This window comes from Camelus bactrianus, chromosome 3 (assembly GCF_048773025.1).
Source record: "Camelus bactrianus isolate YW-2024 breed Bactrian camel chromosome 3, ASM4877302v1, whole genome shotgun sequence".
Taxonomy (NCBI): Eukaryota; Metazoa; Chordata; class Mammalia; order Artiodactyla; family Camelidae; genus Camelus; species Camelus bactrianus.
The window spans coordinates 105794032-106298572 of NC_133541.1; the positions used below are offsets into that span (position 1 = coordinate 105794032).

At 38.3% G+C, this 504541-nt stretch overlaps 10 protein-coding genes across 24 annotated transcripts; 8 read left to right on the forward strand and 2 right to left on the reverse strand.

Moving 5' to 3' along the window:
- Positions 1 to 2169: 2169 nt before the first annotated feature.
- Positions 2170 to 22537, reverse strand: C3H5orf46 (chromosome 3 C5orf46 homolog). Of its 2 annotated transcripts, none has more exons than XM_045517468.2 (5): positions 21260 to 22537; positions 20479 to 20640; positions 16232 to 16367; positions 13712 to 13769; positions 2170 to 13170 (listed from the first exon to the last, which is right to left on the reverse strand). In XM_045517468.2, the coding sequence occupies exons 2-4, from the start codon at positions 20546 to 20548 to the stop codon at positions 13724 to 13726; spliced, it is 252 nt and encodes an 83-aa protein (XP_045373424.1). In that variant the 5' UTR covers positions 20549 to 20640; positions 21260 to 22537; the 3' UTR covers positions 2170 to 13170; positions 13712 to 13723. The 2 variants fall into 2 exon arrangements, with proteins under 2 accessions (XP_045373424.1, XP_074216990.1); XM_074360889.1 differs by lacking the exon at positions 21260 to 22537 and adding an exon at positions 21040 to 21194.
- Positions 22538 to 74849: 52312 nt separating this feature from the next.
- On the forward strand, positions 74850 to 195902 carry SPINK5 (serine peptidase inhibitor Kazal type 5). Its single transcript, XM_010956071.3, has 34 exons — positions 74850 to 74998; positions 133107 to 133291; positions 134585 to 134610; positions 138425 to 138552; positions 140153 to 140225; positions 147847 to 147974; positions 149722 to 149785; positions 150718 to 150845; positions 152298 to 152379; positions 156159 to 156286; positions 157657 to 157744; positions 159424 to 159551; positions 160773 to 160854; positions 161962 to 162089; positions 162516 to 162597; positions 162944 to 163071; positions 165531 to 165579; positions 166625 to 166752; positions 168446 to 168533; positions 170858 to 170985; positions 171632 to 171695; positions 174029 to 174156; positions 175685 to 175784; positions 177208 to 177335; positions 177759 to 177831; positions 178678 to 178805; positions 178972 to 179050; positions 181170 to 181300; positions 182086 to 182158; positions 183058 to 183185; positions 184025 to 184124; positions 186096 to 186226; positions 188622 to 188712; positions 195598 to 195902. Exons 2-34 carry the CDS (start codon positions 133237 to 133239, stop codon positions 195604 to 195606), a joined length of 3204 nt encoding a protein of 1067 aa, XP_010954373.1. The 5' UTR covers positions 74850 to 74998; positions 133107 to 133236; the 3' UTR covers positions 195607 to 195902.
- Positions 102521 to 421868, reverse strand: LOC105069853 (sperm-associated acrosin inhibitor). 9 transcript variants are annotated; one of them, XM_074360898.1, is made up of 16 exons: positions 421350 to 421868; positions 415958 to 416055; positions 346736 to 346848; positions 344869 to 344912; positions 343492 to 343618; positions 342990 to 343066; positions 342003 to 342040; positions 340940 to 341055; positions 339892 to 340058; positions 337019 to 337129; positions 311162 to 311277; positions 300977 to 301033; positions 299938 to 300146; positions 242969 to 243085; positions 241595 to 241701; positions 153215 to 153423 (listed from the first exon to the last, which is right to left on the reverse strand). In XM_074360898.1, the coding sequence occupies exons 3-9, from the start codon at positions 346750 to 346752 to the stop codon at positions 340013 to 340015; spliced, it is 465 nt and encodes a 154-aa protein (XP_074216999.1). In that variant the 5' UTR covers positions 346753 to 346848; positions 415958 to 416055; positions 421350 to 421868; the 3' UTR covers positions 153215 to 153423; positions 241595 to 241701; positions 242969 to 243085; positions 299938 to 300146; positions 300977 to 301033; positions 311162 to 311277; positions 337019 to 337129; positions 339892 to 340012. The 9 variants fall into 9 exon arrangements, with proteins under 9 accessions (XP_074216996.1, XP_074216999.1, XP_074216991.1 ...); XM_074360890.1 differs by lacking the exons at positions 346736 to 346848; positions 415958 to 416055; positions 421350 to 421868 and having other exon boundaries at positions 344869 to 346728; XM_074360895.1 differs by lacking the exons at positions 153215 to 153423; positions 242969 to 243085; positions 299938 to 300146; ... (1 more) ...; positions 415958 to 416055; positions 421350 to 421868 and adding exons at positions 102521 to 103081; positions 126255 to 126327 and having other exon boundaries at positions 344869 to 346728.
- Positions 205746 to 207952, forward strand: LOC105069851 (ovomucoid). The gene is made up of 4 exons (XM_010956069.3): positions 205746 to 205890; positions 206452 to 206465; positions 207204 to 207322; positions 207780 to 207952. Exons 1-4 carry the CDS (start codon positions 205824 to 205826, stop codon positions 207874 to 207876), a joined length of 297 nt encoding a protein of 98 aa, XP_010954371.1. The 5' UTR covers positions 205746 to 205823; the 3' UTR covers positions 207877 to 207952.
- SPINK14 (serine peptidase inhibitor Kazal type 14 (putative)) lies at positions 213065 to 219469 on the forward strand. 2 transcript variants are annotated; one of them, XM_074354336.1, is made up of 4 exons: positions 214319 to 214386; positions 215284 to 215329; positions 218119 to 218255; positions 219221 to 219469. In XM_074354336.1, the coding sequence occupies exons 1-4, from the start codon at positions 214319 to 214321 to the stop codon at positions 219264 to 219266; spliced, it is 297 nt and encodes a 98-aa protein (XP_074210437.1). In that variant the 3' UTR covers positions 219267 to 219469. The 2 variants fall into 2 exon arrangements, 1 of the variants encoding a protein (XP_074210437.1); XR_012502817.1 differs by lacking the exons at positions 214319 to 214386; positions 218119 to 218255 and adding an exon at positions 213065 to 213202 and having other exon boundaries at positions 215292 to 215329.
- Positions 241712 to 255887, forward strand: SPINK6 (serine peptidase inhibitor Kazal type 6). The gene is made up of 6 exons (XM_045517471.2): positions 241712 to 241971; positions 242046 to 242177; positions 244491 to 244513; positions 250168 to 250242; positions 253891 to 254006; positions 255476 to 255887. The coding sequence occupies exons 2-6, from the start codon at positions 242120 to 242122 to the stop codon at positions 255519 to 255521; spliced, it is 318 nt and encodes a 105-aa protein (XP_045373427.1). The 5' UTR covers positions 241712 to 241971; positions 242046 to 242119; the 3' UTR covers positions 255522 to 255887.
- On the forward strand, positions 277942 to 300850 carry MARCOL (MARCO like). The gene is made up of 5 exons (XM_074355081.1): positions 277942 to 277990; positions 282465 to 283020; positions 283261 to 283780; positions 285703 to 285824; positions 300640 to 300850. The coding sequence occupies exons 1-5, from the start codon at positions 277942 to 277944 to the stop codon at positions 300848 to 300850; spliced, it is 1458 nt and encodes a 485-aa protein (XP_074211182.1).
- SPINK13 (serine peptidase inhibitor Kazal type 13) lies at positions 351052 to 357502 on the forward strand. The gene is made up of 5 exons (XM_010956114.3): positions 351052 to 351254; positions 352404 to 352506; positions 355025 to 355062; positions 355723 to 355850; positions 356894 to 357502. Exons 1-5 carry the CDS (start codon positions 351213 to 351215, stop codon positions 356940 to 356942), a joined length of 360 nt encoding a protein of 119 aa, XP_010954416.2. The 5' UTR covers positions 351052 to 351212; the 3' UTR covers positions 356943 to 357502.
- Positions 367896 to 371242, forward strand: LOC105069880 (serine protease inhibitor Kazal-type 7-like). Its single transcript, XM_010956115.3, has 4 exons — positions 367896 to 368024; positions 368849 to 368874; positions 369605 to 369729; positions 370945 to 371242. The coding sequence occupies exons 1-4, from the start codon at positions 367964 to 367966 to the stop codon at positions 370988 to 370990; spliced, it is 258 nt and encodes an 85-aa protein (XP_010954417.1). The 5' UTR covers positions 367896 to 367963; the 3' UTR covers positions 370991 to 371242.
- Positions 421869 to 421998: 130 nt separating the features above from the next.
- On the forward strand, positions 421999 to 473056 carry FBXO38 (F-box protein 38). 5 transcript variants are annotated; one of them, XM_045517474.2, is made up of 22 exons: positions 421999 to 422105; positions 430334 to 430524; positions 434292 to 434425; positions 437155 to 437318; positions 437526 to 437691; positions 440449 to 440586; positions 441796 to 441933; positions 443540 to 443633; positions 444657 to 444787; positions 448244 to 448414; positions 450045 to 450187; positions 451085 to 451295; positions 456238 to 456354; positions 457750 to 457929; positions 459393 to 460127; positions 465239 to 465339; positions 465548 to 465650; positions 468534 to 468700; positions 470047 to 470192; positions 470676 to 470779; positions 471273 to 471386; positions 472184 to 473056. In XM_045517474.2, the coding sequence occupies exons 2-22, from the start codon at positions 430397 to 430399 to the stop codon at positions 472360 to 472362; spliced, it is 3564 nt and encodes a 1187-aa protein (XP_045373430.2). In that variant the 5' UTR covers positions 421999 to 422105; positions 430334 to 430396; the 3' UTR covers positions 472363 to 473056. The 5 variants fall into 5 exon arrangements, with proteins under 5 accessions (XP_045373430.2, XP_074217001.1, XP_074217003.1 ...); XM_074360900.1 differs by having other exon boundaries at positions 459393 to 459902; XM_074360899.1 differs by lacking the exon at positions 421999 to 422105 and adding an exon at positions 425638 to 426716.
- The last annotated feature ends 31485 nt before the right edge of the window (positions 473057 to 504541 follow it).

Consider the following 504541-nt stretch of genomic DNA (forward strand, 5'->3'; position numbering starts at 1 on the left):
TTTTAATATTTTTTCTCGCACTATATGGCCACCTGAGTTGGCTGTCACTCTCCCCCATAGCCTGAATTCTGTGACCCAGAGCTGATGGAACAGTCTATGTCTGGAGCATTTCTGATCATCATGGCACATAGGAAAGAGTGCTTTGTGCACCATGGGCTAATTTTCAAAGCTTCCCCTTGGAAGTGACCCTGTCCTGTTTCATTGACCTAAGCAAGTCACATGACATGCCTAACTCACTTAGGAAGGGCACGTTCAATTCTACAGGAAGAGAGGGTGCCAAGTACGGGTTAGCATAATATAATTTACTACCTTACTTGACTATTTCAGGGTAATCACCCCCTGAGACACCTCCACTCTGCTTGTAATTTTCAGCTCCTTTGGATCATCTTTCCTCCCACTTCTAATATCAACCTGACTACTTGACTCTTGTTTTTTGGTTTCTTTCAACGGCCCTTATTTTCCTGACGTCCTCTGAATGTTGATGCCTCCAAAGAAAGATTCTAAACTTGATTCCTCTTCTCTTTTCACACTGGGGGGTCTCATGCATTCCCGTAGCTGGCAATATAATCTCTGTGTAAATGTTAGCTATCTTGATTGTGGTGGTGGTTTCATGGGTGTGTACATCTGTCAGAATTCATCAAACTGTACAACTGGAATATGTGTAGTGTACTGTACAGGAACCATACCAGAGTAAGGGTGTTCAGTCAATCAGTCAATCCATCAGGAAAAAATATATATAACCTCCGTGTTAGGACTTCTACAATCTGTAGCTACAACCTATAGCTTTTCTTTGAGAAGAGATTTAATTACCTGTAAGTCACTTCCAGCAGATGCCCTCTTTATAATGTTCAGCTCAGCAGACGTTTATCTGGACTTCCCGTCTGTCCGTTAAAACACACTGATGTTCTCATTTCCTGTCTCGCTCTGTAGCACTGATTTCCTTGTTGCTTAGACTTGGGGATCATTCGAAGTACCCCCTCTTCTCAGCCTTACTTTCTAATTGCTGGGAAAGCGCTGTTGATGATAAGCCTTTTTCTTTGTATCGTGTACGTTTTTTCATTATCTCGACTGCCACTGCTCTTCCCCAAACCTTGTCACCCCCAGCAGACTGCTGTGCCAGGCTTTGCATCCCAAAGCTGATCTTTTCCAGCCCTTCTGTTGCACCACCAGAAAAGCGGTTTCTTAAAATACAAGAGTCATTCCCCAGTTTCAAACTCTTTGATAGTTTTTTTTAGTGCTGATTGAAAACAAGTCATACACTATTTTAAAGCAATAAACATATTCATAACCCATATTTTGACGTACTTATTTTCTGACTTACTGCAAAATCTCCTTTCCAGACTGTGGAATTAAATGGGTAGGGACCTGAACTTACTTGTATCTGTATCCTCAGCACATAGCACAGAGCCTGTAGGTAGGCAGCATTAGGGTTTGCGGTTATCGAATGGATGGATTTCTTTCTGTTAAGTTTTATCTTGTTAGGTTGATCCTTTTGTTCTTTCTCATCCATCACATTAGTAAGCTATTCATTACTATTTCTCCTAGCTTGCTGTGCTTTGCATATTTAAGAAGGATGACTATGCCTTCACTCAAGGTGCTAAGTGGAGAAGACTGAGGAAAGAGTTCTGTGTCATCAAGCTTTGAGTAACAAATGTAATATGGCAATCTACTGGGGCTAGAGGTTTCTTTGTGGGGGAGTGTTTCAAAGGGACTGATTCAGTTAAAAAGGAATTAGAGGATGGACTATGTTGAGGAAAATAGGCAGAACCTGATGATAAACATTATGGCAGAAGTTGATAAAATTACTTATGAAAGTGACAACAACAAATGCTGGCGAGGATATAGAAAAGTTGCGTCATTCCGACATTGCTGGTGCGGATGTAAAATCTTACAGCTACTCTGGAAAAATACTTTGACTGTTTCTTAAAAAACTAAACAGGGAGCTACCATACAACCTGGCAATTGTCCTAGGCATTGATCCAGAGAAACCACATTTATGTTTATGCAAAGCCTGGATGCAAATGTTCATAGCAGTTTTATTTGTAATAATCAACACCTAGAAACCACCCAGTTGTCCTTGAATGGATGAACGGTTAAACAAACTGCTGTACATCTATCTATAGGATTGGAATACTAGCAGCAGTAAACAGAGAACGAACTTTTTTTTTTTTTTAATCTTTCCTCTGGTGAAAAGTAAATTTATTTATTTATTTATATATTTTTTTCTATATAAACATTTTTTATTGATTTATAAGAATTTTACAATGCTGTGTCAAATTCCAGTGTAGAGTACAATTTTTCAGTTATACATGAACATACATACATTCATTGTCACATTCTCTTTCGCTGTGAGCCACCACAAGATCCTGTATATATTTCCCTGTGCTACACAGTACAATCTTGTTTATTCTGCATTTTGGAGAATGAACTATTGATACACACAGAAACCTGGGTGAATCTTCAGAGAATTATGCTACATGAAAAAAAGTCAGTCCCCAAATTCCATTTGTATAAGCATAAACATTTTCAAAGGGACAAAATTATGGAAAAGGAAAACAGATTTGTGAGTTCCAGAAGCTAAGAAAGGGGTAGGAGTATGAGGAAGCCAGTGTGCTATCTCAGGGATTCCTGAGAGATGTTTATGGTGATGGAAATGTTTTGTATTTTATCTGTATCAATGTCTATATACTGGGTTTAATATTGTAGCAGAGTTTTGCAAGATGTTGCCGTTTGAGGAAATAGTAGAGAATATGCAAGATCTCTCTAGTATTTGTTACAACCATGTGTGATTCTGTGATTATCTAAACATAAAAGTTTTACTTAAAAAAACTGTGAAGATAATCAGAATATAGAAATATATATTATATGCAATTTAATTAATATAAGTTACATAACTGTGATATATAATATGTATTTCTAATTATATATGTATAACTGTGTATATAATTCTATATGTGTATAATTACATATGTAACTTTCATCCCTTTCTCCCATAAATCCCACAGACTAGAAGAAACCCATGAACAGAGCTATAGGATTTTTCAAAACATTTTCTAACATTTTTTAAAGGCATGCATATATGAATAAGCCATATTTTATTTTAACTGACATCTATTTAAATCATTTCTAGTATATTTTTGTTATTATAAAGAGTTCTACAGTAAACATCCATAGATTTACATTTATTTTTGTATTTCATTCTTTCTTTTTTCAGGATGGATTTAAGAGCTGTTTTTTTAATCTGTGTTTTTTTAATTTAATTTTCAATTTTTATTTATTTATTTATTTATTTATTTATTTATTTATTTATTTATTTATTTAATTTATTTATTTATAATAGACTTTATTTTTTTAGAGCAGTTTCAGGTTTACAGCAGAATTGAGCAGAAAATACAGAGTCCCCACCCACACATATATACTCCCCTACCCTCAGCATCCCTCATCAGTGTGGCATATTTGGTACAATCAGTGAGCCAACATGGACACATTATCATCAACCAAAGTCCATATTTTACATTAAGGTTCACTCTTGATGTTGTACATTTTTTTGTATTTATTTCTTCAGAAAAATCTTGGAAGTAGAATTACGAGGCCAAGAATTATTTAGTGTTTAAAATTTTGATTAACTACTGACAAATTTCCATTTAAAGGAGCAGTTGGGATGTGAGGTCATTGAGATCAGAGAAGAGTCATTTCCCAAGATGGATTAGGGACCCAAGACAGTGCTTAGGATGTGGTCGTTGCTTGATCGCATTCCCTCCATATCCAGTGAGAACATCTGCACCATGTCTGTGGCTCCATCACCAGTCATGACTATTTTCTAAAAATTGTATTTTTCCTTTAATAGTTTAATAACTTTTCCTTTCCCACCAGATTCGGCTGTTGCCTGCATCTCATCAAAACCTGCATATTCACCATTAAAGTAGCATTTCAGCCTATTGGCAAATACATTGGTTGATGGGATGTTGAGCTATGAAGCTCTACAGTGCTCCCAAAGCCACCAGACATTAGGAAAAGCTGAACATTTCGCTCAAGTAGGTGACCTACTAGCTCCCTTATGCCGGGGGGCAGTGTGGGAGGTGCTTTGCTATCAGCTGTTTGCACCTGTTCCCTGGAGGAATAGATGAGAGCTAAGCACCGAGAACCTGAGAAAGCGATAAATCCCTTTTTTGGCTTGATATGTTGGAGGGTCTGGAGATGTAATGTATGAATCCTAATATTTCTGGCCTTCATGTTTAAGTCAAGTAATACTAACAAACAGGTCAGTAAGTAAAACATATTTGCTATTTTTTTTTAATTTTTGGAAAAGAACCAGTTGAAAAGCTTGCAGGCTGATTAACAGACAGCAGGGAGCGCTCATAGGCTGTTAGCAGTGTTAAAGAAGACATTTTATTTTTGTATCTATTCAAGATCTATAATAAGAAATCTCAGCACCTTCTATTGTGTTAAAAATTTCACTGGGAAACACAACTAAATGAAAATTATTTGATGTTCCTCCTTTCTATTAAGTACCTCTGGCTTTATTTTGAGCATTTTTGTACAGTGCATTCTTTGCTCTGCCACTAGCTAGGTTTGTGTCTTTGTCAAATGAGAACTTTTTCCTGATTAAGTAATAGTAACCACTAATATGACTAAAAGTCACAGTAATGGTCGTTGGTTATTAATTATATTCTCAATATATTTTTAACTCAAATATGGTGGTGATTGAATATTGATATCTTTGCCAAAAATTGATAAACAAAATGAACAAGGCCCCACAGATTTTGCAGTGTAAAGACACAGAAATTGTGCAAGTCAGTAGGTAAATAGATGATGACAAATTATGATCAGGACAATAAAAGAGGAGAATAGGATTTTAAGAATGGTAATAGTGACAAGTTCCCTGTTTTATTTTGAGTGGTCAAGAAAGTCTTCTTTGGAAGTGTCATCTAAATTGGGACTTGAGGTTGTGAAGAACCCATCTGGGTCAATGAATATTCTGGTTGAGGTTCCTGAATATGCAGATATCCTGAGGACAAGGAGAACTTGGCTTCCACAAAGAACCAAAAGAGTATTCGTGTGGCTAAAATCCATGGGCAGGCTCAGAGGGATGTGAGATGAGGGAGGATGGGTAGGCAAAGGTGAAACCATGCACTGGGTGTCATGGGAACAGGCACTGGTTTTTTCCTAAGAGCCAGGAGAGTCCTAGACAGCTTTGTGTACAATATCCCCATCTCCAAGAATGGCACCACCACACATCCAGTTATATTAGTCAGACACCTGGGAGTCATTCTGAAACCTTCATTTCCCTGACACATCATATCCACCTCATCACCTCATCCTACCAAGATCACCTCCTGCTATTTTCTTGAATCCTCCCCTGGGGCTCCATATGCACCAACACTCCCTCATCCAAGTCTCTCAAATCTCTTGCAACAGCTTTCTAGCAGGCTTCCTGCTTCTACTCTGGACCCCTCAGTCTGGTCCTCCCAGCAGCCAAGTGATCATTCTCAATCTAATGCTTAAAACCTTTTGGTGTGGCTTTCCACTATTCTTGGAGTTAGGAAGGAAGTCCTGACCACGCCTACGAGGACCTGGAGGCCTAGCACTAGCTTTCCTCCCTAGCCCTCATTCGTTCCCCAGCCGCCTTGACCTTCAGGCACTGATGAAGCCTGATACAGGGCTTTTGTTAATGCTGTCCAGTCTTAACTACTTCCTCTTCATTTACTTCTCCTGAATTTATTTTCATTACCTCCTTGTCATTTTTTTCCCAGATCACAGATCAAGTCTCACGCTCTTAGGAAATCCTCTTCCCTGTCAAAGTGAGATACATTAGTTAGAGCCTCAAATAGAATCATGTTCCCCCCTTCCTGAGCATGTCTCTCAAAAATAATTATATACTTAAGTATGACTAATACCTGGAGCAGAGTAACATTCAGTAAGTGTCTTATGATCAAATGAGTGAGTCACATGAAGTAACATACACCCATTAGATGATCCATTTTCTAGATATTCTCGAAGCTGTTTTATTGAAAGAAAGGACAGGAGATGCATTAAGTTCCCTCCCGTACTGACGCCATGGTAGGGACTTTGGGACTGGGGACAGAGTGATGCTGTGGACCGAGTCCTCAGGCTGCTGCCTCAGGGCAGCAGAGTTGTGTTAGAGGTTAGAACAACCTCCCACTCAGCCTCTATCAGCTCTCATATCTCAGGCATGGTGTTGATTAACTTCCCTGAGCCTCAGTTTCCTCACCTGTCATGTGGAGAAAATAATGCCAGACCAGGTGACTTCAACTGTCCTGCAATTATAAGGTCACAGTGAGATGACAGTGTGAAGGGATCCTAAACGAAAAACCCTATGAAGATGCGAGAGATGCTCGATTTCTAAAAACAGGTGTCCCTGCTGCTGCAGAGATGGATCTTATCAGAGGGTGGGAAGAGAGGTAACAAAGGGTAAGGAGAGGAAACGTGCATAGTAAAGCCATTGGGAAATCTTTAAAATCTCTCTAGGTCGATGGAGATCTCAGACTGGTATTTCTTGAAAGTGCACCAAATCCTGTACTGACTTGGTACCGTCTTTTTTTTTGTTGTTTGTTTTGTTTTGTTTTGCTCTATTACCAACATCCAAGAGTGATTTCAAGTTGTACAAGAAACAGATGAAGATACAGACAGAAGCTCTGATAGGGTGGGTCTCTCTCACACAGGGAGGACACTGAGTTTTTACTCATAGTCAGTCTATTTCCCAGGCACAGATTAGGCACTCAGTATCCAAAGAGAGATTTTGGGGTCACATTTGTCAGGGAGAAGCAGTCTGATGTCAGATGCCGAATATAATGGAAATCTGGTAACTTTCGTTTAAGAGGGTATGACATTTAAAATTAGCACAGCCTTGAAACAATCAACAAAATGAAATGCTAACCTATGGAATGGGAAAAATTATTTGGAAATCATATCTGGTAAGGAATTAACTTTTAAAATATATAAGGAACTCATAATATAGGAAAAAAAATTTTATTAGAAAATGGGAAAAAGTCCTGAATAAACATTTTTCCAAAAAAGACATACAAATGGCTGACAGGTTTATGAAAATTTGCTCAACATCACTAATCATCAAGAAAATACAAATCAATGCTCTAATGGGCTATTACCTCACACCTGTTAGAATGGCTATCAGGAGTTGGGATTAACAGATACGCACTACTGTATATAAAACAGATGAACAACAAGGACCTACTGTACAGCACAGGGGACTATATTAAATCTCCTATAATGAGCCATAATGGAAAAGAAACTGAAAAAAATATATATGTATGTATATGTATAACTGAATTGCTTTGCTGTCTACCTGAAACTAACATTGTAAATTGACTACACTTAAATAAAAAATAAGAATTAAAAAAAAAAGATAAGAGATAACAAGTGCTGACAGGGATATGGAGAGAAGGGAACCCTCGTGCGTTGTTGGAGGGAATATAAATCGGTGCAGCCACTATGGAAAATAGTATGGAGTTTACTCAAAACAGTAAGAATAGAACTACCATATGATCCAGCAATCCTACTTCTGGGTATATATCCAAGGGAAATAACATCACCATCTCAAAGAGATATCTGCACCTCCATGTACATTGCAGCATTAATTACAATAGACAAAACATGGAAACATCCTTTGCTGATGGATGAATGGATAAAGAAGATGTGGTGTGTATACACACACACATACATATATACCCATACACAATGGAATATTATTCACCCTTAAAAAAGAAAGAAATCCTGCCATTTACAGTAATATAGATGAACTGTGAGGGCATTATGCTAAGTGAAGTGAGTTAGACAAAGAAAGACAAATACTGTACGACCTCACTTATATGTGAAATCTTAAAAAAAAGAAAGAAAGAAAATGGAATTCATCAAAATAGAGAGTAGATTGGTGGTTGCCAGGGGCAGAGGAGGTGGTGGGAGAGATAGGTGAAGCTGATCAAAGTTTATAAACTTCCAGTTATAAGATCAGTAAGTTGGAGATCTAATGTACAGCATGGTGAGACTACAGTTGATAACACTGTATTGTATACTTGAAAGTTGCTAAGAAAGTAGATCTTAAAAGTTCTTATTACAAAAAAGAAATAGAAACCATGTGAAGTGATGGATGTGCTAACTAACCTTGTTGTGGTAATCATTTAAAAATATATACATATATCAAATCATCATGTTGTACATCTTAAATTTACAGTGTTATATGTCAATCATATTTCAATGAATTTGGGACTACAAAGAAACTAGAAGTCTCTGGAAAATGCAGTGGGGTGGATTGTCTAAATTTATTGCAGAAAGTAATATGTATTTTTCAGTATTTAGGAGGTGTTCACTTTTTGTTGAGCTATCTACATTATTAAAGGTTCTTTGTGTTGCATGCAAACCTATCCTGGCTTAGTATAAATAGGAAGACAAATAAACAAAAGATTTATTGACAATATACTGAAGTTGCTTTCAGGGTCCTGGGAAGGACAGGACCCAGGACCACTCTTCAGAACTCAGTAGCAGAAACACATAGATCTTTTATTCTAGACTAGAGCACTGCCATAATTGTCCTCGTGCTTTATGATTTTAGTCTTGTCTTACTGTCCATGTTTAATAATTCTGGGAGCATCTTCCTGGCTCAGCTGGGTCAGGTCTGACAATGATTCAGTCCTCCATGACCAAGTGGGCAAGAACCACACCAATGGCCACCGAGGACCCGCGTCTGTGTAATGAGGTGGTAGAAAAAGTGAAAAGCACTAGACTTTTCAAGGACTCCTCCATCCGCCCTTTTCAAGTGTCTTCCAGGGCACTCTGCTATTCTATGAGAATAACGAAGACTGTGGGACAGCAATAACCTTGTCAATTAAAAAAAAAAAGGTCAGTTTTTAGTCTACTGGTCCAGGAGAGTGGGCTCAGATTTTTTGAAAGACTTTTCCAAAAAGGTTTCATGAAAGTTTTAGCTCTGAAATTTAGAGTTTTTAGGGGTTAAGAGCTTGTTCTTTGGAGTAAGGTTCAAATCCTCCTCCTGTCATTTACTGGCTGTGTAACTTTGGACTTATCACGTTTCCTGAACTTTAGTTTTCTCAATTAGAAATGTTCTTTGGTTATTCTGGATAATACTAATTTTATACATTTCATATTTTTTGCATCGTTAAAAACTGTAAACATGCTTAGGAAAAATTACTCCCACCAATAAAATGCTTAATGCACTAGGATATGTGACCCCAAAGAAGACACATTTATTCTGGTGTCTAGACTCAAAAATGTAAAGTCAAGGTGTTCGAAGTAAGCTGTGTTGGATTGAAGCCCAGGCCTGAATCCTGAGAATTTTCTGGGTGCTGCTTTGAGGCCTCTGTCCTGGAGGACTTGTGAAACAGAAGAACTGGAAAAGCAGGCTTTGGCTGCCCTTGGCTTATTCTGGAGCCCTGTGGGTGTGTCCTTAGAAACACAGGCCAGAGAGACCTGCAGAGACAGTTTAAGACTTGAGGGAAAATGCAAAGATATTTAAATCTTTTCTTTAATATTTGTATGCCTCTGCACTTTAGAATGTGAGATGATTAATAATGAAATCAACTACAATATGTATTTGAAGAAACAAACAACAACAAGAAGAACGAAAATGCAAGATATAGAAGGCAAGAGTCAACAAGAGGGCTGAAGGGAGCACGCACATACGTTAGACACCAGGACAAACTGAGTCAGCTTCACTTTGAGTGTCTGACTAGACAGGAAAAATAAATAGATGAAGTAGACCAAACTACACAAATCTTATAATCAGAAAAGAGGAAGCGGTCCTTAGGGAAGGCACATTTTCTTCTTGCTCTAAGTTCTAGAAGAAATTCTCAGCAGGCTTCCTGGAGTGGATATTGAGTGATGTCCTGGCTGTCTGCAGGTTTGCTCATTAGCTACATGAGGTGTTCCTGTTAACTTTATTTATTAGCTCCCTCCCTAGGAAGTTCTTACTCAGTAAGTCTAAATATGGCATCTGGTATGTCCAAGTATATTTTTTCTTAATTCAAAAAATGTATATAGACGTTAAAAATTCACAAAGTGCTTTCCCATCTTTTACTTCTTTGACAATCTTAACAGTCTAGTGAGGCTCATTAGATTCTTTTCTTGTTTGTTTTAACACAAGAAAGGAAATTTATACTTTAAGATGTCAAATGACCTAAGATACTGGGAGACTTGAGCCCCCATGATTTCAAGTGATGCAGGACATTAGAAGTTAAGATTGTACAAGTCTGTTAACATAAGGAAATCATGCCAATGTGATCGAGCAGAAGTTGGGAGACTCTCAGACTAATTAGGTGTCTAACTGTTGGATGATTTGCTTTTGAGAACTTGACCCTTTCTGCTCATCATCTGAGATTGCATGCAGAAATTCACCTTCTTTGTAAAGCCCTCTTAATACCTACCCCTTCCTTCAGGTCTTCCTTTGTGAATCCTTTCTCCAAGGCATGGCCATGGCAGTTTTACATAGAACTTTTTATTCTTTCCCTGCACCGTCCCCGGGTGCACCATGCTAGGTGATAGCCCAAGCTATAAACTTCTTAATGCTGGGATGGTGCTACTCATCTTGGTAGCACCGGCAGAATCTGACTCATAGTAGGCATGGGTTAAATAAGCATTAAATGAATATGTAAGAAAGAGGCATATGTTGTAGGAGAAAGATGGAAAATCTATCTATTAATCTACCTATCTCAATTTAGGAAATACCTAGAATACCACATTTTCTACTCGGCATTCCTGTGAATCGCTAATTCTAAAACGAATTGCTTTTGATTAGATGAGGCAATTATCATGCAGTTGCGTCTTTTGAAACTGTTTATTAAATGAACAGTCACTGGGGTTTAAAGAGACACCTCCGATCAAACCATCCAAAATTTAATCTCTGCCTTAGAGACTTCCTTTTCCCTAGTCCAGGATTTTTTCAATCCCTAGAGAGAGCCATTCCTCTCTGCCCATAAGGGCATCTACAGTTGGTTCATGAATCCACTCAAGGCTTTTTTTATATGCCGTTAAAAAAAAAATCTGGCATTAAGATCTGGATCAAATTCCTAACATTTTTCAATATTAATGAGTAAAATGAGACTCAAGGGGACCAGCCGACTTCCCCTTAGTCCCACAAACAACAAATGGCCAAGTCAGAAGTTGAACTTACATCTTCTCTGTGCCTCTTGCTCTTTCTGCCCGTTCATGTTGCCTTGCCGATTGAACCGTCTCATACCTTGAGCCTCTAGGGTGGCGCTCTGAAGAGTCAGGGTGTGGGCACCAGTGAGCCTGAAGGAGGCATGTACTGAATGCAGCCTGAATGAAGACAAAGGGTTAGGACACCTGCAACAGGAGGTAGGCTGTTCCCCGAGTAGATGGGAATGGAAAAATTCAAACATAAGTGAGTGTTTTTAGAAGCTTAGCTGGCTTTGGGGTGAGGTACAGGTGTGTCTGGGTTGGGCATATTTTGATTGCAATGCCTCAGCCTGGTTTCCATCCTTAGAAGTTTATGGAAGAGAGTGAGCTAAATTCCAGAGTAATATGATAGTAGCTTTCTAAGCTTACACTAATCAATCCCTTGTTAAGAAATGGAGCCAGTAGGGGAAAGGAGCATTCCCAGCCCAAATACAAAATAGAAGTTGGGAAAGGCCATGATTCTAGGAGATGCATGTAAGGTAACTCAGCTAACCCAAGGGGTAGTGTTTTATTTCCATGGGCACTAGAAGCATGTCTAAGATTACACAGTTTAATCACTATTCTCTACTGCCCCCTCCTACATGATTCTCTGTTCTCCAGTAGCTCTTCTCATTAGTGGTTGAGCACAGACTCTGGAATCAGGTTACTTGAATTCAGATCCACCCCCTCCTCTCTTATTAACTTGGCCACAGTAATTAAGCTCCCTGAGCCTTGGTTTTCTTATTTATAAAATTTAAGAATAACAGTACCTACTTTTCACAGGGAACATTAGAATTAAATTAGGTCCTACATATACATCACTTAGCTTAATGCCTAAAACAGGTAATTACTTTCCCAGGTCTAATGTTTCTGTTATATTTCGATATCTATTTTCAGGAGAGAAGTGGATAAGGAAACAGCAGGTATCTCTGAGCACTCAAACCAGACTGCACGGGAATCAAACTGTGCAGGATTAGAGAGCTTTCTAGTCCTTTCTCCTGGAATTAGGTTTGGCAAATCTTGTTCCTCTCATGAGTAACTCAACGCATGATTACATGGGTCCTTAGATTTTAGTGCATACAAGCCCCTCACTTAACAGGTGGAAATTGCACAAATCAAGTTCCAAGCAGAGTTGTGACAGGATAAGTTCTCTGAATTTGCAGCTAAGTTGTTTCACCCCACAATTGTGCTTCTTCCCCTAAAAGAATTTTATTAAGTCAGTGATTTAAGATGATAAAAATACATCTATTTAAATTAATTTTTAAAAATGACTGCAAAAATGATATTCTCCAGGAGCATCCATGTTGCTGCAAATGGTATTATTTTGTCTGTTTTTATGGCTGAGTAGTATTCCATTGTATAAATATACCACATCTTCTTTATCCAGTCATCTGTTGATGGACATTTAGGCTGTCTCCATGTCGTGGCTATTGTAAATAGTGCTGCTATGAACATTGGGGTGCAGGTGTCATCCTGAAGTAGGGTTCCTTCTGGATACAAGCCCAGGAGTGGGATTCCTGGGTCATACAGTAAGTCTATTCCTAGTCTTTTGAGGAATCTCCACACTGTTTTCCACAGTGGCTGCACCAAACTGCATTCCCACCAGCAGTGCAGGAGGGTTTCCCTTTCTCCACAGCCTCTCCAGCATTTGTTATTTGTGGATTTTTGAATGACGGCCATTCTGACTGGTGTGAGGTGATACCTCATTGTAGTTTTGATTTGCATTTCTCCGATAATTAGTGATATTGAGCATTTTTTCATGTGCCTTTTGATCATTTGTATGTCTTCCTTGGAGAATTGCTTGTTTAGGTCTTGTGTGCATTTTTGGATTGGGTTGTTTATTTTTTTCTTATTGAGTCGTATGAGCTGCTTATATATTCTGGAGATCAAGCCTTTGTCGGTTTCATTTGCAAAAATTTCTTCCCATTCCGTAGGTTGTCTTCTTGTTTTACTTCTGGTTTCCTTTGCTGTGCAGAAATACCATATGAGATCGCTCATATGTGGAATCTAAAAAACAAAAACAAAAACAAACAAAAAACAAACAAAAACAAAGCGTAAATATAGGACAGAAATAGACTCATAGACAGAGAATACAGACTTGTGGTTGCCAGGGGGGTGGAGGGTGGGAAGGGATCGACTGGGATTTCAAAATTGTAGAATAGATAAACAAGATTATACTGTATAGCACAGGGAAATATACACAAAATGTTATGATAACTCACAGAGAAAAAAATGTGACAATGAGTGTGTATATGTCCAGGAATGACTGAAAGATTGTGCTGAACACTGGAATTTGACACAACATTGTAAAATGATTATAAATCAATAAAAAATGTAAAGAAAATAAATAAAATCATATTAAATTTTTTTTAATGACCTCAAAAAAAAATGACTGCAAAAAAAAAAGAACAAAGCAAAAACAAAAACAAAAAAATAAGCCTTTTCTGCTTACGGGTAGATATGGGTGCCCATACTCATTAAATAAATCAAACCCTTTTCCTTTGTTCAGTACTCTTCTTTTGGCGGTAAATTTTAAAGTTAAAATCACCTGGGGAAGTCACTATGATGAATGTTCTTCTCGCTTATCACCAAATTCCATATAATCTCTTGGAAAAAAAACAGAGAAAAAATGAATTATGATTTAGATTGAACAGTAATGTTAGAATGATCACTAGGGCATCTTACAATATTTGAGCACTACTTTTCTTCTCTAGATTTTTCTGTGTCATGAAGTAGTACGATGCAAGATTTCTATAATGTTTTAATTCTGCTAACAAATCTATTAGTTTGGTGCCTGCTCATATATAAACTCTATAAAGACAGATATTTTGATATGTTTGTTCCACAGTATATCCCAGCACCTAGAACAGTGCCTGGCATAGAGTATGAACTAATAAATATTTGTTGAATGGATAAATGAGTAACTTTTAATCTTTTGCATATGAAAAAATCCCCTGAAGCTCAAAGAGATGAAATAACCTGTCCAAGTCACATGGCTGGAAAATTGCAAAGCAAAATCTAAAACTTAGGTCTCCAGAATCATGAATTAATGCCAGAGCCCACTATACTGTACTGTTCAAGGACTGGGTGTTGGGCAGCTGTTGAGAAGGTAAAAGCTGACTAAAATGTGGTCTGTGAGGAGGTTCTAGTCCAGTGGGGAAAACACATGCATTCAGATAGAAGTAATTAAAACAATGAGGGAAGAGAAGACATCATGAAGGATCCTACAAAGCACTATGAAATCCCAGTAAATACTTGAATTTTCTGATTGTAGGGGTCTATGATGTCTTCACAGAGCTGGTCTTTGGATTGGACTTTAGAAAATTATTAGATTTAGCAGGTGAACAGAATGAATTTGGGGTTTGGGGGTCAGGCACTGATGGCAGAGAGAAAAGATATTGGAGGTTTAAGCAAATGTGATCTGCTCTGAAACAGAAATTACTTGATGTTGAGGTCTCAGGTGTTTGGCTTCAGAAGTAAGAGACATCATTGAAAGACATATTGGCAACAGGGAGGACCTTTGACATCAGCTGAATGCAATTTGCTCTGATTTTGTTGGCAATGGAAATTCACTGAAAGGGTTTCAAGCATGGTAGTGATAGGACTAAATTTGTTTTTGTTATATAACTTTGGTAGTAGGTAGAGGATGGACTGGAGTGGGGAGAGACAGAAATAGTGACACTAATAATAGACACATTTTGACACAGTAAAGTGATAGAGAATAACCAGGAATTGGATATTTACTACATCCCAGTGGCCAGGATATAGTTATATTCACCCTGCAGAATCCTGCTCACGCACCTGATAGTAATATATTGACTTAAGCAGATGAAAGATTACAAAATGACTCCTGATTACTTCTATATAGAAGTGGCTTTTAATCTGTTATTAGTCATAGACCTCTTTGAGAATCTTATAAAGTCAGAAGCACTTTCCCTAGAAAATTACAAAGATTCACATCTACACAAAATATGGATACAAATTTAGAGGCTCTGTGTACCTTTAAGGCCCAGCTGTATAGCCCAGAGCATCTAATCAAGGGCTTTCAAAATTTTATATAAGAATCACCTGAAAGCTTGTTGAAACACACATTCGTAGCCTTGCCCCAGGAAGGAGCAAGATGGAAGGAAGAGACCTGCATTTTGTGTAAGTTTTCCTGGGGATTCTGGAGCTGGTGAGTAAGAGACCACGTTTTGTCAAACTCTGCTTAGAGGGCTATGGAGGAGAGAACTAGAGAGTGGAGGCTCATAGAGCTGGAGATTGAAAGTGCCTAGAAATTCAGAAGAACGAATTAGACCTTGGAGAGCTGAAACTGGGGAGATTAATGTCAGGAGAATGAAGTACCGGGTAAAGTAGAAGTGAAAGTCAGAGCTGTGTACACTTGGGTGGGAGGTACTGGGTACCGGAGCGAGGAAGCGATTTGAAAATAGTGGGAAGATTCTGGGCTGTGCGAATTGCCATTAAGGCAATCCCTCGTGATCAGAGCCAACCCTCCTAAGAGAGGTCCTCTAGATGGTTTCAGAGGAGAGATTAGCTACCATCTCTGCTCACCCTCTTGAGTTACTCAAGATAGAAAATAAAGGCAGGACTCATGACACCTCTGACTCGTGAGCACCTCGCTCCCCACCACCCTCACCAGCGAGTTACAGTGTCTGCACTGGGGTTGGGGGGGCCCTTTATTTCTTTAACTTTATAGGTGAGCAAACTGAGGCACTCAGCGAGGGGGAGCATAAGCCTAGATCACAGGGTAAGTAACACCTGTGTTAAGACCACAACCCGGCTTTCTGTTCCCCGGCCCGGTATTCTTCCCCCTCCCTACCTGGTCCTGAAATAAAAAATACTTTATGGAACTCCTTGTTCCATGAATTCCTTGGGAAATGTGCTCACCCCAAAAACACTTCAGGGAAATTCATTCAGTTGCAAATAAATCTTAAGGCAGGTTAACGCTTTTCAATGAAAACAACGCATTGGCGTGCGTGCGTGCAGTTTCATTTCTCATCCATTTTAATGCAATGTGGTCACTACCAAAAGCAACCTGGACAAAAGCAAGGTTTGTCTCAGTGCTTACGTGCTCCTCATCATGGAACGGAGAATGAACTCCACCGCATTCTCAATGATCTCCGTGCCCAAGAGGTTTAGGAATTTGGGGAACTCTGGCTCTGGTTTTTTGCTTGAGCTGTCTGGTTTGTCACCTGGTTTGTCATCTGAAAAACAGAACAGAACCTCAGGGTTGATTCTTAGCGAAAAAGGAAGGGAAGTCTCTCTCCCTTGGAAGGAGCCCCAGAGCCCTGTACACCCGCTCTCACTAGTTACATAGCCTCATCTGGTCATATTTATCCCACGTTTAATGCCTGCCTGGTTAGCATCTCACATGCAGTATGTTGTTTACTCCTAAAACCAAACAGACCGACAGATAATGATGCTTAGGTACATGTTGGTTCTCTTTCCAGATGAGTAAACTGAAGCTCATGAAAGTTAAGTAACTTGTTTGGAGTTAAGCAGCTGGTAAATACCAGTGCCGGGACTAAAATACAGATTGTCTGGTTTTAATATATTTTTCCCATAATCCCTAGGCCCGTGCTAATAATAATAATGAGGATATGATAATAGGTCACATTTGCTGAGCACGTTCCTGGGACAGGCAATCTGCATGCTTTATCTCATTTTATTCCCACAGCGACCCTATGAGGGAGGGTTATGGTTATCCCAAGTTAAAGGTAAAGAAGGGAAGTTGAGAGAGGTTTGGAAGCTGCTCAAAGTCGCAGAGTTGGCAAGTGGCAGAATCAGAATTTCAGTCCCATGTCTGTTCGGTATTAAAATCTGGATTCTTAAGCATTCTGTGATGAACTGCATAGTGTTTGTGTTTGACAGAAAAGTTATGAGCTAACCACAAGTGTGTTGTAAGGTTGAAAGTGGTATACTAATAATGAGAAGGACGAGAAATTCTATCGCTTGTACATCATCTGATAGTTCTATAAATGATTTTACATTTGCACAATTTTCTGCTTGAATGATCTTGTGGAGGATGCAGATTTTAGCTCATGGGACTGAGAGACTGAGAAGATTAAGTGACTTTCAGAGAATCTCACAAATTGCCAGACAGGATGGGATTGTAACTGCAGGTCTCGTACTTTTGACATTTCATCAAGTGCCTTTTGAAATGAGGCCAAGGAGCTGGAGAGTGCAGTTGGTGACGTGTGAGGTCCCTTGGTGGGTTCTGGCTTTGCTCAGTGGTCTTACCGGTTCAGAAGATTAAGAGAATGGGAGATGGGCAGTGAGCAGGTGGGCTCTCCTCTGGACCCTGGTGCCAGGATGAAGTAGGACCTTTAGCTTTTAGTTTTATCATAGCCTTGCAAGTAGTGTTGGCAGGTTTGGCAAATAAAAACACAGGATGCCCAGTTAAAGTTGAATTTCAGGTAAACAACAATACTTTTTTAGTATAAGAATGACCTGTGAAATATTTAGGGTGTATTTGCACTAAAAAATTATTTGTTTATCTGAAATTCAATTTTAACTGGATGCTTTGTGTTTTATCCATTAATCCTACTGCAAATTTTGACACAAGAAGTCCCAATTTTTAGACAGTGTACCCTGTGACTGAATGAAGGAGATGTAACTAGCTTTTGGTGTAGAGGCTGTCAAGTTAGTTAGAAGAGTTGCATGTATATTATGTCCTAAAATAGAGACTCTTGTAAAAAAAAAAAAATATGGCTTTCATTTCTGCAAACATATATGCCACAAGAAAAGCTGTGGTAGGAGCACCACCAGTCTGAGACCTATAACCAGGATCAATATTCTAACCACCAGTATTTGTTCATTCAGCTGTTGGTTTTCCACGTGTGTATTCTGCACATAGCATATGCTAAGAGTTAAGGCAGCAATGGTAATGTACGATATGACCCTCACGTGAAGCACAGAGCAGCCACAGTGACCAGAACTGCTTTGTTTTCATTACAGGAAGGGGAAGGAAAGAGAAAGCAATCTGTGATGCACAGGTCCTGGGATGTGCTTGCATCACATGTCTAATCCTTATTCAGCTGAGTGATGGTATTACAGCTTTACAGGCGAGAAAACAGAGGCTCAGAAAGTAAAGGACTCACCTAAAATCTCACATCTAGAAAGTGGCTGAGCTAGGGTTTGAACCTAATTTTTTTTTTTTTAACTCCACAGAGCACGTTATTTACATGATAGAATATGGCCTTCAAGCAACTGTCCCTGAAAACATTTACCAGGTGCAGACCAGGAATTCGTTGCATAAAAAGTGAGTTCCTTTTTTCTGTGTTCCTATCTACCTACTTGCATAACAATTTAACCTTATCAAATTTTAATTTTAATTTAAGTTTAATTAAATGCTAACTTTGCAATATGCGAGGAGCCCTGGATGGTGTATGTTGGAGGTGAGATCCAGCCCTTGGATCACATATGTAATGAGAGGTATAAGAGTGTAATGGGGCATGTTTTGGAGTCTTGTATACATGAGTTTGATTCTTGTCTTCAACAAAACTTCACCATGTGACCTTGTAAACAGTACTTAACCCCTCTGTCTCTGTTTCCTCATTGTGTTATTGTCAAGATTGAAAGATTCTTTTTATGTCTGTGATATAGATCGTATACATGTACATGTATGCATATACATAGATCTACATGTCTTTATTATATAAACCACATATTGCAGTAATAGGCCTAAGGTAAGCCAACAGTAAATGCTCACTGTATTCTTAGTACTATTACCAATAATAATAGCAATGAAATGATTCACAGTAGCTTTCTCCTCTAGTGCTTAAAGAAATTAGGAAAATTTTTCAATGCTGTTAAAATATTAAGAAACTTGAAAATGTTGAAAAATATAATAAAAATCAAGAAACTGGACATAACAGGAAACAAATGATCAAAGCCAGTGATTGAATTTTTTTCTCCTTTCAAGTATAATATGGGGTTGCCTTTATTTACGTTCACTACCTGATTGAGTTTCTTAGTAAACATATAGTTCTGAAAAATACAAAAATGCTGATATTGATACAGGTTTTATAGTTTACAAAGTGATGACAAAAGCATGTTGATTTGACCTGGTGAAGTTGATATTTATACGGTTTTACAGATGAAGAAACTGAGGTTCAAAGCAGTGAACTGATTTACCCAGTTTCAGAGTTCATGACAGAGCTGGGACCGTTCTCTAGGATATAAAGGTCACCTTTCACTTTACCACGGTGATTGCTTTAGGAGCAGATGAACCTCGTCATCTCTGAGGCCTTTCCTGCAGTAGCTCTGCTGACGTGTCTGCCTGTGTGTTGTGCGGGCGGACAGTGGGTGGCTGAGGGTGTGAGTTCTGCCAAGTTACATTTAGAACAGCTCAAAAGGCTCTGTTACTAAATGTTTGCACTGTCAGTGTTTTCTGACCATCCTTCTGAATGGAGACAAATTAAGAGCTCACTGTCTTCTGCAGACCAAAAATTAATGAGAATTCTGCATGCTGCCTCGTGGTCCTCTGTGTGCTTGAACAGACATGAAAGAAGTAGGTGCTTTATGATAGAAGGAATTGAAGGACTTAGGTTCCAGTCTCAGGTGGGCCACCTCTACCTGTGTCTGTGCTCGGATAACTTCCCCTCTGCAAGCTTCATTTACTTACCTGCAGAAAGGGAGGTGATAAAACTGTGCATGTTTACTTAAGAGTATTATGAGAATCAAATGAGATAATACATGAGAACAATAACAGTTAACATTTATTGGTTGCTTATTATGGACCAGATACTTTTCCAATATGTTCGGTCTGGTGTATTTAACTTTTGTGACAGCTAAGTAAGAAAGTGAACTATCGATATTCTGCTTTAAGTGTGAGGCTCGTAGAGCTTAAATAACATGCCTGAAGTCACATTTCTGAGTGGTGGAGCCAGGCCTGGAGTCTTATTCCAGACTTTACACCTTTGAATATTATTAGTTATAATCATCAAAAAATAAACACCCCCAGCTCTCAAGGAATTTATAATACACTAGTGTCACTGTATCACATGAAGATATAAGATAGATGATATATGTATAATATATAAAATATAAGATATAAGAAAAAAAATCATTCTAAATCTTCATACATTCACTGAGGATAGAGGCTGTAACTGAGGCACATTTAAGTAAAAATCCTGCTTTCTTTTTGCTAGAAGATCTGCCTCTTGTCTCCCATCCAGTGCTCTTTCTGCAGTGCCCAAAGTCTCCCTCCTTCTCTCCCCCCGGCTCTCCACTTATATTCAGGATCAGTGACGCCAACCTCCTCCAATCACGGCTAACACAGTGCACAAGCTGCGGTCAGTCAGAAGTACTCACCAGCCTGGCAAATCAGGAGTAAGGCAAGCAGTCCCAAGACAGTTGTCAGCCGAAGCACTGAGACAGCCATGTTTGTAGCACTGGGTATCGATGCAGATAAGTTGTTCAGATGCACCTGAAGCCTTGCTCCATTTATAGGGCATTTATAGGTGACATCATCTGCTGTGGAATTCAGGTTGTTGCATAAGATATCAGTACAGCCCGTTCTTGGATCTCTCCTAGTGAGCCCTGCCCTGTCTTTCAAACCAAGAGCTTTTCAGCTAGGGAAAGAAAAACCCTCTTGTTTTTTCTTATGTGTGTTTATAAATGGCGCTGGTATAATTCTTTTGGAGTTCGTTCCACCACCAGCGTTGACAATTAGATAGGTGGGCATCAGGCAGAATTGCTACTCAGTGCCAAGCAGCAAGCAACAAATCAGATTGGTGAGGTGCGCCCGCTCCCCTCCCTGTGCACTCTGATGCTTCCTGTGCTCTGAGCTAGTTACTTGTCCCCATGTGGACATACCCATTCACACTCCCACGCCTTGGCTCCTGCCCTTTATTTTCTCAGGGATGTCCTCACCATGATCTCCCCTTGGCACATTTCTGCTTATTCCTCAGGCTCAGGTTCAAAGGCCCCCTTCTCTGCAAAGTCTCCATCAGGACCATTCCACCCCGCTGCAGATTGCTGCTCCGACGTCTGCCGTGTACCACCCTTGATCGGTTGTGTGGAAACTCACTGCTTTAATAGCTCTCTTCTCCTTTAGTCTGTAGATCTCTTAAGGGCAGAATATTTCACTCACTTCTGAATTCTCAAGGAGCCTCGTCGAGTGCTGGCACTGGTCTCCGCTGTGACTTCACTTCCTCGGGAAGGTGGTTCTAGTTCTTTCGGGCAGAGCTCGCTGTTCTTCTCATGCACCTGATGTGGACCTGTTTAAATATCTCCTCCCATCGGCTGTAGGCTCCTGGAGGGCAAGAGTATCTTTTTCAGAGTTGAGTATCTATTACTCAAGGCATATAGCAAACTTAAAGAGAAAAGAAGAATCATTAAATGATTGCACTCAGTAAAAAGGAATATTGGGTTTGAGACGCTGTTATGTATCTCAGGTAAAAAATACCCTTCCTTTTGGATGTAAACATTCAGGGGGATAAAATTTGGTTCAAGTCTAGATGATACTGGCTACCCTGAGGAATGCTGCAATAAAACCTCACCTGCGGTGAGGACTTGGGAGTGCTCTTTGAACTTACAGACGGACTAAAACTTACACATTGTGAGTGTCAGAGGGCCCTTTTAATACATGATGAGAGTCACTGAGGTACAGAAAAAGGAGGCTTATCTGGTGTCACAGACCAAGGCTGGGACATGGCCGTCTTACTCCTGGTTTAGTACTCTTTACAAGGCACCAAACTGTTCTTGAAAGCCATCAGGCAGCTCTGCATGGACACTTCCAGGCCTCCCAACCTATCTTCTCAAGAAGACTGGTCCCGTCTCCCCTATACAAAGAATTGTGGTCTGAAGACAGTGTTCACAGGAGGGAGATTTCAGCAAGTTAGATTTACGCCATCAGGGTCACTGCTTAGGACTGAGTGCTGTGTTGTCCCAGGGGCTAGGGGGGAAATAACATTCAGGTGGCCTCTATTAGACATCCCATGGACCCTGACGGGGGCTGTATTTGCCTGGGAAAGGGTAACGATACCTTTTCCTTTGCATAAGCTTTGAGCCCTCACGGCTTAATCAGCCCAGACGGGGGCATGTTTTTCTAACTTACCACAAGAACGCTGTTCTGGCAAGCAGAGGCTGGATATTACAACCGAGGAGAGAGGCCTGCTGGCTTCTCAAGGACATCAGCTAAAGGGGCATGCAGACAACTCCTGAATCAGCTGATTTCAGTGGTCTGCAGTAGGGGGAACTCGCCCCATCCCGAGAGTCAGGAGAGCTGGCTTCTGTGTCCCGCTGACTCATTGTGTGACCGATGAAATACTCAAGAGTTCTCTGCTGTGTGCTCGTCACTTCTCTTCCCTGGGTTGATTCCTTTTAGCTTCAGATTTCAGCTATCATATCTGTCTCTCTTTTTTTTTTTTTTTTTTTTTTTTTTTTTGCAAACTTCTGTGACCTTTGAATCTGATTCAGATCCCTTTATTAGAATCTTTGATACACTCTTCACTCTTCCTTCTTAGCACTTAAATATTATTTTTTGTTTGATTATTTAGTGTCTCTCTCCCCAAGAAATATTAAAATCTGGTCTATGTTGTTCGCTGAGACAGCTCTGGGTTCTAGGATAATGCCTGACACATAGAAGATACCTGTCAATTAATGAATTAATAATTCTGAGAAGAGAAGTGTGGACTCATGCAATAGTCCTATCAGTAATTATCTGTGTGACTCTGACAAATGACTGATACCACACTAAGTCTCAGATTCCTCCTCTGTAAAATTGAGACATAATTTCATGCCTATTTATCTGTACTATCTTAAGGGTATAGGAGATAGATTAAATGCCTGATGAACTGTAAAGAACCTTGAATGTGTGCCATATTAAAAGAAGTTAAGAAGTTGTGACTTACCTTTCATTGGCATAAGCAAATGAATTTGACTTTAGGTAGAGGAGGAACTGAGATTGTGAGAGACAGTTTTACCCAAGCTGGGAGGAGGAAATGAGGACCTTCTTCCAGGATGCTGTTCTAATACGGCAAGAAGATATGGGAATAAAAGAAATATGGCATGCTTTCATTTCTATGAACATTTCCGTGCATAACAAAGTCATCAGAGTTCTTTTGTAGGGTAGGAAATAATTGCAGTCTGGGTTGGAAATCTCAGAGAGATTTTGATGTGTGTTAGTGGTTAAAAGCATGAGCTTTGGGATTAGACAGAACTGGGTTTGAGTTTCAGATCACCACTTGCAAGTTGTGTGTCTATGTGTCTTAGAAATAGTTCCTAATTTCTTTATGCTTTGGATCCAGTGTCTACAAAATAAGAAAAATAATATCTCTCAGGGTTGTTATGAGGATTGGATAAAAAAAAAACATGCAAACAGCACAGTATCTTGAATATACTAAGCGAAAAATAAATGGTGGACTTGTTATTCTATTCTACTCTATTCTATCCCGTTCTGCCTTGGATTGTCCCAGAGGAGGGAGTGATGGCCGTGCAAGCAGCATTAGGGATGCTAATAATAGTAATAGTAGTAGCAGGCTAATGTTAACTCTGGCCAAGTGTCAACCTAGATGAAACATACCAACAAAGCTTTTGGGAGGCTACCATTATTATTCTAATTTTATATAAGGTAATTCAAGTTCGGAGAAGTAATTTGCCTGGCCTCACAAATCATGTATGAGCCACAGCAAGGCGCTGAGCTCAAGGATACGTGACTTCAAAGTTTATGCTGTTAACTACCATATGTTGCACTTGCCGGTGCTCAGTGCTACTACTGGTAAGAAAGCCAGGTCAAGCAAGGAGCCCTACAGTCACCAGCCTGTTTGTGCACAGATTCATCTGTGTCTGCTCTGATTTCCCATTGACCCACATCATTCACCTCTGTTTTAGCTCAGTTTGATGTATCAAAGGTACTGGGTACAGAGGGCCCTCTTAATCCTTGGCAGGAAGTGAACTGGAAAATAGGGCTACAGAATTAAACACAAGATGCCTCATTAAATTTGAATTTCAGATAAACAGTGAGTAATTTTTTTTAGTGTAAGTATGTCCCAAATATTTCATAGGACATATTTTACCAAAAGGAATTTTGCTGTTTTGCTGAAATTTAAATTTAACTGGACATCTTTACTTTCATTTGCTGAATCTGACCACCGTACATGGAAAGGCCCTCATCAGTGTTTTCTTAATTAAACCTCAGATTAGCCAGTAAAGGACAGGACTGAGGGGCATCAAGGAAATGATTAAAAAGTAGTATGTAAGAAGTTAAAATCATATATGGAAAGTGGAAGTTACTGAAAAGCCCCAGTTCCTCTTTAATAGCACATTGGGGCATATTTCACCCCTATATTCCTCATAAGAAGATCATTGGCTCCTCTCTTGTTCTTGGATCACTCTACCTAAAGTTTCAGACCAGCCCTGGAAGGGATGCATGTGGCTGCAGGAAGGGGTCCTACTCCCATTGTATCCGTATGCCAAGGAGTGGCTGTAGTCTTTGTCACCCTAATCACCTTTCTACACATACCTTATAATTTAGTCAATCCTCAAGCCACCCATTAACTTATTGATTTCTTATTCAATGGACATTTCTTGAGCTTGCGCTGTTTGCCAGGTGCTCTGCTAGGCACCGTGGACAGGAAAATGTGAAATACCAGTCCTGGACCTCGCCTTTGTTGAGGAGGCAAGCGTGTAACCAAACAATTAAAATTTAAATATGAGAAATGCCAGTGGAGGTATGAACAGGTTCCTAGGGAAGATGATTGGGGAGTGGTAACAGTGCCTGGGGAGGCAGTCACGGAGCTATCATTTGTGGCCTCAAAAAGTGGGTTTGTAGGTGTTCGCCATGCAAGCAGGGGATGGAGGAGACACATTAAGTGGGAGGAATGGCATCTGCAAAGGCACAGAGGCATGGAAGAACAGAGCAGGTTTCTAAGAATGACTCCTCAAACTCTTGAGTGTTGCTATTAGAAGTGAAAAATTAAAGCAAGCTGGCTGAAACTTGAAATATGTTTTAATTAATGACCATGCTAGGAAGAGATAATAAAGAGGGGGAGGGGGAGGGCAGGAGAAGAGGGAACAGAACACTGGGGAGTAAGAAGTCACAGATCACTAAGGGTTAGAGCTCATAGTTTTTCCTCTGCTCTTGTTTCCCTAGTACAGTCTCAGATAAGCACATTGCCGTCCATCCAATTCCCCCGCAAGGCAAATTTTCTTTAACTTTTTTTCACCACAGAACCTATTTGCTCACAAAGTCTTATCAGTTCTCCACTCAAATATCCTTCAGAGTTATCAAATTTTTTTTATTTCCACAATAAATGTCATATTTGGGCTACTGTCTTAACTATTGCAATAGCAATCTAGTCTTCCTGATGTATGCCTCCCCCATCTCCTCAATGTTGTGGTCATTTTTGTCTTTCTAAAACATAATTATGTTTACATCCTCTGTCATTTCCTGTCTCTAATAATTTCCATGCCTCTTTAACTGGGTGTACATAAAGGTCTTCATATTTTATTCTCAACCGACAGTTCCAGCTTTATCTTAGTCGTGATATAGAATAAGAAGTCTTAGAACATAAGGTCAGCAGTCAGATGGCCTGGATTCCATTCCTGATTTCATCAAGGCTAGTGTTTACCTGTCATGTACTGAAATGCTCACACTGCTTGTTTATTTCCAGTCCACTCTGAAGAGGGTTAGTATTTGGACTCTTATTATTACATATATACTACCCTCCCAGTTCCTTATAGTGTGATTTGGCAAGTGGGTAATACTCTCCAAACTTCAGTTCTCCACCTTCAACCTGAAGATGAGAGTGTTAGCCTCATAAAAATTTTTATAGCATGAATGTGGTTATGCTACAAAGAGCTAGCACAGTGTGGGTCTAATACATGTTATTATTTGCATTATAACTTCACACTACTCTCTAAGCACACAATTTCTCCTTCTACCTTACTAGGCACACCTCCGAACTGTTACTTTATTCCATCACCCTGTTAGTTTTGCATGGACTATCCAACCCCCACCAACTCAACTTCAAATATTATGTCCTTCAGAAAAACATTTTAATCACATCCCTGACCTAATCCACTGCAGAAATAATTACTTCTGCTGAGGGCTCACACTGTATGTTTAAAGTATGTATTGCACTGACTCATAAGTTATTATTATTTTATTTCTGACACCTTCATTAAGCTACAGGTTCCTCAAGCATAGGCCATGCCTTATTTATCCTCAAATACTCTTTGCCTACAACCATAACTAGCACAGTGATAAATAAATGCAAAGAGTGTTCAGTGGATGCTTATTAAATGTGTGAATGGATAATTGGGGCCAGTGGCAGACGTGATGTAGGATACCCACTGGAATGAGAGCCAAAGCTCAGATCAAGAGACCAGGTATAAACAAGGAAGGTTATTTAAGAGTCTAGTGGCTTTTGTTTTTCGCAGCTGGAGCTATGGCTGAGGGTGGAGGCAATATTCCAGAAGAGGTACTTGGTCATGCCTTTGGCACATGGGGCAGAATGAGGAGGACTTAAAAAATTAGCATAAATGAATCACACGAAAATAGTGACTATCCTCTAAACTATGAAGACCCTAGCACTAAATTCACAATGTAAAAGTCTCTATGCCAGTCACATATAATTTATCTATACCATATAAGGGTATAATAATACTTAAACCAGAAGGTTTTTCTGATATCAAGTGAGGTAGTGGATACAGAATTGACTTGAAAACTATACATTGTCAGACTATAAATTGAAGAAAAACTGTAATTAAAGGAAGTTCATCTATTGTGTCAACAATGAAGATAAAATAAATCCATAAAAAATATTAATTTAATCCAAAAGTAGGCAAAAAGGAAGGGAAAAGAAAGAATAACTGGAATAAAAAGAAAACATCTAACAATACTGTAGATTTTAACACAACCCTATTAATTATATTAAATGTAAACAATATAAACCCATCAAAAATAATAGATTGTCAGACTATAGTGTATATAGAAACTTACTTTAAATGTAAAGACTGATGAGAATAAGTGAATGTAAAAATATATATCATCAAACACTAATCAAAAGAAACCTGGAATGGTTATATTATATCAGAAAATGTAGTATTAACAACAAGGAATATTACCAGAAACAGTCATTGCATAAAGGACTCAATTCATTAAGAAGATGTAACAATCCTGGATGTGTAAGCAACTAACAATTAAGCCTCAAAATCTATATAGCAAAAACTGACAGAAAAAAAAGAGAAATACACAACTATAGATGAAGGCTTCAAAACTAGTCTTTCAGTGGTGAATAGAACAAGGAGATAGAAACAAGAAAGATGCAGAAAATGAATACCACTATAATCAAATTGAACTAAATTACATTATAAAATATGCCACCCAAACAGTGGAATACACATTTTTTTTGTTTGCAAGGGAAACATTATTCAAGATAGACTTTACTGGGTCATTAAATAAGCCTTAACACATTTAAAATAATTAAAATAAAGTACATATTTTTACTGTAACGGAATCAAACTAGAAATCAAATAATCACATATGGCAAAAGTCCCTAAATATTTAGAAATTAAATTTTAAAAGTTTTAAGTAATCTGTGGGTCAAAGAGGGTGTCCCAGGAGATACTAAAACATTTTGAATTGTATAGAAATAAATATATGAAAATTTGTGGGAGCAGCTAAAGCAGTGCTTAGCAGTGAACTTACAGCATTAAATACTTGTATTAAAAGAGAAGAAAATCAAATGACTTCAGCTTCTTTAAAAAACTAGAAAAAAAGCAAGTTGAAATAAATCAGAAGGAATAACAATAATAACAAGAACATGAATCAATTAAGTTGAGAACAGAGAAAAATCAATAAAAACAGAACCTAGCCCTTTGAAAAATAAAATTGATAAACACCTAGACACATTTGCCAATCAGAGAGGGAGAGAAATTAGACACAATTATCAATATCAGGATTGGAGAGGGGTGTCATTAAAGACCCTACAGTTATTAAAAAATAGTAAGAAATAACATGAACAACTCTATGCCCATAGGTATGATAACACAGATGAGATGGACACATTCCTGGACACAAACTGCAGAAGGTCATTTGAGAAGAAATAGCCAATTTGAGTAGTTCCATATCTATTAAAGAATGAAATCCATACTTTAAAACTTTTCAATAGCAGAAACTCCAGGATGAGATAATTTCACTAGTAAATTATATCAAAAATTCAGGGAACAAATAATCATGGATCTCCAGAAGACTTATTCAGAATGTAGAAGAGGAGAGAACAGTTCCCAAATAATTGTTTTAAGAGCTTTGTTGAGATGTAATTCATATACCATCCAATTCAACCATTTGAAGTGCACAGTTCAATCTTTTTTAGTGTATTCATGGAGTTGTCATAATCAGTTTTATCGCTTTTTCATTGCCCCCCAGGTAAAACTACACCTATTAGTAGCCAATCCTCACCTCTAGATAATCCTTCCCTCTCTAGCCCTAGGCAGTCAATAATCTGCTTTTGATCTCCATAGATTTGCCTGTAATGGACATGTCATCTAAATGTAATCATACAAGATGTGGCCTTTGGTCCCCACCTGCTTTCACTTAGCATAATGTTTTCAAGGTTCATTGATGTTACAGCATGTATCACACTTCATTCATTTTTACTACCAAATCGTATTCTAATGTATGGATATACTGAGTTTTATTTATCCATTCATTAGTTGATGGAAATATGGGTTGTTTCCACTGTTTGGCTATGATGGATAATGCTGCTATGAATATTCTTGTACAAGTGCTTAAATGGATGATGTTTTTATTTCTCATTTATAGATATATAGGTAGTAGTAGAATTTCTGGGTCATATGATAACTCTATGTTTAATCTTTTGAAGAACTGCCAGACTCTTCCAAAACAGCTACACTATTTTACATTCTTACTAGCACTGTATGAGGGTTCCAGTTTCTCCATATCATAACCAACCCTTGTTATTATGTCTTTTTGATTCTAGCTATTCTAGTAGGTGTGGAGGAGTATCTAATTTTGGTTTTGGTTTGTATTTCCTTAATAGCTCATGCTACTGAGCATCTCTCACTGCTTATTGACCCTCTCATTTTATGGGATCAACATTGCCCTGCTACCAAACTCAGAAAAAGAAACTACAGGGCAAGAAAACTGCAAATCAATATCCCTCAGAAACATAAACATAAAAACCCCAAAGAAAGTCCTAGCAAATCAAGTAAGTGAGGCTTGTAACTGGAGTGCACTTTGAAAATCAATAAATGCAATTTATCATATGGCTAGATTAAAAAAGAAAAACCATACAATCATCTCAATAGATACAAAAATAGTTTAACAAAATTTCATATTCATTATATACATATACCTCTCAACAAACCAGGAATGAAAAGGAAATTCCTCAGCTCGATAAAGAATGTCTATGAAACATCCACAGCTAACTTCATGTGTAATGTTGAAAGATGAATAATTTCCCCCTAAGATCAGGAGCAAAACACAGATAGCCTCTGCCATTACTTCTTTTTGATATTGCACTTACCATTGCAGTACAGAAAGAAAGTTAAAAGGCATACTGATTGGAAAGGAAGAAAGAAAATGGTTTCTATTTATAGAATGCATGGCTGTCTATGTAGGAAATCCTAAATAATCTACAAAAATGCTACGAGAATTGACAAAGTTACTGGACACAAGACTAAGATACAAAAATCAATTGCATGTTTTTGTGCTTGCAAAAAACAAATAGAAATTGAAATTAAAATATATCATTTCCAGTAGTTCCAAAAACCATAAAATACTTAGGTATAAATCTAACAAAATATGTGCATATTTTACATGCTGATAACTATACACTTTTGTTGCAAGAAATAAAAAAACGACCAAGAGAAACAACAAGGTCCTACTGTATAGCACAGGGAACTATATTTAATAGCTTGTAATAATCTATAATGAAAAATAATATGAAAAAGGAATATATATATGTATAACTGAACCCCTATGCTATACACCAGAAACTAAAACATTGTAAATCAGCTATACTTCAGATTTTAAAAAATGATCAGAATAAATTAAGAGACTTACTATGTTCTTGTATCAGAATACTGAATATTGCTAAGATGTCAGTTCTTCCCAAAGTGATTTGGTTTGGAAACTGACAAAGTGATTTTAAAATTTATATGGAAAGGCAAAGAACTAAAATAACCAAAACAATTTCGGGAAAAAAGAACAAAATTTGAGCAGTCACTCTAGCTGATTTTAAGACTTCTATAAAGCTCAGTAATTAAGATAGCGTTTTATTGGAGAAAGGGTGGGCATGTCAATGGAACAGAATAGAGTTGAGAAATATACTCATGTTTATATGGTCTACTGATTTTTAACAAAGATGCAAAAGTCATCCAGTGAAGAAACAACAGCCTTTTCAGTATTTGATGCTGAAACAATTGAACATCCATATGCAAAAAAAAAAAAAAGGAAGAAGAAAGAAAAAAGCAAGAACAAAAAGCAAGAACAATATATAAAAATTAATTCAAAATGTGCCACAGACATACATGTAAAAACTTAAACTCTAAAATTTCTAGGAAAAAAATAGGGGAAAATCTTTTTGTCCTTGCATTAGGCAGATTCCTGAGATAAAATACCTGAAACCTAATCCACTGACACAAAAAGACACTATTAAGAAAAAAACAAAACAAGCTTGCTGGTAGGAATGCCGAATGGGAAAACAGTTTCAGGGTTTCTTATAAAGTAACATACATACATAACCATGTGACCCAGCAATACCACTCTTAGGTCTACTCAAGTGAAATAAATACTTATGTTCACACAAAAAACATATATGAGTATTTATTGTGCTTTTATTGGTAATAGCCCCAAGCTGGAAATAATCTAGTGTCCCTCGGCTGGTGAATGGATAAACCAACTGTAGTGCATCCACAGAAAGGAAGACTACACAGCAGTAACAGGAATGACCTACTGATACATGACACAGTATACTATGTAATTCTGATTTCACTTATATGACCTTCTGAAAATGGCAAAACTATAGTGACAGCGAACAGATCTCTGGTTGCCAAGAATTGATCTGGGAGGGAAGGGCTTACTTTAAATGGGCATGAGGGAATTTTCAGGGTGATGGATATTTTATAAGTATGGTTGTAGTCACAAATTTTTTTGTTTGGTACAACTCACAGAACTTTGTTTTTTTAAAAAAAGAGTAAATTTAAGTTAAAAAGGTGAATTTTATCCAAGTAAAGGAAAAGAAAAAATTATTGTAATAGCCTTGTCGTCAGAGTGGTTAGGATGTATAGTGGAGTGGTGACTTCTGTTTGTATTCCAGCTATGCAGCTAACTTGTTTTTCCTCTTTCTGGGCCCAAATTTCTCCATTTTTCTAATGAGAATGTAGAATGGGATAATGACTAGGATAAAATGCCTTCTAGCCTTGGCATTCTGTGATGACTGGAGAGGCGATTTCCCTGGTTACTTTTATATTCCCTGTCTTTGAGACCAAGCACTTAGGTTGAGCTCTGGGCTGGACCCATGTTCTGAGGATTACCATACGTTGCAGGTAGGTGTGTGTTGTGGATGACCAGGGCTGAAGTTAATCTGGCCACCACCCTTTATCCTTAATATGCTTCCTTTACCAAGCTGTCTATGGCTGAGCTGTGAACAGCTAACGTCAGTAGTTATGCAGAGCCTTGGGATGAACAAAACAAAGCAGAACATCTATATTGCATCCTGGTAGGCATCCTGTTCTCCTCTATTGATAGAATCATTCAACACAGTTTAGTAAGACCAATTCCTATTTTTAAGGCCCTCTCCCATGTGAAAAGTCATGCATTCCTTACAATTACCCTACCTGAAATGTAGGTCAGGTTGGGTATAATTATCCTCATTTGTAATAATCCTTGTAAATTATTAACAAGAAAAAAAAAAAAAACAAACTAAACGCAACAATGACAAAGTAAAACAAAGATGTAGGTATTTTAAATTACTAATCTAGTGCCATGCTACTAGTAAGGGTGAGCTTGGAACTCGGTTCTATCTGATGCAAAACCAGTGATAAAAATGCATTTTATTTGTTTCTAGTCTGAAATATGGGAACCTGGATTTCTTCTTATAAACTTATCTATTCATTCCTGCATTTACTCATTTATCAACAAATACTTTCTGATCTATACTCAGAAGAGAAGATTTCACTTAAGATACAGATTTGGGAGTCATCATTGAAAAATAAAGCTGTGGGGATAGATGAGTCTTCAAGGATAGTGGGTAGAATTAGAAGAGCATTTACACAGAAACTTGAGAAATATAAACATGTAAGGACTGCACAAAGCAAGAAGGCTGTGGAGGAAAAGTTTAGAAAAAGCTGTCAGAAAGAGAGAATCAAAAAAGTGGATATTTAGATGCGACAGAAACCAAGGGGAGAGAGGTTTAATGGAAAAGGGAACTGTTCTGCTGTGTTGGATGCTGCTCAGAGATCAAGGAAGATAGGGATTGTGATATTTTGTAAATCTAGCAGCAAGGAGGTCTTTGGCCACTTTTAGGAGGAGTTTCAGTGGCGTGCTGGTGGTAAGTCTAATTATGTGATGTGAAAGAATCAAGGAAGTAGATTCATGAAGACAAGCATCTCTCAGAGCCGGTTTCCTTATTTGTGAAACATAGGTGTTGACAGCCTCACTCCATTTCAGAAGGACATGAAATGTAGAGGGCTTTAATATAAAGCAGAGTATAATGAAGCTATAATCTTGGCATAGAGAGGAGACAGAGAGAAATCATGTTCTGCTCTTGCTAATTCTGCTTCCATCTTAAATGCCCTGTTGAATTCATCACTGTGTGTTATAAAACTATTTCAAATTTAAAGTTTTGTGTGTTTGGGAAGGCTAAAATCTGGGTTGTGGTTGTTCTCAGAGGTCACATTCAGCTCATCAGCTGCTCAGAGCCTTATCCTTTTGTTTCCGCCAAGGGTACATCCAGACTCTGCTCTTACACTTCTAAAGATGGGCATTTCACTGCCTTTTCAGACAACGTAGTGGTTGCTCCATGGCACAGACTTGTTACTGAACTCAGATGCGTCAGCTCACTGCTCAAAAATTAATACCTGAGACGCAAGTGCTGGTAGAAATGGAAAACGCTGTTTTTAATCAGAAAGTTGGCAATCTGGGGAGAAGGCGGACTCATTGTCCCCCAAACCAACTGGCAAAATTCTGCTCAGCCATGAAAGTTTTTAAAGAGAAAAAGGGAGGTAACTTCAGCTAATCATTGAGATAGAGGGTCAGAGACACAGCCATCCCCCACGCCTGCAGGCTTGTTGGTGTCTTGTGATCTTCCTTGAGATGCTATCTTGTTCACACAGTTTGTTCACAGCATTTGTTTGTGAGATTACTGAAGGGGAAACTAGGGCAGAGGTCTGGTCATCTGTTAGTTACTTACTCTTCACTTCTACTTCTTTGATCTACAGAAAGAACCAACAGGTTAGGCAAGGTATTGTGTGATCAAAAGATTTGAAAGGTGGGCTTGGCCAGAGATAAGTAGAGCCTGAGGGCTCCTGGTTTAAGGTTAGTTACATTGTAGTTCTCCTTAAGTGACAAGAGAAAAGGGATCTCCTGCAGAGAGCTCTTCCCTGCAAAGAGCTCTTCCATGCCAAAAGCTGCTTACAAATCCCCACTTGTCAGAACATCATTGCAATTCTATGGAATTAGGGGGGAAGGTCTATCTATAACTTCTATAACTTAATGCTGACATAGGGTGCTATATTCTTAGAGTAGAAAATGTCGACGTGGGTCTGTAGCATCTCTTTGCTGACAGTTTTAGTTGCCTGTTTACATACATGGGCAGAACAAGCTGCAATTATTTTGATGTCACAAATATATAGATTATTATGAGCAATAGTGTTAATCCCTTTCTCTGTAGGCCAGTCTTTGGAACTGTGCCAGCCATAAACATACTGTTCAAGGTGAAGCAGCATATGTCATGGCTGTAGTCTGGTCCCCCTGCAGTTAGCTTTTTCCCTCTGGTGGCAGCTATGGTATCTGTAAAATGACTCAGCAATGTGCATCAGATATTGGACCTGAGACTCTATTGTCTTAATCATTAACTGCTTGAGCCTGCTCTTTTGTGACTCAGGGAGGCCTGGGAGATTTCAGCTTTTCTACAAATAAGAGTCAGGACATGGTGGGGCCTTTTTACTTGGGGTGAAGGGAGCCCGCAGGGTTCTGCTTGTTTCCAGTCTCTGAAGTCAGACAGTTAGGTTTGGTTGCTGCTCTACTAACGATACCTTGGGCGAATTATGTAAGCTCTCTAAGCCTCGGTTTTCTTACCTGCAAAATGGAGACGATAATACCTAACTCTTAGACTTGTCAAGAGACTCAAGTGTGATTAGACATGAGATGCAAACAGTACAGCCTATGGCACAGAGGATATGTTAAAAAGTGATTGATTTTTTTTTTGTTGGTTTTTTATTGACAACTTTGACAGGTGGAATACTTCTTAATTGTTTTGGTTTAAAATGTTTCCCTCTACTCTCCAAACCTTGGCCCTAGATTTTACTCTTGGGCCAGAGCAGCAAGTCTGCTTTCCCGTAGCAGCCCTTCTGTCATCAGATATTGCCTCCTCTGTGGTAAACATTCCAGTTTTTTCACACTTTCCTCAAAGGTCATGTTTTTAAATCCCCTCGCCGTCATTGTTGCCATTTTTTTTGAATTCACTCCAAGGTGTCCCTCTTCCTTCACAGTGAAGATGGTGGCATTTGATCTGATAGTTGATGGATTTTTCATTTCAAAAGGCATAATTTAGATGTGGGCTTGGAAGTGGGGGAGTAAGCAGGGAAGGTGTGTTGCTGGCTGAGGAAACAGCAAGCAAAGGTATGAGGTGGAACTTTATGGGATACATTCAGAGATGGTGAAGACTTAAGTTGCAGTGAGGCTGTGGGATGGGAAGTACTTGAAATTAAGCTTGAGAATATAGGTTAGGGGGTCAGGTCAAGGAGAGGCTTAAATGCCTTTCTGAGGAATTAATTCTATTCATTTGACAACAGAGATCCCTCGGTGTTCCTGGACTGCGTGTAAGCCATGGTCAGATAGTCATTTTGGCCTATTATTCTGGAAGTGGTATGAGATGAATCACAGGTAGTACTGAAAGGGAAGCTTATATATTACAAGAAGAGAAAGATCTCAAATAAACAACCTAAATTTAACTTCAAGGGAAAAAGAACACACTAAGACCAAAGTTAGCAAAAGGAAAAAATAGAGCAGAAATAAATTAAATGTAGAATAAAAAAATAATTCAACAAAACTGAGTTCTTTTTTTTTTAAAGAAACAAAATGGACAAATCCTTAGCTAGAGATAAGAAAAAAAGAGAAGTCTCAAATAAGTCAAGAATGAAAGAACATTATAATAGATACCTCAGAAATAGAAAGGATCATAAGAGATTATTAAGAACAAACATAAGCCAACAAACTGGATAACCTAGAAGAAATGGATAAATTCCTAGAAACATATAATATATCAAAACTCAACCCAGAAGGAATAGAAAGCCTGAACAGACCAATAACAAATAAAGGGATTGGATCAGTAATCAAAAACTTTCCAGCAATAAAAAAAACCAGGACCAAATGGCTTCATGGGTGAATTCTACCAAACATTTGAAGATCATTAATACCAATCCTTCTTAAATTCTTCCAAGAAATTGAAAAAGAGGGAGCACTTCCAAACTAATTTTATGAGACCATTATCACCCTTATACCACCGCCAGCCAAAGATACTAAAAGAAAACAAAACTACAGGCTAATATCCCTAATGAACATTACAGGGAATAAAATGGTGGTTGCCAAGGGCTGTTGGTAAGGGGAGATGGGGAGATGCTAGTCGAGACATACAAAGTTTCAGCTATGCAAGGTGAAGAAGTTATGGAGAGCTAGTGTGCAACATTGTGCCGATAGTTAACAATACTGTATTGTAGAGTTGAAATTTGCTGAGAGGGTAGGTATCATGTGTTCTCCCCCCACAGAAATGATGGTAATTGTATGAGATGACGGCTATGTTATTAGCCTGATTGTGGTGATTATTTTACAGTGTGTCTGTATATTAAAATCATTAAGTTGTGTGCCTTACATATACATGATCTTGGATTGTCAATTGTACCTCAATGAAACTGGAAAGACCATGGTTGCACAAAAAATAAAAACTTCAAAGTTTTAAGAAGAGATTCATGAGGAATCATATATAAGATTCATTAACACATATGCAGTATATATTATATACACAATATATATATGTATATAGTCATACAAGGTGTGAAAATCCATGAACTGTGTGGCTGAATAGAATCTTTATTTTCTATTCTTGAAATTTATTCATGTGACAAAACAAACCCATAAACAAATTTAAAAAATTAAAAACTCTTACCAAAAAAAGCAAACATAAAACAGAGTTTTCAAACTAGAGATCTCTGTGTCAATTTTGAAAGTAATCAACTTTCCATTCAAAAGGAAAATCTGTTGCCTTTTCATATTGTAGCAACTTTTATTCGTCATTTAAAAGTAAGTTGAAAACAATATGAAAATGTTTAAAGTGTACACCAGAGTAAACCTGTAGAATAAGTCATGCTTTAATTGAAGGCTAATAATGACTAGCAAGAATAGGGTTATGAGAAAAACTAAGATTCTGAATAAATTCCTAGGGAATTTGCCAGTGAGATCAATGAAAAATTTTCTCCACATATAATATATGACATTAATAGAGCTTATTTTGAATGAAGACAATGTGGAAATAGTAAAACACATTTCCTATAAAAAGTAACGTGTTACATTCTATAGAAATAACTGTAATGACCTTTGCGCATTAGGGGGTATGGTTTTAGAATGATATAGTCATCTTTTTCTCTCTTTCGTCTTTTGAATTTTGTTTTTTTTTCTTTTTCCCTTGAAGACCTTCTTTGTCTTTTATCCTCTCCTTGTCAACACAGTCATCATAAAATGCATCCTGAAATTATTCTGTCTTTGAATATGAGAAGTCTGTTTCCTCTCCTTCACTTTCCCAACTCTGAGCTTGCTTCATCTTGGCTTCATTCTCCTCCTTCACTTCCTCCTCCTCCTCTTCCTTATATTCTTTGGGTGGAGCAGCTCCATTTTCCACATTATCTTCATTATCTTTATTTTCATCTTCATTCTCTTCCTCTTCAGAGTTGATGTTCATTCTCTTTCTTACCAACTCGCTCTAAGTATGTTTTGCTGCAGCACTTAAAAAATACTTTTTCAACTTTTAGGATTATGATCTCATAGATAAAGTCATGACTTTTCTGAATTTTTAGTATTTCATGGATTGTCTTGCCTCCTTCTTTAACATGCACACTGCAAGGCCTTAAGTTGTTTTTGAACATTGCAAATGGGATCTTAAGAATATACTACATTAGCATATCCCAAAGCGTGCTTCACAGAACACCAATCTTACGTGCTTTCCCATGGAGGAAATAAAAAAAGATATGTGTAGCCAAATAAATTGGGGAACTTACTTCTCTATCTGGAGATCGCAGTACACTTTTACCATATTAAAGGCTTTAAGAAGTTCTAAGTAAAACACCTCTTTAATTTAGTATAATCCAGCATTTCTGGTACTTATTGACAAAGATTTCTTTCCTTCCTTCCTTCTTCCCTCCTTTCTTTTTTCCTTCCTTCCTTCCTTTCTCTGTTTCTGTTACAATAACTTGGGGAGTTGTTAGACTGGCTCTCTGAGGCCATTTATGAATATTAAAGTTTGTGTGTGTATCTTAGAAAAGTCAGGAAGGAAGGAGGATTTTGCCAAGTGTAGTCCTCCATATTGCTGTTCAGGACAATTCCCAGTGGTCATCAGGTTTCCCCAGAGGAGGCAGCACAATTTAGTAAAAGAGCAAGGGATTAGGAGCAGTCTGTGGGAGTCATCAGACATTGAGCAAGTCCTGGCCCTCAGTTTCTGCATCTGTCAGAGGGCATGGGATCAGCCTGGTGACTCTGACTGGAGTGCTGGGTTATGTCTGAGCTGTGTAGGAACCTAGTGTCGGAAATCCCTGACCCTGTGCTGGTGCCCATGAAGTTCAGAGGTGAACTCCAGTGCTCTTCTTGTTTGACTTGGAGACGGTGCTTTCCCCCATGAAAGCTGGGCTTCCTCTCCCAGTGTAAGGATTTGGAAAGTCCTACATTTGGCTTGAAGAGGGCCTACTGACATAGATTAAGTACCCAAACTTGTCCCACTTGCTTAGAGTGTGGGTTTCAAAAATGTGACCAGAATCTGGAACAAAGCCCAAAGCTAGTCTCAACAGGTATTTTGAGGTTGTCTCTTCTCTCAAGAGTTCCCAAGCCTTTAGTGTGAACCAGAGGAACATTTCTTACCACGTTCTAGTTACTAAAGTTTACTTTCCTGTATACTGATAAATGGAGACTGTGTGAGTGAGCATAGCCTGGTTTAGTGCAGTGGGAGAGGAAGGCGGGTGCAGCCACCTATGCATCGGCAGTTTCACACAGGGGACTCCACTGACGAGGACAGTAGGCATGGTGGAAGGGGTCCGAGGTAATGGAGGAGAGGCTACTGGTCACATTCTAAGAAGTTCTTTTACTCACCTAGATTCGAGACAGAGGCTCAGGTACAGGAACCACACAAAGTCCTGCTTCTCTGGGCAGTACAATGCAGTTCTCAGGAACATGGATTCTGAGGAAGGCAAACCCAGATCCAGACCTGGGGGAGGAGGTTATTGAGAGGACATGACTGCCAGTTGACCTGGACCCGTCCTTGGAACGTATGTTCCACCCACCCCCCACCCCATTCCCATTGCTGGAGCCATTTTCAAGCCACAGCCTTGAAAGAGTCATGTGTTGTTGAGAACTTCTGGACTGGATATGCCATGACTAAACCTTCTTCAAGGCTTCTATATAAAAATTTAAGATTCTGGTAGGCAGGTGCAGAGATCTACTCATTTTGTGGCCCCCAAAACAAGCCTTGAATGTAAGTTCCCTTGCTTAGTGAGCCTGCCATCTACCAATCTAGAGTGGTCTGCCTCTTTCATAGTCACTCATATATTTTGATAATTCAGCAAGAGATTTTGAAGCTATATGGTACCATGCAAAAAAGAGTCTATCTGACCTCTGTTCAAATCCTGATTCTGCTAATTGCCATTTTGGAGAAAGTTATTTTAAGATCTCTGAAACCCTACAAGTTTATCAAGATTAAATGGATGGTTTAGCATTAGGTGGCTGTAGAGTGTGAGCAATGTGAGCAATTATATTATTATTAGGGTCCACCTTATATAAGCCTTCAGTAATAATAGCTATTATCATTGCTAATGCAAAATGTTGGAGTTCTAAACTACAAATAGATGAAGAAGTCGATAAACATAAACCCAGAGTAGAAAAATGACTTATCCAAAGTTATAGAAATGTAGGGACTGGATCCAAGTTCTCCAAACTCTAAGCCAAATGTTTTTGCCTCTGTGTACTCAGCAGTCTCCATGACATAGGGTTTGAAGCACATTTGAACAGTGGGAAGCATGGTGACAAGTCCCATGGAACCCAGTAGACTTACAGTCAGAGATCAAAGTTAAAATCCGATTCTGCCACATACAGACTGTGTGAACTTGTGAAAGCTGTGCACCATCTATGAACCTCCTTTCCCTCAGCTTGTAAAATAGTGGTAATGACCCTTGCCTGCTTTCTAGGAAGGTTCTGAAGCTCAAATGAGATGAAAAAGAAGTTTGAAAATTGTAAAGAGCAGCAGGTGTGTAAGGGCTTTGTATTTGTACTACGTATTTAAAAATGGCAAGGGAGCATAATTTGCTTCATACTGGTTTATCAGTATTCTGAAAGTGATGTATATGACCAGTTTTTTGAGGAGAAGGGAGTAGCAAATAGGATAAGACTTGCTCATCCCAGCAAGGTAGTTGCGTATATGGGTGCCTGTGACAAATGTTGCTCTAACCAGAATAAACCTGGGGACTCCAGCTGGCTGAAGTTCTCTGTGCATTCATCTCCAAAGAAACCAAGTGTGACGTCCAAAAGTCGTTAAAGGGATTCAGTCTTGACTTGAATCTCTCGGCAGACATCAGTAGGGATTTAATTCATACTCAATCCATCTACAGTCCTGCTTCCCCTGGTCCCTCCCAACCTTCACATTGCTCACACTCTGCAGCCACCTCAAGCCTTTAAATCTTCACTACTAATCCTCCATGAAGCTCTTCTTGATAAAAAGACAAAACAAACCAAAACTGAGCCTTAGTGACTTCATTTTTCTTTTCCTCTCTTATCCTTTAGCCTCTGTAATTTATGCTCTTAATTGACTAAATAGTTGCCTTTCTCTCTCTTCATTTCTCCACATGTCCCTCTTCTCATTTGTCAATTTTATATCCAGAATGGGTGAGAAGCAGAACAGGACCACGCTGAATCTGTCTTTTGAAGCTGGGGACGGGTTGAGGTGTTGTGAAAAGCCCAGAACAATGCAGATTTTCCTTAATACGATGGGGAAAGGGTAAAAGATAATAAACAGAGAAATCCATATATACATAGTTTAAATTTATTATAGTTTGTTTCCACCTCTTTGAGGTAATAACTGAGTTAACTGTGAAGATACAGGGATTTGAAATTTGTGCTATGGCACCAGACATAGGGTAGTTAGCTGTAGGAAGTTGCTTATTTTTTTGGTGAACACCCATAAAAATTTTCCCTGCATATTTTCTTTAGGTATTTAAGTGCCCCTCTTGGGCTCTGAATTAGTGCTACTGACCAAACGACCTATCTAATCTTTACATTTTTTATTTTACTTTTAAGATGCACTCTCTTAGTAACTTTCAAATATGTGATACAGTATCATTACTTATAGTCACCATGTACTTATTTACTCCATGTACTAATTTATGCCGTGCACTTGCGTATGTATCCCCATGACTTAACTTACTCTTCTTAAAAAACTAGCTTAAAGTTGTTCTTGGAGGAAAAATGCCGTTGCTTAAAATAGTGACTCCCCACCATGGGGCCTCATTTTGAGTTGCATTGCTTAAAGAGGGCTTAGCTGAACAAGCCATGCTGTATTGCTGAGTGTCACGTTGTGGATAAATAATGAGCTAGGCTGGTGTAATTGGTATGTTACAACAGCATTTGGGCCAAAATTCTTGGATTAGAATTTTTGCTCTGCCACATACTAGCTGGGTGATATGGGCCACTTACTCTGTGTCTTAGTTTCCTTTGTCAAAGGGGATATTCTACCAACCCCATGGTGCCTGGTATTATAAGCATTACAAAGAGCTACTAAAATGATGTCTTTGTATATCGCAGTTTGAAGGCTTTACCAAATAAATCTAGATTACTGGATAAGAACAATCCAAATAGCAAGTATGAATACAATTATTAATAAGATAGTAATGGCCAGCATTTTTTGAATGCCTACCTACGCTGATACTATGCTGCATTCTTTACATGAACTATTTTATTTACTCTTCACAACAGTCCTTTGTATTGAATACTCTTATTATGCTCAATTAGGTCAATTCACAGATGTGGAAACTGAGACGGACTGACGTGTCCAGAGTTACACATCTAAGGAAGGGCAGAGTTGAAATCAAATCCGAGTCTCATGTTACAACATGTCATCTTAACTGTTCTAAGATGCTGTAAGAGGGATGGGCAAGGAAATAATACAGGGAGAAGACAGTGTGTGTGTGTGTGTGTGTGTGTTCATGTGTGTGTGTGCACGTGTATATTACACACAAGGGGAGCGATAGGAAGGACTGTGGTAGAGGTAGGTCATTGTCTTCAGATTGCTCAATAGTCATCATAGGGAAAGAAACACTGCTTTTTTTTTTTTTTCCTAAATGACTCCAGATGTTATAATATTTTGAGTGAATAAATTTCTGCCCTTTTACACAGAGTAATTTTCTAGTAGCCAAAGTTGCCCAAATAGGGAGTGATCTGCCCCTGGAAATAATTACTTTTCATTAGTAGAGTTACTCAAGCAGAGTCTGCTGATACTTGGTAGAGGTAGTGTGGGGATTGTGTCTCACTGAGAAGCACCATTAAGGTGTTTTCAAATCTTAAGAGTCCACCTTTCTATAGTAAATTTCAAAATGCAATCATTTCTCTGGACTGCAGTAGACTTCATGGCAGAAGTGATCCTTTAACTGGGTTTCTGCATTAGATAGGACACTTTTGATGACAAGTAGGAGAATAAAAACTGAAGAAAAAAAGTTAATTATGAGAATCAGGAGGTGTCTCGGGAAGCCCATAGGCAGAAGAAAGAGCTGAAACTAGGGCCTGGAATATCATCTCTCCTCCCTCTCCATCCTGAATTTATGTTCCTGCCTGTAGACTGTATTTCTTAACTTCTCAGTAGAACAGCCTTCTCTTGGTTCCTCTGTCCACTTGGCAGGCGGTAGATACACATTTGGCTATTTCTGAGCTGACATGTCACAGATGCTGCAATATTGAGAAAAAGAGAAATCTTCCTTTTGGTTTCAATTCCAACTTTTTTTTGGCGATACATTTTTAAAAAATTGAGGTAAAGTTCACATAACATGAAGGAAACAACTTTAAACTGCAATTCAATGGCGTTTAGTACTTACAGAATGTTGTGAAACCATCACCTCTATTTCAGTTCCAGAATACTTTCATCAAAGTATTCTTTACCCATTCAGCAGTCACTCCTCATTCCCCTGCCTCCAGTCTCCCTCAGTCACTAGTCTGCTGTCTGTCTCTATGGATTTACCCATTCTGAGTATTTAATATGAATGGAATAATACACTATGTGACTTTTTGTATCTAGCTTCTTTCACTTAGCAAATGTTTTCAAGGTTCATTCATGTTGTAGCAAGCATCAGTATACCACTCCTTTTTATGGATGAATAATTTCCATTGTATAGATACACCGTTTTGTTTTCTCAGTTCATCTGTTGGTGGATATTTGTGTTGTTGCCGCCTTTTGGCTGTTGTGAATAGTGCTGCAGTTTTTGTCAGAATACCCATTTTTTAACTCTTTGAGCACATCCTAAGAGCAGAATTACTGGACCATGTGGTAACTTTATGTTTAACTTTTTGAGATACTGCCAAACTGTTTTCCACAATGGTTGCACCATTTTACACTTTCATTAGCAATGCATGAAGTTTCCAATTTTCTACATCCTTGCCAAAACTTATTTTCTTTCTTCTTTTAAAAATATTATAGCCATCCTAGTAAGTGCAAAATGGTATATCATTGAGGTTTTGATTCATATTTCCCTATAACTAATGATATGGAGCACCTTGTTCTTGTTGGCCAATATATCTTCTTCGGGGAAATGTCTTTTTAGTCCATGGGTCATTTTTTTTTAATGTGTGTTTCTTTTTCTTGTTGAGTTATAACAGTTCTTAATATATTTTGGATAATATTCTCTTATTAGATACAGTCAATTCTCATTATTTACGGATTCTATATTTACAGATTTGCCTACTTGTAAAAACATTTTTATAACCCCGAAATCAATATGCTTTCATGGTCATTTGAATCCATGTAGAATAGTGAAAATTTAGTGGCCAGAGGCACACATCTCCAGGTGAGTTTGAATAAGGTGTCACTCTGCCTTCTTGTTTCAGCAATCGTACAGAGATGGCCAGAGGATATAGATGGGGGTGGGTGGGCAATGCAGTGAAGTGCAAGAAGCCCCAGCTTGGGGTGGGGGATGGTATAGCTCAAGTGGTAGAGTGCATGCTTAGCATGCATGAGGTCCTGGGTTCAATCCTGGTGCCTCCATTGAAAAACCAAATAAATAAATAAATCTAACTACCTCCCTGCTGCAAAATTAAAAAAAAAAAAAAGTCTAAAAAAATAAAAGAAGCCCCAGCTTGGGGTCAGGTGGTCAGAGTTTGAATCCCAACTCTGCACCTGTTACAAAAGTGGCCCTAGGCAAGTCACTAAACTCTCCTGAACTATTTCCTCCTTTTTGAAATAAAGAAAATAGAATCTGCCAGGATGAGTTATTTTTAGAATTTAAGATTTTAATCCTTGTGATATATTTATGGAAGGAATACATATAAAGAAAGGATATACATTTATCTATATGATATGTTACATCACCACATATTGCAAAAAATAGAACCTCCAGGGAACTTTAACATCACCCAGATCAGGGTTCAGGATCTGTGAGAAATAAGAGGGACTGTCATAAAACCTCAAGGGATCACTGTCCAGGTGAACTGATGTTCTTCCCAAGTGAAGGCAAAAAGATATTAAACTAGCTTCATCAACTGGAATACTAAAGGATGCACTGCATACATCAATTACAGTAAAGAATTTTCTTCCAATGGGAATGAGTGTTAATAGCATATGAAGATTACGGACGACAGGGTGTCAAGGGATAACAATGTTGTTTATAGCTCGGAGGTCCTGGACAAACCTCTATCCTTGGCCTTTAGGTTTTCTCACTGTTGTGAGAGTATTAGAGGGAGTACCAGGGATAATGAGGTCTTGAACTTGCAGGCTTCTATTATGGGCTTTATGTTTTGAAGGGCTTCTTTACTTAACGGGGATTGATTAATTATGGGGAGAGGTTTTGACGGATCTGTTTGAATCTTGATGGGAGATGTGCTGTGAATTTTGCCAATATCACTCAGAGACTTTGCCCAAAAGAAAGACAGCAGCTGATTCAATAGACACTCACAATCAATGTTTTCAGAATCAGCTCTAGTGTAGTCATAAATGGAGTAAATAAAAGATGTGAAAGCATCATTTGATTAATCTGGTTGGCTGCTTTGATTTCTACTGTCAAATTCTAGAATTATTTCCCCCTTTTCAGCATGATACTTCTGTAAAAAGTCTTGGCCTAATAAATGGATAGGGGCAGAGGAACTAAGGAGAAAATGGTGTATCTCTCTCAAAGAGCCTAAATAAAAGGAAACAGGTTCAGAGACAGGAAGCTTTTGAGGTTCATTAGTGATCCCCTCTGTTTGAATTATTTTAGACCTCCAAGGCAGGGGCTGTTTCACTGTAGCGAGGTTGAGCACCAAGAGTGTGGGTTTGGTGTCAGTTAGGACTGGAAGAGATTCCTCCTTAATCTGGAAAAATGCTTCTCCCAGCTGATTAAGGGGAAGGTTTGGGAAGAGCCCTGTCATTGAGAATTGGGAGGATGTTGGAAAGGCTGGAGGCAACTAAAGGGCTTACATATGCAATAATTTTTTTTTCCCTGTTGTTCTGGCTCTTTACAATAGCAGCAGAAACTAGGAGGTTTTGGTTTTGCTTCGGGGACTTCATTTGCTGGAATTGAAGATTAAGAATTTTAGCTATCTTCCTTTGAGGTGACTCATTCACAGTGAAAGCTGCTTTGCCAGATTAAGCCTGGAGTGCGCATGGTTTCCCATTCCATCCAGGTCCTTTTTACTAGAAGGGAAGGGTCCCAGTTCAGCCCATTAATAAACATAGCATTAAAAGCTACCTGGGTGGAATCAACACATAAAGGAATACCAGAATTAAAAAAAATAATAATCTGAAGTCAATTGTAATGGACATGACAAGATTCATCAGGTTTTTGTGTGCAAGTCTCAATTTTGTTTCAGTCAGTAGGCCTTGGAATCCTCAAAATACCAATGGAAACACACATTCTATTTAGTTTTATATAGTTGTTTAATTTAGTCTTGAGAAGAGTAAGTTTGGGATTCTCAAAATTTCCACATATTAGCCACTGGTATTCTAAATTGCCTTTGGTTAGTTGGTTCGTTTAGTTAGGAACACATATGAGGAAGGACTGTGGTTTTTAAATGTAAGTTCAGCTTCCGTCCCTGTAGGAGGAGTGCCATCAAAATATTTGGATAACTGGGATTCCATTTCTCAGAGGTTTTCCTCTAGAGAAATAGCATAATTTTCAAACCACCTAAACAGCTTACAGCTCAAACAGCTTATAGCTCAAATAGTTCAGATATCTCAAATAGCCTGTAGGCCTACTACCAGCTGTTTCAAGAGAAACAGAGTGGTCCTGGAGGAGACAAGCTGAAGGCCTCTCAGCTCAGTCCCCATAGAACAGCCCTCATGCCAAAGGAATGGTCCAAAGGCTGAACCGGTTCCAAATGGACAATCTAATTTCAAATCAGATTGAAGGGCCAAATGAGCACTCGCATGTAGAACAAGACTTTAACTAGAGAAGATGAGACCTTGAAGTTGATGTCAGGTAAAACCTGGAGAGCTTCAGAATGCAGAGTGTGGAAGCTTACATCCAGGAGAAAGGCGTACCTTTAAACTCAAAGGTGGGAGAGAATAGCGATGAGTAACAATCGGCTTATTGTGGGTACTGTACCTGTTTATCACCAGCCCTGGAATCATCAGGGGTCTTCTCTGAATCCCTGTATATGCCACCAAAATGTTAAACTAAAATAAACAGGCTGCCAGGTATTTCTCCAGCAAAAATCGGTTTATGTGGGATTAGAATTGCAATTTGGGATCTGTAGCCACGGTTGGCAAGCCGTGCCCAAGTCCCCGAACAACAAGGACAGGAGAACTCTTTTATAGAGAAGAAAAGGAAGCCTAGGGGACTGTAGTAAACAGAGTCCATGGCTTTTCATTGACTGAGTTGTTGCCTAAGAATTTTCTTCGTATTGGGCTCTGCTGTTGTTGCAGGGCACGAGAGCTCCCCCTTCTGGTCTCCCAAGTCTATTTAATTGAGGTTTTTGTTAATTAAGTTTTTACACCTTTGATGAAGTCCAAGTTGTTTAATCTTTGTTTTGTGGCTCCTAACTTTTGACGTTTACTTCGTTTAGCTCAGTCATGGGCGAAGCCACTATGCTTTGGTGTGTGGGATCCCACTCACTGACAAGTGGCTACAGAAGCACAGAGAAGGTTGATTGATTGACCCAGCGTTATACAGCTAATGAGGAGCACAGTTGAGAATGCAACTCACACCTAATGTTAAAACCAGTAATCTTCACCTCTCTAATTATGCAGAGAAGGAATCATTATGGCAAATTCAAGATGATCCACTGTCTCTCAAAGAGTGGGTAGCGTTTAGATAAAGAGGAGAAAAGAAGAACTTTTCCTTGTAGGGGATTCTTGTTTGTAGAAGACATATTCAGTTAGAGCAGATCAGTATAAAAAGGGAACCACAAGCCCAGTTGCCACCTCAGCTTCTTTGTTCCATGTGTTTCACCCTGGCACCCTACCTTAGATGTCCCTAATACCTAGCGGGCTTGGCAGCTGTTATCACTAATTGTGGACACAAGAGGATGCTAAAAGATCTCTGTTCTTGCTCCTTAGACCCAGGTATAGAACATCTATGTTCTCTTTCCATTAATGCCATTTCCATTTTCAGAAAAGAACTTCAATCACAAAACTGAGGAAAATCTTAATAGAGATAATGAAAATATAGCCTAATGTACAAATGTTTAGATTTCAAGATGACCTGAAGTATACTCCCAGTGTTGCTAAAGATTTTATGCCATTTTAGATGAATGTAGCAGAATTTCATAACTAGGAAGAACACCTGAGATTATCTTTTCTCTTCTCCCTTTCTACTCCTGACCTTTTTCCTTCCTGGGACACTTTGTTAACTGCAATCTTTTCAGTTTGGAAAATATAAGCAAAATACAATTAGGGTGTGCCTCAACTTCAAGTAAAAGGATGAAAAAAGATGCATTATGCAAACAGAAATCATAATAACACTGGAGTGGCTAGACTAATGTCAGACAGAATAGTCTTGAGAACAGAGTATGTATGGACTGCAAAGCATAAAATATGTAGTTTCTGACCCTTGACAGAAAAAGTTTGCTAATTCCTGGTCTAGATTTTTTATTACATTAAAAAAATCTAATTATTTAAAAACTTTTTTTTGTGGTATGTTTTATATTATATGTAATTTGTTAGAGTTGAATAAATATTCTCTATAAATAAAATATACTTAATTTCACATCCATGTGCAGAAATGCTTTTCTGATCAAAGTGTTTAATCATACACTTTTGGGAACCATTCTGTCTAACCATATTGTTTTGCAAGTGAAAAAAATAAAATCCTGAATGGTGAAATGATTGTTCAAGGTCCCAAAGCAAGTAGTTGGCAGAGTCAGCTGCAGGATCCTGCTCTTTTCACTGTATCATTTTAGAAACATGCCCGTCCCATTTTTCGCTATCTTCCATCCTTGGGTTTCTGAAGTAAGGCTCACCGGTGATGACTTCAGATTCTATCACTAGACCCACCACGTAATGTATTCAAAAATCCTTTTCCTAGTCTTTTTATGGGTCTTGGTATGTTCTGGCCATGTGAGTGCTTTTTGGGCCCCAGAGAGAAGTTGAGGCACACCCTAAATTCATCCCAATGTCTTTGCTGAGCTAACAGATATCTCACAGACAGATTAAGCCGAAATCTGCACACACTGTCTGGTACAGGATATCCTTTGCTTTCGGAATGTCGTGTCAGGAACAAGATGAGAAAAGTTTCTGTAGTTGACTTTCAACTTTCCTAGTTGGAATGACACAGATTATTTAGGAAAGTCACATGTCAAGAAGGGCACAAAAAAATTGTGCATATTCAAATGAGCTCCAGGATGATGAACAGTAAGAACCAGCATATCTATGAAGAAGAGTAGAAGGAACTGGGTGGTACTTAGCTCAGAGATGACTCAGGTGCCCAGATGATTTCTTTCAAGTATCTTAATGACTGTCCTGGGAAAGGAGGAACTTAGCCGTTCTGTAAGCCCTGATCTGGGACCTATGGTCTGAGTGTGCTGGGATCTAGACTTGAGCTGACTAGTTAGAGATGTCTGATGATGCACTGGGTGTGACACAGACTTTGACATCAAAGAGATATATGATTCCTGGTTTCATCTCTTATTGCCCACATGACCCTGGAAATTGTGGTTAGGAAGAGGAATAATAGTTTGCAATATTGTTCATATAGCTCTGTTTTTTTCCCCCTCTCCTACATACCCTTGTACCTCATGCATTCACTGCCAGCTTTTACTGTCAGGATGTTGAAACTCAAGGCCGAGAGAACAGTTTGAGAAAAAGGATTTTGAGTACCCACAGTCTGGCTTTTAGAATCAAAGGCTAGATGTCTGAAATAAAGTAGAATATAAAGTGCATGTTGAAATAGTAGTTTTGGAAATACAGAGGAGTCATCCAGCAGTGCCCCCTAAGACCAAATAAAAATTTCATGGGCTAGAAGTTAAGACGTGGAGGAAAGACAAAATTGAGGGAGGAAGCTGGTGGAGCCTAGCCTAGCTGGGCCCTAGTGGGGCCCAACATATCTAAGGGAACCAGGGGAAGAGCTGAGGAATCAGCACTAAGACCCATCAACTACCAGCAGAGAAACACTATATCTGTCACAAGATGGGAGTCAGGTCATTTATGCACATCACAGGATCACATTAGGCGCTTGAACCAGTGTTGTAAACCACCCGTGCCATCCAGCAGTCCTCATGACATCCAGTAAAGACCTCCTACTGAAATACGAGCAGAGTGCTGGCCATTGTCCTATGAGAGTAACAGCTGTTTGGGATCCAGATTTTGCTCAGCTCCATCCAACTTTGCCTGTGTGGAAGCAACTTTTGTTCACCAGGTATATACCAAGGCCTTGCTGAGATGACAGGAGGTCTCCTGCACACCTTTTGGAGGAGTGATTATATGGAAGGGACGTCTCACCTCAGCACCTTGGCAGGAATGAACAGAACTGGTTTGAGGTCTCATCTGCTTCACCCCAGCTGCCTTGAAAACAGCAATTCTAGTTACATGTTAACCATACTTTTACCCTTTCCATCTGGTTATCGTTAACTTTTTTAGAACTTTTTATTGTTACGGTTATTGTAAATTATACAATTAATAATTATTTTAGAAGGTTGCTGTGAGGTTAATTGAGACAATACATAAAAATATTAGAACATTGTCTTAGGTTATGTTCAGTGAATGAAAGATGTTATCATTCAAGAGATGATGAGATCATAATCCCTTTTTAATTGTTCTTGTGAAACTTGAACAGTTATGAACACTTACTGTTTATGTGGTAAAGGACATTAACATTTCTGTATATGATAGCGGTCTTAGAGACTGATTTGTCAGTTTAAATCCACTGTTTTTCAACTGAGCGTGGGCTAGTATAGGCTGGCTGTATAGAATAGACCAGGATAGCTTTTAAAAGTGCTTAAGTCTGGGCCCAAATCCAGATAATCTGATTTAGTAGGTCTATAGAAGGGTTCAAGATTGTGTGTTAATAATAAGCTGCTTCCTTCTGGAGGCTCTAGGAGCGAATCCATTCACTTGCCCTCTTCAGTTTCTGGAGGCTGCCTGCGTTCCTCGGTTCACGGCCCTGCGCCACTGCAACTTCTGCTTCTGTCGACACGTCTCCCTTTCTGACTCTGACACTTTACCTCCTTGTTATAGGATCCTTATAATTACGTTGGACCCCCCAGGGTATTCCTGGGTTATCACTCCGTCTCAAGATTCTTAACTTAATCGCACCGGCAAAGTCTCCTTCGCCAACTACAGCAACGTATTCACAGGTTCCAGGGATTACGATGTACATATCTTTGAGGGCAATTATTCTGAAAATCATAGAAGGTAGCCTATCTTTTTGGACTGTCAGACACACAGAGAAATCCCTAGATGACTTCATTCATTCCCTCCGAAGGCCAGGTTTTGGGTGATTTTTCTTCCACATCACCATCCCTCTAAGTGTCCATTTATTTGGTATATGCACATCCCAGGAAGCTGATGGAGACTTGACAATTCTAGGATACGCTGGATGGGAACAGAACAAGCTGAAGGGTGAGGATATAAATGGCTATCACTCCTGCTTGATGATCAGTGTGCTAGATGCTGACTTCTGTCAAAGGGAGGGATTCATCACAGCTCCTCAGACCGGCAATATCTAATACTTCACGTCTGAAGGCAGTATCTTCTGTCCCTGGGCCCTGACTGCATAAGATCAGGCTCAGATGGACATTGGTCATTCCCTGGATGTTGACTCAGTACCGTCCTCATGGTCCCTCTGGCTACATCTCCTTATTCTTTGTCCAACCGTCCTTTAAGTCTCTTAACTTTTTCTTCCCAGCTTTGAGAATCCATTCTTCATCTTAAAGGTAATTTTCTCTTATCATTTACATCATCATCATATCATAAATTCTCTCAAAATCTCGTATGTCTGTAGCTGAGTCATAATATGTGTGTTGCTAAACTCAAAACCAACAACAGACTCTCTTTTCTTCGCTTTATTCTGTCAGTCCCTCTCTAAGGCAATGGTGAAGAATGCTTAGCTGATTGAATGTGGGGAGGAATAAGGGTTGAAGCAAATTCTGGAAACAAATGCATGTTAATTAACATTTCAAAATATTATTTATCTTCATGATTTTTAAGATTTGTTCCAGCACTGAAATTCAAAGATACAGTTTCCTAAGTCCAAGGCTAGTGTTTTTTCTATTAAACCACACCCATTTGTGCTGTCTTTAGCGTATTCATTTCAATAGATCTTCAATAACATCAAGACTTTGGATTCCCAGGTTGGCAGCAACATATTTCCCCTTCCCCAACACCTCCCACTCTTCCTAAATTTCCTTTCTCACTGAGAGCATCCTGCCCTCCAGCTCCTGGGAATGGCTGAATAACCAGAGCTCTACACCACCCTCTCTTAAGCTGCTGGCCTGCCTCTCTATGATTTCAGCCAACTTTTTGTGACTCAGCTCTCTGTCTGCAAAACCAGGCCAAGACTTGGAGGAAACCTCTCGTACAGCTGCTTTTCTCCCAAGGAGAATAGCATTAGCATGCCGGACACCTGAGCACAGGGCAGCTCCTTTTCAGTCTGTTTGTCTAGTATTAAAAGGGGCTGGGAACTAGCTTAAGGTCTGAAATGAGTTTCTTCCCACAGATACCTGCCCACCCTCTAATACCCAGGCACATAGCAAGAATGTGGACTCTGTTGGCAGTTCAACTGGTCCAGCTTCCTTAATGCAAGTGGCTGCTTGTCTAACTCTGTCTCATCATTCCAGCTCTGCTCTTCCAATTTTATAGTAAGATAGTCAGTGCAGAGAGGCAGCCTAGATTAGTATGCAAGTTACTCTGCGTTTGCATCAGAAAAAATACGGATTGAGTCCCAATCCTGCTGCTTACTAATCATGTGACCTTGGGCAAGTTCTGTAACTTCCCGGGGCTTCTATCTGCTCCTCTGTAAAACAGGACTGGAGACGCCTACATCACTGGATTGCTTTAAGGATTAAATAATATAAAATAGGTGAAGCATGTAGTGTAATGCCTGGCACGTGTGGCTCCATAAATGGTAGTCATTGTTACATGGTGTTTTATTTAATAAAGATGTGCTGAGTCCTTATTATGAAAAATACCATATTTGGTACTATGGAAGTAGGTAAAGAAGAAGGAGACATGGTCCCTGTCCTCAAAGAACACTGTAGACTAATGGGAGCGAGAGAAAATCTCAAAGTAAGTAGAGGGAATGGATGAAGGGGGCAGGGGATGGGGTAAAGTTAGAGGGAAAGAACTGAGTAGAGATGCAGTTGGAACTACAAAGCCTGGAGGAGGAACCAGGGAGAACCCTCATTGCAAACGTGTGAGAAGGGCCTCCTTGCTGTTGTGTCCCATCCTGTGGGCGAAAGCTTTCCCTCATGTTCCAGTGTGAGACGCCTCGGGAGTGCGGCATCATGACCATGAAAATGGTTGCCTCAATCATTCTGTATGTTGGAGATACCCATGGATTAAGAGCTACAGTTAGATAGGGGTCTCTAGGAAAAGAAAGAAAGAAACATTTCTTTCTTCACGGTCCACTTGTCTTTCTCTTACATCACCGTGATCATCTGGTTCATAAATAGAAAGCTTAGATTTTGGGGGGCTAGATGATGTTCAGTCACAGATAATTTTCTGGGCGAGTTTTAGCCATCTCTAAAATATGGAGTGAAAATTAAATGAAGCGTGTGTATGGCAAGCTGAATGCATGTATTCCCACTCCACACTAGATAAAGCGTGCAGATTGTCTGAATGCCTGACCAGATAGTCATCACATGTGTGAGCGGAGTCATACGTAGAGTACTGGCTGGGTCATTCCGCAGCTGATGAGCACAAAAGTTACGAAATTCTCCTGTTGCCCAAATGTCACAAGGAGGTAGTGGAGTATCATAATGAATCAGGGCATCTCTATTGTTGTGGTGACAATTGTATGTAAAATCAGGCAAGTTGTTTAAATTGCTTTCTCAGTAAGCGAGATGGGTGAAATGACCCTTGCCAATGGCTCTGTAGAGCACAAAGGTAATTTTCTCTGCAGAATCTGCTACTTCTTACTTATAAAATGTAAGAAATGATAGCTTCAGCTTGGACCACTTGACCTGATTGTTGTGAAGATCAGACCATGTAAGGGAAAGCGTTTTGACAACTTTGTCTCCGAGGCTGGTTTTTAAGTGTCTGAGAAGACTGACTATATTCCCATTAGGGTTCCTCCAGGTTGGTCATTTCCTGTGATTCCAGCCTCACAAAACAGGGATTCCAGGGCTCCAAATTCCCTCCTAAATGGGTCACTGGAGGCTGGTGAAGGGGTTGGTATCATCCACCACATGGACATCTAGCAGAATGTTTATTAGCCTCAGGTTTTCTAGTTGTAGTAGAGAGACAGTAGGACAGGGAGTGTGACTTGAATTTCTCAGAAGAAGGCATTTTGTAAATACGATAACCGAATTTCAGTGTACTTCATTCTGATGACAATTCCTCGCAGCCGGGATAAAACCCAGTCTCGCTGGGGAAGGCTGCCAGCACTCCCATGCTCTGGCCCTGGCCTGCCTCGGGCAGCCTGCATCACGACCTGGTCTTCTGGACCGCCTCTGTGCTCTCCCTACACGCCAAAGCCATTCCTGCCCTGGGGCTTTCGCTCCTACTCTTCCCTCTGCCTGCAGTGCTCTTCCCCTGGATCTCATCCCTTTCCCCCTATTCCTGTTGCAACTCAAATCTCACTTCCTCAAGGAGGCCTTGCCTACTATCTAAGAGCCAACCCCTGCTCCACCCTCATTACCATCCAGATCCTTTATAGCTCTAATCTGCAACTGCATTCTGCATTGTTTCCTTCACTTGTTTACTTTGTATCTTCTCCATAGAATGGAACCTGTTCTCCCAAATATTCCAAATATTTAGTGACATTCCAGTATCACATGGCACTAATCAATCAAAATGACACTGGCCAATGTCCTGGAAAGAGTCCAGGAGACCCCACCACATACCCTCAAACCTTTAAGTTGCTGTCGTGTGGGGAGCTCTAGGAGTCCAGTGGGAGGGTTGGAGTAGACAGGCAGTGCATGTGAACTAGGGGACCTCAGGAAAATGCTATGTACCCATTACTATGAAAATATTTCAATATTTTAGCCATCAGTATGACCATTAATTTGTACTGGTTGAATAGCAACCCTACTTGTCCCTTATATTCAGTACTATATCCCAGGCCTAGAACAATGACAGGAACGCAGCAGCCCCTCGTGTGGTGAATTACTTGAGTATCCAGTCTTGTCCACACACCACTTTCTCTAACTTGATGTTTTCTAGAAGAGCCATAAGGTGCCCTGGTGTAAGTAATGGTGTATTTAGGCCATGAGGTCAGCTTTAATGATAACTGGTGTCTGTAACTCCTCATAGTTTACAAAATCTACAGATCAGTTGTCTCATTTTATCCTGAGAGGCTGGCAAGACAAGAATTAGTATATTATTCATCTTTCAGTTGAGTAAACTCAGGCTCCTGTAGGTCAAGTGATAGCTAAGGGGTGGGCAGAGCTGTGAAACAGTTCATGTCTTCTGGGCTGGGACTGTGTTCTCTCCGTCAAGCTATGTATTCCATCCCTGGCAGTAGGTGGATCTGATCCTGAGCATAGAAACAGCTTCTGAATAAAGGTATAAGGACTCTGGGCTCTACAACTAGGGTTGTATGTGCCCTTATATAAACAACTGTGTCTGGTTTACGAAACTGGGAGTTCCAAGCGAGAGTGACCAGCTTATGAGGGTCCCGAGGAACCCCGTCCAAGTGTTGGAGGGACAGGAAGGGACCAACCTGGAGAAGCCTTCAGGAAGACATAATCATCCGAGACACTTAAAATCCAGTCTTAAAGACAAGATTGCTAAGACTTTTTCTCTGCAAGCTCATAGGGCATAGTCAAACCAACAGTAAAAAAAATACTTGGCAAAAATCAAGTTTTTTATTCAAAAATACACATTTAAAAAATGAGAAGTAGCATATCCTAGAGCAATGCTTACCAAAATATGGTGCATACAAAATGATGCTAAGAAAGATTTTTAAATTTAGGACATGGTTGAGCATTTTGAAAAATTTTATTAGTTACGAATTTATTTTAATATATACTATGGAAAAATATATAACTAGTAGACGAATGTTTTGATTTCAGATATATGAGAAGCAATTAAAGTAGATATTTAAGGTTTTTTTTAACGAAACAAAATCATTTAAAGAGAAATTTTCAGTGCATAACAGTAAAGGTGATTCTCAGATACGTTACAAATGCAGCAATAGATGAGTGAAGTTTGTGAAAATCATACCCTTTGAAGCTAGCTCTGTCACTTTGTATGACCTTGGACATATTCTTAACATGATGATGATTAATTTCCTCATCTGCTTAATAAGGTCGTGGCAAGGATTAATGGTTCAGTGCATGGAAAGTATTCAGCATAGTTTGGCCCATAGTGAGAACTCAGTGTTAGCTATTGTTTTTATCTTTATCAATAACAGTGGGAACTCTTGAACCACAGAAAGGTGCCTTGTGACGCACCAAGCTCCTCAGCATGGAAGGTGCGTCGGCAAGGCGGGCATCTGTTAGGGATGTTGCAAAAGAGATTCCTATGTGGATGGGAGCTCAGCTAGAACTCTGAGGTCATTCCAGCGGGAAGCTTTGTGATTCTGCTCTTTTGGGGAATTCCAGGATGCAAGAGAGACTTGGAGCTAGAGTTTTCCTCCTACATCTTACAAGGACACTTAAGTTATTGCTCATCAGGACTCAAAGAGCCATTGCTCTGTGAGCACCTCTGTTGGCCTTTTCAGCACCCACGTCACTGTCAGGAAGGAGAGCTATCTGAGAATCACACAGCTATTGTCCCAGCGTTCTTGCCCAACCAGAAAAATGTCCATTCTGTTCTCACATCCTTCCTCAGCCGTGGGAAAGGCTGTGAGGGTTTCTCATGGGTACATAGAGGAACCATCCTGTCTAACTCTCAACTGGAACCTGGCCTTTTCCCAGCGGTGCCTGATGACAGGCAATCAGTTCCACCTTGAGAGCTCTGCCTATGAGAAACCATTCTTTAAACAAGCTGAATCTGTTTCTCTGTAGCTTTCACCCACATGTCCTAGTTTCATCTCTTTCAACCACAAAGAACAAGTCTCCTCATTGCCTCCCATGGGAACCTGTCAGAAGGTTGCAGACGGATGGAGTGTTTGCCCCGTGGGGGTTGATTTCTATGCCATTCTTCATTGTTCCCACAGATAACTCTCCCTGTCAAGCACAGTTTCCAGTACCCTCCCCTTCCTAGTCATTGGCATCATGTTCTAATATAGTTTGTGTCTGCCCTTTTTGAAGGCAAGAGATTGTGGAATCTGGGCCCCTTTTTCTTCTTAAAGGAAGATGCTCTCAGTAACAGTTCAGTGACAGAGGATCCAGTAACTGTGCTTACATGAAGCTGTTAGTGACAGATCATGGTGTGTTTGGTGTTATTTAGAACTCTGCACCCCTCCTTTTTTTTTTTTTTTTTAACTCTGCAAATGATCCTAGGACATCTCTACTTCTGCTTCCCCAGCTTGCATCCACAGACTGAGGATTCTAATATCTAATTCAAATATCATTTCTCTCCTGAGTTCCAGGATCATGTACAGCAGCTTCCTGGATATCCGTGCACGAGTATCTCTCAAGTGTTTCAATCTCACCAAGTTCAAAATTCAACACAACCGCTTTTTCTCTAGTGCCCCATCTCTGCAATGAGGCTAGTAATAGTTTTACTTCACAGGGATATTACAAGGATTAAATGATGAATGTGCATAAATCACTTAGGATAGTAACTGATGAATTTACTTTGTATATTGCTATTATTGGAGGATATAGGAAAACAAATATATGTTGAATACTGAATGGATAGGTGGGGAAGAAAATGAAGCAAAACAGGTTGAGAAAGGTTGGTAGGAATGGGAGGATGCTACAGGGCAGTTTTGGAAAAATGGCTCTATGTTCTTCCGTGTTCTTCTTGTGGGAAATAAATATCTGAAGACATTCTCGGTATATCCTTTAACATTGGTCATTCTGACTGTTTTTCAAGTTGATCAGAATTCTCAACCTGAGGGACCTTTGGATATGCACACTTTGGGGTCCAGGATCCATTTCTCTGGACTCCTCAGAGGAAGTGAGCTCACGATGAGGTTAATTTCTAAGGAATAAGAGATTGCATTTGGGGGTGGTGACAGCCTGCTTTGTAAGGGTTTCTGCAAGTCAAGTGCCAACTTGCAACAGAGAGGTCTTGTGAACCTGGAAGCGTGATTGGATAGGCACGACACGTAGAGCATTGCTATTCAAAGTGCAGTCTGCAGATGGGTGCTGGTCCTCAAATTGGTACTGGTCTGCATGTGATAATTGCAGGATGCAGAACAAGCATTTAAACAGCTGTATATCAGTCTTACAGAGTACCTCTATGTGTGTTAAATATGACAGTAGAGAAATGTAGACTCAATTTGACATATGTGTGGTAAGGGACTTGACTATCTGTGGATTTTGGAACTCACGGGGTGTCCTGGAACCAATTCCCCACAGGAATGGAGGGCCAGCTGTATATGTTTTACTTAATTTAAACCATTGGTTTGTGATGAATAGAAAACAAACAAGAAAAAAGAAAGAAAATGAAATTGATTTTTTATAACCCATCATTTGAAAGCACTGAGGCAGAGCATGGAGTCATGAGTTGTGGTCCTGGCTCCAGTAACAACTTACTTGAGACCCTAGGCAACTCATTCCTCTTTGGAAATTACTTTCCTCATCCATGGATCAAAGAGCTTAGAACTGCTTATTTTTAGTTGCTACTTCAGTTGCACATGCCATAATCCCAAGAATCTTTAAAAGTTTTTTTTTTTTTAAATAAAAACTGAGTAAAGCTCCATTGCTTGATTTCAAGCCAAATACTCCTGCTTTTTGGGAAAAACCTAACTACAGCATAGACTCTGAATGCTTTTCTTCATATCCCGTAAGAAGCATATTTTTTTCTTTAGGTGGTTATCTCCCAGTGTGTCATTTTTTTAATTGTAAATATCTTTCTTGCTGCTCTCAGGTTTTCCTTGTGAATTAAACATTTTTATAGGGAAAATATTCCTTTGCTGGGTTGTCATAGACTGAAGATTTTCTTGAATTTGCTGAGTCCCTCTGAGAATGTTCTCTGAATAAAATCTAAGAAACCAGCATTATAAGGACGTTGGATTTTATTCTGAGACTTAGGAGAAGCCGTAGGATGGTGCTAAGAAGGGGAGTGACATGCTATGATTTATGTTCTCGAATATCACCGTGGCTGATCTTTGGCAGTTAGACTGTAAGCGTACGAGACGGTCCACAGAGCCTAGCACGGAGGCTGTTGCAGCAGCACTGGCTGGCCGGAACAGTGGCTTCACCTGTGGGGCGTACAGACTAGGTCATGCTCTCCAGCTTACTTACCAGGCTTGGCAGTGCCGTGCTGTGGAATTGTTTATGTATCCTACAAGTGAATTTTCTTAGCTGATTTGGGATCATAGGTTTTTCTGTGGGTTATAGATAGTAGTTTGTAGGAGTTAACATTAATTCACAAGCAGTCCTATCTTGGAATTTTACAGAGTGTCACAGAAAACGTACAAGCATCGAATAACTAGGGTTTCAGTTGGGAAAGGCCTTTTATCTTTCCATCTCATCCACTTGGAAGATGGAGGTCACAGATAGAAGTGCTGCAGTATAGAAGTCGAAAGCCATCCCAGACAAAGTGCTGGCTTGCTGGGTTCTCAGCCCTGGGGCTACCGAGAGGAGAAGGAGGCCTGGCCCTAAGGACTGACTGTCTTCAGTCACGCAGACCCCACGTTAGCTGACTCAGCGTTAGAGGGCATGGAGCCATTTGGCCCATTTCACTTTGGACTGTATCCAGGCATTTCACTGGGAAGTAGAAGATTTAGAGGAAGAAATAAGGACACCACCCAGGTGAAAGAACTCTTGGGTAATACAGTTGGTTGGAGATTTCCGTTTGGGGAAATCTTTGACTCCAGAAGCTGATCAATATCAGTCACTACAGAGTGAAGAGAATAGTTTAGGATGAGGAAATAATCCATGAAGCACATGAAGAAAGGCAGTGGGAAGTGATGCAAAGAGCCTAGGCTTTGGAATTTCAGCTGAGGTTCAAGTCCCCACTCTTCCCTCTGCTAGTTTCTGATTTTAGGTTGTTGTCTAATTATCGGAGGCTGTACCCCCTTCTACAAAATGAGATGATTGCACATAGTGTGATTGATCTGAACATCAAGTGAGAACTAGATACAGTGTTTGTAAACTATAAACAGCTACAGACGGTTTGGTTATAATAGTAAGACTTCCACTGAATTGCATCAGACTATCAGTAGTATTTGTGGAATTCATATGACTTGCTTGGTCACAACACAGCTAAGTGAAACTTGAAAGACACTGTGAGAAAATACTGTAGGTGTGGAATTGCATAATGTGATGATTTTATGTGTGTGCATGTTTGTACTTGTTTCAACTATATCAGTGCTATATTTATGCTCAATCATAAACTATATTTTGATGGGATGGGATCAGATGTAATATGGGACAAGGGTTCAGAGCAAGGGCTTTGGAGTCAGAAAGACCAGTGTTCAAACCCCAGCTTACAGGCTTGGTAACAAAATTACTCAGTTTTTCTGAGCCTTAGTTTTATCATTTGCAAAATGGTGGTAGTAATATCTACTTCAGAGTGTGAATGTGAGATTTTTTTTTTAACTTTTTTAATTGATTTATAATAATTTTACAATGTTGTGTCAAATTCCAGTGTAGAGCACAATTTTTCAGTTAGACATGAACATATATATATTCATTGTCACATTTTTTTCTCTGTGAGCTACCCTAAGATCGTGTATATATTTCCCTGTGCTATTCAGTATAATCTTGTTTATCTGTTTTACATTTTGAAATCCCAGTCTGTCCCTTCCCACCTCCCGCCCCCTTGGCAACCACAAGTTTGTATTCTATGTCTATGAGTCTGTTTCTGTTTTGTATTTATGCATGCTTTGTTTGTTTGTTTGTTTTTAGATTCCACATATAAGCGATCTCATATGGTATTTTTCTTTCTCTTTCTGGCTTACTTCACTTAGAATGACATTCTACAGGAGCATCCATGTTGCTGCAAATGGCATTATGTTGTCAGTTTTTATGGCTGAATAGTATTCCATTGTATAAATATACCACTTCTTCTTTATCCAATCATCTGTTAATGGACATTCAGGCTGTTTCCATGTCTTGGCTATTGTAAATAGTGCTGCTATGAACATTGTGGGGCAGGTATCATTTTGGAGTAGGGTTCCTTCTGGATATATGCCCAGGAGCGGGATTCCTGGGTCATATGGTAAGTCTATTCCTAGTCTTTTGAGGAATCTCTATACTGTTTTCCACAGTGGCTGCACCAAACTACATTCCCACCAGCAGTGTAGGAGGGTTGTTAGAATTAAACAGGGTAAAGAATATGAAACAATTAGCACGTGCTGAGAAAAACAGAAGACTCTAATAAATGCTAATTGTCATTCTGTTGTTATTAATAATGAAGCCCACTCCATGCATATGGATGGATGGATGGATGGATGGAGACTCTTGCCTGAGTGACAGTCCCTGGAATGGGACAGGTGAGCAGAGATGATCATTTGTGTGAGGAAGGAACATCATTCCTGGTTTAAGGAGGAAGTTTCCAGAATCAGGGTCAATATTTGACTCTCTATTCCTTTTCTCTGTAGCTTCTTACAGAAATGGGAGAAGTTTATGGGTTCTGGGAATTACAAATGAGAAAAACAAAGGAATAAAATTTTGTCTCTAGGCTCTTCCAAAATCTTTCAGGAAATTAAGCAAGATGAATAGGGAGAAAAGCAAGGAAGGCAGTGGTTCTGGCCCCACTGAAGAGGGAAGAGAAGACATGACACACACGCATAGCTGGGATAGTTGGTGGGACTGTCCTTAGAATTAAGGAGTTGGGATACATAGTAACACACAGTGGTTAACAGATGTGACTTCAACACCAGGCAAAGTTGGGTTCAAATTCCAGTTCTATCACTAACCATATGTGGTTGGGCAGATTACTTAAGATCTTTGTAAAGTATAGACTGGAAATAAAAATAACATACTTCTCACTGAGATAAAGTAATTTACATAAAGTGTTTAGCAAAGTGATAAATTTTTTGGCTACTTTTAAGCAGAATCTTCTCCTTTTGAAACCTGTTATTCCCTAAAATTTTTTTTTAACATTTTTTATTGAGTAATAGTCATTTTACAATGTTGTGTCAAATTCCAGTGTAGAGCACAATTTTTCAGTTATACATAAACATAGATATATTCATTGTCACATTTTTTTTTTCGCTGTGAGGTACCACAAGATCTTGTATATACTTCCCTGTGCCCTAAAATTATTCTTATTATTCTATTTGGCATGGGCTGATAAAGCTGTTCATGTCAAATATGCTACTCCGTGTTTTTCATACCAAGGTGATCAAAGAAAATTTTTTGGTCCAAGTGGAAACACAATCATTAATGGGGGAATGATCAGGGTCTACCTGATCATGGGCATAGAAATGGTGGCAGATATCAAAGAGAGAGACCCATGGAGAAGGGAGATTTCTGGATCATTGAGTCAAAATGGCTAGAACAGTTGTTTGGCTTTTGGTGTTTATGGTCCTAGCACACCTCACTTTTAAAATCTTGTTAATATTTATAGTCTGATTTAACTAAATAAATTGGTGTCTGGTGAATGCCCTTTCTCTTTCTGTTCTTCATTTTATCTGTCCCACAAATAATTATTAAATGACTGCTTGTTCTTGACACTGGAAGACTTTGGAATAATGACAGTCCTCGACATTGGAAGAAACAGAGGAGAGAACTATGCTTTCTGTCATAACTACAAGTAACTACAACACAAGGCAGCCAGTGATAAGAAACTAACAGAAAAGAGTTTCATGAGGAAGGGTGTCCTCAAGCTAGAATCTGAATTATAGAACTATTTAATAGTTCATAAAAATCAAATTTCAGATGGAGACAATGATCAGGAAAGAGATTCAAAGGCTAAAGTGTAGTGAATTTTCAATGACTAGTAAAAGCAGTCTGGTCCGGAGTTCTCAGGAATGGGTGCATCTTGATAATCCCTTGTCAAGATACTAGCACATTTAAGAGCATTGGCACTGGAGTCTATGACTACCTTGTTTGAATTCAAGCTTTATTTCTTAACCAGCTTGAGTGACCTGTGGAAAGCAACATAATGTTTTTGTACCTTAATTTCCGCACTTGTAGAATGAAATGATAATAATATTAATAACAGAGTGGTTGAAAGGATTAGATTAGATCATCAATGTCATGTTACTAGCACAGAGCCTGGCACATTGTAAACCCTCACTAAGTATAAGGAGTTAATATTATTAAAATCATTCTGAATTATTCTTAAGGAAAAAGAAAAGGAGAAGATTTTAAGTTCGTATTAGGATTTGTTTCAAGATACACACCCATTTCTTGAAACTTGGACTAAAAACTTTGCTCAGAAGACACGACACTGAAGGGATCCTTTTAGAATCCAAATCTGTATAAGTTATGACTTGAGTCTCTGTTTGTCTTCGCATAAAGCACATGTAATATTGCTGCTCCTACATCTGTTGTGTTCTGAACCCACAAAACATAATTATACTTCATTATGCGATGTTAACAAGAGAGGGAGTGGTACCATTATACTAACTTAAGCTCAGCCAGGGGTCTACTCTCTTCTGCTCTCTTTGGGTCAACCTGGTGATTCTTTCAAGCCTGATTAAATGTACTTTCTCTTGAATTAGTGTCCGGTAAATGTTATAAACTTTTTTTTTCTCTTTGCAATACATTTAATCAATACACTGTCTCCTAAGCAAGACATTCAAAATGAAATTATTTCAATAAGTGTAATTGTTTACAGAGATCCTAGCTGATATTTTTGCATCAGTGTTTTGCTTTATTTCTAACCAAGTGGTAGAGCATTTTGTTAAAGAGCTTTGTTGTTTGTTGAAATATAGTTGACATACGACATCATGTCAGTTTCAGGAGTACAACATAGTAATTTGACATTTAGATACATTACAAAACGATCACCATGATCTATCAATACTTAATCCTGGCTCTGGCACCCAGAACTACTTTTCTGGGTAGCTCCAGGGATTACCATATGGAACACAACATGTGCAACATCAAAGATGGCAACTAGAGTTTTACACTATGACAGTTCTTACTGGCAAGCTATTTAATCCCTGCGTCTTGGCTCCTTATTTATTTATTTTTGGAAATCTATCAATATAGGGTTTTTGTACAGTTTACTTAGGTTATATAGGTAAAATATTTAATACAATATTTGGCACACAGTAAACCATAAATGGGAGCTATAATTATTGGGGTTGTGGGTTATGATCACTATCTCCCTTAAACCTTAGGGTGCTTCTCTGAACTTGATGAACTATACCTACTTTACAAATGAGGAAACTGTGGAACTGTAAAAAACATATATATACATTTTTTCAAAACAGAAACAGAGTGTGCTTCTAGGCTGAGAGGTTTTGCCATAAAATTAAATAACGTAATATTGGTTTTATATAATTAAATGATACATTTAATTTTTATTTAAATTGCGATGTTCCTTCATTTAGTCAAATGGTGTTCTTTGCTGTTTTGCGAACATATGTGAAAACTAGGGTTTAAAGCTTAAGCCTGAGAATAGCTGCGCGGCTCTTGTGCTGCTTTGGCCATGGAAATTTAGGTAGGAATGTGTTGTCATCCTCACATTCCTGACGACTGAGAATCCTTGGGCAGGTTGACTCCAAGATACGTCACCTTGAATGTGGCTTTCTTCTGATGACACCACACGTAACGATATAAGCACTGTCTATTATCATTTTTCCCCTTGCAGAATAATGTGAAAGTACACATGGGGAAATGACTTTCTTAGTCATTAGATTTGTTAAGGGAAGGCTTTAGTACCTTACAGGTTAAATGATGTGTTTATTGCTGAGTAGTGTTCTGAAATGTTCTTTATAATGACAATGAAAGAATTTGTAATATTTAGTAATGGTGGGAATGTAATGACCCATGAATAAGAGATGTAAAGAGTCAAGAAAAAAAAAACAGCAATTTGTAAAATGTTGGGCAGGCCAACTTTATATTAGAGTGATTTCTTCATATAGTTTCAAGTTTGTGTTTTCCATTAAATAAGAAGGCTACTTCTTAACTGTATATTATCTCATCAGTTTAAACAATCTTTTCATAATTATTTTATCAGAAAAGATTTGTTAAACACCAGTTACATGGGATGCACCTGTCTGGACGTTGGGGACCCATTAAGAGATGAAACAGACATAATTCTTGCCCTGACAGAATTCAGGGAAGAAATTCTTCAAAACATTACATTAATTTGAGATGATTATTGCTCCAACTCTTCACATTTGCAGTTAATGCTTTATTTTATTTCTCTCATTAATGTTGGTTGATTTCTTTGATCATTATAAGACATTTTTACCATTAATATTTAATGTGTTGGTTTTCTACCACTGAGTAACAAATTATCACCAACTTATTGCCTTAAAATGACACAGATTTATTATCTCACAGCTTGTCTTGGTCAGGAATCCAGGCATGGATGAGGTAGGGCCTGTGTTCAGGGCCTCACCAGGAAGAAATCAAGATGTCACTTGATGTTTGAATTTCATCTGAGGCTCTGGGTTTTATTGCCAAGTCACTGGTTGTTGACAGAATTTAGTTACTCACAGCTGTTGAGCTAAGGCCCTCAGCTCTTAGAGGTCACCTTTTATTACCTGAGCCATGGCCCTCTTCAAAATATGGCAGTATTATTCTTCAAGATCTGCAGGGATGTTTATGTTACTATTTTGAAACTTTCTGACTTCATGTCTCTGACCGCTAGCTAAATTCTCTCAAGGGCTCACATGATTAAGTCAGGCCTACTGAGGGTTATCTTCCTTTTAACTAAGAGTTAATAGATCAGGGACCTTAAGACACCTACAACATTCCTTTACTTCTTCATATAACATAGCCTAATCTTGGTGGTGGTTTACCCTCATATTTATAGGACCTGCCCCACTCAAGGGTACTCTCAGGATATGTGCAACAGAGGGCAGAAATCTTTGGAGACTTCTTAGAATTCTGCCCACTACAAAGTCTAATTTAAATCATGCAAATTTTGCATGGTCTCTAATACGTCTAAGACTTATTTGAGGATTTCTTTCCGTATGAGTATGTTCTGTGATGTTTGAAAAAATATTCCTTGTGATATATTATTTCTAAAAGTGTTATAAAAGTGCTTTTTGTATATAGATGAATGTAGAAGAAAAATATACAATACTGCTAAATTTGTAATGAAATGCATTTTCTAAAACCCTAATTCTAATACCTACTGGCATCATTATAAATTGGTGTAACATAATAAAAGGTTAACTTACCTTAAGTTATTTATGCTTTTTTGGAGTTGATAATCCTACTCATAAAAATCCACACTAAGAAAAAGAAGAAAGACAAGGAAAAATCCTTATGTCCAAAATGTTTAATACTCTATCATAGTAAATATTTGAAGTAACATGAAATGACAAAGTCGGGCAAATGAAGGAACTTGTTGTGGACTCCCTTTATATATATTGGATGAGTATGAGTACCATAAGAATATGAAAGATGTGGACAACATGTATGAAACACAGAGCACAAAATTATATGTGCACTGTGATTACAAGGATGTAAAAATATGTCTGTGGTTGCTGTAGGACTAAAATAATCTATGAGAAAACAGAAGCAGTTGATGAAACAGGCTGACATAACACTCACATTTTAAAGCAATTTCTTTAATGCTACCAAAAGGCTTATACGAGGTATAAAACAAAATTAGGTCAGTTTCCCAAGTGTCTGGGAAAGGGTAGGTGTGAACCTCCTGGACTTCTGATTCTCTTTCATCTGAAATCTGCTGAGCCTTTACTAATTGAAGGGTGAAATATGTTGCCATTGATGAGAACGAAGTGAATTATATTGGGAGTAGACAGACCTGGCCCTTCCCTCAAGATGATGACTAATTGACAATCCCTCCTGACAGGGTGTGACCTAGGGCTGACCCTTGGTGACTAGGGGTGAATTAAACACAGAATGCTCACTTTTCCCTGCTTTTCTATAAAGTTTCAAATGGGAGTGAGACATTGTGAGCAAGAAGGAATTCCTAGATCCTTTTAATAAAAATATCGGTACTGAAGGGACCAGAGATAGTTTAAAGTCAGTTCTTTCATCCATTGTGGAAATCCCTTCCAGCACATGTGTGGGAGAGCGCACCGTCTTCCTTCTGCCTGTATAATATGTACTTACTATCCCTGAACGTAGCCTATGTTTTTGATAAAAAGGAAATGTCTTTGACAACATACTAGCCTTTTCATGGAACACATCCTAACAGACCTGTTCTCTGGAACATAATTTGGGAAAGACTGAATTACAAATAACCCTGTAGTTTTTGTACAAGGAGCCATGTGAAATAAAGAAACTTGGGATGTGAGAGAGGGATTATATTTATTCTTCAAGATCTCAAGTGGTTTAAAACTAGACCGAAAGTATAAAATTATAGTGAGTGACATAACTAGGTAAAAAGATGGTTTTACTCTAGAAGTCAAGTGTCCCATCACTAGTAGTTCTCAAACGTATATTTGGTCATCATTTGTTGTGACTATTACGGAGAAAATTCAAGAGTTAGACCAGAAATTAGAATAATTTGGAGGATTTAGGTTTGGGGCCAAGGAATCTGAATTTTTAATAAGCTTCCTAGGTGATTCTTACCTATACAGTTCAAGAGACTAAACAATGAAAACCAGTGGGCCATATTGCTTTTGAAGGATACCCATTAAAATCTCTTTCCATGATACAGACAAATAATATGGCAGATCAGATAACTAGGAATACTGAAGAGGTGGCATTGCTTGTCTCCTGGAAATCAGAAAACAGAAACCTAGTTTCTGAAATTTCCATTCCAGGCACAATGGGACCTGCCTGTGGTACTGAACGTTTCATTCTAAGAGACAGATGGGCAGGTGGGAACTAGGGAAGGAGGAGGTGGCCTGGGAAGGCAGTTTTGGAAGCAGCCTTCTCCACCCATGTACAATCCCTTCCTTGCACTCTGCTGGGCATACTAAGATCTTGATTGCTTGAATCTGTAGCTATTGCTTCATGGAATTTAATGAGATTCATCCCACACAGAGGACTTCTTGGGTGATTGTTACAGGGAGTGGCTTCTTGGATCAGAGCAATTCATATAATCTCTCCTCCACTGACAAGGGTCTGGCAGGATATGTCTGTACCACCAGACTTCCACTTCTAACAGTGCCAGCTGGTTTTGCCCAGAGCAAGGGAGTGACCGCAGACAGTGCTTCCCACAAACTGCAGTTTTAACCAGTACTCTTCTGCCTGGTGTTATACAGAGATCTAGGAAAAAGGCAGCCATTTGTGGAAAAGTACACCTACATATTGGCTCTGGAAGTGGCTAGGAAGCCTGGATGCCCCTCCCAGATGTCCCACGCTTTTTAATCCAGATATGGAGACTCATTGCTTCTCAGGGATGCCTAAAATCTGGGCAGCTGGAAGGGGTTTGCCAAATGCATTTATCCATTTACTTGTCTATATTTTTCAAGTGTCAGCTATGTGCCACTCACTACATTATAGGTACTGAAGATAAAATAATAAGTAAAAACAGTCAGCCAAGAGTTTACGGTCTTGCCAAGTGCCTGTACTTGTCCTGACTGATTGGGAATTGGCTAGTTCCTCTTGGTGTTCGTCACCGCCTTGTCATGAGCATAAGAGTAGCTAACATTGATGGGCTTGGCACTCGTGCTAAAAACCTTCTAATGGTGTATTTCTAATAAGATAAGTATCATTGTACCCATTTTTCAGCTGAGAAAACAGAGCCACATACATAAGTTAACTGGACCAAGTTTACAGCCTCCATTCGTCATGAGGATGGGCATGAGAAAGCAAAGATTTAGGATTCCTTCATCAAATCCTATGAGCTTGGGTCTTGCTTGCTCTTGATCTCTGTGGTTAGGGTCTGAACCAGGCCAGGCTCCGTTAACTATTGCATTAGTACCATCCAATCTCCAACACCAGTGAAGATCATGCTGAGGAATGAGGCTTATATTCAGGCCTTGAGTAAAGGAAGAGAAGCGGGGATGACAGTAGCTAGCTTTGAAATCTTAGGGGACCAAATAGGCTCAGGAGAAGAAGGAAAATTCTCAGAAATTGAAGACAAAGGCAGGTTTTCCTTTGGGTGGACCAGAGGGTGAGGCTCTTTCTACTCAACTCTTATACTTTGAGTCAACAGGACATCTCTGTCTCATTTTCTGGGTTCAGAGGGTTAGCTGGACCTGACCCCAGAGGGTCAAGGAGACCGGCCAAACCGGAAGAGCAGAGCCCTGGCCAAGTAGCTCAGATTTAATTGAGTTTTGTTCATGTGATACTGAAAAAGCTTCATGGATGCGATTCATTTTTAAAAGATTTGGGTGTAATGTGACAGAGTTGAGGTTCCTCCAATTTGTTAACTCTGAACTATTTTATGAGGATAATAATATCTTACAATGTAAATCACAATTCTCATTTAAAACAAGATTTTCCTTAATATTCTTAAATTATGAACCTTTCAGCTGCTCCCTGAAAGGAGATTTATCATATTCTTATGTATAGATTATAGATTTCTCTTCTCCAAGCCAGGGATGGCATTCCTAGCTTTGCAGCTGCATTCAAATATTCACTGAATACTTTAAATAAAACAAAGTTAGAATCATTACACTGTATATGGTTTTGTATTACTTTTATCCCTTAACATTTTCAATAATATTTCAGAACATTTTCTTATGTCAGTCAGCAATTTATTACTGATGTTACTTTGGAGGGTTGAATGATACTGTCATACAGGTAGACTGATTATTTAATAGCTTCTCTCATTATTCCAATTTCCCCCTCTTTCATTTTATTCTTCATGATTATAACAGTGAGAAATCAGGAACAATCTGAATGCTAGCTCTGTTTTGAACACATTTGTCCATAAATCTTTTCAGTAGGTTATTGTATACCAGGTCAAATGTTGATGCATTACATTTTCTTGTTATATGGGAATCTTAGTAATCTTCAGAATGGCTGTATTGCTTTAATTAGTGGTTGAGAAGATGGCAAACTTTCTGTGCCTCAGCTCCCTCATCTGTAACATAGGAATAAAAATAGTGCCTACTTCACAGAGCTGAGCTGACATATGGAAAGTACTGCATATTCTGTGTAACTGCTATTTTCATTGTGCTCCCAACAACAGTTTATGTTAGTGCCATTTTTTTTGTGGCAAGTTTGACAGGTCTTTTTATAATGTGTTAGTTAATACTAGCTTAATGGATGACAGTTACCCTCCTTTTATTTGCACTTTGATTACTAGTGAAGTTTGGCATTTTATTTTGTACTTGTTCAGCTCTTTGCAGTTCTTCTTCATGGATTTAATTCATTCAACTAGATTCTCATTGTTTTTCTTACCAGTTTTATGAGCTCTTTTGATGGTGACCCTTTCCTGTCATGTACGTTACAGATGTTTTTCTGGTTTGTAACATAGCATTTGCTTTGGCTTTGTTATTCTTGATTCGGGGTCAGAGAGGACTGAGAAGGCTTCAGGGGAAGAAGTCACACTTGGGCTGCCTTTTGAACAAAGGTGAATGGACTTGGCAAACTGCAAGGGCAGTGACAGTAGATGAGCTGAAAAAGTCCTGCACTAGGGACCAGAGACCATGGACAAGCTGATTTGGTCCCATGGACAAGCCACTTAGTAAGTCTGAGCTCTGATATACCCATCTATAAAATGGCTCTTATTAATGACGGCAGATTACCCATCAAGCTCAGATGAGTTAGCATATATTAAGTTTCTGCATAAACTAAACAACCTAAAGTAACTGAGCTTACTGCTATTTAAAAAAAATTTTGGTATCTACAAATATAGGAAATCACCTCTGCATCTAAAGCCTCTCTGCTTGGTTACTATTGGCTTCCCATTCGTCCTGGCCTGATTGGCTCATTATGCAGTTATCAGCTCAGTTAATCTGCTGGGACTACCCAGGACTCCCTTCCAGACACACACACGCACGTGCGCGCACACTTCCTTGATTAGGTCAAATCTCACATTGTCTTACAGTGTTACTGGGCTCTCCAGATTCTTGGACAGCAATACCGTAGAAATGAATATTGCTTACAGAAGACTCTTAGGCAAGCAAAACTTTATTAGAAGACACAGCTGTGCATAGGGGAGAAGGTGGAAAAAAAAATGTTCCAGCTCCCTGAGTAGAAGAGGCAAGGTGCTCCAACAACAAAAGGGACAGTTTGTCTCATGATTACTGATAATTTCCAGAAATCATCAAATTTCTTTGATTAGTAGCAGGTGGCTCCGTGGTGGCCATCAGGAATAGGGGGGTGTCTGTGACAGGAAAGAAACGCTTGAGAATTTTCTGTGAGAAAGCTCAGGAGCAGGTAGGATTAAAATTTATAGTTGAGCTTCTTGTCTTATGGCAACCGGGTGTACTCCTTAGTGTAACAGAGATAAAGTTAATCTTTTATTCCTTGTTTTTTTAGTCTCTGGGGCTCAGGCCCCCAGGGCCTTGGCTTTTTAGCATCCAAAGACTGATTTGCCCAAGGCCATTCCTTGGTCCTTTTCTGAAATGGCTGTACTCCTGTCTTCCTGTCTCAGTAGCACAACGTACCTCTTAGCTGTAGCACTCAGCACAGTTACAATTTCACATTTACTTATGAGACCACTTGAGAAATGTCCATTTTCCCCTCTAGACTGGCCAGCTCCGTAAGGGCAGAAGCCATGCTTTTTTTTTGCTCACTCTAGTGTTCTAACATGTTTTCTATGTCTGTAGAGGCCCTTGATTGATGTTTCTCTAATGACTCGTGGGATGATTGAATATGCGTGAAAGCATTTCAGAAGGACAGTGATGTAAAGAACATGAAAGGAATGAACATGTCGTGCTAGTGTGCTGATGAGGAGACAAGCACATCTGGGTGAGAGAGCAGTAAACGGAGAACTGATGCAGGAAGACGGATGTGGGGCATGAGGAGGGCTATCTCCCAGGTCTTGGTTGAGTCCCTGGGGTGTGCCCTGCCAAGTGTGGGTCCTTGGCTTTGCGCAGGAAAGAATTCAAGTGCGAGCCACAGTTGAGTAAAGGTAGATTTATTTATAGATACACACTGCATAGAGTGTAAGGCAAGAGAAAGGCAAGGAAAAGGGGTGTGGGGATTGGTTGCTCAAGTTAAAGTAAAAGTAGGTACACACTCCATAGACAGAGTGTGGGCCATCTCCAAAGAGGAGGGAATGAGAAAGGGTGGCTAGTCATGGTGCTGCGAATTTTTGTGGGCTCAGTAGCTTCACACGCCTATAGGTGGGACCATTCCAACTACCCTGGGGAAGGGGCTGGGATTCCCAGGAATTGGGCCACCATCCATTCTTTGGCCTTTTGCAGGTTAGCCTTGGGACTGTCATGGCGCCTGTAGGCATGTTATTTATCACAGTGTTACAATGAGCATATAATGAAGCTCAAGGTCTACTAGAAGTCAAACTTCCCAACTTGATACTCAAGGCTAACTGGGAGCTGAATCTTCCACCATTTTGGTGTTAAATTGCTGTCATTCCTTGAGTGGCTGTGCCCTGCCCCCTTCCCTGTTGTCTCAGAACCATGGGAGAGGGGACTGGAAAGGGGGATTGGGTTTGATCGCAGAGAGCCTGGGGTACCAGGTGGAAGAGTTTTCGTGACTGAGACATGCAGTGGGCAGCTACTGAAGAATTCTGAACAGGTGTGGCATGTACAAGATGTGTGTAAGGAGGATGCATGTAGCATATAGAGTGGATTGAAAAAGAAAGGCTGAAAGTGGAAAACCCAATTAGGAATTTGTCACAATATTTCCTTTTAAAAGTCATTAAGTACCTGTTTCAGTCTGGTTCCACTAGAACTGGGGAAAAGTGGGCACATGTGAGTGATGTTTCCAAGAAAGAACTGACATTACTATTGGCATTACTATTATATGACACACAGATAGAGAGGGAGAGAGAGAGAGAAGGTAAGTATCACTACAGGTGATAAAATGTTAGTTCTGGAAGGAAGTAGCCTATAGACCATTTCAGGTACATTTGGGAAGTTGAGGCCAAGAACAAGAACAGAACTGCTAGTGCTGCACAGCACACATCGTATGAGATGGGAATTACAAAGACAGTTGTCCTGAACCACACTTACTGTCTTTTTTAACTCTATAATTACTGGGACATGTCTTTGCTACCAACGATGGAAGTGAATTACCAAGGGGGTTCTGAATTCTGTTTTACATAGTTTGGGTTTGGGAAAATGATGAGACAGTCAAATAAAAATGGCAGGCATGTGGTGGGAAGGGAATCTGGTGGGATTACATATTTTAGACTCAGTGGCACAGAGATGGTGACTTTGGATGAGCTGAAATTGTTCATTATAAGTTTAGTTACTATCCCTTCATTTTCCCATTTTTGAAAAAAAAATCAATGACATTCATAGAGCTTTACTGAGCACATACCATGTAATAAATACTTAACCAGCCTCTCATTTAATCTTGTCATGAACCCTATGAAGGAGATACTATTACACTCATTGCTCCATTTTACAAACAGGAAACAGGATCAGAGATGTTGAATAACTTTCCCAATGTCTAATAAATTCCTGGAATCTAATGCAGAGTCTCTCAATCTCAGCACTAGAGAGATTTTTGGCTGGGTAATTATTTTGTTGGGGAAGGGTTGGAGGAAGATGTCCTGCATGTTGCAAGATGTTTAGCAGTATCCCTGGCCTCCACCTTTGGTGTCAGTAGAACTCACCCTCCAGCTGTGTCAACCAAATAGGTCTCCAGGCATTGCCAAAGTTTCCCTGGTTGAGTTCATATAATCTCTTCTGTTACAAATCTTCCCCAAAAGTTTCAACCGTAGTTGATGTATTCTCCCTCTGTATTCTTGTGCCACTTATTGCCAAATTTTAAATAATGTTTCTGATTTTGTTTTCTATACATCTTGTCTTCCCTAGAAGCATTTAAAGCTTTTGAAGACAAAGTTGTTTACATTTAATACAATGTTGGAAACAAGCAGCTTTCACCTTTGTTTCGTCTTCATTCCTAATGTCATCCCCTGTCCCCTTGACTCCCTAATTTAGAACCTCATAATTCTTGCTTACCTAGACTGTTGAAATAACGTAGCTGGTCTCCCAGCCTATATTCTCCCCTCTTCAAACTGTGTCATTCATTCCCTAACTGAAGAGTCTTCCTAAAACACCGATATGATAATGAATAAAACCTTACTCAGAAACACATCCTTAGCCTAAATGTTAAAGGTATTGCACATTCTGGTCTCAGTATTTCAAAAAGTATTTCAAAAGTGGTTTTTTAAAAATCAGTTATTTATGTGTAAGCTTGGCCTTAGTCAAAAAAAAAAAAAAAAAGATATTCACTCTATATGTTCTATGGCTTTCTGTCTCCATGGTGTTCTTGGTTTTGTTTGTTTCATAGTCCTTTGATTTCTCTCCATCCTTCAAAGCTAAGCTTAAATACGGAAGGTGTACATTCTCACATTGCCCCTCAAGCAGGGAGGGGTTCTGTCCTTCTTTAGATACCTATGGGCTTCTATCAACACTACTCTTATGCCCTTTAGCCATACCTATCTGTTTCAGAATTAGGTATGTGCATGTATTTTTTTTCCCTTTTGCTTCATAGGTTTTAAAGTGAAACAGACCAGTGTTTGAATCCTGGTACTCACATACTAGCCATGTTACCTTGGGTGAGTTAATTTAACTTACTAGCCCTCAGTTTTATTTCTTCACCCTTAAAAATGAAGATAAAGTAGTAGCTATCTCCTAGTACTGTTCGAAGAGTCAATAAAAATGAAGGCAAAGTACTTGATATAGAGTTTGACAGATAGGAAAAATAGTAAGTGCTCCATATGTATTACTTTCTAATTTTAAGCATAATCGCTATCATTACTGTCAGTTTTCTCTAAAACAGGCAGGCGAGATCAATTTGTTTTATACTTTGCTTGGTGATGATGAGTGAGAGATTCACTTGTGAAGACTAACAAGGGAAGGGTCAGGAATTTAAAGCTACTGAGTGTAGAACCAATACAGAAATGATATGTGCCAATGCTAACTCTGCAGAGGAAAGCAGATTTGGGAAAGATTTTGCAATAGAAATTTGGGGATTTAGTGGATAATGAGGTAAGCCCGACTGAGAGTGCTCATAGGAGCTGATTGGAAGGTTCCCACGGTGCGGAGAGAATGCTGTGAGCTAAAGCAGATGGCACAACATCAGATTGCAGTGGGTGGAAAGTGAGCATGGAGTTCAAATGCAAAAGACTGAATGGGAATGCATGGTTCAGGGAACATGAAATGAAACCCCAGTCTTCCAGTTTGAAGTCAACAGTTCCAGTTGGCTGCCAGAATCTGTTTCTGTACAAAGCCCAGTTTGTCCGACAAACGATGTCAGTTTGTAGTCAGAGTCATTACTCAGCTGATGGATCCATCCCAAACTTAAGTCAGAACCAAGGCTAATGCTCTCAGCGAAACAGTAGAGCAGGAAGAGATGAGATTTTGAGATCTGATACACCTGTGAGGAAGAGGGCAGACAAGCTAGGAGGCTTCAAAGGTAGGTTATACGAGGGCTATCATATGTATACGTGCTCTATCATATGTATACATACAGTGTGTGGAACTATAGTTGGGTTTGTGGGGGGCCCCGGAAAATAGGGCTAATCCATATGAATTGACACTTGAGGGAGAACAGGTAATCATGATACTAATAATGGCTAACATTTATTAAGCAATTACTATATACCAGCCACTAAGCCAGGTATGCATTATGTCATTTAACCTGCATAGTAACTCTGTGAAATAGGTGCTGTTGTTATCCTCTTTTTAAAGATGCCTGAAGCAAGTTTCAGATTTTTAAAATTTGCCCTTCATCACGTAGGCAGCAAGTAGCAGAGATAAGATTTGAATCCAGGTTGTTCCTATTTTTATTTTTACTTTTTTTAGTTGTAGCACCTCTGCTCTTAACTACTAGAATTATTGGAGTTCAGAAGAAGAGACTGAAAGACATGTGGTGCAACTTTCTAATGCTATAGAAAAGCTAAAGCTCGAAGGCAGGGATTTCTGCGCTAAGTTCCTTGAGGAACCAGGCAATGGCAGAACTGGAGCGGAAGGCTTAGACCTCCTTTATATGATGCTCTCCTAGAGAGGAGGCCTGCATCAGAGGAGCAGGAGGACTCACCTGACCACTTAGCTTTGTATTTCTCTTGACTGGACCATGGTTGGCCCAGAGCCTGGGCAGGATAAGCCTGAAGGAGCACCTGTGTGACCAGGACATACAGATTGATGGACTGCAAATGCAGGAAGCTCGGCAGCTTGCTCCTCTGTGATGGCCAGCACAACAGAAAAAGTGAGACGAGGGGCAGACATGGCACTTGCCCCTGTGGTCCGTTCATTCTTTTTCCTTACTTGAGCAGATTGCCTGACGAATGATCAATCAATCCTTATTTTACGAGAAATGGGAGCATTACAAACTTTAAATGTGCCATCATTTCCCAGTTGGAAAGAAATTTGAATGCCCTTTGCAGGTGGATCCCCATCAGATATGGGGGAAAGATACTGATTTAAAATATGAAATAAACTTATATGAGAAATCATCTATCAGAAAAAAATTAAAAGCTTCATAAGGCATGATAAATAAGGTGAAAACTTTTTTTCTCAACTTCATGTTTAAGAAATGCTCAACTAGAATCTTTTTGAGAATATGGATGTCCATTAAAATCATTTTCACAGAATAATTATTAGTTACAGTGAAAGAATTATGGTATATCACGTGGTCAAGAGCAGTAACTCACCAGCTGCCTGTGTTATTTTGTTGGGTTGAACCAGAAAGAAGGAAGCTCAGCAAAAGTCTAATGATTAATTTCTGTTGCTAACATTGTGGGTTTCCTGTTGGACCCCCAAGTGTCTCCATAGATGGGGTAACATTTCTTAATATTTAGTTTCAATAGTGGATACCAGGTACAGGGTTTCAACTTCTACTTTCTGAATGTCTATACTAATGGTCACAGAGAAGTATGCCTTATAATATTTTTGCTCTTGTTGATCTTTTTCTTTAAAATATCTCCAGTCCCAACCAGCACTGATATTGTCATTACACTGTATTTTAATTCTGACGATGATTCTGTTTAATTACCATCTCCAGCTCTAAGCAACTACAGGTCCGGTGGGGGCAGAACCAGGTCCCTTCTGTCTCCTACAAAAATGAATTTACTCTTCAAAATCCAGCCCTACCTTAACCTACACCGTGAAGTTCCCATCAGATTTTATTTGATTTAATTGTTACCTCCCTTCGTTTCTGCTGCACTTTGTTCTGTGCGAGTAGTGCCTATTACACAGTATTATAGATGTGTCTGTAATTGGATGTGTCATGCTTTTTGCCATATATTGAATTCATTTTGAACAAAACCTACCTTATTCATAGTCCCAGTACAGCACTGGTAGTCTTTTGGTGTTCTGAACTTAGTAACTAGACCTACTTCAAAAATCTCTCTCATTCAACTTTTCCAAAACTGATAATGATTTTACCCCTAAAATATGCCCTTCCTTTTATATCCCTCGTGTTGTCGGTGGAGCTTCCTCTACTCATTCTCACAGCCAGAACTCTGGAATTTAATCCTTTCCAGCTTTCACCATCCACTCTCTGCACCCAGCTAGTCACTAAATTCTCTAAAATTTACCTTCTGAATAACCACTGTCTCTGTTCTTGCCATTTCCGTGGCTACTTGACATAATCGAAAGTGGTCTGGTCAGTTGCTTTTCAACTACATCTCCAGCCTAACCCTTCCTTTTTAACCCATATTTAGCAAAGTAGTCAGTTAAATTCTAAAGAAAATAAATAAAATCAGATTTTTTTCCCTAAATTTCTTAAAAATTCCAAAACCCATTACCTATATGATATACCCAATACGTCCTAGCATGGCAAATAAAGATCTTTCTGGTTCAGGTACTTTTTTGGGCTGATTAATGCCACAAATCCCATTTTTTTTTTTTTCATTTCACAAACATTCATTGGCTCCTTATCTTGTATCTAGTCTCTGCTAGCCACTGGCCAAGGCACAATGTGCAATATATATTGGATGTATAATAAGATCATGTATATTGAATATCATATATCTGGGTATCATATATATTGGGCAAGGTGATTAAAATGACATAGTGAAGGCTTTGAAAGCTAATACTAGTAGAGAAGACCCCCTATATAAAATCACCCATAAGACTAGGTATCATATGACTAATACCACATTGGAGAAAACACACAATTTTATGGGCATGAGGGGAGAGATGTCTTTACTTTAGAAGGCCAAAGAAGACATCAGAGAAGACATGTGAGTAGTCAAGCAGGAATCTGTCAAATGGGCGGAGAGGAGAGAATCATTCCAGTGCCAGGTGACAGCACAAAGGTAAGAAGGCCCGTAAGAGCATACCATAATTAGGGAAAGACAAAGTCTAGTGTGTGAGGGGGTAGGTGGTTGTTGTGTGGGGCAGTTACCGGGGAGGGGACTGGCAAGGTCTGCTAGGCTGGATCTGAAGGAATATTTATGCAACAGTAATGATTATGAACTTTCCCTTAAAGACCTCTACAGTTCTTTATTATTCACTCAGAGACGAGTGAAACAGTAATATTTGCATGTCAAATAGATGACTCTGGTGCTCTGTGTGTGATGAGAAGGAAGACAGAGACTCTAAGTACAGAAATCAGTATACAGATAATCAAAATGACCTTGGTTTGAGATGAATGAGAATGTGCAGTAAGGTGGTATTGATGGCCATGGAGAGCTGATGCTGGGTTCTAAAGAGATCCTCAGTTTAAGTAAATAGGACTTTGTTAAATTTAGGTATGCTCAAAGTGAAAGAAAGGAAAGAATGTGGTAAGGTAGGTGCATGCAACTGGTGAACATCATAAAAGGGAGGCATGATTCTTCATCAGGATACGCTAACCCTGAAGGTCCTTGACATTCATTTCAACAAATGAGAGGTTTAGGTTTTGACCAATGAAACAAAACATAATGAAAAACAAAACACAGCAAAACAAAAACAGAAATCCCTCTTCTCATTGTCATACTCATTTTTATAATGACAGATAAATGAGGATTACTGTGAACTATTTCAAGCACAGTCCAAAAATATTAAATGGAAAGTCCCCTACATAAACCATTCATAAGTTTTAAATTGCATGCTCCTCTGAGTTGCATGATGAAATCTCTGCACAGTCCCGCTCCGTCCTGCCCTGGATGTGAATCCGCCCCTGTGACTGAGTAGGACCATATGCATTAGCTCCTTTGTCTACAGAGTTGTGAATGGAGATAAGCTTTGTTATTTCTGGGCTGAGCACTTCTCTGCAAGACCCTGCAGAGCACCCTGCCCAGGTGTTACCCGGCAGCATTTAATCTGATGAGTGCTCTTTAGCCTGGGGCCTTGAGTCATAAAAATAAGCAGGGCCCCTGATCTACAGTGGGCATGTGATGTTTTAAGAAATAACTTTTGTAGTTCAAAGGTACTGAGATTTTAGTGTTGTTTGCAATGTAGCATAACCTACCATATTCTCATTGATACATTTGGGTCTTATATGATCTATAAGGTGAGAAAGGTAGTAACAAATATATGAAACAAGATCTAATTTTGATACAAGTCAAAAAATCTTTTTAAGTTTTATCTGTATTTACAGGTATTCTTTGACAGTCAAAAAATAAGGATCTTCTTGATTCTCTGCAATAAAAATTAAAGGCTTTTTAACTGGTACTGGGTCAATTGTTTTGATTTTTAAAAACTTGATTAAGATATAATTGACATACAATAAACTGCACATAGTTGGATTATATAACTCGATACATTTTGACACACGCATACATCCTTGAAATCTTCACCCTAGTCAAACAGTGAACGTTTCCATAACCCTCAGACTTTTCTTTAAGGCCCTTTTAACTCATGTCTCCCACTCCTGTCTCCTTCCCAAGACTACTAATATTTTCTAGCACTATATAGTGGTTTGCATTTTCTTGCATTTTATATAAGATTATGCAGTATGTAATTTTTGTCTAGTTTCTCTCCCTCTGCATGATTATTTTGAGATTCACCATATTGTTGCAGGTGTGAATAATTCTTTCCTTTTCCTTACTGAGCAGTATTCTGTTGTATGGATGTAACACTATGTGTTTATCCATTACCTGTTGGACATTTGTGTTGATTCCAATATTTGGCTATTACAATAAAATTGCTTTGAGCATTCCAGTACAAATCTTTACAGAAAAATATGCTTTCATTTCTCCAGCAGAAGGGCTGGATTAAATAGTAGGTATATGCTTAACTATATACAGAAACTGACTAATTATTTGTTTAAAGTGGTGTTCCATTCTACTGTGTATCAGTGCAGCTGTGTGTGAGAGTTCCAGTTCCTTCACATCTTCTCCAATACTCAGCATGGCTAGTCTTTAGTTATAGTCATCCTATTAGGTGTATAAGAGTATCTAACTGTGGTTATACTTCTCATTTTCCTAATTACTAATGATGTCAAGCATCTTTTCATGTGTTTACGTGCTGATTTTCTTCTTGGTCGAATATCTGTTCACATCTTTTGCCCATTTTAAAATTTGACTTGGAATCCAGTTCTTATTGTTGAGTTTTGAGAATTTTTTGCGAAGAGGCATGAGAAAATTTGGGAGGGGGGGGTGATGGACGTGTTTATTACATTGATTGTGGTAATGGTTTCACATGTGTATACATATATCCAAAATTATGAAATTGTACATTTTAAATATTTAGGGTATGTCATTTGTATCTCAAAAGAAAGAATATGTGCATATTTGTAATACCATATATTTATAATGAACAAGTAAACTTAGTTAATTGAAATTACAACCTTGTAAATGAATATGAAGTGGTTAATTGAGTAATTGATTCACATTTATCCCTTCAAGTTGAGATTTTGCTGTATTATTCTCAGCATTGAAATATCTAAGATTGTTGAGTTTCTCAATTATACTATATAAAAACTCAGTAGTACTGAAGAAGCGCTTATTTGTTAAATCAAATAGTTAAAATACTTGAAAGGGAAATTAAGTTGGTAGATGGACTTTTTAAAATTTTAGGATATTTACACAACATTGTGTGTATATATATATATATTGTATATATATACAAATATATATATGTATATACATATACATATACACACACACACACAAAAATTCAAAAACAACCTAAACTAACGTATAATAACAGAAAAAAAAATTTAGGATATTTAATTGACTAAGTTTTAAAAAGATAGCAAATATTTTTTAAAAAGCTATTTCAATGTTATAAAACAAAGAACGTTACCCACCATCCAGTTCTACAAGGATTAAGTCATTAGCAACTGCAGTCGCTGACCAACAGTGTACCCTGAAAGAAATTCGGACAAGAAACAGGATGAGGCACTCTGTGCTTTGGAAAAACAGGCCCCTTAGATAGTTAGATGTATGTCTCAGGAAGAATTTTAATAAACCCAGATTCATACATCTTTCCATACATAGAAAAGTGCTAAAATCATTAACTGAGATATCTGTTCCTTGTGACTAGCAGTAATCTTTTACTGAGATGTGTGCTGGACTGCACATATTCCCTAGCCAAAATTTTGTATATATATATATATTGGCTTCTCCCTCTACTCCTTTGAAGCAGTTCCCTCAGAGCTACTGAGAGGCTGTTGGCCTCTGTAAGGTCCCTGAATAAAACTGAAACTCACAACTCTTTTATTAAATTTTTTTTAAGTGGAAGTATAGTTGATTTAAAATATTGTGTTAGTTTCAGGTGTACAGCAAAGTGATTTAGTTATACATGTACATGCATCAGTATATTCTTTTTCAGATTCTTTTCCATTATAAGTTATTACAAGATACTGAATACAGTTCCCTGTGCTATATAGTAGATCCTTGTTGTTTATCTATTTTATATATGGTAGTTCGTATCTGTTAATCCCAAATCCCTAATTTATCCCACCCCCACTTTTCTCCTTTGATAACAGTAAGTTTGTTTTCTATTTTTATTTTTATTTCTATCTGTGAGTCTATTTCTGTTTTGTAGATAAGTTCCTCTGTATCATTTTTTTAGACTCCACATATAAGTGATATCATATGATACTTGTCTTTCTCTTCTTGACTTACTTTAATTAGTGTGATAATCTGTAGGTCCATCCATGTTGCTGCAAATGGCATTATTTTATTCTTTTTTATGGCTGAGTAGTATTTTTTGTTTGTGTGTGTGTATATATACACACACACATACACCATATCAGCTTTATATAATCATCTGCTGATGGACATTTATGTTGCTTCTGTATCTTGGCTATTGTAAATAGTGTTACTTTGAACATTGGGGTGCATGTATCTTTTCAAATTAAGATGTTTTGTCTTTTCTGGATATATACCTTGCTGGATTGTATGGTAAGTCTACTTTTAGTTTTTTAAAGAACCTCTATACTGTTCTCCCTAGTGGCTGCACCAATTTACATTCCCACCAACACTGTAGGAGGGTTCCCTTTTCTCCACACCCTTTCCAGCATTTATTATTTGTAGACTTTTTGATGATGGCCATTTTGACTGGTGTGAGGTGATGCCTCATTGTAGTTTTGATTTGCATTTCTCTAATAATTAGTGATGTTGAGCATCTTTTCATGTGCCTGTTGGCCATCTATATGCCTTCTTTGGAGAAGTGTCTGTTTAGGTCTTCTGACCATTTTTTGATTGGGTTGTTTTTTGTTTTTGTTTTTGTTTTGTTTGTTTATTTGTTTTTTTGATACTGAGCTATATAAACTGTTTATGTTTTAGAAATTAACCCCTTGTTGATTGCATCATTTGCAAATATTTTCTCCCATTCTGTAGGTTGTCTGTTTGCTTTCTTTATGGTTTCTTTCCTGTGCAAAACTTTTAAGTTTAATTAGGTCCCATTTGTTTATTTTTGCTTTTGTGAAGCCCACAACCCTTATATTGTGCTTTTTGTGTGTGTGCGTGCATTTTTTCAATCAACAAAGTGACTGAATTAACCAAATTTTAAATTTGGTTAATATAAAATGTTTTATAAATGGAACAATTAAATTGATTAATTTAACTTAATTGCTTAAAAGGTAACCTCCAAGATTTTACTGCCTGAGGTAATTTTAATCTAGAGAAAAGTTATTCTGTGGCCTCTACAGCAGACCTCAAGGTGCAGAAAATAAAGGTTTGATGATAGAACAGATAACCTCACGGCTTTTAGTACTGACCCGGAAAACCACAAATTTAATAGCACAAAGGCAGATTTTTTTTTTCTCCTCACTTCACACTATGTCCATTTCCTCCAATTGTCCCTGTAGGTAAGCAAATTTTGTCACCCCAAATTTTGTCTCTTTGGCATGAGGATTAATTTAGGATGATTATTTTTAAGAAACAGAAGTCTTTCTTTTTACCTCTCCCTTAGCTGCCTAAAGAATTTAGATAAAGAGCCTGTTCAGGAATAGAGTTATCACAAGAGATATCTGCAAAGAGTATGAGCTAGGTGTGGTGGGGGAAACTCAGGCAGGGCCTAGAGATCAGAGTCTATTCTGTGTCCTAATGTCTTTGCGTGGCCCAGCAAAGATTTGTTTACCAAACATTTGCTTTTCCATCACCAAGTAAATTGCCTTTCTCCCCTTTGAAGTTCCAAACCACTACCCCCAACATCCTCTATTGTCTTTAGCTGAAGGTGGTATTTAAGCTGAGGACTAGGGCCATTTGGGCAAGTTACTCATTTTTACTGGGTCTCTTCCTTGTATTCGTGATATTCAGCTTTTGTTTGATTTTTCTCATGTTAATCTGTCTCATGTCAATTAATTCTTAGAACAGTCAGAAGAACCTAGAAGGGAGAGGAAAATGTCTTCCTCCATGACACATGCATATACATGAAACACATACATTAATTCCTGTTTTCAAGGAGGAAAGCAAAATCCTAGAAACCAGATTGGAAAGGATATTGCTTGAATGTCTTGTAAGAAGTTTGGACTTTCATTAAAGAGGGTATTTTGAAGGTATTTAAGCAGAAGGATACTTGATCAACGTTGTTCTAAGGAATATTGTTTTGATTGTTGCTTGACAGGATTAGAATTAGGAAGGACTGTTAACAAATAGTGAGACCCCTAAACTAGGAGCCTACCAAAGTGTGGATCCTTGCCGCCAGCTGTGAAAGCATTCACAGCAGAGGCAGAGGGACAAAGTGAAAAGCTGCTTTATTGCTCAGAAGAGGAAAAGGAAAAAAAGGTGCTCAAATGAGGAAAAGGCACTAGTGAGGAGCCATCAGCCAAGGTGGCTGGTAGAGATGGCCTCAGCTCTGAGTCTGGCCATGTGGACTTTTATGGGAGGCTTGTGCCGTCATGTCCTCCTTCAGGGTGTGATGGAGCCAATCAGTCCCTGAACCAGCTTTTCTGGTTGTTGTATGGCAATCATCAACTGGTGTTGTGTTACTTAGCATGCTAATACATTACAATGAGTGTATAACAAGGCTGAAGGTCCACTGGAAATCAAATCCTCTGCCATCTTGGGCTTAGTTGGTTCTAACAAATTCTTTTCTCTTTGCAGCTGCTCCTGAGACTTAGATAAAAGTATTGGTTTCTATTTAAGGGAGGGGCAGGAGTATGGACCTGGGGGCAACAGCCTAAGTAATGAAAAGAAAATTTGCTTTTAATCAGAATGCCTATAATCTGGTGGACCCAGTGCTGCCCCCAACACACACACACACACACACACACACACACACACACACACACACACAAATTCTCTGAAGATTCTTTTCAGCCATGAAAATTTTAAAGGGAAATAGGAAAGTCATCTCAGTTAATCACTGAGATAGGCAGTCAGAGTTGTCACCATCCCCCAGTGCCTGCAGGCTTGCCCTAATCAACTGCTTGAGCCTGCAGGTGATTTAGGGTGCTTTGGGAGACTTCAGCTTTTCTATACACGAGAGGCAGGGGGAGGGTGTGGGACTATAGGGTCCCTCTTGATGTCAAGACCATACACAGATGAGAAGTAATTTGGTGAGAACTATTGGTTGTCTGAACTGGATTGATGTCATAGAAATACAAAGCAAAGGATAGGTTTAAGAAATAACTCGAAAGGAAACCTTAAAAAGACTTGGTCACTGATTGAACCTGGATACCAGAGATAGGACAAACTCACAAGAGCTCATGCTTTGGTGATTGACTCCCTTAGAGAACTCAGAAGTCAGAGCATGAACTGACTGGGATGGTGAACAATTACACTATTACTATAAAATGTATAGCCTAGTGGACATACAGTTGTGAATATGTTGATTGTATATCCACAAACTGGTAATCAAAGATAAAGAAATCAACAATCAGCCCTGTAGATTGTGACAGTGCCTTCTGTCTTATGTAGTACTATAGTTCACAGTACTGTGGTGAAAAAAATCCATATATAAGTGGATCCATGCAGTTCAAACCCTGTTGTTCTAGGGTCAACTGTAATGTAATCCTTTTATAGATCACACATTTTTACCAGGTAAATTTACAATTTCTTCTAAATGTGTATTGTTAACAACATTTCCAGGTACTTCTTTGGATTTTGCTGCTCTCGGCTGCATGATCCACTTTCCTCTCCCTTTTCCCATGGTCATGAGGTCTCCTTTTCCTTTGAGTGCAGTAAGTCCTCTTCTCATCTCTTGGCAAAAATGCAATCTTAGAGGAGTATTTATAACTGTGTCTGAAAGCAAGTCTATAACTGTAATTTTAAGCAACTGAGATGAGGTGGTTGGTTCTCATCCCTGTCTCATGAGCATTGATTTTCTTCCTCCCAGCAAAGCAGTTGAAAAATAATTTAATAGAGGATATGATTATTATTTTAAAGCTCTGAATCTGTGATAGTACTTGCTACCACAGAAGCTCTAAACAGTTGAGCAACACAAAATAAATCATGGGGAAGCTTTAATTTAATGAAAAAAGAAATCACCGTGCTTGGGACTGATGACAAGATACTTTCTCTGTCCTTCACCTGTGCAAAGAGGGGGCTAAGGACAGATTAGCACTGGTATTCCTTGACCCCGATAAAGAAAACATAGCTGTGTGGGGAAGCAGGGTGCCTAGCAATTTTAAATGTATTTAGAAATTCTCAAATGGGTGGAAAGCAAAGTAGGGTAGAGATTAGAGGTTTGAGTGGAACTAGAAGGCTGGAAAAAATAAAGATTTTGACTCTGAACACTATTTTGAATCTGAAGTCTGTTCTTTACAGAAAACAGATTACTTTCCTACTATGGTGGTTGTTTTGTTTTTGTTTTAAACTACCAAAACTAAGACTTGGGGAGGTCAGGTTTCACCAACAAATCTTTACCCTTTTTGAGTAAGACCCCTAAGGGTATAGGAAGGATTATAGCAAAGCTTACTCAGTCTCCCTAAGTGATCAAGACTTTAAGTCCAGTTCTAGTCACAGGGTTCAGCAAACTTTTTTTTATAAAAGGTTTTTAGTCAATAGTTCTGGCTCTGTGCATTGCAACTGCTCAACTCTACTGTCTTAGCACTAAAGCAACTATAGGCAATACTTCACTGAATAAGTGTGACAGTCTTACAGTGAAACTTTATTTACAAGACAGGCAGCAGGCCAGATTTGGCCTGTGGGCCATAGTTTAATGACCTCAAGGAACTGAAAGAACATTGGCATAAAAACCAATTTGATGGTGGTCTGGTCTTCATCCTGCTCGTGGCCAAGTATGTGACTTCAAGAAATCTCCTTTCCTTCTCTGGAACTTAGAGTTAGTATTGATTGAACATTTCCTTTGTTGCTATGCCATTATGAGCCTCCTCTGTTTAATGCTTACAGCAGCCTGACACACAGGTGCCATTGTTAGTGTAGAGCACAGCTAGTGTGTCTCAGAGTGACACTTCACATCCAGGTGTGTTTATCTCTAAAGCTCACATTCTTAATCATAATCAGAGTGTCTCCTGGTAAAGCGGTGGATTTGAACTTAATATTCCCTAACTGCTCTTCTGTAGTTTTTGGTGGAAATGAGAGAGTTCTGGGTAGGATATTTCCTTTTTTTTTTTTCTGGTCTGGTAATTGGGGCTCTTCTTAAGAGACTTGCTGAATTTCTTTTGTTTTGTTTGTAAGCTCTAAGCTTGTTTTTGCACTTGGTCAACTACTGGAATGCCAGACTTTAAGGAAACACTGATGCCTCTCTGCTAAAAACAAGGTTAACCAAGCTTCTCCACCCTCTGCAGAACGCCTCGCCTATGACAGGCTGCCTCTTGCTAGTAATGACACTTGAACTTTAACTCAGAATTTGTGTGTTCCACTTTTTAAGAAACAGTATTCCTTTTTTCCCCAGCATTATATCTTTATATTTCTAAACTAGTAAGAGATAAAGCACAGACATTCATTAAGAAAACCACTCAAAGGCCTCTAGGGGGCCACACATAATTTTTCTATTCAAGACCTACAGGTTGTCAATATTCATTAACAGGGCAGTAAAAATGTAAATACAGTAATTAGCCTCTGCTCATTTAAAAACAATATTCCCCCATGAAATAGCTTTAAAAATCAAGATTATGTGTAGGGATAGGCAGGGAAATCCAAAGCTTTAGAACCTAAGTAACATATGGAGCAATGTGTATGTAGTAGATGTTCAAGAAATGAGAACATTAGTTATCTTTTTGTGCCATTGCTGTTAGTTTAAAGAGAACTACATTTGATGAAATTATCCATTTAGAAGAGATGCAAAATTTATAAAGCCAGCTAGAAAATAATTTGCAAGATTGTATTGCTATGTTTGTGATAGAATGGGTTTTGATCTATTGCCTTTAAATATTTTGATATTTAGTTGAGAGGTCTATTAGGGAAAAAAATTCTCTAAAGAAATTTCTTCCTTTAAAAAGTGAATATTATAGAAGGGGATGGATGTCAGGAAATAAGTGATATGGAAGGTGAAACTTGAAGGATAAGGAGAAGTAGGGCCAGGGAAAGAGGAGGTAAATTGTGTTCAAGATAAAGACAATTCTAGAATCTAGTTGAGAAGGAGAGAGAGATGGAAAATAAGACAAGAGAAAAAAAATTCAGACAGAGCGCATGGAATCTGTTAAAAGTCAGAGGGCAATGTAAGAAAAAGAGAAGAGAAGCTGAGAAAGAAAGAGGAAGGCAGAGGAGAAAGGGGATGAGAGGGCAGAAAAGGGAACAGAGAAGAAATGGATGGAAAGCTGTGGCAGAGAGAAGAGAGTGGGATGAACAAGGACTCGAGGGCGGAAGGAGACGGGTGGACGGGAGAGCAAGCACAGGGCCAGTTAGTGAGAAGGAGAAAGAAGAAACTCAAGGAAGGAAAGAAGCGGGGAGGAGGCGGAATGTGAAAACAGATTACAGGTGGCCCTCCCTAACCTCCTTTTTTTGAAGTTTCCCCTCCCACACAGCTTCGTCACTTCCTCTTCCTTCTCCTCTTCGCTTCTGTCAATTTTCACACTTGACACCAAAAGGCAGCCGGCGGGTGAGATACTTGAAAGTAGGGCAGGAAGGCTTCTGGGAGGAAGGCAGTAGTCACTGAGTCTCATGACCTCCTCTGGGATGGCAGATGAGTTGCAATGTACATCCTGGCTTTGATTGATGACGGTGCCGCTGGCATGAAGGAGTCTCCTGGGCTCAGCAGAAAAGGGGGCAGAGATCAAACTGGGAGACTTCTCATGCCCTTAGTGACAGGTAGTGGTGCCATCTGGGTAAGTATTTGTCATTCTTGGGCCAGAACCAGAAATAAGCTGGCATCCTGGTCTCTTAAGACCTCAGTTTTATCTTTCCCTCTGCCCCTTCAGTTCTTTTATGATTTGAGAATGGTTTTCCCAATTCCTGGTGTCTCACCTCTGACTACACATATGTTCAAAGTCTCATTTTCAGGAGTTTTGCCCCTGGGGCCTTTTTAACTCTCTCATTCGCCACATTCATTGACCAAATATTGATGCTGCTCTAGATGCCAGACATGTGGTACATAATGAGAGTAAAAAAAAAAAAAAAAAAAAAAGATGGAATTTCTGCACCTAAGTCGTTTGTAGTCAGGTGAGAGCCTGGCCAGTAATTGCCAGGGCAGTCACAGCACTGCCTGGGGAGTGGGAAGCACAGTGTGCTACTCGGGGGCTTGGTGGGTTATCTCATCCAGCCTTGTGGGGATGCAAGTGATAAGGCGGTGAAGGTCAGGAAGAAAGTAAGACAAAAATTAAAACTTGAAAGGTTCATAGGAGTAGAGTCAGGGAAAGAGGAGAAGGAAAGTAGTGTTCCAGGCAAAGAAACAGCACGGCTAATTGGGGAACAGAAAGGAGAGACAAGGTATGGTTTGAGGATGTGTGCCATGGAGCAGAGTCCTGTTGGTAAATCTCTTCTCAAAAAAAAAAAAAAAAAAAAAAAAAACACAAAACTCTTCGTTTATAACTTTTGCCGATTTCTGTGGTGTCAATATTCCCGCCAAGGCCAAATTCCAGCTGTCAACAGTTTCTCAGCTTGCTCAGACATTCCTGAGTATTAACAACTGTTTCTCAAGGGCCAGTGGAGTAGCTCTAGCACAGCAGAAGGAAGCTGTAGCCAGATCAAGATGGATCCCCAAGCTCTGGACTTTTTCCCAAAGATTCTGAAAGATAACAAATCTGAAAGTGGCATGGTCAATCTTTCCTTGAGAAAGATCGTGCCACCAGCTCTGGGGGGGAATGGATTGAGGCAGGGCAAGGATAAGGCCAGAGGCAGCCCCTTAACTAGCCTTCCTGAGCTCAAACCTTGACTCTGCTCCTTTTGGCTGTACGAATTTGAACAAAACACTTAACCTCTCTGGTCTTTTGTGTTTCTTTAACCAAAAAGTATTGCTAATATTACACAGGTTTTTGGGGTGAGCATGGAAAATGATTCTAGGGAAACACTTTGTTAAATGTGGAATTATTAGTTTATTCTTCCTTTTCTATCTCTTCCTCTGTCTATCGCCCCATTGCCCTGAATGCTAGAGAGAGCATTACATTGGAAGCAAGAACACCTTGGATCTGCACACGCTTGACCATGAACCTAAGTCGCTGGTCCTTTGTTATGTCATGAATTAGATAACTACCTCCTAATTTTGAAGGCACAAAAACATTTGCTGAAAAATAAAACAAATGAAAATGATTGACTGATCACCTCTATGTCTTTTGCAGAGAGGATTGTTTAGTTGAGATGATTGAAAACTGGTGCTCCCCTGCCCCACTATTCTTTTTTTAGCAAAGCAAGTGATGTGTGAGCAACAGTGAAGCAGTATTAATTCTGACTTAGTAGATAAGAAAGTAGCCTGTAGACAGAGTACACTATGAAACAGAATGAAATCCTGCTCCATTTATTTACTAGGTAATTTAAATCTTGGAAATCCTGCTGCCTACGTTAATATTTTCCTTGGCTGGTAAATCAAATACTTTTGCAAGGTATCTATCAGAATTGGTTTATGTTTTTAGAAATTTGATTTAACACAGTGGTTTCTGTTTCCGCCATCATGAAGTGGAATTGTTGTCTCAGGTTTTAAAGACTCACCAGGACAGACATGGACTGATTGTCTTTGGAGATGGGAAATCTCTCAAGGTGTGCAAGTGGACTGCAGGGACATTTCTTGCCAAGACAAGAGAGCAGGAGTCTTTAAACTTTTTGTGTGTGCTGTAGACAGCTGGGCCGATATGGAAATGGCTGTGGTCTTCTCGGAATGCTTTTAAACGCATAACATAAAATACATAGGATTATAAGGAAACCAATTGTATTGAAATGTGGTTTTCAATATATGACAAATTTGTGATCTACTAATTTGCTTCTTTTTAATATGCTAGCAAATAATCAGATGCTCTAATAACTACCATAATCTCTAAGTGGCAAAGAATATAAATATTTCAAGCAATATAGTGTGAAGATTGCCGTGATTTCTATTCGTGACAGAATCCGAGTACTGTTTATACTCCTGTCTATAGAATAATTAAAATGTATGCTAAATTTTAGTTTGAGATTAATAAGACCATTAAAAAATGTTTAAAGCAAATTACTGAAAGTCATAAACCATAAAGGTTAAGACCTGCTTTAGAGTTGGGTGGTGGGGTCTGGGGAAGATTAGATTAGATAAACTTTAGAGTTTTGTTTGTTTACATATTCTCTAGATTTTATAATCTGTGGTCCTAGAAGATAAAATACATCACTTTCCTCAGCCAAGGTAACGTTTGCCGATAAAATAACGATTGGAAATAATAGGAAAATGTTCTCAAAGACGTGCAAACAGAAGTGAAAAGTCTCATTACCTGGCTTTGAGGAACATATCTTTGCCCTGAGCTGGAAATCCTGGAGCACTTGGGTGAGCTGTACACTCTGGGAAAGTTCCTTCCCTAAGTGGAGCTTGGAATCATCCTTGTGAAGGGGAGGCCAGCTCACCAGAATTAACAGTAAGGAAACCCACACCCAGGCATAAACACTGACCTCTTCAACGTCATAGAGCAAACTGGAGTCGGAAAGGAGGGAAGAGCTCCAGAATTCTCAGGTATCAGCAGGTGCTCCTACTTGTGGTATAATTTTGGAATTGTTGCATAAAGCTTAAACCCTATACTTTCTAGATGTTGGGTGTTCCTATCTATTCAATGAAAGCTTCTAAAAGGCATAACCTTCGGAAGATCTTCAGTCATGTGCACTTATCAGTAACATTTTCATCCTTTCGCCATAATGATGCCATAAATGTCAGAAGGCAGAGTAGCTCAGTCGTGTGTTAACAGGCAGTAGGCAAAAAAACACTAGGAAATGCACAATTGTTGGCTCCATCTCAGCGGTACTGACTCAGTACTGGGTGGAGCTAAGGAGTTTGATTTTTACCAGCATCCCAGGTGATTTTGATGCAGGTAGACCATGGACCACATTTTGAAAAACACTGGTTGAGTCATTAAAAGTGCAGGCTTTGGAGACAAAGGAGTCTGGGATCAGCCCTTTCATCTGTCATTACTTATATACCTGGAACAAATTGCTTAACCTCCTTTGAGTTTCAGTTTCCACATCAGTAAAATGGTAGTGGTGATGATGATGATGACAATGATGATAATAATAATACCTACGTTAGGGGCTTTCTGATGATTAAATAAGATTGTATTTGTATTGTGTCTGAGTACTTAAAACATGGGATCATATTTGCTGTTATTAATTTTTAACTAAGCTTTGAGTCCCACTTTTAAATGATTAGATTTTCCTTTACAGAGAATTGTCTGTCATATCTTCAGCAAATACATTTTGTAATTAGTTAGCTGTTAGCCTTCTGGCCTTGTCAGAGCTGCACTTGGGAAATTTAGCCATGCTTCTCACCTATATCTTTGCACAATTTTATTTTTCAAGTGGAATATAATGCCTATAATACTTAGGGTCTGTGTTACAGGGTTAAGAATAAAGATTCTCCATGCTACTGCTATTAAGATGAAAGTATGCATAAGTTTATTTATTATATTTATTATTTCTCATCATGTATGTATATATTTGACCCAGGGTACTGGACGATCCTCCCATTCTACATTATAAAGGATGGGAAGAAGAATTTGCACTGTGATAACTTCCATGTCTGTCTCCAGCCCTCCACCCCCAGCACAGTCACACTCATGAATCTGTCGGTACACTCACTGTCTAGAACGCTACTCAGCATGGAGCACTTGCTCAGTCACTGCTTATTAAACTGATAAATGAACTTTGTGAATGAATGACAAAAAATAGGCTGTTATTATAATGCTTACATCCTTTACTCATGGTTATTTTCTGTCATTGGAGTTAACAAGCCGTGGAAATGTACTTACTGTATCGTCACTCTAAAATGTCAGGTATGGGCTTCAATTTTAAAGGAATTTGTAAGCAAATGCTATTATCTAATCTTAGGACTTCCACTGAAACATTCCTTTGTGTGGGTCCGGTCTCCACGCCGGGGACAAGCCCATGTACTGGCCTCTTGTGACCAGTGTTGTTTCCTCCTTAGCCTGTATTCCACGTTCCTCCTAGCAGAAGGCTGAGCTGTTTTCTGTTCATCTCTGCAAGGAGCCCTGTGTCTCTGGAGAAGCTGGCCTTGCCCACGGTTCTAGGCTGGGCCTTACTGACATGAGGGAAATACCATTCCCCCAGCCAGTGATTGGCTCAGGGGTAGCCTGAACTCAGCACAGGCCAACGCAGCGCCTGTGATGCACTTCTGGGAAAAGCTCCTCTCTCTGATAAGGTTGCTTGAGAAAGAGAGGGTCTTTTGCTCCTCTGGCTCCATGCCTGGAGCGGCTGTAGCTGGTTGGCCCCCTGCCTGAGGATCATGCAAACTGTGCTGTTGAGTCACCCGTCTTGAAGCCTGCTCCACCTCGGAACTTCCTGTTACGTGGAATAATGACTCCTCTCTGATTAAGATCTTGTCATTGAGGCAGGCTCCTTTCAAACCGGCCACTTTGCAGACTGTGTTAACATAGTGGTTCCCAAGGAAGGGGATGGAGTTTCTGGGGGGACGAGGGGTTTCTGAGGTTTAGCAAATTGCTAAGGAGTCCGTCTGCATGTTCGGCATTTTGGGTGCTGTGGAAGAGACAATTTCTGACTTGTGGAATCCTAAAAATTATTTGATAATTTTAAAAACAGGGTGCTCTGAGAATATCAGAGAGTGATGAAACTGACAGTTGTGAGAAGTAAAATTTATGTTTCAGAAAATGTCCTTAACTAGTAGTCAGGCTTTTAGTCCCCATACAAAGGACTTCAGGCAATATACTTAACCCCTCCAAACATTAGATACCTGTTTGTAAATTGAGTAAAATACATCACTGACTTGTCTCCCAAGCAGTGCTGTTGTGAGGATGAAATGAGATACAGCAAATAAAAGGGCACTGTAAATAAAAAAGCACATCCCACATGGACTAGGTGATTTTTGTTGTGATATGATTGCTAAAGCTAATAATTTATTCATGAAGATGTCCCCCACCAACCCATCTCCAGATTGGTTCTTTGCCACAGCTTTCCACGTGGTAATTTGAGAAATTTTCCCCTTTTCAAAGTTTGCCAGTGTTTTCATTTACATGAAGTGACAGCACTTCAGCATCAAAATGTCACTTCATCAAATCTTGAACTCCTAGCTTCTACCAGACGTTGTCTACACTCAGAAGATTATAGCCGATTATTCCTGCCCATCTATAAATTAAACACTCAGTAAAGTGACCACATCCTCTGTTCAAAGACTTTTAATTCACAGGCTTTCTATCTAGGATTGGTCCCTGAATCCCAGAAGGGAAAGATGTACACATATTTTTTTTCCAGAAAATTCTCAGAGGTCTAGGAAAAATAAACAAAAACAAAAGGAAAATTCTTTCATTCTTGTTAAAAGGTAACTTGAAACTTCAATCACAACACAGAACGCTGAAATAGACTACTAAGTGTTTACACTCGTTGGCCTGGGAGGTGCAGTGGCATGAATGTCAGGTGTGTGCACCTTGGCAGATGCACGCAAGAGGAAAGGGAAGAAGATGACTTTTCACAGGAGGTAAAATTAGGGCAGGTATAGTACACCCTAGAGGAGGACAGGAACAGCTGAATCAAACTGGGCACAAAGAGCTAAAGTAGAAATGTATGTGAATGCACGCATATGTACCTGCACACACCCACCTACCCATCCATCCGTCCATCCATCCGTGCATGTAATACATGCGTGCATCCCTACACGTATACACATGTACACATACAAGCATATCCACACATATATAGCACCTGGAATTCTGTAATTACAGAGTGATATTAATACAGAATATAAACTATGGCAAAATACACGATCTCTTATTTTCCTTATAAATCTGAGGCTTAGAGATTGCTAGTATTTTCATATGAATGAAGGAACTGAAGCTCAGAAAGATTAACTGACTGATCTAAGGCTGCAGAACTGGTCAGGCTGAGTTGGAATTTTCACTGATATTTTGGACTCAGAGTTCAAGACTTGTTCCATTCTGTCTGGGATCATAGAGTCCTGTCGGTTTCTAGGAATCTTAAAGTGATTTAGTCTAACCTACCTTTAATTTAAGGACTAACCCTAATCCTACGTTTCATTAATTAGTTGACCAAGCTCATTATTTTATACTCTAAATAAAATAAAAGGAAGACAGGAATACAGTTACTATAGCCAGTGGGGTATGTAAAATTTTCACCATCCCCTCCCACCAACAAATTCTTCACAATACTAAGAACACAATTATCATCCTAGTGTCTTACTTTCATTTTTGTCTAGTTCATAAATGATTGGGTTTTATACCACGCTAATTAAACCAAACAAACAAACAAACAAAACCAAGAAAAACTTCAGTTACCTAACTCCTAAGGGAAGGAAGAGCACATTGGGTGCTTAGGCCCCAACTTTGACAGTGACTCACTCTGTGACCTTGGGCAAGTCATTCTTCTTTCTGTGTATCAATTGCATCATCTGTAACCTGAGGGAGTTACATGAAATGACCTTTAAGGCCCTTCCTACTCAAAGGTTCCCTACCACTCTGAGGAACTGAAGGTGAATATGTCTCCAAGTAAGGGCACAGAATGAGTGGCTTCTGGAGGTTTCTTGTCCCCTTATGACTTTTCAGTAAAAAATGGCAAGGGTTGGACAGAAGCGTCCATATGTATTGTCCTCTTCAGTGGAGTTGATTGCTTCTGCTTCTCTGGGGAAATGTCAAATGTTGGCATGACTGAGCCAAAACCAGTTGGGGAACCCTAGACTGCCCTTGGCGGAACATTTATTTTACCGCAGTTTTCCAATCCCATTAACAAAATCTTTCCTTTCCTGATTCCTGTCCAGGTCCACCCAGGGATCTTAACTCACTCTACTGTTACTTCATTCTTTGTTTCTCTTTCCATCAATTATATAATTCCATTTAAACCTACTGGGTTGTAGGTTCTGGATCATTGAATGTGGCTGCTTCATACACTGAATGGATTGTTACTCTAGTTTATGGGCTAATGTAGTACAAAGAGGTGGTTAGTAAGAGTGAGGAGGCTGATAACATTTTAGCCTCAGGCAATTATACAGAACTGGACTTCTGTGTATTTCAACATGGTGATGGTTTCGACTCCGCATTTTGTTTTCCATATTTCTTACCTAACTTAAGTGCATTCAAGGAGAATTTAACGTACAGTGCTTTGGTGTTGGAGTCAGGAAACCTGGGTCTGGCCGTGGTTTTGCCATCTGCTTGCTATATTAACACAGACAGGTCAAAGTAATTGGCTGTGCCTCTGCCACCCTCATGTAGAGAAAGGACTTATGACCTATGTGGTGTCAATTTCACAGAGTTTTTGAAAGGATTAAATAGATGATGTGTCAATATAATTCCAAGCATAGCCTGGTTAACTTTAGTGGGATTTAATAACTGGGAGAGGCTGGAACCTGGAACTGCATTCACCCACTTGGATGGGACAGTGGCAGGCAGGGACTCAGCTGCAGTTGGTACAGTTAGGAATTTTAGAGCAGCCAATACAGTTAAATATTTGTAAGAAGAGTATAGTCAAAGGCAGGTGGTGCTTAAGATAGACTGCCTGGCTGAAGAGTTAAGACCATGGCTCTGAAAGTTTAACAGACCTGATTTCAGATCTACTTATTAACTGTGTAACCTGAGTCAATATTTTATCTCCCCAAACCTCAGTTCACTTATCTGTAAAATGAAAGTATTAATATTTTCCCTACAGTATTGTTGTGAGACAACACATATAAAGCACTTAGCAATCTCCTGGACACAGTAAATTGTATTGCTATTGCCACTAAGTTGTTAGTGGTAGGGGAGATTGGTATTAAATTTAGGGGGAATGGTTTCTTATGGAGAAGGCAAAGCATTATGGCAGGAAGTTGAGAGGACATTACTTGGGCATCCAGTCAAGTGACGGAATCAAAGAACTCTATTAGTAAGTAGCTGGGCTCCACCAGATATTCTGAGGCTGAAGGGAGGTAGAGGGGAAGCAGTGCAAATCCCCAAGCTTAGAAGAGGCTGGGAATTTATTTGGGTAAATAAGACCAAGGGTCAAACAGAAGTCATGTTAGCTCTGTTGGTCCCAAGGAGTAAAGGAGAATACTAAGAAGAGTACCTTATGGGAGTCCTAAGGCACAAAGCTGGAATGACTCTAAATCAGGAGTTCTGAAGCCTTGACAGCTAGTTGAAGAACACAGCAACCAAGAAGTAGCTGATGTCTGATGAAAAGTCTCTGAAGAATCTGGAATTGATAAAGCAATACTGAAGAAAAAGAATGAAGCTAGAAGCATAACCCTCCCAGTCTTCAGACAATCCTACAGAGTTATAGTAATCAAAACAGCATGATATTGGCAAAAAAAACCAGACATACGGATCAATGCATTAGAATAGAGAGCCCAGAAATATACCCACACACCTACAGTTAATTAATCTTCGACAAAGGAGGCAAGAATATACAATGGAGAAAAGACAGCCTATTTAGCAAGTGGTGTTGGGAAAGCTGGACAGCCACATGTAAATCAGTTGCACTCCCTCATAACCTACACAAAAATACATTCAAAATAGCTTAAAGACTTAAACATGAGACAAGACACTATAAACCTCCTTGAAGAAAACATAGACAAAACATTTTCTGACATAAATCTCAATGTTCTTTTAGGGCAGTTTACCCAGGCAATAGAAATAAAAGCAAAAACAAATAAATAGGACCTAATTAAACTTATAAGCTTTTGCACAGCAAAGGAAACTATAAGCAAAACAAAAAGGCATCCTACTGGATGGGAGAAAATATTTGCAAATGATGTGACAAAGGCTTAATTTCCAGAATATATAAATAGCACATAAAACTCAATAATGAAAAAGCCAAACAACTCAATCCAAAAATGGGTGGAGGACCTAAACAAACACTTCTCCAAAGAAGGTATATAGATGGCCAACAGGCATACGAAAAGGCATATGAAAGTATGCTCAACATCACTAATTATTAGAGAAATGCAAATTAAAACTACAATGAGGTATCACCTCACACCAGTCAGAATGGCCATCATTCAAAAGTCCACAAATGATAAATGCTGGAGAGGGTGTGGAGAAAAGGGAACCTTCCTACACTGCTGGTGGGAATGTAGTCTGGTGCAACCATTATGGAGAATAGTATGGAGATTCCTCAAAAAAACTAAAAACAGACTTACCGTATGATCCAGCAATCCCACTCCTGGGCATATATCTGGAGGGAACTCTAATTCAAAAAGATACACACACCCCAGTGTTCACAGCAGCACTATATACATACAGTAGCCAAGACATGCAAACAACCTAAATGTCCATCAACAGATGACTGGATAAAGAAGCTGTGGTATATTTATATAATGGAATACTACTCAGCCATAAAAAAGAATAAAATAATGCCATTTGCAGCAACATGGATGGATCTAGAGATTGTCATACTAAGTGAAGTAAGTTAGAAAGAGAAAGAAAAATACCACATGATATCACTTATATGTGGAGTCTAAAAAAAAATGATACAAATGAACTTATTTACAAAACAGAAACAGACGCACAGATATAGAAAACAAACTTATGGTTACCAGCGGGGAAAGGAGTGGGTGGAAGGATAAATTGGGAGTTTGAGATTTGCATGTACTCACTACTGTATATAAAGTAGGTAAATAATAAGGTCCCACTTATAGCACAGGGAACCATATTCAATGCCTTGTAATGGCATATAATTAAAAAGAATATGAAAAGGGATATATTTGGTTATAGATATGTAACTGGACCATCATGCTGTACACCAGAAACTAACACAACATTGTGAACCTACTATACCTCAATTAAAAAAAAATTCTTTGGAGACCTTTTAAAAGTCTCTGAAGACCTAAACTTATGTAAGATGGTGTTAGTGTTACCAGAAGGAATGTGGATTCAGCTTCTTCCCAGGAGAAAGAGGACAGCTGACAATGTTTAAAGTAGACCTGTGACATCATGCAGACACCTGCAAGGAAACATCTAATGGGAAAAGGATTTACATAGGCAGATAGAAGTCATGGGAGTATGTTCCTGACGCATCAAATATCAGATTATCAAATGGTATTCTGCTCTAAGGCAGTTTCTATGTCTCAATCTGATGAGAGATGTTTGGCCTTCATTTTTCCTCTGCCTCCTTAAAGGAAACATCGATTTTGAGTCTGCAGTGAACTAATAGGCATAGATAGATAGGCAATGACAAGTTCATGTTCCATTTTTTATAAATCATAAAGAGAATTTTAAATGTCACCAAGTACAATTCCTTTATGTGACAGGGGAGGAAATTATGGTGCAGTGGGAAAACATTTTGCCCTTGCTTCTTAGCTCTGTGATCTCTTACAAGCCACTTAAACTTCCTGCACTAAATTCTCCTGGTAGGAAAAAGGAGAGAGAATTGTGCCAATATATTTTACTGTTTTTGTTTTGATCAAATGAGATATTCTATGTGAAAATGCATATAGTAAGTGAAGCATACTTTGCAGGTAAATGGTTCATCTTGGTAAGACTAACATATCATAAATGTAGGCTAGAGGATCAGTCTCTTTCCTACTTTCAGGTCTATGTTGACTTGTATTAGCTGTTTGCCTTCCCAAATTCAACTGAACGCCTAAATCCTTGCTTTTTCCTGTCCATTCCCTTAGGACTGTGCTTCTCAAATTTCATATTAGTGAGAACTACCTGGGAAAGTTGATGAATACAGTTTTTATAACCCTTCCTCAAGATATTCTGACTCAGTAGCTCTAGGTTAGGGCCCAGGAATTGCACTGCTTGTTGACGTGGTATATGTATGACTTCAACTTTGCTGGATAGTGTCAAGTTGTTTTCCACAGTGTTTTTGGAAATTAGTGATTTTATTCATTCATTCATTCATTCATTCATTCATTCATTCATTTATTTATTTATTTTGTTTTCATATTCTTTTTCATTATAGGTTACTTTAAAATATTGAATATAGTTCCCTATGGGAAATTAGTAATTTATAATTAGTAACTGATAATTAGTTGTAATTAAACTTTCATGTTTAGGAATATTATTGGGAAATAAAGCTGGAAAGGAAGGTTAGAATCAGACTGTGCTGTAAGTTGACATGCCAAGGTGTCTGGATTTTTTTTCTCCAAGCAAAAGGAAGCCATCCCAAAGGCATGGTCCCTGACCTCATAGAATTTATAATGCATCAGAAGAGAAGCAATGGACCCATAAACAGTAAATTAATACAATCGTTACAGATACAAGTGCCATGAAGGAGGTTCAAATAGTGCTTTGATAGAAAATAATGAAGGCCTTCATTTTAGATATGTTTCTCAGGGAAAACAGTGACATTTAATTTGGGACATGAAGGTTGAGATAAGAAGTAAGTTATGGGAAGGATCAGGTAGAAGAACAGCTTTCCAGATAAAGGATATAAAAGAAGTAAGATCTCTGAGTTAGGAGAGAGTTTGTGATATCTTAGAAACAGAAAGAAGGGTAGTGCAGTGAAAGCCAGGTGAACAGAGGGAAGGGACACACATGATGGAGATAAAGTGCGAGGCAAAAGTGAGGTTATGCAGGGCATTGTTGGCCACAGTAAAATATTTGGTTAATTATAAATATAATGGACATCTGTTGGATGATTGCTAAGAAAGGAGACCTAAGACCTGATTTCTTTGGGTCTTTGGTCTTAAGCAACCTACTTTACCACTCTGAGCCTTGGACCTCATAGTTATGCTGTGAAGATAAAATTAATTAATATGTGTAAAGCACTTAAACAGTGCCTAACATGTATTTGATGTGTCTGATGATGATGATGATGATTATTATCTTTCAAAAAAGGCAATCTGAATACACTGAAAGAGGGTTATGGGTTAAGAATGAAAGATAGCTACTTAAAATTTCAAAAGTTAGGTGAGAGCCCTTGATGGCCTGACCTAAGGATGATAGTAGAGGTGGAAAGAATGTCATATTGCTTCGTGATCATTACAAGGTGGATCTTCAAGAATAGATGATGGATTGCATCTGATGGTGGAGCGAAGTGGAAAAATCAAGAACAATTCCTAGGTTTTTGGTATTATCAGTTGGCATTATGGTGTCATTTACTAATAGGACAGATTGCAGGTGGGGGTCAAGTTTGGGTAGGGGAAGTCAAGAGTTCTATCTTACATGAATAAAATCAAGTAAGCATGCAAGCGTTGATGATGAAGATAAGAATATGAGGGTAGATTTGGAATTTTGTGGATAGAACAGATAAGATGTTGTGACTAATTAGATGTGCCTGAATAAAAAAGGTGTTAAAGGTGACTTTTAGGTTTCTAGGTAGGGCTGGGGAAGCCCTAACTAAAATTCCCTCTTTAGGGAAATGAACAGGAGGAGACTTTGGTGTCAAGAAGAAATGGTAAGGTTGGTTTTGGATATGTAAGTAATAATGACTGATAGAGAGTTAGAAGTTTGGATCAAGGGGGAGATTGAGATGGGAGATAATGATTTAGGGTTAACCTCATATAGCTGAACCCTAATGGGCCAAGAATTAATTTGTGAAACACGCCCAATTTAAGAAGTAGTCAGTGAAGGAAAGGAAAACAAATAAATATGGGAAAGAGTGTTCTGTGTGGTAAAAGCACAGTTGAAGAGAGTAGTGCTCCTGAAATGAAAGGCAGAGAGAGTTCATAGGAAAGTGTAGTAATTGTGAAACGTTTTGATGAGAAACGAAAAACAAATTTATCTTTCAATAGCTCATGCTCAATGATTTTCAGTAAAGTTGTGAGAGAGAAGATAAATTAGATTTGGTGAATGGTTAAGTGAATAAGTGAATGACTGAGAGGCAGGGAAGTAGAAGCCATCAGTAGACACTGCCCTTCAGAGGACCTTGGCAAAGTGAGAGGAAGGGAGAATGGAGGGAGTAAGGAAGAGAGAGATAAAGCATGTTTGTGGGTTAAAGGAAAAACATCCTGTTGTGGTGAGAACACAATCAGGAAATTTGATAGGGTGATGCGTTGAAGACGTGGGAGTACTGGGATACAGAAGAGAGGCAGGGGATTAGCCTTGCAGAACTGCAGTCATCCTCCTTCTCAGATAAAATGGAAAATGGACAAAGAAAAAGTTGGATAAAATTGTAGATATATTTTGAAGTGAAAAGAAGGAACACGAAGTGAAATTTATGGTCTTCTCCATACGTTAAGGAAGGTAATGGTCATTGCCACTCAACAAGCACTATATTTTGTATCTGATTTTTGTCAAGGGGCTGTGGTGGGGACACAGCGGTGACTCTACTACACGCATGGAGTTGAGACACAGAGAACTTAAATAAAGGGGCTCAGGTCATAGAAACAGTAAGTAGTAGAACTGGAATTCAAAGTTAGATGTCCCTGAATCCACAGCCTAGTTGTTGTCGTTGTCTTCTTCGATTGAAGTATAGTCAGTTTACAATGTTGCAGAGCCTAGTTTCTTAAATAGGAGCTCTGCCCGCACAAGAAAATAGCTGGTCTTTACTGCTTGGATGTGGAATTTGCAGAGAGAAGCCATGGAGGTAAGTTCAAGAGCCTGTGGTGCTGAAGGTGAGAGAGACCTTGATATATTCAGCATTGAATTTAGGTTGGGATAAAAAGCAGAAGCTAAAAGGGGATATTCATCAAGAGATACTAGGAAGGGGAGATGAGACTGTGGGTGTGATTAACGTGAGAAGCAAGTTGAGTGGACTTAGAGAGTGGGCAAGATAGAAAGAAGGTGATCTGATCAGAAAGGGGACTTGTTTTGCATCTTGGGGAGGGAGGATTTCCATGTCATGATGAGGCCTAGGGTGCTGCTATGTTGTACAGGTGGCTAAGGTGGAAAATTCCACAGAAGGCTTATAGGAGAACTCAGAGAACACACCAATCAGGGAAGAAAACTGTGGGGCAAACAATTCACATGCCTTAGTACAATCTAAAGGTTTAACTACTATATACAGTTGTGAATGATAGTTTAAATTATGTGAATTATTTTTCATTCAAGGAGGCAAAAATATGTGTGTATAGATTTTCAGAATTATTTCCCCCCTGGATGTGGGTAAGCCATATAGTATGTAAAGGGTAAATTCTCAATTATTCAGAAATTTTGGCCATATTGAATAACTCATTGTCTACAATATTGGCTTACCAATTTGACTTTATTTAAAAGTATTTCCCCTACTTTTATGCTCACTTAATTGCTGGCCCCAGCTGTTTGATCCTTCTGTTACACATGGCCAAGTTGGCTGTGTGTTTGTCAAGTCTAGTGCCAGCAGGTACACAGGCCCTCTGATTCCCAAGAACCTTATTCTTTGGTGATATCTCAACTGAGCTTCCCTCCACTGTGTTTAGTAAGCTCTTGCCTCCTTCAGATAGCATCTCAGGGAGTTCCCACCCACATTGCACCTGAGAGTCCCAGCTGCTTCCTGCCGACTCATACTTTTGATAGCTCCAAAAATATCTCCAGTCATCTAGTTTTTCAGTCTTCTTCCTGATACAAGTAAAAATCTTCAAGTAATAAGAGCAGTAGCAAATATATGTATGGCATAGTTTTCAAAATGCTTCTGTCTGCACATTTTTGTCCTCACTTCAGTAATGTGAGAAGGCTGAAATTATTTTCAATTTACTGACCATTAAGAGAAGTCAAATTACTTGTCCAAGGTTGTTTCTCCTAGTCAGTAAAGGTGACCAGTCTTCTGAAATTAAATCTCACTCCCAAGAGCTTCATCCTCTTTAAAAAAAAAAAATGTAGTATTAGAACTGGAAGAAAGATTTTAGGAATCATTAATTGTGACTTTCCATTTATGGCTAATATCTCATCCTCAATATTCTTACAGAGATAGGCAGTACATTACCTCTTGAAGCAAGGTAGTCTATCTTAGATTATTTGCTTTTCTTTATAAGAAGCTGAATTGGTCTCCTCATAATCTCTACCCATGGATCCCAGTTCATCTTTTGTAGCTACAGAGACTAAAGGAATCAGTACCCACTTTCCCTAGATAACCTTTCATTCTTTTCAGGTCCTTTTCTCTGGGTACAATTTTTTTTTCTATTATTTTACAGGACAAATTTTCCAGACTCTTTTCTGGAAATAAGTATCTTGTTACTGAGTGGAATTTATACATTAAATTTGGGGAAATTTGAAATGTTTTACAAGTTCGAGTCTGTTTATTCATGGACATGTATTTCTCCATTTATTTCAATATTTAAAAATTTCTCTCAAATACTGTTTCATGATTTTCGGTGTAGAGGTTTTGTGCATTTTTCACTATATTTGTTCCTAAAATTTTGATGTTTCATTTTGAATTTCATTGTTTATTGCTGGTTTATAGAGCTACAATTGATTTTTTTAAAGGACCTTGTTTATAGCAGTCTTGCTAACTCCACATATTTATTTTAATAATTTATTTATAGATTCTTTTGGATTTTCTGTGCCCACAATTAGGTTTTCTAGAAATAATGACAGTTTTATTTCTTCCTTTCTAATTCTTATGCCTTAGTTTCTTTTCTTACCTTATTGCATTGACTAGGACCACCACCAGTACTGTGATGGATACAAATAGTATTAGCAGAAATCTTTATTTCCTATTCCAAGTGAAAATTTTAATATTTCACCATTGAGAATAATGATTGCTTTAATTTTCTCCCTGTATTCTTTGTGAGATTCTAGTTTTCTAGGTGTTTTTAACATGTATTGAATTGTTATTCAGGCTATTTCTGCTGTTATATGATCATGTGGCTTTATTTCTTTTCTTCACTAATATGACAATAACATTGACATAACTTTGAATAAATCTTTGCATAATTGGGGAAAATTCACCTTTTTTAAAAAACTGAAGTCAGTTACAATGTGTCAACTTCTGGTGTATACAGCACAATGTTCCAGCCATGCATATACATACATATATTCATTTTCATATTCTTTTTCATTAGAAATTATTACAAGATACTGAATATAGTTCCCTGTGCTATAGAGAAGAAACTTTTTAAAATCTATTTTTACATATAGGGATTAAAATTTGCATATCTCAAACTCCCAAATTTATATCTTCTCACTACTTTTCCCTGGGTAACCATAAGATTGTTTACTATGTCTGCAAGTCTGTTTTTGTTTTGTAGATGAGTTCATAGTGTCCTTTGTTTTCTTCTTCTTCTTTTTTTTTAGATTCCGCATACAAGTGATACCATATGGTATTTTTCTCTTTCTGACTTACTTCACATGTAATGACGATCTCTAGATCCATCCGTGTTGCTGCAAATGGCATTATTTTATTCTTTTTTATGGCTGAGTAATATTCCATTATATAAATATACCACAGCTTCTTTATCCAGTCATCTGCTGATAGACATTTAGGTTGCTTGCATGTCTTGGCTACTGTATGTATATAGTGCTGCTGTGAACACTGGGGTGTGTGTATCTTTTTGAATTAGAGTTCCCTCCAGATATATGCCCAGGAGTGGGATTGCTGGATCATACGGTAAGTCTGTTTTTAGTTTTTTTGAGGAATCTCCATACTATTCTCCATAATGGTTGCACCAGACTACATTCCCACCAGCAGTGTAGGAAGGTTCCCTTTTCTCCACACCCTCTCCAGCATTTATCATTTGTGGACTTTTGAATGATGGCCATTCTGACTGGTGTGAGGTGATACCTCATTGTAGTTTTGATTTGCATTTCTCTGATAACTAGTGATATTGAGCATTTTTTCATGTGCCTATTGGCCATTTGTATGTCTTCATTGGAGAATTGCTTGTTTAGGACTTCTGCCCATTTTTGGATTAGGTTGTTTGTTTTTTTGTTATTAAGTTTTATATATCATCTCCCGCTGTCTCTTCCCCTCTCCCCAACACACACACATTTAACATGTTAAGGATTTTGTGTCTATATTCATGTAAGAGATTGGTTTCTAATTTTCCCTTCTTGTATGTCTTTGTCAGTTTTGGAATTAATGCTATGCCAGCTTCGTAAGCAGAATTAGGGGTTGTTTCCTCTTTCTCTGTGAAACTTTCTAAGTAACAGTTTTGATTTTCTTAATGTGTTTCACACAAGTTAGATTTTTTTACTTATTCTTCTGTCAGATTTCACAAATTGTGTTTTCATAGGAATGTTTCCATTTCATCAAACTGTAAATTAGGTAGTATGTACTTGTTTATTATATATTTTTGCTGTCCATACAGTATTTTATGATATCCTCTTTTTAATTTCTGATACTGATCATTTGTGGGCTTTTATCCTTTTTTTCTTTATCAGTTTCGCTAGGGTTTATCTATTTATTAAACTTTTAAAAGAACTAGTGTTTCCTGTTGTTGGTTTTCCATCCTATCCATTTATTTTCTGTTTCACTGATTTCTGCTCTTTGGTTTATTATTCCTTTCTTTTTAGTATTCTTAGGAATACTTTCTATTTATTTTAAGCCTTCTTGGGATTGAAGCTGAGATTATTAATTTTTTGACTCCTCTTTTGAAAGTAATTATACGTATAAAGCTATAAATTTCCTCCCTCACCCTTCTTACCCGAATTCCTAAGCAGGCATCTTTTTCTTATCTTTCATTTAAAATATTTATACTTTTTGTGTGAATTTTCTTATTTGACAATATACTATTTAGGAATTTTTTTTATTTCTAACTAAGTTGAGTTTTGTCTAATTATACTTACTTTCTTAGTTGTACGTAAATAGTTTTGAAGTATAACTTACATGTAGTAGGTATACATATTATAAATTAAAATCTTGCTGAATGTATTAGTTTTACTCATTCTTGAACATAATATAAATGCAATCACATAGTATATTCATGCTTTGGTGTCTGGCTCCTTTCACTCAATGTAATGTTTTGAAATTTATTTCATGTATGTATGTTACTGTTTACTTTGAGCAGTATTACATTGTATGAATATGCTTCAATTTATTTATCTACCCTACTGTTGATGGACATTTGAATTTTTCTGATATGAGGATGCTGATGTAGATTCTTGTACATGTCTTTTAGTGAAAATACACACTCACTTCTCTTGAGTTTATAGCTAGGAGTTTGATGGATGTGTCATAGGGTAGGCAAATATTTGGCTTCAGGAGATGTTGCTCAATAGTTTTTCAAAGTGGTTGAACCAATTTATACTCCCACCAGGAATGCATGAGAGTTCAAGTTGCTCAATATACTCCCCAATACTTGACATTGTCAGTCCTCTTAATTTTAGCCCTCTTGTTTGGTGTATAGTGCTATATCTTTGTGATTTTAATTTGTGTTTCTCTGATTACTTATATTGCTTTGTGCCTTTTGATATGCACATTGGCTTCTTGGATATTCTATTTTTTGAAGTGTCATTCGAGTCCTTTGCCCATTTATTTGTTAGGTTGTTTTCCTTTTTCTTATTAGATCATAAGAATATTTCTGGTTTCAGTGTTCTTTTCCGTTGGTCTATTTTTCTGTCTTGACACCGAATTCATAATTGTCTTAAGTTGTTGCTTTTCAGAACATCTTGGAATCTTGTAATCTCAAATTTATTCTCCTTCTTGAATATAGTCCTGACTATTCTATGTCTGAATTTATGTATAAACTTTGGAATCAGCATGTCAATTTTCAAAAAATTGCAAAAGAAGAAAGTCCAGTAAAAAAAATTGGCCTTTTTGATTGGGATTGCATTGTATCTGTAGACGAATTTTGGGAGAATTAACATCTTGAATATTGATTTTTTTGACCCATGAGCACAGAATATCTTTTCATTTATTTGAGTCTTTAATTTCTCTCAGCAATGGTTTATAGTTTTTAGTACAGAGATCTTGCATAACTTTCTGAAGACTTAATCCTAAATGTTTGGTTTTCTAAAAAATTGTATTGTAAATGGTTTCATGTTATCTTATTTTTAAATTATTTGTTGCTAGTATGTAGAAATACAACTGGCTTTTGTGAATTGACCTTGGATCTAGTGAACTTGCTAAATTAACTTGATTTTTATACTTTATTATATCTTGTATTTGATGTTTTAGGTTGACAGTCATGCCATCTGTGAAAGAAAGACAGTTTTACATACTTCTTTATAAACATCATAACCTTTTAATTTTGGCTAGAACTAACTTCATAATGATGAATAGAAGTAGTGGTAGTCGACATCCTTTTCTTATTTCTGACTTTAGGGGACAAGTGCAACATATTAATGTAATAAATGTATTAATCATAGTTAACAAAACTTCTTTGTCTGCTAATGACACGTTTCTTCTCCTTCTGCATGATTTTTCTGTTGATCATTAGGTGTATATTCTTGCCACATTTCTTATCTAGTATTTTGGACATAGTGTATAATGCAATCATAAAGTCTTCATCAAGACGACTGTATTTTCTACCAGAGCTGTCCAATCCCTACATTTTATTTTTTCTTTTAGACAGATAGGGCAAGAGCCTGGTCACATAAATCCAATCAGGGGTTAAATTGTTTGGGATTAAGCAGTTTTAGTAAAATTAGTATATATCTGGATTCTGACATAGCCCTTCTGGACTTCTGATTGAGAGACTTCGGGGTGTGTGCCTTGAAAGACTAGGAAATTAAGTTCTGCCCTTCAAAGATTACTAATTAAATTTTTTTTTGCAGTCAGAGAAGAATCCCTTGTGTAATTCAAATCCTTTTGAATTTGTTAAGATTAGTTTTATAGCCCATTTTATGGTCTATCTTGGTGAATGTTCTATGTGCATTGGAAAGAAAATGTGAACTCTTTTCTTGTTGGGCAGAGTGTTCTCTCACTGTTAAGTAGGCTGGTAAGTGATAATGTTAATATCTTTATATCCTTCCTGATTTTCCTTTGCTTGTTCTATTGGTCACTTAAGACTGTTAAGAGAAGACTGTTGACATCTCCACATTTAATTAGGATTTGTCTATTTTTCTATTAGGTTCTATCAGTTTTTACTTCATGTATTTGACACTCTGTTGTTAGATGCATGCAAATTTAACTCTATGTCTACTTGATAACTCAGTCCCTTTTTCTTAATGTAATATATCTCTTTTTTCTTGGAAATATTTCTGATTCTGAAATCTACTTTGTCTAATATTGGTATGGCCACTGCAGCTTTCTTTTGATGATTTTTTTTAACCTTTTAACACTTGATTTATGTTTTTTATATTTAAAATGGTTTTGCTAGAGATACTACATAGTTGGGTCTTGGCTTTTTATCTAGTCTAAGTATTTCTGCCTTTTAATTGGGGTATTTATATTTAATGTAAATATTGATAATATAGAATTGGGATCTACCATTTTGTTACATGTAAGTTTTTTTTCTCTTCTGTATTTTTGTTCTCTATTTCTCCTTCCCCTCTACCTTTGGGTTAATTGAGTATTTTTCTGGGATTTCACTGTATCTCCACACTGCTTATTGGTTATGTCTCGTTAAATTTTTTTTTTCAGTTTTACTGTAGTGTTTTCAATATACATTTTAACTTTTTTACAGCCTATGATTAAATATTATGCCAACCATTTATTATTTAACAACCTTACAATAGTATATTTACTGTTCCTCCCTTCAGTCATTTATACCCCTGTGGTCCTATGTTTCATTTCCTCATATGTAATAAATCCCCAAATGTATTTAACTATTTCTGCTTTAGGACATCACATCTTTAAAAGTAATTAATAAAAAATAATGTTTAAATTTGGATTTGAAAGTTACTAAAAGTGAAATCTCACCTCATTTCATTCATTTTTATTCGGATATTATTGACTAAGTTTGACATTTTCCCTCATTCTTTAAAAAAGATATGACTCTTGGCCATTTATATGTCTTCATTGGAGAACTGCTTGTTTAGGTCTTCTACCCATTTTTGGATTGGGTTGTTTGTTTCTTTATTTTTAAGTTGTATGAGTGATTTAAATATTCTGGAAATTAAGCCCTTGTCAGTCTCATCTTTTGCAAATATTTTCTCCCATTCCATAGGTTGTCTTTTGTTTTGCTATGGTTTCTTTTGCTGTGCAAAAGCTTATAAGTTTAATTAGGTCTGATTTGTTTATTTTTGCTTTTATTTCTTTTGCCTGGGTAGACTGCCCTAGGAGAACATTGCTAAGACATATGTGGAATTGTGAAAAAAAAAAAAAAAGACAAATGAACTTATTTACAAAACAGAAACAGACTCACAGACATAGAAAACAAACTTACGGTTATCAGAGGGGAAGAGAATGGGAAGGGATAAACTGGGAGTTCAAGATTTGCAGATACTAACTAATATATAAAATTGATTAAAAAAAACAAGTTCATACTGTATAGCACAGGGAACTATATTCGGTATCTTTAAGTAACTTATGGTGAAAAAGAATATGAATGAAAATGAATATATGTATGTCCATCTGTGACTGAAGCTTTATGCTGTACAGCAGAAATTGACACAACATTGTAAACTGACTATACGTCAATAAAAATATATATTAAAAATTTTAAAATGCAGATAGACTAATAGTACCAAAAATCCCCTAATAAATACATAAAATAATATTTAGAAATGCTATTAACAAAGCTCAGAAGAGAACAAATTTAAGCTTAAGCTATCAGTTGTTTATTATCAAATTAGCAAATATTTTCAAGGATTATAATAGTAAATTTTGTCATGAAATAATGAAAAGGGCAACATATCTGGACAACGTGTATCAATATAATTAAAAAACCTGTGTATATATATATGTGTGTGTGTGTGTGTGTATTTATACATACATACATACACACATATACTTTGGACCCTGCCCCCACCAAAAAAAGATATGACTCTTTCCTTCTATGATACATCTTTGTTTTGTGAGATTTTAATAAATATTTCAATCTAGTGAGAATTCAGTGGTTAAATGATTTTAGAAAATGCTGTATATTTTATTTTTCTTTAGGAATTTCACATGCATATTAGCAGTTTAAAGAAGTCCTGGAGCCAAGCAAAGTTACTTAATTTGTTTAAACCAAGATTAGCAAACCACATTTGACTTTAAAATGCTTTTTTTCAAATGATACAATTATAAATACTTAGTCTTCTATAGAACATACTGTGAAGGTTACTGTTTTAGAATATATAATTTTTTTTCATTTTTATTATTCCTAAATGCATATAAGTGAAATGATTTATTGTATTTCGTTCAATCATCCTTTCACACTACCCTCACCCTCAAGTAAGTTGGATGCCTACCATGTGACAGACTTTGTAATTTATACAAATCATTTTAAACTTGATCTGTGAACACAAATTATCTAGTTTCAAACTCAATACTCTTTGTATTATACTTTTCCCACAGTATTGGAGGGGACTTCATTAAAACTTATTTATAATTCCAGGTATTTCTAAGCCATTATGTCATGAAATGTAAAATTCAAACCTAGTCTTTTCCTTATTGCATGATCTTGAGTAAATTTCTTCCCTGTTCGACAGAGCAATTTTTTACGTATACATTCCTAAATGTAATTTATATAGTTGTAATTTAATAGAAGACGAGATGCAGACAAGCATCTTAGTATGCTGGCATTTATTTCCTTCTTTCATTTTCTTTTTGGATATAATCTGCATGCAATAAAATTTGCAAATCTTATGTGTATAGTTTGATGCACTTTATTTATCTATCTGTGTAATTGCCATTCAGATCAAAGTAGAGAAAAATTTTTTATTGCCTTAAAGATTTCTTTGTGCCTCTTTATAGTAAACATCTTTTACCCTCAGCCACAGAGGTGACCATTATTTGAATTTCAATCACCACAGATTTGTTTTTATCTATTTGGAACTTTATATAAAAGGAATTATATACCATATAGTTGTTTTTTTTTTTAAAAAAAAAGACATAATTCATTTTCTTTTTCTTGTATTGAAACTTTGCTTGGTGGCCCTTGTAGTCTTTTGTGTCTTTAAGATTCATCCAAGTTAATGTCAGTAGGAATTGCATTTCTTAATCTGTGTAATGAAGAGGGCTGGGCTCGATGAACTCTAAGGACTTATTGAGTTCTGACGATAAGTGAGACACTCTTTCCACTGCTTGGCAAGAATTAAAATGCAGGAATTCTGACCTGAACCAGTTGCCATGATACCATAATAATACTGGGAATGACAGCTCTGAATGTGTAATCCAGGGAGAGCACTGACGTCCGTGTCTGGGCCGGAAACATTTTATGCACCTGTGTTTTGTAAAGACAGAAACTTTGTTCTATCTCAGGATGCCCTCACTGACGTCTGAGCCCTCCCTTATCCAGCATTCTTCTGGTGTGAATTACTAAATTGAATTGCCAATATTACAATTGAAAAAGTCATTGGTAAACTGGCTTAAAACAAGACTCTGGTGAAAAGCTCCCTCCTAATTTTGTTTAGGAGTCCATATGGGTAGGGTTTAAGGGGAGTCCACGGAGTTAGGGAAACGCATTTTTAAATCCTGTTTCACTTCTACCCTCGCGTGTGACGTCAGGCAAGTCTTAAACTCTCCAAGTCGGTTTTCTCACCTGGAAATGGAGATAGTGATAGCTACCTCACAGGGCTCTTGTGAAGATCCAAAGGAGATAATGCCTGCAAAGTGCTCAGAGTGTCTGGAATATGGGCAGTGCTCCATCCAGGGCTGTTGCGTCTCAGCAAAGTCTGCCAACCTGTGCTCCTGTGACTACAGTTTCCCCCTGCGATTCCCTGTCTATGCCAGTTCCATTTGTTGCCATCTGGTGGGGGCACAAGTCGATGTAAGCAGTGGGTAGGAAACAACCACAGGATTTTTAATCAATCCCCTGAAGAGGAAAACTTTGAATAGAGAATGAAGTGGCGTAGTTATATGAGAAGAACAAGCAGTGATTTGTGGAATAGAAAACGGATTCTAACAGCCTCTTTAGTCACCAGACATTTCAGTGTCTTGACTGAGGCACCAAATCTATTTGGAATGGATAAAATAATTTAATGGTTGAGAGTACGTGTTTTTCAGCCAAATCCTGTTCTGTCACTTACTCTCAAATTTCTCAAATTCTCTCTGAGGAAATTTCTTCATATGCGAAAGCAGTATCATATAGAAGTTAAGAAAAGTTAAGAAAAGAAAACATGGAGTCAGATGAATTGGGTTTGAGTCCTGATGTTGCCATTAACAATATCTGTAAAATATCAGTAAGTTAATTAATTTCTCTGCTCCTTGGCTTCCTGATCTGTAAACTGGATTGTTAGTTGTTATGAAGGTAGATTAACATAAGAACACATTTAACAGTGCCTGGCGCAGAATAGTCAGTCAACAAATATTAGCTCTTTTTCACAAAGTGGATATAATAATACCTATCTCTTCAGATTGTTGCGGATAATTAAATAAGGTAGGTTAGATGACTGACACAGATTTTAATGATACTTCAAGTCATACTGCTATACATAAACACTCTAATTTATAAAAAGAGGGTGGGTAAAGTGATAAGATTTGAAGAAAAATAAAAATCATCAGCACCAAGTTAATCGATTTCCTATTTTTAAATGGGAATGTAAGAAAAAAATGAGTGGAAGAAGTTATATTTATGGTTTGAGATCTATGCAAGGGAATGCTCTTATTCGTGCTCTGAAATAGGGGAAACCTTGTGAAAGTTCGCATCAGACAATAAATAATAATAATAATGGTAGAGATCATAATAACAATAACGATAATCAGGAAGTACACTTTCATGGAGTCAAATCTGAGAAATAACGCAGAGTTCTTTCTCAGAAAAGGTCCTTGCTTTATGGAACATACATTCTAGTGTGAAAGACAAACAGTAAAGAAGTAAACAGATTGATAACAAGAGGATTCCAGATAGTGATTGTTCTACAAGTAAAATAAACGGTGTCATGAGAATGACTGGGATGGGGGATGCAGTAGATGGAGAAACTGCTTCAGACTTGGTTGTAAAGAAAGGTCTGTCTGAAAAAAATCGCTATTTTCTCATCATTATTTTAAGAGTTCTTTGTATGGTTTGGTTAGCAGTCCTTTAACACATATTTTGCAAATATGTCACCCCGTTTGTGGATTGTCTTCCCTCTGTCTTGACATTGGTTTTGCAGAGCAGAAGTTTTTAATTTTGGCTATCTACAGCTTATCAGTTATTTCTTTCATGGATCATGTCTTTGGTGTTGTATCTAAAAGTTATCACTGTATCCAGAGTCATCTAGGTTTTCTTGTATTTTATCTTCTAGAAGTTTTTTAGTTTTGCATTTTACATGTGAAGATCATCTTTATATTGAGTTAATCTTTGTGAAGGGTGTAAAGCCTATGTCTGCAATTTTTTTTTTTTGCTTGTGGATATTCATTTGTTCCAGTATAATTTATTGAAAATTGTTTCATTTGCTCCTTTGTCAAAAATCAGCTGACTATATTTATATGAATCTCTTTCTATCTCTGTTCTGTTCCGTTGATCTGTTTGTCTTCTTTTGCTAAAACCACATTGTTGTGATTACTGTAGCTTTTTTTTTTTAATTGAAGTATAATTGGTTTACTGTTGCTTTATAGTAAATCTTGAAGTCAGGTAGCATCACTCCTCCAACTTTGTTTTACTTCTTCACCATCATATTGACTATTCTTGGTCTTTGTCTCTTTATATAAACTTTAGAATCGGTTTGTCAATATCCACAAGATAACTTGCTGCAATTTTGATGGGGATTGCATTGAATCTGTAGATCAAGTTTGAGTCCTATCCATCCGTAACTCTGGAATATCTCTTATTTAGTCTTTTTAAAAAATTTAATTCATCATAATTTTATAGTTTTCCTCATATAGATCTTGTACATATTTTGTTATATTTATACCTAAGTATTTAATTTTTGTGGGTGCTGATATAAATGGTATTATGTTTTTAATTTTAAATTCTACGTGGTCATTGCTGGAATATAGAAAAGTGTTTCACTTTTGTATACTGACCTTGTATTTGGCAACCTTGCCATAGCTATTTATTAGTTCCAGAAGTCTTTTTATGGTTCTTTTGGATTTTCTACATAGACAGTCATGTCATCTGTGAACAAAGACAGTTTTATGTTTTCCTTCCCAACACCTTAACTTTTTATGAAACTAATAGTTAGTTTATTAAGTACCTACTAAATCCTAGAAATTTTCAGAAATTCTCTAATTAATCCTTATGATAATTCTATGAAATAGTTCAATTTCAACCAAGGCTCAGAAGTTTTAAGTAATTTTCTGATGCTTTCATGACTGGTAGTGGTGGATTTGGACCCCATAACCTAATCTTTCTAATGTTCTCCACTCACCATGTTTCCCTGCATGTAAAACATTATAGAAATATACATCAGACAAAACTGTAAGATTTGAGATTATCGGAGGCATCAAATGTAATAATTAAGGTGAAAGTGTTTTATAATGTCTGAGACCAATATTAATGACAGAAAATGTCCTGTGTGGACCAGGGAAACTTTATAATTGTAAATAGATTCAAGGAATTGAAATTTTTAAATCTTAGGAGAACAAAAACAGAAAAGTATCCCTTATCAGCAGGTACCCACTGTCTTTTGATACTTTAAGTATTGTGGTTATAAAAATGTGTAACTCTGTTCTTTTAGATACACAGTTATGAAAACAAAAGGCAACCAATAATTTAATCATTAAAATAATGTGTTAGATGGGTGATCAGGTCAATATGTACATGCTAGAGGAGGTCAGAGGGAAGAGTGGTCCCTGAAGCCAGGTGGACAGAGAAGGCTCTTAGTAGCAGCTGGAACTCTCCTCCTCTTCAATTTTAAGCTAGTGGGAAGATTCCCTGATTGATGCTCTTCTCCCATAATAACATGGCATCATGAAGTTGAGAAGAAAATGAAGGATCAGCTAATCCCACTTTCCCACTTCACCAATGTGGAAACTGGGGCTCAGGGCAATTTTCTTAGAGTGTAGTGTTTCTGATCATGAAATCAGTACTCAATTCTAAATGTATCTGAATTTCAGATCTTTGTACCTTGTCACTTCTTTCCTTTGTGTAGGCAGTTGTTTCCTTGGGAGACCTCAGAAAGAATCGGCTTTCTCATGTTTATGTCAGTATTTATAACCAGGAAATTGGATTTAGGAGTTGAGTTGTCTGTTTCAAATAATTTTTAGAAGAAGGTGGGGTGGAAATAAATTAGCAAGTGAGCATAAAGACATGAGTAGTTCTGGATAAAATGACATTCTTTAAATCTAAGGAAATCCTATACGATGAATCATACTTCATGCATTTCACATTATAATTTGACCTTAGAGGGTTTGGTGGCTGTTAAAGACAGTGTGATTTAATTCTTAAAAAGAATTGGTGGGTGGGATCTGGAATGGAAGAGGAAGAGAACAGACATTTATTGAACACCTTTTATTTGCCAATTATTGGGCTAGATTCATTTAACTTTAATCCTCACAGTATCCTGCGAGATCAATGTGCAGAAGTTCATATACCTGGTACGTGGAGGAGGCAGGCTCTAAAGCATGTGTCTTTTCCTCTGCAGTGGTTGGCTTTATACGGTCTCCAGATTGGGTAGAATCTTAGGCTTTCTCATTTGCAAAATGAGAACATTTGGTCCTTTCTCATTTACCTTCCTCATAGGAACAAGTAAAACAGTCTTATTAACCAGTCTTATTAACCAATGGGCCAAAGTACGAAAGTATTTTTTTAAAATATTAACACTATTATTTTCTGTTAGAAGGATGGGATCACAGCCTGTTGGCATTTTAAATCTAGAAGGCAGCACAACAGCATGGCCTCTGTGGTCACACATTTCTAGGTTTGAAGCCAGTCTCTGCTACTGTCTAGTTTTGTGATTTGGGTTAAGATTCTGAGCCTTGGTTTCTAATTTTAAAATGGAGAGAAAATACTTCCTCTGAAAAGGAAATACTGGGAACATTAAATCAGATGAGAGGTGAAAAACATTATATTAGTTAGTTCTCTAGGCTCAGAGGAGGAGAGGTTTTACCTAAGCTACCCCTAGAAACGGGAATGTATTGTGAGGATAACATGTGGCAATAAGAAAGAAGGATCCTGGATGGAAAATGTGGTGTATACAGTCAATGGAATGTCATTCAGCCGTAGAACAGAAGGAAGTCCTGTCATATGCTACATACAACAGAGACGGACCCTGAGGGCATTACACTAAGTGAAACAAGACAGACACAGAAGGACAAATACAGTGACTCCACTTATATGAGGTATCTGAAGTAGTGGGGCTCATAGAAACAAAGTCGACTGATGGGTGCTAGCGGGAGGGGAAATGAGTTGTTCAATCAGTTTATAGTTTTAGTCATGCAAGATCTGCTATACAACATCGGGCTTATAGCTAACAGTACTGTACTGTACACTTGAGAGTTTTTTTTAAGAGGGTAAATCTCAAGTTTTGTAGTTTCTACCACAATTTAAATAAAAAGTAAGAAGAAAGCAGGAACCCTAGGGGAACCCTCCAAAGGCTTTGGTTTGACGACCAAAAGCAGTTCAAATAAATGATCCAATGGAAGACTGAGGATGTACCTAAGGGACCTACAAAGCTAAGGTACCAGGGTTTGATTTTTTTAAGGTTTTGATATTACATTACCATCAATGCATAGTCATAAAGGGAAAACTCAAGCATGCTGGACCGCTGTAGGCATGTTTTGATGTTTAAGTAATTTTACAGTTTTGAATTCCATATTTTGTAGAGAGCTGTGTCAATAAAATCACAATACTTACAACCCCTAACTTCATCTCAGAGAATAGATTTTCTTGCCATCCCTTTCACTAGTTCCTCTGACTCCACTATTCTCTTAGCCTCAGCTACTTTTTTGTGTCTTGTTTCTCTTTATATTTGTCAATATTTTGGTTCTCCCCATATTATACCACTCAAATTCCATCAGGTGAATTTAGCTAAAATAGGGGATTATTTAATATCCATCGCCCATATTATGCAGAAGTCTTTGTGCATAGTTTTCTCAGCCTATGTATTGACTGCCCTTGGACTATATGTCCACTTTTGGCCAGTTAGTGGCCATGCCTTCCCATGCTCAAAGAATAGCCTAGAGCTTCTTTTTCCTCAAAAAAATCAGGTGGGGCAATTTCTCATAAAAATATCAGACATCATGGAAGACAAAATTACTATTATTGTTATTATTTGAAATTAGAAGACATTTGGTCCATTCTCTATATGATATAAATAAATAATCTTGTAAACTGACTATAACTCAATAAAAAAATGTTAAAAAAATAAAATAATCTTTGTTCTAAGAGGCCAGGGTAGCTTGTTCAAGGTCAGATGGCTTGTAATTAGGAGCCAAGCTTGTCATCTGTGTCTCTGGATTTCCATTTCCAATGTTTCTCCTATACCAGAAACTTCCAGCATGGTAGTCAGCATTGTTTAGGAACATTAACATGTGGCAACACCTTTTCTCAGCAGCACTGATCTGTTACTGCATTTGTCATAGCAACTGTTACCACAATTGAATGTCTGGTAGATGGAGAGAGGGGTAGATAAAGATAGATACAGATATACAGACATACAGGTGTATTGAAAAACCACAAGCTTGCAGTATTCTTTTTAAACAATTTTGATAAATTTCATTTTCCTTTTTTCAAAATATTGTTTATAAAGCTTGGCTCATTTCCAGTAAAACTGCTTATTCAATTCCATTTTAAAATGTTATTTGTATTAACTCTGGTCATGTTTTTAATAATACCTCCTTATTGAGTATATGTAGGTGAGAGCTGTTTCCACTTCTAATATACTCTAATTTATGAAGGTATATCAGATTACTCTTCAATTTGGCATGCGAAAGATTTGTCCATACTCAGCAAATACTTAAAGCAGAATAGGTAACCAGGGTGTTTATTTCAACAGAACGTTAACCCAGTATACAGACTTCCTATTAAATATTTGATATTTAAAAATATCAGGTAGGAAAAGCCATGAGAGATAAAGCATAATGAGACCCAAGATCCAGGCGTTGTGCCCTTTCCACTTTGCTCCCAATATCCTTTTCTAATTTTATCTATTATTATTTTCATTTGCCTTTTGTTACAGTCGAATTAAACTCTGCAATATCACTTTTCCTCCAAATATACTTCTCCTTAGCCTCACCCATATATCTGTGCATTCAGACCATTCATCTCTCAAGGCTTTTGTCAAATTTCATGCCTCCGATAAACCTTTCTTAGTATTTCAGCCGATAGTAACTTTTTTCACTCTAAACTCCCATGCCACTTTATCTTTTGGCAGTTACCACTTTTTATTTCAGTGTAGAGCTATACTGGGCCCAAGCTTTAACTACTCTATTATATTACATGATCCTTGAGGCAAGACTTGTATCTGATTCATCTTCAGTAACTTCCACAGACTTAGAAATTGATGCTCAGTAATGACTCAGTGCATCAAGTAATGAATAGTTTTTGTATGTGTGCTGCCGAAACAAGCGCAATTAATTTACAGTTTTGATAGAGATAATGGAAAATGAGAAGTGGCCTTTAACAATGAAGAGAAGGGGCAGCAAATCTGAATAATGTGTTCAGTTAGGAAAGATACAGTTCTACGTAACGTGAGGAATATTCAGCTGATACAAGATTCAGCATACCTCAGAGCAACTGAGATACAGGGGAAATAGGGAGAAAAGTCCACACTTGGCATCGTTGTGATTTTCAAACTCTTCATACCTTTTTCTTCTTTCATTTTGATCAGTAAGTAAGTATATACTTCTTTGCACATTCCTCTGTCCTAGATGCTAGATATTCCTGGACGGTGTAAAAAGTTATGGTGTCTGCACATGTAATGAAGAAGGCTGGGTGAGGCATACTGGTCCTCCCATCTCTGCTTGAAAAAAAACACTTTTATTTATCATGTAAGTTATCATTATATTCCAGATCTTATTTGAAGACATTTTATTTTTTAAACATTGACTTAGATATAGCAGAGGAGAAACACTGCAATCTCCAAAGAAAGAACAGAAGACACTTAGGAATGTTTAAAGAAGCAAGAAGAATGCAAGTTAGGAAAGCAGTCTTTAGAATGCAAATTTAAGGTGGACCATGGGTATAACAGTGAAGAGTCAGAAATACAAATAAACCTTTAGAATGTGACCAGCTGTGGATCCCTAGGGAGCTTGGTGAAGTTTCACCAAAGGTGAGAAGCCACTCAAAGAAGAGCCTTGGAAAGAAAGGGTCTCAAAGTTAGATCTCAGACGAGTTCAGCTTTGGAGATGGTAATAACAAAATAATGATTGGAAAACACGGAGGAAACAGAAAGAAGGCCGAAGTAAAATGTCTCGTATTCTACATCATTTTTTGAAAGTGGTCCTATTGCTGGCCAAAATGGGTTTTTGATGGGTTCAAGATCTTTTCCTGTATTCTGCACTCAGGAGAGGATTTGATTTTTAAAATCAGAAATAAGAAGCTGGTCAACCTAGTAAATCATTCAAAAATAAGAATCAGTTGGCTTTTCTATCAGTACATTATACCCTCTGTGGGTCACAGCAGAGTCCCTTGCTCCAGAATCAGCTTATAATCGTCAAGATAATTAATGAAGCTTTGAAGCGAATTTTGGCTAAAATGCCTAGAGTAGAATCTCTGCACATCTCTACTGGCATTTTAGACGGGATAATTCTTTGCCGGGGTGGGGAGTGTTGTCCTGTGTAGTGTAGGATGTTTAACAGCATCCTTGGCCACCATCCACCAGATACTGTAGAAGATCCCTAACTGTGACAACAAAAAGTGTCTCCAGGCATTGCCAACTGTCCCTCTGGAGGGCAAAATTGCCTCTACTTAAAATAAATTAAAGCTAAGAAAAATGTAAACTAGAGGTCAAACCCCGCTACGTAAAACGCTGTATATGAGTCTGAGTGTGCTCCCCAGAATACAGGGTGCTGAAAAAAGAGTCAATCCTGAAACCAGGTGTGAATGAGTGAGTGAAAAAGTTGTAGTTTGGAAAAAGCCCATGAAGCTGGGAGTGAGAAGAATTGAAGTGAGTTCCAGCTCTGCCAGTCTCCAGCTATTTGTCCTTGAATCCATGGCCTCCCCCTTGTCAGGCCTTATTGATAAATTGAAGATATTTGAATATACTAGAATATACTAAGGCCCATTCCTGTTCAAATACTATGATCATTTTGTGACTATTCATAAGTGTACACCTGGTTCTTTGGGGACTGAACCCTCTCAAAGACTGGACACTCAGGAGGGCTGAGTGTGTTGTCTTGTGAGGGCCTAACCCGACAGGTTTTCACTATTTCTCTTTTCCCTTTTGTAGCAGGACTCACCCCATAAATACTTTTACTGCTTACTCTCATAAAAAATGGAAGGAAAAACTGTGCTCTGACAAAGGCATTTATTTTGCCCTAAGAGGACACTCAGTTTTCCCACCTCTCGAGAGGAGGCCTGGGGCTAGGCAGTTGGGGTTATGCAAGCACCTTTGGCTGAGCTCAGAAACGTAAGCAAAGTGGGCAAAGAATCAAGTGAACTTGCATGGGCACTGCAGAGCCCACTTCTCTCCACTTGCCTCTCTCCCCAGAAAACGAACATCGGAGGATGTTCTGCATTTCCGCCCGAAGTAGGCTGCCATTTTGCCATTGCATCACAACTCTTAAGATGAGAGATTATTCTGACTCCCAGCAGTTGTTTTCAGAGCACCCCAGTTAATTAGGTGACAAGACAACAGGGTGGAGTGATACTTTATTATTCTGCATGTCTCCACACCCACAGTGGATTTGTCTGGGTGCTGTTGCCAGCCATCCTCAGAGCAGTGGCATCTTAAAATGCAACCACGCCCAGATGACAACGAATTGTATTTTTTTTAAGGACTAACTTTAATGTTTAAATTGCATATAGTCATTAATCTAGGGGCCAAAAAAAAAGGTGTCAGCGCTTCCCTCCCTTCTTCCCCACAGCCCTTTTGAGGTGAGATGTGAAGATGGGAGCTGAGGCAGCACGAGGCATGCAACACCAGTCTACACCAGGAACAGCGGCAGCTTTTGCTTAGCACCTTGTAGCTCGTGGGGTTCTTCCACTTATATTGTTTAATTCTATCTTCATGGCAAAACTGATGTGCCTCATATGTAGTTGGCACTATTCCTTGTATTTTATAAATGAGAAAATGGGCTCAGAGATGTAAATAAAATGTCTAACATCACAGAGCTAAGTTGCGGAACCTACTTTTTGGACTCCAAATCTCACGCTTTCTTCACTCTTTGACACAGCTGTTCTCTAAGTGACCTAACAGTAGAATTTCTGGTCACAAGGGTCATCAGTTAATTCACTATATATTGAATGCTGTTATTTTCCAGGGACTGCTGCCTTTGAAGGCAATATATTTTTATTTAAAAAATATATTTAATAGACCTTATTTTTTAGAGCAGTTTCAGATTCAGAGAAAAACTGAGCAGAAGGTACAGAGATTTTCCATAATCCTCACCCGCACTCATGCATGGCTGCCCCCATTAGCAACACCCCCCACCAGAGGGGTACATTTGTTACAGCTGATGAACCTACACTGACCCATTATTATCCCCCAGAGTCCACAGCTTACATGAGGGTTCCCTTTTGATGTTACACATGCTGTATGTACAATACCAAGAGTATATGTATGATGTATAATGACATGTGTCTACCATTTTAGTACTGTACGGAGTAGTTTCCCTGTCTTAAAAATCCTCTGTGAAGGCAATATTTTTATTACATTGGTTGATATATTCATTAGTACAGTTTAATTGGTCTACTGTCTTTTCATTCCCTTTACTCATTTCCCAGTGTGCGTCACCTCATTAGCTAATTTAGGAATTTAATCTGTTCTCACAGTCTCACTTCAGCTAAAAGTGAGGACTGGAATTAAAACACAGACTTTCTAATTCCACTCAAATACTATTTTGACTTCACTCATGAACTTTTTTTTTTTTTTTTTTTTGCTTGATCATAAAGAATTTCAAGACTTTCCTAAAGTATTCAAAATACCAATGAGTAATAGTTCTGGCTTAAAATGAGTTGTAAACAGATACTATGATTTATAAATATCTGAATGCTTTGTTTTTGTCTAATGAAACAATGAAAAATATTCTCTTATGTAATTTTTATAACTCTTGGCTACCTCTCAGTTATTAGGTACAAAACATTTAGAATGGTAAAAATGTCCTCTTGGTGAATTGATCTCTTTGTCACCATGAAATGATCTTCTTTATCGTTGGTAATATTCTTTGCTCTGAAATCTACATTGTCTGATATTAATATAGCCAATCACACTGTCTTTTGACTAATGTTAGCATTGTGTATCTTTTCCCATCCTTTTTCTTTTAGCCTATTTATATATTTATATTTAAAGGGTGTTTCTTGAAAGCAGCATAATAATTGGGTTTTCCTTTTTTATCTAATTTAACAATCTCTGTCTTTTAATTTAATTTACATATAACACATATTTATATAGAATATGTTTACATTTAATATATGTATTTTTACATGAAATATGTAGGTTTAAATATACTATAGATTATTGACATGGTCAGATTTGAGTCTACCATATTTTTGTTTTCTGTTTGTCCTGTCTGGTTTTTTTTTTTGTTCCCTTTTTTTTTTTTTTTGCTCTTGTATGAATCAAGTATTTTATGACTTCATTGCATCTCCTTTGTTAGTTTACTATATATAAACCTTTGGTTATCATTTTTGTTATTATTTAAATGGTTATTTTTAAAAGAGATTTAACTAGTAAGAAAAATTCTCATTTATTTACTCATGTAGTTACCCTTTCTAGTGATTTACTTTATGTAGATCCGTATTTTCATGTGGTATGTTTCATTCTCTTGCCTGAAAATCTTCCTTTAACATTTCTTCTACTAAAGATACGGAGTGAAGGATGAATTCTTTTAACTTTTATATGTCAAAAAGTCTTTATTTCACCTTCATGTTTAAAAGATGTTTTTATTGGGTGTAGAACTCTAAATTGACAGCTTTCTTTCAAAACTTTAAAGATGTTACTTCACTGTGCTTTTACTTGTGTTATTTCCAGAGAGAAATCTGCCGTTCTCCTAACTTATTTTCTGTATAAAGGAGCTTTTATACCTCCAACTGCTCTGAGGATTTTCTCTTTCTCACTGTTTTTGAGCAATTTGATAACGAAGTGCCTTGGTATAAGTTCTTCACATTTCTTGTTCTTACAGTTCATTGAGGTTCTTGAACTGTTGGTTTATAGTGTCGAAAATTTGGGGCTATTACTACTTCAAATATTTTTTCTGCTTCCCCAGGCCTACCTTTGGGGACTCCAATTGTACTTCTACTAGTCTTCTTATATTAGTTGTCCGACAGCTCACTGGTACTCTCATCTTTAAATTTTTCTGTCTGTGTTTTATTTTGGATAATGTATATTACATGTCTTCAATTCATTAATCTTTTTCTCTGTGACATCTGACTTACCATTAATCATATTTAGTGTATTTTTCATCTCATTCTCAAAAGTTCAGTTTATGTTTTGCTTTCATATTTTCCATGTCTCTATTTTACATTTTCAAACATATGGAAAACAGTTAAAACTGCTTTAATGTCCTTGTCTGATAATTCTAACATCTGTAACAGTTTTTAATTAGTTTTAATTGATTGATTTTTCTCCTCACTGTTTTCTTACCCTTCATATTTTCTTGTTTCTTTAGCATACTTAGCAGTCTTTTTATCGACTACCAGACATTGTTAGTTTTGTATTATTGAGTAGTGAATAATTTAGTATTTCTATAAATAATTTTTAATTTTGACCTGGTACACAGTTATGTTAGGAAAACTGTGTGAATTGTTTTGGATCTTGCTATTAACATTTGTTAGGTAGGACCAGAGAAATATTTAGTCTAGAGCTAATTGTCCCCTACTACTGAGACACAGCCTTTTTGAGTACTCAACCTAATCAATGACTTATGATTTTGAGATTTTTCCACTGGGGGTGATAGAAACAGGCACCAGTCCTGACCCTGTATGAACACAGGTGCTATGCTCTCTAATCATTTCATGTGGATCGTTCTTTGAGCTTGAATAGTCACCTTATATGCCTTTGGTGATCAGTACTCTGCTGAGTCCTTAAGGCACATTCATATTTCTGGGGTTCCCAATCTGTTTGGCCCTCTCATCTCCAGTACTCTGTCCTGTAAATTCCAGCTGCCTTGGTCTCCTTGGAATCTCAGCTGTCTCCTCAACACAGAGTCTGCATGCCTGTGCCTGAGTTTCTCCTTCATGCTCTGTGGCTGGAAATTTTCTCAAGACAGTGAGCTGGAGCAATTAAAGGCCCAGCTTGTTTTCTGCCTCATATGGATCACTTGTCTTCATTTCAACAGACTGATGTCCAGTATCTTGAAAACCATTGCTTCATATATTTTGTCTGTTGTTATTTATTTGTTACAGGCAGGAGTGTAACTCCAGTTCCTGTTACTTCATTTTGGCTGGAATCATGAGTCCAGTCAATTTGTTTTAATTGATTTTTCTTCTTAATATGGACTCCATTTCCTGTTTCTTGATTTGTCTGGTAATTTTGGATGGAATGCTAGTCACTAAATGTTAACTTCATTGGAGAATATTTTTTTATTCCTCTAAATGTCCTTGAGGTTTGTTCTGGGACACAGTAAAGTTACTTGAAAATACCTTGATCCTTTCAAGACTTGCTTCTGAACTCTGTTAGGTGAAACCAAAACAGCCTTTTGCAGTTAATTTTGTCCCATTGCTAGGGAAATACCCTTCTCAGATCTCTAATTGAATGACACGTTTTTCCTTTTGATTGGTGGGAACACAAGCCATCTCACCTCCTGTTTGATCTCTTGATATTGTTCCCTCTGTTCCTTAGGGTGACTTTTTTCCCCAGCCTTGAGTAGTTTCCTTACATGCATTTACTTATCATCATGCAGTTGAAGACCTCTACGTGGACAACTTGCTGCAGATCTCTGGGGGCCTCTCTTTGAAGTGCTCTCCTCTTGGTACCATGCCATGTGAAATTTAGCTCCCTTGGTCTCCCCAGCTCCCACTTTTGTATCCTCATCTCAGGGAGGCTGCTGTGCTGAACCTTGTTTTCTCTCTATATACAATAGCCTGGAACCTCTCTATAGACAGGAAGCTATGGCAATGTAGAGCTAACATGGGTTTTGTTCTCACTCCCAGAGATCACGACCTGCATTATCTAATGTCCAGCATCAGAAAACTATTGTTACGTGCAGTTTTTTTTTTAATTGAAAAAATTATTATTTCATGTGGGAGGAAACATCCTTTCCTTTTGCATCTTGACCAGAAGTAGAAATCTTATCATTAAAAAACAAGCAAAAACCTATTGTATCCCTTAGTATACATGTTAATTTCTTGTTTCTCTTTTCAGAAAATAAAGCTAGTATCTCAGTTTGCCTTCTGACAGTCTTCTCATCATTTGGTTCCTAATAAAATTATGAAAGCTATACCTTCAAGCATCTTTCACAGTGTTAGGAAAGCCTAAGGGCACAGGGAAAAGATAGTAGACTCTCGATTGAGTGTACTTTGTCTGATTCCAGTTTTCACCACTTACTGTTTGTATCTTTGGGAAAGTTCTTACTCTCTCTAAATGTCAGTAAAATGGGGATTCTAACAATAATGTATGTCCAACCTGCTCAACAGGTTGATCGTGAGGCCCAAATGAGAAAATATATTTTAAAAATTGTAATTTGCAAAGCGTTTTACACATGTCAGTATTTCCCTTCATCACCAAGATTGGTTCAAACTTGATTGTTTTTCTCTTTCAGTGTATTTGGTGCCTTTCTGTTCTCTTTACTTTATTTCTGAATGCTTCCCTCTCTTTCGTACCCTTCCCATGTTTTCTTCTTTTCTATCCTAATCTCACTGAATTAGTATTTAGGTCTCTGTTAAATATGAGAGAGCAGTAAAAAATACCAAAATGAGAGTCAGGAGATTTGAATTCCTGTCACAGCTCTTTCACTTATGGCTAATAGACAATAGGAAAATCATTCTGCCATGCTGGTTTTCAGTTTTGCTGACCGCGAAATGGAAATAGGGTATTATCTGCTTACCTTACTGTCCTTCTAAGTGAAGTAAGCCAGAAAGAGAAAGAAAATACCGTAGGATATCACTCATATGTGGAATCTAAAAAAAAAAAAGAAAACAAGACAAATGAACTTGAATATGAAACAGAAACAGACTCGCAGACATAGTAAACAATCTTATGGTTACCAGGGAAAGGGGGTGGGAAGGAGTAAATTTGGGAGTTTGAGATTTACAAATGTTAGCCAATATATATAAAAATAGATTTTTAAAGAAGTTTCTTCTGCATAGCACAGGGAGCTATGTTCAATATCTTGTAATAACTTTTAATGAAAAAGAATATGAAAATGAATATATGGATGTATATGCATGACTGGGACATTGCGCTGTATACCAGAAATTGACACATTGTAATTGACTGTAATTCAATTAAAAAAAGGAATAAATGTAAGGATCAAATATATAAAATATAAACAGTATATAAATATTTCTATACATATACTGTGTACAAATTGATCTTGTACTATAAGTTATTCTATAAATTTTATTCTATTCTAAAATAAATTTTATGTATAATTGCTCTCTAAGTACAATAAGGTAAATCCATTTATTAATGCTCGCAGCTACATAGAGTTCTTAAATAATTTTTACACACTTTACAACACTTCTCTGAAGCATAAGTAGTATTTTTCTATCTAGAAGTGAGAGAAAGAAATAGTCCCTATTTTAACACTGCAGACTAAAGCTAGTTATTGCATTTTCCAAGGCCATTTATGTAGGTAACAAATAAATGTACATTACTTACAGCTTCTTGCCCAGAAATATTAAACTTACTTTCTGGAAAAATAGTTTCTTAAATAAATGTAGTTTGCAATAGGGGATTGGTGATGAAATGCATTAATATCACATGGAATATCACTCAAAATAAACAAAAACCACACTAAATGCAAAATAATTTTCATATTCAATTTTAAATTCAACTCCTGCCCCCCAAATAGTGTTAAATAACTAATGACATAGAGGAAATAAAAAATTCAGAGAAAAGAAATTATCAAAGCAAAACATCTTTTCTCCTAATTATTTAAGGAATGGATCACTCTGATTAACTGAATGTTTTGGATGGATGAAGGCTATAGATCCCAGCTCATTTTTTAAGAATTGAGTATAATATCATCAGAGAATCTCCTTCCAGAGGCCAATATCTGTATAATGTACTAGCCTTACTCTATGGACATCTTTCTGAAAAGATTTTCACAGATTCAAGTGAAAAATGATCACGTCTTCCACGAGACTATAATTTCTTAGAGATTAGAGCCTGCGTCTGTTCAATTCACAAGTTTAACAGTGGGCTCTCACATGGTGCCAGACAAATGTAGGCATTTAGTAAATATCTGTTGTATTCATGTAGGCAGTATTATGGAATCTGTTAGAGTACCATAATGCCTAACTTTGGACTTATATTTTTAACTTTTTAAACCAAATTTGAGTAATTTTGTCCCATACCTGAGAATTCTCTGCTTTAATATTTATTATTCACTCTCATTCCTTTTTTCTGTCTATTGAATCAAGATTGTGGTACGACACCATGGTTAGTGCTATTTAACTTGTTACTTGATTGAATGAAATTTTTAAGACTTCAGACCTAGATATGAGTCACAGCTTGACCACTTACAAACCATGTGGCCTAGTGTCAATGGTTGTGCACAGCCTTCCCCAGTGTCTCTCTGTGCCCAAATTTCCTCTCCTTATAAGAGCACCAGTCACTTTGGGTTAGGGTTCAACCCTAACGGCCTCATTTTAACACAAGCACCTTGTTAAAGTCCCTTTCCTCAAATACAGTCACATTCTGAGATACTGGGGTTAAGACATAAAAATATGAATTTTGGAGTGACACAGTTCAGTCCAGTGAGCGTCCGAGATAAATTAGTTACAAGTGTAGGTAGTGTGGTCAGTACAGTATGTGGTATTTAAGAGCTTGGGCTCTGGATTTGACTGCCTTTATTTGCATTGACTCTTATCATTTGCAAAGACGATTGCTTACAGGCTGTATGACCTTGGAAAAGTTATAGAATTTCACCAAACCTCAATATTTTTAACCTAGAAACAATGACCAAAATGATACCCTTTATTGTTGTACCTCTCACTTAGTAAATGCACTGTAAATGACAGCAACTTTTATATTTATTTGCAAATAATTTAATAAAGATATATATACATACATATCTTTTCCTAAATTTGCTTATGAACCTAACAAGTTTGTTCTTTCTTATTGTATACACACACATAAAATATTTCACTATAAAATATGCGCTACTCTTTTGCCAAAACTCAGTGCTACTTCAGAAGTAATTTATTGTGATTTTTTTCTCCAAAGGACTGTAGCTCCACAAACATCTGTTTTCTACAGTCAGAATGACTCCTAGGAGACTTGAGAATGTACTGAATTTTCAGCTGATGCATAGTGTGGGGTTGTGGAACCGGGGTTCCACTAGCATTGACTGTAGGGAGCAACTGGATTGTATTTAAGAACCAAATATAACCCGATATGTAAATTTTAACACAGTTATCAATTAGGTATTGTAATGAAACATTCCTGTCTTCTTAATCCTAATCTAATAAATGCAACAATTGTATCTATAAATAGCAGGGTCTGTGTGCTTAGTGATCAAACAGTGCCCATCCCATCCTGTTCATAGATAAAATGAGATGCTTATCTCTATAGTTTCTCAGCCTTTCTAGACAGTTTTTTTTAAAAAACACAATGTTATGTTAATCTCTGGTATGCAGCACAGTGATACACACACACACGTATACACACACACATACATATTATTTTTCATATTCTTTTCATTATATGTTACAAGATACTGAATACAGTACCCTATGCTGTACAGTAGGACCTTGTTTATCTGTTTTGTATATAGTAGTTTGTATCTGCTAATCTCAAACTCCTAATTGCCACCTCCTCCTTTCCCCCTTTGGAAACCGCAAGTTTGTCTTCTATGTCAGTGAGTCTGTTTCTGTTTTGTAAATAAGTTCATTCGTATCATTTTTTAGCTTCCACATACAAGTTGTGTCATATGGTATTTGACTTTCTCTTTCTGGCTTACTACATGCACCCCAGTGTTCATAGCAGCACTATTTACTATAGTTAAGACATGTAAGCAACCATTCTAGACAAACAGAAAGGAATTCTCAGAGAGTGAGTGAAGGTACCTATTAATGGAACATTTCAAGATAAGAAGAGGGGTAAAGGCTGTTTTCCAGTTAGCGTTGTTCAAAAAGGAGAATACAGATGTGTTAAATTAATGGGTAAAAACATGAGAATTATAGAAAAGGACATTAAAAATTAAGAAAAGAGAAAAGAAATTAATTCATCTTCTAAGAGCCATTAGGACATATACTTTTTTGGTCGTGGTCACAGCATACTTCTTTTTGCCCAGGTCATTGTGGGTTTTTGGGGGGTGTGTGTGTGTGCGTGTGAGAGGGTTTTTGGGTGTGTGTGTGTGTACGTGTGAGAGCAGGGGACAAGTAGAAAGAACTATGCGAGCAGTAGAATGCTGTACCTTAGTAGTTGAAAGCATGATAATGTCTGGGTTCTCTCTCAACCATCTGAAAGGCTGAGCAATGGCCACCCAGGGTGTAGACGGTGAGAAAGTGGCAGTACTGGGATTACCATCCAGACTAGTTCCTACTCTCGGGTTTATTAATGGCTCCATTTTCTGCAGGTAAGGAAAGAATAATAACACCTACTTTGCTGCCTCACAGCATTGCATTAAACAAATCAAGAGAACTACTGGATGATGGATTGTTTGGAAAGATGTGGAGGGTGATTTAATTGTAAGAGACTGTAGTTATTTATTAAACTATTGTGATCATCAAGGATATTTCAGCACAGAGAAAGAAAAGACCTGAATAATAATTTGCTAATTTTGGATTTTGGAAATAACCTTTGTCTTCAGTAATGTTACTGGTCTACAAAACCTTGTTTTCTCATTCCTTCCCACTGTGTCAGTATCCTGGGTGTGAATTCAGGTACTGGGCCACTCGATACATGTGTTGAATTGTAAAGTTTATACTTTTTACAACCTAATTTCATTCTTTTTTAATAAGAAAAAGGGTCTTACGTGTTTGATGGGTAATTGAAAGAGCTTGCAAAAAAGGAATTTAGAATTTAAAAAAGTACTCTGACGAACTAAGATAAAAGTACCCGATTAACTCAAACCCCAGTTCTCTAAAACCTCAGTCCCATTCATTAGCATTGAAATTCCATGGTTTTCAAAAATAAGGAGTGATTAGCAGAGTACATGATCAATCACCTCTGGATTTACAACATGTCTGAAATGAAAGGGAGAAGTGGCTCTGACGCCAAGAGCCAGCTGACGTGTGCTTCCAGTACTGGGGGTGCTCACTGAGCCTTCCCCTGGCTGCCTCCTCCTTTTAGAAGAGGTTATCAGTTTCAGCCCTTCTTATTCATCATTTCAGAAGGTTCTGGGTGTCACTGAGGAACTCTTTTCCAATAAGAAGGAAACCAACTCCTTCGACCTTTCCTCATAGCAGGGATACTTCAGAGATGCAATCATCTTCTGGTTCTTTTGTTCCACCCTATCCTTCCACTCCTGGGAATACTATCCATTTGGGCTAGATTTGGTGTTCAGCAGAGCATATTACACAGTCACCAATTCTGCTGTAAGGCATTAAACTTTCCCACCATCAATAATAGAGTGTATGGTTGGGGCACATTTGATATGGTCTAACAGAGTAGATGGAAGATAAAAAAAATTAGTATCAGTATGTCGTTATGTAGAAGAGGATTTTACAGGTAGAGATAAGGAATCGATGATGATAGATACCTAGCAGTGACTTTGGCAAATTTTGATTGCTAATGCTTTGATTTGTTTTAGGTATCATGGTTTAGAACACAATGGTAGGATGAAGAAAAGATCTTGTACCTTGACTCTTTCATTTTACTTCAGAATGTATTGGGGTTATTTCTATGTTGAGTAAACTTAAATCTGTCATTGTGGTCCACATTTAAGCAATGTTGACTATATTTTGAGTCTTAGAAATTACCTAGTACAACCACATCATTATAATGAGATAAAAATACAAGATCAGCTATCAGTAACTATAAAGCTTATCACATACAGTTGGAGTTGTTCCAAACAGCACAAACACACATATGTACATACACAAGATTTATCTCTAACTCTTACAACAATTCTCCAGTATAGTTTTGTTATCCCTGTTTTACACATTAGAAAACTGAGGCTGAGAGAAAATAGGTGACTCGCTCAAGGCAACATAGCTAGTAATGAGTGAGTCAAGATTTGGACCCAGATCCATTATGTACCAAAGCCAGGTTCATTTCCATTGCTCTAGGTAGTTGCAAAAACAGGAATAGAAACAAATTTTCTGACTGTCTGTCCCATTCTCTTTCTATTAAGCTATGATGGATGTCAATTTTCTAACCAGTAACAGTAATGCAGTTTGAACCTGCTTTCCATGGTCACTGATTTCACTAAACCATTGGAAAGAAATAAAGCTAATTAACACAGACCTTGAAACCAATGATTGTATTTTTAGAGAAAAAAATAGTATCTCATGAAAAAAGAAAAGGGAAATGCTCTGGCTTTGATGGTATTCAGAATGTTGACATGATCTCAGAATTGGCTAGCCTTAAATCAGTTTTCTGGAACAGTCTTTAAGAAGGCTTTGATCTCATTAGGACCCATACTTTCCTTCTGTAGATATAGAGACCCTGTGGAATACTGAAATCCAACCATTTGGCTTTGGTTTCTGTCATCTCTGCAGACTTCTTCAGGTGCTTTATGGAGCTAGTGGAGTAAAGTAAGCTGCTAGGCAAAAGGCATTTCTTGTAGAATGGAAGAAGGAACCAAGGAGGAGATAACTTTCTCTAGAAAAGTTACATTTCTATATATTTTTAAATATTTTATTTCTTCTTTACTTCTTGGGAGACTAAATCATGAGAAGTAAACTTAGTTTAAGGGGAAATTCATTGAGCCAAATTTTCCAAACAGCAATTTGAGAGTGATGGGCTGTGGACATTTAACCTTATGTCTCTAATGTTTATGATCATGATGTTTGGTTAGACTATAAGATAATGCTTTAGAATATATAATAGCCTCCCAATTGAATTTTTTTAAAGTAGTTGCATGCAAGCTTTGATTTCACATAGTTTCTGCCTTTACTAATGTGCAAGGGTGAAGCAGATTATGGAGGTGAAAAAATGTTGAAACTGTGGTCTTCTTCAAGAGCTGCCTCTCTGCCTCTTCCATCTAAATGGGGTACTCCTGGGAAAGTCACTGCTCCTTCTCTGAGTTTCTGTTCCCACATACATTCAGTGTTAGAATTTTGGTAGGTTATCCCTTAGGGTCATTTGACTCTAACTTATATGTGAGTCTGTGACACTGAATTGAGACACTTCAAACAGATGCAGATGGAAGCAATGGAAATCCTAGTTTCTCTTGCTATAAGAAGCTTTCTCTGGATGTGGAACTCTTTCAATCTTTACCTCCCTGGTAGGAAATCCCATCTGTCTTCTTTTTCCCTTCCCTCCCACTTATGAAGGGAGCCTAGTTAGAAACATGTTCGTCTGTGAGAATGTGTGTCTGGTATTGCTGAGGAATTCAGTTCTTCTCTAGGACTATGGAGTATTAAATTTTGAGTAGGGTCCTTGGACATAATCTATCCCCTTCTAGGGGAGGTATCATGAAAACACATTACAACTACTTTAGAAATAAGATGTGTTCAAATCTGCCGCCTTGACAAATCTGCCTTCTTGACTTCTTCTAAAAGATGGAAACTAAATTGACGCAGTATATGAAGTTTAGCTTGACCTTGAACAACTGGTTTTACAGTGTTGGCTGCTGTGGGTGTTGCCCACAGTATATATAAAAGTGAGCTGCATCTCCACGGGTTCAGTCTTAGAGCACCAGCTGGTGAGCAATGCAAGAAGCAGACTTGTAACCAACTTACATCATCTTCAACATGAAGATAGCCACAGTGCCAATGCTTCTGACCCTGGCTCTTTGCCTCGTACAAGGTGAGCAATTTGCATGTAGGCTAAGCCTCTTGCTACACATCACAAAACTCTGGGCAGGGATTTGTCTCCTTTCTTCCCTCCCCAAAGATATATGTTTATATGTAGGTATAATCCTGAAATATCTAGCTAGACACAGAGTTTTGAATAATTATGTTTGTGGATTTGTAACAATATTATCTTTAGAAATGACCTGTGGTTTGAGATAATCTGAGTTTTTAACCATCAGAAATTCTTCCATTAATTCAATATTAGTTCTGAAAAGCTAACAGGTTTTTCTCCATCTTCCCTTCACCAAATACATCAGCTCATAATGATATGAATTATATATATTATACATTAAGCATATGAATTCATACTGATATGAATTATGTAGATCATCAATATCTGAAACTTAGATTACTTAATTTGTATATTTTAATATTGCATTTATAAATGAAACATTCAAAATCAAATTCAATCATCTGTTTTTATTTCAACGTAGTAATGCTTTCTAGCATATTTAATTTTTGTGTTTTCAAATCCTAAATGGATTGAAAGTATTTCTTCTAAATGGGAGCTAGGAGGTAGGTTTTTGCTTTTGCTCTTTGAATTTGAAGGGAACACAAGATTGCCTAGACTTACTTTGCTCTGAAGCATTTATATTTTTAAAAAGGAAACCTCAAGAGACAGAGAGTCAGGATATCATTATACGTAAATGATGCCCACTTTGCTAAAATACATGCATAGGTACAGAAGATGTCTGTTAATGAGAGAGTGTATTAGTCTGCGATGTTAATTAATCTTAATATTTACCGGATCTCTAATTCTTATAGCTGTAATGAGGAGGCAAAATTACTAGAATTCAGAATCTTGATTTTATGTGTGTATGTGTGTGTGTATATATATATTTAAATATATTTATTTATATATAACATAAACTTTATGATATATTATACCTTAAAATTATCTTTGATGTGAGATACTTGATATGTGTGTTACTGTTATAATTTTAAAAGAGGTCTGCTATCCTTTGCTCTGAAAGGATGTTTTAGAAATTAGCTATTTTTACGGGGTCAGAAAGCATATGAGTATTACTTTTCAAAGTAATTGGACCTTTATGAGGGATAGACCTCTGGCCTGGTGCAGCACCCTCTCTTTATTTGCCGTGGTAAATTTTAGTGTGTTCACATCAATTTGTGGCTTTACAATATGTTGCCATTAAAATAAGCAAGACACTGTCCTGAGTGAATTGTTTGTTCTGCTTATTAAGTGTTTGTGATTCCCTTAACTTTGGTTTCTGTATTTTTGTCCCAGATGCTGCCAGTGAAGATGAAAATCAGGTTAGTCCTGCTTGTTCTATTCACTGAATTCATTCCAAGATCCCTAAAGGAAAACGTTCTGTGGCCAACACCTTCGTGTTAATAATACAGACATAGTACATTGATAGGCACTAGTAAGCTTTCGTTAAAAACACAGGGCCAGGCTTTTACGAATCAAGACATGAATCACACCACACATAAATCAATGGTTAATGATAATGGATGTCTGCAAGAGGCAATCTGCCATGCTAAAGGAGCGCTTTAAAATTCCATAAACAAACTAGTGAATTACTATTGTTCAGTTTAAAAGCTAAAAGCATCATGACACACATAGGAAGCTGAAGTAAGCTGTCTTGTGATCATTGTGCAGAAAGGGTTGCTGTATCTTGTATATGATCAGTGTACGTATTTCATTCAATACATATTTACTGAGCATCTATTACGTGTCAGATCCTTTTTGAGATGCTGGGGCTATTCCAAAGGAAAGAAAAGAAAAAAGAACCCTGCCCTCATGGAGCTTACATCTCAGGGGAGGAAAACAAACAAGCTAATAAGTAAATTAGTAAAATATATAGTACATTAAGTAACGATTAGTGTTAGAAGAAAGATAAGCAGGGATTTCTGGGGTTGGAGGTGGTGTCAGTTCTTCTTGAGACAGTCAGGGAAGTTCTCTCTGAAAAGACAGCGTTAGGGTACGGATCTGAAGTTGAGGACGGAGTGAATCGTGAAGGTACTTGCAAATCACAGCAGGCCAGTCAGAAGCACCTGTGATGGTGGTAGGGCTGACTCAGGAAGGGTCTTCACGAACTCTTAGAGGTCTTTTGATTGAGAAATGAAGCAATCTTTTTTTAAATAGTAATTTAAAAAAATTTAATCTATTTGAAAGGCAGATTGAAAGGGTGAAATACACACACACATATACACGCACACAACTGTGCCATTATTTTAACATTTAAATATTGCTAAGTATGTAGCAAGTGTTTGCTATGTCTCTCAAAGACTAGAAACGTTAAAATAATAGAACAGTAAAAATATTCTTTTCTACATTGAAACTCTTAGCATGATGGTTAAAATGCTCTTGCTGTATTTTATTGTAACTTTTCTTTTTTTAAAAAAAAACTTCTTTTTAGGAATATTTAGAGAATTTCATTATAGTCTCTATTATTTTATCTAAGTTTGTTGATTAAAGAGAGGTTCAGAAACCTCTGTGGCATAAGTGGAGTGCTATAGTAGAGTAGGAAAAAAGACTGGATTTGGGGGAGTCTTAGAGCATTCTCATTTGGATGTTTTATACTGGAAAAAGAAAACAGTGTACATCTCACTGTGCATGAAGTCGTAATTTTCTTTGACAGAGTCTCTAATAATGGGTGGTAGTTTCCAGCGGATATTTCAAATTTTGCATTGATACTTTTCATCCTATTAAACCCTAAAACATTTTTCACTGAAAAACATTTTCAAAACATAAATTTAGCCAACTCTTACAATGGCATAAGCAAGAAGAATACAAAAAGTGATTAATTATCTGAAATATATTGATGATAGTCCTTGGATATTTTGTCAGAAATGAAAACTATTGATTTAGTCTTTCTTATGGTGCTAAGATTTTTATTTTCCAAGTGCAGGAGCTTGAGTTCTTCCTGCTACCTTATAAACATGAGCCAGGACAGTGCAGAAGAGCACTGCAGTAATCTGCAAGGATCTTTACCATAGGCTTAAATTAGTCATTAGAGAAGAGTTGTTATGAAGCTAAAACAACCTTGTTAGTGCTCTAACACAGAGCAGGGGTGATGCCAGCTCCTGGGGGGTTTTATTATGATGCCCGGGGAAGACAACGAGCTGTGTCACAGCCAGTGAAGGAAAACAGAAAGAGCTTAGCTCTAGAGGGCTCCCGTTTTTCTGAGACTTGTGGAGAAAACACAAAGAGCAACTATCTCAAAACCAAAATGTGCTGAAGTCTGGGCGTTAGATTGAAAATAAACAGTTGCTGAAAAGTCACCTCCCCACCTCAGGATTCTGTTATGGTCTAGACCCACTCCTGTCTCAGCCCCCTCTGTTATGGTCACTGGGGGGATCTTTCTTTTTTCCCAGAGAAAAACCCAAGTGCTGCTTTCAGTTTCTATGGCCTTTTCCTGTGTCCCCAGAGGATACACTGGCTAACTTCACAACTCAGGAAAATAGCATTGAGTTCCATCTTCACTAATTGCAAAACTGTCAACAAGTTTTTTAACCTACTCTCTGGGACTCGGTTTTCTGTTAGAAAAAAAAAAGTGGGTCTTTCTAGGATTTAGGTGCTTATCTGATTGTGACATTGGAGAAATCCAATTCAGGAATTATCTTGACTGATAATGTTCTTTTTAAGTTGACTACTAAAAACTATTTACAACTTCCTTCTATGAATCTTTGTTTTCAGTACTTTATTTAAGACCTACCTTACAAGGGATGTATTTCTATTACAAAGACGCTAGGCTTTTCTCTGTTTCTATAACGAAGTTTTACCTAGACTTTATAGAATTAGTTACATCTGGCAAGCTAAGCAGTAGCTTGAAATATTGATACTACAGAATCAGAGATCAGACACAGATCTCAAGAAGCCCAGTTGTCAGTCTGGTGCCAGAAATTGTTGCTGTGTTACTCAGATAAGATCACTGGGTGGTGATAATAATTTTAGAGGTATTTTAGTAGGTCACCCTTAGCAAAGTTTCTCAGGGCTGATCTCTGAAATCATTTATTTTGCTTTACCATTCATTCTGCAACTGCTACCAACTGCCTCCCCTGTATGCAGTGCTAGGTTCGGTTCATTGTTATCCATTAGATGGTAAACACCATTGAGGACGGGGTCCTTCTGCCTTGTTTACTGCTATATCCATGGCACGTAGCAAAGTGTAGTAGCCTTAAAATAATAAGCATTTGTTGACCAATTGAGTGACTATCATATAGGAGGCTGAATACAATTCTATAATCAGTCCTTTGAAAGGGGTTGCATTTGTCAGAGTTGGAGCAAAGACTTCATTATCTTTTTTGGTATAAGTATCATGAAGCTTCCCCCCCCAAAGTCAAAATATACCAAAAAATCAAAAAACACAGATTCCAAAGGCTTTAAAGGACCAATGGATTTCCTAAATAATAGGTACTGTAAGATTTTAAATCAGTACTTTACTAGGTAGTGCAAATGCATCACTGATATTAAGCTCCTAGAAAAAAGTGAGTGAGTGACATATAGCAGGCCTTCATTAAATATATTCCATTAACCTTTTCAGCAATCTTTTCATATACCGTTTTATGGCAATTATTATTGAACTGCTGTGTGCTAAGTATTTTATATAAGTCATCTTAGCATATTCCAATAATAATAATGGCAACAACAATAAAACAGGAGGAAGAGGAGAGGTGGAGAATCTAATTACTGAATATCTACCATGTATCAGACAGCCTTTGAGGGTTTCACATGCTTATGACATTTAATTCTCACAAAACTTAGGAAACATGTATACTTACATCCTCTATTTTTACAGATAGGGTAAGTGAGCCTTTGAGAAGTCACTCTGCTATGGCTTTTGGTCTTATAAATGAGAACTCTGGGAAACATGCTCGGGTCTTTTGCCTCCAAGTCCCTTGTTCTTTCCATTTCACTAATGGTTTTAGATAAATGCTTTTAGGTAAATCTTCAATCTCCAACAGACAATCCTGAGTCATTATTTCTGCTTGTATTATTTGTATAAATGAGTGAATGCCTTCCATACAAAGGGGATAGTGGTCATGAAATACTATTGTTCTCAGAAGGTGAAGTCTTGCTTTGATGAGGTTTCAGTAAACACTTTTTTCATCTTTTCCTTAGGACATTTGCAATGAATATCGAGCATTGATGAAAAATGGAAAATTGTTCTGTTTCCAAGATAAAAAACTTTTTCAAAGCCCTGATGGAAAAATGTTTATCAACAAATGTGCCATGTGCAAAATGAGATTGTGAGTAAAATTTATCTTTCTATCAAGTGTTTTGAGTTACCAGCTATTCTCCAAACTAATAAATGTATTGTTTTCATTTTCTGTCAAACATATATTTCTAAATTTAAATGAGTAAATAAAAATCAAGTGTGACCCACTGGAAAGATCTTAATAATCCCTCATGGTATTCCAAAACATCCCAGAGGGCCCAGTATCAGTGCCCTATATAGCACTTAACAGTCTTTCGAGGATGCAGTTCCAACTTGAGTTTTTCTCAGATTGGAAAAAAGAATTCTTGGGCCTGTTAAGACCTGACTCTGTTGTACCCTAGGCCCTGAAAAAAATGCCCCTCGAGAATGATGCCAAACTCTGCTGTGGCAGCTAACCAGGATACACCCCAGCCTGACTCCGTAAACTGCCAGTGTCCTCAGACATCTAGGATTATGCTAGCATGAGATGGACCAAAGAATGAATTGTGGCTGAATACTCCCCGCAACTCAGAAAGAATTAGTATCCTGGAAGTTTACTGACGTCTTTGCAATGCTGCTTAATTTGATTTTCTTCTCTCCAGTGACACCGCAAAGATAGAAGAAGCCTGAATTATCAATTACAAATCCTCAAATCAAAGTGACCTCATTTGTTTTTGAACAGGGAGTTCATTCTTGGTTTCTGACCACTATCAAATCTTCCACACTGGTACCAAGCCAATAGGAAGCTTACCCATTTAAGATAATTATTTTGTAATTAGCTTTTAAAATGCCAAGTTGGTAATGTGTCAAGGGATTTAATATGACCTAGTCAATAATGTTGGGATAATGAAGCCCTGATCACATGTGCTGCTTCTGGTGAAGAGACTGAAAGAAGATGAAGGAAAACAGGGCAAGTTTTAGGGAGGGGGAACTCCCAGGGCGGGTGAACAGTCCTTTCTTAGTCTCTTGAGGGCTGAATGTAAACCAGCAGGTGTATTCTTTACTGAAAAGTTTCCTCGTAACACAGGATGTTTTGATAGGAGACCAAAACTATGAATATAATAAATTTACTGAAAAATAATTGGAAACAAAAATAAAGTACCTTAAGACATACAAGGCAGGTTATTTATCACATTGAAGTCACTCACTCAATTATTATTTTGATTACTTAGTTAAGTTATATTGGGATAAACTTGGCTTCTTAACCTTGAAAGAAGGAGACTGTGTGAGGCATTAAAGTTGTCCTTAAATTGCTGATTTTGCTCTGTGGGTCCTTAGAGGTTGGAGCCAAGATCAAGGCAGGCAGGTAGATTTTGTCTCAATATAAATATGGTCTTGCAAAGTGAGCATTCCACAAATGGCACAAATGGCTTTTAGAATTGGTGACTCCCTGGATGTTGCAAGTATTTAAGGTGGGCAGCCTGTTGTGTGGTTAACTGTAGAGACTCGTGCCTTCAGTAGAACCACACTTGAGACGTTTTGGTGCCGAGGAGAGATTTGTGGTACCTGCGGTCATTTCTGGACATACTTCCACCTCTGACAAGCTAGACTGGGCTGAGGAGAAGAGTCAAAATTAAGTTTACAATGTATACTGTTATCCCTAAAAGCTGGGCAAGAATGTCTAAGCTATTTTATTCCTTGCTGTCTTCCAGGGAAAAAGAAGCAAAATTGCAGAGGAGGGCCAGGCGTTTAGCAAGAGCCACCACTGCTCCTGCCCCAGCAAAGGTGAGGCTGTTTGGAGTCAGCCTGTCATATTTACTTTGGAGGTTATGTTCAACTCTACTTAGATCTGTTTATTTCCTAATTACTAGGTCACACTTGTTGTGCAGCTGGCTACTTAGAAGGGAGGGAACATGGCTTAGTCCAGGGGTGGGCTAAATATCTCATACAGCTTGTCCACGGCCCAACCCATGACCCAACTCTCTGAAAACATTCTGGGCACTGACAGGTGCTGAGAGGTGGAGCGAGCCAGGGTGATGTCTGCCCTCCTCGGCCTTTTCTCATTCCTTCTGTCCTGCCTTAGCTCCAACAAGAGCCTTCATGGGACTGAAACTAAGTTCCAATCTCAGAACTTTTATTTAGTGTCTACTTCACCTGGACAATTTATGTATCTCTGGGTCTCAGTTTTTTCACCTGTGAAATGGATGTGGATCAAATGAGACACAAAGTTTAGCTCCAGTATTTAACAAGTGTTAGCAGGCATTTGACTCATTTTACTTCCTGTTTTCCTCTGTTTCTTCCTTCTGAACATATTTTCTAAGACTCGGAGATTTCCCCTAGTTCAAGGAGCCTTGCTTGTTTATATCCATTTTGCAAACTGGGATTAAGGCTAATATTTGAGAAATACTGTTCTATGGTTAAAAAAATTTTTACTTAAAAATTAAATAAAATGAAAGAAACTGCCCAGATGTAACCACCACACAACCATTTCCCTTTATAAATTATTTTGTATTTATACAAAAATAAAAAATTCTAGGCCAAGATTGGGAGAAATCTCTAGCCTACAACATCTCACAGTAAGTTCTGACAGAGCTGGGGCTGTCACCAGGTACCCTGACAACTGCTCATATTACTCCTCATCGCCTGTGTGGCTGCTTCTCCAGTATCTTCTTTCTCTTCCTCCTCTCCTGCCTCTGACACATAATTAAAATGATCAGTCAGGGCAGGCACACCCAAGTTACTTTAATATTTCTGATCTAACCAAGCTACCATCTTCCTTGGTGTTACTCAGGAATGTCTGAGAACCTCAGCTTCAGCAGTTGACCTGGTCAACCCAAGTTTTTGCCTGGGCTCAACCAGTCTCACTGTTAAAACAGTGACACAATCCCCACTCAACTGGTCAATAACCACAAATCCTTTGAGCAAGATGAAGCTGCTTCTATGCTCCCCAGATCTGTGGGGGTCAGAAAGGTTACTAGGAATCTTTAAAATCTACCTTTCTTTGTCACATTTAGAGAGAGGCTTATTCTGTAAAATCCATTCTCCTTCCTCTCCTCCTCCTCCTCTTCCTTCTTGTCCTCTTCTTCCTCTTCCTCTTTTTTTCTTCATGAAAAACTGATTTATCAATGGTGTTTAAAATATAAAATACAAGAGAAGACAAACAAAACCCCCCTAAAATACACACACACACCCCCCAGTCTTAACAAACCTACTATTTTGAAGTATTACTAGTGGTAAGTTTTCATATGTAGACACACATTTATTGAATTTTAATCAAATAGGATTTTTTATGAAATAGTTACAGAATTTGAACAGTATACTCCTCTGTTACTATTTTATGCCTGAGTTATCACTTTGGCCTCTAGATCAAGTTCTTATGGTTACATGTCTTGCTACCTAGGAAACCTAGGAAACTACTTCCTTACAAATTAAGGCAGTTAACATTTGGCTGTGTACCTTCAAGAAATCTCTGTCTAGGTTTTTCATCGTCTATGTTTGAATGGATTAATGCAATTACACTTTGTTTTTGTTGTTGTTATTTTTCTTTTTACTATAAAAAAGAACAATCTACCTGCTTTCTCTGCTTAGATTTCTCCCATCAAAACATAACCTTGCCTCTTACTCTCAGAATAAGATGCTCTATGTGTTCAAGAATTTTCCTCCTACAGACATCTTCTCTCTTGCATCATTAATTTATTCTTCATTAGTATGTATGTCATTCTTTAACCTTACAACTCTGATATCCAATCCACATACGAGTCTTTAAAAAATTTTTTTTAAATTTTTTATTGGAAGAGTAGTCAGTTTACAATGTGTTAATTTCTCGTGTAGAGCATAATATTTCAGTCATGCGTATACATACGCATATTCGTTTTCATATTCTTTTTCATTCTACACTACAAGATATTGAATATAGTTCCCTATGCTATACAGTATGAACTTGTTGTTTATCTATTTTATATATAGGACTTAGTATCTGCAAATCTTGAACTCTCAATTTATTCTTTCCTACTCCCTTTCCCCCCGATAACCATGTTTGTTTTCTATGTCTGTGTGTCTGTTTCTGCTTTGTAAATAAGTTCTTTTTTTTTTTTTTTAAGATTCCACATATAAGTGTATATTCCAATTTGACTCCTTTTCACGGTTTCCATTTCTACCCTAGTCTTCTGAAATCCTCCATAATTTCTAATCTCTAACACCTCTGGTCTATGGAGAACTTTTGTTTTTTAATTGATCGATACATTCTCATTGATTTAGGTTGCCAACTTTACAGAATATTAAGTTCATAGATGTGTATGTATGTGTTTCTAAGTTCCCTAGTCTGTTCATATTAGTTTATTTCTTTAATAACCAATAAGATAAATCCCCTTTCTTAGTTCAGTTTTTCAAAGTTGACTTACCTATGCATAGATAAATATTTTTCCACATATGTACTTGAAATAAAAAGTTTACTGAGTTTATGAAAAATCCAACTTGATTTTGGGAACCTATTGTGGTTAGGGCTACAAAGAAATTATAAATTAGGGTAAAACTGACTTTTCATAATAGTAACTTGTACAAGTCAAAGAATATCTTATCATTAATTCATATAATTTTTGTGTATTTTATGAAATCTGTGAATATTCTTCATAGGGATTTTTATGTTTTGCTAATATCTAGAAAATTTATAATTTTACTGCTACTTCGAGTATGGCATTTGTTGTTTATGATATTTCTATCTGGTTATTGTTGGCATAGACAAATTCTATTGACTTCTATAGGTTGATCTTATATTAAACACTTTTTTGATATAGTGTTACTTCTGATAGTTTGTCCATTAATTCTTTTGTCTTTTTGTTGAAAGTCGATCACATCATTTGCATATAATGAGTTTTAGAACTTCCCTTTCAATCTTATCACTTCTTTTTTTTCTTTTTCTTTCCTTATATTTTTGGCAAGCTTGAAGAGTTCAGTAGTTTAACAGTAGTGATGATGATGAAATTCAAACTGCCCTTTCTCCCTCTATATTAAAGGGAATATATTTAAAGTATCTCCATTAAATAGAATGTTTATATAGGTGTTTTTTCTATAAATTTTAGCAAGTTTAGGAGATTCCTTTCGTTCGCATTCTTCTGAATATGTGTTCATAATTATCAAGGACCTTCTCTTCAACTCTTGAAATACTGTTCTGATTCCTCTCTTTCAGTCTATTTAATACATTTCTTGATAAACTTGCCAATGTTAAACCATAATTATTCTCTTAGGTTAAATCACACTTAATCATAATGTATTTTTTAATATACTGTTGAATTTGAATAGTTAATATTTTATTTAGAAAATATGAAACTATTTTCATAAGTAAAATGAGTCAATACTTTTCCCTTTCTAATTATTCTTATGTGGTTAGGGAATCAAAATAAAATAACCCTGAGGGGTGGCACTTAAGGCTGGTTGCTGAGTAAGCAAGTCAGCAAATCCCCTTCCCTAAAAGTTGCTCAGTCCTAGGAATATGCCCCAGTGAAGTGAAACCTATGCCCACACAAAATCAAGCATGCAAATATTCATAGCAGCATTATTTTTAATACAAAACTGGAAATAGTCCAAATGTTCAAATGTCCACTGGTGAATGGAAAGACAAAATGACCTACATTTGTACAATGAAGTATTATTCAGCAGTAAAAAGGAATGCAGTACACGTATGGATGAACCTCAAAAATATTATGTAAAATGAAAGAAGCCAGAATCAAACAATTACATATTTATGATCCTATTTATATGAATAGGTAAATTTATACAGTGAGAAAGTTCAGCGGTTGCCTAAGGCTGGAGCTGGGAGCTGGGATTAACTGTGAATGGACACAGTGAAAATTCTTAGGGCAATGGAAATATTCTAAAATTGAGTTTTAGTGATGGTTGTACAACTCCATAAACTTACTAAAAAACATTGATCTGTACACTTAAAATTAGTAAATTTTATGCTATGTAAATAAAACTTCAATAAAGCTGTTGATAATTTTTTTTACATTCTTCAACTTTTAGAATAACTTGTAAATTATTATTATTCAATACAACTTTTTCTTTTTCCTTAAAAATTTAGAAAAATGGATTTTAAAGCTATTAGAACTGGGGCATTTTTGAGGAGAGAATATCTCAGGCCAATACATCAATTGATTAATACTCACTGATCTCTTTAACTTTCCTCTTGCACATTACACCAAAGCAGATATTTTATACTTTTTTTGTAACCACATCTCCATTGTGGTTTTCAGATGTATTAGCATATGGATACTCGTAATATGCTTTCATTGTATTTACTTCTCAGTGTTCATCCAGTTATTTTCAGTATCACTGCATATATTTTAAAAGTTTCATCTTCTCTTTCCCTTTTATCAGTTATACTAAACACTATAACATTAGCTTTCTTAAATTAATCTCCTTTATTGTTTTTGTTCTTTATGTCATTTATTTCTGTTTGCTCTGCCATTCATAAATGGATTGGGCAATACTTTAGTTCTTTAAATTTTAGCATTTTAAATTTCATGAAAGGGTATTTGAAGTTATCAATGACCATATATCTCAAGATTGATACTTGAGTATTTTTATTGTCATTCTTTGCCAAACATTTCTTAATTTTCCCCCCTCAAAAGTTATTTAGTTGTGATATATTATTTAGTTTTCAAATATGCGGTACTTTTTTCTATTTTAATTTTTAATTTTATTAAATTGTGGCCAGAGAACATAGGCCACATGACACGGATCCTTTGGAATTTCCTAAGATTTTTCTTTGTGGCCTGATAAATATTCTACTTAAAAAAAAAAAAAGCTTATTTTCTGTTTCTTGGATATGGTTCTCTATAAAAATCTGATGGCTTATTAAGCATCTTAATTTATTCCCTGTGATATGTCAGTTTCTGAGAAGCATGTGCCTCTGATCTCAGTTCCTGATTTATGTAATTCTACTACATTCTGTTGCTTACTGTTTGACGTGTTTAGAGCCTGTGTTATTGAATGTATGCTCATGATTATTATACTTTGTTCTTCCTTTTACTTTATGTAACGTCCTTCTTTGTTACTTATGATGCCTTGTGGGTTGAATTCTATGTATTGAGCATTATTTTGTTGCCTCTCCTTTCTTCTTATTCATTTTTGCCTTGTATCTTTTCTTATCCTAATATTTGTATGCTTTTTAATTTTAATGACTTTTTTCTGCTAACGTGAGTTAGATAATATTCAAGGCCAAGCTTCAGCCTCTGCCTCTCCTGTGAGTGTCAGGAGAGGACAAGGGACAAAGCCCAGAGCTGAAGGTTCCAGAACCAGTGTTGCCAACTCCAGTTTGCTGCCACTTCACCGGGTCAGGAATTAATCTGTAAGCTCTCAGAAACTGTCAGCATCAGGACGAGGTGTTCTCAGTAGGTTGTGACCCACCAGCCCTTGGGGTTTGGAGGAGGAGGTGGAGGAGGTGGAGGAGTAAATGCTTGCACCTGTTCCCATCACCTCCCAGCTGGGCTCCTGATCTGCCCTGTCATCACCCTGCCAACACCTGTGACCTTGTATGCTGCTGTTGACTTCAGTGATGAAGGGGGAAAGGAATGCTTGTCCCAGTTGCTTTCATCCCTAACCCCATGTTTCTGCAGTTTCTCCAGAAATCACTTTTGAGAGAAAATCAGCAGCTTTTCCTTATTTCTGCCCCTTGAACAGGACGATCTCGTTCCCACCACAAATCCTTTGCAATTGCAGTTCTCCAAGCCTGAAGCGTTCTCCCCTCAGATCTATTTAATGCCCGGCTCCTCCTCACTGATCTCATCTCACCTCAAATGTTACATTTGCAGAAAGATCTTTCTTGACATGATACTCAAAATAGCCACCCTTGTAGGTGCTATCGTGTTGTTCAGTTTATTTTTCATAGCACTTATTACTTAAAGTTTTTGTAATTATTGTCTATCTCTTCCCATCAGAATGTGAATCCCATTTCTCTTCTTTGCTGTGTCAGGGTCTCTGGTAGAATGCCTGGAGTCTAGTCAGTGTGTGATGGATTCGAGGAGCAAATGAACACCCAACTGGATGAGGTGGCACACGTGGCCTTTACTTTCCTGTTTTCACTCGGTTTTTAACTTCTTCCTAAATACATGACATGAATAGTGGGGTATGTTCTATAGATTTTCTTCTCGAGTTTAATTTATTTTTCCTAAAATGTTTAATTGTCTTCCAGGAGAGTTCCTCAGTGTAATCCTCTGGTTCACAAACTCATTATACATTTATTTCTGCCCTACTCCTGTTCTCTGTTGTGTGCCATTCTAGGTCTCAGGTCCATATTCTAAGTCTTCCATATCTATAATAAAAATATTTTTGTCATGACAATCATGACATGAAAACATTTGTTTTGCAATGTGATATGATATTCTTTACTTTTAGATAGAAATGAAATTCAACTTAACTCTATATCTTCCATAGCTAGCTTATGTCAGTAATGAGTTGCCCAGTAATGTTTCATAACTAGCCAGTTCATCCTCACCACAAATCTGGAATGTGGACTGGGTGTGAATTCCCATTTTTCACATGAGGAAAGTGAGGTTCAAAGAGGTGAAGTGAGTGGGTGGCACATCTGAGATCCGAACACTAGTCTTCAGTTATTACCGAGCGCACTTGTTTTTCTCGCCAAACACGTTTGTCCCTATGTGTACATCATGTTATTAGAGCAGAGATTTGGGGATTTCTCCCATCCTGCCTAAAAGGTGTTTCATTTTATTGGCTGATGGTCAGTAGAGAAAACCTTTAAAACAACAACGGCAATAGCAACAAGAAGAAATGGGAAGGATGTGCTGGGCACTGTTCTAAGAGCTAGACGTGTATTAATACATTTAAATCCCTTTATAATCCTGAGAATACATTAAGTCCCTGTATAAACCTGTGTATACATTGTACAAATGAGGACACGATAGCACAGAGTGGTTAAGTAGCTTCCCAAATCACACAGCTAGCAAGTGGCAGATTTAGAATTATGAACCTAGCAATCTGGCTCTTGATTGCTACTCTAATCTATGGTGATAGAAACTTCGTTATAGTTTACAGTTTACAGAGAGCCTTCATATCCATTGTCTACGGGAACTCATGACTACTCTGTAGAGAAGGCAGGCAGGATTTGATCGACAGAAAGTATCCTAAGTTCCAGGGAGGTGACTTGGCCTACCTCACCCGGAGAGCAAGCGGCTGAAATCACACTGAAATCCTTTCTTCCGACATCTATTTCTGTCTCTGTTCTTGGACCACACTATATTATCCATGATTTTATTAGCTCGCTATGGTCTTATTATTATTTTCCTCCTCTAGTGACATATTGTCGTGGGCTTAAAATACTAACTCATTTATGTGTATCTAGGGAATATTTTATCTCTTACACGTGGATCTTCCTTGATCATGTCTCTTGCAGTTGAATTGCGATGATTTCAAGAAAGAAGAAAGAAATGGGCATTTTGTCTGTACCCTTGATAATGCACCTGTTTGTGGCACAGATGGGAAAACATACAGTAACAGATGTGTGCTATGCGCTGAGAACACGTGAGTATTCTCTGAAGCAGCCTTTCTCCCTAACGCACGTTCTCTGTGAAATTACGTGACACATTTACATCTTTAGGATAACAATCTGTTTTGTGGGAGTTAGCCATCCATAAATCATTAGGATGACTTTTTTTTTTACTAAAGGAAAATATATGTATGTGGTGTAACACTGTATATCTTACAAAGCACATTTACGTGCACTTTATCAGATGGTTATCACTGCATGAAGTAGACAGACATCTGATAAATCTGTATCTATACACGAGCACATAACACACACACATATTCATACATATATACATGTACGTATCTATCTTCTCTCTGCCTATTTGGGATTAGATCCTTTTCCACAGAGAATTATTTAATCATCAAATGATGCTTATTTATTAAATGCTCAGTAATTTATAATATTAGAGTAGGTAATTGGGAATTACTATTGAAATTCTTCCTGTCTATTCCAACTTTGCCAAAGCATCTCACTGCCCTACATTTTGTCATCATTTGGTTCTTTCTTCACCCTCAATGCCAGGCTTAGTTATCAATTGTCTTCAACCAACAAGATGGCATGCCTGCTTTGCAGGTTTGGCTTATGACCTCAGTCTTGAATTGGCTGATCTTCAGTTTATGCAAATATAACCAGTACTGTTAGAGAAGGCTAATAAGACATAATGATAAATATTTGGTCTTAAGGTTCTACAGCCTTGATCCCTCCTTATCATAAGCACAACTGAATTAAGTCACTCGGATCCTCACATGACTGCGTTTTCAGAAATACACTCTAAAATTATGTCTTCAGCTTTCACCAAGGGTCAACATAAACAGAAAACAAAAATAGACACAGAAAGAACACACAGGGTTTTATGAGACATGTATTTGTAACACCACGATGAGTCCACCGGATGTTTAGTTCTCAGCACGTTTTATGTGGGGGATGCTGGGATAGGTTATTCAAACCTCTGATTCGGGTGAAAGTTTGTCCCCCCTAATTTCTGGCCCATGCCTTTTGTTAGACAGTGACAGCCACCCTGCTCGCTGTGCTGCTTTCCTAGCTCAGTCTGCCAGGAGACTGTGTGATAGCAGCTGCTATCTTTTGATATCACTTTTTTCTCACATTGAACTAGTGTTTTTTATTACATTTTTTATTGTGTTTTTATTGTTATACAGATGCTATAGTTGTAAGTGGCCTCAGCTTTTTAGAGAGTAGGAAGTATATCTTATATTTATGCTTCAATGTTTTCACATGTGCTTTAAAGCTCTATTAGACTGGACGATTATTAAATAGGGCTTTAGGGACTTTCCATGAAAAACAAAATATTAGTTAGCATAACCCAAATGAAGAATGGTGTAATATTATGCTAGATACTGTGGTTTGAGTTGGATTATTTAAAACAAAATCATCACCGACAGCAACAAAGTCCCTTGGAGGTAACTAATATCTAGTTACAAGATTAACCTTTTCCTGCTCTTCTGATTATGGGTTCCCTCTGGAATCAGGGGAAAAAAAACCTGGAAATAACATTTACAGGTCTGAATCTTATTAGCTCTCCAACACGATTCCATTTCTTTGACTGTAATTTATAAATACGGACTTTGATTAGAAAGAGTAAGTAAAGAAGAGAATGCAGTGTGCGACCCGTTTTCAGAAGCAAAGGAGAATCACAATACAATGGGGGAAAGTTGTATTTGGTGAGAAGTTTGAGAAGTTCTGTGATATTAAACTACTGTGTCTACTAACTTTCAATTCCAGTAAAACCAGATCCCAAGTTGGCATAGAAAGAGAAGGAGAATGTGAGAGCAGTAAACCAGAGCAGGTGAGGACGAATGCCAAAGCGGGGGGGGCGGGGGGGGGACCACACATCAGAAGGGGCCGACTTCAAAGAGAAAGAAGAGGCTGTCCTCTTTGTTCTCTGATGGGGGCGTTTGGAAAGAAGTAATTCTTGCTGTACCTGAAATGAGATACTGCTTATTGAGATGAAAAGCATGATAGTTCCTGAATCTGGAGCAGGTTACTTTGGTAGTTAGACTTTTCAGTTCTATTTCTGCTTTCTATGGGGAAAAAAAAAAAAAGCAAGGGCAGGAGGTGGGGAGGGGAAACATCACGTAGAGCAAAGGGAACTACTTCGGTTACTTCACCTGAGTTGAAACCCCAGCACTGTCGACTGCTGTCAGGATCTTGGGCAAGTTACTTAACTACACTATACCAGTGTCTCCATATCTAAAAATGAGATTTGGATTAAAGAGCTTCTTTCTGTGCTAAAATTCTGTGAGCCTGTGACAGCTGCGGGGGGGTGGAGGGAAGAAGTGTCTCATACATGTCACACTTGATTTTTTTCCAGCTGAATGATTTTCGTAAGTCACAGTTTGCTGCCCTTCCTACACGCAGCTACAGCACCCGAGGTTCCCTCCACCAAGACATTCAGCACATTGCATTTTAAATGTCTCTTGGTCTGTATCGCCTAGTAGATTGCGAGCAAGTTGAGGGCAAGGACTGATCTCCCTTTGTTCTAGCGCATCACAGGTCATCCAGGTCTACTAATAAATCAGTAAACAAGTAAATGAGTTCTGTACTTACCCATGTGAATTATACAGTACTTTCCGGTCTACTTCTGCATGGCTGGCACCGCTCTGGGTAGCTAGTGTGCACTGGGCAGACAGGCACTGGGTTCTATAAAATTTCTGCAAATAGTGTTGTGAGCATTCCCATCAGGATGGTAAATGTCAAGTTCTTGTCCCTGTCCTTCAGGATGTATGTAGTGCTTTTCGGCCTTATGTGAAGGATGGAAGACTTGGATGCACAAGGGAAAATGACCCAGTTCTCGGTCCTGATGGGAGGACGCATGGCAACAAGTGTGCGATGTGTGCTGAGCTGTTGTAAGTATCATCATCCCCAAGCAGGCCAGCTGGTGGACCTGGTGAGGATGCACTTGGTTTCTGTGCTGAGAACCGGCCCACAGAGAGAGGAAGTTCTATTCCTGAAGCATGTAATCCTTTGTCTTTATAAGATGAAAAAGTCCCTGCTCCCAGAGTGGTTTCTTCTAATTCGTATTATCTGATAAAGTTTCTCAAAAGGAGTGGATGAGGTGGTTAGGCTAGTTATTTAATTCAAGATTCTTAATTTGTTTAATTATAATGACTTGGATACAGTGTTTTTTAAGGCACAATATGTTAAAATTAAAAAGGACTTTCTTGTGAAGTAATCGAGGTCAGTGACTTAACATGCGTTGTTTCATTCAGGCATGTATAGATACTCCTTCTGAAAATGAGTCTAATTTAAAATAAGAACAACAATGATAATAATGTCATGTGACTGAATTCATTATTAGTTTAAAAAGTGAGACTTTCTAAAACTGTTGTGTTAATCCTTCTCTGAGTGCCAGACACTGCTTTGAGCACTGAGACTCAAATATGAATAAGATTCAATCTTTAATATTCTGGCTGCTAAACAAAGCATAGATTCTCTAATCAATCTGCTAACAAGCCTTAAAGTGCTCTGTTTACATCACTAGATCTTTAAAATCAGGACAAAGAAAGATTTAACAGATTAAAAAGACTTCACACTTGTCTTTAAACAGTTCGCTGTTGTAGAATTCAAGGGCATGTCCTATCAGGTTTACAAATCTGTGACTTTAACTGGTTTCCAGACAGGGAATCATCCTAATTTCCACCTTTTTATCCAGGAGGCATGTACTTCTAGTGCTTAAGCTGCCCTGATTCTGTGATTTTCTCTTTGTTTTCATGCAGTAGCTAAAAAGGAGAATCTGACCTCCCTAACCCTTGGCTGGTTTCTTCCCATTGTTAGAACTAAGATAGTAACACCTATGTCCAAGTTGAGACTGCAAATAGATAACAGATCCAAAAGGACTTAGAGACTCAGTTTATCATAGCCTTTATTAACAAGAGTGCTTTTACATGAAGGCAGACACTTTACAAGGTATAAGAATCTATACGTACAGGTGTGGATGACATTATGTATTTCAAATGCTTAGTTTGGTTTCACCCTTGTCACAGCATTGTTTTAAAGCTGTTGGTTGTGCCTCTTAAAGTGAATTTTCCCGACAGTCTTCTGTTTGTCAATCAGGGAGTCACACTCATCCAGTTTTACAGAACAAAGCCTCTAATTGACTGGCTGTGAGTCACTTTCACACCCATCCTTATCTTTGGCAATTTTCTGGCTCAAACATGCAAGACAGGGAAAAGCTTGTCTCTCCTAAGTGGATGGGTTTAGCAAATCAGAGCAAAGGATGTGAAAGTGCTTAGTGCAGAACTGGACACTGAAAATATGATAAAGCCATAAACTGACCAACTATTTTCTTTTCTTAACAGCTTAAAAGAAGCTAAAGAAAAGGCCAAGCAAACAGGTGAAACCAAAATGCCACGAACCAAAATGCCACGAAGCGCTGAACAGGTAAATTCCTCATCAACACAGTTTGGTTCTTGTGGACATAAATATTAACAAACCTATACTTGAATCTTTAAGGTAATTCATTGTCCTTCATTACTACATTGAACTTTTCCCCTTAATTTTTAAGGTCCCCAAACTGAATTCCTAGTGTATTATTTTTGGCGTATAAATCATTAGATTCAAAGTTAAAACAGAATTTCCCACCTAAAGCTCAAAATATACAATTTCTCTCTCTGCTTAAAAAAAAAACAAACAAGAATACAAGACAAAATTTATGCAAATTAAATTCTGCTTAATTTCCACCAGACTTCTCTTTGACTTAGTGTAAATTAATTTTGCTTTGAATAAATTAAAAAGCAACATAATATAAATTAGATAGGAATAACTTTAAAATTCCAGTCTTTTAAATAGTATATCCATTGCTGTATTTTAGGTATAATCCCTTCAACACAAATTGGAGTTACTCATTTTTCCATTATGGTTCTTATGCATTTATAAAGGTCATGCTTCTGATTAAACAAAAATCTCAAATATTGATACTGTGGTTTTTAAAAATACCCTTAAAATTAAGAGTTTTCAAATTATTCAATGATTTACTTTTTCAATCTAGTATAAAAAAATTATTCCTTTTATTAATTGACTAAGCATTGCAGGTAACAGCCTGGATTTCTTAAATCACCAAGGTTATTAAACCCTACTTTCAGTGAGAATGACAGCAGTTACTTTGGTAAATGAGCACCTTTGTTAAGACACCTGAGTTTTAGCCTTAGTTCTGTCAAACTCTGGGTGTGTGAAGCTGAGCAAGTCGTCTCCTCTCTAGGCCTCAATTTTCTTGTCAGTAAAATAAAGCAGCGGGATAAATGATCTCAGTTTTGACCTCCTGCGGGATTCTGATTCTGTGTTCTGCACCCTTTTGTGCTGCTATAAGAATTCTGTGTTTGTGGATTGTAGGGCACATCTTCCTCATGGGAGATACAGGTCCAGTTTTTGGGAGCTGAGAGCTGACTTCCACGTCATCATGCAGTCCAGTGAAGCAAATGTCCCACCCTAAACAGGGCGATCAGAGTTTAAATTAAGAAACACAGAACATTCAAATTACCAGTAATCTGTTCAACATTCACTGAGATTAGAAAAATAATTCTTTTTGTGGTGGTTGCTAAATTTAAGTCTAAAACTTAGGGTCACCTTGTGATATTCACCATTTCATTACTTCACCATGAGAGGAGTGTTCTTTTCCCTTGTCTTTCAGCACATCTCAGCGACCTTCCCGTCTTTCTCTGTGGCTGGGGTAATTGTTTTGGTGGGGTCACTGGATATGATTATGTTGAATAGGCCTCCTTTATAATGATGGCTCAATATTTGCCCTGTAATTAACCTGTCAGTGAGGTGATCACTGAGTATTTCTTTAGAATCTCCTTGGATGAATCACAACTTATAAACTGAAATTGCCATTGTTTCTTTCATGGGAATCATTGAGGGTTAATTTTATTACCATGCTAGGATTATCAGGTGACTGTCTTCTGTGTCTGTATTCCTAGATCGTTACAGCCAGGAGGTTCGCAGCACACCCATTGCTCCTCCAAAAATAAGTATCTTCTCATTAGGAGGCAACTAGGATTCTCTTTTAAAGTGTCCTAATGAAATATGAGTTATTATTATCATTTTTTAATCAGAGGATACAGGATCTAGGAAAGGTCCTAAAGAGGATCTATTCACAAAAACCTCCTTGGTGGTGAGATTGAAGTCTCAGAGGTGATGGGGTGTTTGGCTGTGGTCTTCCAGTGAGTTAGAGCCACCAGCCTAGTTGCAGTTCTGACTCTAGAACCACACTCTTAAAAAAAAAAAAGTTTTTTTCTTTTTTTTTTTTTTTTATTGAAGTATAGTCAGTTTACAACGTTGTGTCAATTTCTGGTGCACAGCATAATAGTTCAGCCATACATATACATATATTCTTATTCATTATAGGTTCCTATAAGATATTCAATATAATTTCCTATGCTATACAGTACAAACTTGTTTATTTTACATATAGTACTTAGTTTTAATTGAAGTATAATTGACATACAATACCATATTAGTTTCAGGTATACATCAGAGTGACTTGATATATATGTATACATTCAAAATGGTCACCACAAAAAGTCTGGTTATGATCTGTCACCAAAGTTCTTACAATACTATTGACTATATTCCCTATGCTGTACGTAACATCTCCGTGACATTTACTTTATACCTAGAAATGTGCACCTCTTAATCCCCTTCACCTATTTTACCTGCCCTCCCACCCCCCACTCCCCTCTGGCAACCACTAGTTTGTTCTCTGTATCTATGAGTCTGTTTCTGTTTTGTTTGTTCCTTTGTTTTGCCGTAGATTCCACATGTGAGTGAAGTTACATAGTAATCGCCTTCACTGTGTGTCTTATTTCACTTAGCATGATACCCTCTAATACCCCTGAATGTCATCACAAATGGCAAGATTTCATTTTTTCATGGCTAATATTCAAAAGCATATACATGTACACACACACACATGTGTATACAGTGTATATATTTATTGTTTCTTTATCCTTTCATTTATTGATGGACATGTAGGTTGCTTCCATATGTTGACTATTGTAAATAATGCTCCAATGAATAAACCATACTCTTTATGCTCATAGTTTTTTTTTTGGCTGAAATAGGAAGATGAGTCATACAGCTGAAGAAGTCAACAGAGAAGCATTTTTTTATCGGTTATATGATATATATGTGCTATCACAAAATGTTTATTGAAATAGATTCTCAAATCTAGAATAATTAGATATATACATACATATATATATATTTATAAATATATTTTAAAGTATAATTAAGTAGTATTTTGATAAGAAAAAAATATATATTTTTTATAATATATTTCTATATATATGTAAAATTAAATATAAGTGTTTTGGTATGCATGCATTTGTTTATATGTATTTTAGCCCTCATCAAATAGAATTTTCAAAATACAGAGAAACCTGAAAATAATGAATCTAAGCATCAATCAGGAAAACTGTGTATAAACATATCCTGCATTTGGGAGGAAGCACAACCTTTTTAAGGTTTTTGAAGTAAAGATTATCCTTAATGGTCTACATTTCTACATGGGGAGTGAAGGAAAATTAGATCACTCTGAAGTTTTTGCCTGCAGTGTTAGAAATGAACATTGATAGAGGAGGCAGAGTACATAAAATGACCCACAGATCCATGGAGAAAACAAACCAGACTAAGCATGATGCTGCAGGATGCCTTCTGACTCCTTTTTCCTTGCAAACCAAGTAGACTGTTCTTGACTTGTTCCATATTAAGTAGGTTTTGAACGTTCTGAACATCTTATCTCACAGATTCTATATTCTTTTCATTGGCACCATTTTTTTTTTTTTGTTTTGTTTTGTCTGCAACATTTTGTTGTGTCTTTGTTGGAACCCCATGACAGATCTATTATTTACTATCTTTTCATGGATTTGAAAGTTAACAAGAACTATCTTGTTTTAGGAACTGTTTGCTCAGCCTTATTCTTTTCTAGGCTGTTTTATCTTTTAATAAATATACTTCATAGTAGATACAGGTACCGAATAATTTGACAATGCAATTACTATTTCTCATTAATTCTCAATATGTCGTGTTCACCATTCCTCATCAATATGAAAGTATTTACCAATCCCTTCGAGCTATGACATCCTTTGACTTTAAATATATGATGTCATTTTCTAGATAAAGGAGTAGAAAAGTGCTAAAGGTAATTATTTGTCTTTTTAAAGAATCTCTGTAAGGAATATGAAAGCCAAGTGAGGGATGGAAGACTTTTCTGTACACGGGAGAGCGACCCCATCCGCGGCCCTGATGGCAAGATGCATGGCAACAAGTGTGCCCTGTGTGCTGAAATCTTGTGAGTATAGATGTGATCTCTGGAGCGATTCAAAAGGTGAAGCAGAGAGACTGACTAAAAGGATGAGTAAGAACAAAGCTGATGGCAAGATTTGTTTTGAGAATTTTTGAGCAAGTTTTATGTCCTCTACCAATCATAATTTATAACACCTAAGATGTGGGCCCGAATGCTGTATATTTATTTTTGAATACAGGTGGATTCTAATTTCCAGTACAATGACTGGATTACGAAATACTTCTTAACGTTCCTTTTGTGACCTTTGTAAGTATTTTTATGAGCTAGTCATCCTACTGAATGAGGGTAAAAGCAATTACCAAGGCTTTGATTTTTTTTTTCCTTCAATAATCACCCCATTGTGACAGAATAGATGTGATGCCCACAAAAAAATTCATGTTCATATGCAAATTGGATTAACTTTATCTTTCCATCTTGGACATCTGACCTTGGGGGAAGAGCAACATATAAATTACGGCATTCGTGAAGACGTCTCAGACAAGGGCTCATCCACCTTCTTTCAGACCCTTGAACTCTATAAGCTCTTTCCTGTACACTTTCCTGCTGCCTACAGTTCTTCTGTCTTGGCCAGCTAATATCTCCTCTATGGACTGCATTTCAAGATTACCTTTCCTTGGATAAGATCTCCTAAAATCCCTGATTGAAATTCAATCCTTATAACACTTAGTAATTTTATTTCGTAACAATCATCACATTTGGTATTTGTATAATCATTTGTAGGATTATTTGTCGACTCTCAGTCTTCTCCACTGGTCTATAAGGGCTGAGAAGACAGGGTATGTGCTTATATTGTGAACTACTGTACTATATGCCCAGGGCGCTGGCCACTGCTTGCCAAAAAATAATTACTAACTAAATGTTGAATAAATGAGTGAATGAATGAATGTATGAATGAAGATCCCTGCTCTCAAAAAGCTTAAGGCTAATAGCAAAAATAATCCGTAGACACACACACAAACACACCCCTTGCAAAACATGAAAATTATCCTGTAAGAGAAGAAAATTCAGGTATGAAAACACACTGAAAGATGTGGAACTCATTTCCACTTTGACATGTGGGATGTCTTCTTAAAGAAGGTAGAATTTAAGCTGGTGAGATTTAAAAGGGAAGATGAAAAAAAAAAAAGATTGTTACAGTGGAAGGAAATGGCAAACATGACAGCAAAATGAAAGGAGTTCTTTGGGGAAACAGTGAAGATCTCAGTTTAATAAGGGGCTTCAAGGTGATTTGAAAATGTTTGTTCTAAAACTCAGGAACACTTAGCTGTTTTGCTGCTTGCACCTAAATGGCCATTTTGTAGCATGAAGATTCAAAACATCTATATTCATTGACTTATTCTTGTTTCTTTCTCCAGCAAACAGCGCTTTTTAGAAGAAAAAAATAAAACAGATGAAAACCTGAGAAAGGCTGAAGAAAAAGTTAAAGTTAAAAGAGAAACTGAGGTGAGGATAAGTTTGATCAATTCAGTTATGACTTTTGTGGTGGGTATGTGTGTATTTTACTCTAAAAAGCATTTTCAATATTTATTTTTCTTTTATGACTAATGGGTTTTCTAGAAATTAATCTGTAGTTATTTTGTAAGATTTAGAATAATTATGGCATTTATAATTTTTAGCTCTATTTGGAGGAAATTAAATCATATTAGTAAAATAATTTCACACTCCTAATGAAGGTGATATATCAAAGCTTTATCTAAATTCAAAGTTGGATAAATGTTCTTCTCCAGATGTGTGACAGTTGTTTTGGAGGTTTTCATTTCAAAAGCAATACCAGTGTAAAATTTTAATATGCTCCCTTTAAAATCATACTACATTCTATTTTTCAAACATCTTTTAGATAGTCCTCTGCCTTTTTTCTAGTGCTACCATTTTAGCTCAGATACCTACTGTCTCCTTTGTATGGATGCATTAGCATCCTTCCGGTTCTCTGTACTTCTAGCCAACATTTTCAATCAAGATTCATCTCCCATGCTGTTCTCAAAGAGTAGGAAATATTTCCATGAACCAATGGCATTATGAAAATCTAACACTTAAAGGTGTTCTAGAGTGTATGTGGATCATTCCACTCCATGAAGAAACCCTATTTAACTTGTTTCTTACAGAGCGTTATCCCACCCACTATGACGTACAGTTCACAGTTTCATAAAATAGTCTGTTTCATTCGTTCACCTTTTGCCCTCACGTAACTCTACCTTATTGAGGAGGCCTCTTCCAACTGCTTTCATCTCTTCAATCCTAGGTTACAAAGTCCTTTTAATTTTAGTTGTAACATATCCCTTGACTATCCTTTTATCTTTCATTTCCAATTTTTCCCTTTCTCTCTCTCTCCCTTCTGTTCTTTTTCTTTCTTTCTTTGATCTTTTCCTTCTCCCACCCTTCCTCTCATCCTTCCCCCCTCCCTCCCTTCCTTTCTTTTCTTCTATGGTTTCCCTAACTTGAGACTTTAGTGACTTTAATCCTTCACACATCTGACTGGATAGCCTTTATAAAACAAAGATTTGATTATGTCCTTCTCTGCTATAAATATCATTTTCCCATGTCCTAAGAATAAAGTCCAAATTCCTTTCAAAGTTTAGTGGTGTGATTTTGATTTATCTTCAAGGTCCCCTCTTTGACCAGCTAATTATTTAGTCACTATACCCATGGCTGTAATAAATTACATCAAAATAATGTGTTCTCTTCTGCCTCTATGTCTCTGCATTTCAGAATTCCTCTTGGAAGACCTTTTTGACATGTTGTTTTCCTACACATATCCTAAAGAGACAACTCAGATATAAGCTCTTCTGTGAACTTCCTTGAACATTCTTTCCTTTGAGCTGCTACACACTTAATTTAGACCTCGGTCAATTCTGATAGGTTTTTATATTGCAATTCCTTATTCTTTTCACTTGATATAAGAGCTAGATCACATTCATACTTAACCCCTTAAATGTAATAGATTTGTTGAATAGTTAAATGAATGAATATTACAAGAGAAATATCACAAAATTTCGGGGTAATCCTAAATCCTAAAAGTTTTATTTTTTATCCTTAATTCCTCTTTTCCAGTTATCTTTGATAAAGAGCATCTATAACTTATAAGCAGAGAACCATACCTAAACTGTCTCATTTTCATTATTCAGAAACTCTGCAGTCAATTTCAGGATCATGCAAAGGACGGAATACTTTTCTGTACCAGAGAAAATGACCCTGTTCGTGGTCCAGACGGGAAAATACATGGCAATTTGTGTTCCATGTGTCAAGCCTTCTAGTGAGTACAGTTTTAGAATGCCCAGGAGGGAAGGGACTCTACAGTAATCTAATAGAACTAGCTTGTTTCACAGATGGGGAAACTGTGGCTCGGAATTGGGAAGGGAGTTGAAGAAGCTACACTGAGAATGTTAGTAACAGAGCTGGGGTTAAGTGCCTACAGCTATTTATTCCAGGATGTCTGTTTTCCCCAAGCACTCATTCTCTTAGTGCTGGGATATCCTGACTGGTGCAAATATCAAATTCTCCCCTACTGCTGAAGCTCACATGTGAACCTGTTGTACAAGTCTGTAGGCATCTCATCTTCCAGAGGGGTTAGGACCCAAAGTTAACCCTTACTGCAGAAAATGATTATTAAAGCTGCCTATGAAACCACCATGAAAAAAAATTACAGTGAATGTTACTTTATATAATGTGACATTTCTCAATAAGTTATAACTGAGTTTGGTTTCAAAATTTGAGATTCCTCTCAGTTTATCTGGTTGAGCTGGGATTAAGTAGTTGACTTACATTTAAAATCTATGGCCTTTTGTTTTGCCTGACAACCATGTTTGGTTGAAATGCCATCAGTTAACTGTACGTATCCTCCAATTCCACTGTACAAAGCAAACCTAAGGCTCACTTAGTTTATCAATGTATGGAAATGATTGGCCTTTTTCAGCCTGCCTTACATTGCCTTTTATATAACACAGCCGTGAGTAAGCAATACACATAAATCGAATTAATCGAGTTAGTGTGTGCACAATGTTGTAGGAAGAGCATAGACTTGAGGGGAGAGAGCTTAGCTGTCGTTTCCTGACAGTGTAGCCAAAGCCCTCACCGCCTCACCTTCTCCCTGTGGAACAAGGGGACTAGTCCGTGTGCTGTGTGAAGGCCACTTTCAGCCTCCAGGTGCAACGCCATGATGGTACTCGTTTTGATATCTCCTTGGTGGGCACTGATGGTGTTTCTTTTCTGACCACAGCCAAGAAAGGTAACTTCCAGAAAGCAAATTTTCCAGACCCATAGCTATTCCTATCTTTCAGGGATAAGCAGAAACTCTAAAGAAGTTACAGTATCTCATCAGACTTGGGCTGCTCTGTCGCCTGTCACTGATACGCAGTGATGAAAGGGCAATGTTGCTGCTTCCTCAGGAGGGGGCACAGACTAGCGATGCAGGAATGTGGAGAAACCACTGCCTGGGTTTGGTCCTAGGCTCCCTTTTGTTTTCTCTCTCATTCAGCCAAGCAGAAGCTGAAGAAAAGAAAAAGGCTGAAGCAAAAGCAAGAAATAAAAGACAACCTGGAAAAGCACCCTCATACGCAGTGAGTAGACTATAATTTGAACACACTTCAAAGAGCCTAAAGGCTGGAATATTGCCCTGCGAAAATTCTCAGAAAATCCTAACCCTTCAATCTGGGGATGACACTGAGATGAATGCTCTGGGAGACTGATCAATTCTTGCTGCTTCAGAGACCAACTCTGTACAATAAAAAGAACTTATTTGAAGTTTGAAAAACTCAGGACTAGTTCTAGTTTCATCACTTGTGGACTGTGCTCACTTCTGCTAACCACTTTCCAGAGACACTTCGTGTACATTTTCTACGTGTGAATTTTTAAAATCTCACATCTGAGCTGAGTTAAAAATAGCTTGCACACACACGCACACAACATGGTTTTGGCCTTTGAAATGTTACAATATTCATTTCCATGGCCTTATATAAGTTAGCCTAACCTTTTATTTAGATGATAAAAGTCTCCTACTCTTCCCTCTAGGTTCTATTCCTTTTCTTATCCAAACACCCTCCCTAATGAAGCTGGAGTAAAGTTTGAAAATATTAACCAGATCACAACACTGCTCTTCACTTTCCTTAAAACGCACAAATAGCTCATTATTCACTAAAGGATGCATTTCCGTCTCCTTATCTCTTTCCTTATTTAGCGCCTTACCCTCATTCAGAAATTTATGTTCTGCTATACACCGTAAAGTTTCCAACCTGCGCTTCTCAGCTTATTTGAGCCATCTAAAATGCGTATTTCTCAACCAGGAAAATCCAATTTACTCGTCATGGTCTCACACAAATTATTCCAGTTCCTCGACACCTTCCCTGATTTCCACAATCAGATTTCATGGTCCCAACCTCTGAGTTCCCAGGTTCTCTTGTACCTGTAAGTTTGCACTTATTTTACTGTTTAGATTATGGTGGCATTCATTTGTCTACCTCTTACTTTATCCTGTGCCATCCTATTATGTCTTATTTATTTCCATCCCTTAGCCAATCACGAGTTCTGTTTGCTGAACTGAATTTTATATTCGAAATAAACAGAGATAAAATCTTGGGCTCAAAGATGAGTTTCTACCAGTGTAGATGTTGCAAACTTCTGCTTTGAATGGGAATAAAATGAATGTCCAAATTACTTTATCTTGGCAGGAGCTGTGCAGTGAATATCGCAAGTTGCTGAGAAATGGAAAACTGCCTTGCACCAGAGAGAATGACCCCATCCGGGGCCCAGACGGGAAGATGCATGGCAACACCTGCTCCATGTGTGAGGCCTTCTTGTGAGTAGTTTTGCAGCTGGAAAAATGAGGGAGGGGTTTGTCCTTCTGCTTCACATTTTTTTTTGAGCTTTATTATATTTTGTTTCTTAAATTGTGTCTGTTTCTTGTCAATGGCATTTTGTGACACGTTTTTGCACAGTGTCATAATTAGCAAAGAATGATTCCTACGTATAATCACTGAGTTCCTGTGGAAGTGGAAACAATATAAAACAAGGATCCAACTCTTGCAGAGCAGGATATGAAATCACATGACAAAGCAGAAGCATTTCAATATGCCAAATCAGTTCATACCCAGCATATAATATGGAATATATATGTACTTATATAAACTGTAATAATTAAATGACATTTGCATATTTCAGATCACATTCAGTCTGGAGACTGTATGATTCTTACTCATCTCTTTTTAAAATCACTTTCTTTTAGCCAAGCAGAGAAAAAAGAAAAGAAACAGAAGGAAGCAGAATCAAGAAACAAAAGGCAATCTGAGAATACAGCTTCCTTTGAGGTGAGGGGACCTTCTCTAACAAGTCAGAGGCATATGAACCTGGGGAATCATAGATGGCATTCAGAGAACCCCAAAATTCCCTGAAACTGTATGAAACATTTACACAGTTTGTGTCAGTATTTGTTTACAGGTGTGCATGTACACATGTGCATATGTGACTATTTCTAGGTTGAGGATCTGTAACTTTTATCATTTAAAAATATTCATGTCTTCAAAGTTATGAACTATTCTAAAATTAGCCAATTGCTGACCCCCATTTAAGAAAAAAAAGTCTACACTTCAGCTCTTTCTGCAGTCTGATCCAACCTGTGTTCAGTACTTCAGACTTGCCTCCTTGATGTCACAGGAGCTGTGCAGAGAATACCGCAAATCTAGGAAGAATGGACAGCTGCTGTGCACCAGAGAGAATGACCCCATCAAGGGCCCAGATGGGAAGATGCATGGCAACACCTGCTCCATGTGTGAGGCCTTCTTGTGAGTAGAGCTCAGGGCTTCTGAGGGGGTGGGGACACCTGCTAAGGGAAGTGTTCACATAACGGTGCATAATACATTTTCCTCTTCAATGTAGCATTCAGTTTGGGGTGTCACATTTAAATGTACTGAAAAACAAACAAACAAATCACAAAATCTAAAAGCAGGTGGAGAGCTTTCAGATGATAACTATCGAGATATAAAGAGACGCAAAATAGCTTCAGGACACTTCAGAAGGAACTCAGAATCCGTTTTTCAGAGAGGAGAATACCCTGTGATAACCATACTAATTGCTTTTAGTTTTCTGAAGGATTATCAGCTGAAATAGGAAGTACACGTGATTACTTGTAATATATCATTATGGTGCAGGGCAAATTTGGGGAGTTTTTGTTTTGGTTCGGTTCGCTATTTTCCTTTCTACTCATTGTGTGTGACCTCAAGAATAGAATTAAAATTGATGAGATGTATAGGGAGACAGATCTGAGCACAATATGAAGATGAATGTTGCAACACAGTAGAGGAAGGCTGCTTCAGGAATGATTTTATTGTGCAGGAGTTGGATACCCATTTATAGGGGACTAAAGTCTGCCTTTAGAATAGGTAAAATGGTGTATTCTCTCAAACGAGAGTCTATGATACTCCTTAAGTCTTTTAACCTTTGTCCCAAGGGATACTCTAATTTTCTATAAGCCCAGAATCTCTGAAAGGATTCAGTCACTCAGTCTTCCCTGGTGGAGAGCAATATAACCCAACAGACGTGTCCCGCAGTGTAGGTGAGCCAGAGAAGCATGAAAAATCTGTTGGGCTGAAGTCAAAACGATGACCATAGTGTTATCATAACCAACATTTACTGAAGGCATATAATTGGCATATACTAGCTAAGGGCTTTGCTGCCTAATCTCATTTAATCTTCACAACAAAATGAAATGGGTTCTGTATTATCACAAGTTATAGATGAAAAAATTAAGGCCTGGAGAAGATGAGAATGAGGAAAATTTCGGCAAAGGAAAAATAAAGAAAATATTTCTCATTGTAGGGTGTAGACAGGGTATAATTATTTAGCAAAGCTATCATCAACTTCAGGTAGATTCATTTGCCTGTATTTAGGTTTCTTTTTTCCATCTGTTTTTCTTTTTTTTTTTTTTTTTAACATTTTTTATTGATTTATAATCATTTTACAATGTTGTGTCAAATTCCAGTGTTCAGCACAATTTTTCAGTTATTCATGGACATATACACACTCATTGTCACATTTTTTTCTCTCCATCTGTTTTTCTTTACCATTAATCATTCAGAGATAAGGAAGTAATTCTGCCACCTAGTGGTCAGCTCTGCTGTTTCCTCTGATAATTTTCCATTATGAAAAGAAAATGCTTCTTAAATTTTAGTCAACTTAGACTCATGGTAAAGTTTAGATCAGTTTAGATCAGTTTCCATATAAAGAAGTATAAGAAACCCCACAATTTTGCAGCTATTTTAGTTATTTTATTCCATCAATATAAAAATTCCTCATCAAACTAAGGTTTTATTACCTCATATTTAATGGATATGTTAGTAAAGGCTATTGGCTTAAGAATCATACTCCCCTCCATAATCATTTCATGCACACTTTCAAAGCATACACAAATAGTGTTTTAAAAGTTTCAATTTGCTCAATGAGCAATTTTTATGTTGACTGGAACATAAAATATTTTAACAAGTTATTTAATATTTTTTGTCTCTACAACATGACTGAATTATTTGCATTACACATGCAGTTACTCTATAGACTGAGTATATTAACTAACAGTGTTGCAAGCTGAGTTTCTCATTTCATTTCCATCATATGCCTATTTTTGGAGGGCTCACTTTAAAAAATAATTACAGTGCTGATAATACCGATCATTTACATCGGTCACTTTATTATGTCCCAGATACTTATTCTAATTGCTTTACATGTATATCAACTCAGTTAATGCTCACAACAGTCCCATGAGAAAAGTATTCTTAATACCTCTCCTATCCCCCTGCTCCCTTTCCCCATTTATAGATGAGGAAGGCAGAGAGACGTTAAGACATGTTTTGTGTTCCTTATTCAGTCTGGCTGCAGAGTTTCTTCTTAATCACCATGCTGTACTGCCTCCCAGAAACCAAATACCACCACTTTATAAACAGTTTGCATCTTTTGCACATGCGAAAGAATCAGCAAGTAATAAAGTCTTAAATTGCAGTCTATTTGCTGGGAAGCTAAATATGTTTACTCATTAATTAAGGGATATTCTCTTGCATATCATTCTCTTGAGATGTGATAAATCAATCTGTTATCCAAAAATATACAAATTACTATGAGTGGATCTTTGGAGTTGCTTGACGATAGTCAAAGCAATGAATGATCAACTTGTGAATGTTAAGTATCTACCTCCCTACCATATTAAGATTCATTTCTGTTTTCTCTCTCTCTCTTTTTTTCCTGTTTCTTATAGTCAACAAGAAGAAAAAGCAAGAAAAAAGGCTAAAAGAGAAGCTGCGGGGGTAATTATCTCAGGAATGTTCATGTTATACCAACATTTTTTTCTCTCCTCCATACTTTTATTTTAGATATATCCTCCTTAGCTTTCATGTGTTTTTTCCTCTTTTTTTCTCAGCCTTTTAAAGATAAATGAAGGCTCACAGTGTTCTTTTTTTGCCTGCATATTATTTTTAAAATGTCTAGCTTTATTGAGATATGACTGGCATTTAACACTGTGTAAGTTTGTGTAGCTAGTTGATTTGGTACATTTCTATAATGCAAAATCATTGCCCCCGTAGCGCTGGATAACATTTCCATCATGTCACATAATTACATTTGTATTTTGTGGTGAGAACATTTAAGATGTACCTTCGTAGCACCTTTCAGGTATATAACACAGTATGGTTAACTGCAGTCACCATGTTGTACGTTAGGTCCCCAGAACTTACGCATCCTACAGCTGCAAGTTTGTACCCCTGACCGCTTTCACCCAGCCCCCACTCCCCCGCCCCTGGCAGCACCGCTTTCTATTTCTGTGAATGTGGCTTTTACATTCCACAGATAAGTGATGCCACACAGTATTTCTCTTTCTGTATCTGACTTATTTAGCACAACACCCTCAGGTTTTACCCAAATTGTTGTAAACGGCAGGATTTCCTTCTTTCTCATGAAGGCTCATTAGTAGTCTCGGTTTTTCCAGAAAGCCCCTCCTTGAGGCCTGTTGAATCTCCTCACCTTTGATCTTTCATAGCTTTTATAGACCGTGATGTGCAACACAACATACACACATATATTTCATATCCGTCTCCATCAATTTCGTCAGCTTTCTTCTGTACCTAGATTACAAGCACCCTCAGGAGAATGTCTATGATAAATATTTACACACCCACCAGTGTCAGCACAATGCTGAGGCCATGCCAGAAGCCTTTTAAATGCTAACTGATTCACTGCTACATGCAATCATTTTTCTTCTTTCCTCTTACTCTGCATTACTTACTCGTCATAAACAGACAAAAGCATAGGAAGGGTAGAAAACCAAGCTGAGAAAACGTTTTCTTCATTTTGCAGGAACTCTGCAGTGAATTTAGGAGCCAACTGAGGAACGGAATGCTCATATGCACCAGGGAGAATGACCCTGTCCGTGGCCCAGATGGCAAGATGCACGGAAACAAGTGTGCAATGTGTGCCAGCATGTTGTGAGTGTCTCTGCACCTCCTCACCACTGACCATCCCTGAGTCTCAGTCTCTTTGTAAATGTATAGAATATGTACCATGGTTTGTATGAGAGATCATTTTAAAAGCCCATGGACAAGGAATTATGTAATATTTAATCACTTTTCTCCATTCGGTCATCTTTCTTCTAGCTAAGTCAGGGAAGAGTCTTAATATATGGGAGCAGGTTTTTAACACTTGATAATCATCACTCATAACAAAGAGAGCAGAAGATGGATGATCTGGGTGGGATTGTCTCTCTGGTCTCTCACTCCTGAAATTTTGATTCTGTGAGTATATTCAGATACTGGTTAAGGGAAAACCGGTTGGGCAGAGGTCTATGGGGCCAGCGTGTAAACACGTCTAAAATAGCCTGAACAAGAAATGGAACAGAGTGGGTTGTACTTACCTTTTCAGGAGCATTACTACAGGCAAGTGAAATAAATACTTTGCTAAGTGGCTTAAAGAGTGAAATCCCCAAGAGTTCGGCCACGTAACAGACATTTACTAAAATGTCCTCTTGAGTAGAGCCCCACTGTGTGGGACGATAGAGATGCTGATTGTCACCACCTCTGCTTCTTTTCCTTGTAAGACTCCCAATTCCCTCCCAAGCCTCACACTAAAATACATGCTCAGAAAAATATTCAAATAATATCTGTTTAAAGAGTTTCAAAGTTGTTTCCCTTTAACTTTCACATGTCTTGGTCTCATCTTAAGTATATGCACACAGCTTGACAGAGGCAGCCAGTAGATTAAACGGGCCCTGAGATTCAAGAAATCAGGGCTCTCCTCTCACCTGCCGCATCTGCTGGGGCTGTGGTAATGACTATATCAGAGGTAATAAACGCTAAGATCTTTCTAGTGCTGACAGGCTACGTGCCACTAAAAACATAACAAGAATGCCAACATCTTAGGCTCATGATCGACCTCCAAAAATTACTGGTTGAATCTTTTTGGACTTGAATCATAATTGCACTCTAAAACTTGAATTTCAGTGCAATTAAAATAATATTTAAAATTTAATTTTATAGTGAAACATGGTTTATTTTGATTAGGGGCCTGTCATCTGACCTGGTATCACCCCTTGCTCTCATCATTCATGCAGTGGCTATTTAGATAGAAAAAGCTGCACAATTAAAAAAAGTCAAGGCAACTGTGGCTTTTTTCAGATCATTGATTGAAATCACTGACTGATACGTAAAAGACTCCTCGAAGTTCACATACTGATGAAAAAGCATGTTAGTTTTATATTTCTAAGAGGGATTGGAAACTACTGAATTAATCTGCATTACTGGGCAAAGTATGAGCACCTCTTGACTGGATAAATTTGTACTAAAGACTTAATATGACCTTTGGTCTGGAAGATCCTCCTTCCTTCTTAAAATATATTACCAAATAAAACAGATGAATGGTGATTACTAAGGAAATTATTTCATATATATTACAAATATTAGCAGCCAGATTTTGATTGTTTTAGAGAGGAGGAATTGTTTCTCAGAATCTCCTTTATACAACATAAGCAAATCGACAAATATCTTGATTAACTACTAGTGATAGTTATTGGGATATTATATAGTTCATGATCTACAGATGTTTAAGTCCATAAGATTAAAAATATATATATGTTACCAAAGAGAATGGGAAATTGTAGTTAGCTTGTATCTTTTTTTATTGCAGCAAACTTGAAGAAGAAGAGAAGAAAAAAAATGGCAAGGAAAAAAAGGAGAAAGCTGAGGCTGAGAAGGTTAAGAGAGAAGCAATACAGGTAGTTGTTCCAGACGATCAGAACCACAAAAATAGCCCGTTCCCTCCAGGCAAGGCTCCCGCCATCTCCTCCAAAATGTATTTAGATTCTCATATATAAGAAGATCCCTTCTTCCTTATTCAGTTTATTCACCTCAAATCTTATCTAGCTGCTTGCGCATTTGAGAAGAAGCCGATCACCCTTTTCTCCACTGACCATGTGAATTATAGTGCCCCACGAAAGAAGTGTATACACACTGCTGTCTTGTCTGAATGCAAACCATTACAGGCAGATTTTAGAATTTTCTCCATATCTTTTTGTATAAGGGTGTTTAGTTAAAAAACAAAACAAAACACAAACCTAGGTTTTTCATCCCAGTTGACTGTAAGATTTTGGGAAAATAACTTAAAAGCATCTTTGAGCCTTGGGTTTGTTTTCTGTAACATCTCACAGGATGATGGTGATGACAATGACGGTGGTCATGGTATTAATTATTTGCTACTGTATGACATGTGATATTACAATTTTATAACTGATCTTTGTAGTAACTATTCAAGGTACATATCTGTATTTTATGGAAGAGGAACTGGAGGCTCAGATAAGAAGTTAGGATGCACACAGGATGTATACATATGTATATTTACACACACAGACAGTAATTGGAGAGCTAACAATGGAACCACAAGTTCTGGCTTTGAAGCCCATGATGCCCTTTAGATGTTGCACCCTACTTGCATTTGTGTAATTCCTGTGGGCTATACCTCAGGTCTTCATGACTCCTTTCCTTTATCCTTATCTAATTTGGAAGCTCTCATTTCTTTCTGCTCTCACCTTTGATCCCTACAGTCTACTCTCAACTCGGAAGCCAAAGGAATTATTTACTGCCCAGTGGTTTCTCATCTCACTCAGAACAAGAATCAAAGTCCTTCTGGTGACTTACAATGCCGTATGTGATCTGACCTCGGCCGCCTCTCAGGTGGCATTTCCTACCCAATGCTCCCCTTGTGCCAGCCACACTGGTCACCTGATTGCTTCTTGAACATGCTAATCATTGATTCATGGCTTCGCATCTCGTGAACTCAGTAGGACTGTCATTAAAAACCTAGATCCTGGACTCACATTGTCAGGGTTCAGTACTCACTCTATCTATCTTCCAACCAGTAAAGTCAAACAGTTAGCGTCTTGATGTCTTAGTTTCCTTAGTTTATAAAATAATAATAGAATTATTATTATGGTTATTATTTTTATGGAGGTTCCAAGGAACTTAACATGTATAACAGCACAGTCCCCCACATATTTAAGTCCTCAATAGTATACATACAATGAACTCTATTTTCTATATGGATTTTCTCCTACTAAGTCATGAATGTTCATTCTCTATCAATCAAAATTCTGGCCACCTTTCATGGCTCAGCATAAATATTTCCCGTTCCCTAAAGATTTTCCCCATTTATATTGAATAGCTCTATCATCTGTCGGCAATTTTTCTTTATTTCTCAATTACACCATTTTTTAGCGTAACTTATAGACACTTCTATGTATTTTCTCCAAAGAAACTAAAAACTCCTTGTTAGCTTTTTATTGTTGCTGTAACAAATTACTGCAAACTTGGTGGCTTAAAAGACAAGACAAATATGGTTTTATGGTTCTTTAGGTTAAAACTCTGACATAGATCTCAATGGACTAAATCAAAGAGTTGGTAAGACTGCATTCCTTTCTGGAATCTCTAGGGGAGAATCTGTCTCTTTGCTTTTTGGCTCTTGGACCCCTTCCACCAAAGCGAACCACACTGCATCTCTAATTGTTCTGTAGTCGCCTCTCCCTCTCCCACTCTTCCGTCTTATTCTTCTAGTTTCTAAGACTGACCCTTGTGATTACATTGGGCACCACAGAATCATCCAGGATAATATCCTCATCTCAAGGTCCTCTACTCAATCACATCTGCAATGTCCCTTTTACCCTACAGGATAACATATTCACAGGTCTTGGGTATTACAGTTGGACAAATTCACGCGGAGGGAGCTATTACTCGGCCAACCACAAATTCCTCCACAAAAAGGACAGTAAATTCTTCTTCTTTGTATCTCTCACAGTGCCTAGCCCAGAATCATATTTGAATTCAACTGAAGGTTTTCTAATAAACTAAGTGACAGCAATTGTATATTCCAACTAATGTATGACCTAGGTCTCTGAAAAGCATCTCAGCTAATGTCGACCTTCTGCATCACCTTTCTGATGCATCCATTATGTGTGGGGCACTAGATCATAGTTTTCAAAGGGAGCAACGTGGAGGAAGCTTTCCAGTACTTAGCTATGTGATTCTTAAGGCGTCCCTCTCTTGGCAGGAGCTGTGCCGTGACTACCGTAACTATGTGAGGAACGGACGCCTTCCCTGCACCAGAGAGAACGACCCCATCGAGGGCCTAGACGGGAAGATGCACGGCAACACCTGCTCCATGTGTGAGGCCTTCTTGTGAGTAGAGCTGCAGTCACTGCCCCTGCTGATGCAGGAGGAGATGGGCCTGTGGTGGGCACAAGAGATGATGCTGAAAGTTTCCTCCAGGAGGGATGTAGTTAAGGCTAGCTTTGCACTGAGTTCGGGGACTTACTATTATAAAGCCATACACTTAGTGCTTTTCTTTGTAGTGTTCTCAGTTTCTGAAAGGTATGTGAATTGCCATCGGGGAGGACCATGTGCTACGGGCAAGTCCCCCCAGAGTGAGTGGCACACAAGGACTGGGGTTTCTGCTCTCTGCATCCATGCTGCCGTGAATAGTCCACAGATACTGTCGCTAGGTGCCAACAAATCGATAATTTGCTAACATCTAGTCATTTTTAAGTACCCTAGGTGTTTTCTGGGGAGAAGGACAGTATCTTTGTTTTCTGAAAGAATACAGTAGTGGGAATTTATTTACTGATTTGCCCTGGCGTGTGTGTCTCATCCTCTAAGCAACATTAAAAACAAGAACAATATATAGAGAGGCGTGCACTTGCCTTTCTGCTCCCAAGCTGGCTTGGCAGAGGTGCGGAAGTAACGGAACATTTCCATCTAGAGAGATTTCCCTTTGGGATCGTACGTATTGGGTGCTGGGAATGATCCCCCCCCCCTTTTCTTACAGCCAGCAAGAAGCAAGAGAAAAAGAAGCTGAATCTAGAACAAGAGCGAAGAGAGAAGCTGAAAAGGTAGCTGTCCTGAAAGGTTCACACCACAGCGGAAGGATGATGTTTGCAATTGTTCCTTTAAAACTAACTCGAGGAACCACTGAAGGCCTATGTGAGACAACTCAAAAGTTCATTGAGTCTAGGGGGTGACAAAATTTCCTTGAAGGGCCAGACAGTAGTTATTGTAGCTTGTGGCTATTCAGTCTGTCACAACCACTCGACGCTGCGATTGTAGCTCTAAAGCAGCCAGAGATAATATGCAAACAAACAGGCATGGCTGTGTTCCAGCAAAACCTGAACTCCACACACAGAAAAAGTGGTGGGCCACATTTTGCTCACAGGTCGTAGTGTAGTTTGCAAACATCTGATTTACTCCATTGCCATATTTTTAAATGAAGATTTAAAACCCAGAGAGAAAATACTTGCTTACAAACGTAGTAAGACTGTTGGCATCAGAATCTTTATACTTCAAAGTTCTCACAGTTGAAAAACAAAAACAACAGAATTCAAGCTTAGTTCCTAACGTGCTGTGCAGCTTTGGATGAGCACATCTGGTCAGATCAAGTGTGTTCCTTGTTCTCCTTTAATCATTCTGGTGCCAGCATTTTGGGGAAAAAACAGAAGAGCAATTTCCCCCCCAAATATTTTCTTGGTTTTCAAGTTTCAAAAAGACTGATTCCAAGTAGCTATTTCCAGGCTTGTGGTCATTTCTTTGTCCCCAACAAAAACTACTGATATTAAAAATAATCTCTGAAAATATATCACACTTGGAATTCTATATGATTGGTCTATTTACAATCGTATTTCCCACAATTGAGTCTGAATCTAAAAATACGAGCAAATCGTATGATTCCCTTTCAACATCAACAAGAGAATATTCTTTAGTATGAGACAACTTCTGATTTCACCTTAGCTACTACAAGTAAACTGTCCTCTCATACCATATTTCTTTTGCTAAATATGATCAGTTAGGGAATTGGCCGTGAACCAGGAAGCAGAGCTAGGAGAAAAACTCTCTCTTGTCCTCACTGAGTTTCAAACTGAACTAAAAGATACAGGGCGGGGGAAAAAAAAAACCCTCACAGATTCAATCTTAATAGCCATCAGTAATTAATTCCATAATCTTAGGTGATTTGCATGTTTTATCTCAGTTTAGCTCTAGAGCTAAAATTTACTGCGTACTTCCTAGGCATCAGTCATAGGTACACAGAGATCTATGTTCTCTCACATTATTCTCACAATAATCCAGCACACATACTGAACACTTAATACATATTGGCCATTATTGCTTTAACCATGTGAAACAGCTACTGTCACTTCCATTTTATAGAAGAGGTAGCTGAGGCACGGAGAGGCAACACTTCTCAACCAATGTCTCTTGGTGGCAAACTGGAATTCTAAGTAACAGTAATGATGTAGCCGTCAACTTATCCGTGCTTGTCCGGACATACTGGAGATATTATGTCACATTCTTTAGGAAAAGGGAAGAATTCAGAACAAGAAATGGTGCCAATGATTGAAACAGAATGACTGAAGTATTTGGGGATGCTTATTAGCTCTTGGAAAAGAACATAGGGAAGCCTGGGAGAAGGCAAAGAAAGCTTTCTCTAAATATCTGAAGAACTGTCTGTATGAAAAAAAAAAAATAATCCTCTGTTTCTCTAAGGGAAGTAAAATGCCTTGACTTTGGTTACTGGAACACACTCATTCTACTTGCAATGACATCTTAGAACAACAAAACCCTAAGGGCAGGAACCTACAGGATCGATTAGAGGTATTTTCCAAGATCCCTCCGAAGCAGCACTGTGGCTAATTTGTGGGAATGATCTAATGAAAATTTGGGGATGAACTATCCGGAGGGTAATGGACTCCTTATCATTGCAGATGTTCCAATGCACATTAGATGACTTCTTGGCAGGTACGAATGACATAAAGGGGGTTGAGACGTTGTATGCATGGTAGCACCAGATGAACTTAGAAGTTTTGCCCAAATCTTAACGTTTTTGATTCTATGTCATGTACAGTGTTTTTATTGCGTTATAATACAGCTAGACGACAAAATCTTGACTAAGGGCTGTGACCAGTCCTCAGAGAGCCCAGTTTATTAAGAGATCCTGCTTTTGTGTGTAACTGCTTGTTCAGTCTGGATTTGGGGCACAAATCTCAAGGAAAAAGAAAAAGAAACCTGTTTTTAAGTGCTGTGTGCTCAGGAGGAATTGAGCAAAACAACTACCAGGAAAAAAAAATCCTTAGGTCATTTTCCTTCTTTTTTTCCTCAGAAAGCACTTAGTAGGAAACCAACAAAGTAACTTACAAGAAAATAGCCAAGCTCTTGCCTTTTCTCCTCCTCTTAGGATATGTGCAATGAATTTCGGAGCCTTCTGAAGGATGGAAATCTTTTCTGCACTCGAGAAAATGATCCCGTGCGTGGCCCGGATGGCAAGACCCATGGCAACAAGTGCGCCATGTGCAAAGCAGTCTTGTGAGTGCACAGATGACGCCCGTGCTGTGGGCGGCTGGGCTGGGGAGGCAAAGAGCTGGGAAGAAAGAAAGGCTATGTTGTGTTTGTCCTTTTCTTACATATAGAAGCAACAGATGATGACCGGTAAAGCACTTTTAGGTGAATCTTTCTTTATAAAGTCTATCACAATTCTAGAAATGGGTAACCGATGGCTAAGTTATCACACTGTGTTCTGCGTTAGTTTTGGGGTGGTGCCTACCAAGAGATCACGATATTTTTCTTGATAAAATTCCAAGCCCTTGACTGTAAGGTGGATTCCTTCTCTGGGTTACCCTGTGATTCCCACTGGGAAGAGCACACACGGATTTTACTATCAATCTAACTCCTCTACCTCAATTTTGAAAATGTCACATTTTAGGAAATGGAAAATAGCTCTTTACACGCAGTTTGTGAGTGTGCCCAGAATATTTGTCATTCAACAGTTACCTGCTGAACATCTACAGTGTATGATTATACAAAGATGAATCAAACAGCCTTCCTAGAAATCAGAATTCACTAGGGATTAAACATGGGCATAAAGGAATACAATACAAAGGAAGAACTGCTAAATGGAAAGTGAGGGACATAGGGTGTCATGGTGCTTCAGGAAGGGGAGAGGTAACAGAGTTTTATGAAGGGATAAAACTGTACCTTGCACTTTGGATAATATGTGAACAGCACAGGAAGGACTGAGAAGAGGGACAAAGGAGAGGTAAAATGTAAAATTAAGAAAACTGGAGAATGTGCATAAAAGAGCAAACCACTTTGGTTTACTTAGAATGCACTCATTTTGCCAACTCTGAATGCCAGATCAAGAATTTTGAGGATAATTTTATATATAATGGGGAGGTGCTGAAATTTTTCAGCTTGGAGAGTAGCATAAAGATGGTTCCTTTTGGAAGATCCATATGTCAGCAGTAGAAAGGAGAAAAAGAGAAGGCAGGGACTAAAACTGAGAATGCTGCTGGTGGTTCCGGGGGCACAGTAATCAGGACGAGGGAGCCAGCACAGAGGGTCAGTGCATCGACATGGGAGACACGGCGAAGGTGAAAGCAGGGTTGTGCCAACAGCTACGTGAGCTGAAGGAGAGGGAGCGGGTCGGGATGGCTCCAACGCTGTGTTCTTTGTGAAAGACAGAGGATCCAGGAGGGAGAACACATTTGGCAGAGAAGATAATTATATGGGGACCTCCTGAATATGAGGTATTTGAGAGAAATCCGGCTGGAGGTTTCCCATGAGCATTTATGAAATGCTAGCTAATTGCTCACCTAGTCTTGCTTGCGGTTGTGTAAACACTGGTTTTCTTTTACTGCCCTAAGAGATCTTCCAGGCAAAAGGACTCCGCATAATTCACTTTTCTGTTTTCAAAGAGGGCATGCAACGTAATAGATGTTCACCGAATGCCGGTGAATTCCATACAAGTTAATTTTGTCATAGGATCAGAAACTCAAGAGAAATGTGCTCCCCTCTCTGTAATGTCATTCCCTACCTCCCACTTTCTAATTTCCAGCCAGAAAGAAGATGAAGAAAGAAAGAGAAAAGAAGAGGAGGAGCAGAGAAACGCCGCAGGGCACGGCTCCAACGCCAGGGGCGGTGGAGGGAAAGCTCAGGTGAGCAGCCTCGGATTTCCATAACCAGAGGGCGCCGCTCACTGACAGCAGGGCCGCAGCAGAGCCCACAGTAAAAGCCTCCGCGTGTATTTAGTGCTGAGCTGGAAAGCATCCTTGGAAGAACAGGGGGTTTCCCTTTAAGACTATCGGGTCACATCTGGGCAAGTTTTAGTCTCTCCAGGGCTCATTCTGACTTATTAACTTATGACTTATGAAATAATTAACATGACGACCTTATCCCAGTCTCCTGACTCCTCTGTGTTTTTTTTTCCACCTACCTTTCAGGCCAATAATTGATCCTAGCAGAGCAAGTGGTGCACCTGTGTGGACAAGTTCCACATCAGCCTCACGTGCTGCTCGTTTCCTTTTATTATTTTCTTTCCCTGATTGTTCCGAGGCAGGATAATATGGCGAAAGGGCACAGCTTTGGGGGTTAGACAGTTTTGGGTGTGATTCTGCCCTTGCCACGTGGACAAGTGAAGCAGTGAACCAGTCACCTCATCTCACTAAATTCTAGTTTCTCTTATTTAGCGGTCCTCCTACAGGGATACAATAAAATCACTTAGAACGTGTTCACATTTCCTGAGGCATTTTCAAGTGTCAGTATGACAGTGTTGCGTGTAGGCCCCGTTCCTCGGGCACGTGAACACAGCTGCCTAAGATCACAGCCACCTTATTTCTATTGTTAGGACCTGGGGAGACCAAGACCATGGCTTTGCCTCCAGATCTGACACAGGCCCAATATTGGCCTTTGCTACATTGTGGCCTTTCTGTCTTCCCCTCTTTTCTCCTTCAGGAGGCTGAGTTCTCACTCTCAAGTGACGGACTCGTTAAGACCCTTTTATCTATCTTCTCCATAATTTGCTCGAGCCTAGTCTTCCTTGGCATTTTGCGTGATTTATGCCCTCTCCCAGCATTTCTTCCTTCCCTTCTACCTATACCGGAAGTCAGCAGGTTTTCTTTTTTTCCTGTAAAAGGCCGGATAGCAGATATTTTAGACACTGTGGGTCACATGGTCTCTGTTACAACTATTCAGCTCTGCAACTGCTGTGGGAAAGCAGCCATAAATAATATGTAAATGAGTGAGTGAGGGCGTGTTTCCAGTTTTATGTATAAAACTTCGTATGTAACACTAAAGCAGGACAGATTAGTCCTGTAGGCTACAGTTTGCTGACCCTTGATCTACGCGATTAAATCCCAGCCAGCTCTGTAATTTCCCTGTTGTAGACCCTTCAAAGCAGCATTATAACCCATGACAACTGACCTCTTAGAACATGGATGATTCCAGGCCCTCTTTCTCCGTACACAGCAATCCCTTGTAAGAGGAAAGAGACATAAACTTCTTCCTCATATTGTTTAACAAACTAATACCAGCACAAAAGATCATATCATCCAGGAGGTCTGCTCTCTTCTCCCCTTTCAGGACCAATGTGCTGAGTTTCGGGCAAAAATTAAAGATGGAAAACTCAGCTGTACTCGGGAGAGGGACCCTGTACGGGACGCAGACGGCAAATCGTACAACAACAAGTGTACCATGTGTCAGGAGATCCTGTAAGTACTTTCCTCAACCTGCCCATGTCTGAAAGATAGCTACATATCCCTCCTGCGTTAGGGGCTGTTTCTCATTGGTTTATAGCTCCTTTCATGAAAACTATCCTTTTTGTTAATTCTCGAATATTACCTCTTTCTCTTGCATCCCCTAAGGAATGTAGGCTTATTCTGTGTTGTCCTGAGAATGTGAAGTAAGACTAATGGATGAAAGTTACAGGGAGATAAATTTGGGTACAAATAAAGGAGACTCTGAGATGACTTGAGTTGGTCTGCCTAGAATATCTACCTTGTAATGAGGGAGCTTGCTAATAACCGAGGTGGCCGTCTGTCCCTGGGAGGTGGTCTAGGATACATAAACTCTAAGGCCCCTTCCAATCCTGCATGTGTGTTAGCAGGATGACCACTGACTCTTTTCTCTTCCAGGCAAAGAGAAGCAGAGGAAAAAAATAAGCATTCTGGCTACAGATCAAATGAGACTGAATCAGCATCAGGAAAGGTGAATCTTTAGGTTTTGGCAAGAATGGTCTTTCTGTAAGTCAACACTTGACTATCAAAAATGTCAAAGAGGGTGTCAGTGTTGCCAGTCAAGATCTTGCCCTGAGAAGGTCTGAAGTCATCATTAATGTGAATATCACTGGTAACTTGTTCAGCTTAGAGATTTAACACCAAATGGAAATCTTTCAGTCTAACACTTTACAAATTACTTTTATGAATAGTAGTCTATTTAATTATCTCAACAGCCTGGTCAAATAAGTTTTTTTTAACCTTATTTTATAAATAGGGAAAATGAGGTTCAGCCTCAGTAACTAACTTGCCAATAGTGGCTTAAAACCACCCAAATTCATTATCATACATTCCTGGAGTTCAGAAGTCCTGACTGGGTCTCACTGTGTTAAAACCAAGGTATCAGTAGGGCTACTTCTCTTTGTGGAGGCTCTGGGGAGGACCCATTTCTTTGCTTTTTTAACTTTTAGAAATGCCTGCATTCCTTGCCTTGTGGCCACCTTTAAAATGAGCAGAGGCCAGTTGAATTTTTTTATGCTGCATCATTCTGACACTGATTTTCCTGCCTTCCTGTTTCACTCATAAGAACCTTTGTGATTACACTGAACCCACCCAGATAATCCAGGATAACCTCTCCATTCTAAGGTCAGCTGATTAGCAAACTTAATTTCTCTTTGCCATGTAAGACTACATATGCAGTTTCTAGGAATTAGAACATGAACACCTTTGTGGTCCATTAAACAACCTCCCACAGCAAAGTTAAGTCAAATCTTCAATTCTCAAGCTCACTCAAATACTATGTGAAAACAACCATTTCCAATATAATCTTTCTTTTCAGGATGTATGTGATATGTTTAGAAGTCAAATGAAAGATGGAAAACTTATTTGCACCCGAGAAAGTGACCCTGTCCAGGGTCCAGATGGCAAGACACATGGCAATAAGTGTGCTATGTGTAAGGAAAAACTGTGAGTATTTTTTCAAAAATGGGCCTCTAATTGTGAACCTTAAGGTAAATAATCATTTCTCATCAATTTGAGAAAATGAGTTTTTGTTTTTTAAAGCGTATCTAGTAATTAATGAGGTGTTTGTTCACTTTGTTTGAAATGTTTCTTCCCATTTTTCCCCCCTAAGGGAAAGGGAAGCAGCTGAAAAAAAAAAGAAAGAGGAGGACAACTTGAGAAATACAGCCGAAAATGAGGATGAAAAACAGGTAATGTCGGTTAGACATCCTTATACTTAAATTTGGGTGGTTGGTTGTAAGATTGATTCATTCAACAAGTATTTATGGAATGCCTACTCTGTCCGCATCATTGTGGACTTAGTGAGAAACAAGCAAGACATGCCAGATCTTCAAAGAAATAGCACGGAATTCAGTGCCCTAAGAGCAACTCTGATGCAAGTACCACACATTTGTAGGAACAGTGGCAGCTGTCAAATTATTGCTGGTGTCAGATACATTTTTTTCCTGAAGTTTTAAAACAATTAAGCAAACAGATTCCAAAATTACAAACAAGAAAGCAAATATCAAAAACTTGGAGGTCCAGATGATAAAGTCTTGACTTGGCATTCTAGTGCCATCTTGTGCTCAACTTGGGGTTTTAAACATAATGTTCAGGGCTTTACAACACCGACACACAGACTGCGACACAGCACGGTCTCTTCTAATCCATTTATGGACTTCAGATAAAAAAGTAAAATAGTGAGAATTACCCCAGGAAAGTTTTCCCATGAATGAGGCAACTTTTCATCAGTTCTATAGTGACTAAACAAACTGAAACACTAAGAGTAATTATCGTTTTTAAAAAAATATGTTGGGAATATCTGACGTGCATTTGGGTAGATGAAGGGCTTTGAGAAAAGACTGTTGTACGACTTCCAGTGATCTCTACTGGCCATCTATTCGATTTATAATCTTGGTTGATTTTTTTTTCAATTTTTTAAATAAATATTTAAAAATTAAAGATTTTTAGGAATTTCAAACAAGAAGATAAAACTATGTATGTATGTATAGAAAATACCTAGTTTTTTTGTGCATGTGGCAAAAAGAAAGCTAGTCTGATCTAATATGCAAAGTAAAGTGAGCTTTCCAAAGCACGTGCACCGTCATATTGAAACCCACCCAACATCTATGCAGTAGGTGGTACTGTTCCAATTCTACAGGTGAGAAACTCAGAGATGTTAACTACACATAGATAACAAATAGAAGAGCCAGAGATTTGTACCCACAGCGAAGGCTGCAATGCAGGCAGGTGAGTGCTGTCATGAACATATGTGTATGCGGTATTTGGGGTGCCTGGAAAAAGAATTCTAGAAACTTCTAAAAATGACAGCTTTGAGATATTTAGTATGGTGATCAGGTATTCAATTCCAGAGAACTGTAGAAATGCTGCAGACAAAAGTAGGTCTGGAGTCATTCACGGGTATCACAGTTTAAAGAAAGGGAAACTACAGTCTCGGTTACAGTGCTTTTTAAGGTGCTCCTCTGTAACTCTGCTTTGGCTCTTTGAGGTTAGGAAGGAAGTTTAAGACAAACTTCTTTGGATGTCCAAAAATTCCAATAGAGGTCAACGCCTGTGGACCCTGTTCCATTGCCTTCTTTTTTAAGGTTCTTACTTTTCAATAAATGAAAAGGGCAGCTCCGTGTCCTCCCTGATGTATAAGAGTCTTCACTGCCATGTTAAGGCAAAGAAGGAGAGACGTAGAGCCTGGTTGTTAGCAGGTTTCTGATCACAACCCCAACATTGACTCTAATTACTTACTCTCTCTGAGCCTAATTTTTCTCATCTGTAAAATGGGGATAACGAGTGTTTTCCTTACAGGTTTTTTAATGACAACCAAATGAAATGCATTAGCGCACACAACAAAGTGCCTGGACTATTATACAGATTTGGTTTAAATTTTTTTAAAAAAATTTGTTCTCGAGGAATAAAGCTAAAACTTTACATGTCTATATGTCTTGCCAAAAGAGTGTCTTTCAGTTCTTTCCATGGCTTTTTTATGTGTGGAGGAGAGTAGAGGTGCAGGGAGACTGGTTTGGGGTTCAGCCTAATGAATATTGTATGAAAATGGTACAAGCTGCCTGAGGTGGCAGTGCAATTCCATTGTGGCAAGATAGTTATTTGAGAAGGATGCTACGGAGAGGAGTCAAGCTTCTTAAACAGACATTGAGTACAGGGCCTTTAAAACACATTCTATCTCTAAAATTTTATTTTCTCTAGGTTTTATTTTCCTCCTCAAGTGTTGTGAGCTTATATCTAATCAACCAATCATGTTTTCAGTTTTAAAGATCAGACTATGATAGTAACATCTTGCTTTGTTCCTGTTGGCAGGATCAGTGTCATGAATTCCGGGACAAGGTGATAGAGGGAAGAGGTCTTGCCTGCACCAGAGAAAACAACCCTGTTCGTGGTCCAGACGGCAAGATGCACGTCAACAAGTGTGCTATGTGTCAGAGCATCTTGTAAGTGAAGAAGAGGTCCATCAATCAATTTAATATGTTGTGTCTGTTTGCCAGAAAATAGTTCCTCTTAATCTAAAACTTAAGGCACTTGGCTTCACACATTAAAAAATATAATAATGGCTCCCTACTTGAGAAGAGAACAGTAAGTTTCCCAAGTACTTTCCTAAGGAATTTATATTTTGATGATGAGAAGCATAATAATACCTGGAGCATCTGGGACAGGAAGACAGCTGCTGGGTCATGCCAAGATCATCAACTTTCCAAAAGGAAGCTTATCAGAAAATTAACATGGGGCAGGCCGGGTCACTGTGCAGAGCCTCAGTCCCTCTTGTATATAAGAGACTAATAACTATGCAATACTGTTTTTGTAGGGATGCGAAGAGAGAAATTTTTTTAATGTTTATAAACTTTAAAGCGTAACTATGTAAAGAACAATCCATCCTGGAGAGCTCCATTTTAATTTAATTAAAAAATTGAAAAAGGAGAAATGAAGCAACTTCTCTATATGAAAACCATAAATAGGAAAAAAGTAATGGCCTTTTAAATTTATATAATTCTGGATGACAGGATAGTAACTGGATTTATGAAAGGTGATAGCATTACCACAGACATATAATGAAAACGCCAACAATCAAAATTCATTTGGTAAAGTATCTTAGATTTCTTTTCAGATACAAGAAAACATTGTTAGATACTGTAATGTTTAAAATTGGAGAAATACTTGGTTAAAAAAAATTGGACGGAAACTATGGAAGAACTACCCTATCTTTTTTTAAATTCTGCAGTGAGCGAGAAGCTAATGAAAGAAAAAAGAATGAAGACGGAAGATCAAATGCAAGGCCGTCAAATGATGCAAAGGTTATTTCCTAAAAGATACGAAGATAACTATTTTACTGTTCATCCTCAGATTCCTGCATTCTCCTCCACTTTTTGGATAATAAAATTGCTAATCTTCTGTTTCAAAGAAAATTGATTTTGCCAATCTTATTCACTTTGGGTTATAATGAGATTTATTTTCTGGTTTCGAAGTTTATCGTTTTTCTCAATTTTATAGAGACTTCTCCTGCAGTGTGTGTCGAATATTGCTTTAGTCTCTCCTCTTTGGGAGAAATGTGGATTGAAAAATAGTAAAATTTTTTACCACCTCAACTGCATGCTTGCGTCTGACACTTTAAATGTGAAACGAGGCTTCGGGTAGCTTGTTGACACTGACTTTAATAATTCAGGTAAAATAAACAAGTCTCAAAGCCTCCCCTTTGGTGTCTCTCCTTGATGTCCTTTCCATTTTCTCCAGATGGCTCTCTGAGAAACAACGAATCAGTAGCAGCATGCATGAAGCTGCCTTTTCTATTTGCTTATCAAGACCTCAAGGAAGACATCTTCAACCAGTCCTCTAAGAGTGATGATCACATTTGCAGAGTTAGATTCCTGTGAGATTGTCCTTTGGTCAAGAGTACATACACCTCATGTAGAAAATGGGGGAAATGAAGGAATGACAGAAAGGACAAGAGAGACGAGGAGGTCTATCAAGTGTTGTTTTGTGTTTCCCTACATTTCCAGCACCAGAGCAGAGAGGTTCGGAATGAAGCGGAGGATGGGAGTTTAGACAGTCTGGGTGTTCCTTGGCCTCCACTGCCAGGATGAGTGCAGTGAGTCTGAGTCCAGAGCCAAGAGAGGGCTTCCTGAAACCAACTTTGAGAAAACCACCAAGCCAAGAAGGGAAAAGCCATGCCCACTGCCCCTTTCTCATTTTCTAGGATGAGTGCAGTAACTTCCGCGAGTACGCGAGGAACGGCGAGCTTGTGTGCACTCGAGAGAACGACCCCGTGCGTGGTGCCGATGGACAGTTGTATAAAAACAAGTGCTACATGTGCAGAACTATCTTGTGAGTACGAGGATCCTGCGCCCCCAGCTAGAGGGGGAACTGCATTTTTAGAGACTGTTGATTAAATAGACATGTGCTCATGCATCCATGGGGGCCTTGAACCAAGTCTTTAGATGCAAGGCTCTTAAGTTAAAAATACCTGCTATAAGAGAAAGCAAGCTTGGACTGAAGACCAAAAATCCAGACATGAGTTCCCACCATGATATTTACTAGCTGTGTCACTTAAAAAATGTTTTGTATTTTTTTAACTCTCAGGTTCATAGTTACAGGAAGTTGTTCCAGATCTTCATTCCACAACTAGATCAGACTCAACAGAGAAGTCAAACATACACACACACACACACACACACACAGATTTTCTATCTCAAATTTTTATACGTCTGGAGTCAGGGCCTCCACGACTAAGGAATTTGTTATTTTAGAAAGAGTTTCTAGCTTATTCTGATGAACAACCATATTTGGGGACCAGTGGGTATGGCAGATGGTGATGATGATGGTTGTGGAAAAACACTGTGAAACACAATAATAATAATCAGTATTTTTTTTTTTAGCTCCTCATAGTATGTTCCTTGAGGTAGGAATTACCAATACTACCCTCTTTTTATGTTCCAGGAAATCTAAGTTCAAGGAATTTAAACCACTTGTTCAAGGTCGCACATCTATTAAGCGACAGGAGTGCTAAGCTATGTACTTTTCTTAACATGTCATCCTAATCATGCTCTCACTGAATGTTCTGTGGTTCCATCGTATTTCATTAGAACTGCTTAGCTTTCCCCTGGAAGTTATAGGAGCTAGCCTTTTTAGCTGTAAATTTAAAATACTTTTGTCTTCTTCTCTAGTCAAAAAGAAGCTTTGGAAATGACAAGCATTCAAGAAAGGCCATCCCACGTTAGATCTTCTGAAGGGGAAGGCAATCCAGATTCCTCCGTTAGGTCTCTGGTAAGAACGGCGACTTCTAAAAAGTTACTTAATTCACTTATTTTAGGGGGCCTGTTTGCCACTTGCTCTCCATAAACCTCATTCCATGTGAAGGTCAGGGAAAGACTGATTCAGTGCAGCCTCAAGTCCTTTGAGGCTTAAATGGAGAACATGCCTAGTAACTGAGAGAGTTCTGGGATTATTCACTGGCGCATTACTCTATGCTCTTTGAGATTACTGGCCTGCTCCAAGCGAATTTAATACACTTTTGAAATTTTAAAAAGTGGGTACATAATGAATGTGACTTATGGCAGATGTGGTCACATAAGCAGTTAGGAGCCTCAATTCTGTAATTTCAGCAGACCAGAAAGGCTCCTCATCCAGCTGCCTCTCACTCCCCCTCTAAACCAAGTCCTTTTTCCAACAGCCTGGGACACTGTGCTAAACATATTTATACTTGGAAAATTCCACCAATTAGCAATTCACAGTAGTTCAAACTTTTTATTTAAAATGTAGGCTGATGGCCATCAGTAACGTGTACCTTGGTGTCACTGAACCTAGTGGGATTGCTTCTTTAGAGCTTTGCCAAAGTCAAGAGTAGAGAGAAGGAAAGAGGATACGAGAGCATAAGGATATTCACTCACGAAGTACAATCTCAGATTGGGCCCCAGAAGGGAGCCTCTGGCACCTAGTCTGATGACCCGACAAGGGAGAAAGACAGGTATAAAAAAAATTTTTTTTCTAATTATTTTTCCAAATCAAATAGAATAATAGATGAGTTACACTAGCAAAATGTATACTAATTACATATTTCTAGTCAATGAGGCACTACACTAGGGATCCCTCAACATGGAGGAGAGCTGTTCACACAATGTTACCCTACCCCTGGCTTTACTGAGCTATAGTTGACATACAACACTGTGTAAATTTGTGTACACACACTGATTTGCTCCCTTTAAAGACTGCAAAATGATTACCACTATAGTGTTAGCTAACACCTCCAGCACCTCACATAATTACCATTTCTTCTCTGTGGTGAGACTACTGGAGTATACCAACTTTTGAGTATATCACACAGTATTATTACTATAATCACAAGACCATATATTAGAGTCCCAGAACTTACTCATCTTTTAATTAAAAGCTTACACCCTATGACCAATGTCTCCTCATTTTCTCCAATCCCATCCCTACCACCATTCCACTCTGTTCTGTGAGTTTGGCTTTTTTAGATTCCACATGTAAGTGATATCACACAGTATTTGTCTTTGTCTGATTTCTTTAACTTAGCATAGTACTCTCTAGGCTCATCCAAGCTGTCACTAATGGAAGGATTTCCTTTTTCATGGCTGAATAATATTCCTTTGTATATATATGTGTGTGTATCTTGGCTACTGTTAATAATAAAATTTGTTATTTTTTAAAAGCATTTTACTGAAGTAAAATAGCCATATAGAAAAAATGCACATACCATAAGTGCACTGCTAAATGAAATATTACAAAGTGATCACATCTGTGATATTAACACCTATGGTGAAGAAATGAGAGAGCACCAGCACACCAGAAACCTCATCATGCTTCCTCCTGTATGATCTGGTTTTCAGCCGAGCTTTCTCTTGGAGAAGAGAACTACACTCAGTATTCACTTTGTTATTTATTTATCCATCATTTATGGATTCTACAAATATTTCTTGAGCACCTACTACTTTTCAAGCATTACTATGTATATAAGAACAATAGCCACAAACAAAGCAGAACTCTCTACACTTACAGAGTTTCTGTTGGAAGAACAAAGGTAATAGATGATGTGAATAAATAAAATATAATAGCAAGGGGGAAATAAAATAGAAAAATGATACAGTAAATGCTTGTACAGGAAAGAGCTGTCTTCACTATTTATTCAAACATGATTAAGGAAATCCGGAAGTGTTTCCCAAGCCTGTATCTCCTGAGTGCCATTGAGTGAATCTGCTTTATGTGTTGCTTATTCAGGATGCTGCCATGTGCGAACACTACAGAGTACTGCCCAGGATGGGTTACCTTTGCCCAAAGAACTTAGACCCTGTCTGTGGTGATGATGGCCAGACATACAACAATCCCTGCATGCTGTGTCACAAAAACCTGTAAGTATACAAGTCGAATGATTCTGTCCTCCAGTGTAGAGGTTCTTGATGACACTACTGCCCCACAGTAGCGTATTCATATGAATTGGAGGTGTGTTGCAACCAATTAACTAATCACAGCAGTTATGAATGATCTTGTTCATGCATAAAGCAGAGGATCTAAGGTTATCCCTTTAATAAGACTGTTCATATACTTTACTGAATGGAAGAGAAAGGAAAAAGTGGTGGGGTGACAATCATTAGAGAAAATCTCGCTAAGCCCATGTGCACCCATGGGAGTGTGAACGTCATCTGTCCTTTGTGTAAGGAGAAAACAGTTGAGAATCATTGCTGTAGTCAGCCCAGCCTCTAATCTCTAATGGGCCTTATGACTACCCGATAGTCACAGACGCCCCATGCTCCCAAGTCTTCTTAGAGCAGGAAGTGCTAACAAGCAAAAAAAAAGCACAATGGAGCCGGTGGCAGGCCTGGTGTCTGTTCTCAGCTTCATTCTAATCTGTGTGTCTGCGGGCATATCACCTCATCATTCTGAGATTCAGTTCCTTCACTGGAAAACTGGAGACGGTTCTCTTAGCCAGCTGACATCACAAGATTATTGAGAAAAATTACTGTTATTCTTTTAGTTAAATACAAGGGATTTGTTTGAATACTTTCATTACTGGTTGCAGATTTGTTGGTGCTTTCCTTCTCAGACGCTATTTTACCCATTCACGTTCCTCACCTTTCCCCAGCCTCCATCTCCCCAGCTTTAAATGAGAGCACGGCGGCACATCTTGACTTTCCTGCCCCACCCAACCCAGACTTGCAGCGCAGTCCATGTGTGTTTGTTCTCTCTCTCTCAGGATACGATAAGCAAGGCCCAGAAATTGAGGATGGGCCTGATATCCTGCTTTTCAATCCCAGAAAAATACTTGAGTTTACATTTATTTTCTTTTAAATCAAAGTACTCACAAAAGAAAAAGCCATTGATATACGTAGTTCATATACGTAGACTAAAATCTGAATATGCGTGCTTTATATCGTAAGTAAGGCACTTTCATATTCACAGTTTCACTGAATCCTCACTCCTCACTATGCAGTGGCATTATCTTCATTGTACAGAAAGTGAAACTGAGGCTCAGAGACTCCAGGTAATTTGTTTAAAATGGCAAAACTAGGAAGTAGATCAGACAGGATTTTAACCTTGTTGACTTGGGTGTAAATTCAGTTTTCTTTTCTCTCTACTACACTATTGTTATATCCAAGGCAGTAGTTCCTTAAACATTTGGGCGTCAAAGATTACTTTGATAATATGGAGAAAGTTATCTCTTCACAGACAAGAAAATGATGAAACATTAACAATTTGTATACACAAGGACTGTGGGTACATAAATCTCTGGAAATCCATATGTGGATTATAGAATTTTAAGATTTAAGGAATTGTTAATTCTTAAATATCTTAAATGTTTAAGGAATGAGTACACCCACTCATGAATTTGTTACTACATATACCTTAATTTCAGCCTAGAAATCCTCCAACTTCTCTTCATTGTAAATGTCAGGGCCTAAATTTTCCACCCAACATTCTTTACACATTCTGCTAACCATATGACCCACAATGGGTCATACTCTACTCAAGGGAACTTTAGAAATTTTACAAACTTCAGAAATGCACATGAAAAAATACTGATGAAGCATGCCTCAGGATGGATTGTTTGGCTAAAGGAACTGGGAGTATACAGAGAAGATTCAGGCTGTCTCACGGAAGAGGGAACATGACTGGTTTCTGTGGTCTCAGAGGAAGCGATAGGGAAGCAGTTTCACCTTGAGCAATGATCAAGAACAAAATCAACTGCCTTGATAGACAGTGAGTTTCCCACCACCAAGGCAAACAAGTAGATATTTGATATATAATATTTTTTAAGAGAATGGCATTAAAAGTCATACCTTTTAAGATTCTTTCTATCAAATTCAACTTTATGATAATGTATTGCTATATTTATTATATACAGCGAATTTATATATACTTATATAAAATATATTGTATTTTATAATCCCCAAGTCACATTACAGATATCCAGCAAAGTCAAACTTCTCTCTGGGATCCAATTTTCCCGTCTATAAAATAATGGCTTTTGGACTAGACGAGCTCCAAGTTTATTTCCAACATTCAACAATTCCATGAGTGTACAGTTGAATGAAATGAGATGAACTAGGTCCAGGCTTGGGGCACAAATGAGGAGTTAAGTCAGAAGAGGGAGAATAAACCTGAATGATGCCTACCAGAAAGTAGCTGAATACAGATCCCAGCCCCTACCCCTAATTTCAGTTCTGGTTTTTGATGCCCAAATGTCACTCATATTAATCCTTTTTTTTTTTTTCTCATTATAACAAAGCTTTCCCATCTTTGTTTTAGAATATACCAAACTAATACACACATACGCAGTGAAGGGAGGTGCGAGGAGAATGGCATCCCAGAAACAACACCTGCCAGCCTGCCCACATCTGTAAGTACGCCGGCGTCCGTGACTACCGCCTTAGGACCAGCTGGTTCTGCTTTTGTACTCTTGTCCCGAGTGATGGACATTTCTCTGGCCAGGAAAATCATACCAGGTCAGGTAACCCTAGAATTGGGCACATCTTCATTGTGAAGATGACTAAGTAATTACTAAAATATGTAGGAACAGAAATACAGTCTTTAACATTTAAAAATATTTACTGGGATCATTAACAGATTGTTTAAGTGCAGTGTCCATAATGTAACGCTGTTGCAGAATAAGTTTTATTTTCTGTGACCTCCAATAAAAAGATGAGACAGAGACCAAGAGAGGTCAGACGGTGACGGAACTGGACTGAAACCATTTCTGTGTAGCCCCCACGCATCCTTGTGCTTTGCATTGTTACCCAGCATGAAAAGTTGACCTTTTCATTTAACTCCCTACAAGGATGTTTCCATGCACATTACAGTAACCCTACCTTATCTGAGGTTTTACTTTCCATGGTTTCAGTTACCTAAGGTCTGAAAATATTAAGTGGAAAACTCCAGAAATAGACAATTCCTAAGTCTTAAACTGCATGCTGTTCTGAGCAGCGTGACGAAATCCTGCAGCGCCCCACTCCATTTCTCCTGGGAAGTAGGTCATACCTTTGTCCAGTACATCCCGCCTGTCAGTCACTTAGCTGTCATCTAGGTTATCAGATTGACCGCTGTGGTAGTGGAGTCTTTTGTTCAAATAACCCTCATTTTACTGACTAATGCCCCCAAAGTGAGGAGTATTGGTAATGGAAATTAATGTATGCCAAAGAAGCCAAAACGTTCTTCCTTTAAGTGCAAGGTGAAAGTTCTAGGTTCAATAAGGAAAAAAACCCATATGCTCCGGTTGCTCAGGTCTTCAGTAAGAATGAATCTTCTATCCATGAAATTGTGAAGAACAAAAAAGAAATTCACGCTAGTTTTACTGCCACACCTCAAACTGCAAAAGTTACAGCCACAATGGGTGATAAGTGGTTAGTTAAGATGGAAAAGGCATTAAATCGTGTCTGGAAGACACAAACGGAAAATGTGTTTTGATTTGCGCGTGTTGCACCAAAAAGCATTGAGCCTAAACGAGGACTTTGGCAAGGGATCCCCGGAAATTAGTGACACCAAGCCATTCGCTGCAAGTAAAGAATGGTTACACAGATTCAGGGACAGATTTGGACTGAAAAGTGTAGCACTTAGAAAGACTGCATCTGCCAGCAAAGCAGCTTTGGCCACATTTCCAGCAGAATGGAACAAGTTGATTAAGGAGAAAAGATACCATCTAAATCAAGTCTTCAGTTACAGTGAGACCAAGCTCCTCTGGAAAAAGATGCCCAATAGAACCTACGTTTATAAAAGTGCAAGGTCTTAACACTCTCATTAAGCACCAGGGCATAAAACATGAAGTGACACGTTCACCCTGGTACCATGACAAGGGAACGCTGCAGAGCACATGACTGAGCCAGACATGGTGTAAAGAGTGAAGGACCCACCTGCTCTCAAAAACAGAAACAAAATTATCACCCACGTACTGGTAAGACTCTGAAAGGGAGGGTGACAGCCATCTTGTTCATGAAATGGTTTCACCAATGCTGCATCCCAGAAGTGAAAAAATACTTGGAAGAGGTAGGGTTAGAATTTAAAGTCCTTTTAATAATAGACAATGCACCTGGCCATCCTGAATCTATTTGCTATGAAAATGAAAATGCTGAGGTTGTATTTTTTACCTACAAATAGAACTTTACTGCTTCAGCCCCTTGACCAGGGCATCACTGAGTCTGTCAAGACCACATACCCCTGCCTGGTATCTGGTCACTTTTTATCAGCAACGGATGAAGACCCTACTCTGGACATAATGCAGTGCTGGGAATCATTTACTACTGCTGACATGATAACATTCATCAAAGCTGCAATGGATCAATTAAAACCAGTGACTGTAAATAACTGCTGGAAACATTTATGGAGTGAAGTTGTAATGATTTTAAAGGTTTCCCAAGGATCAATGGAGAAGTTAGGAAAATCATTCATGGGGCGAGACAAGTTGATGGAGAAGGATTTTCTGACATCCTTGATGAAGAAGTCGAATAACATATTGAAGGCCACTGAGAAGTGTTAATGAATGAGAAGCTGGAAGAACTTGTTGAGTCATCTACAGAGGAAGAGGAAGATAAAGAAGAAACTAAAGCAGAACCAGCAATTTACATTACCAAAACTTGCCAAACCATTTCTAACTGCAGACATTAAAGGACAAAATTATGGAAGACAATCTTTAGATGGAACACAGCATTAACATCACCCATATGATCCCCGAAGGATTACAACCTCTACAGCAACACTTTGAAGCATTAGAAAGAGCAACAATTTCTGATTAGAATGTTCTTCTAAACGTTTTGGGCAAAAAACCCTTCAACTATCAAGGATTCCCAACCATTGACATCATTTTTTGGTATCTAGCCACCAACGCTGTCATAGCTTGAGTATACAGGATCACCTGAAGCAAAGATCCTCCTCCTGACCTACTGTCAGGTCAGTGGTGGCCTGAAACCGTGTCACAATTCCAGCGTCATTCACCGCACATCATCCCATCACGTAGAGAGATTGCATTCATGTAACTTTTATTACATAATATTGTAATTGTTCTATTTTATTATTATTTATTGTTATTTATCTCTTATCATGCCTAACTTTTAAATTAAACTTTATCATAGGTGTGTACGTATGTATAGGAAGAAACAGTATATATAGGGTTTGGTATTACCCAGGCATCCAGTAGGGATCTTGGAATAAGTTTAACATTCCGCCTGATATTCCGTTTGAGGAATCTCTTTCTCAGGCAAGATGATATATATGACCTGAGGAAAAATCTAGAAATTTTCAAATAAGAGAGAATTTTTTGTTACCAAGAAAATACAGGTTCAGAGTTTGATATGTTTTTCATATATAAGACCTTTGGCAAATCATATAAATATGTAACCAAAGATCTCACTGAGTTATTGAAAATATGTAATAAATACTGACTTTCAAGGATTTGGCACAGTGTTTAAAAATTAATAGCATTTATTATTATTATTATGCCTAAGAGTCTAAAGTATGAATATAAAGAAACAGACCCTGGTGCAGTGCTTATTTATTTTTAATAATTTTAATAAATAATGTTTTAATAAATTTATATTTGACATTGAAAATATATTTCTTTAAGATAGTTACTTATTATGATTCACAACTTTTTTGCTCCTTTTCCCTGCCACCAAAAGCTCTGGCAATATGGAATTAAAAATAATTCCACCAGATTTGGGGATCTTAAGCAACACTAGATGAGACCATATTCAAAAGAACTACTCAGTGAGCCCTGATATGGGAAACTGGAAAAACAAGAGTTGTCAGCTAGGTGTTTCTGGTTTTGCACTGGCAGCTGGGAGGCAGAGGAGAGTAGGTGGGGTACTGGAATGAAATCATTGTTTTCTCATGTGGGTTAAAAAAGTCGTTTGTCTACTCTGGGTCTTTACACACCCATAAAGAGAGGGTTTAAACTTTTGTCCTAGTCCCTATACTATCTTTGCCATCTTACTACATATAGAAACTCTCGGCGGTTTGCTCCTCATTTTATTGCCAGAATATAATCGTCCCCCCGCATTTCAAACACACTCGGTCACACACATCTCAGAACAGGGAGGTAAAAATAATCTTTACACAAGTCCTACAGACCACACCTTAGATCACGCCTTGCTGTCATTTCATATAGACAAGTTGATGAAAACTACTTTATGAGGAACTTGCCATAGAATAATACTAATAAGATGTATTTATTCAAATAATGAAGAATCTCGCCAGAGCCAAAAGGTTTCTGTAAGTTCCCTCCTTTCATTTTTGGGTGTTTTCTTCCCACTAGAGTTATATAACAGGCATTGTTAAGGACAGGAATTACTTAGTGTTATCTGATGGAACAAATCATTAGAACAAGAGGTATCCTGGGCATAGGGTTCAGTTCCTGCTTGCTGTATGATTCAATTATGTGATCTTGGATACACCAAGGTGATACGGTGTCACCCTGCATTGTTCTAGTAACTATTATGGGTACATATCCCAGAAGTTGGAACCTACTGCCTAAACATTTTTTTCCTGGGTAGAGGATTCTCTATGAGAATCTGGAACCTCAAGAATAAAGAAAAGGCCAGGCACTTACAACTTTCCTGGAAAATTAGATTGAAAATCCTGGAACCCATACTTTTACTTCCTATTCCAAGAAGTACTTTACATTATACAGTAAACATAACTACCAAGATTTATGTAACTTTTTCGAGTTTTGTGTGATCTTTCCTTTTGCATCCTCACAATAAACCTGTATTCAGGGCAGGGATCATTATCTTTCCTATTTTACAGAAAATCAACCCTGGGAGAAATCCTGCAATTTACCAAAGTTATTGAATATTATATTTGAGGTCCAGTGTAGATTTTCTGCCTTCATTTTTTATCCTCTGCCACCATCCTTTAGTTGTCAGGAGATTCTGAAAACCAGGGGCTCTAGAGAAGGCATTATCTCAAGTAATTAAAGATTAGCTACATTGGAAGGAAATTCCTATGTCAAGAAAAATATCAATACTATTTTGAGAGATGAGTAAATGACTATTATCAATTTCATGACAAAGATCTTCAAGGATTCAACAAGATTACAGCTACCAACAAATGAAAGGAAGCCTTATGGGGTAAATGTGAGAACGAATACAGAGGTTTGAGTTTGGAATAATAATATTGCTACTGTTACAGGTGAGACCAGCAGACAAGATGCAGTTACCCATTTAAACATCTTTTAAACACCGATATTATGTTTTAAATGTTGATTTTAAGAACATATGACTAACAGTAATCAAAACAACATGGTATTGGCATAAAAACAGACATATGGATCAATGGAACAGAACAGAGAGCCCAGAAATAAACCCACTGACCTATGGTCAATTAATCTTTGACAAAGGGAAACAAGAATATACAATGGAGAAAAGACAGTCTCTTCAGCAAGTGGTGCTGGGAAAACTGGACAGCCCTATGTAAATCAATGAAGTTAGAACACTCCCTCACTCCATACCCAAAAATAAATTCAAAATGGCTTAAAGACTTAAATACAAGACAAGACACGATAAATGTCCTAGAAGAAAAGATAGGCAAAACATTCTCTGACATAAATCTTAGCAATGTTCTCCTAGGGCAGTCTACCCAGGCAATAGAAATAAGAGCAAAAATAAACAAATGGGACCTAATTAAACTTACAAGCTTTTGCACAAAAAAGGAAACCATAAGCAAAACAAAACAACAACCTATGGAATGGGAGAAAAAATTTTCAAATGATGTAACTGACAAAGGCTTAATTTCCAGAACATATAAACAGCTCATACAACTTAATAACAAGAAAAACAAACAAACAACCCAATCCAAAAATGTGCAGATGACCTAAGCAAGCAATTGTCCAATGAAGACATACAAATGGCCAATAGGAACATGAAAAAATGCTCCATATCACTAATTATCAGAGAAATGCAAATCAAAACTATAATGAGGTATCACCTCGCACCAGTCAGAATGGCCATCGTTCAAAAGTCCACAAATGACAAATGCTGGAGAGGCTGTGGAGAAAAGGGAACCCTCCTACACTGCTGGTGGGAATGCAGTTTGGTGCAGCCATTGTGGAAAACAGTATGGAGATTCCTCAAAAGACTGAAAATAGACTTACCATATGACCCAGCGATCCCACTCCTGGGCATATATTCAGAGGGAATCTTAATTCAAAAAGATACATGCATCCCAATGTTCACAGCAGCACTATTTATAATAGCCAAGACATGGAAACAACCTAAATGTCCATCGACAGATGACTGGATAAAGAAATTGTGATATATTTATACAATGGAATACTACTCAGCCATAGAAAAGAATAAACTAATGCCATTTGCAGCAACATGGGTGGACCTAGAGATTGTCATTCTAAGTGAAGCAAGCCAGGAAGAGAAAGAAAAATACCATGTGATATCACTCATATGTGGAATCTAAAAAAAAAAAAAAAAAAAAGAAAGAAAGAAAGAAAACAAAGGACCCTATGAACTATGAACTCATCTACAAAACAAAAACAGACTCGCAGACATAGTAAACAATCTTATGGCTACAGGGAAAGGGGGTGAGAAGGGATTAAATTTGGGAGTTTGAGATTTACAAATGTTAGCCACTATATATAAAGATAGATTTTAAAAAGTTTCTTCTGTATAGCACAGGGAACTATGTTCAGTATCTTATAATAACCTTTAATGAAAAAGAATTGAAAACAAATATCTGTATGTATATGCATGACTAAGACATTGGGCTATACACCAGAAACTGCCACACTGTAACTGACTGTACTTCAATTAAAAATATATATATATGACTACATGGATGAGTCAGGCAAGGAAACTAGCTGATTAAATTCTCATGGCCTCAAACAAACTATAATAGTAGATCATTAATTGCTATAGTAGGAATTGGATTTAAGTCCTGACCAAATGTGAGGCCTTTGGCAAGTCACTCAACTTCTCTGACGCTCAATTTCCTCCTTTGTGAAATGATGTGAATGAGAGCTTCCTCTTTTCATTACCATGAAGGTTACACATAATCAAAAGCAGAGTTCATTTTTATATCTACCTCAACAGGTAATATGTACAAGGTGTTCAATAAATACTCATTGAATCAAGTGAATGATATGTGAAAGTGATTTGAAATTGTGTGTTCTTGGCAGAATGCAGGGATCTGGATTTCTTTGATTATGGTACAGTTATTATATGTACAGCCTGAGTTTCTACAGTGTCTTTGAGTTGCTAGCATCTAACCTACTCATCTTCTCTTCTAGTTCAAATGATGCAAGAGTTGGTGAACACCATGAGAGAAAATGTGTACTCCAATTATGAATCGCCTACCTTCACCATCTGTATATATGAAGAATTCTTCAGAGCTTGTCTTATTTACTATAGAAAGCAATACAGAGCTGTTGGGGGAATGGATTCACTAATTTTCAGTCTTTTCCATCTCTTTCCTCCTAGATTCTGTGATCTGAGGGCACAGAGACATCTTCACCCAGTCTGTGCTCTGGAAACCTGATCACAATGCTGTCTGTTCAACTGCCTGTTCAATAAAAGTACACCCAGCAGAACACGATTACTGGGACTTCTTTGTGGATAATAGAAACGTGTTTTTGCAGAAGCTGAATAAACTCTACCCTTGTGTCTTGTCACACCTGTGGGTGGAGAGAGAATGCTCACTTTTTTTTCAGATTCAAGTTACTGTCATAGTTGAGAAGGAATGTCTAGAAGAGAGGTGGGGAGACAGGGTTCCCCAGCAGCCAACAGCTATATAAAGCTCAGTCAGCTATGAATCAACCTCACCTTCACTATCTTGTTACCTTACCACCTCCTCTATCTAGCTTCTGTATTTCCATGAATAGCCTAACTATCCCAATTATGTGGACCTCATCCAATGACACAGAGCAGTAATTTCTCACATTCAATCACACTGCCTTCTGATTTCCTGTATCAGGGTCTTAGACACACAGTCTGGGGGAAGACTACGGCAAAGAGAGTTGCCAACGTGTGCAAGTCTCCACAGCACTGTCCAACAGAAATAGGAGCCACAGATTTCAAATTACATATGAAAATATGTAATTTCAGATTTTCTGGTAGCTATGAGAGAAATGTGTAAAATTAATTTTAGCAATATATTTGGCCCAATATATCAAAACTATTATTTCAAAATATAATTGGTAAAAAATTTTATGTTACTAAGTCTTTAATATTGGTAAGTATTTTATACTTACAGCATGTCTCAGTTTGGACCAGTCAAGTTTCAAGTGCTCAGTAGCTACATGGAGCCAGAGGCTACTAAACTAGACAGTGACCTAACACACCTGAGAAATCTACCAGGAATACAAGCGTTAGAGAGGGGTGGGATGGAACAGCTTGTAAGCTCCCGTCTCGATGCTGAAAACCTGTCATGCTCCTGGTACCCTGTGACAGTACCCAGTACCGAGTTACTCTGTTCAGTTGCAGATTGTGGGCTGACGTTGAACGCACGGTAGATGGAGGAAGCCTGAGGGGAATCCACTATGCTTCAAGCCATTCTCAGCTATGGAAGAACTGTGTCTGAATGGCAGGCCTACTTGGATTGGGGAAGTTCATTTTGTAATAATTCCTCTGCCCTTTTTCTTCTAGGTAAGTTGCCACTAGGCCAACTGTAGTAGAATTCTGTGATCTCTGTCCTTTGTAACTGAGTGAAAATAAGTCAATCCCTCTGTTTTTCCTATGTTATCATTATTAAAAAAAAATAAAGAAAAAAGGCTTGTTAATCATTGTTTAAGCATGAAAATACAGATTCATCTCAGACAAAAAAGAGGAAACAATGTTGCTATTTCCTTTGGCAATTCCAGGATATCCAAGATGGGTTTAGAGATTCTATAACATATGAGATTGTATCTCCTTCCTGGTTATTTCTAGGAAATCCAGAAATTCTATTTTCCTGGCCAGGAAAATATTTTACTTTTTTTTTGAGAAGTAGCTGCTTTGTTATGTCATTTTGAATATTTCATTAAGATATAAAGAACCAACCCCTTATACTGCTTTCAGTATTAATTTGATTATGATTATTAGGTAATGTGCACAAAAGACTTGGTTATCTCACACTAAAGACTTAACCAACCCTTGATAATCATTCAGAGCAGCAGGGAGAGTGTGTCTTAGGGATAGGGTGAGGTGAAGGATAGGGTGGCCCAGAGTGGGATGAGACACAGGATGAACAAATGCTCAGGGACCCAGTGAAGGTCAAGGGTGAAGTAGGGGTGCAGGGGTCAAGAATGGGATCAGGATCAAGGATAATAAAGTACAGAATGGACTAAGGCTCAGGGATCAGGGGTAAGAGTGCGAATGTGTTGAAAACATTACCTGGGAGATTAAAAAAAAGCTGAAAGTTGTTTATTTTGGAGACACAACCTAGACGTGAATATAAAATGTCATCTGTGTCAAAATGGTCACAACAAAACAGCTACAGTTAACTAGCAAGTAAGCTAACTTTTGAGTTGCTTCTTGAGTCGTATCTTGATGGACTGGAGGCAAATGAAAACCAGACCCATCTCACTGATGTTTCACAAAGCAGCCCTAAAATTCTAAACCAGGAAGTGACAAGCGATCCTGAAACAGAACTAAAGAAAGCCAGACTATTTCTGTCCCTGCTTCCTGGTCACTACCACCAACTTATGCATTTCTCTGTGACTGATATTTCAGATTCTATTGTCAGAAAATGGGTTTTCATTGATCCACCACTGTCAACTTTCTTATTTTCTCATGTAAGGAACTCACCTGAAGTCTCCCTCTGTCAAGGCTTCAGAAACAAGTGCAGAGAGCACTTATGTAGACTCTGTCAGCAAACTTTCTATAAAGAGCCAGACTTTGTGGGACATACAGTCTCTGTCATAACCACTCAACGCTGCTGTTGTGTTAACATACGAATTTGCCTTATGTTACTAAATATGCATGGCCGTGTGCCGATAAAACAAAGACTTACAAACATAGGTGGTGGGCCAGGTGTGACCCCTGGGCTAGAACTCAGTAATGGTTAAAAATCTGTCTCTTCAGTTACATGTAAATCAATGAAATTAGGACATGGCCTCACACCATATACACAAATAAACTCAAAATGGTTTACATACCTAAGTGTAAGACATGACATCATAAAACTCCTAGAAGAGAACATAGGTGAAGCATTCTCTGACACAAATCATAGCAATATTTTCTTAGATTAGTCTTCCAAGGCAAAATAAATAAATGCAAAATAAATGGGACCTAATCAGATTTAAAAGCTTTTGCACAGCAAAGGAAACCATCAACAAAATGAAAAGACATCCTACAGAATAAGAGAAAATATTTGCAAACAATGCAACTGATAAAGGTTTAAGATCCAAAATGTACAAACAGCTCATACAACTCAATAACAACAAAAAAAACAACACAATCAAAAGATGGGCAGAAGCCCTAAATAGACATTTCTCCAAAGAAGACATACAAATAGCTAATAGGCATATGAAAAGATGCTCAACATCAATAATTATTAAAGAAATACAAATCAAAGCCACATTGGGAGTATCAGTTCACAAGGGTCAGAATGGCTATCATCAAAAAGTTTATAAATAATAAATGCTCAAGAGGGTGTGGAGAAAAGGGAACCCTCCTATTCTGTTGGTGAGAATGTAAATTGGTGCAGACACTATGGAGGACAGTAAATATATAGGTTCCTTCAAAAACTAAAAATGGAGTTACCATATATGATCCAGCAGCCCCAATCCTGGGCATATATCCAGAAAAGGCAAAAACTCTAGTTAGAAGAGATACATGCACCCCAATGTTCATAGCAGCACTATTTACAATAGCCAAGACATGGAAGCAACCTAAATGTCCATTGAAAGATGTGTGGCTAAAGATGTGGTATATATAGCCAATGGAATACTACTCAGCCATAAAAAGGATAAATATTGTCACTTAAAGCAACATGGATGGGCCCAAAGAACATCAAACTAAGTAAGTCAGACAAATATTACATGATATCACTTACATGTGAAATCTAACAAATAATACAAATGAACTCATTTATAAAACAGAAACAGACTTGCACAGAAAATAAACTTATGGTTACCAAAGGGGAAAAAGGAAGGGAGAGGATAAATAAGGAATAGGGGATTGACAGATACAAACTACTATACATAAAATAGATAAGCAACAAGGATTTACTCTACGGCACAGGGAACTATATTCAATATTCTAGAATAACCCATAACAGAAAATAATCTGAAAAAAATATATATATAACTGAGTCATTTTGCTGTATATCTGAAACTAACACAATAGTGTAAATGAACTATATTTCAAAAACAAAGAAGACTCTGTCTCTTGTCCTCCTCCTTTGTAACTCACTTGTCTTTGTTACCTTCCGTACACTTAAATACTAACCATGCTTCTTATTCTATGATAATGATAGTAGAAAATAATAAGTGTTGACATTTCTAAACACTTAATATGTGCCTGAAACTGAGAAAAGCACATGGCAAGACTGACATTTGTATCCCAATTTGTGGCCTTGTTGGTTGACTTTGACCAAGGCCAATCTCATATATTTCACAGTTAGATTACGGTAAATGGAGTGAATGTGTCCTCAAATAACACTCCCTGTGGCCTCTACCAATGATGGGCAGTATCTGATTCCCTCCTTAAAAAAAAAAAAAAAGCATAACATGGTATCTTGTTCTTTCCTTGAAACCATCCTGGCACACAAATGCCTTTTTCTCCCCAGTACTGAAGTTTAAGTTCTATCTAAATCATATATGGCTATAAATCATTCTTCAAGCATGAAGAGGGAACAGAGAGGCTTTGTCATTTGAAAATAAGTCCCAGGAAAAAAAAATGCAATAAAGTCTTTGTTATCCTTGATGGACTTTTCATTTTTGACTGTACTTCCTTCTGGATTACTGTCAGGGATGAAAATAATCCTCCTCCAGGCTATTCTATGCTCTCTCTCCTAATCTGTTACAGACCTTGTAAATGTCTTTCACGCCGAAAGACATCTCTCACTTTTTACCTTATTTTATAAACTTAGACCCTCTTTCCTTTCAGTGGACTTTTTTCAGTGGCCTCACAGACTTGCTTGTCTCCATTCTTTACACTTTTTTTTTAATCTCCAAATGATCTCTTCAAAACAGAGATCTGTTTAATTTCCCAGTTTGATTTTTTTTTTTGAAAACTCCTACTAAGCAGACACACTGCAGTAAAAAAAAAAAAAAAGAAGCAAAATGAGATAAACCTGAAATCTAGGCACTGTCTTCCCTTCTCCCTTTTATCCTCTACAGAGCTGATCACCAAATCTAATAACTCTTTGGTTTAAGCCATCATCATCCTTTCATGATCGACCACAACGGCCTTATACATGACTTCCCTGCTTCAGTCTCCTCCCTTCCACTGCATTCTCCACTGCAGGCAGAGTAATGATCTAGTCCAAATCTGATGGTATTATGCATAAAACCTTTAAGTGGCTTCTCCAGCCCCCAAGATGAATGCCGAACTCCTCCTGACATGCAAGCCTTCTGTCCACCTCTTCAGTCTCAACTCCTACATTGTCCTCTTTCCCTTCTACCCTTGAATAATTTTCTTGAACTTGTTCCTACTTGTCCTCTCCTCCTAACATATCCCCTTTATCAACCCCTGGTCCTTCTCCCACTTTTTTCCTTCTATCTCACAAGATCCATTCCTTTAAACTCTACACTAATTTGTTCTCAACACATTAAAAATGCAGCTTTTTTTTTTTTTTCGAGAAAGTCTTCCACGACTTCTTTCCTGTCTGAATGTGAATTAGTTATTCCTTCCTTATGCTCCCCTGACACCCTGTCCTTACACCTGTATTACCAGCTGTCACTGCTTCACAGCTGCCTGTTTACAAGTCCATGTCTCTCATTAGACTGTGACTTTTTAAGAGAAGAGTTAGTTTAATGTTCTTATTTATCTTCCTAGTGGTTAGGACAACACCTAGCATGGAGCAATTGCTTATTAAAAGTTGTTGAGTAAAGCTAGACCCTTAAGATAAAAGTTTTAAAAGGAAATTTAGGACAGGCACTCTCAGTTACAGTCAATGACATAAAGCCCACAAAGACTGATTTTCAAAGAATTTAGAGATTCCACATTACCTCCCTGGTACAAATTTAAAACTGCTGGCACTGATGGTTAGAAACAAGCTAGTTACATGAAAATATGAACTTATAAAACATACCTCCTCCCCACATGAAGGCTAGATTCACGAGGTATTTCTTAGAAATATTAGCAAAAGCTGTAGCTAAAGAGAAAGGCAAAAGCAGTGTGAGCCCAGAAAAAAAAATGCTGTGAGGTGTATTGTTATAATTAATCTTACAATAACTTTCAACTAATTAATTGCTCTTTATCAGCTAAATATATTTACCACTACAAAAGAAAATCTCAATCAGGGAAAGGTTATTTTATTTCAGGATAAAATCCTAGATTGACAGAGCTAGAAGAAAATCAGAGATGACTTATCTCACGTGTTTAATGTATGGGAATCCTGAAGCCAAGAGAGGGGAAGTGATTTTCTGAGCTTACCCACATGGGTGTAAATGAGAAATATACATTCAAGTAAACGGTTTTTAATCTTATGTCTCTTACACCACTCCCTCTGGTCTCGTGAACCACAGTTCCATGCTTTTCATGCAAATGATATTATCTATCTGATCATATTTTCAGGCAAAAGACTAGATTTTTTTTTTTAGTCCCATGATCCTAGAAAACTGTTCATTATCTACAGAAATGGTCACTTCTGTTTATTTCTGGCACACTTCAATTCCAAATCTATGGATTGTGTGGCAGGAGACAGTACATATGGAAGTGTTTTAGTACAGAGTCATGGGATTAGCAATGAGAAGTGAATTCTAATGGCTTGACTTACAAGAAAGAAGTCCTGGGAGCAGGAATAAAATGAAAATTTGCCAGCTATTATAGTCTCATCTCTGGGTCCACTTTGCTCCTAGAATTCATGTGAGAAGGCTGCCAGAGCGCCAATTGCCAAGGTCTCTAAAAAAGAGCTTTTGACAAATTGCGTTCACAAAGGATATTTGCATAAGTCCCAGCTTCTGGTCACAGGACAGACATTGTTGAATTAAGCAGGAAATGTCACACTCTTCTCTAGAGGCTGCTCCTAGGCACTGAGAAGAGCTGTAGGCAGTTAGATGACCTCCACTTGCAAGGGCCCACAGAAGAATTTCAGAAGGTGCTCAACCCCCAGATACGCACTTATCTGGAAGCATAAGATAAGATTCTAAAGAAGAATGGGATTTTGATACAGTCATCTTAATGCCAGTATGTCAAACAAGAAATCACAACACAGCATCAGCAACTACGGCAGTGGTTAAAAGCTATTAACTCGCTTTCTTTGTAGTTGTCCTTCCTCCTGTTATCACAAAGCTAGAAGAAAAAGGGATATATTTTTTGCCTTAGAGGAGGTTTGAAATCAACTGGACAAAAACATAGAAAATAGGCCAAAAAAAAAAAAAATGACCCTTAGTGGCATGAATACTTTAGAAACTTACCAAGACAGAAGAAATAACATTTTCAAGAGAAATCAGAGAGACTGAGTTCTAACAAGACTGCTGCTGGGCAGCTTCCTGAACAGGCAGCGACTGCTGACTGTGACAAAGTGTCTGCAGATTCAGGGGTTTCTCAATCTCAGTCAGAAATCACCCTGTCTCACGTGTGGCACAGAATCAGGGAGCAGCCTCAGTGAGGTGAACCATTTAAGGCAGGCTTTGCCCACCGAGATGCACGCAGCAGTCACGACCGTCCAGAGACGAGAGAGGACCTGCTCTCATGTTCTGTGCACTGCGTAAGCATCTCAGATCCTCATAAACTCCAAAAATGAATGAGACCAAATCTCCCCAAATCCAGGCAGAGTGGAGCGCTGAGAATCACACATAAGTTTATTCAGAAAAAGAGAAGAAATAGATTATGTTGTACATCTACAGTTACTGATCAAAACTCACACCTATTCTGTGTAGGACCATGCTGGGGATTTGCTAGGAATTCACGTGCAGTGCGTATTCACATCAAGCGCTAGAATCAAAACCCATCAATGAGTTTTGAAAAAATCTTGAGCCTGATAAGGAACTGGTAATAAAAATGGGTGTGGATTCGTTGGTGACTTTTGATTTGGGCAATGAATTGCAATGATGTTGAGTTTAACATAATTCTACATACTGTTTCTAAATCCTTAGTTTACTGAGTAGATGGCAAAAGAAGAAAGGAAAATGCAGTCCTGCTATGAGTTTATTAACAGGATTAATTTTTCCTATGAGGATTTCCAGAAAGGGAGGACCATGGAAGGTAGATTTTATAGGGCATGATTCTTAAACTCTGAATTTACACAAATGCGTGAACAAATGAAACAAAATTTTTAAAAAATCTTCCTGGAGAGGAAGGCACACACACACACAAATTAAAACCTAACTGGTGAGAGATTAGGTTTGAGTGTGAAAACCAGACAGGAAATGAAGACGCCTACATTTTCCTGGATTGGGTTCCTACTGACAGCTATTAGCAGAATGAAACTGGAGAGAAGCCTAAAAATGAGATTAAGCAGCAAAGTTAACATGGAAGATCCTGGGGGTGCCCAGAAAGGTGGTATCCAGGGAGGAGTAGAGAACTGAGTGTAGGACCCTGATGGCAGATCCTCCCTCACATTCTTTGGGAAAGTAAGGAGGGGCAGAAATGCTGACTTGGAGCTGTGTGGTTGCCGAGAAGACATGGCACAGGGGAAAGAGTCTTGTACTAGAATCAGGGGATCCGCCTCATGGAGTGGCCTTGGACCAGATACCCTTCCTCTCAGGGCCTCACACTTCCTCTATTGTTTGCAGTCTAGATCAGACGTTTTCAAAGAGATTTCCATGGAACCGTGAGGTGTGTGGTGGAAATGCAGGTACTTTTAAACCCTGTACTGCTTCTATTTAAGTTACTTTTTAAAAAAAATCTGTTCATTTATCATTTGCCTCATAAAATTACATTTCTGTGTGGAAAAGGTTCCATTTTTTAATTAAACAACCACAGCAGAGAGTTTGAAAACCACCGACCCAGATGCTTGTTCAGGGACTCCCCGGGTCTAACACCCAATGAGCCATTGTTCTCATCTCTGCCCTCTACTTAGAACGTGGTCAGTCTAATCAGACGTTTCACCGTAACTTGGAGAGAAGAGCACTTATCCCATTCAGAAAAGCTTCTGGATTGCATCTCATTGCGGTGCACATGTTTCAAATGCTGATGAAGCCTTGAAATACATGTCAGGTATAAGCATTTGAATTTTTACAACGGCATAAACTAAAATTGTAGACATCTATCTGAGAAGAAGAGGTGGTATTGGAAAATGCAAAGTATGAATGAGCGAGACATACCTTAAAAAAAAACAGAAACAAATGCAATCAGCTACTGGGAGACCGTAAGATTTGAAACTGGAAGATGTGGTTTTGGTCAAGATCTCAATACATGTCTGCTGTGGGGAATTTTAAGTCTTCCAATCTGTGAGTTTGTTCTTTGTGAATTAATTCTATTTTTATGTTAACTCTGTCTTCTGGAGAGCTGATGTGAAGACCACATGAGATAAGAGAGGGGAATATGCTAAGTAATTGGAAATTACTGGGCCTGCGTTATTGAAAAAATATCGGTTATGTGGATAAACAGAAATCAGATACAGAAGCAGGGAATGTGTTAAACAGAATACCATGGTTACAGTCTTAAGAGGCATGAGACAGGAGGCCAAAATCTGGATTTTTATCATAAATATCCATTTTAGTTAATGAAGTAGTATACCCCAGTTTAAAAAAAAAAGTGTAGGCCTAGGATGCTGGGAAACTGGCTCTCCCAACTGTTAAGTGAGACTAAAGACAATACACTTGAAGCTTTCTGATTTTGTTGTTCTACCTGCAAAACAGCAACATTACTGCTCTTCATCCTTCATAAACGTAATCATGTGACAGGTCTTCGGAGAATGCTGAAAAGTGCGCCCACACTCTAGAAAAGCGGGGTTCACAGGGCTGATTGTTAATTTTTTCTCCCACGGTACGTTGTAAAGACATGTCCTCGTGGCTTCTATGTTCTATGCATTTACTATAACCCTTAACACCCGTGATACGTGTCATTTGAATGTCTGCTTGCTCTTTACTACCCTATGATTTTATTTGTTTCTCAAATATAGTCATGCCATTATATTGCTCAACCATCAAAGGATTATTATGCAAAACATCTTTTGGTAGGTGAGTTTTAAGAGGTAATTGTTCCAACTGTCAGTAACTCAAGATAATAAGGAAGTTTTCCTTGACAAATACAATAAACTGCCCTAGCTTGGGTTAACGGCCAATCATCGAGAAGGTCAATTTTTAACGAGGACAGGACCCTGCCTTGTGTATATATGTGTGTATTTGGCAGACTGCTTTTTCTCGCTCTCTCTGAACTTCCTGCTCAGAGCAGTGTATCCCTACGGCCCTCCTTCATCATCACTATGAAGAGCATCACCGCTTGTGTCATCCTTGCTCTGGCAGCCACTACGTGGGCTGCCTCTCTACCTGGTGAGTTAGGAATTCTTTTCAGTACTCATGGTTTTTTGTTAACTGTGACATACCCAGTACTCAGCAATTACAGAATGTTAAAGCCAAAAGAAAATGTAGAAGGCATCTGTTTGGATTGATCAGATTAACAAAGTGGGGGTGAGTGAGACCTTCAGGAAGAGGAAGAGAGACTGAGAAGAATAAAAGGATTGTGAGCTTTCTGCTCATTTCCTGATCACGATCTCTTAGGTTTCTGACTGGCCCTTTGGAAACTACCTGTGCTAGTTTGAGGCTATAACCCCAACCCTACTCTGGGCATGCCCACGGGATCTCCTGGGTACCTGTAAAAGCCCTTTCCCCCATTTTTAAAATCAGGACCACATACACTCTGACTTCACCCTGAGATGGCCCTGAGTAAAGAAGTGACCTCTCTTAGGTCTGGCCTGGACAAGGGACGTTGGGAAATGGGTTTTAGTTACTGTGAACAAGGAATTTAGCTTTGCATTTCTAACTGTGGAATTTACTCTTTTCCAATTCCGTCTCTCCAAATGCATCTTATTCCACACTCTTCGGGTGATCAAGCAATACGGCCAAAAGTGAGTACAACCTTTTCTGTGTGGTCTTCGTAAAAATGAAATTAGAGCTTGTGGGTAAATGAGCTGTGAAAGCACCTAAACTGGGGCGCAGGGGCTGAAATCATTCAGCAGGAGGTGAAGCTGCTCCTACTCTCCCTGTCCTGGTGCTGTCCTGGTGTTTTTTTCAAAGGGTGCAAAAGGAATCTCCTTGCAAAAGGGCAGTGAGGCTAAGTTAACTTTTACCTTTGGGTAGCATTTTAAATTTTTCTCAGTAGTTTTCACATTCATTATTCTACTGGACTCTCATTATAGCCCTAAAAAGTTGAATATTTGAACAAGATCTGATTTGGCTTCTAAAAAAATCACTCTGGCATCAGTGTGGAAGGTGATTTCAATCTCCAATAAGCATGGAGGCTGGGCGATAAACCGGCAGATACTGCAACCATGTAGGCAACACATAGTGAGGGTCTGAATAAAGAGGATGACAGTATGAGCAGGAGATGGCTAATTCAAAATTAGGTACCAAATAGAATCCCCAGATGTATCCTATTCATCAATTAAATGTGGAGAGTGAGTGAGACGGCCGTGAACTTGGGCTGAGCACTCCCTCGCTGTGACGGTATTCTCACCATCACAGATGAAGTAAATTGCAGAGGATGTGTACCCTGGCATGTGGGATTTCGGATTAAATGATCCCTCAAGGCTTTCTAGGATTTAACGTTTTGCAATTGTTTTTTCTCTTTTCCTTTCTTTGGACAGAGGATAGTTCTGTGCCCCAAATATTCTGATTATACTGTATGCACCTTGGAGTACAATCCTCATTGTGGATCTGATGGAAGAGTATACGGCAACAAATGTTTGTTCTGCAGCGCCGTTGCGTAAGTGCTTAGTTTAACATTTTGTGTGTAGGAAGAGCCTCTCCTCCAGAACCAGAAGCCATCTTAGCTACCCAATAAGCTAGATGCTGCCATAAAGCGTAAGAAGGAGATGGCTGACTGATAATGACATTTTACAAAAAGAGGTAAAAAGAAAGAGAGAAAAGGAGAGAAAAAGGAAATGGGTAACAAGGAGAAACTGAAGCTAGGGAAAGAGAGGCTTGATCAACATCATCATATGATTAAGTGGCAGCTACAAGAGAAATTTACAGACTTGTTGGCTCCTGGCACTGGCTTTTACCAGTTGACTGAGTTCCTTTTTTCCACAGTGCTGAAGCTCAGTGATTAACTGCTCACCTTTCATGGTGCATACGCATTTGGCTGGCTGGAACTAAGAATATGCAACTTTTAATTTAAGGTCTCTAAAGCTTTCCTTTTAAAAACATGATTTCTCTTGCAGGAGGAGCCGCGGCACGCTTTTTTTCGTAAAATATGGACCATGCAGAGTCTCCCCGGTGCCCAAGGGCCCTACATATGTTTTGGCAGAGTCCACATAGAGAACTGGTTTCCCTAGGACGGTTGTGGGGACAAATCCAGAGATCTGATTCTTCAATAAAAGATTCTCAGCAGAAAGTTGTCAGGGTTGTCTTTGTGGATACAATTCTTCTTTTCAAGAAATCATCGATGCTCATTTTCCTAAATGTATAAATCATACAGAAATATTTCCTCTATTTCTACTCACTTTGGGAGCTGGAGAGATTATACACACCTTGGTGAGAGAAGAGTCTGCTCATAGCCCCGATTTAAAAAAGACTCATTTAAAAAAAAATAAACATGGATCAAAGGGCGGCTCTAACCATTAGTATTATGTTACCTTTAGCTTCACTAATGAAAAGCAGAAAATCCAGAGTTGGAGAAAGACACAGTGAGAATCCCTAATACTACAAACGAATTGGAACAGGCCAGGAATAACATAATGCTTTAGGCTAATCACCCCCTTGAAGAGAACTCAGTCACATGCAGGCATCTGCAAAGGAAGGCATCTTGGTTTTCATTTTGGGGGAGAGTTTAAAAAAAAACAGACTCTAATTAAATGTTGAAATCACTAATAAGGCCTGAGGCAAAGTCAAGTTAGTTGGGAACAAATGAGGGTATACGTAGGACTGTCATGAGATAGAGATGTGACAACTTTCTGGGACTCCAGAGAGTACTGAGGTCCTAAATATAATGTGCAAAGATATTTACCTTGGAAAATAATTTTCTAATAGTGAGTTGGCAACTAGGGGCATAGTGATGCCCTACTAGTTCACGTGTTCAAAGCGCGATGGTTTTCATTTTTTAGCAAAGACTGGTTAAATGTTTGCCAGTTGTGCTGTAGAGATTTGTGTGTTTTTCCCTAACAGCATATATAGAAAGATCACTAGAGGTCAAGCAATGTGTTGTGTGGGGAGAGGCACTACAAATGGGCAAAAAGAGTCCCAGCCATTAAGGCATTTGTAGACCAGTCAAACAGACAGACTGAAAGAACTGATTACTAAACAATGCAAAAAAGATTACACTCCAGAATTATTAAAAGTTCAGTAAGAATTGAAAGGAAGACTTGAGGTGTTAGTTACATGATAAGCTAGTGTATTAATCTCCTCAGGCTACCATAACAAAATACAGACCTTCCTCCACTTAGGATGGGGTTATATTTCGATACACTCATCATAAATTAAAAATATCATACACTAAAATTGCACCTAACCTACTGAACATCACAGCTCAGCCTCATCTACCTTAAATGTACCCAGAACACTTATATTAGCCTACGGTGGACAAAATCATCTAACACAAAGCCTGTTTTATAATAAAGTGTTGCACATATCATGCAATTTATTGAATACTGTAAAAGTGACCAACGGAATGGCTGTATGGGTACAGAATGGTGTCAGCGTATCAGCTGCTTACCCTCCTGATTGTGTGGCTGACCGGGAGCTGTGGCTCACTGCCCAGCACCACAAGACTATCGGATGCATATCGCTAGCCCAGGAAAAGATCAAAATTCAAAATTCAGTTTCTACAAAATGTCTATCACTATACAGCTGAAAATCTGTTAGTTGAACCCATCATAAGTAGGGAACTGTCTGTACCACAGACCAGGTGTCTTAAACAACAGTTTATGTTCTCACAGTTCTGCAGGCTGGGATGCCCAAGGTCAAGGCACCAGAAGGTTTGGCGCCTGGTAAGAGCCCACTTCCAGGCTCACAGACTGTCTTCTTGCTGTGACCTCCTATGAAAGAAGGGGCAAGAGGCTGCTCTCCGGAATCCGTTTTCTAAGGGCATGAACTCCAATCCTGAGGGCTGTGCCTTCTTGACCTACTCAGCTCCTAAAAATCTCACCTCCTAATACCATCACATCGGGGATTAGGTTTCAACATATGACTTTGTGGGGGATACAAATATTCAGACAGTAACTCATAGGAGACTTCTAGGATGATGACCATCCCAGCTCATGACTGGAAGGATGGTTGTTGAACCTATATCAAATGATTTGCTTAACTACAAACAAACACAACAGTCTATATGTTGTAGAGTATATTATATATAATGTTTAAAAAATATATGTAATTATGCAATAAGTACATAATTTTGCCTTTTGAACCTACAAATTGAAAAGGTGAGTTTATTTACATAAACTCCATTTTTGTCTAACCAAATTTCCCCAGGAGAATATGCAAGTCTGGGTAATGCTGTCCTGTGGCTGCCACAAAACCCCTGAGAAGGGCAAGACTTCACCCTACAGCCCAGGGTGGGACTGATCATTTGTGTGGAGGCGTTTCTGTGATGGAGAAACAGCTTTTGGACCCTTAAGAAGGGCAGCTCAGTGTGTGCTGGAGAAGTAACTGGGTACAGAACAGGCTGACTGTGAAAGCTGTGTGGTTTGGGCAGTGGAGTTGAGGCTTTCCTTTCTGCTAGAGAACATGGAGCCTTAGATTAAATCCTGTGAAGGATTCTGACATCTCTGAAAGGTGAAAAGAATCTGCTTTGGACTAAAGTGAGGAAATGGTTTTGAAAACATTAGTTTGAGGTGACACTGGAACATACAAATTAAATTATTTCATAGCTAGGAATAGGCACCTGACACCCAGGGACAAAGCCCCAAGTTGCAGCTTTTGGAATTAAACCATGGGCACGGGAGATGGTGGGGAAGTCACAGACTAAGGGTTCTTTGAGAAATATGTGATCTCTTAGTCTTACCCACTCTGCTCTCCCAATATTAGTTCAACTGGAATTTGGGGGCGTTTGAGAAAGCTAAAAAAGTTTTAGCCTGTCTTCTTTCCTGTGTTTTACTTTTTTCTCTGTGTGCTTAGGATTAAATACCTTTGTATCTATTAAACAGAGCCTCATGGTGATAATACACACTTCCTTTTATCTTAGGATATTGTGCTTCACTTTTACCTAGTTGATATATTGGATTTGTATAATTAATTATTTGATTTCTCCATATTGATATGGATGAGAAACACAGGGGCTAAGATAAATAGCAAAATGTCACAAGATTCAGAAAACTCAAATATTAAAAATTGCTTCCTCAGGTCTTCCTGCTATGATTAATTATTTGTTGACTGGTATTCTCCTAACATGATCTCCATTAGGGTAAGGAAAATGCCAGTCTTCTTCACTGCTGTATTTCCAGTGCCTCAGACAAATCCTGACAAACCAGACTCCCAGACAGTAGAAGGCCTACGGGAACTCACTTAACCAGCGACGCCTTACTAATAAAATCTGTGACAAAGCAAAGTTGAAAAAAATGTAAATTATTTATTATCAGGTGGGAAGTAATTTCACTCTCATCATTGTCTTTGAATATTCACACAATGCAATGACTCTGTGACTCTGAGCCTATAAAGCCCATATCAGTGTTGAGGCAAAGAAAGGGCCAAAATAAATAGCTTTTCACTAGTGGCTAACCTGGATCAAGCAGTTTTCCAAGCTTAAACCTTAAACCCCCTAAGGAAGGTTTGATTACTCCACTGTGCAAACAGGAAAATTCTGTACACAGAGAATAAATTACCTTTCAAGTTGACAAAATATTATAATTAGGTCTTCTGCTTTTATGTCCAAAATCCTTTATAAAAAAAGGAGTGCCTCTACCTCTCTGAACTGGGGGACGAATGATTTACTCAAGAAGATGACAGGGTATTTTCAAACTGTTCCATGTTGTATTCCAAGTACAGAGCCATATGGATAAAAACCATTCTTTCATATTCTATGTGACCTAAGTCCTTTCTGGAAGTTTCCAGTAGGATTGTTTTTAGGCATTTTTTGAAATGAAATAATGAGATAAATTAACTGAGGTAAATAAAAATGTGTTCAGTCCAGCATTGTTAATTATAATGAAAATCCAAATCAACCTAAGTGAGCAATTATGGAAAAAATATTAATATAATAAAAATCCATATATGTGACAAAATATGACCTAGGCATCTAAATTCATGTTCTATGACTATTTAAAGATCAAGAAAATTTCACAGTACATTTCTAAGTGAAAAATGCAGAATACAACATATACTACAAAAACTTGATTGAATATGACAATAAGAACATGTATGTGTTCATCTGTGTGCATATATATATACACACACATGTTTTTAAAAACTGGAACAATATAATTCATATGTTCAACAGTTATCGCTGGGTTTTGAGATTTCATGTCTTTTTTTCCCTAATATTTCTGAAGTGGGAGGAAAGGGGGCAGGGCACAACCATTGAAGGAATAACAGCAAACTGTTTAGAACCAAGATGGCAGAAGATTTGACTTCTAGTAGACCTTGAGCCTCATGGCACACCTGCAGGCAACATGACAGTTTCTAGGCTGACCATAAAAAGTCGAAAAGTGGGCAGGGGCCCGATTCATGGAAATCCTTACCTCTTCCCCAGAGTAGTTGGAATAATCCTCCTACCTATTAGCATATGAAATTACCGAGCCCATAAAACCTAACGACTCCATACCCTGTGGTTGCTCTCTCTCTCTTGCCTTCTGAGATGGTCTGCACTCTGTCTATGGAGTGTGTATCTACTTTTACTTTAAACTAAACACCCCACACCTCTCAACTTCTCTCCCTCTCACCTTTCTGAGGTGGCCCACCTCCTGCCTATGGAGTGTGTATCTCCTAAGCCATTTTCCTTTCTGAGTGAGCTAGACCCCCACTCTCTGAAATGTGCATCCCTCTACTTGGTTTCACTTCCCCGTGCCTTGCTCTTGAATTCTTTCCTGCACGAAGCAAGAACCTATTCTCTCACAACATTCTGCTTTTCGAATTTTCTAGAGTAAACATGCATTTCCTTGATAGAAGAAGAATTGTCTTTTACAGAACATAAGATAGAGGCAGGAAGTTCAGCTGTCAGGAGGAAACCCAGCTATGATAACATATTTTCCCTGTTACAAAGCTGCAAAGACAAGGCTGAGCCCACTGTAAACGGCATCCCCGGACCTCATCTGTCATTGCAGCCTCCTCCCTTCCTCAGCTGTTTTCACATTGTGCAACCTGGCCGAAGGCACTAATCATTGCTCTTTCCTACTGTGGTATGTTTCTTCTGCTACTGCCTCTTTGGATTGCCGTCCACAGCTGCCCTGGCAGCGACCCGTTCCCACCCCCTAGGTCTTGCACGCATCTCTATGCCCTTTTCCCCAGCACCTCCTGCTGAGTCTGACTCTGACTCACCCTAAACGTTCGGCACATTTGGCCTCCCAGGGCCTGCTCAGCCCAGCACACAATGCATCAGTGCCTTCTCTCTCCTACGCAGCTACTCGATCCCCTCTTGAGGCCCTTCCACGTGCTCCTTAAAGGAGAGGCACCAGCCACAAAGGAGGACATTACATCTCTCCTCCTTTCTGAGGTGGGTCAATGCGGGTACATGTTGTAGGGAGAGTGGGCATTTGGCACTACGCTCTAGTGCAGCTGGATCTTCCATGAGTGATGCTCCATTCCTGAAGGAATTCAGAGATGCCAGGAAGAGATGGGGGGGTGTTTAGCAAAAACATGGAGTCCAGGATTGTCTCAGGAGCAATCAGAGTAGACGGCTCTGGACATTGTGCCAAAAGCCCCCAGCCCCTCTAGAGAGCGGAGTACTCTGGAGACATTTCAGTGTCTCCGATTAACACCTATCACCATGACATGTTGGCAAAGGTTATGTAAATTACCTATCAACATACGCTACAGAGCAGAGGTAAGCGCCTATCGGACGTAGGGAGGACCAGGTCACTTCTGCAGGGTTAGGAAGATACGGAGGGTTTGATGTAGTCCTTGGTCAGGCCCTGGAACTGCCATGTACCATTCTCTAGGGTCAGAAAGGCTGCTACAAGGAAAGGCAACCACAGGGAAGGATTCACTGACCGACATTGCCCTTTCTGCATCTGGATGAAAAGAGCTTTGGAACTCCTGTGAGATGGCATGGACTTTTTTTTTTCTCTCCCTTGCATTCTCTCTGAATGCTCCAAGAGAGTCTAGCTTTCCAAGTCAGAAGATTCTCAGCACAGCCAAGTATGCCTGGAGTAACAGAAACCTTTGTCTTAATCTCAAAAGGCAATCTCTGCTTCATGACCAAATGCAGCCCTGCTTCCTCTATTGAGAAGCTCTGGTCTAGAAGCCCCCAGCAGCCTCATCATTTCCCTTGTAACCCCTCAAACAAAAAATTTTTGAGAAAAAAATAAAATAACTCCATATTAAAATAATACAATTATTCCCAAAGAGCAATCTCTGATTTTCTTCTATCTTCTAAGTAGTCACAGATCTGTCATTGAGATCTACACTTTTATTTACGACTAGCCAAGGTTTAACTTTTCCTGAGCATTTGTTCTTAGGGAAGGAGGATACAAGGGGCAGGCTAGAGATGGGTATTCACTTCAAAAGTGGTCTAATCTCCTGATTACCTCCTCTTTGGTGACTGGATCAGAAGGCAACACCCTGAAGCAATAGCTCAGAGCATCATTCTAAGGACATGCCAGGAGGAAAAATGGCCAAATCCTTCCCAGCACTCTGCTCACTTTTTTTCTTTATCCTGACACATTCGGTGTTATCATCTGGTGAGTAATGTGGCTGTTGGTAGGCATGGAAGGTTGATCAGTGAGCTCTGACATTATAATCTGAAAGAGAATGCTTTGAAATTCTTATCTATATACTTTCTAATTTATTTAAGTGTAACACTTTAGTATATTTATTTATCTGCATTTATACAGAGAGACAATGCAGTGTGATCAAAAAAAAGGGGGAGGGTTCTGGGCCAATGGGCAGGGGCCTTAGTTTCCCATCTGTCAATGCAGATAATAAGACCTAACTCATGGGGACGAGTGGGCTTTGGTGATTTAGTGAGTAACTTGTGAAAGTGACTGGCAATATGCCTCCACTCTAGTGTATCTCAAAAATTCAGAACTTAAAAAAATGCTTTGCCATATATGAGTGGGTTACTATCTTTTGCATCCTTGTTTTAGAGAAGTCATGTAGGGGAGTTATAAGGAGACCAAGCTTCAAGAACTGAAGAACTTGTTTTTTTTCCATATCTGCCATGAATTCTTGGGCATTTCATAAAATATGGAGACTGGGTTAAAAGATCTCTTGCAAGTTCCAGCATTTCTTAATTTCTTTCATACACTGGCTGCTGGTTCTGAATCCTCTCGAGCCCAGGCTAATTACTGTTAGTCAAAAAATTTTTGGTACACAGGACAGGCAACATTTATGAAAACAATGATGCATCTAGATAGTTCTCTGCTGATTATCTACCAGGAGTAAAAGAGTTATTCCACATTTGGAAAAAATGAATGAATATATATATATATATATATATATATATATATATAAATGAAACCATGTTTTCAATTATTACAAGCTTTCTCATTAGCACATTGGAACTCTTTTCTTTTGCCAACAGATTAAGCTATGATTTCCCAGATAACAGATTCTGTAACTATTTTCATTTGTTATGGTTTCAGGCCCTCGACACTGGTGGCCACCAAATGGAATTATTAAGGTAATCTTTCTCTAGACTTCCCAGAAATGAGATTCCAACCTCAGCTGTCTTTGGAATTGCTATTTTAGAATCTTACTGGGAAAAGGTCATATGTGATATTCATCAAGGTGCACTCACAAGAATGTGGCAGGTACCCTGCAGGTACAGAAGCCCAGAGTAGCGTAATCCTAACTGGGACCCAGGCTGAGATTTGGTCACTGGTAAACCAGGGAACCCTCCGTAGTGCCTAGAAAATGTTTATGGACACTGACAGTTGCCAGGGGGCAGGGCAGGTTTTTAAGGGCCCACAGACTTGGGTATAATGACATGGTTCCTGCTCTCAAGGGGCTGACAGTTTGGTGGAAAGAATGCTCCTAACTACCCTGAGACATGAAGAGAATGCCTACGTGAGTTGTTAATGGCAGACACATCCTATGAGATACCGTTTGAGGATGTCAAGGAATAGGGTATCTCTGAAGAGAGCCTCAAATTCTATTCGTAACTTGTGTGAGGGCAAAGTGAAAAAGACACTTTTTTCCTTTTCACCTACCCCTCTGATCACGGAATATACTGTGAGGTCAATTATATGTTTGATAAATGAGGGAAAAGGTGAATGAAAGACTGTTTTGGTTTTTTGATATGGATCTGCATCACTGTACTTCACTTTAGGAGTATTTGCATTTTAAGCTTTTGTCTCATTAGTAAATTTTATTTCTTAAAAAAATATATTCATGAGTTGACTGGTGAGAAAGGTGTTTTGAGGGCCTTGAAGGCACCCACAGATCAGAGCGTAGAATCTAGTCAGAGGCTACAGCTCCAGCAAAAGAACCTGTAGAATCTGTCCAGGATTTATACTCTGGAGTTTTCCTCTTCAGACTCATTCTTAGTTATTTTCTCCAAGAAATACTTATCACCTGTACTGTGCCCTAGGATACAATGTTGAGGAAAACATAGTCCCTTCTCTCACGAAGCTTAATAGCCAGAATAAAGGAAGAGAGCCCCTTATTTATGGTAAACTCTATAAAGAAAAGCAGGCTGGTACAGCAGAGAGCATCGACTGAAAGTAGAGACACTACTGTCGGCAGTGTGATCAGTGAAGGCTTCTTGGGCTCGGGGACATCTAAGTGAGACGTGAAGGGTGAAAAGGAGCCATCCGGGTGGCGAACAGGGAGGAACATTCACCTACTTGCATCACTGACTGAAGGCCTGTGTGACTGGAACACCGAGATGGGGGGGAGAGAGGGGTGCAGCTGACGTTACAGCGACACAGCACATGAATGTGTATCCTAGCCGCCTGGTGAATATACATCCCACTCTAAAGAGGGAAAAAAGGCTGTATTTATAGACGATACTACCTAACATTATTATTATTTGATTACTCAATATTCATCTACTTTGAACTATTTATATCTTACTCATTTTGCAGATACTCACAGGGCAATGACTAAGTGCCGATACATGTGTTGGCTGGTCTGATCAGACACAGACTTTATCCTCGTGGACTTATAATCCTTCAGGGTATAGAATTAGTCAAATAATTATACAAATGCTTTATGACCTACTGATTAGAAGTATAAAAAGAAAGAATGGAAAGTTGGGGCTGTATTTTGAGAAGTACCTCTGAGAAAGTGGGTTATAATCTGAAGGCAGTATTGAGTCTAAGTTCAGGAAAAAGAGAAAACATTTGATGGGAGTAGTCATGACAAACCAGAAGACCCTGAGATGGAGGAGGCATGGAGCATCTGAAGGGGGAAAAAAAACTATAAAATGCAAAGAGCAAGGTGGTAAAGGCAAGGTTGTAAAAATTGGTAGGGTACAGACCACATAGGGCCTTTTTGCCCATACTAAGAGCAAATTTTTTTAATGTGCAGTAAAATGCATTTAAAGGAGCTTAATTACATGAATAAAATGATTGAATTGATGATTATAGAAAACAGCAGCCATAAAGGAACAGACGAAGGAGGGATTCATTGGGTGACAGACGGACAGGAGGCAAATAAATGGTGGTGGTGTCGGATAAGGGAAGAAGAAAGAAGAGTTTCTCAGTTCAGATATGATCTCTCTTTCTCTAAATACTCAGCCCAAACTCTTTCCAACCTTCTGTCAGAGGTACTTTATCCACCTTATGGTACTACTCATAGAGCCCCGGAGACGGCCGTCCTCAAGCTCAGTCATCCCAGAGTCACTGCTTCTGAGCCATCCCTGGTCCCAGCACAGCAAGCTGTGGGTTCTAGACGTGGGTTCTAGCCCCTGCTGAGACAGCCCCTTTTCTTTGTTTTCAGTTTTCTCTACAAAATCAGGGAGTCATTCTAAATGCTCTTACATTTCACAACTTCAAGGTAAGAGCCTGGAGGCTCTATGAGTAGATAAGATGTGACAAATATTTTAAGTTAAGGCACACAGATTTCAGTGAAGCTTCTTTTCCAATTCTGGGGTTTCAGTCTCCTTACCTGAGTTGCTACAGAAAATCTCTAAGACTAACTCCAAGTCTAATAGTCTGGGAATGAAGGAAATTGAGAGAGAAGGAAGCCACATTCCCCGAATCCATCCTGTTTACGCACTCTTCCTTTTCCCACGACAGCACAGCAGGCCTCCTTTCTCTACTCTCGTCAGGAGGTCCTGACACCGAGGGCATCACGCTGTGAGCAGATGGGACTCACACAGGTTCTGGTTCCCTTGCTTTGTGGAGGGGGAGCTAGAGAGCTTTTGTCAGACTGGGATATGATCCCATATTTAGATTTTCCTAATACAGTCCGGAGGCGTCTGTGAATGTGATTCTAATCGGATCACTCTTCGCAACTCAATTTCAGGTGAAATGTCCATATAAGAAAGTAGACTTGAGTTGGTTCAGAGGAACAGCGAACCCCTGCCCCGGCGTGTATCAACCCATCTGTGGCACCAATTTTGTAACCTATGAAAACCCTTGCATCCTGTGTGTTGAGAGCTTGTGAGTACTGTTGGGGGAAAAGAAGAGAAATACGAAAAAGCTTAGTCCATGGCAATTACCATCTATCTTTTCTACCAAGTACATCAGCCTTGAAGCCAGGAATTGGCTCCAGCTCACTCAGATAACAATCAGTCCGCACTCAGGAGAACACGTAATAACACAAAGGCCACTGGAGGAGAAAGCAGGCTGGCTGTACTCAGTGGTGTCTGTCGGGCCCTTTCTTCTCTCTCAGTCCTCACATTCCCATGTGCCAACTGAGGATGTTTTACTTGAGGCTTCAAATACCCCTTGAGTCCTTGAAATTCTTTGATTTTAAGACAAACTGCAGTTTTGCCTTCTCTCAGGCATCTTTAACCTCTTATGTGTCTGAAACTCTGAGCTAGGATAAAGTGACTACAAAGTGTGGGTCCTTTAGCTAAGAGTCAGTGTTTAGTTTTGGGATTGACATGACATGATTATCAGTGATTAGACCCTCAGCTTTCACAAAACTGTGGCTGCAGGGTTGACTCGAGATCCCTGCAGTTCCCAAGGAGAAAAATCTCTCCCTATGGCATCAGACAGGAGCCCCTCTATCCGATGAGCACTTTGTAATTTTTTACAAAGAGCAATGACAGGAATGTGTAAACCCCGAGCTGTCCCCACTAGTGAGGAATTCAGCCAAAGTGTCAGAGTGCTGACATAACATGATGAAGATTGATAAGCCTCACCTATCACAAGCTCAGATCTCATTAAATAACTTATTTTCAAAGAGACTGTAGTAGGGGTCATAGGATCCTCAGTGGCATCTTAGAATCACAGAAGGAGGACAGGGTAGAAAAGCCAGTACCCTGGCTTCTGTCTGCAGTCAGTTCCCTTCGTGCTCTTATTTCCTCAAATACAAAATAAGGGTGATAAGATAATTTTAAAAGTATTTCTGGAGCTCTGACATTTTATTAATGAAATATTTACTCCGATTCTTCCTTTAGGAAATCTCAGGGGAAAATTAGGTTTCTACATGATGGAAAATGTTAGCTGAGTGGACTCAGATGTAAAAGAAGAGCCTTCGCTTCTTTCCACCAAGAAAATCCTTCTCTGCAACTCAGCCCTCCTTGCATTGTTCTCAGTGACAGAGAGCTGCCCTGCTGAGCTTGTATCAGACAGCCCAAGAGTCCTTCTTTACCTCTCCCCTCGCTGATTCACTGCCTTCCATATTCTCCCTAATAAATAAACTTTTCTGCAAGTCTCACTTAACGTGGGTCTCAGATCTGTGTCTCAAGTCTTGGAAGTAGAACAAAACGAACATTTGAGCGAAAGCTCAAAGACAAACATGGGGCTTAATCAGGTCACTGGGACAGTAAACTGTGGAGCAATCTATGTAAAGGCTCCAGGTTGTCTTCCAAGGAACACAACAGAAATTTCTGCCTTATTCCTCTGGAATTTTTTTAAAACATCAATTAATAGGAATTATGGAGCTTTGTGCTCTTCCTGGCCATTCCTATTGCTCACTTTCCACAATTCCTCATTAAACAACTTCACTTTTATACTCAGCCTTGAAGCAGAGGCATTTATGCATGTCTGGCTTAGATGAGAAGGGCCCCATATTTTCACCAGCCCCACTTTTCTCTATAGAAGGAGGTCTATATCAGCGGTATCCATGAATGTCCCATTGGTCACTAGTCTTTCTCTTAAGTTCTTTTGACACATTTTAACCTCTGAAACATATAGGGACATGTTTTTCTTTGGGTCATATTCTCTTTCATATATATATATATATATATACACACACACACACACATATATATATATGAAATATATATTCACACACTCATTTTATATGGAAAGAAGACTAATATACACTAACATGCTCTCTCTCCCTCAGCAGTTTGCTCCCAATTGGCAAAGAGTATCTCTTTTGCCTCTGAATAGACTGTAAGACTATGGTCAGATTGTTTATACGTTCTGTTGGCTCTCTGAGCTTAACTACCATGATCATTAGAGAGAAGACACGTGGCTCCAATAGAAAGGAAACAGTCACTTTTGGTCTGTCATTGTTAGAATATGAAAAGCAAATAGCTCTGGGGACAATGAGATACTCTCTACTCTACAGCAGGCCCGGTTCCATCACTCTGAGTGATGGGCCACACAGGAGCAGGCAAAACTCCAAGGAAGTTTGTTTTCCAACAATGCTGCTTTGACTTCATGTTCACAAATCTTTTTTTCTGCAGTAATCACTCTGCCATTAATGCCATTCAGTAGATTTTTCATATCAAACATTTTAATTTTCATCTCTACAAGTGTGATTTATATCGTCCATATTTCTAACTTTTTAAACATCTAGAATATAGTTATGATAACTAACTTTATGACTTTATCTGCTAATTAAAGTATCTGTGTCCATTTTAGGTTGGATGCTTCTCTTCTCATTATAGATTATATTTTTATGAATTTTACCTTGTTTGGTTCTAAATATTTTTTATTTCTAGAATTACTCTTCAGCTTTCTTCTGAGTTATAGCACAATTACTTGGAAACAATGGGATCCTCTGGAACTTCGCTTCTAAGAGTCAGGTGGGATCAGTACAGTATTCACTAAGTGGGCCAATTACTCCTCATTCCCTGAAGCAAGAGTCTTTTGAATACTCTACTCAGCGCACCAGGGGTGATAACGTTTTCTAGTCTGGCTAATAGGAACAAGCACCATGACCAGCTCTACACAAGAGCTGGGCTCTGTTATCTCTAATCCTCTCTGCGGTTCTTTCTTACCTTGGGCAGTTTCCTCACACACAAGCACTAATCAGTAATCTGCTGAGCTCTCCAATGCTCTGCAATGCTGGTCCTGCAAACTATAGTCACCTTGGTCCCTTTCCTCTCAGCTCTAAGTCAATTCAGGGCATCCACTTGCTCCATCTGGATTCCTCTTTCCTATTCCTAGAATCTCTTCCAAGGCAGAAACCAAAGCCAATCACAGAGCTCACCGTATTTGTTTCTCATCTCTCAGGAATCAGCACCCTTCATTGCCTGATGTCATGTCATTCTTTATTTTGTCTGATTTTTTGTCTTTTCAGCTAGGAAGTATATCTAGTTTCTCTTACTCCATATTATCTGAAAGTAGAAGTCAGCTTTATCTTTATCATGTCATCGTACCTATGCTTACCTCTGATACCTTCTGAAGTCTAGACTAGAGTACAATGCCATTATCTTACTTTTTCTAAGAATTGCAAAGGATAAGATTGTGCTCTGTAACAATTTTTTTCTAGGGGGTAATAACACATTTACTTAAATTTGCTATACACAATAGTGAAAGGAACTTTCATAATAATATTTTTTCCTGTCATTTGATAGTAGACATTTTCAAAAAAGGAAGGGAGGTCATGTGCAAGACTTCCTTCTTCAGTGCAACCCCTAAAAGCTGCTCATTTGCACACATATCCTCCCACTGCCAAGAAAGGAGCTGCCCCCTTAGCATTCCTGGCTCTGACAACCACTGCCTCTGCTTTCTCTCTCTTGCTCTCCCTCTCTGGTAGATGTTTTGAATTTTGAAATCCATGTATGTATTTCCCTCTGTTTTTTACCCCCTAATTATTGCTCAGTCCCAGGGCTTTGTCACAGCCACCTTCTCTCTACCCATCCCACTTCCTCTGCTTGATCATCCTACTCACAACTGTAACTACTCTATTACCTCTCTACCTACAACTCACAAATTCACATCATGGGACTGTACCCATCTTTTTAGTATCAGATACCAAACATATTAATTTAATTGGCTCACGGAATTTTAAAAATCAATCTGTCCAATATGAGTTCTATTTTATGGGGGAGGGTATAGCACAAGCAGAAGAGCACATGCTTAGCATGCACAAGGTCCTGGGTTCACTCCCCAGTGCCTTCTCTAAAAATAAATAAATCTAATTACCTCTCCCTACCAAAAAAAAAATAATAATGAGTTCTATTTTCTTTCTTTCTGAATGTGCTCCTCTATGTGTTTTGAGTTAATGAAAGTTAGTCACTACTCTTGAGCCCTTTCTCACTCAAACTCAATTTCAATATATCATTTCTATATATTTCTTATTTCAAGTATAAATTAAACCCATAAGCATGTGCTTAATCCAAGTCTTCATTGCGTTTCAGTGGGTTATTTTTATAGTCTTATTAACTATTACTTCAGCCTCCATTCTCTCCTCCCAGCCATCATTCTGCCTCCATTCTATAATGATTTAAATATGAGCTGTTTTAAAAAGAATTCTCTTTTGTGTGTTATGATACAAACATTTTAGTGTGTCATCTGCTACAGGCACTCTCAAGCCCAACTTCAACCATAATAGCTCTTGAAGGACTTTCAACAAACCCTATTTCCCCACAAGGTGGCAGTAAAGTGCTGCTGTTTAAACCAGTAACTTTGACTAGCACTATGGTCAACTCACTGCATGCCGATGATGTGATTTGGGGCAAGTTGCTAATGCTCTGTGAGCTACATATTTCTCAACACTTAAAGAGGTGATAATAATAGCATATACTTGATTTTGAGGAGAGGTAAAACTCCAAAAAGTTTAAATAGGGATGCTCAGATGAGTAACAAATGGGGGCAAAATCCTAGGCAGAAGCAAGAGGGCCATCCTTTGTCTGCTTACAAATGCCCATGTCTAAACCCAAGTAAGGGGGAGAGCTTGAGATGAAGAGAGCTGGCAGCAATTTCTGATGTTATTTTTCTATTTTCCTTCTTCCCAGGAAGGTGAGATCTCCTAACCCAGTCCATGCTGAGCTCTTATTTAGGTTTCACATTGGACAAGAGACTTGAGAAATGTTTCTTTCTAATGAACTAAACGTTACTCTTATAATTCTATGAAGTCCTTTCTTTTTCTCCTGATTAGATCCTTTTTACCCAAAGAAAGTTAATCAACTCCAAGACCCAAACTGTTAACCATACATTTTCCAAACAAAAATTAGGAATTACTTGGAGTGTGGATCTGTGTAGGCAGCCAGCATTAGCAGCAGGCTCACTGTTATCTAAACTATCTTGCAAAAAATAAAACAACCTACGCTGTAGATAATTTTCTTCAATTTAAATTTAAAATTTTTAATATTATTTTCCTCTAGAATAGAGTATATATATACTCTTCAAGAAGAACTTAAAAATTACGGATAAGCAAATTTTAATTAAAAGAATAATATTAGGCAAACTATTACAACTAGGACTTACTGTAGTTAATCTTAGGTGAACACCTTTCCTGAACTCTTCCTCTTTCTCTGTCTCCTAGTGACTAAGTGTATAGATCGAGTGCAATGGAAATAATATCATAAAAACAGGATCACACTATACGTGCTACTTTTGAAATGACACTTTGCTGAAAACAAGGTCAATATGCAAAAGAAGAGATTATATTCTAGATGTGTGGATAATAGAAAATAAAACATTTAAAAGGTATTTCCCAGAATATCAAAAATAGCAAATGTATAAGGAAAAACAACTCTAAAAAAGGCGTGTATGATCTCTATCCTGAATATTACAAGACATTAATCAAAGATTTTTTTTAAAAAAAAAAACTCTAAATAAAATGGAAGTATATACTCATTCATCAAACAATTCAATACTGTTTGATGAGGTACATTCACCTCTGTTTTATAGATTCAATATAATATTACTCAAACAGGTAACCTTTTTTTGAGAGAATAACAATGTGATTTTCAAATCTGCATGAAATGTAATAGGAATAAAGAGTAGACAACATAATCTTGAGGAAAAATGAAGATGGAGGGCTTACACTACCAGGTAACAAGACTTATTGTCAACTAATAACAATTTTAAAAAATACACTGATGCAAACATAGACAAAGAGACCACTGAGATGAAATTTAGAGTCCAGAAACAGACCCACACATATACAATCTATGTGATTAATGACAAAAGACACTGAAAAATCATGAAAGAGAATATCCTTTCATGTACACATGGGATATGCACATGGGAGAATATGAATATTGACTCTTCTTTAATTTAAATTGATACTAAAAATAATTCAAAAATCTTTTGAAAGGAAATATATCTTCATTAACTTAGTGTATGAAAATATTGTTCAAATTGGCAAAAAATCCCACCAAGCATAAGTAAAACTATGGTGAACCGTGAAATATTAAAATTAAGAACATCAGTTCATAAAAATACACCATTAGTAGAGTAAAAAGTAAGCCACCAACTAGGAGAAAATGTTTCCAACACATATCCAACATGTGGCTCATACCAGAAATAGATGCTGTGAAGTTTGAGATTAAATAAGGAGAGCTCAGCTAGACAGAATATATCCTTTGTCAGAAGAATCTGGCTGTCTCTGCTTTCTCTCCTTTTAAATTGTCATGAACAGTAATATATCTTAAGCACATGGAAAGAATAGCTTAGTGATTCATTTATTCCCCCATTTTGGTTTGGAACTTCCATCAGAGAGGACTAAATCTAACTTTTGAATTCACTTCTTTCAACCTTCATTTCATGGTGTCTCTTTTCATTCTTTAAGTCTCCAAGCTATCAGAAGAGGAAAACAATAAAAATGCCCTCTTCCTAGTTTCAAATAGTCTTACTTGTGAAAAACTTTCATAGTTTTGTAATCTCATTATTTTTCCATCTGAGGGTACATTTCAGGTTAGAAGTTAAGTTTTGACATATCAGATTTTTCCCCCCATTTTCAAATTTTGCAGTGTACTTTACAAACTGGACCCCATGTATTTTTTTGATACTGACAAAAAATTTTGACACTCTTTTCATTTTGTTTAAATTTAGAAGAAGGCAATTCTATGGTCTGATTTCACTCTGCCATCGTTCTTTGGTGATCTACTGCTAAACAGCAAATACTCCAAAACTGAGTGGCTTAAAGCAATTATAACAATTTGTTATTTTCACAATATGGGGGGTTGACTAATTCTGCTTCACATGGGGTCAGCTGGAGTGCTGATGAGGGTGGAAGTTTCAAAACAGCCTTACTCACAGAGCTGCAGTTGGTACCTCCTGGTAACATGAAGCTCAGTGGTACTGTCACCTGGGAGTATCTGTTCTTTTCTATTCAGCCTCTCTGCCATAAATAATATTAACTCAATTTCAACATAATTTCTAGCTAGCTGGAAAGGCTGTCCTGTGCCCTGAGCTTTTCATCTACATTCTTGAAAAGTGGATAATTCTTTTGGTTTACTTCTCCCTTCCCTAATCTTATTGACAGTTAAAAGAACCACATGGCAGACAAAGCAGACTTCAGAACAAGAAGTATTACCAGGGATAAACAGGAACATTACATAATGATAAAGGGGGCAATTACAGATGCGTTTTTACCTAATAACAATCCTAGATGTATATTAATCTAATAACAGATCATCAAAATATGTTAAGCAAAAATCAACAGAACTCTAAGAATTTTTTAAATTAACAAATATAACTGGAGATGTTAACACTTCCCTGAGTAATTGATAGAACAAGTGGGCAGAAGATCTGAACATCACCACCAGATAAATCATCCTAGTTGACATTTATAGAGCACTTCACCCAACAATAGCAGATTACATAATTTTTTTTTCAATTACACATATACACCAAGATAGACCATACCATGGGACATAAAACTAATCTTAAAAAATTTAAAAGAAATCACACAATGTATGTTCTCTGACCAAGAAAAAATTAAATTAGACGTCTACAATTGAAAAATATCTCAAAAAATCCACAATTATTTGAAAGTTAAACAACACATGGTTTCTAAATAACTCATGAGTTACTGAGGAAGACTCAAGCAATTTTTAGTGGAATGAAATATGAAAACATTCTATCAAAACTTATGGGCTGCACCAAAGTACTGCTTAGAGGGACATGCATAGCATTTAATGGTGTAAGTAAAGAAATATATCAATCAGTAGTCTAAGTTTCCCATTTAAATAAAAAGGAAACAAAAAGTAAATACAATCTAAAGCAAGAAGAATGAAGGTAATACCAAAAATCAGTGAAACTGAAAGGATAAAAACAATAGCTAAAATCAATGAAACCAAAAGTCATTTCTTTTAAAATGGTTGCCCAAAAAGTGGGGATGTAGAGTAAAAATAACCAATATCAGAAATAGTAGAGGAAATTCACAGATACTAGTTGTATAATAAGAGAATATGATGAATGGAATCCATGCACATGAATTTAAGGGTTTAGATGAAATAGATCATGTTCTGAAAGTCACAAATTATCAAACCACTCAAGAAGAAACAAATGATGTGAACAGTCCTATCCAGTTAAAATTTTTTTCAATAAATATAGATTACCAGGTCCAGATGGATCAACAATAAATGATTCAATGTAGATAAGCAAAAACAATGAATTTCAATCTGTAGCTTACACCATATTCAAATGTTAATTCAAAATGGATCCTAGAACTAAGATCTAAAACTAGAAAATTTTAGAAGATATTTTGTGACCTTAGATTAGCCAAAAGTCTTAGATATGACACCAAAAGCATTATCCATAAAATAACTATTTCTAACATGGACTTCATCAAATTAAAATTTTTTTTTCCAAAAACACTCGTGAGAAAGAGAAGACAAATTAGAGAAAGTATTTACAAAGACCATATTGAATGAAAGAATGGAATTTAGCACAGATAACACTCCCAAAACTTAATAAGAAGAAAACTAACAACCAAATATAAATGTGCAAAATATTTGAATAGACACATCAAAGCATATATATATGGATGGTAAATAAGTCATACAAAAATGAATATTTGCAAATCAAAGGGATGGATCTAAAAATTATTGTATGTGAAAGAAGCCTGTGAAAAGAAAAGGGCATCCCATATGATTCCATTTATATCAATCAAAAAATTACAAACTAACTTATAGCCACAGAAGCCGTATCAGTGGTAGAAGCTTTGGGGATGGTGGAGGATATGTTTATTATCTTGATGTTTGGTTTTTATGGGCAGACACAAATATCAAATTGTCAAACTGCACACTATCAATGTGTGTGGTTTATTGCAGGTCAATTTTACCTCAATAAAACTTTTAAGAAAAAAATTAAAAGACCCACCCTTCTCATCAAATCAAAACCATAATGAGATATTACCTTACACCTGTTCATCTTGTGATGATGGCTATTATCTAAAAAGTAAATGATAACAAGTGTTGGTAAAAATATGGAGGAATGGGGACACTTGTACAGCATTGGTGGGAATGTAAACTGGTAGAGCCATTATCCAAAAATATATTGAAGTTCCTCAAAAAACTAAAAATAGAACTACCATATGGTCCATCAATCCCTCTTCTGAGTGTATCAAAGGAAATGAAATCAATACCTTGAAGAAAAATCAGCACCTGCCATATTCATCGCAACATTATTCACAATGGTCAAGACATGTAAACTCAGTGTCCACTGACAGATGAATGGATAAAGAAATTGTAACTACACACACACACGCACACACACAAATATACAATGGAATATTATTCAGCCTTAAAAAGAAGGAAACCCTGTCATTTGCAACTACATGAATGAACCTGGAAGACATTATGATAAATGAAATAAGCCGGACACAGAGAGACAGATACTGTATGATCCCACTTATATGTGGAATCTAAAAAAAGCAAATACACAGAAGCACAGAGTAGAAAGGTGGTTACCAGGGGTGGAGAGGTGGGGGAGATGGAAAGATGTTGGTCAAAGGGTACAGCATTGCAGTTATGCAGGATGAGTAAGACTAGAGACCTAAGCACAGCATGGTGACTATAATTAATAATACAGTACTGAATACTGGAAACTTGCTAAAAGAATAGATTTCAGGTGCTCTCATTAAAAAATGCTAACTGTGCGCTAATTAACTATGTTAATCAGCTTGACTATAGTAATCATTTTGCTATATATGTATATCAAATCATGTTGTATGCATTAAATACAATTTTAGTTATAAAAGACCAACACCTCCATCTGTGCATACTATCTCTCCACTGTCTTTTCAAGGATGTTGTTTCACAGCCCAAATGTCCATCAAAAGATGATTGGATAAAGAAGATGTGGTATATTTATACAATGGAATACTATTCAGCCATAAAAACCGACAACATAATGCCATTTGCAGCAACATGGATGCTCCTGGAGAATATCATTCTAAGTGAAGTAAGCCAGAAAGAGAAAGCAAAATACCTTATGAGATCACTCATATGTGGAATCTAAAATAAAAAACAAACAAATAAACAAAACATAAATACAAAACAGAAACAGACTCATAGAATACAAACTTGTGGCTGCCAAGGGGGCAGGAGGTGGGAAGGGACAGAATGGGATTTCAAAATGTAGAATAGATAAATAAGATTATACTGTATAGCACAGGGAAATATATATGAGATCTTATGGTAGCTCACAGAGAAAAAAATGTGACAATGACTATATATATGTTCATGTATAACTGAAAAATTGTGCTCTACACTGGAATTTGACACAACATCATAAAATTATTATAAATCAATAAAAATGTTTAAAAAAAAGAACGTTGTTTCAGCAATTATATCAATATACTGAATTCTCAATTTACTCTTTCTTCTGGACCTTTCCCAATAGTCTATATACTTCCTGTTATTTCTCCAATTAAAAAATGTATACAAAAAAGAAAATAAATAACTCCTGGATTCCACATCTTCCTTGACTTTTCTTCAGTAACTTCTTCCCATTAGACCAAAATTCTCTTCAAGAGTGGGCTACATACATTGACCCCAGTTTATTCCCTTCTATTTTCCCTAAAGTCTACTCTAATCAAGTTCCATCCATGACTATAGCAAAACTGTTATTATCAAGGCCAGAGATGCCTCTATGTTGCAAAAACCAATGGTCAATCCTTAATCCTCATTTCATGTCACATACCAACAGCATTTCATACAATTAAGTATTCCTTCCTCTATAAAATATGTTTTATCCCCCATTAGGCTTCCAAGACAACATCCTCTTGGACTCTCCATCTCAGTCTCTTTGCAAATTCCTCTTCATCAGTTGACCACAAAACACTGGAGTGCTGCAATGTTTCAGCCTCTGAACTCTGGATTTTACCTCTATTTGTTTTCTTAGTGATCTCTATCCTCTATCCAGATTTCTCTCTCCAATCTATACTTCTTTCCTGAGATCTAGATTCTTGTACACAACAGCCAACTCCTCGTTTTTATTTGAACATCTGATCTGAATGTCTAACTTACTCTGTCCCAAACTAAGCTCCTGCCATTCTTTCCCTCACTCGCACTGTTTCTTTCTCATTGCTCCCCAACTCATTAAATGGCAACTCCAGTTTTTCCAGTTGCTAAGCCAAAAACCTTATAATCATCCTTGACTCCATTCTTCTTCTCACACCCAACATGTGATCCATTAGCAAATTCTTCTGGCTCTATCTTCGAATATACCCTAAAGCTAACGACTTTTCATCACCTCCATTCTTAAGCCTCAGTGCAGCCACTGTCTTGTTTCACATCAATTATTACTGTAATCTTTTAATGACCATCCTTGTTTCCACTCTTTCCGTCTGCATTCAACATTCAACATTATACACCAACACTACACATTCAGCCAGAATAATTCTGTCTAAATATAATTTTTATGCCATTTCCTTCACCATAAATCTCTAATAACCAGGCACCAGTTGCCAGTTCTTTGATAAAGGCCCCATACTGCTACCTGGGAATAACTCTGTGCTGTTCTTGATTCTGTCCTCTGGTCTGTTGGTCATTCCCTCTTAGTCACTTACCCCCCCCACCCCCCCATCCCCTAGACACTCCCAACAAGAAATGGCCCATGCTTACAGCTGGGTACTTTTCTTAGCCTGCTTCCTGTCTATAGATGTTTTATATCAAATTTCACAAAACATGGCCTCTTCATTTTTTTTAATGTGTCTCTTTCAGTCTAGGCTTGTTTGCTTTCTTCAAAAATGTTTTGGGTTCTTTATGCATCATTCAGTATCACACTTTACTGGACAAAAGGCACACTTCAAATTTATGTAAGAGAAGCCCTTCTCAACCTTTGGTCCCTGTGTGGTTACTGTCAGACAATGCCATGTAGGAGCCCTGTTGTTTCAAGGAGAGTTGATGAGGTATATCCTTAAGATTCTTACAAGGCCTACTGACTAGTACAAGGGGATTTTGAGGGATCATCTGAAAACTATCTGAGGTTTAAGAGGGTTTGTCAGTGTCAGATTTGGATATATCTTGAGACATTTTATTGGCAGCAACCAGGCTTTAATTTTTACCTTGAGTCTCTTTTCTGAGAGAGACTGAGGATGAGAAACAATTATGGTTTCAAATCCAGAAAGTCCTAGGTCTTTTGTATTCCCTCTAGATTCTACTTGAAAACTGAACAATTCCATCTTTAGCTCAGCTCTCTCTTTCCTATACCTTATGATGAAATTGGTTGATATTTTCAGCATTTAACCTGGAAACTTCCTGAGCAAGATCTGTCAGTCCATTAGATGATCTTTTCCCTATTTCCCATGTTATTCCAGCCCTCAGTTTTGCTAAACTTTTCAGCACTAAATTTTTTAAAAAGCCTCCTTTCCGACAACTTCTTGTACCATTTTTATCATTTTTATTTAAGTCCTCTCTAATAGCCTCTCTGAGGCTCATCAGCCTTCTGCTAATAGTTTCTTCTAGGCCCTTCTAGCTTCTGCCTGCCACCTAGTCCCAAAGCCAGCACCATATGTTTAGAAGTTTGTTATTTCCAAACACAGCCTCCAGATACCAAATTTGGTTATACTTATTAGTGCTGTATTATAAACCAGCATTAAATGAATGATATAATATAACCATTTTTGTTGGGAAAATTAGACAGCTGCATGTAAAGCAATGAAGCTAGAATACTCCTTACACCATACACAAAAATAAAGGTCAAAATGGATCAAAGACTTAAACATAAGACAAGATACAATAAATCTCCTAGAAGAAAACACAGGCAAAACATTATCTCACATACATCTCAAAAATGTTCTCCTAGGGCAGTCTACTCAAGCAATAGAAATAAAAGCAAGAATAAACAAATGGGACCTAATTAAATTTACAAGCTTCTGCACAGCAAAGGAAACCATAAGCAAAACAAAACAATCACCTACAGACTGGGAGAAAATTTTTGCAAAAGATGAAACTGACAAAGGCTTAATCTCCAGAATCTATAAGCAGCTCATACGACTTAATAAGAAACAACCAAACAACCCAATCCAAAAATGCACACAAGACCTAAACAAGCAATTCTCCAAGGAAGACATACAAATGATCAATAGGCACATGAAAAATGCTCAATATCACTAATTATCAGAGAAATTAAAACTATCAGCAAATCAAAACTATAATGAGGTATCACCTCACACCAGTCAGAATGGCCATCATTCAAAAGTTCACAAATGACAAATGCTGGAGAGGCTATGGAGAAAAGGGAACCCTCCTACACTGCTGGTGGGAATGCAGTTTGGTGCAGCCACTGTGGAAAACAGTATGGAGATTCCTCAAAAGACTAGGAATAGACTTACCATATGACCCAGGAATCCCGCTCTTGGGCATATATCCAGAAGGAACTCTAATTCGAAAAGATACATGCACCTCAATGTACACAGCAGCACTATTTACAATAGCCAAGACATGGAAACAGCCTAAATGTCCATCAACAGATGATAGGATAAAGAAGAGGTGGTATATGTATACAATGGAATACTGTTCAGCCATAAAATGACAACATAATGCCATTTGCAGCAACATGAATGTCCCTGAGAATGTCATTCTAAGTGAAGTAAGCCAGAAAGAGAAAGAAAAATACCGTATGAGATCATTCATATGTGGTATCAAAAAAAAAAAAAAAAGAAAGGAAAAGAAAAAGACAAACATAAATACAAAACAAACAGATTCATAGACATAGAATACAAACTTGTGGTTGCCAAGGGGGAAGGTGGGTAGGAAGGGATAGACTGGGAGTTCAAAATTTGTAGATACTGATAGGTATGTATAGAATAGATAAACAAGTTCATACTGTATAGCACACAGAAATATATACAAGATCTTGTGGTAGCTCACAGTGAAAAAGAATGAGACAATGAATATATGTATGTTCATGTATAACTGAAAAATTGTGCTCTACACTGGAAATTGACAGAACATTGTAAACTGACTATAACTCAATAAAGAAAAAAAGAAAAGAAAAGCAACCATTTTATTGTATTCATGGATTCTACTGGGGCAAGAAACAGGCAATACAGTGTGTCTCTCGTCCATAATGTGAAACCTCCATTCCAGAAGACTCAGTTGGTTGAGATGACTTGAATGGCTGGGAAGTAAAATCATCTGAAGGTTCTGGTATCTGGCCAGGAAGACTTAAAGGCTGAGTTCAGTTGGGACTCTTGATGGGAACACTTATGTAGGACAGTCTCATGTAACCTGGGCTTCTCACAGCATGGTAGCTACCTTCCAAAAAGGTACACACCAAGAAGCTCCTCCATTATACACTGAGTGTGGGGAAGGTGATGAGGGCTGATGGCATGCCTTATAGTGTGTAGGTCTCCATACAGAGCTACTTTCAGTAATCCTAAACTTTTTGCTAGTTGAAATGACTGGATAGCACAAACGATTGTCTTCTTGGAGGAGTGGAGTATGTCCTAAGTGTGGGGAAAAGGATATGCATAGTTAGCTGGTAGTCACAGGGGCTAACTGTCTACAAAATTCATACACTTCTGTGGGAATACAGAACCACTGCTGGGAAATAGAAGTCCAACAAAGGAACTGATTTTTCTACCTCTCATTGTATGTAAGTGTGATCATGTGACTAGTTCTCAGCAATGATAAGTGTGCTGTGTTTCACTTTTAAACTAAGTTGGTAAAAAAAAATAATAATAATCATGCATGACCCCTTTACAATATTTTTCTTCTTCCCATCACCTTGACACATATAAGCATGGCAAATTGGAGCAATGTGTTGAAGCCAGAAATGAAAGGAAACTGAGTGTTTTCATCACAGCTTGGAAAAAAGCTGCCTGTAAATCAGATAGTCACCTGGACTTCACAGAATTGAGAAAGACTTCCTCTTGTGTAAGTTATTATGCATAGAGGTAAACTGTTTTATCAGTTGGGATTATGCTACATAAAACAATCTGTAATAAAAAGTATGATGCAAAATTTACCTGCATCAAGGGTATGGTAATAAGGGAGTTATTGGGTCATACTATCTGACAGATACAAGATTGTTTCTCATATACTCAGGCAACAAGACCAAGTCACACATACTGACTTCTATATGCAACATAATTGAATAAAATAAATGTAGTTTCTGTAAATAGAATCACACAAGCACTGATGTATGCATTGATTCCACCCAACATTTTTAGTTCCTACTACTTTTTTCTAGTTGTTATGAAGGATACTAGCATATATCAAATAAATCTTTACCGTCAAAGGCTATAGAGTATTTTAAGTCATAATAAGTAACATCTATCAGATAGATATATATACTCATAATATAACATGCTGTAAGACATAAACGGTAAAATCTATGTTTAATTATAAATCAGAAGAGGGATTGATTTCTTCTTGGACAACTGTGGAAAACACTTTAGAATAGGCTTTATTTTAGCTTGTTCAGGCAAACTAAATCAGATTCTGATAGGCAGCAGTATCAACAATTGTTTCAGAGAAAATATTAATGGGCAAAAGGAAGAGAAAAACGTAGATTACTCAGGATTTCAGTGGTTTGATCCTCTGATGTTTAGAAAGGAAATCAGGAGATGAAATTGAGACAGAAGGTATGCCAGATCACAGAGGAACCCTGAATTTCAAGCTAAAGCTCTTTAACTTTACTGGCTAAGTGTTTTAAGCAATGGGGAGGCACTCCTAGCTAGTTCCTGTTTCCCTGGGGTAACTTGTCTGGACCAGAGTTGACAGACCTGGGAGAGAATTTGTTCAGCAGAAATAACAACATTGTTGAACTTAGAATAAAAGTTCTTGCAGAGGCTTTTCTCTAGGGTTTCGGGCAAACCTAATAATAACTTGTTTGAACTAAATTACTTGACCTGGGAAATACTGCTTCCTTGTGATTTAAAAGGCTTTGGCAAACTTTCTCCCCATCTTGTAGAGTATGTTAGCAAGCATTTAAGAGGCTTCCCCTGAGGGTTATAATTAAACTTCAAAGGGAACAGGCAAAGCCAGATGTTGAGATGGGCTGAAACTATTTCCTTTTTCCTATTGTTACCAATGTGCAATTCACCCTAGCTTGTTTTTCATCACATTTTCCCAAGGGTGAATAAATGTTTCGATTTAGGACGGTAGGGAAAATCAGTATGCCAGCAAGAAATTTTATTGCTGTGTGATTCAGAGCTGGCTGAATCACCTTGGGCCACTGTGCATGCTGTAAACAGGAACTTTTGGGTCCTGGCCTATATTCAGTCTCCTTTTCAACATCCTTACCAGGTATCCTATGCTTCGCCTTACTGAACTACTTGGTGTTCAGAGAGTCAGTAGTTCTCACGGACTCATGTCTATTCTCATAGATTTCAGCTCAGTTTTATTTTTTCCTGTGTGCCCTCCTCCTCTTCTTCAGCACCCCACCTCCACTTCCAACCAGTCTTATTTTGCTACAGAACTCTTATTTATCCTTCAAGACTCACATTTGTGCAAATTTTTTTTAATAAGACTGTCTCTGATGATATGATCATTAGAAAAGATGTATGGCATGAGATGATACTATCTTAAAAAAATCACTTGGGCCTTTACGCATTCACAGCACTTTGAAAAAATCTGTTTTCTAGAATGTTACTACATTATATTTGAATTTTATTGTCTATATCTGATTGTTAAACTGTGAGCTCCTTGACTATAAGGATAACACAATGTCATAAGTGCCATGTTCAACACATGTGCAAATTGCTATGAGAAGATAGAGGAGGCAAAGCCGAAAAAACCTATAGAAACCACATAAAAGCCTCACTGCTCAAAGAGTGGTACAGAAAATTAGGAGGCAGTTTGGATAAGATAACCAAAAGATTAATAAGTTAAAAAATGTAAAGACAAGTGAAAACAGTATTTTCACATTTTTCACTTGAAAAGTATCAGTAGAACTTAGAATAATAAGATAAACCCCTGTCTTGTGTTCAAGATGGTTATAATCTCACATTGTAGATAAAGCTACCAAACAAAAATTAATCAGTACGTAATGCAGCACAGCAATTCAGTACCAACCTCTTTAGAAGAGATTTATAGAAGTTCTAAGAAGAGAAAGATAAATGACCCCAGGAGCAGACTTCGGCCCTATTACCTTGAACACTTTTATTGATAAATTTGATGAAATCACTGAAGGTGGGATTCTGTGTCAGGAGTCAAAAAGATCTCTACATAATGGGAGTGATGACTGGCCAAAATGAACAAGATGAAATGCTCTCTATACAAGTCAAGAAAATGAATCCCAAAAGGAGAAGATGACAGAGATAGGACTTCATATTTAAAGCGTGCTTTCTATATGTTCCTTTAAGTCAGTTATAAAATTACCAACTGGGACAATATTCTATTCTTCTAGTTATGTTAATTCATCCATCATCACCTTTTTGCTCAGTTGTTCAACCAATTACAGAACTCTACTTATACGTCTTTAACCTTTCACATTACAGTATGAGAGATTTATCAAATGCCTTGCTGATGTTCAGTCCATTATGCCTACCATATACCTTAGCTCTACCAGTCTAGTTACCATGTCAAAGAAGAGAACAAAATTACTCTGACCCATTTTTTTTTTGACACCTAAGGATAATGGCATCCTTTCATAGTGTTCCTAAACCTACACTGTAATAATCTCTTCTTGACTCTTACCCAAATTAATGCCAAGGTATAACACTTTAAATTTCAAAATAAGAGATTTGAGGAGGCTTAATATAAAAACACATATACAAAATTCAACCATAAGAAATGAATTAAAGAGAGAACTGCCATTCAACCATGTGCAAATAGCAAAATCTGACTCCCAATAATACAATTAGCAATGTGCTATTCCTTCTGTCTCATTAGGAAGCAGGGACATAGGGGTTTATAAGTGAGATTACAGTCCTGTTGAAATGTATCTATAGGAAATCAAAGAAATGAAAGGAATGGTAGAAAATTAGACATGAGAAAATATCTACATTTTTAAAACAAGGAAGAAGATAAATTTTGTAAACAGTTGGCTAGAATAATAACCAATGACCTCTGGTGAATATATAATGCAAATTATTTTATCAAATCATATTTGTTTTTGAATAAGTATGAAATAAAATCCTCCAGTTTGGAAGATAAAAGATTAATTAGATACACATTCTGTTCATCTAGACAAATAGATGAGATGTCAGATGGCCATAATTTTACAAAGTAGAACATAAGAAAAGCGTAAGATACATGTCATGAGAATCATGAAGAGTAAGTATTTCTAGTGTCAAAGGGCAAGATTCTCAAACTCAAATGCCTTCTCAGGTCAGCAACAAATTAAGGACACATTCAAATGAGACAGTTAGCATTAAACTTTAGCTGACTTTTTGCCACAGCAACGAAGGGTCCAAATATTTTTTTTCACACTTGTGTTTTATTTTTATTTCTTGTTAAATATTCAAACTATAAAAGTCATGGACTATTTTTTTTTAATTTAAAAACATTGTGTGAGTCAAAAAAAAAAACATTTATCAACAAGCCACAATTGATCTTCATGCTACCAATTCAGGATAAACTCCTTAGAGTATTGAGAAATGTTCTGTGAAGAGTACAGTAATTTTGACTTCTCACTGTATGGTATGTAGAATTTAGACATGTAGTGATTCAAGAAAAGAACATTCCAGGCAAACGAAACACCATGAGTTAAGACAGGAAAACAGCAACGTAATGGAAGTAAATGAGAAACTACGGGGAGCTAATTTTGGAAGAGGTGGTACAGTCTATGATGAGGAGGAGCAGGACATATGATAATATGAGCATTACGGGGAAAAGGTGAGGATGATCAGCAGCCTACATAGATTCTTTAAAAGCAAGTTATGCCAAATATACCTTATCGCATTTCATAAGGCTGAGAGCTTGGCAGCACGCCAGAAAAAATGTGAACACTTATTTCTGTAGAGCAACTTTGGTAATAAGTTGGTGAAATCTCTTCAAACCTGTTCTGTTTAATACTTTTTCAATGATACTGATGATGATCAGGAAAACAGTTACTAGATTTACAGTTGGCACAAAGTTGGGAGGGATCACTAATGTGATGACACACTCAAGCCTGAACAATTTTGAGGGACTAAATGCAAGATTTCAACAAAACACCAAAAAATGTTTCTGAACCAAGAAAGTAAGAGAAATATGTGATGCATGAAAATAACCCAGAAAGCCATCTCACTGGGAATAGGGAGACTCAGATAGTTTAATTAACATCACTTAAGGCATAGAGTTTGTGGAATGCACACTCCAGGTCTACCTAGAGTCAAAGTCTATGGTCTTTCTTATCCATCAAAGAACCACCAAGTATAAAAGTACTATGTCTATGAACTTTAGATTGTATTTTATATTAAGTGAAAGACTAAAGTAAATGTTCTTTAAGGTCACAATTAATTCAAAAGTCTATGTTCTGTTATTTTCTGGCAAAACGTTAATAAAGGTTGGACCTAATCTCCTGAGTAGAGTGGGTCCAATTTTTATATAAGCTAAGCTTTATATGTGACAAAAAGGGAATTTCTTAATTGCTCTTTTCTTCATTTCATAGTAATAGCAGAAAATACTTGTCTCCACAAGGATATTTCAATCTCAGTCATTTAACAAACATTTTCTGAGTGCTTATTAATTGCTAAGAATGTCTGAAAGTCCTGTGGAGACCACACAATTTCTCCCATTAAGGACTCACATTTTACCCAGTGGGCGTGTCTCTGGTTCAACCTTCTCACTGGTTCTCCTCACTCCTTCCTTTCCCCAAAGATGGCATCTGAATACAGAAGGAAGTTTCATAACATCTGCAGAACAGTGTTTCATCTGCACTAGCTTCTGGTGAAGAGATTCTTATCAGTTGGTTCTTGGATATTGACTTCTATCCCCCCATGAACTGTTGCAATGTTACATGGCTCCCATGGACACTGTATTCTGTGCATGTGTCTTCACTCCCTCCAACCCCCTTATTATCCATCTGATATTGAGAAATACTGTGGCAAGGAAAATTTATATTAACAAATAAAACCTTAAAAAATAAAACACAAATATGTATGTATCTCTGGACACAGATCTAAGCATTCTAAAAGCAGGAAAGCTACACCTGAACAGGTGTAGTGATATTATAAAATCAGCAGCAGAAATTATAGAATCAAAATCACCCTTAAAATTCTTTAAATATGTGCCTATGATTTTGTGTGTATTACCCTGAATGGTAATATTTGTGGGTTAATGTATCATCTTTATATAATAAACTTTCCATGTGAAAATATAATTTTAGTGTTTTTGTTTTTAATTACATAAAAGAAAACACGCAGTTAATTTTTGGAAGTCAACTGTATATATACTGGGACTGCATTCTATGTCTGTATAAAAGCCATGACTTTTACTGCCTTCTCCTGTATCTCCTTTTATTTTTTTGTGCGTGACTCAGCTCATTGAAACTTATCCTTAAATTATTCCCTATTTTCCTTTCAGAATACTACAGAGAACAAAAATCAAACTTCTCTCATCTACTTACTCTGTAGCCAAAAAACTAGAATTAGACACAGCATCTTTAGTGTTTGTGAATAATTGGCTGTAACTTCTCTGTAACCTTCTATTTCCTCAGCTTCTCATTTAAGGAGCTAATGAAGTGATTCCCAGAGAATGTTTCTTACCTTTTTCTTTAAGTTATATAAAAAGAAAATAATTATTTTACATGGGCTCAAAACCTAACAAAAATTATTGTTCGGGGTGCTGGATATGTCTATATATCTATATCTATATATACCTACATGCACACATTTACAACATTCACTTCCTAACACCTGCCCAGAGCCACAACTTATTTTGTACTTTCATACTCCCAAGCTCTGTTGTGATGAGCTGGATTACGTTGAAGATACAGAATTGAAAACATTCAGAAAAAGAGGGTACATTCACTCTACCTAAAAATCATTCTACCAAAACCAGCCATTTAAGAAAAGCTCTTGAAGGATGGGGGAGGTAGGGAAGGAGAAAGTGGAAAGTGAAGAGAGAGTACTATTTAGGTAAACAGAGATGTTGAGAGTTTTGAGCAAGATATGGAAGCAACTACCGTAAATGAAATTTGGGGGAGACGTTGAAACAGGTATCTTAGAAAGGCCACCATGGATTTTATGGTGGAATATCACTGACTACCACTGTTACGTTGTTTTTCGTTATTTGTTAATGCTTTTGAACTGTGTTCATTTTGAAACCTGAGGGTCTACGGAGACTGCCCCTATATGTTCTGATCACAAAGGAGAAGAAGGGAAAGGAGAAGGCAGAAGTGCTGGGGCTTGAAGCACTGAGAGTGGAACCCGGGAAAGGGAGGCAAGAAGCAGCACATGGAGAACCAAGCCTTTGTAACGTTTCAAAGTCCCTAAGCGCTGCTCTTTATATTACCTCTTTTAATGAGGCCAAAATAATGAAAGATCATGACGTGTAGAGAAAATTGTTGTTTGAAAATTTCATAGCTATCCTTAAGCAATTTCCCCATTATTCTGTTTTTCTAAATATTCTCAGACTCCTCCCCTGATGAAGTGTTCAAGAAAAATTTAAGCACAGGTTTTTAAGGTTGTTCATTATTATCTTTGAAGCTTTTTGAGTCTTAGGCCTGACCTATAACTTTCTGTATAGGACTTTAAGATCATGCATTTGTGAATGTGTGTACGTTATGTGCGTGACATCACACCACCTTAGAATAAGAAGACTTTTAATACCTGTGAAACTGAAGGTAATCATCAATCTGATCCACTAAACTTGGAACCTGCCTTCAACCAACAAGCTCACTTTAATTTTTGCTACAAAACACTTGAATGTCCTCCAAGGGTCACAAAGCTTAATAAGATATTTGCCCCAATTGTTTTATCCAGTTTGAGTTTGAGCTGGTTAAGACGAGTTAAGACCATGAACCCTCCAACTGGGCCTGCGGGAGTGTCGGATCAGTGACCTTTTGACGTCAGAGGCATAAAACTCCACCCTCAGAACATACTAATGCCACCATTTTCTGAACACCAGTCCCATGAAGAGCCTGTAGTTTAGCTGCACCTTTTTCTTATCTCCAGTCACCTTTCCCCACACTCCCCATGCCTCAGCTTTATCCCACAAACATCCCAGGTCCCTCGCCTTTGGGGAGGTGGATCTGAGATTTGTTCTCCCATCTTCTAGTTGGATGCCTCATGAATAAACCCTTTCTATGTTGCAAACCTCAGCATCCCAGCGTTTGGCTTGCTGGTTTGGTAACATCTGCCAAGCACATACCTTCCCTTTCCTCTTATTCCTCTCCTCTCCTGTCTGTACTCCTCTCTCTCCTCTTTCCTCTATCCTTCAAGTTCAAGTCTTTTAAAATTGTCAAGGAAGTAATTAAAAAAAAAACTATTCTTGTTTTTATCACAGTCACACTTCAGTTTTGATTACACAGTAAAACCTTATTTGATTACCAAATTCAATAAAATATAGTCACCATTTTCACACAGAAAATTCATCCTAATTATTGAGATGAACCAAAATAAAATTCCTCAAAATATGTAATTTCCAAACAGAAAACAAACATCCTGAAATAAAGAGAATATCTGAACTTTGTATATATTTTCCAAAAGTGATTGCTTTAAAAGGAAACCAATTATTTAGTTGTACAATTTCTGAATTACTCATATATGCATTGCATTAATCCCTTGTGTTTAATTAAACTGGGCACGTTTTGCATAATCTTCCCATAATTGAAATTGTTACATTTTTCTTCATGATATTTTAAGTAGTTGTTTATGATTTGAGGTTGACTTCCTCACTGTTTATTACCATAACCATTGTGAGTCTTTGTTGTCATTCACCTAATGAAAGCTTTGGCATCGTACACTTTGACCTTTCTAGCAATTAAATCGGCCATGATAGTATGATTCATCTTACTTGTACCAAAAGTATATTTTCAAGGAGTCAAAACATGAAGAGCTTCATTATGACTACTTTTTACTTTACAGAAAAGGGGGAAATAGTAAATAGTCCTTATTTCAAATATTCCTCAATCCAGTAACTGTTAAAAAATATTTTTTACAAATTAAAAAAAGTACATTGACTTCTTTGTTCATTTTGACTTAAAGGTTGAAAATCACTGGCATTTGACTACAATGAAGATTATTTTAAAGTAACGATCTGATTTCTGTGCAGAAAATGATTTTTCTGATGCAGTGCTGATGACAATGTAGTACCTACCTCTTTGAGGTACACGCTGGTTGACATGAGCTCTGAAAATCCAAGTTACACCCGAGATTCCATTCTCCCACGGTTACTCATTTGGATCCCAGACATGTAGGACCTGTCTGAAAGAGACACAGGCATCAAGTGGGGCTCCACCAGTGAATCATCCCTTTCATGTAACGAAACCGTAGAGGGAAGGACAGGGAGGGTATATTGGTTGTTAGGAAAATGTAGATTACTGGTGGAAAATAACATCCTCCATTAATAAGCTCTGAGGTGCGACTCATATAAATGTCCTAATTTTTAAGATTGATGGGAGCATGAAGCATTTCTTTACATGACAGGTCCCAACAAATGCCTGCCGTGTAGAGGACCACATATGGTTTTAGAATGTGAGTTTATAAAGAAGGTGGAGATCCCAACTCCATCTATCACGTCTATATATATATGTCTGTGTGTCTTTTAGTGCTCCAGGAAGTGTCTTGACAGAGAATCAGAGCTGGACAAAGCAGACTGGATCTGAGTGAGCCAACTGGCACCATGAAAATATCAGGTGTCTTTCTGCTTCTCTCTCTGGCTTTTTTCTGCTTTTTCTCAGGTGAGTTTTTTTTTTTTTCCCTTAAAATTAAAATCCAATATTTATACTGAATTGGAAGTGACAAGTGAATTTGTCCACCATATTTCAAAATCCTAACAATTCTGATCTAAAAGACTAACTCTGGGACATCTTATCTCAATCATTAATTATGATTGTGATGATGAAAATGGTCATTGTAATGTTAAAAATAACTTTTATTTGTTGAGCATATACTATATTTTAGGCATGTACTAAGAGTTCTTATGCCTTATCTCCAATGTACATAGCAAGGTATTCATACCCACATTCCACATACAAGAAAACTGAGTCCTGGGACCTTCCATGTGTGGTATATCATTTTCTGTGATAAAAGAAATTGAATTTTCCTGCTATCAGAGATTTTAAATGCCCAAACGTGTAAAAACAACAATTTTTTAATGAGACTGAGAAGATGGGTAAGTCACTGTTCCCACAAAACTGGTCATATTTTCATAAACAAATATGTTTAGAAACACGCAAAAGTGGTTACAGGATTTCTGTGATATAATAGATTAATTTTGATTACTAAAGCCAAGTAATTTGAGTAAATGGCTTAGTCAACTGGTGAGATGACATAAAAATAGATCAGACTATATTAAAATGTACTTGCAAAGACAGTCTTAGAAATTAACCGATATCCTCTTAATTGCTTTTCTTTACAGAGACAAATTGATCTTTTAATTCAATCTGGTTGACTAATATCAACAAATACTAATACTAAAACAAGGTTCCTTATAGACATGTTGGCATTTGGGAAAGCATAAGTGCCTAACCTTAATGCTGAGATCAAGAGAAATGAATTTCAGTCCTGGCACTTCTATTTTATAGCGGCGTGCTGTTTCTGGTCTCATTTTCCTCATCTGTAAAATGGGGATGTAACATGAATAGCCCTAAATGAGGAATTAAATGAAAAAGTACATGTAAAATGCTTAGCATAGGGGATGGAACATAGTAAGTGTTTAACAAATGTCTATTAATTTTGCCATCACTAAATTTTAATAATGAGAGTACTAGCTGGACTCAGGCACTGATATTACCTTGCTTCCACATTGACATTTCATGCATATGAAACTTTGGACAAAATCTCTCCTCTTCTGAGAGATTCTGAGATTTGTATAGTGGAGAATGGCTGAAAACTGTAATCATGAGTCCTCCCTAGTCGTAAAAATTGGTTGAAGTGGTTCTAAAAAGGTACATTTCCAGACTCTATTTTCTCTTATTTAATGGAACTTTTCAAGGGGCTGTCCTAAGAATTTGTATTTTTAATAACGACCCACACTGTTGGAATAAGGTTGGTAGCCACAACAGTAGAAGATCACTTTTTTTTTTTTTTTTTTGCAAATTTTGCAAAGCCCCGTTTTCTCCTTATCCACATTAACAGAGAATGTACCTTGAGGTATTTCCAGCTGTCTTCCCATAAGTGCTAGCCACACTGGAGAAGACTGCATTTATCCGTGTACTTTCTGTCACTGAGGTGACCTTGGGCTTGCGTGTGAGAGGTACTGCTGGTGTTAGGAGGTCCACAGAAATGGCCAGAGATCAGAATTCAGCAGCGTGTATCAGGAATGAACCTAACACTTTTATTATTTCAGTATTTTAAACCACTGTGCTAATAAGCCACAACCTAAAACCACACAGATGATCACAAAGATGGAAGGAGGGGCAACTGTTATTTATGAACTTTTTTCCCTTTCAGGAGTTTAGAGAGATGTAGCAGGAAAAATGAGTCACAGGAAAAGAAAATGAGTTTGTCCTTGCCAGTCTAAATTTGCACCAAAGTCTTTAAAGCTGAGTATAAAGGGCAGAAGAACAATTTTGAGCTCAAAGAACAAACAACAAATCCAATCCCTTCCCTCAACTGCCTGTAACAAAGGCTTTGGGGAGGGACTAAATGCACTGAACTTTGGAACATCAGAGTTAGAGGGAAATTTCCAACACAACTTCTCCAAAAAGAGGCCAGAGATGATAAAGTAATTCCCACAGTAGATTAGTGATGGGCCAAGACTTAACATGACTCTCCAGAGCCTTAAACTATTTCTCTCAGCCCAACCCAACCTCCAATAAATATTAACCCATCACCGTCCATGTCCACACAGCACTTTCCAAGTTTCTACCATTCCCTAAGAGGACAGTCAGCGTAAAAAATAAAACAACCATACCATGACTTATCGAGATGCCCACAAACCAGGACAAGTATCATCCCAGGCTTTGGTATTTCCTAATTTTGCAAATCCCCCTTTTGGCACCTTCAGAAATTAGTGTTTGGATTTCATGCTTTTTTTCTTTTTTTTCCAGGTATCTTCAGTCAAGGAGTTCAGGTCAGTACGTATTTTTATTTATTCTTAGGACCTGGGTGGTGCTTGGCTGGTATTTTCTGACCAAAGAGGTTTGTCTACGGGTAAAAGAGCAAAAAAATGAACAAGCAGGCCAGATGCAAAAATCAGGAGATATTTCTTTGTTTTTTAACTACAGTCTCTCTACAAGAATACTGTTCTCAGTTTAAAAGAGGCGAAACACCCATTCTCAGATTTTGTTAAAGTAAAATGAATACAAATCAAAGTAGGTTGACTGTGTGGTCACATTCATGTTCTTTCACTGATTTCACTGTGTGATCTCGGGCAAGTTACTCAGCTTGTCTGAGCTGTAATTTCCACAACAATAGAAAAGGAATAATACTATTTACCTCATAGAACTGGATTCAAATCACATAAACTATGTGGAAGCATTTGGAAAACTATAAAAAAATTAGTTATTGATTAATAATTAACAGCTTCTGAAGGAGTTAGGACAGAGGTTATCTTTTTTTTTTTTTTTTTAGAAGACAGACAACCAAGAGTAGACAGAAAACTTGTTCAGTTTGGATTTGGACTGAATATATATAAACTGGCTCAATTAAACGTAAATACAATTTGGGTTAAAAATTGGAATGGGCACAAATTATCTTTACTGTTAGCTGATTTTTTCCAAATTAATCCACCAACTTTATTTTCCAGTTTTCTTCTCCTAGTTATCAAAAGACAACACAAACAAGTGGTATTTGCTCTGCCAAACTCGCCCTTGCTTCCATATTGAACATTAATACCTGACCTTGGCTCTGGTCCTTGTTTGCCTTGATGTGCCCAAGAACCCTTGGCATCAAAATTTTCCAGACACTGCTGCCAACTAATAAGAGTTGGCAAAGAAGTTGAAAGATATTTTCCAACTCTAATATACCTACTACATTGCTTAAGGCTCTTTCTCCCCCCAAATTTTAGCATCTCAGAAATTGGGATGTCTCTTACAATGAATGAAGCCTTACATTAAATGCCTGCGTGTGTGTGCACGTGCACGCACGCGATGCATGCACATGCTTGTGTTCATACCGGCATATATAATTGTACATCTTAAAATTGATTTCTCCTTATGTTTAAATACACATGGTAGCCCGGTCTATGTTAAATATCAAAACAAACAAACAAGAAAAGGACGTAAGATCTGGCCAATATATTTTATATCCCATTAGGTGGTAAAATATGATAGGACCACTACTCATAAGTTTTTAAAATATGGAACATAATCCTAGTTTTCTCATTAACACAAATTCCCTTCTTTGGGCTTTGATTTCCCAGACTGTTAGTTACCCAAATTTACAATAATCTGTTTACTGATTCTATTTCTTTAGATGGGCCCAAGTCTTATATTCTGCTTGCTTTAGGATCTCCTGCAGATGCTTACTAACTAAGTAGATCCTTAGGGACCATGCCAGACTTACTGGGTAATAATCACAGTGGGGAGGTTTTAAATCTCCATTCTAAGAATCTAGTGCTGGCTGCACTGACTCTGGAGGGCTCAAATATATTGGCGACAATACAGATGAGTCCCAACATGAATACTTGCTGCCTGTGTGATTGGAAGAATGTCTCTTTCCCTTCTCATTGCCTTTGTTTCCGTATCTCTAAAATAAACAGTTGGATTCAATGGTCTCTAAAACCCCTTCTGGCTTTAGGCATCTGAATCAGTATGAACCGCATGCCTTGCCAAGACTGCTGTTTCTTTGCCATTCAAATATAAAAGGCAAAGAGGGTGGCACCTTTCGGAGGACATCAAGGCTACCCTTTCTCTTCCACATGCCAGGAGAGAGTAACAGTACCAATGGCAGGCAGAAGAAGTTGAAACTAACCTTAGGAGCATGTCTGCCCGAGTCTGATCTAGCCAAGACAAACGGAAGGAAGATTTTCTCTAACACTCAAGTCATTCTTTTCATGCCAAGAAGTCTCTTCATTATGAAGCATCTGATGAGACATTATAGTTAGCAGTCTCAAGTACAGGGTTGTACAAGTTCCCCATTCTTTCAGAAATATTATTTAAGTGACACAAAAAGCACATTCCAGGACTTCTGCAAGTCATGGTCCTATAAAATCCTCCCTGGAAATATAAACGACTAATATGCTACCAACTCTTTAATTTGCCATGTAGGAATATTAAATAACATAAAAATAATAATATAATAATTTAAGAATGAAACTATTTACTGTCACCCGCCTTCATGAAAGAAATTGCAGTGTAATACTAAATGCTTAAAAGTCATAATCTCAGAATAAGGATAATCATTTAGCCTGGATAAATTTTGCTTTTACAATCACTTAACACCTTGTCTTTATTTTTCTAATTTCCTTTGTCAGGCTGTATATTTGAGAACCATATACTTAAAGAGATTTTTAAATGAATATTCCAGATTGGAATTAATATAACAGACCTCTCAAAAACAATGATTGGCAACCATTTGCTTTTACAGTAATTTGGGGGCTAAGTTTAGTTTTGTTTGTATTTTAAGATAAATATATGGTAAGTTTTAATACAGTTAGTGAAACAATGCTCCATGATAAGAATATGTATGAGACTGTTCATTTTTCCTAAATAGCTTGAATTCACTTATAATTTTCAATCTGACAGGCTACCTAAATACAAGTTGGAGATGTTAACTAGCTTCTGCAATTTACCTTCAGAGGAAAGCTGAGGGCTTAGAAAGAGGACCTCGCTGACTCAAGTTTACCAACAGCAGTAAAGGCAGCATCTCAGGAGCTCTGACTCCATAGAGAGCGAGCGTCCAGGGCTCCACGCTACCTCTAACCAGCACCAGTTCACGTCAAAGTGCTTTGAGCCGTGTAATCTTCTAATAAATACACAATAGTGTTCACTAGCTTCACGTCTTAAGCAAAGAAGTAATGAAAACAGTAATTCAAAATAAGATAACTTCTCTCCACATGTGGAAGGGACATTGAACCTTGAAGGAAATGGACAGAGAGAGCAGTCCTGACTGCGTGGGATCAGGTCAGACAAGTTGAGGGTGGGTGTGGACTGTCAATGTGGAATTGGGGAAGAGGACTTGAGCTGAAGAAACAGATGAAAGGTGACACTTGCAAGGGGATAGAACTGGTGACATTTTAGTCTGAGGGCAGGTTAATAAACCTGAAGATGGGTGCTGTGATGGAAAAATGGAAAAATTAGAATGTAAAATCAGTATGGAGGGAAAAATAAAGTTACATACTGGGCATAAATGAATATTAAGTAGTATGAATCAAGCTTTAACTAAAGATAATCTTGCATATTTCTGGCAAATAGAAGCTGGAGCTTGAGATTTTGATAAAGACAAGAAAAAAAAATTCTAGGACTCATTCATATCACCTGGGACAATATATGTTCTTAGAGAAAATCAAGCATTTAAAATTTTCTTGAAAATGAACATAATGAATACTCAGGAGAAAACTAGAAAAGACAATAAAAAGGATAGAGAAGAAACAGCTGGAGAGCCAGAGCACTGACATACACACAACTCGGCAAAGAGTTTTGAAAGGTGGGAGTGCTCAAGAGCAGCACATAACATAAAGAGATCATGGACATTTTATAAACAGCCAGGGGAAGTATCCTGTGAGGTGTCATTTTTAGAGCAGTTCTGGTAGTGTGGAGGGAATGTGAAGACAGGGGAAGCAGAAACCAAGTCAGGAAGGGGGTAAGGAAAACTGACAAAATAAAGAAGGGAACTGATTTAACCCCATAGGCAGTATTTTTCAGGAAAGGGAAGAAGAAATGAAGTCCTTCATCTTAGGTATGTGTGTCTGTGTGTATTTGCAAATTTTCATTGGCTTTATCTGTAGAACTAAGATACTAAAGTACCAATGATGCTGACTCCTTAATTGATTTAATGACCACATAAGCTTACTTTACAGCCAAGTTAAATGGTTTTGTAGTCACCATTAGCAACGACGACTAATTTGAGTACCCAAAGCGTCACTCTTATTCCATTTTAGAAAGCATAGTTCTTTGAAAAACCACAAGGGGGCAGGCTGATACTAAACATTGGCACCCAAATGCCTAGACGTCGTCTCTGGAAGCTGGACTATCTAAGGAAATAAACGGAGGCGCTTGTTAAATCCAACACCAATCTAAAAAAAAAAAAAAACCAAAAACCTTAAAAACTTTTTTTAAGCTAACTAAAATAGGGTAGGAAATAATGGGCGCAAAAATTCTAGTATGTGATATGACTTACATGGTTAGTGTTTATTATAGCAATCTTCTAATGGATACTTGATACTTCACTAAGTGTTTTTGTAGCATTTATCATGTCAACAACCCTAGAACATAGGCATTGTCAGCCCCCAGATAAAGAAGTCAGGAATGTAAACTCAGAGCAGTGAGTGTTTGCACAAAGTAATGCAGCCAATAAGTAGGAGAAGCAAAATTCAAACCTAGGCTAGTCTAATCCCATCTACAAGACAATACCCCAGAACCACAGAACCCTGGGGCATTTCAACTAGACCTGGGGGCATTTCAACTAGACCTGGGGGCAGGGAGGGAGGGAATATTTCAGCTCTCCTAGATCGCCCAAATGCTTCACAGAGGATACTAAGAGAAAAGATAATCCTATCATTACCCTTTGTCTAGACCTGCTTGACTTCCACTGAGAAGCCAACTGTTTGGATTTCAATTAAAGGAGTCTAAAATAAAAAGATAAAAAAGGAGAGGAAATTTAGGCAGTCAAATGGTATTGCATTCAGGAATCAGTCTACCTCTTTCAGGGATGGGAGCTGTGGGCTCTTTTCTAGTCTCAACGCTGATATTCCTCTGCTTCACTCTTTGCTTCACAGAAGGGCTGGCTTTGCAAAGGCATTCTTCACCTTCCCCAACCTCCAGGGCTCTCACAGTGGCCCTTTTCTGTCCTCAGTCACCATGTGAACATTTTTCACACAATGAGTGAAGAGGATCTTTTAAACATAAAGGAGGAAGCATTTGGGCAACAGATGTTATTTCTCCCACCCAACTGAAGAACTAAAGAACTAAGTTAAGTTGCTCTACTAGAAAAAAGCACTGCTAAATCCTCGATCATCAAAGCTGATGCATCCTTAGAAACCACCTAGTCCGATGGTACTTGGCATTTTTTGAGCCACAGAGCCTTTCAGAATGTGATGAGAGCTACAGCTGGGGCAGGCCTACAATGAGAAGCTTATTTTCTACACTCCTCATCCAGGACTATTTCAAAAATTGTACACTGACTTTCTACAACTCTCAGGTGGCCACGTTTCATCCTTATAAAAACCCTGGGGAAAGGCACAGTAATTGTTTTTTGTTTGGTTGTTTTGTTTTGTTTTAAATTTTTGCTTAGGAAAATTGAGGCACAGATACTGAGTACTTTGTTGAAGGTAACACAACGGGCCAAAGGCAAATGGCAGAACAAATTCTGACATGATTCCGGAGCTTCCTTCAGGGATCGTGGAAGGCCAGGGCAATTTAAAAGTATGAAATGCATCTACGTTAGGGAGGTTTGTTCATATGCCATTTGGTTGATTTGGTTTTATTGACTGAAATCCTGTGTTCTTCCTGGTCTCACTCCCAGGGCGGTGGAAGGGGGAAGTGGGTTTGGGGAGGGAGGTGAGATCTAGAAATTCTCAAAACGAAGACCCTCCCCAAGAGCCACTTCCATATCTGCTTTCTGAAGGACAAGAGAGGCTGGATCACAAGATCAGAGGGCCGGTGGCCAGGGAAAGGTGGCTTAAGGCGGCATCTCTTTCACGTAAGAGAATTTCTTTTTTCTTTTCCTTACCCTATCATGGAGACCAGGTCCAGTATTTTTTAATAATCATTAGCTTATTTGCCAGAAACATCTTTGCCACAGGTGTTTTTCCGCCCTGACTAATTAAGCCGTAAGGGATGTAAAAGACACACTAACTGGCTGATGGTTCCAGTTGACGATTTGGAGTCAGCTGGTAGACAGTTTGCTTTCATTACTCCATTAATGCTTTCATTTCCCCATTTTTGTATTACATAAATCTTAGCCCTCTTAATGGTCTAGATGTGAGGAGTAGACGTGGTGGTCTTAAAATAGCGGATGATAACAACAATGTATACTTGCTTGATAGAAAATGCGGTGATAAAACTTACTTGACAATATACCAGGGACAAACAGCAACATGGAAGCTTTCACAACACAATACAAAGCCGAGTAACAAATGTGCATCCTAGTATTTGGGGAAAAAAAAAATGCCTCTCTTAATGAAGGCAGAAATTTTGGCAAAAAAAGAAAAAAAGAGTGCAATGTCCAACAAGGAGATAAATCAAGCAAAAAAAGCTATAATATTGTGAACTAAAGATTTCAGAGGCAAGTGCGTAGGTATAACCCACAAAATAAAACTGGAGATTTGTGCAATATTGCCATAAATCTGCACACATTTAAAATGAATTTAAATAGTCTGTATTTTGCAATAAAGTCTTTTTAATTTTGTGGTGAGAAATGAATTTCATTATACTCTCTCTAATGTCCCTCTTTACTTCTAGTAATTTTATCTTATAAATCAAAATTGCCTTATGGTTGGTTAGCTATTGATGAAAATGTGGGGGAAATGCTTGTGGCAGAGATATTCACAGCAAAGATGTTTACGGCGAAATTACCTAGAACCTTTAAAGACACCCTTCCCTCAGTTTCCACATGGCTTGCGGCTTGTCCCACTGGGGCACTGGGCCGTAATTACCTGTCCTCTGCCTCCCTGATGCAGATAAGATAGTGACCTTACTGACGTAGTGTTTATAACCAATTCCTTTTTCTATCACCAGCACCCAGCACTGTTTTCCAAATACTAGTTACCTGTTAGCTCTTTGTGAAATAAATGAAAATATCTATAATGACTCTGTGGTTTAAAGAATTTTCTTGACTCAAGCACACAATTATAAAAGTGTACAGCCAGAAACTCTGGCTTTGGGTTTAGGCCCTGGTCTGCTAACCAGAAGGCTGAAGGGCCCTGCCAAGACTTAGAAGAGGTTTGTAAGGTGGCGTGCCCACAGGGAGCACGCGATCCTGAAAGCAGAATGCACCAGACGGCTTGAGCCCTGGTCTGAACTGGGGGATGGGTTGGGGGCAGTGGGGGTTGGGGGCTGGAGGCAGCTAGGAGAAGCTAAGCAAGGCTGCTGCAGGTGTGGGAGGCTGTGCAGGGAGGGCCTGGGCCTGAAGGCAGAGTGCACCGACTGACTGGCTCAGCCTACAGAGGGAGCTGGGTAGGAAAAGGACTGGAAGCTGGCACGAGAGGGAGAGGGTTAGTAGGACCTCGCTGGGTGTGGTGCTGACAACCCAAGGGTGAATGTTAACCATAGAAAGGGCCGGCCCAGGGAGGAGGCACTTAGGAAGGGATATGGGGGAATGTGAAGGGGGTGCTTTCCTTTCTAGCTGAGAAGATCCCAACAGCAGCCTAGGGTGACCTGCTTGCACCCTATCCAGCCACGGCAGGGGGAGAGGGTAGGGAGGGCAGAGGGAGCATTCAGGGCCGGTCCCAGCTGTGCCATCAACTCAGTGTACTTGCCCGACCATGCCATGCGGCAGCCCTACCTGCCTGAGAACACTAAGGTGACAACAAAGCATTTAAGCTTAAGGTGGAAAAAAATAAAAGTGTACATGAGTGACAAATACAGAATGCATTAGCTTTGGGGAAAAAAAATCCTATAGTTTATAATGCCTTAAAGATTCTCCAGCTTTTTTTTTTTTGAGACTTAAACTAAAGATGACTTTCCTGAAAGTAGTACGGGAGGATGTGTTATCCTTACGAGCAGTGGAGAAAGTGGGGCTGTAGGTAAGATTACAAGGAGCCTAGGTATCTTCTACTTGACTAAGCCCTAAGAAAATCTCTGGTACTCTCTCTATAGTAGAAGACACCAGATTTCAACCAAATATATCAAAAGGTATATTTAAGATTCTCAGATGCCTTAAATCTGATATATGTGATAATATTTTTAAACTCAATCGTGTGACTTGCTGGGCATTTCCTCATGCAAACCTGCAGAGGGCTTTGTCAGTTTACATGGTTTGTTAATACCATAAACAAGCGATTCCTCTCACCTGTGCCCATACAGTCCCCCAATAAGGAATTTTAATAAAGCCTACATGGCACGACTGTAAGTGTGGTCAAGGGTATAGAGTGACGGTTGGTCTTTATTTCTCTCAACGAGGATGTGTTGGAAATCAACCAGAGTACATTGTTTGGAAACTCAGGGTCAGCAATAAGGAGTAGGTTCAAGCACTGGTCTCAATGCTTCTGGTTGTGTGGCATTGGTGAGCCACGTAATTTTCCTGAGAATCAGCATTCACGTCTGTAAATTGGTTAATATAATATTGTTCAGTGTGCATCTCAGGGTTATTATGAGACTCAGCCGAGTTAATCCATATGAGAGGAGTTTGGATATTATGTAGCAATTGATAAATGTAAGATGGTATTATTTTAACGGAGCTTGGATGGGGTAAAGTGTGGTCCCTCTACTCATGTTTAAATGTCACTTCATTCCACACAGCTGCCATTTGAAGGACGCCAGTTCTACCTGTTGCCTGTACCCTGGAATAAGATGGCTCAAATGTCATTTGCACACCAAATATTGACTCAATTGACATTGGATTGAAAGGAATCTTAAAAGTCCAGACTTTTTCTGAGAGACCACTATAACTGAGGGGACACGTTGGTAGCGCAGGCGCTATCATTCCTTCTGCAAAGCCCACGATGAGAATTATTAATTGGTCACAGCATGTGTTCTCACCGAGGTTGGACACAATCTCAGAATCCTTCAAAATAGAGCAGCTTAGGCAACCATTACTCAGTTATCACAGTGGTCACAGAAGTTCAAATTCCACAAACTCTGGGACAGATTAAGTTAACACAAAGACACTAGAATTTTGTTTTCAAGAGACAGTGAAGGGACGCAGCAAGTCAAACTAACAAGCTATCAGATAACAACTGGAAGCTCCTTGCAGTGATTATCCGTATATTTAAAGCAATGCAGAGGAGTGCTATGGGGTTACATTAATACAGTTTAAAAAAAAAAAGCCATTTAAAGACCAAAAACTACTCTCAATTGGAACAATTTTAGTGTTGAAGCAAAAAGTCATACCTATAGCTTTTGCTTTTCTCCGTACTTAAGAAGCATCTGCCTTACATCGTTAACTTACTGCTCAATACAGTAACTGTAGAAATGTGTTTCCTAGTTCTTAAAGAAAAAGTCTTAAATATGTTTAATATATTCTAGTTAGGCAGATAAGGAAAGTGATTTTCTGTTTCAGGGAACTTTACATCACAGCTATATACAACACTGTATATAAGTTTAAGTTTGCTGCCCAAGCTTCCGTTCTGAGGGGCAGTCCCGTAGACGGAATGCATTAACATCAATGTCACTGTGCTTACTTTGTTAGGTTGACTGTGGTGAGTTCCAGGATCCCAAGGTCTACTGCACTCGAGAATCTAATCCCCACTGTGGTTCTGATGGCCAGACATATGGCAATAAATGTGCCTTCTGTAAGGCGGTGGTGTAAGTATCACACTCACCAAACCTCCCTCGCAAACACAAACTTCTAGAATAAGACTATGACACTTTCCTTGAGATATTCTAGAAAGTTCTACACATACCCACCAACAGAAACTGAAGAAGTAAGCTTCAGGCAAATAGGTTGAAAACAAATGGGTCAAAAACAAACTTAAAAAATTACATAATAAATTACCTGAAAACAATTTTAGTTATTTTACTTTGTTATTATTCAATTTGACTCAGGGAAATTTTTACAGATCTTTAAGAATTTTAATACACTGTCTTATTTTTTCATTTATCTCTGATTAAAATTTCAGTAATTTTCATCCAGTGATGTTTGTTGTTGCTGTTAATAATTTTGTAAAAGATGACAGAAATTCTTAGAGGTGTAGTCAAGTTTGAAAATTCATCAAAGTCAGAAACATGGAAGACTTGAGTAAAATATTTTTACTGATGATAAATTTTCTCACAAGTTATTTTCAGACATTTTATTTTATAACAGCTTAAATGTTGCTAAGGCATCATTCTCTTTTAGTCTGATAAAAAGAGCCTTCCAATAAAGAATAGAGGAGATTATCCCTTATTATTCAGACTATTCAAACTTTACAGATAGTAGATATATTAGGAAGATTCTATCAAGGGCCAATATTTATTGAATTTGCATGTTCATAAGAAACAACAGGTACTGTAGATTTTAGCTAACTGTGAGATTCCTGATGAATTGCAATTTATTATTAATAAAAATTTATTTAATCAATCACTCTTTTGGTCTGATTGCTCTAAAAGCAGGGGGATTTAACCCAGATAAAAAGTACCTCACTTCCAATACCATTCTCATCATTTTCTTGTATTAGAGTTTCTTCCATGAGTGCCTTAATTTCCCTCAAGTTAGCCATAAAGTTTCTAAGCAAAAGGACTATATAACTCCCTATCAATAATAACAGGACTAAGCAGATAGAATGATATTAATAAATATTGAATCAATACATAATACATACATGCCTACATTTATATGTAACATGACTAATACATCAACACCAAAATTTTCCCAAGAGAAGGGCAGTAGGGTCAGGGGAGGCTTGATTTAATATCTGCTGTGAAATTCCAAATGCTCAAATATGGTTCAACCTCCATCAGTTAAGAACTGAGACATTATAGTCTCTTTGCCATTATTTCTCCCGTCACTTTCTACCTTTTCCAGTTGTGCACATTTTTACTCTCAGATAATGAACAGTTAAAACCAAAAGGTCTAAACCTTAGTAAAACTCTGAAATTTGTTTAAGAGTCATGCTTTCTGCAGTTAGGCCAGATGTTACTCTGAGTGTGTTTAATTAACCCCTGCCAAATCACAGACACAGATGTGTGTAAATCAAATGACTGCATGGACTGCGACAGAGTTAAACCTTCTTCCAGCCTCTGTAATGAATACGAATGATACTGCACTGAGCATCATTTGTGCTTCTTTTTTATAGGAAAAGCGGTGGGAAGATCAACTTAAAGCACCCTGGAAAATGCTGAATCAGAACCAGTGTTCTCTGCTGACTCACCAGCTCGCTTGTCCTTCTCTCTTGCTTCTGCTGACTTTTCTCTAGTGACTCCCCTCAATTTATAAATATAAATACACTCCTACTCTGCCTGGATTTTGGGGAGTTCAATGCACTTCCCTTGATTTACTTGTCAATAAAGTAAATTCTGTAGAAGCATTGTTTGTGTTTTTACTTCATGATCAAAAAAATACAGATACAATATGGATTATTAACCTAGCATAAACTTGGATGAAAAGACCTGTTTTTCTGATTGAAATCAATCATGTAGTCACTGTGGGATCCTGGGGAAATTCCTTCCCCTTCTCTTCTTCTTGGAATTTCAATGTGAATAATGAAGGATTTTTAACAACATAATCATATGTTTACTAATACTGTATAATATTTATTATTATTAACGCTTAAGAATTATAGGTTCTTCCCAATTCCAGGAAGAGTATTTTATATAAAAACAAAACATTTATCCTTTCTAGACCATAGTTTTCTAGTCTCTATAGAATGATGGATTTGGACTATCCTACATAAAGACATACTTTATTTGGTTTCCCAGCAAAATTGAAGGATTTAACAGACGGAAAGAAGTGAATGAATATTCAATAACTAATGAAGAGATGTAAAGTCCCTGAAAGTGTGCACCTTAAAGAATGTAGTTAATTGACCTTCATCATGGAATAATAGAACTGGATGAAACATGAGGAATCTTATCACTGGAATTTGACATAACATTGTAAAATGATTATAAATCAATAAAAAATGTTAAAAAAAAAAAAAAAAAGGAATCTTATGGCCCAGAGGAAGTTTAATTATACTGCCAAAGAAAAAAAGTTCCAGTCTGTAGAAAAGTCAAGGTTAAAACATAGCCCTTTTGATAATCAACTCAGTCTCCGTGTTGTTGGCTCAATCCTATGAAGACAAGTTGGATATAAAAATATCTCATTCTAAGCAATCGAGTTGGAAGTACTGAGAAGTCTCCCTTTGAGTAGTCACATTCAGTAGAGCTTTGTTTACAAATAGCATCTTCCTGGGTGAACTCACACAGAAGACTTCTCTAGATGCATTTACTAGGTAATCAGCCCTGTGTCAGCAAGCGTTTACTGAGTGCCTACTCCAAGGCAGGCTCTTTTCTCAGTACTTGGGATACAGTTATGGGTGGGGGTGAAAAAGGCAAACAAAAACAAAAACAAAAACAAAATCCTATCTTAATGAAGTTTACACTTCAGGAGGGGGAAATAGACAAAAACAATTAACATAATAAGTGAATAACATAGTAATACTTGGGGAGAGACAGTGGCCAATGGCAGCACTAAGCCAGATGGTTAGAAGGGTTCTAATTGGGAAGACAAGGAGATGAGGGAGTTGGCCAAGAAAATATCTTGTGGAAGAGCAAAAGCAGCAGCTAGAACACAGTCCTTAAGGCTGGAACATATCTGACTTGTTCAGGGTTCAGCCAGGAAGCAATGGTGACTGAAGAGAAACGAGTGAGCGGGCAGATTATAGGCGATAAGGTCAGAGAGCAATGAGCTCAAACCATGAAAGATTTTGTAGTCACTGTTAAGATTTTCTCTTTTATTCTGCTGTATAAAATATGCTAACTATAAATATTAAGATCATATTTCTGCTTACAAAATCTCAGTTATATTTTACGCACATAGGTGTTAGCCTTTATGTATTTAATTGAAGATGGCCTAACCCAACTGGGGGATGTGTCTGATATTTAGATAAAGAGCCCGAGAGTGGATTGGGTTATGCTAGGGAAAATAAACACCTCCTGCTCTTTCGAGTGTGGGCTGTGTACTCTTCCATGCTTAAAGATTATTCCCCTTGCTGAAAAAAAGTAACCACATAGTATATAATTAGGGCAAGGCGACAGTAAGAGGGTGGATCCTTGAGTCACACTGACCAGAACGTGAGTCATGGCTCTGACGTAAGCTGTGTGTTTTTGAACAAGTCATCTGACTTCTTTGTATTGGGATTTATTCATCTGTAAAATGTGGATACTAGTATTTACGTCCTAAATTTATTGTGAAGAGTAAGAGAATGATGCACATAAGCACTTAGTCTCTGATACGTAACAAGAGCTCAAAAATCAGTAGCTTTTATTATTATGTTCTGCCATCAATTTCAGCATTATACTGTCTTTATAAAGCACTGGTCAGGATATTTTTGCTCTTTTTCTCAGTATTTACATAGTTTTTAAAATGTCTATCTTCTGTTCATTTAACATTTTTGAAAATTCTGTTGAAATGCTTTTTCCTCCTGTCATTTTTATCTGTGTACTAAATTCCCTGCTCCTGAGGAAAATGAAGCCCTTTTCTGCAGTTTAGTTTCTACTCCCTGAAGTTCCTTAGCTACTCTGATGTCAACATGTACAGCACTATGTATGGTTTGATGACTGAATCATTGTGCATTTTTGAAAGAACTACCTCTCCACACAGCACACTCTTCCTGTCCTACTCACACGGTCCCCTCCAGCCGGGCCGGGTTCCTGCTGGCTGTCCACACAAAAGCTTCCTTTCCACCACTTTGCCCTTTCCTGCCACCTTCTGCCACTCTATCTGTCCTTCCTCCCTCATACAAATCTCTTATCTAAATCTTAAGACTTCCATTTATTTCAAGGCTTGTGTCAGGTGCCATAAGTACGTGAGCAAAACAACACCTCATATCTAGTTCTGAGCTATCCTTTGGGTATGAAAGGGAAGCACATAAAAAGCAAAAGGCGGAAGACCAGGAATCATATGCTTCTTAGAAAGAAGAGTCAAGTCATAAATAAGAATCAGCACTCAAACTACAAGCGTTTGGGTTCAGCAATGTATACCGTCTGTCAAATCTCAGTGAATACACAGTTAAGATTTATGCCTGTCATAGTCTGCATGTTTTATATCAAAAAAAAAGGATGTAAACATGTAGTCTAAGCTATAATATACAGAGTGAAGTTTAATATCTGCAATTTACTTTGTATTGCATCAAAGATGGATTAATAAACAGATAAACGGAAAGATATGGGATGAAACAAGTAAAATGTCATGGTTCAGTCTAGATGATGGGTTTCCAGGGCTTCACTATAAAAGTACTTTAACACTGCTGTGTGCTTAAAACTTTTCCTTAAAAATGCTTTTTTAATGATTTTTTTTTAACCCAGAAACTCTGCCAACAGGAGCAAATATTCGTAATCCTGTTTGTGTTCCTCATTGTTGTGACATTAAGGACAGAACACAATGTTTCAAGTATAGTTTGTACTCTTCTCTTCAAAGCGTAAAAAACAATTTCTTTGATCTGAATACGTGTATCTATCATTACACCTTCAGATAAGATGGGAACATTGTCAAAACTGGGTCACACTAAACTTATAACCTCTAACTATCCTCAAGTATTTTTTTTTTCCACGCCAACTGCTGCCAAGTCATCTTGGTCAGTTCTTCTCCTTTTCACTGGCTTTTTGAAGCTAAGTTCCTTGCAAATACGACGCAGTGTGTCAATAATTGGGCTTAAGTGAAGGGGCCTTAGCTGGGGGCTTTTCTGTGCCAATGTAAAGGTTTCTTGAAGTGGACATACAAACTCACACGCACACTCTAAAATGAAAAGGGGAACAAGAAGGGGAAAAGGCTAGAGAAAATAATAACTATGATAAAGACTGAAATCATTCACCACTAATAAGGGAACCAATCCATTTACTTTTTCCCCTGGTCTATGTGGTAAGTGCACAAGCATTAACATATTTAAATTCAGCAAGAGCTGTGAAACTGTAGCCCCTTTTATAAAAAGGAAGCCTAAGGTGGAGAGATACAAATGACTTGGCCATGATCTTATAGTCAGGGAATTTCAGGATCTGTATTTACTCAAGATGGTTACATCAATCCATGTTCCTAAACTGCCTTTCATGTAATCATAGTAATTTGAGCGACTTGGATGTAAGGGGCTGTGTTAGAGGGATTAGTCATATATACCTGTAGACATCATAAATAGAAGTACTCATATTCAACAAAGGCTTAAACAAGTATGTGGAGAGGGTGACATGCATGTGCCATAATACCTAATATGTGAACAATTATGTTAGTTTTTTGTGATGAGGCTACAGTTCTGAGAAGGCGTGGTTCCAAGGGGCTACTAACTCTAAACCAGGCATTTAGTGAAATGCTCTTTCTTTCTCTGACTTTCCTTTTTTTCTTTCCCAGCGCTGGTATCCATGACTTCACAAAATTTTGGTTAATTACATTTCTGTGGCTTGACTTAAGAGGAAGTAGAACAGATTTTTCCTTCTTTGGTTGGAAAAAAATTTAGACCTAGCCTAATAAGAAAAAGGTAGCTTGTAGACTCACTACAGCTACCCTTTAGATTTGGTAAGATTCGTTTACTAAAAGCATGTATATATAAAGCCCAATTCCATGAGTTTTCGTATGTTGTGCTTCCATTTTCATTTGCCTCAAGTTTTTTTCCCCCTTTTGACTTTTCCTTTGACCCCTTAGTTTCGGGAGAATGTGTTTGTTCTTTAATTTCTACATAATTATGAATTTTCCAGTTTTCCTCCTATGGATTTCCAGTTCAATACTACTATGATTGGAAAAAATACTCAATATGACTTAAATTTTTGTAAGTTTGGTAAGACGTGTTTTGTGCCTAACATGTGATCTATCCCAGAGAATGTTCTCTGTGCACTTGAGAAGAATGTGTATTCTGCTGCTGTTGGATGGAATGTTCTGTTTCATCTCATTCATATCTTTGGTCCATCTGGTTTAAAGTGTAACGCAAATCAAATGTTCCTGTCTGGATGATATTTTGTTGAAAGTATGATGCTGAAGTCCTCTACTATTACCATACTGCTCTCTATTTCTCCTTACAGTGCTGCTCATATTTACTTTATATATTTAGATTCTTCAATGTTGGGAGCATTTATATTTATAATTGTTATATCCTCTTGATGAATTGCCCCCTTTATCATTATATAATGAACTCCTTTATCTCCTGTTAAAACTTTGATGAAAGAAATTGAAGAAGACACAAATAAGTCGAAAGATATCCTGTGTTAAAGGATAGGAAGAATTAATATTGTCTAAATGTCTATGCAATCCCTATAAAAATTCCAATGGCATTTTTTCACAGAAACAGAAAAAACAATTCTAAAATTCATATGGAGCCAGAAGACTCTGAATAGTTGAAGCACTCTTAACAAAGAACAAAGCTAGAAACACCACCCTACATGATTTCAAATTTTATTATAAATCTATAGTAATCAAAGCAGTATGGTACTGGCATAAAAAAGGACACATAGACCAATGGAACAGAATAGAGGATCCAGAAATAAACACACATATGTGGTTAACTAGTCTTTAACAAATGCACCAAGAATACACAATGATAAAGTAACCTCTGCAATAAATGGCACTGAGGAAACTGGATATCCATGTGCAAAAGAATGAAATTGGACACTTCTTACAAAACACACAAAACCAACTTGACATGGATTAAAGACTTAAACACAGGACCTTAAAACTCCAAGAAAAAAAAACCCATAAACTCCTAGGAAAAAAAATAAGGATATCTCCTTGACACTGGCTTTGACAATGATATTTTGGATATGACACCAAAAGCAACAAAAAGCAAAAGTAAACAAGTGGGACTACATCACATTAAAAACCCTCTGCACAGGAGAAAAAAAAGGATTAACAAAATGAAAAAGCAGCCTACAGAATGGGAGAAAATATTTGTAAACTACATACCTATTAGGAGGTAAATATCTAAAATATATAAGGAACTCATGTAACTAAAAAGATCTGATTAAATAATGGGTAGAGGAACTGAACAGACATCCAAGGCATACAAATGGCCAAAAGGTACATGAAAAGGTGTTCAATATCATTAACCATCTTAAAAATGCAAATCAAAACCACCATGAACTATCACCACAGAACTTTAGGGTGGCCATTATCAAACAGCCAGAAGAGAACAAGTGTTGACAAAGATGTAGAAAAAAGGGAACTCTTGTACACTGTTGGGATTGTAAATTGGTACATTATGGAAAACAACACGGAAATTCCTCAAAAAATTAAAAATAGAACTACCCTATGGCTCAGCAATCCCACTTCAGGGTATACATCCTAAGGAGATAAATTCAAATCTCAAAGAGATATCTCTGCTCCCATGTTCACTGCAGAATTATTCACAATGGCCAAGACATGAAAATAACATAAGTGGCCATCGACAGATGAATAGAGAAATTATGTATATATCGTTAAAAGATAAACTGAGGCACATTAAAATTTACAAGACTTCATCTGGGCAAAAATCCATTCAAATCAGCCAGGGCCAAACTAAAAGTAGTTAGGAGTGCTTTGCTGACAGACACTAAGGGAAAGGCTTTTAAAGACAAGATGTGGTGGAAATGTTCCGTATCTTGATTGTGGCGGTAGTTTCATAGGTGTACACATCTATCAAAATCCATCAAATTGTACATCTGAAATATGTGTAGCTTACTGCACAGAAATTATACTACAATAAAGTTGTTCAAATTTTTTTTAGAAAAAGAATATGTGCAAGCAAAGCAAAGAACTTATCTGAACAGCTACAGCTTAAGTGGTTATCTTGTTTGGAGAATTCTAGTTGGCAGTTAGTGATTAGTGTTAAGTTTCGTGCGGTTTTTTTGGATTCAATTGCACTAACTCTGCCTTAGCTTCGGGTTTGCTTACTACAAAGGCTACCAAGGCATTAGAGCCACGTCAGCATAATCGCCTCCTTATTTAATTACTTTAACAATATATACAATTGAATATTATTCATCCAAAAAAATGATAAGAAAATCCTGCCATTTGTAACAGTAAGAAGGAACCCAGACTTCATTATGTTAAATGTAACAGCCAGACACGGAAAGATAAATATTGCATGATCTCACTTACATGTAAAATCTAAAAAGACACAGAACCAGAGGAAAGACTGGCGGTTGCCTAGGGCTGGGTGGGTGGGGAAAGGGTCCAAACTTACAAGTATAAGATGAATAATAAGTTGTGGAGCTCTATTGTACAGCCCAGTGACTACAGCTAATAACACAGTATTGAAAAAGTATGTAAGAAAAGGATGTAAAGGCATCTGCTGAGGAAAAGAAACAGTAGTGGGAGAAGGTAACCACACAATTCTCAGGTCAGAGCCACAATGACAGTTACCTGAGTTATTTTAGTTTTCATATGAGTAATCTGACAATAAACTCTATTCTCAAGTTCCCATTACACAGAAAACTATTGCTCACCCAATAAAATCTCACTCATTCTGTAGTAATAATCTTGTTAGATGTGCAATGCTTTTGAAAACTGTTTTATAGGCTAAAGCAGACATCATTAAATACTTTCTGAGTATTTTAAAAGGCGTTGAGTCCCTCCTACAGGTGTCATAACTATAGGTTAATTTCTGGGACTTACTGAAAACCTTCATACTCTTTTACGTAGGTGAAACCAGCAGAAATCTCATGAACACATCACCATGTACCATTTCATTTTGACCATTCTCAGGACACTAAGCTTTTTGTTCCTGAAATCCTAGAATCAGGAAAGAGATTTGCTTCCGCTTGCTAATAAGCTCTTTATATGCCTGGTTTGAAGGAAACTGTTGCACCGTGGTGCCTAGGTGAGCAGTACAGTACTGCGGAAACACACTGAGAGGGAAGCCCTGTCTGATGGAAATGTGTAGGCTAGCCGACTAAGCAAAACAAAAAGATGGCAAAAGGGAATAATCATTCTTTTCCATGAATTTCCTTCTTTGCTCCTCCAGCTCAAAGGTCATCCCTTCAGCAGGGGACTGGGCAACCTTCCTCCTTGCCAGCAACCCTCTCCTTGCCAGCAACCACTCTGTGCGCTGGTACACCTGTACTGTCAACGGTCTGTCAGTTTCCTCCAGGAGGCAGAGCCCTTGGAGAAATTGGATTTGGAGCTAGAAAGATGTCTTTTGTGTGAGTCCTACTACCAATTACGGGTTAAACGATAATTTGCTAAGCCTCAACAGTGTCACCTATACAATAAGAATAAGTTCACAGCAAAATTGAGTGAGAAACAGACTTCCCACCATCAACCTCCCCACTAACCAGGTACATTTGTTAAAATCAATGAATCAACATTGACACATCACTATTAATCAAAGTCTATAGTTTAAAATAGGGTTCATTCTTTGTGTTGTAGATTCTCTGGGTTTTGACAAATGGGCTGTCGACATGTATCCAACATTATAGTATCATACAGAACAGTTTCACAGTCCTAAAAATTCCCTTGGCTCAAATATTTATCCCTTTCTTCCCTTGAAGCTTTGACAATTGATCTTTGTATTGTATTATCCCTATATGTTTGCCTTTTCCAGAATGTCACTTAGTTAGAATCATATAGTATGCAACTTTTTCTGGTTTTGGGTCTTAATTTCAACGTAGAAGGGGAAATTTTGCCCACACCACCGAAAAATTATCGGACACTGGCTGGGTGTCCTTAAATTCAACTCAATTCTGACATTACCTACTCAGAGACAGCATCAGATTCTACAGGTTAAGGGTTTAGTCCTACAAGACTGATTCCTGTCCCCAATTTCAGAGCCCAGTCACAAGCCCAGGTGGTTACCTGGGCTTCTGACTGGTTGCCTGAAATTTTTTAATGTGCAATGTGAGAGCTGTGAGTTTCAGTTTTATTCAGGGACATTACTGAGGACTATAGCCCAGGAACAGCCTCTCCAATAGCTCTGAGGAACTGCTCTGAAGAGGCTGTGTGTGTGTGTGTGTGTGTGTGTGTGTGTGTGGTTTTGGCTAAGGAGTACATGCAGTCAAGCTGTAGCTTTCAGAAGGTTACTGCTAGTTGTAAGGAACAGGTAATCTCAGTTAACGATTTTAGTGCTTTTCTAAGCATGGGAAGATGCAAAAATCTAGGTTCATAAAAACTTTTCCTGAGTACATCTAATTATCTAAGGGCCTGTTTTGCCTGTTTTCCCAAAGTACAAAGTGCCTCATCCTGTTCTTTGTCCTCAATTCCTTTCAGAATGTACCGTAGGTCAGCAACTGCTGTGGCTACTGACTTAACCCTTGTAGAGCTGGATGGTGGGCAATGTTCTTCGCTTTACATTTACCAGCAACAGATCAGATCAACAACCCCATCCAACTCAGGATGCCAAGGGCAAGTCCAGGTTGTTGCCTGTACTACTAACCACCAGGTATACAGCAGAGGTTCCCATGACCCCTTCTTTGGGTTCAATTAATTTGTTAAAATAGCTTTACAGAATTCAGAAATATTCTAATTGCTAGATTACTGGTTTATTATAAAAGGATATAACTCAAAACCAGCTAGATTGAAGAAATACATAGGGCAAGATATGTGGGAAGGGAGAGAACTTCCATGCCCTTCCAAGTGTGCCACTCTCCCCAAATCACCAACCCAGGAGCTCTCTTTGGGTTTTTATGGAGGCTTCATTTCATAGGCATGATTGATAAAATCATTAGCCATTGAAGGCTGATTCAGTCTGCAGCCCCTCTCCCCTGAGGTCAGTGGGGTAGAACTGAAACTTTCAATGCTCTAATAACATAAGATGCAATAAGTTAGAGAGAATGAGTTGTGCGAATGAATATTTATGTCTCATTTGAGAACAGAAGACTTCACTTACTATTGCATACTCAGAAAATAATTTCCTAAATAGGCTCCAATGCCTCACAACACTACTCCTCCTTAACCCATTTGTCATAAAATAGAATCAGTGATTTTCATAATTAAATTATGTAACTCCTGTATAGAAGTCTATCACTCAGAGTAAGAATAATATAAAGTAAAATCTTTAGCACAGAATTCCAGTATGTGCCAAAATGAAGTAAGAGAGATTGGATTTACCCTTTCACCCGAGATGACTAGTAATCTAGGCACAATATGTGAAACAGTGGTTTTAATACATCAGAGACAAGCACAAGACACTGATCCCTGAGGGAAGAAAGAAATGAGGTGATCCCCAAGATCACACCAGTGTACTTCCTGGGCAGTTTCCAAGTGAAAACACAGGGAAAGGAAACCAAGCAGAGCCCACAGTGTCCATGGTTTGAGGACATGGGGGAAGACGAGCAGCTAGTGTTCACAGGGCAGAGTAAGAGAGCTCTGTAGTCTTCTGAATACTGACCAGCATTTGTGTGTTAGGAAAATACATAAGGACAAGAAAATAAACACACCAGTGGAACAGACAGAGAACAATCCCTGGTGTCACAAAGGGCTAAATATATTTTATGGCCCCATTAGCCAGATTGGAAAACTTCACAATACATGGGCATCTAGTAGAGTGTTCAGAGGGTCACTGCCTCCGAAATGGGGTAAAATGGGCCCTAGACTAAAGGCTACTTTCGTCTCAGCTAATAAAATTTTAAAGCCAATCTCCAAATATATATATATAATTTTGTATATACATTATATGTGTATATATATCAAACTGTTTTCTGTTTCCAAGTAATTTAACTGCAATCCATAGACAGAGATAAAAAATATTTATAGAAATAAAAGTATCCAGTGTCCAGTAAAGTAAAACTCACAGTGTCTGGTATGCAAAGAAACAGGAAAACATGACCCTAAATCTGGAAAAACATCAATAATATAAAAAATGACACAAATGATATAATTGATAGATGAGGTTATTAAATCACTTATCCCTTATGTTCAAGAAGGTAGAGGAAAGATAGAGGATGCTAGGTAAATAGATGCAAGATATATATACATACATATATATATATATATATATATATATATATATATATATATATATATATATATATGCGCAGAGTATACTTCTATAGATTAAAAAAAGCAAATTGAGAAGAAAAATACACTATGTGGTATTAACGGCAGATTAGCCAGTGCAGAAGAAAAGATTAGTAAACTTGAAGACGTAGCATTGGGGATGAACAAAAATAAAACTAAGAGAAAAAAAAATAAAAAAATTATTGAAGAAATCGTTAAATTGTGGGATGGCTTCATGCAGCCTGGGAAAAGGGTGATGGAATATAAATATACTTATTTGAAGAAATAATTGTTATACAAATTCTAAACTTGATGACCACAATAAAGCCACAGATCCAAGGATGTTAACAGACCCCAAGTGTAAGAAATACAACCATCCTTAGCATAGCCTATAAAACCTGTTATCTTAAGGCCTGCATTTGAGTCTAACCATTACTTTCATTTCTAAACATATACTTTACTTATTATTTGTTTTCTTTTTTCCATATTATTCCTTATTCTTGAAATACTGGTCATCATTTATATGTCTCCAACTTTCTAATAACTCTGAGGGCCAAGTCCTCTGGTTATGACAACCTCTCCCACTTCTCCAACTTACTCAAATGAATGTGCTCTCTTCAGTGTGACCCCACTTATTTGTGTATAACTTTAATCAGATAGCTTTATTTTCCTTTAGCCTGTGAACTTCTCTTACTCATCTTTAAATTCCTGGAATCTAATAAAGTTCGTGGAATCAGTAGGTTGCACCCAGCAAGTGTTTGAGAAAAGAATGAAGAAGGTAAGCTCTATGAATCTATCTTTGTTGTCATTACATTTTCAGTATTTGGTAATACTTGGAATAACTGGTGCAAGATTATTACTTTTGAAGGAAGGAAGGAATTTTTATTGGTTAGCATTTATAAAATCAGAATGATATCTACGTCTGTGTTCACACAACACTGAAAAAGAAAGACCCAAGCTTATATCCTAGGGTGTGAGTGCATTTGCGTGTTAAGATTATGTGCAAATATGCATACTTATTTATTTCACAGTGGGAAAATGTAGAAGAAAATAAGTAGCAAAGATAATTTAAATGTTTAAAAGCATTATGAAAGCAATAAAGCACATTGATCTGAGTTGGGACGGAGGTATTCTTGGGTTGACAGGGAAATCTTCACTGAGCAGGTAATATTCAAATGGATATGTCTAAAAAAGAAACTATTCATTCAAGTTTCTTGGCCAGGACTGTTCCAGGCAGAGGAAGCAGTAAGAGCACAATCTCTAAGGTGAAGAGTACATGGTGTGTTTGAGAAAGAGAAAGATGGGAAGCATGGGTGGCATTTATGCCCAATGACTAAAACCCATCTGTGAAATCCTTGTTAAAATAAAAATGTTAAATAGGAACCATCATGCATGTGTTGTCTAAAAGCAAAGGGCTGAAGAAAACAGCCCACTAAGTCACATTCACCTGGAATATCAAGGGTATTTACCTAAATGACCATTAGCGGTATGCCCTCTAATAGTTTAATAAATCCCTTGACTTCAAAATCCCTCATATTAGCATTTTTATTTTCCTACTAGTCGTGATACCAAATATTATTCATTTTGTGCACAAATTGTACAGACAGTCCTACAGGTTACTGCCTGATGGAAGCTTTCTAGCCCAAAGGCTCTGCTAGGAGGACATTCAAAATCTGCAAATTGTTAGAAAGTGACTTGATTGCAATTATTACTGAATGCTAATCAGAGAAAATTTAGAATGAAATTAATTATATGTAGCATCATTTTTGACCCATGTTCCTAGCTGTTTGAAAAAGGTATAAAATAAGCTTTCTCGGTTTCTGGTGTTTCTCATCGCTAGGAAAATAGACTACACAATCAGGATACAGAACGTGATGGCTGCCAAATGTATATGTACTTAGCTGCATGCATATAGATTTATTTATAAATACAGCCTGTACAAGGTTGAGAAGGATTGGTATGAGTTCTTCTTTGTATATTTGGTAAAATTCCCCAGTGAAGCCATCTGGTCCTGGACTTTTGTGTGTAGAGAGAATTTTATTGCTGATTCTATGTCATTTCTAGTGATCAGTCTGTTCAAGTGGTCTGTTTCTTCTTGATTCAGTCTTGGTGGACTGTATGTTTCCAGAAACTTGTCCATTTCTTCTAGGTTGTCTAATTTGTTTCCATATAGTTGTTCATAGTATTCTCTTATGGTTTTCTGGTATTTCTGTGGTATTGACTGAAAAAGAGGGAGTACTCCCAAACTCATTCTATGAAGCCACCATAATCCTGATACCAAACACACTACCAAAAAAGAAAATTACAGACCAGTATCACTAATGAACATAGATGCAAAAATCTTCAACAAAATATTAGCAAACAGAATCCAACAACACATAAAAAAGATCACACACCATGATAAAGTTGGATTTATGCCAGGAACACAAGGATGATTCAACATACACAAAATCAATGTGATACACCACATCAACAAAAGAAAGAACAAAAATCACATGATCATCTCATTAGATGCAGAAAAAGCATTTGATAAAATTCAACACCCATTTATGATAAAAACTCTAACCAAAGTGGGTATAGAGAGAACATATATCAACATAATAAAAGCTATTTATGACAAATACATAGCCAGCATCATACTCAATGGTGAAAACCTGAAAGCCCTCCCACTAAAATCTGGAACAAGACAAAAATGCCCACTCTCACCTCTTCTATTCAACATAGTCTTGGAAGTCCGAGCCATAGCAATCAGGCAACAAAAAGAAATAAAAGGGATCCAAATTGGAAGAGACTAGGTAAAACTGTCACTATATGCAGATGACATGATACTTCATATAGAAAATCCTAAAAGCTCCACACAAAAACTGTTAGAGCTGATAAAAGAATTCAGCAAGGTAGCAGGATACAAGATTAGCACACAGAAATTAGTGGCATTTCTTTACACTAAAAATGAAATAGCAAAAAAGGAAAGGAAAGAAACAATCCCTTTTAAAATCACACCCAAAACAGTAAAATACTTAGGAATAAATCTGACCAAGGAAGTAAAAGACATACATGAACAACTACAAAACACTGATTAAAGAAATTAAAGATGACTTAAAGAAATGGAAAGATATTCCATGCCCTTGGATTGGAAGAATCAACATTGTTAAAATGGCCATAGTACCCAAGGCAATCTACAGATTTAATGTGATCCTATCAAATTACCCAGGACATTTTTCACAGAACTAGAAAAAATAATCCTAAAATTTATATGAAATCACTAAAGACCCAGAATTGCCAGGCAATACTGAAGAAAAAGAACAAAGCTGGAGGAATAACCCTCCCAGATTTCACACAATGCTACAGATCTACAGTAATCAAAACAGCATGGTATTGCTCCTGGATTGGAAGAATCAATATTGTTAAAATGGTCACACTGCCCAAGGCAATCTATGGATTTAATGCAATCCCTATCAAATTACCCAGGACATATTTCACAGAACTAGAATAAATCATAATAAAATTTATATGGAGTCACAAAGGACTTAGAATTGCCAAAGCATTACTGAAGAAAAAGAAAGAGGCTGGAGGAATAACTCTCTCAGACTTCAGACAATACTATAGAGCTACAGTAATCAAAACAGCATGATATTGGTACAAAAACAGACATATGAACCAATGGAACAGAACAGAGGATCCAGAAATGAACCCACAAACTTTTGGTCAACTAATCTTCGACAAAGGAGGCAAGAACACACAATGGAATAAAGACAGTCTCTTCAGCAAATGGTGTTGGGAAAACTGGACAGCAGCATGTAAATCAGTGAAGCTAGAACACTCCTTACACCATACACAAAAATTAATTCAAAATGGATCAAAGACTTGAACATAAGACAAGATACAATAAACCTCCTAGAAGAAACATAGGCAAAACATTATCTCACATGCAACTCAAAAACGTTCTCCTAGGGCAGTCTACCCAAGCAATAGAAATAAAAGCAAGAATAAATAAATGGGACCTAATTAAATTTACAAGCTTTTGCACAGCAAAGGAAACCATAAGCAAAACAAAACAACAACCTATGGAATGGGAGAAAATTTTTGCAAGTAATGTGACTGACAAAGGCTTGATCTCCAGAATATATAAGCAGCTCATACAACTTAATAAGAAAAAAGCAAACAACCCCATCCAAAAATGGGCACAGGACCTAAACAAGCAATTCTTCAAGGAAGAAATATAAATGATCAACAGGCATGAGAAAAAATGCTCAGTATCACTAATTATCAGAGAAATGCAAATCAAAACTACAATGAGGCATCATCTCATACCAGTCAGAATGGCCATCATTCAAAAGTTCACAAATGACAAATTCTGGAGAGGCTGTGGAGAAAAGGGAACCCTCCTACACTGCTGGTGGGAATGCAGTTTGGTGCAGCCATTGTGGAAAACAGTATGGAGATTCCTCAAAAAACTAAAAATAGACTTACCATATGATCCAGCAATCCTACTCCTGGGCATATATCCAGAGGGAACTCTAATTTGAAAAGATACATGCACCTCAATGTTCATAGCAGCACTATTTACAATAGCCAAGACATGGAAACAGCCTAAATGTCCATCGACAGATGACTGGATAAAGAAGATGTGGTATATTTATACAAAGGAATACTATTAAGCCTTAAAAAATGACAACATAAAGCCATTTGGAGCAACACAGATGTCCCCGGAGAATGTCATTCTAAGTGAAGTAAGCCAGAAAAAGAAAGAAAAATACCATATGAGATCACTCATATGTGGAATATAAAAAAAAAAAGAAGAAGAAGAAAGAAAAAGACAAATGAACATAAATACAAAACAGAAATAGACTCATAGACATAGAATACAAACTTGTGGTTGTCGGGGGTAGGGGGGTGGGAAGGCACAAGCTGGGAGTTCAAAATTTGTAGATACTGACAGGCATATGCAGAATAGGTAAACAAGATTATACTGTATAGCACAGGGAAATATATACAAGATCTTGTGGTAGCTCACAGTGGAAAAGAATGTGACAATGAATATACGTATTTTCATGTATAACTGAAAAATTGTGCTCTACACTGGAAATTGACACATTATAAACTGACTATAACTCAATAAAATAAAAAAAAAACAGCATGGTACTGGCATAACAACAGACATGCATCAATCGAACAGAATAGAGAGCCCAGAAATAAACCCACACACCTATGGTCAATTAATCTTCAAAAATGGAAGGAAGAATATACAATGGAATAAAGACAGTCTCTTCAGCAAGTGGTGTTGGGAAAACTGCACAGCCCCATGTAAATCAATGAAGTAAGAACACTCCCTCACACCATACACAAAAATAAACTTAAAATAGCTTAAACACCTAAATATAAGACGAGACACAATAAACCTCCTAGGAGTAAACATAGGCAAAACATTCTCTGACATAAATCTTAGCAATGTTCTCCTAGGGCATTCTACCCAGGTAATAGAAATAAAAGCAAAAATAAACAAATGGGGCCTAATTAAACTTACAAGCTTTTGCACAGCAAAGGAAACCATAAGCAAAACAAAATGACAACCTATGGAATGGGAGAAAATATTTGCAAATAATTTGACTGACAAAGGTTTAACTTCCAGAATGTATAAACAGTTCATACAACTCAGTAACAAAAAAACATACAATGCAATCCAAAAATAGGTAGAGGACCTAAACATGAAATTCTCCAATGAAGACATACAAATGGCCGATAGGCACATGAAAAAATGCTCAAAATCGCTAATTATCAGAGAAATGCAAATCAAAACTACAATGAGGTATCACCTCACACCAGTCAGAATGCTCATCATTCAGAAACCCACAAGGCATAAATGCTGGAGAGGCTTTGGAGAAAAGGGAACTCTCCTGCATTGTTGGCAGGAATGTAGTTTGGTGGAGCCGTTATGGAAAATAGTATGGGAATTCCTCAAAAGACTAAAAATAGACTTACCATATGATCCAGCAATCCTACTCCTGGGCGTATATCCAGAGGGAACTCTAATTTGAAAAGATACAAGCACCTCAATGTTCATAGCAGCACTATTTACAATAGCCAAGACATGGAAACAACCTAAATGTCCATTGACAGATGGCTGGATAAGAAGATGTGGTATATTTATACAATGGAATACTACTCAGCCATAAAAAAGAATAAAGCAATGCCATTTGCAGCAACATGGATGATCCTGGAGATAGTCAACTTCGTGAAGTAAGCCAGGAAGAGAAAGAAAAACATAATATGATATCACTCATATGTGGAATCTTAAAATAAAAAAGGACACTACTGAAGTCATATACACAAACTGGAATTCTGGACCAGACTGTCAATGTCAGCTGTCATGTGATGCTATTGTTGATGAAGATGATGAAGATGATGATGATGATGATGATGATGATGATGATGATGATAATAATAATAATAATAATAATAATAATAATAATAATAATGATGGTTAATGATGGTGACTGCCCATCACACGATTAATTTAGAGGAAATGTTTACTTACAAAATTAGCAACTTTAATTGTTACTATAATACTATTCAAGAGATAGGTTTACCCAATAGCAAAAACATCTCATAGGATGAGATGGCCTGTTTTAGGTCAAATGGGTCCCAAATACGTAATCTAGGAGTACCAGGCCACTTGTGTTGTCCTCAGCAAACCACAATTAAGAGCATAAAGTTACAAATAAACTTTACTCTTCAAGTAAACAATTTACATTGAAATTAGAAATTCTCATTTAAAGTCACCTTCAAGAAATTCTTATCTAAAGAGTTTCAACCGCCAGAATGTTCCTGAGATGTTTTCATTTTACTGAAAACCGAGTCATTCTTACTTACCCTCTACATGAGCAAAGTAAAAGTTTAGCACGCTTTTTCATTATTTGAGAGAACTAATGATGTCAATGCCATTGCCACAAAAGAATTTCTCTTTAATTGCAGCCTTTTTGCAGCAACTATGAGTTTGGATGGAGGGATTATTTGAAACTGGTTACTTTGAATTGAATCCTGAAAGCTGAAAAGCATTTGAGTAGAGGCAAATTTAGGGGAAGTACACGGTGTACTGAGGGGAGAGAACAAACATAAAAATGACAAAATACCAAAAACAAAATCCTGAAATGGAAATAAGGTTGGGATGATGAAGGGTGTGAGAAGCCAATTCATACAGAGCCTTGGGAGCCAAATTAAAGCATTGGGGTTCCTTACACAGATGTGCTAATACGGCTTTACTAGGGTTACCTTCATGAAAACAATGACACTGTACTTGGGTTTCCTCATCAAATATTTACGGTATTACCAAAATATTATTTTAAGTATCAAATGAGAACATGTACTCAGTGCCTCAAAAAATGGTAGCTATTATATTTATCATAGGATCTGAGTCAATGTGAAAAAGTAATCACTGTCTTCTCAACAATATTGTAACAACTTATCTATTGCTGCGTGACAGATCACCCCCAACTTAATGGCTTAAAACAAAAACGGTCATTTATTTGCCTACAATTCTGCAATTTGTGCAGGCTCAGCAGAAATGGTCTGTCTCTGCTCCCTGATCCCAAGAGAGCCACTCAGCTAAATTAACAATAGCCCACATCAACTTAGTCACATTTCTGACGTTTCAGCGGAAGTTGCTACAAAGGTTTCTCCTTTTCTCTCTTTCCGTCTCTGTTTCTCTCCATAGTCTCTCAGTCCACCCTGCCAGGATCTTAAGGCTCAGACCTAAAAAGGACACATTGTCACATCCACTGCATTCTCATTGTCAAAGAAAGCCACCTGCCCAGCTCAGATTCAAAGAGAGGGTAAATGAACTCTTCTGTAGGAGAGGAGTAACTTACATAAATAGAGATGCGAGGATTTGTTGGTGGCGAACTTCATAAACAACATTCTAAAAACATGCTCCTTACTTTAAAATGTTAATTTTAAGACCATTTATAGGTGGACATTATATGGAGGGTGACTAGAAGTAAGGTTTAAGAAACGAGTAACAGAAAATCTGGACCCAAATGGCTAAAGGTAATCAACCTGATGATCAACATGGGACCACATTATGTAACATGTTTACTCTTAAGTATGGAGAGAAGGTTTTTAAAAAGCCATTGTAATTACTTATCATGGTGATGAAGAAGTTAATTTGGGGGTGAGAAAGAGACTATTTCAGATTCTAGCCCTAGAATTTGTACTCCTGCATATCAAAAGATTTCTACATAATGAAAGTCTCAGGAGTAAGTCAATAAATACCTGTTATAACAAAGTTAGTTCATGACTATTATCATTAGGCACTATTTTGTATTTTTTTGTTCTCTAGTCACATCAAGTGTCTTCAACTAAAGTGAAGGTGGCAGAGGTCATGTTTCTAATCTCAAATGTTCACATGAGCACACTAACAACAGCTAACAGCAATGGAACATTTTAGTGTGTGTGTCTTATATATGCATCAACTTGATAAATAATGATGAAACTGAATATGTCTAAGTTTCAGTTTGCATGAAGCCATTGTGTGCTGAATAAAGAAATTGATACCCAAAGCAGAGAAGAAGACATTCAAGATTCTATCTCAAGTATCAGTCACCCTCTAGGACTAAGTGTTCTGAAACTAATGCCTCCACAGGGGTGAAGACTAGGTTAAAAGATGAAACTGAGAAATGGCAAAAGGCCTTAAATTAGGTCATGATTACTTAAGGACTTGACATTTGGTCTCTTTCTTAATATTGTTAAGTATTTAATGAGACTTGCTAACCAATTGGCAAGGCTCCCTCTGACAATTTTGGCAATGTGACACAGAATTTAAGACACACTATGTCTTCCATGCAACATGAATTATATTTCAAAGACCAGACCAAATATTCAATTTGTCTGCTGGATTCAGTTCAACCTACTTGCTATGTAGGTTGCTATGTGGGTGATGCCTTCTATTTTTTGTGCTTAAACTTTATACACCTCCTGGGGTTCAGAGAACAAAACTTGGTATGTTTCCCCACTGAGAGAGAATTAGCAGGAAACAGTGTTTAAAATATTTAGAAGAAAGCAAACAGAGAGTTCAAAGTCCCTTTCCCCGTAGCTGCATGACAAATGGCTTGTTGAGATTAAATCAGGTAACTGGACACAATGCTGTAAGACAGCCCACAGCCAGAAACCAGGATCACTAAAGTGCAAGTATGCACTCGTTCCACCAAACCACACACACACACACACACACACAACACTTAGCAGAATTTGACTCCTTCAGTTGGGAATTACTATCATGATTTTAGAAATAAGAAAGAACACAGGAATATGGAGAAAGTGAGTTTAAGTTGCTTAAGATCATAGAGCTGAAAAAGAGGAGAGACCAGCACCTCAGGTCATCTGACTCCACTGCTGTTGAAGTCAAAATTGTTCCTATTTCCATAGAAATGTGATGACTGCTGAAAGAACAGCCTTGATGGAGAATCTCACTCTGAAACATGCTAGACATCCTCTCCCCTTCCCTAACAAGTGGCTGTGGTGAGCATTTTCTGAGCCTGCTCCAAGATAGAATTTTGACCTTACTCTCAAGTGTAAAGGAAGATAGTAATGGAAGACAATTCTAAAGATGGGAGAATTCCCACCACAAAGGAGAAATTAACCACCCCATTTCAGAAAATTGGAGGACTAAAAACAATTATTCAAAAAGCCCTTTGGAATGGTTCAGAGGAGAGGTCCATAGAGCGCACTGTCTTACTCATCACAACCAACAGTACCTTCAGCCAATCCACCCAGGCAGTCTCTACACCTTCACCGCATCGACTGTCTTCTGACCGCATTATCCTCACATACAAGGCACTCATCATGTGTGTTATTTATATGTGCTATTTTGAAGTATAATAGCACGGAAGTTAGATAAAAAGGGTTGGTGGGACAGCTGAGGGCCCTAAGTACATAAGAAGCAATTGTTGAGGCAAACTGCAGATGCAACTACTGTGGTCCATTTGTTGCTGTTTGAGAATTGACTGCATTGAGTTCTATACGTGAGTGTGTGGATGTGAAAATAACTTGTATCAAATCTGCCCATTTTGAGCAATATATATGGTAGCACAAATCTAACAAAATATGATTGAAGAATCTTGATGTATTTTCTTGCATTTTCACTGCACATTCTTTCAACTTGTCTGTATTCTAAAACTTATCACAATAGAATTTTGGTAAAAATTGTCTGATCTTTAAAAGGACAAAAAATTCACATATTATATGGAGTATATTATATATGTGTGTGTATAAAATCCAAGGCATTTTGGTTCAATTAGCCTTTTCTGACATTCATATGAATTCCAGTCAGGACAGAGAAAAATTATGTTTTGAGGAAAAGTTGCCTTCTTACTGTTGAAAAATTTTAAACTTATCCTTTCCTTTTTTATTTTTAATGTTAAGTACTGGGGACTGAACGCAGGACCTCATGCACACTAAGCACCTGCTCTACCACTGAGCTATCCCCTCCCCCCTAAACTTACCCTTTCTGACGCCTTAAAATTGTTGGCTTCATTTAAAGAAATAACTTACTAGTTTCAAAACTGCCCTTCTAAATAAACTAAAAGTCAAATACAATCCAGAACCACTCAATCTGAGGCTCTTAGAATTAAGTGGGAGGGATTGTAAGAATCATTTAGTTCACCGCCATTCCGGAAGCTGAAATTTTCTTCAGAATTCCAATTTACCCTGTACTTCCTCATATGAGAACTAGTTCTGCCATCTGGAACAATGCAGATCAAATAATATCATTTTTCTCCATACAAATGTCTTTCAGAAGATGACTCCAATGGTAATGTCACTCCAAAGTCCGTCTTTACTCAAGGCTGTTTCCTACAGCCATCAACCAACCTTATGCTGTACCATCTCTAGACCTCAGATTATGAGAGTCATCTTCTTTTGGACATGCTTCAATTAATTCAAGTTTCTCTTGTATAGGGCAACCAATCTTGAATACAATACCGCAGTGTTTCATAATGTTGGGTCTATGACTGACTAAAAATTCCAAGGTGATATTCACATCAGCTTCTGTTTAGCATAATCCCTTGAGGTGAGAAGGCCAACAGCGTAATGTTTTCTTGAACATGAGATCCATTGTCCCTTGTTACCTCATAAAAGTACATTGTCCATTATTATTCCCCACTGGATGCACTCGTCACTTACTAGTGACCAATACTCCATGCATTTCTACTTGCTTTTAAAATATATTTTGAGGTAAATAATTGGCACATAACCCTGGGAATCTCTATTGGAGACGCATAAACTTGGAAAGTCACTAACGGCACTTACTGAAGATAAGTCATCTTTTCCCAATAAAAAAGTGGACACCGAATTTACCACTTTCTCAGACGGGTTTCGCCTTTCTTATTTTTTTCTATGAGGAAGATATCTGATAGAAGCGTTTTAAAGTTGGATGTTTATGGGAGTTGGGGCGTGAAGCTTATTTTTTAAATGACAATCTACTCAAGAAGCAACACCTTCCAGTTTGCAAAAGTTACTCTGTAATTTTTTTGAACACAATGACAATGTTTAGCAATAAGGGTGGAGGATTTTTCAAATATATAACATGGTGGCGATCAGCATGGTTTATTCAGAAAGCATCCGCTGAAGAGTTACCCTTAACTCCATTCAACGGCCAGCTCTGAAACAACAGGCTCCAACATGGAGGCTTTCATTTTCCTTCCCTTCCTATTCTTAGCCATATTCTCAGGTAAGAAAATTTACATTCAATGACTTTCCTTCCAACTCTCAAAGTAAAGAATTAGAAATGTTGAGTGGTTTAGTAATATTCTGTCAGAAACTTTAAAACAGGAAGTCTCTATCAAAGAAATGAAAGAACGTCATTTGAGACAATGTAAATATAGACGGAGGTATAATGATCGTGATCAGGTGGTACAACGGGGAGTAGTTTGGTGTGGCTGAAGAGCAGCAGAGACAAAGGAATGGGGAAAGCAGGACATTAGACAGGAAAGAAAATGCAGTCTAAAAGGATGATGAGAACAGACCCGGAATAAAGATAGTATGAGATTTGTGCCATACCCGAGTTTGTGTTCCATAAAGGCTGTGGTTTTGTGTGATGATCCAGGGTTGTGTGGTCAAACAGAAATAGGTTCAAATCCTGGCTTTTCAATTTTCTATTTATGTGCTTTTGGGAAGCTTACTTATTTTAACCTTAGTTTTCTCATTTGCAAAATGAAAATAACTATACATTTCCACAGGTTATTATAGGAACCGTGTGTATGCTAACTCTGTGACCATTACCTGAGTTCTTTGTAGGTGCCTCTGATTCAACTTAGTTCTATTTCTTACCTCAACGCAGTTAGGTTTTCTATTTTCAGAGATGTGAATTTCCAGCTAATGATATAAATTTCTCAAGATAATAAATGATACAGATAATAGATTTCTCAAGATGATAAAGTATGATACATGAAACTAATTCCAATTTTTATGACCTCCTACTTGAACAGCTTTTTTCTTACATGTCCTGAAAGGAAATAATGAAAGTAAAGTGCCCACGACCTTCAGCTGCTCATAGTTGGAACACAAGAAATAGTGATTCTCCTCTCATTGAAATCATTGCAGTTGTTTCAGATTGTTGAGTACAGAGGTGATCAGACCCACTCTCTTAAGGAATATTAGTCTGCAGTGATACTGAAAATGAATTAGATGTAAGAAAAGTCACACAGAAATGCCACTTAGGGAGCTGTTGAAGCAGTAGCATTAAGAAATAAGAATAAGTAGGGTGGGTAGAGCTCAGGGTAAAGCGAATGCCTAGCATGCATGATGTCCTGGGTTTAATCCCCTGTGCTTCCATTAAAAATAAATAAATAAACCAAATTACCTCCCCCCAAAAAAGAAAAAAAAATTATGTAAAGAAGTAAGAATATAGAGCTAAGCAATGGGGTAAGAGAAGGAAGGAGAAAAGAATATATATTCCAGAAGAAAGAAAAGCATACAGATAAAAATCCCTCAGTAGAACATGTGTGTTTCATGATGACAGGGTCCACAGCTCTTGCGTACTTTAGCACCTTGCCAGCTAACGTTTAGTATGTATTTAGCAGTCATTTGTTGATGGAAAAACTTATGTTAATATCAGATGTAGTGTTTATATGGATTTGAAGGGTGAAGAAGAGAGGCATCTGGAATGCCTATTACAATATAAAGCAGGGACAAGCATGTATTTGGAATTGGTAAAATCAGAAAAGTGAAATATAAAGCAAAAACTGAAGATAACTATTTTACAAAATTGTAGCTGAAAAAAAATAGATGGTTAAATGTTCACAGCAGCATTACTTATAATAGCCAAGATATGGAAGCAGTCTAAATGTCCATCAACAGATGAATGTATAAAGATACAATGTGTACACACACACACACACACACACACACACACACACAGGAATACTATTCAGCCATAAAGAATGAAATTTTGCCATTTGCAACAACATGGATGGACTTGGAGGGTATTATGCTAAGTGAAACAAGTCAGAGAAAGACAAATACTGTATGAGATCACTTTTATATGTGGAATCTAAAAAATACAACAAACTAGCAAATATAACAAAAAAGAAACAGACATAGATATAGAGAAAATATTAGTTGTTACTAGTGGGGAAGGGAAGGGGGAGGGGCAATATAGGTGTGGGGAATTAAGAGGTACAAACTACTAGGTATAAAATAAGATATAAGGATATACTGTACAACACAGGGAGTATAGCCAATATTTTATAAAAACTATAAATAGAGTATAATCTTTAAAATTATGAATCACTGTTGTATGCCTGTAACTTACATAATATTATGTATCAACTATATTTCAATTAAAAATTTGAAAAATAGACAGTTGAAAAACATTTTGATATCTTAGTTCTCTTTTTTTTAAGCTAAAAAATTCCATTTCTGGTTTTTATTCTACAAATTTGTCAATGTCAGAAATGATGAATTTTTAGGATTTTCATTAAATCATTATCTGTAATAGTAAAAGAGGGAAATAACCTAGCTACTCATTGTGAGAAGACTGGTTGAATAAATTATGGAAGATTTAACAAATGAGATAGTATTCAGGCTCTAGGGAAAAATATGAAGGTGCTTGATATGCACTGATATAGAGATAGCCTCACTGCATTGTCAAGAGAGGAGAGGAAATAAGCAGCAGAACCGCCTATATGATGTGCTACCAAATGTGTGGGAAATATATTCAAATACGTTTGTAAATACTTAAGATATCTCTGAGTAATACAGAAAACCCTGGTAAATGTAATTGTGTTCTAGGTAAGGAAATGAGGGGATTGGGACAGTAGAGGAAGGGAAAGTTACTTTAAACTGTTTACTCTCTTCTATCTGTAGAATTTGATGCAATTTGCTTGTATGACCTATTAAAAAACTAAACATAACAAAAAATAGATCAAGCAATCTATCTTTTTCCATTTAATCCACATCTCCACTCTAATCGATTTCTACTTAAAGTGAGTGCCTGTCAAAGAACAATGTTTGCTTCTAAGAACTTGTGAATCTACTCTCTGCTGAAGATAATTATTTTCTTATCCATTTTTCTGGCTGTAGCCTATACTTTTTTTGTGCCACCTCCTCCAGGAAGGAGATACGATGTCCTACTCTATGCTATCTTTACTCCGATCTATTAGCTACTTTACTTCTCACATTATAGCATTGATCATTCTAATATACATTTCTATTTATTTGCACACACTATTAGACCGCCCAGCTTCTTGAGGACAGAATCATAAATGCTGTGTTCATAATTGTATCTCTAGATCTTATTATTGTTCTGGCATAGTAATGGATTCTTTCAGTGGTTTTTTTTTTGATAAATTGAATGACAATCATAGACCCTACATCACACTGTATCAGTTTAGTTAACCAGGTTACTGACTGCTGAACTCCTGTTTCTGGGCTAGGACCTTAACCACTGGCAGTGTAGGATACCACGCATGCTCAGTGGGTAACAATTAATGACATTTGATTTTAGTCCGATTACTTGAAGACACACTTATGAAGTGTGTATACTCATGGAAATATAAAGCAGGACAATTGCAAATGCCAGTGAAACCCTCAGTGGAGATTTGAAACCATCCAAACTGAAAAACTTTAAGATGTGTACATTGAAAAAAAATTACCAAGGATGCCTATGATAAAAAAAAAAAAAGTAAGTCTAGATAAAAGTTTTGAGGAAACTCCAAATTAAGAAGGTAAGGGAAGAAAGAGGAATCACCAAATGGAAAAGGTAAAGAGGCCAAAATGAAACACTTGCACAAAACCAAGGACAAGAAGTCTAAGACCCAATGGGACACTAGTGTACCTAACAGATCTAAAGCAATTCTCTTTGCTTGTTCATTGTTTTCTAGACCTGGCTCATTTAGAATAGAATCTGACTGACTGATTGATTTATTTTGGAAGCCCATCCATTATAAAAGGATGGGCTTCCAAAATAAACATAAGAAGTAGATAGAGTAGACAAGTTATGGAACGTATGTTTTAAGAAACAGTCACATAATATCTATTATGTCCTTGAGTAGTTTTATCACAAAAGAGAGAAACAAAAACTGGAGAGTATGATTGACGGATTGATGCTAGGGCCTTTATGAGAAACGGTGGACATAAAATTGATTGGAAAAAAAAAGGTAGGTTCTGAAGAAGAAGGGAAACCACTGCCTTTGGGACAGGGGGAAGGCAGAAAGAAGACAGCTACAGAAAGTGTGTATGGAGATACAGAAAGAATGTGGAAGGAGGGCTCATGCCAGACAGCTTTCGTGTGTGGAAAGTTGATGATGGCATCTTCTGTAAGGTGAGGCTGACAATGTGGGACAAGGTTCTGTGATGTGGTGAAAGTTTATAGTAGGAATTAAGCAGAGTCAGCTTGATTAATCAGTAAATCATTAATTATCTGGGATAATATGAAAGCCCAGTTCAAATAATTCAGGCTCTGATTTAGAAATAGGGCAGGTGGCTTAACCCCATTATTCGTAGAAGCCATGTAGTACAGTCAAGAAAAAAAAGAGGACTCAAAATAATCAGGTTATGAGAGGTAATGGGAAGACTCCATCCTGAGGTTTGGTTAAAAAAATCAAAGAGGCATTAAACACATACTATGTCTTGGGATAAATGCTATTGATTTAAAATTCTTGAAGTTAAATAACTTTATCTTTGTGCTTATGGTATCACTGCAGTATCTTCAGCCCAGCCATTGAAAACAAGTGTTTATAAACTAGAAGAGAGTGGAGAACCTGCACTTATTCTAGAGAGAAAAAATGAAGCTGCCCATCAAGGAGGACAAATAGAATCTAATAAGCAAAGAGGTAGCAACACACATGGAAAACCAGGGACATTTAGTCTACAAGGACAGCCAGGGCATTCTAACCAGCCAAAGAAACCAGGGAATTTTAATCAGCAAGGGAGGACAGGAGTTTTCAATCAGCCTGAGAGTCTGCAAGGGAATTCAGGACAATATAACCAAAAAGAGAATCCAGAAGTTACTAACGAGAAAGGAAAACCAGGATCTTCCAACCAGCAAGGGAAGCCAGGATCTTCCAACCAGCAAGGGGGCCCAGGGTCAACCGGCCAGCAAGGGGGCCCAGGGTCAGCCGGCCAGCAAGGGGGCCCAGGGTCAGCCGGCCAGCAAGGGGGCCCAGGGTCAGCCAACCAGCAAGGGGGCCCAGGGTCAACCAGCCAGCAAGGGAAGCCAGGATCTTCTGGCCAGCAAGGGAAGCCAGGGTCAGCCGGCCAGCAAGGGGGCCCAGGGTCAGCCGGCCAGCAAGGGGGCCCAGGGTCAGCCGGCCAGCAAGGGGGCCCAGGGTCAGCCAGCCAGCAAGGGAAGCCAGGATCTTCTGGCCAGCAAGGGAAGCCAGGGTCAGCCGGCCAGCAAGGGGGCCCAGGGTCAGCCGGCCAGCAAGGGGGCCCAGGGTCAGCCGGCCAGCAAGGGGGCCCAGGGTCAGCCAACCAGCAAGGGGGCCCAGGGTCAACCAGCCAGCAAGGGAAGCCAGGATCTTCTGGCCAGCAAGGGAAGCCAGGGTCAGCCGGCCAGCAAGGGGGCCCAGGGTCAGCCAGCCAGCAAGGGAAGCCAGGATCTTCTGGCCAGCAAGGGAAGCCAGGGTCAGCCGGCCAGCAAGGGGGCCCAGGGTCAGCCGGCCAGCAAGGGGGCCCAGGGTCAGCCGGCCAGCAAGGGGGCCCAGGGTCAACCAGCCAGCAAGGGAAGCCAGGATCTTCTGGCCAGCAAGGGAAGCCAGGGTCAGCCGGCCAGCAAGGGGGCCCAGGGTCAGCCGGCCAGCAAGGGGGCCCAGGGTCAGCCGGCCAGCAAGGGGGCCCAGGGTCAGCCAGCCAGCAAGGGAAGCCAGGATCTTCTGGCCAGCAAGGGAAGCCAGGGTCACATAGCCAAAAAGGAAAGCCAGGATTATCTAGCCAACAAGGGAAATCAAGGTCTTTCTACAATCAAGAAGAAAGAAAAAATGGAGGGAACCCTTTGAATGGCAATATAATGGAGATTCAGGTTAGTGTTAATTTCTGTTTTTTTCCTCAGGACGCTTACCCTCAGCCATTCTATATCCCAAGATCTGAAATAGTAGACTACACTGTACTAACGACAAACACATTGTGATAACACTGATATAACAAAGAAGAAATTGCAGGTGGTTATTTTTGTACACATTTATAATCATTAATGAGTATCATGCTCTTCTATTCCATCTCATTCCCTTCTCTGTTTTCCACTCAGACCTTTCTATCTATACTGGCCTAGCTCAGTCCCTCAGTAATTGGGCCCCCATTCCCACCAGGCTTACCTTTCATGCCCATTTTCATCCCCTCCATAATGTACAAACCACTCAGGTGGTAGTTCTATGTCACAAATCTAATCTGCTTTATCACCCCCCTGCTGAAAATTTTTCAGCATTGCCATACTACCCAGGGGATAAAACCCAAACTCCTGAGCATGGCATTTAAGATTTTCATGATTGGACCTCATATCCATGACTGGACATGACTGTATCCATTTCATGTCACTCTTGCTCACATGCCATCCACAACATAATCTTTTGGTTTACCATGAATGTATTCCTAATATTAATGATATCCTCTATCATAGAATGTACCTTACTGCTTTGTTACTGTCTATTCAATTAGAGGATGAACTCCTTAAAGTGCCATTTCTTTTCAAACCTGTAACCCCAGATCCTAGAACAAGACGGGCATATGGTAGGTTCTCTTGATCCGTTTGTTGGATGAGTGAATGAATGCCTGACATTTGAGAGTCATCCTTGCACACAGGTGCACATCCATGACTCCTGTATTCCCTTCTGAGTCCTGCTGTTCTTGGCCTTTCTTTGCCAGGCTCTCTCTCAAGTGCCAGCTTCCTAATTCCGATCAGCAATTCTGGACACTCCATTTAGTTGACCCAAAATAGTTTTGGAGAACACTTCCTCCATGTCACCATCTTACTGGAGACTTTGCTTTTTACCTCATAACTTGTCACTCCTCAACACCCTTCCAAATAAAAGCTGCCTATGCCTCCCTCCTCGTCCTTGTGTCTTAGCTGGCATGAAGTAGTTATCTCCCAGGGACATTCCTGCCATCCAGACCTGAATGCCACCACCAACAGGTTTCTGAGTGTTTAGATTGTTGCTTAAACTTTCTCAGTTTTATACTCTTTTCTAAAACGGGAGAGAGAACCCTGTCCATTTCAGAGAGTATGTGTGAATGGGAGTAATGGATTGATATGAAAAGGGCAGTAAACTCTAAACCACTGAAACGACAGAGGTATTTGTTCATCTTCCTTGGCTCTACGAAGACTATGTCCCTACTGAAGACACTCACATTCCATTCATTGTGTCTGTTCTCATCTGCTAGTCAAAGCTTCTTTATGTCCACAGGCTTCTGCCATGCTTGATATTCTTGATAACTTGATTCTGGGGAAACACTTCAGGTACTATTTAATTGAACTCTGCATAATCCTACCTTCAGCCTCATTTTCTTTCATGGGACCAGAAAAGAGAAAGGGCCAATTAATTATGACCATATGTGTTTTTTCTTTTCCAGTATGACTTGTCCCTAATTGTTGTTTCCTCGGGTAGGGGAATGCTTGTCTACAAAGAATTAAAGTGGAGGCAGTCTGACATGCAAGAACAGGGGCTTTGGAGTCAGATAACTCATGGTTTGAATCCCAGCTTGGGGAGTTAATCCACATACGGTTTTTGGGTTTGTCACTTAAATGCACTGTATGCCTGAGACAATGCGGGAGGACAAAATATACTCTTCTTTCATATCGCTGCACAGATTAAAATCTAAAGAGTCAACAAAATGATGCAGTACAATGCTTTATCAGTAGTTAATGAGCAATAAGTATTTGTTTTATTACAGTATCAGAATTAAATTTAGTCCCCTGTATTTACCTAATGGTCCTTCCCGTCACTGCAGACTGGCAGTACCAGCGATAAGAACCCGACTGGAAACACAAAATGTCAACCTGGCTACGAACCGGTCTGTGGTTCTGATGGAAAAACCTATGGTAACCACTGCATATTTAACGAAGCAAAAAGGTAAGAGGACTTTATGTTTCTTTGTATTAGGAAGTACTATTCTGATGCAAAGGGAATGAAAGAACATTTTTCTCTAAGTCTCCGTAGTTTTCTCTCAATAGTGCCTTGGGTGTCTGTCCAAAGGAAACATAAAAGCATATTTAACCCTTGAACAGTGAAGTCAGTCATTTCCTGAGAGACTGTGATATATTCAGCTTCATAAGGAGCGGTAAATTTATTGCTAAGTCATTCACTTACCAAATATTCATTAAACATCTACTTTGCACAGGCATTCCTCTAAGCACTAAGGTGGTGAGCCAAACTCAGACTTCCCTGCTTCCTGCTCCCATGCAGCTTACATCTTTGCAGTGGAAGGCAGCAAAAAAAAAAAAAAAAAATCAGAGGATGAGAGGATTATGAATCCCAAGGATTACCAAGTGTAGACTACTCAATGATATTTTAAACTTAAATAACAACATTAAATGTTGGATTTGTTAAGCCATGCAAACCATCAAGGGTTACACCCTGTCTAGAAGAAATAACATGATGATAAGGCCATTCAAAATTAGACATGTGGCTGAGAAAGAGCTGGATAGCTCAGCTTTCAAAATGAATAAATGTTTACCTATGAAAGAAGGAATAAGGTAAAAACTATACCCCTCTTGTTTTTCATAGTTTCAGAATTTATTAAGTGTTTGGTAAATCATTATTGTAGACTTAAGTAAATGTTAAAGGTAAGTGTCCTCTGTGGCCATAAAAGTTAAAGTCAGAAGGCACATCGGACACCCATTCTCTCATTTTATAGATAAGGCACCCTGCCCAGGGACAGGAAAGGACTGCCGCAAAGTGCTCACTTGCCCAGAGCGGTCGATGTGAAACAGGCCAGCCAGGGCACAGGCCTGCTCTTTCCCTTGTGATTTTTAAATAATCACATTTTCTCTCTGAGTGGTGCCACAATTCTTAGGTCCTTGATTTCTCTCATTATCTTGTTTTCAGGATGAGTAAGGGAAAACTGAGTCTGAACCATGAGGGGAAATGCTAAGCATTTTACAGCAACCAAATCACCTGGAGCCTCAGAATCCACTTTCAGTTCTCTTTAAACGGTGGTTTTCCCTGGGAGTTCTACTGAGTGAGGCCAGCATGAGTCTGACAGATATCATGGACGGATCCTACATTATTTTCTAGCTTTTCTCACTGCAAGTAAAGTCAGTTCCAGAGTTGCTTCCAATTTCTGAGACTGTTTATTTTCTACACTTTCTCAAACCTTGTGTCTATGATCCATCTGTTCCCCAAGCCCCAAAATGGCTAATACTTCAGACCAACAACTACAGCAGCAATTTGTAAATCCTAAGAAGTATAAAAATCTCAGGATTGCATGTAAAAAATAAAGATTCCTGACTCTACAAATATTGATGATGTAGGCCTCTAACAGAGCTAAAGAAACTGCAAGTTTAAACCACATTCCAGGTGTTTCTAATGAAGGTGGTCTCTGGCTACTTGATATAAAACTGATTTAAGATTTTTTAAGGATGCATTTATTGGCTTTAGAAGATCTATGGAAACACATGCAAAATAAATCCTCTGTGTATTTTTTCCTTAAAAGAATGTTCAAAGCTTTCATTAGATTCTTAAAGGGATATATGAACAGAGATAGAATTTAAAACTATTGATCCATAGGTACTGAAATGTAGAAATTTATTTTATTTATCTGAAGTGGTATTTTAAGTCTGGCAGAGTCGAAAGCCAAAATGATTAGAAGGAATCTCACCAGGAGAGGAATCATTGATAAGCAACACAGGGCTCAAGAATATGAACAAGATCCAAGATAATGTTGGGATCAGAGCTGGTAAAAAGAATGGTTTTTATGTTCCTAGGGCAGTAAATAGAAATGAAAACAAAATAAAAAATAGGACTTAATTAAAATTATAAGCTTTTACACAGCAAAGGGAATCATAAGCAAAACAGAAAGACAACTTACAGAGTGGAAGAAAATACTTGCAAATGATGCAACTGACAAGGGCTTCATTTCCAGAATATATAAACAGCTCACACAACTTAATAAGAAAAAAAAAACAACCTAATCCAAAAATGGGCAGAATACCTAAACAAGCAATTCTCCAATGAAGACATACAAATGGCCAATAGGCACATTTTAAAAATGCTCAATATTGTTAACTATCAGAGAAACGCAAATCAAAACTACAATAAGGTATACCCCAGACCAGTCAGAATGGTCATCATTGAAAAGTCCACAAATGATAAATGCTGGAGAGGGTGTGGAGAAAAGGGAATCCTTTTACACTGTTGGTGGGAATGTAATTGGGTGCAGCCATTATGGAAAACAGTATGGAGATTCCTCAAAAGAATAAAAAATAGACTTAACCATATAATCCAGCAATCCCAATCCTAGGCATATTCCAGAGAGAACCTTAATTCAAAAAGATATATGCACCCCAATGTTCATAGCAACACTATTTACAATGGCTAAGACATGGAAACAACCTAAATGGCCATCGACAGATGACTGGATAAAGATGTGATATATTTATACAATGGAATACTACTCAGCCATAAAAAAGAATAATGCCATTTGCAGCAACATGGATGAATCTGGAGATTGTCATTCTAAATGAAGCAAGCCAGAAAGAGAAAGAAAAATACCATACGATATCACTTACATGTAGAATCTAAAAAAAAGAGACAAACGAACTTATTTACAAAACAGAAACAGACTCACAGACATAGAAACTAACTTATGGTTACCAGGGGAGAGAAGTGGGTGGGAAGGGATAAATTGGGAGTTCGAGATTTGCAGATACTAACATATATAAAATAGATGAACAACAAGTTCATACTGTATAGCCCAGGGAACTCTATTCAGTATCTTACAGTAACTTATGGTGAAAAAGAATATGAAAACAAGTATGTGTATGTTCATGTATGACTGAAGCATTATGCTGTACACCAGAAATTGACAACATTGTAAACTGACTACACTTCGATAAAAAAAAATATACAGAACCCCCCAAAAAATAGTTTTATGAAAATGACATCAGAGTGGTTGCACAAAAGCTATAGGCCAGTGATGAATACAAGTCCTTTTATATTCAAAGGATCTTTATTGAGCAGTAGGGAATTCAGACAGCAGTTTATACTTGGAATATAGAGATCCGCCCCAACAAACATAGCAGGAGAGCAGACAATGGAATAGGGCACAAGGTCCAGATCCAAATGTAGAAAGAGGTTGTGGTATCAGACAGGGTAAGTGGTTAAATTCAAGGAGAGGGAAACATAATGTGTTATGTTTTGGAAAAATGAGAAAGGAAAGATGCAGAAGCTACAGTTGTGGGATATGCAGGTCATTAATGGACACATTATTAAAAGCATTCAATCCTACATCTAATCGGCAACAAACAAAACTCAGAGATCAACTGTGGAAGCCCTTCATATATTTGGCTCATGGAATGTAAGAATTCAGCTGGAAACTCAATCTCAAATTCAAATGGATAGAATCTAAGTAAAGTTTGCTCTACATTGGTCTTTTCCTAGTATCCAAGGCTTCTACCTTATGATTCAATTTAATGGATGATTAAACAGAGTAGAATGACTGAGCTCTCAGCAAAATGCCTCACATAGAAACAAATAAATATTTTGAAATTAATATATACTTATAGAAAGAATAGAACTTAATGCTGGAAAATACCTCAGGACTTAATCAATTACTACTGATGTTTAATAAGTTAGTTTAGTTTTGTTCAATTTAATTGCATGTGCCTAGCAAACAATTTAGACTGAACACAGACCTCAGCCTTCAGACAGATTCCACAGCATAGACAGAATTTGTAACTTCCTCTTAAATACTTAAGGATAAAAGATGTAATGACGTTCCATATTTACCCAGATTTTTTTTGCACACACACACACACACACACACACACACCAAAAATAGCTATTTCTGTATGTTTTACTATCAGAATTATCTCAGGAAAGTGTTCTGTGATGGAAGCCACAATTGAGTTTGTTCAAAACAATTAGGCTGTAATATCAAAAAAGCATTTGATAATTACTTGAAAAGACATTAATGGAGTCTTTCAAATATACAGTGAGCACCTTGAAGGGGAAAACTTTAGATTATTTTTGTACATAAAAGGGACTTAGGAAAATTGTTTTACTGAATAAATCAATGACTGATCAATGCAGGAGAGGACCAGTGAAACAGGTGTTCACCTCTCTCCTTAAGCACCTGTACCTTAGTGCAAGCTACTACTTACTGTCTCTTCCTGAAACACTGCAAGATCTCCCTAAATGGTCTGGGTATCTTTACTTTCAATCTTTCTAATTCATTCCTCATAGAGCAGCAAGAGTGATCTGTTTGAAATACAAATTTTATAATGTACTACTGCTATCCCACCTTATGACACTCGGACCCCTAATATTTGGGACAACCTTCACATTCTTTATCTGACCTACAAGATGTTCAGTATCCCAGTAGGTAGTCTGGCAATAGCCACTTTTGAAAACCCCGAAGAGTTTGTGTTGAAAACCTGCACCTTTGCTAAAAACACTGCCCATTTTTTCCTTAAGATCCACACCCTTAATCCTTAACAGCCCAGGAGACTAGCATGTCCCTGGCTCCTTCCTGTCTCTTCAGAGTTATCACCAGCCTGAATCTCTCCAACTCTCTATGCTCTAGGCAGAGAGATCTTTTCATTACTGGAATCCACTAAGCCCTCTCACAAATCAGGACCTGTGAATTTTCTTTCTGCACCTCTGTAGATATGAACTTCCCCCTTGAAATCTATCCTCCCATCATATACAGCCTTTGTCGTTACTTGAAATTGTTTTATAGAAAACAAAAAGACTACTCTGTAACACACCCTGATACTCATTGCCTAATATCTCAATCCTCACATTTATTCATATTCATATACCTGGCAATTTAATTTTACAGAGAATTCCTGCCTCTTCCAACCTTTATCACACTTTTTTTTTTCCTGACCTGTCTTCTTTTACAGCTTTGCAAGGGCTAGTCTGGTCAACATTTGTACTCCCTTTTTCACTATGATACTTTGTCCCTTGTCCCTTACTTGTCTAAGAGCCTCCTCTCCCTTCTCCAAACACCCAGATCTCACCAACTCCTGCCACCACTCATAAATCGGGCACTGTGCTGCAGGAGACAATCACTTATATAACCAGGTATTTGATGCCATGACAAATACAAAGTTTTGATTCTTTAAGAGTCAAAAGACAGTTTACCCAAACTACTGCCTTTCTTTCACAAACTCCACAGACAATATCTGCAAACAAAGCAGATAAGTTTTAAAAAATTGAATGGTTATTTCTTTGATTAGATAAATCTGATAAAATAAAGACACTTGTTCTCTGTAAATAAATGTATGATCATTTATCTGTGTACCCAAACTAGATCTCAATGACCAAGAAAAACCCCAAATTTTAATCTAAATCAATGAGTATTTATCTATGTCCACTGTGAATATGGCTACATTTGAAACACTTGCTATGGTAGCTTCTAAAACTAGCAACAACTCTGTCAAAAAATAGGTAATTTCTCCACTTTGTAGCTAGGAACACTTGAGTGTGGTAAGAACAATGGCTTACACGAAGCCATTAGAATATGGAATCAAATTCAGCATCAGATTTGTCTAGTGCTTTTTAGCAGCACCTCTTAACATCATCTATTGGTGACCAGGGGCTTCAAGAAAAATGATCATCCTGATCATGAGATATTTTTGGCAACTAGTGAATGATCAAAAATGTCCCATTGGCTATGAGAAAAACTACTCAGGAGACAAAATGTAAAATTCATATAAAGAATGAAATAGTCTCAGTCATTTGGAAGAATGCTTTTCAATCCCTTCAGTGAAATTGTCATAAGGTTCTGAGAAAATAAATGGATCTAGCCAGAACAAAGCCCAGTTTTGAGATTCAACAAGCAGTGAAAAAAACAAATCCAGAGGCTTCTCTCATGGTGACATTTATCTCAAAGGAGCATTTGTACCCTTCTACCTATCCACCCCTACACTCTCAGTGAGAAGTTTCAGCTCAAGAAGGACAAAGCTGGAGGTACCACACACCCTGATTCTAATTATATTACAAAGTTACAGTGATCAAAATAATGAGGTACTAGCATAAAAACAGACACACAGATCAATGCATACAGAGTCCAAAATAAACCCACACTTATATGGTTAATTAATTTACAACAAATAAGTCAAGGTATACAATGGAGAAGGATAGTCTCTTCAATAAATGGTGTTGGGAAAACTGGACAGCCAGTCTTGGAGATGGTTTTTTTGGATTTGACATCACAAGCAAAGGCAACAAAAGAAAAAATAAACAAGTAGGAGTACATCAAACTACAAAGCTTCTGCACAGCAAAGAAAACCATCAACAAATAAAAAAACGACTTACTGAATGGGAGAAAATATTCACAAATCATATATCTGAGAAGAGATTATCCAAACTATACAAAGAACTCATACCACTCAATAGCAAAAAGCCCCCAACCAATCCAATTAAAAAATAAGCAGAGGATCTGAATATACATTTTTCCAAACAAGACATATAACAGATGGTCAACAGGTACACGAAAAGGTGTTCAACATCACTAATCATCAGGGAAATGCAAATCAAAAGCACAATGAGATATCACCTCACATCTGTCAAATGGTTATTATCAAAAAGACAACAAATAATAGTTGTTGGCAAGGATGTGTAGATAAGGGAACACTTGCACACTGTTGGTAGGAATGTAAATTGGAATAGCCATTATGGAAAACAGTGTGGACGTTCCTCAAAAAATTAAAAATAGGACTAGCATATCACCTAATTATTCCACTTTTGGGTATTTATCTGAAGAAAATGAAAATGCTACTCTAAAAAGATATATACACCACCATGTTTCTGCAACATTATTTACAATAGCCAAAATGTGGAAACAACCTAAATATCCCTCAATGAATGGATAAAGAAAATGTGATGTGTGTAGATACACACACACACACATATAATATAATGAAATATTATTCATCCATAAAAAAAGAATGAAATCTTGCCATTTGCAACAACATGGATGGACCTTGAGGGCATTATGCCAAGGGAAATAAGACAGAAAAAATAAGTACTGCATGATCTCACTTATACGTAAAGTATAAAACAAAACAAAAACAAAAAACGAGCTCATGGATATGAAGAGAACATATTGGTGGCTGTCTGAGGAGAGGGGTGGGAGGTGAGTGAGATAGGTGAAAAAAAAATTTTTTTTAAAGAAGTTCAGCTCAGTGGCTATAAACATTTTAGAAAAAAATAATTGCATTGATTTTCAAGTCACAGAAATAGAGGTTTTAGCCAAGGTCCCCTGAGATAAGAAGTAGTCCAGGAATAGATATAGACATTTAGCTGCCTAGATCACAGGCTCCCCTGAGTTACTCCTAAATGGTGTTGTCTTCTCTACCGACACCACTACTTACTGATTAATTCTCCTCAGGAGAGCTAAAATTACAGACGTGCTAGAAAAATTCAAAAGATTGGAAGAGATCTCAATGTGATCCTTTGTTCTACATCATCTCTATCACCACTGTCCTGAGGAGTCTCAGTCCCTAGACCCCCCATGTGGAGATTGCCTTGTGCAGTATCAACCTTGTCACTTCCAACTAGCAGGAACCTTATATTTTTCAGAGCTGCTTAATAAGAGCTATTTGGGAGTGACTGACAGTCCAGGAGGGATAGAGTAAAGAGGCAGCCTTTGTACAAGACCTAGAGTCGTGGCACAGCTAATGAGAAGTGAATGAACCCATCCCAGTAAAGATGACAAGAACAGGAAGTCACAGGGGTGGGGAAAGAAAGAATAGGAAAAGCACTTTCTTGTCATAGACAAAAGGAAGGGAACAAAGATCCCCGGACAAGCAAAGACCACGAGCTAAGGCTTTGAACCATTAAGGGGCATGAATTATCTGAGACAGTAAATATTTCCTCTGATCTGACAGAGCTTACAGAAGTGTCACAAAATTTAGGCCAGGGCTGGTTGTACAGTTTTGATGATATTCAAAAAATTTGTTCTTTCTAGAGACAATGGAAAAAATGAGGTCTTTCTGAGCATGAATGAATTGAATAAATTTTCATTAATAAGCATGTTTAAATTAATGAACACTTACATAACACTATAGGCATGATGTATATTTCAAAAGAGTAAGTTCTTTCACATGACACTGAAAAAGCCCAGCTTATGTCAAACAAATAAAGCTAGCAACAGAAAAGTTTGTTTCTCATAAATACAAACTTCTGGTTTAGAGCAGTAGAAAACAGCTGGAATGGGGTTCCAGAGATAACTGTTATGTCTCTTGTTCTGTTACCCCCAACTGTAGTTGCTTATTTATCTTGGATGCTTTTTAATTTTTTATTTGTCCTTTTTTTTTTTTTGGCGGGGTGGGGGCGGTAATTAGGTTTATTTATTTATTTATTTTTTATTTATTTTTAATGGAGGTTCTGGGGATTGAACCCAGGACCTCATGCATGCTTAAGTATGTGCTCTACCACTGAGTTATACCCTCCCCCCACCTTGGATACTTTCTAAAATACCAATACCCTGGGTCTAATGTAGAACAACTGAATCACAATCTCAGGGAGGGCGCCCAGGTGCAGGTACAATTGATTATAAAGCTTCCCAGGTGATTGTCATTTCTATCAATTGCTTAAACTACCAGGGTTCCAGACTTTCCTTGCTTTGAAGGCTTTGACAGTTTTGTGTAGCGCTGGTCAGGTATTTTGTAGCATGTCCCTCAGTTGAGATTTGTGTGATATTTTTCTCATGATTATATTGGGATTATGGATTATTTGCAAAAGCATGTAAAAATTTCAGCTAGCTTTGCAATGCTGACCAGATAATTCACTACCCTGGGCCTTAATTTCCTTACCTATGAAACAAAAAACAGCTGTCTCACAAATGCTTCTTTTATTTAATTGAAGTACAGTTGATACACAATACTATATAAGTTACAGGTGTCTATTTCCTGATTCACAATTTTTAAAGGTTATACTCCATTTATAGTTATGAAACATTGGCTATATTCTGTGTTGTACAGTATATCTTTGTAGCTTATTTTATACATAATAGTTGGTAAACCCTTCCTCCCCTACCCTGAAATTGCACCTTCCCCTTTCCTACTCCCTACTGGTAACCACAAGTTTGTTCTCTATCACTCTGAGTCTGTTTCTGTTCTGTTATATTCACTAGTTTGTTGCATTTTTTAAGATTCCACATATCAGTGATATCATACACTATTTGTCTTTCTCTGACTTATTGCACTTAGCATAATGCCCTCTAAGTCCGTCCATGTTGCTGTAAATGGCAAAATTTTATTCTTTTTATGGCTGAATAACATTCCATTATATATATAAACAGAACTGGGGGAAACAGACACTTCACACTTAAAGGAAGCACATAAAACCTCCCATGCTCCTGGACCTAGCGCAAAAGCAGTAATTTGATAGGAGCCTGGGCCAGACCTACCTGCTGGTCTTGGAGCGGCTCCAGGAGAGGCAAGGGGCAGCTGGGGCTCACCCTGGGGACGTCGACCCCGGCAGCAGCCATTCCTGGGAGGTCCAGTGCTGGCGGGCGCCACTGTGGAACTCTCCATTAGCTCATTAGCGCCAGAACCTGGCCCACCCAACAGCCTGGAGGCACCAGTACTGGGACGCCACAAGCCAAGCAACTATCTGGATGAGGCTACGTCCCCACCCATCAGCAGACAGGCAGCCTAAAGACCTCCTGAGTCTGCCCCACCGGAAGAGCCAAGACCCAGCTCCACCCACCCGTGGGCAGGCAGCAGCCCCAGAATCCCTCTGGGCCGGAAGCCGGGTGGAGCCTCTGGACCAGCTTTAAGAGATGGGCGGGGATGGGCGGGGATGGGCGGGGATGGGCGGGGGTGCGGAGGCAGACACCAGATGAAAGGAAAGCACAATCTCACCAGCTGCAGTCCCACAGCCTGCTCAGAGCAGGTCAGTCCCTGCCCTGGGACCAGCTGGGCCCCAGCCCTGCCCGTTAGCAGGTCCATACAAACTTCTGGATGCCCGGGGCTCTAAAACCAGTAGTCTGATGCCAGCTCTCAGATCCTGGCCCTGTGACCAGATTCCAGGACTCGGCTCTGCCTGCCAGTAGCCCAGCGCTAATCTGAGGACTTGGCTTTGAGGTGGAAAGCCCCATAAAAAGACTGGCAGGACCCCTCGGCAGGGCCATTAGTCTCCTGCCAGTACTCTTCGGTTCCTTGGCCCAGAGGCTCTATCTCACTTTTTGCCTCTGAAATGGCTTACTTCTAGGAAAGTGGAACTTACCCTTAAAATTAAGTTGGTTCCCTGAGCCTTATCCTGATTGGTTATTTGTCTTCCTCCTGATTGGTCCATTTCTACAAATCTTGTTTTTAATTAGTCAACTTTTGTTATACCCTATTTGTATATGATGCTACAAAGTGTAAACTGGCAGCCTATAAAAGGCTGTGTAAACCTACAGACGGGGTCCAGAGCTTGGAGTGTTAACTCTTCTGGGCCTGCTGTAGGTAATAAACCTGAGTTCTCAAACTCTCAGAGTGCTGCTTGGTCTCTCGCCCAGATCCAGGTTGCTGTCACAACTGAGCTGTAACACTAAGCTATAACACGTTTTTCTGCAACACCTTCACGCACCAGTGGGTGGGCAACAGCCCCCAGAGTCCTCAGGACCCTGACTCTGCCCACCAGTGAGCCAGCACTAGCCCCCGGGCCTCCTCAGGTTCTGCAGCCAATTACCTCAATTACCTCGTGACCCAGCCTGAAGGAGCAGCACCTGGCAGCCTCCGAGCAAGGCGGAATGTAGGGCCAACCCAGCCTACCAGACAGACCGCCCACAGAGTCCTCCGCCACACAAGGACCCTGGCAGCCTTCATGGAGAAACCCCTAGAGCATATAACATAGGTGAGGAGAGGGGAGTGCACTGCTGGGAGACACAGGACATCTCTCCTACAGATGGCCACTTTTCCAAAGTTGGGAAAGCTACCAGATACATAAAAATACAAACAGCAACTTAGGCAAAATGAGGAGACAGAGGAATGTTTCATAAGTGCTTTTTAGAACTGTTGTGGTTTTGTGGTCCTTCAAATAAAAAGAATGAGAAACATGTTTTCAGCCCCAAAGTGCGTTTTTTTTTTCAATCACTCCTACCCTGGCCCAAAACAAAATACAACTTTTCTGAACTTTTTCAGTCCAGTGGCTATTTCCTTCTTTTTAAATAAAATCAAGAAATTTATTTTTATTTGGGGTTATCTCTCTGCTATTGACATGTATATTTTTTCCTTCTACTTAAACTGTTTTTAACCTTTTTTTAGCCTCAGTTTCCTCTACCAGTCAATCATTCTGAATGTCCATACATCTGTCTTACATGCTTTTTCTGTCACTCTGTACTCTAAAGATCTCATCCATGATAGATGTTTCAATTACCACCTATACCAAGAATACTCATACTTTTTTTTAACTTTTTTTTTTCACTCATACATTGTTATCTGTACTCAGTGTCTTTAAACATGTATTCACTGACCTACGATGTCTGCGCTTGGCTGTCTCAAATTCAAAATGTCATTTTGAATCTTTAAATTCAGAAAGTCAAAGCTTAGATCTCCTCTTCCTGCCCCGCTGCAGTTTGCTTCGCTGACAAGGGCTATAATTCAGTGGGTGGTGCATCTACACTGCTGATTATACAAGTCAGAAACTGAATCTCCTTGATGCACTCTCTTGTCCAACTCAGCAACACTGTGCTTCTACATAGCTTTCAAATTCATGCATTTTCTCGATATTTACTATCAACCAAATGCTGTAAGATACTATGCTCTCTTACTTGGACTACTACCATGACCTCCTAAGTATTTTACCTACATCCATCCAGTCATTTTTTATCCCACTATGTGTTCTGTGCTATAACCAGAGAAATATTTTTTAAGGCAGATCTTATCATATCCTATCTTTCCTTAAAATACTTCTAATGCATCTAAGGCTCATGGCAAATGACCTCAATCCTTATCATAGCCTTCAAATTCTGCATGCTTTGCCTTTCTTTACTGCTCCTCCTGCACCTTGCTTCATGCATCCCTTTTGTGCGTGTGGTGGGGGGTGCGGTGGTGATTAGATTTGTTTGTTTTCTGAGGAGGTACTGCGGATTGAACCCAGGACCCTGTGCATGCTGAGCATGCACTCTACCACTTGAGCTATATCCTTCCCCCTATGCCTCCCTTTATTTTCTGTTCTTGGCCTCGGCATTTCTTTATTTACATGGCATACTACTTACTAATCCTGGGCAAGGAACCCTACTGACTGCCGAATTCTGAAATCCATCACAGTGGGCCCATTCATGCTAGAAAAGGACTCCTCTGATGGTCAACTTGTCTCATGAGTTCCAAGACAACTTTTCAGATCTTCCTGACACTTCAGGGTGGTCTAAGGCTCTTCCATCTCACCTCTTGTCTTTCACTCCTTCACTCTGAAGGAGTTTGTGACCTAAGACTCTGACAGCCTTCCTGTCTCTCTCCCCATTCCACCCACCCACTCCACCCCACAGGCATTTCTTCTTACAAAATCTTTGCAGTTTTCATCTATAAATCGCTTTTGTTTCTTGGAGAACTTAAAATAACACAATATTTAATGTCTTTCTCTCGTATATCTGGTCTGAAGACTGAGTCAGGATACAGCAGATAGGAAGTGGCAAGAGGTCCCCCAGCACGGAGAGGACTTGTGCAAGGACAGCGAGCAGGCAGGGACCAGTGGCTCGCGCAGGTGGAGCACAACCTCTTCCTCGTGTGTAAGTTCAAATCCTTCTTATTGAGAAGCATGTTGCACATGTCCTAGGGAGTTTGTGTTCTTTTGCTCATTTCTTTCTCTCTGACTCATTCTTTCTCTACAGGAAAAGTATAGAGAGCTTTGTTCGTTATGAAGATGGCCATTCTTGATGGAGCTACGTAGTATTATGCCTTTTATCTTGACCCCATTTTGCAGTAGATTTGACTTGTGGGTTAAATTCAATAGCTCCTTCCTGTTATTGCCTACAAGTGGTGGGTTACTTTGCCCACAACTCAGGGGGCAGTGACATGGGGGACACTAGAGACTGCTCTTATTTCCCATTTGTTCTTTTTTTCTCTTTTAGTATCTCTATTGTGTTAAATACACAGCTTTCTTACCTCTGGTACAAGTTGAATCGCATTATTTTTTTCTTTATGAAACTTCTAATTCATGCATCTAACATTCTTTTTACTGGCTAGTTAAAAAAAGATGAAAATCTTGTAGCCTGCTGTGTTCATAGGCAGTCTCTCCTGCTTTTAATCTCTGCTGATGAATATATATAAGAGGAGACGGCTAACGTGTGAGACACAAAGGGCTTCACAATAGTTTCAGTTCTAAGCTTCAGTTTACTTTTTCCTCACATGTCCTGCTCCAGAAGGATTGATCTGCCACAGGCACTTCTGATGGCATCAGTGTAAATAATTTAAAGAGCTACTGCAAGAGTAATATTCACTCAACAGTAATAATGGAGCACTTTCTGCACGCATCAGACTCTGTGTTCCTCCACTGAACTGGAATCATATCTATGCTCAAAGCTTCCTTTCTGAATCCTACCTCTTTCCACTGCTCTAAAAAGTAGGTAAGATTAGGGTGGCAAATGTAAGTCTAAACTGAATGTAAGTCTGAACGTGAATGCAGACTGTCTTAAGATTTCATCCCTAACATCTAAGAGGTGGGAGTTGCTATTCCCATGTTTAAAATGAAGAATTTTTATATTAAAAAGTCAAGGTTACTCAGTGGTAAATGAGATTTGAACTCAGGTTTTTCAACTGCCAAAACTCCTTCCAGAAGTCAGACTGTGAATACGAATTAACTGGAGAGACAATGACTAGTTAAATCTTACCCCACTTCAAAGCCTCCAATGTCACCCACTTATCTTATTTAATGTAGAATTTAAGGCATCGCCCCATGTGGTCTCAGCCTCACTCCCATGAGTCTTCTTTTCTTTATATTTATTTTTTCCCAGGTTTACTGAGATATAACTGACACATTGTTTAAGTTTAAGGTATGCACTTATGTATGATTGGCTACTCATACATACTGAGAAACGATCACCACTGTAAGTTGGTCTCTCCTCTTCCTACTATTTATGTCGTGTCCTCCAGGCTGGGTTCCACAGCCAACTGACCCAATACTCATCTCGGAGCTTGTCAAACATACCGTTGCCCAGACATCATATATCAACAATTGATTCACAATCTTGGTGTTGAGAATCAACATTGATAGAAGGTCTTCAGCTGACGTCAATACCTGGTGGGGGATTTGTACTATAGGTTTATAAGATGTTCCCATTGGGAGAAGCTGGTTAAAATATACAGGTGAACTCTCGAGTATTTCTGACAACTGTATGTAAATCTACAATTATCTCAACATAAAAAAAATTTTATATTTAAACTGTAAGGACAGTCCAAATTTACAACAAATCTCTAATTGAGTCTACTGTGTTCTAATGTGAAATACTGAGAGGCTAGGCATGTGTTTAATTAGAGTTCACAAAACTCTGTGGGCTTTGATTCTCTTTTCCTTTCTAACTCAATAGCTTGGAAACTTTCCGCATCTCTTCTCTATCTTAAGATCTGTAATTTTTTGCATTACTTTCTCCCCTCCTCAAAGCTCTAGGGTTCATCAGAAAAACGGTTCCAAACCTCCCACTGAGAGATGATCTATGTGAGATCTTTGTGATGCAGAACACAGAGAACCTCTGGGGCGTTATCTGCTGTGGGCCATCTGGTTTACCCCGTAGGGCTCCTCACCGACAGTCCCATAAGGGAGCCTCCTCAGCTGGGGGAGGTCGCCGAGAAGGAGAGAGCAGCAAAGGAGGCAGAGCCACTGGAGCCGGAGACCTCACTCTCCAGTCTTCTCCGTCTCAGGTAGGTCAGCTGGGGACTATGGCGTTAGCCCAGGCGTGTTGCACTGCTGTGAGGACTGCTCCAGATCAGTCCTTCCTGAATTAACTTACTATTTTCTGAGGAAAATCTGGAATTCCAAAGTGTGTATTTCTTTAAATGCAGCCAGGTTCCTTGTGGGCTGAGCCAGGGGCTGGGAGAGTAAACAGCTCCTTAAATGGGCAGAGGACTTACCTGGTGTTTCCTTCAAGTCTCTGTGAGGCCTTCTGTTCACATGTATGTCTTGTTGATCTGTGGGTCGGAAAAAAGGAAAAAGGGAACAGTCCACTGTAATTAGGAACTTAGGGGAGTGGAGCAGTTCATTTATCTGTAAGGAACTTACACTTGGAAATCAGCAGTTTGTCCTTGTGCCGTGTGTTATAAACATTCCTGTGTGTTTCTCCTACAGACTTGATAAAATGTCTCTCTTATCATGGATCAAAGTTATTTTCATCATTGCCTTGGCATTTCCTCTTTATTCTGGTAAGTCAGTTTTCCAGTCTGCGTGAAATGTTTCCCATATCTTAGAAAACGCAGGAAACAACTTCTGTAATCTAGGAATGAAGGAGCTTGTTTTTTATTGGGTTTGTAGACCATAAACTGATAAAGTGAAAAAAGGGCACGTTACAAATGCCTTTTTAACATTGCATCAGAGGATGCCTTTTCCTCGTTTCCCATTTTGGACAAGTGGAGATAGAGTAGCGGGTTAGAACTTTGCTCTTTGTTCATCAATGACTAAAGAATATTACCTAATTATTTTTTTTCTTTTTGATGGCCAGATTGTTAAATGCAAACTACGAAGAGGAATGATTTTTTTCTAGGTTTGGAATTGCTTCATATTCTGATTTTTTGATCACCCACTCTGAGTCCCCTAAGACAAGCTTTTGTCTAAGGAGAGAACACATTGACACATCTGGCAAAGTGATCTCTCTCGAAGCTCAAGGTAGACCATGAATTTGAGAATAAGGCATCTGTGGGCTATAAGACAGACGCACACATTTAGATCACAGTTCTAACTCACCAAGTACTAATTGATTCCTTCATATTTAAGTGATATGCTCTAAAGCATTGTCTTATCTGTCTAGGACGTCTCATCTATAAAAATGGGAAGAAAAACAGTGACATCTTCAGAGAAGGATGTTAGGGGTTTTAAAAACACATACAATTCATTTTCACAGAGTTAGAATAATTGGGAATTTAAAAATATTTCCAAATTTGATATTGTTTTGTGAATGTTTTGTTTTGCTAATGACATGAAGGGCTTGCCTCATTACTGGGAGGGTCTTGAGTAAGCAATTTGCATAGATTTCTGCTACTAAGAAATAGCTGTATTTACTAAAGACGATTCTTCTACCCCCTTTCCTCCTCTTCTCCCTCCTTTCTCCCCTTCCCCTCCTCCTTCCGTGTCCTCCTCCTCTCTTTCTCCTTCTTCCTCTTCTTCTCCTCCCCCAGCCCCTCCCCTATCTTCTCTGCCTTCATTTTTAACTTTTCCATCTATGTGTTGGTTGCAGAAACCTCTTTTGCATCTGTATCAGAATTCAAACTTCCGGTAAGTTAATCCTGATGGAGGTTGAAAAAGCTAAACCACTTTTCTATATTATACATTTTGTTTTGTGGGGGAGGTAATTAGGTTTATTTATTTACTTATTTATTTTAATGGAGGTACAGGGGATTGAACCCAGGACCTCATGCATGCTAAGCATGTGCTCTACCACTGAGCTATACCCTTCCCCTCTATAGTATACATTTTAATAGCAAAATTCATAAAAAATGTACAACAGAGGTCTTTCAAAAAACAAAAAGAAAGTGTTAGTATTACATTAAATTCAAAAAAAACATAGAAACTTAGTCATGTGAAGCCGTTTGTCATTATCTAGACAACATAAAAATGTGCATATCCCATTACACAAAAATTTAATTAATGGGCATAAGTGTTGTGTCATACAAACATCTGACACAGAGCGGAGGGTGTTTACAGTAGAAGTGTTCATCTCAGCAAAACAAGAGAAAACAGAATCAATCTAAATCTACATTTAAGGGTGGATAATATAATGATAATTTCTATATACCCACATAGTATAATATTACATAAAGGTGAAAAGTTAAACTACAGTTCTAAATTCCTGAATAAACATAGTCACAAAGAATTTTCAAAAGCAGATGAGGTAAACGTACACAAAGTATTGTTTATGTCAATTACCAGTACTGTCAACATTAAACAAGTTGCACTTATAGCTGCATATATGTATGCACACACACAGACTTAGTGAAAGTATCAAGACAGGGAATGAGAAATAGAAAAATTCCACTTCATGATTTCTTCTTGAGTTTGGAAGGAGAAAAATCTAAAGGGAAGTGAAGATGGTGGTCACTAAATTACAATGACACGTTCTGTGATCTCTTTAAAAAATCATACCAGGTTTATAAAAACATTGGTAAAATTTTATTTTTTAAGTGGGATTTCTGTTTTATAAATTTTAGTGTCAGTGCTTAAAACTACTTATAGACTGTATTTTCTAAAGTTGATGTCTGGCCCTTCATATTAAGATTAAGCAAAATTTTACTGAGACTTTCATTCCCTGAGAAAGTTTATATTGTCTCTCTATGTTTAACAGCCAGACTGTAAACTATATACAGGAGCTTGCACCAGCGAATATGTTCCACTCTGTGCAACGAACGCAAAAACTTATGACAATGACTGTCTGTTCTGCCGTGAAAAGATGTAAGCGCACAGTATAAGTATTTGGTCTTCCGAGGTATGAAGAAATCATCACAAAGTGATAGGAAAATCCTTGTTGCTGATAACCAAGGCTCAACATACATAGAAAATTACTAAGACCTCTGTAAAAAATTAGAGGCCACTCTTGTTCCTTTCCCTGAAGTTCTTGTTTCTGAAAGTAATTTTGTATTTGAGCTCTCATTATAACTTTGTTTGATATTGTACAAATGTGTAAATCAATTAATTTAACCTAATTATGTGTCACTAATGGCAGGCTAGCAACCAATACAATGTAATTCTGAAGCCCAGATGCAGAATGATAGCTCTCTATGGTGGCCGTGTAATTGACCCTTGCAGACTTCTAGCTGAAGGAAACTAGGACCAAGGCCATTCATGCTAAAAAGGGACTCCTCTGATGGTCAGCTTTGTCTCACAAAATCCATGACAGCCTCCAAATCTACATTGGAGAGCAGGACACTGTGGTGGAGTACCTCCATCTAATCTCATTTCCTGTTCCTTCATCCTGAAGGAGTGTGCAGTTTAAAGGTTCACCCAGCCTTCCTACCTCCCTCCTTATTCTCTCTCATAGGTGTTTCATCTCACAAAATCTTTGCACATTTAATCCCTTAAATTGACATCTGTTTCTGGAGAACTGCTGAGAACATCTCCAATCTCTCCACTCTTAGATCTGGGTGGGTCCCAAGACTGAGACAGGACTGAGCATGTAGGAAGAGTCAAGTGACCCCACAAGGGGACAGGACATGTGCCAGACCCGAGGAACAAGCCAAGTCCAGCTGCTTCTGGAAGTGGAGCACAGCCTCTCCATGCTATTCCACGTTCACATCCTCCTTTTTAAAAAGGTTTCCAGTGTCTCTGTGTTTAGACACTGCAACACCCCAACTATATTCTGTATGCATGGTATCTACATTTTTGCATCATAGAAATGAGTTCAGTCTGTGCAATGGATGGTCAGACTTAAAGCAATGAATGTAGTTTCCTCTGTGATAGAATCCTGGGAGTTTAAAATTCTCCTTTTTAAAAATAGTATTTTTATTTCAGAATAATTTAAAATTTACAGAAAAATTTCAAAGATAGTAGCAAGTTTTTGTGTCTTTTATCCAGTTTCTTCTAAGGTTAACACCATGTAGAACCCTGGCACACTTGTCAAAACTAAGAAATTAACATTGGTATGTCACTGTTAATGAACCAACAGAATTGTTTGGAGTTGATCAGTTTTTCCATGAATGTCCTTTGTAATATTTCTTTAAATGTAATGTACTTTATTTCTTCCTTAAAACTCTTTAATTTTTTTCTCTGTCTCTTTCTTTCTTTATAGAGAAAACAATGCCAACATTGATTTTCACCATTTTGGTGTATGTTGAATATTGACGAAGCTGCACACCAATATGGCTTTTTTTGTAATCATGTTTTGTGGCGCCTTCTACAGGCAATTAGAGTCTTCTCAATCAGAGCCTTAAATTCATAACTGATCAGGTAAATCCTATGGAACAGAAGATAGATTATAAAGCATTCAAAGTTTTTCTAACTTCCTGTGATTTTCAGGATTTTGATTCTCTGTGTTCAGTTACTCAATGATAGTTTAAAAAATGAATGTCTTAATTGAAAGTTTGATAACATAAAAGCTAATTTAAGATAATAAATATTTCACTCATTAAAATGTTAGAAATGATGTTATCTTTATTAAAATGTCCTTTCTTTGACTGGATAGTGAGTTAAGACATGTGCATACTTTTGATAACTATAATCAAAACAATATTTTCAAAAGCAAACAAGTAATACATTACTCAGTGTTTAACAGAAATAGATTCTTGGGCTTCTTCCTGTCCTAAAGAATCAAATTCTCCAAGAAAGGGGGTCTAGGAAATTGAATTCTAATAAGCACCTAAGGTTAATGTTATCATCACAAATGTTTGGCAATGAGAACGTTAGTTAACTAATTGGCACTTAAATTTTGTAATTCAATTCATTGGAGAACCTATTCAAAGATACTGTAAGATTTCTGAGGCTTGGGGAGAATGTATCATATCATTTCCCTTCTCTCTCATAAATAAGCCAAAAGGTAGTTGAGTGATGTTCAAATGCTAGATGGCACTGCTTTCTTCAGCCGAGACTGTCCATTTGTGGGGTAAGCGTGATGATGCGATGAAGGATTTCTGTTTCTTTTCATCTCCCAACTAACAGGAAGCAGCCATTAGCTGAGTGGCCTAGAGCTCATTTAAGCTCTATTTTAATGACAGAAATGTAGATTGATGCCTGGAAGACAAGTACAGTCTGCCATATATTATCGGGCATGATCTCTTTTGGTAAAATATTTCATATTTTTATTGAAATGTATGATTTACGTAGGGCCTTCTTGTTTAAATTCTCCAATATTAATTCTTAATGAACATATATCCATTGGAGTGTACATTTTTGGAGTCATGTTGTAAAATAAAGCATTCAGCTGGTTTCATGACCTATTTCCTTGTGGAGGTCTTGTAGGAAAAATACTCCAAAAAGCAAATCAAAATCAAAATGAGATAGCACCTTCCACCCATTGGAACGACTACTATCAAAAAGGCAGAAAATAACAAGTGTTGGCAAAGATGTGGAGAAACTGGAACCCTTGTGCACTGTTGGTAAAATGTAAAACGGCGTAGCCACTATAGAAAACAGTATGGCAATTCCTTAAAAATTTAAAAATAGAAATAGAATAGAATTACCATATGACCCAGTAATTCCACCTCAGGACATACACTTAAAAGAACTGAAACCAAGACGTTAAAAAGACATTTGTATACCAGTGTTCATAATGGCACAGTAGCCAAAAGGTGGAAAGAACACAAGTGTCCATCAACAAATGAACAGATAAATAAAATGTAGTATATATATACAATGGGATATTATTCAGCCTTAAAAGGGAAGGAAATTCTGACACATAACACAACATGTACAAAATTGAAGACATTATACTAAATGAAATAAGCCAGTCATCAAAAGACAAATAATGTATGATTCCACTTGTAGTCAAAGCCGTAGAGACAGAAAGTAGGATGTGGTTTCTTGGGGCTTGGGGAGAGGGAGATGGGTAGTTGTTTAATGTGTACAGAATTTCAGTTTTGCAAGATGAAAAGAGTTCTGGAGATTGGTTGTTCAACAGTCTCAATGTAGTTAACACTAATGTGCACAATGAACTCTGCACTTAAAAACAATTAAGATGGTAAATTTTATATGTATTTTACCACAATTAAAAATTTTAAAACTCTGCAGTGAACACTGGTACATTCATACATGTATTATTTTATTTTTATTACAAATTATATAAAAATATTATATAAAAATAATGCCATTTGCGGCAATATGGATGGGCCTAGAGATTATCATACTAAGTGAATTAAGTTAGACAAGGACAAATACTATATGGTATCACTTATATGTGGAATCTAAAATATGATAAAAATGAACTTATTTACAAAACAAACAGACTCACAGACACAGAAAGCAAACTTACGGTTACCAAAGGGGAAAGGAAGGTGACAAAGTAGGAGTTAGGGATTATACAGACTACAAACTACTACACATAAAATAGGTATATAACAAGGTCCTACTGTGTAGTACAAGGAACTATATTCAATCTTGGAATAAACTATGATGAAAAAGAATACATGTCTGTATAACTGAATCACTTTGCCGTACACCAGAAACTAACACAACATTGTAAATACACTATATACTTCAATTAAAACTGAAAAAAAGAAAATCATTTGTACATCTTTGCCAAAAGCGCATTAGCAATGGAAGAAATGCCACATTTAAAAAGTAAAAGCTGATAAAGCAACAACAAACTATTTGATGGAAGCACTTTTTAAAACCTGTATGATCATTGTCATTCCAAGGAATCTCAAATGGCCTAATAAAGTTCTCAGATGTTAAAAAAATATATATATATAAAAACCTGTTATGTATCAAGTCTTAGGTAAGATGCTAGGGAAAAGCTGTTGAGCAAAAGTAGATATAATTCTGTTTTCTAGGAACGTCCAGTGTACTGGTTAAAATTATCTATTGTCAACAAAAGCTCTATAAAGCAGCTTCCCACGTGTTATCTTAGTTCTTATAAAAATCTTATTAGGTACACGTTGGGTTTAACTTTTAGCCAATAATGAAAATAAGAAACTGGGAATTTAATAATACTTAGAACTTGACATTTCGGTAATAAAAAGTAGTTTTAATATGAAACTTGTTATTTTACTGCTTTTTAAACATCGTTATTTTGGTATTTACATGCCCAAAACAACCATTTTTCAGTGTAATACAATGATTTTTGTAAACATACAGAGATCTACAACCATCACAATTCAGTTTTAGAACATTTACATCATCCAGTAAAGGTCTCATATTTTAGACCATTTAGACTATTGATGGTCTAGCCAAATGCAGAACAGTTACTGAGATGTAAGAGTCAGTATGTGTGACATCTAAAGGCAGGTTTGGTGATTATGCCTCTGGTATGTACAGAGATGTCAGAGTTCTGAAGAATAAATCCCTTTTCAGAGAGGGCAGAAATAAATGAACCATGCCATGGTACAGGTACAAAGAGGAAGAGATCACTGGTGCATTTATCTGAATAATTAAAATATAATTAAAATTCAAGATGACTTCAATTGAAATACTTCTTTATGAGGCTCTATAGGGCTAGTTCTTATTCTTCTATCCAATCAGATGATGAGATAGTATGTACACCTGTTCACAGTTCCCTGTTTAGGCAAAGGCATTCAGCTCATCACCACAGAAACCCACTTGGGACAGCCTGTCAGCTCCTTAACCTCATAAAAGAGTAATATTGTTTAGTAAAATTTACTTTTATTACCATAATAGTGTATTTTAGTATATTTACAATCCTAAGTCCTAGTTCCTTATTATCAAAAAAAAGGACTTAATTACACATCACTCACATTTCCATGAAGACTAACAAATGCACAGAACGTTAACATAGTTTTTGAAATACAAAATAACATCTTATTTCTCTTCACTGCTTAAAAAAAAACCTTTAATAAAATGTCAAGCAAGCTTTTTTTGTACCACCCCTACTTAAAAGCAAAAAATAAAGCATAAAGCAAGAAAGGCAATGTTCAAATACACTGAGATAAGATGGTTCATGGGTTTTGCTTTCATGATTTAAGATAGAACTTCAATAATCTACAATTTTAGGTATTACTTAATTACACCTAACTACATATCTATGAGGACTGGAGAAAATAACACGTCTGTAAACCGTTACCATAGTTTTGATGATAAAAGATACTTTATTAGTAAGAAATTCCGTTCCCTGGTTAAAACACAAACACACACACACACACACACACACACACACACACACACACACTTTAAGAACATTTCAAACCACCTTTTTTTTGGCATCAACCTTTCTTATAAGCAAAGCACCCAACATACCACAGCAAGGGCAAAGCTTTAATAGGCTGAGATACGATGAGTCATAGGATTTACTTTGATGATTTGGAATAAGATGGAACTCAAATAATCTACAGGAGAAGACACTTACTATAGGACTCAATACTATCACTTTTGGAACAACAATTTTATATTCCTGGAAATAGAAGTAATTTTCTAACATCGGTTTTCCCTCAAGAGTTTGTACAGGACTGTTTCTCATTTAACTATAAGTAAATCTTTGAAGTATTCATTGTGTTCTTTCAACCGCTTATAGGTCTGACAGTGACAGAACAAGAACTCACAGGAGACATTACATTTTTGCATGGTTAATGTTTTTTATTTAGGAGATCATTGTTTTCATAGAAAATGATTTATGCCCTATGTTTTCTAAAGCAGGAAATTCATTCAAATCACACAGAGTCAGAAATACTGAATTCAAGAATCCTGAACTTTAATATCAAAAGGAGTGTACAGGTCACATGTCATGCGTGCTGAGTTTCCTTACCCTACGCAAAAACCGTGGAAATACCCTTCAGTGAAAACAGGAAGAGTAAGAGGAATCATTTCACAGAGAAAGCTATATCAAGGAATCAGTAGGGGAAAAAATGACTAAATTTAATTTGGCCACCACATTTTCTAAAAAGAAAAAAGAGAAAGAAAATAGGTACATTAGAAATCCTGTATGAGGCACACGTGTTTTCCCCAAATGAGAATTTTTGTTGAGGAGGGTATAGCTCAAGTGGTAGAGCACACGCTTAGCATCCATGAGGTCCTCGGTTCAATCCCCAGTACCTCCACTGAAAAACCAAATAAATAAATAAACCTAATTACCTCCCCTCTGCAAAAGCAAATTTACTTAAAAAAAAAAAAAAACCGATTTTTGACTGAAGTACTCAGCTTGGCAGAATCTATTGTCTGAAGGGCCAGGCCCCACCCAGGTCCCATGCCCAAGCTCAGCAGCTGTCCTTTGTCTTTCCTAAGCCAATGAAACCATGCTTGCTTACTCTATAAAAGCTCACCTTTTGACCTGAAAAGTGTTTGTAAGAAGCAGCAGCCTTCTCTGCCCCAAAATAAATTGACATTGTTGCCTATCTAATCTCTGTCGAGTTTGGGAGTTTTCTGTCTTGGAGCCCACTGTCTTGATTCCGACCTGGCTCTCCGTGCAGACTCCGATGGCTTTACTCATCCCTATGTGCACTGGGGAACTGCGCCCTGGGGCAGATGCTCCTGAAGCTTATCTCACAGGCTGGCTGATCCTCTAACCAGGCTTTGAGTCTTTTCTGACCCTCAGTTCCCTCTGCAGGCGTCCCTCTTGCTTCCTATCCCACCTGTGGAACAGGAGGACCGACACTCTGCGGCCTGCTTGCTGGGCCTACAGTGTCTCTACCGGTGCTTCTCCAGCTGTGACAGTCCTCCTGCTGAATTTCATTTCCCTGAGGTTTCTTTCTCTAGTATTGTCTTCCTTCTTATCCCGCTCCCAGTTCCTGAGCACCCAGAGCTCATTGATCCAATCTCTGAAAGCCATGATATTTTGAACCAATCTCCACAGGAAGGAAAACTGTGTTTTTTTCTATTGCTAGATTCACACTGGAGTGTCTAGGAGATTCTATCTTTAAATAAGACATAACTGAATACTTTATTGTGATCAAGAGAGGGCATGAAAATCCAGCCTAATTCAAAGTTAAGAGAATAACAGAATTTCTGAAATTTAGTTCCAAGTACGATGTTTACAGCACAGGCCTGCTTTATATTGTTTCATTCTACCTCTAGTCACTTTGTCTTTCCTGGGTGGTTTGTGATTATGCATGAATAAAAAAAAAGTGTGGAGAAAAGCTAAAAGACATATGCCATGCAGATAGAAATGAAAAAATATTTTTGTAATGAATATATTATCTTAACGTAATAAAGAAAAGCCAAACATTGTCTTGAGGTGAAATGATTCATCCATGACTACTGTTGTTAACAGCTTAATTAAATTTCATTCATTTAACTAATTTGGATGTGTTGATAAATGAGAATAATTATAAAGATAGCCCCACAACAAAATTCTTCAGAAATGGTGATTCCTTTACACTGATACAGCTTTTGTGCCAAGTTCTTTATGTGGGTTTGAGTTAATGGCAGCACTGACTATCCTAGGATTGTTAAATGAGGCATTAATATTGAAGAGAAGCATTAGTATAAAGATAAAGATACAAACTGTTTCTTACCCAACTTCACTGCGAAAAGCACATGCATTGTTGTATGTGTTGCCATCTGGTCCACAGACAGGAAAGTATTCATTCATGCAAGTCATCGCTGTATCTTCAAACTTGTCACAGACAGGCTGTAAAGTCAGAGACATTTTAAGATAGATAATAATAATAACAATATGAATAGCATCTGCCACACATGGTGAACATACTGATGTACAAAACTTAGTCCTTTCTTGATTTAATATTTGACTCTTCAATTTGAGTTCTAATTTAAATATTGTAATTTTAATATCAGAATACCTCTTGGCACATATAAAGGGCTCTGTGAATACTTTGAGTGAATAAATGAAAGTAGCTAGACCACAAGTTCTATTCGTATCTCTTTATTTTCTTTTCCACTAATCTATTCTGAGCTACTATCGCCTCTTGCAGGACAATTACAGTATCTAAGTGGTCTGAATACAGCCACTTTTAATTGCTCCCACAAGTTTGTATTGAATCCCTGCATCTTTGCTAAAAACACTGCCCATTTTTTCCTAGGATCAACATGCAAAGCCTTGACTTCCTATGAAACTAAATATCCATGGCTCTCATCTTGCCCCTTATTTTCCCAGCACGTATGTAACACATCACTTCCCATTACACACTTCCTCCAACAACCCAGCTCTAGCCCAATCTTGCTATCTCCTGCCTCTGATCAAAAATATGGCATCGTGCTGTTGGAGAAAATAGCATATACAATCATATATTCTGATGCTATAAAAATTCCAAGTTTTCATTGTTAATCATCTGAATGACAGTTTACAGGATGTATTTCCAAACTTGTTGACATTCCAAAGAATACCTGTGCAACCAGAGCATAGATTAATAACAACAACAACAATAATAATGATTCATTTTTTGACAAGTAATCATCTAAAATAGGATAAAGAATATTATTCTTTGTAAAAAAAATATGATATATGTATTTGTGGTAATGTCTCTCTGTCACCTGAACTAGATATTAATATGCAAGAAAAATTCAAAAATTACATCTCAATCAATATACATTCATTTATGTCTGCTGTGAATCTGACTACATTTCACACACTCTTATGTAGTAGTTTATATAACTCTAACAACTCTGTCAAAAGCAGGTAATCTCCTCACTTTGTAGATGAGAACATAGAAATATAGTAAGAGCATGAACTTACACGAAGGCATTCAGTATATTCAAGGAGTAGAACCTGTAATCAAATTCCTTATATATAAGCCCAATATACTTTAAAAGCGCTCCTTGCATCATCCATTGATGAGCATGAGCAGCAGCAAGAAAAATTATCAGGATCATCAGTAAGGTCCCTATTCATAGTTGGCCCAATATTTGACAACTGCTGAATGAGTCAAAGTTTTCCACTGACTAAGAAAAATTACTCACCAGGGAAAACAGAAAATGACAAAATGAAGAAAGAAACAGACCTTATTATTTGAAAGAAAGCCATTTTGTCTTCTAGTGAACTGGCAATGAGGCTCTGGGAAAGGAAATGAGAGTAGTTTGAAAAGACACAAATCCTTGTACTGGTTGATCAGTGGACAGTGAAGGAGAGGCACCAGGGCTATTTACATGAAGGATCCTTACCTCAAAGGAGTATCTCTGCTAATTTAACCATCTCTACACTTCCAGTTAGAAGAGTCCCTCCCTTTGGTTCAGTCTCCATGAACACTTCAGGAAGAATAAAAATATTCTATTTTTATTACTATTCTATTGCTATTTCTATTATTATTATTATTAAATATAAAGCTGTAGATTTTTTTGTAGATGCTGTTTATCAGGTTGAGAAAATTCTCTTTTATTTCTAGTTTGCCGGGGTTTTTTTAAAAATCAAGAATAGATTTTGGATTTTGTCAAATTTCTTTATTTTCTGAGATGATCATACTGTTTTTTTTGTTTGATGTTTGTTACTATGTCAAGTTACTTTGATTTAAAAATGTTAAATACAATTTGCATTTGGTAATAAATTTCACTGTGTTGTTTTATATATTGTTAGTTTCATTTTTTTATTTTGTTTGAATTTCTGTAATCAATGATCATGAAGAATATTTTGTATGTAGTTTTCTTTTCTTATAATGTCTGTATGGTTAGATGTCAGTTTAACTGACTTCAGAGAAAGATGTGGAAAGTGTTTCTTCCACTTCAGTATTCTGCAGGATTTTGTTTTGAATTGATAGTATTTCTTTATTATCAGTTAGGAAAATTTTTCTAATAACATTTTCTAGGTAACTCTAAGTATTTTCCTTAGAAGTTCCTTACCTGAAATTTCAATTTATTTAATAGGTATAGGACTCTTCAGTTTGTATATTTCTTGTGAGTGACCTTTGGTATTGCATGTTGTTCAAGAAATTTGTGCATTTCTTTTTCATTTTTTTACCTTTTCTTTACCAAGTTTATTGAAATACAGTTGACATATGACATTTGGTTAAGTTTAAGGTGTACAGTTTGATGACTTGATACATTTATATATTGTAAAATTGACTATCACAATAGGGTTAGTCAACACCTTCATCACTTCATATAATTACCATCTCATTTTTGTGCTAAGAACATTTAAGATCTAGTCTCTTAACAACTTTCAAGTATATAATACAGTATTGTTAACTACAGTCACCATGCTATACATTAGATCTTCAGAACTGATTCACCTTATAACTCGAAGTGTGTATCCTTTGACTGACATCTCTTTAATTTGCTAACCCTCCCAACCCCTGGTAACCACCATTCTACTCTCTTGTTTCTGTGAGTCCAACTTTTTTTAGAATCTACACATGATTGATGTCAAACAGTATTTATTTTTCTGTGTCTGACTTATTTCACTTAGCATAATGCCCTCAAGGTTCATCCACATTGTATTAAATAGCAAAGAACAGGATTTCCTTTTTTATAGCTGAATAATATTTGTAGATAGATAAACTACATCTTCTCTAGCCATTCATCCACTGATGAACACTTAGGTTGTTTCCAAATCTTGGATATTGTGATATCTCATTGTAGTGTTGATTTATATTTCTCTGATGATTATTTATGTTGAGCACCTTTTCATGTACCTGTTGGTCATTTGTATGTCTTTGGAAAGATGCCTATTCAGTTAATCAGGTTGTTTGGGATTTTGTTCTTGTTATTGAGTTGTATGGATTCTTGTATATATTTTGGATATTAATCCCTCATCAAATAAATGGTTTGCAAATATTTTCTCCCATTACATAGGCTGCATTTTCATATTGTGGATTTTCATTTTGTGTTCAGATGGTCCCCCCAGAACCTGGGTTCTCTGGTGGTGTTTGGGAGCCTGAGTTCACAGAGGTCCCCCAGAACCACGGGGACTGGCCACGGTTTGGATGTGCCAGGAGCTTGGGTTTGCTGGAACCCACGGGGAGCTGCCCGGTGTCGTGGGGAGCTGGATAGTGCTGAGGTGAGGCAGGAAGTGGTTCACAGGAATCCTGTAGCGGTCTGGTGCCATGGGACATGCACAGGGTGGGCCCGAAACCTAAGGGTCACTGGAGCTGCCTGTGGCTTTGGGCCTGAGTTCACGGGAGCCCACTAGGAGCCTGAAGTCACAGAAGTTACTCGGAGCCCCGGATGCCACTGGTGGCCGCTGGCGCCAGAGCGGGCCAGGAGCCTCAGTTCACACCGGTCCTCTGTGAGCCGATGAAGCTGCCTGGACCGCGGGAGCTGCCTGGGGCCATTGCAGGCGGCGGGGTGAACCAGGGACCTGAACCAGGGGGAGCTTACCAGAGGCCTGGACGCCACTCTGCGGTCGGGAGCCAGTGATCACCAGGATGAGTCACGGGCCTTGGGTTCACGGGCGCTGACCAGCTCCGGGCGCTAGAGTTGCCAGGTGCCTGGAGCAACCGGGCCGCGTTCCCAGGAGCCTTTGGGAGGCACAGCCGCAAACGCCGCCTGCAGCCGTGGGCGGGGCCTGGGGCGGTTGGAGGAGGCTGGCGTCCAGGTGAGCCTGTTTATGTATTCAGCACAGCCCGCCGGGCGCTTGGCGCCGAGGGCCTGTGGAGAACGCAGGTAAGAGGGTAAAGGGCCGGGGGGGGGGGGGGGGGGGCTGGGGTAGGGAGACAGTTGGGTGAGCCGGTTTCTTGATTAACGGAATCCCACTGGGAAATGGGTACCCAGGATGCGCCTTCGGGGCTGGTGGAGCTGCCTGCGGTCCTGGAGCAGACCGGCGCTGGGGTGAGGAGTGGAGCAGGGGGACACCTAGGGCTGCAGGAGTCGGCCAGGTGCTGGGGCGGGCCAGCCCTGGGGTCCGCAGTGAAGTCGGGTACAAACTTGACTCGGCTTCTCCCGTGGACTGCCTATATTGGGAGAGGAGTAATGGGCCTAGAATCTAACTTTCCTACACTGCTCAGTGTGCGTCGTTGCTTCGCACTGTGCTTCACCCAGGTGTTGGCAATCCCTCACCTGGAATGCTAAACTCCTGTGAAAGTATTGTTCGTGCGTAGTTCGTTATTCAAATTGATGTTTCTTGGCTGGAGGTGTTGGGTGGGTGGAGGGAAGCAGAAGTTTCTACGCCGTCGTTTTGATGAAATACTGTGCGCCGAATCCTCTATCAGGGCTATGCCTCACTGTTACTGGGGAAATGTCAGTTAAATTCTCTATTCCCAGCATTTCTGCGTTGATTCCTTGCTGTTCTTGAGGGATTAATGAGGTCAAGAATAATAGGCCTTCCAAATGTGTCAGATAAGGATGCAGAATTGGAGGTGGGGGGAGGAAGTTAATCTGCTGAAGGTGGGACTCTTTAAAGACAATTCTTGGATCTCCCGTCATTTGTCCACTAGGGGATGACCGAGTATTAGTGATAGAGTTGGCTGTCCTCAAGTATTTCTATTTTATTGCCTCATTCTAATTAGCAGTCAGTGGACATGAAATGGCATCTCTATCATTAATGAACAAATTTACTTTTTCCTTTTTTGTTATTTTTCAGTTTCTCTGGTGAACAGTTTTACTGGACCATGTGTTAATCCTTTGAGTTACCAGAAGATGTCGAAAATAGTGAAATTAATCACTGGAATGTATTTTTTGTCAACTTTGTGATCCCTGAATTTGTAATTTTTTATAATTCCTGACTCTAATGACCTTTTTCATCCCAGGATGTTTCTATCTTCCTCATTACTTAGATCATTAGCTTTTTTTGAGTTTAAAAGACTACTGCATTTAGAGGGTAGAGATGAGGCTACTCTTTCAATTTCTGTAATGAAGCAATTTGCCTGACTCATCTTGCATTTCCAGACTTTATTTTCTTAGTTTGTAAATCAGAATAACTAGACTGAATGATCTTTCTCAGCTCAGTTAAACCCTGATGATTTGATCTGTTGGTTACAAACTGTGTCATACAGTATCAGGAGTAAATTCTTTTTTTTTTTTTTTTTTTTTTTGCTACTGAGTTGTAGGAGTCCCTATACATATATTGGATATTAACCCCTTATCAGATATATGATTTGCAAATATTTTCTCCCATTCCATAGGCTGCCTTTTTATTTTTTGATGGTTTCCTCTGCTGTGCAGAAGCTTTGTAGTTTGATGTAGTCCCACTTATTTCTGCTTTTGTTGCCTTTGCTTTTGAGGTCAGATCCAAAAATGTAAGACCAACATCAAGGATCTTAAATCTGTGTTTTCTTCTAGGATTTTTATGGCTTCAGATCTTTTATGTGACTCGTTAATCCATTTTGAGTTCATTCTTGGGTAAAGTATAAGATAGGTGTTCAATTCCATTCTTTTATATAAAGCTGTCCAGTTTTCCTGACCCTATTTTTTAAAGGGAGACTGTTCATTCCTCATTGTATATTCTTAGCTCCTTTGTCTAAATTAATTGACCATATATGCATGGGTTTATTTCTGGCCTCTCTATTCTTTTTCATTAGTCTATGTGTCTGTTTTATTCCCATATCATACTGTTTTGATTACTATAGCTTTGCAATACATTTTGAAATCCAGAAGTGTGATGCTTCCAGTTTTGTTCTTCCTCAAGATTGCTTTGGCTATTTGGGGTTTTTTTGTGGTAGCATATTAATTTTAGGATATTTGTTCTATTTCTGTGAAAGATGCCATTGGGATTTTGATAGGAATTGGATTGAATATGTGGAATATTTATTGCTTTGGGAGTATGGACATTTTAACAATATTAATCTTTCCAGTCCATAAACACAAAATATCTTTCCTTTTCTTTGTGTCTTCAACTTTTTCATCAATGTCTTACTGACTTTTGTTTGTTTGTTTTTTGGTGGGGGAGGCAATTTGTTTGTTTGCTTGTTTATTTAATGGAGGTACTGGGGATTGAACTCAGGACCTTGTGCATGCTAAGCATGCACTCTACCACTGAGCTGTAACCTTCCCCAATGTCTTATTGTTTTTAATGTAGAAATGTTTCACCTCCTTGGGTAAATTTATTCCTAGATATTACTTTTGATGTAATTGTAAATGGGATTGTTTTCTTAATTTCTCTTTCTGATAGTTTGTTAGTATATAGAAATGCAACTGATTTTTGCATATTCATAGTGTATCCTGCAACTTTACTGAATTCATTTATTAGATATAACAGTTTTGGTGGAGTCTTTAAGTTTTTCTATATATAAAAAATGCCATCTGCAAATAGAAATAGTTTTACTTCTAATTTGGATGATTTTTATTTCTTTTTCTTGCCTAATTGCTCTGCCTAGAACTTCCAGTATTATATTGAGTTCAAGTGGTGAAAATGGGCTACTTTGTCTACTTATGAACCTTAGAGAAAAAACTTACGGCTTTCAATATTGAGTATGATGTTAGCTGTGGGCTTGTCATATATGGCCTTTGTTATGTTGACATAAGTAATAAAGTACTTCAGTACTCAGTTTGTTGTGAGTTTTAATCAGGAACGGATGTTGAATTTTGTCATATGCTTTTTCTGTGTCTATTGAGATGGCTGTCTAATTTTTCATCTCCTCAGTTTGGATTTGTCTGGTGTTTTTCCCATTACATAGGGTTTTAAGTTTTTGTGAGGCTAGAACACTATCTTTCTATAATCTATATCTCTCTATTAATATATATATATATAAACTTGAATGTCTATTGTTATCTCAATCTCTTATCCACTACCATAGGATGGTGGATTTTTCTAACTTTCTCCCCTTGCAATATACACAACTTCCCAGTTTATCTGGGAAGAGACATGAGCCAGAAACCTGGCTCCCATCAGCTGTTATTCATTTCCTTATTTGTTAAATCCCAGTATTTATACATTGGTTTTAGAATTGTTTAAATCAAAATTAATACTGTATTGTAGTTCTTATAACATCTACAAGTAAAATTTATGATGAGAGTACAAAGAATGGCGAGGGTAGGAGGAATAAAAATACACTATTTAAAGTTCTCACTTTATACTTAAGTCCTTTAAATTTCTGTATAAATTTTAGAATCCATTATAAACACTCAAGAAAAGAAATTACTGAGATTTTTGATTGGGATTGAATACAGTCTGTATATCCATTTGTAGAGAATTGATATCTTCACAATATTGTCTTCCAGTGATGAATTTGGAATATCCCTCACCTTGTTTAGGTTTCCTTTAGTTTTGTTTAAAACCATTTTATGGTTTTTGCTAGGGAAGTATTTCCTATATTTTGAGGAACTTATTCCTAAATATTTTTGTTTATTGTGTTGTTGAATATGGTTTCATATTAGATTTTTATATTTATGTATTAGTTTTTTCTATAGAGATAAACTGAATTTTCTCTATATATTGACCTTACATACACTAACTTGATAAGTTTATACATCGGTTGAGTACTTAGAAAAGCAGGCATCAAGACAGAGATTAAAAGTGCCAAGAGATTAATTGATAGACAGCCTTAAAATATAAGTGGAGAAGGAGTGTAAGTAGTTCGGGAAAGCAATTATTCTATGATGCACATCTGACACTTGTGAAAGGAGATAGCAAAGGCAGAAATAAAGGATAAAGAGACCCTCAGACTTTAGTGAATCTCTGAGAAAGCCTCAGTGACCCATGGAAGAGCATTGTTTCAACTTAAGCTATGTGGCAGATCTGGAAGTCATTGAATCTGGTGACCACCGATATGTGCACTGCTCATAGCTGATCTCCCTTGAAGGGAGATCCAAATGATGTACCACTTGGGCTGCCATGATTCCCTGTTTCTGCTACTCTGTCTACTTCTTCATATATGTTTGGGGAGCAACTGCTCCAGTGTCCAGTGGGCCTGTTTTCCTGAGGGTAAACTAAGAAGAGGGAAGTTAGTAAGATAAACTCTGGTCACTGTTACTGCAGTTAGTCTTGGAACCACAACTGGTAATCAGTATCACCCTTTTGTACAGTCCATATTAATTCCACTTATCTCAGCTATGCTGGTCTCAGTGGCTTATTTGCTGGTGTAAGTCAAGCCATCATTCCTGAGATATTTGAGCCCCTGGTAACCATAACTTTTCTAGGCTGGGTTTACTGCATGTACCATTTATAGTCACAATTGGGAAAGGTAGTAGCAAGTGACATCCATATGAATTAATTGTTATACACATATTTCTTCTTGTAAATGTACATCTCTTCCTGTTGATTAGGGTCAATTACTCCTACCAAGATAAATGACTCTTCTTATCAATTACTATCCCTGGAAGTCTGTTGTTTCAAGTGGTAGTTTTAGTTTGTTTTTCAATGGGACTCCTGCAAGAATGTGCTTTATTTGGAGACCAGTACCTCTAGCGAGCACAGTGCCCGAATTTACACAGATGGGAAGTATAAAGTTCCCAGTGGCATATTAGGAGAGATGATTTGTGGGACCACTCCTATCGGAAGATTGATGTGATCTTATTGGGGATGCAATAATATATAGTTGTCTCTAATTCAGTATATACTGTATTCTGAAGGATCCATACCTGATCCTTGCAGAGAATTGTCTCTGATCTGGTGCCTAGGCTATGCCTTCAGCAGGTCATTCCGATACTCTAGAAGGCCAGTAGCTTCTGGTTGGTGTTCTATGTGTTACAACAATTGTATCCCATAGTCATGAGCCCATTCCTGTGACATATTTGCTGTGAATGTGGGTGGATGACATGTTGTGTAGGGTCCCATGCTTGTGAATCTGGTACCCTGTAAGCTCCTTGATAGTGTGTTCGTTGAGACTTTGCAAGCTGGAATTACAAACCCAAACCTGAAATAAGTGTGTGTTCCTATGAGAATGAACTATTAGCCTCCCAAGAGTGGGAGAATGGAAGGAACTTAATGTGGTCAGGTTGTCACCACGTTGATAATTGGTTGATAATTGGACCTGAATATACCTATTCAGGACACATTATTGATCTTTGTTGCTGGCCAATTGAATGTTCAGAGATAGGAATCACTAGATAGTCCTAGATAAATAAGGTTCATATGCTGGCCCCATGCGTAGCCCCCATCTCTGCTACAGTGGCCACTTTATTCATGATCCCATTGTATTTGTACTGCTGTGTCTGAAGGCAAAGCAAACATCAAATGTATAAGTCATTCTGTCATCGTGGTTATTCAGTGCCCTTTTCATGATAGATGCTTTCTGTTTGGCGTTAATATGTGATATAAAGATCTTCTTACTCATGCATGTGCCAATATGTCCATCCACGTGTCTCTACTACAGCCTTTCCTTTCTTTTCCTATATATATATGTAAATATATATATATATATTTACATATATATAAAATTTATTTACTTATATTTATTTATTTTTATATATATATATATATATATATATATATATATATATATATATATACACTTTATTTATCTATTTTTCCCTCACCACAGGCTTCTACACAAGGTTGATGGTAGACTCTGTCCATTGTGTGGCTATAATGCAGCTGTCTCTTACTTCCAGCTTGCGCTGACATACCAACCCACCCATTTATAAACCAAGGTCAAGTTTTTTATACTTTCTTCAGGTAATTTACAGGACCCACCCCTGTGGTGATGTGTATGAACTGACTCATACAGAATCTAAGGGAAATTAGTAAAATTGTAAGATCTGTCTTCCCCTTTGTTTCTAATCCTGCCACCAAACTGACCTTAGATATTTCAGAAAGCATCCTTACACAGAAATGAAACTCTAATCCGTATTTTTTGATGACTGGTGTAGCCAAGTAGTCAATATTTTTTAATTAGTTTTTAACTGGAAGAGGCAATATACATCTGGATTGATTTGTCCTAGGGGTCAAACAACTCTTTTATTTTTCTAAGTGTTACAAAACAATTTACAGGTTTTTGTTTCCCCAAGTGGATCCCCTCTAAATTCAGTATCAAGAATGTTTGTTTTTGTTTGTTTGTTTGTTTTTAACTCCTGCAAATAGAATATTATACTGACACAAAGATTCTTTTGGATGTACTTGTTTGAAAGAGTCAAAAGTGTATAGAGAAAAAAATCAATTATGCACAAAATGATCATTATTTGGACCATGATATGTTTTATAAAACATGGTTATTTTTATCACACGTGGTAAAATAATTCAAAATTTCCCCAATCACTCACTCATATCAGGAACTGTAAGATAATGCAGAGTTTTAAACATTCCTGTTGTATAAAATTTAAAGTATTTGCAGAAGAAAGAATCAGACGCTGTAACTTTAGTTGAGAAAACTAATGGGGCATATACTGATTTAAAATTAATCATAGTTCAAGCTACCTCAATAGGAGTTTCGAATTATTAAAACAATTTTAGATAGAAAGTATGGTATGGGTTTGGAAGTGCACAAATAAAAACATAGGATATAATTCAATTAACTCTAAATGGATTAAAGATTTGCACATAAGACCTGAAGCCATAAAACTCCTAGAAGTAAATATAGGCAGTAAGTCTTGGTGGTGATTTTTTGGATTTGACCTCAAGAGCAAAGGCAACAAAAGCAAAAATAAATAAGTGGAATTACATCAAACTAAACAGTTTCTGCAAGCAAAGGAAACCATCAACAAATGCAAAGGCAGCCTATGGAATGTGAGAGAATATTTGCAAATTATGTATCTGATAAGCAGTTAATATCTAATATTTATAAATACAAGGACTCATACAACTCAGTAACAAAAAAAAAATCCAATTAAAACATGGGCAGAGGATCTGAATAGACATTTTTCCAAAGAAGACATGAAAATGGCCAGTGGGTACCTAAAAAGGTATTCAACATCAGTAATCATCAGGGAAATGCAAATCAAAACCACAATGAGGTATTACCTCAGACTTATTAGAATGGCTATCAATAACAAGGCAAAAAATAACAAGTATTGGTGAGGATGTAGAGAAAAGGGAACCCTTGTGCACAGTTGGTGGGAATGTAAATAGGCACAGCCACCATGGAAAACGGTATAGAAGTTCTTAAAAAAGTTAAAAATAGAACTAACATATGATCCAGTAATCCCACTTCTGGATCTATATCCAAAGGAAATGATATCAATATCTTGAAGAGATACCTGCACTCCTTTGTGCATTGCAGCATTATTTACAATATGCAAGATTTGGAAACAACTGAAATGTCCATCTATTGATGAATGGATAAAGAAGATGTGATATATGTAAGTGGAATATTATTTAGCTTTAAAAAGAATGGAATCCCTGGTATGATACAATGTGGATGGACTTTGATGGTATTATGCTAAGCAAAATAAATCAGACACAGAATGACAAATACCTTATGAGCTCACTTAAATGTGGAATCTAAAAACAGGAGCAAAAACACAAAACTGAGCTCATAAATAAACAGAACAGATTGGTGGTTGCCAGAGGCAGGGGTTGGGGGAGAAAATGGTTGAAGGGGGTCAAAAGATACAAACTTTGAGTTAAAAATAAATAAATGGGATGTAAGGTATAGCATGGTAACTGTAGTTAATAATGCCAAATGGCATATTTGAAAGCTACACAAAGAGTAGATCTTAAAATTTCTCATCATGAGAAAATAAAATTTGTGATTATGTATGATGACTGATGTTAACTAGACTCATTGTGACCATTTTGCAGTATTTACATATATTGAATTGTTGTGCTGTACATCTGGAACTAAAACAATATGTTAATCACTCCTTAATTAAAAAATAGGACATAATATTACCCTGTTGACAATTAGCAGGGCACTCAATGAAGTAGCTTTAGAAATCCTAATTTGTTGCATAGTTTTTCTATCAGTAGATAAGTAAATCCACTGATTTTATTGTGTAATCTCTGATTTTGTATGTCCCACTTTCTATAGGAACTCTGGTTGCAAAATAGAATATTTATCAACTGAAATATTAACTCATTATGAAATCACTCTTCTGATGAAAGCTCACAGATCTATGTATTTATATAGTTGTAAAGCATCTTCAAGCCTGCCAACTTCTCCCTTCTCCCTAACAAAGGGATTTGTGTGAGAGAAAATAAACACTTTTCTGTGCTCTAATGCACTTGACTAATATAAACTTAAAGAATCTCAACCTCTTTGTTTTACTAGTGGTTCTTGTGCCAAAAAATCTAAGGGAGGTTTGCTCTCTGAATATGCACTGATGGATTCTCATTCCATATTCCTTTTTAAAAATCTTTTTCCTCTCCTGTTAGTTCTACTCGAGTGGTATACTAATAAATGCCACCTGTGAGAGGGTATCAGTGCTCAAATAGTGCGAGATATGTAATTGTACCTTGCAGTTTTAGTACTCCTTCCAAATATCTTCAGGAACACCATAAACCTTCTAAATGCTATGTTGCCCTATCAGGACACTATGCAAAAATGGGCACATACAGTACTGAGTATCCTAAGGCTCCCAGAAACACCCTGGCAGATCACTGTGTGTCCTTCGTATGATCTTCCCACTTTTAATGTTCTGCCCACTGTCTTCTTTCTTGGATGAAATGCTCCTTATCTCTGCCCTCTGGGACTTTGCTTTCCCTTTCCTCTGCTGCCTCCTGGTGTGGAATTTGTTTTGACGGACTCAATGTGTTTCATCTTCCAGGATCACACTGTGCCAACCCTTCTCACAAAAGGCACTTAATTAGTGCCTCCACTTGGAGGTGCATTATCTCTCTATGTTCACCTTCTTCTGAGGTGGTCCTTGATGACTTATCACTTTCCAGTCTTTCAAAAGTTGTGCTTTGCTGATAAGACAGAGCAGAGGACATGTGGTTTATGAGGCAGTAAGTCAATCCACAGTCCATCAGGAATGATTCTGTGTACTTAGGAAGATCACACCTTAAAAAGTGAACACAAATTCCTTGTTCCAGTTTGTCTTCTAGAAAGTAGGGGAGAACCTTTTGTTGACATCTTAATTTCTATCAATTCTAAATCAGTGCTTTATTTTTCTTGAGCATTTGTGGGGGTGGAGTGAGAGAAGAATAAAGGAGCTAAATTGACAGCTTCATTGAAGGCTTCTCAAAGAAGCTGGCCAAAAAATAAAATAAAATCCAGGCTTCTCTCTGTAGGGAATATGTCTGTGAAATGCATGAAAAGGATCCATGTATTTTATCCAAACAGCAGGTGCCTCTATTTCTTTCCAGAAATGGTTTCACGTTGTAAAGCTGAGCTCTTTGAGCTCCTCCGTTCTGTTCATCCTTGACTCTGACTTATGGCAAGCCAACTTCAGTTCTGGTGTGTACAAGAAGGGCTCTATGTCAGAAAAAACCTCCACGATAACTCTAGTGACCCTAGGGACAAACAACCTGTTCTAAACACCATAGTTGTCCGTGGTTGTTAGAAGAAATTGAATGTGTGATAGCGTAAAGGGAAAGCAACTTGAAGGGGAGAAGTTATGAATTTGTTTCCTGTTTCATATGTTCAAAATGTTTATGTCTTGAATAAGTAATTTCTCCAATCTGCATATGAATTGAAATAAATGAGTTAATTTAACAATACTTTGAAAGACTACTATGCATTTAACCCTATTCAAGGTGCGTTTAATCTATATTTAAACAATGATCCCCGTCTTCGTAAAACTAACCTGTTAGTAGAAGAAACACACAGTAGCTAAAGACCTAATAAAGAAGTAAATTTTATAGGATACTAGAAAATAACGATTGATTTTTTAAAAACATAGGTTGGCTAAATGGGAATTGGGAGTGTTGGGATAGACATGTGGGTATGTAATAAAAAATAAAGTAGTCAGGACAGCCTTATTAGGAACTGGCATTTGAGCAAAGACCTTATGGAGGTAGATTTAGCCAAATGTTTATCTGCTAGAAGAGTATTCCAAGCAAAGGGAAGAGCCAGAGTACAAGCCCTTAGGCTGGGATGGGTCGCTTGGCATAACTGAGGTACAGCAAAGCAGCTGGCATCCCTAGCATGGGTGAAGCGGAATGAATAGGGGTGAGAATAGTAATAGAAGTTAAATGGCAGGGAGGGTCACATCATGCAGATGACTGTAGGCTGTTTCAGAACATCAGCTCTTACTACTTCTGAAATAAAAAATTATGGCCGGTAGTCTCCACTTATAAACTGGTAAAAGTGAGTCATATCTTTCAGGGTCCCTTGGTAGATTTGTATGCTTTTTGTTGTGGTTTATGTCCTTATTCTCATGCAATTACCAAATGCCTGCTCATCTCGGTTTCTTGACCCCATGCCCATTACATGCAGGCTAATACCTTAAAGAGAAAAGTCACATAGGATACTGGACTTATTTCAGTGTATTCCTCCTTTATCTGAGATCTTGGTCTCCCAAGTCCTGGCTTCACTGGTAATTCTCTGGTGCTTTCAGAAATTACATATGTATATATATACATAATATACATATATGTATATATAGTGTGTGTTGTACATATATCATTTTATATAATATATAAAGTATAAATATTTATATAATAAATTATATTTTTAATCAAGTTTTTCTAGTTATTTTCAAAGAATTGTTTTGATACAAGGTGATGTGTTACAGCTGAAGGCAAAGGTTTCTCTAGAGAAAGTGGAGGGTCTACTTAGATTTGCTCATTATGCTGACTGCTGATGCTTTGTTATGAATGTGCAATCACATGATTCGTCCGGCCATCCCATGTGTCTGACATATTTTATAGTTAAACATGAACTTCTCAACTAAATCTTAAAAATACCTAATGGTTAGAAAATTCCTTATCTCTGGGAAAAGTGGGACTCAACCACCTTTCATGTTTCATCTAATTGTAAGATTTAGTGGTTTCAAGGTTCTAAAATACTAATTGTACCAAGTTTTCTATTGAACTTCTGAAATTTATTCTTATTTGTTTAAGATATAAAATATTTGTCATTAAACATTCTTTTGAATAAAAATGTTATATGATGTATATTTATTATATTAGTTTCCATTCTTTAATGGAAACCAGGAAGATGTTTAACACATAATAGAATTTCATATATGGAAGTGTATTCCAAATATACACCATCATAAGAATAATCTGAATGCCTTTACATAATAGTTTCCTGAGGTCACACCATTAAAATGGATTAGAATTTCCAGGACAGAGTTATTGGGTCACAATGGATTAACAAACCTACTGCATATATCTTATGATCAGGGAACTTCAGAACGTAGAATGTGTGTATGATTGAATGAAATGCTGTATCCAAATAGAAATCCTGTGAGAAAGCTGGTGTTTGGGAGATATTTACCAGGCAAGACTAATAGAAAGTTGCTCAATGAATGTATACATAAATGAAAGAAAAGTCATATATAGTAACTTCCTATTCATCCATCCTATCCTTAAGTTACTATAGGCAGTTCAAAAACAGTGTGACCAAATTATTTCAAGCACTTGTAGAAATTCTATCAACAAGCTATGCAGTATTTTTTTGCTTTAGGTAGTAGATGCACAAGAACTAGTGTTTGTCAATGTCTGCATTAAATCTCTTTTTTAAATTCACCATATATAATTACATGCCTACTATATACCTGCCTTGGTGACAGACAGTAAGGACAGAATGGTAAGCAAAATAGATAAGGTTATTTGCCTCAAGCAACTTGCACTCAATCAGTTAACAATATTCCAAAAAGTCAATTTGAACTCATATTGTTTATTTGAACACTGTCTCTACCATAAAATAAATGTTTATCCTCATAAGCATGCTTTTTTCCAGCTTGGGCCATTGGGATCTCTTTCATTTGGCCAGTGTCTCTTTGACATGCCACCATTCTTTTGTTATTTGAGGACTTCCTTGTTTTCTGGCAGTATAGCATGCCCCAGTCTCAACTTGTTTATTCCTTGCCCGCCTCCTAAAATTGGCCATTTCTCTAGGACTTCTACTTCATTTAATTGGAGAATAGGATTAGAAACCAGGATCTAAGTGTTAGGTAGGCTCTCTGCTATGGGAATACCATTGTTTCTAGGATCTCTCAGCTAACAGAGCAGGGAAATATATGTGCACATACTATCTCCAGTGGACAGACAAACAGAATCTGGGTCCACTTTTCTAAAGTTTACTACTTTCAAAGGATCCGCTCCAACCACCTGGAATCCTAATTAAGGTCACCAAGTCCCTTTTTGTTACCCCAACCCAAAGATCAGTAAGACATAACACGTGAACAGAAGGCCTAAACATGTGAGAGAAAGTGCAGGTGTGAAGTCCTCTTTACACACATAGAAAGGTGCTACGTGCTCTCCCAATCCTCTGATAAGCCTGCAAGAATGTGTACTGCATTAATAGAAAATAGACACTTTTGAATCTCAGTGTTTTCTTCAGGAGAAAAGGAACTATTATTTCTGGAAAGAATGCTATGCACCAGGGCTACCTCCCTAGATTCCCCACATGACCTACCTCACACAGAGAAGGTGGAGAAGACAAAGGTGAACAGCTCAGGAGATTGATTATCTTGTTTGATCTTTCTCCTGGTTCACATAGGTTCAACTGAGGAATTCTTTCATCTGTGAGTGAGGCGCTTGATGGGGGTAAGGCAGATGGCCCAGGGCAAATTAGACACAGGCCATTCAGTGTTCTGCCTAAAGGCTCTAAAAGTTGGAGAAGATTTGAGAACAATTTGATCTAATAAACCCAGAAATATGGGGAGGGAGAAAGGTCATCAGAGTGATTACAGATTCTAAGATGAGGAAGTTTTCCAAGGAAGTGGCCTAGAAAGGGGTGAGAGAACCAAAGCAAGAAAAAGAAGAGTCTGGGGAACTGTAATTAGACACAGACATTACCCCTTGGGAATTTTCTCTCCTAGAAGCACATCCGGCTCAAATGAGTTATTCATTTTTTAAAAATTTTAACCTTTTATTATCAGATAATTATAGTTTTAAATGAGGTTTTAAATGTTTATAAATTTACCCTCTATAATAATACATTATAATTCCTACATACAATCATGCTATTTCTACTATCCAAACTATCTAGGAAATTGTTTTATTTTTATGTCATCTTAGAGCTATTTTGTTCAATTATAATGTGTATACATTAAGAGTCAAAATAAAATTGTTAGAACAAGTTAATAGATGCACAATTTCTGTCTTTTATACTTTCAAGTATTTGCACCTAAAAAAAATCTTCCTATTTTTTTCCAAGTCTTCTGTGTGAAGAAGTTATTACTGTCTGATTAAATTAATTCATAGGTATTTTGTCTTCTGCAAAATGATAACTCTGGAGTAAAAGGTAATTTACAAAATGTCATAACATAAAATCTACCTTATGAAATTTAGTATCATATGGAATATAGAGATGGAAAGAGAGAGGGAGGGAGGAAGAAGATGAAAGAGCTTGTTTCAAGTGGTAATGGGTGAGCCCTGCACACCAAGCCTGTTACTTCAATTTAGAAATCCTCAAAATAAAGCTGGCTTGAAAATGGTGAACTAAATAATCATTAAATTCTCCTATCTAATACTCTGAAATCAATGATGTTTAGGAGAGTGTTTTAGAAATCGAAGATAGAGTCAAGTTTATGGAGGACAATAAAAGCAGAAAAATGGATCATGGAATTCCATGCAGGCAGGTAACGTTAATGATCTGGAAAATCAAAGAAGCCATAACCCTTAAAACTGAAGGCAGCCTTGTAATCATATCTTCTAGCTGTATATAGGTGGAAGAATATGGCCACCAAATGGATCCTATCCATAAAGAAGTCAAAGACAGACATGCTTAAATCATCTCATGTGGGGAGATATATACCAATATCTAAATTACAAAGTTGAATATTGTGCTTATTGGAAAATCAGATTCATTTATACTCTAGGTAATAGTTTGCCTTACTCTTCAAGTGGTCACAAGGCTGTACTTGCCTTAAAGCAAATCATCTTATCAGATGAAAGATAAATTATCAAGTGCCATAAAGAAAATTCCTTAGGTTCTTCTGGCAAAAAGTTCAAATAATTAACAAGACAGGAGAACTAGTCTGGTTCAAATAGCTCAATAGGAACATGTAAAGCAAAATACATTTAGAAAGCCTTTATAAAAACTCTCAGGAGGAAAAAACTCCCAAACTCAGTCTATGAAGCCACTATTATACTCTGATACCAAAACCAGACAAAGACACTACCAAAAAAATAAAATTACAGGCCAATATCTTTGATGAACACAGACACAAAAATTCTCAACAAAGTATTAGCAGACTCCAGTAACACATAAAAAAGATCATACACTGTGATCAAGTTGGATTCATCCCAGGACACAAGGATGGCTCAACATATGCAAATCAATCAATGTGATACACCACATCAACAAAAGAAAACACAAAAACCACTTGATCATCTCAATAGATGCAGAAAAAGCATTTGATAAAATTCAACACCCATTTATGGTAAAAACTCTTACCAGAGAGGGTATAGAGGGAATGTATCTCAACATAATAAAAGCTATTTATGACAAACCCACAGCCAACATAATAACAGTGAAAAGTTGAAAGCCTTCCCACTAAAATCTGGAACAAGACAAGGATGCCCACTCTCACCACTTCACTTCAACATAGTATTGGAAGTCCTAGCCATAGGAATCAGAAAATAAAAAGAAATAATTCGTGATATTGAGCATTTTTTCATGTGCCTATTGGCCATTTGTATGTCTTCATTGGAGAATTGCTTGTTTAGGTCTTCTGCCCATTTTTGGATTGGGTTGTTTGTTTTTTTATTAAGCTTTATGAGCTGTTTATATATTTTGGAAATTAAATCTTTGTCAGTCACTAATTATCAGAGAAATGCAAATCAAAACTACAATGAGGTATTGCCTCACACTAGTCAGAATGGGCATCATTCAAAAGTCCACAAACAATAAATGCTGGAGAGGGTGTGGAGAAAAGGGAACCCTCCTACACTGTTGTTTGTAGGATGTAGTTTGGTGCAGCCACTGTGGAAAACAGTATGGACATTCCTCAAAAGACTAAAAATAGACTCACCATATGATCCAGCAATCCCACTCCTGGGCATATATCTGGAAGGAACTCTTAATTCAAAAAGATACATGCACCCCAGTGTTCATAGCAGCACTATGTATAATAGCCAAAACATGGAAACAACCTAAATATCCATTGACAGATGACTGGATAAAGAAGTTGTGGTATATTTATACAATGGAATACTACTCAGTCATGAAAAGAATAAAATAATGCCATTTGCAGCAACATGGATGGACCTAGAGATCGTCATTCTAAGTGAAGTAAGCCAGAAAGAGAAATACCATATGATATCACTCATATGTGGGATCTAAAAAGAAAAAAAAAAAAAAGGACGCTATGAACTCATCTATAAAATAGACTTGCAGACATAGTAACAATCTTTTGGTTACCAGGGAAAGGGGGTGGGAAGGGATAAATTTGGGAGTTTGAGATTTGCAAATGTTAACCACTGTATGTAAAAATAGGTTGAAAAAACCCCACAGGTTTCTTCTGTATAGCACAGGGAACTGTATTCAATATCTTGTAATAAACTCTAATGAAAAATGAACATGAAAAAAAAATGAAATTCTTGAGTTACAGATGAAAAAACATAAAACCTACTGCGCATTCTGATCCACCAGTCTGTCTCTACTTGTCTAATGGGAAATGAAAAGAAGCAATCCACTGATGCAAGTTTCAAATCAGACATCTGTCACATGCTCATTTTCACTTTATCAGTTTAAGTATGAGAAACCCAGTAAAATTACTTGATAGCAGTTGTTTCCTGCATTTTCTGGGATCTGTGAAGTGGTTTAACTCAGGACTGGAAATTTTACTCACCAGAACAAAAAAGAAATGCAAAGAAAATGATGTAAATAGCTTCGATTCATGATGAGATGAAAGGCATTTTATCAAATCTGTGGATGAAAACTTCAGAATGGTTTATAACTCATGAACAGGGAAAAATCCTGATTTTTCTATGAAGAGAAAAACAGTCCACAGTCCACACATGATGAATTTCTTATTGGTAAAGGGACGGTTCCAGCCCCCTGGATTCCTAATTTAGGTGAACCTTTTCTTTTTCTTCTCTAAACCCTCACAGGTGACCTGAAAGTTCCAAGATAGGTGAGAGAAAGCCTTGGACCAAGTCCTGTTTGTACAGGCAAAAAGCGGCTGCCTACTTCCCCAGCCCTTTCCATCAGCTCATAAGGAACCTGGTACATTTAAGGAAAATGAGCATTTGGGGCAGCCCTCACAGCACTGCTGCACCCTCACTGGGGCTCACACCCTAGTCCTCACCTGAACTCCCTGACACAGGGAGGCCATAGAGAGTGAGGCCACCGCCTCTGGAAACTGGAACTATGTGCTTCACCTTCTTCCTCAATCTTCCTTCTAGCTAAGTTGCTCTTATTGGTAGTGGGGAAAGAGAAGGGCCAGGGCAGACGAAACAGAGCCATATTCTGTGTCGTTGCAGGGGGCTGTCAAGTAGATCAGAGGAATGCTTCACAAATACTTCTCAACAGATCTTCCCTCAGGTGGAGGCTTGGGGACAACTTGATCTGATGAATCCAAAATTACAGGGAAGAGAGCTGGTAAAAAAAATTTTTCTAAGATAGAGAAGTTAGAGATTCTAAGATAGAGAAGATAGTTGAAAGCTTTCCAAGCAATTGAGTTGGAAAGGAACAAGAGAATTAAAGCAAGAAAAGAAGAGTTTGATGAACTGTCATTAGATATGTACTAGATAGACCCTTGGTAGCTTTCAATACCAGAAATGAATGGTCTTCAATTGAAACTTTCTTTTCTTTTTCAATTTTTTTCTTTTTTTCCTTTTCTTTCTTTCTCTTTTTCTTTCTTTCCTTTCCTTTCTCTCTCTCTTTCTTTTACTTTGAGACAATTGTAGATCTACAATTGTAAGAAGTAAGACAGAGCAGTCCATTTTAACCGCTTTCCCCTAATAGTTTACATACATCGTGAAAAACTGTTATTGTACAATTTGACAACCAGTACTTGATATTAGCTAAGACCTTTTTAGGAGTCTCACCACTAAGACTGTGGAACAAGTGTTTGTCGTTGAGGCCTGGGCAGTGGTATGTTTTGAAATTTCCAGACCAGTCAGGACCAGTCAGCTTTGAAGCCTGGGCCAGAGCTCAGGCTGCGAATTTTCTGGGGTAGAAGAAAAATAGAAGCTGGGGAGTTAAGTTGAGAGCAGATGAAGCAATGCCCTAAATTTGATATTCAATAATTTTATCTTTAACATAGGTAATTGAAGACACTGGAGGCTTTTCAAGTAAGTGAGATATTTGATCAGAGTTACCTTCTTCCTTATTAACTAATCTGCTTCACAGTCTGAGTCACTGGAAAGAGCTTTGGCAGTTGAGATAGGGTCCAAACTCTATCTGTCCTTTACTAATTTTGACTCAATATTTAGACTTGCTAATATATACTTTCTTATTTTAAATATGAGAGTAATAATTCCTAACTCCTTTGCTTGTCTTAAATGTTACAGGTAAAATCCTTAAACTGTCTTCGTTTAAATTGTGTAGTTGGCAAACATTTGTCACTCTGATCCTACCTGCTCCTTTTTCACAGTGAAGAAACCCAGTATTTAGAAAGAAACATTTAAGGTATAGCCCAGTGGTAGAGCACATGCTTAGCATGCATGAGGTCCTGGATTCAATCTCCAGTACTCCATTAAAAAAAAAAAATTTAAGATGAATACTTTTCCAGGCCAATTTAATCGAAGGACCCACAAATAGTAAAGTGACTGTTAGTCTCTTTGAATTATTGATTTAGACACCATCAGAGATGCTTGTAATAGACCATTTCTTTTGGGGCAGGATATTTTAGGGAAAAACAAACTGAAGCCTAGAGGTGAAGTTATGTGAAAGCTCTTTATATGTTCCATACACTTATATATATTTATTGACAGAGATTAAGAGCAGGAGAGATAATCTCTGACTCACAATTGGCTTCTAAATTTACCAGAAAAGGAAATGTTAGGTGTGTGGATTTTTTTAATACAACTTCACGAAGAAAAAAAATGTATATCTTATTCAAATTATGTCAGAGATGGTGGTAAGAAGGAACACACTATGAATTTGAGAAGATAGACATTTTAAAAGACAAAGTCTAGGAACTTAGAGCAGTCTTGATCTTTCCTAAGTCATTATTACCATTAAGTGGGGGGCAAAGAAACTCACCACTCTGGGCAATAATAGAGATGAGCTACTTAACTTAAGCATGCAAAGACACCAGCTAAGATTAATACTGGACCCTCCCCTAGGTGAGTGACTAGTACGTTGTTTTTTTTTTTTAAGAGGCCACATATGCTTAAAAACTGAATTATTTAAGTCCAAATTTCCTAAATGTTCAAAAGTGATTGGATTCTTCTAATAAGTATCATACCACAGGAGAGACCAAAGGGGTTTAATAACAAAACCAGGAGATAAAAGTACTGGGCTAGAAACAAGGACAATTCTTTGTAAACCATGTTTCTAGAGGTTGGAGTGTGATGCTTGAATTCTTTCTCATGGGAAGGGAAGTGCGTGTTGAATAGAGAATGAGCATACTTGCAGACAGAACATGATTATAAAGTTGAGTAATCACTAACTGCCAGGAAATTTCTTTTTTATTAATTTAATTTTCATGATAAAAATGCGTATATTTAAAGTGTACAATATGATGATTTCTATACATATTTACATAGTAAAATGATTATTACAGTCAGGCTAATTAATATATCATCTCCTCACCTAGTTATCATTTTTTGTATGTGATGAGTACACCTGAAATCTACTTTTAGAAAATTTCTAGTATTCAGTATTATTAAATATAATCATAATGCCATACATTAACTCTCTAAACTTATTCATCCCACATAGCTGTAACTTTGTGCCCTTTGATCATGTGCCCTCCCCATTTTCCTCACTTCCCCACCCCTAGTAACAACCATTCTACTCGCTGCTTCTATGTATTCAACTTTTTTAGATTCCACATATTAGTGAGATCATGCAGGGTTTTTTCTTTCTGTGTCTGGCTTATTTCACTTAGCATAATGTACTCCAAGTTTACCCATGTTGTTTCAAATGGCAGGCTCTCCTTCTATTTAAGGCTGAATTATGTACGTATATAATATATATAAATGTATGTATTTTCACAATTTATTTATCCATTCACCCATCAACTGACATTTAGGTTGTTTCCATATCTTGGCTATTGTGAATGCTGCAGTGGCTGTGGGAACACAGATATCTCTTGAAGGTACTGATTTTATTTCCTTTGGGTATATACTCAGAAATGGGATTGCTGGGTCATTTGGTGGTTCTCTTTTTTAGTTGTTTGAAGAACCTCCATACTGTTTTCCATAGTGGTTGTGCCAACTTAGATTCCCACCAACAGAGAGCAAGGTTCCCTTTTCTTCACATCCTCTCTAACACTTCATAACTTTTGTGTTTTTGAAAATAGCCAACTAAACAGGAGAAAGGTGATACCTCATTATGACTTTGATTTGTATTTCCCTAATGATTAGTGATGCTGAGCACTTTTTCATATACTTATTGGCCATTTGTATGTATTCCTTGGAAAAACGTCTAGTATTCAGTCCTTTTGCTTATTTTTTTTTAAATTGAGGTGTTTGACTTTTTGGCTATTGAATTGTATGTGTTCCTTATACATTTCGGATACACATAACCTCCTTATCAGATATGTGGTTTGCAAATATCTTCTTCCATTCTGAAGTTATCTTTTTTCTTTTGCTGTGCAGAGCCTTTTTAGTTTGATGTAGTTCAACTTTTGGTTTTTGCTTTTGTTGCCTGTGCATTTAGTGTCGTACACAAGAAGTCATTGCCAAGAGTGGTGTTAAGGAGCTTATTCCCTATATTCTCTTCTACGAGTTTCATGCTTTCAGATCTTACATTTATGTCTTTAACCTATTTGAGTTATTGTGTGCATGGTGTAAGATAAGGGCCCAATTTCATTTTTTTGCATTGTGATTTGTTTTGCCAATATCATTTATTGAACAGACTATCCTTTACCTTTTGTTGAAGATCAGTTGACTGTATATATGATTGTATATGTGAGTTTATTTCTAGGCTCTCTATTCTGTTCCATTAGGGTATGGTTCTGGTTTCATGGTAGTACCATACCATTTTGATCACTATAGCTTTGTAATATAGTTTGAAACCAGGAAGTATGAGATCTTCAGTTTTGATATTTCTGAAATTGCTTTGGTTCTGTGAGGTCTTTTGTGGTTCCATACAAATTTAGGATTTTTTTTCTATTTCTGTGCAAAGTGCCATTGGAATTTTAATAGGGATTGCATTGAACCTATAGATGACTTTGGGTAGTATGGGTGTTTTAACAATATAAATTCTTCTGATCAATGAACACAGGATATCTTTCCATTTATTTGTGTCTTCTTCAGTTTCTTTCATCAGACTTTTATGGCCTTCATTGTATATATCTTTTGCGTTCTTGGTTAAATTTATATTTAAATATTTTATTGCTTTGATGCTATTGTAAATGGGGTTGCTTTCTTAATTTCTCTTTCAAATAGTTCATATTGTATATAAATGCTACTAACTTTTCTATGTTGATTTTGTATTCTGCAAATTTACTGAATTTGTTCTAAAAGATTTTTGGTGGAATATTTAGGGTTTTATACATAAAAGGTCATGTCATCTGCCAACTGAAGCAATTTTATGCAATGTATTGTAATGGTGCATTTATGAAATCTACATTTGTCTAAATCGAAAAATTTTACAGCACAAAAAGTAAATCCTGATGTATGTAAACTAAAACATTATTTGGGAGGTTGGAGGATACCTAGGTAGAATGCAGATGGTAACAAATTAATCTAAAATGATCTAACTGTGTTACATGTGTATGAAATAACCTAAAGGAAGGGGGTAGGGAAATGAGGTGCTGACCTAAGTAACTTTAGTCATAAGTGGAGTCCAAGAAAAAAGGCAGAAAGTACTCCACATAAGCACTGTACGCTAGTGATAAAGTTATTTTTTTTTCCCCAAAAGTGTGCAGGTTAACAATTCTGATACTACCATACCTGAAGACTCATTCTGTTGTACATTTTCTTTGGTGAGTTTTGTGTCAAATTTTTCAATATAATGAGTTTAAAATTTTACCATTTTCTACTTCCCAATCAATTAGTATTAACTTACTGGATACTTGTAAATCGATGATTTTATAAAGATATTTTCTACAATCAAAGCAGAGATTAAAAAGTTAAAAAATAAGAAAATAACACAGTTTATGGAAAAAGTACTCACATCTGTTTGCAGTAGAAATTCTTATTTATTGCCTATTTATTGCAATTAATAAGAGGATTTTTGTGGCATTAGTAAAAAAAAAAAAAACAACCTAAAATGAGCCAACTATTTAAAATGTTTTATTTGAAAAAAAAAACTGTAATATGCTATTTTTAATAACCTCATACTCTACTTGACAATATAATTTTTTGTGTGTAAATTTTTAAATGAGCCGTCCTGCTACTGGGGAAGAGAATGTCTTGCATGTATTTACTAAAACAAGAAAAATATATTAGCATTCTGTCCTACTTTTGGGGTTCTAGCTAACACCTCACAGCTTACCTTATTCTGAAATGGAGGGACAGCTTTGAGCTTCAAAGGCAGGTAAGTTGTCTGCAGAGGGATTCATGAGTCCACTTCTTAGGTAAAGCCTTGACTTTAGTAGATTCAGGGCTGGCAAACAACAAATTAGATGGTCAAGCATTGCCAAAATTAGAACACATCACCCCTCCTTACATTATGCATTTCACAATTGTGGAATCTGGGCCTCTAAGGGAAAAAGAATTTAGTTAAAATTCTTCAGTTAGAGATGAACAAAGACCTAAAACCTACTGCCCATTCTGCCCACCAGTCCGTTTTAGCTTCTCGAATGTGGGAAATGAGGAAAAGCAATCCACTGATGTAATTATTAAAAAAGGCATTTGGAACTGTTTCAGTTTACTAGCTTAAGGATTACAAACTTCATAAAACAGCCTTCTCTTTTTTCAAAATAACAGGAGTTACTTCCTTCATTCTCTAGGATATGTGGTATTTTGCCCAAGATTGAAATTGACTGGCCAGAGTGAAAAAGGAAATGCTAAGCTAATGATGAAAATAGCTTTGATCCATGGTGAGAAGAGGGACATTTTTTCCAGGCTGTGGAAGATACCTGTAGGAGTGTTTGTAACAATGGTACACATATTAGATGGAAAGAAACCAGAGCCAGGTTCTCGAAATTTCCTCCCTTCTAAAGGAATTGCTCCAACCTCCTAGAGGACTATACCTTTTTTCCTTCCCCCAACCCTACAATTCAATAGAACCTAAGTCATTATTGGAAGGCTTCCCCAGAGATGTTTAAGAAGGTCCAGGAAAATAACTGTCAACAAACTGGAAAGCAGCCCTCCTGGCCATGGTACACACCAGGACTGCCACCCTAGAACCCCAACAAGTGACCTGACCTGCCTCACAGGGAGAAACTGGGGAGTGGTAGTGGTGACTCTGAGACAGTGGCTGTCTTGTTCACCTTCCCTCCTCAGCCATCTCCTTCCTGCTCAGTCTGTTTCATTGGTTGGCTGGTGAGGAGTTTGACTGGGGTGAGCTTGATGGGCAGGGCAGATAAGACTCAGAGGTATGCTGTGTCCTCCCTAGGAGCTGTAAAGGAGGTCATGAGAGATGCTTCACAAGTAATTGTCAATCTTCCCTCAGCAGGAGGCCTGGGGGACAACTTGATCTGATGTACCCAGAAGTATGGAGAAGAGTCAGAGATCCTAAAATGGAAAAGGCAGGTGAAAGCTTTCCAAGCAAGTGAGTTCAAAATGGTACAGAGAATCAAGCAGGAAAAAGAAGAGTCTGGGAATGATAATCAGATAATTCAGGGCCTGCACCCTAAAGATTAAAAAAAAACTACAGGCATGTTAGAATTCCGTGGGAAATTTTCTAGAGTATGAACGCACTATCCTGCAATCAACAGTGTGAACTGGTAGTTAGAGGAGGCCTGGGCAGTGGGACTTTGTAAAAGCTCCCAGAGGAGTCCCCTGTGCAGCCAGGTTTTGGAGAAGCTTGTCTTGGGGACGGGATGCGAGTATATATATTTCTAATTGAGACATACTGACATGCAACATAGAGTAAATTTAACGTGTACAACATGATGATTTGATAATTTATATATTGCAGTGATACCATTGTATTTTTTATTATTTTTTAAAGCTATTTATTTATGTATTTATTTTATAATATCATTTTTAAGTTGAAGTATAGTTGATATACAATACTACATGTTATGGGTATACAATATAGTGATTCACAATTTTTAAAGGTTATACTCTATTTATAGTTATTATAAAATACTGGCTGTATTCCCCATGTTGTACAATACATCCTTGTAGCTCATTTTACCCCTGATCCTTTGTACCTCCTAATCCTCCACCTCCATCTTGCCCCTCCCCCTTCCCTCTCCCCACTGGTAACCACCAGTTCCTTTTCTACATCTGTGAGTCTGTTTCTTTTCTGTTATATTCACTAGTTTGTTGCATTTTTTTAGATTCCACAGGTAAGTGATGTCTTATAGTATTTATCATTCTCTGTCTGACCTATTTCACTTAGCATAATGCTCTCTAAGACCATCCATGCTGTACTTACCTAAAACCTCGGTCATGTCACTTAATTCTTTTTTTCCGTTAGTAAGAACACTGAAGTTTATAATACAGAATTGTTGACTATAATCACTACCCTGTGCATTAGCTCTCCAGATCTGATTTTTTTGGAACAGGAGAGAGTGAAAGCTGGGGAGTAAATCTGGCAGTGAATGGGACATTGCCTTAAGTTACATGGTTCCAACTACATTACATGGGACATGGTAAAAATTTGTGCTTTACATCAGAGATGCTTGAGGGACACTTTGGAGATATTTGAGGCTCTTTTTCAAAGGCAGAGATTCATTCATTGTTAGCTTCTCCCTAATTAAATCATCTCCTCAGTCAGACTCAGTGGAAAGATCACTGGCAGGTGAAGGATGGAGTACAAATCCCATCTGTCACTGAGTAACCTGGACTCAGGTTCAACCTTCAGAATCCACAGTCTTCTTATCATAAATATACCCATCTTATATAATTACGATAAATAGGGATAAAACAAGAGAAGTCCAAGTGTCTATGCTTTGAGCAAACACCCAAGTAATATATTGTTTGTTCACCTTTGGGAATTTAATTATAGTCACCAGAAGTATTCACGTGTTTCAGCCCACTAACCAACCAAAGAAAGAAAGGGTATTTAATAAAGATGATATTATTTAACATTTTATTGACTGAAATATCTGATTATAAATTGCATTACATTTTCTGTTATCAATGGTTTTTCAACTGTCATGGAATAATTGAACATAGAAAATAAGAATTGCTTATTTGCAGGTTCTTAGAGTTGGAAAAATTCTTCAACATTCTGTTCTCCATCTTGTGTACCTTAGGGGGCTTTGTCTGGTCATCTAGGAATTCAAGGCCTGACTGAGAGGACTCATCGCTTGTAGAATCCATGGCAGCACAGGATTGCAATAAAAGTCATAGAAGTGTGCGCCTGAGGCAGTCAGCACTCACCATAATGACTAAAATCGAATTTTCCACTATTTTCGCTGTAAAGGAAGAAAAACAAATTATATTGTAAAAATAGGAAAATCACCTGATCTTGCACTGAGTGCTTCTCGGGGAGGAGCACCTGCACGTGAGGCAGTGAGAAGAGGCTGTGCTCCATTCCAGGAGCAGCGGGGCCCCTCGGAGCCCCCAACCCTACCCAGGTCCTCCTGACCAGGCGCTCCTCGACTCCTCCTGACTCAGCCTTGGAGCCCACCCAGGCCAGAGAGAGGATGGATTTGCCATTGTTTGAGTTGCTCTCTGTTAGAGAAGCCACTTTGGGGATTAACTGAGAGGAAACACCTATGTGAGAAAATGAGGTAGGAAGTAGCCAGGCTGGCTGAGCCTGGGACTGCAGGCTCCCTCTGGGGTAGGGGACAGGAAGGGAGGTGGGGTGATGTGTCCTGAATGCCATGGAGTTCAGCAGACCAAGTGGACCATCAGAGGAGTTTCTTCCTGGCAGGAAGTGCTCAATTTGAGGGATTTAAATTTCTGTAGTCAGGCTGGTTTCTTGCTCAGTCCTGCTCCCTGTAGCTCGGAGCTACATTGTGGAGATTATCATTCAGTGTCTGGACTTCAGAATTACATTCTATTGGTCACCAGACTGCCGTTAGTAAGTCATAATAATTAAATTAAGTTAAATTGATTCCTGCTTTTGCAGAATATCCTGGAGGGGTATGGTGAGAGGTGAAATCAAAAGTACTTTTAGAAATGAGAACTTCAGGGAAAGGTATAGGTGTGTTTTCTGTGGCTTTTACAGAGAGAGCACAGTTATTTCCCATTTACACTGTGTCTAGACTATCGGAAGCATGGGTGTTCCTCTCATTTTGTGGTGGTTTCTTCATTATTTTGGAAGAGTCAGTATTTAGTCTTGTGTTCTTACAGCTTTTCACTGCAGAAAACGCATCTGTTGGAGTAAGTTTGGCCATTGGTTGCACAGACTGGATCCATTTCTCTGGTGCAATAATGTAATTGATCCACATACACATCACAGTTTGGCTATTAAACATAAAGAGACAACAAAATTTTTCAGATAATGAATTTTTGGAATAAAATGTTCTTTGTTCTTAATACAGTATGCTATGCATCAAAATGGAATGTATCCTACATTGAGGTTTAAAAATAAACATCAAGGTACTTACATAATGCTTAGGAAAAAATTATTGATATATTTTTACAACTCCAGTGTTATTTTTTTAAACATAGAAATGGCTGAATGCTCTTTTATAATTTAGCCTCTCTGCCCCTACTTCTCCTCATACCTGGGTCAGATTTTCCCCGTTATCTCAGAAGAAATCATAACCCTGAATTGGTTATAATTCCCCTGTCTCACTAGTTCCACTACTAGATAAACTGATAGTTTCCGATTATCACCATATATGTATGTATTCATATATGTGAGTATGTGTGTTTATAACCATGGACATATATATGGAATTTGTTTAGTGATGGCAGTAATTACACACATAATTGTGTGTATTCTTATGTGGCCTGCTCTTTAAATGTCTTTTGATACCACTATCTATTTAGATGTTTATAACTGAAGGTGATACTCTTCACCTCCATATTTCAGTCTGTGAGTATATGAAAACTATTATATTTTATTCGTGTATGAAGAAATTAGCTTTTTTAAACCCTCTTGTTTTGCTAGGATAAGCAATTCTACTTTAAACCCCCTTTAACAAATCTTTTCGGATGCTTGTCTAAAACAAAGTTTATGCCCAATAATAAACTTTTGAATAATGGGATATTTTTACCTTGTCTGAAATGACAAATGGTTGTATATGGCTGCAAGATTCCATTTCTAGAACTTAGTATAATAATACTTTTTTTCTTACTTTTTGAAGGATTATTCTGTTGTATATTTGATAAAATTTGCTGTTTAAACTTAAAAAAAATTTAAAGTTTACCTTTTTCAATTCCCAAATTAATCAGTATAAACTTACCTTTTCACGTGTGTCTGCTGAAGGTGCAAAACCAGTTTCTGCAGCCAAGACACAAAAGGAAAATTTAAAAGAAGAAGAAGAGGGGAAAACAATCAGTCTTTGGTGGGAAGTACCTATATCTTTCAGCAGCAAAGTACTATGTAAATTGCCCAGTGAAAATCCTGTAAGTAAGGAAGCGAAGCTTTTTGGCAGTATCAAAACAGTAAGTTCACCATATATAACTCCAAATTTGGAAACAGAATTCGAAATTCATCTCACTCTGTGAAAAGTAACTTTATGTATTGTTCACTGATCATGAAAACCTCCTGTGGAGATACTATAGTTTTTCTTTTTCTTTTTATAAATGAAACATACTAGTCAGAGAAGACAGTGCCTTGCTTAATGCCACTTAATATGTGTTGTATGAAATCACTTACTATGACAAAATTACTACTCAATTAATTAGTACTTAGCTCGAGAATCACGGATCTATCCAATACCTCACAGCTACTTTAGTTTGCAATTCATGGGCCACCTTGTGCTTTCAGATAGATAAGCTGTCAGCAGAGGAGTCAGTGAATTCTCTCCTTACACAAACCCTTGACTTTAGCTGACTCAGAGCTGGCAAACAACAAATCAGATTGTTGAGGAATACCAGATCTAGAAGACAGCATTACTCCTGACTTTACTCTGTACTTAGCAACCAAAGAATCTGAAAAGGGGGAAAAAATGAGGTAAATGTCTTTAGTCAAAAATGAACCAACAGCTAAGTTCTACTGCTCATTGTAACCCCCTTCTCTGTCTCCTCCTTTCTAAGGTGGGAAATGAGAAAAAGCAATCTACTGATGCAATTTTTTAAGAGGTACTTGGTAACAGGACCCATTCATTTTGCCAGTTTAAGTATTAGAAATTCAGCACATCAAGCTCCTCCATTCCTGGATAATAGCAGCTGTTCCTGCATTTTCTAAAATGTGAATTGCTTCATCCAGGAATGGAAAATTAACTCACCAGAATAAAGAGGAAATGCCAAGGCAATGATGAAAATAGCTTTGATCCACGATGAAAATAGAGACATTTTATCAAGTCTGTAGGAGAAACACATAGGAATGTTTATAACACACGGCACAAGGACAAACTGCTGATTTCCAAGTGTAAGTTCCTTACAGATAAATGAACTGCTCCACTCCCCTAGGTTCCTGATTACAGTGGACTGCTCCCTTTTTCCTTTTTCCCAACCCACAGGATCAATATGACATACATGTGAACCGAAGGCCTCACAGAGACTTGAAGGAAACACCAGGTAAGTCCTCTGCCCATTTAAGGAGCTGTTTACTCTCCCAGCCCCTGGCTCAGCCCACAAGGAACCTGGCTGCATTTAAAGAAATACACACTTTGGAATTCCAGATTTTCCTCAGAAAATAGTAAGTTAATTCAGGAAGGACTGATCTGGAGCAGTCCTCACAGCAGTGCAACACGCCTGGGCTAACGCCATAGTCCCCAGCTGACCTACCTGAGACGGAGAAGACTGGAGAGTGAGGTCTCCGGCTCCAGTGGCTCTGCCTCCTTTGCTGCTCTCTCCTTCTCGGCGACCTCCCCCAGCTGAGGAGGCTCCCTTATGGGACTGTCGGTGAGGAGCCCTACGGGGTAAACCAGATGGCCCACAGCAGATACGACCCTGAGGTTTTCTGTGTTCTGCGTCACAAAGATGTCTCAACAGATCATCTCTCAGCAGGAATTTGAGACAGTTTTATCAGATGAACACAGGTATACGAGGAAGGGAGAAGGTCACAATGTGTTTTGAAACCCTAAGATAGAGATGTGAAAACTTTCCCAGCTCCTGAGTTGAAAAGAAAGGAGAATCAAAACAAGAAAGAGAAGAGTTTGAAGAACTATAATCAGATGCAAAGTAGTAAAGGTGTAGGTGTGTAACACTGGAAGCACATTAGCCTCAACTGGAGATTTGTTTTTTATTAAACTTTTCATTTTGAGATAAATGGAGAACTCATAAAGCTGTAAGCACTGCCACAGAGTTCTCATGTTCCTTTGAATCCATTTCCTCCAGTGGGAACATCTTGTAAAATTACGGTACAAATTCACCACCAAGAATGTTCAAAAAGCTCCGAGATGATGTGCTGTATACTAGAAATTGACACAGCATTTTAAACTGACTATACTTCAATTAAAAAAGAAAAAAGCTCCCAGATGAGTGTCAGGTCAGGGCAGCCAGCTTTGGGAACTTAAGAACTTAAGATGAGAAAGAACGCTTGTTAGTTTCAGGTGCACAGCAAAGTGACTCAGGTACACATACATACATACATAATGGGTGGTAGGATGGGTAGGTAGGTACGTGGGTTGGTAGATGGATGGAAGGGTTGATAGGCAGGATAAAAGGGAGAGAGAGAGGAAAGGTAGGAAGAAAGAAAGAAAGAAGGAGAGAAGAAAAAAAGAAATGTTGACGGGTAGGTAGGTTTGTGGGTTCATAGGTGAATGGATTGATGGGTGGGTGGCTGGTTAGGTAGGTTCGTGGGTTGGTGGATGGATGAAGGGTTGATAGGAAGGAAGGAAGGGAGAGATACAAAGAAAGGTGGGTGAGTGAATGCATGGATAGGTACGTAGGTAAAGGTGCATGGCTAGACAACTGGATAGGTAGGAAGAGAGAAGGAGGGAGAGGGGGAGAGAAAGAAAGAAAGAAGGAGAAAGAAAAATGCGTAGGTAGGTGCATTCGTTGGTAGATGGATGGATCGGTTGATAGGAAGGAAGGAAGGGGGACAGAGAGAGGGAGGGAGGGAGAGAAAGATAGAAAGCAAGTAATTTTGCTATGATTTTTAAAATTGAAAGTTGTTAAAATTTTACTTTTCAACTTCCAAATGAACCCGTAGTAACTTACCCAATGCGTGAAACTTGATGTATTTGTAAAAGCAGTTTCTGTAACTAAAGAACAGTAAAAACATAAGAAGCCCGTACATATGTGGGTAGCATAAATCTATGTCAGTGACCTATTCAAGGAACTACAACTAATGAGGGAAGAATTTTGTGGTAGTAACAAAAATACAAATTCTCAAATATATCCAAATCTTAGGAAAAAAAATCCCCAAATTAACTCTGTGAAAAATAGTATATATTATTTTTTTAATAACTCCTAATACCCTCCTTAAAAATACCAATTTATTAATCTTTGTAAAAGATATTTAGTTGTGATGAAAGTAGATGTCCTGGGTGACGTTACTTAATTATGAAGAAATTCATACTTGATACAAATTAAATTTACATTAAGAATGGAGAAATATGAGGGTTGTATTCAATACCTAACAGTCAGTTTTTTCATAACTTTATGGGCCACTTTGAACTTTATGATAACTGATCAACTGAGGTATGAAGGCCTTACAGAAAGGCCTTAATTTCAAGGGCTCAGAGCTGTTAACTGAAAAATCAGATTTTCAAGGAATATCCGATCTACAGTAGATCATTCTTTCCCTACACTTGAATTTAACTACAATAGAATCTGGGCCCCAAAAGGAAAAAGAATTTAATTAAGCAAAGAGCAAAGGTCTATTGCCTATTCTAACCCACCACATTGTTTTTGAGAAGGAAAAACCGGACTGGGCTAACAAGCTAACTCGTAAATTTAAATTAATAAACGTCGGTTTACTGATCTCAGTTCTGCTGGGCTAACTCGTAAATCTGAAGTTTAGTAAGTGTCGGTTTACTGGGCTAACAAGCTAACTCGTAAATCCAAGCTCAGCAAGTGTCAGTAACATGATCTGTTTCTACTAGATAAGTTCTAGTGTACTGATTCCCTGCTTTTGCTGTTTGCGCCTTATTGGCTAATAACCCCATGCTTGTAATTAACCCTGTAAAACCCCATGCACACGTCTTGGAGGTGCTCAGAGCCTCGGAGCAGAAGCCCCTCTGAACCCAACAGCGTAATAAATCTGAGTACTCCAACCCTCCAAGTGGTGCTTGTTTCTTGGCTGGCCTGTCATTTCCATAACATTTCACCTTCTCTAATACGGGAGATGAGAAAAAGCAATTTAATGATAAAGTATTTAAAAGGAATTTATAACAAGCCCTGTGTCATTTTACCAATGTCAGAATTACAAACTTAATAAAACCACCACTGATTTCTCAGTTACAGCAAACAGCTTCCTGTGTGTCTAGGATATATGAAGTTGTTTTACCCAGGACTGGAAAATTTACTCACCAGAATAAAAAGTAAAGGTCAAGATGATGAAAATTGCTTTGATCCATGGTAAGAGAGGCATTTTTTCGAGTCGGTCAAAGAAACCCTTCAGAATGTTTATAACAATGGCAAAGAGACACATGCCCATTTCAAGGAACAGGCAAACAAAACCTACAGCCTCAGAAAGTATCTTATTTGCAGAGGAATTACTCCAACCCCTAGACCCCAAGTTAAGATGGACTGTCCCCTCTGCTGCTCCCCCAACCCTATAATTCAGCAAGAAGTATCTTGTCATCAGAAGACCACCCTAAAGTGTAAGAGAAAACTCATGAGAAGTGCTCTGTGAACATGAGAAGAAGCTGATTACTCTCCTAAACCTTTGAGTCAACCTACGAGGAACCTGGCTGTATTCAGAGTAAACATGCACATCAGAATCTCCATGTTTTCTTATGAAAAACAGGAATAGCTGTTTCTGGAAGGACGAATGTACCCCCAGGGCTCCCTCCCTACGTGCCTCACTTGACCTACCTAACGTAGAGGTTAACAGGCAGTGAAGCAACAGTGGCTGTCTTACCTTTCCTTCCCGGTCATCCACCTCTGTCCAGGTAAGTCATTCTTGCTGATTTACAAGTGAGGTGATACAGAGAGCTCAGGGCAGCCAAGAGGCAGAGATGCTCCGTGTCCTCCCTGGGGGATACACAGAGGTCAAGAGAGATGCGTCACAGCTACTTCGCAATACGTTTTCCCTCAGCAGGAGGCTTGGAACAGTTTGATCTGATGAACCCAGAAGTATGAGGAGCAAAGAAGAAAATACGTGCAGTTACAGATTTTAAGATAGAGAAGATATGTAAAAACTTTCCAAGCATGAGAGTTGGAAAGGAACAAGAGAATCAAGCAAGAAAAAGAAGAGTTTGGAAATGTTAATTCAACAAGGGCCTAAACCCTTGGAACTTTAAAAAAATATATCACTGTTTTCTAAAATATCTCCTATACAAATAACCTATAAAGGAAAGGACGAAATTTGGTTCAATGTGTTGGAGAGAAAAATTTTCTCCACCCTTCTAGGTTCTTCTGGCTGGTCCAAGAATTAAATTGACGTAAGATAGAGTGACAGGACAAAATCAGATCTAATTATGTAACTGTGGGGAATCTGAGCATGAGAAATTCCAAAAACAGGCAAAATGAAATAGATACACACATACACAATCAGACACTGAGAAGGATTTGCTAGGTTCCTCCCTGTCTACCAATCCTAGTTTATATTATACTCTAGGTACCTCTAGTGATAACGCCCTTCCTGGGACAGGTCCTCTGTCTAAATTCTTTTAGGTTGTTAGGGGGAAGGTCAAAGGTTCCTCCTGAGTCTTTTGTTTCTTAAAAAGTATCAACCCAAAATAATCCTCATGCCAAAGAGATATATTTAGCGGTGGCAAATTTTGCCTCCTTACAAAAGCAAATCTATTGGAGGCCAAGTTAGTGTTGTCCAATAAATTTTATTCTAATGAATATATAGAATAGATGCTTGAGATGTTAAGTAAATAGGACTCTTTCATGCCAGCAAATGCTTATGAAGTCATTACCATGAACCTGACAGTAATTATGGTACACTGTTGTTTTCAAATATTAATTCTACATTTCTTTAGTAAAACACATTTTAAATGAGCATTTGGCCTTCCAGTTAAACCTAATTCTCATTGACCCAGAGGTGGAGAGGAATGGACCACTATCTACCATCTGCCCTAAAGTGGACGACTTAAGTTGTGGATGGCAGGATCTCCTCTAGCCCAGATTGATCCATCTACCTTGGAACCATTATGGGAAAATAAATAAAATTATAAATGAAGGTGCTATACTCTTTTATGTCTGTTATATTAAGTTAGCCCGTATCCCAACAAATCCAGTGAACTTCAACTGAACTTGCCTAGGAGCTGCATTTCTTTGAATGTTAATCACATCTATTAAGATGGTCTCAGTCTAATGATGGAGATGCTAATGGCTGGGAATGCCTCAGGCCCTGAAAACTTGAGGCAGCCCCATTTCCCCAGTGAGTCAATACAGGGCTGGACTGGCCTTTGTGGTTCTTACGATTACAGGACACAATTCAGGAATCCAAAGTGGATTGTACTGTCTGTTTCTCCAGTTTACACTCCAGACTTGAGACCTGCCCTCGTGCAATTTTATGTGCTCTTCAAATTAATCCGTATTTTGGCAGAGGGTGGGCAGGGAGATGTGTGAGGAGATCTGATTTAGCCAGGCGTCATTTTCCAAGAGCGATCAGGAAATCTTAACGTTAGTGCCTTTTTCTACCTGGCAAAACTAAAATTATGCTGGTACACAAAGGATCACTTAGGCTCTTGAAAACAAGGGAAAAGGAACCCCAAGGAAGCAACAGGTAATTAGCAGCCATAGGCCTCTGAATCTTAGCAGATAAAACTCCCTTTAGTTAGAGGGTGCAGGCATTTTTCTTTCCTCATATGTTTAATTTATAAACTGCTTCTAAAGACACCAAAAAGGTTGGCACTAGTACTAAGCATATTTAAAGCCCTTCTAACTTATCTCTCCCTTCTCTTCACTTTTTTTCTTGTGATCCATACTTCATTTCAACCTCCATCTCCTACCCCAGAAACCAGAAGGTTCCCAATGTAACTTTGTGTCCATCATCAGCTGAACATGGTTCATGGATATTCATAAGTTGATTTCAGTTACACAAGATAATGTTGCATTTCTTCACATTCAAGTTTTACCATAAATAATAACCCCGTAATATAAGCAATGAGGAGCCAATGGAAGCTCTGAGTAGGGCAACAGGATCAGATTTGTGTTTTAGAAATAGCATTCTTGAAATTCCTGTATATCAAGAGAATGGATAAATTTCCCTGCAAGTCAGAAAGACGGTATATCACATTAATGTATGAAAAGATTAATAAAAGACATTACTTTTACCAAATTTATGTGGCTCTAATCAAAATTCCAGTAGGGTTATGTCTTAGTGGACTAGACACAGTGTCTCTACAGTACATCTGAGAAGACACTCTCAAAAATATGCAAGAACATAGTAAAAAAACAAAAACAAAACCCAACAACAACAAAACAATGGATGGATTTCTTCCTTTCATATATATTACTGAATACCTATCAAGTGATTAAAAAAAAAACTTGCACTGCAGAACTGGGTAGATAGGGTCTTTTCCTTCATAGAACATGCAGTCTAATTACCTAGGAGGCATTTTTTGGAGAGACTGAGTGCTGACTGTGGAAAGAGGGAGACAGAAAAATCAAAGACACTTCCAAGAAAGGCACAGGGCATCATACATGATGATGGTACTGGGCTTAGAAGTTTATGGAAAGTAAACTAAAGGGAACATTCATTCTCTAAGATGAAAGAAAACAGAGAAAGTAAGTGAACATAGGTTTAGGATTAAATGTACCTGTGTTTTAATCCTATCTCTGCCCATTTGTAGCTTTGTTAGTAGCTAGTTAGCTTCCACAAATGAATTTACTCCCCTAAGCCTCAGTTTCTTTTTCCCTTGTGCAAGTTTCAAAGTAGTTTAAACCTCATGGAATTATTGTGAGGAATAAATATGATGAGGAATGTAAACCACATAGCCAGGTACTGGCAATAAGGAAGGAATGGATGGATGTGTAGCTCCCTAGGTAAACTGATACGGAGAGAAAGGTAAAAATAGACAGAAAGGTATATGGTAAAATTTCCAGAATTACAAGGCAAAGGGAAAAAAAAGTGGAGCTAGTTCATCCTGAGGCTTCCCTACTCAGTAAAGAAGAGGTGAAGTTTCCACAAACTTATGGTTACCAAAGGGAGAGAGGAGGGATAAATTAGGAGTTTGGGATTAGCAGATATAAACTACTATATACAAAACAAACAGCAAGGTCCTACTGTAGTGCATAGGGAACTATATTCAATAGCTTGTAATAATCTATAATGAAAAAGAATGTGTGTGTGTGTGTGTATAAATGAATCACTATGCTGTTACACTAGAAAATAACAAAACATTGTAAATCAACTATACTTAAATAAAAAAAAAAGAAGGTGAAGTTTTCTAAAGTAACGTAGTGGAGGTGTGATCAAATAGTTGAAACTGGATTTAAAAAAAAAAAAAGGAAAGGAAATGATATGGGGATGGGTGGCATGGGTAGCAATATGACATTAAATAAGAGGCCTCCTTAGGAGTCACAGAAGGCTTAGGTAAGTAGTAGTGATAGCAGGATTATAGAGTCCACTGAAGGAATTTGTTCTAGCCTAGCTCCACAACCAAGGTCTAGAGCAGGAAAACAGGATGTTGGATTTATCCCAGGTTGGAAGAAAGAGGGAAGAATAGAGAACAGGATGTCAAGAGAATATGGTCATGCCAAGGTGCTAAAAATAAATGCCAGTCTATGGGACTCAGGCTGGGAAGAGAAGACAAGCAGCAAAAGGAGTACTAACGACTCTAGAGAGTTTAAAGTGTGTGAGAGAAATTTTCCAGACAGTGGCAGATTTTCAGGCTTGCCTATATTAAGGTGGATGGAAGGAAACAAATGAAGAAATTGGAAACCTAGGCACTGCAAAGATTATTGCTTGTGGTGCCGGAATGTCCCTGTCTGATGTCAGAAATCAAGCCAGAAAAATAAAGCAGATAAACCTTTTGAGAAGTGAGATGGACTAACTGACTTCTGGAGGCAGAGCAGACCAGGAAAATGAGTCAGCCTTTCCTTGGTGAAATGTTCACCAGATCCTCTGGAATGAGGTAGGTAATTAATGTGCTTTGCAAATGTCATTTGATATTTAGGATGCTTGTCCTTCTTGTTCTCATAATCCACAATCAAAAACCACAAGAACAGAACCTCCAGGTCTGTCCCTGCCTCCTGGAGCATGAAACATCAGAGGAGGTGGTTCAAGAGAGAGGTCAAAAGAGGAAACAGCCCTGAGAGCAATTTCTTGCCTATCTAGTGGTCATGCAACTAAGCAAGAAGCCTGCCTCCTCTGCTCAACATGCCCCTGGCCAGACTCTCGTGGAACAACAACTTTGCTCAAGGCTAGCTGTGACCTCAGGATGACTACAGAGAGGCTCACATTTTGCAGGGAGCTCATTCAGGTAAACATCTTGTCACCTCCTTAGTCTAAGTCAGTGATAGGATCTCTTTGGCTTGCTTCTCTGTCACTAGATTTCCTTTAAGTCTGTTTTCCTCCAACACCATCCTTTTGTTTCCTCTGCACGTGAACATGGGGAAAATTTCACTGCTAATGTAGTTCTCCCTCATTTCTCTACACGCCCACAAGCTGCAATTTGGAGAAGAGACAGAATGAATAGCATATGGCACGAGGAAGCTGGGTAAATGACTTGGAATGTATCTTCCCTCTGGCCCTAAATATTTCCATCCTTAGAAAAGAAAAGTTTGGCTAAACAAATTGGCAATTTAATATGGTTAAACTCTACTTATATTCTTATCAGCTAATCCTCTCAATATCCTACGATGTTCATACTTTTATTGAGGTTCACACTTCTAAAAGATGTTGAAGCTAGAATTTGAACTTAGATTTCACTAATAGTTAACAGAGGTCATGAAAATCTTATGTACCTACATATGAGTCATAAAAATTATAAAAATCAATTAGCCTGATTCGTGCATCAGGAAAGATGTACATAATTTTTAAGACCTCAGACTAACAATTCCATTTTCAATCCATTCTTTGTATTGGAGTGTATGTAACTGGCTTGGAAGAATAACTTAGGAAATGGAGGACTTCAATGTGGGAGAAACTGGTCCATCCCATGGAATCAAACAACTTGCATTATAAAGTGACAAATTCCTGACAGTGCAGAACAGTCTTTAGTGCATACCTATTTTCCCAGAATTCCTATAAATTCTTAAAATGTCCATATTCACTAACATGAATGTCTCAGTTTAGATTATATATTGTAGGAGGAACCTATTTATTCATAAATTACATGCATAGGGCCCTGATGAGAGCCCTAATGCTAATTCTTCTTCAAAGCCAAAATTGTGATTGTACAATGGCTTCTGGAAAGAAAAAAACAAAAACAAAAATGTTATTTTAATCCCCCCCCCCCCTTTAGAGCAGAAGGGCCCTCTCAGGTCTGAATCCCTGGAGACCAGGCCACTGTGGGACCACCGTGGCCAAATTCATGGGAACGGCACCACCTCAGAGTAGTGGGTCTCTTACTTTTGGAAAGCCAGTTGTGCAAGAGATTAGGAATAAACTATTCTGAGCATTTTCACAGGCCTCACCAAAGCAGTACATTAGAGGAGGTCAAATGGCTGCCTTTCCCTGCATGACCACGTTTTTCCTGGTATCCTCCACTTTGGCACATATTGCTTTTGCAGGTAAGGAAACACAGGTCTTGGGAGAGAAACATCTGGTTTTCTTTTACTTTGTAGGAAAGAACGAATCAATTTTCACTGGATCGAAAAAGTTTTGTTGAAACATAGGCCTTTGGGCTTGATAAAACAAGCTGGATGTCAACTGGCTATCGCTGTTAGAAAGGGAATTATTGTGGAAAATCCCTCACTATGTCAAAAGTTAATAACATACTACTACATAACCCATGGGTCAAGAGAAATCAAAAGGCCAATTTAAAATTATTTTGAATATGACGAAAATGAAACAAAATGAACAGAAGTTTAGATTCAAAGACATGTCACTGCCTCCATACCAGTTTCCTTCCCCTGCAGGCCCACCATCACCCTGTATGTAACCCACCTTACTGGTCTCTGATGTATCTTTTCTGTTCTTTTGTTCAAATAAACATGCATATGAACATTTTGTTATGTTACTCTTCCTACTCTCTTACATAAAAGATAACATACTACAGGCACCTGTTTGCATCTTGCTTTTCCGAATTTACAGATGTCCTGAAAATCATTATGTTATCAGCTCACAGGGATTTCCTCATTCTTTTACACAATTGCACAAAACCTCATCAGACAGATGTACCTAAGTCTATTCAACCAGTCTTAAGTAAGCCAGAAGGAGAAAAATACCATATGATATCACTCATACGTGGAATCTAAAAAAGAAGACACTAATTCATCTACAAAATAGAAAACAGACCTGCAGACATAGTAAACACCCTTATGGTTACCGGGGAAAGGGGGTGGGAAGGGATAAATTTGGGAGTTTGAGATTTGCAGATATTGGCCACTATATATAAAAACATTTAAAAAAAAATATTTCTTTTGTATAATGCAGGGAACTGAGTTCAGTATCTTGTAATAACCTTTAGTGAAAAAAAATATGAAAACGAATATGTGTATGTGTGACTGGGACATTATGCTGTAGACCAGAAATTGACACTCTGTAATTGACTGTACTTCAATAAAAAAAAATTTAAAAAAACAAACACTGCTGCAATAAATAATCTTATGCATACTGTACTGTTGGAGGTTTATCTTCAGAGTAAATTCCTTGAATTGCTATTCAATGTGAATGGAAAGTAGTTTTGTTCAGCACTGCCAAGTTTCACTCCATAAAGGTTGTGCCAATTTGCATTCCCACCAATTGTAGACTAAAGGGTCTCTTTCTCAGTAATTAACCTGACAGGTGAGAAATGGTATTTCAGTATAGTTTTAGTTAGCATTTTTCTTACCATAGTGAATTTGAGTATCTTTCACAGATTTGAGGGTCACTGACATATCGTTGGGGTCTGTGTGTGTATATGTGTGTGTATATGAATTGTATCTGCATCCCATTTAGCAACTGGGGTTTCTTCCTTCTTAAAGTATTCTTTATATATTAGGTATATTAGCCTTTTACCTGTGATATGTGTTGCAAATTTTTTTCCAGTTTGTCAGATACATTTTTAGTTTTTTATGTTTATATTTTGTCACGAAAAAATTATTTTTATTTGGGTGTAATAAAAGGTATCAGTCCTTTCTGTTATCGCATGGAGATTAATGAGTCATTATCAGAAAGTCTTTCTTACATTAAGATTAAAGAGCAATTCAATTGTGTTATATTTTGATCCTTGTATGGTTTTGTTTTTTTATGTTCAGATCCTGATCCATCCTAAGTTTGTTCCTATGTATGGTATGCAGTATTTATATACATACATATGTTACTTTATTTTACTTTTATTAGATGAAGGCTTTTATTTTTCTTTTCTCGTAACTATGTCCAGCTGCTTTTGTCTTTAAAATATTCTGGCTTTTTAGAATCAGAGAGGAGCATCCCACCTTTTTTAGTCTCTGAAAGAGTATGTAGATAATCAGCATACTCTACTCCTGGAGAGATTGGGAGGCTCGTTGTTTCCTTTGTGAGAAGATTTTAAAATATTCAAGTTTTCTCTTCTAACTTTGTAAATTCTAACTTTTGGAAAGCTAGACTTTCCTAGGACATTTTAAATATCTGACAGTGAGAGATAGGGAAGAGCAGAACTTTGATAGGTCTTTTCTCACTTTATTCTCCCACAGCCAGTTGGTCATCCTCTATCCCAAGGCAACACCAGCACCCCTCGCAGGAACTAGCTCACCATATCCCTCGGGCTCCCTGGAGTCAAGAACTCCTAAGTTTTCACATCATCACTCTTAGTATCCCCTTTAGTTCAGCATCCTGGTAGGAACTGGCCTAATATTTTATTTACTATATCACATTTAATTTTTACAACAATCTTTGAAATGCATATATTTATTCCAACTGTAGTGAAGAGAAAATGGTAGCCAACAAAAGTAACTGAATGAAAATCACATGATTTGCAAATTATGCATACAACCCCAAATACTACCTACAAATTTTGCTGCCATAAATTATTTTGTATACTTTGTGCAAATGAATATTCAGTGGGTGAAATCATATCCTATGGAAAACTATTTCTTTTAACCTATTATGTCTGTACTTTATTTGCAGGTATAGTCAAACCGCGTGACCGCTCTAGATGGCCTAAGGTAAATTTAAATTTCTCAGTTCTGAATTCTGATTCTAATCTGAGCACTCTCTTGACATGAGAGACCTAAAACTTCATTGTGGTAAAGTAGAATGGAAGTTTTCTATGGAACTTTGGGCAGGCATCTTAACTTCTCCAGGCTTAGATTTACCCCCATGTAGCACAAGCAATGTAATAGTAAAATACATCTCTGAACATTAAAAGAAATAATACCTACCACTAGTCCAAGACCACGAAGTGTAACAGTGGTATACACAGAATTTGATCTCAGTCTCAAAACAGAACCTTCACTTTAACAACTACATTTGAGCCCCTGTCTCCTGGGAATTCACGAACACATAACTATCTCTACTTACACACTTTTTATAATGAGTTACTAGCACTGGGACATTGGGACTCCAGGTTTAAATGAAAACTTTGCATTTGGAGTTTAAACTGAGTTACTATAATGCTTATGACTTTAAGAGATGATAGATGGGCGAGGACATTATAGTCAGAAAAAAACTTGCCTGACCAAAGCACAGAGAGGAAATCCCTGAGAAAGATCAACTGATTAGTAATATCTGATATTATTTCTGTGTGGGGCAGAAGTGACAGGCCAGGAATAGATGAAGGAAAATCTATCAACTGTTATTCATATGATATTTTATGACATCTGCAGCCCAATTGTAAAATGTACTACCCAGTGGATCCTTCTTATGACTCAACCTGTCCTGATGTAACAGCATATGTTTGTGCTACAAATGGCCAGACTTACCAGAATGAGTGTTTTCTTTGTCTTGCTCAGTGGTAAGTTCAAAAAAAAAGTACCATTATTTTTTCTCTTTAGTTCTTCACAGAGATTTCAAAGTAAGTTTTGAAATGGTTGATAGTATTTCCAAAAAATCAGATTTTCACTAAAAATATAGATTTCCAGCATCTTTTAAAAAATCAAACATTATACTATTAGTAAGCTGGATTTCACAGACAAGAAATAAAGCCACAGCTGTCTAGTAACGCTACCCAACTAAATGGGGTTCGGGTGTTCCGGAAACCTGCAGTCCCGCCTCTTTCTGTTGCGGGAGGGTGGCTCGCTTCACTTACTTATAATGCCAGTTCGACTCCTACAAGGAGTTATGTTTACAGCCCCTGAACCATGTGAGAAAACTAGATATGTATCAAATATGAACCTGATATGGGGGTCAGTGTGGGAAGTCTCTGGAAGGAAGAGGCAGTTAAAGTATTCCTAAAGAAAAATTCAAAAGAAAATAGAATGGGCGATTTACACAGGGCTCACTGCTTGGGAAAACATGTGGAACTGCAGAAATGCACAATGTCTTTAGGGAAATAGTGAAGATAAAAATTGTGTTGAAAAGAATGTTATGTATTTAAAGAATAGTAATATGTAAGGGTGGAAAGTTAGGCAGAGGTCAGTCTTCTGGGAAATGTAAACACCACAGTAAGGAAAATAGACTCGTCTATGGGCAGTGTAAACCTAGTGAAGATTTGAGCAGAGAATGTGAATTATGCATAACATTATTACTGTGGTTATCTTTTACTGCTTGGTAGAAAATCTGGCATTGCTACATTGACTGGAAAGGTATTAAAATGGGAATGGGTTAGGGACTGAAAGACTTTCTTTTGGAAACCTTCACAGAGCACTTGCTGAATAATCAAGACGTAGAGGAGGAATGTGCCATCTGTGGTGGTGATGGACAGGCCGGGAAGGGGTGGGGGGAAGGGAACTGGAGAAACAGCTCCATTTCTCAGGACTTCATTTGGAAGAGAAGGGAAGGTGAAGTAAGACCCATTTTCCTTTATGATACTAATCTCTTGTTTTCTCTTTTCTTTAGGGAATTGGGTCATCGTATTAAATTTGATAAACATGGAAAGTGTTACTAATGGGTAACAGAGTACTATACTTTTTTATTCTCTTTACTAATTCTGAAAATTATTTCTTTTGGAATCTGAGGGTGTAATAAATAACATACCTCTAAGCTGTACCCAAATCTGGAACAAATGATAAACAAACAAAAGAAAACGAATGGACAGCTGAATGTTACATTTATCACAAACACAATAATAAAAGAGGTGGTAAATATTCATCTCTGGGCACTGATTGAAGTCAGCTTTTGTTTTGCTTAGGTCTGAGGTTATGTTACCCAGTGGTCTCACAAACACTTCCCTGAATTCAGTTTACCCTAGAGCACAGGGTTATCTGCAGGGTCATCTGCAGGGTCAGACCCTGCCCCGCTAATCTCACTTAAAGACACGAGCCAAAGAGAAACTATCCCCCTCACATGTGCACACAGTTGTTTCAGGCTTTCTGCCTCATATTCATGGATGAAGCCCACCTTCATTAGGAGAGGAAAAGGTCCACATGCTAATAGAAGGAGGCAGAAGGAGAGCTAAGAGTTTTGGAGAGAAAGGGAGAGAGTGGATATCATCTCATCCCCTAGTTCCAGCATACCTAATTCTCACTCCATCCCACCGTTCCCATTACATCAGTCAATAAATTCCCTTTTATTTTCTTTGCTTAATATGCTCTATAATCTGTCACTTATAGCTGAAAGATCTTGACTAATATAGGGAAGTGAAGTCACTATTATACTTGAGGCCGGGGAAATGAAGTGAAAAGCTCTGTGTTTTTACCTGGTGTGGCCACTAGATGTCAGCGTCACTCATCTAACTTAATCGTTTGACCAGAAGGGTCCAGAAAGCACACAATTCTACTTTCTCCATCACCTATCCAGTTAATACACAGTCCACCTGTGCCAGCATGGAGACCCTTGTCGTCTTATGTCTTCCTTACCCCTGTCCCTAGTGCCCTTGGTCAGTAGGGTCCATCTGAGTGGCTCTCTTTGGAGCTGATGCAATGAAGTTTCAGGTATTTCAAGTCCCTCAAACTAAAGGGTCTCTTAAAATACAGACCTTCTCTTAAGTTTGATCATCTTGTATAGTTACAACACTATTTCATTATTTCATCTTTCCATCTCTGCCTCACTAAAAATAACAAAAGCAAAATCTTCTCCCACAAAGAGGGAAGGAGGTACAACTCGTCCCACCACAGAATAAAAAGAAGAGAATCAGGAAACTCCTAACTTATTTTTCCCTTTTCAAAAGAGAGCCTGCAATTATTCTACTTTACGAGGGAAATAAAAAGGGCATAGTCAGAAATCCCTGATTCCTAAGTGTCTTCTCTATTGTGCGAAAATGCTGCCTGGGAGACAGACGTGAACACACATGTGGTAACTAAGCACATACGAAGTGTCAGCTGAGAATGGAAATAACCACCTAAAGTTTCATAAGAGAACACAAGTGTTCCAGTGAAGGAAGGGGCAGTTTGACATCTTTACCAGCTTTATGGGCAGAGGTAGAGTTCTGACAATAGTTTGCCCATGCTGAGTGAGCACACACACCATGCCAAGTGCTGTTAAGTGTTTTCTTTGTCGCAGTTAATCTTCTCCACGGTCCTGTAAGCCTGATACCGTTATCATCGCCATTTGACAGATGAGGAAGTTAAATTTAGACAAGGTAAACTATACAATCTTGTAGTTTATAAAGAAGGAATGAAATTTAAATTCAATTATCCTGTTCCTAACCACAACCTTATGTTGTCTGCAGACCCAAATGGGACTAGAAATAGAGAGCCTATAGATGCAGTAATGGACAAGTAACATACCAAAATAAAACTCTGCTTTCAGAATTATAAAAACAATCCTCAAATGGGAGCCAGTTTTCCTGCTTACTTTTCACATACTTGAAACAAATTAGTTAATATAACATCAGCTTTTTAGGTCTGATCTGCCATTTCTCTGTTTTCTGATCTCCAGATCTATTTATTCTCCATTAAACTGTAAGAAAAAATTTTGGAGCACAGGCAAATAAAATCTATTCATTTAGCAAACATTAGGTCCCTATACTGTGCCAGACATTGTTGTAGGCACTGGGTAGATAAGGCCTCTATTGTCAAGGAGTTCACATTCAGATGGCCTTCTGCAAGAGCTTAGTGTTGAGGGGAAAACGGTAAGAACAACAACAACAACAAAATAAACAAAACATGGAATAACAGTGTCAGGAGGAATAACTGCCTGCTATAAGCAGAGAGATGGCCAGAGGGGACTAGAAGTCAAGAGCAGCTGTTGAGATCAGAGAGATCTGGGAGATACAATGATGTTATGTAGGTAGGCTTTAAAGCCATGGATATAAGTCTCAGTCTTATTCTAAATGAGATGAAAACCAATTAAAAGGATATTCCTATTAACATACAGAAACCAGTTGCATTTCTTTACACTAACAATGAAATAGCAGGAAAAGAAAGTGAAGAAGCAATCCCTTTTAAAATCACACCCAAAACAGTAAAATACTTAGGAATAAATTTGACCAAGGAGGTGAAAGACTTATACATGGACAACTACTGATTAAGGAAATTAAAGATGACTTAAAGCAATGGAAAGATATCTCATGCTCTTGGATTGAAAGAATCAATATTGTTAAAATGGTCATACTGCCCAAGGCAATCTACAGATTTCATGTGATCCCTATCTAATTACCCAGGTCATTTTTAACAGAACTAGAACAAATAATCGTGAAATTTATATGGAATCACAAAAGACCCAGAATTGCCAAAGCAATATTGAACAAAAAGAATGAAGCTGGAGGAATAACCCTCCCAGACTTCAGACAATGCTTCAGAGTTACAGTTATCAAAACAACATGGCATTGGCATAAAAACAGACATATAGATCAATGGAACAGAATAGACAGCCCAGAAATAAACCCACAGACCTAGAGTCAATTAATCTTGGACAAAGGAGGCAAGAATATATAGTGGAGAAAAGAGTGTCTCTTCAGCAAGTGGTGTTGGGAAAACTGGACAGCCACATGTAAATCAATGCAGTTATTAGAACACTCCCTCATACCATACACAAAAATAAATTCAACATGGCTTAAAGACTTAAATATAAGACAAGACATAATAAACCTCCTGGAAGAAAAATAGGCAAAACATTCTTTGACATAAATCTTAGCAATGTTCTCCTAGGGCAGTCCACCCAGGCAATAGAAATAAGAGCAAAAATAAGCAAAGAGGACCTAATTAAACGTATAAGCTTTTACACAGCAAAGGAAACCATAAGTAAAACAGAAAGACAACCTACAAAATGGGAGAAAATATTTGCAAATGATGAGACTGACAGTGGCTTAATTTCCAGAATATATAAACATCTCACACAACTCAATAACAAGAAAACGAACAATCCAATCCAAAAATGGGCAGAAGACCTAAACAAGCAATTCTCCAATGAAGACAAATGGCCAACAACAGGCACATGAAAAAATGCTCAGTATCACTAATTATCAGAAAAATGCAAATCAAAACTGCAAGTGAGGTATCACCTCACACCAGTCGGAATGGTCATCATTCAAAAGTCCACAAACAATAAACAGTGGAGATGGTGTAGAGAAAAGGGAACCCTCCTACACTGTTGGTAGGAATGTAAACTGGTGCAGCCACTATGGAAAACAGTATTGAGATTCCTCAAAAAATTAAAAATAGACTTACTATATGATCCAGCAATCCCAGTCCTGGGCATATATCCAGAGGGAACTCTAATTCAAAAAGCTACATACACTCAACGTTCATAGCAGCACTATATACAATAGCTGAAACATGGAAACAACCTAAATGTCCATCAGCAGATAACTGGATAAAGAAGCTGTGGTATATTTATACAACAGAATACTACTCAGCCATAAAAAAGAATAAAATAATGCCATTTGCAGCAACATGGATGAACCTAGAAATTGTCATTCTAAGTGAAGTAAGCCAGAAAGAGAAAGAAAAATACCATATGGTATCACTCATATGTTGAATCTAAAAAAAATACAGGACACTAATGAATTAATTTACAAAACAGAAACAGACTCTCAGACATAGTAAACAATCTTATGGTTACTGGGGGAAAGGGTGTGGGAAGGGATAACTTTGGGAGTTTGAGATTTTCAAATGTTAGCCATTTTAAATATTTTAAAGAACAAGTTTCTTCTGTACAGCACAGGTAACTATATTCAATATCTTGTAACAACCTCTAATGAAAAAATATGTATATGTGTGGCTGGGACATTGTGCTATACATGAGAAACTGACACATTGTAACTGACTGTACTTCAGTTTATTAAAAAAAAAAAAAGGTTGAATTATCTTAAGTTCCAGTGAAGTAGCCTTCATTTCTTTTTAAATTCACTGATGTTAAAGACTACTTCTCCTAAATGCTGGGTGAATTCTGTGTTACTCTACCTTTTGACTAATAATGTGGAGTCTTAGGGCTATTCATTCATTTAGTAATTATTTAATAAGTAGTTCCTACTCTGCCCAGTGCACTCTGCTAAGGTCAAACAAGACAGGCAAGATTCTGTTCTGGTGGAACCTGCATTCTAGTGGTGAGAGATGAATAATATACAAATAAAGGAACAGGCAATGCCAGATTGTAAGGAATGCTGTAATGAAAATGAATTAAAACAATATATATATAATAACAAGGCATATAACAGAGCTCAATAAATAGATACTAGATGCTAAATGAATGCTGGCAACCATAACTCCTAGACACAGACTCCAACTGAAATCAGCATAATAAAAGCTTATAATAGAAAAGAAGAAAAATGGGGAAAAAAGGCAATTTAAATAAAAAAATAGATGAAAGAATTTTTCAGTCCAATCTCACATAGAATTCACTATAAAAATATTTAGCCTAACCATGGAAAACATGCTACAGCCTATCCGATTTACAAGTTGAATGTTTTAAAGAAAAACCAGCTACTGTATATAACACTGGAACTGGAGAAAATGGACTCCCTCAGCAGGCAGACGTGCCTGCGGCCAATACACCTGCTGTTCCCTCTACACTATCTGATTCCCTGGCTCAAAAAGGGTTCCAACTTCTTTGCACACAATCCTCAACCTTACTTATAACTTAAAGTCCTAACCCCGAATGTGTTTGGAAAAGTGCTTTCAAAGAGGGAATTAAGGTTGAATGAGGTCATAAAGTTGGGGAGACTCTAATCTAATAGGACTTGTGTCTTTATTAGAAGAGGAAGAGTCACTAGGGGTCGTACACACACAGCAAAGGCTGTGTGAGGACACAGTGCAAAGATGGCCGCCCACAAGCCAAACACAGAGGACTCAGGAGAAACCAGCCCTGCTGGCTCCTTTATCTTGAACTTCCACCCTTCAGAACTGTGAGAAAATAAATTTCTGTTGTTTAACTCACCCAGTGTTTGGTATCTTATTATGGCAGCCCTAGGAGACTAATATATTCTACAATTTGGTTGGCTCTGGGGTTACAGGTGTTCCCTTCAGCACTAAGAACAGGAGACAGGATTTTTACTAATAGGAGCTGAGAGGTGTGTGCATGCGTGTGTGTAATCTAGATACACATAGTGTCAGGTCACCTATAAGCAACGTGAACAGGAAAAAAAAATAGTCCTTACTGTTGTTCATTCACATCATTTTGCCCCATGATTGAAACTATGAAGCTCCACTTATTCAAAGAAAATTTGAATAGAACCAAAGCATAGGATCCCTGGATGTGCTAACTGTCTGTCCCTTGAGAGGCAGGGAACAAGGTCCTGCCAAACCCAAGATCAGAATGCAAATATTCAGATCTTTAGGTCACTATACAGAGTGTACAGTGTACAGAGGCATGATCACTGTTGGGGAGGGAAGGAAGGAAAGAAAGAAAGAAAAGTAAGAAAGAAAAGTAAGAGAGAAAAGAAAGAGAAGAAAAGAAAAGAGAAGAGGAAAAAGAAGGAAAGGAAAGGAAACGAGAAAAGAAATGAGCTGGGGTGTGAAGGGGCCACATAGGGAAGGGAGAAGACGGACAGACAAAAGGTTAGAGCCAGTTCAGCCAAATCTAGGCCACTGAAACTGTCACAAGAAGGCCTTGAGGGTGTTGGATGGAATGTGTGCTGGATGCCAAGAAGGAAAGAGCCTGGGGGTTGAGGGTGAGCGGCTGCAGCAATTAGGAGAGAAACACAGTGAAGTAGGGTTCCAACTTATTTGCACACAATCCTCAACCTTACTTATCACTTTTACATATTAAGGTTCCAAGGAGGGGTTTTTCAACTTGAAAACCTGAAGCACCAATCTAGGTTAGCCTCACTAGCTGTGGCGAAAGAAGAAAGCACCGGGTGGAGAAGGACGGTCACAGCACTGCACCTCTGACAGATGAGGCTATGGGCACAGGGAAGGAGCCCTTGCCTCTTGATTCTCAATCTTCCCCTTTCCCACTGGGAACCTCCTTTCCAGATGCCTCCCCTCTCCACATGAAAATGCTGTGCACCCTGACCTAGTGCTCACCCCTCTGCCTACTCAAAACATCAGCTATCCCTCCTGACTGCTCTGATTTGACGGCTTTACTCCTGTAACTCCAATTTCCAATGCGTCTCCAAGTTTACCTCTTAGATTTAGATTTAAAGGCAATACACAAGAGTGATCAAAAAGAATGGGCTCTTGGGTGCATATGGCTCAGTGGTAGAGCACATGCTTAGCATGCACAAGGTTCTGGGTTCAATCCCCAGTATCTCCATTAAAGAAAAAAAGCATCGGTTCTTAACCTTAAACCTACCACTTCTCTAAGCCCATCTAGCCTCAGCTAAGTAACAGGGCAAATAACTGCACCTGTCTCATAAGACTGTCTTAAATGAGATCATGCACACTTTTCTCTAATTTTTATGTTTGTCTGCATTAATTCTATCCTGCCTTCCCTAGAATTGAACCATGGGCCCAGGGATCCTCTGTGAGAAGGCCTCAAGTTCCCACCCCGACCCCTTGCAGGAATAGGAGGAGGAATATACACACTGCCCTCAGTCTGAAATGGACTGCTTTTCTATCTTCAGTCTTCATCTTTCACCCTCAAAGGACCCTCCACAAATTTGTGGCTCACTGTGCAGCCTGAAAATTTTGTCTCCATAAAAACAGCTACCGAAACTCAAAGCAACCAGACATCTGATCCTCTGACCTTGACCAAAGAGGTCAGGATACCTTTTTTGAATCTGAAGACCTCCACCCATTCTTTATCTATTCTATCTTTGGATACACCTTGAGGATCATTATCTCAGCCCCACCCTTGAGAAACTAAATCTGGCACTTTGCCTATTAGCCACAGCCTCCATTGACAACTGTTCATATCCCCCACCCCTACTAGGTCCACAATTTACCTGAACTTTGACCTCTAAACCTACACTGCTCACATCATGCATAGTTTATCCGAACCTTGTGAGACACTTGACTCCCTTGCAAACCTAATAGTCTTTACGGCCCCCTCAAGTCTCTGATGAACATACTCTCTATCCATAAAAACATCTTTTTTTTTCCCATTTCTCACTCCCAGAATATTTGGAAAGAAATATTAAGCATGGTACTGACTGGGCCCACTGAAAACTAGTACTAAGTCTGTCTAGTGGCCACTAATTTTTATATCTTTTGTTGATTATCTGACTTGCTCCCATCAAGGTCAGTGCCAGGCCTTCTTCATTCTTCTCCAACTTCCAAACCAATTTGATTCTTCCACTGCAAAAGGCAACCCCAGAACTTACCAGTCAGAGCCAACCTTATGATGGGTTCCCCTTCATCTTTCTTTCTCTCCTTTTCACAGTATCTGACTCTACACTCATCCACTCTTCTCTGTCTTCCATGTAAGAGGGAATGGTGATTCACCTGTGCTCTTCATCTTATTTCTAACTTTCCTATACTCTAATTAGCCACCCACCATCATGTATCTTAAATTTCTTCTTCTTCCCTTCGGCTTTAAAATATGCTCAGTCCAGAAGAATAGATAAACAAGATTATACTGTATAGCACAGGGAAATATATACAGATCTTGTGGTAGCTCACAGCGAAAAACAATGTGACAACGAATATATGTTCATGTATAACTTAAAAATTATGCTCTACACTGGAATTTGACACAACATTGTAAAATGACTATAACAATAAAAAATGTTAAAAAAAAATGAAATATAATAATGATGCAGGAAAACGGATGTGGGGTGTGAGGAGGGCCAAGTCCCAGGTCTTGGTTGAGCCCCTGGGACGTGCCCCACCAAGTGTGGGTCCTTGGCTTCACGCAGTAAAGAATTCAAGTGTGAGCCACCATTGAGTAAAGGTAGATTTATTTAGAGAGATACATACTGCATAGAGTGTAAGGCAAGAGAAAGGCAAGGGAAGAGATACAGGAATTGGGTGCTCAGGTTAAAAGTAAAAGTAGGTACACACTCCATAGACAGTGTGGGCCATCTTCAAAGGAGAGAGAGCGCAAAGGGGCCACTAGGTGTGGTGTTGTCACTTTTTATGGTTTCAGCAGCTTCACACGCCTACAGGTGGGATCAATCCAACTGCCCTGGGGAAGGGGCTGGGACTACCAGGAATTGGGCCACCACCCATTCTTTGGCCTTTTGCGGTTAACCTTGGGGCTGTCATGGCACCTGTGTGCAAGTTATTTGATCACATTGTTACAATGAGCATATAATGAAGCTCAGGGTCCGCTAGAAGTTAAACCTCTTAATCCTTAAGGCCAATTAGGAGGTGAACCTTCCACCATTTTGGTGTTAAATTGCTGTCATTCCTTGAGTGGTTGTGCCCTGCCCCCCTTCCCTCCTGTCTTAATAACAGTCCTATATAAAAAAATAAATATGCTCAGTCCATCCTAGACCTTGCTGAAGGCTTGCTTCTTCCATTCCCCAACTCGGACTATCAAACATCTTAAAACAACAACAACAACAACAACAACAACAACAACAACAAACAAAACAAAACCAAAACCCAAACAAACAAAACCTACCTTTTCACTTCATCCTGATTACCCTTTGATTCCATTTCCAATCCTTTTAGCTACAACTGCATTTCAAATTCCAGCAAATTTCTGCTTGAAACATAATGGCTTTTTCTCAGTATTCATTATCTCCAAATGTTCATAGCAAACAATAAAACTTATAATTAACTCTTTATTAGGACATTCACTGCCCTTTTTTTCCATGACTTAACTCAACAGTTTCCTACATTAATTAGTATCATAATCTTAGTAAGATTACTTAAATCCCGAGTCTCATCTTACTCATTGATAAAATTAAGGTAATAAAAATTCCTCCCTCGATGAGTTGTCATAAAGATCACATTCCATATTATTAGTTACCCTATACTGAGCTCTAATTATGACCTTAGCACTGATACACAAACACACACACAGACACCAGAGACTATATACACACACACACACACTATATACACTATATGTGTGTGTATATACACACACACACACACACATATAGTCTCTGGTGTGAGTGTGTGTGTGTATAAATACATACATACATGCACACACACAGACCCCAGAGACTATACACACACACACACACTCTACATACACTATGCATATATATAGTCTCTGGTGTGTGTGTGTGTGTGTATACATACATACATACATACATATATACAAGCACACACACACACACATATATATACTTGCATTGCACACTCAAAACCACTCTATGAGGTAAATATTATTTCCATGTACAGATGAGGAAACTAAATATCCAGAACTTAGCCTACATATTCAAAGTCACAGGTCAATGTTTATTAGAAACAAGGTTCCAAATAAGATCCGATCCACGGGACTCAATGGCTGTGCTTCAGAATGTACCACAATAAACCTGCCAAGCAAAGCACTGGTGGAACAGAGTCTACTGCCTTCTCCCAGCTTTTCATACATATGTCCTCCAGCCCAACAGACAAACAATGGCCATTTGGGTAACTGTGCTTGGACAATACAGTTTACAATCTCAAGTCAGTAACTCATAGCAGAGACTACTGGCCTGTCAATAATAATAATCACAGTAACAATTACATGCACTGCACTTCATGTGAACTCCGGTGTGGTTAGCAATAGGTCCCACTGGACAGGGGATGAAAGTAAGGGTCCAGGGTGGTCTATGTGTCATCTACTAACTACTTCTGGTTCTCCCCTTTCTGGTCTTCAAGAGACAAGGTAAGATTGCACTCCAGAACCTCCAGGCCACATGACAGTGAGGGGAAAGAGACACTCGTGTCACTTTTGAGCTGGAATATCAAATTGTAAATGGAAATCTGTAAGAAAGCATCTTCACTTCACCTTGACAATCAACAATATTCCAAACAGTGACTACCCTGTCTACTTGGAATCCACTGAAGGCAATGCAGCACCATCAGCTGACCACCCTGTGTATACAGCTTGAGTAAAAATAAACTTGTATTGTTTTAAGTCACTGAAATCTTGGGGTTATGTTACAACATAACCAGGCCTTCCTGGCTGATACACATAACTGACTTACTCAAGATCACATCAGTAGAAAATAATGGCTTTCTCCAAGCCTCATAAATGCTAAGGTCACTGTTCCTTCGACTATGTCCCTACTTGCTTCATAGGTTTACAGTCTCAAAAATAAAACTTTTTCCTACGAACTAAAATATAAACATAAGTATAATCTGTCTCATCTGGGTTTAAAATCCTCTGTTTTGGTGAAATAAAGTTTGGTATTTTCACTTATTTCATAAATGGGCCAACCTGCCTATACTTAATCTCTTTTACTATATGAGGTTTAGAATTCTAAGTAACAATTCCTACCTCTAGAGCATGCAGAAAAATACTTCTCATCTTGAATAATCAATTTGTTGGTCAAACAGGAAGTGGCAATTAAGTGACAAGGACTGTAACACCACCCAGGGTGTGACATTGTGCTTTGAGAGCCTCTTAAAGCCAAGACTGACTTTGGATGACCTCACAGGAGGGGCGGAGAAACAAAGCATCACCTTATAAACATGACCCTTTCCTAGGGCATGGCAGGTGCAGTTGTACAGCCCAGACAGCCTCTGCATCACAGCCATTTCCATCATGAAGATCACTGGGGTCCTCCTTCTGCTCTGTACAATGATCCATATCTGCAGTTGCTCAGGTGAGTTAATGGTAGATAGTGCCCTAATAGCCATTAAGCTTGTTTTCTCAAATAACCCCTCACAGGATATAAGCATTTGAGAGAAGTATCTTGTCCTCTGGACTTAAAATGTACTGGTTTGTAACAGAAACAACCCTGGCCTGGAAAGGGGAACTCTTAGGTCCCACTTGGAGTTGGGGGAATTTGGATCTAGTGCATTCCCTCTCAAGGATTTTTATTTCCATTCATGGAACCAAAAAAAACTAATTTTTTTTTAAAAGCCTACATTTCATAAGGACACTGGAAATTGTTGGTAACATCAGCTACTATTCCTCAGTGCAAAGATGCAGGAAAACACGAATGTCTCTCCAAATCAATCCAGGAAGATCGAAATAAAACACAGTTCTCCAAAGCCCAGGATCAATAATTAAACTTTTATATGGTAAAAAAATTTACTTAAATAAGATTCTACACCTTAATGATATTCCATTACACTCCTTTATATCAATTAGCAGGGGGAGAATATCAAAGATGGTGCTTCAGACTCTTAGAAGTGGCTCCTATTGCCATCTGACTTAGAACATTATCAGAGACACAATGAGCTCCAGAAAACATCCTGTGGTCAATAAAGGGAGGAAATTTGGATAATTCTGTTACTTGAACCAAGGACTTGGTTAGCCATTTGCTTCCTCAGCAAAGAGCTGGATTTTGTGAAAGGATGGGATAGGTGCTGGAACTCATCACCAGAACGACGTCTTCATCAATAGGACCAAATTTACATTAAATACTGAGATCTCACCACTTTGCTTAATTTTTTAACATTTCCATCTGCATCTCTCTTTCAGAAGCTGCTGGTCAGTCTTTAACAAAGGTAAGTACACGGAACTACCCTTTCATTTCAGTTCCTACTGACTGTCCTTTAGCTGACAAATACTTATGAAATACATATGTAAGGTTAACTCCGTATGTTTGGGAGGGGGCTAAAAGGGAAGGCAGACACAGATAAAGAAACTGCCTCTGCTTTTCAGAAGGCGGTTGAAGAAATATGACATACATATATGTAAATAACCATAGCCTAAAAAAATATTCCAGAGTTAAAAAAGAGAAGACTTCCAGCTGGGAGGTTGGTAGAATCTTCAAGGAAGGGGCAACATGTGAGAGGCAGGAGAGAGTTACCCTGGTTAACTGCATAGGCTCTGGATTCAAACTCCCACCCTACCACTTACTAGCTTTTATGTAATACAAGTTCTCTCTTCATAAGCCCAAATTTCCCTCATCTGTAAATAGGTATAATAGTAGAATCTTCCCTATTAAGTTGCTCTGAAGATTAAACAAAGAAAATTCATGTAAGATTTAAGTTTAATGCCTAGCAAAAAAATGCCCAGGAATTGTTAATGGGGTGTGCTAGCAATAATAGAAGTGGTGCTGGCAGTACCAGTATTTGTCACAGTGGTCATATCATCAATAGAAGTAGTCACAGCAGCATCAGAATATCAGAGTGGGACCTCCAGGATGGTATCTGACTTCTTGTGCAATAGAGGCAGGGTAGCCTAGCTTGAGAGCTGGGAGAAAAGCAGGACATTCTCTTGTGTCTGTCGCAGGTGGACTGCAGCATTTACAAGAAGTACCCACTGGTGGCCATCCCCTGCCCCATCACATACCTGCCTGTTTGTGGGTCTGACTACATCACCTACGGGAACGAATGCCACTTGTGTATTGAGAACTTGTGAGTACCTCATGGGAAGGAGAAAGAAGTTGGGGCAGTGTCCTCCACTGTAATCCTTTCCTCTTTCCACGAGCCTGCTTAACTCTCCAGAACCTGTACTGTGCTGTACTGTGCTGGGAGAGAGAAAACTTGCTGCCTCACTGTCAGACTAGGGTTGAGCCACCTGCTCTGCCAGCTGGGACTGGTCATTCCACGGCAGAACCTCTAATTCCTGCCTATCAATTGAGTCTAACAAGATCATGCCCTTTCAAATTACTGTCCCCAGAGTAATTAATGGCCATAATTCAGATGATTCTTAGATAAAATATGGCCAGAGGGCCTTTGTACTCCTCAATTTCTTAAGGCTATAGATATTTCTATAGCCTTAGGGGGACAGGGAGGATAAAGCTACCAAAAAGATTTTTTTCTTTGCTCTAAAACTGGGGAATGCAAGCTGTCAGTACTTGGACCAGAATCCCATGGACATGTTTTGTTTAAGTTTTGTTTTTGGCCTGCACAGGGGTTTTGGAGGCAATATAACCAGGCAGATGTCACTTCCTCGGTGTAAAATGGGCAATTTAGCATTTACTGTCTTATACCAAGTTCCCTTTCCTCATTGTTAACTCTCTTACAGACTACTGGATTCTGGCCACTCATCTCAGATCTTGTGGTTTTTTTCACCTCTGTAATTATCTTTACAAGTTAAAATACGTTAACGGCTTGAGCCGAGAAGAATATATTTACATGTTTATTCCAATTCAGGAACTTTTATTTCACAAAAGAGAAGATTCTCTAATGTGTCCACACATTGGGCCCTCGGCCTAGAAACCAGCTTGTTTCATGGACACTGAAGGGACATGTGGTTGAAATTGGATCCTCACCAAGGCAGGGTCCAGCCTCACCACAGGCCCTGCTGACCAGGGAAGGCTGAGGGGCAGGCCACCTCAGCTTCCCTTGTCAGAAGGCCTCCTTTGTTGTTGTGAAACACTGCTTGATCAGCCTGGGCTCTGGGATCGGTGGAGGCAGCAGGTGGGGTGGAAGTATCACTGGGCTAGGGAAATTCTGCTTCTGCCTCTGTCAGAAAGTGCCTGTGGCAAGGACATGCCTTCTCAGGAACTAATTTTCCTCATCTATAAAATGAGGTTCTGCCTCACAATCTCTATAGTTCCTTTCAGTTCTAATATTATATAAAATTTCCTCTTGTGTTAATAAATCTTGTTAACTGTCTTCCCACAGGAAAAGTAACGGAAAAGTTCAACTTCTACATGAGGGAAAATGTTAACTTCACCAGAGACATGGCTATAGAGCAGTGATATCCCCACTGTCATCTCCATCTTCCCTGGGCCCTGCCTGCCTTTTCCTTCATGGTGGTAGAGGTTCTGGGGGCTGGTGCTGGGCATGGGGCACAGAAGATTCAGGGTCATCTTTGCTGAGCAGAGAAAGCTGTGCTCTCCCTCCAGACTCCTGACTCACTGACTGACAAATAAAAACATATCAAATAAACTAAAAAGTATAATGAAATTCTAACAATTCATTGCTGAGTTCTAAGTGTCAAATGAAATAATTACATTTACAAGAAACTTTGCAGAACTGTTATCTACCTAGAAACCTTAATAGTTCAAAAGATATAAACCCATTTAAAATGGAACACGAAAAGCAAAATACATATAATACCTAACAGCATTCATCATAATTCTTTTAGGAATTACATACCTATATAACTAGATATTTATTTCATAAATAAATTATATAGTAACAATTTTATAGCAAACATTATCAAAATAAATCAGTGACATTTCTGACCTATCCTGAACAATCTAACTTGATCCTAAGATTTTAAAAGTGTATTTTTGGAATAAATTGACCGAAAAAAAAAAAAAAGTTCATCTGCAGTAGAGGCCCTATTTGGGTAATTTATTTTCTAATTGTTCGAATGAAACTCCAATTACTTGTCAATTCTTCTTTACTTGACATACTTAGTCCATTTTATCAAGGATGTTGTGTGATTCTACACAGGGAGTCCGGCATGCTTGGAAAATGCTTCTCTAAACTTAATGTGGCAGATTGCCAAGAAGGCGGAGTAGAACGACACTGTGCTCACCTTCTCCCATGAATACAACGAAAACTATATCTACATATGGAACAATTCGCACAAAATAGCTGCTGAACTTTGGCAGAGTATTTCTTACTATTGGAACTACAAGGAAAATCCTCACAAAACTGGGTAGGAGAAAAGAAAAAAGAAAAATTAAATTAGGGAGGATCTGTCCCCCTGGGAGGGAAAAGCAGAGGAAGAAAAGCATCCTCACCCTAGGAAGTCCCCTCTCCAGCAGGGAGTTCAGCTGAGAAAGAAAGGGGTCTCCAGAGGCTTGAAGGAGAAAGCAGCAAGCGCTTGGCAGACATAACAGAGAAAAACCAGCACAGGGCTCAGGCAATCCCCAGCCTGAGACGCAAGCCTGTGGGGTTGAGCTGGGACTGGGTACTGGAGTTCAGCCTTATGTGGATGAACCCAGGGAGAGGACTGGGGCTGAGTGTGGTGTGGGCTGAGGCTGGGTGGGCAGAAAAGAACAGCCTGGGTCCCCCAATAGAGAGCACCACTGCTGGTGTGCATAGAGAGAGGGGCACAACACAGCCCGGCCACAGCCGCCATCTCCACTAGCCCAGAGGGTGCTGCTGGGCACCGCTGTAGGCGCCACGCTCTCACAAGTGGAAGGAAGGGCTCCAGATGCAGCTGTCTTCTCATTTTGCTCTGGAGGGGCACAATGGCTGGCGTGCAGCTCCCAAACTCAGGCAGGGCTATTACATGAATCCATTACCAGGGGTCCCAAGACTCTGCAGGCAGGACTGAGATTTCAGTCAACCCCCAAGCAATGGTAGTGGATTTGTTCTGCTGGTGCCTTTGTAGACCGGTGCCTCTGAGACAATCAGAGTTCTGGTGCGTGGCGGGAGAAAGTCTGTGTTAACAGTGGGCCTGCATACACAGACATGGGGATGGGGTCTGGTCTGATCCCAGGCTCGTGGTGGATTGAGTGCGTGACTGCACACGCACTGTGGGTGCAGAACCTCAGGGATGCCAGGGCAGTTGCCAACATTCCCGTGGCTAAGAGAGGGACAAGGGGAGTGTCAACAAAGTATACTTTCTAAACCTGGACAACGAGAGCACTGTCAGGTGGACCTCTGTTGCGGAGGTATACTCAGCAACTACTCATCCAGCAGAAGTGTTCCAGTCCTGCCTATCACATGACAGCTCAGAAACGGGTCTGGGAGCCTCTATTCCAACAACAGGAAAGCAGTCCTGGCCCCTGTCAGGGCTGTGACAACCACAAAGCAAAGAGGAGGCCTTGCTTGAACCAGGGCAGGCTGCGGTCACCACAATACCAACCACACCCCTAATCAAGGGGATAACAGCCAGCACACGTTGAGGAGATGCGTGGCAATCATCCATACTAAAAACAGCCCTCATGACAAAATAATAGACACACAGTCTACACAGGGACACTCCCACTTTAAAACAAAAAGACCTTCAAGACCAAAGTAGATAACTGTTACTCCTAAATTCATAGAGTCAGAGAAATAAAGTAAAAGCAGAGGAACTACTCCCAATCAAAAGAATAAGAAAAGTCTCCTGAAAGAACAAAGAAACAGACCTCGACAGCTTAGTAGATCCTGAGCTCAAAAAGAAGATAATAAAAGCACTGAAGGAAATAAGAGGCTATCAATAGAAATGCAGAATACTATAAAAAGGAATTAAAAACTATTAAGAGGAGCCAATTAAAATTAGATAACACAATTGCTGAGATAAAATCTGAGCTAAAGGCAGTCAGGAGTTAACTAAATAATGCAGAAGAATGAGTAAGTGATTTAGAAGGTAGGATAATGGAAATCACCCAATCACAAGAACAGACAGAAAAACAAATAAAAACAAATGAAAGCAACATAAGAGACTTACGAGATAATATAAATTGTGTCAACTTATGCATAATAGGGGTTCCAGAAGGAGAGGAAAGAGAAAAGGGGATCAGAAAGGAATTTGAAGAAATCATGACTGAAACCTTCCCAAAACTACAGAAGGAAACAGATATCAAAGTACAGGAAGCACAGAGAGTCCCAAACAAGATGAACCCAAACAGACCTACACCAAGACACATTATAATTAATATGGCCAAAATTAAAGAAAAGATTCTAAAGGCAGGAAGAGAAAAACAAAGTTAGTTACAAGGGAACCCACATAAGGCTATCACCTGATTGCTCTACAGAAACACTGCTGGCCAGAAGGGAGTGGTAAGATACAAAGTCCTGAAAGTAAAACCTGCACAGTAGGATACTCTACCAAGCAAGACTATCTTTCAGAATAGGAGAGAGAAAGAATTTCTCAGACAAGCAAAAACTAAAAGAATACAACAAAACTAAATTTATCCTGAAAGAAATATTGAAAGATGTTCTCTAAATTAAAAAGAAGCAGGAATCTATAAAAAGAGGACAACACAACTGGAAATGCAGTATCTATAATGAACAGCAAGAGAATAAACATGAAGATGTAAAAGAAGACATCAAAATCATAAAATGTCAAGGGGGGGGCAGGGAAATGTACATCCCCCCCCATTCTTTTTAGGATGTGTTTGGGCCTGTAGGATTACTGGTCTAAAGCAAAAGGATATAGTAATGGGTTAACATACTTCAAAAACTAGGTAACCACAAATTAAAGGCATACAATAGAGTCACAAAAGCCAAAGAGAAAAGAAATTAAGTGAAAACAAAAAAACACTATTACACCACAAAAGGAAAAACAACAACAAAATGAAAAGAACAAAGAAGAAACACAAAATCAACTGGAAAACAAAGTTTAAAATGGCAATATACACATCTATCAATAATTACCATAAATGTCAATGGACTAAATGCTCCAATCAAAAGACATACCGTGGCAGACTGGATAATAAAACAAGAGCCTACAATATGCTGCCTACAAGAGACCCACTTTAGGGTGAAGGACACACATAGATGGAAAGTGAGAGGATGGAAAAAGGTATTTCATGCAAATGGAAATAACAAGAAAGCAGGGGTAGGTAGCAATACTCATTTAGACAAAATATACCTTAAAACAAAGGACAAAGAAAGAAAAAGAAGGACACTCTATATGATAAAAGGAACAATACAAGAAGAGTATACTATGCTCATTAACATATATGCACCCAATATAGAAGTACCTAAATATATAAAACAAATATGAACAGACATAAAGGGAGAAATTAATGGAAATACAATAATAGTAGGAGATTTTAACACACACCTAACATCATTGGACAGATCTGTTGGACAGAAAATCAATAAAGCAATGGAGATACTAAATGGCACAATAGAATAGTTGGACTTAGTTGATATTTTTAGGACATTACATCTCCTCAAAACAGAATATACATTCTTTTCAAAACCAGACAAAGACACTACCAAAAAAGGAAAGTACAGACCAATATTGTTGATGAACATAGATGCAAAAATCCTCAACAGAATTTTAGCAAACAGACTCCAATTAACACACAAAAAACATTGTGCACTATGATAGTTTGATTCATGCCAGGGACACAAGGATGGTTCAACATATGCAAATCAGTATGATACACCACAGCAACAGAAGAAAAGACAGAAATCACATGATCACCTCAATAGATGACAAAAAAGCATTCAATAAATTTCAACATCCATTTATGATAAAAACTCTTAGCAAAATGGGTATAGAGGGAACGTATCTAAACATAATAAAAGCTATTTATGACAAACCTACAGCCAACATAATACTCAATGGTGAAAAACTGAAAGCGTTTCCACTAAAATCTAGAACAAGACAAGGATGCCCACTCTTATGACTTCTTTTTAACATAGTATTGGAAGTCCTAGCCATAGCAATCAGACAAGAAAAAGAAATAAAGGGGATCCAAATTGGAAGAGAAGAGGTAAAATTATCACTACATTTGGATGACATGATACTACATATAGAAAACCCTAAAGGCTCCACACAAAAACTACTAGAGCTGATAAAAGAATTTGGGAAGGTAGCAGGGTACAAGATTAACATAAAGAAATCAGCTGCATTTCTTTACACTAATAATGAAAACTCAGGAAAGGAGAGTAAAAAAAAAAAAATCCTTTTACAGTAACAACAGAAAAAAAAACAAAAACAAAAACAAAAACAAAAACAAAAACAAAACTTAGGAATAAACCTGACCAAGGAGGTGAAAAACAAATGAAAAACTACAAAACACTGATTAAGGGAACTAAAGATGATTTAAAGAAATGGAAAGATATCTCATGCTCTTGGATTGGAAGAATATTGTTAAAATGGCCATACTACCCAAAGCAATCTACACATTTAATGTGATCCCTATCAAATTACACAGGACATTTTTCACAGAACTAGAACAAATAATCCTAAAATTTATAAGGCATCACAAAAGACCAGAACTGCCAAAGCAATACTGAAGAAAAACGAAGCTGGAGGAATAACCCTCCCCAGACTTTGGACGATACTACAGAGCTACAGTAATCAAAACAGCATGGTATTGGCATAAAAACAGACATGTGGATCAATGGAACACAACAGAGAGCCTAGAAATAAACCCACACACTTACGATCAAGTAATCTACCAAAACAAAAAAACAAAACAAAACAAAAAAAGGAGGCAAGAATATACAATGGAGAAAAGATAGTTTCTTCACCAAGTGCTGTTGTGAAAGCTGGACAGCTGTATGTAAATCAATGAAGTTAGAACACTCCCTCACACCATACAGAAAAATAAATGCAAAATGGTTTAAAGACTTAAACATAAGACAAGACACAATAAACCTTCCAGAAGAAAACATAGGCAAAACATTCTCTGACATAAATATTAGCAATATTCTCCTAGGGCAGTCTACCTAGGCAATAGAAACAAAAGCAAAAATTTAAAAACTGGATCTAATTAACTTATAAGCTTTTATACAGCAAATTTAACTAAATGCAAAACAAAAAGACAACCTACGGTATGGGAGCAAATATTTGCAAATGATGCGTCTGACAAGGGCTTCATTTCCAAAGAATACAAATAGCTCACAGAACTTAATAACAACAACAATAAAAACAACAAACCAAACAACCCAATCCAAAAATAGGCAGAAGACCTAAACAAGCAATTCTCCAATGAAGACATATAAATGGCCAATAGGCACATGAAAAAATGCTCAATATTGCTAATTATCAGAGAAATACAAATCAAAACTACAATGAGGTATCACTTCATACCAGTGAGAATAGCCATCATTCAAAAGTCCACAAGGGATAAATGCTGGAGAGGGTATGGAGAAAAGGGAACCCTCCTACACTGTTGGTGGGGATGTAATTTGGTGCAGCTACTATGGAAATGAGTATGGACTTTCCTTAAACAACTAAAAATAGACTTACCATATGATCCAACAATCCCACTCCTGAGTATATATCTGGAGAAAGCTCTAATTTGAAAAGATAACTACACCATAATGTTCATAATAGCACTATTTACAATAGCCAAGATGTAGAAGCAACCTAAATGTCCACTGGCAAATGACTGGATAAAGAAGTTGTGGTTTATTTATACAGTGGAATACTACTCAGCCATTAAAAAAGAGATGAACTAATGTCATCGGTAACAACACAGATGGACCCGTAGATTGTCATTCTAAGTGATGTAAGCCAGAAAGAGAAAAACATATACCATATGTTATCACCTATATGTGGAATTTTAAAAAAGGACACAAACTTATTTACAAACCAGAAACAGACCCACAGACATAGAAAACAAACTTACGGTGGGAAGGGATAAATCAGGATTTTGAGATTTGCATACAGTAACTACTATATATAAAATAGATAAACAACAAGCTTATACTGTATAGCACAGGGAACTATATTCAATATGTTATAGTAATCTACAATGTAAAAGAATATGAATGAATATTTGCATGCATGACTGAAACATTATGCTGTACACCAGAAATTAATACACTTCAAACTGACTATACTTCAATTAAAAAAATTCTTTTTAAAGCCAAAATATTTTAAACACATGGAAAAGGCAGAAAGAATAATATAGCCCACACCCTGCTGATTCCAATCTGATCAGTTTCCATATTTACTTTAGACTTCTTTTAAAGAACTAAAACCTTCCAGACACAGAAAAAAATAATTTTAATTCAGTTCTAAACCATCTTGATTATTTTAATTCTGATTCTCAATGTGCCACAGAATCAGCAATTCCATGCTAATAACTACTGAGCCATGATATTAGACTACCAACCCCCTAATCCTAATGTTAAGTGCACAATATATCCAAACCTAACCAGTTCATAGTATTTAACTCAAATCTATGCTTAACAGTAAGCTCACAATCTTTCACTCCAATGTGTTAATCACAGTAAGACACCTAGTAATCTAGCATTTCTCAGCCTTTGATCTTTCAGACACACCTCCTCAACCCAATCATAGATTCGAAGAACCAGTGCATACATTCACAAAAGAGAAGAAATACTGGTCCAGTGATGCTGAGTAGTTGAAGAAACAAAAGCTCACTTTTCTCCTTTCTTTTCATTTCCTTTTCCCCCTAGCTCAAATAGTTTTCTTTCTCTTTATCCTACTTTTCCTCTCCCTACATATTCCTTTCATAACTTTTTATTGCTCTTCAAACTCTTCCTACCTTTTCCTTAAATTTATTAGCTTTTTCTCATTTTCTCTAGCTCCCTAAGTATCTTTTATATATATAAACTCTTCCAGCCTCCATACCCCAAGTCTGACCATAAATCCCTTTGCAGTGATGGTCAAGTGCGTATAAAGGCCCATATACACCCTTGTAAAAACTTTATATTATTAGACATTTGTCTCACAATGAAGAGTGTTGGAGAACTCATCCAAAATTTTTACCACATATATTACTTTACAGCCAAATCCTTACCTAGGCTTGAAGCCCAATTTACAGCTTATATCTCAACATGTAGAATAAATTCTAATTTCACATAAACCCAAACAATGTTTACCTTACATCTAAATCTCAACTGCTACCTCTCACAGCTCCTTCAAAAGCCTAATGCTTAACCTTCCCCCTTGAAAGCTAACTCTTAATTCTCTTTTAATTCAAAGCTCAAAATAAAAATCTTTAACACTTAGCTGCATACAGTTCATTTCATGCAGCCGAATCTGAGAACCAACATTGAACCTAGGACTGAACTTTTAAGAGCCAACCTAATTTTTCATTGTCTCTAGGTCTTAGTTCTACTCATTGACTTAAAGTGCCTGTGTTTATATAAATATCGTGTTCTGTTTGTGTGTCACTGTGTCACTGGATGCTACAATCTCACTTTGTTTGTTAATAAATACATAGGTGCATCTTCACATATGACTCTCTTTATAGCTGACCTGATCAGGGCTAGTGGTCCCAGTGACCTGGCCATAAGAACTGTGTTGGAAAGCTAGCCATTATATACATGAGAATATAATGAGTTATTAATTTTCAGTTAATGAACATGTAGACTGTTCCATTTAATATCTTATTCAATATTTACACTGGTACAAGTAAGTCCCTGTTGGTTTCCCAGAGTATTGAAAGGCTGAAACTGAATTAAAATAAAAAGATCAAACACAAAATAACAGAAAAAATAAAAAATGGCTAAGGAACATTCATTCCTGACAAAATCATTTTTCAACTTGAACTGATGTTTTCACCCCAGCCCCTTCAAGTTAAAATGATCTCAGTCAATTCTGTGCCTCTGTGTGCTTTTACTGAGACCTGATCGAGTCTGCCTAACTCACTGCATGTATCTCTCAGTATGGGTCTCCTTTTGGTTATCAGTTTGTGGCTATAAAGCTAACAGGAAGTGTTTAATTCTAATAATCTCCTCTGTTTCCCACTGAATCTGTAAGCAATCTCAGAGTTGCCTGAGAGCTGGAACAAGCAAACAGGTTCCTCACATTCCACAATCATTCTGCCTGCACCAGTGAAAATAATGATGCACTTGTGGCTTCCTCAAGACAATGACCTGGGACCTCTGTGCCCTTTGGGAGCTTTGGAGAAGAAGGGATCAGTCTTGCCCCCATACTTGGTGCTCTGCATAATAAGCCTGGATTTAGAAAGCCAGACATCCAACTATAAATGTAAATATGAAGTGAATTTATTTTAAAAATTTAACCTTTCCAAGTTTAGGCCTTGGAGAAGAAATGACTTTAATTTTATTTGCTCCTCTGTGTATTCATCAACATTTGCATCACTGAGGTCTTTATCATCCTCATCATCGTCTTCTTTATAAAACTCCACCAAGCAACTCAGGAAAATGCAACAAATCTTGAAATAGAAGACTTGTGTTGTGCTTACCACAACCTGAACATTTACCAGGCATGTAGCTGTGGGTAGGCCACTTTATGTGTGCTATATTTCTTTCCCTACTGCTAATAAAAAGAATAATAATCCCTAATTGAAATTGTATTTTGTGAGAGTCAGGTAAGATACGCATGTGAACATGATTTGTGAACTATGCAGTCCTATAGAAACAAAAGGGATGATTATGGTCTGTATGCCCAGTCTTCAACATTTACCAGGGCCTCAACACCTATACCACATTCTCTGCAATATGCTTGGCCAGTAAGTTCTCAGGTACTTTTTCTTGGTTTGTGAAATGGGACTGTTTCTGTTCATTAGAAATTGATACTACAAAGTGAAAAGTGGAATGCGTAGTTTAAACATATAAGATTATACACATTTACTTACATAGTTTGCCCCATTTAAACAGGGCCTCACTTAACTCAATGGAATGAATAAAATTGCAATAAAAATGAGATATTTACATCATTTCAAGAAATATTATTACAAAATATTTATTAATTTTAAAAGGAAAAGGCAACTTCATAGTGGAAAGCCTGGCAGACACTAACTTAAGTGATTAAAGTTAGCATCATTAGTGATAGGGCAAATCCGCATCACGTACACTATCTGAAAGGATGCAATGCAAAGAACATAGTGTAACTGCGGGACTTCCCTGCCAAAAATGCACAGCCTGAATATAATCATTAAGAAACATCAGACAGAGGAAAGGGGGTGGGAAGGGATAAATGTGGGAGTTTGAGATTTGCAAATGTTAGCTACTGTATATAAAAATAGATTTGAAAATTTCTTCTGTATAGCACAGGGAATGATATTCAGTATCTTGTAATAACCTTTAAAGAAAAAGAATATGAAAATGAATATATGTATGTATATGCATGACTGGGACATTGTGCTGTACACCAGAGATTGACACGTTGTAGCTGACTATACTTCAATTAAAAAAAAAAAAAAAGAAAGAAAGAAACATCAGACAAACTCAAATTCAGAAACATTTTACAAAATAAATGGTCTTTAATTCTTAAAGACCAAGGTAGGGGTTCTGCATTGAAAGATACTGAAGGACATGACAGTGAAAGATCCTGAATGGTATTATTATTATTATTAAGAAATAGTTTACATATCATAAAATTCTTGCTTTTAAAGTATATAATTCAGTGGTTTCTTGTCTACTTACAAAATTGCACAACTCTCACCACTATCTAATTCCAGCACATTTCATCACCCCTAAAAGAAACTCCATACCCATTAGCAGTCACTCCCATTTCCCCATCCTTCTAGCCCCTGGCAATCTCAACTCTAATTTTTGCCTATGGATTTTCTACTTTTGACACTATATGTAAGTAGAATCATCCATTATGTGGCCATTTGTGTCTTGCTTTTTTCACTGAGCATAAGATTTTCAAGGTTAATCCGTACTGTAACATGTATCAATATTTCACTCCCTTTTATTGAATAATATTCCATTCTATGGCTGTACTACATTCAATCATTCATCAACTGATGAATAGTTGGATTGTTTCCAATTTGGGGCTACTATGAATAAAGGGGCTATGAATATCCATACACAAGTGTTTGTGTGGATGTATGTTTTCAATCCTCTTGGGAAAATACATAGGGATGAAATTGCTGAGTCATATGGTAACTCAACATTTAACTTTTCCAGGAACTACCGAACTATTTTCCAAAGCAGACGCACCATTTTATATTCCTATCAGCAGTGTATGAGGGTTCCAATTTCTCCACATCCTTGCCAATACCTTGTCTATTTAAAAAAAAATTTTCATTTTGGCCATCCTAATGGATGTGAAATGGTATCTCATTTTGGTTTTCATTTGCATTTCCCTAATAACTAATGATGATACACATATTTTCATGTGCTTATTGGCCATTTTCTATATTTTCTTTTGAAAAATGCCTATTGAAGTCCTTTGTTTGGTTTTTAACTAAATTATTTGTCTGATTATTGTTGAACTGTAAATGTTTTTTATGTATTCTAAACACTAGTCCCTTATCAGAGATATGATTTGCAAATATTTTCTCCTATTCTGTGGACTCTTGTTTTAAGTGTAAAAGTCTTTAATTTTGATGATGTCCAATTTATCTATTTTCTGTTTCTTGAAGTCTTAGTGTCGTATCTAAGAAACCAATGCCTATTCAAAGGTCACAAAGATTTACACTATGTTTTCTTCTAAGGATTCTACAATTAGGTATTACATTTAAGTCTCTGATCAATTTTGAGTTAATTTCTATTATGATTTTTTACACAAAATGAAGAGGGGGTGTCCAATCTAATTGTTTTTATCTGTGGCCATCCAGTTGTCCCAATACCAATTTCTGAAAAGGCTATTCTTTCTTCAGTGAATTGTTTTGTCATTCATGTCAAAAGTCAACTGACAATAAATAAAAGAATTTATTTTTGGATTCTTAGTTCTATTATACACTTTCTTGATTATCATAACTTTGTAGTAACTTTTTAAATTGGGAAGTGTGAGCCCTCCAACTTTTCTTCTTTTTCAAGACTGTTTTGGCTATTCTGGGTACCTTGTATCTCCATAAGAATTTTAGGATCAGCTTATTCATTTTCCAAAAAGGGCAGGAAAAGACTTATTTGATAGGGAGTACTGCAATCCTAATAATATTAAATCCTGTTGGATGGGGTCATTTGGTTATAAAGGCATTATTGGCACAGACAACAAAATTTGAATGGAGTCTTGAAGAGTACATGATAAGCTATTTGTTCTGTTCTTGCAACAATTTTTTAAAAATAAAAATTAAAAATTTTAAATGTGTTCTTCCTAATTGCTTGCAAAACAGGTACAGTAACCTGATAAAACTGTTCTTCCAAGAAAGCAAGGTCAAAGGACAGCAGTGATTTCAGAATGTAAAATAACACGAGAATATGGAAAGGATATGCTACACAGGCTAAGTTTTTAAGTAAATTCTCAAACAAACCTTAAGACTCTCTCTACCTCCCCCCAACCAATAGACAAAGAAAATATTTCAGAATTCCTTAGGAAAAGAAACCTCTATTCATAGTGGTATTTAAAAAAAAAATTTTTTTTTCAGTATTAACCCGGGGTTGCCTGAAAGGTCTTGTTTACATCGGAATAAAGAACTGCCGTGCTATTGAAAGACATTTTTGAGGAGTTCAAATGACTTTGTATCAAGGATTTCCTGGTTCCCACATGCTGCAATATTTCCCTTTCAAGAAGTAAACAAGTAACCCATGTGTGAACATTAATAGGCTCCAAACTCTGGGGCCCATTTTCATCAGAAGAAGAAGTTTAACCAGCTATCGCCCCATTCAGCCCAATCCTCAGAGAAGCACGTTTGTATCAGTCCTCCTCTGACCTTATGCCTAAATTCCTGATCTTCAGGAAAGCCTTCCTGCTAAAATCTGGAATAAAACAAGGATGCCTAGTCTCACCATTTCTATTGAACATTAATACTGGAAGTTCTAGCCACAGCAGTCAGAAAAGAAAAAGAAATTAAAGGGATCCAAATTGGAAGAGAAGAGGTAAAACTGTCATTATCTGCAGATGACATGATACTATATACAGAAAACCCTCAAGACTCCAGACAAAAACTACTAGAGCTGGTAAACAAATTCAGCAAGGTAGCAGGATACAATATCAACATACAGAAATCTGCTGCATTTTTTACACTAATGATAAAATAGAAAGGGAAAGTAAAAAAGCAATCCCTTTTAAAATCACATTAAAAAAAAAAAAAACACTTAGAAATAAACCTGACCAAGGAGGTGAAAGACTTACAGGTAGATAACTATAGAACACTGATTAAAGAAATTAAAGATGATTTAAAGAAATGGAAAGATACCCCATGCTCTTGAATTGGAAGAATTAATATCGTTAAAACGGCCTACTATCCAAAGCAATCTACACATTTAATGCAATCCCTATCAAATTACCCAGAATATTTTTCACAGAAGTAGAACAAACAATTCTAAAATTTATACGAAATCACAAAAGACCCAGAATTGGCAAAGCAATACCGAAGAAAAAGAACAAAGCTGGAGAAATAACCCACTCAGACTTCAGACAATACTACAAAGCTACAGTAATCAAAACAGTATGGTAGTGGCACAAAAACAGAAATAGTTCAATGGAACAGAATAGAGAGCCCAGAAATAAATCCATACCCGTACGGTCAATTAATCTATGACAAAGGAGACAAGAATATACAATGGAGAAAAGATAGTCTTTTTGGCAAGTGGTGTTGGGATAGCAGGACAGCCACACGTAAATCAGTAAAATTAGAACACTCCATCACACCATATACAAAAATAAACTCAAAATGGTTTAAACACCTAAATATAATATGTGACACCATAAAACTCCTAGAAGAGAACATAGGCAAAACATTCTCTGATATAAATCATAGCAATGTTCTCTAATCCAGCCTACCAAGGCAACAGAAACAAAAGCAAAAATAAACAAATGGGACCTAATTAAACTTACAAGCTTTTGCACAGCAAAAGAAAGTATAAACAAAACAAAAAGACAGTCTATGGAATGGGAGAAAATATGTGCAAACATTGCAACTGACAAGGGTTTAATTTCCAAAATATATAAACAGCTCATACAACTCAATAACAAAAACACAAGCAACCCAATAAAAAGAGTGGGCAGAAGACCTAAACAGATATTTATCCAAAGACGACACACAGATGGCCAAGAGGCACTTGAAAAGATGTTCAATATCACTAATTACTAGAAGAACGCTAATCTAAACTCTAATGAGTTACCACCTCACATTCATCAGAATGTCCATCATTAAAAAGTTTACAAATAACAAATGCTGGAGAAGGTGTGGAGAAAAGGGAACACTCCAACACTGTTGGTGGGAATGTAAATTGATAGTCACTATGGAAAACAATACGGGGTTTCCTTAAAAAGCTAAAAATAGAGTTGCCCTATGATCCAGCAATCCCACTCCTAGGCATATATCTGGGAGAATACTCTAATTCAAAGAGATACGTGCACCCCAATGTTCACAGCAGAACTGTTTACAATAGTCAAGACATGGAAGCAACCTAAATGTCCATAAAGAAGGGGTGTGTGTGTGTGTGTGTGTGTGTGTGTGTGTATACAGACATACACACAATGGAGAATTACTCAGAAATAAAAAAAAGAATGAAATAATGTCAAACTTGGAAAGGTTAAATTGTTAAAATAAATTCATTTCATGGTGATATGGTGCCATTATTAACTTCATCCTGCAAACTTGTTAAAGAAAAGTTACTTGAAATGTTAAAATAGTAAGGAAGATATTATTCAAGGTATAATCTTGAATATCCCTATTGCAATGAGGGAGAGAGATTGGGCTCAACTCTGAATACAACAAGCAGGGATTTTAACCAAGAAGCAGGGTAAGGAGGTCAGTAGATGGAAAATTACTAATGCAAGATATTAAAGATGATTCTTGCTAAAGGCAGGCCAAGGACTTATACACTAAAAGCGGGGGATGAAGAACTTGATCAGATATCAGGGATGCTCAGATATCAACAGCAGAGGGATGAGTTAGCAGGATTCTATGTTAAGACAGGGCTGGGCAGGCCAAAGACATGAGGTAGATGGGAGGAGAGGGTAGCGGGGTGGGAGCAAGGTCAAGGCCTAGTTGAGAAGAGAACTTAGAGGAGCCTAACTCAAGTTTGTTCAAGAAGAAAATCTCTGTCAAGCTAAACAAAAGACAGTGGCAAAGTTTTTCATTATTTATGGTATACCCAAGATGTAATATAGCCTCTAAGAGTAAATGCTCATTAATATTTACTGAATGATCAAATGACTATCTGAAGAAACTAAGGCTTCTAGCAGTTCAATAATTTATACAAGGTCACAGAGGGAATGGTGGACATGGCAATGAATTCAGGTTCACAACAATCTTAAAGTTTCAGCTCTCAGTAATAGTATGATGCTTGCCCTCCAGACCATATCAGCACAGGTTCCAGGTATTTTATCCTTTTGAAGGGAAACAAATGTGATTAGTCTCTCAATCTCTGGCACTACTTCTATTAGTGGTATAGGCAATGTCTTCCAACTCTATCTGCCGAAACTGCAAGAGTTGCTTCCAAGGTCTTTTCATAGAGTCATTCTATTTGAAAACTGGCACATTCCAAAATAAGCATCCTTATATCCTTTTTCAAAGACTTCGAGTGAAACATGGTTTGATGAAAGCACAATTAAGCTTATTTAAATCATGCTAAATGGTTGGTGGCTTGTCTATTGAAACTTACTGTATTAATGGGAAGATGTCAGTGGCCATGTATGTAACTATGGCCCAGAGCAAAGTTAAGATATCATTCTTGAACCATCAGCCTGCATTTAGAGGTGAGACTAGAAAATCATGGCCAAAACTTCAGAGATAGTCCAGCCACTGCAACCACTAGATCCATTCTTGGTCAAGACAGTCATATAACTCTTTATTTTGGCCTTGAGGAAGCCCTCCCCACAAGGACCCTGAAGCTTCCACCAGAAATCTGGCAGGTAAATGAGGTATGACTGCTTATTACCAGCTCCACCCATTGTACCATCTCCCCAAGTTTGGGATACTTGGGGAAATTATCCCCCTTCTAAAAAGCATGAATCATTGCTTGTTTGTGCTGAATCAAGCCTCATATGTTGACACCTTTCCTCTGTACCCAGTCTGGGGTTTCAACTGCCAACACTTTCCATGTGGTGCTGGAGAAGAGAAGAGGAAAGAGGGGAACCTGAGAAAATGGTAAAACCTATGCAGCTGCCATGCTGATGACTGCTCCCGAAAAAAGTAGCGCAGCAAAGACTATGCAGTAAACCCAGTGAAATTACTTAACTTCTTTGTGACTTCACAACCTCATCAGTAGAACAAAGAAAATGGTAGTAACTATCTGTCAGATGTGTTACAAGGACCAAACTGTGTAACAGATGTTGAAAGCATTCAAGTGTTTAAGTACCTAAAGAGGTAATGAAATAATGCCAGTTTTATTGGGTCTTATTATCTACTAAAATGACAGGTATAATCATCTCTTTTTCATAATAAAAAAAATTCTATACCTAGCAGATGTTTCTGACCTCTTCCCAGGATGCTGTTTATGGAAGTAGCTATTTCACATTTGAGGCAGGAACTCTTGACGCTATATAAGGCAGAAACCAAATGCACTGGGCAGACACCAGAAAGTCACTTCTTTTTCCTCCATCTGACTGTCCTTGGCCACTGGAGCAGTAGGAGAGCAACAGCCTTTGTCCTGCTCTTGGCTCTGGCACTTACAACCATAGTCAGTGAGTATCTCCCTCATAACTCTGCCCCTGCCCTGATACCAATAGCTCATGTCATCTTCTGCCCATATAATTCTGGAATAAACACATCATATAGATAACAAGGGAAGCTTTTGAAATGCATTCTTTGGTCCCTACCAATAAATCACTAAGTTGTGTCATCTCGGGGCCAAGTGGACCTAAATGCAACTAAGGCCAAATTCTTATCCATATAAACACTTTGTGTAGCTTCTTTGGGAAGTGTTCACCCAAACTATGTTTTTGACTTAACACCACTTATACGGACCTCATTTCATCATAAAACAGTCCAACCCATCGTTTGGCAACATGACCTATTCTTCCATTACTGAGTTGATATATGCCTCCCAAGAATTTTCAACTGCTGGTCCAAATTCTACCAACTATGCTTGCCACATAATAGCAAATAACTTCCAAGATATAAAATTTGTTGATTTTTCAGTATTTTCTAAGTTCTGATTATGAAGTTGAAAAGAACAGGAGAAACTTATCAATATTACAGAAACTTTTCCATTCTTTGGGCTACACTCTAATCCCACTCCAAAAAAGAAAAAGTTCCGTATGAAGAGCTTTAACCTTTGACATTATGCTCATACACAGCTCTGAAGAAAATCTTATATTTTTATGACAGGCTGAGAGCTGAAATAAATCAAAGATATTTTTTCTACTAAGATTACATTCTTCTAGAGTTTCATTTAATTTTCTCATTTTTGTTTACCTTACAGATGTAGAATGTGTCAAACACTGTCAACAGGTCAGTATACCCATCTGGATGCAGAAAGTCCTACTTTCATGTAATTTTAAAGTCAGTATCAGTAAGGAACTGTTTGATACTATACATAATTAAATTTCTACATGTTTCAAGATTTATGTTTTAAGTATCAAAACTGGTTTTATTTAAAACCCTGTAGACAGAGCTTTCTAAAGTGGAAGTAGTAGAACAAACTGTTTAGACACCTGGCGTCAGAGTGATAAAGTCCTGGGCTTAAATTCCAGCTCTTTGATCATGTGGCCAAGGGAAAAAATATTCGCCTCATAAGATTATTGTGAGACTTAGAGTCAAAATGTTTGAAAAGGGCTTAGCACAGTACCTGACACGTAGAAAAGCTCAACAATGACAAGTTATGATTCTTATAATGTTTAAATGGGACACACGTCTTTGTTCTAGAACTACCTTAAAGAATAAAGATTTTAATTGAATCATTTTTCATGATTCATATTAAGTAATGACTACTGTTGAGAAAATCTAGATGTGGTAGTCAAAACTTAAGCCAGCTGTCAGGTAATCTGGGCTCTGGACAAGCTCTACCACTTTTTAGCTGCGTGACCCTGTGGACCCAGGCAGCTCCTTCCACCTTTTTGAGTCTTTTATCTTCTCTGTTAAAGAAAACAAGAGTGTGAAGAATATAAATTTTGGAGTCAGGACTGAGTTTAAGCCTTCCATCAAGATTTAACAGCTGTGTGAGAATAAAAATCGTTAATGAACAGTAAGCTTTAGCAGCTTCCTGGTCACACTGTATATATGACATAAATCTTGCACTGAGATTTGAGCGAGCAAGAAGTGGAATGATGCCAGCATTTACTCATCATGGGCACTATACTTTCATTCTCCACTAGGCTCCACTAGCCTCTGAAGTCCATCTACCATCATGTCATGCTTATTCATCTTTGCAATGCCAGCACTCAGCTCAGCCCTAAAACCTGGAAGGTACATGGAGAATAGTAACTAAAGAAATGAACGAATGAATGAATGAATAGAACATATCTGGAGGGGAAAATGAATTCAACTTTAAGTCTGAGCATATCTCAGGCTCTCCAAGTGGAGATATCTAATAGTTAGAAAAATAATCTGTCTGGAAGTCTGGGACAGAAGGAGCTGGAAATAAAGACTGTGTGTGTGTATGTGTGTGTGTATATGTATATGTGTGTGTGTATATATACACACACTGGATATATATGACTGGATAACTTCTTTATCCAGTCATCTGTTGATGGACACTCAAGGCTTTTTATATGTATTTCCAGATTGACTGTAGTAATTACAAAAAGTTATCACCAGTAGCAGAGAGGTTTTTGTTATGACATATATGCAACAATTTGTGTATCTGATGGCAAAACTTATGTCAATGACTGCTACTTGTGTTATGAAGTTGATTAAGTATTGAAGTATATTTCTTTTCTATATTTAAGGTGTAATAATAATGTGTTAAGAGAAATGTACCTCAAGTAGAAGTTGTTTACCATGTAAGGAATATGTGAACCATCTCACGTTGACCATGATGAATTCTCACTATTCACAGGATTTTGGAGTCCCTGGTGTCACCGTTATCACTACAGATTCTGAAGGTAAGAGTGAATCAGAGAATCTCTAAGTTGGAAAGAAACTTAAGGGTCATCCAGTACAACTTCCACCTACTAATCTACTGCTTAAATTCACTCTACAAAAAAGTTACCAAGTCATCTTGCAGTCTATGCTTGGTATATTTCCAGGGACAAAGAATGTCACTCCTCCCAGACGTACCAGTCCACATCTGTTCGGATGAGTCATGTTTATTGCTGGGCTTCAAAAACTAAGTTTGGAAATATTAGAGCTCCTTATTGATTGGGACAAAAGGGGGCACTAACTGAAAAACCTAAGAACTTGTTTTGTTTCAGAGTATGATTTCTCAACAAAATATATGTTGGAGGTATAATAAAAATCAAATTTAGAAAATCAAATAGCTAAAAGCAGTTTGAAAATTACAAAGTAATCATCCAAAAAATTTATTACTATCAGATCAAAAAGCATGAAATGATGAATAATCTACTAGAGTATACAGAAACATACAGTTCCTTTTAGGTATTTTCAAAACAAACATAACTGAAAACAAGTATCTAATATATATAATATTGTCCTGATTCCTTTCTTATTAAGAAAAAACACAAACAAATGCATGAAAAGCATTTGATAAAATTCAACACCCATTTATGATAAAAACTCTTACCAAAGTGAATATAAAGGGAACATATCTTAACATAATAAAAGCTATTTGTGACAAACCCACAGCCAGCATAATACTCAACAGTGAAAACTCATAGCCTTCCCACCAAAATCTGGAACAATTTGCCCACTTCTGTTCAACAGTCTTGGGAGTCCTAGCCACAGCAAGCAGGCAAGAAAAAGAAAAGGGATCCAAATTTGAAGAGAAGAGGTAAAACTGTCCCTATATACAGATGACATGATACTATATATATAGAAAACCCTAAAAGCTAAACACAAAAACTAGGGCTGATAAAAGAATTTGGCAAGGTAGCAGGATACAAGATTAACATAAAGAAATCAGTTGCATGTCTTTACGCTAACAATGAAATAGCATGAAAAGAAAGCATAGAAGCAATCCCTTTTAAAATCACATCCAAAACAATAAAGTACTTAGGAATAAACCTGACCAAGGAGGTGAAAGACTTATACATGGAGAACTACAAAACATTGACTAAGGAATTAAAGATGACTTAAAGTAATGGAAAGATATCCCATGGTCTTGGATTGGGAGAATCAATACTGTTAAAATGGCCATACTGCCCAAGGCAATCTACAGTTTTAATGAGATCCCTGTTTCTCACAGGGCTACAACAAATAATCCTAAAATTTATACGGAATCACAAAAGACCCAGAATTACCATAGCAATATTGAAGAAAAAGAACTAAGCTGGAGGAATAACCCTCCCAGACTTCAGACACTACTGCAGAGCTACAGTAATCAAAACAGCAAGATATTGGCATAAAAGCAGCCATGTATCAATGGAACAGAATAGACAGCCCCGAAATAAACCCACAGACCTATAGTCAATTAATCTTCAACAAAGGAGGCAAGAATGTACAATGGAGAAAAGACAGTCTCTTCAGCAAGCAGTGTTGGGAAAACTGGATAGCAGCCTGTAAATCAATGAAATTAGAACACTCCCCCACACCATGCTCAAAAATAAACTCAAAATGGCTTAAAGACTTAAACATAAGAAAAGACACTATAAACCTCTCAAAAGAAAACATAGGCAAAACATTCTCTGACATAAATCTCAGCAATGTTCTCCTAGCGCAATCTACCCAAGCAATAGAAATAAAAGCAAAAATATACAAATCAGACCTAATTAAACTTAAAAGCTTTTTGCACAGCAAAAGAAACCATAGGCAAAACAAAAAGAGAACCTACAGAATGGGAGAAAATACTTGCAAAAGATGAGACTGATAAGGACGTACTTTCCAGAATATATAAACACTTCCTACAACTTAGTAACAAAAAAAAAACAAACAACACAATCCCAAAATAGACAGAAGACCTAAACAAGCAATTTTCCAGTGACGACATATAAATAGCCAATAGGCACATGAAAAAATGCTCAATATCGCTAATTATCAGAGAAATGCAAATCACAACTACAATGAGGTATCACCTCACACCGGTCAGAATGTTCATCATTCAAAAGTCCACAAATGATAAATGCTGGAGAGGGTATGGAGAAAAGGGAGTCCTCCTACACCGTTGGTGGGAATGTAAACTGGTATAGCCACTATGGAAAACAGTATGGAGATTCCTCAAAAAATTAAAAATAGACTTACTATATGATCCAGCAATCCCACTCCTAGGAATATATTCAGAGGGAACCTTAATTCAAAAAGATACATGCATCCCAATGTTCACAGCAGCACTATTTATAATAGCCAAGACATGGAAACAACCTAAATGTCCACTGACAGATGGCTGGATAAAAAAGCTGTGGTATATTTATACAACGGAATACTACTCAGCCATTAAAAATAAAATAATGCCATTGGCAGCAACATGGATGGCCCTGGAGATCATCATTCTAAGTGAAGTCAGCCAGAAAGAGAAAGAAAAATACCATGTATGGAATCTAAAAAAAAGAGAAAAAGTGGACAGTAATGAATGCATCTACAAAACAAAACAGAAACAGACTCACAGACATGGAAAACAAACTTACAGTTACCAGGGGTGCAAGGGAGTGGGAAGGGATAAATTTGGGAGTTTGAGATCTACAAATGTTAGCCAGTATATATAAAAATAGATTTTAAAAAACTAAATTTCTTCTGCATAGCACAGGGAACTATATTCAATATCTTGTAATAACCATTAATGAAAAACAATATGAAAACAGGTATATGTATGTATATGCATGACTGGAACATTGTGCTGTAAACCAGAAATTGATTCATTGTAACTGACTACTTCAATTAAAAAAATAATAAAAGAAGAAAAAAGAAAAAGCAAACTCTTACAAAAAAAAGGTTTCTAAATGTGTGTCTTCTTTAATTTAAAAAGATCCATTAAAATATGCTTTTAGGGACATAAACTGATTGTGACGTATTACGAGCCTCATCCCTAGGTAATGAGCACCAATTGCTAAAATATTCCTAAATTGCAGTCACTTCTTTTAAAAACATCAATAAGTGGAGAGTAGGGTTCATTGCTGGGGGTTCACTGGTGAACTCTGCATGTTAATGAAATCCCTATGGCTCCAGCATTTCTCATTTGTTTCTATTTTCTCTCCACAGGAAAACTAACAATAATCTTACATTTGTACAGTTTGGAGAATGTTGAATCCATCTTGTGATTACACTTCACAAAAGACACATTTTTTTCCTCCCATACAGCCTATGCCATAATGCCTAATCTTGTCCCTAGTATGTCTTGATTTCTCTGTAGAATATAGAAAGTGAAATAAATATATGTCTCTTTTGTTGAAAAGTTGAATCCTCTAGATTGGTTTCACTTTTGGGTAATGTCTAATAGACAATCTTAGCACCACATACTGGGAGAAAAAGGGACAATTAAAACTGGGAGTGGGAAACAGAAAATCAAAGGATGTAAAGCTGATGCCTTCTCTTGCCCAGGCTAGGAAACCATTCCCTGTGCACAACTCAGTTCTTGTGTATCCCTGAAACATGAACAGATATAGAGGGACACTTCAAACTTCAAGCACCAGAATCAGGAAATATTATTGCTAGATGTCTCTTGTATTTAAGATGCTGAAAGCTGTCCTGAATTGAGAACACTCTCTATATTCTGCCAGAGAACAACTGTAAAACATGGCTGGTAAACGTGCCAGGAAAGTTGTGTAAGTTCCCATGAATAATTTATCTGATGTCTCCCATGTTCTTCTTTCCATAAACTTTGGTCTCAGGTCTAGGACCTAAAACTTACCTTATCCCATTATTACATTATATATTCTAAAAACCATATTATTAAATGTTTCAAATATCTTATTATTTCTCCCAAAGAACAGAGAATGTGCCTTGGAGTGGCCAAAAGTCTCATCTGAACCAGGTACTAGCATTTAAGAATCATTCATGAAGACCAGTGGTCCTCAAATAGTATCCTAAGGAACTCTTAGAAGTCCCTGGGGTTGCCTGAACAGCACCATAAAGAAAAAGCAAGCCCAGAAAGTCAGAATCCTTTATTCCCTCTTCAGTTTAGAGATACTTCTCTTTAATTTATTTTTATATTGGGTTATAGAAAGATTTCCCAGCTCCACCACTGGATAGCTGTTTGAACTTGGGCAAGTTTTTAATTTCTCTGGCTCAATTTCCTTCATCATTAGTTATGCTGGGATTCTGTCTGTACCCTCTTCATACCATTGTAGGGATTAAATGCATGCATGAATGAAAAGTGATTAGAATAGTCATGGTATGGTGCAGAATAAGCACTCAGTAAGTACTATTATTACTGTTAAAATACAAAAAATATAAAAATGTAATACAATCCTCACACTCAATGCAGGAATTGTCCTTAAAGGATTCTAACAGGTACTCTTGCAGTTTTTTCTGAGTCCTCTTGAGTGAGAAGGAGCTCACTCCTTCCTGAGGCAATCGTTAATGGGGAAATCTTACTACCAAAACATCTTATTTTTATCAAGCTTAGATTTATCCTGTATTATTCACCCTCTCATTTGTCCTAAATACAGCCCTCGGAGCCACAAATAAAGTCTAATTGGGACCCCTTTCAGTAAAGGTAATTCTTTTGTACCTCCTGAGTTTACAAATATTAGTTGAAGAAAACCTTGGAACAGGTCCTATACTAAATGCTTTACATTGTGACATCACTTAATTCACAAAACAATCTTAATAATAAATTTAAGTATATTATATATATAGATACATGAGTATTTTTAATATTTACTGTGATACATCTAACAGCTAATCCCTATCCCCAGAGCAGCTCATTTGATCAGATTCTGGCTGTCTTTACTCATTTATGGGGAGAAAAATGTGAGTTCAGCCTTTCCAGGCCATATGCACTATGTCCATTAAGTATTACAGAGAATGCCTTCTAGCCCAGGAACTTAAAAGGCAGGAGTAGCCATCAGTGGTCCTCTCGCAGAGCAATGGAACAGCTCTTTGAAGTTGTCATTTTGCATCGTCAAGAGTCCTTGCAGCATTTAGCAAATATCAAGAATGTTTTATTGAAATCTTGATTCAAGATAAGTAAGCAATTTCCTAATGTTTGGTGTAGTGAGAAGTGCACATGCTGCCCTTCCTTTGGACAATGTCAGTGCATGGTATCACTAGCTTAGTATGCCCTTTAACAATGAGCGCAAGTAGCTCTTGATCCATCAACCTGTACTTGATTTCTTATGGTTAATTCTATTTGGAGACAAAGCAATCATGGTCAAAGCATGAGGGACAGCCCAGCTTCTGAATCATGGGGTTCTTAAGATATCCACATGGACCCTACATACTTGGGCTTGAAGATGCCAGTGATCTTAGGAAACTTGAATAAACATCTTCTAAAAAAGAATGAGTCTATTCCCAGTAGATATCTGGCTAGCTCTCTCACTAGATTTACTTATACCACAAAATTCGGGGCTCTCGAGAAACCCATTCTCTACCGTAAAGCATGCATCACTGCTTAAGCTTTGTTAACAAAGATCAACGAATGGACTCCTCTGCTTTGTTTCTAGTCTGGAACCAGATCTACAGGCTTCCAGTTGATGAGGACTCTGAGTAAAAGGCCAAGACAGCTGGTGTTGACAGACATACTGATCACTTCATCAGATGAATGAAAATGGCACTACTGCAGAAAATGAGTACTGAACCCAGAAACCAGGAACCAGAAATGTCTGTTATTTCAGACATCTACTGGTTCTGATATCTTAGGGAAGTTGTTACCTTCTCTAAAGACCCAGTTTCCTCTTCAGTAAATTGGAGATGATTGTAATTCCCAACTGAGACTTACATGTGAATCAGATAACACATGTGAAAGCACTAAGAATTATTAATACACCATCCAAATGTAAATTTGTATTGTATTCTGGGTCATATTAAGCATTCATTTGGGTCATATTATGTAATCATCTTTTACAAGAAAATCTTTCCCATGATCCATTAGGTCTTTTAAACCTGTTCTAAGTCCCGTTCTAGGAAGTAACCATCTCTTAATAGAGATGACACATCTGACCAGGATATAATGCAAACGTCAAATAGGCTAGGTTGATAATAGGAGATCATTTCTACTGACTCCACCTTACTGCCTTTGGCCACTTTCGGCATCGTGGTTGCAACAACCCCTCTAGGTACTTGAACATTCATTTATGTTTAGTATCTCAACTAAGAACCCGTGTCTAGGAAATTCTGAGATTCCTGCATCTCAAAAATCAGTAAGTCTGTTTCCTTTTAAATTTTTGTTTTGTTTTCCTTTCATTTTGTTTTGTTTTTTCCTCTCTCCAAGATGAAATCACTGAATCACATAATGTCACAGTTGGAGTAGACCATGAAACTCATCTAAACCAACTTCCTAACTATATGAGGAAGCTTCTTCAGAGATCCTTGAGAAGCGATCATTTAGCTTCCACTTTGATGCAGAATTTTCTTTAAAAAAAACAAAAAACAAAAAACAACAGACCATTCTTGATCTGAGTCAATTGAATATTTTTACTGTAATGTGTAGAAATCAACAGACTCAACTTGTCATCTATGACTGACACAAGATTTTAAGAATTTCAAAATTTACCACTTATATGTCCATTCCATATTCGTTGACTAGCTGAAGTAAAAATCAGATTTTTCCAAAAACAACTGATTTTAATTACACAAAGTGATCACGTCACAATATGTGGTACAGAATTACTAAATTTATTTAATCTCAAAGTTGGGATGAATTTTTCTATCTCAAAACGAAAAGGTCTTCCATACATCTTTTAAAATGTATAAGATGATTAAGAATAATTTATCTAGAACTATTGGAGATAAATCTGATATGCTACATAATTTTAATATGTAGCCAAGTATTTACCCCATCAAGTGTCAAAGCTGGTTTTATTAAAAAGAATTTTAGATTCAAATCATTATTTAATGGAGTCAGTGGAGCAGAGTAGTCAAGTGCACTGGTTTTAGAATCAGACAGAATTCTGTTGGTTCCTAGCTTTGCCACTATAAGACTAAGACAGATTACTTTCATTTTCTGGACCTCAGCTTCCTGATTTATACAGTAAGGATAGTTGTAAAGTCTACCTCTTTGAATTCCTGTGAATTTAAATGCTATAATTTCTGTAAAGGGCTAAATATAGCCCTTTGTACATAGTAAGAATTCTAGGATGTTTAGTATTATTATAAAATGTCATGTTTCTTTACTTACTCATCAGAGGATGAAGAACATGATCTAACCTTTTCATTTTGATTCACTGTGAAAATTATTAACATATTTTAGAGAATTCTTTTATGTGGTAATAAAAGCTTTCAACTAAGTGACACTCTTAATTCTCCTTGAGGTTATACCTTAAAAGTAAAAGAGAATAATAAATTAGCATAGAAGTTAAGAATATATACTTTGAAGTCACACACTTTGGTTCAAGTAATAGGTTCATCAAATACTAGCTCTATGGTCTTAGAAATTATACTTAATTTTTCTGTTTGCGTTTCCCTTTCTGAAAGAAATATTAATAGTATCTACCTCAAAGAATTGCAGCAATTAAAAGGTAAGCCACATTCTTCAGGGTTCTCAGAGGGTTGCTGCTCATGCTGAATACTTCCAGTGGCAGGAAACTCACTCCCTGTTAGTTTGCACAACACATCCCTCAGCAGTACTGACAGCTAGAAAGAGGTCATTTTTTTTTTGTTTTATATGCTTAAATTTGCAAGTGGTTTAAGTGTTTTGCTAAACCTAAAACAATTTTGCTATTCTAGGAGCCACAAAGGAGGATTTGAAGAATAATTATATAAACTAGCCTAATAATTTCAAAGTGATCATTCTAAAGAACCCATTAGTACTGTTGAAAGAAACAGAACAAAATTACAATTGACCTTAAGACACACATATTCTTCATTTAAATTATTTCCAAAATGTATTACTTATGAAGGAAAAAAAGCATGAAGTATTTACTGGACAACTATTTAGGTTTCCTCATCCCCTGCCAAAATTAAAAAAATAATAATCCAGGATAAAAGAAAGTTTATAAATTCTTTTGATTCCCTTGAAAATAAAAATTAATAAAATCATGCCTTACAGGATATTAATTGAGTGTGGTAAACTTTGAAAGCTAATTTTCTTTACTGCATTACACTAGTCACTAAGATATTCTTGGGTTGTAGTCCTTCCCTTTAAAATTGTTGATAATAGGAGCAAGTTATTTAAGTCATAATAGTGAAGTCTGAGCTAAGCAAATGTTCAAACACATAGTATCCATCATTTGTCTTTATTATCTCTCCATGAAGCAAGTAATAAATAAATTTGAATTTTTACAAGTGGGAAAAGAAAGTGGTTTACCTCTTGTGCTTAGAATGCATTATACGTTATTTCAAACCACCTCTTCTTTGAGAAGAGTTGAATTAAGGGACTGTTTACTACGATGTGGGCACAGTGAGGAGGTAACAGTGTAACAGGTAACCTGGAGCTAGTGACAGCAGTAGACCATTACCATCCCTATGCCTGCAGGGGAAACAGAAGGAGACCAGAAAGAGGGAGGCTTATGTAGAGAGGATGGCCTGACAGAACCTGACACATGGAGGGAAAAGTAGTTTGTGCGGACCCTACAGGGAGGGAGCTTCCCTCCTTGATCTTCTGCCTGCACTCCCCATTGGATGAATTAACCAGTAGCTCCAGGGCAAAGAGCCCTGTGATAGATTCCACAACGATTAGTGTCCGAGGGCACAGAGCAGGGTGAAGCAGGGAGTGAACTGAAGACACCCCATACAACCCCTGCAGCTGCTTGGATTTTTCCACTTACCCTGGAACCGGTTTTCAGTTAAAAGCCATTTGATTTGCATTTCTCTGATAATAAGCAATATTGAGTATTTTTGTATGTGCCTATATTAGCCATTTGTATGCCTTCACTGGAGAATTTCTTGTTTAGGTCTTCTGCCCATTTTTGGATTGGGTTATTTGTTTTTTTGTTATTAAGTTGTTTGTATATTCTGGAAATTAAGCTCATGTCAGTTGCATCATCTCACACCAGTTACAATGGCCATCATTAAAAAGTCCACAAAGAATAAATGCTGGAGAGGGTGTGGGGAAGGGGAACCCTCTTACACTTCGTGGGAATGTAGTTTGGTGCAGCCATTATGGAAAACAGTATGGAGAATCCTTAAAAAACTGAAAATAGAATTACCATGTGATCCAGCAATCCCACCCCTGAGCATATATCTGGAGGGAACTCTAATTCAAAAAGACACATGCACCCCAGTGTTCACAGCAGCACTATACACAACAGCCAAGACATGGAAGCAACCTAAATATCCATTGACAGATGACTGGATAAAGAAGTTGTGGTATATTTATACAATGGAATACTACTCAGCCATAAAAAAGAATAAACTAATGCCATCTGAGGGGGAGGTTATAGCTCAGTGGTAGAGTGCTTGCCTAGCATGCATGAGGTCCTGGGTTCAATCCCCAGCACTGCCATCAAAATAAAGAAATAAACTAATTACCTTCCCCACCACCAAAAAAAAAAAAAAAAAAAAAACAACAATAATGCCATCGTAGCAAAATGGATGGACCTGGAGATTGTCATTCTAAGTGAAGTAAGCCAGAAAGAGAAAGAAAAATACCATATGATATCATTCATATTTTGAATCTTACAAAAAAGACATAAATGAACTTATTTACAAAACAGAAAGACTCACAGACATAGAAAACAAACTTATGGTTATGTGGGGGGAAGGAGGGTGGGAAGCAATAAATTGAGAGTTTGAGATTTGCAGATACTAACTACTATGTTTAAAATAGATAAACAACAAGTTTATACTGAATAGCACAGCAAACTATATTCTATACCTTGTAGTAATATATAATGAAAAAGGATGAAAAGGAATATATATATGTGTATGTATATGTATGACTGAAACATGCTGTACACCAGAAATTGACATATTATAAACTGAATATACTTTCAATAAAAATAAATAAACTTTTTTAAAGCCATTTGGTTATAATATTAGAGTACTGGAATTCTGAATTTCTAGGACTTCACAGAACACCAAAGGCATCCAGATAATGAATGCAGAAATCCTCTTTATAACACCCCTTACAGCTTCTGCTTGGACACCTCTAGCCATGGAGAATTCATCAACGTGACATGGACACAACTGAAAGCTTCTAATGGTTGGAAAGTTCTTCCGTATGCTGAATCCCTATCTCTCCCTTTAGCTTCTAACCTTGGTTCTAGTTCTGCCTCACAGGGCCCACAGACCAAGTCTGTTTCTTCTTCTCACTGACTATCAAAGATTTCAAATGACTTTCATGGATCATACTCAGTCTTCTCTTTTACAAGTTAAACATTCTTGGAAAATATTCCCATCATCTGAGCATGCCCTGTAACAATACTTAACAGTCTGAGGGGACCAACTGAGCCAAAGATGGCTCAAGGACTGGTTGTGCCATGGGACCATGGACCAGACATTTCAGCTCTCTGAGTCAGAGTCCTCATCAACTGGCAACAATGGAAATAGAAGTAACTCTGCTTCATAGAGTTGAAATGAGGATCATGTCAGAATTAATGTGAGAGGGAACATGGTGTGGTGGAAAGGGCAAAGGCATTCACGTCAGAGAGTGCTGGTCTCAGATCTAGTCTCATTATGACAATAAGCCAGTCATTGTCATCTTGGGGTTAACACATGTTGTAAATGGGTTCTGAGCCCATGTGTAATATTTGGAGGCTCAGAGCAAAAACTAAAATTTAAGCCCATGTACTATTTGTCTATAATTTATTTAGCCGAACTATTTAAAATTTATAGCTAACTCACATTTAAATAAAATTGTATCCTCCTATCTTGGCAAATAATAGCTTCATTGCCACACTGAAATTTAAAATTCTCAGACTCCTTAGAGTTACTCACTGGAATATGGTGTCATGGCAGAAGGTGGCGCTGCCGAGTCACTGGTTCCTTTGCTGGCCTGCTCTTCCCACGCATAGCTCTGTTCTGCATCATGAAGATCCTTGTGCAAATGGGCCTGCACACCAAAGCCTGCATGTCCAAACTTCACCCACACCCCGGTAAACAGCATCCCCTTGACCACACCCTACACCCTTGGGTAGGGTGTGCACCTGAGCAGCATGGACTGCCTTGGAGATTGGAGCTGAGGAAGAAATTTACATAGGCCCTGCAAGGTGGATCAAGTCTGCTTTGGAAGGGAATTCAGGAGTTGATGGTTCCAAAGTATAGTCCAGAAAGAGATTACAAGTGTAGGCAAGGCATGTCTTTGACCTGTAAGCTCCTAGCGCTATGGGGAAAGGGAGGGCTGGAGAACCTTGGAGTCCAGGGCAAAGGACTCCCTTCTGCAAAGGTTTAAAGATGGTACCAGTGATACTTACTTTTCAAAAATATTACAAGGGTTAACAGACAAAATATGGAAGTGCCTAGGACATACGACAATGTTAACAATGTTAAATTATACAAATGTTGTAACTGTTGTTATTAGAATATGCTTGGAAAACTACTAGGTACTATAGGAACCCAGGTAGCATTTTGGTAATGCTGACTCCTTTGGATCTTACAAGCCCTTTTAATGAATTACTCCATCCAGAAGAATCTACATTTGTCATGGTTGTGAGTTTGAACAAGCTCTTCTGACCTTTAGTATCTTAAAATACAGACCAGCAGTACAGGTGGTATCCCTGAGGGGTATGAGGTCTTGTACCCCTATTTTTACTTTCTGGCTCTAAGCTTTCTTTTCCTAAATGAACTGTCTCCCTTCTCCCAGCACAGCAAAAGCTTCTAGCATGCTTTAACATCCAGAATCACTAAGAGATAATTTAACAATCAAGATGAATTCTCTTGCTTGAATATAATGCAAGTGCAGGAGGCTGGGCAGACACTGCTAGGCCATGGGTCTTGACTTCACCGCAGTGCCCTGGTCTCTTCAAGCCCACGAGAGAACAGCACTTGCCTCTTGTCCCTTCGCCTTTGCTTTGCATGGGTCTTCAGTGCCTCTCTTTTCAGTGCTGACCTACTCCTGCCCCAGGCAACAGCAGGCCCACGATTACCCTCTGCCCAGAGAATTCTCAGATACTGTCACCTCACAGTTGCCTGAAGACACTGCGAAAATGCACTTTTATGACTATCAAAAAACCATAGAAGCATAGAATACGGAGCCTGAAAAAGACCGAAGATCTTTTCCTTCAATTTTTTCATTCAGAGAGGAATCTTATTCCATATCTCTGAGAAATCGTCATTCAACTTTTGTTCCTGCCTGGATAACCTGAAGATGCAGAATTCAGGCCTCCATAAAGCAGCCTGTTTCACTGTTAAGCAACCTGAGTGTTTAGAATATTGTTTTAATACACACAGTCTTTTAACCAATTCTTAGCGGCCAAAGATGCAATGATGAGTAAGATGATCCTTGTCCTCAGTGAGCTCTTTATGACGGGCCAAAATGCTAAATAACGCAGTGGTTAGGTTGGTGAGCTCTGGAGCCAAATTTCCCAGGAAGAAGTTCTGGGAAAATCTCAGAACTGATGGTATTTTTAAAATAAGACTTCCTTCCTTCAGAGTTAGGCCTGATTTTCTCATGTCTTTGTTCTGGTAACAATCTGAAGTAAGCCCCACTGCACTTGGTCATAACACAACCCTCAGTACAGAATTACTGATTTTTCACGAACTTCAGGACCCTGCCTTGTTATGCAAGCCAGGTTTTATGGCAGAAATCACACATAACGGACTTGAGTTTCTATGCATGCCTCCTGATTATTTCTTTAATACGTTTTATACTAAATATGAGATAGTAGATGCTACGACTAGGCAAGTAGGAATGAGTATGGTAATAATAAAGAATAAAGAGACTGACCTAACGGAACAGAACAACTGCCTTCAAGAAGTAAGGGAGTAAAGGGCCCAGATTTTCTTTAGTAGAAAATTGTGGTCTCCTAATCCATTGGTTCTCAATTAAAGAGGTAAATCAGACATCACCATGCACTTAAGTGTGTGTGTTTGTGTTAGGTCTTTTATTTCTTGTGGTTTTTTTTTCGTTTGTTTTTGGTTAGGGGGGTTGTTTTGTTTTGTTTTGTTTTGAGGGGAGGAGGCAATTAGGCTTATCTGTTTATTTTTAAGGGAGGTACTGGGGATTGAACCCAGGACCCTGTGCATACTAAGCACTGTACTCTTTCACTGAGCTATACCCTCCCTCCCCCCATGTGTTATATGGCTTGAGTCACACTCTGTACCTACTGAATCAGAATCTTTGGGTCGAGGGGAGCAGGTGTTAAAGGCAGATACGTAAATTTTGAAATAGTTTCCCAGAATTACTCATGAAGTTCATCTTTTTCACATTTGTTTCTTCTAGCTAGTTAAAAAATGTGTGTATATATATATTTCTATGAAACTGAATAATAATTTGACAATCAAACAAAACAATGTTAAGGCATGCTATCATGCCATAGCTCCATAGCCTGTCAAGAATTAAACAGTTCCCCCTGTAAGTCTTCTTGGTCTTCAGAGACCTGGTGACTTCACCCTCAGTGTCACAGATTGTTCGCCAAGTGACTTCATAATGGGGTCTGAGGTTCTCATAATGGAACCACAGCCCTCGGAGCAAGAGAACTGAGCCTTAGAAGTTGCTATCAAACTTTTAACTGAAAGAACTCCTGTGGCTGAATCACACTGTTCCCTAGGGAAAAGATGAAAACTTTCTTTGTGGCTGTCCTGGCTTTTGGCTATTTCACACGTAAGGATTTATCAAAGAATCTCAGGACGGGGTAAACAATTAATCTAAGGGAAGTAACAAGCCGACAGTAACTAGTTTTTAGATGTAGAGATTTGTGAAACTTTGAAGTTTCTCTCAGAGATACAGAATTCAAGGCCTCAACTAAAATGAGTATCAGTGGTTCAATTCATTTTCTAACATCCCAAGAATTCTGCCAAAGACAGGTTTAGACTCAAGACATTTTAAGAGATGATCCATAAAGGGTGTAACTAACATTTGACAAATAATTGGTTTCTGAGTTGGTAATCAATAACCTCTCTCCTGCTTCCTCCTAGTCCTTGTCCACCAGACATTGCCACACACTTGTATTTTGTGTGTGAATGTACACAAATGCCTCGTACACAAAGAAGTGTCAGTTTTGGACATGGCTTACCATTACAGTACAACCCGATGCTACCAAAACAAAGCTCAAGAGAGGGCTCATCTCTTCCTAATTAACTCCAGCAAAATGCCACCAACAAGGGAGTCTATGATGGCAAACTGAATCTGCTGGCAGGATGGTGCAGGCTGAAGGGGAGGCAAGAAGCCTCAGCTGCAGCAGCTGAAAGAAGTCAAGGCTATGAAATGGGTATAAGGTACGAAGGTAACAGGGATCGTTAATAGTCTGGGTAAGCACTTGTTGACACAGAGGCCCGAACAAAGGAAGAGGCTTCCTTAGAAGCAGAGAGAGTTTGGAAAAAGAGTATTTCAAGACAGAAAATAATAATTTTAAAAAATGAAGGCAGGTATCTAAGAGTTCTGTTAGCAGATGACTAGGACAACTATCAAAAACTAGACTTTTCTCTAAAATGAGTCCACACAATGTGTGAGATGCCCAGTAGTGGATGATATGCTGAGTCCCAAAGGATGAAACTTGGGTTTAAATCTCTCCGGCCTAAGGTCAGAATTAAAGCAGGAATGGGCTAAGGTTCAATTCTCAGGTGGCACATTAAGTGTCTCAGGCAAGAGGAGAAGGGGGAAACAGTGGGAATCAGGCATGGCCAGATAAAGCTTGCATGGAGCCACGAGTTTTTCCATGATTTTCATGGTAATTAATTTACATGGGATTACTTAATGGGTGAATTAGTTGTTCACGTCTCAACACTACATTTTTTTGGATCCTTTTTTCTAGATATTTTTTTTGCAAACAATCCTGGTAACATTGACTATGAGGTAAGTTTGCTACTTCCTGCCTAAGAATGATTTTTCCAATCTTAACCATATAGCATTTCTTTTAGGTTGACCCATATTAAACCGCATGTAACTGCTAATATTTGACCATTTTGATCTATAGAAATGGCAATTTATATGGTTCTGAGGAAAACCAGGACACACCCCTCTCTCTTACTGCTCTTTCTCCTCCTTATCTATTACCAGCAACTAAAGCTAAGTTTTGTTTTTTAATACTTTTTCCTCCAAGTTCACTGCTGATGTTTCCATTCAAGCCCTTCTCAATTCTTGCCCATATTATTACAAGAGCCATCTCCTTGCACTTAGTCTAATCCAGAGGTTGGCAAACTATGGCCACTTGTTTTTGAAAACAGAGTTTTATTGCGACACAGGCACAATCATTTGTTTACACAGTGTCTCTGGCTGCTTTCAGGCTGCAGTAACAGAACTGAGCAACAGAGAACCTATGGCTTTTAATAGGAAAATATTCACTACCTGGCTCTTAATGGGCAAAGTTTGTCAATCCCAGCACTAATCTTCTCCACAATCAGAAGAATGGGCTTTCTTAAAATGCAAATCTGATTGAGAAGGCTCCCTTCTGAAAGCACTGACTTTTAGTATCCTTAGGATAAATTTTTTGCATATCCTCCTTGATCCAGCCTCTTTCTCTCTAAAAGGAGAACTCTCCTTCTCTTACTTTAGGTTTTAGCTAACTATTTTGGGTTTCCTGCTAGTCCAGTTTGTTTCCGTATTAGAATTCCCCCTAATTAAACTATCCTTCTTTCCATACTTATATCCAATTTCAGAAGTCATTTCTTCCTTTAGGAACCCACTAAAGAATCAATTCTTTGGTAAAGCCTTCTGAGCAAACTATGTGGGCTTAATCATTAAAATATTTAGGAGATAAGAGACATAAACAGTATTTCCCAAGAGTGACTTGAATACCTTCTAATAGTATTAGTGATGATTTTAGTGAATATGCCCATGGATATCTTTTATTGCAACAATTATAGCTTTTTAAATGTGTGTTAGGAAAAATATAATTACAACTTCAAATTCAAGACATCATGGATATTCATGCTTAGAATGAATCTAATGTGAGTAGTCAAGTTTAAAAAGGGACCCAATTCGAGAAAAATGGTTTTAAAGAAAAAAGACACATGACTTTGGAAGGAATCATGAACCAAGTGACTGAAGTGTGGGAACACTCCTGTAAGTAATGGGAGCCACTGAAGTTTTGTAGACAGGGCAATGGCCTGATAACCTGGATACACACGCAAACTGTGATCTCAACCTATAAAGCAGGGAATTGTGGCAGCACGTTCCTAATCTGCTCATTACACAATTTTCATGAACTTCCCAAGTCTCTTTTTTGCCTGCAGACAAATTATTCTATCACTCAAGTTCCTCTAAGACCAGCCAGAATTCTCCAACTCTCGTAGTAGTGAAGGAATCAAAATAAAATGGAGAGATAGTGGTAAAATCCAAACCTGGTAGCTTCTTCCCTCACTATTTCAGCTCCCTTATATTCAAGAGACTGAACTGTGGCCAATACCAGAGCAGGACCACACAGGGTGTCCTGATCCAGGCACAAGAGTTAAAGGGTGGGTTTTGATGAAACTAAAATGATTCCAAAGGCCCCTGGACAGTGGTTGTAGTCATTTTTACCATTTCCCAGAATAATCTCCCCTTCTAACAAGTCACAGGTATCTATTACACAGCCAAGAATCAGGGCTGTATTGCCTCAGCTGTCTTTCAGAGTGGAAATCCCAAAGACTCTGCTAAATTTAAGATAAAGACATTTTCAGGTTCAAAGTTTAAAAAAAGACTTATTTTTATCATTATCTCATCTCTGTACAAAATAAAACACCCAAGTACTTATATTAGAAGCCATTAAGAAAGTCTGACCTATGAATTTTGTTTTAGGAACTTTCATGCAGTTATTATCAAAAGAAGTCTGTACAGCGGAAACGCGTATGCTCCATAAGAGTCAGCCTATTATGTGCCTCTAATGATGTTACCTATCCTAACTTCTGCGTGTACTGCTTTGCTAACATGTAAGTGAAAATATCAAAACCAAAACAGAATCCTCTTTTGAGAACTTAATGTGTAGCTGACTGATAACACTCCTACATATTTGGGGAAATGTGTGAACTCCTTAAGATGTGATTCTCTAAACTAAAAACAATGTCATTGGAGTTTCAGTTCTACTGGCTGAACCCAAGGGGTATGGGGGTAACACGGACTAAACAACTGAGATTCTGAGTCCCACCTCCAACTCCAGCAGAGAAGCCTCCCTTTGCCTGTGCTGAACATGAGGTTTCAATATGAGATTTTACATAAAAAGGTTTTGTTCCTAAAATGTTTGAAAATCATAACTGTAAGGAAAATCATCCTTTTCAAGACAACAATTAAAAGCAACAAATCACAGCATTCAGCCTGAAGACTTGGGTCGAGTCCTGTCTCTGCGGTTAAGTGATATTGGCAAATCTAGTAACTCCTCCAAACCTTTACAAATCTGAGGTTATAGTTACTGCTTCACTTGCTAAATATGCTCTGACCACACTGATTCCTCTTTCCAGATATTTTCAAATGTACAGAGCTCTTTCCTGTTTCAGAACCTTTGGGCAAACTGTCCTATCCTGTAAGAATGTTTTCCCCATGATTTTCATAGGCTGGGTCTTTTTCATTATCTAGTTTTCAGCGTGAATATTGCTTCCTTACAGATGCGTTCGCTGACTATCCTACCTAGATTTACCTCTGATATTTTCCAAGTTAATATGCTTCTGTTTCCCCTCATAATTCTTATCATAACTCAAAATATGTTATTTTCTGTGTCTTTATTTTTGACCTTTCACTAAACATAAGCTCCATGAAGTCAGAAGGCAAGATTTTGGTTTATTTCGAACACTTAACAGTGTCTGGCACAACTTAAGTACCATTAAGCACTTACTGAAGGAATGAATAAATGATTGTATGAGTGAGTTCTAGGGAGAATGGGTGTGGTAATGGGCATTAAAAAGCATTTCTAAACTTAACTCTTTCTTTATAGGTAATTTTTTAAAAAACATTTATCACTTCTTGTACTGGCTCAGTCTGTCAGAATTGGGTGTGTGGTTCAGAGTGGAAACTGATCCTATAGACTCTGAATTGGAATTTCAGCTCTTCTATTAAGACTATATGACCTAGGACAGGTAACTTAACCTCAGTAATTACCTGGAGGTTGGCTGTGAGAAGTGAAAAAGATAATGCATAAAGGAGGTCCAGCATAATGTCAGTCACACAGCAGGCCATCAGTATCCTTGCTATGTTGCTTCCAACTAGAAGATCGACCAACCTGGTTTGCCTGAGACTGAGCATTTTCCTGGGATGAGAAACTTAGAGTGCTAAGGTGGGACAGTCTCAAACTGAAATAGTAGGTCACCTTACCACAAATGTGCTTTCAGACCAGCCCCTAGTTCTCCTTCCATATTTTACCAACTCTTTCCTTCACTCAGACCACATAACCTATACCATAGTCATCCTCAAAGAGTACAACGGTATTTTCCAGACATTCTCAAAATCTCATCTCGTAGGCCTCCAAGGTGGTGGTCCTAATTCCATGGCACACACTGAGGTTCTTTAGAGGGAAGAGAAACTGTACAGATGATTGCTACTCCTTCTCCCAAATTTATTACTAGCTCTCTCTTACTATCCTTCCTTCAGACTTTCTTAGGATCCCAAGGTTTCAAGGAAATGAAAAATAACTTCTCAGTGCTAAGAATTTATCCTTAGGCTTTTAGCTTAAAAGCAGGGTAAATAATAAATTTACTCTTTTAAAATAATCAATCCAGCAGTCTTTAGTACATTCAGAGTTGTGAAACCATCACCACTATCTAACTTCAGAATAATTTCCATCAAAAATAAACCTGTATCCATTCTACCATCCCCCCCCAGTACCTGGCAATCACTAGTTTATATTATCTTTATCGATCTGTCTCTTCTAGACAATCAATATAAATGGAATCATACAATATGTGACTTTCTGTTTCTGGCTTCTTTCCTTGATCATAAGATTATCAAGGTTCATCCATATTGTAGAATGTATCAGTTCTTCATGCCTTTTTATGGCTAATATTCTATTGTATGGCTATACCGCTTTTTTTAATCCATCTGTCCATTAGCAGACATTGGGTAGTTTACACTTTTTGGCTATTAGAAATAACATTTCTGTGAACATTCATGTACAATGTTTTGTGTGGACATATCTTTTCATTTCTCTTGGGTATACATTTCTAGGAGTGGGATCTCTGAGTCATATAGTAACTTTATGTCTGAACATTTTAAGGGATTGTCAAACTGTTTTCCAAAGCAGCTGCAACAATTTACAATCCCATCAGCAACGTGTGAGGGTTCCAATTTTCCCACAGCCTTACCAGAAATGAGTTAGTGTCCATCTTTTTTTATATATATATAATAACCATCCTAATGGGTGTGAGGTGGTATCTCATGGTTATAATTTCAATTTCCCTAGTGAGGAATTATGTTTGATATCTTTTCATGGACTGATTATCCATTTGTGTATCTTCTTTGGAAAAATCTCTATTCAAAGTCTTTGCTCACTTTTTAATCAGATTATTTACCTTTTTATTGTTCAGTTATAGTGTTCTTTATATATTTTGGATACAATTTATTGTATTTAATCGGTTATTGATTTGCACATATTTTTCCCATTTTGGGGGCTGTCTTTTCACTTTATTAATGGTGTCCTATGAAGCACAGAAGATTTTAATTTTGATGAAGTCCAGTTTATTTATTGTTGCTTATGCTTTTGTTGTCATATCTAAGAAACCACTGATGAACTCAGGGTTGTGAAGGTTTACTCCTGAGTTTTCTTCCAAGAGTTTTACAATTTTTAGCTCTTATACTTATGTCTTTGATACATTTTGAGTTAATTTCTGTATATCGTACGAGGTTGGGGAACTTCAACAAAAGTCCAACTTCACTTTTTGTACATGGTCATCCAGTTGTCTTGGCACCATTTGTTGAAAACTGTTCTCCACTGTATTGTTGAAAATCAATTGACCATAAATATAAGTAAGGGTTTATTTAAGTTTTATGCTATTGGTCTATATTTCCATCCTTATGCCAGTATCACAGTCTTGATTACTGTAGTTTTGCAGCAAGTTTTGCAATTAGGAAGGGTACATTCTTCTACTTTGCTGTTTTTCAAATTGTTTTGACTATTCTGGGTCCTTCAGCAAGTTTTAAAGGTGTTATCAAAGGATAATATATAGATCTCTTTAGCATAATAGTTCTAAAGAGCAACATGCAACAGGAAATAAGTGTTATAATAGATGACTTCAATAATTTATAGAATATCTGTAATGAATACTTCCTGGGAAGCAGTTTGGGCAAGCAGTTGTGTCACTGTTTATGGTAATGCTACAAATATAAATGCTCCAACACCCTCTGAATTTACTGGCTAGAAGTTTAGTATTTTCCAAAGTTTTCATCCCCAGGTAGTTCTTAGCATCTCAAAAGACAATGGTAGGACTGAAGGGAAGTACAGTTTCCTCAAATAAAACCTGCTCCTTTTCCCAGGGCGGTACTGCTATTTAAACTTCCTTGTCCATGCCTCTCCCTGATGTTTAGTACACCTATGTTCTACTGCCAACTTTCTTCTTGTCCCAGGCCACTTGCGAAATCCATTCTGCTTCTTATGCCTAGCAATTTCACAGAGATTTCATACCTAAGAATGAGCTGAGTCACCAACTTTCACATGTATCTTCTTTAGCCTACAGTTGCTTTCTTTTCAGGTTATCAAGACATTGTAAATGTGGGGCCAGAGCTTGCACAAGATAAGATTAAGGGCCAAGCACACATCTACATTTGTACACTAACTGCACATGTGCCTCCCTGCATCCTTCAGGCTCCAGTTCAGGTTCTACCTGGTACTTTGTTTCTGCATTCTGGGGCAGCCAGAAGGTTTATCTGCTTGAGAACATCAAAAACCTCTGGCTGGACATTTTGCTTAAAGGCTCATCCTTTTTAAATCATACACGATTAAAAAAAAAGTCCCACTGGACCTTACATATTAAGTTTTCTACAAATAATCATGACACAATGTTAAATTTAAAAAAAAAGGGGGGGAATGTAAGGATATAAAATGATGTGTACACAGTATGATCAAATTTTTGAAAATGTATGTATTACATATATACCAAAATATAAAATATTAGAAAGAATACATGGTGGGACTCTTAAAAACTTCTAAATATGCCTGATTTTTATTAGTTTTTTTTTTTAATTTAAGTACAGTCAATTACAATGTGTCAATCTCTGGTTTTAATTTAATGCTTATTATATGCCAGGCACTGTGCTTGGTGCTACTTAGGAATTCTCTCATTCAATATTCAAAACACTTCTATTAAGTAGGTATTGGTACTGACTCCCATTTTATAGATGATGAAATTGAGGTTTGGAGAATGTAGGGACTCATTCAAGATATCATGGGTTATTACTAGAGTTACAGTAATCAAAACAGCATGCTATTGGCACAAAAACAGACATATGGATCAATGGAACAGAAAAGAGCACCCAGAAATAAACTCACAAACATTTGGTCAATTAATCTTTGACAAAGAAGGCAAGAATATACAGTGGAGTAAAGAATGTCTCTTCAGCAAATGGTGTTGGGAAAACTGGACAGCTGCATATAAATCAGTGAAGTTAGAATACTCCCTCACACCATACACAAAAACTCAAAATGGCTTACAGACTCAAATATAAGACAAGACACAATAAACCTCTCAGAAGAAAACATAGGCAAAACATTCTCTGATATAAATCTCAGTAATGTTCTCCTAGGGCAGTCTACCCAGGCAATACAAATAAAAGCAACAATAAACAAATCAGACCTAATTAAACTTATAAGCTTTTGCAAGCAAAGGAAACCATAAGTAAAACAAAAAGAGAACCTACAGAATGGGAGAAAATATTTGCAAAAGATGAGACTGAGAAGGGCTTAATTTCCAGAATATATTAACACCTCATACAACTTAATAATAAGAAAAACAAACAATGCAATCCAAAAATAGGCAGAAGACCTAAACAAGCAATTCTCCAGCGAAGACATACAAATGGCCAATAGACACATGAAAAAATGCTCAATATCGCTAATTATCAGAGAAATGCAAATCACAACTACAATGGGGTATCACCTCACACCAGTCAGAATGGCCATCATTCAGAAGTCCACAAGGGATAAATGCTGGAGAGGCTATGGAGAGCAGGGAATCCTCCTACATTGCTGGTGGGAATGTAGTTTGGTATAGCCATTATGGAAAACAGTATGGAGATCCTCAAAAGACTGAAAATAGACTTACCACATGATCCAGCAATCCTACTCCTGGGCATATATTCAAAGAGAACCTTAATTCAAAAAGATACATGCACCCCAATGTTCACAGCAGCATTATTTATAATAGCCAAGACATGGAAACAACCTAAATGTCCATTGACAGATGGCTGTATAAAGAAGTTGTGGTATATTTATATAATGGAATACTACTCAGCCATAAAAAAGAATAAAATAATGCTATTTGCAGCAACATGGATGGACCTGGAGAGTGTCATTCTAAGTGAAGTCAGCTAGAAAGAGAGAAAAATACGACATGATATCACTTGTATGTGGAATCTTAAAAAAAAAAAAAAAGACAAATTTATTTACAAAACAGAAACAGACTCACAGACATAGAAAACAAACTTATGGTTATCAAGGGAGAAGAGGGTGGGAAGGGACAAATTGGGAGTCTGAGATTTTTCAAATACTAAGTACCATATATAAAATAGATAAACAAGTGCATACTGTATAGCACAGGGAACTATATGCAATCTCTTTTAGTAACTTATAGTTTAAAAGAATATGAAAATGAATATATGCATGTTCATGAATGACTGAAGCATTATGCTGTACATCAGAAACTGACACATTGTAAACTGACTATATGTCAATAAAAACATATACATACACATACACATACACACACACACACACACACACGAGATATCATGGCTTATGAGGGGAGAAACCAAAAAACAAGTCCAGGAATCTGACATCCAGAGCCCTCAAGCTTAATTTTGCATTATCTTGATTAGAATCTTATATTTGACCAGAGTCTTCGAATTTTTCAAAACAATCTTTCATGTTTACCCTTTTGTTTCACGAATGTTTAATAAACACCTAGTAATTTCCAAACACTGTGCTAGGTGCAGGAAAACAGGGAAAAAATAAGATACTATTACTCTCAGGCTATTACTTTAGATAACACAGGTATATAATTAAAAGCCTGCTATAGCTTTTAGCAAGTATTTTCCTAAACAGGGCACCTATGAAATCCATACCAATATGGAATTGTAGGCAGGGATGAGAATATTCCGTTTTTATACATAACAAGAAAGGACTCCAAAGAATTGTTCTGCCCAAGTCAAATAGGAAGTACAGTTACAGAAGATGAACAATGTTTTTATTATTTCACAGTAGCTCCTATGTGGCAATTGTTAATTTTTTTTAATGGACCACTTCTTCATGAAAAATGCAACTGCAAAAGTCCACTGACTATAATTTATCACGAAATGTAGTAATTGGCTTGCTGCTGTTATTATATTTCTGCTGAATAAGATAAATATTTTCACTTACGTTTTCCAGTTATCTTTATCCTGTTCTTGACCATTATGCTCTTTGTCCCCCACATTAAGAATTCTTCCTGTTTGAAGTTCATAGAGCACTTTTACAGTGACTCTCAAAGAGCTGAACTCAGTAGGCACACATTAATTATGGTTGTTTTACAAGTAAGATAATTCTGGAGAAAAGTAAAAAGATTTTCCCAGGGTTTCCTCAGGGTCCCTCCCCTACTTCTTAACATACAAGTTTACACCTTTGCTAAAAGCTCTAATAATTTTTCACCGTGATTACAAGGTTAGAAGGGTCTCCAGAGTGAAGGAAGTAGTGAGGAGAGAGGCAAATCTTTGTATGGGATATTTGTAAGTCAGGAGTTTACAAATCAAGAACTGTATTCACTTAAAATCCCTGTAATAGTACAACTAAGTAGGAGGAAGAAAGGTTGTATTTAATACAGATAGTCACTAAATATTTGTATTAATTTCCCTTAGAGCTTTGAACCTCACTCTAGAAGTTCAACACAGTGGAAAATGCAGAAAGACCAAAACACCTGAAACATGAAGTGATTTTCCTTCGTTCATCATGAGTGAACCTATTTGAATTGTGCACCATCCTTCCTTCAAAAAGATGAATTCATTATATTTCCTTATTTTTAAAAAAATCACTAAATCTTATCCTATGGAAATCCCCTCTTTAACTGAAGATACAGTTAATGAGATGCGCCTTAATTGTGTTTGTTTCTAAAAATATACGGCTGAATAGGAAGTGACCTTTGACTTTGAGCAACTCACAGTTTAACAGGTTATTTGGACAATTCATTTATGCAGTCCTCATGAAACTAAGAGATTTGGCTAGATTCTGGGTCCTCAATGGTAATGAAAATACGTCTGTGTCCTTGTGCAGTTTGCAGTCAAGCAAGGGAGCAAGAAAACAAATGATTATTAAAAACATGATAAAATGTGAGAAAGAGAAAAACAACCCATGACATCCAGGAGCTGACTTTGGCATTGCTATAGTTTGGCCTCCTACTCACAGCGAGGACTTGGTGTTCTAGTCAACATAAACAATTTCACAGAACATTAACAGCAGACAAAGCTGCTCTGTAACCATGACAAATCAAGACAAAGACAATATTACTCCATAATTATGGATTAATTTGGCAAAACACAAACATACATTCCTCCATCTAGGCTAGTATGAGTGACTGCTGCTTCCTTACCAATTACAGCCTTAGCCTGTGCCTATCTTCCCTCCTTCTAAAGAAGACTTTTTAAGATACCACATCATAGAATTACCCTCACTTCCTGAGGGCAACCAATCCAAAGCAAAGTCTTTCAAAAAGTTTCCCCCAATTAACCCAATAATCTCAAATCCTACAATAATTCCTTCCTACTAATCTCTTACTGAGATACCCTATGGCTTCCATGTGCGTTCTCCCTCACAGTGATGAATAATAAACCCAACTTGTTCAACTGAAGTATTCCTACTGGTCTTTGACAAATGCAAAACTTGAAAGTGGCAACATCATGCCTGTTCAAACTCTCTTTTCTCACTTCTCTCTGTAGGGGCATTGACAGGGGTAGGAAGACTATGAAAATAAGTGATACTTGAACCCTTAAATGAAAGGGAGGGAATATTCTATTCATTTACTTATTCACTCATTAACTCATATGCTACCTTGCTCCAAAAATAATTTTAGGTGGCTGATATTATTCAGTGGATTCAGAGGTACAGAGTCACAGTAGAGGGCAGCTCCCTGAGAACTGTCATAAAAAGACAACACTATGACCTAAGGAAACACCTAAAGACCATGGAACCCTAACATGGGATGAGGGAACCCTAACATGGGATGAGGGTACCCCAAACGACACTGATGTTTAACAGGATACCCCTCCCCCAACAGCTGAGGCTCCCTCTTCCCTCTCCTCAACCAGGGATGACATATTAATCACCCGCTGTCAGGTTCTACCTGCCTCCTATCTCTAATAAGCATCTTCTTCCCTTTACTAAAGACTCTTCAGTCCCATCCTCATCCTCAGTTCCTATCCCTTGCTGGTGGCAAGTCTGTTCTCAGGTTCTAAAAGAAAAAAATCCTCATTTTTTTTTCCTGTTAGTCTTACAGAATTTAAGAAGCTCCAGTTCAATCTTCAGGCAAATGCAAGTCAAGTCACTCATAGTCAAACCTAATGATTTTCAAGTAGAGCAGTACTGTTCTCACATGAGGCAGTTATAATACATGGGGATTTGACTTTTGCGTGTCAGTGAGTGGAGTGGCACTGCCAGCATTCAGTGGATGAAAGCTCTGCAATGCAACAGACAGTCCCATACAGTCAAGAGCCGACCCACTCAAAATGCCAACAGTAACTCCCACCGAGAAACACCTCACCCACAGATGGAAACTATCACACCCAGTCCTCCTGCTTCTCCCCATGCCCACACCTGACATCAGTGATCAACGGTAGTATACTCTACAGAGCTGGATTTGGCCTCAAAAAGCTTTATCAACATAGTAATCCAAGCATACCCTGCCCGTCAGATTTGGCATGGAAGACAAAACCTATTTGTCATTCCTGCCCTTACCTTTTTCTTTTTAACACTAAGGAAGCTTCTTTCTTCTTGAGATGAAGTCTTCCCCTGGCACCTGAGCCTTGTTCCACTTCCTTGCCTTGGTCATCTGACTGTAACAGAGAAGAAAAAACCTGAGATAAACATGACAGCCCATTCTCAAGGCTCCCAGGCTTGACCTTTAATAAAGATGCAACACTTTCCATACAGAGATAAAAAGTTACAAAACAGAGAAGAACATCTGTCTTGTTGGAGGAACAGCTGCAAGCACAAAGTATTCTGGTACCAAAAAGTTTGCAACAACCAGCCACACTTCCTTCCCTTTTAGCATAAAAGCCTGAATTCTAACTCCAGTAAGATGGTTCTTGGGGACACTAGTTCACTATCTTCTTGGTTTGCTTGCTTTCCAAATAAAGTAGCTATTCCGTGCCCCAGCACCTTGTCTCTTGACTTACTGGTCGGTCATACAGCAAGCAGTACGAGCTTGGACTCAGCAACATGAGTAATCTCCCAGTTCTTCTGAGACAAGGGCCCTGTGGGGAACGTGAGCTCTGTGGCTGGGACCCTGACCCATCCCAACAGGTCTCTCACAGTAAATGCCTGCCTGCCAGCATTACCTCTCTGAACACTTGCTCCTGGTGCAGGGAGTGAGCTGCACCCTCCAGTGGGGAAACCACATATAGTATATTAAACTTCTTTGGAAGAATAATACCCAAAAGAAAATCCAACTCAGTGACTAAAGTGGAAAAAAAAAAAAAAAGAGTGGGGAGGAGGGGTAGGAGGAAGTTGGGAGGCAGGGAAGATTTCCATGGCTCCTGTACCTGAAAAGTCCAGAGGAATCTCTGACTTCAGGCATGCCTAGATCCAGTCTCAAAAAATGCTGCCAGAATTTTTTTCTGTCCATTTTTGGGGATCTATCCATGCTTTCCTTGATGTTGTTTTCATTCTCAGGCTTTTGGCCACCCCATCCCACCCCCAACCCAGTGGTAGACCCTCAGTTCTAGAAGTTAAAATTTCAACAGAAGAAAGTTTTCCTTTCCTAAAATTTCTAATAATGAGATCTGAAGCTTATTAGGCTCGTTGAGATAAGATTCCTGGATCAGTCTTTACGGCTACAAGCATGTTTAACTCTTACTGAAATGGACTGAATTACAAGGCACTGCAGGAGCCAGGTTATAAGCCAGCCCTACTATATGGACTAGAAGAGGATAAAGAATTATCTCCCAAAGGAATACTGAGGCACTACTGCCAGGAGAAATGAAAGCAAACAAAAACATGCATTGGCACTACCCTCTCAGATGCCTGAATACCTCCTCCAAATCTGAGGTGGTCCTCAAGTCGGCCCGAAGCTCAACCCCTTGCTGTTTTCCTGCCTCTACCACATGTAACTATTTAACCTATTTGTATCATAATAAATTATGATACTCCCAGGAGCTGAAACAATTTGCTGTCTTGGTAGAAAGCAAGGAAGTGCCCATCCCAGAGAGCTAAGCCTTCTGGTAAATACACTTTCATACCCACACAAAATGCTTTGACTTCCTAGTCCACAAACCATGGGCAGTCTGGTATCCTCCCAATTTCAGAGGACCCCGCCCCCCACCGCAGCATTTATGTTCTCATGGTTACTTCCTGCTCTGTATCCCTAATTCTGCAGAGTTCTCCATCAGCCCCTCATTTCACCTTTTAATACCAATGCCTCACTCTCCACCACTTTGGTGCATGTTAGACTCCCCATTTTCCTTCATTCCTCAAGCACTGTCAAGGCTATTCAGAGTAACAAATGTTTCCTGAAGGTCTGGGATAACAGAGGAGGTTAATGGCTAACACAGCACAGGAAATACATCAGGAGTATTTTTGTTAAAGGTGATGAAATCCAATAGAAACTTATTTTAGGTCAAAGAATTGTGTTCATGCCATTAGGAGGATCTAGGGTGGGCCTTAATTCAAGCACAGCAGTATCCACAGACTTAAGCAATACCATGAGTCTTACTGTCCACCTCTCCCCTCTGCTAGTCTATGAATTTCACTAAATGCTGGTTTCATCATCTCCCATACAGACTCCATCTACACAATGAGATAATGGGTGCTACCATGCGTCCTCCTTGCTTGAGAGCCAAAAGGAAAAGGGTTGGGGTGGGAAGAAGGGAAATCATGGGGCTCAGACAACACCCCTTCATCAATATGCAACTGCAATCCCCTGATATGGGAAATAGAATTTTTTTAAGTAGTTCTCTTATAACCCCCCAAAGATTAAATTTAACCATAGAAATAAGAATTAAATCACATCTATATTGCAATTTGGGTTAAGAAATAGTCCATAAATAATTATCATTTAAAATATTTGTCATATTTTAAGAAAGTATAGCATATTAAAGAATGAATCTCATGATTCCAATTTGAAATTTTTAATTATTGATTTAAACTTAGATTTTAAGTTGAGAGAATAAGAATTTTATTAAGACTAAATATTATTGACATTTTGAAGAGGTGTCACTTGCCATATTTATATCTAATTGAATACAGTTGTAACACTTATTTATGTGGGAAGGTTTTTGCTAAACAATTGAAGTGCTTAAAAAAATTGAGTATCTTTATCCAATCGTTCATTAATTCCTTCACTCAACAAAACTGTGGGCCCACCACCCCATCTGTTGATGTCTGAGAAACTGATTCACCTGGATATTTATTTGATTGTCACCCTTTACCAAACTGAAGGTTGAAATTCATTCACTTCTCACCACAATTATTTCCTTGCACCTAGTCCAATGTCTGGCCCCAGAGCAAGCACTCAGAAAATATTGTGGGATGAATGAATGAACCATGTCAGGCTCAGAATGCAACCAGATTTTGAAAATTACGACTGCTTTCTCCCTGTTACTTTGGAATTTAAGGACCATCAGCTTCTATCCCAGAACTGGGCTCGCCCAGATGGGCCCAATTCACCAGCATCTTCCATTTCTTTCCTTGCAGCAGCTGAGTAAGGTTGATTCACTTATAAGGGGGCAAGGTGCTCATTTAGCCAAGGGCAAGTGAGTCATAGGGTCTGTGAGGGAAAACTGAGTACTGGGTGCAGCTGGGACATGCTGTTTGTGAAGCAAACTAAGACTGAAATTAGTAGCCTGCAACCAATGCATATTGGGCCTTGGAAATCTGATTAACAAGTTACAAATGTATGCTTTTTAAGGTTTAAAATTTAAGCAGAAACCAGCAGTTTGGTCCAAATGAAAAATGAGAAACAAGGGCCTTGTTCCTTAATGTTCACGAAGAGCTCGTGTTTATAGAAGCCTCCCACATAGCTTTTTCTTTTCTTGCCTAATTACCACCTTGTGTTTGGTTTTGAAACTGCAATTCTCTGTGCCTGTATCTTACATATGACATCCTTTCAGAGCATTTCCTTATGTAACTTGGGGAAATTTAAGATGCCGCGAAAGTAAATTGCAGAAATATCATACGCCAAGAATCCAGCCCTTGCAATTTCAAATATAGCTCAGGAAAAGGAAGAAAAAGAAGACTCCGAACAGTCAAATGATAAATGTTGACCTTTGTGGAGTATTTGCTACGTGCCAGACACTCTTTTAAGTGGATTACAGACATTACTTCAAAAAAAAAAAAAAACAAAAAAACGAGAGAAAGGTTGTGGAAAAACTGGAACCCTTAAGCACTGTTGATGAGAATGTAAAATAGTGCTGCTGCTATAGAAAAACTAAAAATAGAAATACCATAAGATCCAGCAATTCTACTTTTGGGTATATATCCAGAAGTATGAAAAGCTGGATCTAGACGAGGTATCTACACACCTGTGTTCACTGAAGCACTATTACAATAGGCATTTAGGTGTACATTGATGGATGAACGAAATATGATAAACACACAATGGAATATTATTCAGCCTTAAAAAGGAAGAAAAGTCTGACACATGGAGAAATCTTAAAGGTATTATGCTAAATGAAGGAAGCCAAACACAAAAGGACAAATGTGTGTGTCTACTTACATGAAAGACAAAGTAGAATGGTGGTTACCAGGGGCTAGGGTGAAGGCGGGGGAGATGTGGGTGGTTATTCAGGGGTTAGGCTGTACATTGTTTCAATTTGGGAAGTAAAGTTCTGGAGGTGGATGGTAGTAGTGTAGTTGCACAACAGCATAAATATACTTAGTACCACTGTACACTGAAAAATGGTTAAAATGGTAAATTTTATGTTATAAATATTTACCACAATTAAAAAGAATCATATAACGAATCATTTACGTACAGACTCAAGATTGTATTAGTGGGGCTACCAGCCTTCCTTTTTGATACCTATGGTAATAAAATCTATAAATATCCAAAAAATTAAAAACAACAAATAAGGTAGTGTGGTAAATTAAAGATGGCCACACATTCTTTACCAGTCCTTCCATTAAGAGGTGACAACTTAGCCTCCTCCCCTTGAATCTGGGCTGGCTAGGTGGCTTCCCTGACCCACAGAGTGTGACAGAAGTAACGCCTGGGACTTCCAAGGCTAGCTCACATGAAGTCCCATCCTCGAGCTTCTTCCTATATTCCCTAGAACAACTCACTTTTTGCTCTATTTCCAAGTGCTGCCTATCAGCCCCTGGGGCTTTGCCCAGACAAACAAAGCAGAGGGAGAAACCTCATTAGGTACTCTAAAGGACAGCTCTGGCGGAGCCCCTGCAGGGCTTGCAGCCTAAACTGCCAACAATGTAACTTCCATTTGAGCCTGAGGTTAGAGCTGCCCAGGTGAGCCCAGTCACCTCTCAGAAGCAGTACAAATTACTGGGTTGAACCACTAAATTCGGCGGTGGTTTCTTAGGTAGGTACCATAACGATGTCCACTTTTGCTTGACAAACCCGAGGCTTATAGTTGAAGTCTCAAGGTAACAGAGTGAGTACCCCGTGATTGACTGAATCCTTGGACGTGGCCCACAACATGGAGGGTCTACTGTAAAGTGATACCCGAATTTTCAACCCCCAACTCCAGAGGTGTTCAAGAGTAAACTGTATTTAAGGGCAAGAATGCGGGATTTGGAGGGTAAAAATCTTGGGTTTCAATCTAGCTGTGTGACAATGAGAAATTATCTCTGGACACAGAATGTCGCATGTCATTTCAGTAACCAAAGGATAGTGTAGCCACCAAGCCCTCAGCCACCGCAGGTGCCCCTTACCCTGCACGCTGAGAGATTCAGGATAGAGAAAAATAGCATACTGGCTAGACAGGGTGCACAACAAAATAGTGATTTCAATAAACCTAGACTCTCACGTCTTCCCATACATATAAAAGCAGTAAATTCATTAACTTAAAAAGTCAATTTTTTAATTAGCAGTAATTCTTTGATATTCAACTATGCGGTTTCTATGTGTTATCACTGCTTTTTGCAAATCTTCTACACATCCTGGCTCATTCCTTACCTCTTCGGAACACTCCCTAGGAGCTGAGAGTCTGTTCCTCAGGTTTACGTCTTCAGTAAGTCCGACGAATAAAACATAACTCATTTTTCGGCTCTGCGTCTTTTTTCAGTCAACAACCTCTCTGAAGATCATTTTTATATGGAAAAAAACGAGTAAAGCTGGTTCCTGCCCACATGTCGGAGTGGTATAGGGTTTTTGAGACACTGGTGTGAAAAACCCTTTAAAAACTTACAAAATACTGTTAAATACGTACAGAGACAACGTGCCAAAAGTAAAGAAAGCTGATTTAACGTTATCAACTTTAACTGCCCCCTACTGTGTTCTTCCTCGCAAAAAAACTTTCTCTTTTCAGACGAAAGAATTCTGGAAAAATCTCTACTGAAACCTGGCTACTCCGCAAACAAATGCAGCTCCCAGGTGTTCATTCAAAGGCACAGACTAGCAAACCACACAATCTATTAACTATTTGTCGGCGTCTGACTCCACGCTTCCGGCGTCGCGACGCTGTCACGTTAACGAAGGACGCTCTCCGAGCCCGTCCCTAGATGCCACGCTTACCATGGCTGCCCGGCCTGGACGCTCACGTTCCACACCCAACATGGGCACGGGGAGCTGGCCCCGCCCCGGATGCCTACGCTCCGGACGTGCTCAAGGATTGGCGGAAGCGGAAGCGCCCGGGTGGTGGGGGCCGCGGGAAGTGTTTGTCTCGTTTCTCCCTCCCTCTCCACCGCGATAACAAACGGAGGGCCGGCATAGGTGAGGCGGCGGCCGGGTGGGCCGGGGGGACCGGCGCCTGGCTGCGGAGCCGGGACTGCGTGCTGCGGGTGGAGGCGGCCGGATGGAGCTCCGGGGCCGCCGATCACTTGAGCTCTCGGTCTCCGGCTTTGGGCCTAGAGCTCCCCGAAAAGCAGGGACTGAGTTTGTGGTTCTTGGCGTTCGAGGTCCTGGTGGTGGGGTTTGCCACCCTCTCTGAACCTGGCCCAAGATCCCAGCAGCACACATAACCCTCGCAGAGCCTCGATTTCCTCACCAAAACGGGGGTTTTGGCCTGGCCAACTTCTGGGACCCCATCCCACTGCGGGCGTCGCTAATACCACGATTTTAGTGTTAAGTCAGTGTTTAAGTTAATGAATTAAGGCATTTGGTCAGTTTACTGAGGGTATGTCTCTGAGCAGGACGCAGTGAATACAACTTTGAGAGGCGGCCAGCCCAGTGATCGGAAATCCTGAGTTCTAGTGTTACCTTGTCCACCGACTCATTCTCTGACCTTGCCCAGATCTGTTACCCTCTGTGCTGCACGGTTTACAGATCTGTAAAATGAAGGTGTTGGATTTCTCTGATTGCCTCTCCTAGCTGTAGAATCAGATTCTCAACTCCCTTTCAAGGAGCCCTTCCTTAGAGACAGACCTGAAAAGCATCTCTTCTCTACATCCTGCCTAGCCAGGAGGTGGTTTATCAGAGGTGTCTTCCCTGTATTTTCCAGACACCAAGCCGACCAAGGGCAACTGGGTACTTAGGAAAGTTCCTGTGTTTCCTGTGCAGTGAGCAGCTTTGTTCTGAAGACTTTGATTTAGAAAGTGATTCCAGCAGAGTAAAAATACACAAGTGTGAAAAATAGGACACCTTGTTTTTTTTGTTTGTTTGTTTGTTTGGAAACTGCTACTCATTTGCTGGTTTACTTTGGGCAAATACTTTGCTTTCTCTGGACTGGAGAATTCTCATCTGGCAAATAAAGGTGTTAGATTGGGACAATAGTTCTTAATCCCCTTTCCCATACTCTCAGCACAACTGAGGAATAAAATAATTGCTCTATAAAACCATGATTTTTCTGGAGGAGGGGAAAGGTGGGGTGTGAAAGGTGTGTATTATGTAGCCATCTAGATTGAAACATCTGTGCTTGTAATTTACAGGTTTTATTTTTGACAGTTACTGGTTTAAGTGATCACTAAGTTTCTTTTCCTCTCTTCAAAATTTGCAATGCTGTGATTCTGATGTCCTCTTTGGGTAAAGAATATAGACTTTTGTGTTTGTTTAAATGACTGTGCCTGGAAGTACATACTTTACTTTTAGTAAGAAGGATACTAAGGCATAGAATAGGAGAAAAAGGAAAAACCAGATTTTAGTAAGGTAAAGTGACAGTGAAATAAAATTAAACTTGAGCTGAAGTTAAAGGCCTGGATCTGTTTTTCAGCACTGGTACTTGCTGGGTTTGTGACTTTGGTCAAGCCAGCTTACCTCTCTGATTTTCACTTTCCTTGTCTGGAAAATGAAGGGTTGGACTGGATGATTCCTCGACTTTTTCAGCACTGTAATTGTTTTCTTTTCTTTTCTTTTTTTTCCTGAGTGGCTCAGTGGATGTGGTGTGGCATTTCTTTAGACGAGAGAGGCTGTGATAAGTAGTAGACATAGAAGATCTATGGTGAAGAATGGTGTCAAATTAAGTGACATGCAATATTACTTTGCATGAGCAAGCTGAAGGCAGTAGAAACTAAAGAAAGGTATTAGAAACGTGAAGGGTTGACCAGATAGGATGACTGAAGACACTGAAAAGTTTTACATGGGAGATATTTTTGGTGAGGTTAGTAAAAGTAAGTTATACTAATTGGAGTGGCTGAGTTGTAAGAAACTGGTGGTAGAATCTATCTCTACTCAGACTGTAAGCTTCATGGGAAGAAAGACTGTCACCCCCTAGCACTTGGTAGGCAGTAATAAATAATTGAAAGAGGGAATGATTGGATGGATGAATGAATAGATAGATAATAGCAATTTAAAAAAGGAGTTTTTCCAGAGAATTGTTATTAATTAGATACAGTGTGGGAAATTGATTCAGCATTGTGAAAGTTTTATAAAAGAAGAGGTCCCTAAGTTTTATGATTAGTTGTAAGGGAAGTCAAGAGAAGCTGGTTTATCTCTATACTCTATAAAGTATGTTGGTAAGAGACAAACACCCTGGAGAATCCGGTGTGATCTGTGGAAGAGAGTAATTAGTAGAATAAGTCAAGCATGGAGGAAGATGTTGACAAGATGGAACAGGTATAAGTCGTACTATTAGGGAGTAAAGGAGTGGATTTATGTAGGACTTTTATCGGTATCAGCGATTGTCAGAATTGTGAACAGTAAGTGTTAAAACTTGTATAATGAAAATAGAGAATTAAAAGGAAAACAACTTGATCTTTGCAAGAAAATGTTGGAGTTCCCCTTCAAGAGGCAGAAATAGCCTTGAGGGTTAAGGTTTAGAAGATAAATTTAGGAGCAACCAGGGTGAATTACATTAGTAGAGGATAGTGTAGTCCAGTTTGGGATAGGAGGAGGTTTGAACTGGCAGGCTGGAAGGAGAGGAGCACACCTAAGAGAAATTGTGTTATGTAAGGGACCTTCCTTACCTTGTTGAGTTTCTCAAGTTTAAAGAATGCTCACAAATAATTCAGGCTTATGCCTTAGAATGTATTTGGGCTGCCAGGACAAAAACGATTCTTCCCGTGGCTAAGGTCTGCTAAACAGCCAGTCACAGTATGACTATAGGAGACCCAGGGCTGTTGTAGGCTACCATGTGGGAGCCTAAATTAGGTGGGCCATAAACTCTAATTTGTGAAGGAGGGTGTGGTCAGCAGCCGTTCTGTCAGGGCATCCAGAAGCGCATCTCAGAGCACTGGGGCATAGCTCTGGAATGCAGGCAGCCAGCCGAGGTGCAGACTACCGATTTGATGACAGGTTGTATAGTGTAGGCTGGGAAGGTTAAATCCCAGCCTGAGCTCTGACACTTAATAAATGCCCTTAGCAAGTGATTTATACTCTCGGGTTCTGTTTGTCCATCTGAAAATTGAGGGACCAGTCTTGGATAGGGACGTTTGGATGAGCTTCCATGTCTCTGTGAAGCACCTGAAATTGTGTATGAGTCTGGGTGTGTTTTGTTTTTCTCTTGGATGGATGTACAGCTTTCTTCATAGTCTCAGATAGGTTTGTGACCCACAAAAATGAAGAACTGTGTGATTAGTCTCTGAGGGCCCCTTCAGCTTTTAACATTCTGGGATTCAGAATGACGTTTCTTTGAGATTTAGAATCCCAGCCTCTAGAACTTGCTGACCTTAGAAAATAACATATAGTGCTGCAAAATATAGTCTCTCCATATTTGTACTCACCTCTCACCCTCCTTGACTCCTTTGCTAGGCCTGCTCCAGTAGGTTAGATACCTTTATCTACTGCTGATAACTGGAATTTCCATCCTTTCCTCTTTCCCTTTTAACCTTCTGCTGCTTTGGACCTTCGCTACCTTGTTGAGTTTCTCAAGAGGCACGTGGTGATATTTTGGAGATAGGGTAGGAAGAAACCAAGACATAGAAGGCTAGTCAGTCATGGCAGTCTTGTGTTCTCACCTGCTGTTATCCCTCATCCCACGAAAAGACAAGCAGTTGAGAGAGAGAGCATGCATACAAGAGAGATAGCATTGTCACTTGGAACTCTGTGTCTTTCATGGTGTTTCCTTCTCAACCAGGGATACCAGGCCTCTGTACTGAGTGCCTGGAATGAAATGCTCTCAGCATACTCTAGTCACATATTTCACTTAAATGACAATGAAGGTAAGTTTAGTTGAAACAGTTGTGTTTGTGTGTGTGTGTGTGTGCATGCGCTTAAAAGAGTTTGAGTGGTGGTAAGGGAAAATAAATGAGTCCATCCTTAACATTGCCAGGGGCACCTACTTGGACTGGGGAGGACTGAGGGATTTCTGCCAGCTATGGGTCCTGAACTGTTAAGTCCCTAAATGGAAGATGGTGACCTGATTATCCTAATGTTCATCTCTACAAGTCCCTTCCCCACCAAAGGCAAGTAGGGGAGTCACTGCTACACCTGCTGTCAAATAAGTAGCTACGTGACCAAGCCTTCAGGTCTAGATGAGATATGGGAAATACGTATACAGTTTCATTTAAGTTTTTGTCACACTCCTACCAATTCAGTTTTGGCCCTTTGGTAGGCAGTGTTAATGCATACCGTAGGTTAGATTTTTGTGGGCTTGGTGGAGACCTAAACTAACCTCTATATAACGTTGTATCTGTGAGTAAATATTTTTTCTGAACTCTAAATAAGTAAACTTATATAAACTCATTGATATTTAAGGTTCAGTCTGGTTCAAAAATTCAAGTGTAGGTTGTGTGCTGGAGCTACTAAATCTGAATCCTACAAAACCACAGCATTGCAGAATAGTAAAGAGCACTAAAAGGTGGAATCACAAGATGGTTCTTCTTAATCATAAGATGATTAAGCGGTGTGAATTTGCTCAAGAAAAAGAAGAGGGAAGGAATAAGAAAGATTTTTAATTAAAGGATGAAAAGTCAAGAACATGGTATCCATGAACAGTTAGAGTTGTCAAAGGTGAGTTTGTTAAAGATGAAATTTGTGCTAAACTATCTTAACTGGAGAATTAACCCATGGTTGGATTGATCTGTACTGGTTAATAGTCTCAACAATGTATCTGCATGCCTCAGGGTAGCTATTGTTACATGTCCTTATTGGAGTAAAATGTGCTTGCATTTTTGCCAGTGCCACAGGCTTGTTGCTGAGATCACTGAGTGCTGTGGTGGCAAACAGAGTGCCCCTAGGAGCACGAAATGGTTCTGAGCAGCCTTGAAGCTACTGGGACCATATGGAATAATGGAAAGACTGATGGATATTCACACATCAGACATTGGCCAATTTATTATGAATAAGGACTTGTCATCACCCAGTGGCAGGACATGGAGATTCTTTTCCTTTTCCTGGCAGAAACATGACCAGTAAAATACTATACAAGTTGCTGTGGGAGAAGCATATGTTAAGTCTCACAGGGAGCTCAAAAGAGGAGTTGAGAAGGAGATTTTTTTTCAGAGGACTTAACATTTCAACTAGATTTTGAAGGCAGAAGAGTGGCTTTCTATGCCAAAAAAAAAAAAAAAAAAAAAAAAAAAGGAGGGGAATAAGGGAAGGACATTCTAGCCAAAATTAGTAGCTTATTAGAAATGGAAAGATGAATGTTAAAGAAACGGGTAGACTGAGGATGTTGATGTGGCTGGAGTGAGTGTCCTGAGGAACAAGTGGTAAGAACTGAAAGATGAGATTGGAAAGGTGGCTTGAGACCAGATTGGAAAGATTTTATCCTCTGGAAACTGGGATTCCTTGTAGGCTAACTGGTTTCTGTTTGGTTCTGTATATTATATTTCTTTAAAAACAATCTAACATTTTCAGACAGTGGAGAAGAATATGAAAAGTAAAAATTTCTTTACTACTTTTCTAAAACCTCTGTTCTTACTCCCCAGAGGTAACCACTGTTAATACTTTGTTGTGGGTCCTTCTAAAATTGTCTCATGCAAACAGAAGCATATTTATACTTTTTCTTTTACGCAAATGGATAATACTTCTGACATATTCCACATCTTGCTTTTTCATTTAATATAGCAATCAGTTGTATTTTAAAAATACAACTCTAGTTTCAGTGTGGATTATGGTATAGTAAGCATTTATTCAGCCGATGACTTATCATGGGCCTACTGTGTAGGCTTTATTCCAGGCCTTGGGGATACATTGGTGAACGTCATTTAGGAAGCCATTGCAATAGCCCAAATGAGGGTTGACAGAGGTCTGAAAGCCAGTGCAGATGAATGCAAGAGCAGAATTGTGGTAACATTGGTAAAAATAGCCCATCAGGTGTCTGGTAAGTGAGAGAGAGCATGATATATTGATGCTGATTTCAACGTTTCTAATCTGGTAAACAGCAGTAGGGAGCACAGGTGTAGGGGTGAGTGTGGGTGTTTTAGGACAGAGCAGGGGGTGGTTTGTGGTTGTGAAGAGAGTTTTGGACCTAATATTTTTGAAGGATGATCAAGGGATTGAGATAAAGGTTTCTGATAGGGAGAGGAAATAAAATAAAGGTCAGCTTAGGAGAGACAGGACTTAGAAGTAGGTATCTTTTTAAGTGTATTTATAGTAGCTGATGCCTTGAGAATGGATACAATTCCCCAGAGGGAAGAGGGTTCTGGGGTGAACTGGCAAAGGAGACTGAAGTGTGGTCATAGAAGAATGAAGAGGTCCAAGAAAATATCACTTTGGGAGCCAAAGAATGAGTGGGTTTCAAAGAAGGGGTAGTTACCAGTGACCCATCCTACAGAAGGTTCAGATAGGGGAGCACTGAAAAGAGGCTATGGGATTTGATGACCAGGTCAAAATAAACTTAGTGTGGTTTCAGGAATAATCATAAGATGGGAAGTCATTCATTTAGTGGGGGAAGAGCAGTAAATAGGAAAAGGTGGACACTGATGATCAGAAAACGGATAAGCACATTTATAACTTTTTTGTGGGGAGTTCTGAGAGTAAACTTTACTTCTCCAAGAATCTGTTAGCCAAAATGTGATGGATAACATATAAATAAGCTTCTCAAAGGGCAAAATAGATGTCATGTCACAAATTTACTGAACTGTGGCTCATGTGCCTAGTCTTTACAGAATTTCTTAGGTTCATACTACTAGTTGCCTGTCGATACTAATCCACACACAATTCTAAAAGCTTATTTCTTTGGTTTCCCAGGCCATAACTAATTAGAAGCAACAAACTAGAGGGGTGTGTGTGTGTGCGCGTATGAAGTGCAGGGAGAAGCAAGCATGCTGACACCTGCCACAAGTAACAGCACATAACCTTTCAGTAAAGGAAGAAGAGACCATAGTACACACACACAAGCACAAGAAATATGAGAATTCACTTGGCCTTGTAGTTTGCTCCCATTTACTGCTGAAGCAGAGGAACCCCAGGAACTCCATATTGTTCAGTAGTCCCTGAGAATATATCACAGAATATACTGTATATTCAGATTGATAACCTCAGGTCATCAGGAAAAGTTTATGCTTTTATTGAGTCAGCACTGTAAGGAAATAGAAGCATGTGGTCCTCTTTAGAAAGTTTTGATAGTACAGATTATAACTAACAAAAAAGTTGGTACATAAAAAGGAGCAAACACTATTTAAGCTAGAGATTGATTTGGGACAGCAATTATGTACATTACTGTAGCATGGTTAAATTTAAGCTCTGAACTCTAGTTCTCTACGTTGGAGTCCAGATAATTTTCCAGAATTCTTACCAGAGATAATTGATAATGCTATTTAAAGGAGACTATTTTCACATAGTTCCTTTTTAACCTGATCAGCAAAATAAAACAAAAAAACCATCTGACTTTATCTCTTTCCCCCACTCCATTCCTCTTTCCTTCTCCCTTATTTCCCCTCTTCCTCACCTCTCTAAGGAGCAGGAGCAGAGGTTAATTCAGTTTTGCATTTGATACAAAAGTGAATTAACCTCTGCTCTTTAATATTTATGGGAGAGGGAGAAGAGTGGTTTTATTCTTCCTCTGAAGTTACACATAAAATTGAGTGTTTTGTTTTTGTTTTTTGAGGAGGCTGTCCATAGTTTTTGTCAGATCCATAAAAGGATATGTGGCCCACTGGTGGAGTCTGATCCCCTCGCTTTATACATGGGAGAATGAAGAATTTAAAAGGTGACTTAAATTCGTAGAAGTAGTTTGTGGCAGATCCATGGCTAGAATCTAAGGGTCTTCTTCCTTCTGCTATGTTAGGGGCAGTCCTAGAATCGCAAGCTCCTGGAGTTGGAAGGGATTTTGTCTAGCTGATTTAATGATCTTGCCTTACATTTGAAGAATTTGATGCTTGGTGAAACCTAGAGTGAACTAGCTAGGAAGCAACAGAGTACAGAGAATCCCAGACTCCTCATTCCTTGGCTTTTTGCTCATTCTAAATAATACATTTTAATCCCTACTGCTCTTCAGAAAAAACTGTTCTGTGCCTTTTGTGTAATATTTTTATTAATTTGAATGTAGTCTGCACCATTGTCGTAGTACTACCTTTGTGTGTCTGTATTCTAAAACAGACATTGTTTTACCTAGGTTTTATTGGGATAATTTCTGCATCTGGGTCTGGTGTGTTTTCTACACTCTCTCTGCTTGCTTTCAGGTGCTTTGAACTCAAGTAACCAAGAGGAGAGATTTGCTCTTTGACACTGGAGATAACACAGTTATGGGTCCACGAAAGAAAAGTGTTAAAACGTGTCTCATGAATAATGAAATCCCTGAGGAAACAATATCAGATGAAACAAAGGACTATATGAATCAACTTTCACATGAAGTGCTTTGCCATATTTTTAGGTAAGGTTTTGTGTGGTTGACTTTCACCAGCTGGACTGTGTAAGTAGGAGCAAACCTAGAGCTGTGCTGTCCAGTGTGGTAGTTACTAGCTACCTGTGACGTTTAAATGAAGTAAAATGTCCAGTTCCTCAGGTGTACTAGCTGTATGTGGCTAGTGGCTACTGTATAGGATGGCACAGACAGTGAAGACAGAGAGTATTTCCTTTGTAAAGTTCTATTGGACAGCCGTTGTCTAAACTGTTAACATTCCAGGCTTCTTGGAATTCTTAATGACTGATAGATTTGCTGGCTTTCATTATTACGGTGGCATGTGCTTATAACGTAAGGCAGTGGTTTCAGACTTCTTGGCTACAGTCCATAGTAAGAAACACATTTTGCTTAGTATGCACATATATGTAAGTAATTGAAAACCAGTTTTATGTAGTCATACCCATCATTACTACATGCAGTGCACATATTAAAGTTGTTTTGAGATAAACTTCTTTCAAAATCTTTTTAAATTGTTTTTATCTAAACTGTAGTACAACTACTATTAAAAAAAAACAGAAACAAAAACAACCAAAAAAGCTGTCATTCCAATTTCCCCTACTCTCTTCTTTCATTATCCACTCGAATAAACAAATCTTAACATACTTTGTGTCTAGAGGGAGAGACTGGAGTTTGAATCTCTCACTGGACCAGTGGTAGATATACAGATGTAATTATAAGGGTTCAGTGAGACAATGCTTTTAAAGCACTTAATACACTGCATGGCATAAATGCTTGGTAAGTGTTAATGGTTATGACTGTGTTGTGCCCTTTTTCACATTGCTACATCACAGGTATCATTTTAGTCACCACTTTCTATCCCACTGACTATGACACAGTAATTACCTTTTCACCTTTTTTCTTATGTTCTTTGATCTGAATTGCCTCTAATTTTTCTCTTACATAATACAATTAACTTTTCTAAGCATCTGGATTTTCTGTTGTTTTACATTATTTACCTTGGGGATATTTCCATACATGAAGTACCTAGAAACATTTTGCATTTTTAAAAAATTACTGAATATCTGCAGATTAATGTTTTAGAATAGATACAGAGACTTACTTTAGGGAACCACTGCACTTTGTTTTTCTTTTCTAGTATAAATTTTTAGCTTCTATCTTCTGCAGTTTGTTATTCTGTAACACAATGTAGTTTTGTTTCAGTTCCATCTGAAAATAGAAGGCCCAATTAAAAGAACAGAATTTTTTTTAACATAACAGGATACCAGAGTTCATCTGGCAAAAAAAAAGTCTGTAGCCAAAATTTTTCAGAAAAAGAATCTAACTCTACCAGATGTTCAAATGTATTCTAAAATTATACAATAATTAAAGATTTGGTACTGAAGAAGATATCTTGCCAGACATTTGGGTAAAACATAAACATGTGTAGGCTCCTTATGTAGATTCAAATATACATGGGGACCTAGTTTATGATAAAATTGGTAGTCACATCAATGAGGAAAAACTGAGTGAATTATTCAGTGATGAATTCACAACCTAAAAACATTTGAAGAAAATAATAAAAGCATGTTCTTATCTCATATCTGAAAACTGAATTATAAACTTATCAGTGAATTAAACAGTGAAGCTATTAAAATTCTTCTAGAAGAAAGCATAGGTAAAATTGTTTCTAGGGATGTGAGTAGATGTTTGCTAACTAATGGTAGGACATATTCCTGAACAAATTTGACCATATTTTAAATTGAGAGTAGATCAGATTTTGCAGTTCAAATAGAATATTCAAATAGAAGGGGTGGGGTCAAGTAGAAGGATGTCACCCTGGTAATAAAGGAAAAGCATGCAGCAGATGGGCAGAAGGGAAGGAGAGCTGTGACCTAAGCTGCCTACTTGAATTTGGTATGAGATGCTTATTCTAAAAATAAACATTTATTTTTAGGCTTCTGAAGTTTTTATTTGAGGAATCATTTTGTAGTCTTGTAGTAACTATTTAGCATGTTTTCATGAAACAAGAAAAACTACAGCTTCCTTAAAAGAAACCTAATCTTTGCTGTACCTGCCATACGTTAAACATATCTTTTCTAAAATATATTTCATTTGCCTTATCTTTGAAGTAAAAATATATTTTGTTTTCTAAGGGCAAATATGATATAAAATAATCTTCGTAAGATTACTGATACTTATATTTCAAGGGGGTATAATATTAACTCAGGCAGATACTTTGGATAAAAATCAATGATTTGGGTAAGCAATGTTTTAATGGCAAAACTATTTAGAAAACAAATTCAATATTTTTCATTGTTTATAAAATGTGTAGTCCTGTAGTTTCTGAAAATTATCCTACTTATGTCTAAGTTATGGAAAATATAAATTAAGTTAGCAGTAATGCTTTTTTTTTTGGTAGAAAATTTGATGTGACTTTATTCTCTTTATTTAAATAGTTTTAAAGGAAAAAGCAGGGGGGCCAGAAGTAGAAGAGAATGGAGCAGAGAAATATTCAGCAGGCATACTTGGTCTTCCCTTTAGAATTAGCTTAATTTTTAGGAATTAGACAGACCCACCTGTTGACATCCCTCCTCTTTCTCTCTTACCTAGCTGTTGACTTTTTACTGGTTAACTTTCCTGAGCCAATTTTACCACTTGTAAAGTGAAATAATAATAGCATCCACTGTATCAATGAGGGTTCTAGCAGGAAAGAAGCTATACTTGGCTGGAATCTGAAGATAATTTAATAAATGGATTATTTAGAGAGGTGTAGTTAAGGTTAAGGGTACCAATAAAGGATGTTCAGGAATTTAGTTCAGCTAGGGGACTAGCTGAAAGCCTTTGCCCTGCCTTCCATTGGCCAAAGTCAACTGATCGCCAGAGGGGTGGAGAACACAGCAGAACAGAGAAGGGAAGAAAAAGGACTGGGGGAGGGCTGTGTTGCAAACAAGAAAACAACTTAGCTTGCAAAATTGCGGAAACAGTGACACAATACCGAGTCAAGAAAGTGTAGCTTTTGCCTTTAAAAAAAAAAAAATTTAATCTAGGTTATGCCTGGAGGTGTGTTAAGAAAGAGAGATGAGATTTTCTATCTTTCAGAATATATATTGGTATTACTGAAAACAGAACAAAAGTAGTTGAAAAGTTTCAGGAGGGAAGAGATAATGGGATGTGGGAAAAGAGGAAATTGTAAATCAGATGAGTGTTTTCACTTAATGCTTATGCAATACTTTTATTAATAAGAGTATGTGATTAAAAGGTAAAAGATCTAGGAAAAAATGTGTAGTATATAAACTTAGTGTACATATTTGTTGATGAAGAAAATAATAGAGTTTCTGGGTGGTGTTGAACAGGAGCAGAGGAATTCTTCTTTAGCCATGGTAGGAAATGGATTCTATAAAAGCTATGAAATAATATTGGTTAGGTTCAGATTGATCAGTTCTCTCTGATATTTTGTACGTTTCCTTAGCCTCATGCCTTGAAATATACTGAAATTTTTTCCTTCCTTTTTTTTTTTTTTTATTTTCTTTGTTGGTAAAAACTTAAAAGGAGAAAAGCAGGATGTATCAACTGCTCTGTGGAGCGAGCTCACTACTTTATTTAGATGCTTGAGTATTTGCTGATTCATTTTTTTAAGTAAAAAGCTATATATGCATATTAGTCTTAAAAATATGTGAATATTCCTAATGTCTTATTTCATTCGAGGGGTGGGAGATTGGAGGAAGGAAAAAAATAACCTGTCAGTGAGAGGAAGTACTTACCCATTTGATAAATATGAGTTTCTTTTTCTCACAAAGGTACCTCCCTCTGCAGGATATCATGTGTATGGAATGTCTTTCTCGGAAGCTAAAGGAAGCAGTAACCCTATATCTGAGAGTTGTGAGGGTTGTGGATCTCTGTGCAGGGCGGTGGTGGGAGTACATGCCAAGTGGTAAGTGGATTTAGCCTGTAATGTACAGGGGAGCCCTAATGGAAACTGATAATAATGTTTCAATCAAAAGCTCCTTGTTGTCTTGGAATAGGCAGTCTAAGGCATCTTGTAGGTAGGGAGGCTGGATTTTATCTAAATTATTTAGGTTGATAAAATACATTTTACCTGTTTTAGTGGTCTCTTTTCATTTCCTGCTCCATAAGAAGCTACATTAGTCTGTTTCACAAATACACGATTGGAGATTACTTATTGACCCTTGATTGATTAAATATATATCTGCCATGTTAGACAAAGTGCCCTTTCTAACACGATGCAAGTTTTCATAGTTTTCCTGTACCCCTTAATGGCACCTTTTGGTTAAAAAATATTTTTTAATTTTTGTAAAGCTGCTCTAGTTGTGGACCACAGAAATTGTACTTTTGGAACTTTCATTTCTCTAGCACTTTTAAAAGGCCTATACTAGGTCTTGGAGATTTCTCAAATAATGCATTGGCCTTGCAGATGAAGAACTCCGAGGTAGTGGTCTAACCACAACAAATGGACTTCAGTTAAAAAGACCACCAGAAAAGAAAGTTGATGACTTTAGTTAAGCAGAGCATACTTGAAAGGGAAACATTAATATTTAATGGCTAATCAGGCTTCTTTTCAGTTAATACCAATTTGTTAATCGGTGCCCTTTAGTTACTGTCGTTTAGCAATTTTGAATGTCTTTTGTTTTTTACTGCCTTTTATCAACAATATTCATATCCTGAATATTGTTGATGAAAGTGTGATGAAGCTGTGGGGCTAGCCAAGGAGGGATGGGGCCTTAATAGAAGTGAAGGGCTAGGGAGATAATTGTCTTGTTCTGTTCTACTGTGTTGACCAGAGTTTATCACTGTATCTTTTTGTGAAGACCATTGCAAAGTCTTGAGGCTAGAACTTAGCTTGGTGGGAGGCGGACCATATTTGCATTCAGATACTTAAAAGAAACGATCCTAAGAGAGAAGGATTTATCATGTTCCAGAGAGTGATTATTTATAGCAAGACAGAAAAAAAGTAGGGTACTGTGAAAATGACTGTCATTTCTCATTATTAGATTTACTTTTAATAGAGGTTAGGCCAGTAGGAATTGTGGAGATGGGGTTAATGCACTACATAAAGAGACAAGATAGCAGAGCTCCCGTGTGGTACAGTATCTCAATTAAAATCTCTGCCCCTATCAAATTAGAAAAGAATTTGTCTACACATTGCTGATTTCTTTTAGACTGTGATAAATACCTGTGAGCCCAAGGCTTCCCATCCCTGCAACAAATGTGAGAGAGTCAAGGCAAACAGTCTTTGGCTAGAATAAGATCTCACTAACCCTGCTTTGCTAATGCCACCTTGGTCTAGTCTCTGGAGTTTAAACTCTGATTCTCTACACAGTAATGCTAACTAAGGTTTTTGTATAGCACTTTATGGTTTACATATGTTTGAACCGTACTCTCACACCATCTTTGTAAAGAAGGTGGAGCGTTACACATTCTTTGGTAAGAGGTAATGTGTAATGTACAACAAAAGAGGATGGACATTGACAGAGGTCAAGTTCATTTTTTACATTTGTGATAACCTTTTTCACTGGGTTGTGAGAATAGATAAGAAAACATGTAAAATGGTTAACACACTGAATGGCTCAGTGAGTAAAGTTGCTGTACAAGACAACAGTAAGAACTGTTACTATAATTAGGCCAGGTAGTCTTTGAGGTCCCTTCTTACTCTTCATTTTTGTGATTCTGAAGTTAACATACCTAGGCTAGCCTTGTACAAGCAGAACAACTTTCGAAAACTGTAGTATGTGATTTGGGGCTTCAATTTTATTCTGGAAAATTAATATTTTCATTTGTCATTAGTGAGCAGACAGTTGGCTTTCTGACAGCCTCCATTAAAAACAAAAAAGCCCCAGGTAATAAAGTATCATCTGTATGAGACCTGTTCTCCTCACTTACGTCACCGGCAGCTCCTGCGGTGGAAGTAACCCGTCTCTCTCTTCCCATCTAGTTGATTCCCACCGTGAAACACAACTGGACACCCCGATAGTTTTCTGTCCACTCAGCATCCTCTCATTTTGGATCACTTAAGTTCTCTCAGCAAACTTGCATCTGTCTTTTTCAGGAGAATGAGTTGTCTAAAATGTCATGAGAGTGATAGTTAAATACAAGATAGAATAATTATTGGGAAATGGATAAACTAAGAGAATCTAGTTTGAGATGGGATTTAGGTTAAAGTTGTGAGCTTCCTGGAGATGGGGCTCATATCTTACTCATTTTTTTAGTTGTGTGCTGTGTAGAGCCTAGAGGTTTTATGGACCAGAGCACCTTTAGGGGAGGAGGATGGTGGTTAGGTGGGTGGTACTTCCTCACTTACCAGTCAAGTAGGTCCAAGCTATCTGGGTTAAAAGCATATTGTTCCTGGCTGAAGATTTCTGTGCCTTAAAAGCAGCAGCTACAACAAAAAAGAGAATAATAAATTAAAAGTGTCAGCTGTAAAGTATCGATTCAGAATAAGTGGAGTTTGACACATTTCCTCTGTTACTAAAGGAATTCTTTTGTTTAACCATTTGTTCAGCTGTAGTGTTAGCCTTATGAAAATTTAAAAAGGAAATCTCTTTTTTTGTTGTTCTTTTAACTTTTGATGAAAATTATAAGTGCCTGCTCAATATTGACCAGTAGAAAGATGAGCTTGGCTCTAAATGCTTCTGAACTTCTCAGGCTTCACAGATTCCAGTTTTCTGACACTATTGAAGAAGATGCCAGATGTTGAACAGCTATATGGCCTTCACCCTAGATACCTTGAGAGGCGAAGGGTACGGGGCCATGAGGCTTTTAGCATTCCAGGAGTTCTGGAAGCTTTGCAGGCATGCCCAAACCTAGTGGTAAGTGCACCTGGTTGAACATTTGACATCAACTGATTGATAAAATACTAAATTCAAAGAATGATAGAACATGTTCACTCACTTGCAAATTTCATCCACAACAAACTTAAATTCCATTGCATAGTTAGCATCTTATGATACAGAAATAGAAGCCTTGGATGCTAAATTAAAAGCCTTTCTTATGCTTGCTTCGGCATTATTTTGTAGGGTGTGGAAACTTCTCATTTGGAATTGGTAGAATCCATTTGGACATATATGCCGCATGTTCATATTTTGGGGAAATTTCGTAATCGTAATGGAGCATTTCCAATTCCTCCTGAAAATAAACTGAAAATTCCTATAGGAGCCAAAATTCAAACTTTACATTTAGTTGGTGAGTACATGTTTCTTGGGCTGCTTGTGACTCCTTGAAATGCCATACAACTGAATATTCACCAAAAGGGAATAATGAGGATTTTAGAAATGGCTTTGCTGATTGATGGTGGCAAAAGAAATGCTTGTGAGACTCGCATAAAAATTCAGATTTCTCATTAAAGAGTCCTGGGTGGTGGGGGAGAGGGAATACAGCAGGTAGAATACAGTAGGTGAGAGAATTACTATTTCACAACCAATATGTTCTCTGTTTGGAAGACAGTTTTAATAGTTTTAAAAATTGTTGGGTTTTTTGTTTTGCTTTGTTTTTTGAATGAGGCAAAATCCTGCCCTTGCTCTCCAGTATCCACCACTTGGTACTTGTCCTACCCTCCAGAGGAGCGTTCTTCCCTACAGCTTTCTGTGATGATGGAAACGTCCTGTATTTGACCTATTCCATATGGTACCCACTGTGGGTAGTGAAACAGAGGAACTAAATTTTTATATTTGATTTTATTTTATGTTAATTTATCAAATAGCCACATGTAGCAAGTGGCTGTTTTATTATACAGCTGAGCTCTAGAACACCGCAGAATAAAAACATCACGGATAGCTCTTAGTTCACATGTATATTCTCCAAGCAGAAAATCCCCCTGTGTTCTTCAACCCAGAGCCGATAGAAAACTGCCACTTCTTTTTTTTCCCTGAGAAATGAGGAAGAAGTGATCTTATTTCAAAGACCCTATTTGCAGTGGTCACAGTGTGCACTCTCCATCTAAATATCCTCTGAAATTGTATCCCAATAATTTCAACCTGAGAAAATGATAAAGACGGATATTTTCTCAAATTTAATTTGTCATCTTTGGAGATACTCCTCTTACTATAGTCTGACTTTTACTATTTTTTCATCATTTTATTTAAAATATACATACTGAGTAGCTGCTGTGTTCCAAGCATTATTTCAGGTATTGGGGATGGTCCTGAAAGAACTGGGCATTTCTGAAACTGGGTCAAGTGGTGAAGGGAGAGCAACAGGGATGATAAGAAGTAGGTCTTAAATAAGATTTAGGTACGCAATTATGGAAGAAGAGTAAAGTTCTCTAGCAACCCTTCATTTACAAGATCAAGAAGTGGTTCTGATTAAGGACTTGGATATCTAGTTTGAATTTGGATTTTCAGATAATAAAGGAATTCTGTAATATCTAAAATCTATAATATCTAAAATTTATAGTATGTGATGTCAGAGACTGTGTTTTTTTATCTTTATATTTTCCATGATGCCTGCCATAGTTCATTGCAAATATAATAAGTCCTTGGTAAATTTTGTTGAAATGCATTAATTCATTTGATTAATTCAACAGTTTAACACTGTGATGGTGATACAAACGTGTATAGTAAATTAATGAACATGCTGGGGAAGACAGGTAATTGTGTCATTTGTTTATAGAATGGATTTGGGGTAAAATGTGGATTGAGCATAGAGTATAACAGTCTTGTCTGGATCTGCCTCACCCTTGCTACTTTGGGTTTCCTAATCAGAACTACCACCATCATGGTAGATGTTAAATGTAACTTTGTGAATTTTGTGTCTTGAGTCTCAATTTGTACCTCACTTCCTCTGCTTTTCTTCCTTTGGACTAATCCCCAGTTTTACTTCCCATCTGTTGCCATACAGTGTTTATGCATAGTTCAAAGCTAAAGCTAACTATGCTTTTCTGGGTGGACTATGTTAAGCAGTAATCCTTATAGTAGGAGCATTCTGCAGAATTTAGCTTTTAAAGAACCAACCATTCAAGTACTCTTGATTTTGCTTTTTCTAGTTGCTTTTGCTAGCAGGGTGTGCTGACTCAAGATTAAAAGTTGTATTAAACTGGTTTTGCCAGCTATTGTTTTTTAAATGCCATCACTCTGAATCCTTGGATTTCTCTGAGACTTGTGTCACTTCCTTGGCTTCTCCCTAGTCTACAATGTTTAGACTCTTGGGCAGCTTCCTTGAACTGCTTCCTTCCATAAGAATTTTCAAGTTACCCATCTTCTTTCTTCTTCCATATCTCGGGACTTTTCCTCCCACTCTGTATCCCCCTTCTTCCAGACATGGTTCTCTGCAGGTATGATTCCTAGTAGTAGTGAGCCATTTAGTGATCAGAAGGATAAAATGCCTTTATCAATTTGAAATATTAAAACAGCTGACAAGTTTCTCACTTTCTCATTCATGCTGACTGGCTTCTGCCACACATTTACAAATTCTTAAGACTCAGAAATTTATAGAAACAGTTTTAATCTCTGTCTCTGGATACCATCCAGAAACAATGATATTTAAAGCCAGCTAGCCTGCCTTTGTTCTGAGAAATTTAGTTTCCCACTGGTGGGGCAGTGGACATTGGTAGTCAAATAGTAGTTTTGTGTATTCCTCCCCCATCTTGTTAATTCTGCTTTTAGTAACCTTTTTTCCTTTTACATCTACTGGGAAAAATGTATCGTAGAAAATTGTAGAGTTACAAGAAAAACTTATGTATAAAATGTAGAAATACTTTAAAAATCCTATCTTCTCATATACCTTTTCTAAAGAAATAACAAAGTAGTCTGTTCATGGTTTGCTTAAATTGTTGAAGCCTATTTTAAATAAGTTATCTTGATAGACTTTACTTGGGTAATTTGTTCTCACGAAGCTATCCATGAAGGATATACATCATCAACTTGAAAAATAGATTGTTATACACGGAATACAGAGTCTTTTAGTTATTTTCTTGTTTGTTCTTTTTTTGTATATATACTTTAGGGGTGAATGTTCCTGAAATTCCTTGTATCCCAATGCTAAGGCACCTTTATATGAAGTGGGTAAGACTCACTAAACCACAGCCGTTCAAAGATTTTCTTTGCATCAGCTTACGAACTTTCGTCATGAGGAACTGTGCAGGTAATGGTACATAGTTGTGGAATTATACATACAGAATTCTAAATATATCCTAAAGCAAACTCCATAGCTACATTTGTAAATGAAATTGTGCTGTTACTATTTATGTTTTGTAACTTACTTTATGAAGATAAATGTACCTTTTGTTTTAAAGATAGTAGACATATGATTTGTGTTTGACCCTTGGCAGAAAAAGTAAAGTGTCACAATATCTACATATTCCTTATAGGAACTTTTTACCTTTTTATAGGATTGTTTTAATAAATTTTTGTTTACTTTCTTTGTCTCTGGTCCCCTAATCATCCTGCATGTAAATAGTTCTCTGACCTAATCGACTTTAAAGCATAAAACATTGCTTTTATGATACTAGTTTTCTGTTCAGAAACCTTCAGTGTTTCTGTTCCCCTAGTGTGTCAAGTGAGAACTGTCCTGCTTCAGAGTTCATGATGACCAGAGCCCCTCTTGATATCATTATTTCTGACTCCTTTTCAAGATATGCCTTCTTTCAGTCAGGCCTGCCCACTTGGTGTTCCCAAACAACCATACCAGTTTTCACTTCAGTGTCTTTCTTTATTATTGTTTCCATGTCTGGAGGTAGACACTTCCTTCCTTCTTTTTACTTGTATACATTCTTCAAGTTTTGCCTCTTCAATTTACTTTCCCCTTTTTCTTTTTTATGTAGTACATCAGATCTTATTTTTGTACTTGATATGTTCTTCCTTTTTATCCCTTTATAATTATTCATGTTAGTTTTATGTTCATGTCATTTGCAAGCTGTTTGATGTATAGGATCCTATCTTTTGTGATCTTCTGTAACAGCTAATACAATACTGGTCACGTAGAGAGGTGTTTAAGTCATTGAGCTATTTATTTGAGTGAAAGATCAAATTTTCAGCTTGGCTTTTCCCCCTTAGTTATTTTGAGCTCAAAATTATTGAGACTTCAGGGAATCTACCAAAAATACTAAATATCTCTCCAACATTACTGAAAAATTCTTATGCTGAATAAATATATGGTTAACAGAAGCTGAATAAGTATGTGGTTAACAGACTAACACTTTCTCTTTTCCATTGAGAAGTATAAATTGCAGAGAGCCAACCATTTGGCTGTCATTTTCCGATGTAGAATTTATTTATAAGATTCATTTCGGTTACTGATTTGAAAATTCATCTTGACAGTTTACATTGTTCCGTTGAAATTTTTTTTCTCCAGGACCCACAAACTCCTTGAAATATGTCCCTTTAGTAACAGGCTTAGCCTCTGCCCGCAACTTGGAACATTTGGAAATGGTTCGAGTTCCTTTCCTTGGAGGCCTTATCCAACATGTAGTTGAAGACAGTTGGAGATCAGGTATTCATTTTTCTTTAGTTACAAAGTATTTTAAAAATCAGTGTAGAAAATTCATTAAGCTTTTATTTAGCTTCTTCTCTGAGTCTTTAAAAGAAAATACTTGTTAGTAATTGCACTTTCTATCTGATGTACTTGATGAAGAATACGTAACCATGAGTGTGGGCTAATATTCATTTCCTTTTTATGCAATGTTATGCAGTCTCAAAATAAATAGTAGAGTGATAAGGCATGTTTTCTGGCTTTTTAAATATTAGTACTTAGTTAATAATTCATGTTGTATTTGGAATCTTTCTGAGAAATGTGAACGGAGATATCCTAGTGCCTTTTGCTGAGGAGAGATGTTTTTTGACTTAGACACTTTAGGTCTATAAAAGAACTCAGGCATTGGTAGTGTTAATTTACCATTTGTCTAATACTTTATAGTATATAAAATGTTATCATGTTTGTAAGTTGGATATTAGATCCATCCATCAGATAATGGCTTTTCAAAAGAAAAAAACATTTTACTCTTTAGCTTTGTTAATTATATTTTAAGTGATATGTAATAGAATTCTGTTATCTCCTCATTGCAACAGAAACACCAAGTTTAGCTATATAGATAATTCATAGCTGGGAACTAAAAATATAACTTTGGATATCCAGCATACAAATGGAAAATCATCAAGTACCATTGGTAACAAATGGACATTATCATTAATACATTAAAATATGACTATGCAGTATATTTTTAGACGTTTTGTCAGTTAATCAAGTCTGGTCTAAGTGTTCATTACATTGTGTTAAGGGGATGGTGCAAGTTCCCTCAAGATCAACAGCATTATTTTTATTCCATGGCTGTAGCTAATAGGATAAAGTCAGAAGGGAAAAGATGACTACTGTGGAATCATTCATTAGAGAGAAGACCTGGAGAGAATTGCCAAAAGCAGAGTTTGTATAAGGGGCCTAAAAGTGGAACAAGACTTTTCTTCCCTAATAAATATTTAAGAGTGACTTCCCCTTGTATTTTACTTAAGGACCCAGTGTACCTCACACAAAAGTTAATTCCAGATGGATCATAGATCCAATGTAAAAAAAAAAAGTTTTTGAAAGAAAAGTTAGCATGTCTTCTTGACCTTTGATAGGCAAAGATTTCTTAAACAGTGTACCAAAAAGCACTTACCACAAAGAAAAAAGTTGGTAAACTGTGCTAAATTAAAATTTTTGTGTTCATCAAAAGGCACTATTAAGAGTTAAAAAGCCAGGCTATAGAATGGGAGAAGCTATTTGTAATACGATATCAGACAAAGGGCTTGTATCCAGAATACATAAAGGACTCCTAAAATTATTAAGAAAAGGTCAGAAAACCCAATAGGAAAAATGGGAAAACATTTTGAATAGAAAAGACTTCACAAAAGAGGATAATTAAATGGCCAATAAACATAAAAATGACAGATTTCACTAATCAGTAGGGAAATGCAAATTAAAACCACAGTGGGATACACAAGCACTAAAATGATGATGCCTAAACAAAGCATTACCTTCTAATTGTGTGTAAATGCTTTACTGACAGTGCTCTGGTCAAATGAAGTTTGTATCATTTTGTTTTTTCCCTTTCTCCTTTTACTAGGTGGTTTTAGAAATTTGCACACTATTGTTTTGGGAGCTTGCAAAAATGCACTTGAAGTAGATCTTGGTTACCTCATCATCACTGCTGCCCGTAGGTATGTTTCCTCTTTACATTGTGTCTTATGTCTTGGAATATATATGTTTTTCCCTGTTTAACAAAAATTGGGGGAAATATGTATATGATGTTTAATCATGCCTTGTTCAGATTTAAAATGCAAAGGAATTGTTTAGACTCACTTAGTGGTTGTCTTCCTTTATAACCGATGACCAGGTGAGCTGCACTCCGGACCCAACAAGCTCTGAAAGGGCTTGTTCTCATTAGAGAAAAGCAGTCAATTATCTGGGTGCCTGAGAGTCCAACAGAAGTCCGTATTGCTGCCCTGAGTCTGTAGTCCTCTCAGGAACCATTGTCTCAACCTTTGAAAGATTTTTTGAATTGTTTTGGTTAGTGGGTGGTAATATTTGCTATTCAGAAATCAGTATTTTAAGTCAGCTTTTTAGAGTCCTGACCTTCAACATCTTTATGTTTTCAACCTATCTTTCATATCACTTTATGCCACATTTCCTATTTTCTATGTATATCAAACGTCTATCTCTGCTTTACTTTTATGACATTTAAATTAAATAATCATTTTTAAATTTGTTTTAAGAAGTCTTGCTTTCCATCAATAGAACATTAAGAATATAAATAAAACAAAACTATATCTAAGTTTAAGTAGATAGGTATTGTTACCTACTATAGAGCTATACTCTTTGTTAAAATGGGACTTAGTAGTTAGCCTAAAAATGTTGTAAAGAAATACCAGATGCAGATTCTCACCTTGACTTAATCAGGCTTAAGAAAATACTGGAAAGGATGTATTATTATTAAAGGATAAATCATTATTGTATAATTCATTGTTATTTATTGTAACTTTATTGTATGCCTAAGATGTCCTGACACTTTATATAGTATTCTTTTAAAGGAAATAATCTCTGATACTTTTTAATGGAGGGGAGAAAAATTGTTTGCATTTGACACTTCAGTAAAATAAACTTATTTCAAAGCCTTACATTCGGAAGAATCTTTGATTCTGATGGCTTTCATTTTACTCTGATATGTATCTCTGTGTTTATAGGTTACATGAAGTTCGGATCCAGCCATCCCTAACCAAAGACGGCGTCTTCTCTGCCCTAAAGATGGCAGAGTTGGAGTTTCCCCAGTTTGAAACCCTTCATCTGGGATATGTAGATGAGTTTTTGCTGCAGAGTAAGAATAAATTATCCATTTAATTCCCTTAGAATTGCTGTAGGGAACTTAATTGACAAGCTGAAACCTGAATTGGGAGGTGCCACTATTTTCTTGAGTACAAAACAACCTAAACTCTTGTTCTCACTTCTTGAAAAATTTGAACTTGAAGTGCCAGTGATTTTTTTGGTCCTGTATTGCCTCTGATTTTAGCATATTATAGAAAATGGTGATTAACAGTCTGCCCCAAAAAAGATCCTTATCTACTTTTGATATTGTCTCCACTTTGCTGCCCAAGTTTCTTTCCCATTCTGCTTCATTTTTTTCACAGAATGTCATCCTTGGTTCCATTTGTTGAATTTGATCTGCCACACTTCTTGAAGCTTTTGATGGTCCTCTCAGATGAGGTCCCATTCCCTGCCCATGCTCTTCATTTCCTTAATAAGCCCGCTGGGTTCTGGATTTTCCAGATAGTGTGAGCACGTAATGGTCAGTATTCATTTAATGATGATTGCTGTTGGAAGGCTTGTTGACAGCCTTTTCTGGAATGTATTTACAATTGAGAACTCATTCCTTTGTGTTTGAATGCATGTCAATTCATTATTCAAACTTTCTTACAGCATAACATTAGTCAGACATGCAAAAACATTTCCACCATCAGCATGTTTTTATTTTTGCAAGAATTAGTTTCTTACCCATGTGATTTAGAACAAGTCTTTGTTAAACTCTCACTGTCATACGAGATGGCATTTTTCCTTTGGCTCTAACTTGCATTGTAGAAGAACATAAGAAGGCTTAATTCTTCTTTGACAGTGCAGGTTAAATAATATGACTGGTTGTCCTTTTTCATTTCTGATATATGTCACAATAATAGTTGAGTTTTCTTTTTGTTTTTGTTTTTTAGTTTGTTTTGTCTTTACTTTGTTGCAGTTGTCATTAATATAGGTGAAGGTTTTAAAAAATCTAAGCATTACTTTCTAGCCAGTTTAACACAGGAATCATTTTTAATTTATATAGCTTTGAAAATGATCAGCTTTTTACCAACGTAACTTTAAAATGCTAAACTAGAGTAGTGATTTGATATAAAATTAATTTGTTTCATTTCAGGCTTTTCTGATTTTAAATGAGGTTGTTAACGTTCTCTCTTTCTGTAATATCTTTGTAGTAACTTAAAATTATTAGATTGATAATTAGTGTTCTTCCTACAATCTTTTTCTTTTTGTTCTTCCCAAAAGCTCAAAACTGGACAAATTTTGCATTTTGAAGGTGGCCACATTTAGTTCCACTGAAAGACTGTCTTTGAGACTTATCTTTATAACCAGCTATTTCCCTATAGTTTTTCTTTGCCCTCCACACAGATTTTCAATAGAAAAACACTTTTACCTTTTGACTTCCATTATCTTATATTTTCAACATAACTTGTTTTCGTAGTCTCTTTCCTATTTAATAGTCTCTTAGTTTTGATCTTTTTATAAGCCATTCTTTTTTCATATTTGCTGCAGCTCATTCATTTCTTCTGTATATGTTCTCTTCTTTGTTACTCCAAAGACAGTCTAGGATTCTGTACCAGAGTAGGTGCCGGTGCTTCTGACAGACTATGTAGAGAGGAATGAGGGGTCACTACTTACCCTCTTTCACTTAATCTCTTTCTTCTCAGTAATTTACATTTTGAAGCATCTCTCCAGGAGGTTGGGGTGGCTCCTGGTAAAACTTGTGCCAATTTTTTGTTACAAAGAGTCTGGCAAAAAAAAAAAATCACCTTTGTCTTCCATACATTTATGGTAAAAGTGACCATGCTAGACTGAGGAATTGGATGTGCGGGAAAGTAGGTGCTATGTATTAGGAATATAAGAAAAGTGACCAAAGGATGAATACTTAGAGAGGGGTTCTTTGTGTACATAGATTTATGACCTCAGAGCTTCATGTGAAGGTGACAGGGTTGTAATACCCATTGAAAACCACAAGTTGTATAGAGTAGTCTTTAGTGCTGGGACTTTGGAGAGAGGGAGTGAGATGGAATTTTATTAATTATGGACCTTAGGTAAGTTATTTCCTGGGTTCAAACCACCCAAGAAAAAAGAAGGAAATGGTCTTGTCTCCATCTAACAAATGGGAAAACATGGACTTTTATTATTACAATTTCTGACACTTAGAAATCATTCAGTGAATGGTAGCTTTTACTTTTAGCTGACCTACAGGCTAAAGAAAAAAGGAAACAAAAATGAGTCCTAGGTGATGCCATCAGGTTTTTGAGGGAGTGTAGCAATCAGGAGACCCCAAGAGCAGGAACAGAATGGTGATCTCAAAGGATTGGATGTAAGACATGGATTTGTCGTGTCAGGCTGCAGCATTTATGCCAGCAACACCCAGGGTCAGTTCAAGATCCACTTGATCATAAGGGAGAAAGCAAGTTTTGAGTCCAAAGGACAAGAAAGAAGTTTTTCCCAGGAGTCTAAAGAAAATTGCTCAGCTAAATTATAATGAATGGATTAAGGTGAAATCTCCAAGAAATGTCAGTAAATACAAAAAGAAAGGGACTATAGGAGAGAGGCTGAACTATATGGAAAGTGAAATTGGGAGTGGAAAATGTGTCCAAGCTAAAAGTATAAATCCCTGTAATGTGCAGGGCAGCTTTACCAGAGCAGTCGTATCTTCTTTGTACTTTGTGTCAGTTGATTTCAAAGACTGTGAGAGACATTTATTGGGTTCCTGCACTATGCTGGACATTGAAAATGTCACTCTTAACTAACTAGACAGAGTCCCTTTTTTCCTTCAAATTTCTCATAGTTAAGTGGACCATTCTGTAGAGTGAAGGGCAGGCAGATGGCAGGAATAATGATAGGAGGCAAGGGAAGAGGTATATTTCCAATGGCATAATCTAGAATGGAGAACCCTCTTTTACTAAACCCACGCCCTAGTCTGATGAGACAGTAGGCACTAAAGCCCAAAGGCAGAGAGAGGGGGTGTGTTTGAGTCAGAAGTCTATTTCTAGGGTTAGGTACATAGTTACTAACCAATACCTGGGTTCTAAAAATGAATCTGAATTCCCAAGTTTACCCTTCTCTACACATGGCCACACCCGACTCCAAAACCCTTTTCCTTATACTGTGAAAGAGTTACATTTTTAAGATTTTGTTTTTCTTTTTAAAAGCTAAAACTAAAACTTCACCATAAATGTTATGAACTGATACAATATATCCTTTAGTTTTGCTTTTAAGACTTTTTGCACATTTTCCCTTTTCTAAACAGTTGATAATTTTTTCCTACTAGCTGTCCCTTGACAAAATTCTTATTTATCAAGACAAATGCTACCATTCATATAGAAAACCTAACCAAAAATTGTACCCGAACCTGAACCTGATGATGGGCAGATGACACAGCGATCATAGACAGTGATCATACTGGATGTTAAGCTAAAGAATTCGCAACACTCCATGACACTTAAGAATCTTTTTTTAAATCAATTTCTCTTTCCAGGCAGAATGGCTAATGCAGATCTGGTGAAGTATGGTTTGGCTGATGTGGTGGAAAATCCTGGTATTATCACTGATATAGGGATGAAGGCAGTCAATGAAGTTTTTTCCTGTATCAAATATCTGGCAATTTATAATTGCCCCCATCTACATAACCCATACAATTGGATCTCAGGTACTTGTCTGCTTAAATAAAGCTATATTTTATTGATGTCAGAGTAATATTTATCTTTGTTTTCTGAGTGTGGCATGAATTGCATTCCTAATGTAATATGTAGATGTTTTATATGGATTGTTCATACAAGTTCTGGGAACCTTTGATCACTGAATTAGAAATTTATTCAGTGCCTCTTTGAACTCCTGAAATTCTCTGCTTAGAAATTTACACTGTCCTGGTTGTAGATTTAACTGTCCTAATCTTTATATGTATTTCTTTGGTCCAGATACGTAAAATTAAGGTTAGGAATTGTTGCCTGGGATATTATAGTTTTCTCTGTGTTACTTTCAAATGGCGTATCATCAGAACAGACAAAGTCGTATGTATTAAAAAAAAAACTTTAATTAGGTGACATATTAAATATTAACTTGTTGTGAAATTTTCTCTTGCCCTAAAATCCTAGACTGTTTCAGATATCCTCTCCCTACCTAATCCCTTGTGTATGGAAGTGTGACTTCTGTGCACTTTGCGCTTGGTGTTTTTCCTCATGGGGGGAGTACATTTTCCTCCCTGAGAGAATAATGCGATTTGTTTCTTTCAAGGCCTTTCTTAAATACGTAAATTCACAAATCTTTAAATAAATTCAGAGCTAGAGAATTTTCGTTGTAACAACCCCATATCAAACCAGTCCCCGTCACTGACACCTGCAGACTAGCCTCCTCTGCTCTCTGCGCCACTGCGCAGGGACACCACAGCTCCTCACGAAGCCCGTCTCCAGGCCTGCCTGTCGTAGGGCTCTTGGGCCTCTGCTGAGATCACTCATTAGAAGGGTCACCCAGGAGAGGGAAGTTCTACCCCGGCCCAGCTGCACCAAAAAGTTACTGGGAAATACAAACTTGAGGTTGTAGCAGGCGTACATCGCTTTTAAAAAATAACATTTATTGGGTTTTTGGTTTGTTTGTTTTCTTAAATACAGAAGAGTATAAAGAAGAAAACAAAAACTGGCCTATAATCCCATCACTCAGAACTCCTGTTAACACTTAAAAACTAAAAGTAATACATGTACTTGGTAAACAATATCAAACAGTACAGAAAGGTACAAAATGAAAAGTCTCCTCTTCTCAAAGGTAACCACCGTCAACGGTTTCTTGTATATTCTTCTGGGCAGGTTATTTTGTGCATATTATAGCCTGTACACATGTAGCATTTAATGATTTATGTATCCAAAGGACCTTACTATGTATACATTTTCCTATAGCTTGTGTTTCGCACTAAGGATGTTTTGGAGAGCTTTTCACATTGGCAACCATATTAGTTCTTCATTTTCTTAATAGCTGCATTACTGTTGTATTAAATGAATGCACCGACATTTCTTTAACTAGCATGTAGGTTTTTAAGTGGATCACATTTAAATAAAGGCTGACTTAGTTTCAGGTTAAAAATTTCCAAGCCATCTAGTTTTCACAATGAAATTAGGTAAGGAAGCATTATAATTTAGAGTCATCAAGTTTTAGAGATCATGAAATGAGAGAAAATTTACTCAAAGAAAAAGGATTTGAAAATCTTTGCGACCCATAGCAAGCAAAATCCATGGGTGATGGAGAAAGTCTTAGTTACATTCTCTTTGGCCATGTCATTTCTTCAACAGACCACTCAAGATGGACTCGCTTGGTTGATATCAACTTAGTGCGCTGTCATGCTTTGAAGCTGGACTCCTTCGGCCAGTTTATTGAATTGTTGCCCAGCCTGGAGTTTATTTCACTGGACCAGATGTTTCGTGAACCACCCAAAGTAAGTCACGTTTGAGAGAGTTTTTGTTTATTTTAATACTCAAGGAAGAAAACAACAACCTAAGTAATTTTCCCCCCTAATTAGATGCCTTTACAGTATTGTAATTGGACTTTTTACTGCCAGCCTCAGCGAAGGCATAGAGGTTATAATAATGTATGGCCTCTTGTTCTTGTAAATGAGTATTAAGGAGTCTCCAGAGAAGGGAAAGGAAAGAGTAAGTGGAAAGCTGTCTTTGTCAGTTTAATAAACTAAAGGTAAGAATGAAGGTGGAAATTTGAGCTAAAGCAAAAATTACTACTCAGAATAATTAGTTGGAAGATTAAATCTCTTAATTAGAAACCCCAAATAGAAGCAAGGATTGGGACTTTATTTTGGAAATGTATTACTTTGCTGCTACTTTTCTATTCATTTGCAGATCTAGGGAAATCTGAGGTTGCCCGCTTGTACAAAATGTTATTTTTAAAACTGCTTACCAAATAAAACTTTATACTCTCATCATAATAAAAACTTAATGTTTCAACTAATTATGTTCTTTCTTGTCAGTTCTTAATGGTTATCTTCCTACTGTTGAAGCGGTGCGATCTAGTGGTAGAAGCTCAGGATTTGAGGTCAGAATGCTGGTGTTCCGGTCCCAGCTGTACCACTGGCTGCTCGTACACTGTTGGGCAGATCCCTTCCCACTGTGCATGTCATCATCATCTGCAAATAAAGACTAACACTACTTTCTCTTGCTTGAAGTGTTGTGAGCGTTAAGTGAGGTCCTTTATGCATATTTGTGAAAGTAGTTCATAAAGTGCTATATAAATGTTCTATGTAAGGAGGAAATAAAGGAATATTCAAAATAAAGTGTTCTATACTAACACAAATTAATAAGCATGTGGTTTCCTTTTGCCTTAGGGCTGTGCTCGAGTTGGTCTGAGTGCAGGCACAGGAATTGGGGTTTCCTCGGCCCTCGTTAGCAACCAGAACTCCAACAATGACAATGATAATAATGCCCAGAATAATGCCAACATCCACGACAACAATCACCATCATCCAGATGACTCAGATGAGGAGAATGACTTCCGACAAGACCTGCAGCCAGGAGAGCAGCAGTTTGCAGCCGACGGTAACCCAGATCTTTTGTGAGCTCCAGATAGAAATGATTTTTACTTTGGGTCATATTTCTTTGACTCTCTTCTCTTTCCTTCTTCCCCATTTCAGTTTTTCACTTTACATATTGGGGGGCCTCACTGACAAGACAGATGAGGGGGTGGTTGAAATTTGTCTATCTGCTTGCTTATTTCAAAGCTATCTTTGTGTTGCCTCTTGTCTGTAGAATCTATAAGGGTACTTAGAGAATGGGAAGGACTCATAGATGTGGTGGGAATTAGGGTACAATGAGCCTTAGAAGCCTGGCTTAACAGAGATTTAACTTTCAGGATTTGGGTAAAGGAGCATCTTTTAATATCTCTCTGACCAGTGAACTTGAATGTGGAGATCATTTTCCAAGAACTGGAAAAATGAATACCATCATGTGCTAGACATTGTATTGGGAACCTTTCACATATCTTCTATCCTTAAGTCTTGACAGCCACCTGGAAAATTAAATACATGAGCTAACAAAGACCTGTGGAATTTCATTTATGGAATTATCCATCCAGTTCTTTGATATTGACTGAACACCTACTTTGTGCCAACCCATGTGTTACTAGGCTTCATTTGCCCCTGCGTTGATACATAAGAATGGAGTAAAACTGTTTCCTTACCAAATTTTCCAATTTCCCAGTTGACCTTTAAAAACGGAAAAAGGAATCTCTTCTAGCCACTTTTTTTTGTTGTTATTCCTTCACCCAATCTGGGCCGAGTAATTAGGGTGAACTCCTTTCATAATGAAAATATTCTCAGTACAGAGCCTAATTTCCTTTAGGGTCATTCCGGGATGCAGGTCCTGAGCTAAGAATCATCCGTGGGTATTGTCTTCACTTGCTCACCTCATATGTTCTCTACAGAACTCTCCATTTTGGCTCTTGGCAAAATCACCAGTGACTCTCTTACAAAAGCTGGTGGTCATTTCTCCTCTTGCATCTTCTTTAATATCTCAGCTTGTTGTCCACTTCTATCTTCCTGAGATTTTCGCTTCTTGTGACATCTCTGAAACCATTTTCCTCCTGTCTCATTGGACACGCCTCCTCAGTTCCCTTTGCTTTTGTCACCTCCTGTTTTCCACTTTTGTTCTTGATCTCCTTTTTTCTCTCTACACATTTTCTATAGATGAGCTCATTCAGCCTCGAGGCTTCAGTACCAACTATATGCTAATGAATTCTCAACCTTTATTTTTGGCTTTGATATTTCTGCTTTTTAAAATAATTGCAGTTATATCCAACTTCATACTTTAAATTTCCACATGAGTATTCTTAGACATTTCAAATTTATGGCTCAGTCTCTCCCTAACAGATACAAAAACAAAAGTGCAGAACCAGCAGGTGCTGTAGTGAAGGGGGGGAGCGAGGTCAGGTATTGTTTCTTTGCCTTGACCCCCAGGTGTTGTCATAAGGATCGGGACTTAAGAGGACGCAGACTATCCTTAGGAAACTGTTACAGCAGCTGCAATGCAGAACTACCCAAATCCTATGAACTTCATTGTAGTATTTGTAAAAATAGCTCAAATCTGTTAAGGTTTATGATTATATTTGGTAACAGGATTTTTTTCAACTGAAATAACATTTCAGCTGAACAGAACACTTAGTAAACATTGGTATTTGACTGAAAGATACCTTACATAGTTTCATTAATTAAAATTGTTCTGAAAAAGATGTGCTGCTCAATGATAAACTGTTTTGAAACAAAGAAAAATCAAAACCAAGAATCACTTGTACCTTCCTTAGTCCAAAGATACCACCATCTAATTTAATTATGAAAGACATCACTTGAGACATCCTTTCTTTTCTTTATAGCACCACCTGCCTCCTCTCCCCAACATCGAGTTCTTTAGCAAGTCTTGTTAACTGTCTCTAAAACATCTCCCCAGTCCATCTACATTCTCCTTCCCCATTGTACCACCTTTGTACCAGACCTTTTTTTACCTAAATGTTTTAATAGCTTTCAAATTAAAATATACTAGGCAATGTTGCTCCCTTCCTTAAAACTTTCCAATAGCTTCCCACTGCCTTAGAAAAAAAATGCAATTCCTTGATTTTGGCCATAACGTGCTATATGATCTGGCCTGTTCTCACATTTTGTTCTCCCCACCTCATACCCCACGGTTGGACGTGCAAGCTGGCACCAGCTGTTGCAGTAGCTGCCTCCATGTCCCTCCCTCCATTTTTGCATGGCTGGCTCCTTCTTGATATCTAGGTCTTAGCTTAAATGTTAACCTTAGAGATGTCTTTCCTTACTGTTTTAATCTTTTTTCAATTGAGGTGTAATTGACGGTGTTTGTATACATTGCAAAATGATCACAGTAAGTGTAAGTGTAATTCATCACCATATATAGTTACAAAATTTTTTTCTTATGATGAGAAATTTTAAGATCTACTCTCTTAGCAACTTTAAAATGTGCAATACAGTATTACTATCATCACCATACAGTACATTACGTTCCCATGACGTATATTTATTTTACAACCAAAAACTTACACCTTTTGACTACCTTACCACTTTAACTCAAGTAGCCACCAATTCATTCTCTAATACATCACTCTTTTAATTTTATTACATTAGATATTACTGTCTGATGTTTTTATTATTGTTTATTAAATTTTTTTTTCCTTCTCCAACTGAAAGTAAACTCCATGAGAATAAAGATATTGAATGAATATCACCACTGTTTCTTAGCACCTAGGGACAGTAACACATTGTAGTAGATACTAAATAAATATTCGAATGAATGAATGCAACTAAAGAAGTTAAGTTTAAAATAACCTTGGGGTATCATATTAAATACTTCCACAGGTTATTGTGGCAACCTAAAAAGCAGTTGTTCGGTGGCTTTGGAAAACCTTATTACATAGACATAAAAATGTACCTCTTTTCCAGTGGTTACCCCTGCCTGTGAGAAGCAATTATAAGCTTTTTAGCAAGGCTTTCTAACTTTTTCACAATCTGGGGCCCAGGCTGCCTTTTTAGGCTTCTTTTCTCTTTCATACACTCATCTCAACATAAACACTAGTTCTTTTTATCACTGTACTGCTTACTCTTCTGGAAAATGTAATGTGCTTCCTGGTAAATATGAAATGTCACCTCATCTCAGTGAAATCTTCCCCGTCCAACAGGAGAATTAGCTGCTTCTTTTTAGTCCACGTTCCCCTTGTACTGTTCTAGCCTTAATATGTATATTCTGATCTTACTCTGTATGTCTGACATTTCTGCTAGAATGTGTGCGTTCTCTTTGACAGCAGGGACTATAAATTTTCCATCTATTTATTATCCTTGTATTATAGCAGGCTGTGGAAACAGACCTCAGTTAAAATCCTAGCAGATTACCAACCCTTCTGTGCCTCAGTTTCCTCAACTACAAAAATAACGCTACTAATAATACCCTCATAAGGCTGCTGTGAGAGATGAATATGACAATGTATATAAAAGCATTTAGGATGGAGCCTAACATAGACTATGTACACATTAATTACTAACCACTGTTCATAATTGTTCATGAAAATTGAATGAAAGAAGAAAACTGGCTTTAATGATGGAATGTTTCTCAGCAAGGTCAGTTCTTGTTTTGATCCTAAATGAAATGTAGATATTGAGGGCTAGCATTGGGCAAGAATTTGGGATGAGAAACTGAACATAAGTGGGAATGTGCTGTTATGTATATTTAAGACCAAAGCAAAACCACACTGTCCCTCTGAAATCACAGACCTCTCTTCTTTATATTCCAGTGGCATTTGTGTGAATGGTGTCTTGCTGGCTTACTCATATTTTACCTTGTTTCTTTGTTGACTCTATGAATTTGTCTTGTCGCCTTGAGTAGATGCTTTAGTTCTTTCAGGAACAGGATCTTCTTTTCTCTTGGGTTGATTTATTCATTTCATTCAAACGGTGGTTTGGTTGATTTCATAGCAGTAATGTTGAGCACCCCTGGGTGTTGAGGATACAGTGGTGCACAGGATAGAGACAGTCTGCTGCCCTCTGGGTGGTGGCCAAGCTATAAATGTAAACGGCAGTATCATTATTCTTCTGACTCAAACTGAGACCAGGCACCCAGGCTTAGCTGTAGGTAGCAAAAGGGTAGTGGGTTGACTGCCTTGAATACTGACTTGAGGGATTTGGATTTAATATTGTAAAAAGCTGACAAAGCCAGGAATTACTATGTTTATGATCCTCTTAGAAAGTTGACTATTTTATCTTAAAAAGATACAGTAAACTGATTGAAGCTTATTGGTCTAAAATTGTTTACTGTGCTTATCATTTGGAAAAATGTAAATGAAACCACATTCCCACCCACTGATAGGCATTGATAACCCTAGTGAAGACTTAGTTGCAAATAAAGCATTTAAGCAATATTGAAATGTTAAAAATGTACTTAGTGTGTTTAATAATCCTTGCCACACATTAACCAAAAATGATCCATAGTCTCTAGAGAACAGGAAAAGAAATACATAGTCTGAGCTCCCCTGCCCAGGGCTCCTGGTTTAGCTAGCAGATACCACAGGACTAATTACCTGTAAGATGATCATCAGGTCCTCTCATAGCTGGCTTTCACTGCCTTCAAACAGATAGCTTAGAGGGAGACAAACAGTTGCCTCACACAGCCGTCCATGGTAGCATCGTCCGGAATGAGCACGTGCTTTCTTCTCTCAGCCGTGTGCCTTTCTCCCTGCTTCCATCTTACAGTGGCAGACTGTCTCACCAGGTGATCCTTTCCCATCTGTGATCTTCTCTTGTATAGAACTGTACACTTCTCGTTGGTGTCGATATAATGAAGCACTACTATGTGCTATTCTTTTAGAATGGGCCAAATAATCACGAGGCTTTTCTCTTCTCAGGGGTGCCATGGTTTTGCCTGCCATTCTGGATTTCTTAGACCTCTCCTGGTTTTACTTTGTCTGTGATTGTTTTTGTTTAAGCACTGAATGAGATGGAAGACATGGTGCAAGAAGATGGAGAGGTGGCTGAGAGTGGACATGAGACTTCAGCTCACAGTCAGGCAGTTATTCCTGTGGACGTTGATGAGGAACAAGCAGGTAATCATGTGACTTCCCACAGTCATGGTTCTGAGAACGAGAGGCTGAACGATGAAAAAAAGTGAAACCCTGAGAATGATTATTTTCTTGACACTGCAGCTAATTATGTGTTATATGCTGTTTATTATTGACAAAGTCTGTGTTACATTGTGATGTTCTTGGTGCGTGTATGTGTGTCTTATTAGATTTTGTTTTTGATTTTTTGATAACTGGCAGCAGCTCCTCTTTCTGTACTGATGTGCATATTTGTGTGTATGTGTGTAGAGAAAGAAAGCACTCAGATTATTGTTGGGAAAATAAATGACCTGATTAAATATTCTGCTTGTTTTCTCCCTTCATTTTGGTAGGGAGGAGGAGAAGTGGAGAGGTTGACTTGGTGTGATAAACAGACTAAGATCTAGTATCTGTTTGCCCTTGGGTCACTTATGGCAGACTATAGAGTCATATTGCCTGTAAAGATTACCAATTAAAACCCTTCAATTTACAGATGGGGAAACTCATAATCTTTCAAAAGTTTGAAGGTTTACTCAAGACCATTCAATCTATGATCAAGGGACTGAATTAAGGTTAGAACTCGAGTTTTCTCACTCCTGGTCTGTTCAAACGCTACTTTGTCTTGTTTAACTACCCTTATTTTCAGTGTCTTACAGCTGCAGTCACTTATTCAACAAGTACTTACTGAGTGCCTGCCTGCTCTGTGCCAAGCATTGTACAGTGTAACAGGAAAGAGGGAAGGTTCCTTGGAGCTTACATTTTATTGATGGAGCAGCTATCAGTCACTTGTCAGAGAAAAGTGGGTCTAAGAGCTGAAGGTTTACAATGTGTAATGCCAAGCAGATAACACTTTTTTTTTCATAAATATAAATACTCAAATAAGCAAACTAACATGCATCTAGCCTTTCAAGAATGTATCTGCAACACCCAATGTGATAGACCTATACTTAGTTAAAGAATGCAAAGTTCTCAGCAGTCCCATGGGTGTCAGAGGGTCATCTTGATCTGCTCTACTTTCATTCGTACATTTGCATAATTAGGAAAATATCTAGCCTATTTTTAAATGCTCAGTATGACTGTTATTAATGTGTGATGATTCATGTGATTCTAAATAGTGAAGATCCTGAAGGGCGCTGCCACATGCTCTTCCACGTTAATTTCTCTTTAGAAATTTGTAACGTTGGATGGTAATATTAATCATACTTAATGTTTACATAATGCTTTAGAGTTAAAGTGCTTTCACAGTGTCTCATCCAAGTATATGTTTATTAAAATGAGTGATCAGGGAGGCTACATAGAGCCAGAGCATCTCTGTGAGCTCAGATCCCTGGAAACGGTACTACGGCTGAGAGAGCCTTTCTTGGTCAAAAAGTGACTGTTACGCCTATGTTTTTGTTTCAGGACCCAGTGGTCTTCAACGTGTAGTAAAACCAACCCCGATTACTGTTCACGACTCAGAGAGTGATGATGAGGAAGACAGTCTAGAACTCCAAGAAGTCTGGATTCCTAAGAATGGTGCCCGTCGTTACTCTGAGCGCGAAGAGAAGACTGGAGAGTCTGTGCAGCCCCGGGAGTGGTCAGGTGAGAGACTGTCTTATCTGACCTATTAGTGAAAGTCGCCATGAGAACAGACACACTGACCTTTATGTAATGTGTCCCTGCCACAACTTGTGGTGCAGGTAACAGATCTTTACAAAACATGACAAGAGGCAAGAAAGGCAGCAGTCCAAGTGAGAGAGGAGAATCTGGGTGGAGCGCTCAAGGGCAGGTGTAGCACAAGAATATTGTGGAGGCAGGGCTCAGGGAGGAGAAGATGTGAGGACTGTCAGTCCCACAGTGGAGACTCTACTGTGCCTCACGTAAAAGGTGACAACTGAGTCATCCAGAGCAGGAAAAAACAACCATTCCCCACTGGTAATCTGTCCAGTTGTGCTTAGCAAATGTGGGTGGCCAGTTTGGTGCTTGAGGACTTCCTGAAGTATGTCCTTATAATCCCCTGTCTCCCTTTAAATCTAGTTAACAGCCTTCTGCCAGTTACCTTACCAAGAAACATAATTCTCTTAACTTTTAGGTTTATGCTTCCTCCTTGTCTTCCCTTCTGTTTCTCAGATCCATATGCTAACCACGTTCTGCAAAGAATGAGGTTTTTAAAAATTGTCCACTCATTTTCCTTGGGGACCCTACTCCTTAATGTATCTGAATGTTTAGTATACATTTAACACTGAACCTGTAATATTTATACACCTCTGGGTATGGTAAGTTCAGTTCTTTAGACTTGGAATAACTAACTACTGATTGATGACTCAATTCTTACTTTATTCCTTTTAAGAAATTCAAGTATCTTTATATTGTGGTTGAAAAGAGCTTTTATGGACACTGTAATTTAGGAAAAGTAATGTGACCAGCTGACTAGCCTAATGTTTCCTGAAAAGTTTAGTTTCTGAATTTAGAAACCAGATCTGTCAGCCAGACAAAACCTTATTTGTTTTAAGTATTCCTGTATATATTCATTGAGCCTTACTGTGCCCCAGGTACTGTTAGGTGCTGTAAAGGATATGGAGATAAATGTCATGATCTCTCTCTCTAGGGAACCTCTAGTTTGGTTGAATAGTTGGGTCAGAAACATAGATCATAATATTACAGGACATACACTACAGTGGCTTTGGGGTGGGGGTGCAGAAGAGATTGAACAGAGGTCCAAGGCTGAAGATTGGTGAGAATAAAGGCTCCAAGGTAATAAGGCAGGGGTATGTTCAAAGAAAAGTTTGGGTTGGGGTGTAGAATGTATATAGCGGGGACAAGAATGAACAGTTAGTTTGCAGTTAGGTCATGGCAAGCCTTGAAGGCTGAGCTGAGGAATATAAACCAGGTAGGCACTAGGGAGCCACAGAGAACTTTGAGCAGCTGAGTGATGTGGTCACCATTATACTTTAGAAAAATTAGTGTACATTGTTTCCTGTTCCAGATTTACTCTTGCCTTTTGTCCAGAATTTGTACTGAAATCTTTTCTTTTCCTCGGGCCATTCTTCTTTTTCTGTAAGCAGTAAGTGGAAAAGGCAAGACTCCACTTCGAAAGAGGTACAACTCCCATCAGATGGGCCAGTCGAAGCAGTTTCCCCTCGAGGAAAGCAGCTGTGAGAAAGGCTGTCAGGTCACCAGTGAGCAGATCAAAGCCGATATGAAAGCAGCTAGGGATATTCCTGAAAAGAAAAAAAACAAGGATGTTTATCCCAGCTGCAGCAGCACCACCGCCAGCACAGTGGGAAACTCCAGCTCACACAGCACTGCTTCTCAAAGCCCCGACTTTGTAAGGACGGTGAACAGCAGCGGCTCTTCCGAGCCTAGCCCTACAGAAGTGGATGTGTCCAGGCAGTGTGTCTGCTCCCCCGGTGGGTCAGAGGACTCTGAGGCCATGGAGGAGGGAGATGCAGAGAGTTCTGTCTGCCCCAGATGCTGCTGTCACAGGCCCCAGGAATCCCAAAGGAGAACTAGCAGGTGTTCTGATGAGGAACGTCCTTCAACCAGCCGAGCCTGTGTTGTGAATGGCCCGGATGGTACGAGATCCGCCTTTTCCTTTAGGACTCTGCCACAAGGGGGGTCTTCAGGCCCAGCACATGATGAGAGGACTAATGGGAGTGGCTCTGGGGCTACAGGTGAGGACAGGAGGGGGAGCTCCCAGCCTGAGAGCTGTGACGTGCAGTCTAATGAAGACTACCCTCGGAGGCCCCTAACGAGGGCCAGGAGCAGACTCTCCCATGTACCGCTGGTATCTGAGTCAGGTATGACAATGCTGCCAGGATTAGCCACTGCAGGTTAGGACTTGAAAAGGGCATTGTTCATTCTGTGTTTTTCTTACATAAAGCCAGTTTGGCAAATTGAATTCTGTGTTGGGGTTTTGTGATCATACAGACTTTGAACTAATTTTCAGCAGTGGGGTCGGGGTGGGGAGGTTGGCATGTAAAACATCCAACCAAGAAAAACTCAAGTAGTTCCACTTCTAGAAAAATAGACCTGTGTATGTTGACACTAAGTCCATTGCTTATCCTGATGTCTCAGTATATAAACTCTGCTCCCAACCCACACTTAAAAGTCTTAACTCCTAGTGAAGTTTTAAAATCTTAGCCAAGAGGTAAGAACTGGAAGTTGCTGGGGCTGGGGGAGCATATCATATGGGTATATAACCCTGCGTCTGCCTCGGCAGTGCTTAATGATTTTTTCCAAAGTCTAGTTTTGCTTCCATTTAGGTTTGTCAGGAGATAAGCAGGTAAGTAAGCAGTTTAGCTGAGAATTATTTTGGCAAAGATAAACTCAAAACATATAGATGTATCTAATTTCATTTATAATATTTATGTGTACACCAAGACATTGGGTTCGGTGAGGATAAGCACATTTCTTAATCATAATTCTGTTAATGTTTCTGATCTTATTGTTAAGTAATCTCTCCTGCCTTTATTAATTCGTGAATAATATATTTCAGTTTTCTCTTAAGTCTCACTTAATTTTAAAATCTTAAAAATCAGCCCCAGCACATTGAGTACCTTTTTATATACTAAACAGAGCTGATTGAATCATGTGGGTGTAAACTAACAAAAATGAGCTTTCATAAGAAAAGTATGAGACTTTAATTATGTGCTAATTATCATAGTAGTATAAACTCATATTGAAGTATATGAGTTTTATTTGAAGATTTCATTATGCTTTGCAAACATTAGTTCTGCTGTGATGAAAATACTTTTCACAGCTTGAATATTAAATGTTTTATATCTTTTTTTATACATAATATAGCATTTGCCATTTTAACCATTTTGAAGTATACGGTTTAGTGGCATTAAGTACATTTACATTGTTGTGCAACCATCATCATCATCCATTTCAACTTTTTCATCATCCCAAACTGAAACTCTACCTATTAAACATCAACTCCTCATTATGACACCTTTTGTTACACAGTTTTTCATATTTGTATAGTCATAGTCATGTTTGCCTTTACGGTTTCTTTATTTTTATGCTGTGGAAGGTGTTCCCTACACCTCACTCAGATAATTGTTCACATCTTTTCATTCTTTTATTCATTTATTTATTTAGTGTAGTTCTTTAAGTTGTGGGAACTTTATTTTTTTAATTCTAACTTGTCACCAAGTTGTCTCAATACTATGTATTGACCTCCATTCTTAAGTCATTATTTGAAAATGCTCTTTTAGCCTGTACCTTGTCTGTACTGCTGTTTATCTCTGGGCGTGCTATTCACTATTCTGTTCCAGTGTCCCGTCCTCTTTCATTACTCTTTTGCAAAATTTCCTAGTCATACATTTATCACTTATTTTTATAGTTTTTCTAATTTTTGTCACATTCAAAAATCAGATTTTGTTGTTTTGTTTAGAATTTCATGACATTGATTGACTGAAAATATAACTGTCATTTTTATAGCATTGAGTCTTCCTATTTGGAGACTATTTTGTCTTATATGTCTTGGTAAAGTTTTATAGTTATTAACTATTTAGGGGGTTTTTGTTTTGTTTTCATTTTTAATATGGATCCTTCACATTAGCCATAGGAGGTTTTGACTTTTTCTTTGCCTTGTATTCTGCTTCCCCTTTGCCATTTTCTTCTGACTTGTTTCATGATTAGAACTTTTTCTTAGGTTAAATAATCTCCTAGAATTAAAAAAAAAACTTTCTTTATGTAGCTCTTTTTGCTTTTTTAGGTAAATTACCTCTGTTGTCTTGTGATTTTTTTTTTCCAATTTGAGAAGACTTCTAATGTATGTACCTAATATGTGTATGGTAGGTAAATTATATCCTAACGTTTTTAAACACAATATAAGTACCCATTTCAGTAACAGCTTTTCTGGGGAAATATCAAACTACTGATTTTAAAATTATCCATATCTCCTTTGGAAAGAAAAACAAGTTATTTGGGTAGCTTTCAACTTGTTATTTTTAATCTAGTATGTTTCTGATATCTATTGGCCATTCTGTTTTAAATGTTTTAGGGAGAAAAATCCAAGTTAATAAAGGAAAAAAACGATTTAGTGTTATGGATATTTTTAATCACTTCAAAGAAAATATTTTAGTTTTTTATTTGGTTTTCAATTTATGGCCTTATGTAGTGTGTAGAAGTAGTTATTTATGTTGTGAATTCCTATTTTGGGAATAAATGCCTGTACCTTTTTTCTTTTTCTCCTCATTATATAATACTTTATAAATATCACAAAATTAACTAATTTGATTTTCAAAGAATAGCACTTAAGATGAGTATGATATGGTTCTCATAAATACTAACCTTTCCGTGACACCCCATGACTAGATGTTTTCTGTGTTTCTGTAGCATCTTCTCTGCTAATGTTAACTATAATGTGTTGTATTTTCATGTTTTACTGTCTCTTTCCAATAGACTATGAGCTCCATGAGGGCAGGGCCAGTCTGCTTGTTAACCATTATATTCCCAGCTTTTAGCACAATGTCTTGCATGGTGGTATGGGGCTCAGTGAATAATTGTGAACTTAATAAGTGGTAGGAACCATCACATGAGGTATGTTGATGCTGGTGGATATATGAAATCACGAAGAGTTACCGCTAAACAAAATTTACTGTCCTAAACAAAGAGGGAGGCATAAGAAAATAATAGGATGAACTCTTTTCCTTTTACATTGGGAAGCATTTGTTTATCAAGATTATCTCTGTATAAAGTGTGACTTAGCTTTATAACTTTCCTTAGAAAACAAACTGCCAATTTGGGTACTCTGAAGAGCAGGAAATTTAACTGAATCCCATATTCTTATCAGTTAAAAGTGATGGGAGGGAAGGAGTCCAGGAAGATGAGAAGTTTGAAAATCGGAGCACAAAAGGAAAATGCTAACAGAAAATTTCTTATTTGAACATTGTTATGAAGGAATGGAAACAGACCTGTTTTTGTTGGTTTTCATTTTTGCAGTACTGAGAGAGGGAACCAGGACCTGTTATTGGTTGTAACAGATGTGTGAATTTTGACTGTCATAGCAAATGTGCTGCTGTTAGAACATTGCTTGTCAGTGAAGCTAATTAGATTTTGTCTGAAGGTCCTTCAGAAATACTGTGGAAGGTGGCCTTCAGTGCATCACCTAGATCAATAGTTTGCATGTTTTTCCAGACCCCAGGATTTTGCTTGGGTTCAGGGCCCCTTGAAGGAAGTTTGATGGATAAAACTCTTGGGCTCACTTTTAGGCTTCCACCAAAGTCTCTGCTTTCAATTGTTTTGCATAATAAGATTTCACAAAGATTTCCAAGAGTGGAAGAAAGAGTTCTATTGTATTTTTTAAAAAAGCAAACACTTGGCCTACTCTCTATAGAGTTACTGTCTAACCCCAAGCATTTAGGAATTTGCAATATTTGCACCTTGTTTCCCTATCTTTCTTTGTAATCTTTCATGTTCAAAGTTAAAGAATTACCAAGTGGAATGTTTGTAATCTAGTAGTAGTATTGTGCAGTATGGTGGGATTTAAGTCATAAAGGTCAGTCTTATTTCACTCTACATGTGCTCTGCTACAGAATGATTATCAAAAATGAGAACAGTTATCAGGGAGGGTGTAGCTCATTGGTAGGGTGCATGCTTAGCGTGTGTGAGGTCCTGGGTTCAAGCCCCAGTACCTCCATTAAAAATAATAAAATAAAATAAATAAACCTAATTACTACCACCACGACCCTCAGATAATTAAAGTGGTATTAAAAGAAAAAAAAAAAAGAGGACCGTGACTTTTAGTATCTTGTTTTGGAATATATATGTGCTTGTTAAGTTTTCGAGATGAATTGAGAACTTGTATTTAAATAAAATCAACATAGTATTTGTTTTTATAATTAAACTATAATGTTTTGGAACAATACTGGCTACATGAGTTAGAGCATTACTAGCCAGGGTTTGGCAGATAAAAGATTGCAGGTTTTCTGGCCTAGTGACTGGCACCAGATAGCCTGAGTCTGACTCCTGGTTCCACCACTTACACTTTGGCAAACTATTTCCCCTTCCCATGCCTCTGTTTCCAAATTTTTAAAGTAAGGACAATAATCTTTCTCAGAGGGTTGTTATTAGGATTAAATTAGTTACTAGAAGTAAAACCCTGAGAAAAGTGCCTGACACACAGTAAGCGCTCAGTAAATATTTGCTATTATTCCATTTACATTTCTGTGATGTATTCATTCAGTCAGTGAGTGATACTGCCAATTTATTCAATAAACAGCTCACTGCTAGTGGCTGACATTGATACAAAGACGAAATAAGACAGTGTTGTCTTTAAGGAGCTTTTAGTTTAAATGGAGAGACAATACAAGTATTCAGGGAATTACAGAACTATATATGATGTTTGGGGGTCCAGGTGATTTGTTAGGGGAGGTGGAATTTGAGCTGAACCTTTCAGGGATGGGTAGTATTTCAAAAAGTGAAGTCAGGAAAGGTTTCCTGGGCAGAAAAAACTAGAATGATTAGTAGCTTCAGAGGCATTGGCAATGGGAGATGACTAGGACATGATATGGAATAAAACAGAACAGCTCGGGCTAAAGCACAGCTCCAAATGTCAGGCGTTGAACCATATTTACTAAGCAGTAGTCAGTGTTTTAAAGTTTTCGGGAGGAAAGTGGTGAATTTAATCTACCAGTAGTATTTAGGATGGGTTGAGTGACTAGTGACGAGAATGTTAATTAGGCTGTTGGAATAGCCCACGTATGAAAAGCAGTATTACATTTCAGACAGTAGAGGGGGATCTTGTTTTGAAACAGTCAGTTGGAAATAGTAGTCTGACTGTTATTCCTTTGGGAACCAAGTTGTAAAATTGCGAGTTGCCTAGCTGGAGTTGGAATGTGCTCTCTTTGAAGGAAAGACAGCAAGGCTAAAATCTGGATTTTCCTCTTGCTTCTTTTAGAGGTTGCCAAAGCAAAGCCACGTCATGCCATGAAGCGGAAGCGGACGGCAGATAAGTCCACCAGTACCAGTGATCCTGTGATTGAGGATGACCATGTGCAGGTGAAGGAAAAACCCTCGTCTACCTTTCAGTCCAGCTGTGTTCTTGAATAATGTAAAAGAACTAAAGTTCCCATCATCTTTATATAGTTTCTTTGCCCTTAAGAGAAGAGATTGGGAGCAGCTGCTTCTCACTTGTGCCAGTGAAAATATTTAAGCTTTAAAGAAAAAAGTACAGGAAGATGCATCTTTTAAATTTTTCTCCTCCTAGGTCCTTGTATTAAAATCCAAAAATCTTGTTGGAGTCACTATGACCAACTGTGGAATCACAGATCTAGTGCTTAAAGACTGTCCCAAGATGATGTTCATCCATGGTATGTATTTAGGCCCCTGTCATAACAAGAGCATCATGATTTAGTTTAAAAAATTAAGGATTCATAAATACTACAATAACATTACTATATTCCTTTTTCAAAAGAATCATTATGTTAGTTTATTTTTAATTCTGTCCTCAATCTATAGTTCTCAACTAATTACCCTGTCGTATTTGTGAGGGACCATGTGCAGAGATTTGATTCATCTTTTAATGTAGCCTCTCCTCCAGTTCCCTCCAAATGACCACTGCTACTTGATCTGACAAAGATTAGATTAACCAGACTAATCCATGTATGGACTTTGGAGTCAAATAGAGCTCACCTTGGTTCCTGTCTTTACCATTTCCTTGCTGTGTGATGCTGGACATGTTTTGTCTGTGTCTTTTGGAGGAGGTGGTGACTGCGCCCTCAGTGCTTAATTGCTCTGAATTTGATTGATATAATCAATCATAACCTCAACTGAGGGCGCATTATCCTTCGTCTACACCGCACTTTTCTTTTTAGTCCCATTTGTCCCTCATTGCAGTCCCATCCGTTCCCAATACCTATAGTCATGTATTGAATGTCCTTCCAGTCCATCTCCCATGTCTTTATTTATATACATATTTAACTCTGAACAAATATAAGGTATTATTTTGTGTGAATTTTTAAAATTTTAGATATATAAATAGTATGTCCTATGCATGATCTGTTTATTTTTCCATTATTACTTGTAATTATATTTTTGATGCCTATCCATGTACAATTATGAAGATCTGATTTCTTGCCTTAGGCAAGTTATACATTCTGTGTTCATTTTTTTAATTCTATAAAGTGTACACTTATGAAGGTTAAATAGTGATTGATACACACACAGGCATCCATGTGTGTATGAATGTGTGTACCTCCACAGACACATAGTAGAGGGTCTGACCTCTAGTAAAAACCTAGTAAATGCTAACTTGTATTATATTAGTATGGCAAAAAAAAAAAAAAATTAGAGGCTTTCTTTGCACTTCTCTAATACTGGTAGTGAATAAAACAAGGAAATCCTTACCAAACATTTTTTCATAAACTAGGAGAATCCCAGAAAGGAGAGATAAAATTGAGATTTAAGCACATCTCTCTTAAATTCTCAAAAACTCCAGACTTGTGGACCCCAGATACACCCTCACAAGGTGGTACTTTACTCCATTCCAACCAGTGAGGTCTTCAAACATCTAATAAATAACTGTCTTCTATTGGCGTGTCCCCCTATAACAGAACAGGGGTCCTTCAAAAGTTCAGAGAGGGTACCAGCAGGAGAGCCCCCGCCTAAGAGCTTTCAATCTGTCAGCACTCTACCCTCTGAGGTCTGAGACTTTAATCCTCAGCATTTGGACTCTGCTGGTTAACTTCTCATTCGTATCTCTCTTCTGAGCTCTCTGAGAATCTGACTGGTTTTCACCCCTCCACTTGACTGATCATTCTCCCCATATCTTCCCTAACCTAGTGATAGATCACATGGCCTGGGGCCCAGCCTTTTCACCTTAAATCTGGTTGTTTAGTTCAGCTTATCATGTGACAGGATCTTAGATAAGAAGCTCAGTGCCACCCACTGATGGATGGGTGGACTGTTCATGGTGGATGAGATGACCAAATGAGACTAGAAGTGACCTTAGCCATGGCTGGTTTTATGGCAGAGAACCATTGAACCCTTTTCGCCATCTAGTCCTCTCTTTTCTCTTTTCCTGTTCCCAACATTGCTTCCTCTTCCTCCTGCCATGTTCCTGCCATGTCACAGGTGAAAAATGAATCTGAAAGGCAGCAGACTTGCTCAGTGTTCAGACATCAAAGTTACAGAGCTAGATTGCTCAGTAAGATGATGACATTTGGGTCAAGGATGTCACAGAACATGTTTTTATGTAATGTTAAAAAGATCAGGCATATTGGCCTTATGTATTTACAATACCTTTCATCTGATCTTCTCGCTGGAGTTGGACCAGATTGAAATCTATGATAAAAATGGGATCAGAATGAAAATTGAGATTTAAAAAAAAGGAAGGGAATACTTTTCTAACATTGGTACGCAGTTGTAGTTAAATGTGTTTGTTATGTCACAGCTATTTTTCTCTGTAACCATGTATTTTTTTACATTAAACAAGAAGAGTATTTAATCATGTTTCAGACTAGCATCTTCAATAGAACTTTTCTGCAGTGATGGAAATGTTCTGTATCTGCACTGTTTTGATATGGTAACCACTAACCACATGCGAATGTTGAACATTTGAACTGTGGCTAATGTCTTAAGAACTAAACTGTTAATTTTATTACATTTTAGTTAAATTTAAGTAGCTTACAGATGACTAGTGGCTACCACACAGGACTGTACAACTTTAGACCAAATATCCAAATATTTCTGGGGTTTTTTTTTTAAGGTTCTGGTTTTATGCTTGTGATAAAAATTAAAATCAACACTGCTCATTTCCTATTGATGAATGTAAGATAATATAGGTGAATTATTTCAGGTACCATTACCAATAAAATTGTATAATTCAATAGTTGCCATCATTCTCTTTAATGAATATTTCCTACACATTTCCTACATTAGGGCAAGTCACTCTCTGGGACTTGAGTTTCTTGCCAGTAACATCTTAGATAGGAAAAGGTACCTTAATACCCCTCCTAGCATGAAGGTGACTGTCTTTTCAACAGGACAGAATCACATTTTTCAAGTCATTTTGATAACTTATCAGTTGTCCGTTATGATAGTGCTTGACCTGTGTTAAAGATATTTATATCTGCAGTATTTTATGCTAATAAAAGGTGAGCCAGTCCTCCAAAGAGGAATCCAGATAGGTTATACATTGCTCTGTAATTTTGTATAAGTTATTTGTAGAGCTTACCATTGTTTTCATTTTGTAGCTACCAGGTGCAGGGTACTGAAACATTTGAAAGTAGAAAATGCACCGATTGTAAACCGATTTGACTATGCACAATGCAAGAAACTCAACATGGATCAGGTACTAGACCAGATACTAAGGATGCCTCCTGAGAGAAACCGCATCATATACCTGCGCCCCATGCAGCAGGTAAGGAGCTCTGCTTCTCTGGGGAGATACATATGTTGCAGTGATTTTTTTTAGTCTTCAACCTTTTTGGAGGTGGCTTTTATTCTGTAATAAAATGATTCTGCAGATTATCTATAGGGTTCTTTTAACCAAGCTAGACTACCTTACCAGTCTTCTTCATCAGTGCTCCTCTGATAGATTTATGTGGGTTTTTAGCAAGTTATATGATGAAAGGAGTTGTTGTTCAACAAGTTTCTATACTTATCAAAGTTGCCTGTGGTTAAGAGCACAGATGCTGGTTTCAGACTGCCTGACTCCAGTTCTGGTTCACTGACCTGTAGCAGGTTATTCAATTTCTGTGCCTTAGTTTCTTTGTCTCTAAAATTAGAAGAACAAAAATCTGCAGTTACCGTGATGGTTAAATTAGTACCTGTGAAGCACTAGAGCAGTTGCTGGCATGTAGTGAGCAGTCATGTGATAGTTGCTGTTGTTTTTATTAAGAGTAAACATTTTCTTTTTTTGTATCTGTACGAGATGATGGTTGTCAGCTGGACCTATTGTGGTAATCACTTCATAAATATATGTAAATCAAACCATCATGCTGTATACCATAAACTTATACAGTGATGTATGTCAGTTATTTATCAATAAAACCGGGGTGGGGTGGGGAGAGTAAACACTGTTTGTAAGACTCTGTGCTTGATGTCAGGAGAAGGTTTAAAGGAAATAATAAATGACCTTTGCAGTCAGTGTTTGAGCCTGGCCCCAGAGGAGTTATTTCAACACACAAATGCTGCTTGTGTTTATAATTTGCTGGGGCTGAAAAATGTACAGGACATTATCCTTCCCTTGAGAAGTTTGCCTTTCTACGAAGGAGGCAGACATGTATGTCTTTAAGATGGCAAAGCAGGATTTTATAAGCAAAGATAGGAATGAAGTCTTTCCATAAGAAGAAAGCTATATGAACAAAGGTTACAAGGGGGAAGGAAATGTGTTCCATCTTTAGGAACTGGCAGTAGTCCAGTTTGAATAGGTATACAGTACTACACATTCACAATTCTATAATGCAGTCCAAACTTAAACTGAGAAGTGGATTCCTGGGATCAGTTATTGAATCCAGATTCTCTGGTTCAGTAGGCATTTATATAACAGGGAGATGTAAATTGCTTGCTAGACAGAAGAATTTGCGAAGTCTTATCCCTAATTTGGCAAGCAGTATTCAGGGCGGAATGTGACTATTTGATTTTTGAATCAGCCCAAGATTTTAAAACCATAGTCTTAAGGAAAGATTGTTCAAGCCCTAGGTGATGGGTTTCTGAGGCATTCTCTTCCCTGGTCCAAAACCCTCTCTCTGGTGTCTCCCACAGGTGGACACACTAACGCTGGAGCAGAAGCTGTTCAGTGGTCCCTATCCCTATCACATCTGTATTATCCACGAATTCAGTAACCCTCCCAACGTCCGGAACAAGGTGCGCATTCGCAGCTGGATGGACACGATAGCAAACATCAACCAGTAAGTGATACGCAGCCCCTGCCTGCCTTTCTGGTCAGTTCCCAGAGCGAGGGTACCAGAAAAAAGACCTGTTTAATCTTTATCTTAAATGGCTCCATCTGGGCTTTTCAGGCTCTGAAACATATGAAATATAATGTGAAAACCAGAGGGAAATGAGGATTTTAAAACTAAAAAGTGTACATGTATATTCATAACTAAACTGTTTTCAAACTTAGAGAAAACTGCAAGAACAGACTGTACATGTATGTTTGGTTTCATTCCTTCAGCCTTGGGGCATGGAAAAGAGATCAAATTAAAGATCTTAAAACTGATGTTTTACATCATCAGAAAATTGGACTTTTATGCATTTTTTATTATAGTATTTTGTTTGAGATCTTCATTAGAATCTAGGCTTGACAGAGTTTTGATAGTTCCTTTCTACCTCACATCCCAACATTATTTTCAGTTTTATAATTTTTATTTAATTTTTCTTGTTGCCTCCAGAGAGCTCATCAAGTATGAATTCTTCCCTGAAGCCACACGAAGTGAAGATGACTTAAAGAAATACCCCAAATACCCCTGGGGTAGAGAAATTTATACTTTAGAAGGTGAGCATTTATTTACAAATGGTGGAAAGCTAAATAGCCATTAACTAATTAGATGGAGAGACATGTCTTAGGGAAGATAGGAATGGGAGCCTTACAATTTCTCAAAATAATGGGAATATTGAATATCTGCAGGTAGCAGGGACCAGATAAATATTGCTCCCCTGTATGAGGTCTTTACCATCCCTAAAATAATCAGAAGCAGTATTGAAACACAGAAAGTAGAAGAAAATTGAAACTTGCTGCAGTTTTAGAGTTGGCAGTGACACGAGGGCATCTGTCTCAACCTCTGTATTTTGTATGTGTGTATATATGCATATATTGAGAGAGAAACTAACACTTAATGAAAGCAAAGGATGACAAAGATCACATGACCAAATGGCAGCAAAGCTAGGGTTGGAATCTGCATCTCTGGTCCAGTTTACAAAATGCTACTGCATCTCGCCCTTTCATTACTCCTCCCACACCAATAGCACTGCTAATCTTTTCCTTTTAGGTGTTGTTGATGGAGCTCCGTATTCCATGATTTCTGACTTCCCCTGGTTGAGATCTCTACGGGCAGCAGAACCCAACAGCTTTGCCAGATACGATTTTGAAGATGATGAAGAAAGTAATTATGGCCTGATGATTTTTATTCTCTAGTTTGTGTATATCCTCTGCTGTGTTAGATGCTTAGTGTTTTTCTTGAGAGTTAGGAGCAGTGCAGCTTTTAAATCACTTCCCATGTAAATGTTTTTATTTGCTTTTTGTTATTGTTTGGTTCTCCCCTTTCAAAAAAACAGCTTTAAATTTATACACTAGGTAATCAGTTGACTTACTAGGGACGTATAAAGGTTGGTGGGAAGGATTCTTTCAGACAAATTTTCCTACCTAGATTTTTTTATTACCTAAATGTTTGCAATTTTGTTACTCCCTATTGAAGAATTGGTCAACTCTGTTGTTTCAAAATTGTTCCAGTTACACTAATTAATTCTGCTACTTATGAGTTGCTTCTTATTGGGTAGCAAACAGGAATTTATGATTTAACTATAGATACTTGGGGTGGGGGACAGATAACTGGAAACTTGAAGGAACTTTTAAATATAATTCTTTTAAATTAGCACACTTGAATATCCATTTGTAGGAAATTAAAAAAATATTTTAGGAGGAAGTGGATTTCATAAATTCTATGTACATGTATATGACTTACCTCTCTGGTGCATTTTTCACCTTGGGCCTTTAATCCTATGTGCTCTCTTAGGCATCAAACATAGTGCTTAACCAGACTGATGGGGACCAATTCCATGAGCTGTACATACTATACTGCATTAGACCATACAGGCATGTCCTATGGACTAGCTTTATCAGAGTGACCTTCCAAATGATCCTGATAATCATACGTTTCCCCTTTTCTTTCTATTTTCCAAGGCACCATCTACGCTCCTCGAAGGAAAGGGCAGCTGTCTGCAGACATCTGTATGGAAACAATAGGAGAGGAAATTTCAGAGATGCGTCAGATGAAGAAGGGTGTGTTTCAGCGAGTAGTGGCAATTTTTATCCACTATTGTGATGTCAATGGAGAGCCTGTTGAAGATGACTACATTTAACTGGTCCCTTCCCTTTCCAGCTATTCTGGCAGAAGCTGCAGGGCTGACCAGCTGGCAGAGAGCTCCACAGAGACTTGGGGCATGCAGTTGGGAGACCCGGGCTCAGTTTGGTATATAGGAAATGTATAAGGAATGTTAAAGTTGTATACAAAGATTTGTACATAGAGGAAATATACAAAGACACTTCCTAAGTACCAACTTTATATCATATGTTTATACAATTTAATTTAAAAACTCATTTTAATGAAGGCAGATAATTGGAAAGAGTTCATTTTTCCAGACTTAGTTCATACAGTGTCACTTTTTGGCTGAGCCCATATTTACTATATTCTTAATAATCACTGTCATCCCCTTAAATCTGTGCCTTTTTCTCAAGCAAAGCTGTTTTGAGTAAACCTGTTGAAGAGTCTTTGTGTCTTGTGCTTTTTTTTGTGTTACTATTAAAACACCAACTAACCCTGTAGTCAGAGGCAGCTATATGTTTCTGTACAGAATTGTGGGGTTTCTTTTCTTTTGGTATTATAGTTGCCACATTTCTTAAAATCAAGCAAAACAGACTCATGAGTTTAAAAAAAAATTTGAGTTTGAGGGGGAAATGGAAAAGTTTCCAAAGCATTTTTAGTTATTTATTTCCATATTCAATTGTGTATAATGCTTTATCTTGAGTCTAAAAATAAAAGTTTATTAAAACCTGTTTTCTTGCCTTGGACCTGATCCCTCATTGTAAAGAAGAGTACCAAATGCTACACAGACAAGGAATGTGTGGGTGTGTCTAGGTAAGATTTCAGTGTAATCCCATTTCTGATCTCTTTGTGAAAGTTATGTGGCTGCAAGATGTTCAACTCAGAACTTTATACAACAGAACACTGGGACAGCAGAATTTCCCCAAATATCTGGTCATCGGGAGATGACCTCTCTTCTTTCTCAAGGGGAGAAATTCACCTGATACATGGCAGTTTATGTGCAGTATCACAGTGTCAGGAGCCAAGGCTGAAAAAGCTTTAGAGCAGCCCACCTGCGTTTGAGGACTTGCTTTGCCGCTTGCTTAGCTGAGTGACCTCAACAAACTGCACAAACAACTGAAGGTCTATAGAAACTCTCTCCAAATAGAATATGTAGTTATGGTCTGTTTGAGGTGTAAGGGTCCAACCCCTTCATTTTCAGAGGCTTAATTGAAACCCAGAGGGAAACAGCTCACTCACCGACACTGTTAAGGCTGGGAGGGACAAGAATCCCGGTGCCTGATTCCCACCAGCTGCCTCTTACCTCCATCATTAATGTCCACAGAGATGCAAGGTGCCAGCAAGTTTCCCCATCGCTAACAGTGTGAATAATAATGCCTTTTCTTCGAAGTTTTCTAAGACTTTAAAAATTCTATTTACATTAGGAAGAATGTTCCATGCTGCATTCAGTCATCTCTATTGTTTTTAACTCAGCTCACTTCTCTTTTAACTAAGAGTGTGTTCCGCTCTCCAGGTTAGGACTGTGATCAATAAAAGGTGGGAAACAAATTATAGGACATTCTAGATATTTCAAAGTAATACAGAACCCCCAACCCTCAGCTAAGACGTCATCTAAACCTGGTTGTTCACTGTAACCATAATCAAATTATCTAAATAATGCTTAGATTTAAGGCCACTAGAGGTTGCTGCTCTCTAACTTGTTGGTTTATCTGTCTCACTGTCTCAAAACCCACTCTTAGAACAAGTACAGCGGGAAGCACGAAGATCATTCTAAAGATACCTAGACTGGAACAACTTTAAAAAAAAACAAAACTTGGGAGATGCCTAGAGTAGGCATATAGTAAATGTGTGTGTAATGAATGGCTGAGTCGCACAACAGCAGCTGTCAGCACACTTTTTCTGTACAGGGCCAAATAGCAAACATTTAGGCTCAGCTGTGACAGCCACTCAGTTCTGCTGTTGTAGTGTGAAAGCAGCCACGGAGGAAACATTAAGGAAGGGGCATGGCTGTGTTACAATAAAGCTTTTATTTTTGGACACAAATTTGAATTTCACATAGTTTTCACATATCACAAAATATCTTGATTTGTTTTCCAACCACTTAAAAAAGTAAAAACCACTCTTAGTTTACAGACTGGAGGATTTGGCCCTAGGTTGTTGTTTGCCCACACTTGCCAGAGAGAACTGAGTTGTCCTATTGGTCCATTCAATTCTGTGTAACCAGCTTGTGGTGCAGTGTCTGGCATATTAAAAGGCCTTAAATGTTTTCATGGATGATTTACTGAATTAATGTCAATTTTAGAAAATCTTGTCTCTCTTGTAACACTGCTGGGTGTGTGAGTAATAGCTGGCACCACAGTGCTTCCAGGAACTTACTATTTGGAATCGGAAGTCCCGGACTCTCATTCTGACTCCCTCAGATGACTGCTGGGTGACCAGGAGACGGTCATAACACCTACTCTGGAGCCTCAGTTTCCTCATTTGTAAATGGCAACAATGACTAACATACCCACCCCTCAGGGCAGTTGTGAAGATCCAGTGAGAGCCCTCAGTAAACTGGACACTGATGCAAATGGAGGTAGATTGCTTCCACGGTAATTCCCTTTATTATGAAAGGGCTGGCTGGCTGGCTGGCTTGCTTTCTCTTTCCTTCTTTTCTTTCCTTTTCTTTTTCCTTCCTTTTCTTTTTCCTTCCTTCCTTCCTTTTCTTCCTTCCTTCCTTTCTTTCTCTCTCCTTCCTTCTTTCCTTCTTTTCTTCCTTTCTTTCTTTCTTAACTAATCTTTCTTCAGTTCCTTAGACCAGATCCCAGGGTGGTGAGAAGCAGAGAGAGAATGGGTGAGGCCATTAAGAGGAAATAAGGATACCGTGACAGCATTTTTAAAAGCGTTTACCAAGTCTTTCCGTATACATCCTCATACCTACACTTTTAAAGTATGTGTGATCATTATGCCCCCTACTTTACTGTTAGGGAAATAAGAATTTAATAGGTTAAACACCTGGCTTACAAACACATATCCAGAGAGTGGTGGAAGCAGGGTGCCGCCAGCCTGACTCTAAAGCCCATGCAACTGAGCAAAGTGGCTCAGTCCCTCAAAAGTAGGGTGGAAGCCAGGTGAGGCCCATCTCAAGAGTGGGCCTTCCCCTCAGGAAGCTGCCCTGTCAGAGTTGCTGCTGCCGCTGAAACATGAAACAACTCCAGCTGATCTTCATATGTTAGTACAATCCCAGAAAATCGGAGGCTGTTGATTTCTGATGCAGGCCTCAAGTGTCCCACTCAGACGTGGGACGCAGTTACAACACACACACACACACACAAAAACCCAACATTGTTAACTATACAATGTCTATGGTATGAAATACACACACAGCAACTAATAAGAATGCAGAGGAATCACATGTTGATGTGAAATGTTGAAGCCGTACCGCAGAAAAGGCAAGCTGCAGTTACTATATACTGCATCATCTTATTTATATATAAGAACAAACCAAAACCATGTATTTTTACATGTACATTTGGACACATGTAAATACACAGAACATATTCTTGAATTATATAAGCCAGCTGGTAAAAGGAAGTAACTTTTTGGGAGGGGAGTGGGGTTAAGGTGGTGTCAAGGGATATTTTACTGTTATCTGTATTATTAGAAATTTTTATAATGGGGATGGCATGCATAAATATATTGTTTCTGTAACCCATCATTTATATCTAAAAATACAATCTGCACGTTTAGAAATACTATTCAGCCATAAAAAATGACAACATAACGCCATTTGCAGCACCATGAATGTCCCTGGAGAATATCATTCTAAGTGAAGTAAGCCAGAAAGAGAAAGACAAATACCATATGAAATCGCTCATATGTAGAATCAAAAAAAAAAAAAAAAAGGACATAAATACAAAACAGAAACAGACTCATAGACATAGAATACAAACTTGTGGTTGCCAGAGGGGAGAGGGGTGGGAAGGGGCAGACTGGGAGTTCGAAATTTGTAGATACTGACAGGCATATGTAGAATAGATAAACAAGATTATACTGTATAGCTGAGGGAAATATATACAAGATCTTGCGGTAGCTCACAGTGAAAAAGAATGTGACAATGAATATATGTATGTTCAAGTGTAACTGAAAAATTGTGCCCTATACTGGAAATTGACACAACATTGTAAACTGACTATAACTCAATAAAAAAAAAAGATTAAACTCAAAAAATAAAATAGAAATATGTTAACAAGAAGAAGAAAGCACTCCGTTAGGATGGAGTGACTTGAAGTGTTTTCAGTCCTGACTTCTGCCCCACCCCATATAAGCTCTGTGTTCTTGGGCAAATCATCTTCCCTGTCAAAGTCTGTTTCTTTTTCTATAAAATGAAGTCAATAAGCTCTCCCTACAAGCTGCTGTGAGAGGCTCAGAGATCTTGCTGTGCAAGTGCAGAGAAACTATGCAGTTCCTGCAGTGCTGAGCTGATGGGATGTACGTACATCCCCATACTGTTCCAAGTTTCAACTAACAATGTGGAGAAATCAAATTGCCTTCCACTGAGGCCACTCCTGGTGTGGGCAGCCCCAGGGACAGTACGGGACATAAAGGACTAATCCTTTCTTTGGCTCACACACCTGATTCTCAGGGTCTTTTGCTGATTATTCAGGGCACTGAATTTTGGGCAGTCAATGAAAGATCAGTGTGGAAGGGCCTTTCTTCCTGATCAATCATCTACCTGAACCCCCGCATTGTGTAAAGATGGAAATTGAAGCTCAGAGAGTGGAAGGGAGCAGAAGAAGGCAGAGCACGTGAGTGGCAGAGTTTCAGTCTGGAGTAGGCATGTCCCAAGTTCCTCCCCGGGTCCCAGGCTGACTGGAAGGGAATATCTCAGGCAGCATGAGGACAGGGGCCAGCCTTGGCTTGTTCACTACTCTCTTCTCGAACTGGGTCAAACACGGGAATGTGGAGTAAATTAATCCCAATAAGGAAGAGAGTTGCACGCACTGAAGACCTTGGGCTTTAGAGTCAGACTGCTAGCATTTCCCTTCCAAATCCACACTTGCCGGGTCTGTTTCCTTGGGCTAGTCTCCAGATACCTCAGCGGAGACAGCTCATCTGGGAAGCAGGGGAAATTCTAGTACTTATCTCCTAAGGACTTTATGCGGATTAAACAAGATAATCCATGTAAAGTATTTACCACAGTGCCTAGCAGAAAGGAGCTCATTAAATATTAGCTTTTCTTATTATTGCTACTTATTATTATTATTATTATTATTATTATTATTATTATTATTATTATTATTATTTTATTACTAAGACATGTTCTGGGGTGAGCTGAAAAAAAAAGGAAAGAGAAAGGAGAGACCTAGTCTAAACTGAATATAATATAAATATAGTAGTTAGAAATATAAGCAGTTTCACTTTTCTTCTCTCTCTGTTGCCAAAATGTGTGGAATGCAGCTTTTCATTAAATCCCATCAACTCGTCAAGGTTGGAAGTTCATCTCTGGTAAATTCTCTTTCAACCCGCCCTAGCTTAAAGAGCCCCTCATGGGAGGCAGGTGCCCTAACAGCTCTCCAACACTCACGTCTACCTTTTAAATGCAGAAGCAGAGGGCAGGCTCTGTGCACTGGCTCCCAGTTAGAATTTAATAACCTTGTTCTGTTTTCATTAATTTCTCTCTATGGCTGCTTCCTACTTATGGTGAGTAATACTGATTTTCCATTTGGTGTACTGACATAATATTTCTTTCTAAAATAAATTTATGTAAATGAAAACTTAAATTGACTTAAATTAAAAAAGTAAATTACAGTACAGGCAGGACACATATTTGGTATAAATCCTTGGGTGACGCATGTTGGAACACTCAACGATCCTACCAGCTCAGAGATTTTCTTCATTTTGTAGATGAGAAAAGGGAGTCAAGTCCTGGTTAAGCCCCAAAGCGACACGTTGTCCCAAACTCAGGCCTTCAAATCCGTCCCTGATTTGTTTAAATTCAAACCAAATATTCAGCCTCAGTTTTCTAGGTTGGATGGAAAAGAGATTGCAAATTATGGCTAGAAGAGGTAAATGCATTAGTCTTTCTTCCCCCTCCAGGCTAGCTATTACAGTAAGGACTTTGACCAGAGCAAAACAGAGTAATAGAGAAAAAGAGAAAAGCAATATTGATCTCCCACCAAAGAGAGATATAACATCAAAGAGAAAAACGGGGAGACAGCACAGCACCAAGAAGACGTTACTTTTGTTCTTACTTGAAGACAATATCAAAGGCAATTTAGTTATAGCCCCTCCCTGTCCCCTCCCTCATCCCCACTCCCATGCCCACCCCGCATTACCCAGCTAGACAGCAATTTGCTTCGGGACAGAGCAAATTAGCAGCATGACGTGGAAATGTTGGTCAGACGAGACGATGAAATCTCAGAAAGAACGAGTTTTTCTACAAACACATACTTGGGCGTCAGCTGAAGTTGGTTTTTATCTCTTTTGCTTTCTACCTGCTCATGGTGAGCTGGTCGGGAAGTTTCAGGGCTTCTACCTGGACAGCCCTGTGGGCTGGAGCGTCAAGTTGTGAAGCAGCTCAGGTGAACCCCCATTATCCCAGGCATGGGGCAGTCTTATTGCAGCATCCATCACCCCAGAGATTGTCAAGGCCAATCTGGCAGACACGGCTGGGGCCACGTGCTCCTCCTCCCCAGAAGCATCCCTTCTTGACACTGCAGGTTTCCCAGAAGAGGATGGCCTTCCCAGAGAAGACGACAAGATACAGGTTGTCCTTCCCTGACGAGCTCTAAGTCTCCTCCTTGCGAGTCTTCCACGCATAGGTTACGTTACCTGGATTCCTGGAAGCCAGAGATTTAAGCAATACCAGGCTATCAGCTGTTCAGATAGAACAAGTCTGGTTCTGTCTTGTGAACCTCCAATGTGGGCATCACCCACATTATCTCTGCCCTGGTCCAAAGAGACAGCAAAGTTTGCTTGTGAGGCCCTCTCTGCAAAGGGGACCTCCTTCTTGACAATGGAAAGGGCTCCTATTCCTGCAACTGCTTTCCCTGAATCCAGGGTGTGTGTGACTGCTACAGATACCGATCCCGGGCTGGCCCACAGAAGCATGACCAGAGAGTCCAGAAGATATAGATCTGTGACATGGTAAGATCTCATTTTCCCATCTATGTTGTAATCTCTGGATCCCTGTTGAGTTCAAATAGTCATTTAATAAGGAAGACTGCCACTGAGAAATAAAATTTTGTATAAGCAGATATGCTTGTGAGCTCCTGGGAAGAGAAACATTTGACAGGGAAGAATCTTACTGTATTTATGTATGTGTGGATGCACATATGTATTAAACAGTAGGTCTTATTGGGTTTGGGGGGGCATTTAACAAAGTTTACTAGTTGCTGCAAAGCAATGAACATACCCTTCTTACTGTGAGGTCATTCTATGATCTCTTAGACCTTCCCAAAGAAGTTCTCTGTGCTTTGAGGAGAACAGAGACCACATTCAGACAGCAGGTGGAGAACTCTGTACCCTCGAATTCATTCAACTCTGCCTTTTCTGTAAAAAAGTGGAAAAAAGGAAATACAACTCTGAGGAGGTGTATTAACCCTCAACACGAGGCCCCACTGCCTCGCGCCTCTCTCATCATGATGAGGTTCAGGAGAGATGCCAGGGTGTCCTGTTCACGCAGACATGAATGGGAATGAATGGCTTAGATGTCAGCCACGTCCTCAATCAGAAGCTTGATTCCAGGGATTCTGGGTCATTCTGTATGGGCAGTTTCTCGAGTTCCTGGTGATGTCCACTGTGCAGAACTGTGTACCCAGATCACTTCAATGAGGTGACCCACTAGCCTAGTTTGTCTTAGGACTGAGGGGTCTCCTGGGATGTGTGATTTTTGGTGCTAAAACCAGGGTGTTGGCCCCCTAGTCCTATGTGGAGTCTGACTATCCCTCTCACCACATTTGGGAACAGAGAGAAGAGGGAAGGATATTGGGTTCTGCCCTCATGGATGAAACGGGTGATTTGGAGGCAACTGTGGCTTCTGAGATCATACAGGAGTGAAGACAGGGCCAAGAGACCAAGTAGAAGGACAAGGAAAACTGATGAGGTTAGACACTCCTGGGGCATCTTTATCTTGTAGTGCATGTTACATACGCACCAACCACTCCCCAGGGTGCCTGTTCTCTAAGCTTCCCTATAATGACCAGCAACCAGCTCTCTCAGTTAGGGTTTTTATCAGCAGCAAAAAGAAAGGCAACTGAAAAGCCTCAGAGTCTCAACTGGAGGAGATAACTCACCCCAACATAAAGTCATTTGGTGGTAGCTTTGACATCTGGGGAGCATCTCCTTAGGAGCTTGGAGGAAGTGAGATATTGGAAAAAATATAGGAAAATGGTAGCCCAGGAGCTTCACAGGAAGGAGGCCAATGAAGTTTCCCAGTAAAGTAAGTTGGTCTGTGGGTATGTGTTTGCCCAAAGGAGCAAACTTCCCTGCTTAAGACCAGGCACTGCTTCAGCACGGGGCCTTTAAAGCCTCTAAAAAGTGTCTTATAGGAGCAACTGAGTTTACCTCCCAAAATCTGAGTGGTAGGACCATTCTCAGTAAAGGTGTAGGTCCTTGTCCCACTGTCATGGAAGGGGAGTTAATCAAGACTTATTTCAAATGACCTCACAGCCAGGATGCCAATGAGAAAATGCCATCTTTAAACACACACACACACACACACAAACACACACAGACACACACAGAGACACAGACACACACAGACACACACACACACACACACACACACACCCCCCAGACCGGCTATAAAGATGCCTTTTGGCAATGGATCCAAAATCAAGACCTAAGCAGACCCAGACTTTCTAAAGGTCATCCCCAGGAGAAAAAGAAAAGAAAAATGTTCATGTCTATGAATCAAAAACTGTTGATGCTTCACTTATAATTCAGTGTTTCTGGACAGATATCTTGGCACTGATAGCAACCTAACTTCATTGAAAGAGCCTTGATTAATTCACCCACCAATGCATGTCCAGAAAAGATGGCCAGAATGGAGAGGAAACTGGAGCTGTTGAGCTCAGAGAGAAGACTTAGAAGGGTAGGTAGGTGAGTGGCAGATCACTGTCTTCCAATATTTAAGAATTCTCAGTGGAAGAATGGGCCAACTGCTTGGCCCCAGATAGAAAATGGAGCAGAGAGAAGTTTGTGTTCCAACAAAGGAAAGAGCTTCCTTACAACTAAAGCTTCTCCACATCAGAAGGAACTGCACTGGGAGATGGTGCACCCTGTCTCTGGAGGTGTACACGCAGAGACTGACTAGCTTCCAGGGATGCGATGGAGGAAGCTGCTCCTGCATTGAGTGGTAGCCTGGATCTGATGGTGTCTGAAGTCCCTTCTCAACTCTGAGATTCTGCATGCTCTGGCCTTGGGTCCTGTCCAACCCTGTCGTCCAGGTACCTTCCCTGGGTTCTCGGCCCCACTGCCTCGTGCCTCTCTGGCGGTGATGAGGGTCAGGAGACATGCCGGGGTGTCCTGTTCATGCAGACATGAATGGGAATGAATGGCTTAGTTGTCAGCCACGTCCTCAATCAGAAGCATGATTCCAGGGATTCTGGGTCATTCTGTATGGGCAGTTTCTCGAGTTCCTGGTGATGTCCACTGTGCAGAACTGTGTATCTAGGGAGGAAAGAAAGAAAGCTTGAGAATTTGACAGGCATCCTTCAAATGCACCAAAGAGACCACTCCCACCACTCCCGACTTCTTTTGGGCTGCAAGCTTCTGGGAGCACGGCAAGGTGGCGCTGGGCATGGGTGGTACTTCATTAACAGGACAGCCCAAAGAATGGCACCTGAACTGCTCATTTTAAAGGTGAGGAACTGAAAGCCTGAAGGAAAGGACAGGACCAGGGGTAAAGAAATAGTAAGGGGCAGACCTAGGACTGGAACACACACTTCTTTCCCTGCAACAAAGCCTGGGGCTCTTGTGCTACTCATCAAAACGGACCCTATGTACCACCTCAAGCTGTATCTGAATATGCTAAGCTCCCTGCCAGGGATGGTTCTGGGTTCAGCAATATCAGTGTGCTAACTGAGATCAGTAAACCACTCAGAGCCTGAAAGACAGCGTAGCTACATTTGTTAGTTGGATTCCCTTTGATGACATTTGGAACAGTAAATCAATTAGATGAATCTAAAGCAAGTCGACCCTTAAGCATCAGAGTGAAATTTACTACTTGACAAGTGTTTATTATTTTTCTGTAGTATCCCACAGTTGCGCTCAATACGTTAATTGCATTTAAATCAATATCACTTGCAAGTGGCTCTTGGCAGTATCTCAGTTTCCAGCATCTGGCAGTTATTCTCATGACATTTCTGCAGAGTTTAGGAGCACTATTACCTCTCATCCCGAGGCCAGCATCAAGCCCATTCAGTAAAACAAATAAACAAACACATACCAGTTACTTGGTATCATATGTTGACAACCAACTTGGTGGTTTTTCAAGAATTATGAGAATGCTTTCTTCAAATCATAATAATTTATTGCTTACCTATGTTGACTGGTTGGTGTATACCAGGTACTGGACTAAACCCTCTCCACGCATTACCTTATTTAGTCTGCACAACAGCCCCATGAGGTAGTCTTATGTTCATTTTTCATTTGTGTAAAATGACACATAGCTTCAGTGACTTGCTCAAAGGAGAACAGGTAATACATGAAGATACAGTAAGTCAAACCCAATCTATCTGATGCCAACACCCATGTGCTTAAGGGGTTTGCACACAGCCTCTGGACCACATATAAATTTAGAACAGTGGGTCTCAACAGACAATTCGGAGGTATTTTGGTTGTCATAGTAGGGCTATGCTGCTGGCATCTAGTGGGTAGACATGAGGGATGCTGCTAAACATCGTTTAATGCACAGCACAGACTCCCACATCAAAGAATTATCTGGCCCAAAATGTCTACGGTGCCAAGACTGAGAAACCCTGATCTAGGACAAAAAGTCCTCCTGGCTGGCTAGAAGCAGGTGTCAGCTGAGGAACACAGACCAAGCAAAGGGCATGAGTCTGCCTTCTCACAGAACTGTCCACCGAACGTGCTGCTGAGATGGAGCTGAGCAGAGGGGATAGGACTTGAAGAACCACGAGCACCTGCTGGTGAGTGCTGAGGAGAAGAAAGTGGGAAGTGGTATAGGAAGGGTCGGATCACACAGCCTTCATGAGGGGGCCGGGGAAGGTCCTGCTGAGACATGTGAGTAAAGGCTTCAGGGAGGTCAGCGTCCCAGCTGTTTTCACTCGGCCCTAGAGGCAGCAGGTGCTCCCTGCGGTTGCTACCTCCATGATACCTTAGAGTGTTCTTCTATTCCTTTTCAGTAGTTAACAATGATGTGCCTATTTAAAAATCTTTCAGATTAAAATATTATTGAAATAGCTGGTGTAGTTTCTGCCTCCTGACTGAGTCCTATGAGATGTAACGAAGAAGGGAGCCATGTGCGTATCTGGGAGAAGAATGTTCTAGGTAGAGAGAAGAAGTGCAAAGGTCCTGAGGATAGATCCTGTCTGGAATGTCTGAAGGAAAGCACGGATGCTGGGGGCCAAGGCAGAAAGAGTGAGCGAGGGGTGGAAGGAGTTGAGAGCTGAGTCGAGTGAGGTAGCCAGGGCCAGAGTGGAGGGTTGAAGGGGGCAAGGTGTGCAGATCCCTGTAAGGCTCTGACTTTGACTACACGTGAGGGGACCACGGAGGGACCTGAGCAGTGCCCTGCCGTGATCTGAGTGACCTCTTAGCAGGCTCTCTCTGGTTGCCCTACTGAGAGCAGGTGGAATGGAGGTGGGGGTGTGCACAGGGAGAACGGTTAGGAAGCTGCAGCCACAATCCAGGTGAAAGAGCAGTTTGCTGTTTCACTTCGTCCCACCAGGTTTAGACTTCACAGCTGTTCTCTGCATTTCCCCTGCTTTGTCTCACCAACTTGAGGCTGTGTGATGCAACAACAGTGACCTAAACCACGACCTGAGTGAGACAGACCTAGTCCCCAAACCATTCACCAGCTCTGTGGTATTTCACAAGTAATTTAATCTCTCTATGCCTCACTTTCCTCCAGCGTAACTGAGAGTGACCTCACAGTATTGGTGTGTGGACCAAGTAACATCACGTACGGAAAACACTAGCACAGGGTCTGCACAGACCAGAATCTCCAAACACTGCAACTAAAATTATTCTGTTTTCTTCTTTTCCTCAATACCTCATTTAGTTATGAGTACATGATAATGACGGTAATAATATATGCACAGTAGTTTACTGTTTAAAAATATTTTCCTCCTTTATTTCCTTTCTAGGTAAAACCTGAAAGAACCCAAGATGAGAGGGATCCCAGAGCTTGCCTTCTCCCTTATCAGAATCACAAGCCCTCTTTCGGCAAGCTTGCATACTAAAGCAGCACTAATTGATTTCTCAATCCTTGACGTTACTTATAAGTAGCTCTGCAGGCCAGGAAAAGCAAGTGATAAGACCAATATCAAATGGAGGAGGAAAGTGAGGCTCAGAGCAGCTGCCTGAGCACTGAGCATCACGGTGAGTGAGTGGCAGAGCCTGGCAGGACCACAGCCCGACTCCCACCCACGGGAGGAGCCACACTGCTTAATGACTTAAATACAAGTCTTCAAAACAGAACTCAGAACTGTGAAATAGGGATGTACTCCAGTATCTCAAGTGCAGGGATATCTCTGAAGTGGATGCTTGTGCAGGAGAAACTTTATTACTACTAATAGTAAGAAATCATACACAGCTTATTTTATTGAGGAATGAGGATATTTGCCAGGCACGCCTTTTAGTAATGACATACATGATTTCACTTACATCATTTACTTTCACAACCCAAAGTGGGAGCTACTATGCTGAGAATTACCTTACAGACAAGAAAACTGAAGCTCAGAGAAGTCAAGCAACTTATGTAAGGTCACAGTGTCCAGGATGCCCACACTTTGAACCTCCAGACAGACTCCTGTACCTTTGCCCTGCTCATGGCCACTTTCACGGGCAATCAGTGGCACCTTCTCTCATACCAAGTCCACATGAAGAGGGTGTCCTGGCTGATGGACATTTTTTACATTTCTGATCACATAAGAAGATACACTACTATGAAGTCAGGCACACCTCTCCAGCAGCCTTTAACACGTCTCTCCTGAGTACTCCTCATGTGCCAATGGGTGAGCTGTTTGGGAATAAAAAGTGGAGGCTCCCTTTATCCAGAGTGCAGTGGAAAGGCAGCAGCTCTCATTAGAGATGGGGGTAAGCAGACGGGCATGTTTTCAGCTACAACTTTGGTGGCCCTCTCACCTTGGTAGGTGGTGCAACCCGAAAGTAGGAACTAGTCTGAGATTTCCTTGGCAGGGCTCTGGTAGAGGACAGCGTGTCTCACATTGAGTCTGGCCTACAGAGGTTTTCCCCAAATCTCATGAGATACACTTTTAATTTGGTAATTTCACTTTGATAGTAAACAATCTGAGCAGATTTGGGATGATTTAGCAGCCCCCTTATGAACTCAAACTGCCTTGTGAATTCAGGGCTCGAATTGCATTCAGGCCTACCTGATGTTGCAGTTAAAGTGGCTGACTTTTTGCAGCGTTTCTCTAACAAGGGTGCATGAAAGCACTCAATACTGCAGGCAAACAGAACAGCATTCAGATCCTGACGCCACCATTTACTAGTTGCGTGACCTAACCAAGTAGATTAGTGCCACCTACCTCACAGCTTTGTCGTGATGTGATGATAAAATTAACATCTATAAAGAGCTTAGCAAAGGGCTAGACATGTAGTGGGTGCAGGAATTTTCACCCAGAAGAAAACCAAGGTGCAAAAAATGTGACTTTCCCAGGGTCAGAGAAGTAGCTGTGTATGGAATGGTTAAGAACATCGGCTTTTGAGCCAGAATGCCTGGGTTAAATCCTGCCTCTGGCACTGACTAGCTCTGTGAATTATTCCAAACGTTCTGGGTGGTTGTGGGCATTCAGTGAGATAACATACATAAAATGCTTATTAGAATCCTGCCAGCCGGCTAGTAAGCACTCCATAAATGTTTATTAGAACTGTTGCCATTTGACAATAGAGGTAAGACGTGAACCCAGCACTTGATTGCTGACTCAGTGCACAAATCCGTTCTTTAATAATTGATCAAATGTTTGTTCACTTAGCCATTGACCATAGGATTGAAAGAAACCTTCAAGATGGCTTTACAGATAAAGAAACAGCCCCAGAGACGGGGGGGAAGAGGGGGAGGTGGTCAGAGTGGCAAAACCCTCCTGGCTCTGTTTGGTGTAAGATCTCACTTGCAATCTTACAGCTTCGCTGGTGGAGAGCAGACTCCGGATGTGTGGGTGTACCTGGGCAGTTCCAAGTCCAGTCGAAAAAACCCAACCGCTGTTTTTCAAGCAACAGCAAGGCAGGAGGCAACCCCCTTCAAGATTGGTTGCTTTTCTGCTTTGCATTAAGTTACTCAAACATGATGGAAGCCCCATTTGGTCTGGTAATTACCTGAGTCAACAATTCATTCACTGAGCAATTAGCATCGCACTTAGAGCAGCCTAGATGCGGTAATTAGTTGCGTTATAATAGCCCCCTTTGCCTGCCCAGTTTAGGATTATAAGGAAATGATTAGACTTTATTACACATCACCCTGGCCCTCCCCCGCACGGCAGTGCTCACATGGGGGTGTTTGAAAGAAGATGTTTTAATTACTAAAATGCAAGGTGCATAGGTTTAGAGATTCAGCCCCTAAGGCAGAGTTTTATGAAAGCCAGAGCCCCATCACCAGGAAACAAAGATCTCACATGGGGTGTTTCTTTGATATTCAGGGAGAAATGAGATTTTCAGATCCTAGGCATTTATTCATTCAGACACTTACTTATTTTAAAACATACTTTGAGTTTCTACCACTGTGTCATGCCCTGGAGATAACAGGGTGGTGAGGAGAATCTACAGTCCCTCTCCTTGTGGAGTTCACAATGGAGTGCAGGAGACCCAGTTAGATGCAAAAATCACAGCCAAGAGAAGTGTCAGGAATGAGAGGTATTTGGTGGTGCTATAAGAATGTGCCACAGGAGATGTGGACAAGGTCAGTGTGTCAGAGTAGTGTGATGGAGGAAGTGACAGAGATGAGAACTGAAAGATGGGTAGGGGTTAAACAGGCAAAGAGGAGGAAGATGTTGCCAAAAAGGCCAGCAAACATGAAGGACCACTGTCCTGGGGGCAGGTGGGCCCTGCGAGGGTAGAACAGGCGAGCAACAGCCTCAGACGACAGTGAAGATGCAGAGGCTCACCGCGCTAAGGGCCGAATGCTCATCCTAAGGGCAGCGGGAAGCTGGCCAAGGTTGTGAGCAGAGGACTTCACGTTTTGGAATCACCTTCTCTCCGTGGTGTGTAGAAATGGGCAGAGGTGAGGATGCAGTGGGAGCCCAGAGGCAGATCAGGAGCTATCTTAGCTTCCTAATGCTTCTGTAACAAACTACCACAAACTTTTAGCTTAAAAGAATGCAAATTTATTATCTCACAGTTCTGGAAGGCAGAAGTCCAAAATGGGCCTTAATGGCCTAAAACTAAGGTGCTGGGCAGAGCTGCATTCTTTCTGGAGGCTCAAGGGGAGAGTCCATTCCTTGCCTTTTCCAGCTTCTAGAGACCACCCACATTCTCTGGTTCCTGTCCTCATGGCTCTGACCTCTGCTTCCATCATCACATGGTCTTCTCTGACTCTGACCCTCCCACCTCTTTATTACAAGGGTGTCTGTGATTGCAGTGGGCCCACCCAGATAATCCAGGATAATCTCCTCATGTCAATATGTGTAGCTTAATCACATCTACAAAGTCCCTTTTGCTGTCTAAGGTAAAACATTTGTAGATTTGGGGGAGTAGGATGTAGGCCTCTTTGGCCATTATTTTTCCTGTCACGGGTAATTTTCAAGGTGTCCAGAGATGCTGGTGACTCAGATGTAGGGGTGGTAGCAGTGGAGGTGTTGAGAACTAGTCAGATTCAGGATATATCTTGAAGGCAGAGCCGACAGGACCTGCTGATGCACTGGGCACGGGGGCAACGAGTGCATTCAAGGCACAGCATGGGCGAGGAAAGGTGCAGAGGCAGGAAAGAGCACGGAGTGACACACTTTGTTCAAGGAATGATGAATACTCTGTGGGTACATCCTACATGGTGGGGCTGAGGGTGCTGGGAGATGAGGCTTCAAGGAGGTGGAGGCAGCATTACTGAAGGTCTTAAAAGCCAGGCTAAAGAGGATGGGCTGAATCTTTAGGTAGTGGAGAGAGAAGTGAACATTGGCTGTCCTGTGGGGAATAAGTGGGATGACTGGGACACTGAGACCAGCGTGGAGGCTCGTTCCTCTGGAAGGAAAAGCCCATAAGTAAAAGTGGTAGCAGTGGGTACGAGGAGAGAGAAGGACCTTGCAGACAGTGATGGGCAGGACACCATCACTGATTCCGTGTGGGGACCAACTGAGAAGGGCATCCAAGTGAGTCCGAGTTTAGCCTGGAGACCTAAGTGGATGCTGATGCCATGAATGAGGGAGTCCCCAGCCCTCCTGAGACTTTTCTTCTCCAGGAAAAACACCTCCAGTCCTTCAGTATTCCTCATAGAGCAGGGTTCCTAGTCTCCCTCGGTTCTTTGGTTGTTCCACTCTGGGCTAGCTTATTTTTGTCACTGGAAAACAGATCCCTGTTAAGGGTGAAGGGATCCTGGCCTCAGGTCCTCTCTTTATCAGCTGAGACAGGATCAAAATCCACCCCTATGACCTAGATATTTGTTTTTACACAGGTATTTATAACTATTCCAAAATAGGGAATGTTTCCTTTAAGTGTGTTCCTTTCTTGGTCACCCCACCCCATGCCATCATGGGCTCAACAATCTCCTAAATGTGCCTCTTCACTGTGGGACATATCCGTGGCAGCGCTCTCCAGCTCTGTCTCCCATAATCTAAGGGATGGTCCCCACCCCTGCAGGGGGCTCTATCTCCTGGCCATGGCAAAGTCCAAAGGCAGAGCACTCTGCTTCTATCTCCAGGAAATATGTGTCTGGGGAGCTGGAGGTACTACCAAGGTCTTAATGCATGACTGGGGGAGCCAGGTTTGACCCATGTGTTCATAGAAGCAGAGACAATGGTCCAGAAAGAGAAAAAATAAAGTTGACACACAATGAATAACAGACAAGAGAAGAGAAAGCTAATCCCTGGGAGCACCCCTCTTCCTTATTTGTCACCTTGAAGGCTGGTAACTTCCTCCTCTGGGGATCCATGCGCTATTTTTGTATCTTTCCAATAAATCTCCTTTTGCCTTTCTTTAGGAAGCATGAATGGACTTATAGCCTATGGTTAGACACTGTGAATTATATACTTCAAAGCATGTGCCTGCACTCTCTTCTTTCTTTGCAGCAGGGCCTGACTCTTAGTAGAGGCAGAAACACCAGAAGTATTACAACTAAGGGTTTGGCCTGTGATCTTCTGACTGACAGAGCTTGAAGGTCTGCTAGGGGCATCTGCTGGAAAATGTTTTTCTCCTCAACAAAAGACAAGTATGAGAAGAGTCTGCCTTATCTTCCAGCCTTTGGTTATGGTTATGTGAGTGAGATGCAAAGCTTGGAGCTATTGCAGCTAGTTTGTGACCACAAGAGCATTATCCAGGATGAAAACTAGCAGGCTGAAAAGAGCAGATGGAAAGCATCTGGGTCCTTCACAATGTTGTGGAATCACTGAATTAACCAATCCTCAAACTACTAAACTCTGGGCTTCCTGTCTTGTAATGGACAAATGACCTTATTTTTAAAGTTAATTTTAGTTAGCATTCTAGTGCTTATAGATCAAAGTGTTCAAAGATGACATAATGCCCACAATCCCTGACTTCCATGTTCACAATGACTTCCTGCATTCTGCCACATCCAAATCCCATGCACCCTTTAAGACCCAGTTCAATGCCACCTCCTTCCAGAAGCCTTCAATACCATCCATCAGCATTTACTGTCTATAGGAACACAAATTATCACAAATGTTAGATGTCTGAACATATGTCTGGCCTCCTGACACCCCTGGAAGGCAGAGTCTATATCTTATTATTATAAGAAGTAAACATTTTTTAGCCCTCTGTACCAGACCCTGCACTAAGTACTTTAAAAATATGATTGCATTTAATGCTAACAATGAGTCTGTGATGTCTGAGCTGTTATTTTATATATCTCCATTTCACAGGTGAGGAAACTGAAACTCAGAGAGGTTAAGATTTGCCAGAGGTCACTCAGCTAACAAGGGCAAAGCCAGGATTCAAACCCAGGCATGCTAGAATCCCAGGCCCTTTTTACTGTTAGTACTTTTTCTTTTTAGTACTTGCTATATAGCTCACAACACCACACATAGAGTGCAGAATGTCACAGTATCTATAGAAATATTTACTGAATGGATTACAGAATGAGACAATCCTCTCCCACATTGCCTAGCATTTATGTTGATTACAAAGAAGGTTGGCATTGATCTTCACGGTGGCCCCGAGTGTTGCACTACTCAGATTATTTCTGCATTTGTGATGCCGCTTTCCATTCTTTATGTTCAATGCCATATCTTCTGGGGGATGGGGTGGGAAGAGGTGCATCCCCCACCTACACTTCCCTCTTTTGGAAAAAGCCCTGCTATAGGTATTTCTGGTTTTCAGTCTCTTCATGGGAAGGAGACTGAGAAAGCCATCATGGCACAAAAGTCACATCATGGGCTGGGGTCACTCCCACAGAAACTCCCTGGCAAAGAAGCTGGAAGTCTGACGATGAAAAAGGAATATTCTTCAGCTGGTATAGGATAGCAAGTTGTTATAAACTGAATGTTTTTATCCCTCCCCCAAATTCATATGCTAAAGCCCCAATATGATGGTATTTGCAGATGGGGCCTTTGGGAGGTAGTTAGGTTTAGATGCGGTCATGAGGGTGAAGCATCCATGACGGGTAAGTGCCCTTATAAGAAGAGAAAGAAAGAACTGAGTCCCCTCGTCCTCCAACACACACACCCTCTTCTTCTCTGCCATGTAAGGACAGTGACAAGGCATCTGTATGCAAATGGGAGGCAGGTTCTCACGGGGAACCAAATTTGCTGCCACCTCAATCTTGGATTTCCCAGCCTATAAACCTGTGAGAAATAAATCTCTTTGTGTAAGCCACCCAGTCTATGGTATTGTGTTACAGCAGTCTGAGCCGACTAGAACAAGAGGTCTCAAGGAGTCAAAGAAAGTCAAAGAAAGGAGAGAGAAGGAGACAACAGTACAGGCTGTGGACATAGGACTTTCTGCCTTCGGCCATTAATTCAGGAAACCTAAGGCATCAAGAGAAAATGAGCTACCAGAGAGCATGTGTATGTATATGTCTCTGTGACTCTTTTACTAGCAACACTTCAGTTATCCAAAGGTCAGGTATCCAGATCCAGTGACCTTAACTATCCACAAACCTGCAGAGAGGTGTTTTTTGCTTTTTTTTTTTTTTAAAGGCCTCTGAGTAATCAGAGTAGTTGCTCCAAAGGTACAAACTTTCCTTGCAGTCTTCCCTGGTTTTTCACTCAGAGAATATTTAAACGTAGTTTGCATACAACTCTAGAGTGCTTGGTTCTTCCACATACAGCAGAGCAGAGACTAGAAAATAGGATGAGAAGGGAGATAGGTAACGCTAATGCTAGATAAACTGATGACAGCTGACATGTGCAAAGAGAATAGAAACGTAAAAAAGGCAACAAAAATCAACACAGCAAAACCAGCTGGGGCCATGTAAGGCAGAGGAAAATATTTCAAACATCCCCAAGGCCATTACTGTAGTGTAAAATAACTTAATAATAGAAATTCAAAATAACGACTTTGAACAAAGTTACTCAAAATCTGATTTGTTACTAGGGTAATCCAAATCGAGTCTATAGTTCACTTAATAATATTGGCTAAATGCTAATTTCCTGTCTTTTGATAAATGTTCCACAGTTACATAAAATGTCAGCATTAGGGGAAGCTGTGTGAAACGTATATAGGAACATTCTGTACCATCCCTGCACTATTCTTCTATAGATATGAAAGTCTTTCCAAATAAAAGGGGTTTTAAAAAAATAAAGACTGAAAAAAATCAGTTTAGTCACAATTATTTGTTTGAGAAAGATGGAGTTCATCACTTCTAGCCAAAGACACACAGGATGAACTGAGTCCTGGGATAACCCAGATGAGGGAACTCTGGGGACCACAGTTACACTGGCTGAATTCAGCTCCAACAAGTGCTCATCTCCCAGAGGACATGGGAAGTCTGTGCTCCCAGAACACGGAAGAAGCCCAAATCAAAATTTTAAGTTAAGGAATAGAAAATAAAGTTCTCAAACCATATGAATCTTTGGCCTTCAGGTCAATAGCAATCAAGGTTCAGAAGAAACTCTGGGTGTGGCAGGCCTCTGCCAACAACTGATATGTGATGTGTCCAGTGGACTCAACCTGGTCCAGTGAGGATGGAAGAATAAGCAGAAACCAAGGGCACTTTGTAGGAAGAAGGGAGTGGACAGACACAGGCAGACGCGTAACACCAACAGTGACAGACTTACAGAGCACGTTCAGAGTTAGACAGGAACTGGTCTATTGCAGAAGAGCAGGAAGAAGCTGGAGACAGAGGAACAGCCACTTTTAGTTGAAACAGAAAACAGCCACAGATGAGGGAGAGCCAAGCAGAAGTTGGGAAAGAAAAAAAGAAAGAAAACGCAGAGGTTAGTGGACAGGTGATCTCGGCCAAAGTGAGCATTGTAGCAGGCTCAAAGTGCCTTTAGGGGAGGGTCAGGAGGGGAGCATAATCACTGTACAACAGTTATGCCACACTGTATGTCTAAAAAGCACTCTCACAGCTAGAATCTCATTTGAGTTTCACAAACACCTGGGAGGTTCACAGTGCCGTTTACTACCTTTACTTACTAAGTAAGAAAATAGGCACAGAGAGGAAAGTTATCTGTCCAAGGGCACCTGGTCATTAGCAGCTAAGACAGAACAGAAGCCAAGTGTCCTGAGTTGCCTTCTGCGGTATTGTGACCAAGATGTGTGCAGAAAGCCACCCTCCTTCCTTCCCTTTCCTCTTCGTCATCATTAGCCAGGCCCCATCCTGTATCCCTGGCATGAGTCATCCCACCTAAAATGTCCCCCTGTATCATATTCCATATAATACTCATGTCAACCTTGAGGTAGGTACTATTAACCCTCATTTTCTAATGTGGAACCTGAAGCTTAGATGCAACGTGACCAAGATAATCTAGTTAATAGGAGGGAAAACTGACTCAACCCCAGAGCCCTCTGGCTCAGAAGCACACACCTCTAAACTCTGAGCATTGTGGTTCTCCGAGCTCGCTTCTAAAATCTGGAGCATCGTATTCCCCACCCTTCCCTTAGACTCTGGACCAGGAAAGCAAAGAAGCTCTTTTCTTCTTGAGCTCTGGGTCCCCTTTCAAGAAGGAAGAGCCAGGCATGTCTCCCTCGTGTTTCCCAGAGATACCCCGCCCCCTGTATTAGGAAACCCTATTCAAATATCCCCTCCACACCTTCAGGGCCCCAGGTTCTTAAAGGCTCTTGCAACTCTGACCACTTCTTTCTGTATCAAGACATCAAGTTCCACTTCAGGTGACAAAAGGCCAGGCAGAAAGCCAGGATCCTGGAATTAGCCAGGATCCTGGAATTTTTAAGGGCAATTTGGTTAAACTCATTCAACGTAAATATTAAAAAGCACAGAGCATACCCTCTTTGTGCTTCTTCCATCTTCTTCAGCTAATCTCCTATGATACGTCTACGCTGAGGAATCTTTAAGAATGCAGTTGGGTATGGCCACTTCCTTCTTAACAATCATCTTTGGCCATCTCTATGTATCCCTTTTCCCTTTTTTAAACAAACATAGCACTTTCTGCTTCTATAATTTATTTGACATTATAAACTGCCTCATGACAGCCCTTGCTGTGGCTTGTTAAATGCAACTGTACGTACATTTAAATAGCATGTTTCCAGGCCAAATTACAAGCATCCTGTAGGGGAGGAACCATGACCTAGTCATCTAACAGCTATTATTTTATTGACTATTAGCTAAGCAATGGCGGTTGAGAGTCAAGCGTCCAGAATTCTTATCTCAGCTCTGTGACTTACTAGTCTCACAACCTTGCACCTCCCTGTGCCTCGTTTTCCTCATCTGTGACAGTACCTCCCTCCGCGAGTTATGGTGAGGCATGTTCAGGGTGCTCATCCTGCCTGGCATGGTGCTCATGAAGTCTCAGCCAGTTCTATGCTAGTCAAACATTAAGTTAATTACGTGATGAAACAATGATTGGACCCTCGATTCTTTCTTCTTTCAACTGGTTCTCTCTAGTCCTTCATTAGCCTGATGATATGTCTTAGAACCCTTCACAAACAAGGCTCTGTAAGGGGCACCACTCAAACACTGTGTCTACTCTTATGGAAAGTTCCAGTTTCAATAACTCATCTGCTGGCATGAAATTTTCAGCAAGAAACTCAGAAATCTTTAGTTGGCTATAAATAATCAGTTGAAGATTTAAATATCTGGATATCTGTTCTCATGGCATGCTTTCCTGGAAATCAGACAATTAGGACCAGGCCACTTAAACACTAGGAACCATGGTGCATTCTAGTGCACCAGGTGAGAACACTCCTTGCCTCCGGGTTTTCCACGGTTCAGTAGTTTCCAGTATTTGTGTGGGGCTGGGATTACACATAGGGTAATATACATTATTACAAATAACTAACACTTGCTATATGTATATATATTGTTTTATTAGACCTTAGTAATTATTTAAAAATGGAACTACCCTTACATATTTATAGCTTTTTTTTAAATGCAAGTAACAATATTGTTTTTTTTGGATATAACCCTTAACGAGTTTAATGAGAGAACTTTTGAGAGTACAACGTGTAGGTAAGTCATAGACATGTCTGAAAGGAGGGAGCGATTCTGGCAAAAAGGAAAAAAAACCTTTCCTTGTGAAAATCTCAGAAGAGGATATAATTCTTACAAACATTTTTTTTGCACTGCACTACACTTTAAAATGGGCGAAGTGATTAAAGCTACACGTTGAAGAAATGTAAAGATAAAATTTTAAATATTAATATAAAATTAAAATTTAGATTTTCAGAATGTTTGTAATTTGTTTTAAAGACCTATTGCCTGTCCCCTGTCCATGTCGACCCTGCTGAATAGTTTTCCTGTGACCTCTGGCTGTTTGCATTTTTGCTGGCTGGAGTGATCATGCAAAACCTCACCCAGCTGAATGTATGTTTTTGTACAGAGATTGTTCCGTACATTTGTACTGCAGACCATGATCTTACAAAGCCTTTGATATCTATTATTTTACTTTTTACTCTCCACAAACCCATGAGGTTAGTACTGTGCAAGTCTGAATGGAAAAGAAGGCACACTTCACTTCCCCTGCCCAGATAATGTAGAGGGCTGCTAATTGATTAGTTGCACCCTTCTTAAATTCAAACATGTTCAGTCCAGGCAGAGCCTTGGCCTGGCAGCTTGGAACAGAGCTGAGGTATGTCACAAGCCCAGGAAACAGCACAGTGCAGGCTGCCTTGGCTGTTGTTTGGAAGGGGATGTGACAAGCAGGGGTTGGTTTAGCCAACTGCCTGGCAGCAGGTGTTAGGAAAACTCAAAGCCAAGAAGACAAGGCTTGGTGGCAGATAGAGAAAAGAGGCCAGGCAGAGGGCTGGGATCCTAGATAATGGCTCGGAGTGTTTCCAATACCTGGACAGCTCCTGCAACCTGCTTTGGATAAGAACCCTGGCTTTCCCATTAACTCTACCTCATTACTCCCACCTAAAAGGGTCTTATCTACAAGTATTGAATTAATACCTTAAAATCATTTGCCATAGGCTCAGAAGAGAGGCCTATATCTGGCCCAGTGCAGGGGCCCACAGGGGTGTCCTTTCTGGGCAGGGAGGTCACATCATCCTCTTCCTCAGACTGATGGCTCTATGTCTAATGGACAACAGTTGCTGGCCCAGTCTCAGAGCTGTTTCTAAGCAAAGCTTAATGTCGTAACCAAAGGCAAATCATTAGCTTCCCCGAGCACGGCAAATCCTTACCTACCAAGTATACTTCCGTTAATTCTGCCCTATACATCAGAGGCAATGCTGAAGCTTCTTAAGGGTAATTTTCATTATCTTTGCTGCAACAATATCAGGATACACAACTTTACATACTGCCCAACAACAGCGTTTATCTGAGTCTACTGCCTTCAAAAAAAAAAAAAAATCTGAGCTAAAGTTGAACTAAGCTAAACCTGGCTGAAACTATAAGGACTCTTTTTGTGAGCTAACTTTCAAATGTTACCTACTTTTATAGTCATCAACTCAATCTAATACTGTACCACTACAATCTTAACAACTTGCTTTAAACATCACTCTGAATGCACACTTTGTTCAAGTGTGCTAAATTTAGCCTTTGGCCAAAATCAAATAAAACACATTTCTGATCTGACCACACCAGCTCTGCTGTCAAAAAAGTCCTGGCTCCTCGCCTCACACTTTCTTACTCCAGGTGCCTCAGCTTGTCCTTGGCGGCAGGTTAAGTAAGGTCTGGCACATTTCTGAAGCCATCTCTGCCAGGGAGAGGAACTATTAGAAGGCTGCTGCTGACCGCTGTTGATAAATCGCACTCTCCGCACTATTAATGATGACATCCTACCGGGGGGTGGTGTTTGTGTGGTCAGGGCTTTTTCCATTAGGCTTGGTCATCAGGAGTTGGCTGGTTACAAATTCAGTCCAAAGATCTAATGGCTGGAATCCAATTATCCCAGCTTCCTGTCTGCAGAGCCCTGCCAGGGAAGAACACAGTCGTGTTTGCCTGCCCTGTCAGGCTCCCAGGACTCAAAGTGTATCGTTTGGAGAAAAGTAACAAACAACAGGTCCTCAGATGTTTCGATGCAGAGGCAACATGGTGTGGAAAGAGGATGCACTGGTCCAGAACGGAAAATCTAATGCTAGTCCATATTCTGCCTCGTCCTGACTCAATGTCTAGCCCTTCCCTTCTTTGAGCTTCTGTTTCTCATTTATTAGAGGGAGAGTGTTAACACCAAACACTGGGCTGTTGGGAGCTTTTTAAGGAGATAATGCATGTGAAAGAGATTTGAAAACTGTAATGATGATAGTGATGGTGATGATGATAACAAGGTTAGCTGACATTTATTGAGTGCCTACCGTGAGAAGGGCACCATAGTAGGTGTTAAATAGACACCAGCTCACTTAATACTCACAAACATCTTTTGAAAAATTGGTGATGATGGTAAAAATGATATTAATAACAATACTAATGTTTCTTAAGTGTTTACCATATACCAGCCTCCAGTGTCAGAATTTTACGCATATTAACATAAGTAATCCTTGCATCATTTGAAATAGATACTATTATCATCTATACTCGACATACAAGAAAAACTGGATACAGCACTTGAGTAATTTGCTCAAGATCATGCTGGTGATAAGAGGCCACAACGATTCAAACACAGGCATTCTGATTCTACAATGGGAGTTGATAAACTTTTTCTATAAAAGGCTAGATGTAAGGATTTCAGGTTGGCAGGGGCACATACCATTTCTATTGCTTCTACTTCTTTTCTTGGGGGGGGGCTCTGTTTAGTTTTTTGTTGTTGTAGATTTTGCTTACTTTTATACCCCTTTACAAATGTAAAAATCATTCTTAGCTCAAAGGTTACACAGAAATAGGCTGACAGCTGGTCTTGGCCCACTGTAGTTTGATGACCCTTGCTCTAGAGATGATTTCATGTTTTACATGTAAGGAAGTTAATGCTCAAGCACTTTAGTAATGGAAATCAAGATCTGAATCCAGTTTTGTTTTTTTTCTGCTTCCAGAAACTGTGTCAACCCTTACTCTATTGCTTTCACATATGCTGTTAAAATGTAAAATATTACTGCCAAGGAAGGTACGCTGTACTCATCCTAGTTAATTTCTAAACAGAATAGGCATTTTTCCCATTGGAACAGACTTGGGGACAAAATAATAGTCTGATATTTAGCAGACTTAATGCCTAGTACAGTGCCTGACACATAGTAGGTATGCTATAGATCACTCTTCAGTGAAATAATTCTGATTTCTGATTAGATTCAATGATTCACTAAGATCTCAGCCACTTGCTCAAACTCTCTAGACGTTGTGTTTGAGTCTGTAAATGAATAATCCTGCTGTCAAAAAATTCCTGGCTCCTCACCTCACATTTTCCTACTCCAGGTACCTCTGCTTAGGGAGTCTGCAACAATTTGTGAGATAATTTCCACAGAGCTATTTGGAGGAAAGATGTTATGTGAAAAAAAAAATATGATCTTTACAATGAATTGCTCTGTTGATAGCAATGGCACTTGGAGACTCTATTTATGACTTTGAAATAAATACATCACTAACCAGAGGCAGGACAATACGGACAGCTCTGCGACTTCATCAAGTTAATACTGTCACATCCACCAATACAGTCTTGCAATAATGCGTGGATTTTTATTTTAACCTTGGGTTTTTACTTCAAGGAATAAATACACTTCTTAGAAATGTATTCAAAATTCTGTCCAGATTTCTAGGGGAAAGGCTATCTATTTTATCAGACAAAGAGTTTTATTGTACCCTAAATGTTAGAACTACAGTAAAATTGCTGCAGTATGGTTTACACCTGATGAGGGAAAGGGAAAACTTGCTGGTGTGTCGTGATCAGTATTAGGTTTTCCAGATGCCCCTGTCAGTATAATGCTTTCTTATACTCTCAGGATACCTACTTAGGGTCCTAGAGCAGCTCAGGTGTCTGGGTCTGCAATCCACCCAGAAGGTTAATCACTATTCTAGGCTGGCTGCAGTGACCCGCACACAGGGAAACCAACAGGGTAAAAGCAGCCACAAAATGCAGCAATAGAGTCTCTTCCATTTTTATCTTCAGCCCAGGATCAGGCCCAGAGAGACTGCTATAATAAGCCAGAGGCTGTTTTTTCCCCCCTCCTTAATAGCGCTTGGCACAACTCCTGGTACACTTAGAGGGTCTAATAAAAGTCTGTCTGAATGAAGATCAGGATAATGATGACGTTGATAAAAATTATCCCTTACATTCCTGGGATGATTAATAAGATTGCCTCATTCTGTTATCTCTTGAGATACTATCTCAAGTATACTGTCCATATAGGCCCATGGCCTTTGTCAGTTAGGGGGTGTTTTTACCTTGTACTGTTTGCTGTTGGTGATGGCTTTACACTGGAAAAGTTTGGATGCTTCTCTTTTGTGTGTGAGCCTGAGAGCATCCTTCCTTGGAGAGCATGGTTGTTACCCCAGGGAATTAGGTCCTGCGGGCCTAGACCAGGGTGGGCTGGTTTAGGCTCCACAGACAAGTCAGTTCATGAACTATGGCTAAGCTTTAACTGGCAAGTGGTAGAAAAAAGCTGAGGGGTTGCTGCATACAGAGCAGGGAGAAATCACACACGAACCTGACAGCTGGAAAAGGAAGCGGGACTTGGCTCATTTTAACCCGTTTCTCTCTGAGTTGGGTGTTGTGTCATGGGCACGAACAACACATCGATGAGCAACTGGGACCCACTTTGTTTTCGAGTAGGGCTGTTGAACGTGGAAAATTTTCAGCATATAGAACATGTTGGGGGTTGTTACTTAGTTCTTCTTTTTGTTAGTTGTTTCGTGTGTATGTGTGATTTTAAAAATAGATTAAGCGATACAGATGTCAAGGGAAAAGAATCGGAAGATAAAGGTAGTTAACTAGCATAAGGTGACGGAGAACAAGCTCTAAGAGGTGGCAGTGAAACTGGAGAGAAAAGAGTAGATTTAAGTCTTTTCAAAGTTAAGAGAATTTGGAGACTAAATGTAACAGGCATACAAGGTAAAAAAAATCAGAGATGACTTCCCACCTGGAATACTGGAATAATAATAATAATAATAATAATAATAATAATAATAATAATAATAATAATAATAATAATAATAATAATAATAATAATAATAATAATAATACTGTGCATATGTTGCCCACCCCTATACATTTTAGAATAGTGTGTCTTAACTGACCTCAAGGGCTTACCACTCCTTGCCTGACTTTCTAGTTTTTGTGACTCTGTCTTTTCCTGACCTATTCATGTGGAAGCCATCAAGGGATAGCCTGGGATTTCAAAACTGTAGAATAGAAAAACAAGATTACACTGTATAGCACAGGGAAATATACACAAAATGTTATGATAACTCACAGAGAAAAAAATGTGACAATGAGTGTGTATATGTCCATGAATGACTGAAAAATTGTGCTGAACACTGGAATTTGACACAACATTGTAAAATGATTATAAATCAATAAAAAATGTTTAAAAAAAAAAGGTCAATGAAAAAATTGATTTATCTCTCCTCTCTCAGCACAAAAGTCTTTGTCAAGGGAATAAAATAAAAGGTGGTATCTGTGAGGTGAGCTAGGGCATTTCTTTTATGAGAAATTTAAGACCCAGAGAGCAAGCGGCTCGCCAGAAGTCCCCCAGCTGGTGAGACCAGGACTGAAGGTGGAATCAGAATCCATGTTTTTTTTTTTCCCCCCATTATACAGGCTATCCATATGAAACCATCAGTTGCAAAGGAAGGTTTAAATAGCAAATAAATGCCAGGAAATTAGAAAATAAAGAGAGACTGCTCTCCACCGAGAAGGCTACTATTAGATGAGACAGAATTCTGAAATGACTTTGGCCTTTTGCTTTTATAAGCTCAATGTTTCCGGAAGGCTCTGTGTGGAGGAGAGGAGACAGCAGTAATAAGGGTGACCCTGATAAGAACACTCTTTCCTGGTTCCTCCCATTGACTCACATCCCCTTGACCAACTGCCCACTCTCTGGTGGGCTGGGACAAGAGGTCCACCAGCAATGGTGCCTTGGCTCAGCCAGCCAGGGGCTTTTCACTTGAAATTATGAAACCCTGGCTCAACTTCTCTTTCACAAAGCCTTAGTAACGGATGACTCACAGTCTCCTCCATGGCCAGTTCCTGAGGATGATAGAGAGATTGCTATAAGGCTTTAGAGAAAGAATGTGGGGTGGTGGTGGGGTGGTCCATGTTCTAGCCAAGAATTTCATCATTAAGCAGTGGCATATGGGCCCCCATTTGGACCCTGTTGACAAGAAGACCATACACTAATGATTACCAGGCTTATTTAGGGGGACCAAGGCTGGAATGAAGTGACATAACCCCTTAATGGCATTCAATACTGAGAAAGACTCAATTGAAATTAAATTATCTGATCTCAACCAAGTTTTTTAAGAACACACATAATGTCTGACATTTCATCCAAGGCTCCAGACTGATTTAAATGACTGTCCATCCAGGCTCCCAGGGTACTCACACATAATATAAAGTGTCTTCTAACACTGGAGGGAGTGTCTTTTCAAAATTTGATGGTATTAATTCTCTTACCTTCTGCACGGGCAGAAAAACTGAATATGAACTCTCAGATAGGCAAATCTAGGCTTGTGTTCTGGCTTTGCTCATTATTATTTGTATAACCTTAGTTCAGAAACTTAGAAACTTTAAGCCTCATTTTACTTATCCATAAAATGGGGGTTATTATATATAATACAACAATAAAATAATAACAAAATATGAATGCTCTGTCTGGTGGTGTTCTAACTGCTATCATATACACAATTGTATTTAAATCATACAAACTCATAAGTTAGGTAGCATTAACATCTCGGTTTTACTCATGAAGAAACTGAGGCTCAGTGAAGTTAATTAACTTGCCCAAGGAAACACAGTTGGCAAGTTGGGAGGCTAGGATTCAACACAGCCACTGCTTATTTTGAGAATTAAATGTTATAAGATATGTAAAGTGTCAAAGGGGTATTGACATATCTTAGGTGCTCAAAAAATTTGTGTCCCTTTACCATTTCAGAAGAAGTGAGACTATTGCTTAGTAAACTCACAAACCGGAGAAAATAAAGAGACATTTTATGCATTCCATAACAAGACCCCGAGTGACAACTGAACTCCATTTCCCACCCTCATGCAGCATGTAAATCTTCTCTGACTCTGTAACCAAATCCCTCATCATCTCCAGCATCTCCGGAATAGTGCTCATAGCCAGCCCTTCTATGGATCAGACGACTGACGTAGAAATAACCAGGGCCTGCCACCTACACCACTTCCCCACCCTTGGTTTCTCAACAACCTTCCCAAGTGTCTCTACATGCGGCTTCGAAACTTTCATTGTCATGGAATCCAGAGTAATAATAGTAACAGCTACACTTCAGGGAGCGCTAACTGTACACCAGGAACTATGCTCCACCGTTTTTGAGCTCTAACCCGCTGAAGGCTCACAACACTCTTGGGGATGTGCAATCATCATCCCCGTGCTAAGAAGAAACTGAGGCTCAGAGAGTCATGAACTTGGCCAAAGTCACACACAATTAGTAACTGGAAAAACCTGATTCTAAACCCATGTCTGTCTAATGACAAAGCCCAAGCTCTTAATGACAGGAAGTTTCTTGATTTATAGATGCAAAACTTAAGCGAGAGATGGGCAGGGACGTGAGCGGTCTTACTGCAAGTCAGTTAGGATGCTGAGGGAAACAACACTTCCTGACATCTCGTGAGCATGTTTCATCACACTCTAGCCTGAGCAGCTCCCACTGTATCCAGTCCACATCCATGCCCCAGACCATCCGTCATTCACTCCGTGCTCTGTGCCGTCTCAACAAATGCCACTACTGGTGAAATGGTAGCCAGTGTTTTCCAGGGTTAGACAATGTCAAGTAACTCACACTTCAGTCTGATTTATCACCACATTCTATACAAATAAAACTTTAAGCTTAAATTCTTTTTCAACAGACAGTCATGAACCAAAAAAAAAAAAAGGGGGGGGGGGAGGTTTGCCATAAATCAGGGAAATAATGGTATTTTAAAACTCTAATCCTTTGCTACTTTCAAGAAATATGATAAACATCTTGATTTTATTCAAAACCGTCACAGAAGGATTTTCCTCTTATCAGAAGGCTGCAGCTTTTGCAGTGGGTGGAGTGTTAAATGGCAGAGCGGCAGTGAGATTTGAGGGCTGAAAGAGCTAAGCAGGATGGTGCAGAGCAGATGCAGATGTAAGCAATGAAGAACTCCACATTATTCCACATAAATTCAGTGAATTTATCGGACAGCTTCAGTGCATGAAAACCTGTGTTGGGCACAAGGGGGGGGGGGGGGGGAAGATGCTCAGTAAGAATTGGCTCCTGTCCTCAAGGAGCTCAAAATCCAGAAGGGAAGTTCAGAATAGGCATTAATGAACCACACTGAAAAGCACAAGAAAATGCCACAGGAGAAGAACAAATAAAGTGCCTTCGGGATTGGAACAGATCAAAAACTGCATGCTGTCTTGGAAGCTGGAAAAGGCTTCAAGTAGAAGGTGGCATTTGAGACAGACCATTTAAGAGATGCTGGAAGATGTGTGCTCAATGGAAAGAATAGAAGGATCAATAAACTGAGGGTAAAAATGCAGAGAGAAAGCAAGGGGAACACGGAGCAGATCGTTTGCTCTGCAGGGTTAAAGAGGAATAATTGGAGGCCAAACTGCAAATAGCAGACTTAGAAAAACTATGAACAGCCCAGAATCTGGTTGGCAATAGGAGTCCTTTGGAGGTTGTGATCAGGGAAATGGTATGCTCCAAGCTGTGTTCTAGAGCCTAACACCCTGGTCCAGATAAAGATAGCATCACTTGTAGAGGGATGATGTCAGGAAGGATGGAGATAAGGAAATGCATGAGAAAAATCTACCAATTATATAACCAGACTGAATTTCCTCTTACTTCTCATGAAATGAATAGCTTTATAGGAAACCACTTTCTGGCTGGTCAAAAATTGGTTTTTACTTCCAATTAGATATCTGGAATTAGCTTATGCAAAATCAATGAAGAACCACTGTATAATGCATCTTCATTTGTTTACAGATGGCCAATACTCCATGGAGAAAGAAGGGAAGCAAAAGGAAAGAGACATACAAGGAGAGAATTCATCTGTATCAAGGATGGTTCTTGCTGCTGAAGAGAACAGGCCCTCAGATGGATCAGTCACCCCAGCAAGTGATGTAGGGGAGAAAGGCTTGACTTGGTAGGGTCTGGGTTCCATTTCCCCATTTCCAGCTCCAGGTAATCTCTTTATTCTTGGGGAAATTCTAGGTTAACTTCTCTGATA

Bases quoted from the DNA above. Each gene is read 5' to 3' on its own strand.
- LOC105069853 (XM_074360895.1), bottom strand. From the start codon at position 344,947: ATGTACGGGCTTCTTATGTTTTTACTGTTCTTTAGTTACAGAAACTGC. The intron at 343,619-344,868 runs GTAAGTTACTAC...TTTACCCCGTAG, and splicing joins CATCAAGTTTCACGCATTGG to GGCTCCTCACCGACAGTCCC. The intron at 342,041-342,989 runs GTGAGTTAATTT...TCTTGGCTGCAG, and splicing joins GGCATTTCCTCTTTATTCTG to AAACTGGTTTTGCACCTTCA.
- C3H5orf46 (XM_045517468.2), bottom strand. From the start codon at position 20,548: ATGGCTGTCTCAGTGCTTCGGCTGACAACTGTCTTGGGACTGCTTGCC. The intron at 16,368-20,478 runs GTGAGTACTTCT...TCTGTTTTTCAG, and splicing joins ACTCCTGATTTGCCAGGCTG to ATGACAAACCAGGTGACAAA. The intron at 13,770-16,231 runs GTAAGCACTGAG...TTTTTTTCCAAG, and splicing joins CGTTCCATGATGAGGAGCAC to AGATTATATGGAATTTGGTG.
- FBXO38 (XM_045517474.2), top strand. From the start codon at position 430,397: ATGGGTCCACGAAAGAAAAGTGTTAAAACGTGTCTCATGAATAATGAA. The intron at 437,692-440,448 runs GTGAGTACATGT...TATATACTTTAG, and splicing joins TCAAACTTTACATTTAGTTG to GGGTGAATGTTCCTGAAATT. The intron at 450,188-451,084 runs GTAAGTCACGTT...CTTTTGCCTTAG, and splicing joins TGTTTCGTGAACCACCCAAA to GGCTGTGCTCGAGTTGGTCT.
- SPINK6 (XM_045517471.2), top strand. From the start codon at position 242,120: ATGAAAATATCAGGTGTCTTTCTGCTTCTCTCTCTGGCTTTTTTCTGC. The intron at 242,178-244,490 runs GTGAGTTTTTTT...TTTTTTTTCCAG, and splicing joins TTTTTTCTGCTTTTTCTCAG to GTATCTTCAGTCAAGGAGTT. The intron at 244,514-250,167 runs GTCAGTACGTAT...TGCTTTCTGAAG, and splicing joins TCTTCAGTCAAGGAGTTCAG to GACAAGAGAGGCTGGATCAC.
- SPINK13 (XM_010956114.3), top strand. From the start codon at position 351,213: ATGACTACAGAGAGGCTCACATTTTGCAGGGAGCTCATTCAG. The intron at 351,255-352,403 runs GTAAACATCTTG...GCATTTTCACAG, and splicing joins TTTGCAGGGAGCTCATTCAG to GCCTCACCAAAGCAGTACAT. The intron at 355,063-355,722 runs GTAAATTTAAAT...TGACATCTGCAG, and splicing joins ACCGCTCTAGATGGCCTAAG to CCCAATTGTAAAATGTACTA.
- MARCOL (XM_074355081.1), top strand. From the start codon at position 277,942: ATGGAGGCTTTCATTTTCCTTCCCTTCCTATTCTTAGCCATATTCTCA. The intron at 277,991-282,464 runs GTAAGAAAATTT...GTATCACTGCAG, and splicing joins ATTCTTAGCCATATTCTCAG to TATCTTCAGCCCAGCCATTG. The intron at 283,781-285,702 runs GTTAGTGTTAAT...CCGTCACTGCAG, and splicing joins GCAATATAATGGAGATTCAG to ACTGGCAGTACCAGCGATAA.
- LOC105069851 (XM_010956069.3), top strand. From the start codon at position 205,824: ATGAAGAGCATCACCGCTTGTGTCATCCTTGCTCTGGCAGCCACTACG. The intron at 207,323-207,779 runs GTAAGTGCTTAG...TTTCTCTTGCAG, and splicing joins TTGTTCTGCAGCGCCGTTGC to GAGGAGCCGCGGCACGCTTT.
- LOC105069880 (XM_010956115.3), top strand. From the start codon at position 367,964: ATGAAGATCACTGGGGTCCTCCTTCTGCTCTGTACAATGATCCATATC. The intron at 368,875-369,604 runs GTAAGTACACGG...TGTCTGTCGCAG, and splicing joins CTGGTCAGTCTTTAACAAAG to GTGGACTGCAGCATTTACAA. The intron at 369,730-370,944 runs GTGAGTACCTCA...GTCTTCCCACAG, and splicing joins CACTTGTGTATTGAGAACTT to GAAAAGTAACGGAAAAGTTC.
- SPINK14 (XM_074354336.1), top strand. From the start codon at position 214,319: ATGGCCAAATCCTTCCCAGCACTCTGCTCACTTTTTTTCTTTATCCTG. The intron at 214,387-215,283 runs TGGTGAGTAATG...TTCATTTGTTAT, and splicing joins ACACATTCGGTGTTATCATC to GGTTTCAGGCCCTCGACACT. The intron at 215,330-218,118 runs GTAATCTTTCTC...ACTCAATTTCAG, and splicing joins CACCAAATGGAATTATTAAG to GTGAAATGTCCATATAAGAA.
- SPINK5 (XM_010956071.3), top strand. From the start codon at position 133,237: ATGAAGATAGCCACAGTGCCAATGCTTCTGACCCTGGCTCTTTGCCTC. The intron at 175,785-177,207 runs GTGAGCAGCCTC...CTCCCCTTTCAG, and splicing joins GCGGTGGAGGGAAAGCTCAG to GACCAATGTGCTGAGTTTCG. The intron at 184,125-186,095 runs GTAAGAACGGCG...TTGCTTATTCAG, and splicing joins ATTCCTCCGTTAGGTCTCTG to GATGCTGCCATGTGCGAACA.